The 573761-nt window shown below is 49.7% G+C and overlaps 1 protein-coding gene, 1 long non-coding RNA gene and 1 pseudogene across 5 annotated transcripts; 2 read left to right on the top strand and 1 right to left on the bottom strand.

Moving 5' to 3' along the window:
- Window positions 1-29554: 29554 nt before the first annotated feature.
- Window positions 29555-117665, top strand: LOC148774415 (nuclear receptor coactivator 5-like; annotated as a pseudogene).
- An 11029-nt stretch (window positions 117666-128694) lies between these two features.
- On the bottom strand, window positions 128695-131400 carry LOC129546259 (uncharacterized). The gene is made up of 3 exons (XR_008683849.1): window positions 131365-131400; window positions 129131-129199; window positions 128695-128830 (listed from the first exon to the last, which is right to left on the bottom strand). It is a non-coding gene; the product is annotated as an uncharacterized LOC129546259 (long non-coding RNA).
- A 3739-nt stretch (window positions 131401-135139) lies between these two features.
- ZNF423 (zinc finger protein 423) lies at window positions 135140-481809 on the top strand. Of its 4 annotated transcripts, none has more exons than XM_055412817.2 (8): window positions 135140-135506; window positions 193662-193721; window positions 242831-243031; window positions 335804-339018; window positions 346596-346680; window positions 447477-447608; window positions 449264-449379; window positions 481119-481809. In XM_055412817.2, exons 1-8 carry the CDS (start codon window positions 135467-135469, stop codon window positions 481146-481148), a joined length of 3879 nt encoding a protein of 1292 aa, XP_055268792.2. In that variant the 5' UTR covers window positions 135140-135466; the 3' UTR covers window positions 481149-481809. The 4 variants fall into 4 exon arrangements, 3 of the variants coding, with proteins under 3 accessions (XP_055268792.2, XP_055268794.2, XP_055268793.2); XM_055412819.2 differs by lacking the exon at window positions 481119-481809 and adding an exon at window positions 453002-453394; XM_055412818.2 differs by lacking the exon at window positions 135140-135506 and adding an exon at window positions 169597-171157.
- Window positions 481810-573761: the final 91952 nt, after the last annotated feature.

Genomic DNA, 573761 nt, shown 5'->3' on the forward strand with positions numbered 1-573761 from the left:
AATGTTCATTGGAAGGACTGATGGTGAAGTTGAAACTCCCATACTTTGGCCACCTGATGTGAAGAATTGACTCTTTGGAAAAGACCCTGATGCTGGGAAAGATTGAAGGTGGGAAGAGAAGGGGACGACAGAGGATGAGATGGTTGGATGGCATCACTGACTCAATGGACATGAGTTTGAGCAAGCTCTGGGAGTTAGCAATGGACAGGGAAGCCTGGTGTGCTGCAGTCCATGGGGTCGCAAAGAGTTGGACACGACTGAGCGACTGAACTGAACTGAAGCACTGAGAAACCTTTTTCACAGAAAGAAGTAGATGGGCATGGAAGGAATTTTGTAAAATTAGTGTTACTCAGTTCTTTAAAGTCCTTTTGACTCATCTACCAAAATCATGTAATAACACAACTAGGATGGCTAATGTTAAAATGTGTCGGTGAGGATGTGGAAGAATTGGCACACTGGTGCACTGCTGGTGGGAAATAAAGTATAAGATGCAGCTACTGGGGAAACAGCACAGTGATTCCTCATAAAATTAAAAACTGAACTATGACACTCTGTGACCCAGCACTTCCATTTCTGGAGAGATACCCAAAAGTATTGAAAGCAGGGTCTCAGAGAGATATTTGTGCACCCGCTTTCCGTAGCAGCATTATTCTCAATAGCAGAAAAGAAAGAAGTAACCTAAATTTCCACCAGTGAATGAAGGGGTAAGCAAAATATGGTATTTGTATATACGTGGAATGTTATTCAGCTTTAAACAGTAAGGAAATTCTAACACATGCTATAACATGGATCAACGTTGAGGACATTATGCTGAGTGAAATAAGCCAGCCACTAAAGGACTCGGAGAAGTCAATGGCAACCCACTCCAGTACTCTTGCCTGGAAAATCCCATGGACGGAGGAGCCTGGTAGGCTGCAGTCCAAGCAGTCGCCAAGAGTCAGACACGACTGAACAACTTCACTTTCACTTTTCACTTTCATGCATTGCAGAAGGAAATGGCAACCCACTCCAGTATTCTTGCCTGGAGAATTTCAGGGATGGGGGAACCTGCTGGGCTGCCATCTATGGGGTCGCACAGAGTCAGACATGACTGAAGTGACTTAGCAGCAGCAAAGAACTGATACTGTATGATTTCACTTAATGTGAGGCAACCAGAGTACTCAAGATTACAGAGACAAAATGCAGAATAGTGGTCGTCAGGGGCCGGGAGAGTGGGCTGGGGAGTGAGTGCTTAATGCACACAAATTTTCGGTTTTATAAAGTGAAGAAAGTTCTGGAGATGGATAGTGGTGATGGAAGCACAGCAATACGAATATACTTAATGCCACCGAACTACAACCTTAAAAATGGCTAGGATGATAATCCATTTATATTTTACCAAGTTTTTTTTTTAATTTAAAATCATATTATAGGTTATTATCAAAAAGTATTTTTCTTATTCTCTCACTGGATTAGGTCCTCAGTTCTGTGGGATTTTCCTCTTTTGTAAAAGGATTTCTTACTCCATCCTCAGACCCTGTCACCTCCTCAGCTCCTGGAATATATATCAAAAAGGCTTTACCAAAACTTATTAAATGAGAACTAATTTTACCTGGTTCTCCTTCACTTGGAGACAACTTGTATAACCCAATATGCTCAGAAACAATTGGGAAAATGGCAGTGTTGGTAATTTAAACACAGCTTTGCTAATATTTTTCTTGAAAAATAAAAAGACTTTTATCTTCTACGATAAATATATTTTCATGAAAAGCTGGAAGATGCTGATTGAGCTCATTTAATTTCTAGACACTCTTCACCATTTACTGTAATTGGCCAAATCAGTCCTTATTGTCAAAACAATCAGCAAAATCACACTTCATTTCTGTCAGAAACTTTCCTACCCTCTTCAGCTGTAAATCCCTGAGAAAAATCAACAGGAGCCCAAATTGCTTGTATCCAAACAGTGCTTCACTCTTAACAGAAATCTGAACGAGACGAGAAAGTCAAGGGCATAGGATGGATTTAACGTGCTTTGGTTTAAAAGGCTTCAAAGGTGTTCTATTTCAAATAAGATACTCTGACTGTTCTTGCCACCCACACCCCAGGGTTTCCAGTGCCAGGGCCAGGCCCCACTGTAATTCTGGAGGGTGGGGAGTGGGCCTTTCCTTTGTGAAGTGGGCTTTAGGGCTTTAGAGCAACCGTGAGAGGGGAGGAGAAGGAAGGCCCAAGGGAGAGGGAACTGGGCATCCCTGTTCTCTGGAGCCTCCCTCCCTCACTTTGTCAGTCCAGGAGGTGGGGACCACGTGGAGGATGTGCACGTTCACGGACTCACGCATCTTCACCACTGCAGTCAATGACTCGGCGTCCACCAGTTCCTCAGCCAAGAACCTGGGGAACATCCTGGAGTCCTCTCCACCCCCCACACCCTTTATCCCACCCACCAAGTTCTGCAACCTTACTTCCAAAATATATCCCAGGGACTTCCTTGGTGGTGTTAAGGGAAACATACTGACTGAAATCATCCACCCTTGCCAGGCAACGTAGTCACCATCTGCATGAGTTATTTTTCCATAGGAGATCCTAGTAAGGAACACGGAACTAATAAGCCACCACCAACCAGAAGTGTTCGGGAAAGGTCAAAAGCAGACACGATGTGTCCGACCACCTCCCAGAATCCTCTCGCTGGCATCCATCTTGGCTGAGCAATACATGTGCCACCAGGAAGGACCCTGAGTCAGAATGACTGGCCAAAGACACCCCAGAAACTAATCCCATCACCGTGAAACCTGAGACAGCTGGCCATGTGGCAGAGCAGTCCTCCTGTGTTCCCTTACCCTGCTCCTCTCCGCCGGGGTGCCCCTTCCCAAAAAAGTCTCTTGCTTTGTCAACACATGCGTCTCCTTAGAGACATTTCTGAGTGTTAGACAAGACCCCCCTTTCGGGCCCTGGAAGGGGTCCCCTTTCCTTCAACAGTGGTCCAGTGGTTATGACTCCACACATCCAATGCAGGTGTCGTGGGTTCTATCCTGGGTCAAGGAACTAAGATCCTAGATGCCAGCATGGCAGAAAAAAAAAGGGTGAAGATCCATTTCACATCCTTAAGTGCCTAGAGCAGTGCCTGGTGCATGTCAAGAGCTCAAGATGTGTGTTGAGCATGAATGAAACTTCATGGTTGCCAACAACGTGAACGGATCTAATGCCATTGAATTGTACACCTAAAAATGGCAAAGGGTGATATTTGTGTTATGTTTATTTTTGTTGTTGTTCAGTTGCTCAGTTGTGTCTGACGCTTTGTGATAGCATGGATTGCAGTGTGCCAGGCTTTCCCGTCCTTCACTATCTCCTGGAGTTTGCTCAAACTCATGTCCACTGAGTCGGTGATGCCACCCAATCTTTTCATTCTCAGTCGCCCCCTTCTTATCCTGCCCTCAATCTTTCCCAGCATCAGGGTCTTCTAATGAGTCACGGTGGCCAAAGTATTGGAGCTTCAGCTTTAGAATCAATCAGTTTATTTTACCTCCTGCCAGTGCAGGAGATATAAGAGACATGGGTTTGATCCCTGGGTTGGGAAGATCCCCTGGAGGAGGACACGGCAACCCACTCCAGTATTCTTGCTGGAGAATCCCATGGACAGAGGAGCCGGGAGGGCTGCAGTACATAGGGTCGCAATGAATTGGACATGACTGAAGTGACTTAGCATGTACCACAGTAAAAATGCACGCTGATGTCACATAATACATATTTTATAACTTAGTTACCAAAAAAAGAAGAATGAATGAAGCCAAGTTCCAGCATCCAAGGAGTGGTTATTCACTTGGAGAGTGGGGAGCCTTGGATAGCAGCTTTCTGGACCTTATTATTACAGGACACTCACCTTTTCGCTACCTTTCATTGGCATGCACACCTTCTCTGGGGAGGTTAATGGAGGTGGGGCCTGGGAATCCCAGGAGTCCTGTGCAGAGGTTGAAATGCCTGAGAATTCTACCTTCTTCATATAGTACTTGAGGGGTGCAACCTGGACACACTGGGTTTGGCACTCTTCCAAGGACAGAGTCTCCACAGCTGATCAATATTGTGTCTCAAGTAAGTTACCCGAACTTTCCGTGCTTCCCAATAAATGTCGACAGTCAGAGAGGCTCTCTTTCAGAATTGGTGTGAGGATTGGGTGGGATAAAGTACGTAAAATGCTTAAAAAAGTGCCCACCTCTACAAAGTAGGTGCTATACAAATGTGTGCTAGTCACTCAGTTGTGCCCAACTCTTTGTGACCCCATAGACTGTAGCCACCAAGCTCCTCTGTCCATGGAACTCTCCAGGCAAGACTACTGGAGTGGGTTGCCATTCCCTTCTCCAGGAGATCTTCCCAACCCAGGAATCGAACTCAGGTTTCCTGCCTTGCAGGCAAATTCTTTACCACCTGAGCCACCAGGGAAGCTATTATTGATCTTTTTTTATAATTATTATCCATCCTGTTATTTTAGCTAAAAATAACTATTCATGCCCTTTCTCCCCTCCCCTCCATTTCCATTTATCAAAACATATCTTAAATCCATTCACTTTTTCTTCTAAATGTTCTGAAGTTTTGCCTTTTACACTGAAGTCTTTAGCCTGTTCAAAGATATAGTGAATTTCTCTGCATTTCCGTATGGACTACTAGCACCATTTACTGAATAGCTTATTATTTCCCTGTCAATCTACTTGGGCAGCACTGTCATTCATCAAGTTTCTATGATTGTGAAGGTCTGTTTCTGGACTCTGTTCCATTGGCCAGACATTATTGATTTCCTTCCTCCTCATCCCTTATGTGTAACCCATCAGCAAGTCCATCCTACATCTAAAACACCTCTTGAATCCACCTTTTCTATTTATACCATCATTTCCTAGCTGGACACTTGTGATGGCTCCCATCTGCTCCTCCTTCCCACTTCCACTCTGCAGCCCCCTACCCTTGGCCATTTTTCTTATTGCAGCTCAAGAGACCCATTCCCCTTTTAAAATGACAAAAATACTTGATTCATACGAAAATATAAAGGGCTGTGTGTGGAGGTTATGAAGCATGGTCACAAAACAACCTTGTGAGGCCATTTACTCTCTTTTAGATTCTTTTTCCAATAGAAATTGTTTTGAGGAGAGTTGACATCTTGATGATATTGACTATCCCGTCAGTAGCATCATATGGTTATCCTTCAAAGAAATGAGATATAATTGACACATAACATTGTAGAAAAGGAGTACGTCAAGGTTATATATTGTCACCCTGCTTATTTAACTTATATGCAGAGTACATCATGAGGAACGCTGGGCTGGAAGAAGCACAAGCTGGAATCAAGATTGCCAGGAGAAATATCAATAACCTCAGATATGCAGATGATACCACCCTTATGGCAGAAAATGTAGAGGAACTAAAAAGCCTCTTGATGAAAGTGAAAGAGGAGAGTGAAAAGGTTGGCTTGAAGCTAAACATTCAGAAAACTAAGATCATGGCATCTGGTCCCATCACTTCATGGGAAATAGACATAGAAATAGTGGAAACAGTGTCAGACTTTATTTTTTGGGGCTCCAAAATCACTGAGGATGCTGATTGCAGCCATGAAATTAAAAGACGCTTACTCTTTGGAAGGAAAGTTGTAACCAACCTAGATAGCATCTTAAAAAGCAGAGACATTACTTTGCCAACCAAGGTCCATCTAGTCAAGGCTATGGTTTTTCCTGTGGTCATGTATGGATGTGAGAGTTGGACTGTGAAGAAAGCTGAGCACCCAAGAATTGATGCTTTTGAACTGTGGTGTTGGAGAAGACTCTTGAGCGTCCCTTGGACTGCAAGGAGATCCAACCAATTCATTCTAAAGGAGATCAGTCCTGGGTGTTCATTGGAAGGACTGATGCTAAAGCTGAAACTCCAATACTTTGGCCACCTCATGAGAAGAGTTGACTCACTGGGAAAGACTCTGATGCTGGGAGGGATTGGGGGCAAGAGGAGAAGGGGACGACAGAGGATGAGATGGCTGGATGGCATCACCAGCTCGATGGACATGAGTTTGAGTGAACTCTGGGAGTTGGTGATGGACAGGGAGGCCTGGCGTGCTGTGATTCATGGGGTCGCAAAAAGCTGGACACTACTGAGCGACTGCCCTGAACCGAACATTGTATTAGTTTTAGGTGTACAGTATGAAAATTTGATATATGTATCTATTGTGAAGTGATTACCACAGTAAGTTTGGTTAGCATCCATCACCATATATAGTTACAAAACTCCTTTTCTTGTGATGAAAGCATTTTAAGATTTACTCTCTTAGCAACTTTCACATATACAATGCCACCTTAAAAAATTACACAACCTAAGGGTTGAGAATTATGTTTTATTTGACAGATTTTCTGAGGACTTCAGCCCAGAAAACTGCCTTTCAGATACCTCTGAAGGACTGCCAGGATATATAAGCATCTTTGCAACAAAAACAAGGTAATTTTTTTTATTAAAAATTAAAAACAAAAAAATTAATTTTTAAATTAAAATTTAAAAAAAATCTTCAGAAGATTACTGTTAATTAAAGAAAACCAGATATCTCAAGTTATTGAATTTAGTTCTTTTCTAGGTAAGGGAAGATGCAAGAATCTGGGCTCACTGAAATCATTCCTTTGATATGATAGGGCCAATATCCTGTTCTTTCCTATCCCGAGTCCCCTCAGGGTACACAGTTGGGCGTGGCTACAGTGGCTGATGGCTTGGTGGCTGCCACATCCTTTGTTTACTGATATGGCAGGAGGCAACAATTTTCTTTCACAACAATATGGTATTCTTAACTCCAGTCATCATGTTGTACATTTCATTTCCAGGACTTATTTATCTTTTAATTTGTAGTCTATACCTTTCGACCACATTCATCCAGTTTGCCTAACCCCACCCTCTTGCCTCTGGCAACCACTAATCTGTTCTCTGTATCTAGCAGTTTTTTGTTTGTTTGTTTGTTTTGTTTTTCTTAAGATCCCACCTATAAGTAAGACCATTCAGTCTCTATAGCACAGGGAACTCTGCTCAGTAATAATATGTAGATAGGAATTTGAAAAAGACTAGACGCACGCATGTGTATAACTGAATCAACTCTACTGTATACCTGAAACTAACACAGCATTGTTAATCAACTATCCGTTCTGTTCCGTCGCTCAGTCGTGTCCGACTCTTTGCGACCCCATGGACTGTAGCCTACCAGGCTTCTCCGTCCATGGGATTCTCCAGGCAAGAATACTGGAGTGGGTTACTGTTTCCTTCGCCAGGGGATCTTCCCGACCCAGGGATCGAACCCGGGTCTCCCGCATTGGAGGCAGACGCTTTAACCTCTGAGCCACCAGGGAAACCCTAAATATACTCCAATATAAAATAAAAAGTTTTTTTAAAAATATATCATTTAGTATCTGTCTTCTTGTGTTTGACATTTCACTTAATGAAATGACCTCAAGGTCCATACATGTTCTCACAAATGGCAGGATTTCCTTCTTTTTTGTGGCTGAATAATATTCCATTATATATGTGTTTCAATCCAATTTTCTTTATCTATTCATCCATCGGGGAACATTTAGGTTGTTTCCATGCTATTGTAAATAATGCCGCATTGAACATGAGGGTGCAGATATCTTTTATGAATGATTTTGTTTTCTTCGGATAAGTACCCAGAAATGGAATTGCTGGATCATAGATAATTCTATTTTTAATTTTTTGAGGATCCTGCATACTGTTTTCCATAGTGGCTACATCAATTTACATTCTAGCAACAGTACTCGGGTTCCCATTTCTCCACATAATGGTCAATACTTAGCTCCCGTCTTTTCAATAGTAGTCATTCTAACAGGCATGAGGTGATATCTCATTGTAGTTTTGATTTGCATTTCCCGGATGATGAGTGATGTTGACCACCTTTTCATGTACTATTCTTTCACCATTGTATACTCTTGGCTTCTCTGTCATAAATTAATTGACAGTACATGTGCAGGTTTATTTCTGGAACTTCTTTAATGATTTGTCTTTTTTCCATGCTGTAGGTTTAAGAGAGACTTTTTTAAAATGTATATTACATCTTCTCCCTTCTCTGCTTATAACTTGATAATGACCTTTCCCCTGCCCTTAAAAGAAAGCCTGCATTCCTTATCTGGATATGCACAACCTGTTCCTGACTACTTCAATTTTGTCTTACAAAACTAGCATCCTCAACCAGAACTGGACAGTCTCATGGGCTTCTGGCCAGTCCCCCTTGTTTATTACCTTAGGGAAGTTGCAATCACTGGTCAGTGTTTATCCTCTGCTAGGAAACCTTCCTACCTCCAGGTCCCACCCTCTGCCTATCTATCATTCAGCTCAAATCTCTTGCAAAGAGACTTTTTTTTGAAAATCCTATGCAGAGTCATCCAATTATGCCCTTTTACAGGCAGAGAGAGTGCCCTGTTCTTTTCCCATCCAACTCTTTATCACCTTTGACAGTTGCTTAGTTCATTTATGCATGTGCTTGTCTAATGTCTGGTTCCCCTAACAGCCTGCACCTTCCCTGAGGGACCTTGGATCTGGTTCACCAAGGCATCTGGTGTATTGTTTAGCACATAATAGATACTCAATAAATGCTTGTTAAAGGAAGAAAGGGAAGAAGAGAGGAAGAGAGGGAAGGACTTCCATCCCATAGATAGGAAAGAAGCAATAAAGGGCATTAGGAGTAAAAAGGGGCCAGATTTTAAAAAGGTAGTAATGGGCCTTTTTGGTTACAACTTTTAAAAATTACATCATTAATATAATGTAGAATGCATTCTAGTGGTTGAAAATTCAAATGATACAGAAATATAAGAAATTTAAGTTTAAGTTTCCTTTTATCATCCCGTCTTCAAAATTACTTCCCATCTCAAGGGTAACCACTATGTATTGCTAGTTTGGCAAATATCTTAATACATCTATACACATGTAGATTTTTTTTTTAAATCATGAATAGAGCCATAACTTACTAGTTCTTGTGTGAAAACTTTCTCCTTGGCAGAAACCTTCCTTGTTACTATGTTATTGCATTACTATGCTCTGTTCTCATCACTTTTTACTGCAAGTCAATAAGAGGAAGTTCCAAGGAAAGAGGATGGATATCTGTCTGATTAGTCTGCTCTTATACACTGGCCTACAGGGCTGATCAAGGCTCCAGCTGATTCAGTTCCTGGTGAGGGCTCTCTGCTTGTATTGCAGACAGCTGCTTTCTCACTGTGTCCTCCTGAGGCTGCTCCTGGGGGGTTGTGTGTGCACATGCACACAGGTGTTTGTTTGCACAGGGAGGCACTAGGGGGAAGTGGGTGGGTAGAGGTGAGAGAGAGAAAGAGGGAGGGAGGGAGGACCCTCTGATCTCTCTTCTCATAAGGACACTAATCCTATAGGAACAGGGCCCCATCCTTATAATCTCATTTAAACTCAGTTACCTCCTTAAAAGACCTTCCTCCAAATACACCCACAATTGGAGTCAGGGCTTCAATATGTGAATTCAATATATGAATTTGGGAGAGACATGAACATTCAGCCTATAACACAGTGGAATATCATTCAGCCTTAAAAAGGAAGGGAATTATGACACATGCTAAAACATGGATGAGCTTTAAGGACATTACACTAAGTCAAACATGCCAGTCACAAAAGGATAAACATTGTATGATTCCAGTTGTTTTAAATATTTTAGAGGAGTCAAAATCATTGAGGTAGAAAGTAGAAAGAGTTATGGTGATGAATGATAGTGATGACTGCATAATAATATAAATGTATGTTTTAAAATCTTTTTTGTTTTTAAAATTTTAAATTATTTTTTCTTCATTTACTTTTTATTTTTTGAATGTAATTTTAATACCTCTAAACTGATTGAGGTGGTAAATTTTATGTGTATTTTACCAAAAATTAAAAAAGTTCTCACTGAAAGCATGTAGATTCTCTTGTATTTGGAGTGCTGAAGGAATAAAAGATTAAAGTTTTAAAAAGAAAAAAGATCTTACAGATGAATTGAGAATAGTTCTAGGAAGATAGAGTCCACAATCTATACCAATTGATTCATTCATTAGTCAGAAGCTGGGCTGCAAAAAATTGGGTAGAAAAGTTATAGTGGAAAGGCTCGGAGGGTGACCTAACAAATCCTTTATTGCACAGGGATTCAGAGGGATTTTGTAAAGCTGCAGATGTTTGACAAGTTCTGGAGCCTATATCTTGTGATAGTTGATTGGAGGCATATTCTGACACACAAGTAGGAAAGGTGAAAACCATTGACGATATCAGGGATAGATTCTTTAACACCCTATTTGTTTTTAAAATGGATTTTATTTATTTATTTTTTCAAAAACAATTTTAGGAATCTTTACTTAAAAACAACCTTATCTTAAAATGGAGTAACTTTGGTTTTATGAGCAGCAAGCAAAGTACAGAAGCAAAAATGCATTACAAGAGCATTAAGTTCTACATTAGGTCACAGCGTCTAATCTAAAATCACACCCATACACCCATAATATCATTTTTCAGGATATCTGGGAAATAGTTATTTCCCAGGATGTCTGAACCATAGCTACTCTATATTGACTTTTAATTGTAAAAAAAAAAAAAATTTTTTTTTAATAGCCAAAGCAGATTTCACCATTAATGACGTCAGTGTTTTTCTAGTTGTGATACACTGACTCGATGAACATGAGTTTGAGTGAGCTCCGGGAGTTGGTGATGGACAGGGAGGCCTGGCGTGCTGTGATTCATGGGGTCGCGGAGAGTCGGACATGACTGAGCGACTGAACTGAACTGATACATCGAATTTACTATTTGGACCATTTTCAGCTGCGTAGTTCTGGCCCATTTAAAGATATTTTCACTGTTGTGCAAACATCACCGCCGTCCATCTCCAGAACCCTTCTCATCTTGCCAAACTGAAACTCTGTACCTATGAAATAGTAACTTACTCTCCCCCAGTTCCTAGCAACCACCATCTTACCTTCTACCTCTGTGGTTTTGACTCTAGGCACCTCGTATGAATGGACTCACAGAGTATTGGTCCTTTTGTGACTGATTCATTTCACTCAGCATAACAAACTCAAGGTTCATTCATTTTGTAGCATACATCAGAATCTCCTTCCTTTTTAAGAGCGAACAATATTTCACTGTATGTATACACCCCATTTTGTTGATCCATTCATTACTATTTGTTAACTAGACAACCATCTGAGAAGCCTCAGATTTCTCTAAAGACAAACGATATGGGAAGAAACATAGCTACTCTGTGACCATCAGATCAAGTGGATGAAATGGAGGAAAGGTAGTTTCCACACAAAATGTGCGTCAGAACCTCACCTTGTCTTCCTTCTTTTGCTCTTTAAATCTTTGGCTTATTCTTGTCATTCTGCTTTCATTTTCTGCCCACATACTGTTCAGTAATGTAAAGATGGAAATTATTACTTTTTAAAAATTATGTATTTATTTCTTGGCCTGGCATAGAAAATAGCAACACACTCCAATATGCTTGCCTGGAAAATTCCATGGACTGAGGAGCCTGGCGGGCTACAGTCCATGGGGTTGCAGAGTCGGACATGACTGAGTGACTGTCACTTGGCTGTGGTGGGTCTTCATCGCTGCCTGTGGACTTTCTCTTGTTGTGGCGATCGGGGGTTACCCTTTGTTGTAATGCAGGGGTGTCCCACTGCAGTGGCTTCTTTTCTTGCAGAGCACAGACTCTAGAGCACAGGGGCTTCAGCAGTTGCAGCATGTGGGCTCAGTAGTTGCGGTTCCCAGCCTTTAGAGCACAGGCTCAGCAGTTGAGGCACACAGGCTTAGCTGCTCGTGGCATGTGGGATCTTCTCGGACCAGGGATCAAACTCATGTTTCTTGCACTGACAGGTGGTTTCTTTACCACTGAGCCACCAGGGAAGCCCCAAATAATTGCTTTTATGTTAACCTTCTCCCCACCCAGGTTTATGAGTTTGTGTGTGTGTATGTGTGTGGTAATTTCTGGATATGACATTAATAGCTGGTTACAAGTAGCTTGCTCAATTTCCAATACCCCCCAGCAAAAAAAGCATCTCAGTGTATTTTCATGTTGCTTTGTCGGCTGGTCATTCCCCATTATTCCCCATTCCATAGCCAGAACAAGTAAAACATCCCTTTCAGAGACAAGAACAACAGTTTTTAAATAAAAGACCTAATGACTTCTTTGAAAGTCAGTGTAACCATAGACCTGAGCAATACCAGCCTGATTCACTGTCTCATGTGATTCACAGAAAAGGAAAAAATGTTCAGGGTAGAACATGCACCAAAAATCACATTTAGATGTCTGTGCCAGGAGGAAAGTTTAACTGCAATGCCCAGCCATTCCATGCAGCCTGCCCGATCCCTCTTTTTTTTCTTGAGCTCAGACGAAAAGAACTCTTTCTTTTCCAAATAACCCAAGTATGGGGGAATTTAAGATGGTCACAAAATCTTTGACATTCCTTACATCAAGAGGTCAGTCTGCATCCCATTCTCTTGTGTCTGGGTTCTCTCTACTATTGCTTTCACCTACAGAATACAGCAAAGATGAATCCGTGCTCAACAAGACAAGGCTGTAAACCAATAAATAACTTTAGGGATTTCATCCAAGCCTATTTATCTGGACTGTTTGCTGGATGGGCTGTCCCATCAGGACGTCCATCAGGGTTGGTCATCTGGGAAAACAGCTTGCCTACTGAACAGTGGTTTTACTTATTGAAACTTGCTTTCAGACCTTTGCTTTGTTGCGTTCACCAATCCTAAAATGGTGTCATACTGTGTCATGATATTTGCCCGATCTCAATTGATTCCTTTCTTGAAAGACCTGCTTTGAACTACCTAAGTATAGACCCCAATGCTTTAAGTCTCCTTTTCTCACCATGCCCAACTCAGATTGTCAAGATCATGTTCTCCATCACCGCAACAAGTCTAGCAAAGTTAGCTTTGCTTGATAGCAGGTTTCTTGGTCATCTTTGGAGATGCTGGCAGTCTACAAGGTAAGTACTGTTGTGCGAAACGAGTTTCAGTTTCATGTATGTGCATACGTATGTGTCTGTGTTTACTGGAAAGTGACGTAAAATGTATTGCAACTGTTCAGTTCAGTCGCTCAGTCGTGTCCGACTCTTTCCGACCCCATGAATCACAGCACGCCAACTGTAGGTGGTGGTAAAAATGATTGAAAGCCTTCTTCCTCTACTAGAATAAATGTTGTTCTTCTCTGCCTTGTCCCCCAGAGTTTTGAAGAGTTTCTGGCACACAGATACTGGCTGAATGAAAGAATGAATGAAAGAACAACTATCTGGTTGAAAAAAATGAAAGACAAAGGAAACAAAAGAAAAGGAGGGAGGGGAAAGGAGTGACAGAAGACAGGGAAAGGAAAAAGCAACAAGAAGAGGAAAGAGGAAAAGTCACAGGAAGTGGAAAAAGCTGTGGACAAGGCAGTGCGCGGCCTGCGCCTCCCGGCCGGCAGGGGCGCTGTTGGCCGCTTTGCGGCCCCAGGGAGGTTGCGGTCGGCTGGGCAAGGTGCGAGCCGAGAAGCTGGAGGGAGGGGGCACGCGGAGGCTGCTTGCGGGAGCCCTGAAGCACACTATGGCCAGGTCAGCGGCCTCCGAAGGTAGGCGGCTCTGGTCCGGCCACACTGCAGCCCAGTCCCAGCGTCCCAGTGACGTCGAGGATAGGAGCTCAGGGAGGCCCAGGCGGGGCTAGTGCCTCAGAACCTCGGTTTTCCGCTCCTTAGTGGCCTCAGTTTCCCCATCTGGGAAGTGGGTAGATGGGCTCAACGCATTGCACGGAGCGAACTTGGAAGCTCCAGCAGCGCCTCCTTTTACAATCCTGGCTGGTCCTCCTGACTTCTTGCCTTGGAGAGCCCTTACCTGGTGCAGGCCGATGCTATTGAATCAGCCTTTCCTCGGCCTGCTGCCTCTTCAGCAGAATTCCTCCTATTAACCTGTTGTGTCTGCCTCCGTTCATTCCTTCCTCCCACATTTGAGGCAGCAAATTTGGCGAGGACACCAGGCTTCTGGGGTCAGGCCTGGGTGGATCACTTGAGCTGTGTGACCCTAGTTGAGTTCCTTTATCTCTCTATGCCTCCATTTTTTCATACCTAGAATAGAATAGTAACAGAACTTATCTGTAGGGTTTTTTGATATTTAAAGAAGTTAATATGGATAGAGCTTTCAGGAGATGTCCCCCTATTTCACCCCTAGCCTCATGCCTCTGCTCGCTTGTTCATTACCTCGCAGTTGTGATTATGCTTCTGTGATTTAATCACTCTTTTCACTGCTTAATGTTTGTTAATAAGTTTTTCCCAGGCCAGTGCTCTTATCTTTGTTCACCTTATATCCCTCGATCTAGGTTGATATCTGCGTGGACTCTGAAGCCAGCGCTAGCTAGGCCGGGGGTACAAGAGCGGTCAAGACAGTTCTGCCCTAGGTCTGAAAGAGGCATTTGAACGAAGATAGCAGGGTCGAGTCTTGTTTGGGAGCTCAGTGCCTGGGGAAAATCAGTTCAGGTCAATATTACTCATGTAGGAACTGGATCTTGAAAGCCCCAAAGTGGCATTTGCTCTTTTGGGTCTTCTTTGTATTTCAGTTTTGTACCAGGAAAGTAGAGGCCAAGACCAGTTGTTTTGCAAGGTAAATGCCTCCTGCTATAGCTCTTTTGTGATGGAGAACTGAGGCCACCCACAGTTCAGTGTTGGCTTTCAAATACTGCCCTCAGTGTTGAGAATGATGGAATCCCCTGCGCTTACTTTTGAGTACATACCAGTAACTTCTACAGGGAGGTGTCATTTTCAGCATTACAGGTCTTTTACCTCTTTAAATTTACTCCTGAGTACTTTATTCTTTTTGATGTTATTTTCAATGGGATTGTATTCTTTTCTTTTCACATTGTTCATTGTTAGTATGTAGAAGTGCAACCTTTTTTTTCTTTTGCAAGTTGATTTTATACCCTGAAACTTAGCTGAATTTGTTTATTAATTCTAACAGGTTTTGTTGTTGTTGTTCAATACTTATGAGTTTTTCTGTATTTAAGATGATGCCATCAACAAACAGATAATTTTACTTCTTCTTGTCAAATTTGTTGCCGTCTTTTCTTTTTATTGTCCAGTTGCTGTGGCTAGGACTTCTTGGACTGTGTTGAATAGGAGTGATGAAAATGGGCATATTTGTCTTGTTTCTGATCTTAGAGGAAAAGTTTACAGTCTTACGACTGAACATGATGTTGCTGTGGGACTTTCATTTATAGCCTTTGTTTTGTTTAGGTTGTTTATGTTGTTCAGTCTCTAAGTCCTGTCTAATTCTTTGTGACCACATGAACAGCAGAACGCCAGGCTTCCCTGTCTTTCACTGTCTCCCTGAGTTTGCTCAAACTCTTGTTCTTTGAGTCAATGATGCCATCAAACCATCTCATCCTCTATCACCCCCTTCTCCTATTGCCCTCAGTCTTTCCCAGTATCATGGTCTTTTCCAGTGAGTTGGCTCTTTGCATCAGGTGGCCAAAGTATTGGGGCTTCAACTTCAGCATCCGATGGATATTCAGGGTTGATTTCTTTTAGGATTGACTGGTTTGATTTCTTTTGCTGTCCAAGGGATTCTAAAGAGTGTTTTCCAGCACACAGTTCAAAAACATTGATTCTTTGGTGCTCAGCCTTCTTTATGGTCCACGTCTCACATCTGTACATACATGACTGCTGGAAAAACCATAGCTTTGGCTATATGGACCATTGTCAGCAAGGATTGAGGTAGTTTCCTTCTATTTCCATTTTTTTTTTATCATTGAAGTGTGTTGAATTTTATCAAATGCTTTTGTATCAGTTGAGGTGATCATGTGGACTGTTCCTTCATTCAGTTCAGTTCAGTTGCTCAGTCGTGTCCGACTCTTTGCGACCCCGTGAATCACAGCATGCCAGGCCTCCCTGTCCATCATGTGGATTTTTCCTTCTTTCTGTTACTGTGGGGTAATATTTTCCTATGTTGACCCATCCTTATATTGAAGGAATTAATCCCACTTGGGTATGGTGTATAATTCTTTTAATGCGCTGCTGAATTCTGTTTGTTCATATTTTGTTGAGGAGTTTTGCATCAATATTCATAAAGGACATTGGTCTGTAATTTTATTTTATTTTTTCCTTGTAGTGTCTTTGTCTGGCTTTGGTACTAGGGTAATGCTGTTCTTACAGAGTCAATGAAGAGAAATTTGGTGGAATTCACCAATGAAGCCATCTGGTCACAGGTTGTTCTTTGCAGAGGTTTTAAATTACTGATTCAGTCTCTTCACTGCTTAGTTATGGGTCAATTCAGATTTCTTTGTTTATGATTCAGTCTTGGTAGGTTATATGTTTCCAGGAGTTAATTCTTTTCATGTAGGTTATCGAGATTCATAGTACTCAAGTGTTTTCTTTGTACAAAACTAGTAGCAATGTCCCTTTCATATTTGATTTTAGGTTTTTTGTGTGTATTATCTCTCTCTCTCTCTTTTTAAAATCCAGCTAAGGGTTTGTCAGTTTTGTTGACCTTTTTGAGGAACCAGCTCTTGGTTTCATTCAAGTCCTTATTTTATTTATCTCTGATCTACTCTTTATTATTTCCTTCATTCTGCTAGTTTCAGGTTATTTGTTCTTTTTTTTCTAGTTCCTTAAGTTGCAAAGTTTGGTTGTTGATTTAAAATCTTTGTAAATGCATTTCAGTCAGTTCAGTTCATTTCAGTCGCTCAGTCGTGTCCGACTCTTTGCGACCCCATGAACCACAGCACGCCAGGCCTCCCTGTCCATCACCAACTCCCGGAGTTCACTCAAACTCATGTCCATCGAGTCGGTGATGCCATCCAGCCATCTCATTCTCTGTCGTTCCTGTCTCCTCCCACCCCAAAATGATATGAGGAATTCCCCAGGTTGGTAGGTGCCCAGTATGCTACTGGAGATCAGTGGAGAAATAACTCCAGAAAGAATGAAGGGATGGAGCCAAAGCGAAACAAATACCCAGTTGTGGATGTGACTGGTGATAGAAGCAAGGTCCGATGGAGAAGACTCTTGAGAGTCCCTTGGACTGCAAGGAGATCCAACCAGTCCATTCTAAAGGAGATCAACCCTGGGTGTTCATTGGAAGGACTGATGCTAAATGCATTTACAGCTATAATTTTTTCTCTTAGCACCCATACTGTATGTATCTCAGAAGTTTTGGTAGGTTATATTTTCATTTGCCTCAAGATATATTCTGTTTTTCTTTGTGATTCCTTCTTTGACCTCTGGTTGTTTAGAAGTGTGTATTTCTAAATGTTTGTGGATTTTCCAGTTTTCTTTCTGTTATTGATGTTTTATTCCACTGTTATCAGAATTACTATGATTTCAATGTCTTTAAATTTACTAAGACTTATTTTTGTGGTCTAATATGGTTTATTCTTGAAACTGTTCAATGTGCACTTGAAAAATGTGTGTTCTGCTACTGCTGGGTGGAATTTTCTGTAGTGGTTGATTTCTCTTAAGCCTTCTTAAATCTATCAGTTCCCTCAAATTTTAAAAAAGTATTTAGTTATTGTTGAAGCAGATCCTCTGTCCTCTAGAGTTTCCTACAGCCTAGATTGTGCCAGTTGCATCCTGTGGTGTCATTTAGCCTGTCGTTCTGCTTCTTGTATTTCCTGCATGTTGCATGCAAGTCTAGAGGTGTGGCATGATTTGGGTTCTTTTTTAGCAATATAATTCCATAGGTGATGTTCACTTTTGAGAAGTACTCAATCCCTAGTGGTCTTTCTGTTTATATTGTTAGCAATTATTTATCTTATTTATCCACTAATTCATTGGCTGTTATAAGATGTTGATAACCATTTCTATTATTCTCTCATTTCTTAACTGTACTAATTCTGTAATACCCCTTAGAAACTGTTTGTTTATTCTGAGATATAGTTCCAATTGGAGAGAAAAATCATTTACTTAGTAGTAGCTTTTAAGAGGAAAATATACAACATTAAACTTACATATTAGTTGTAAGAAAGATCCTTAATTCCAGTTATAAAAAAGAAAAATTGGGGACTTTCCTGGTGGCCCATGGTTAAGAATCCACCTGCCAATACAGGAGACATGAGTTTGATCCCTGGTGAAAGATCCCACATGCCATGAAGCAACTAAGCCTGTGCACTGCAGTTACTGAGCCCACACTCTAGAGCCGGGGAGCTACAGCTACTGAGCCTGCGTGCCTAGAACGCGTGCTCCACAGTAAGAGAAGCCACTGCAACAAAAAGCCTGCTTGCACAATGAAGAGTAGCCCCCACTCACTGCAATTGGAGAAAGCCCACGTGCAGCAGCGAAGACCCAGTGCAGCCAAAAATAAATAAATACAGTTTTTCAAAAAGGAAAGTTGTAAGTCTTACATTTGGGAAAAAAAAAAGTAGCTGATGGTGATAATTGACCTTAAATAGTCAATAAGACAGATAAATAATCAAAGACTATTTCAGCCGTTGGAGTTCACAGGTGATGCTAGTGATAAAGAACCTTCCTGCTTGCCAATACAGGAGGCATTAGAAACGCTGGTTTGATCCTTGGGTAGGGAAGATCCCCTGGAGGAGGGCATGGCAACCCACTCCAGTATTCTTGCCTGGAGAACCTCATGGACAGGGGAGCCTGGTGGGCTTACAGTTCATAGGGTCGCAAAGAGTAGGACACGATTGAAGCAACTTAGCACGTACATTTCAGCTGTTAAGAAGAATGGGATGGATCTGGTATGGTTTTAGAAAGGCCCACTAGAAAAAGCTTACAATGAAAACTTTTGGCATTATGTATGTGTGAACGTGTGAACCATTTTGTACCCCGATAATACTGGACAATGAAATGCTACCATATGGGAATCACCTTTCCTAGGTGGAATCCCTAATGGTTTGGCACCAGATAGAATAAAAACGCATAAGTAAAAATTTCCTGAAGTCTACCAGCTTGACCTGCTTGACGTTTCTAATTTATCTCAGAATATAGGTTTGGCAGAGAATACTTCTGTGTATCTAGAGAGTATTTGCTTTAATATCTTGTATTTTGTTCTTTCCTTTGGTCATTTATTTTCTTTCATCATTTCAATAGAATACATTGATTTCCCAGCCCTTGGGGAGGTGAAAGGTATAAATTGTTATGGAATTGATTGAGGGGCTTCCCAGTTGGCACAGTGGGAAAGAATCCGACTGCCAATCCTGCAGACACAGGTTTTATCCCTGTGTTGGGAAGATCCCCTGGAGAGGGAAATGGCAACCCCCTTCAGTATTCTTGCCTCGGTGATCCCATGGACAGAGGAGCCTGGTGGGCTACAGTCCATGGGATCCCAGAGAGTCGGACACGACTGAGCAACTGAAAACATACAGACATGGGATTGCTTGGTGACCATTCAGTTCAGTTCAGTTCAGTCGCTCAGTCGTGTCCGACTCTCTGCGACCCCGTGAATCACAGCACGCCAGGCCTCCCTGTCTATCATTTCTGTGGAGTTGCTTAGCAATGCTTCTCATCTTGCTGACAGTTTTGTTAGTCAGATTTCCCTGTGATCATATGCTGATAACTCCTGGAGAAGGAAATAGCAACCCACTCCAGTACTGTTGCCTGGAAAATCCCATGGACGGAGGAGCCTGGTAGGCTACAGTCCATTGGGTCACAAAGAGTTGGACACGACTGAGCGACTTCACTGTCACTTTTTCATGTGCTGATAACCAGGCAGTAGCTGAGGGAATAGGCTATGTTGTGGTTTTATGTGGCATTTGCTGTTGTTCAGCCGCTCAGTCATGTTCAGTCCTTTGTGGCCCCATGGACTGCAGCCCGCCAGGCTCCTCTGTCCATGTGATTCTCCAGGCAAGAATACTGAAGTGGGTTGCCATTTCCTTTTCCAGGGGAGCTTCCTGACCCAGGGATCAAACCCGCGCCTCTTGTGTCTCCTGCACTGGCAGGCAGATTCTTTTCCACTGAGGAAGCCCTTATTTAATAATAATGGTTCATTCGTTATGACAGATGTGCCATACAAGTGTAAGATGTTAGTAATAGGAGAAACTAGGTGTGAGTTATATAGGAGCTATCTTATATAGGTACCCTCTTTATTGTTTTTCTGAAAATCTACAACTGTTCTAAAAATATGAAGTTTATTTTAAAAAGGTGCGTGTATGTGTGATAGCAGATGTTGATGAGTGACATGAAGAAAAATAAACCCAAGTCAGAGGGGCAGGGAGTACAGATAATGGGGAAGGTGGAGGAGGGCCCTGCAGAGAAGGTGACAGTCGGGTGGAGCTCTGGGTGGGAGCGAGAGAGCTGCCCGCGTGGGTTTCGGGGATGTGTGTTCAAAACAGGGGAAACAGCAAGGGGCAAGGCCCTGCTCGAGAGAACAAGTAGGAGGCATGCTGGCTGCCATAGGGGGAGCCTGTGGAGGACAGGTCAGACAGGTGGTGGAAGGAAGTTGGGGAGGGGGCTGGGCCTCAGGAACCTTCTAAGTCCTGGTCAGGACTTTGGCATCAACTCTGGGCCAGATGCAGGTGGAGCCGTGGACCTGGCCTTCTTCCCCATGGCAGAGATCCCACATCACAGTGGCCTGCCTTTCACAGCCTTTGAAAGCTACCACTTGAGGGCATCATTAGGCTTTCGAGCAGGGGTTGGAAAACTGCAGCTTTAGGGCCAAATCCTATCCCACCCGTTTTTGTACAGAATTCTACAGAGTAAGCTCATATCTTTTCCCTCTCTCCCATCAGCAAAGTTGTTTCATAATTCGAAGTACAGTTTGTAAGTGTTTTGTCACGTTCTGTACTCTATCCCGGATCCTCTTGACTTCCTAAATGCAAAATTTGCATATGTTAAGGTTCACTTTTTATGCTGTATTCAGTGGGTTTTGGCAAATGCGTTAAGTGTCATGTATCTTGCAGAATAATTTCACTGCCAGGAAAACAACTCTGTGCTTCACTTATTCAACTCCTTTCCTTCCTGTCAAGCCCCTGGCAGCCTCCTATCCTTTCCCCATCTCTGCAGTTTTGCCTTATCCAGAATGTCTTAATAATTGGAATTGTACAGTATGGAGCCTGTTTAGATTGACTGCTTTGACTTTGCAATATGCATTTAAGATTCCTCCAAGTCTTTTTGTGGCTTGATAGCTAATTTCTCTATTGCTTGAAAATATTCGTATGAACGTACCACGTTTTGTTTATTCACCTATTGAAGGGCCTCTTGGTCACATCCAGTTTGGGGGCAATTATGAATAAAGCTGCTATAAACATTGGTGTGGATGTTTTTATGCGGACATACATTTTCAAATCATTTGGGTGTGATTGCTAACTTGCATGGTAACACTGTTTAGCTGTACACTGACCCTGCTTTTTAGAGTGTCATGGAAGGAACCAATAGCTTGTTGGTCCTTTTAACAGTGCCATGTTACTAGGTACTCTCTTCTATTTCTAGCAGCTTGATTGAAATTTCTCTAGAGGAGTGTTAAAATTCAAATTGTTTTCAGTGAAATTTGAAATTATGATGGAACTTCCAAGAGTAGATTCTTAAAAATCTTTTTAATTTTAAAATTTATTCCCAGTGGGTCCTATGCTGAGAACTTAATAGATCAGCTGTCTAATAAGTTGAGTAATTGAGATACCACAGTAAAAAGTTAAAGATAATTGTACTACCTTTTCTAGAGGCCTTGGGAGTGACATGTACTTTTAATTTGAAATTGGGAGGGAAGTGTTTTGACAAACTCTGTGTTCATAGATGCATAAGGTGCTCTCTGTGTAAAGACATCAGAATCTACATGATTGCTGATTGGCAGTAAAACCTGAAACACATTGAAACCTATTGATGTTAAAGAAGGAAAAAAAATGAAGCAATAAAGAGGCTTGGATTTTTCCTGCTTTATTGATGTACAATTATTGATGTATAATATTGTTGTATAATACTATACTACACATGTTTAAAACGTACAATTTGAGTTTTGACATATGGATGTCAGACCAGCACGATAAAGATAATGAATACACCTATTAGTTTCCAAAGTTGCCTCATTCCTCCTGGTATTCCCCCTTCTCTGTACCCCAACTGATCTATCACTTTTATTATTATAGATTAGTTTGGATTTTATATAAATTTATATATTATTATATATAATTTATGTAAATTGTTTAAATGGAATTGTACAGAATATAGTAGTTCCCCCTTATCTGCAGTTTTCCTTTCTGTGGCTTCAGCTACCTACAGTCAATCACAGTTCAAAAGTATTAAATGGAAATATTTCTGGAAAATTCCAGAAATAAACCATGCATAAATTTTAAATTATGTGCCATTCTTAGTACTGTGATGAAATCTCTCACTGTCACACTCTGTGTTCCCTGGGATCCCCAGCCATCAGTGTCTCGCACCTCCATTAACCAGAATCAACAGAAGCAGATTATTCTCATTTTTACTTCTCAGGAGGTCAGGGGTAGCCTGATGCTATGTTACAAGGCCTACATCATCCACCTCACTGTATCTCATCATGCAGACATTTTATCACCTCATATCATCACAAGAGGGGAATACAGTACAGTAAGATATTTCAGGAAAAAGTCACATTCACATAGTTTTCATTGCGGTGATTGCTATTGTTAATCTCTGTGTCTGATTTATAAATTAAACATAGGTATGCATATGGAGGAAAAACATGGCATATATAGGGGTTGGTGGTATCTGGGCTTTCAGGCGTCCGCAGGGGGTCTTGGAATGTATCCCCTGTAGATAAGAGCAGACTACTGTATCCTTTTTTGGAGCAGGAGTTTCTGATTTCATTTAACATGATTATTTTGAGATTCTTCCATGCCGGGTACATCAGTACTTTCTTTGAAACATGTTTGTTTATTTGTCTGCCCTGGGTCTTAGTCGCATCATGCGGGCCCCTCGTTGTAGTGCGTGGACTCTCCAGCTGTGGCACTCGGGCTCTGGAGCACACAGGCTCAATAGTTGCAGCACGTGGGCTCTCTAGCTGTGGTGTGTGTAGTGCTTTGCTTCTCTATTGCTGGGTAGTTTTCTGTTTTATGGTGCTGTGGCCTGAACTGTATCCCCTATAATTCATATGTTGAAGCCTTAACCCCCTCAACGTGACCGTATTGTGAGACAGACAGGGCTTTTAGGAGGTGATTAAAGGCTAAATGAGATCAAGAGGATGGGGTCCTAATTCAATAGGATTGGTGGCCTTATAAGAAGAGGAACAGAGAAAGAGACATTTCTCTCCATGTGCATGCACCCAGGAAGGCCATGTGAAGACACAGCAAGAAGATCTGCAAGCCAGGAAGACAGGCTCACCAGAACTCAACCGTGCTGACATCGATCCCAGACTGGACTTCCAGAACTTTGATAAAATAAGTTTCTGTTGGTTTAGCCACCCAGATTATGGTATTTTGTTATGGCAGCCTGAGCAGGCTAAGACATATGGATATATTACAGTTTGTTTTTTTCGTTCACATGGATATCTGATGGATATTCCAGGTTTTGGCTGTTACAAATACAGCTGCTGAGAACAGTTGTGTATAAGGCTTTGCATGGACATTTGCTTTCATTTTTATTGGTTAAAAATTTAGGTGTGGACTGGGCTGGGTATATGTTTTACTTTTTAAGAAACTGCCAAATTGTTTTATGAGGCGATTGTACCATTTTACATTCCTGCCAGCAACATACGAGAGTTCTCATTTCTCCACATCAGTCTTTTTTTTGTTGTTGTTCTACCAGTTTATTACTACCAACCCATCCCCCTCCACCCTCATGCACACATGCTCAGTCATGTGACCCCATGGACTGCAGCCTGCCAGGCTCCTCTGTCCATGGACTTCCAGGCAAGAATACTGGAGTGCGTTGCCATTTCCTTCTCCGTTCACATCAGTCTTGAGGTTTGAAGTTTGAACTGCTCTTGCTTAGGTGGTCCGCCCAGATGTGTGGAGGAAGACTCTTCACCTGCTGTAACACGGCCAGAAGAGGCGTCCCCAGCACTGTGTAATCTTTCTCCCTCATACTCCTTATGTTCTTAAATGAGAAACTTTTCAGTGTGTGTGAATTTAGTTTCCATAAAAATATAGGATGACTTATTAATGATATCGTTATTCCTTTTACTCATCCTTTTTTCATAACTTTTCCTAACTTTTTTACTTGCAGATTTCCTGGGTTAACCTTCAAATTTCTCGACTGTGAGATATTAAAAGGATCATGGTTTTTGAGTCAGACACACATGGATTTAGATTTGGGCTTTATAGCTTAGCTGTGCAGCAAGTCGTGTGACCGGAGCTTCAGTGTCCTCATGTGGTTTTTTTTAAACCCAGCCCCCTGGCAGTGAGAGCACCCATTCCTAACCACTGGATAGCCAAGGACTTCCTTCCTCATCTGTTTTTAGAAAGTGTGTGTGGAAAGGTTGATATTACCCAGATTGTATGGTTGTGGTAAGGCTTAGATATAATGCATTGAAAACATTTTCTGGGAACATCTGGGAAACTGTATTCACTTCCTTGGATGTATTTTTAAGTTCCATTTTCTCTTTGATAGTGGTTAATTTGCTACTCATGAAGTGAGTAGAAGAGGACCTGAAGTTTAATGGGTGCCACCAGTTAGACGGAGGCCATGGAAAACGTGGCAAAACACAGTGGCGTTGCCATGGCTCAGGGTGACCTTCCAACAGTTAATAATGCTCAAGCCTTCCTTTGGCCATTTGAGTTATAAGGGGGATGTACTTCATGTGCGTAATTATGCACTCCCACAAAGGCAATTCCTGCCTGAGTGTATGTATATCTACGCTGAAGGAGGGGTGTTTCTCAGGCCTCTGGGATCCTCGCCGATGTGTGCGCCTGCCTTTCTCAGTGCTTGGCCTGCAGTGTTTGAGCCCCGGCCTTTTGGCCTGTGAAATCCTTTGTCCAGCTGGCCAAGTGGCATGAGGAGAGCGTGAAGCCTTCCCTCCCATGGAGAAGTGGAAGTTGCTCTTTGATGGCTGGGCCAAACTGCTCATCTGAGGTTATTGGAGTTTGAAAGGTGGTCCTGAGAGGAGTTCTGTGTGGTTGGGTCATGGACATTAGCCGGACCAGGTAGGCCAGAGCGGGAACCTCGAGGGGAGTGAGAGGACCCGGGGAGGTGGGATGTGTGGGTGTCGGCAGGCACGGGATTCATTTTGCCAGGTGGGGGTATCTGGAGGCCTTCTCTCCCCTGCCCGACCGCTGGGTTCCAAGTATCCTGCAGTGTTTCTCCTCAGAGCCGGCTGGCTTTCTTGGCATCATTCAGTCTAGTTGCTAGGAAGCCGAATAAGGCAAATGCAACTTCCTTTTGACTTACTCTCATTGAACCATCTGCTTATTCCTTCTCATGGCCTTCAAACTTGGCTAGGATCGTCGGGGAAAGGGTCGAGTGGAGCATCTGCGCTCCTTATCCTTTCTGGAAACAGAAATCTTTCTAGTAACTCTTTAACCCTCTCAGTCCGAATTGATAACAGTTAATCTTGTTTCGTCCCTTGGTGCTTCCAGCTAAATGATTTGCAGCAGGCACTGCCTTTTGTTTTTGTCTCGGTTTTGGACCTATGATATTCGTTAACCACACAACTTCGAATGAGGAGGGAGGTGTCACTGTATGTCAAAATGTGTTTGGAGTGTAAATATTTATAAGAGAAGTCTTAATTGAGGATGTTTAATACTTGCAATTGATACACATGAATCATTTAGGAATTTTCTTTCATAAGCTCCATTGTGGAGTTAGTGTCAGATACATTAAAGGTGGCAGATAATCCACGAAAATTTACGGTGCTATTGATGGAGCATCTGGCATAGAAAAGCTTTAAAAAAAGCACAACAGTGATTTATCGTTATTATTATTTTTCATAATTGCCAAACACCACCAGCATTGCATACTTACTTTGAGGTTTAGTTCGGCTCAGTGGGGCAAATCAGGTTCATTTTGTTGGTTCCTTGCTGTCAGTGAGTTTCAAATGGTCTTTTCTTGTGACAGAACTGAGCCTTCAGTTGTCAATTCTGCAAACAAACTAGACAAAAATAGAAAAAAGCATTACAAAATAAAGTAGGGGTTCTGAAAAAAAAAAGTCTGGAGAAAAACCATTGTTCGAGTTTTTAAAACCCAGCTGAACTGAAGACTTAATCACCTTTGAGTGTACCAGAACTGTGGAAACCAATGTGAGGACGATGGGAAATAATTTCTTCTTAAGTGTAATTTTGTCTTTGTTGGTTTTTTAGCAGTAAAATGTATAAACCTTTTCTGCCGGCTTCTTATTCTCCCCAAGAGGGCTACTTAAAGGAGGGTGAAGACATGCTAAGGTAAAATTTTATTGTTGTGGCTCAATTTGCTAAAAGCTTTAGTAATAATTTAGATGTGGTCTTACTGTGCAGACTTATGTGTTTGTTCAAATTGATGTTATTAATATTTGCTTTTGGGAAGTCCCTCAGGTCAACTTGATCATATTAAGCCATTCTGCATTAACTTTTACCTTTTCATAGACCTTTGGGCTCTAGGAACTAAAACAGATGTGCAGCCTGAGGGGACTCAGCCCCTAGGCCTTTTCTTTGTGGGTGACCCACCTGGTGGCTTATCAGTAGAGAGGCCCTACATCTCTTCTAAGACTCTCTCCTCACACACCTCTACACCATCTCTCTTCTACCATCCAGTCCTAGGTATGTGCTCAAAAAATGCCAGCTTGTTCTATTATGAGACAGATCATTACTCCAGAGTCTGGTGTAGAACTAAAAATCACTTAATTTTTTTTTTAACCCAAGAAATGGGTAAATAGATGTGAAAGTGTCTGATAATAAACAGTGAAAATCCCTTTTCAGAACTCTCCCAATTGTTTTCGGCTTGCTTGTAACTTAAATGGCTCACACTAGTAGATTGTTCTGGAACTCCCTTCACTTAACACTATGGAGGATTACTCATTCTCATTGTCTTTGACCACTGTGTAGTATCCCAAAGTAAGTCAACCAGTTCTGAAGCCTACCTTATTTAGTTTACTCTGTCTTACTGCACTGAACAATGGAGTTCTTCTAAGAAATGAAATGGGTAAATCAACATGGTGGTTCAGGATTCTTGGCCTGGATCTACCTCTGTAGTTTTGGTAAAAGCAGATTTCCTTGAACTGTATTTGAATTGATTTTTGAATGTATGAACCTTGACAGGGCTTCTCTCTTACCTGCATTAAAGATGAGATTTGTGTCAGATTAGATTAATAATTCAAAATTGAAAAATGCTTTCCTCAACTGCAGAAGCACTTGGAAGTATAGAATTCAGGAGTGACTATTAATGGAGGTTAGCTTCTCTCAGGTAGCCTTTCCTGAAAAGGAGACTTAGAATGCTTACACTGTTACATGCTCTTCTGAAGGAGAGATTTTCTTAGCCTTGGGCCTGACAGAAAGCTAAAGGCAGAGGTGGATAATAAGGGCTTACATCTATCGAGGGCCTACTCTGCATCAAGCCCTATTGTATGGGAATTACTTGTATTAACTCATGTAATCCTCATAGCAACACTTAGGGGCAGGGTCTCCAAATATTCCCATTTCACAGGTGAGGAAACTGAGGCGTAACGATATTAAGTATTAATATTTTGTTCAGGCTTTCCTGGTTAGTAAGTGAAGGAGCAGAGATTCAAACCCAGGCAGTTAAAATTTCATCAATACACCTCCTTTCCTGGATGAGCCTGCTTCTGGGGCACCTCCAAATCCCCTCTAATTACTTAGGGGAGTGGAGGAGGGTGTTTACCTGCCACTTCATTAAAAGAAAGTAAGTGTATGAAGTTTGAGAGAAAGCCAGCAAGAGCACAGGGTAGCAAAGGCTGGAAAGAGCCTAAGGAAGGGCCTGTGTAATCAGAGGCAGCTATTGTCAGAGACAGCAGGCAAAGATGGAGCCTGCTGTGGGGAGGGAGGCGTGCTGGTGTAGCTCAGGATTCTTGGGGCAGTAGGGGCGGCATGGACGCAGGCAAAGCTTTGCATCTGAAAATCTGGAGCCAGAACTCTGCTCTGTCAGGAGGTTGGATGTGGACAAGAACCCGAATGAAAATCTTCCGGGGGAAGAGCAAAGGGATCGACGCTGGTTGGCAGCTTGCTGAGTAGTCATGGTCTGACTGAGGGGTTCTGTGCTGCTCTGCCACGCAGCCCAAGGCCTCTGCTGAGAAAAGAGCTAATTGCTGCCTGCCCAGGTGGTTCTCTCCCTGGCAGGACATTCCTTGTGGACAGAAACATCGGCACCTGGATGCTGGGGAGCTGCAGTAAAAATGCCTGATTTAGGGGGCATCATGCATCGAACGCCCCTTTTCTTATTAAATCACAGCAAAGGGGACCACTTTAGATGGCTGATGGATTATCCAGCATCTGTGCGCTCTTGCATGCCTTTAGCAAGGGAACACAGCTTGCTCACAGGAGCTGTAGAGTGTTCAGGAGTAATGTGAGCAGATCTTGTTGATTCATTGTGCACCCATATCCCATGAACACCTTCAGAGATAGCCGCCCCTTCTTCCAGAGATGAACACTTCAGATAAAATGATCTCATATCCTTTAGAATAAACACCTTAAAGTATGAATCACACTGTCTGCCTATATCTGAGTCTTCCATGACAAAGATCAATGGCTCCATTTAGTACTTTTTGTTGTAACAGATGAGAAGAAATGAAAAGGGCAGAAAATCCCAGAAACTAATATTAATAGAATTCTAAAATGAGAACAGATTATTGAGTGTTTTTTTACCTCTGAGTTGACCCAGTCTTTATTCAGGTGCCTGTCTGTTCTGCTTGGACTTCCCAGGTGGCTCAGTAGTAAAGAACCTGACTGCCATTGCAGGAAACTCAGGAGACGCCCGTGTGGTCCCAGGTTTGGGAGTATCCCTTGGAGAAGGAAATGGCAACTCGCTCCAGTATTCTTGCTGGAGAATCCCATGGAGAGAGGAGCCTGGTGGGCTACAGTGCATGGGGTTACCAAGGAGTCAGAAATGACTTAGGGCCAAACAGCAACAAATATTTTGCTTGGTGATCTGGTATTTACTTTTTGGCTTCTGGGGACACTTATAGAGGGAGACTATGTTTGCACGAAGTATTATATTTTTATGCATCCAACAGCATTGAAGAATAATGATACAAGGTGGCTGATTATTCCAAAGGGAATGAAAATAGCCATGCGCTATTAGATAAGAGTCTTGTTGAGAATCTTCTTCTGTTTTCCTCGTCTATTCTTGGTAGAGATGCTGTCTTTCATTTACACTTTGGTAAGAAACCCTGATGCTAAAGCTGAAACTCCAATACTTTGGCCACCTCATGCAACGAGTTGACTCACTGGAAAAGACTCTGATGCTGGGAGAGATTGGGGGTGGGAGGAGACGGCGACGACAGAGAATGAGATGGCTGGATGGCATCACTGACTCGATGGACATGAGTTTGAGTGAACTCCGGGAGTTGGTGATGGACAGGGAGGCCTGGCATGCTGTGATTCATGGGGTCTTAAAGGGTCAGACACGACTGAGCGACTGAACTGAACTGAACTGAACTGAAGAAACCCTGAAGACCTTTCTTTTGGAGAGTTTATGTTCACCTGTGCCTTGCTTTTGGCCTTGCAAAAAGCATGAGTATATCAATATATTCCAGATGATGCCAGTGGCAGGAATGCTCAGAAAGGGTGGTTTTTCCAGCTCTATTATCAAGTGATTCAGAAAGAACATGACCAAGAGAGGTCTTCAGGTTGCTAATTATTGTTTCTGTCGACAAAGAGCAGAGGTAGATTTCTTTCTTTTTAGCGTGTCAGATGAGGTTGTATAAAACCAAATAACAAAGTCTTCAGCCTTAAGTTGCTGAGAGTTAAAATTCTCGAAATGCTTTGCTAGAACTCCAAGTTAGGAATTATGAGAATTATGCTGTTGGGTTTACTGAACTGGTGGTAGAGGCATTCAGTAGATGGGGAGATTTCTGAAGATGACAGTCTTATTCAGTTTTTCTGTATTGCCTGAGTTTTCTACAGTGAGCATTTATTAATTTTATAATCAGAAAAAAACCCAAAGCTATTTTTAAGGTTGGGGCCCATGTGCCAGGCACAGATCTAGGCTCTGAGGATATTTGGATGAACATAAAAGACAAACCCCTGCCCCGGGCACTGACTGTCTAGTGTAGTGTGCTAAAAAAATGCTTTCACTGATCTTTAGAGAAGGGTTCTCTTGTTTCTTTTTCTTTTTAAAAATTACTCATTTATTTGTGGCTGCACTGGGTCTTCCTTGCTGTGTGCGGGCCTTCTCTAGTTGCAGTGAGCGGGGTCTACCCTTCATTGAGGTGCACAGGCTTCTCGTTGCCGTGGTCCCTCTTGTCGTGGAGCAAGGTGTGCTGGCTCAGTAATTGTAGTGTGCAGGATTAGTTGCTCTGCCACCTGTGGAATCTTCCCAGATCGAGGATCGAACCCGTGTCCCCTACATTGGCAGGCGGATTCTTATCCACTGTACCACCAGAGAGGTTCAGGACCTCTCATTTCTTAATTGCATGTTGAATTCCTCTTAGCCGTTGTGCTGTTTTGGTTTCAACATGGGCTGCTGTTCCCTCTTCTCCGCCTGCCTGACTCATGAGGGCCGCTTAAGCACAGCTGCAGCCTGGTCAGTGTCCAGCTTGTAGTCTGGGCTCCTGCAGGGCCCTGATCCTGCACACCATTGGCTGGCACTTGAGGGCAGATGGAGACTTAATATGCGATGATAACTGTGTCTCTGGATTATGTTGGGTTTCATGGTGCTTGGCAGCGAGTCCGGCTTGTAGACCAATGGTTGGCTGGAGGTGTATACAGTTACTCCAGGTTAGGTAGGTACTGTGTGGGTACTGAGAGGAAAGATCCAGGCAGATGAGAACTGATCATTCCCAAACAGGAGCCGAGACATACACAAAACATAACCCATCAAGTAGGGCAGCGTTGGTTTTCTTTTTTAAATATGAAAATATGCAATTTATGGGACTTCCTTGGTGGTCTAGTGGTTGAGACTCTGCCTTGTAATGCAGGGGACGTGGGTTTGGTTGGGAAACTTGGATCCCATGTGCCGAGAAGCAGCTGAGCCAGTGTGCTGCAACTTCCAGAGCCCACATGCTCAGGAGCCCAGGCACCACACCTAGAGAATCACCTGATACAACAGGGATCTCATATGTTGCAACTAAGACGTGATGCAGCCAAATAAGTAAATAAATAAATATTAAACAAACAAAAATGCAGCCCTGGTGCTAGAAGAATGAAAGAATTTTTAAAAAGAAAGAAAGCAAGCATGGAATTTAGACTTGCCTCAGAATTTTTATTCTGTGATATCTCCTCTACAGATAGCTATTTGTCAGTAGCATCTTTTCTCTGAGTTTGTGAAAGCAAAATCGTTTCGTTTGGAGGGTTATTCGGGTTGGACCTTGGGAGACAGCACAGTGGAAGAAATGAGGTCAGTCATAGCGTTCAGAGGGTGGGAGAGGCCAGTTCCCTTTACATTAGAAAAATTATGGAATTTCCCTTTAATAATTGAAAGACGACCAGGCATGCCCTGGATTAATTTGATCATGTAGTAATTTAAACTGATTTTGAACCCAGAGGCAGTAAAGACTCAGCATGCCTTGTAGCTTTGTTTTCCCTCAGCATTTGGCAACTTTACTACCATACTCTGCATCAGCCAGGGAAACGACATTAATCTTGGACTGCATTTAGCTTTCTCAAAAATTGGAGCAAGAATCACACCCGTCTTGTAGCATCTTGCACTTCTTTTGGAATCGCGAGTAACTCCAGCTGCTGTGTGACGTTCCCCACCCTGGTATTCTTGCCACCTTCCCATCTCCAGTATTAATTTGAGGGCAGAATTCTATGGGGAGGAGGAGTCCTGGGGAGCGCTCTTCTCCCCACTCCATCTGGAGTGGAGGTCACTCCTCTGCCTGTGTTCTGCAGGCCTGGAACCTCGCCTCGCCATGGAGTCGGAGCCTGGTAGATGCAGTTGAGGAGCTTTTTCCCTCTGGGGTCTGCCTCTCCCAGGGAACTTGTGAACTAGGCCGTTCCGCTGGCCTGCTCGTCTCTTCAGTGTCAGGAAGATGAGTAGTGATCAATTAGTTGGCTCATTCATTCCTTTATATTCCAAAGCAGTAATTAATTTTCAAATCGTGTCATCTAAATGTGAATTATTTTCGTGGTAGTTTTTTGAGTATGATAATTTTTACTCACAGGCTGTCATTCTGTAAATATGAACCATGTCATGTTTTTCTTGTTTTCCTTTTGAATTTATTTTCTGAAATCATCCATGAAAAAAAGAAAGTGTAGTCACTCAGTGATGTTCGTCTCCTTGCGATCCTATGGACTGTAGCCCACCAGACTCCTCCGTCCATGGGATTTTCCAGGCAAGAATACTGGAGTGGGTTGCCATTTCCTTTTCCAGGGGATCTTTTGGACCCAGGGATCGAATTCGGGACTCCTGCATTGTGGGCAGACTCTTTACCGTCTGGGCCACCAGGGAAACCCGAAATCATCCATACTCTCCTAAATTGCCAGAAAAGCATTTTTCCTGACATCATGTTAATTTTTCATTTACAAAATGCACATTTTATGTGCTGTTCTGTGTAAAGCTTTGTGCTGGGCACAGAGAGAAACCTAAAGATAATTGAATAACAATCCCTATTTGGACAACATGTAGTCTAATAAGATAATACCTGTACAAATAACAAGCAGAAGATAGACTATACTCTAACCAGAATATACCTACAGGAAGAGTATTACCTTTATGAGGGCCAATGAGTTGAATCAAGATTTCAGGGAATAATATCATTTGAGCTGAGCCTTTGAGATGAGGACAGCTAAGAGTCTAGCAAACAGAATAGCAAGGAAGGCACAGCTGGAAAAAGTGTGAGAGGAGTTGATTGTCCTGAGATCACAAGACATTAAATTTGGGAAGAGAAACAAGACGTTTGAAGCTCAGTGGGTTACAAGACCTAACTTATGCTAGGATGGAGCCCAATCTTGCCAGGACTTGGGAAGCAAGTGTGAGAAGTTTAAGATGCTGAACAATTACTGTGGCATTTTTGAAAGTAATAGACTGACATGTAGGATTGATTGGGGGGAACAGAATCAGGGCTAGGAGATGTGGTAGGAGGCCATTGCAGCTTCTCAGAAAGTGTTAGGCAGGAATGGAAGCAGAAACCCAATGGAGAGGTCTAGGACAGATTCTTCAGGACTTGAGGGCCAAGGCTAAGGAAATGGGTGATGAGATGACCCTGTTTTTTAAGATTGATTGATTTGGGGCTGCGCTGGGTCTTTGCTGCTGCTTGGGCTTTTCTGCGGTTGCACTGCGTGGAGCCAGGCTGTTCTTTGGTGTGGTGGGCAGGCTTCGCATTGTGGTGGCTTCTCTTATTGTGTAGCGTTGGCTCTGGGGCATGTGGGCTTCTGTAGTTGCGGCTCATGGGCTCAATAGTTGTGGCACATTGGCTTAGCTGCTCCATGAATGGTAGGATCTTCCCCAACCAGGGATTGAACCTGTGTCTCTTGTATTGGCAGATAAACCCTTAACCACTAGACCACCAGGGAAGCCCCAGTGGTTGGGTTTTAATCCAAGGCTAGTTCTGGGGTGATAGTTGATGTTGGATGAGATGGTTAACTGCAGTATCATCCATTTATTCTTCAGCAAGGAATTGTCCAAGGGGTAATAACCTCAGCAAGTACTGGTCTTTCCCAGGAACTCATTGTGAATGAGCAGTCTCTCATTTTTCTGAAGATAATAGTCTTATCTGTTCTTTAAAACAGTTTAAAATTTTCTCTCATGGTCTTTAAATTTCAATTTAAATAACTTTGATGAATACTGTGGCCACCTGATGGGAAGAACCGACTCATTGGAAAAGACCCTGATGCTGGGAAAGATTGAAGGCAGGAGGAGAAGGGGGCAACAGAGGATGAGATGGTTGGATGGCATCACTGACTCAGTGGATATGAATTTGAGCAAACTCCAGGAGATAGTGAAAGACAGGGAAGCCTGGCATGCTGCAGTCCATGAGGTCACAAAGAGTCAGACACTGCTGAGTGACTGAACAACATCAAATAACACATGCATGATTCCATTTTGAAAAATGCCTCCCACATTCATGGTGTTTCCCCCACAAAAACAAGGCTTTAACATATTCTGCTTTCTTTATAAAATTATACATATAACCAACAAAATGAGGGTACTACATTAAAAAAAAAAGGAGTTTTCTTTTGGTTGGGGTTGCCTCCAGTCCTCTTAACTGATTCTATCAGATGAATAACACACCCTAGAATATTTTCAATGTGCCTGAGAACAAAAACAAGTTGTAGGGCATTGTATGATTTTTAGAAAAATATAGCATCTTTCACTTCACTTACCTAAATACAATAAAAATATAGTATCTATTCCCTCACTTAGTTAAATCTTTGGGGCATCAGAGTATCTAGGGAACAATTGCTTTGTGACATAGATTTTTTTTCAGTTGTTTGATTGAAAGTAACTCACCTTTTTCTTGTTTTTATGGGTGTGTGTGTGTGTTTTAAGGGAATATGCAATAGTCATAGGTCATTGGTTGCAGGATCATGGCCTCATGGTGGAAATGATTCACTTTGCCTTTGAGTCAGGCCTCACTCGGGCACTCCAGGAAGTTAAAGATGATGGATTCCCATTTTGTATTCTTGCCAAATGGTCTAATGTAAAACTTCTCTTGCACCATTATTATGCTTCATGAGTCTGTCAAAAGTAAGTTTAGCTCAATATAGAACAATTGCTTAAAATAGATCCTGTTTTAAAAATGTAATATTTTTTCTTTGTATGCTGGTTCACTTTGAAGGTTCACATTTGTCAGTAACTAAACTGAATCCAGTTTGGAAGAAGTACTTGGACTGTTTTCACCGAGTACTCTTTGGTGACTAGAGACCATTGAAACTTAAATCGTCTTTACTGCTTATTATGTAAGAATCAAAAATATTCATCCAAAATATTATGTAACCAATTCAGTTCTCTTATGTAGAACTTTTAACCAGGTCCCACCATCACCCTTTCTACACTTTGTGATAATAAGAACCCCTGTTCATCATCTCCTTCATTCTCTTACACTACCTTTCTTGTCAACTTTGCTTTCTCTGAAAGTGAAAAGTGAAAGTGAAGTCGCTCAGTTGTGTCCGATTCTTTGTGACCCCATGGACTGTAACTTACCAGGCTCCTCTGTCCATGGACTTTCCAGGCAAGGATACTGGAGTGGGTTGCCATTTCCTTCTCCACGGGATCTTCCCAATCCAGGGATTGAACCCAGGTCTCCCACATTGTGGGCAGACGCTTTACTGTCTGAGCCACCAGGGAAGTCCATCTAGGACATCTCAAACATTTAACTATTCTTCAGTTCATGAGAGTCCACAGAAATGAACTCTTGCCCCCTAAAATACCCAGACTTCAGCAGATGCACACATCTTCAACTGCCCTCAGCCTCTCCCTCCTGGTCAGAACTGCTATCTCAAGAAAGGAGGAGTGACTTCTCTGGTGGTAAAGTGCATAGCAATCTGCCTGCCAATGCAGGAGACATGGGTTCGATCCCTGGTCCGGGAGGATTCCACACGATGCAGAGCAACTAAACCCATGAGCCACAACTAGTGAGCCCGCTCTCTGGAGCCCATGAGCTGCGACTGCTGAGCCTGTGTGCCGTGTCTACTGAATCTCACCTGCCTAGAGCCTGTGTCCCGCAGCAAGAGAAGCCACTGCAATGAGAAGCTAGTGCACTGCAGCAAAGAGTAGCCCCTGCTCTCCGAAACCAGAGAAAACGTGTGTGCAGCAACGAAGACCCAAGGCAACCAAAAATAAATAAATTAAAAAACAACATACCCATTGAAGATTTTTAAAAAATAGAGAGGAGGGGGCCAGCTTGTGAAGGTCCTTAATAGCTTGCCTAGAGCCATACCCTGGAGAAGCATGGGTTTTCTGGTCCTCTCATCTTTGCAGACACTCTTGGAAATTTTCTGTTCAGTCCTGATGTGTTGAGTTCCTCCTGTGCCAGGAGGTCTATAGGATGTCAGGCCAACCCTGCTCCTTTTCTCTGTTCAGGTGAGCAACAACCAGGCCCACTTCTCCTGCAGGCCCTGGGTCACCTGTCCCAGCTCAAGTCTCCTTAGCAGTGTAGCGTTTTCGTTGCTGAGTCGGGAGAAATTTGCTTTGAACAGAGACCTTGTGGAACACTAGTAGCTGAATTTATATACTGCTTATAGCTCCTGGAGCCTGCAGAGAGGCCCGTGTAGGACTGATGGCCTATAATCCAGCCATAATATTGGGTGTGAAAAGACGGTAGTGAAGGATACGTGCTTCCTGTCTTTGGGGGGAGGCCAGGATATCTTTTATTCTGACCATTCCATTTGCTTTGCCTCTTTGTAGCCACGCACACCCCCCCTAGCCAGTTCTTACTCAAGAGTATGAAATTGCAGTTTTTCTAAGCATGTGTGCATGTGTGCTAAGTCACTTTAGTCATGTCAGACTCTTTGTGATCCCATGGACTGTAGCCCTCCAGGCTCCTCTGTCCATGGGATTCTCCAGGCAAGAATACTGGAGTGGGTTGCCATGCCCTCCTCCAGGGGATCTTCCCAACCCAGGAATGGAAACCACATCTCCTATGTCTCCTGCGTTGGCAGGTGGTTTTTATTTTTTACCACTAGCGCCACCTGGGAAGCCCCTTTTCTAATCACAGGAAATGTCTAGTTTATTTTAAAGAAACAGTAAGACTAAACCATATCTATGTCGTATGTAAGTTCTGAAAATGTAAAAGAAAACTCAAGTTTTAATACGTTTTTAGAAAAAATTTTTGGTGTGGACCATTTTTAAAGTCTTTATTGAATTTTTCAATCTTGTTTCTGTTGTTTTAATGTTCTGGTTTTTCGGTGGGTCGTGAGGCGTATGGAATCTTAGCTCCCTGACCAGGGATCGAACACATATCTCCTGCATTAGAAGGTGAAGTCTTAACCACTGGACCATCAGGAAAGTCCCGAAAATGCATATTTTAAAAAATCACAAATCCTAATCTCCTGGGCTGGGGTGGGGAACGGTGTAACTTGAACAGGTTGTGCAAAAGGCTAATCCCATGTGGTTATTTGCATGTTATGTTCTTGCAAGATCGTTTAGAAGATTATCACTCAAGTAGATTGAATAATTTGTTGAATGCTAAAAAGCTTAAAAAACCCAGGACTCCTTCAAAAAAAGCGTAATCTATTTTTTAACATGTAAGAAATTCAGAAGATAGTTTCTTTTTCATGTCCAGAATAGTATGAACAGATAAGTGTTTCATTTCTTATCCATGAATTTAATTCCTGAACTCAGATCATAGGTAAATAGAGCATGTTGTTTCCTCCTATAAGCTCCATCTATTTTAGCAAGATTTGTCTTGGCTGGGCTCTCTCTAACAATGCTTTTATAGCCAACAGCTTGCTTCATACCTTGCATGCAGCCATTATTCAAAAGTGTGGAACTGCTTTTGCACCGAGACAAATATTTAAAATAGTCAAACAATGAAGCTTCAACACCTGAAGAGAAATATATGTTCATATTGCTTCCTAAATGTAATCTTAATAAACACAGTTTAAGATTTAGCCAAGTACCATAATCTCCACTTTAGCTCTGTGGTGTCCCTTGGGTCCTAAATTTGTTCAGAAGCCAGTGATATATGGCAAGATAGGGTAGGGGCCTCCCACTTAAAATTAAAGTTTTATTCGTTCTTACTCTCTGTGGATCAACTTGGGAGAGATCAGAAGATACCTTGCGTTGACTACAGCCAGGAAGTTATATGAAAGCTATTCTTGGTGTCTAGAATTTATTTTTTATGTAGCAGTTGGAGCTCTGCTGATCTGACCTGGAAGGGCTTTCAGTACTGTTTAAGATCTCATAGACCTGAGCTGAAGACTGGAGCCAGGTAAAGGATTGCGGTACTTGGACACGACTGAGCGACTTCACTTTCACTTTTACGCATTGGAGAAGGACATGACAACCTACTCCAGTGTTCTTACCTGGAGAATCCCAGGGACGGGGGCGCCTGGTGGGCTGCCGTCTATGGGGTCACACAGAGTCGGACACGACTGACATGAGTTAGCAGCAGCAGCAGCAGCAGCATCTTTCAGTGACAGAACCTGGAAGCCCTGTTTGACGTCTGCCTTTTCTCTATTGCTTTTACAAAGTCAAAAGATAGACACTAAAAGGGTCATAATGAAAAACAGCAGCCCCTGCCTCACTCTTTTTCTTCCCACCCTACTCTACTGTCTAAAGGCTGCCATTCTCAGGGCCTGGTTGCTTCTTGTGAATCACACTCAAGTCATATACCCCGATTGCTGAAACCAAAAGCAAACCTTCACCTTTAGGGGTTTTGTTGTTGCTGTTTAGTTTCTTAGCTTTTCAAGTGGCCAGTGATGGTTTCAGTTGCATCCTGTCTTAATTTTAGGCGAGGTTTGTTTAACCACAGGAATTCCCACTGACTTGCAGGCCACCTGTCCCCCCCTCCCTCCCTCTCGCATCTCTCATGCTTTGTCTTTCTCTCTCTCTCCCTCTTCCTCCCCCTTCTTTCTCTCCCTTCCTTGCTCTCTTCATCTCTGTGTCTCTCTCTCTCATTAGCTTAGCATGAAACTATCCAGTTATGAAGTGAGGGTTTGCGTTCAAACCGGAAACCGAGCTGTCACATTCTGTCTCCTTGTCACAGAATGTACTGTTTGATTTTGGAATCCAACAGGGCACCTGCTGTTGAGGGTCCCAGTCTCTTGAATCAGTAGATAGTCACATCTGTACTGAAAGCTGAAACAGTTTCCACATCATATCGTTAGGTTAACTATGTTCTTTTCTGATTGCTTTTCCCCTTTGTCTTTTAAATGTGTAAATGTGTTTTAAAAGAAACTAGGGCACCCATTTGATGTAAAGCAGGCTCTTCTTGGTGTCTCTAGTGGTAAAGAGCCTCCTGCCAATACAGGAGAAATGAGACATGGGTTTGATCCCTGGGTCAGGAAGATCCCCTGGAGAAGGGCATGGCAACCCACTCCAGTGTTCTTGCCTGGAAAATTCCATGGACAAAGGAGCCAGGCAGGCTACAGTCCATGGGGTCGCAAAGAGTTGGACACGACTGAAGTGACTTAAGCACACAGCACACACAGGCTCTTCTTGTCCCTGGTACATTGTCATATGCCTTTGGAGAATGCCCTGGTGCTGATGGCTGAAGAATACAGGAGAGTTTTCGCTAAATGGGAGCAGGAGGAACACAGTGGTGTTTCTCTGAGGGCTGGAGATCTGGTAAATGACTTTATGACCCAGGAGTGCCTTACCAGCTACACTGTCCCTTTGGGCATTCAGCATCTTCTCTTCCTGTTGAATGAGGGCAAATGTTTGTACAGGAATGAGCTGGACCTACTCATCGACTACCTGGAGACCAGGAAAGGACAAGTGGAAGGTATTTGGCCCTGTCCCTTTTCTTCTCTATTTGATTAATTCGTTTATTTCTTGAACTTTTTATTTTGCATTGGGGTATGATGTGAGAGTTGGACTGTGAAGAAAGCTGATCGCCGAAGAATTGATGCTTTTGAACTGTGGTGCTGGAGAAGACTCTTGAGAGTCCCTTGGACTGCAAGGAGATCCAACCAGTTCATTCTAAGGGAGATCAATCCTGGGTGTTCATTGGAAGGACTGATGCTAAAGCTGAAACTCCAATACTTTGGCCGCCTCATGCGACGAGTTGACTCACTGGAAAAGAGTCTGATGCTAGGAGGGATTGGGGGTAGGAGGAGACAGGGACAACAGAGAATGAGATGGCTGGATGGTATCACCGACTCGATGGACATGAGTTTGAGTGAACTCCGGGAGTTGGTGATGGACAGGGAGGCCTGGCGTGATGTGGTTCATGGGGTCGCAAAGATTTGGACACCGACTGAGCGACTGAACTGAACTGATAGCTGATTAACAATGTTGCAGTTTCAGGTGAACAGTGAGAGCAATCAGCCATACATCCACATGTATCCATTCTCCCCAAACCTCCCTTCCATCCAGGCTGGCACATGACATTGAGCAGAGTTCCCTGTGCTGTACAATAGATCCTTGTTGGCTTTCCATTTTTAACAGCAGTGTGTGCATGACCATCCCAAACTCCTTAACTGTCCCTTCTCCCTAGCAACCATAAGTTCATTTTCTAAGTCTGTGAGTCTCCCCCAAAATCTTTTCTGCGAATCTATGTATGAAAGAAAAGTAAGAATTTTTCATTCAATTAAGAGAATATACATCTGAAATACAATGATATCTGATTCGAATGTGTTCCAGATGGGAATACACTGTTTTAATGTTTAACCTTTAGAAGCTAAAATGCTTCTTCTGAAGCTACATTTTCTTTTGAACCAGAGTTTAATACATAAATGGGATGGCCTCTTTATATAGATGGGCACATAGGAAATAGTTCCAATTCTCTGTTTATTTTTCTGATTCTAAGTTTGTTAATTGAGACATTTCAAAGAGTGCCTTGAAGTGTATGGTGAATGTGAAGAAGCAGTTCCTCATCGATTTTAAAAGCACTTCAGCTATAAGCCGAGTCCTTGAAGCAGTGACTTTTCAGATTGCTTGTTTTGAGTTAAGTAGGTGAGAAGAAAATAATACTCACTTGTCCCTTGTAGGGAAAAGTAACTGAAGTTACAGGACCGTGTTAAAAAAGCTTTAAACAAATTGTTATTCTTATTTTTTATTTTACTCATATTTTTATATTTTTATTCATATTTTCATTATTCATATTCAAAGAATTTATTTTATTATTATTTTGTTAATATTTTAAATGCAGAATGTGTTTTATTGAGCTCACTTTCTCAGGGTGGGGAGGGAACTCATAAGCTTAAAATGTAACAGTTTTGTTTCTTTCTGTGCAATTTGTCTTTATTTTACTTGAGATTTGACCCTTAATATTTATTAGTTTCAGCTGAACAACATGATGATTCAGTATTTGTGTGTATTGTCTGGTGCTCATCTCAGTAAGTCCAGCTAACGTCGTGCATTTTGATCATAGAAACTTTGAAGTCCGAAGATGTGAAGGTCTTGCTAGAGTTGCCTGAGCTGTTCCCTGTGCAGCTCGCTGGCCTCTGAAGCAGGTGTCTGCCCTCTGTTTGTTTTCTTCATTTTTCCAGGCTTTCAGATGCCAGATCCTTTGGCTGGCAGTGATCATTCCTCATTTCAAGGCAAATCATTCCTCATTTCCTTATACCCCCATCATGGGCAACCTGCCTTCACTCCTACCAACCCCTGGAAAGAGATGGTTCCCAGGTCCTCCTGACCTGGTCGCTGCCAAGTCCCCTTTGATGGGTGAGAGGCTGGGAGGTCTCCTTCTGCTACAGGTCAGTGCTTCCCTGCAGGGCTTCAGTGGAGGGGTATGTTTCTTGCTTCCATGAGAATTTTCCCGAGGAAGTAGGACAGCTTAGAGGAATTGCAGTGTTTGCTGTCATAGTTTTAATGAATATTACATCTTCAGAAGACCCCAAGAGACACTTTGTAGCTCACTGGGTACTATTTTTATTGAGTGAGTTGCCTTAAGTTTTAATACAGGTAAGACTTTTAGAGAAGATCTTTGACCAAGGTTTGTAGCCACAGTTAGAGTGGGTTCATCAGGCATCTTCCCCTTTATGTTCTGGGTTTTGTTCTCTGCAGAATTGGTGAACCCCAAGGCTCAGTAGGTAAAGATTCTGCCTGCCATTGCAGGAGACACAGGAGATGTGGGTTCAATCCCTGGGTTGGGACAATCCTCTGGAGGAGGAAATGGCAGTCCATTGCAGTAGTCTTGCCTGGAGAATCCCATGGACAGAGGAGCCTGACAGGCTACAGTCTATGTGGTCTCAGAATCAGACACAACCGAGCGACTGAGCAGAAAAGTTCTGTTTCCCCTCCCCCGATTCTGGCAGCCCCCTCCAAGGGGCCTCCTCCTTTGGGATGCCCCTCTCCCCAGCCTGCCAAGTGGCCATTACTTGGGGAGAAACCATGCCTTTTAGCGCCACTGCCAGGTGAGTAGCCAGGTGAGCCATGAGTGGCATTCCAGGCCCATGCTGACCAGTCAAACTTTCTGTGATGGGAGGAGTGTTCTATAGCTGCTTTGTCCAACATGATAGCCATCGCCACATGTGACTGTTGAGCACTTGAAATGGGGACGGTGTGACTGACTCACTGAATTTTTAATCTTATTTAATTTTAATTAATTTAAATGAAGATACTATAGTAATTGCATGGTAGTCATATGTGGCTGGTTGCTACTGTGTAATGGTCAGGACAGTTCTGGGCTGTCAGAGGTGGAAATAGGTAAGAAAGTGTGTTGTATCTTTCCCAAGTAAAAATCTATTATTTCTTAGTCTTTTTCTTCCTCCCCTTTTAAAAAGCTGCAGTTCAGTTCAGTTCAGTCGCTCAGTCGTGTCCGACTCTTTGCGACCCCATGAATCACAGCACGCCAGGCCTCCCCATCCATCACCAACTCCTGGAGTTCACTCATACTCACCTCCATCAAGTCGGTGATACCATCCAGCCATCTCATCCTCTGTCGTCCCCTTCTCCTCCTGCCCCCAACCCCTCCCAGCATCAGAGTCTTTTCCAGTGAGTCAACTCTTCACATGAGGTGGCCAAAATATTGGAGTTTCAGCTTTAGCATCAGTCCTTCCAATGAACACCCAGGACTGATCTCCTTTAGAATGGACTAGTTGGATCTCCTTGCAGTCCAAGGGACTCTCAAGAGTCTTCTCCAACATCACAGTTCAAAAGCATCACTGCAAATGTACTTAAAAAGGGAAATACTATATTTCTACCGTGAGTGGATATCATAGTCAATTGCTATAAAATAGAAGGTAATCATAATGATTCTTAAAGAGATGGAAATACCAGACCACCTCACTTGCCTCCGGAGAAATCTGTATGCAGATCAAGAAGTACCAGTTAGAACCAAACATGTAACAACAGACTGGTTCAAAATTGGGAAAGCAGTACGTCAAGGCTATATATTGTCACCCTGCTTACTTAACTTATATACAGACCTCATCATGTGAAATGCTGGGCTGGATGAAGCACAAGATGGATTCAAGACTGCCAGGAGAAATATTAATAACCTCAGATATGCAGATGATACCACCCTTATGGCAGAAAGTGAAGAGGAACTGAAGAGCCTCTTGATGAAGGTGAAAGAGGAGAGTGAAAAAGCTAGCTTAAAGCTCAACATTCAAAAAACGAAGATTATGACATCTGGTCCCATCACTTCATGGCAAATAGATGGGGAAATAATGGAAATAGTGACAGACTTTATTTTCTTGGGCTCCAAAATCACTGCAGATGGTGACTGAAGCCATGAAATTAGAAGAGACTTGCTCCTTGGAAGAAAAGCTCTGAGCAATCTAGACAGCATATTAAAAATCAGAGACATTACTTTACCTACAAAGGTCCATACAGTCAAAGCTATGGTTTTTCCAGGAGTTGTACACGGATGTGAGAGTTGGACCATAAAGAATTGATGCTTTTGAACTGTAGTGCTGGAGAAGACTCTTGAGAGTCCCTGAACAGCAAGGAGTTCAAACCAGTCAGTCCTAAAGGAAATCAACTGTGAATATTCTTTAGAAGGGCTGATGCTGAAGCTGAGCTCCAATACTTTGGCTACCTGATACAAAGAGCTGACTCATTGGAAAAGACCCTGATGATGGGAAAGATTAAAAGCAACAGGAGAAGGGGATGACAGAGGACAAGATGGTTGGATGGCATCCCTGACTCAATAGACATGAACTTGGGCAAACTCCAGGAGCTGGTGAAGGACAGAGAAGCCTGATGTGCTGCAGTCTGTGGGTTCACGAAGAGTTGGACACAACTGAGCAACTGAAAACAACAACAAATCATAATGAAAAAGAACATAAAACAGTGTCACTAAATTTCTGCTAGGTACTACCATTAATGTGGGTCTCAGGTGAAGCCCTCGGGGCCCAATGGAAGGGCTGACCTTGGAGGAAATCGAATATCTGGGTGCCTGGGCCAACGTGGGTGGCAATCTCCTGTTAGAGAGGGACCTTCAGGTGAGAAGTGTTTATGATTCATTGAGGTGGGCTTGGTGTTTACTGGTCCTCCTTAACCAAATGAGGGCTGTCAGCAGGATTCAATGAGATAATATGACTGAAAATATTTTAGACTGTTAAGAACTGCACAGATGTCTGCTGATGTTGCGACCTGGTTAATCCGATCTGTGCTGCAAAAGTAGGTGTGACTCCAGGACTCTGGTCAAGTGGAATGTGTGTCTGTGTGTGTCTGTGTGCTCAGTCGTGTCTGACTCTGCAACCCCATGTAGCCCACCAAGCTCCTCTGTCCATGGGATTTCCTAGGCAAGAATACTGGAGTGGGTTGCCATTTCCTCCTCCAGGGGATCTTCCTGACTCAGGAATTGAACCTGTGTCTTCTGTGTCTCCTTAATTAACAGACAGACTCTTTACCACTAAGTCACCTATATACTGGTTGCCCCCATTTTAACTCTTTTTTTTTTTTTCTGCACTGCACAGGCATGTCAGGTCTTAGGTCCCTGACCGGGGATCAAACCTGTGCCCTTTGCAGTGGAAGCATGGAGTCTTAACCTCTGGTCTGCCAGGGCAGTCCCAACCCCCTTTCCAAGAAACAAAAAAATTTTATTTTGGAATAATTTTAGATTTATTGAAAATTTGCAAAGATAGTACAGGGAGTTCCCTTTATCCAACTTCCCCTTAACGTCTTATAGAACCATGCACATTTACTAGGAAATTGCCATTAGTACAATAATAACTATATTACAGATTTTATTCATATTTAGCCAGTTTTTCTACTAATGTATTTTTTTGTTTCAGGAACTTGTTATGGCTACCTCATGGCATTGAGGCCCCTTTTAATTTTATTATGCTCCAATTTTTTATTATGAAATATTTTATTATGTATAAAATTTTGAATGAATAGTATAATGGACACCCATGTATTCTATAACTAGATTCAGTAATTGTTAGCATTCTGCCATTTAAAAAATATATGCTACTGCTACTGCTAAGTCACTTTAGTCGTGTCCGACTCTGTGTGACCCCATAGACGGAAGCTCACCAGGCTCCCTCGTCCCTGGGATTCTCCAGGCAAGAACACTGGAGTGGGTTGCCATTTCCTTCTCCAATGTGTGAAAGTGAAGTCACTCAGTCGTGTCCGACCCATAGCGACCCCATGGACTGCAGCCTACCAGGCTCCTCCATCCATGGGATTTTCTAGGCAAGAGTACTGGAGTGGCTTGCCATTGCCTTCTCCGAAAAAAACATATATATACTCTATAAATAAAACTTTTCCTCAACCGTAAAAATATTAATAAGATATTGAGTTCATGATGTCCCATCTTTAAATACTTCAACATGCATCTCCTAAGAATAGAGACATTCTCTTATATAATTATGATACTGCTATCACACCTTAAAAATTAGTCCCAATTCTACAATCTGTAATATCGGGTTCTCATATTTGAATTTTCAGTTGTCCCAAGAATGCTTTTGCTTTGTATTTCTTGTAGGTCCTACATTGGGTTCATTTACATTTATAAATGTTTTCCTTCTTTCTGAATGATTATCATTATGCAATACTCTTCTTTGTCTTTTATTATAATCTTTATTTTAAAGTCTATTTTGTGTGATATGAATATAATTACTCCAACCTTTTTGTCCCAGGGATCCTTTTATGGCCCTTTTAAAAAATCAGGATTTAATTAAGGTTTACCCATTGCATTTGGTTTTTATGTGTCTTTAGTTTCTTTTAATCTAGAGCAGTCTTTTTACCTTCTTCCCCCAACCCCACTACTGATACTAAATTTGAGTCCAAGACAGCTGTCTCATAGACCATCCTACACTGCACATTTGTCTGTGTTCTCATGGTATCGCTTATCTGTTCTGTTCCCTGTATTTTCTGTATGCTAGAAGTTTGGTCTAGAGGCTTGATTAGGTTCAGGTTCTGCAGTTTGGGGAAGGATGTTTCATAGGTGGTGGGGTTTCATATTGCAATCTATCAGAAGGCACACTCATTGTTTCTCTGTCTAGGGAATGTGTTAGTGAAAACTGCAAAGACTGTTTTGTCAGTGTGTTAGTTTCCTAGGTTTGCCATTAAAAAACAACACAAATTGGGTGACTTAAAACAAAAGAAATCATCTCACAATTTGGGAGGCCAGAAGTCTGATATCAGGCTTCAAAGGGCTGTGCTTCCTCTGAAACATGGAAGAGAAAGTCCTTCCTTGATTCTACTGGCTTCTGGCCTTTCCCAGCATCTTTGGGGTTCTGTCATTCCCGTCTCTGCCTCTATCATCACATAACATCTATCTCTTGTGTCTTCATGACATCTGTCACCTCTGTATGTGTATGCTTCTGAAACTTAAAAAAAAAACAAACCCGTTTCCCTTTGTCTCAAGGTATCTCCCTAGATTGGGGCTTCCTGGGTGACTCAGTGAGAAAGAAAATCCATATGCCAATGCAGGAGACATGGATTCTATCCCTGAGTCAGGAAGATCCCCTAGAGAAGTAAATGGCAATGCACTCCAGTATTCTTGCCGGGAGAATCCCATGGACAGAGGAGCCTGGTGGGCTACAGTCCGTGGGGTCGCACAGAGTTGGACACAACTGAGCATGCATGCAAGCACGCATGCATGCATGTCCGCATCTCCCTAGATTGGATGACCTGGTAGGTCTTTTCCTGCACACTATGAAGTCTGACATCTGACAGTCAGCTCTTCGGTTTGCTGTATTACCACATGGTGTCCTGTCCTACTAAACAGATACATGAAGTGAGGTAGGAGCCCTACTCAGTATCCACATGCCAGGTTGCCGAGGGCCGGGAGGTTGTGACACTCATCGGTGTGGAGCCCTTGCATCCATCCTGCGGGTGTAGCCTCAGGTGCTGGTGTTAGCTGAACATTAGTCACTGAGCCCTTCTGCCTTAGAGAGACTCCCCGAGGGCGCTGGAGCCTCCCCTGCACATAAATATACATAAACTTTCTAGAGACGCTTGGGGTTGTTGAATGAATCACTAGCATCTACAGGGGAAAGACTTTTTATTTTCTTATAGTTATCTAAATAATTTAGTAGAAGAAGATTAGAACAGTAACTTGTGTTAAGGTTTTGAAGACAGTGTATATTTTTTAAAAGCATGGATTTTTCTGGTATTGGCTTATTTCCTCTTTTTAAAAAATTAGTCTTTTTAAAAGCAGATGATAGATACACATGGTACAAAATTCAAGAGAAAAGGTAAACAGTAAAAACTGGTTCTCCCATTTCTATTTCTTAGCTTAACTGTTTCTTGTTTCTTTATCCATAAGCAACTGTAAATAAATTTACATACAAGTGGTAACATGCTGTAAATGCTATTCTAGTTCTTTAATATTTTTTCCATTATATCTTAGAAATGATTGTATCTTGATTGGGTATATTACTACCTGTTTTTAACAACTGCAGATTATTCTGGAGTTTTACTGTTTAGTCACATTCAACTCTTGCTAGCCCATGGACTACAACCCACCAGACTCCTCTGTCCATGGGATTTTCCACGCAAGAATACTAGAGTGGGTTGCATTTCCATCTCCAGGGGATCTTTCCTCCCCAGGATCGAACCTGAATCTCCTGTGTCCTGCTTTGGCAGGAGGATTCTTTATAGCACTGAGTCATCTGGGAAGCCTATTCTGGAGTATGCTGCTAAGTCACTTCAGTCGTGTCCAACTCTGCGTGACCCCATAGACGGAAGCCCACCAGGCTCCCCCGTCCCTGGGATTCTCCAGGCAAGAACACTGGAGTGGGTTGCGATTTCCTTCTCCAATGTGTGAAAGTGAAAAGTGAAAGCGAAGTCGCTCAGTCGTGTCCGACCCTTAGCTACCCCAGGGACTGCAGCCTACCAGGCTCCTCCATCCATGGGATTTTCTAGGCAATAGTACTGGAGTGGCTTGCCATTGCCTTCTCCGATTCTGGAGTATAGATGTGTATTAATTTATTTCATCAGATCTTATTGATAGACATTTTCAGTTCAGTTCAGTTCAGTCGCTCAGTTCTGTCTGACTCTTTGCAACCCCATGAATCACAGCACGCCAGGCCTCCCTGTTCATCACCAACTCCCAGAGTTCACTCAAACTCATGTCCATCCAGTCGGTGATGCCATCCAGCCATCTCATTCTCTGTCGTCCCCTTCTCCTCCTGCCCCCAATCCCTCCCAGCATCAGAGTCTTTTCCAATGAGTCAACTCTTTGCATGAGGTGGCCAAAGTATTGGAGTTTCAGCTTTAGCATCAGTCCTTCCAATGAACACCCAGGATTGATCTCCTTTAGAATGGACTGGTTGGATCTCCTTGCAGTCCAAGGGACTCTCAAGAGTCTTCTCCAACACCACAGTTCAAAAGCATCAATTCTTCTTTGATTAGCTTTCTTCACAGTCCAACTCTCACATCCATACATGACCACTGGAAAAACCGTAGCCTTGACTAGACGGACCTTTGTTGGCAAAGTAATGTCTCTGCTTTTGAATATGCTATTTAGGTTGGTCATAACTTTCCTTCCAAGGAGTAAGCGTCTTTTAATTTCATGGCTGCAATCAGCATCCGCAGTGATTTTGGAGCCCAAAAAATAAAGTCTGACACTGTTTCCACTGTTTCCCCATCTATTTCCCATGAAGTGATGGGACCAGATGCCATGATCTTAGTTTTCTGAATGTTGAGCTTTAAGCCAACTTTTTCACTCTGCTCTTTCACTTTCATCAAGAAGCTTTTTAGATAAACATTTTAGGTCATTTCTAATCTTTTGCTGCTTAAGCAAAATAGAATTTATTTTGATGTAAGTTGGTTTGCTCTTATGTTATAGAGTAACTCATCTTAGAAGCTAATTTCAAATATTGCTAGTTGTTACTCAATACGAAATAACAAGGACTTCCCTAGCAGGTCAGTGGTAATGCTCTGTGCTCCCAATGCAGGGAGCACAGGTTGGATCCCTGTTCAGGGAACCAAGATCCCACATGCCGAGTGGCGCAGCCAAACCTCCCTCTACCCCCACCCCCCACCCCACAGAATAGGAAATAACAAAAGTATGTTTTTGCTATCAGGAATGTAAAGAAAACTTACATTGCAAATTTTATGAATGGAAGTATTTTACACACTCATGTTGGTCTTTAGATCATAAATTAGCATGATAGGCTAGCATTTGGAAAGGAGGTTCAATCAGGTATGCTCTCTGGCATGTAGTAGGACATTTAATATCTAAAAATAGGCACTGATTTATACTACATGGATTTTAGATAAAGAAGAGTTTGCTAGGTTAAAGTTTCGAAAACTTTTTTTTCTGTAGTTTGCTAAATATATTTTTATTTTCCAGGTTAGCCTATGATTTTTTTCCCACATCCCTTGGGTACAAAGCTGATCTGTTTGAGCTGCTATGTGAGCCTAGACAAGAAACTGGCTGGAGTCTGTGTCCAGAGCATTCAGGATCCATCATTAAGTGGGTATATTTTTTTCCTGTTGCTGCGTAACAAATGGCCACAGACTTACCTGGAAACAACCAGCTTATAAGTAAATAAATAAATAAAACACATTTATTATCTCACAGTGTCTGTGGTTTCAGGAGTCTGGGTACAGCTTAGCTGGATACTCAGTGTCACTAGCCTGAAAAGCAATGTGTGGGCAGGGGCTGGGGTTTCATTTGAAGCTCAGATTGCTCTTCCTAGCTCACTGGTTGTTGGTTAATTAATTTCTTTGTGGTTCTGTGACTGAGGGCCCCATATGCACACTAGCTATCAGTTGGAGACACCTCTCAGCTCCTGGGGGCCATCCTCAGGTCCTTGTCATGCAGACCCGCTCTTTTTTAAATGTGTCTTTTTTCTTCCAGGCTGGGAGAGCCTGATGCTTTGTCTTTTAAAGGCTTTCCTAGTTAGATCTTCAGAGCTATGGGCTTTCCAGTAGTCATGTGTGGATGTGAAAATTGGACTCTGAAGAAAGCTGAGAGCCGAATAATGAATGCTTTTCAACTGTGGTGTTGGAGAAGACTCTTGAGAGTCCCTTGGACTGCAAGGAGATCCAACCAGTCCATCCTAAAGGAAATTAGTCCTGAATATTCATTGGAAGGACTGATGCTGAAGTTGAAACTCCAATACTTTGGCCACCTGATGCAAAGAACTGACTCATTTGAAAAGACCCTGATGCTGGGAAAGACTGAAGGCAGCAGAAGGGGACGACAGAGAATGAGATGGTTGGACGGCATCACCAACGCAATGGACACGAGTTTGTGTAAGCTCCGGGAGTTGGTGATGGACAGGGAAGCCTGGTGTGCTGCAGTCCATGGGGTTGCAAAGAGATGGACTCGACTGAGCAACTAAACTGAATTGGTTAGGTCAGGCCCACCTGTCTAGGATAATTTCCCTTTTGATGAATTTAAAGTGATCTCCCTTTAATATTTTTTGAAGCTAACACTCTTTTTTTCCCTTCAGAATTTGGCTGTGCCAGGTCTTAGTTGCCGCATGCAGGATCTGGTGTTTGACCAGGGGTGGAACCTGAGCCTCCTGCATTGGGAGCATGGAGCCTTAACAACTGGACCACCAGGGAAGTCCTTCCCTTTAATATTAATTGATCTCACCCGCATTCAAAGAGAGGTGATTATGGAAAGCATGTGCACCAGAGGGCAGGAATCTTGGTGGTCATCTTAGATTTCTACCTACCTCTGTGGGTGGTTATGAGCATTGCTGTCACAGGAGACCGGTGCTAGAATTGTGACAGTCTTTTTCTCTGCGAAGAAGTAGTAGTTAGGCGATAATTAATCTACCTTTTTATATGAGACAGCTCTTAAATTACAGTGGACAAGTGGGCAGTTCTGCCTAGCCCCACCTTAGTAGCCGGTTGCTTCCATGCCATTCAAAAACATTGACTTTTCAGAAGGGATCTCCTATTCACAGGGTTTTCTCTGTTTCTCTCCTTCAACCCTAAAATGTCATGCTCTTTCCTTTTAACCAAATATCTCTTAGGCAGGAAGTATTTATCATTCAGAATCTAGCCAGAGAAAAGTAATAAACCTTCTAAAGTAGTTGAGGAGATGGCTTTTCTGTCCTGAAAAAAGTGTGTATGTTAGAACCATCGTTGGAGTATCATCACCCCACACCTCACCTTGGTTTCTGCTTTCAGAGGAGGGATGGCTTCTACTCCTTAGAACATTGTTCCAGGGGAGATGTTCAGTTGCTCAGTCGTGTCCGAGTCTTTGCAACCCCATGGACTGCAGCTTGCCGGGCCTCCCTGTGTTTTACTATTTCCCTGAGTTTGCTCAGACTTGTGTCCATTGAGTCGGTCATGCCATCCAACCATCTCGCCCTCTGTCATCCCTTTCTCCTCCTGCTTTCAATCTTTCCCAGCATCAGGCTCTTTTCCAATGAGTTGACTCTTCGAATCAGGTGGCCAAAATCCCAGGGGAGGGCTGGTGACAGATCAAGGTGAACTGTGACTTCCGTGGGTTTCTGAAGGTTTTGCAGCTGGGTGCCCAGTAGAACGCACTGTGCTACTTTGTGATGCTGGGAGGACAGGAGGGGAGACTGGCTTCCTTCTGCCTTGTTAGCATACAGCCATTCTCCATGTACAGACTCCCAAGTCTGCTCCCTTCTCTGATGAGATGGGAAAGCTCTGGCTTCTGTCATAGGAAACCCTAAGACTGGTCCATTAGTCAGTCCACTGGGTAGCTCAGGAGGTGGAATAAGCCCGCTGTGGGATCAGGACCACTTGAGTGTTTCCAGAATGATCTTCGGCAAGTTGCATTAGCTCTCAGTTCAATATCCTCTTCTTGCAAATCAGCTTAACCCCACCATGTTCCTGTGTGGTTAGGAGGAGTTGATACTGCATGAAAAAGAACTTTGGACACTTAACACAGGATTGTATTCCATCATTTTTTAAATTAATTTTTTAAAAGATTTTTTTGAAGCTGACCCTTTTAAAGTCTTTATTTAATTTGTTACAGTATTGCTTCTGTTGTTTATGTTCTGGCTTTTTGGCCACAAAGTATGCAGGATCTTAGCTCCCCAACCAGTGATCATACCTATACCCCCTGCATTGGAAGGCGAGGTCTTAACCACTGGACCACCAGGAAAGTCCCATTCATCATATCAAAGATGTGTATTATTTCTCATTAGTCTCTCTGAAGTCATGACATGTGTAACAGAAAGCATCTCACTATAATAATTAGCAGTTTTATTGCTTATTATAATAAATATTGATCAGTCTCACAAACCATGGTGGTGGTCATTATTAGAATGGTGAGTTACTGTGAATAACAGGTCAGGAATTGACAGGATAAACTTGGATCTCTCCAAAGATTCTCCTTTGGAGTGAGAAGAGGTGGGAATGAAGCCCACATCTCTCCACATCTTCTCCAGCCCTCCCGATTGGGTGCTCACATCCCTCTTCTTGCTAGGAAAGTCTGTTCGTCCTCCTCCCACCCAAAGCAGCAGTTTCTGTCTGCCAAAGCTGTGGTCACTTAGCTTCATACTGTCTTTGGCCATGACTTGGGTTGGAATGTTGGTGTTAGTAAAAAGAACAGCAGCATCCTTTCTCCACACCCCCTGTCACACTGAACAGCAAGCCTTCTGCACAACTCTTTTCTTACCGCTCTTTCCCCTCTGCAGTCACCTGGAGCAGGAGTCCCTGTGGGCTGCACTTCTGTCTTTTTCTTTGCTGGAAAGTGTGGACATCGAAACCCTTTTGGCCTGTGATGGGTTCACACTCGCCTGTGGCTTGTCTCTGTGAGTCATTCTTCGTGGCTCACTCTTGTCCTTTGACACTGGTTTCCCCAGCGTGGTGTGCGTGCACCACTGTTGTTTGAGGGGCATGTGGACACATTTTTTTAATGTTCTTTTAGAATTTGCTTTTTTTAAAAAAATTTGCAAATGAAAACATGAAAGACCCTGAATACCCAAAGCAATCTTGAGACAGAAGAATGGAGCTGGAGGAATCAACTTTCCTGACTTCAGACTATACTACAAAGCTACAGTTATCAGTACAGTATGGTACTGGCACAAAGACAGAAATATAGACCAATGGAACAAGATAGAAAGCCCAGAGATAAGCCCACACACCTACTAGCACCTTATCTTCAACAAAGGGGGCAAGAATATACAATGGGGCAACAATAGTCTCTTCAATAAGTGGTACTGGGAAAACTGGACAACTGTGTATAAAAGAATGAAATTAGAACACTTCCTAACGCCATACACACAAAACTTTTGTATCGGAGTATAGTTGATTCGCAATGTTGTGATAGTTTCAGATGTACATCAAAGTGAACCAGCTACACATATACATATATCCAATCTTTTCTATATTGTTTTCCCATATGGGCCATTACAGAGTATTGAGCAGAGTTCCCTGTGCTATACACAGATCCTTATTGAACTGAACTGAACTGAACTTTATATATAGTAGTATGTCTTTGTCAATCCCACTCTCATAATTTATCTCTCCCCCCTCACCCTGTGGTAGCCATACGTTTGTTTTCTATATCTGTAACTCTATTTCTGTTTTGTAGATAAGTTCATATGTACCCTATTTTTAGATTCCACCTGTAAGCGATATCATGAGATATTTCTCTTTCTCCGACTTCCATCACTCAAGATGACAATTTCCAAGTCCATCCATGTTGCTGCAAATGGCATTATTTCATTCACTCTATGGCTAAGTAATATTCCATTGTGTGTGTGTGTGTACCACATCTTTATCCATTCCGCCACTGATGGACATTTATGATAGTTCATCTGGCAGAAGACCTTTACTGAGCAACTCCCCCAAGCTTGCCAGGGCTTCATGTCCACAAGCAGTGACGTTCTTGGTGTATCTTTTATAACAGTTCTCGTTTGAAAAATTACAACCTACGGAATAAGATTACAGTAAATTCCCATATAACTTTCATGCACATTTATCCATCACTGACATTCCGCCTCATTTGCTTTATGTCTCTCTCACTCTGTGTATAATTAATATATACATCTGTATATGACTCAATTCATTTGTTTAAAAAAATCTAGGCATTTGAGAGTAAGCTGCAGGAAGTGCCCTTCACACCTAGATATCCAGCACTTACCTCCCGAGGATGAGCATTTTAGAGCTTCCGTGGTGTCTGAGTGGTAAAGAATCCCCCTGCCAATGCAGGAGACGTGGGTTTGACCCCTGGTCCAGGAAGATCCCACATGCTGTGGAGCAACTAAGCCCATGCATTGCAACTACTGAGCTTGTGACCTAGAGCCCAGGAACCGCAACTATTAAGCCCACATGCCACAACTACTGAAGGCCGAGCTCTGTAACAAGAGAGGCCACCACAATGAGAAGCCAGCTCACTGCGAGGATGAGTAGCTGCCATTCTCCACAACTAGAGAAAAAACCTGGACAGCAACAAAGACACAACATAACCAAAAATAAAGTGATATTTTAAAGAAAGGAATAAGGATTTTATTCTCTTAACCAGAGTGAAACTGTCAGAATTTGGAAATTTGATATGGATACCATGCTATTACCTGTGTATACATATATACAGTTGTCCCAGTATCATCCTTAAACAATTTTCCCCCACTCTGATTCAGGGTCACACAATGCATTCACTTAACATGTCTCTTTGGTTTCCTTTCCTTTTAAAGAGTATAGGTCTCTTGTTTTGTAGAAAATCCTTCCGTCTATACTTAGTTTTCCAGGTACTTTCCTTTTCTAGTGAGTGACACTGGTTTTCCACTTGTGGTCATGTAGTTTCCCTTTAAAATAAATTTATTTAAAATTAACAAGGGAGTCAATTTAAAGAAAAACAGGAAGTAAATAACAGTACAAGAGATACAAGGAACTGACCAAAATGGTGACAGTTGTATATCAATGACTGAGATTTGGAAAATTTGTACAGGGTCCACGATGTTGCTGTCTCTTGGACCCTGGTGGTAGAAGAGACAAGGGAAGCCTGTAGCCCTGCTCAGGCTCTGGGTTTGTGAGCTGGCAGTGGTGTGCCAGCCCCAGGGGCGCCTCTGCTCCCACCACCGGCAGCCCTTGCCTCGCCAGGCAGAACTCAGCCCTTTGACTTCCACCACATCCCATGGATGGTATGTTCCTGTTTGCTCCTCTTGCTTTAAAGTCTTAAGTTCCATCTTGCCTTTAAGCCTTTCCTGTGGGGGTTAGTCACCTGGACTACATCTGCTCTTAATAGAATCCTACTTTTTCTGATGGACTTTCAAAGTTTTGTTCATATTTACTTATTTGGCCACAGCATGTGGGGCCTTTGTTCCCCGACCAGGGATCAAACCCGGGCCCCCTGCAGTGAAAATGTGGAGGTTCAACCACTGAAATGCCAGGGAATTCCATATTTTTATTTATTTCTTCATTTGTGCATGTGTGTATTGAGGTATAATTGACTTATTAAAAAAAAAGCTGTTTTGTGTTAGGAAACCAAAGAGAAATAAAGAGTACTCTTAATATCTCCTTGCTCTTTCCTGATTTATTTTTAAAATTAGAGGTAAATAATATTTTTATTGTAATTCAGTGAAAAAAAAATTGAACAAAGTGAAAATATTTCTGTGACAATAAGGAGAAAGTCCAGCTGGATGGCAAAAGTAGACTTTGGAGAGACGTGTATATTTTATAATGGGTTCTGATGAAAAAATATGCAAAAGAAAAAAAAATAATGTATATGTTTTAATGAGTTTGAGGATAACTATATACCCATGAAACCATCTCCATATATAATACTTTGAACTTATCCATTAACTCTAGAAGTTTCCTCCTTCCCTCTTTTTCCCCTTTTGATATGAGCATGAAACATAAGATCTACCCTCTTAAACTTTTTAAAGTAAGCATACAATACAGTATTAGGTATAGGCTCTATGCTGAATCTTCAGGAATTCTTCACCCTGCATAAATGAAATGATGTACCTTTTGGCCAACATCTCCCTGATCCCCCACATCCCATAGGCCCTGGTAACCACCATTCTGCTTTCTACTTCCACAAATATGACTGTTTTAGATTTCCCATATAAGCAAAGACTTATGTATTTGACTTACTTAGCAAGTTCATGCATGTGGTAGCAAATGGCAAGGTTTCCTGCTTTTCAAAGGGAAAGAACTGTGTGTGCGTGTGTGTGTGTATATATATACATATATATTTTACACACCATGTTTTCTTTGTGTATGTGTGGACTGTAACTCACCAGGCTCCTCTGTCCATGGAATTCTCCAGGCAGGAATACTGAAGTGGGAAGCCATTCCTTTCTCCAGGGGACCTTCCCAATCCAGGGACTGAACCTGGATCTCCCACATTACAGGCAGATTCTTTACCATCTGAGCCACTAGGGAAGCCCCGCGTGTGTATCTACTACATTTTCTTTATCCATTTGCCTACTGATGACCATTTAGGTTGTTTTTTGAATGGTTTATTAATATTAAATCTATTCTTTGGTAAGACTGATCTCTTGAGTCTCCAACTAGGCTCCAAGTTCTAGGAGGGTGGGGAGCCACTCTCCCGAGGGTCTCTAAAGCATGGAGCCCTTGACCTTGAGCGCATAGGATGTCCAGGAAGGGCATCTTCTCTTTCTCATCCTTCCTGCCTCTCAGGCCTGCTTCACTGTTTGCCTGACGCCTGCAGCTATCCCTTCTCTGGTGCCCTCAGGCCAGACCCTCCTGACTTGTGTCAGCATCATTTTCTGGAATGCTTAGCATCTTATATAACACTTAGCATCATTTTCTGTAACATTGAGACCATGGAGACTGTGTAAATCTAATTCAGTCACCCTTGTGCTCGCCTGAACATATACTTAAAACATTTCTTTGCCTACAGGAGTGTTTTCAGATTAGGGACACAGACCCCTGGGAGTCTTCAAAATTGTATCAAGGTGATGGTGAATTCCACAAGGATATTTCAATCTTGTGTTTCAGTTTTAGTGATAACCTTCAAGACGTTTAAAATGTAAGCTTACACTGGATTATCGAATCACTGCTTTTAACTGATCCCGTTGGATGATTCCAGGGCCTGCATTTCTGCTTAGTTTCCTTTGGCGACAGAACACCCAAAGTGATAGGGTTTTAATTGTGCTTGCAGTGTGTTTCTCATACCCTGTGTGTGATAGAAAGAGTTTGGAGCTTTGAGAAGCACTGGGCCATGGACTGGGCATGTACTCCTACATCCAGCTTCCAGGGACCTCCAAAGTCAGGCTCATGTTCATCTCTCTAGCCTCAAGTTTTACCCCTGCCCGTGTGAGTCCTGTGCTATGACTTTCTCCCTGATCCCCGTCCTTAGGGTACCCACTGAACTCCTTTCACCTTCTCAGACTCAGCTCAATTTGCTACCATCCTGGAAGCCTTCTCAGACTTTGCCTGAGGTGACCTTTCCACTCTGGTTTCTGTCCCTAAATGACGACGTTTATCTCACAGATGCTACCCAGGGTCCACCTGTCAGCTTCCCTGGCACACTGCTGACAGGACTGTGCCCTCTGCCTTTTTGTGCCTGGAGCCCGACAGGTGCCTGATACACACTTGTCACAGGATTTTACTTAAGCCCGGGAGCCTCTGAGCTCTCTTTTTGCAGCATCTTTCATCATGCGTCCTCAGGAGCTGGGAGACTTGCTGCTCTGAGTGAGTGTCTGGCGTCCTGTCACTTGTGTATCAGATGCTCAACTAACGTTTCCTTATTTCTCTGCTCAAGATTGAGATCGAGGGTAGTTTTCTTCCCTTCTGGGTAAATGTTTTGTGGGGAAAAAAAAAATCAAAACTGTCCATTAAGATTCCCAAGAAGCATTGCAGGCATACTATTTTGTCGTTTTCCTTAAAATCTGCCTCACTTTCTAGCATCAGGGTGTTTGTTGAAGGGCACTGAACAAGTTGCTTACAGACTCTTCTGAACTTTTTCTTGAATTATTTTCTCAGTATAGACTACTCTGTGCTCACTTGGCATCGTAACCGTTCCTGTGACGTCTCTGGTTACTCTGATTCACAGTACTTATTTGTTTTTTCAGTTTTTGGCCCTGCTGGGCCTTCTTTGCTTTTGCGAGGACTTTCTATAGTTGCGGGGAGTGGGGTGCACGCTTCTCATTGTGGTGGCTTCTCTTGTTGCAGAACACGGGTGCTAGGCGAGCAGGCTCAGTTCTTGTGGCGCTGGAGTCTATTGCTCCCTGGCATGTTCCCTGAGCAGGGATCGAACCTGTGTCTCCTGCATTGGCAGGCAGATTCTTATCCGCTGAGCCACCAGGGACGTCCCTCCACAGTACTTTTCATAGCCAAGCCCCCAAAGCCTCCGAGCCTGCCCTGCCAGCCATGCCATTGGCTGCCAAAGGGAACCGCCCCCGCTGCCTCTGTGGCCCGCTCACTCTACGATGCTCTTGTTCCCCGGGGCCGCTGGGCAAATGAATTGTCTTGAACTTGAACCCTCTTCTCTCTGCTGTGCTTGTTTGTGTATGATAAACTTTCTGAAGATGTTTGAAAAGTAAATGTTTGAATTGCACATCCTTATTTGATTGACCTTTTACACTCCCTGCACTGTCTGTCCGACTAACTGGGGCTGCGGGGCTGGTGTGCCAGCTGCAGGAGAGACGAGGAGCTGCTCCCTTAAGAAGGCACCTTAGCAGTTCTCTGCATCTTGGCTGTTCCCTAATATGCCTCTGGCAGAGGCTGGCTGTTAGGTAGAGATTCATTTCATGGGAGTTTTTGCTAGTGGAACCCTGCACCATCTCTCCTGAGAATTACAATGCAGGGCACTGTAACCCCCGGGGGATTCTGTTGTCTCAGATCTGATACTTGAGCAGGGTGAGAGTGACAACCATTTTATAAAAATAACATTTCTTACTAGCACAGGAGTGATATACACTCAAGGCAGCAAAGTTGGAAGATTCAGAAAGATCACAAATAAAAAACGTATGATTTTAAGCCCTGAGGTGGTTGCTGGCACCTCTTTCTTTTGTTCCCTTCCACACTTTCCTTCCGCACATTTATGACTTTATTTTACAAATGTGGCTTACTGATTCTTTCATTTTTCAGTAGAGCATAAACATCCCACCAGGTCAATATTTACTGCTTTACCATATGTAGGTAGAGCATTTTATTTAACCAATCCCTTGTTGGATATTTACCTTTCTTTTAATTTTCTGTTGTTATAGTTATCTTGTGATAAACATCTTTATTGATGCATCTTTGCTGGCATCTTTTTCATAATTTCCTGAGGATAAATTCTGAGAAATAGAATTCTTGAGTCAATCAAAGAGAGTAGACATTTTGTAAATACCAAAAGAAGAATAGATAGATTTGGTAAGTGTCGTTCATGTAGAAAATTAACACTTAATCCCATAATCAGTGTGAATAGCTAAGTATCCTTTGCAGTTCCTTTCTGCTTTGCTGTGGATGGCATCATGTCATTCACATTGGGAAGCAAATTAAAAAACGGGACTCTGGAGCCACGCTACCTGGAATTGGAGTCCCGTTCCTCCACTTCTCAGTGGTGTGACCTTGCTGAGTCACTTTAGCTCTCCTCACCTCAGTTTCCTCATCTACAGGATGGGAATAGTGAAAGTGCCTCCCTCATAAAGCTGTAATAAAAAATGAAATGAATTGCTCTTGGTCAAGAGCTTAGAGTAGCCCCTGGCACAGAACAGGTGCTTGCTATTATTTCATCATCTAGTTGTTGACTTGACAAGTTACACTGCATGTGAGTTAATGTGGATCCCGTTACCTTGTTAGTGGTTGTGCAGTATCTCATTATAAGAATGTGCATTTGTGTGTCTGTATGTTTTCTCCAGTCTTGTACTTTTGCTGATCTTCCGGGTAATAAATTCCTAGAGCTGGGGTTGACAGGGGTGCTAACTTTTAAATATATACATTTCCGTGTAGTACCTTCAAAGAGGAGCTAGCATGCATACATGAAGTCCCTCAGTGAGGGCATTCAGGCTCTGCCCGAACAGTGGTCCCTGACCTTGTAGAGTTCATAGTCATGGAGAGCTCTGGAAGAGAAGAGGGGAAGAAGGCCTTCTCAGAGCCTGTGCTGTTTTTCCACAGCAGCAAGCTGCCTGGTTTATGGGTCTCTACTGTTCTGCTTGTCTATTTGGTTTTTTAAGTCAGCCGTTGTATTGCCAAGAGAGGCACTCTATGCTGGTCACTCTCACCCTGCCACTGACAGACCTCAGTCCCAAACTCGTGAGTTGATGACAGCTCCAAGTCACAGGTATAAACCACATTGAGTGCTCATGCATGTCCTTTCATTTAATCATCCCAGTTGCCTTCTGTAGTGGCTACATGTTATCTCTTCAGAGAGGTTAGGTCACTTGGGCAAGATCACAGTTAATAAGTAACCAAACTGCAAACCCAGCTGTGTGACTCCCATGCCATGAGTGGGATCGGGGCGGGGGTCCCAGGTTCATGTCTCGCTTTGGCTTTGCTTGTAAGCTATCCTGTGTGTCTGAGGGCCAGTCCCTCTCCTTCTGGTTTTCGATTTTCCCATTTGAACCACGAGTAAGGTTTACATCATCTCTAAGACTCTGACTTATTTTTGGCTGTGCTGGGTCTTCATTGCTGTGCGCCGGCTTTCTCTCGCTGCGGTGAGTGGGGACTACTCTTACTGTGGTGTGCAAGCTTCTCATTGAGGCGGCTTCCCTTGTTGTGGAGCACAAGCTCTAGGCACACGGGCTTCAGTAGTTGCAGCATGCAGGCTCAGCAGTTGCAGTGCGTGGGCTTTGTTGCTCCAAGGTGTGTGGAATCTTCCCGGACCAGAAATCAAACCAGTGTCCCCTGCTTGGGCAGGCAGATTAAGACTATGACTTCTGCTTGTTAGAATTCTGGCATGTTTGGTGTCAGAACACACATGGCATGTTCAGAAGGTTTTAACTGAAGAGAGACGAATGAAGGGACAGTTGCAGAGGTGTGAGAATCCAGCAAAGGATGCTGAGGTGCACGGGTATCATGAACAATGCGAAGATGTTGCCACCACTGGGCCTGGAGGGACCTAGAGAGGCAGAGGAGTTAGTGGAGCTCAGGAAAAGCAGGAGCCAAGGGAGAGGGGTGCCTGGGAGCTGTGGCCTTGGACAGAGGGAGGCAGCCCCTACCAGAGCCGGAAGTGGCCCTGGGCGCCCTGACCAGCCCCCACATTGTGCTCCACACTACACCACCCAGGAATGTTGGTCAGGCAGCTGGGAATCCAGAGTGTGCAGTGTGATCGCTGCTGGCACAGAGCAGGCCGTGTGCAGGGGGCAAACAGCAACCAGCAAAGGGATTTTTGTGGGGCTCATGGCCCATCTTTTTAGGGAAGAGTGCAGTTATAAAACCCAGGAGCCTGCTGAATGGTGACACAGCGGGAGAAGCCCCCTGCTGCCAGCCACAGGCCTGGGGAAGCAGCGGGCATCCCACGTCCCAGGCTTTTCTTTTAAAAATGGACACAAAAGAGAGCAGGCTCAGCCTTCCCCTGATTCTTGCGGGTAGATCGGATGGTCCTGAATCCCGTTTCAACCTTTTCTGGCATCCTTTCCTTCAAGATGAATGTGGCTGAATGACTACTGCATCTAGAATTTCCCTAGAAATAAATGTCCTTGCTCATTGAGAATCCCGGAGAAGGAATGGCAAGCTACTCCAGTACTCTTGCCTAGAAAATCCCATGGACGGAGGAGCCTGGTAGGCTACAGTCCGTGGGGTCGCTAAAGGTTGGACACGACTGAGTGACTTCACTTTTCACTTTCACACATTGGAGAAGGAAATGGCAGCCCACTCCAGTGTTCTTGCCTGGAGAATCCCAGGGACGGGGGAGCCTGGTGGGCTTCCGTCTATGGGGTCACACAGAGTCAGACACGACTTAAGTGACTTAGCAGCAGCAGCAGCATTGAGAATCCATCTGAGACTTTTGATTCCAGGGAGAAAAGGAGTCTGGAGCACTCTGAAAACTCAAGCAGGAGGGGTTAGCAGAGGAGAAATAACCACACTGCAAGGTTGCGAGTTGTGGTTGTAGCAGAGTGACTTGGTGGGCAGTTGGGGGGACCGTCACTTCCTGGTGCTTACCCTGCCTGCCTTTCAAGTCTCTCTTACTCCACCCATGATCCAGGCATCGCTTCAGCATCCACCTGGAAGCAGCCCCCAGGACTGCCTGCTCCCTCCTCTCCCAGCCCCACGTGTCCATCTACACTGCATCATCACCTGCACACTGGGCAGTTGGACACTGAGTTTTTTTTGCCAGAGCCTCTTTCAGCAGCAGTGTTCAGCCTGGTTTTGTTTCCAAACACACAGGGGGCATGCTGGGAGACCTGTGTGGCATCTCTCCCTACCCGATAAGGGATGATCGATGGTCATAGACTTCCTATTAGGACATATTAGCAGCTTTAAAAACATTCTACTTTGATCCACAATTTCTAGTTTTAGGTGTGTCTTTTAAGGAAAAGAAGGATTTGCACTGTTGATGAAAATGTGTCTGATAAACTGGTAATAGGACTTAAGGTCAGTAACCTGACTCAAACTGAATGAAGCAAACACGGGAATGTATTAGCTCATGTCATATAAAAAGTCAAGGAACTCATTACTTAGAAAACAGAAACAGACTCACAGACTTCAAGAATGGGAAGGGATCGTTAGGGAGTTTGGGATGGACATGTACCCACGGCTGTGTTTAATATGGATAACCAACAAAGTCCTACTATATAGCACGTGGAACTCTGCTCAATGTTATGTGGTGGCCTGGATGGGAGGGGAGTTTGGGGGAGAATGAATACTTGTATAGGTGGTTGAGTCCCTTCGCTGTTCACCTGAAACTATCACAATATTGTGTGTTAAGCGGCTCTACCCACAATACAAAATAGAAAGTTTAGAGAAAAAAAAGTCAAGGAGTTCAGCATTAGGCATATTTGTATCTAGGGGATGACTTGATGCTCTTTCGCTCTTTCCTTGGTGGCAAGATACATACCGGCAGCCCCAGGCTTTCATCTTAACCTACCAGGACACCAGAGGACGAGACCAGAAGGCCTGTCTCTTCACAGAGGTCACATCTGTCCTAGAATTGAGTCTCTGATTCTGATTGGGCTACATGCTTGTTCTAGACCAGCCCTGTCGCCGGAGGGATGGCAGAAGCTGGTTGGTTGAGCCTTGGTCATGTGCCCTCTCCTAGAGCTGGGAAATAAGTCTGTCTACCTGGACCACATTCTGAGGAAGGAGGGGCTTCCTGGGGAACACTTGGCGGTGCTCCTGCCGAAAGAAGGGTGAATGGTGGATGGGCAAAGACTGCTAAAGCCCATAACTTCCTCACAGCATCATGTGCAAAAGGGAGAAGGAAACAAATGACCAGCTCTGGAAGAATAGCTTAAATTGTGGCTTTTTCATCAGATGGAATATTATGCAACCACTAAAACACAGGTTAAAATTGAATTTATTGAGGAAAACTTAATGATAGGATTTGAAAAGAAAGGTTGCAATGTACATAGGCAGTATGATTTCCACTGTGTAAAATATTCATGCTTTGGAAAGTGCTGAAAGAAAAATATAGAGAAATGCTCATAGTAATTATCTCAGAGCGATATGGGTAAATTTCATCATGTGATTTTTTTTTTTATTTTTTCCTTTTATATTTTAAAGTACTCATTCTATGTGTGCCTCAGGAACAAATGCAAACTTTTAGAATCCAAGCTACAAGGTGACTTCCACTTGACCAGCGTGTGGCTGCACTGCGGCCAAGTGGGGACGGCAATGGGGGTTAGGAAGGGGGAGACAAGGAGGGGAGGAGAGGGAGGCAGCTCCAGCAAGTCCACGGTTTTAAGCCTTGAAGGAGGTAGAGGCAGGTTTGGACTGGCAGGATCTGTTGGAGATGCGGCGGTGACTCTGAGCCCCCTTGGTGGGCAGACTGGCCTCACTGGCAGGCTCTGTTGGAGATGCGGCGGTGACTCTGAGCCCCCTTGGTGGGCAGACTGGCCTCACTTCTAACGTCTTGTCCATTCGTTAGCTCATTCATTCAGTAGATGAGTGTCCTGCGTGCCAGGGGATGCGTAAGGACACGGGCCCTGTCCTTGCCCCCTGAAGTTAGGCCAGCGTGAGGACACGGCAGCCTGCAGACGGCTACTGCAGGCTTACCACCTATCATGGGCCTGGTGACCCGTCATTATCGCAGAGGAGCCTCTGGGAGACAAGCAGCTGACTGTGAGGAGCTGGGGAGACCATAGGCCCTCCACACGTGAACTGAGGCACAGGACAGGTGAACACGCGGCATGAGAGGGAGACCGTAAATAACCTCAATGTGGCCTCCCCAGCGCTGAGCAAGGGGCTGAGGGAACCAGGCCCTGGATGCAGACTGAGCGGATATTGGAGAGCCCAGGGAAGACTGAAGGGGCCACGTGGGCCAGGGGAAATAGTGCTGGGGGATCAAGGGGTCGTGTGGGTGGCCAGCTCCTGCTCAGAGTAAATGAGGCAAAGGGCAGCCCAGCAGTTAGAGGAGCGGAGGCCTCGGGCTCAGGCACCCAGCTTTCCTCTGCAGCAAACAGCCCGAGCACTGAGACCTGGGGCACGCTCTAGTTTTCACATCTGGAAAGGGGAATTCATCCTGCTGTCCTTGGGGTGTTCCGGGGAGCAGGGCTAATGACCTGAAACACCTGGGCCAGCGTCAGGAAGACAGGAGGCGCACAGTTCCCGGGAAGAGGCTGGGAAACAAACCCAGGACCACGTCCCAGTTGGCACCTTGGCCTCAGCCGCACCAGAAGGCAGGTCAGTGGAACAGATTGCGTTTTCTAAAGAAAGCCATGACTGTCTCCCATCCTCTGTGCTCTCTTGTAACATGACCTGGACACTCTCCATGCCTTCTGAGGGTAGGTCATGAAGCTTCCACCAGCTTCCATACCGTCCTTCTTCCCTCCGTGTCTGGGCCTGTTTACACATGTAACCCAGCTGCCATACTTCAAGAAAGCCCAGGGCATGTGCAGAGGCCACATGGAGATGTGTGGGCTGACAGCAGCTGCTGAAGTCCCAGCGAACCTAAGCCATCAAAAGTGAGTGAAGAAGCTGGGGCGATGACCAGCCCCAGTCCCTATCCAAATGCTGCCAAGCAGGGGACAACAGAGTAGTTCTGTGTAGGAGAACTGCCTAGTGGAGCCCAGTCAAATTCCAGGACAGGGACAGATATCACAAATGATGGCTGTTGTTATTTAATAGACTTTATTTTTCAGAGCAGTTTTAGCTTCCTAGCAAAATTGAGCAGAAAGTACATTTCCCACATACCCCTTGCCCCCGCATAATACAGCCCGTCCTCTATCAAAATCCTGGACCAGAGTGGTACATTTGTTAGTTAATACACCTACACTGACACCCAATTGTCACCCAAAGCCCATAGTTTACATTACAGTTCACTCTTGGTGTTGGACATTATGAGTTTGGACAAATATATTATGACATGTATCCACCAATGTAATATTCTATAGAATATTAGAATATATTACCACTGCCCTAAAAGTCACCTGTGCTAAGCCTGTTTATCCCTCCCTCCTAGTACCCCTTAATCCTTTTATTGTCTCCATAGTTTTGCTTTTTCTGCAATGTCATAGTTGTAATCATATAATATATATAGTCTTTTCAGATTGATCTCTTTCACCCAGTAATATCCATTAAGTTTCCTTCATGTCTTTCCATGGTTTGATAGCTCATTTCTTATTCTGTTCTGTTCAGTCGCTCAGTCATGTCCGACTCTTTGCGACCCCGTGGACTGTAGCCTACCAGGCTTCTCCGTCCATGGGATTCTCCAGGCAAGAATACTGGAGTGGGTTACCATTTCCTTCTCCAGGGGATCTTCCCAACCCAGGGATCGAACCCGGGTCTCCTGCATTGGAGGCAGACGCGTTAACCTCTGAGCCACCAGGGAAGCCCTTATTAGTGCAAAATAATATTCCATTGTCTGGATGTTGATTTGTTCATTTACCTGCTGAAGGACATTTTTGTTGCTTCAAGTTTTGGCAAATACAAATAGAAGTATTTCTGTGTGGTTTTTTATAACACTTTACATTTCCACTAGCATTGAATGAGAGTTCCTGTTGTTCCACAGTGTTTTTTGGTCATTCTAACCAATGTTCTGTGGTATCTCATTGGTTTATTTCTCATCATATGATGACATATGACATAGAGCATCTTTCTTTTTTCCCCAGATTTACTGAGATACAATTGATAGATAACGTGTGTAAATTTAATATAAACAATATGATGATTTGATACTTGTATATATTGTGAAATGATTACCACAGTAAGGCTGTTGTGTTGTGCTTAGTTGCTTAGTCATATCTGCTCTTTGTGACCCTTTGGACTGTAGCTTGCCAGGCTCCTCTGTCCATGGGATTTTTCAGGTGAGCATACTGGAGTGGGTTTTCATTTCCTTCTACAGGGGATCTTCCCAACCAAGGGATCAAACCCACATCTCCTGTGTGTCCTGGATTGCAGATAGATTTTTTTTTACCCACTTACAAAGCATTTTTTTCTCTATGTTTCCTTCTAGGAATTTTAAGATGTTAGGTCTTACATAGTCTACAAGTCTTTAATCCATTCTGAGTTAATTTTTTTGTGAGGGATATAATACATGAGTCTGATTTCTTTCTTTTTGCATGTGACTATCCAGTTTTCTAAATACCATTTATTGAAGAGAACATCCTTTTCCCATTGATTACTCTTAGTTCCTTTGTTAAATATTATTATGTGCACAAAATTATTTTAGGGTTCCAAAGTCTATTCCATTGGACTGGACATATAATGTCCAAATGTCTAAAATACATTTTATAGGCACATGATGTCTATATGTCTGCTTTTATGGAAGTACCATACTGTTTTGATTTCTATAGCTTTGTAATACAGTTTAAAACCAGGACACTTGATAGATATCTTTTCATATATTTATTTCCCGTTTGTATATTTTTTTCAGTGAGGTGTCTGCTAAGTTCTTTGGCTCATTTTTAATTGAGTTGTTTATTTTCTTGTTTTTGAGTTTTAAGAGTTCTTTTGTATATATTAGATAACAGCCCTTTATTGGCCATGTCATTTGCAAATATTTCTCCTACTCTGTGGCTTGTTTTCTTATTCACTTAACATTGTCTTTTTTAGAGCATAAGTTTTTAATAAATTCAGTTTATGAATTATTTCTTCCGTGAATTGTACCTTTGGTGTTGTAATCTAAAAAGTCATTGCCATTAAAAAGATCATACATCATGACCAAGTGGGCTTTATCCCAGGAATGCAAGGATTCTTCAATATTCGCAAATCAATCAATGTAATACACCACATTAACAAAATGAAAAATAAAAACCATATGATTATCTCAATAGAAACCCTCCAGAAGGCGGGAATAGAAGGAACATACCTCAACATAATAAAAGCTATATATGACAAACCCACAGCAAATATTATCCTCAATGGTGAAAAATTGAAAGTATTTCCACTAAAGTCAGGAAGAAGACAAGGGTGCCCACTCTCACCACTACTATTCAACATAGTTTTGGAAGTTTTGGCCACAGCAATCAGAGCAGAAAAAGATATAAAAGGAATCCAAATCAGAAAAGAAGAAGTAAAACTCTCACTTTGCAGATGACATGATTCTCTACACAGAAAACCCTAAAGACTCTACCAGAAAATTATTAGAGCTAATCAATGAATATAGTAAAGTTGCAGGATATAAAATCAATACACAGAAATCCCTTGCATTCCTATACACTAATAATGAGAAAATAGAAAGAGAAATTAAGGAAACAATTCCATTCACCGTTGCAACAAAAAGAATAAAATACTTAGGAATGTATCTACCTAAAGAAATGAAAGACCTATATATAAAAACTGGCGAAAGAAATCAGAGAGGACACTAATAGATGGAGAAATATACCATGTTCGTGGATTGGAAGAATAAATATTGTGAAAATGAGTATATTACCCAAAGTAATTTATAGGTTCAATGCAAGCTACCAACGGTATTTTTCAAAGAGCGAGAACAAATAATTTCACAATTTGTATGGAAATACAAAAAACCTCGAATAGCCAAAGCAATCTTGAGAAAGAAGAATGGAACTGGGGGAATCAACCTGCTGGACTTCAGGCTCTACTACAAAGCCACAGTCATCAAGACAGTATGGTACTGGCATAAAGACAGAAATTTAGATCAATGGAATAAAATAGAAAGCCCAGAGATAAAGCCATGCACCTATGGACACCTTATCTTTGACAAAGGAGGCAAGAATATTCAATAAGAGAAAAGAAAATCTCTTTAACAAGTGGTGCTGGGAAAACTGGTCAACCACTTATAAAAGAATGAAACTAGAACACTCCCTAACACCATACACAAAAGTAAACTCAAAATGAATTAAAGATCTAAATGTAAGACCAGAAACTATAAAACTCCTAGAGGAGAACATAGGCAAAACACTCTCTGACATAAATCACAGCAGGATCCTCCATGACCCACCTTCCAGAATATTGGAAATAAAAGCAAAAATAAACAAATGGGACCTAATTAAAATTAAAAGCTTCTGCACAGCAAAGGAAACTATAAGCAAGGTGAAAAGACAGCCTTCAGAATGGGAGAAAATAATAGCAAATGAAGCAACTGACAAAGAATTAATCTCAAAAATATACAAGCAACTCCTGTAGCTCAATTCCAAAAAAATAAATGACCCAATCAAAAAAGTGGGCCAAAGAACTAAACAGACATTTCTCCAAAGAAGACATACAGATGGCTAACACATGAAAAGATGCTCAACATCACTCATAATCAGAGAAATGCAAATCAAAACCACAATGAGGTACCATTTCACACCAGTCAGAATGGCTGCTATCCAAAAGTCTTCAAGCAATAAATGCTGGAGAGGGTGTGGAGAAAAGGGAACCCTCTTACACTGTTGGTGGGAATGCAAACTAGTACAACCATTATGGAGAACAGTGTGGAGATTCCTTAAAAAACTGAAAATAGAGCTGCCATACGACCCAGCAGTCGCATTGCTGGGCATACACACCAAGGAAACCAGAATTGAAAGAGACACATGTACTCCAATGTTCATCGCAGCACTGTTTATAATAGCCAGGACATGGAAGCAACCTAGATGTCCATCTGCAGACGAATGGATAAGAAAGCTGTGGTACATTTACACAATGGAGTATTACTCAGCAATTAAAAAGAATACATTTGAATCAGTTCTAATGAGGTGGATGAAACTGGAGCCTATTATACAGAGTGAAGTAAGCCAGAAAGAAAACACCAATACAGTATACTAACACATATATATGGAATTTAGAAAGATGATAACGATAATCCTGTATACGAGACAGCAAAAGAGACACAGACGTATAGAACAGTCTTTTGGATTCTGTGGGAGAGGGTGAAGGTGGGATGATTTGGGAGAATGGCATTGAAACATGTATATTATCATATGTGAAATGAATCACCAGTCCAGGTTCAATGCATGATACAGGATGCTCGGGGCTGGTGTACTGGGATGACCCAGAGGGATGGGATGGGGAGGGAGGTGGGAGGGGGGTTCAAGAAGGGGAATACATGTACACCTAGGGCAGATTCATATCAATGTATGGCAAAACCAATACAATAATGTAAAGTAATTAGCCTCCAATTAAAATAAATAAAATTAAAAAATATATATAAATAAAAATAAAAAGTCATTGCCATACCCAAGGTCACTAAGATTTTCTCTTACATTTTCCTCTGGAAGTTTTATGGTTTGCATTTTACATTTAAGTCTGTGTTCCATTTTGAGTTAATTTTTGTGAAGTGTATAAGGAAGATCTTGATCTGAGTACTCTATGTGTTTCAATCAACCTTTTTTTTTTTGCATGTGGATATCTGGTTGTTCCAGAACCATTTGTTGAAAAGATGTCTTTTCTTCACTGTATTGCTCCTTCATCAAAGCGCAGTTGACTATATTTATGTGACTCTATTTCTGGGCTCTCTATTCTGTCCCACGGACCTATGTGTCTATTCTTTTGCAGTTAACACTGTCTTGATTACTGTTGTTTTATAGTATATCTTCTAGTTGAGTAATGTCAGTCCTCCAATTTTATTCTTCTTCCTTTGATACTGAGTTGGGTACTATGGGACTTTTCCTCTTTGTATAAACTTTAGGGTCAGTTTGTTGATATCCACAACATTTCTTGCTAGGATTATATTGAACATGTAGGCCAAGTTGGGAAGAACTGACATCTGAACAATACTAGTCTTTCTGTCTATGAACATGGAATCATCTCCCCACTTACTTAGTTTTTTTTAAATTTCTTTCATCAGAGTTTCCTAGATCTCCTCATATAGATCTTATACATATTGTGTTAGATTCATATCAAAGTGTTTCTTTTGGGGTAATAGGTAATGTAAATGGTGTTGTGTTTTTAATTTCAAATTCCACTTCTTCATTGCCGCTAGAGGAAAGCAATTAACTAGTATATTAATCTTATTTTCTACAATCTTGCTATAATTGTTTATTGGTTCCAGGAAGTTTTTTTTTTTTTCCTTGTCAATTCTTTTGATTTTCTACATAGACAATCAGAACAATCACTTAAAAAAATTATACCCTACTTTGCTCCTCATCTGCCTAGTGAGATATTTTGTTGGGAGAGAAGGGTCTGAGGAGGGAAAGACCCATCACCCTATGAAAGTGCACGATTATTATAAAAATTCAATATACTTACACTATCTTGAAAGACAATATGTCCCTTAGATCATTCTTTTTCCTAGAAACATAGTGCGCCCTAAACTACTCTTGGCATAGAAGATGTATCTATGTTGGGGCTTTGTGGTCTCAGGTCATCAGGAAAGGGGGCGGTGCTGGGAGCTAAAGCCTTGGCTGTCTGGGGAGCTGTGGGTGTCAGGGCTGCCCAGATCATCATGAGGCAAAAGCCTGGTGTTCTGGGGCTGGAGAGTCAGCAGTGACAGCTCCTCTCCATGCTGGGTCTTTTTCTAGCAGCCAAGACAGGGACCAGAGGAGTATCCAGTCCACAGGCCCATGGTTTCTCTGTTTGGCATAAAATAGCAGCTTCCAGACAGAAAATAATCAAAACCAACAAAACCCCTCCCGCAAAACACCTGAGGTTGTCAAAAACATCCATTTTTTTTGCAGCAAATACCTGTTGTTTTCACCTGGAGTGATCTTTAGCTCACAGTGTCTTGATATCCCTTTGAAGCACTATTCTTTTCCAACTCTCAGCCCAAAGGACAGACTTCTGCAGGGTGGCAGAGGTGGTCATGTGACTTCAGCTTGACCAATCAGCATATCCCACTGGCTTAGCCTCTGTGATTGGTTCAAGGATGGGCCTGGCTCTCCAGCTGGTCCAATGAGAGTCTACCTCAGGACTTCTGTTAGAACTTCCTTGGGCCCCTACAAGTGTGCCCTTTCTGGTGGGGTTGTCAAATGCCATCCTCGAGCTGGGATTGGGAGGCAGGCACCCGAGGCAGAGGCTGGGAGCCTGCCTGAGCACAGACAGGAAGTGGGTGAGAAACTGGGGTGTGACAAGGTTGTCTGAAGCCCTGGGTCACACTGTGCTGAAAACAGCCATGCCCTGGCATTTCCAGTGACATGAGCCAATGAATCCCCTTTTATATTTAATCCAGTTTGAGTGACGTTTGTCCGTTAAAAGTGCAAGAGCCTCAGTGGACATCCAGTGCAGAGGGCTATAGACAGCAGGCTTCATTCCGGAAAGACAAACTCCAGAATCTGAGGAAAGAATCTGGTCTATGCCTTTCACTCTTTCCTAGACTGAGGCTCCCTTCAAGCTCCCTAAGACTCATACCTGGGCTGACCTGTAAAGCCCTCTGAGCCCAGTGACCTGCCCGCGCCCTCCCCTGTGGTAGCGCTGAGCAGCACCTGCCCGATGTGCAGCTGGTTGGGCATCCGTCCGTCTCCTCCAGGAGAATGTGAGTCCCAGGGAGCTGGAGCCAGTCTGGCCCTCCTTCCCCTGTAGGCTCTGGCATCCTGCCTGCCATTTACCAGGTGCTTAGTGAGCTGAATGGAGAAAGGAAAGCAGCCCAACAGGAGACAGGGTCACCTGGAAATCTGGACACGAGCAGGCTTGGGGCAAGGAAAGAGCACTGGACTTGGAGTCCAAAAATAAAGGAAGGCATCGTGGCACTGCAGTTATTCAGGGATTCGCTTGGGCCTCTTTGAACTCTAGCTGCCTCTACCCAGGGCAGGAAAGTCATGGCTGTGCCCTGGAGTGTCAGAGACAGCACTCCTGAGGCCGGCAAGTAGGGCTAAAACAGCCCCCTGTTCCTTGGGCACTGGCTTTGTGCTCCATACTGTATGTGTGCAATCTCACATATTCCATTCTGCTATTGGATCGATTAGCCCCATTTTAGAGATGAGGAAATGGAGGCACAGTGAGGTGAGGTCACTTGCCCAGTACCACACCGCTGGTCAATGGAGAAGGCTGCTCTTGGACCCAGATCCACTGACGACAGAGCCCTTCGGCTTAGCTTTTATGCTCTGCTGTCTCTGCCAATGCAGAGGCAACTCTGAACCTGTGCCAGGCTCCAGACCTCCTTGAGATGAAGTTCTTCCATCCTCACGTCACAGTTGGTATCTTGTCCTGAGCAGTATGCAAGGCCAGGCTATTTCCAGCTTTGAAGCTTCCTTATGTTAAAAAATTAGGAAGCATGAAAACACATTTCTACCATTGTTGTATACTTAATATGAATAGGTTTAACAAACAAATGCTCCTAACACACACATAACAGTGAATTTAACTGTTTGGGGTAATTAAGCATTTTCCTTTAAAATTTTGTATTTATAGGTCACTGAAGGCAGCATGGCCTGGGAATGGGACACACGTTTCAAAATAGAGAATGCACTTCTTCCCTTCACCCTTGCATGATGGCATTTGGAGGGAAGGTCAAAGGCATGCATTTGTGGCCCTTGTCATGCAAGGGAGGATGGGCCCCCCTCAGTCAGGGCTTGGGAGGGGTACCCAGGAGGCCATGTCAAGGTGGATTCAGCCTAACCCCCATCTTCTGTGCTGGAGTTCCTGCCAGTTGGTGGCTTCCTGAGAATTTCCAGCCACCAGAAGGGGGCAGACTGTGACTTCTGAAGCCGGGACACAATGAATCTGTGAGGAGGCAAGTGGGAGGGGTTGGAGGTGTCAGGCAGCCACCACTTTGGGACAAACTTGGTCCCCATAGACTGGGCCTGGCTCCCTGAAAACTTCAGGTGTGGTCTGGCTCCAAGGACCCCATCCCAGGTCTGTGACTTGCATCAGGTCACTGACCAGGGCAGCCAGACAGCCTGGGGGTCGGCAGTCTGGCTGGAAGCTGGGGCTGTGGGCTTGACTTGCAGTGAAAACAGACACACCATCTTTACCTGATTGCATATTGGTGGCTGGAAGGGCTGGTGGAGATTTGGGGTGGGTTAAAGCAACCCTTGGGCTTCCCTGGTGGCTTAGACGGTAAAGAGTCTGCCTGCAGTGCAGGAGACCTGGGGTCAATCCTCAGGTCAGGAAGATCCCCTGGAGAATTCTGTGGACAGAGGAGCCTGGCAGGTTGCAGTCCATGGGGATTGCAAAAAGTCAGACACGACTGAGCGACTAACACTTCTTTTTCACTTAAGCCACCCTTAGGCCTGGCCACTTCTCAGGGAAACGCTTCAGATCTCAGACACCTCCAGAGCCACCACACTGTGCTGAGAGGAAGGCACAGAGGTAAACCTCTGAAAGGAGCTTTACTGTGGCTCGAGGTGGGCAGTGCTGGGCGATGGGGGTGCCCTTCCTGCTCCCTGATGCCCGGCACACAGATCCGCAGCCACCATCATCAGTGAAGGGCTGGGGTGTGTGTGAGGTTTCCCTCCTGGGCCTGACTTCAGTGATAGGCTCTCCTTGGGCCAGTAGCCAGCCTCCCAGGCCTCAGTCCCCGCCCCGATTGGGTCCTTTGTGGATTCCCTGAGCCAGGCAGCACCCCCAGCTCTCAGATGGCTCAAACAAAGAGAATTTTAAAGTGACACAGGCTGGACATGCAGTCGCGAGATGGTGTCTGCCCAGATTAAGGCGAGCTCCAGTGTGGGCCTTTGAAGGGCACTTGATCTCCTGGGGTGAAGATGGATTTTCACAATAGCATTAAGAAAAACCTCACCACCCAGAATCATCTGCTGCGACTCACCCTGCAGTGTAGCTGGAGCTGTGGGGGAGGGTCGGGGCACCTGATAGTCTCACACCCCCACTGCACACGCTGCCCCAGGCTGTGGCCTGAACATCGGAGTCCTGCACCTGTTTCTGCACCCAGTGTCCTGACCCCATCCCATCCTCCCCTTGCAGCAGAATCGTCTTTTCCCAGCACAAGTCCCAGCAGGCTGATCTGCTGCTTGAAGCCTTTGCATGACCCCGGCTGCTTCAGGACACAGTCCAGGCGGTTACCTGCTTCTGGGAAGCCCCTTTCACTTTTCCTGCCTCTGGTCACCTGCGGCCAGCTGCAGGACTCCTTCTAGTGCCTTGAACCCTGACTAACCTTTGGACCATCATGCTTTGCTCTGCCTCTGCCTGGGCCCTCCTCTCCTGTGTGTGGCCAGCTCCTCTCCATCCTTCAAGTATCAGCTTCAGTATGTGCCTTCTGAGAGGCCTTCCCTGGCCACTGGGCCCCTCAGTCCTGTTCCCTGAGCTCTGTGATGTCATAAACCTCATCATTAGCTTCTGTCACAACTGGTCATGGGCTACCTTCCGAGTCCTGCAGCCTAGCTCAGTGCCAGACACATAGTAGGTGCTTCACAAATGCCTTTTCTGATGAAGGGCAGGAGGAATGAGGGGCAGCTATGAGCCCACGGCATCTGCTCCCTCAAGGAGAGACTCGCTGAAGCTGGGGCTTGTCTCTAAACCCAGGGGCACACAGACGGCCATCTGAACTGTACCTGAGGCCTCCTACCCGCCCATGACTTGTTCCTTTCCCTCCCTGGAAATGCACCTTCCTCATTTACCACAGGTCTGGGGCCTTCTGCAGGAACTAAGCCTATCTGGCTGCCTGCAAATTCCCAGGCCGGGAGCAGCTGCCACCAAGAGTCCAGAGCCTGACTGAGGAATAAGACTCTGCTTCTCAGGCTCCACCCACTCCACCCTCTTCAGCCCCCTGTTTGCAGGCCCACCTGCCTGGGAAGGCAGAGGCCCCAGCCCCACCATTCCCCTGAACCCCCACCTCTAGCCTCTTCTTGGAAGCCCACTGGCCAGATGGAAAGGTGTCCCTTTAAGACACAGCCTGGGTCCCTCTGAGAGGCCCCTAGACTTGGCATGTGGCATTTGGTCCATGACTCAGTCGCCATTCAGATGGTCCTTTGAACCACGCACAGTGCTCAGACTTGAGGGACACCAAGAGGAATAACCACAGTCCGGCTTTCCAAACCCAACCGTATCCCAGGAGTTCTCATCCTTTCTGCTCTGAAATAAATAAATGTTAATGGCTCATGGGAAGGACTCGGAGCAACTCTAAGGCACCAAGAATGACATGTCACCCTCGGAGGTGGCGGGGGCAGAGCCCCTAGCATCCTACCTCTCTGCTGTCTGCTCAGGGGGTTCTTTGGTGGCAGGACAGACTCACCCCTGGACTGGCTGCCAGAGTTAACGGGCAGCAGTAGCAGGAAGCAGGAGCAAAGTAGTACCCCTGACCAGCCCCCACCAGCTCCTCTGTGACCCTGGTGTGTGAGTTCTAAGTTGCTTCAGTTGTGTCCAACTCTTTGAGACCCCATGGACTGTAGCCCGCCAGGCTCCTCTGTCCATGGGATTCTTCAGGGAGGAATACTGGAGTGGGTTGCCGTACCCTCCTCTAGGCGATCTTCCTGACCCAGGGGTCAAACCTGCATCTCTTATGTCTCTTGCATTGCCAGGTGAGTTCTTTACCACTAGTGTCACCTGGGGAGCCTGTGACCCCAGACAAACTGTTAGATCAATGCTGCAAGTCAAATGGCTGCAGGGGACAGGCAGCAGTATAAATGAGTCCCTTGTGTGGACTAGGGATAGTTACTCCAGCCCACTGGCAACTGGCAGAAAAACAAGGTGCCAGTGATTTCAGATCTGATGATTGTTTTCAAGAAAACTATAAAAAACGAGTTGCTTTAGAATATTTCCCATTTTAAAATTTGGCTCAGTTAAAACAGCACATCATCAAGGCACTGAAATATTTCTGTGGGTCCCATTTGACAGGGTAGTATCGGAGTTAAGCCCTTGGAGGGTTCTTACAGTAGAATTGCTATTTCTTGGCAGAGATGGCTGGAGAATCCACAACTCCTCCCAGTGAATCAGCCCCACCCAGAGGCCATATGACCCCTGACCACTGCTGATGGAACCAGGGAGGGCACTTGACACAGTACAGCCAGTCCTGGGCTGGTGATAATTTTTGCTGTGACTTGGGGCCAATACGGGCTTCCCAGGTGGCACTAGTGCTAAAGAACCTGCCTGCCAATGCAGGAGACATCAGAGATGTGGATTCAATCCCTGGGTTGGGAAGATCCCCTGGAGAAGGCAATGGCAACCCACTCCAGTATTCTTGCCTGGAGAATCCCGTGGACAGAGGAGCCTGGCGAGCTATGGTCCCGAGGGTTGCGAAGACTTGGACACAACTGAAGGGACTTAGCACACATGCATGCACACACACACAGGGCCAATACATACAGCCTTGGGCCACCCCATCCCCAGGCCTCATACTCCTGGTTCTCCCAAGCCCACCTGCTTTGTCCTTCAGCTCTGATGTTACCTCCTTGCTGAAGCTTCCTCTCATCACTGTTTAAAGGGCCCAGCATCCCAGGGCGGATTTTTTCTTTTCTTTTCCATTTTGTTCTCAGAGTGGGGCCCGACGTATCATAGACTCACTAAATAGTTATTGAAGAAACTAGTAAGTTCCCCCTCCCTTATCTCCCTTGTCACTCCGGGATATCCTGCCCGTCCCCTGCTATCCCCCTCCCCCAACCACCACGTGACTTGTCCCGGATTCATTCTGGCAATCAAGAGAAGTATATTAAAGCACATCCTCACTGACTGTTATGCAAAGTAAAGGAGGGGACCCCATGACAGTACCAAGTGTAGACCCCAGCTTATAGTAGCCTCTCAATCCATGCACTTATTTGCTTTGGGGGCTTTGCGTGGCCTGTCTTGCACGAATGTTTCAATGTGACTGTCCCACAGGCCTCCGTGAGTATTTAGGAAACCCTCTGTGCCGTTCTCTGGTTCTGCACTGTAACTAGATTTGGAGGTTTCCTGGAACCCCGCATCTGGGCCTGCTCGCAGTGTCCAGTCGTGTAAGATGAGTGTCACACCGGAGTCTATGGCTGATAAAGAGATCATCGAGCGGCCGGTTCTTATTGTGTGTCATCCAAAAAGAAAATCAATTTTGAGCATCAGATCAAATACGACAGGCGTTTTAAGAATGTATTTTACAGGCAGTGCACTGCGCTAGGAACAGCGTTGGCGGATAGGTCGAGGCCTCGCCGCTGAGCCCCGTCAGTAGGATCTGACGTGGAGCCTCCCAGGAGCGCCGCTGTCTCCAGCTCAGCATCACGGCCCCAGATGCCCAGACCGGAGGGCGCCTGCCGGCCAGGCTGCTGGCAGCCGGGGAAACCGGCCAGAAAGGGCCTCACTCACCCTTGAGGGATCTGCCGCACTGACTCTGGAATCTCTTCTGGATTGCAAGCGAGAAGGCCGGTGCTGAGTGCTCCAGGACCCGTGGGCCAGTCACTCCACCTCTCTGGGACTCAGCCTTCTTTCCTAAGTGGGGATAACCACACCCGCCCACAGGGAGGGGTAAATGAGATTGGGGAGGGGTAGCTAAAACACTGAAAGTGAGTCGAGCAGCTTACGGGAAAACCTGAACGAACTTTTTGGCCAACCCAATATTTTAAACACGGAGGAACTTCACTGATGAAAATTTTCAAACACTGCAAAAGGCTCTAAGATACAGAGTACGTTTCCCTCCTGCCCCGGTCCCCCTGCTTCTCCTTTCCCCTCCCCAGAGGCAGCCGCTCAGCTTCTTGAGTGTGTCCTTCCAGAGAAGGGACACGCGCGCATGCGCACTGTTCTCGGCTTGGCTTTGTTTCACGTTAGCTCTACACCTTGAAGCTTTTAAATGTCCATGCTTAGAAAGCGGCCTCCTCCTTTTTGGTGCATGCCCCTTAACGCGTCCCACAAAACTATGCCATGAGCTTCCTGCCCCTCCGAGGTGCCAAAGCAGGGCCAGTGGGAGGAACAAAGTGGTGCAGGGGGATGCTAAGGAGGGGTAGAAAAGTGCAGTCTGGAGGGAAAAGGAAGGGCTTCCCAGGTAGCTCAGTGGTAAGGAATCTTCTTGCCAATATAGGAGACTCAGGAGACGCAGTTCGATCCCTGGGTTGGGAAGATCCCCTGGAGGAGGAGGAAATGGCAACCCACTCCAGTATTCTTGCCTGGAGAATCCCATGGACAGAGGAGCCTGGCAGGTTACAGTCCATGGGGTCGCAAAGAGTTGGACACAATTGAGCACCCAGGCTTGGGGGGAAAAGGAAAGGGCAAGTGGAGGGAGGAAAGGAAGGGGCAAGCTAGCAGAGGGGGAAGGAAGGGGCAAGGTGGCTAGGAGAGGAAGAAGAAACAGAATGGGCCCTGCTCATATTGTCTGAGGCAGATCCTTGAGAGCTGGGAGGAGAAGAAGGGGAACCTTCCACTATAGTGTGAAGAATAATAATTACAGCAGCAGCAGGTATTATTTATTGGAAAAAACCCACTTTGTGGATGCCTCTTGCTCTGTGAACCAGTTTGCTATACCCTCAGACAACTGAGTGCCACAAACAGTGTCAGTCCGTGTGCAAGTGCTTGGAGAGTGGAAAGCGTCAGGGAAACTCAGGTGACCTGTCCGGGACCTACACAACAACCCTCTAACCTGGAAAGTCTATGCTTTTGTCCTTGATTAAACCACAAGGAAGGGGAGATTAGGGCTCGGAGGAGACTAGAACCTGTAACAGTGGTTTCAACTTTGCTGACTATTCATGAATCTTTTTCCAATGCCCAAACCTTATTTTGCCACCTGTCTGTGACATGAGTTGAACCACATACAAAACTGAGTCTTACAGGCATCCAGCCATTAGCCTAGAGAACATCTATGAGGACTCTACCAGCACCCTGGGTGAAGAAACTTCTGGATTCCCAAGAACCCACACTGAGGGGAGAGTGGGTCAGGGCTGCTGCACCCTATAGAGTCTGTTGTGCCTTGAGAGTCCCTCTCCTTTGGAAACTCCTGATGTCATAGACATCTGAGGGGTGTGCCTGGTTTATGAGTGCTCCCAAAGGGGCTCTGCCTCGCCACTTCCCCCTCTTCTGGAAAAGGTACTGCCCTGCCAAAAGGTGGCCCTGTCCCAGCCAGCCCTAGCCAGGCTGTTTCTGGTGCCTCCCTGGGCCCCGCCTCTTCCACAGATGACTGACAGTGAGGCGGGGCTCATCAAAGTAGAACTGCTGTGCTTGTGGGAGTGTGGCCTTACCCCATGGTGCTGTGCAATAAACTCAACCAGATGGTCACCATTCAAGACTCCTCACCACTAGGGACTGGGAGAGAGCTGGCAGAGTCTATAATGGCTTATAAGTCCCCATTAAGATCCAGTGGAGGCCACTTTCAGAGTATATGGCTAATATTTGATAAGCTATCGGTATTGTTGCTAAGTTGTGTCTGACCCTTTGTGACCCCATGAACTGCAGCATGCCAGGCTCCTCTGTCCTTCACTGTCTCCTGAGTTTGCTCGAACTCATATCCGTTGATGCCATCCAGCCATCTCATCCTCTGTCTCCCCCTTCTCCTCCTGCCTTCAATCTTTCCCAGCATGAGAGTCTTTTCCAGTGAGTTGACTCTCCACACCAGGTAGCCAAGGTATTGGAGCTTCAGCATCAGTCCTTCCAATGAATATTCAGAGTTGATTTCCTTTAGGATTGACTGGTTTGATCTCCTTGCAGCCCAAGGGACTCTCAAGTGTCCTCTCCAGCACCACAATTCAAAAGCATCAATTCTTTGGCTCTCAATCTTCTTTATGGTCCAACTCTCACATCAATACATAACTACTGGAAAAACCATAGCTTTGACTAGATGGACCTTTGTTGGCAAAGTGATGTCTCTGCTTTTCTATAGGTTTGTCATAGCTTTTCTTCCAAGAAGCAAGTGTCTTTTAATTTAGTGGCTGCAGTCACCATCCACAGTAATTTTGGAGCCCAAGAAAATAAAATCTGTCTCTGTTTCCATTGTTTCCCCATCTATTTGCCATGAAGTGGTGGGACCAGATGCCATGATCTTTGTTTTCTGAATGCTGAGTTTTAAGCCAGCTTTTTCACTCTCCTCTTTCACCCTCATCAAGAGGCTCTTTAGTTCCTCTTCACTTTCTACCATTAGAGTGGTATCATCTGCATATCTCAGGTTGTTGATATTTCCTGACAATCTTGGTTCCAACTTGAGCTTCATCCAGCCTGACATTTTGCATGATGTACTCTGCATATAAATTAAATAAAGGTGACAATATATAGCTCTGATGTACTCCTTTCCCAATTTTGTACCAGTCCATTGTTCCACATCCGATTCTAACTGTTGCATCTTGACCTGCATACAGGTTTCTCAGGAGGCAGGTAAGGTGGTCTGGTATTCCCATCTCTTGAAGAATTTTCCATAGTTTGTTGTGTTCCACACAGTCAAAGGTTTTCACGTAGTCAAGAAAGCAGAAGTAGGTGTTTTTCTGGAATTACCATAGAAAAACTATGAGCCAACAAATGTTAGCAATATGATCTCTGGTTCCTCTGACTTTTCTAAATCCAACTTGTACATCTGGAAGTTCTTGGTTCATGTACTGTTGAAGCCTCAGTTCAGTTCAGTCGCTCAGTCATGTCCAACTCTTTGCGACCCCATGAATCACAGCACACCAGGCCTCCCTGTCCATCACCAACTCCCGGAGTTCACCCAAACTCATGTCCATCGAGTTGGTGATGCCATCCAGCCATCTCATTCTCTGTCATCCCCTTTTCCTCCTGCCCCCAATCCTCCCAGCATCAGAGTCTTTTCCAGTGAGTCAACTCTTCGCATGAGGTGGCCAAAGTACTGGAGTTTCAGTTTTAGCATCAGTCCTTCCAATGAACACCCAGGACTGATCTCCTTTATAATGGACTGGTTGGATCTCCTTGCAGTCCAAGGGACTCTCAAGAGTCTAGCTTGAAGGATTTTGAGTGTTACCTTGCTCACATTGAAATAAGCACAATTGTACCGTAGTTTGAACATTCTTTGGCATTGCCTTTCTTCAGGATTGAAATGAAAAGCGACCTTTTCCAATCCTGTGGCCACTGCTGAGTTTTCCAAATTTGCTGACGTACTAAGTGACATACTCAGTATGCATACTGAGTGCATACTTTAACAGCATCGTCTTTTAGGATCTGAAATAGCTTAGCTGGAATTCCATCACCTCCACTAACTTTGTTTGTAGTAATGCTTCCTAAGGCTCACTTGACTTCAGATTCCAGGATGTCTGGCTCTAGGTGAGTAATCACACCATCATGGTTATCTGGGTCATTAAGAACTTTTTTATGTAGTTCTTCTGTGTATTCTTGCCACTTTTTCTTAATATCTTCTGTTTCTATTAGCTCCATACCATTTCTGTCCTTCATCATGCCCATCCTTCCATGAAATATTCCCTTGGTATCTCCAATTTTCTTGAAGAGATCTCTAGTCTTTCCCGTTCTACTGTTTTCCTCTATTTCTTTGCATTGTTCATTTAAGAAGGACTTCTTATCTCTCCTCACTATTCTCTGGAACTCTGCATTCAGTTGGTTATATCTTTCCCTTTCTCCCTTGTCTTTTGCTTCTCTTCTTTCCTTGGCTATTAATATTTGTAAAACCTCCTCAGAGAACCACTTTGCCTTCTTACATTTGTTTCTCTTGTGGATGGTTTTGGTCACTGCCTCCTATACAAGATTATGAACCTCTGTCCATAGTCCTTCAGGCATTCTGTCTACCAGATATAATCCCTTAAATCTATTCATCATCTCCACTGTATAGTCATAATAGATTTGATTTAGGTCATACTTGAATGGTCTAGTGGTTTTCCCTACTTTCTTCAAGTTAAGCCTGAATTTGACAATAAGGAGTTCATGATCTGAGCCACAGTCAACTCCAGGTCTTGTGTTTGCTGACTGTATAGAGCTTCTCCACCTTTGGCTGCAAAGAATATAATCAATGTCCATGTGTAGAATCATCTTTTGTGTTTGTGGAAAAGAGTATGTGCTATAATCAGTGTGTTCTCTTGACAAAAGTGTTAGCCTTTGCCCTGCTTCATTTTGTATTCCAAGGCCAAACTTGCTTGTTACTCCAGGTATCTCTTGACTTCCTACTTTTGCATTCCAGTCCCCTATGATGAAAAGAACATCTTTTTTTGGTGTTAGTTCTAGAAGGTCTCATAGGTCTTCATAGAACTTGTCAACTTCAGCTTCTTCAACATCGGTGGTTGGGGCAAAACTTGAATTACTGTGATGTTGAATGGTTTGCCTTGGAAAAGAACAAACATCATCCTGTCATTTTTGAGACTGCACCCAAGTGCTGCATTTTGGACTCTATGGGCTACTCTGTTTCTTCTAAAGGATTCTTGCCCACAGTAGTAGATATAATGGTCATCTAAATTAAATTCACCCATTCCCATCCATTTTAGTTCACTGATTCCTAAGATGTTAATGTTCACTCTTGCCATCTCCTACTTTACCGTGTCCAATTTACCTTGATTCATGGGCCTAACATTCCAGGTTCCTATGTAATACTGTTCTTTACAGCATCGGATTTTACTTTCACCACCAGACACATTCACAACTGAGCATCATTTCTGCTTCGGCCCAGTCACTTCACTTTTTTTGGAGCTATTAGTAATTGCCCTCTGCTCTTCCCCAGTAGCATTTTGGACACTCTCTGACCTGGTCTCATCTTCCGATGTCATATCTTTTTGCCTTTTCATACAGTCTGTCTGTGAGGTTCTCCAGGCAAGAATACTGGAGTGGATTGCCATTTCCTTCTCCAGTGGGTCAAATTTTATCACAATTCTTCACTATGACCTGTCCATCTTGGGTGGCCCTGCATGGCATGGCTCATAGCTTCACTGAGTTATATAAGCCCCTTCACCGGGACAAGGTCGTGATCCATGAAGGGGCCAGTTTCCTCTGCAGACACCGATTATCCCATTGGGGGAAGGGACACATGCAATGGCTTCTGTCCTAGGCTTTGGGGAATACCACATGTGAAGACAGTCTCCTTCAACAATTGTCCTTCCATTCTTATCAAACCTGGACCATCCAGGGTCATTTGGTCTATCCTACTGCCCCCATGTAGTGTAGTAGTGTTATTCGCTCAGTCGTGTCCAACTCGTTGTGACTCCATGGGCTGTAGCCAACCAGGCTCCTCTGTCCATGGAATTCAACAGGAAAGAATACTGGAGTGAGTTGCCATTTCCTTCTCCGCTGTCCCCATATTGGTGTATGCCTAAACCACACACGGTTGGTCAGTAGTCAGTCAAGATCGCCATAGCATTCCCACCAAAGACCGTTGCTTCCCTGGATCTCCTGTGAACAAAGAACCCAGAAGGATCCCAGACAAAACTTCCTTAGTCTCCTTCCCTTCAGTCCATTCCATGGATTTACTTGGAAAGTGTAAATCTAATGAATTAGATTCTCTCCTTCTTTCCCCAGAAGAGTAATGGTAGACATGGTGCTGAGCAATCAAGACTTGAATGAGGGTACGAAAACTAGGATTAGGTTCAGATGTATATAATAGAAAACTTCAAAATAATAGTGGCTTAAGGAAGACAAAGCTCATTTCTGTCTTGTAAAACAAGTCTAAATGTAGTTAGCCTCGGAGTAAGCAGCTCTATAGGGCTTCCCTGGTGGCTTAGCGATAAAGAATCTGCCTGCAGTGCAGGAGATCCAGGTTTGATCCCTGGATTGGGAAGATCCCCTGGAAGAAGGCATGGCAACCCACTCCAGTATTCTTGTTGGGAGAATCTCATGGACAGAGGAGCCTGGCAGGCTACAGTCCATAGGGTTGAACAGAGTTGGGCATGACTGAAGCAACTGAGCAGCAGCAGCAGCAGCAAGCAGCTCTATCACCATCACTGATCCCAAGCTCCTTCTCTTTTGTGCCCCATCTACCTCAGCATTGGCTTCTATCCTCAAGAACATGGCCCAAGATGGCTGCCAGAGTTCCAGCCATCATGATTAGGATCACAGGAAGGTAGAAATGCAGAAGAATAAAAAAGGACTCCTTTCAGCTTTATCAGTTCCTTTTAAACCTTCTCAGAAGTTCCACTTAATAGTTACTTCTCATTGGAGCATAATCTCTGGCTGCAAGGGGAGCTGAGAATTGTGCCTTTTATGCCAGGGAAAAATATGATCAGCTAAAAAATCAAGGTTTGATAACTTTAAAGAGGAAAGGAAGAATGGATGTTGGAGAAAGTAAAGAGAAGCTTCTGCCACAAGGAATTTGATCTACATCTTAGATCAACATGTTCATTGGGCAGCTAGAGTATGCCTGGCACGGGACTGGGCTGAACCATAAAAGAGATTAAGACATGGTCCTTATCCCTCAGGAGCCAGCAGTCTCGAGTGGATGGTCTCATAGTTATGAATTGTTTTGGCAACAGAGTGCTAAAAAAGAAAAAAAATTCTGTTGTTGAATGGAGAATTCACATATGATCTGGAATTTTGGAGTCTCTTGAAGCATTTGAAGCTCTGGCAACACCAGGCCTGATTTAGATTGTCGTGGCAACAGCTGGCTAGAGAAGCAACTGCCCTCTAGAAAGAACCCTTCCCCTGTTTATTCTAGTCCCCGCCAAGCTCTGTTGCCTCACACCCCTCAAGATACCTGCATGGCCATAACAGCATGTGAGTTAACCGCCTCCGCTTAGGAAGACCCAGGTGGATTGCCGGACAGGTTTCAGATGGCTCTGTGTGGACAGCAAGCAGACACCATGGAAATCACCCTGGTAGATGTAAACTTGGGCTTCCCAGGTGGCACTAGTGCTAAAGAACCCACCTGTCAATGCAGGAGGCCTAAGAGACACTGGTTCGATCCCTGGGTCCAGAAGTTTCCCTAGAGGAGGGCACGGCAGCCCACTCCAGTATTCTTGCCTGGAAAATCCCATGGACAAAGGAACCTGGCAGGCTATAGTCCATGGGGTCGCAAAGAGTTGGACAGGACTGAAGAGACTTAGCAGATGTGAGCTCACTTGAACTTGTGCCTCTCAGGGACAAAAACGACTCTGAAATAAAAAGCCAAACCAAATCCACAGGCTTCCCAGAATTCCTGTGCTCTAAAGGAGAGACGGAAGATGTGAAAATATCCTTTTTCAACTTCTCCTTTGTTTGAGACGGCGTCTCCCTTGTGGAAGCAAAGGGAGGGGTGGGGGAACTGACAGAGGCAGGCGGGTCTCTCTCCCCAACAGACGGCCCCTGTGGCAGGCCGAGGGGGGCCCTACCTCTCGCAGGCAAGAGCCGCAGATGGAAGCTCCTCCCAGTTCAGCCGGGACCCAGGCCCCCCCGCGGCTCACCTCGGAGCGGAGGCCCCTCATTAGTGCTCAGAGCCGTCTTTGCAGGCTGCCCCCTGGAGCCTTTCTCCCGAGCCCCGGGCTGGGCCGAGATCTTGCTGGAACCACATTCCGTCTCGCTTCAGAGCGCCCGCCTGGCTGAGACGACCCCGGCGCGGAGCAAGCCGCCCCGAGCGCGGCGGCCCATTCTGGGTGGCCTCCCTTCTGCCCGACCCAAGGGCGTCTTGCAGCTATAAATTGAGTAAATTGAAAATGTTACTGAGGGTTGGAGATAAAAGAGAGAGCTGGGTGTCTCCATGAATAAAACATGGGAGGGAGGCCATTTCTTGGAAAAATAGAATAAATTGTGGCGGATCAATTTTATCTAATTTCTTGGCCGAGCTTCTGACATGCAAATGAATGTGCTCATAATTAATGAGTGAGCTATGGAGATTACCAGAGGGAAGGACTGCCTGGGTTTCTGGTGGAGGAAGGAGGGACTTGGCTAAGGATTTAGCAAAAGTCTATGAGGCTTTTTCTCCTGAAACCTAAGGATTCGGGAACTCTCCCAGGAACCTTCCCAGGGAAGGCAAAAGTTTGGCAGAGTACATTCTGGATGCCTGGGACTATCTTTGGAGGCAGTTCTTTGGGGCTGTCGGTGGCTGTCCCAGGCACACCAATGGCCAGCTGGCCTGCGTGGCCACAACACACACAATCTGGCTACCAGGCCTTTGCTCAGCTGGTCTCCATCTCCCAATACCCCATCTCACCAACCATATTCTCTGTCTTCACTGTTGGCTTCCAGCTTAAGTCTTCCCTGCGAGGCCCCAGGGAACCCACCCTCCTTTGTGTACTCTGGAATGATGTGTCTGCCCTTCTTGCTCTGAGTGACACACTGATCTGATCCTGTCTGTGGATGTGTTCTCCTTGGCCAGAGCAATGACTGTAAAACATCTGAATTGGTTGCCAACATTGAGAAATTGGGAGATTTCTCATATACTCAGGATGCCTGGCTTCTATCAGAAGATCAGAACATCTGGTTACAATGACCTTGTGCTGGCATCAATGGGCTGCAATTAAGAAGCAGCCACTGGGCCTCCAAGACAGAGGCGGACACCCTACTTTGCTACAGACCCTACTGCTCCCTTTTGCCTCTCTGGCCTGAAGCCAGTGGCAGTGGCAGTTGATTATTGGGCCTGCACTATCATTTTATCAAGAATGGAATTAATGGAAGAATGAAGTTAATGGGAAAGTGAAATATCTCTTCTTGTGACTAATGAAGAGGGTAAGTTAGAGGGGCAGAGAACAGATTTCAAGAGGGAAAGGACACTTTTTTTTTCTGATAGGAATGCCTCTTTATAGAGGGCAGTGGTGGGCTGGCCATCATCACTGATTTCCCTGCAAAGACCTGCAGGCCCATGTTTCATGGTGCTCATGTCCCTCTAGAATCATCTCATTTGCTTATGTTGCTTTTGTGTGTATCTCCCCAGTAGTTAAGCTCCATGAGGGTAGAGACCTAATCTGTTCACTGTTGTAGCCTCATAGCCTGCACTTAGTAGGTGCTCAATAGTTATTTAAAGAATGAGACAAAAGTGGCATATCCGGATGTTGGATCCAGAGGAGCCTTTCGAGAGGAGGGGTGTCGGGAAGAGGGTTCTCTGAGAAGGAGGCACAGCAGCAGGGGAGGGGGCGCTGGCATGGCTGCCTCTGAAGTGTCAGATGGGGGTGAGTCCTGGCTGCTTGCTTGGAGGCTGTGGAAATGTCTGCTGGACCAAGGCTGGCCCAGAGCATCCGTATGTAGAGTGACGTTTAAGCCCACCAGTGCAGGAGCAGGACTGGTAAGACCCTGGGAGGAGAGGTCACTGTGAAGGGAGTGTCATCCACTGGGTGGGCTCCACGTGAGCCCTGGGGTGTCCCCTTCATCACTCCCAGGGCATCATCGGGCAGCAACGAGAAGCTGAGCATGTCGGAGCTGGGAGGGAAACTGAGGCTCAATGTGGGGACTGGGCCACAGGAAGTCTCTGAGGACACAGGAGTCTGCTCAGGCTTGGACTCTGTGCCTGGGTCCTCTGCGAGTCCAAAGAGATGCAGGCACTGTCATTTTGAGTCTCCAGATAGATGAAAACAGTAGCACGTGCTGTCATTTCAGTCGTGTCTGACTCTTTGCGACCCCATGGACTGTAGTCCAGCAGGCTCCTTTGTCCATGGGATTCTCCAGGCAAGAATACTGGAGTGGGTAGCCATGCCCTCCTCCAGGGGATTTTACCGACCCAGGGATCAAACCTGTGTCTCTTAATGTCTCCTGCCTTGGCAGGCAGTTTCTTTACCACTGAGCCATCTGGGAAGCCCTCAAAACAAATAGAGAAATGCTCAAATAGGGTTTTTTAAATGGTGGCATATTTAACTTTTTTTTTGGCATTGAAAAAGCTAACACTTTTAACTCATTGAAAAAATATCACACAATGTAATCACGTTTTTCAGAAGACAATCACAGTGTTTAGAAATAAGAGTCAATTACTGTGTCCTGCAGGGGTGGTCTGGGAGTGATTGGATGGCCTTATACAATGGAATGGTCTTTATTTACTCCTGCCAGTTGATGTCTGTGACTCAGTGTCGACCCATTAGGAGACCCTCTGTGGTCCGCTATTGTGGTCATTGTGTGTGTATGCTCAGATTCTCAGCTGTGTCCAACTCTGCTACCCCATGAAATACAGCTCGCCAGGCTCCTCTGTCCATGGATTCTCAAGGCAAGAATACTAGAAAGGGTTGCCATTTCCTTCTCCAGGGGATCTTCCTGACCCAGGCATTGAACCCATGTCTCTTAAATCTCCTGAACTGGCAGGTGGATTCTTTATCACTAGCGCCGCTTGCTCCTTGGAAGGAAAGTTATGACCAACCTTGATAGTATATTAAAAAGCAGAGACATTACTTTGCCAACCAAGGTCCGCCTAGTCAAGGCAATGGTTTTTCCTGTGGTCATGTATGGATGTGAGAGTTGGACTGTGAAGAAAGCTGATCGCCCAAGAGTCGATGCTTTTGAACTGTGGTGTTGGAGAAGACTCTTGAGAGTCCCTTATACTGCAAGGAGATTCAACCAGTCCATTCTAAAGGAGATCAATCCTGGATGTTCATTGGAAGGACTGATGCTGAAGCTGAAACTGCAATACTTTGGCCACCTCATGCGACGAGTCGACTCACTGGAAAAGACTCTAATGCTGGGAAAGGTTGGGGGCGGGAGGAGAAGGGGACGACCGAGAATGAGATGGCTGGATGGCATCACCGACTCTGTGGACATGAGTTTGAGTGTACTCCGGGAGTTGGTGATGGACAGGGAGGCCTGGCGTGCTGTGATTCATGGGATCGCGGAGAGTCGGACACGACTGAGCGACTGAACTGAACTGAACTGAACTGAGCGCCACCTGGTGGATAGGAAGCAAATGCTGCATGGCCTCCCTGTGGCCGGTGCAGGTCAGAATCCCTCGAAGTCTCAGTTTTCTGTTCTAAAAGATGAACCCCTTCCTTTGTAACCCACAGGGCTGAGCTGAGGATGACTGCGTGGAGTTCTTAGCCCTGCGGGCTGCTGCTTCAGCCATAGAGCCGGATCCTACCCCAAGGCTCCTGCTCTTTCTGTACCTCCCCTCTGTCCCCCTAAGCTCATCTCTTGGGGAGGTTTCAGAGCTCTGCTAATTGGACCTATCCCTTGAAAGCAGAAATGGGATTTTTCTTCCCAAATCCATTCCTTAGGGGAAGTCTTCAAAGAGAGTTCTTGTAATTTCCCGTTATAAAATTTTATGTGCAATTACAAACAATGAACTGTGAGCATTAATTGAGCAGACTGGGAGATTTTCTGTTTTTAAATCATGACTATTTTAAAACCTTTCAGACCAAGAGAAAATGGCCTGAGGAAATAAACTTCCAGAGGGTGACCCAAGCCTCATCCCACTCTTGTGGCCCCTCTCGTTGCCTCTGGGACCCTCCAGGAAAGGTGGCCAATGCACCCAGCAGAGCCAGAGGGCCCGCTGCAGCAAGACCAAGCAAGAGGCTGCCCAGTTCTCCTGGCGTGCAGGGCCCACTGCAGCTGCCTGGTGTGTAACTGATCTGTATTCATCCATCCATCCACCCATCCACCCATCTACCCATCCACCCATCCACCCATCCAACCAAACACTATTAGCTGAGTGCCTGCCAGGTGCCAGGCTCTGGGCACATAGGTCTGTGAGCAAAACAGACAAGCATTCCTCCCCAACTTGAGCTGACATTTTAACAAGGGAGACAGAGATAATGGACACAATAAATAAGAACACTATACAGTATATTAGAAGGTAATAAGTGCTTTGGAGAAAAACTAATTTGGGGATGAGACAGGAAGGAGAGGGCGGGGGCAGGCCTCCTTAAGACTGTGACATTTGAGCAAAGAGTTGAAGGAGGCTGGGAAGCAAGCCATGTAGCTGTCTGGGTGGAAGTGTTCCTGGTAGAAGAAAAAAAGTGTGTTCAAGGGCCCTGTGGGATGCCCAGGAGGAAGGGGCTCTGTGCAGGCCTGCTCACCCTTCTAAGGACATTGAGCTGGCTCTGAAAGAAGTGGAAGCCATTATGGGGCTGCAAACAGAGGAGAAATGTGTGCTCACTTTAAAAAAATTTTTTTTAATTAATTAATATTTATTTATTTATTTTGGCATGCTAGGTTTTCACTGCTGTGCACAGCCTTTCTCTAGTTGCAGCGAGTGGAGACTGCCCTCTAGCTGAGCTGCACGGGCTTCTCATTGCAGGGGCTTCTCTTGGAGCGCGGCCTCTCGTGGGCTCTGTAGTTGTGGGACACAGGCTTGGTTGTTCCGTGGCCATGTGGGATCTTCCCAGGCCAGGGATCAAACCCGGGTCCCCTGCACTGGCAGGCAGACTCTTAACCACTGGACCCCCAAGGAGTCCCTGCACTGGCTTACTTTTTAAAGGACTGCCTTGGCTGCTGTGTTGAGATTAGCACTGCTGTCCACCATTGAAGCTACTGCACACAAGGCTGTCAAGTGCTTGACATGTGGTCCATCTGATTCTGGATGCTGAAGACTTGCTATGCAAGAGAGAAACTGTCTCATTAACTCTTTGAAAACATTGATTATAAGTTGAAACGATAATATTTTGAATATATTAGCCTAAAATATGTATTATTACAATTTATTCCATTTCACTTTGTAGACTGTGGCTACTAGAAAAGGCAAAATTCCATACATGGCTCATATTCTGTTTCTACTGGACAGCGCTGCTCTAGACAATACAGGTCAAGGGCAGAAGCTGGGAGACACTTGGGAGGCACGGCCGTAATTCATGTGAGAGGCGATGGCAGCTGAGCCAGGGGACAGCATGGTGAGAAGTGGTGGAATTCTAGATGGATTGCGGAGCTGTGTTTGTGACTGGGCTGCAGGGCGTTGCTTCACAGATGTGTGAGCAATGACTCACACGAAGGCTCTGCCCGTCACACTGTGGTGGGGAGCTGTGTGGAAAGGGAGACGGGATCCAGAAAGTCAGAATCCTCTCCTGGAACCAGAGTCTGGAGCAATGCTCTGGGAGGGACTGTTGGTGGTCGAACTCAGAGAACTGGCTGTCCGCATGGGGGCAGTGTAAGCCCAGGTCTCATGCTGTTGTTACACGAGAATCCAGGTCTTGACTTCCCCATCTGTAAAATGGGGGCAGAGCTGTGAACGTTAAGCGGGTAGCCAGACTATGTGCCATCGATGGGGTGCTACTGTTATTACAGATGCAGGGACTATGATCTGGAAGGAACTGTGGCTGGGTTCGCCTGCTGCCTCTCTGACAAGTCTGCTCTACTCCACGAGAGAGCTACTATTCTTGTTTTATTAAAAGTACTCAGGCAGACTTAGAGAACGAACTTATGGTTGCCGGAATTTGGAGGGAAGGTAGGGAGGATGATAGTTAAGGAGATTTGGATGGACCTGTACACACTGCTGTATTTAAAATGGATGACTAACAAGGACCTACTGTATACACATGGAACTCTGCTCAACATTATGTGGCAGCCTGGATGGGAGGGGAGTTTGGGGCAGAATGGATACATGTATATGTGTGGCTGAGTCCCTTTGCTGTTCACCTGAAACTATCACATTGTTTGTTAATCGGCAATACAAAATAAAAAGTTTTAAAAATAATCTTATTATGTATTCAGTTCAGTTCAGTCGCTCAGTCGTGTCCGACTCTTTGCGATCCCATGAATCACAGCACACCAGGCCTCCCTGTCCATCACCAACTCCCGGAGCTTATTCAAACTTGTCCATTGAGTCAGTGATGCCATTCAACCATCTCATCCTCTGTCGTCCCCTTCTCCTGCCTTCAATCTTTCCCAGCATCAGGGTCTTTTCCAAAGAGTCAGTTCTTCGCATCAGGTGGCCAAAGTATTGGTAGCCTTTCCCTTCTCTAGAGGAGCTTCCCAACCCAGGGACTGAACCCAGGTCTCCTGCGTTGCAAGTGTATTCTTTACCAGTTGAGCCACAGGGAAGCCCCTATTACGTGTTAATATATAATAAAGAAATAAAGTGCTCAGAGACTTCCCAGGCAGTCCGGTGATTAAGACTCTGCCCTTCCATTGCTGGGGCCACAGGGTCGATCCCTGGTCAGGGAACTAAAGATACTGCAAGCCTCCAGGTGAAGGCAGAAAGAAAAAAAGTATTGATCCCTGTCTGGCCAAGAAGAAGGAGACCCCCAGGCCCCTCCCAGGCCACTGCCAAGATGGTGGATGGAGGCCTGGGGGCCACAGAGGAAGCAGCGTGTCCTGCAGCATCCTTGCTGGGTTGACGGGCAGAGGGACCATGAACCGCTGATTGGAGGGACTTCTGGAGGCAGCGGTGGTCATGGTTTGGGGGAGCCCTGTGATGTAACAGAAGGAGGAAACTCAGCTTGAGTAATGAGAGAGCTGCAGGCAGAGGAGAGGCTAGGAGTCATAGCCACCCTGGGCTCAGGGCTCTGCTTCTCTGGTTTTTGTTAGCAGGCTGGGGTGGAAGTGACTGCCGCTTCCTCTGCCACCACTTTTAGCTCAGTGTAGTGCCGAGCCTTGCACACAGTAGGTCCCGAATAAATTATGACTGCGTGGAATAAGCAAGGCTGTATTGGAATGCACTAGGATAATGTTTGTTGAATGCACAGAAAGAAGAGCATTGGTTGGAAATATTGATCACCCTGCTGTTGACTGAGTTATGTGCAACCTACATCAGTCTATCTGTCCACCCACAACTTCCCAGACAAAGGCCTCCAGCACCTCTCTCCTGGACACCCACCATGGCCTCCTCACCTCTCCTTCCTTCTACTTTTGCCCTCTCAATTCTTCCTCCACACGGCAGCCAGTGGGTAAGATTTACATTTAAAAGTGTAAGTCAGATTATGCTCTATCTCTGGTTCCAACCTTCTACAGGCTTCCCTTGCCACCAGCATATAAGTCTGCAAGGTCCTACATGATCCGACTCCGTGTTCCCTGCCAGCTTCATATCTTAACATTCTTGCTGTCAATAACCTTCTTTCCTTTTCTAGAACTCAAGCCAGGTCCTGCCCCAGGGCCTTTGCCCTTGCTGCTCCGCCTCCTGGAACGCTGTTTCCTCCCATTTTTGCCTTGGTAACATCCAATCCTATCTCAGTGCAAGTGCCTCCTCCCCAGAGAGGACTTCTTTGAACCCCTCAATCTAAGAAATCCTAGATTAATTCTCACTTTAAAATCTGCTTATCATATGTCACCTTCTACCAGTTTCTCGTGTATGTATTTGGTTGTCTGTGTACTGTGTCTCCTCCACCAGGGTGTAAGCTTCCCGAAGATTTCCCATCTTCGTCACCTGCCCTACCCAGCCCGGTGCCTGGAACATAGTAAGTACACTGTGAATACCGCTGAATGAACAAATGTGAGTGTCTGTGCTCATCTTGTGTGTATCATCTCATTTAATCCTTGTAAGCTCCTCTGTTACCAAGGAGACAACTGAACTGTCTGAGGATTGAAATCTCACGTCTGACTGCAGTTTGTGCTGTTGATCCGCTGCGTGACACTGTCCCTCAGACCCCAGTTCTGCCCTGGCTCTGCCAGTAACTGACCCTGTGACTTTGCTTATGACCAGCCTGGAGTTCCTTCTTACCCCAGTGGGGAGATGGCTGAGTGTTTCTAGTCCCTGGAGCTCTGAAGATCTTGGGCGTGGTTCTTGACGGGACCTACATGTCCCCTTGGGAAGGTTTATATTTGGGATATTCCTGTGGGAACAGTTACATCCTGTACCACTGAACTTGCTGTTTTATTATAAATGCATATGCTGATATCATGCTCAGTCACACAGTCATGTCCAGCTCTTTGTGACCTCATAGACTACAGCCCACCAGGCTCCTCTGTCCAGGGAATTATCCAGGCAAGAATACTGGAGTGCGTTGTCATTTCCTACTCTAATACTGATGTTATATTTTATTTTTCTTCTTAATTTAGGGTAGAGCTTAAGGTAGGCTTTAATTTTAGGGGAGTAAAAGGGGTATTACAAAATATATACTATAGGGAGTTCCATGGTGGTATAATAATTAGGATTTGGTATTTTCACTGCTGTGGCTTGGGTTCAGTCCCTGGTCGGGGACCTGAGATCCCACAAACTGTATGGAGTGGCCAAAAAGAAAAGCATGCACGTAACAGAAGGGAGCCTTCATCATTGGTGGGGACAGAAATCAGAACCTGAGGCTGGAGGCACAGACCAGGAGCAGCATGAGGGGCCTGCTGGGGGCTGGAGGTGTCCTATGTCTCTGCCTGGAAGGTCATGACATGGAGGTTCACGTGTATACCATGCATTGAGCCATACACCAAAGACAGGGGCATGTGAAACAGTAAGCCATCCCAGTGTTTAAAATTAAGTGAAATAATACAGAATGAAATAAATGAATGACATAAAGTGGGCCTGGGGACAGAAGCCACGGGGGCCCTTCAGCCCAGGGTTCCTCCCGGGTCTTGTGAGGGTCTCTTTGATCCCTAGACTTGGCCCCAGCACCTCCTCCTCCCTGCCACCACCTCACTGGATTCCTGCGGGCAGCCCCCTCCCCACCCCCCATACTCCCTTCTTAGCCTTACTCACAGGGTGACCTGGTGACTAGATGGTGGCCCCTTCGGCTGTAAGCGGCTTGCCGGCGGGGGGAGAGGGGGGCATGGCTCCCAGCTTTGGTACCCAGGCTGCAGGCTGCACGGGTGTTTATTGAATGAATCAGCACCCAGCCCATGGGGGAGGCTGGTGCTCTGGCTCGCCCCAGGCTCCACACCTTCCAATCTAACAGAGGAAAGTATGTACATTCCAGGTCTGCAGGTTCAGAGGAGGAGACCTGGGGAGCCTTGCAGGACGTGCTAACAGTGGTGCAAGTAGCAGCTACCACTAGGCTCGGTGTTCAGGCCTCATCTCAGGTAATCCTACTCTTGAGGTGGGAGTGGGTACCTGGACTCCACTGTGTTTGAGATGGGGGCCAGCAGGTTCAGAGAGCTCCCGCCCCTTCCAGAGTTCACTGGGCATGGGGCAGAGTGGGACTGGTTACCCATAACTCCCTGACTCCAGAGCCCAAGCTCACATTTCCTGCTCAGTCTTGCTCCTGTAGAAAGATGAGAAAGAAAGAGGACAGCTCCTCCTTGGTCTCCTGAAACTTCCTTTCCTGCAAATGCTGGGTCTTTAAATGTCTGGTCTTTATGATCTGTCCTTTGGATGCTGTGTTCTCAGGATAGGCTTTTACATGAAAACTGGAGAGCGAATTCATGTCAATGTATGGCAAAACCAACCAATATAATATTGTAAAATAATTTGCCTCCAATAAAAAATAAATTAATTACAAAAATAAATAAATAAATAAAGCAAAGGAGTGGCCTAAAAAAAAAAAAAAAAAGAAAGCTGGAGAGACAGCCATCAGACTTAAGGCACTTCCTGACTCTCGGTCATAAAACACTGCTCTGGGCGGGTTAGATGTGGTCAAACTGGAAATTAGGGCCTAGACCCTGTGAGATCTGAGTTCTTGGGCCCAGAGTCTGACTCTCCCTGAGCTCCTGGCTCTGGGGACCTACCTCGGAAAGAGTGAGGTTAGCCAGGCATTAGGCCTCCCAGGACCCGCGTCCCTGTGTCCCCCAGAGCTGCAGAGCCCTGGAGGCCCAGAGCAACCTAGGGGGAGAGAGAGAGAGCACAGGCAAACTTTTCCTAGCAACTTTCTGGTGGCCAGAGGCTTCCTCGGAGGACCTGGCCTGCTGCGTCTCCGGGCCCTGTCTCCCATGGGTGCAGGCCCTGGGGAAGGGGGCTGTAGGTGATTGGAGCCTGGCAACTCCCAAGTGAACCACGAGCCCCTCAGGGCCCCTTCCCACGAGGGCCCTTGACCCCGGAGCCTCTGTTTCCAGTCCTTTTGCTCAGGGATCTGTTCCCTCCCTGCTGGGGCCCAGGTTGCCGAGCAGAGGCCGCCAGAGACCCCGGGGACGGTGAGAAGCCTGGAGGAAGCCTGGAGGAGCTGGAGCTCCTGGGCCCTGTTGCCAGGCCCCCACCCTCCCTTCACTCTTGGAGGGTGAGGCCTCCCCTGGGCCCTGAGAGGCCTGGGTAGGAAAGGAAATATGTGAGAAGCTGCAAAGGGCAGAAGGACCCACCAGGAGCACTTGCAGAGCCTCCTAACAGGCGTGGTTATTTGGATTGTCAAGTGGCAACTGCCCCCCACCCCCAGCACCTTCCTCTGCTTCTCCCATCTCCTCCTGGTGGTCTCGCCTCAGGGAGGGCAATCACTCGTTCATTCACTCAGTAAGGTTTTACCGAGCACGGACTGGGCCAGCCGGGGCCGGGCACTGGACGAACGGTGCTGGACAAGGGGAGAGGGTCTTTGATCGCAAGGAGCAGGTGAATGACAGAGGGGTGACTCGTCTTCCGGAAGTGACCAGGACCGTGGTGACGGTGAATCAGAGTGATTCGACAGCAACTGATGAGTTGGTGGAATATGAAACCGGGTGGGTGCACCGGGACCCCGGGCAAGGGCAAAGTCCGCGAGGTGGGAAGTGGTGGAGGAGTTCCAGGAGCAGGGGGTGGTCGGAGGACAGGAGTATGATGGCTAGGGCACACCTGCAAGGTGAGGTCAGTGGGGCCCCATCACGCTGTGCCTGGCTGGCTGAGGATGCAGGTTGACCTGGATTCTAAGTGTCAGAGAGTCATTGGAAAGGTTTAGCAAAGGAGTGATGTGATCAGCTCTGCATTTAGAGAACATTGTTCTGGAGGCTTCGCGCGGAACTGTTTGGAGGTGCGATGAGCTTGGGGGAGACCTGTTAGGAGTGGAAGATGGGTTGGGGGGGCTTCCTGGGGACCCTGGAGTCTCTCCAGGTGCTCTGAGCAAGGCTTGGTTTTCCAGTCTTTAACAAAAGTGCCACTGAAGAATCATTTGCAACTGGGATTCACCCTGAATTTTAATTTATTATCTGTGGGCGGTCCAGTGGCTAAGACTGTGCTCCCAGTGCAGGGGCCTGGGTTCGATCCCTGGTGAGGCAACTAGATCCCATATGCGAAAACTAAGACCTGTCACAGCCAGTGATTTTTTTTCTGAAAGTGTGGACTTTTGAGAAACAGGAGCTCATCCCCTCTGGGGCACCCTGGGAGTCAGTGTACAGCGTGTGCCTGAGCGGGCGGTGAAGCTGGGCTATTTATACACCACCTCATATCACCTTTGGTTGAGGGCCGCTCATAAGGGCACTAACTCCTCAGTATTCAGGTCCACTTGTGTGTAGACAGAGTCATCATGGGTGACCTCAGGCAAAGAGATGGAAGTGCCGGCAGTCAGAAGTCAAAACTTTGGGCCCTAAAATAGCTCTGGGAGGTAAGGGTGGAATACCAAAGTGTCTGCTGCAGCAAGTTACTTAGCCCAAGCCTCATTTGCTTCATCTGTAACATTGGAATAATAAGAGCAACCTTGTATAAAAAAAATAAGAAGTCCTGACTCCTAGGGTGATTGTGAGATTTAATGAGAGAATGCTCTTAAAATGCTTGACTCAGGCCGCGCCTCATATGTGGTGCTTCATTCTTTGGCTTGATGGGCACTTACTGCATGCCTCAGGGTGCCAGGCCAGCCGGTAGGAATACAAGGGTCGTTCTTCCAGCAGCAGTGTGTGGCCAGCCTCTTGGACTCTCAGGTAGAAGGACCATTCACGTTGCCTCAGGGGACCCTGCAGATGCCCCTGGTGATCAGGGCATAATAGCGTGCCCTTCCAAGGCTGCCTTCCCTTCCCCACTCCACTGAATGCTTCCTGAGGCATTGTTTCCCAAATAAGCTACTTGCCCTGGAATCTCCTCTTGGGATCTCCTTGGGGAATTGGGGGGCACCCAGAGTAGAGCAGCTTATAAGCAGGAGAGTGGGGAGCTAGCTCAGCTTTGCTTCCTTGGTCCCATCTAGCTCTCCTCACAGCCTCCTTGCCCCCTCCCCATTGCCTCTCCTCCCTTCCTCCTCCTGGCTCTGCTTCCAGGCGGGCATCCCGTCACTCTTCCCCTAAACTCACCTGACGGTTTCTCTGTCTCCTACTGACGAGGGTGTGCTCTTGCTTACACGATAATTTAGATCAACATTCTAATTGACTCAGTCTTTTTAAAAACTGTGATAACATATATGTAGCCATCAGAGTGGTATCATCTGCATATCTGAGGTTGCTGATATTTCTCCCAATAACCTTGATTCCATTTTGTGATTCAACCAGCCTGGCGTTTCGCGTGATATACTCTGCATATAAGTTAAATGAATAGGATGACAATATACAGCCTTGTTGTACTCCTTTCCCAATTCTGAACCAGTTAGTTGTTCCATATAAGGTTCTAACTGTTGCTTCTTGACCTGCATACAGGCTTCTCAGGAGACAGATAAGGTGGTCTGGTATCCCTATCTCTTTAAGAATTTTCCACAGTTAGTAGTGATCTGCACAAAGACTTTCTCGTAGTCAATGAAACAGAAGTAAATGTTTTTCTGGAATTCCTTCACTTTCTCTATGATCCAGCGAATGTTGGCAATTTGATCTCTGGTTCTTCCACCTTTTCTAAACCCAGCTTGTACCTCTGGAAGTTCTCGATTCACACATTGCTGAAGTCTAGTTTGAAGTATATTGAGCATAACCTTACTAGCATGTGAAATGAGCACACTTGTACAGTAGTTTGGGCATTGTTTGGCACAGCCCTTCTCTGAGATTAGAATGAAAACTGATCTTTTTCAGTCCTGTGGCCACTGCTGCTGCTGCTGCTAAGTCGCTTCAGTTGTGTCCGACTCTGTGCAACCCCATAGACAGCAGTCCACCAGGCTCCCCCGTCCCTGGGATTCTCCAGGCAAGAACACTGAAGTGGGTTGCCCTTTCCTTCTCCAATGCATGAAAGTGAAAAGTGAAAGTGAAGTCACTCAGTTGTGTCCGACTCTTCACAACCCCATGGACTGCAGCCCACCAGGCTCTTCTGTCCATGGGATTTTCCAGGCTGCTGAGCTTTCCAAATCTGCTGACATATTGAGATATGCTGATGATACTATGCTAATGGCAGAAAGTGAAACTAAAGAGCCTCTTGATGAGGGTGAAAGAGGAAAGTGAAAAAACTGGCTTAAAGTTCAACATTCAAAAAAAAAAAAAAGATCATGGCATCTGGTCCCATCACTTCATGGTAAATAGAAGGGGAAAAAGTGGAAACAGTAACAGATTTGATTTTCTTGAGCTTCAAAATCACTGTAGACAGTGACTGCAGCATGAAATTAAAAGACTTGCTCCTTGGAAGAAAAACTATGAAAAACCGAGGCAGTGTATTAAAAAGCAAAGATATGTCTTTGCTGACAAAAGTCCCAATAGTCAAAACGATGGTTTTTCTAGTAGTCGTGTATGGATGTGAGAGCTGGACCATAAAGAAGGCTGAGTGCCAATGAATTGATGCTTTTGAACTGTGGTTTTGGAGAAGACTCTTGAGAGTCCCTTGGACTGCAAGGAGATTAAACCAGTCAATCCTAAAGGAAATCAACCCTGAACATTTATTGGAAAGACTGATGCTGAAGCTGAAGCTCCAATACTTTGGCTACCTGATGAAGAGCCGGCTCATTTGAAAAGACCCTGATGCTGGGAAAGATTGAAGGCAAAAGGAGAAGGGGACGACAGAGGACGAGATGGTTAGCCAGCATTACCGACTCAATGGACATGAATTTGAGCAAACTCCAGGAGATAGTGAAGGACAGGGAAGACTGGCATGCTACAGTCCAGGGGGTTGCAAAGAGTTGGACAGGTCTGAGCAACTAAACAACGACATACCTGTAACAAAGTTTACCATTTTAAAACACTTTAAGTATACAATTCAGGGGAATTAAGTTGTGCAACATCGCCACCTCTAGAACTTTTCCACCATCCCAAACTGAAACTCTGTATTCATTAAGCAGTAACCCCCAGTTCTCCCCACCCCCTGCCCCTGGTAACTTCTAGTCTGCTTTCTGACTCTTATGACATATTTTCCTATTCTAGGTACCTCATATAACTGGCATCACATAATATTTGTTTTGTGTCTGGCTTTTTAAAAATAAATATTTATTTAACTGTACGGGGTCTTCGTTGCGGCCTGTGGGATATTTCGTTGCAGCATGTGGGATCTAGTTTCCTGAGCAGGGCTCAAACCCCAGAGCTTGGAGTCTGAGCCACTGGGAAGTCCCTGTCTTGTTTCACTTAGCTTATTTTCAAGGTTCATCCATGCTGTAGCGTGTATTTAACCTTTCTATGGACAGCTACTACTCTGTTGTTCAAATATACCACATTTGTTTATCCATACATCTGTTGATGGACATTCTGGGTTGGCTCACTTTTTTTAAAGTTTGTGTTGGAGTATAGTTGATTCACAGCGCTGTGTTAGTTCCAGGCGTACAGCAAAGTGAATCAGTCATGCATACATCCATATCCATTCTTTCCCCATATAGGTCATTACAGAATACTGAGTAGCGTCCCCTTTGCTATAGAGTCTGTCCTTGTTTTCAATTTTATATATAGTAATTTATAAATGTTAATCCCAAGTTATGACCAATCTTGATAGTATATTAAAAAGCAGAGATATTACTTTGCCAACCAAGGTCCGTCTAGTCAAGGCAATGGTTTTTCCCGTGGTCATGTATGGATGTGAGAGTTGGACTGTGAAGAAGGCTGATCGCCAAAGAATCGATGCTTTTGAACTGTGGTGTTGGAGAAGACTCTTGAGAGTCCCTTATACTGCAAGGAGATCCAACCAGTCCATTCTAAAGGAGATTAATCCTGGATGTTCATTGGAGGGACTGATGCTAAAGCTGAAGCTGCAATACTTTGGCCACCTCATGCGACGAGTTGACTCACTGGAAAAGACTCTGATGCTGGGAAAGGTTGGGGGCGGGAGGAGAAGGGGACGACGGAGAATGAGATGGCTGGATGGCATCACCGACTCTGTGGACATGAGTTTGAGTGTACTCCGGAGTTGGTGTTGGACAGGGAGGCCTGGCGTGCTGTGATTCATGGGGTTGCGGAGAGTCAGACACGACTGAGCGACTGAACTGAACTGAACTGAACTGAATCCCAAATTTCCTAATTTATCACTTCCTCCACGTTTCCCTTTGGTAACCATAAGTTTTGATTTCAATATCAGTGAGTCAGTTTCTGTTTTGTGAATAAGTTCATTTGTATCATTTTGTATTAGATACCACATACAAGTAATATCATGACTTCCCTGGTGACTCAGAAGTAAAGAATCCGTCTGCAATGCAGGAGACACAGAAGACACAGGTTCAATCCCTGGGTCCGGGAGATCCCCTGGAGGAGGAAATGGCAACCCACTCTAGTATTCTTGCCAAGAAAATCCCATGGGCGGAGGAGCCTGGTGGGCTACGTGCATGGAGTCACAAAGAGTTGGACATGATTGAGCACACACACCATAAGTGCTATCTTACTGTTGGTAGATAAAGTCTTTGGGTGGGACAACCCGGGGGTGGTGCGTGCTCCACACTGGCTCCCAGGGCTCCCCAGCAGGACTGAGCCTTAGCTGCACGCAGTGGTAACAGACTTGATAAACACTCTTTGCTGGTTGCTGTCCCCTCTCTGTCTCCATCCTGTCTCCCATGGGTGCTTCCTGAGACCACCTCGCAAGTAAATAACTTACACCAGAACCCTTGTCAAAGCCTCTGTGTCTGGAGGAACACAACCGAAGACACTGGAAAACGTGAGATTTCAGCTCATTTTCCATAATTGGGAAACCCATTTTTTCCTTTTTGATTGTTTTCGATACAGCAATTGGGGTGGGGGTCGGTTGCTGAGAGGACCAGGAATTGCCTCGATTTCCAGCCGACTGTTTTCCACAGGGGTTACCCCAACTGGCTAGAGCGTCTCAAAGAAATGGAAACATTGTAATTAACATACGAAATCCTTACTTCTGATGTTATTAAATTTGTTACGCTTATACGGTGCAGAGCATATTGAAAAGGCAAATTAAAATGTTATGTGTTAATAAGCTTGGATTAAATTGGGCTTTGAGAACCCTGGGAAGTGGAGTGAGTCCCACATGGACGCTGTGTAGGGTGTTTAAGGAGTCTCTTCCTTCCCTTGAAGCTGCTGCCACTGATATTTCTGGAGAAGACTCAGGATCTTAAGAGGAACCTCCCCAGTCTGAAAGCACAGACTGGTGAATGTGTTTTGGTCAAGTGTACATTCAGAGGTGGGTTTCTCTACACTTTGGTCCCTCGACAGGGGGAAGGAAGGGGAAACTAAGCAAGCTCTCAAAAGAAATGAAAAAAAAAAAAAAAAAATCCACTGTCAGCCAAGTAAGCCCTAGGAACTGCAGACATGAGGGCTCCCCTACCCTCCATGACCCAGCTCTTGATGACTGGTGTCCCAAGCTTGGAGGACTTGAATGAACAAGCTTGGCCAGGATGGAGCTGCACTGGTCCCAACCCTGTAGGGACGTGAAGACCCTCAGCTGGAGGGACTCAGGACTGAAGCTGGAAAACTGCTTTCTCCCAGTAAGGTTGCCTAGGGCTCCATCACAGTCCCCATTCGGTTTCCTGGAGCCTGGAAAGCTCTCCCTGCTTCTTGGCCTTCCAAAGGCTGCTTTCTCCCCGGTCTGCTCCCACCTCTCTGATGGTTGCTCCTCAGACCCCACTTTGGGACCTGCCTCCTGTGGTCATTTTCCCCTCAACCTAGCCCCCACCTAGCCCTCTACCCTCTCCACTCTACATATTCATCTTGGGGGGACCCTTCCCACTCCTGAAGTTTCTTCTTTCGCCTCCTCTTCTTCTGATGATTCTAGATCTCTCTCCTCTATCTAGATCTTCCTCCCCAGACTTTAGGCCTGGTTCACATGGGCTACCTCCGCCTAAGACCACCGAGCTCAGCAACCGCCAGATAGAGATGACCTTCTTCCTCCATGACAGATCCCGAGCTTGAGTCTCATCTCTGCTAATATCCCAGCTGGCCTCTAGAAAGTGAAACAGTGACAGTGAAGGTTGCTCAGTCGTGTCCGACTCTTTGTGACCCCATGGAACAGTCTTTGAAAATCTCCAGGCCAGAATACTGGAGTGGGTAGCTGTTCCCTTCTCCAGGGAATCTTCCCAACCCAGGTCTCCCACATTGCAGGTGAATTCTTTACCAGCTGAGCCACCAGGGAAGCCCAAGCTGGCACCCAGGGAACTGTCCTAATGCTGTATTAGTTATCCAGTGCTGTGTGACAAGTCACCCTAAAAACTCAGCACCATTTTAACACAATGAACATTTACCATCTCACACATATTTGAGCAGGTCAGGAATCTGAGTGGCTTGACTGGGTGGTTTTGGATCAGAATCCCTCTTGAGGTTGCAATCAAGATGTTGGACAGGACTGCCGTCGCCTGAAGGTTTAACTGGAGCGCAAGGATTTGCCTCCATGGTGCTCACACACAGGGCTGTTGGCAGGGGGCCTCAGTTTCTCACTGTGACTTTCTCCAAAAGCCTGCTTGAGTGTCCTCATGACATGACAACTGGCTTCATCCAGAGTCAGAGCTCCGAGAGGGCCCAGAGACAGCTGTGATGCCTTTCATAGAGCTAGACATACACCATCCCTCTAACTGTATTCGATTCATTGGAAGCAAGCCACTAAGGACAGCTGGACTCAAGGGGCATGAGTTAGCCCCACCTTCTGAGAGGAGGAATGTCGAGGGCTAATGGACATGCTTTCAAATCACTGCACATGCTTTCCTGCCACATTTGTCCTTTCTGCATCTGACCAGCCTCAAATCCCATTGGTTAACTTTTTTTTAAATTAAATAAAAGTTAATACTGTTTACTGCAAACATTTAAGGAAATATAGAAAAGTAGAAAGAAGGGAAAACACCTTCAGTCCTACCACCAAAATAATTCCATGGTTTGGGGCACTTCCGTGCAGGCTTTTCTCTCTATAATTGTACTATCAGGTGAGAGAAAGAGTGGAGTTACCAGGAGCCCCCGAGTGCTGGAGCAGTGGGTGGGGGGCTGCCAGGAGCTGTGCCCTTCAACTGAGCCATTTTCAGAACCATAGAGACACAGAGAGGGAGCCAGAGAAATAAATACCCTGGCCTCTCTCTTCTCCCACCCTCTGATCTCCCCTGGTGCCCTTCTTTGGCTGAACCACAGAAAATCAGAGGGTGAGGAGCTGTGGTGATGGAGGCTGTAGTTGTTAGACTCAGGATTTAGGCAGGGAGAAGGGTGAAGAATATCCACAGAGGGGGCAAACAGAGTCAATAGCACAGTAGACAGGCACCCTTAAACAAACTGGAGTCATATTCTTATATGATTTTGAATTCTCTTTATTCTAAAGAAGGCTTAAAACTACATATTGTAAGAATTTTTCTAAGTTGCTTAATTAGTCTTCAAGATCATGATATTGAATGGCTGTGGACTGACACTCCTTGACTTCTCCTTGCAACCATTCCCTGTTCTCCCCACGAGCCTTCATCTGACCCCTTGCACTAACTTGCTGATTCATCTCCCATCTGTGGCTTTACCTCCTTCAATCCCTTCTCTATCAGTCTCTGGAGGGATTCTGTGACACAGATCTGGTCATGTTATTTTCCTGCTTGTGTGCATATGTGCTAAGTCACTTCAGTCGTGTCTGACACTTTGAGACCCCATGGACTGTAGCCTGCCAGGCTCCTCTGTCCATGGGATTCTCTAGGCAAGAATACTGGAGTAGGTTGCCATGCCCTTCTTCAGGGGATCTTCCCAAACCCAGGGATTGAACCTGCATCTCTTGTGTCTCCTGCATTGGCAGGTGGGTTCTTTACCTCTAGTGCCACCTGAGAAGCCCCATTTTCCTGCTTAAGACCCTTCAGTGGTTCTGCACTATTATTAGTATGAACCCCAGACTCTTCTATGCATCTGGCAAGATCCTGCAGGCTCTGGCACCTCTTCCTCTCCAGATGCAGCTCCAGCCCCTCCCTGCAGGCATCACAGGTCCAGCCACACTGCTTTTGCTGATGGGAGGCAGTGTGTGTAGTGGTTAGGGCTTGAGCATTGTAGCCAGTCTGCCTGGGTCCACATCTCAGCTCTCCTGTTGCCAGCTTTATGACTTGCGTGTTTCTCCACCTGGAAAACATGAGTAATGATATGCCTTGGGGTGGAAGGACTCTGAGTTAATGCATGAAGAGAGTTTGGAATGGTCCTTGGAGCATCATGACCGCTCAATATGTCTATATGATATTAGCATCATCATTATCACTGTTACTCCCTGAACACACCAGAGCAGTTCTAAAATAGGCCCTTCTATCAACAGCCAAGGTCCATGGCTCTTCCTCTTGAATCAAGGTGGGCTTAAGGTTGCTTCAACCAGTAGAATGAAGTGGGAATGATGGTTTGTGACTGCTGAGGTGGTGCAGCTTCTATCTTTTCCAATAGAATACTCCTTATTACAGCCCCAACCTTCAAGTATGACTACCCTGAAGTGGCCATAATATGTGGAAGCCTAAGCTGCACAGACAGGCCATGTGCAGGCACTGTGGCTGACAGTCCTAATCTTTGAATCATCCTGGCCCATACCAGGTAAAGGAGTAAACGAGGCCAGACAGTTTCTGGGCATTAATCTGAGTTGCTCCAGGCTCAAGTTTTCCAGCTGAGGACCCCAGACACTGAGGAACAGAGACACTCTGCCCTAACTGAATCCCCAACCTGCTATGAACATAATAAAATGGTTGTTTTAAATGGTTAAATTTTGGCATAATTTGTTACACAGCAATGAATAGATAATCGATACATACATAATGCTCTTTTTTTCCCTTTGGCCAACTCCTGCACATTCTTCAAGACCTTGAAAAAAATGTCACCTCCTCTGTGAAGTCTTCTCTGATTCCTCCCTGCCCTTTCTTCTCTTTTCTCACCCATAACCATCTCTTTCATTAGACCCGGCATCCTAGAGGGCAGGAGCTTGGGTCCACATTTATCTCCCCAGCATCTGGTCAGGGGTGTCCAGTGTAATAGGTTACATTTGCTGAATGAATGAATGAATGAAGCCAGAGCTCTTTCTCCACAGGAGTTGGCCTGCACGGTAGAACTATCTGGAAAATATTGGCATAACTTCCACATTGTGGGACTAGATAAATATTGATATAGTGAAGAAAACTCCTGACTTGTTCAAGTTCTAAATAATCACCTGGGGAGCTCTAAAATGTCCAGCCCCAGGCCTCAACCCACATCAGCTGAATCATACTTTGTATAGGGGAGGCCCAGGTATCACAGCTTTAAGAATGTGTTCCAGGTGATTCTAACAGGCAGCCTGGGTGGAAAAGCACTGCTGTTTAACCATGACGTTAGTGATGATGCTGGCTAAGGCTTTTTGAGTACTTACTATGTGCCAAATGTCGTTCTATGGCTTTTTGTGAATTAACTCATTTACTCTGCACTACCAGCTTATGAGGAGACACTACAATCTCCCATTTTAACAGCTTTACTGAGGATCAGCCGACCCACAGTGAACCATGGCTTTCAAAGTGATGTGATATTTTGTGATAACGTGATATTCTGGCATCCACACACTCGCTTCCACACACCAGCAAGACGGAACATACTCATCTCTCCCTAACATGTCCGTGTGCCCCCCTGGTAATCCCTCCCCCCTGCCCGTCCCTGCTTCCCTCCGTCCACAAGTAGCCACTGATCTGCTTCCTGTCGATACGTTCATTTGCATTTTCTTGAAGGCTACACAAAATCATTCAGTATGTACTTTTTTTCATCTGGTTTCATTCACCTGTAATAATCTTGCGATTCATCCACCTTGCTGTGTGTATTGACAATCCATTCCTTTCCGTTGCTGGGTAGTACCCCACTGTTTGGGCTCACATCGCCCCCCATTTGGATGAGGAGACTCAAGTTCAGAAACGTGAAGTGACTTGCCCAAGGTCACTTGGCTGGTACGTGGTGAACTTGAACCCAGGTGGTTGCCTCCAGGGCCAGCGCACTGAACTGCCACCTGTGTGTTCTAACTGGACTATGATGCTTTTCCCTTTGGTAGGCAGAATAATGCCCTCCCCCACCCCCCAAAAAACTTGTCTACATCCAATCTGTAGAAGTTGTGAAGATGGTATGTAAAATGGCAGGGGGGAATTAAGTTTGCAGATGGAATTAAGGTTGCTATCAGCTATGGACTTCTGTGGTGGCTCAGTGGTTGACTCCGAGCTTCCACTGCAGAGGGCACGGGTTTAGTCCCTGGTAGGGGAAGATCCTGCATGCCACTTGACACGCTGACCTTAAAATAAAGAGATTATCCTTGGTTATCAGGGTGGGCCCAATACAATCACAAGGGTCCTGAGAGTGGAAGAGGGAGGCAGAAGAAGTGGTCGCAGTCAGAAATCTGAAGATGCTATGCTGCTGGATTTGAAGGTGGAAGAAGGGGCCACGAGCCAAGAAATGTAGGTAAAAGACAAGGAAGCAGATTCTCCCCTGGAGCTTTCAGGATGAGCATGGCCCTGTTAACACCTTGATTCTGCCCCGATAACTTTACCCTCTTCCAGACTCTGACCTCCAAATCTATAATACATTTTTGTTGTTTTAAGCCACTCAGTTTGTGGTGATTTGTTATAGCAGCCATAGGAAACTGATACGGTGACTGTGACCATTTGGAAGGTATGTCTGAGCCCTGGGAGACCAGCGAGGGGCTGTAGTGTTCCAGGGGCAGCTGGGGCAGACTAAGCTTATCAGAGAACACAGAACCCTGGCAGAGTATCCACCTGCTCAGCCCCCTACCCCAACCAAGCTCAGCCCCAGGCTCTGGCTGAAACATTCCCAAGGTCACAGTGTTGGAGGGTCAGCTGGGAGGAGGGAGATCCTGGAGCTCAGAGATATCCCGGCAGATCAAATTATTCCCTAGTTCTTTGCAGGCCTAAGGTGAATGCAGGAGGCAGGCATCCTCCACCACCTGAATCAGACAGACCCAGGCCCTAGCTGCAGAGGATGCTGGGAGTGTGGGCATGCTGACCCAGGGTTAGTCACGCAGCGGGACCTCAGACAACACAGAAGTTCAAAGCCCTCAGAGAAGGAGGGCTTGGGGGAGCCTGTGGGAGTTGACAGCGAGTGAGAGCAGTTGCTGCTGCTGCTGCTGCTAAGTCACTTCAGTCGTGTCCGACTCTGTGTGACCCCATAGACGGAAGCCCACCAGGCTCCCCCGTCCTTGGGATTCTCCAGGCAAGAACACTGGAGTGGGTTGCCATTTCCTTCTCCAATGTGTGAAAGTGAAAAGTGAAAGTGAGGTCAGTCAGTCGCATCTGACCCTTAGCGACCCCACGGACTGCAGCCTACCAGGCTCCTCCATCCATGGGATTTTCTAGGCAAGAGTACTGGAGTGGCTTGCCATTGCCTTCTCCGGTGAGAGCAGTTACCACCCAGCATTCTAGGCAGAGAAGGCCAAAGGCAGAGACCTGGTGGGGAGAAAGAAGCCAGGGTCAGCATATAAGGAAGGAACTGGACTTTCCGAACAGCATTTAAATGGATAATCATCAAATTTAAGTGCAAGAAAGCGGCTCTGGCTGTCTTGTGGCTTAGGGTTGCAGGGGAACAAAGCAGGAGACCACCTAGGAGGGAAAAAGTGGAAACCGTGACAGGCTTTATTTTCTTGGGCTCCAAAATCACTACAGATGATGACTGGTGCCATGAAATTAAAAGATGCTTGCTCCTTGGAAGAAAAGCTATGACAAACCTAGACAGCGTGTTAAAAAGCAGAGACATCACTTTGTCAACAAAGATCCATATAGTCAAAGCTATGGTTTTTCCAGTAGTCATGTACAGATGTGAGAGTTGGACTGTAAAGAAGGCTGAGCACCAAAGAATTGAAGCTTGAGATTTTTGAGAATCTCCTGGACAGCAAGGAGATCAAACCAGTCAATTGTAAAAGAAATCGACCCTTAATATTCATTGGAAGAACTGATGCTGAAGCTGAACTCCAGTACTTTGGCCACCTGATGCAAAGAACCGATTCATTGGAAAAGACCCTGATGCTGGGAAAGATGGAGGGCAAGAGGAGAAGTGGGTGGCAGAGGATGAGATGTTAGATAGTATCATTGACTCAACAGCCATGAGTTGGAGCAAACTCCGGGAGATGGTGAAGGACAGGGAAGCCTGGCATGCTGCAGTCCATGGGGTTGCCAAGAGTTGGACACGACTTAGTGACTGAACTGAAACAACCACCGAGGAAGGGAACTAACTGTTCAGGTGAGGGAGATGGCGGCTGGCACCAGAGTGGGGACCACAAGCTGGAGAGAAGGGGACATCTTTGGGGAAAGAGAGGGCAGTTGACAGCCCATGGGAAGCCCCCTCACCCAGAATGAATCCAGACCTAGCTGTGGTCATAGCTTCAGGATTTGCCTCCTGAAGGCATTAAGGCCGACACCATGGGCTGCAGTCATCCCAAGGTCCAGACCTGGCCAAACCCAGCCAAGTGCAAGGCTGAGTGATGCTGAAAAGTCCTAAATCCTGGAGTGAGGGAGCTTAAGGAATCTTTTAAAAAGTGTCATTGTTTCTGGCAGGCATGATTCCCAAGGAAGTTTAAGAAGGCCTTGAGGGGCTTCCCTGGTGGCACAGTGGTAAACAGTTGGCCTGCCAATGCAGGAGACCTGGGTTTGACCCCTGGTCTGAGAGGATCCCACATGCCGTGGAACAAGTAAGCCCGTGAGCCACAACTACTGAGCCTGTGCTCTGGGGCCCAGGAGCCGCAACTACGGAAGCCCCCGCACCTAGAGCCTGTGTTCCTCAACGAGAGAAGCCACCACAATGAGAAGCCCACACAGCGCAACTCCAGACTGGCCCCCACTCACCACAACTAGAGGAAAGTCCGCGCAGCAATGAAGACTCAGCGCAGATAAATGAATAAATAAAATTTAAAGTTTAAAAGCCTTAAAAAAAAAAAAAGCCTTGAGGAAGAGCAAGAGTTGGAGGAAGCATCCTGGCCTGTGAGCAAGTTCTTGGTCCACGGTCCATCTGGGCAGGGGCAGGGAGGACTGATGAGCTGTCTAGGTGGTAATAGGGGCCCAGATATGCATTCTGGCCCTGGAGATGATGCCCTCCTCAGGGCAGGGTCTGCAGAGTGCCATCCGCAGTGCTGGGCCACCGACTCCCATGTGAAAGGCTGAGTGTGTGAAGCCGGGTGGAGGGGACCCTACCCTGGAGGCTCCATCCTCAAGGTGGGACCCCTGACCCCATATCCAGGGCCCAAGCCTGCCCTGGCCCTCCTACCACTGACCAGGGCTCCAGGGAGCTGACGGCCAGCCAGACAGGGCCAGGGGCCATCTGGGCATCCACCACTTCTCCTCCAGCCCCACCCTTCTCTGCCCCTGCCATGGGAACAGAACCCCATATGTCCCACTGAAACGGGCTGAACTGCATCCCCTCAAATTGCATATGTTGAAGTGCTGACTCTTGGTACCTCAGAAAGGGACTGTACTTGGAGAGGGAATGTTAAAGAGGCAATTAAGTTAAAAAGATGTCATAATAAAAAAGGAAATCTGAACACAGTCACATCCAGAGGGGAGACGAGGCAAAGATACATGGAGAAGACAGCCGTCTGCAATCTGAGGACACAGAGCTCAGAAGGAACCGGCCCTGCTGACACCTTGATCTTAGATTTCTAGCCTCTGCAACTGTGAGGAAATACATTTCTGTTGTTTAAATCATGAAGTCCCCGGTACTTAGTTAAGCAGCCCTAGCATACTGAGGTACCTACCATCACAGCATTAACAGCACTGACCAAGTACTGTGAGCCTGCTGTGTGCCAGGCATGGGGCCAAGACAGAGCCAAGTGTCATCACTCTTATTCCTCTCTAACCCGGGAAGGCAGAGATCTGGGACCCTTGCTGGAGCAGCCTGGCTCTGCCACCTACCAGCAGTGTGATCTCAAGCGAATCGCTTTGTCTCTCTGGGCTTTAGTTTCCTTGTCTGTCCACTGATGCTGGGATAGTATGTCCCATAGTCGTTTTAAGGACTAAAATTTAGCTCCTGGAACATAGTTGGTGCTGATTAAATGTTGACTATTATTGTTTCTTTTTCATTTTACAGAGATAGAAATGGAGGTTTGGAGAGGTGGTAACTTGCCCAAGGTTGCACAGCTAGCAAGTGGGGGTGGGGGCCAGGATTTTTTTAAATTGGAATATAATTGCTTTGTATGGTTGTGTTGGTTTCTGCTGTAAAATAACGTGAATTAGCTATAAGTATACATCTACCCTTTCTCTCCTGGACCTCCCACCCACCCCCCAACCCACCGCTCTAGGTCACCACAGAGCACCGAGCTGAGCTCCCTGTGCTACACAGCGGCTTGCCACTAGCGACCTATGTCACACACGGTGGTGTTTATGTGTCGGTCCTAATCTCCCACCTTGTCCCATCCTCCTCTTCCTCCTCTTCCTCCTCTGTGACCACATGTCCATTCTCTACGTCTGCATCTCTATTCCTGCCCTGCAAATAGGTTCATTTAAACCATTTTTCCAGATTTCACAGATGCGTCAATATACAATATTTCTTTTCCCTTTCTGACTTACTTCACTCTGTGTGACAGACCCTAGGTTTATCCACATCTCTACAAATGACCCAATCTCATTTATTCTTATGGCTGAGTAGCATTCCATTGAATATATGCACAACAACTTTATCCATTCATCTGTCGAGGGACATTTAGGCTGCTTCCATGTCCTGGCCATTGTAAAGAGTGCTGCAGTGAACACTGGGGTACTTGCGTCATTTTGAATTATGGTTTCCTCAGGGTATATGCCCAGAAGTGGGATTGCTGGGTCACATGGTAGTTATATGGTAGTCATACAAGTGACTGAGCAAACTCTACTCTGCGGCTGCTTCCCTTCGTACCCCGACTGCAGCCCAGAGCGCACAACGGCCACCTCTGCGACTCAATCTGCCATACTACTGGAAGCACACTCGCACACTCTGAAAACCATGTTTGGGGTTTGCCTTCTGTGCCACACACTGGGCCTATCTTTGGGGCCAGGCCTTGTCTCGTGTGCAGGAGCACCACAGCTCTGAATGCAGGCCTCTGCGGATATTGGGGAACCAGGCTCAGGTTGCACTCAGCCTAAGGTCTCCGGATCGTTTCTCCTTGCCCGTCACTGCAGCTCTGTGGAGCGGGCGGGCCAGGGTCAGTCAGGTCCCATGAAGAGAGCAACTTGCCCAGTGACACACAGCAGGGAAGCAGCAGGACTGGGAGGAGAGCCCTGTTCTTCCTGTATCGCATCCTCTGGCTCACATACCAGCGGCCCCAGAAGGAGGTGACACTGCGCCTGGGGTCCTGGGAGGGGACAAAGCCGCTTGACTCTGAGTGGCCTATTGTCCTGGGCATAGGCCTGTACCAGCCAGGAGTGTGTGTCAACCATTTCCTGAGCTCAGAGGCCTGTAAGCCCAGAGACCGGCAGGACGAGGAGGGCTTCGAGGGACCTATCGGGGGATCTGTGGCCCTCACTGGTGAGATCTGTGTGCAGAAACTCAAGAGTTGAGCTTGATCTGTCTCTCTGCCTGTTAATGGGTGGTCCAGAACCCACTTACTCCTTCCTCCACGGGGCCTGACTGTAACCTCTGCTCTCAGTTCAGTGGTTTACGGTGCGTATTCAGTCGCCCAGTCGTGTCCGACTCTCTATGACACCATGGATTGTAGCCTGCCAGGCTTCTCTGTCCATGGAATTTTCTAGGCAAGAATACTGGAGTAGGGTATCATTTCCTTCTCCAGGGAATCTTCCTGACCCAGGAATCTAACCAGCATCTCTTGTGTCTCCTGCATTGGCAGGCAAGTTCTTTACCACCAGCGCCACATAGGAAGCCCTGTTCAGTTTAGTTCAGTCGCTCAGTCGTATCCGACTCTGCGACCCCATGCCTCCCTGTCCATCACCGACTCCTGGAGACCACCCAAATCCATGTCCATTGAGTCAGTGATGCCATCCAACCATTTCATCCTCTGTCATCCCCTTCTCCTCTTGCCCTCAATCTTTCCCAGCATCAGGGTCTTTTCCAATGAGTCAGCTCTTTGCATCAGGTGGCCAAAGTATTGGAGTTTCAGCTTCAACATCAGTCCTCCCAATGAACACCCAGGATTGATCTCCTTTAGGATGGACTGGTTGGATCTCCTTGCAGTCCAAGGGACTCTCAAGAGTCTTCTCCAACACCACAGTTCAAAAGCATCAATTCTTCGGCACTCAGCTTTCTTTCCAGTCCAATTCTCACATCCATACATGAACACTGGAAAAACCATAGCCTTGACTAGACGGACCTTTGTTGACAAAATAATGTCTCTGCTTTTTAATATGCTATCTAGGTTGGTCATAACTTTCCTTCCAAGGAGTAAGCGTCTTTTAATTTCATTGTTGCAGTCACAATCTGCAGTGATTTTGGAGCCCACAAAAATAAAGTCAGCCACTGTTTCCCCATCTATTTCCCATGAAGTGAAGGGACCAGATGTCATGATCTTAGTTTTCTGAATGTTGAGCTTTAAGCCAACTTTTTCACTCTCTTCTTTCACTTCCCTCAAGAGGCTTTTGAGTTCCTCTTCACTTTCTGCCATAAGGGTGGTGTCATCTGCATATCTGAGGTTATTGATATTTCTCCCAGCAATCTTGATTCCAGCTTGTGCTTCTTCCAGCCCAGTGTTCCTCATGATTACTCTGCATATAAGTTAAATAAGCAAGGTGACAATATACAGCCTTGACGTACTCCTTTTCCTATTTGGAACCAGTCTGTTGTTCCATGTCCAGTTCTAACTGTTGCTTCCTGACCTGCATGCAGGTTTCTCAAGAGGCAGGTCAGGCGGTCTGGTATTCCCATCTCTTTCAGAATGTTCCACAGTTTATTGTGATCCACATAGTCAAAGGCTTTGGCATAGTCAATGAAGCAGAAATAGATGTTTGTCTGGAACTCTCTTGCTTTTTCAACGATCCAGCGCATGTTGGCAATTTGATCTCTGGTTCCTCTGCCTTTTCTAAAACCAGCTTGAACATCTAGAAGTTCACGGTTCACGTATTACTAAAGCCTGGCTTGGAGAATTTTAAGCATTCCTTTAGTAGTGTGTGAGATGAGTGCAATTGTGCGGTAGTTTGGGCATTCTTTGTCATTGCCTTTCTTTGGGATTGGAATGAAAACTGACCTTTTCCAGTCTTGTGGCCACTGCTGAGTTTTCCAAATTGAAATAGCCTGTGGTGTACAATTAAAATGGGGGTCTCTGTGTTCGGAGAAATGGGGTACTTCCTGGCATATCAATAAACAAAGGATGTCACGGTCATCAGTGATTGCAGCCACCGTGGACAGTGAGCTGGTGAGCCCTGAGGGAGCTCAGGATACGAAAACACAGGACACTAGCTCCAGATAGCTGAGGTGCAGAGGTTTATAGCAGAGCTGAGAAAATGAGGAAATCTGGCCTGCTTGGAGGTCCACTGCCAGCCTTCCAGCCCCTAAGGCCTGCAAGGTGGGACCTGGTTCCCCAGATCAGACTGTAATAGGCGGGGCTCTTTGTGTGCCTCTTGCCTGCTCACCCACATGGGCCTGGGGCATTTTGAAGACTGTGCCTTTATTTTTCCTTGAAAGAGAGCCGAGGACCAAGACAGAGTTAAGCTGCTCCCGGGCTGACCTGGAAATGTGGAAGACACCACTCTCAGCTGACCACCCTCGGATCCCAGTAACCTGGCCTGGGCTGGGCTGAGGGGGGTCCCTGGGTCTTCCTGCCCACCCTATCTTTGTCCTAGCACCATCATCTTTGGCCTGAAGAACTGGGACGGTTCTTCACCAGTCTTGGCCCTTCTCACAGCCTGCACGAATGAGCTCTCTGGCCTCAGTTGGTCCTTTCCTTCTAAAATCCTGTAGAGGGCCCCAGTTCCTCCATGGGCCCAGCTGGGGACCCCATGCCTTGGGCAGCAGTACCAATCAATCGCAGATGGCGCATGAGAAGAAACTCACCTGCCTCCCTGAAAGTGTTCACGTTCCAAGGTGTCTCTAGCTCTTACCTGCCACTTTCTTTTTTTTTTTTTTTTTGCAACTCCTCATGCAAATGAGCATCCTGTCTTTGGAAACAACTGCCCAGGCATTCACTAATTTGTCTGTGGTACTGGCAGTAAATCTTTCTTTTTTTTTTTTTGTAGTTAATTTATTTTTTATTGGAGGCAAATTATTTTACAATATTATATTGGTTGGTTTTGCCATACATTGATATGAATTTGCCCCGGGTTTACATAAGTTCCCCTCCTGTTACCTGCCACTTTCTAAGTCAGTTCCAGCCTCCGTTTGCCCTTCTGTAGGATGGGAGAGACTGCTGCCTACTCCTCATTCTAAGCGGCTGAGAGCATGAGTCAGACTCTCCATCTTCACCTAAGCCTCTGTTTCCTCTGCCCCAGCTCCCACCCCATAACATTACCTTCCGCTTAGGGATTTCCACTCAGACCCCTGACAGTTCCCAACAGGTAGCTGAATCCAGCTTGCAATGTACCTACCTGCTATTATCAGGATATTTAAAACATCTATGTAGAAGTGGCCTCATTTGCTGGAGTCTCTGAGTTACACTGTTATCCTGCAAGCTTTTGTGTCATGAAATAGGCACCCGGCAGTGGAGGCTGAGGGGATGGCTCAGAGCAGGGCCTTCCCAGGCGGATGTACAAACTTATCACTTTTGCTTCCAAAGGATTAAGGGGTGTCTCTCACACCCACAGTAGCCTTGTCTGAAAATGACTCAAGATTGTGTGTGGGGTCAGGGATGAGCACAGGACTGAAAGCTGGGAGACCTGGTTTCTTTCCAGTCCCAGTTTTCTCTTGAACCTGACCTGTGCGTATCCAGACAATCCCCTGCCCCTCTGACGTCTGGTTCCCCATTAGTGCAATGAGTGAAATCAGAGCCAGTGTGATGGAGTGGATGGAGGCCTGGTGAACTGGGGGCTTGTGCCAGGCCTGAAGCAGCTCCATGCTGTCTCTCTGCTCCAGTCAACTATATCTCTGGCTGCCTTGTATACATGCATTCTACGTGGTCTGGTTCTCCAATGGCTGGAGAAGTAAAGAGTCTGGATTTTGGTGTAAAATTTCCTGATTTTTACCTGCTAGCAATGAATTCTGGAGAAGGCAATGGCAAGCCACTCCAGTACTCTTGCCTAGAAAATCCCATGGATGGAGGAGCCTGGTAGGCTGCAGTCTGTGGGTTCGCTAAGGGTTGGACACGACTGAGAGACTTCACTTTCACTTTTCACTTTCATGCATTGGAGAAGGAAATGGCAACCCACTCCAGTGTTCTTGCCTGGAGAATCCCAGGGACGGGGGACCCTGGTGGGCTTCCGTCTATGGGGTCGCACAGAGTCGGACACGACTGAAGTGACGCAGCAGCAGCAATGAATTCAAAAGTTTATGAAACACTGTGGGGGGCAAAGAAAACATGCCAGGGACTCCTGTTTGCTAACTTTGGACTGGAAAATCTTCTGACATTTAGTGCTGTGGTTCATCTGCGTTACACACTAAAATCACCTGAGGATTAGGAAAAAGCTGCCCCTCCTCCTGCTCCTCCTAGAGATTCTGGTTTAAGGTCTGGGGTGGGTCACCCCAGTGCACAGCAGGCACCAGATGAAGGGCTGAACCCTGTCTGTGCCGTGGACGGGCTGGGCGACCCGGGTACGTTACATCACATCACCGCTGAGCCTTCTCTTAGAGATCGGACCAATGGGGCTTGTGGACAAGGGAGGAAGGATTCATTCGTGGAAAGGTCTTGGCACATAGATGGTGTGCAGGGTGAAAAAGCAATTGGTAGCTGCTTTCGACTTAGTACCTTGAAACTAGCCTCGGAAAACAAGTTCGTCTGCTGAGATGATGGAAAGTTGCCCAGTGTTGGAGGCTGTGGGACAGGGGTCCCAGTCCCACCTCTGGCTAGCAGTGGAGTCTGGGGAGAAGTTCCCAGAGCTTGGCATCATAATGTGTCGGCCAGAGCTCTCTTTCTGTTGTGAATACCCGCGTTCACTCAAACTGGTTTGGGGGTGAGGCATGGGCTGACTCAGGTCCAAGGCTCCGAGTGTGTGGAGGGCAGGCACTGCCAGAGGGAGTCCTCCGGCAGTCTCAGAGAGGGGGATAAACTGCCCATTGACTGATGAGAAAACTGACGGTCAGGTAGTGTGACTCCCTCAGAGAGACACGGGAGGATCAGAGCTAGTTTTGGACCTCAGGACAGAAGGGCATCTGACCCCAAGAGCAGGGTGAGAGATGCCCTCGGGGGCTGGACAGAGAGAAGGGCAGGGTAGTCAGGGTGTGGAGTTGACAAAGATTCTCTCCAAGACCGAACTCTGATCAGGCTTTTCTGGGCTCTTTTTAAACTAGGGCTCGACTTTTGCACTTCTGTGCTCCCCTAAACTAAAGGGACCAGATTCCCAGCTTGAGGGACTCGCATTAAAACAAACAAAAACATCCTAGGCAAGTCTCCTAGCTTATGAGGGCGGGCGAGCCCTTGTATCCCAGTGAACCCAGCCAGCGAGCTCTCCATGGGTTGATTTCTCCGACCCCAGGGAGAAAGAAAGGAACTCAAGGGCCTGCGGAGTCACCGCCCAGGGTCAAGCTACGGGGGGCGGCGCCCATCCAGTGACCACTGGTTGTCGCTCCCTGCATCTCCAGCCGCCTGCCCAGAAGCATAAGATCAGGTCTCTGGGACTCGGCTCCCAGCGACCCTGAGCAGCGGTCCCAGCCCCTCGCCGGCCAGGCTGCACCTAGACCCCTCCGCTCCCCTCGCGCAGCCCCCTCTCGGTCCCCGCTCGCTGCGCTTGCCCCCCGACCCCGGGATCTGGCCCTGGCCTACGGATGCCAAGCCTTCCCTCCCCCGCCCCACCAGCTGGGCGGCCCCTCAGTGGGGCGCCGGGGCCTCCGTCTCCTGCCCTTCCCCCGCGACCTCTAGCCACCCGGCCCCCTGGCCCCTTGCCCTGCTCTCCCTGCGCTCTGGGGCGCCTCTCCTCTCCCCGCCTCCTCCCCTGCGGCGGCGGCTTCCTTCTCCTCCCACCCCCCGTAGCTCTGGAATTCCTGGTGGAACCGACTCCCCAGGCCCGCCCTGCAGCCGGGCGTGCAAAAGCCCGCGGGCTGTGCGTCCCCGGCGCGCTGCCGCCGAGGGGCACGTGGCTCGTGGCGGTCGTGGCGGTGTTTAGACCTAGCCGGGGTGTTTGCACGTGCACACGTGTTTCTGCCTCCAACTGTGTTTATCCGTCGGTGTATTATTTTTTGTGTGCACACACCCTCAGTCACACTTGGGGAAACTTTTCTGAAAATCCTGGGCTGGCAGTTTAAATATAAAAAGGCTTTGTTTAATGCCAGAAGCATTTCCCCCACGCGCTGAGAATCACGGAATACTCACCGGCTTCCCCCTCCTCCGTAAAGACCTGGTGGCGGAGGCTCTCTCTTTGTTGGGGTAGACTGAGGTTTCCCTGCATGAAGGAAAGGGTTCTTTTTGAGGTCCACCGATCCCCTCACCCTTCCATATCCGTCCCCCCAAAGGCTTTCTTGGGACCCTAAGGTCCCCAGTCTGTCTCTCTCTTGGGGCTGTTTAACTCTGAATCTTACCCCCTCAAGAAGCTGGGAAACGATGCCAGCATCACTCCGGCTGTGGAATCCAAGTTGAAATGTGGCCAGTACATGGAGAGGGCTGAGGAGCAGGTCGGGTGGGTGTGTTTGCAGGGGAATGTGGGCAAAGGGAAGAAACAAAGGGGAAAGAGTGAGACCCTCAAATCGATGACATCCCCTCCAAGTGGGGATGCTAACACCTGTCTCCTAAACTTTAGCGTGTCATTCCATTTTTGTCCATTTAGTGGCTATACCTTTCTTTGTACGCATAGTAGGCATATGCTGCTGCTGCTGCGTCACTTCAGTTGTGTCCGACTCTGTATGACCCCATAGATGGCAGCCCACCAGGCTCCCCCGTCCCTGGGATTCTCCAGGCAAGAACACTGGAGTGGGTTGCCATTTCCTTCTCCAATGCATGAAAGTGAAAAGTGAAAGTGAAGTCGCTCAGTTGTGTCCGACTCATAGGGACCCCATGTACTGCAGCCTACCAGGCTCCTCTGTCCATGGGATTTTTCCAGGCAAGAGTACTGGAGTGGGGTGCCATTGCCTTCTCCGTAGTAGGCATATAGACAACTGCATATTAGTTTGTTGAGGGTTTGCAAGAGGAGGTAAAGAATAGTGCAGAGGGGCATCCACTCTGGATTCTGAATTCAAATCCTGACCCCACAGTTGTACAACTTGGCCCCTCTACTACGTGCCTCTTTTTTTCTCTGTTTAGCAGAGCCAATGGCAGTGACAGACCTTCCAGGGTTATTATGAGAATGAAATGAGTTAATTTACATAAACTCCAGAACAGTCCTGGCACTTACATTTGCTGTGTGAGTGTCAATGTTTATTATTTAGAATAGGGGTTGGCACCACCTGTTTTTACATGCCCTCCCTCAAGCTCAGAATGGTTTGTATATTTTTAAATAGTGGTGCGGGGGGTGGGGACAAAAGAAGATTAATATTTCAAGATGCATGAAAATGCCACGGGATTCAAATTCAGTGTCCATAGATAAAGCTGTGTTGGAGCATAGCCACGCCCATTTATTTTCGTATTGTCTATGGCTGCTTCCATGCCACGAAGTAGTTAAGCGGTTGTGACAGTTGTCAGTGCCACATGTGCAGAGATTTTTGCTTGTTTGACCTTTAGTGTTTCCCCAGTGCCTGGGACATAATAGTTGCACAATAAGTTGCATGAATGAGTTTGGCCTCAGGCAAAAATGGGGTGGGACTTCAGCATTCCTAAACTGGACCTGGGGGTCCCCACTAATTTAAGCAGATGTTCCTTTTGGAGATCAAAGGGGGGCAGAGTTCCCCAGCCACCCTTCTCAAGGGGAAACAAAGAATCAGACTGGCTGCCCACAATAGCCTTCCTTTAGGTAAGTCACTCACAAACCTGGTTCAAGTGGACTCTTTTTATGTTGCCAAACTATGTGAGCAGGTCCTGGGGCCGTCAGGGGGGGAAGCAACTTGGGGCTATCACTTGGGGGGTCCCTATACCTTCCCTCCTGCTCACTACAGCAGACAGAAGTGTGACAATGGCTTCCCGAGGAGAAGAATTGGATGTTCCTGGGCTAGGTGCTCCATGGCAGAGGAGTTGTGGGGGTGGAGGGGGGGAGGGAGATGGACCTTCATCCCCTGGGGGATAGAGGAGCAAGGATACAGCCAGGTCCATGGCTCTTTGGGAGCACTCAGGATGAGATTCCACTTGGCTTTGCCAAGGGGCTCTTCAAAAAGGCCAAGGGGCTCTTCAAAAAGTCCAAGTGAAAAGTTCCTGTCAGCTCTGAGAAACAGACAAATAACCCAGGATAGGAACACATACAGGTTCGCATCTTGGGAGGACACACCAGGCTGCCCAGGTGATTGGACTTGAGGGCTGCATAATTGAGTCTCCCACGGCTGGTAGAGGCTCCTTCCTTCATCTGGTGTTTCCTGAAGTCCTGCTGTGTGCTCAATGCTGGTGTTGTTGCTAGGAATAAGACACAGATCTTTCCAGGCGGAGCTCACAGCATTCTGGAACATAAATAATTATGATGCACTGAGATATGTGTGAGGTCCAGAGCTCCTCGAAGAGCGTAAGGGTACAACCAGACATTTTACAGAAGAGGAAACCAAAACAGTCAAAAACATGCAAAGAAGTTTGTATCTGATCTCAAAAAGTAGCTTGACTCCTAGTCTAGAAAAATGCAAGTAAGAGTCACATGAAATGCCTTTTAATGCCCATCAGATGAGCAAAATTAAAAATGGGTGATGTCATTTAGTTCTGATTCATAAACAAAACAAAAACATAGCCTCTGTCCAGCAACCACACTCCTGAGATTCCATCCTGGCACCTAAGGATAAATATGCAAGGATACCTATGGAAATGTTTTTTGAAGTGATAAAAACCTGGAAACATTCACTTCCAAGATGAAAGTTTAAACTGTGATATGTCTACACGTGGAATATTATGTGACCGAGAAAAAGGATGAGTTGGCTTTTTCTAAGTGCCCTGGAGGACTTCCATGGTATATGGTTAAGTAAGGAGAGCCCGAGGTGCACAAATGTTCCGTGTCTATAATGTGATGCACATTTTGATGCTAACAGCAGTCCTGCCTCTTCCCATGTAAGTACTTTTTGTTTGCATATGACCTGAAAGCATGGTGAATCCTTCTGAAGGCTACACACCAGACTACCAGCTTTGGAAGTGGAGACTAGAAAGAGGTAGATAATAAAGGAGAAATTAACTTGCTGCTAAACTGCTGCTGAGTCGCTTCAGTCATGTCCGACTCTGTGTGACCCCACAGACAGCAGCCCACCAGGCTCCCCCGTCCCTGGGAGTGGGTTGCCATTTCCTTCTCCAATGCATGAAAGTGAAAAGTGAAAGTGAAGTCGCTCAGTCATGTCCAACTCTTAGCGACCCCATGGACTGCAGCCTACCAGGCTCCTCTGTCCATGGGATTTCCCAGGCAAGAGTACTGGAGTGGGATGCCATTGCCTTCTCTGACAAATTAACTTGGTCAACAGCAAAACCAGAAGAGTATACACTGGCTAATGTTGATGGAAAATATGTGACTTAATGTTTCTGTAGGCTACAATTGTAAATCTGTGAAAGCTAATTTGTACACGGACAATGAGAAACTTGTGTTATAGACAAAGGAAAACATTGCTTTAATCTTGGGTGGGTCTGTGGGTAATTTTCTTTCTGGAATTCTGTAGTTTCAATTATAGTGTTTCTTATTCAGTCTTTATGATCATGTAATAGCAACATTATCCCCAGTTCCAAACCAGGCAGTTAATTTGTCTGGGGTGTGGGAAGTTCAGGGGTTTCAACAGAGCCTCTGAAGAGAGATAAGATGGGATGTCCTTCTCTGGGAAACTGGCTAAAAGTTGAGCCGGTTAGGGAGAGAGAACAACTGTCTACCCACCCCCGACTTCTGGGAGGGTAAAATTGCATTCTTTACCCAGAGCAAGTATTTTAGTGCTTAGGCTGTTCTAGGCTTGCTTTAGGCACTTGCTTGAGGACAGGAGGTGAAAAAGATACAAAAGGTCCTCGTCCTCCTGGAGCTTATAATCAAGCGGGAAAGACACATTAAACACAAACAAATACATTGCTGTTGCTGTGGTTTTGATCCCACTACTTCCACTCTGTGGCTTTGCTGCAAGCCCAAGTGAGGCCAAGGACCTGCCTAAGAGGAGACGCAGCATTTCTGGCTTTAGATTTCCCCAGACCTTGGGATTGGCTTGACAGATACATTGGCATGAGGAAAGTCCCCCAGAGGTGTGTGTCTTTCTGTGCATGTTTCTGGATGTTAAAAGACGCCTAAACACAAGAGCCCGAGTCTAACACCTGACCTGGTGGACAGACCACCATGATTGGCAGGCTGTTCATCATGCCTGGATATGCCAGCCTGCCTGTCATCCCCAAGGTGACCTGAGATCAATCCCTTTCAACTCCCAGATGCCCTGCTGGCTGTCTCTGCTCCCTCCCTGCAGGAGCCCAACAGCACCCTGAGGCCCCAGTGGAGCAGGTAGAGCAGCTGGCCACCCAGGGCCCTGCAGCCCTCTCCCTGGGTGTTTGGGCACAACCTGGCTCCTTTCCTCTCATCAGGAGCTTTGCCCTCCCAGGGCTTCCCTGGTGGCTCAGCTGGTAAAGAATCTGCCTGCAATGCAGGAGACCCCAGTTTTATTCCTGGGTCAGGAAGAGCCCCTGGAGAAAGGAATGGCTGCCCACTCCAGTATTCTTGCCTGGGAAATCCCATGGACAGAGGAGCCTGGTGGGCTACAGTCCATGGAATGGTAAAGAGTTGGACAAGACTAAGAGACATTCCCTTTCACTTTGGCCTCTCAGCTCCTCCCTCTGAAGGTGTCCCTTCCTTTCTGCACCCATTCTTCCAATGAAAGCAGCAGGCAAGCAGGGAGAGGGAAGGGGAAAAAGAGGGCAGAGCTTTGGTCTTGAGCTTCAGATGGCATCCTTGCAAAATGCAGCCCTTGCCACCTCCACTGCCTGTTCACAGGGTCCCTCCCCTGGGGTCAGATGGTGCTGAGGTGTAAGATCCCATATTTCAGCTAAAGCCCCTGGAGCTGCCCTCCTGAAGTGTGAATACCTATATAATGAAAGCTTATTCAGCCCTGCTGTTTACCCAGGGAGCCCCCTTGACCATGTAGCAGCATTTTTAAATAAGAGGGACTTGAGTCTAGTTAAGGGCTTACCCGATAGTTCAGTGGGTAAAGAATCTGCCTGCCATGCAGGAGACACAGGAGATGCGGGTTTGATCCTGGGTCAGGAAGATCCCCTGGTGTGGGAAATGGCAACCCACTCCAGTACTTTTGCCTGGGAAATCCCATGGATAGAGGAACCTGACAGACTACAGTCCATAGCATCGCAAAGAGTTGGACACGACTGAGTACACAAGCATCCATCCATTCAAGAAGGTCTAGTTGGAGAGGGTAGAGGGTACCTAGGACATCTGACTTGAAGTTACATTTGAATAAGCTTGCACAAACATCAGTTGTCCCTATCAAAGACCGTCCCCTCTCCAAAGCGGTAAATTTTATAACAAGTATTGGGGGCATATGGATATCTCCTATATTATTTTCTGCTTGTTTGACATTTTTCCTAGTTAAAAATTAAAACGAAAGGATTTAGGAGTTGATGAAGATTTGGGGGAAGGAGAGAACGGCAACCTACAGTCTTCTTGCCTGGAGTATTCCTGAGGAGCCTGGAAAGCTACAGTCTATGGGATCGCAAAGAGTAGGACACCACTGAGTGACTAACACATACAATCCCTCTCCACAAACTTGACACCTGATACAATTGTCTGCAGTCCCCAGATACCATCTTTATCTCTGTATCTGCCTATCTATGTCTTTCTAAACACCTATCTATCTGAAAGCAACACATCAACACTCCGCTTCAGGCAAGGTGTAGAAATTGAAATTAACTGACTGTGCAGTGGAAAGCTTCCAGCTTTGGAAGGAAGTCCACCTTGATTTCCATCCTGGCTCTGTCCCTTAAGGGCTGTGTGACCTTAGACCAGTGAGTGACACAGCCTCTCTGAGCCTCTGTTCTCACCTGTAAAGGGAGATAATCACAGCGTGTGGGCATCAACATGGACGCTGAAGGAAGAGCTCGCAGGATGTCCCGGCAGGGCCTTGGGGCTGGGTCACTGGAGGGAAAGGTGTGGCAAGGGGGTAGCTTGTTCCTACCTTAGGCCAAGGGGAGAATGCTTCTGAACCCTCACCCCCATGGCCCCACTCCTTTGATCTGAGGCCAAGTTTGTGGGAAATCTGTGGGGTTTGGAGGTCAGAGAGGAGGAGAGTTTGTCCACCCTCCCCTCCCACCCCGCCATGGGGAACAGGGCTCCCTCTTGTTTGTGTGTCACCTCTGTTTCCATGGTACCTGGGAGGCAGCAGGGGCCTGGGGCTCTTCCGAGGATGTATCAGACCCACCAGGCAAAGGAAGTCACAGACTGTCCACCTCGGGCCCCATCTCACTTAAAAACATAATTAAAATACTTCCAACCTGTCAACGTTCGTGAACAGGGGCACACAAAGCCGTGTGGCTAGTGTCTCGCCTCTTTGCAAGCTTCTCAGATCCCCCTGGGCTCTCCGGTCTGCTGGTCTCATCTGCCTGGTCAGTTTTGCTCTGGAGACCACAGTCTGTGACTCCAGCTGCACTCTGACCCTTGAGAACAGAGGAACTGGGGTGTGCTGGGGGACCTGGACAAGACAACTTGCAGTAATCAGTCCTCTTACCTCCCCTGGACTGGACGTTTCCACAGCTCAGAGACCTTTCTGCTGGATTCCCCAGCATGTGGTCCAGAACCCATCACGGAGCAGACCCCAGAGGTTGCAAACAAATTTTCATTGGGTGAAGATAACGAATCTTTATGTTTACAGGTTACTGAAGAAGACTTTTTTGAGTGCTCTCCTAAGTGCTTTACATATTGGCCCCTTTAATTCTCATGGCAGCTCTACAAGGTAGGTACCGGCATAACCCCATTTTCCATAGATGGGGAAACAAAGGCACAGAGGAATAAATAACTTGCTGGGAGGCAGAGGAGCGGAGAGGCCAAAGCAGGTCATCTGCTTTGGGATTGTCCATGAAAGGACACCCCTACCCCATCTGGCAACCTCAGGATATTAAGGCTCCTCATGTGACCACCCTCCAACCCCCTACCCCCCACCCCCGAACATTTCTTCACTACCTAAGTCGGAATTGGGAGCCTTGGTTTCCAGCCAGCTCTGTCATTACTTGGGAATATAACCTTGGGCAAGTCTATTCCCATCCAGACATCAGTTTCCCCATCTTTCCAGCCGGGTGTTTGGACTAGATCGTCTCACAGGACCCTTTCTGTTCTAAAGCCCTGAATTCTGTAACTGATGAAGGGGGCCCCATCTTTCATTTTCTGCCCTAATGAACAGGCTCTCCAGAAGTCCTTGGCTTGGCCGGATGGCAGCTCTGCTCCCCGGGGCAGGAGAAGGTTTGGAGTGCTGGCAGAAGCTTCCCGAATCCTCCCCTCGCTCCTGCTGTGGCCTTGGCTCAGGCTGGGGGCTCCAGTGCCTCTCCCAGTGGGTGCCGGAGGCTGGAGCCGCCTTTGTCTGCCGCAGGAGGCCAGCCAGGCGGCTGTGGCTGCAACCGGCCCCTGCCCAGGCCTGGGAGATGGTTTTTTTCCCTGTGTGTTGCAGCTGGGACCGTTTATAATAGAAAAAAGAGAGAGAGAGAGAATGACCAGGCCAGCCGGCTGGAAAATAAAGAGACTTAAAAAGAAAAGGGCTAGGCTGTTCTTCTCCTGTGGAGGCTTTGGTTAAGCAGAAAGTTTTAGTTCCTTTCTGAAAGGCATTTGGGCTTTTGAAGTCCCCTGCGGGAGCTCCCTCTGGCCCCTGGGAAGCCAGGCCCTGGCATGTCCCAATGTGAACGACCAGGATGGGGCTGGGGCACTCAGAGGAGGCAACAGCAGGCGCTGGGAAATACTGCCCCAGGCTAGGTCCACTGGGCTCCCAGCAAAGCCTCCCTCTGCTTTCAGCCTAAGCCCCACCAGCTCTCTTGGGTGATCTTTCTCTGCATTTCCTCTGCTCCTTCTGCCTTTGCTCTCTGGCCTGGTGGGGCCAAGGGAGCGAGTATGCCTAGACTTGCTTCTTCATTTAGTCAGAGAACCAGAGACATTTTACATCCTGAGACTGAGGCAGAGAGAGGGTCTGTTTGAGGCACCCAGAGACCCTCAACTTACTGAACAGCTATTGTGCGTGCTTTGCCTGTACTAACAGTAGCTGGGCTTCCCAGATGGCTCAGTGGTAGAGAATCTGCCTGCCAATGCAGGAGATGCAGGAGACGCTGGTTCAATCCCTGGTTCGGGAAGATCCCCTGGAGGAGGAAATGGCAACCCCCTCCAGTATTCTTGCCTGGGAAATCCCAACCCCCTCCAGTATTCTTGCCAGGCTCCTGGAGGAGCCTGGTGCACTACAGTCCATGGGGTCATAGACAGTTGGACAGACTGAGTGGCTGAGCATTCACAGCATTGACAATAGCTGACGTTTGTTAAGCCTGTACAGTACGAAAGGACCTGGGAATGAATTTAGGAAACAGGCAGCTATAAGAGAGCTCCTCTTAGGGAGGCTGTCTGACCAGCTCTCTTTTCTGGCCTTTGCTGATTCCCAGCCTCGCCAGTGAGCTCTCCTCCCCATCAGCCCACCACCCCTCTGCAGGGCCATAGTCATCGCCCTCACTGAAGAAGCACAGTCAAAAGGTAACATTTCTCAAGCACCAACTGTGTCCCGTGCTGCATGCCAGGCGTGTGACGGCACTGCTCGTTTCATGCCCTCCACACGACTGAGGCAGGTCAACGGTGAGATTATCTTATGGCTTGCAACCACCTATGCCATATTGGCGTTATTCTCTTGATTGCTTTGCCCCGGCATTCAAATCAAGGCCTGTCTGGCTTGAGAGGCTGAGCCCTTTCTCTGAGGCCAGCCTCTATGGTTGGGGTGGCCCTGTGTGTCTTAGAGTCTGCCTCTGGCTTCTGGGATCATCTTCCTTCTCCAGTCACCACCATTCACTGGGCATGAAGTGGGCACTGTGGCGTGAAGGAGATTCTTGTCAAAACCTGGGAATCTGCCCTGAAATAGCTTTCGATTTGACCTCAGTGGGTAGGCAAAGGTTTTTACCAATTGGTCTCCGTTGTCCACCCAATGAACCATGTGGAAATGGTTGATTGCACAGAGATGTAGTGGGCACCTCTTCTGTATGCTGCGCAAATTGAGTTTTCCTCCCAGTGTCCTAGGTTCTGAGCATTTGTGGGCACCAGAAACATAATGGGGAGCAGGCAGGCTTAGCCCTGATGGTCTCACTTCCCCCCTTCCTACTTGTGGGCTTTGGGTCCTTAATTGGATGTGCCCAATGCAGGGGCCAAGGGCTTCCCAGGTGGTGCTAGTGGTAAAGAACCCGTCTGCCAATTCAGGAGACATAAGAGACACGGGTTCGATCCCTGGGTTGGGAAGATCCCTTGGAGAAGGAAATGGCAACCTACCCCAGTATTCTTGCCTGGAGAATCCCATGGACAGAGGAGCCTGGCGGGCTACAGTTGGTAGGGTTGCAGAGCCGGACACGACTGAAGTGACTTAGCATACAGCACAGTGAAGGGACCACACATTGCTGATGTGCTTCTGAAATCTCCATGGTGTTTCTTTTAGGCCTGAACACCTAATAGGTTCTTCTCATGATGCTGGTGGATGGGAGGGAAAAGGGTACGTGCACAGGAAACAACCCAATATTGTCTTTTTTTTTTTTTTCAAAATTATTTCAGTGAGTTTGGTCCTGCACACTCCTAGGTATTCTTTGTAAATAATAGTGGTCACAAAAGGGGTTGGAAATGGGTAGGCATTTGTTTTTCTGTTTTTGAAAACTGTGTTTACTCCTGGCTGTGCCGGGTCCTTGTTGCAGCGCAGTGTTTTCTTCGGCTGCGGCAGGCGGGGAGGGGAGCTGTTCTCTAGTTGCGGTGCTCAGGCTTCTCACTGTGGTGGCTTCTCTTGTTGCAGAGCACAGGCTCCAGGGCTCTAGGGCTTCAGTAGTTGTGGCTCCCAGGCTCCAGGGCACAGGCTCAATAAAGTGGCACACGGGCTTAGTTGCTCCACAGGATGTGGGAATCTTCCCAGACCAGGGATCAAACTGCTATCTCCTACATTGGCAGGTGGATTCTTTACCACTGAACCACCAGGGAAGTCCCAGCGTTTGCTATTCTTACCTATTTCTACCAGGTGATGGTGAACACAAGTCTCTGGCCAAATTCTGCCTTATGAAAGTTGTGAAAGCAGGATCACCCCAAGACAAAACAGGTCCTATAACCACTTCTGATGTGAGAGGTGCTCCGAACAAGCCCCATCTCACTGCCAGGCAGGATGCTGTATCCTCTGCTGGGTACCCTGCAGTGAGACATTATTTCTGATGGTGAGACCCAGGACCCTGAAAGGATGGAGCCTGGGGGTCGGGGGAGGGAAGGGGATTCCCCTAAGGGGACAGATTACCCCAACCTCACCAGATTCATTCTCCCTGTGCAGGCAAGTTGGGGAGCGTCTCTGTAAGATTGTGCTCAACTATACCTTGAATGTCTTGAATTCCACCAATGAAAGCTCATTTCTAAGTCTATCACTTTTTTGGACATCCTGTTTGCTAATTAGTAAAACATTGGTGGCTGATGGAGCTACAGATGGCCAAAGGCCTTGTGCTTAGTTCCGAAATGTGCCCCTGCCTGATATAACCACTCTCGGTCAAGCTTAGAAAGCTGGACATTTATCACATTCATCATACACTGGATTGCTTTTTTTTTTTTTTCAATCAAAGTGAATCACAAAGGCATTGGAAAAGAAGCATTTTGAGAGTGACCGCAGGTGCCACACCCTGGGGCAGTCAGAGGTCGTCTGGGTGGAGGTCTCAGGGCTGGACCTATTGGAGTGTCAAGCTTTCCCAGGGTGTGAGTCCATGGGGACCCTCACGTCAAGTTGGTTTCTTTGCCGCCTTGTGGGTGTTCTCTGCAAAGACTGCTGACGCTTGAAGAATTAAATAATTATAATAATAGCGATAAAATAGAAATGGCTTTCCCAGATGAACAGAAACTGGAAAAGACAAGGAGGTTCCCACACCCGACTTATTGTTTTTGGCCCTCGACTCCCTCGGCTCCGGGGACACAGATGTCTGGGCCTGCCGCTGGCCACTTTGAACTGTGGTCATGGGCGGGGGACACTGCCGACCCTTGGGGAATTTCAGGAGCATCTGTAGGGATTTCCCTCCCCCAAACACCAGGCTGAGAACTAAGAGCAGAGAAAGGGACTCTTTCTATTTTGACTTACTCTGTTCTGAAGTCTCAGAAGCTTCCAGACCAAGCCATGTGAAAGGACTCCTCAGCGTTGCAAAGCCAGCTGTGGAGGCAAGAATACCTGACTAGTGGGTAGTGGCCAATTCACAGTCAAGGTGACAGATTCAATCTGACAATCCTGACAGATTCAACCGTGGGGCATAGTCATTGCTTCCTGGGTATCCCCAGGACAGGAGTGCCCAGGAAAACCTGGGTTCCACAAGTAGTGGGTCACTACCAAGAAACAAAAATGCAAAAGAGAGAAAGGAACAATCAGATCCTCTTGAACACAGAGCCTTCTCCGTAGACCTAAAAATGCTAGAAAACTTCTAGTAACCAGCAGCCCAGGGAAGGAGGCACTTGTTGGTGCAAGGAGGGAATTTGTAATTGTGTGATTAGTGTCTCTCTCTAGAAATGTTTTTGAACTTGAGGACTGGTAAAGGGGAGAGACAGGAAGGGAAAGGAAGGAACCCTCGTGACCTTCCCTTGGTCATATGGGCCAGACCAGCAACACTTAACTAACAAGAAATCTTCAGGACAACCCCATGAGATTCACATTCTCTATATTCCCATTTTGCAGATGAGAAAATGGAGGCACAGAGTCCCTTCTCGAGGTCTTCCTGGAGGTAATGAGAGACTGGACTAGAAGATGGATCAGACTGGTTCCTAAGCCTGGCAACCCCTGTTTCCTTGGGCCCTTAGCTCTGAACTGTGACAACTTTCCCTTGGAATCACACAGTTCCTTTCCACGTCCGGCACTTTACATGAACTGTTCACCCCACCAGGAGCTCTGTTCTCTGTCCTTTTCCCTGACTTATTCCTCCTCCTCCAGGCTCTTGGCCAGATCACCACTGGGACCCTCTGATTTTTGGCCTCATTTGCACTATAGTTTTCCTTCTCAGGATTGTTCAAAAAGGTAATTAAATAATTATTTCTGTGGCCATTTATTGAAAAGTCAGCCTCCACATCAGAGAACAAGACCGAGCAGGGAGAGACTGTGGTCCTTCTCGCTCACTGTCTTCTCCTCAGTTTGGGCACACAGTAGACATGCAATGAATAAATGATGGTTGAATAAACCATCAACAAAGGAGTGAACTTATTTCTGGGGGGAAACTAGGGGTTCATCTTCCCTCTCCAAAATGACTGTTTCTTACAGGCTGATTGAAATTTTTCCAGTGGAGAGTGTGACTCTCAAGTTATTAAAACAGTAAACAGGGACTTCCCTGTGGTCCAGTGGTTAAGAAACTGCCTTCCAATGCAGGGAACATGGGTTGGATACCTGGTCGGGGGATTAAGATTCCATATGCTTCAGGGCAACCTAGTTGGGCCACTGCAACTACTGAGCCCACGCTCTAGAGAGACTGTGCGCTGCAACAAGAAAAAGTCCATGGGCCGTACAGAAGAGCCTGTGCGCCCCAAGAAAGACCCACAGCAGCCACAAACAAACAAACAAGCTAGCAAACAAAAGAAAACAAAGATCACAAATTCCAAATTGTATATATTCAGGTGTCATTTAATCTAAGTGTATGCATGTGTGTGTGTGTAGTGGGAGAATTCGGTCATTTGGTCACTTACTGCAAAGTAACTCTAGAACAACTCTGGAGACTTCTCAAGGATACCAGTGTAGAGGTCCAAACGAACCCTATCTCATTTTACTTTATTGTCTTACCTTCTTTTTTGTCACCCACAGCCCCTCCTGCATTCACCACCAGACTGTTCTGGAGTATGCTTGCTTCTTTTTGAAGCTCAGGGAGGAACCTCATTTGCTGTGTGTCTGGGGATACATCATGAGAAGCAAGCCGAATTGGAGGGGAAAGGGTAGCACCCTGGGTAAGAGGCGCCCTGTCCTCTGGTGAAGTTGCCCATTTATGTGAGCAAGGTCTTGTGCTGTGCTGCGCTGTGCTGTGCTTAGTCACTCAGTTGTGTCTGACTTTTTGTGACCCCAGGGACTGTAGCCCACCAGGCTCCTCTGTCCATGGGAATTCTCCAGGCAAGGATACTGGAGTGGGTTGCCATGCCCTCCTCCAGGGGATCTTCCCAACCCAGGGAAAGAACCCAGATCTCCAACAATGCAGGTGGATCCTTTACCAGAGTCAAGAATACTGGAGTGGGTAGCCTATCACTTCTCCAGGGGATCTTCCCGACTCAGGAATCAAGCTGGGGTCTGCTACATTGCAGATGGAGTCTTTACCAGCTGAGCTATCAGGGAAGCTCCGAGCAAGGTCTTACCTGTTTTCAAAAAGGTTACCTTGTCATTTCTCTTGCATTTATGATGGCAGCTCCTTACGGTTTACAAAGGGTTTTTTCCCAGCCTCTTCTTAGGGTCGGGCAGAAACAGCTGTCCCCTTGGCAGATGAGGAAGAAGCCATAGGGGGACTTTCTCATGGCAGGAGGGGCCCAGACTCTTGGATTCTCTGTAGGAAGTTAGGCAGGTGGGATACAAAACGTCACCTAAAAATGACCTTTTTCTGTTCTCAGGTCTCCAAGGCTGGTGAGGAGCAGAGCCCAGGCAGCAGGCAGCTAGCCCTGCCCTGAGCTCGGTGCCCCTAGAGACCCTTTCAGTAGGAGCTCTCGGAGTTTTGCTGCTCTGGAATTTTCCTTAAAACATCATTATTTCTGGAAGGAGTTAAAAATGAAACAAGCTGCTCAGAAAGCGGGCCGGGTGAGGCAGGGACGAGGTGGGGCTCCCTTGGCACCCTGACTGCCACTGAGCTGGGAGAAGGCAGCCAGGTCCTGGGCGGGGCGGTGGGCGTGGGGACGCGAACGTGCGCGACGGCGACGCTGGGGACGGTGATCAAAAAACTTTGTGCACGTCTCCAGGACCCCCAGCCCTTGTGCATTAGTGCCCTCGTGGATAGACTATCGCCTGCCCCCCCCCCCAATCCTGTTACCCCTGCCTCTGCCCTCTGGGCCTTCCGCAGTTCCCCAGGGTGGAAAAAGGGCGGCGCCGCGGGTCTCCAGCCAGTCCTCCCTGTCCGGTGACCCCTCCTTTCCTCCAGCAGCCCCTTCCCCACCGCGCGCTCCTTTTGTCAACACCCCCCTCTCTCTCCCGGCTCCCGGCTGGGCACGATCCGCAGTCTCCAGCCCCCCGGAGAGCCCGGGAGGGCGAGCCGGGGGCTGTTCTCCACCCCCTCCCCCTAGGAGAGGCAGCCCGCGGCGGGGGCACCCCGGAGCCGCGGCCAATCGCCCCCTCCCCCAGCGTGTGCCATCTGCCGCCTGTCAGCCTCTCTCCGCGGGCCGCGATCCCAGGCGCCGGCGGGGGTGGGGAGCTGCTGCTTCGGCCCCTCCTTCCTGGCTCCTTCCCAGGCGCCTCGCGGCCTCTGCCCTGGCTGTGGCCCTTGGCACCCCTTCTCCTCCTCACCCCGGCAGTCCCTGAGCTGCGGGAGGCGGCTCCCGTTCCCCTCTGGGAAGGCCCAGAGATGCTGGACACTCTGGACGCAGGAGCAGGGGAGGCAGCGACCCGGGGCGGGGAGGCAGCCCTCATGGAGGGAGGGGCCGGCTCTCAGGGCCCGAGTCCCAGTCGGGGGACGGCTCTGTCCTGGCCCTGGCCCCTCTCGGGACACTCGCTGTCGGTCTCCTGGTGGCAGGGTGTATGCCTCGGAGGCGTCGCGTTTCGCTGGTCGCCCGACTCTACCTCGGAGACGGCCTTGAGCGCGCTAGCTTGGTTTTCTCCCCGGATCCTGCCTCAAGGCCCATCCCAGCCAGCCCCCCAGCCGCTGGGGAGGCGGGGGTGGCATCTACCTCTGCTATCAGCCCAGCACGGGGTCGGGACCCGGAGGCCCAGAGAGGCGAGCTGGGCTGAGCGGGACTTCGAAGCTCGCCGAGGGGGGCGCGGGCCCGGCTGGCGGGCGGGCTGGGAAACTGCGGGGCGCAGGCGCCCTGCTTGGGGCGGGCGCCGCTGCCCGGCCGGCCCCGGCGCGGCTTTCGGCGGGCAGCAGGTTCTTCCGTGAAAGGTTGCCCTGGGTAACTCGTCTCCGAGGGGACACAGCCCTCCCCTCTCCAAGTGGCAACTTATCGATCCGCGAGATTGATAACCCTCAGCGCCGCGCCGCGCACTGGCTCCGCTCTCCCAGCTCTGGGGCTCGCCGGCCTAAGGTGGCGCCACTCGCCCAAGGAAGGGCGGGGTGGGCGGGCGGGAGACGTCGGGTCCTTTTACCCACCCTGAACCCGGCCTCTTGCTTGTGGGGGACGGAGGAGGCTAGGAAACAGTTTAGGGAGCCGCCTGGAGAAGACTTTTCCTAAATCTGAGCCCTTTCCCTGGAGGCTCCGAGACCCAAGCCTCGACCAGTTCAAGAGCTGTTAGGACCCGAGGCGCCCCCTGGTGGCTGGGGCAAAACTTTGTATCGAGTAGGAGCTGGTCTATTTGTCAATCTCGGGAGGAAGTGCTACTGCAATGTTTCGGGGCTCAGGTGTTTCTTTACAGTATTAGCGAAGAAGCGTGCCACCAGACGCGGAAACTCTACAGAGTCAGGTGTTGGGGTGGAAAAGATTTAACCCAGTAGAGTAAGAGTTTCTGGATATGGGGCAGGAATGGTCTTCAAACACCGATTGATGGGCAGACTCCGAGAAAGAAAAACCAGGTTCAGGGATAACGCAAATGCGTGGGGTACAATTTGCAGAGCTGGCAGTGCCAGGGCAGTTCACCCCAGTGTGCTCCCTTCCCCCCAGTTTCTTCACTTTTTGCAGTTTGTGATGCAAAGGTATCTTGGCGAGCTTGACAGCACGCGTGGGCCCTGTATCTGTTCCCTCCTCCTTTCCTCGGGGCCGCCAGCGCCGGAGTTGGGGCCCCGCGTGCCGGTGAGGTGCCCGCGCCCGCGCCGCGCCTGCCGCCGCCGCCGCCGCGGTCCGGGTTTTGCGGGCGGCCGGAGCTGTATTTCCAGCGCTGTCCATCGCTCGGTGCTGTTGGCCCTCTCTCCGTCTGATCCGAGCCGGAGCAGTGCGGGGCGCCCCACGGGATCAGAGCGCTCCCCCGCCGGGACTCCGCTCCTCACATCCTCCTGCTGGGACCCGGCTACATTTCCAGCCAAGCCTGGCTTTATTATGTGTCTCTGCAGTGCAGCCCCAGCAGCCGGATCGGGAGGAGGAGAGCCAGCGACCACAAAGAAGACAGGAGCGCAAGGGAGGCTGGCGGGCGGGCCGGCGCCGGCTGGAGCGCGGAGGAGCCGGGGCGCAGCCGCCGCCGCCGCTGCCCGGGAGGACGGGAGCCCGGCCGCCGCCTGCTCGTCCTCCTCCTCCTCCTCCGCCGCCGCCTCCCGCCTCTCCGAGCCCCTGGTCCATGGAGGCAGCTAGCGGGGCCGGCGAATTGGCACCGGCCTGGGGATCGGCTGCGCGCCTCGCGCTGAGCACCGCAGCCCGAGGGCAGGCAGCGGCGGCCCGGCGCACGGGCTGAGCGATGCCCGGGGCACGGGCGCGCCTGCCTGCCGCCGCCTGAGCGCCCCCGCGCGCCCCTTCCTCCTCCGGGGGGCCGGCGCCGGACCGAGCAGAGAGCCAGAGAAGGGGGCGTGAGCCAGGGGCCCCGAGCTGCGGCTTCCGAGCGGCTGCGGCCGTTTCGAGCCCCCCAAGTAGGCTGAGTTGAGGGATCCCCGTCCCCATCCATCATAATCTCCAAACCCGGCGTTTGGGTATTTTAAAACCATTAATATTTATTATTATTTTTTTGGGCGGCAGGGGATAATTTGAAGGCTTTTTTTTTTTTTCCGGGGGGTACTGAGCTTCCGCGCTCCCGACCGCCTCTCGGTCTCCTCCCCTCCTGAGACCCCCTCGACTCCAGCCCCGTTCCCCCTCCTCAGATGGGTTCATTGTGAGCTCCGCACCGGGCTGCGTAGCCGGACGCCTGCAAACTTTGCACAAAAATCCGGCAAGGGGCGGAGGAGGAGAAGGAGGAGGAGGGTGAGGGTGGCGGTGGGGTGGGGGAGGGCGCGAGGGGGCCGCAGGGGCCGGGGGCCGGCGGGGGGTGGGGAGGAGGAGGGGGCGGCTTTTTTTTTTTTTTTTTGCATAACTCGGCTCGGCCGAGTGGCCTCCGGACTCCCCGCGCCGCTGGGACCGCTGCTGGGACCGAGAGCCCCCGGCTGCCGCATTGCAACAGGCAGGGCCCCGGCGCGCCCCCCGGGCCTCCCCCCGCCCCGGAGCGGCCTCGGCCGGCCCGGGCCGCCCCCCCCAGGGAGGCCGCCCCGGACCTGCGATCCGCTCCCCACAGCTGCCGACCCGGCTGCAAAAAAAAAAGTTTCCGAGAGGCAGGAGGAGGAGAAGGGGGAGAAGGGCAGCCCGGAGCGGCAGGGGGCGGCGGGGGGAGCCGGCCGCGGAGGGCGACGGAGCGCCGGGAGCCCCGGACATGTCCAGGCGGAAGCAGGCGAAGCCGCGCTCGGTGAAAGGTGAGCGAGCGAGGCCCGGCGGAGGCGCGAGCGAGCGAGGAGGGAGGGAGTGAGGGAGGAGGGACCGGCGAGCGGGCGGGCGGCCGGGGACCCAAGCGAGCGAGCGGAGAGGAGGAGGCGGCGGCGGAGGAGGCGGCGGCGGAGGAGGCGGAGGCGGAGGAGGAGGAGGGGGAGGAGGAAGCCGCGAGCGGGAGGGGAGGCGGCGGAGGGGGCACGCCGCGGACACCCTCGCCGCCCGGACCCTCTCCGGGCCCGGCGCCGCCGCCCGCGGGGGACCCGGGCCTGGGGGCGCAGCCGAGGGGCCCTCGCTGCTCCCTCCGTGCGGGCCCCGGGCCCGCGTGGCCAATCAAGGGGTGCTGGCCCGACTTGGCGGGGATTGCGAATCTCGGCGGCGGCGGCGGCGGGAGGAAGGAAGAGGCGGTGAGGACCGGCGCCCAGGAGGCCGGTAGCTCCGAGGCCGCCCTCGCTGGGCCCGGGGCCTTGCCGCCTTTCCTCGGTCCACGCCTTGTCGTCCCGGGACGCCGTGGTCGTCGGGCGTTGCTTGCGCGCGCCCCGGGTCCCCGCCCCGGCCGCCGGGCGCCCCCTCCCTGCCCCCTGCCCAGGCCGCCCTCCCGGCCCGGGCCCCCACACTTCCTGCCTCCTCCACCGAGGCCAACCGGGCCGGGAGCCTCCGCCAGGAGTTCATTGTCTGCGCAGCGCCGGCGGGACGCGGGTCCCCAGGGGAGCGCAGCGGCTGCAGCGCGCGCCCCTCCGCCGAGAGCTCCCGGGACGCGACCCTGGGCACCTACATTCTCGACACCTAGGCCGGCTTCTCGAATTGGATCCCCAGAATGCACACTTTTGAGGACACACACACTCGCGCGCGCGCGCACACACACACACACACACCCCTCTTCGTGTCCTTGCCTCGTTTTCTATTTCTACCGAGCGCCTGCGGCCCGAGCGGGCCCCCTGGAGAGCAGAGGCCCCCTGGGAGATGCCGCGTGAGGGCAACTGAGCTCCTCCCCTGCCCTTCTTTCCCCACCCGCTGGCCTCTCCAGGCCTCGCCTGCTGCTTTGTCCCGATTCCAGTCCCCCCGGGTGGGTGCCCGGCCTCCCGCCTGCGCTGGGAGATGATAGAGGAAGGACAGGATGAGAGTGGCTACATCTCTGGAGCCAGAAGTCCCGAGGCCCTTGTCCTCTCCCAACTCCCTTGATGACCTCTGGCCCGAGCCCAGTTCTGCTCTGAAAAGTTCATTTCCTGGAGGCCTGCGCGGGAAGGCGCAGGGGCCTCTGCTCCCTTCCTGCCAGCCTTGCTACAGGCTGGAATGGCTGGGACTGAATCTGGCACGGAGGGTCGTGGGACACCCGCCATTGCTCTCCTTCCAAAGTCCCAGGAGATCTCGGGCACTCGGCTCAACAGAGATTCTCCTTGTCATCTGAGATGCAGGCCAACTCAGTCCGAACTCAGCAATCCGGCTGCTCTCTTTTCCTCTCTTTCCTTGAGAGAAGTTGGTCTTGTTCCCCTCACCCTGGCAGGCATCCTAGTCCTGGATAGCCAGACCTGTTCCACAGAACTGGAGGGTCTACAGGGTGTTCTGGTTGAAACCAGAAGAGAGAGACCTCAAGAGCGGGACAGGAAGACGTAGATGTTTGTCCTTGTGCTGAATAGAAGGGTTCTCGGCCTGAAATAATATTTGATTTCTTTTCTCTTTCCCTGGCTCACTGTTCACTCCTTCAAGAGCCACTTAAGGTGGCCCAGAAGAAAATGTACAATTGGAGTCTCATTGGAAAAGGGGTTTCTATCTAACTTGGGCAGTTGATTTTGAATTAAATCTGTGCATTGGAGCAGATTTTTCACAGAGGACGATGCAGAACTTAACCACCTCTAACCTGAACCCGAGCCTCCATACCTCCTTATTTCAGGAGGCGAAGGTAGAGCAATTTGCTGGGAACAGATGGGTGGGTGTTTCAGAGTTGCTGGAACCTAATTCTAAAACCACTCTGTGTATCTCTGAGAAAGACTCAAGAATCAGACTGCAAACGTTCATGAAATGAGCTTGGACATGATTTGTAATGAATGTTTCTCTCGAAGTATGTATATATATATGAACGTGTATAGCAGAGAATTCAAGCTGATTGTTGTTTTGTTGTTTAGTCACTAAGTCGTGTCCTACTCTTTTGCAACCCCATGGACTGTAGCCGGCCAGGCTCTTCTGTCTATGGGTTTTTCCAGGCAAGAATACTGGAGTGAGTTGCCATTTCCTTCTCCAGGGGATCTTCCCGACCCAGGGATCGAACCTGCGTCTCCTGCTTGGTAGGCAGATTCTTGACTACTGAGCCACCTGGGAAGACCCAGTTGGTGGTAGGGAAGACAGCAAAGTGGGAACAAGGCCAGGGTAGGCATTTTGAGAAGCGTTGTAAATATCAACCACACTGGAGTCTGAGATACTGTTTCTTCCCCCAGTTCTTTGCATTTTCCAAAAGCAGCTCCAACTCGTGCCTCTCACCATTTCACCATTTATTGAGTTTATTGGGGTGAACAGGGTGGAGATGCAGCCACTTATCCAGGGAGGAATTAAGAGAGAAGATAATTTGAATAGATAAGAGTTACAGCACAGGAAGGATTTATTGCTTTTCAAGAACTGCCTCCCCCCTCCCGCCAAAGCAATATTCAAAAGTGTATGCTTGAGTGTGGACAGCTCCATACCAAGTGTTTAAAATGACAAGGTCTTCACCCTTAAAGATGTGTGCTTCTTAGGGAACAGTGCTGCCTTTTAAATTGTATTTGATTTTATTTTGCCTCCATTGCTGTGTGTCAGGGTTAAAGTAGAGGCATTGTGGACTTCCCTAGCCCGCGCATTCTGCTGTGAAAGTCGCTTGACGGTATAGTTCATAATTGATCTCCGAAATGTGAAAGCCCATAGCAGGAAGGAAAGACAGAAATATAACAGTTTCTAATGGATGCTCAGAAAGTATGATTTGAAAGCTCGGCATTGCTGCTTTGAAAATCAAACAGGCCTTGGTGGGGGGGTTTCACTTCCCACTCACAGACACAGCCTCCCTTCTGGAGTGGGGTCACTTATCCCCCTCGGGATGTTTGTCCTTCTTTGGAAAACCCAGGGAGCACACCCAACAAATAGGGAAGGGGGCCGGGCAGTAGGGCAGTGGGGGGAATAGCCTCATTGGTTTTCAAAAACCTTGTGATTTAAAAAAAACCACACATACCAAAAAACCTATGAATGTTACAAAAGTCACATTTTCTGACCGATTTTCCCCTCTGACACCATTCTCTCCTTTTCTGTTTCCCGGTGGTGTGGTGTGGCTGTTGTGAGATGATTTGTTCCCTTTGATAATTTTGGCCTCATTCTCTGGGGCTGTTCCCATCGCATCTCACTGATGTTATTTCGGCTGATGATATCAGGTGGTTTGTTAACCTGTTTCCCTGTACCCACACTGCCTCTTCAGATCCACAGAACAGCTTCTCCATTTATATGGAAAATTAACGCATCTTTTTTTCCCAGGCTCTGGCTTAAAACTTTTGAATAATTGGTAATGCTGTTGATTTTTCTCCATTGAGCAATTGCCTCTTAATTACAGTTCTTAATATTAATTAGCAGTCAGGCTGTGTCCACGCACCCCCAACCCCGACATCCTAAAACTACCCCCAGTGACTTCTCAGTGCTCACCTCCCCCGTCTATCTTCCGCCCCTTCCAGCCTGTAGCTCCTCCAAAGTCTATCTTATAAATTTGGTGGTCTAAGGACTTGGGAACAGTGTAGTTCGACACTGCTCATGTTTCCATGGAAATAATTGAGATGTAATAAATAGAGGCATTCTGAGGTTACAGGTTTCTTGATTCAGCCGAGACCACATACAAGTGTAAATTGTCGAGATTTGTTTGGCTAAATGTACATGATCTTGTAGGAAGGGCAAAACAAATGCTTTATAGGTTCTTTAGCTTTCCATGTGGATTGGGGCAGCTAACATTTAATCCTAATATTTAATTCCCCCTTCCTCAGTGAGATCACTAACTTCCAGCTTTGGAGGGACCTGTCCCAGTCTAGAAAACATCCTTTGTGTGTAGTAATTGCCATTTAGATTCGTCCACATCTTTCATGCAAAAACTTAATAAGCAATACAGTTTAGCTATGTGTCTTGGACAGGAGGGTCCTGCTAAATGTGTAACCATAGGTGCCGAGTGTGCATTGCATGAAAGGTGCAAAATGCCGGTGACTTTACAGTTGTGAAGAGACTGGGTGAAGCCAGCCTGGCACTGGGGTGGCCTGCTGCAGCATGGTGGCAGAGGAGGAGGCGGCAAAACCAGGGGAGGAGGAGACTAGAATGCAGCGTCTGATACAGCACCTAGCTGGAGACTAAAGCTGCAGGTCTGGTTCAGTCTAATAGAAAGTTGCAATAATTGCTATATCAGTAGCCAACTCTTAAGCTGGTGGCTGTGGAATTCTTCCCCTGATGTAGGATTTAATAGTCTGGCAATTAGATGCATTGATTTCTCTTAACTGTTCATTTGGATGTGTAAACCAAAGAAACCCGCCACTGCTGCAGACGGCTGCCTGGCTCTTGGAAAAAAGGCTGATTTAGGTGATGGTGGTAGGAGGATGGATTCTTCAAGGCAGTGTTGGGGCCAGTTTCCTCTTCTTTTGACATTTCAGCCCATTTTGCAGTAAAATGAAGAGCACCTGTTGTTCAGACAGTGTTTAAAAACCAACAACTATGTCCCGTTCTGTCTGAAAAGTAAACGCACCCCCTTTTGCTGCAGACACATACAGAGTAACATTTCTGTCTCTGAGTGACTGGACTCACTTGTGTATTTTTGGCAGATGGTCGGTTAGGTACCAAAGGGAAAAGTCACAGAGTCACCTTGGCTCCAAGTTCCAGAGGGACCTCTTGCCAGAAACGGAGTGAGTTCTCTCTCCCCTTCCTAAGGGCCTGGTGTCCCCTAGACTGCAGTGAAGAGATATGGGACCCCTTGGCATGGTGGCTCTGTGACTTTAGTGGCTTGGAGAGGGGGTAGATAAGGAACCCTTGCAAGCGTTCACACCTCTTAACTCGCTGCTCCTTGATCTGATGTTTTCTGTAGGTGTCACTAACTTCTTTTTGCAGGCGTCTAAAACTGTCTTGAGGAGGGCTCTCTGTCCTCATGGCCCTATCTTTTTTTTTCTTTGTTTAAACTGAGGTGGCTGGGTGGGTTTAGTTAACTCTTTGTTTGTCTGAAGTTAAGATAGACTTACCTTTCCTGGACCTTGTCTGTGGTACACTGTTATTTGTGAAGAATATTATCTTCACATCTTGAAAATGTTTGCAATAGATTTTGGGGTTTCTTTCTTATCTCTGGGTCCAGGTAATTACAACAGAATACCTTGAAAACTGTTAACGGGCTCCCAGTGACCGTGAGTAGCTGGGGAAAGCCTTGATACACCTTGATTGGTCAATCTGACAATTTCTGCAAATTCCTGTCAGTTTGAAAGGGCATTTTGTGTATAAGCATGTTAGCTGGTAATCAGAGTAGTTTTACACCCAGAATGGACTAATTAAGTCTGGATTGGTTATATTCTGCTCGAAGTTTTTGGTACTGTCAGCTCCCCCTGACTGTGGGAGAGGTGGTGGGGGGAGTGAGGGAAATGCTGATGGAAACTTTTGATTCATCGCTTACCTGCGGGGATCGGTGGCAGCCAACGATTGGGGTTGTACACTCAGTAAATAAAAATACTTTATCTCTTTCAAGGAGCGCCAATTAGCTGATTGCTCCGTGTGGCTGTCTTGAAGGAGAATGCTGTCTTACCTATCTTCCTGTACAAAGGTTTGATTTTTAATGTCTTGTGAAAAGGATTCTCTTTGTCTTGATTGATGTCAGGAATAAAAGCATGATGGTAATATCCCTTTGAAAGCTATTGTACTGTCAGCCCTGGTTGACAGCGGGAGGGCCTCCCAGCGTTATAGATTAGTGCTGTGAAAACACTGACATTTTCTTTGTTACGTTGCTGTTGTTCTACTTGCAAAGTCAATTACACAGTGTCGGAGCTCAGTTACAGAGTTGACTTTGGAAGTAGCAACGTCTTTTCATTCTCTTCTTAAAGATATAATTTTCCTGTGTGGTTGTTGTTCTTGTTTTGTTTTCTTTCTCTCTTTCTTTTTGACCTGCTTCCCTCTGGTGATCACCCCCTCTGCCCCTCAAGAGGCAGAACACATTAGCTAGGCAAACACACTCTGGTTTCAGTTATGACAAGTCAAATTCTAAGACTGCCACATCATTATCTCTGAATTCTTCTGCTCATTCACATTTCAATGGCTTCTTATTGATACAGTGACTACAGCAGCCAAGATACATAAAAAGCCCATCAAATGAGATTACGGTATTGATAACCCCTTATCAAGTGGGTTGCTCTGGATTCAGGGTCCTTGTGCTGAGTGTGTGTGTATATTTATTCTCTAAGTTCATGTCCAACTCTGTGACCCCATGAACTGTAGCCTGCCAGGCTCCTCTGTCCTTGGGATTTCCCAAGCAAGAATACTGGAGTGGGTTACCATTTCTTTCTCCAGGGCATCTTCCTGATCCAGGGATCAAACCTGAGTCTCCTGCATGGCAGGCAGATTCTTTACCACTGAGCCACCGGGGAAGCCTTTGGGGTCCTTAAGTTTGGCAAATTCTGTTTTGTTTTGTTTTTTCTTTTTTTCCTGACCCAGGTTGAACCAAGTTCCGGGGCTTTTGGGAGCAACTCTCCTGCCCCCCAGCAAATAGTTTTTTGCTGCAGAAGATTTATAATAAACATTCTGATTGCAGGCCAGGGCTGGTGAGTTTTGGACGTAGAATACTGGATGACATCTTTATCTCGTAAGAGAACCTTGTAACCCACCCTTCTCCCATTGCAGATGGCAAATGTGAATTATCAGGCTCTCCAAGGTGCCTTTACTGGGTGTCCTTGAACTCAGGAGTGATTTTCATCCCTGTGTGAAATTCTGCTGAAAGGGAGGCAGGTTTGACATTTCCAAAGCTAAAAGTGGTCAGGGTAGAGGTTTTTATTTACACTCCCCCCTACCTCCATCTCTGCCTTCTTCAGTAAGAGCAAACCGGCTCTCTGAACTTGGCTGCCAATGAGGCAGCTACCTGAGAGTGGACAGGACTCGCCACTGACTCCAGATGACAGGGACACATTGGGAAACTCCGGCCGAGGACTCTAATTATGGGCCCCCAAAGTTGTTATTATGAACCGCCAGACAAGAGACTGCGTTCGCCAGCAATTTGTCAGGACTAATTTTGTTTTTCTCCAATAATTGAAAATTAATGTCTTGAAGTGAAAGCAGATGTTCATGTCATCTTCTGAATTGGGATATAAAATGGGGCTCTGTAGATGGGCTCACTAATTTAACAGTAATCTCCCTCTTGCAGCTAATGGGGGTGTCGGGGCTGACGTCACCTGAGGCCAGAGTTGGGGGGTGAGAGCCTCAGCTGTACCAGTTGTGCTGTCTGGGGTGCCGGGAGCCTTGGTTTTGGAGGGAGAGCATGTAAATAAATTCACTTCCTGGGGCTATGAAACTTGGGAGAGTTCATTAGTTTGAATGCTCATTCGTGCAAGAGATGTTTATTGAGATAATTCAAAGCTTTATGCTGGAAAAGGTGAGGGAGCCTGGGTGTAGGGAGACAGTGGATTCCTACAGGTTAGAGGATCCTGGGTTCATTACCATCACCTGGAGAGTGTGTGTGCGCGTATCTCCATGCGCAGTCGTGTCTGATTCTTTGCAACCCCACGGTTGCCTCACAGGCAACCCCCTGTAGCCCACCAGGCTCCTCTGTCCATGGAATTTTCCAGGCAAGAATACTGGAGTGGGTTGCCGTTTCCTCCTCCGGGATCTTCCTGACCCAGGAAGCGAAACCACATCTCTTATGTCTCCTGCATTGGCAGGAGAATTCTTTACCAACTGTAAAGCTGGTTAAAATTGTAGATTCCCACTTTCAGATCCTAGAGATGCTTGCCTAGCTGGTCTGGGGTAGGGACTAACCACTTTTCATTTTCTTCTCTTAAAAAAATTGAGGTAAGATGCCTGGTGGCTCAGATAGGAAAGAATTTGCCTGCACTGCTGGAGACCCGGGTTCGATACCGGGCTTGGGAAGATCCCTGGAGGAGGTCATGGCAACCTACTCCAGTATTCTTGCCTGGAGAATTCCATGGACAGAGGAACCTGGCGGGCTACAGTCCTTGGGGTCTCAAAGAGTCGGACACGACTGAGTGACTAACACATACATACGTACCGTAAAATTTACCATCTTAACGTTTTTAAGTGTCAGACTCAGTGACTTTAAGCACATTCACATCGTTGTGCAGCCATCAAGAACATTCATTTTTAGCCGACAGCCGGGTGGTGATGGTGGGTTGGGTGGATCTTAGCCCATCACCCTCCGAGGAGACCGTCAGTTCAAGGCCTCCGTTTTCCAGGGAGAGAGGAGAAACAGAGGCCCCGAAGATGCAGTGACCTGGAGAACTGGCGATGTTTTTCCTTGCTCCAGTGAGAGAGGGGAGACTGGTGTGCTCAAAGCGCACATTAGGGCTCCATCAGGGCTGAGAGCCGGGCAAGAAGGGGTGCTTCAGAGCTGTTGAGGGATCTGGTGATGACTCTCAGGATGAGAACTTGTGTTCTCTCTTCTTGGGGGCACCATTCCTCTGCAGACAGACTGGCAGGTGTGAGGTTGGCCCGTGGCCCCCACGCCTGCCTGCCAGGACCCAGACAGCCCCTCTGACTTACCAGCCCTGCACACTTCGGGCTGGTTCATCTGCAGTGGTGCAGGGGAGGGACAGCTCTTGTGGAATGGCCACTTAGTTGCCTTGGTTTCCAGTCCTAGAGCGCCCACCGCCTCTGGCCTGCTGGTCTGGGAGCTACAGACTCTTATACTGTTCTCCTTGCGGTGCCAGCTACCTTTTCCTCCCCCAGTTTTTCCTGTAATTGAAATCTGCCCTTTCGTTACCTAGGCATGAATTATTTTTTTGCAGCGTTGTCATTCCCTATCCTGCTGTGAGGTTTATCTCTTCTGTTGATCCTAATTAAATAAAACATACTGTTCACCTAACTCCTGTTGCACTGAATTTTACCTGCCTGAGGCAGAGTGATGGCCATCTGGGCTGGGTTAGGGAGCAGGGCATGGCTGGATAGAGGAGCTGGCATGGTAGGGGCTGCTACATCAGGCCTGGGTGTACCCCTTTGGCCTGGGGGGTGGACAGCAGGACCCCATAGCTGCCAGCAACGTATAGTATATTTCTGGTTCCTGAACTCGAGCTCTTGGTTTGTCCCTAGCCCATGGGGCTGCAGGTCTGAACCTGGGGAGAGGAGAGACAATCACCAGCTCCAGAGAATCCCCAGGGAGAGGGTGAGGGAGGAGATCAGGCTCCCAGGGTGGGAGGATGGAGAGAGGGGGCAAGCTCCGGTCGCCTGAGGTTGAGGCTGCAGCGAGCACTGGGTTCCCTGGGGAACCAGGAGCAGAGCATGCATTCTTAGTGCCCAGGACCACTCTGCAGATGTCCTGTCTCCTCGGGGAGAGAGGGACAGCCAGGGGTCTGGCACACATGTTGGGAAGATTCAGACCTTTACTATTTTTGCCTTTGAACTTCCCAGAATCTTGAAAATCCCAGGTTGAAGAGGAACCTTGGAGGCCACTTCCTTCAGCCTTCCTGTGTGTTTGCGGCATCCTGAGTTCCATCCAGCCTGGACTCACACATTTCAGTCTCCGGGAGCTCACGACTTCTACTTGTGCCTTTTCAGCTTGAATTTCCCATGTTTCTCTTTCCATGAAACTGCTGTCCGCCTCCTGTAATTTAGGTGCGATGGTCCTGGGTCTGTCTCTTGGGGCCACAGGGAGTAGCTCAAAGCTCCAGTCCCCAGGGCAGCCCTGTTGAGAGTCAGCAAAGCTGGCCTTGGTCTACTGGCCCAGGGGGAGAGTGTCTTTGCATGAGATGCGGTCAGCCTGGTGGGCTTCCAGGAGGCCATGCTCACTTGCAGATGACTGCAGATGACCTTGTCTTGGCTTCTGGGTCCTTGTGTTTAAAAGGATTTGTTAGGTGAATGAGTAGCTGTGTAAGCTATTGAGGGAATGAATGAACGGGTAGACAGGTGAATGAGTGAACTCTGAGCAAATGACTGGTTAAGGACTAGATGAATTCCTAAATGAATGAGTTAGTGAGTGAGTGGGTAAGCTCCCATGAAGATGGCACAGACCATCTCTATGCAAAGAAGGCTGAGCACCAAAGAATCGATGCTTTCTAACTGTGGTGCTGGAGAAGGCTCTTGAGAGCCCCTTGAACAGCAGGGAGATCCAACCAGTCCATCCTAAAGGAAATCAACCGTGAATATTCATTGGAAGGACTGATGCTGAAGCTCCACTACTTTGGCCACCTGATGAAGAGCCGGCTCATTTGAAAAGACCCTGATGCTGGGAAAGATTGAGGGCAGGAGGACAAGGGGGTCATAGGGGATGAGACGGTTGGATGCCATCATCAGTCCAATGGACATGAGTTTGAGCAAGCTCTGGGAGATGGTGAAGGAAGGGAAGCCTGGCGTGCTGCAGTCCATGGGGTGGCAAAGAGTCGGACACAACTGAGCGACTGAAAAACAGTTTCTTTATGGGTGACTTAGGCTCACGACTGGCATCTCTGGTGGTCTCTCCTGCCTCCTTCCCCTCCTCCAACACCTGTTCTGTTCAAAAGGTGGGAGATGCTCCTTCTGGAGGACTGGGAGCCCTCACACCCCCTTGGGGTTGGGATGCTCTGTGCCTATTCTCCCCCTTCACCCTTAGCCCAAGGGTGGGTGGGTATGTAGTGCTTTCCTCCTGTGAGATTGTAGCTACTGTGGCAATCATTGTGCTAGTTTGTAAAACACTGTTTTCAAAGAATAAAAGCAATATGAGATTTTCATACTAACTTTAAATAAAACAGAACTTTTAATTGAATAAACTACTCCCTCTTCCCTCTTCCTGCCACAATCCTAAGGGGGCTTCAAAGCAGACATATTTGACCCAGCTCAGTGCTGGCCAGGACTCTGTGGTCCCATCTCCACTAAGTGGCCCTCGGGTCCTTCAGCATCTTTCAGGGACGGTTTGTCCCCAAATAGCACTAGGAGTGAGGGATGGGTTGGGAGGAGGAAGGAGGAAAACAGGATGTGTTTGCAGGGAAAACTGCCAATAAAATAAAACAGCATAAAAAAGAAAGACCCCTGTATCACTGAAGGTGTGTGTTAAGATTGACTTATTTCTCTCGCATGGGAGGGTTGTGGTTTGGAGGAAGCATGCTCTGTGATCTTGGGCAGGATAGTGCCCTCTGTGGGCCTCGGTTTTCCCATCTATGAAATGGAATGGAACTGGTGGGGCTAGCTATTGCTCTTAGATGGTTTAAGATTTTAATCCCTGGAATATAAGAGTGGGAAAGCACAAGATGCTTTGGCTTTAAAATAATACAAACTAAAAAGATATTTTTAGGTCTTTTCAAGGTATTTTTTTTTTTTAAAAAATGCATTTAAAAAAAGCTGTATATTTAATTGTTGACTGTGCTGGGTCTTGGTTGTTGTATGAGGACTTAATTTACTTGCAGTGAGCGTGGGCTGCTCTCTAGTTGCCGTGTGCGGGGTTCTCATCGCAGCGGTGTCTCTTGCTGCGGAGCACAGGCTCTAGAGCATGCGGCCTCTGTAGTTGTAGTGCGTGGGCCTACTTGCTTCTACATATGGAGTCTCCCTGGACCAGGGGCTGAACCAGTGTCCTCTGCATCGGCAGGCAGATTCTTAACCACAGGACCACCAGGGAAGCCCCTTTTCAGTTACTTTTTAAAGTGACCTGTCCACAGGGTGAGAAGTCTGAAGAGGCAGATCTGGGGGATCCTCCATCAGGGCATCTGGATCCTTCCTTGCTCCCCTGGTCCTTTGGCGGATTGAAGGGAACGTCGGATAAGAGAAGACATGTCAAGGGCTTGACTGTGATGTCAGTATCTTTTCACATGTCTGACAGTTCCGCCTGAGGTGTCCCTGGCTCTTTTGATCCCAGGGCCTTTGCTAGGCATCCTTGGAATAGGCTGTCTGGTGCTCTTCTAATCCAGGGGGCAACATGGACGGAGAATGTCCAGGCCCTACATATGCCCATCAGAGCTACCACCATGGCTGGCCCGATGCTGGGGAAGGTGTGGAGGGGCAATCATGGCCAGGCACTCACCTGTGCCAGGCCCTGCCTTCAGCTCCTTGCACCTGTCCCCCTACTGGTTCTCTGATTTATCTCCGTTTCACAGATGCACAAACTGAGGCCCAGAAGTCCCTTGCCCAAAGTCACATGGCTGGAGGGGAGGCAGAGCTGGGATTAGCCCAGGGCCTGAGTCAGTAATCATTACCTTATAACTGGCCAAGGATCCCCGAAAAGACAACAGTGAAGCTTATGCTTTCGCCATGGGCTGGAGGAGTCCCCAGATCCTGGGAAGGAGAGAGGGTCACCAGTGAAGGCACAGGAGGCCTGTCCTGCTCCCCACCCATCTGTGTTCTCCTCCTTGTGGGCTGTCAATATCCGTTCCGTCGCTCAGTCGTGTCCGACTCTTTGCGACCCTGTGGACTGTAGCCTACCAGGCTTCTCCGTCCATGGGATTCTCCAAGCAAGAATACTGGAGTGGGTTACCGTTTCCTTCCCCAGGGGATCTTCCTGACCCAGGGATCGAACCCGGGTCTCCCGCATTGGAGGCAGATGCTTTAACCTCTGAGCTGTCAATATCCACATCTTTAATAACTGACTTACACATCTTCAAAAATAATTTAACCCCCTCCTCCCCTAGAGATGAGCACTGTTATCCACAGTTCTCTTTCCTCCCAGACCTCTTCTGTGGTGAATTTACGTGAAAACATATGTATATGCACCCACGCATACACAGTTTTAAACTTAGATAGTATCATATACTGGTTGGCTATGCTTTCTGTTATTTGTTGTTTTCATGAAGCAGTGAGTTTTCAGTCTTGGTTGCACATTAGAATCATCTTAGACACTTGAAGAAATAACAGTACCTGGGACCCACCATAGACGAAATAATCCAAACTTTCCGAGGATGGTCCCCCAGCTGTTTTTTTTTTTTTAAGCTTCTAGGGTACTTTGGGTGTGCAGCCAGAGTTAAGAACCATTAGTCTAGGTGACATCATCATGTTGGTGTCACAGACTATTCCACTTCAACAGCCATAATGCTGTAGGGTGGGTTCATAGTCCTCTACTGATGGATGTTTAGTTTTTCACTGTTATACACAAGGATGCAGGTAACATTCTTGTTTATAAATCTCTGTGTTTCTTAGGCTAGATTCCTAGAAGTGGACTTGTTAAGTCAAAGAGTAGTCACTTGTAAATTTTGAAGGATACTTCTTATTTCTGTAGGAAGGGAAACCGAATACCACTCTGAATGTGGAGCATGGGGGTGTGAGCTTTTCTTTCTGTCAACTAGTCCCGTAGTCATGTCTCTTCTTTCTTCCATCAAACATCCATCCACTCATCTGTCATCCACCCATTTTCCGTTCATCATCTATCCATCCTGTCATCCCTCCTCCTCTCCCCTCCCTTTTCTTCCTTTCCATTCCTCCGTCCCTCCATCCACCCATCTTACCATCCATCCACCTTTCCTCCATTCATCTATCTGTCATTCATTGCGTCTCCACCCGTAATTCTTCCATCCTCTCCTCCCCGCTTCTCCCTCGCTTCCCTTCCAACCATCCGTCCATCGATCCAGCCACACGTCCATCTGTATCCCGAGTATCTTACCCTGGTGAGTACGTTAGCCTGGGCTCCAAGCAGGCTGTTGAGATGAACCAGATGCAGGCCGTGCCATCAGGGAGCCCACAGTCTGGAGTGGACACAGGACCCGACAGGGCAGCCCGAGACAGAGGTGCAGGTTGAAGGCCAAGAGAGGTTGGAGGAGTTCCTTTGACAGGAGGAATAAGGCAAGACTTGGAAGTTTGATTTGTTTGATTTGGGCCCAGAAAGATAGAATTACAACATCCAGAGCAGCTACCGTTTCGAGCTCCCCTTGTGCGCAGGCACTGGGCTGTGTGCTTTTCAGGCAGTATCTCGTCTCAACACTCACTTCTCACCACTCAGTTGGGGGCCTTAGGCTATTTTTTTTTTTTTTTTAATCACAAGACATAACAGATTTAGAGAAGCATCAGCTGAACTCCCTTGTCATGTGAATGGTCAGACTTTCCCAGAGAGGGCGAATCAGATGTCCAGGGTCATACAGTGACCTTGTGGCAGAAGTGTGCCCAGGGGCAGGACAGGGATGAGCTGGGGAGATCTTGCTGCTGTCACTGACCCAGGCCAGGGTCTTTCTTGGGAACAACCTGGACCTCCAGGCTGTGGGGAGTGTGGGGGATTCTGAGCTGGTGGACCCTGGCTCCCACTTCTTATCCTACCCACTGCTTCACCATGTGAGCCTCAGCTTCATTTTTATGAAATGGGGGCTCCCCTCCCAGGAGAGGTGTGAGAAGGAGCTTTGTAAAACTGAAATGGCCATCTGGATGGTCGCAGTTGGACTCACACTCTGGAGCGGCCTAACTTAGTCATTTTCTCTCTCACCTGTACGTGTGCTTTGAATGCAGCGCCAGAGAACATGTGTGGGAAACACCAAGCTTTTAATCTGTCCTCTGGAGGTGCCAACAGGTTGTGAATGAGGTTTCTGTATGCCTCATTCACCCCACCTCACCAAGGACAGCTGCCTTTCTAAAGGGGTGCACTGGCCAGGCACATGGAAGGGGACTGTGTGGGCTGGCATATGCCCCAGAGTGGGTGTGCATGTGTCTGTATGTGTGCCAGTGGGTATGTCTGTGTGCGTGCGTGTGCATATGTGAGTGCCCATGTGTGTACATATGTGCACACGTGTATGCATGTGCATGGATGTGCGTGTGTGAGCCCCAGCCTCCACAGTGAAGAGATTCTTGTTATTGCATGCATGGTTCAGACCATCAGCACAGGGAGAGAGAAAATGCACATCGATGACAGACTTTGCTCATGAATTTAGTTTATATCCATTCACTGGAATACTTTTGGAGCACCTATTATTATAGGCCAAGCACTGTGCTAGACTTGACTTGGCCAAAAAAAAGGAGGCAAGTTCTTTCTCCTTGCTGAGATTCAGTTGACATCTGTAAAATCCTGGTTGTGAGTGTGAGAAATGAGTTTATATTCTTGTTTCCCAAAATGTATTCCAGGATTTCGTTGATGTTCCACCAAAAGAATAAAAACTATTTTCTGTGGCCAAGCACATTTGGCAACCACTGCGTTAAACAGAGTTACACGTTTTAAACACTTTCAGGGCTTCTCAGAGTTTTAAAATACTAATGTGGGATTCTCTCAGACCTGTTAATAGTTTCTGACTTTCAGACTCACTTGTTCGCTTGTCATGGGATCTTATGGCCTGGGTACAGTTTGGGTTTCTAGACTGCGCAAGTCTGCTGTCATTACTAGTTTGCTGACTCATTCATTTATTTATTCACCTAACACATGTTTATTGAGCACCTACCATGTCCCAGTCACTCTTTGAGGTGCCTGAGGCCACAACAGCGAACAGACATGTTTATTCTAGTGGGGCGAGAGGCCACCTACAAGTACATGAGTCAATAACAGTTTCTGGGAAACAAAGCAGGTCCTGGGATAGGCAGGGAGTGGTGAGGAAGGCTGTCCAGACAGGGCCATCTGGGAGGTGACACTTGAGCCCAGGGTGATGGAGGGGGACGGCAGGCTGGAAGCCTTGCAGCTGGTGCTTTGGAAGGGCTGAGGGATGTGTCGGGGGGTGGTCCTTCCCTGGGCCTCGGCCTCTTCGGCTGGCAGGGCACCCCACTGGCCTAGCCCTCTGTGGTTTCTATGGCACAGTCAGACCTCCGAGAGATGCTTCTCTGAGTGGTGAGTCAGTCTGATGGGGCTGTTTCTGAGCAGGGGCGGCTTCTGCCTCCCTATCTGCCCCTAGGAGCTTCTGAACCACAGAGTCTTATCTCAGTGTAACCCTGCCCAGGTCACCACGGAGGGCTCAGAGGGTCCTTCACCCCGCTGACTGGCTGGCTGCAAGCACCACCTGGCAGAGCCTCTGCCTGTCCCAGTCACTGCCGGGTCCCCAGTGCCTGGCACTGGACCCACATTCCCATCCCCATCTGACAGATGGGAAAATGAGGCCAAGAGGCTCCCACAGCCCATTGCCTCAGAGGCCCAACCCTTTTCCAAGCCAGGGTTGTGACCCCAGGCTGGTGGGGTGGGGAGGGCAGACACTTCTAGGAAGGGAGGTGGGATCTGGGGGCCTCAAGCACCCTCCTGGCGTTTATCTGCAGAGCTGCCCGGTGTGATTTGGGTCCCGGTGTGATTTGGGTCCTGGGAGATGAGAGAAGGGGAATTGGAAAGGGAGAGAAGCGAAGGAGGAAGAGGTAGGGTCAGTGGGAGAGGGCCAGGAGATCCGGGGTTTGGGGGGGCGGAGGCAGGAGAACAGATGGGGAGGGGGCGTGAGGGAGGGACCTCGGGGCCCGTCCCGCCCAGCTTGCCTCGCCAGCCGGCCAGGCGCTTGGGAACGCGGCCCCTTCCCGGGCCCTCGTCTGCCCGCCCCGCGGGGCGGCCCAGGGACCCCTTTGAGGCAGCCGTCCTGGGAACGCGTCGGGCCGCCCCCCGCCCGGGAGGGCTCCATGGCTGCGGCGCAATAACTCAGGCCCAGGTTTGGGCACAAAGCGGCCGCGGCGGGGGGCTGGCTGGGAAGGCGCGGGCTGCGGCGCTCGCTCGCGCGGCCCGGGTGGGGCCGGGGCTTGTTCCGCACCGCGGGCCGCCCCCGCCGCCCGCCCCTCGGAGTCTGGGGCTGGCCAGGCCCAGCTGGCGCCCCCAGGACTCCTGAGTCCGCGGCCCAGAACGGGGGGCGGGCAGCAGGAGGCGGCGTCTAGCCCACAGCCGGGAGCCGCCGGTGGGTGGGCTGCGGCCCCCGCTGGCCAGATGTGCGCCTTGGAGGGTGGCGGGGCGGGGGCGCCGGTAGCGACTGGAGCGCTGATTGGCTCGCGGCTTTGGGGCGGGGCCGGGAGAGGGCAGCCGATCGCTGCAGGGCCAGTCCTTGGATGTATATATACAGTAAATAAATAAATGTCCTCGATTGCTTTTGAGCACTTCACCTTTAACTTCAGAGCAGCCCTGTGAGGTAGGTACTGTGATTATCCCCCTTTCACAGAGGAGGAAACTGAGGCACACGGTGGCAAAACTAACTGTTCAGTGCCTCACAGCTGGGACGAACAGGATTTGCACGCAAGCCCCCAGACCCCATCGCCGGGGCTCATGTGTGGGGATTACGGGCGTAGGAGTGCAACTCTGAGTTTACTTATATATGTTCAAGAAATTACAGACACAAGATTTACAAGCACATGTACTGATTCTGGGTTTCATTTACTCTTTCACTTACTCAATGGATACTTTCTGACTTCATTCCTTGGAGGTGTGTTTCTGATTCTGGGCTAGATCTTATCGTTGATGCTCAGTGCCAAGTGAAAAGGGCTGGGTCTCTGCCTTCAGGGAGCTTGCAGTTTAGTTGGAGGCGGGGTAGTGAGACTGACAATGAAAGAGTGAACAGTTACACTTGTGCAGGTGGGGTGGCCTGTAGGTCCTTTCTGGGGAGTCCCTGGCAGGCCCCTGGACCCTGAGTTCGAAATCCCTGGAGGTATGCATGACCTCTGAGCACAGAGTGGCTCTGGAGGTTCTCATGGGCACCTCCAAGTACCCAGGGAGGAGGTTGGAGGGGTGCCTCCTGATTTGCCAGATGAGGAAGGGTGATCCAGGGAAGCCCGTGACCTGGCCTTGGCTCACACTGCACATATGTGGCAGAGATGATGTCCAGTTATTAGGCTACTGATTTCCAAGATCCTGTGTCCCACAGACAGGGGTCCTTACCCCCAGGCCCAGTCTCTAATACTAGGGCCCATGCCCTCTCCACAGAGGTATGTACTGATGCTTCGTCACTGGCACCCAAGTCCCTGAGCTGTTCCCATCCTCTGGCCTCCAGTCAGGCCAGTAGAAGAGAGCTGCCTTCATGCACCTACTGCATCCACAGTTCGGTCTGAATTGGATAACTGAATGGGCTTTATTCTGAATTTTGTGTCTCCACAGCCTCAAAATATCTATTGTCCTGGCTTTTCCTGGGATCTCAAGGCCAGCTGTATGTTCCGGGTCTGAGCTTGCTGTAAGGCTGGACCCGGCCTCAGACCTCTCTGTGCATTTCACCCTTTCTGACTTTGTTAGGAGAGTTCCAAGTGTGCTCTGTTCTATGGACAGAGGTCTGGCAGGAGGGGATAATGTTTACTGAGGCTTGGTGCTTGCTGAGCGCTTTATACATGTTTTCTCCTGAATACCCTCAACAGCCCTGTGAGCCTGGTCCCATTACACTTTCTATCCTGCAGGTGAGGACGCATGGTGGGTCAGCCTGAGCTTCGAGATTTTGTGTCACAGCTGGGCTGCCTGACACCAGGTGCCCGCCCTCATCACTCCCAGAGTCACCTTCCTTCTGTACTCTCCCCCAGGAGCCAGGCTGGGAGACAGACCCATAAACAATGATGAACTCTGAGGCTGGTAACACCCAGCTGGTGGCCAAGTCCACACTCCCCCACTCTCTTCCCCCACTCCTGCCTGCCTGGGCCTTCTCCTCAAGTTCAGCCTGGGGAGAAGCAGCTTGCACAGGCTGGGGCGGGAGGATGGGGCCAACCCCTGGGAACATTTGGGCTGGCTGGCTGGTGGACAGGGCTGTACCTGGTTCCTGGTTTCGTCAGAACTGCACAGCCAGGCTGACCCTCTGTTCTGTCGGGTGGGAGGTGCTTACTTGCCGCATTCAGGGTGGGGAGTCCTTCCTTCTGCTGTCCCCCACCCATCCCCAGGCCCCAAGAGTCCAGCTGGCCCAGCCCAGAAATCTGGGATGTGGTGGTTTGGCATGGATGGCCTTGCCGAGGGAACTCAAAGATTTAAAGGGCCCTGTCCTCTGGACCTCTCTCTGGTTCCACTGAAACTGCCCCGTAAGCCCAGGACATGGCTGGTGAGCCTGCGTCTTCCTCCCCACCAGCATTTTCCCTAGAGCCTGGGTTTGAACCCAGGGCAGGAGCCCCTCTAGGGCTGGGTTTCCAGGCAGCCCTTCAGCAGACACCCATCGTAGCCAAGAGGCCCAGGAGCAAGCAGGCTTGCCCTCCCTTCTGAAGTCCCTCTCTCTGGGCACCGACCCTCTGCATTCCCTGCCCTCTACCTCCTGCGCAGGCTTCCTGGAACCCAGGGACCCTGGAGGTTTCTGGGCCATATCGAGTTGCTTGGGTGGTTGTTTCCTTTTTTTTTTTTTTTTTTAAGGCCACGCAGGGTGGAGGAGCCGGGAGAGAAGCCGATGATTGGGCCAGGGCCAGCCTGGGGTGGAGGCCGACTAGAACTCGTGCCTCCCAGAGTCGGGCTGTGGCCCCCAACCCCTACCTCGGAGGGGCCTGAAGCCTGGACTCCCCTCCAAGCTGGGACCAGCCCTGCCTGGCATTTCCTGTCTCCCTCCCTTTCATTTTGCACCAGGCTCCCCAAGGACACCCTGGGGGGCGGGCGGTGGGGCCCACTCTCACGCTTCTCCCTGGTGACCGGGGCATGACTTGACCTGATAATGCCACAGACCTGCTGGGCTTCTAAGGGTGGGCTCCGCTGGATTGCTTCTCCCCAGGCTGCCCTTCCTGGCTGGACTGCTGGGCCAAGCTGGATGCACCTTCAGGTCTGAGCCAGGAGGCCAGGGCTGATGGAGAGCCTTGTAAGAGGGCTCCTTACAGACCCCCCGGCCTGGGGGACTGGTGGGGGGTGGGGCTCTGGCAAACCCCAGGGGATTAGGGGGAAAATGGAGCCCTTGAGACCAAGGGGAGGGGGCAAAGGAAGGACCTCTGGGGGAGTCGGAACCTGGGCTAAGGCACCTTGGAGTTAATTCCGAGGTGATTTTGAGAACCCCCAAGCCCTTGGCAGCTCTGCCCTGCCCGCCCCCAAGGCCCACCACACACATGGTTCTGCTTTTCTAGGCATCCTTCCCTGGTCGCCTCCCTCTGGGTGCCTTCTGAGCTCCTCGGGCCCCTCCCCCAGGCCTCCTGGGCCCCCTCCTTCCTCCTTGACCCACTTTAGTCCCCTGTTGCTGGGGGAGGGGAGCACGCAGCCGGCGGCTCTGATCCTGGCTGCCTCCCCCGGCATCCCTTGGGGAGGGCTGTGGATGGAGCCAGCAGGCTGAGCCGGCCTGGCCCCAGGGACTGGCACACGGCGTGCTCCGAGTGGCAGCTCCCTGCCCCCTCCCTGGACAGACAGTTCTGGACAGCTGCCCCTGCCCTGGGCCCCTGGGAGGCCCTGCCAGGGCCGGGCTCCGGTTTCCCCCAACCCCAGGGAGCTGTTGCTCCAGAGGTCCCTCCTACCACTGCCTCCTTGCTGAGTGCACTTCCCAGAGGGGCCCTGGGGCAGCGCCAGGCCTTAGCCTCCTCTTCATTCTTCTAAAATCTCTGCTGGAGAGACTGGAGCTGGGGGTCAAGTTCCCTGCCTGCTGTTGATCTGTGTGAGGTGGGGAAAGCCACCAACCTTCTCTGTTCCTCCTCTATGGGACAAAGGATTTGGACCCGATAGCTAACCTTTATTGAGCATTTACTATGCTCCAAGGACCCGGCTAAGCATTTTATGTTTATGATTTCAGAAGGGCATGGTAACCCACTCCACTATTCTTGCCTGGAAAACCCCACAGACAGAGGAGCCTGGCAGGGTCGCAAGGAGTCAGACACGACTGAAACGAATGAACGCACACAGTGTTGTCACAGTGATATCATGGGGCACGTTTTCCTGTTTTAGAGATAAGGCAGCTGCTTTACAGAAAGGGAAAGTAACTTGCTTAAAGTCACATAGGCTGTCCATGGTGGAACCACAGGGGTCAGAGCCCAGGTAAGCCTGATGAGATGAGTTTTCATTGCCCTGACGTTTTAAAATCCATGCTGACACTAGGGCTGTTAACTCTTTCTGGGACTCTTGCATGGCAGTCTGAGGACTTGAGATTCTCCTCCAGGGGTCCTGCCCGAGTCCCGCCCCATCATTTCACCCTGCTCCGGTGGTCCCCAGGTCTACCCCCTGCCCTGCAGCAGGCTGTGGGAAGCCAAGGCCCCAGGATGCCCGCCAGCTGGGATCTCACTCCATCCTGAGTCGTCGTTCTGTGGTCCAGGGGCCTGGCCCCATGTGGGATCGCTCCCCGCGCAGAATGTGTCCCAGCTTCCAGCGCTGCCAACTGTAGGAGCCATGAGCCAGCAGGAATTTCCGCATGCCCGCCCTGCTTGACCACCGGCCCGGCCCCGCGGATCCCCCTGCACCCTCCCCGTCCTCCTTTCCCACAGCCCCACTGCAAAGCACAAATGTGAGAAAATGGGGTGGCAGACCCTGCGGGGTGCTGTTCACATTCGGGACCCGTGCTTCTCTAACCTCTGCATTTTGTGCCTTTTCCTCCTTGAGTCTTGACATCTGTCCGTCCTCTGGGAATCTTTTCATTTCATTGTCTTACTAAATAGAGGAGCCGGTGGGTGGTGGTGGTGGGGGCTCTGGGAGCAAAGTCAGGATATCTGTTCTTATTTGCCTGATTTCCTCACTTACATGTATCTTGTGATTAAACATTTTCTTAGCGAGCTTGGTCAGGGCTGCACCGAGTTTCTTTTCATAAACATTGGCAAGTGAATTTAACAGCCTTGTTTGTATTAGCTGGAGGTTTCATTTGCATAGTGATTGTTCTTATGAAACAAAATAATCACTTGCAGTTTATGAAACTGTATAAATACTGGGGTCTGGAGCCGGGTGCATGCGCAGGCCTTTTTCTTCCCACATGGAAATCCATCCATGCGGTTTGGGGAGGAAACCCAGGCTTCAGGAAGAGGATTTTCTTGCTGGAGAGGTGTGTCCAGGGCTGTGGGCATTGCCTGGTGGGTGGAACTTGTGGAGCCCATTCAGGGGAGGGGCATAGGAGGGAGGGGGGCCGAAGTGAATGCAAGGAAATGTCCAGGCTCCAGTATCTGCTCCTTTAATGTTATATTCTTTCTGCCTTTTTGATTAAGGTTGCAAACTGGTGGCCTGAGGCCCAGTGTTGCCCACAGATATGTTTTGATTGGGTTGTGCTGTGTCTAAAAGAAATAAACCAACATTGAAAAATGTGGAGATTTCACAGAGGCATTCATTCAGATTTCTTGCTTCTCTCTCATAATAGCTGGGTAGACTTGGGCCCGCTAGTCCCGCTGTCCTGCTTGGTGACAGTCCTGGTGGTGGTGGGGGTGGAGGCTGCTCCAACAGGTGGGGTATATTCATCAGAGCCCCTCTGCTCACGGCACCCATTTATGTGCCTGCTGGCCCTGGGGGATTAGGGATCCTGATTGCAGTGGGTCTGCCCTCTCAGTGTCCTGCAAGCTTGAGGCTCCTGTGTTTCACTGAAATGCTCTGTAGGCCCCTGCTGATCTGTTATGAGATGTCTGCTCAGTCTTGGCCTATTTGAGGAGCTTCCCCTGGGCCCCCTGGCTCTGCCCCAGGGGCTCTGGGTTCCAGGCCTCCTGATGTCCATATTGGCCAGGGGCAGAAATCTGGAAAAGGAGCCACTTTGGGAGGTCACACCCTTATTCCCAGGAGCTTGCCTTTGCTCAGAACATTCCTGGCCTCCTCTTCAGCAGCTCCCTTTAGAGCCTACTGCCCCCAGAAGACAGGCGTTTCATGATCTCACACTGTTTTTTAGACTCAAGCAGCATCGCCCAGCTTGGTCAGCAGACTTGGACCGAATAACTTCTTAGCTGATTCTCATGCATTTTCAATCTACTGGTGTTGGGTGGGCCCAGAATAATACCTGTACAGTTGCAGATAATTTGACAAAGGATCTGGGCTGGAGTTGGCTTTAAAACTGTGGAATGGTGCCTGCTCCCCACCCCTCAGATGACCCAGCAGAGCCCTCAGCTATCTGGTAGCCTTTCTGAAGCCCCCTTCACATTGTAGGAGGAAAAGTCAGAAGTCCGAAGAAAGTGGGTGAAACAGATTAATGCCAACAACTTCTTCATTCTGCAGAACTCTGTCCCTTAGCCTGGGTATCTTGAGCACCGCTTCAAAAGTAGCTCCTGTAAATCCCAGTGTATTTCCAGGCCTTCATCATGTACAGCCCTGGTTGAAAACTATACCCTGGGTCTGGTGTCCTTTATATCGTGTCTCATGTTATCCTCACAGTATCTCTAAGTGGTAGTTATGTTATCCCCATTTTACAGATGAGCAAACTGAGGCTCTGAGGCCCAAGGTTCAAAGCTGATGAATGGAGGAGCTGAGTTTTGAACCCAGGCCTCCTGGCTCTAGAGCCCACTCTCCTAATACCTATCTACCTATCTATATATCTAGATACGTGTATATATATATATATATATATATATACACACATATATAGTTTCTCCAACTATAAAATAAGGAAAATGTCCCCATCTCCTAGGAGTATTACAAGGATAAAATGACCTAAGATCTATTGTTACGTCTACTAAGACTTCCCAAGTGGCTCAGTGGTAAAGAATCTGCCTGTCAGTGCAGGAGACCGTGGAAACACTGGTTCAATTCCTGTGCAGGAAGATCCCCTGGAGGAGGAAATGGCAACCCACTCCAGTATTCTTGCCTGAAAAATCCCATGGGGAGAGGAGCCTGACGGGCTACAGTCCATGAGGTCGCAAAGAGTCAGACATGACTGAGCACGCACACACACAACCTCTACTGATTAGAGCAGGAACATGGACTCAGGCATGGTGAGGTTTTTCTTTTTTTTAACATTATTAGATGGTGTCACTAAGCATGATGCTTTCTTCACTTTTCCATTTTGGATCATTTCACTGCTCTGAACAGAATTTTCCCCCAAGATCCTGAGGTTGTAAATTTCCTTTGGAGAGGCTTGTACCTCTGTTTGAGGCAGGGAGTAGCACGGAGAAACCTGTGGGGTCTTCTGGAAAGAGAAAGAGCAAACAGCTAAGCCAGACATTCTGTTTTGATAGAACTGGCTGGCTGAAGAGGAATACTATCAGTTGGGATGGAAAACGTGAAATCCAGGTTCAAAACAGCTCAAGCATAAAGAGGATGTAGTATCTTATACGACCTGAAGTCTGGAGGGAGTGTGGCTTCAGAGTGCTTAGTAAGGCATTGAACACTGTCAGCAGTAACTCAGGTGCCTTCTGTCTTTACGTTCTGTCCTGCTTAATATATTGGCTCTTGCCCACAGATGTCTCCTCATGGTGAAGAAATGGCTGCATTGGTGCTAGACATCACACCCTCACTCATCAATGTCCCAAAACCAGAAGAGAGAAGCTCCCTTACACGGGTCTGTCTTTAGAGGAAGGATACTTTTCCTAAATGGCCTTCTGGTCCCTCCTTTGTGTCTCATTGGTAAGAACAACCTCCCCTGCAGATCCTAGACCCACACAGGCTAGAGTATAGAGCATCACTCCTGGGGCTCATGAGAGCCACAGCTTTCCTTAGATTTAGTGGCTTCTGGAGATATCAACTCATTTGAGTCAACAAGAAAGAAATGGATGTGGGGAGATACCCAGTGCTGTTTGGGGACAAGCAGTCTCCAGGAGGCCTGTGCCAACGCCTGTGTCTCTTTCCATGCAAGGTTCTGGAATACCTCCCTCGTCTCATGGCCCTCTCCCATATCCTAATCTTCCTAGTCCCTCTTTCCCTACTTTCTGTGCTAGGACTACATCATTCCTTTGTCTGTCTTTCCCTCTGATGGAACCGCTCACCCCTCTTTCGTGTCCGATTGGTTCATTCTCATCCTTCTGGACCCAGTGCAGTGCCTCCTTTCCTGACTACTTTTCTCCCAAACTGGGTCCACTGCTCTTGATCTCTGTTTTAAAAAAATTGTCATGTTAGTCTCAATAGGAGTTTATTTTTGTGTTTACTTGTTTACAGTCTTCCTTTTGCACTGGATTCTCAGCTCTGTCTGGGACAGGGACTGAGTTTGACTTGTCCACTCTGTGTCCCTAGGCTTCAGGAGAAGGACCAGTGGGGAGGAGGAGGGATTTAGCAAGAGCCTGGCGTGGAGCAGGCATTTAGTAAACATGCACTGAATGGGGACCTACCCGAATCCCCCGTCTCTTTCCTCTGCCTCATCTGTTTCTGTCTCCCTCTCCCTCGGACTCCAAATCCTTTCCTGTGTTCCTGGCTCTTTGAGGAAGAGGAGGGACAAAATATCTCCATGAGTCTGTGGACCGTTTTCTCTTTCAGTGGCCAGGCTGCTGGTGTCAGCCTGTATAGATGCTTGGCCCAGTGACTGAAGCCAGTGGCAGTGTGCATGCGTGTCTGGATGTCTGGATCTGCCCCTTGCCCACATGTGTCCGAGGACTCATGGCTTTGCCCCAGCGAGGCAAAGGAGGTTATTTTTTGTGGCTGGGAGCTCCCTCACCCGTGAGACTGAGGAGCTGGCCCCTTTGCGGGGGCCTGTTGAGCCCATCCCATTCCTGGCGAAGCCATTCAGTTATCAGTCTTGCTGATGCTAAATTGTAAGGCTGGCATGGGAGCCAGCTCATTATTTTAGACAAGAAAAAGGTGGAGAAGGTTGGCTGTAGTTCTTTGAAGTTAGAAACAGGGAATCTGAATACTTTTGAGGAATCTTTTGACCCAAATAGTCAGGTTGACCTTTGACTCAGATGAAGTGGATTCTAGGGGACACTCCCATGATGTGTTACCATAGGACTGGGCAGGGGGAGAGAAGGGGGCAATCCCTGGCTAGGTTGGCCAACACTGCGGTTAGGGTGAGGGCACAGTAGGGGACTTGACCCAAAGATGGTGGATGGAACAGGTTAGATGCACTTGAAGCTCTTCCTCATTTGGGTCCTCAGACTGCCAGAGACATCGCTCAGTGCTTTAGGCTGAGGTCTCTCCTACAGGGCAGAGAAAGAACCTGCCTGCGGCTGCAGACCTCTTCTCCGTGGCTGGTTGTACAGCAAATCATAGCCTTGCTCCTGCATGCAGGCGAGACCCAGCGTGTGTGCGTGGGTCCACGCGGGCCTTGCCTGGGGCCCGGCGCCCACCCTAGGGACCCTTTGGGGAATGCGTTGGCTGCAGTTTGAGCCTAATGAGCAAAGTGTTAGGTGGTGGGGCTGCAGGTTCCCTGCCAGAGCTTGGTCTCCCCGAGGCCCCCAAAGTGGAGCCATTGAAGACGGCGGAGGCTTTCCTAGCGCCTGCTGTTGCTTTTAGGGATCTTGCTTATGTTGCCTTTTCTTTTTCAGTGGGAAGTGTCGGTGTGAGTAATTATATATATTTTCACAAACTCGAACTATGCTTCATTTAAACTTCTATAAACATGTCTGTATAATTCTAATTAACTGCTCGCATAAAGCCATCAGAAAGTTACACGGGGAAAGCTCATTTGCCAGACTGTTGCCTAAAAGCCAAGGAAAATATTATGTTCTTCCAACAAACGGACTATTCATGTAGGCCGTTCCCAAGATAAACAGGAGATATTTGAGGACAAGTGAGATTTGAAGCAGGGATGGCCGAGCCTCTTGTAAGTGGTGTTCAGCAGTGTTGGCAGGGTGGGTGGCTTGATTGAGTGATAAATGCTCTTCAAGAAAAATGCCCCGGACTTGGAATGTGGGGTCAGGACCCTGGAGATGGGCCATCTTGTGATGCTCTTGTTAAAGTCTGTGGGCAGGAGGCCACTCTGAATTAGTGAAAAGTCTGAATCAGAGAAGAGTCAAGTTCTTTCGGTAGTTAGTGCTTGGGTTACTAAGAAAGTGGGGGCAAAAGAGAGCCTTGGGGCTGCTTTAATAAGTGGGTTGGGGTGATTTAAAGTCAACCTCCGTTCATTCCTTCTTTCGTTCACTCGATTATTGCTGGGCACCTGGGCACCTGACCCAGAGCCACAGTAGGGGTCTGGGTGTGACGGCCGACAAAATGTCAACCTCTGTGCCCTCCTGGAGCCCATGTCTGGTTGTTGGTGGCGGCGGGGGGGTGGTGAACATGGAAAGTGCGCACCCATCGTGTGCTGTGCTAGTGATCAGGGCTCAGGGGGAGGGTGAAGGGGGAGAGGGCTGGGAGCCTGACTTGCTGGGTGTGGTTTTAGGTTGAGTCAAGGAAGGCCTGCCTCCCTGGGGAGGTGACTGTGAGTGAAGACGTGAAGGAGGTACAGACTTTCCGGGGAGTGGGAACGGCATGTGCAAAGGCCCTGTGCAGAAGAGTGCTTGGGTGTCTGAGGAGGTGAGAAGGCCTGGGTGCCTGGGGCTGAGCAGGTGATGGGCAGAAGTAGGTAATGATGCCAGACAGCTGACTGAGGGGCAGGGAGATGTAATCCAGTCTTTTATTATATGCAAGAAGACACTGTTTTAAAAAAACTTTTTGGCTGCACCTCTTGGCACCTGCAATCTTAGTTCCCGGACCAGGGATCGAACTTGCTTCCCCTGAATGGGACAGTAGAGTCTTAACCATTGGACCATTCCAGGGAAGTCCCAGAAGAAGATACTTCTGAACTGCTTTTCCTTTACTTCATAAGATGAAAAAGACTTCAACATTTTGCCACACTTGCTCTATCACAGATGGTGCAAATAATACACAAAAATATAGAGAAGAAAATAAAATCCCCCCAAATATCCCTTTGCAGGGGGTCACTGTTTCATGTCTGGGATGCTCCTTTCATGCCTTCTCATTTTATCATCTCCTTTAGCTTCTTTCCTCCCAGCCTTTGCGAAGGTTGTTGAGAAATGCTCAGTCAAACCCCTGCTAAGTATCACAGGTGACTATTTTTGAGATGGAAGATTGAGGAGTTTTTTTGTGTGTGCCCTTAAAAAACTTGAAATTGGAGTCCAGGTAGTTTTTTAGGTGGTTTTCGACAGCTAAAAAAATGGTTGCAAAGGAAGTCTCTGGAGGGCTGATGGTTTTGTGTAGACACAGACATTCAGTGGTAACAGTGAAGTTTTTTTGAGTTGGAGAAGGAAATGGCAACCCACTCCAGTGTTCTTGCCTGGAGAATCCCAGGGACGGGGTTGCCTGGTGGGCTGCCGTCTATGGGGTCGTACAGAGTCGAACACGACTGAAGCGACTTAGCAGCAGCACTAGGTCCTAGGTGCAAGACATAAGTAGTTTTCGCTCAGTTCTCTTATTTTTGCCCATGTTTTACTGTGGGTAAAACACACACACACACACAGAACATAAAACTTACTCTGAACCGTTTTTGAGTGCACAGTTCAGGGCATTAAGTGTGTCCATGTTGTTGTGAGCCTTCTCCACTATCCATCTCCATAATTTTTCATCTTGTAAAACTGACGTTCTCGACACATTAAACAGTAACTCCCTGCTTGTCTCTTCCTTCAGCCCCTGGAAGCTACCATTTTCATTGCTGCCTCTATGGATTTGACTACTCATTGAAAAATGGAATCATACTGGGGACTGCCCTGGTGGTCCTGTGGTTAAAAGGCTGCCTGCATCCACTGCGGGGGTGAGGGTTCTATTCCCGGTTGAGGGTCCCACAGGCCGTAAGGCTTGGCAAAAAACAATGGACTCATACAGTATTTGTCTTTAGCACAGTGTCCTCAAGGTTCATCCGTGATGTGGCACCCACTGAATAGGCACACTGTTCTTTTGTTCACCCATTCATCTGTCAGTACACACTAGGTTGTTTCCATCTCTTGGCTGTTGTGAACAATGCTACTATAAACATGGGTGTGTGTGCATCTGTTTAGCACCCTTCTTTCAGTTCTTTTGATGACATACCTAGAAATTGCTGAATTATATGGTAATTCTACTTTTAAGTTTTTGAGGTATGGCCATACTATTTTCTGTAGTGGCTATGCCGTTTTATATTCCCACCAACAATGGGCAAGGGCTCCATTTTCTTCAGCTCCTTGATACTTATTATTTTCTGTTGTCTTTTCTAACTTTTTGATAGTAGCCATCCTATTGTATGAGGTAGTGTCTCATCGTAGCTTTGATGTGCATTTCCCTAATGATTAGTGATGTTGAACATCTTTTCATGTGCAATTGACCATTTGTAGGTCTTCTTCGAAGAAACATCTGTTGAAGTTTTTTATTTATTTTTGAATCAGAGTGTTTTTTTGTTGTCCAGATTTTGGAGTTTTCCATATATCCTGGATATATAATTTGCAAGGGCTTCCATGGTAACTCAGACGGTAAAGAATCTGCTTGCTTTGCAAGAGACTGGGATTCGATCCCTGGGTCGGGAAGATCCCCTGGAGAAGGGAATGGCTACCCTCTCCAGTATTCTTGCTTGGAAAACCCCATGGGCAGAGGAACCTGGCGGGTTGCAGTCCATGGAGTCGCAAAGACTTGGATCCAACTGAAGTGACTGAGCATGCACGATCATTTCCAAATCTTTTCTTTCAGCCAGTGTCAGTTTTCTTCTAATTTTAAAATAACCTCTATGAAATTGTTGTCATTATTATTATTGATAAGAAACTGAGGATCAGGGAGGTTATTGACTTTCCCCAAGTCACGCAGATAATCAGAGCTGATAATGGGACCTCAATATTTGAATCCCAATTCTGGACAGGAGTTGGGTTCCAGGCGCCACAAGGCCATCTGCATGAAAACCCATGTGAAGGCATTCGGGGCATCCTCATGGCGAGGAGCCTGACTCGCGCCCCTGCCCGCAGGCTTATCATGTGGCCCCTGCTGCTCTTCTTCCCTGGGCCACGTCGGGGAGTTTGCCTCTCTGCTGTGTACTCTCAGGAGAGGTGTGGGCTGGGTGGATCAGAGGTGGATGCCTTCATGCGTATCAGTTCAGCCCAGTCCTTGGCATGTGGCAGCCCTTAAGTAAGCTGAGCTTTTGTTACTGGCGACTTCTTCTCAAACCCTGTCGGGCCTTAGAAGAGGGATGCCTGTAGCCCCCTGTGTCTCAGGGGCTGCGTGAATCAGACTCGATGTGAGGGTCAGTTTCTAGTGCTTCATTCATTCACTCCCTCATTCATTCATACCCTGGTGTGGTTTTTTTTTTTTTTTCCAGCAAGGAGATTCCCCTGGTCTCAAGTTTCCGGAGGCACCCGGTACAATCTAGATTCCAATTAGCTTAATTGCTTCATATTAGACTTCTTAGAAAAGATTTTTTTTTCCTGCTGATGGCTGCGGTTCCAGGAATGTCTACCCCCACCGTCTTCCTTCCTGCCTCCTCCCAAGCTTGTTTCTTTCAACTTTATTTCTCCAGGACTGGCCTATACCTCAGTACTATTAGTCTCAGGGCTATAGCATAAGTTCATGTTGGAGAGGCCAAAGCAGGGTGGAGAAACAGAAAAAACAGAAACAGCGTGGACACCAGAAAAAAATTGTATATAAGATATATATATATATAATGCATAAAACACCTTAATATAAAGTTTATATGTGCCATACACATATCTTGATACATACACGTATCTCTTTAAACAGAAAATTCCTCTTTAGTTGTGTGTGTGTGTATGTTTCAGTGAAAGAACTGGGACACAGACTCTACCCTGAGTTCTGACCCTCTCCCTTTTCCTCTTGCCATCAACACCAGATTTTTTAAAAAGTAGTTTCAACAACCAGAGGAAACAGTTACATCCTGATTGACACACAGGATGTTGGAGCAGCATTCTTGCTGTTAAGTGATCAGGATTTCAGCCAAGGGAATATAATGAAATCCACATAAAAATTTATTTACCTAATGAAAATCCTGGAGTAATGCATAAGTGGTTCTCTGATAATAAAATGCAAATCTAAAACTATAACCAGGAGGACAATAATCTTCATTAAATGTATTGTCTAGAGGAAGCCCATGACATCCACTTAACAGTGATTTGATTTGTTCAGTAATTTCCACGTAATATTTAAACTTTATTTCGAGCCTTAAAAACCTGCCCATGAGTTTCTTTCCCATTGGCGAGGAGGGCGGCTGCTGGTGGGTGAGGGTGCCTGCCTGGTGAGTTTCATGGCCTCTGCAATGGGCAGCTAGAGCACAGTCCTTTTCTAGGCGACTCAGTGTCTGCTGGAGAGTCGGGGTCCAGGGAGAGACAGCAAGGGGTCAGGTCTTGCTCCAGAAAAGCTCCTCCTATTCTGTAGGAAAAGTAGGAGCAGACGCCTAGAAGGGTTTGGAGGAGGGGATGTGAGCCTCCCAGGTTTCTCCCTGAGCCCAGAGCTCCTGCCTCCTGGAGATCTGACCAGGGCCGAGGACTTCGGTGACGCTCTCCCCTCACTCGAGTGCTGGGTGGACATCTCTGCAGATGCTCCCAGGACCACCTTGCAGCCTCCATCCTTTTAGGATTGAAGTGAGTGGACACTGGAAGCAGGTTAGAAGCACTTTGGAAGCGGGCTGGCCTGGTTGGGAACCTGACTCTGCTGCCTGTAAGCTGAGTGACAGTGGGTGTGGTCCCCAACCCCTGGGAGGTGCAGAGTCCTCATTTGGGAAAGGGGAGCTGTAGTCCCCACCTCCAGGACCAGTGCTAGAAACATATGCAGAAGCCTGTATAGTGTTGGGTCGGAGCCTACGGTACCTTGCAGTGGGCTCAGAAGCCTCTTAGGTAGCTTAGACACATGATAGGAAAGAATTTGTGTCTGAGTGCGTGCATGCGTGCTTATTTGCTTCAGTTTCTTTGTGGCCCTATGAAGTGCAGTCCACCAGACTCCTCTGTCCATGGGATTCTCCAAGCAAGAATACTGGAGAGGGCTGCCATGCCCTCCTCCAGGGGATCTTCCCGACCCAGGGATCGAACCTGCATCACCCGCGTCTCCTGCTTTGCCAGGCAGATTCTTTACTGCTGAGCCACCGGAGAAGCCCTTGTGTCTGGGTCCGTTTGTCCAATTTGAAACTGATGATCTGTGCCCTAGAGGACCAAAATGACCTTTGAGATTTTTAACAATCATGAAATCCCAAATAAACAGCAGATTAAAGCTACTGTGTGTGTATGTGTGTGTATCTGCACATGTGCTTGTATGCGTGTGAAGTGTTCTCATCAGAGAAAATATTACCATCCTTCCAAATCTTTTTTTCCTCCCCCTTTTCCTTTCTTATCAAGTTGCAACTTTGTTTCCCTTTGACTTGATGCAGTGTGCCCTGAAAATCTATTAAAATGAAAGGAAGATAACAAAATCAGCCGTAATCTCCTTCTAGAGGGAGCATGGGACCGCGGCTAAGAACGGAGGCCTTTTCAGATGCCAGCCAGCTCAGGGCTCACTAGCCGTGTGCCCTTGTCCTTCCTGGCCTCAGTTTCCTTGCCTCGAAGGCCGCATTAACATGGTTTTTCTGCACAGTAGTGAAGATTAAACAAGATAATGTGTGTAAAGTGCTTGGCAGAGTGCTGGCACTCAGACAGCGCTTGATAAACGGGAGCTGCTTTGTTGTCTGAGAAAAGGTTGCGCTGAACAGAGGCCCAGTGAAATGGAGAAGTGAAGCTCTTATCCAGGTGGTGCTGCCAGCCGCCGGCAGGCCAGCCAGCCCTAGTGCCCAGAGTTTCCATCCAAGGGCTGGCTCAGGTTACTCCCATTAACAACGCTGGTCCAAGCTTGGAGCTTCTTAAGTTCAAGGTCGATCACAGGCCTTGTCCCCCACCGGGCCTCTCTGCTTTGCCGAGTCATTAGTCACCAGGGTGGCCTGATGAGAGCGTGGGGATGACTCAGTGAGGCTGATCCCCTCTTCTGGGCCACACCCCAGGGCAAGGCCTTGCTGGCAGAGGCTCTGCAGTGTCGGCCATCCAGAGAGACTGAGGTTCCATTCACATTCCTGGAAAAGCAGTTGAATCCTGGCTTTGCATCTGACTGGCTGGGCAAGTCATTTCACTGGTCTGAGTGTCAGTTTTCTCATCTGCTAAATGGGGGTAGCAGTAGTGTCTTATCTCAGAAGGTTGCTTTGAGGAGGCTGTGGGACGGAACAGGCTTACTAGCCTGCAATGAGCAATCCTGCTGTTATTCTCCCAGGCAGACTTCCTGGGGAAGGAGGGCTCCGACCCAATACACAGTGAAAGACGGGGATAAGTGAAAGAAAGTGAAAGAAAGTGAAGAAAGGAGAGCAGGGGAGAGCTGTGGGCTGAGGGGTGGGGGCAGGGAAGCTGGGAGATGAAAGGTGCTAGAAGCTGTGCTCGCTGACAACGTGGGTCTCATCCCTCCTGACCCGACAGGGGCCTAGCAAGGGGCCATGCCTTTGCAGGAGAGGAGATGAGACAGCAGCAGCCTCGTGGCCTGAACTAACTTGTCTTCAAAAATTCCTGCAGGAGAGACTTAGGCAAACAAGTCACTTTTCAGCCCAAACGCACCCACGATTTCTTGTGTATCGAGTGCTGGCCCCCAAACCACAGACTTTCTGCCCACATTCTTGTTGGGATTAATTTATCAGCTGGCCAGCCAGGGAGATGTGATGCTGATGGGTTTAGCCCATGGGACCATCTCTGGGGTAGGGAGGGAACCATCCGAGGACACTTGGCGCACCCTCCGGTGCCCTTTGTGGGTGTCAAAGCAAACTCGTGGCCAGCCGTCTGGCTTTGAGTGCAGCCTCCTTTGAGCACAGCCTCTGAGGCTGCAGAGGGCCCGGGGCTGTGGGGGGTTGTAATACCCTGAGGCCTGTGGAGCCCACAAAGGGGCCTGAGTGACAGCCAGATGAGGGCTTCACATACCGGCAGCCAGGGAGAGGGAAAGAGAGAGTGCGGCAGGGGCAGAGGGGGGCTGCCAGCCGGGGACAAAGGCAGAGAGGAGAGAAACAAAGGAAGGGAGAAAATCCCCTCTCATTACAACCTGTGAGTTAAAGAAAAATGTGGCCCGCTACCCCACCATGCTTTAGTGTGAAACTCAGTTCATCCGATAAAAAAATACCTGGACCTTTCAACTTGCAAGCTGCACCTCCAGGCCAGGTGTGACACCCTTGTCGGATGTGCCCTTCTGGGCTGGAAACTTCCCCCACCCATGCATGGAATCAGTTGAAAACAAAAAGAATCAGAGGCAATCGGCTGCTGCCAAATTTCGGAGCAAACATTTTTCTTTCTGGATTTAAATAATTGCATTGCATCCCCAGCTCTGGTTCTCCTCTAAAACCAGCCCCAAATGACATTTGGCAGGCTGTCGATGGTCTGGTTTTCTCTCCCTCCACCCTGTGGGGCTTTCTCAGAATATTTTCTTCAATGTCTGGGTAGCTGGCTTTTAAACCAGTTCATTTTTTTTGGTGGGGGGAGGGTTCTGTCTCAAATTTTATTAAATTTAAATTTTATTCCATTTCAGGCTATAAAATCTCCAAAAGTGGCTTTGAAAGTGAACAGGTTTTGGCATGCTGGAAATAGGTTACCTCCAATGCAAATAAAAGCGTCTAGCTTCCGAGGAGAACAAGGCTCCAAGGGTTGGGAAAATGTGTGGAGTGGTTAGAGACCACGGCAGAGAAATGGTCAGAGACCAATTTAAAAGCACATATATTTTAAATGGAACATTTTGTGGACATATGGAACCAATAGCTTTGCCAAAAGCTCAATTCTGGGGATCAAGTCTTAAGAGCTAAACTTCTCTTCAACTACCCAAGGTGATTTTTAGCAGACAAATGAAAGCTCCTTTTCGCTTTCTAGTCTAAGGGGAATCTTAATACATTTTTAAATTATTTGGCATTTTGAATTAATTTTCTTAGAATGAAACGAGATTCTTAAATTGGGATCTTGTAGGGAAAAGACAGCCAGGTAATTAGTGAGCTGATCTCCTTTTCTGACACACGGAGGGGGGGTGGAAGTTGAACTCCAACCAAGGTGCACACAAAATCTATTTTAGAGCAAAAATTTCAAAGTAAGCAACACCATCTGTTCTTTAATTATTTCTCCTTATTAAAAAAAAGTCGCTAAATTTATTTGGGTTACTTAGTTGGAAATGTCTTTAAGACACTCAGAACTGGGGCTATTAAAGGCAGGTTGTCAGCGCATGTTTGCTAGGCATCCAGGAACTCAAAATAGTAAGGGCTGCTAAGAGCTGACTTTCTTTTCCGACACAGCTTTGCTCTTGGTTAGGCATGGTCATCTGGCACCTGGGGGCCAGTCTTCTGCTGCTCCTATCTGGGGACAAGGGCTATGGAATGGGGTAGAGGATTTATGCTCCACCAGGATAATCAAGGGTGGCAAAGTGTAATGGGAGCCTGCCCCCCAGAGTGGTTCCTGCCCCTTCCAGAGTCCTCACCAACAATCCATCCATCCATCCGTCATTCATCTAATATTAGGCCAAGTCCTCATGGAATGTACAGTCCTGTGGAAGAGATGACAGTAATCAAAGCCTCACAGAGATGAGCCTGTGGTTAACAGCAGTGCGTGCTCTTTGGTGTCTGTGCTATAGAACTTTCGGTGATGCAGGGAATGTTCTAGGTCCGTGCTGTCCAATATGGTAGCCATAAGCCACGTGTGGTTATGGATCACTTGAGATGTGCCCAGTGTGACTGAAAAACTACTATTTTAAATTTTACTTAGTTTTGATTAATTTTAATTTTAAATAGCCACTGCAGGCTCGTGGCTGCTGGATTGGATAGCACAGGATCAGCAGCAACATCTCCTGGTAACTTGTTAGAAATGCAGACTCTCAGGCCTCAGCCCAGAGCTGCTGCATCAGAAATCTCTGTGCGTGGAGCCCAGGACTCTGAGTTTGAACAGTGCCTCCAGGTGACTTTTATGTGGCCTTGTTGAACAGGGACAGTGACCATGGGTGTGAAGCTACAATGCGACTCAACAGAAGGTATGTCAAGAGATAAGGAGACTGGATTTCAGATTGACAGAAGGATTCCCAGGGAAGGGTTTCCCTGGTGACTCAGCTGGTAAAGGATCCGCCTGCGATGCAGGAGACCTGGGTTCGATCTCTGGGTTGGGAAGATCCCCTGGAGAAAGAATGGCTACCCACTCCAGTATTCTGGGCTGGAGAATTCCATGGACTGTGTAGTCCACGGGGTTGTAAAGAGTTGGACACTACTTGGTGACTTTCACACACTTGCCAGGGAAAGTGAACTGTGAGTAACTTGGTGAAGACGGTGGTTGGGCGTGGGGAAGGGTGTTAGTGCTATTGCTAATAGTGCACAACTTGTCATCCCCAAGAGAGTTTGGCACGTTTGATGCCCACTGGAATGGCCAGTGTGTTGGAGCACAGAGAAAGGAGGTTTGTGAACTATAGTTAGAGAGGTTGGCGGATAGAAGACCTGGTACTGCCAGCTGTGTGATCTTGGATTAGTGTCTTAACTTCTCTGAACCCTGATAAAAATGGAGATAACCATCCTTTGCTACTTACTTATCTAACAGGGTTAGAGGAAAGATGGATGAAAACTTCCTGTGCAGATAACAGCTACTGGGAAAAGTGGATGGCCTGCTGGTCTTCTTTTTAATTTATTTTCTCTTGCTTTTGAACTACCCTTTCTCCAGTTCTCCTACCTTGAAGGTCACAGCTCAGCTTGAGAATCCTCTTCCTTGCCAGTGCGTCTCTACTTAGCTCTTTTCCTTCAGCCTAAGTCACATGGTGGTCCCTGTGACTGTGGGGTCCAAACCCCGGGTTGTTATTGGGGAGCCATGTTCTGATTTCTGCTCTGCCTCCTGGGAGATCCTCTGCTGGCCTCCTTGTCTCTTTACGGAGTTGATAATCTTGGAGGCCCTTCCTGGAGTCCTCATCTGTTCCTCTGCTGGCCTCCTTGTCTCTTTACGGAGTTGATAATCTTGGAGGCCCTTCCTGGAGTCCTCATCTGGAAGCCTAGGAGGGGCCAGCCTAGAGAGTGGACCTCTGCAAGTGTGTTTTAAAATCAGATGTACCCAAATGCCTTTTGGGAAAGACTTCCTAGTAATTTTAGCAGCGTCTTTTCTGTTGTCTAGACCTAAGATCAGCATTTTAGGGAAAAGTGTCGAGATAAACTTTCCCCCGCCTCCCTCTGCCCTCCCCTCCCTGCTGCCAGGACTCCATGCACACCCCCTTCCCTGCAAAACGTCAGGTGGCCAGAGCCTCGGCCATGCCCCAGCTATTTGGCAGCTGAAAGTTTTGTCTCTGGAAGATGCCAGACTTATTTTGAGACCGCAAATGTGGTGGATGCTTCTCTTTTGGAAAGACACCAAGTGTCTGATCTTGTCTTGAGGTGATATTCTGGGGGGGCCCTTAAATGGCTACCCACTCCAGTATTCTGGCCTGGAGAACCCCATGGACAGAGGAGTCTGGCGAGCTACAGTCCATGGGGTCACAGAGAGTTGGACACGACTGAGCGACTTTCACACTTAGCAGCTTCTTACCTGAAGCAGACCTGTGCTTTTCTTTGGTCTCAGAAACCTTTCCAGATAGCTGTGCCCCCCCGTACAGGGGAGAGTGCCTTGAGCATAGTTATTGCTCAGTTTCAGATCATTATTGCTCTTGTTTTTATTGTTGTTGTGATTATTATTAATTTCTGTTTTTCCGGAACTGAAATGTTGGCTCAGGTCCCTCCTCTAGACAAACACTTGGATTCTTCTTTAGAAGACTATCCTGGGAAAGCCCTGTTGACTCAAAGGAATGAACAGCTAATGGTAGAATTTTAGCTACCTGGGTGTGACTCTGATTTGTAGGGGAAGATACCCTCCAAGTGCCTCTCATGTCATTTTGACATACTCCTGACCTGTGCTGAAATACCAGAATGGAGGCTGCAAACTGGTTATCCAAGGACCATAGCCTTGGCCAGAGTACTGTGCTTATTGGCTGCTCAGGCAGCAACTTTGTTGGGAAATAGAATGTGACACTTAAAATTCAGAAACGTTTGTACAACAATCCAGATTTATAGTGTTTGTTCACAGTAATCCAAAGATCTGGTCTCGCTGGCCCTAGTTCCTGCACAGCAGGGATCGGCTGGCTCTGCCTGTTTCCATGAGGGCACATGTGCTGTGGAAGGCCACTGTTCCCATCGCTTCCTGTTGTGTCACGACCAGCCCTCCTCACCCCTGTCTGTTATCTGTCTGGCCCTGGCGGCCTCAAGCAGTGCCAGCACTCCGAGGGTTACACGAGCTGCAGCAGTGACAGCCCCTCGTCCCACCCTGTGTGCTGTGTGACTTTGCCCTGGTTGCACCGCCTCTCTGCGCCTCCGCGTCCCCATTTGTCCAATAGGAGCTTAGATTGGATCAGCAGTCTCTCACTCTTCCTGGGTGACTAGCCAGACGGAGGCTGAGAAGTCAGATGCTGGGCCCCGAGTTCTCTTTCCCCTTTTATGAATTAGGGTTATGCTTTAGCCTTCTCATGGAAAGGTCAGGGAGCCCCACTGCTTAGCAAAGTTTGGGAAACTCCAGAGTGCTTCCGGTTCTGCCCCTTTGTCAGAATCTATCTTTGTCCAGTTGCTGCCCAGGGACTTCTTACTTTTTTCCTTTTCCAGGAGTAGTTGCAGGTGTCAGGGCAAGAAACAGATAATAATAGTTTTGTTGCTAATATCTATATGGGAAGTTCAGTTCAGTTCAGTTCAGTCACTCAGTCGTGTCTGACTCTTTGCAACCCCATGAACCACAGCACGCCACGCCTCCCTGTCCATCACCAACTCCCGGAGTTCACTCAAACTCATGTCCATCGAGTCGGTGATGCCATCCAGCCATCTCATCCTCTGTCGTCCCCGTCTCCTCCCACCCCCAATCCCTCACAGCATCAGAGTCTTTTCCAGTGAGTCAACTCGTCGCATGAGGTGGCCAAAGTATTGGAGATTCAACTTTAGCATGAGTCCAGTGAACACCCAGGATTGATCTCCTTTAGAATGGACTGGTTGGATTTCCTTGCAGTCCAAGGGTTGACAGTCCCTTGTACTGCAAGGAGATCCAACCAGTCCATTCTAGAGGAGATCAATCCTGGGTGTTCATTGGAAGGACTGATGCTAAAGCTGAAACTGCAATACTTTGGCCACCTCATGCGACGAGTTGACTCACTGGAAAAGAGTCTGATGCTGGGAGGGATTGGGGGTAGGAGGAGACGGGGACGACAGAGGATGAGATGGCTGGATGGCATCACCGACTCGATGGACATGAGTTTGAGTGAACTCCGGGAGTTGGTGATGGACAGGGAGGCCTGGCGTGCTGTGGTTCATGGGGTCACAAAGAGTTGGACACGACTAAGCAACTGAACTGAACTGAACTGAACAAGGGACTCTCAAGAGTTTTCTCCAACACCACAGTTCAAAAGCATCAATTCTTTGGCGATCAGCTTTCTTCACAGTCCAACTCTTACATCCATACATGACCACAGGAAAAACCATAGCCTTGACTAGACGGACTGTGGTTGGCAAAGTAATGTCTCTGCTTTTTAATATGCTATCTAGGCTGGTCATAACTTTCCTTCCAAGCAGTAAGCGTCTTTTAATTTCATGGCTGCAATCAGCACCTGAAGTGATTTTGGAGCCCCCCAAAATAAAGTCTGACATTGTTTCCACTGTTTCCCCATCTATTTCCCATGAAGTGATGGGACCAGATGCCATGATCTTCGTTTTCTGAATGTTGAGCTTCAAGCCAACCTTTTCACTCTCCTCTTTCACTTTCATCAAGAGGCCTTTGAGTTCCTCTTCACTTCCTGCCATAAGGGTGGTGTCATCTGCATATCTGAGGTTATTGATATTTCTCCCGGCAATCTTGATTCCAGCTTGTGCATCTTCCAGCCCAGCTTTCCTCATGATGTACTCTGCATATAAGTTAAATAAGCAAGGTGACAATATACAACCTTGACGTACTCCTTTTCCTATTTGGAACCAGTCTGTTGTTCCATGTCCAGTTCTAACTGTTGCTTCCTGACCTGCATACAGGTTTCTCCAGAGGCAGGTCAGGTGGTCTGGTATTCCCATCTCTTTCAGAATTTTCCACAGTTTATTGTGATCCAAATAGTCAAAGGCTTTGGCATAGTCAATGAAGCAGAAATAGATGTTTTTCTGGAACTCTCTTGCGCTCTCCATGATCCAGCAGATGTTGGCAATTTGATCTCTGGTGCCTCTGCCTTTTCTAAAACCTGCTTGAACGTCTGGAAGTTCACGATTCACATATTGCTGAAGCCTAGCTTGGAGAATTGATCATATGGACCACAGCCCTGTCTGACTCAATGAAACTAAGCCATGCTGTGTGGGGCCACCCAAGACGGACGGGTCATGGTGGAGAGGTCTGACAGAATGTGGTCCACTGGAGAAGGGAATGGCAAGCCACTTCAGTATACTTGCCTTGAGAACCCCATGAACAGTATCTGTATGGGAAAATAACCTAAAAAAGTGGATATATGTATACGTATAACTGAGTCACTCTGCTGTACAGCAGAGACTAACGCAACATTGTAAATCAACTGTACTCCAATAAAGATTAAAAAAAATAATGGCTGCCTTTACTAAGCAGCGTTATTCTCCCACTAAAGTAGGTGCTCTTCGGTCCTCATTTTGCGGATGAGGAAACAGTTTCAGAGAGGTTGGGTAACTTGCCGAAGGTCACCCAGCTGTGGGCCTCCATTTGTTTCATTCCAGACCCCGAGGCCCTGACAGCATGCCGCTCCACGTGCGGTGGCTCGGAAGGGGGGACTTGCATGTGCGCAGAAGGATGCCGGGATGCAGAAGGGAAGCCGGTGCTCTGTGGCTGCCTCGTAAGAGACCCAGCCCCCTCCCGCCCCTTCCGTCTGTCTGGCCATCCACACTCCCAGGGAAGTCTGGTCTCCTCCTGCCTCCCAGCTCATGTGCCAGGCTTCCCTCCCTCAGACCCCCCCATCTGGGGCCATGCTTCTGGGTTCAAAGCGGGTGGAGAAATGGGGTACTGGACCTGTCCATCCGTCAGCACTTTGTGTATTTTTTTAAAAATTAATCTTTTTACAGTATTGGCTTACAAAACTGTCTGAATCAAATTGTATAGCCAGGCCAGTTAATTTGGTTATTTAGGGGAAATGCAGAGGTTTGCGGGGAGATTCGGGAAGTTCTCAGGATCAGGCATGTTTCCTGTCTGAGCCTCAGTCTGCCAGCTCGAGAGAGGGACTCCCCGCTGTGTCCGTGTTTGCCCTTCAGACCCTTCACCATGTTGACTGAAGTAGGTATGACTTGGTGGGGCTCACGACATGCCTGGCCCTTCATTCCCCCCTCGGGGATTGGTCACGTCCAGGTTCCAGGTGGTGCTTCAAAGCGTTGTGTTACTGGCCCGGCCCGAGGTCTCACAGTTTCCGAGTGCCAGGCTGTGACCATGGCCCAGGGCCTTCTCTGCCCCGGCTCTTGGCCCCTGGCAGCCCTCAACTAGACCCTGGGCACAGCTGCACGCCTTTCCTGACCGTGTTGCTTCCTGCCTCCTCTGGGGTTTCCAGGAGGAAGTGGGGGTTCGGCTGACCCTGCTGATGTCCTTGAGTGAGGAGGTGTTTGCTTCCTGCAGCTTCTTCCCGGGAAGCCCAAGTGAGGCCTCCTCTGGACTTTACGAGGCATTTAGATGGGTGGAACGGGTGTGGAGCCCTGGTTCCTGCCTAGAGAGCTCTTGGTCTGTTCGGGGTGGGTTTCTGGGTGGGGGATGTTGGTGGGATCACCCTGATGATATCAGCTACTGTGTGACTTTCCTGTCCATCAGGGTTCAGTGCTCACACAGGACAGAAATGAGCTTTGGACAACTCAGGCTGGGATGAAGTTTGGTGGGAGGATAAGGGAGACCTTAAAAAAGGCTAAGTGCTAAAGAACTGATGCTTTTGAACTATGGTACTGGAGAAGACTCTTGAAAGTTCCTTGGACTGCAAGGAGATCCAACCAGTCAATCCTAAAGGAAATCAACCCTGAATATTCATTGGAAGGACTGATGCTGAAGCTGAAGCTCCAATACTTTGGCCACCTGATGGGAAGAACCAACTCATTGGAAAAGACCCTAATGCTTGGGAAAGATTGAGGGCAGGAGGAGAAGGGGACGACAGAGGATGAGATGGTTGGATGGCAGCACCAACTCAATGGACATGAGTTCGAGCAAGCTCTGGGAGTTGGTGATGGACAGGGAAGTCTGACGTGCTGCAGTCCATGGGGTTGGATAGAATCGGACAACGACTTAGTGGCTGAACGGCAACAACAGGGGAGGGCTGATGGAATGAATAGAAAGAGAAACGGGACCCAGACAGGGCAGCTTTGGAGATGAGAGGAACTAGATGGAATGGCTGTTGTCTTCAGGGAGCTGCCCCTGCAGTCAAAGAGCCCCCGCCGGCTCTATCTCCTGTGTTACTTTGCTCAAGGATCCATCTCTGGGAAGGTCTGAGCATCTAGCCTGGCTGGCCAGGGGAGGGCAGAACATTTTGACTGACGGTCCATCAAGGTCCAGGTGGATGAGAGATGGTTCCTTCGGACACAAGGAGGGTGCTGAATCAGAGGTTGGGGTGGTGGGTACTTGGTGGGCAACACCCTGCCTGACTGTCAGGTGGCCTTAGTGGGTTGTCCTGCTGTCTTGGAAGGTCCTGAAGTCTGGGGTAAGGTTCAGGGAGGGCTGAAGGTGGAGGAGGCAGTTGCCCGTTAGGCTGGCTTTGGGCCATGGAGTCAGATTCGTCCGGTGATGACATCTAGGGCACCAGGATTGGGAGGGCCCCCCTGGGAAACCCCGTGTGGCAGTGCCCATAGGGACACAGGTGCCAAAAAGGACAGGAGTTTCCCCAAAGTCCCTCAGCCTAGTAGGGCCAGACCTGGGAGGGGACCAAGAGTGGCTGACATAGCACAGCTTCCCAAAGTGCACCTTGGGTACCCCTGGTGGTATGGCAGGGGACTTTAAAGTAGAATGCATATAAACATTTTAAAAAATTGCTAGTAAACGCACAAGGCACAAAATTAAATACACCTCCAATCATCCACTTCCCCTCCCTAGAGGCCACTGGTGTTACTTGATTCTTGTGCCTAGTTCCGAAGCAGTTCCATGTGCGTGCACATGTATGAATAATGTGTTTCAAAAACCCATTAAAATAAATACACATGTATTCAAACCTAAAACGTTTGTGCTACCTTGGGAAGAGCCGTGGGGGCGGGGAGCAGGCTCTAGGAAGCTGGCTCCTCTCGTTTTCCAATCTGTTAGATGCAATTTCAAGTTGGTTAATTTAGTGCTTCCTCAGTGCTTTTCACGGAGAAGGCAATGGCAAGCCACTCCAGTACTCTTGCCTGGAAAATCCCATGGATGGAGGAGCCTGGTAGGCTGCAGTCCGTGGGGTCGCTAAGGGTCGGACACGACTGAGCGACTTCACTTTCACTTTTCACTTTCACACATTGGAGAAGGAAATGGCAACCCACTCCAGTGTTCTTGCCTGGAGAATCCCAGGGATGGCGGAGCCTGGTGGGCTGCCGTCTATGGGTTCGCATAGAGTTGGACATGACTGAAGTGACTTAGCAGCAGCAGCAGCAGCAGCAGTGCTTTTCAAGTTAGCTTTTTTAGTGTTAAACCTGCGGCCGTGGTGGCTCAGAAGGTAAAGAATCTACCTGCATTCAGCAGACCCAGGTTCGATCCCTGAGTTGGGAAGATCCCCTGGAGAAGGGAGTGGCTATGAACTCCTTGGACAGAGGATGCTGGCAGGCTACAGTCCATCGGGTCGCAAAGAGTTGGACACGACTGAGTGACTAACACATATACGTGCATTTTTATTGTTAAAGTTTCATGTACCAGTCATAAGGGTTCAGCTCAGGGAAGTTTCATAAACTGAGTGTATCTGTGTAACCAGCATCAGATGAAGAAAAAACCCAGCCAGCTTCCTAGAGCCTGCTCCCCGCCCCCACGGCTCTTCCCAAGGTAGCACAAACGTTTTAGGTTTGAATACCTGTGTATTTATTTTAATGTGTTTTTGAAAAAACTAAACCGGCCCATCCAACTTGAGATTTCCCAGGTATTATTGCTGTGCTTCAGGAACATTGTGCTGGACCCAAGGCTCTTAACTTGGGGTGACGTCAGAATCACTGGGGTGCTCAATTCCAGGAACAGTGATGGGACCAGTCCTGAGGTTACCCCTGGGGCCATGGGGGTCTTGTCCAGAAGCTGGAGCTGCTGCCCTTAACCCCAGCCCCAGCCCCAACCCCCATTTCTTACAAGACATTGGTCATCTGCTGTGGATGCCCTATAGGACTGGCAGCGAAACTGAAGGGAATGGCTCAGCATCTTAGTCTAGCACATCCCAATCTATGCTGGTACATTAACTCTGTCCTCTCCCTTCCCGTAGCCAGTCAGGCCCCAGGTACCTGGACCCCGTAGAGCATAACCAAGTGGAGAGAGTATATGGATAACTGGGAGCCCAGTGGTATGATGTGGGGTTTTAGAGAGTTGAATAAACCGGGTTTGAATCCTAGCTCTGACACTTGTTGGCTGTGTGACCATGGGCGAGTGTTTTGACCTATCCAACTATAGGTTTCATTGCTTGTGAAGTGAGGACAGTTAAAAGCTTCCCCACAGGGTGACTGTGAGGATTACGCCTGCGAGGGTTATATGAGCCCCCATCGTGTGTAAACACCCAGTCCGGTCGTTGGTGTTCATGCTCAGTGAACAATCATACTTGTCACCGTTTCAGTAATTGTGCCTCTGGAGGTCTTCACCCTGTCCACAGGCCAGGAGCTGTAGGGCGAGAGGGAGAGGAGAGCGGGCACAGGGGTCTGCTTCTCTGCCCCTGTGGCATCCGTCCCAGATGAGCAAATGGTTCTCAGCGGGGCCTGGGGAATGTAATCTCTCCCTGGCTGGCTGTGGCCAGCCAGCCCCAGGGCAGCTGTCCTGTTCCCAGATCTGGGGTTCCAGGCTCAGTGGCGAAGGCAGGCAGGTTGGACGGGGGCTGGGCAGCTGACAGAGCCTCCAGGGGGGCTTGGAGGCCAGCTGCAGCCCTGGAGTGAAGCAGAGAGCCAAACCATGCCTTAACCCATTCTGTCCCTGCGAGGATGGCTGCTCTGTGAGGCCCTTCCCTTTCAGCTGCCTCATGTGCCCTGTGAGTTCCCTGTTAGTCCAGGGGGTCTCCAGCATGCAGGGCAAAGATGCTATCTGACCTGTGACAAGCTTACAGTTGTTCAGTCACTAAGTCGTGTCTGACTCTTTGTGATCTAGGCTCCCTTGTCCTCTGCTATCTTTCAGAGTTTGCTCAAGTTCATGTCCATTAAGTCGGTGATGCTAGTCAGTGAAGAAATTTATTGGGCTTGTTTAAAAGTTGCAATGATTCATATAAATATTCAGATCTCTGGCTTTCTCAGAAAAGTCAGAAGATCGGAACTACTGAGCATACTCTGAGTGGCAGCTTTGACTGGCTGCGGGGTGGGTCATTCACAGCCCAACTCTGTCCCCTTTCCCCCTCCATATTCACCTCTGGTCCTCCTGAGGCCATTTGAGATTCTGGTCTAGAGAAGCCTGTCAAGGTCAACTGTAACTTCTTCTAGCTGAGCCTTGAATTCCCCTGGGGTCTCCCTATCTGTTTGACCCTATGCCAGCAGCCTCACTACCTCCCGAGTGGACCTTCCCTTGTAGCCTCTGCTGAGGGAATCCTATCTATTCTTCCTTGAAATCTCCCTGTTTGGTCCTGGTTTGACCCCTTGAGGCCACATAGCAAACTCTGTCCCTCTTCCCCATGACAGCCTTTCAGATGCCAGAAGACAGCTCTGGTGTCCCCCTGCGCCTGCCCCTCTGGGCTGAACAGCGTCCATTCCTTTGCTTTCCCTCCTAAGATGTGGTTTCAAGACCCCCCATCACCCTGGTACCCCTCCTTGGCCACCTCCCCATGTGCCCATGGACTTCTTTTGGCCGGCTTTCCAGAGCCGCCCTGCACACCCGGGGGCCGTAGGGACATGACTAGGATCCCACTTTTGTTTAAAGAAAAAGGAAATGTAATGCATGGAAAGTGTTCCATTAGGCCAGCCACTCCAGAATACCTGGGGCATGTCCAAGAGGGCATCAAAGGACAGTTTTATATTTCTTTGTGTGCCCACCTGTGTTTAAAAATTTTTTCCACCTCTACAGTCTGGGGAATTAAAAAAGTGAAAAAGCCAAGGTCTTGGGGTGAATTAACTTTAACCAGTGGTAATGAGTGCTCCCTGGCTAGAGATGACAACAGAGAAGGAGGTAGGGTGGGGTCCTGGCTTGGAGGAGCTCACAGCCCAGGGCTGCCTCAGGGGCTCGGGGATCCCAGCTGAGTCGGCCACTGAGAAGGGAGGAAGAGGAGTTGGGGGGAGGGGATCTACTTATGTAGGGGTCTGCAGTGGATAGTGGAGATCAGGTGGGGTCTCCAATGTGGAGGGGGACGATTTAGGTGATGGGTACACCAGTAGCAATGGCCCCGAGGCAGGAGGGCCTGCAGATGCATGGGCTGGAGCATGGCTGTGTGTGAGCTGGGGAAGGGTCCCTGCGGGCAGAGGGGCTGGGGAGGTGGATGTAGGCAGAGGACGCTGAAGGTTGTTCTGAAGGTGATGAGCGCAACAGCAAGAGTGGTGAGGACTGGAATGGCAGAGCTGGGCGACTGGCTTCCCCAGCCTGCAGCTGAGTGACTGTGAACAAGTCATTTACAATTCTCAGGCCTCAGTTTTCTCATGGTGATTGGGATGAAGGGGCTGTGAGGAGTAAACAGACAAATGCCCTCAAAGTGCTTAGCCTCCTGCCTGGCACCTGGGGCGCCCCGAGGACAGTCTGCTCTCTCGTTGTCCCAGGTCTTCAGTGTGCTTGTGGATGCTTTTAAGCCTTATAGTGAAATGACTGCTGCCCATTCTCCATTCCAGCAAGGAAGTACTGACTGTGTTAGCTTCATAGGGTGCTGCCTTTGTCCCCCCCACACCCCTGAACTGGAGTGCATAATCAGCAGTGACTAGCACAGCAGGCCATGCTAACAGCAAGGGTGATCTGGCAGGACTGTGAAAAGAGCCCAGCCTTTGAGTCTGGACTAGGCTGGGGGACACCCAAGTGTGACCTGCAGGCTCTTCACCCCTTCGACCTCACCTTTCTCTTCTGTGACACGTGACACACTCTTGCCCATCCTGACCCAACATCCTCAAGAAGTAAATGTGGTTCCTTCTGGCTGAGAATGTGTGTTGAATGCAGTAAATCTCCGTGTGAATGTTCCTGGAGGGATTTGGCTGGCCTCTTGAGCTAAGACGGCCACTACCACTGCCCCTGGTGGGCACCATTTACGGGCTTTTACTGTTGCTGTGCTCTGCATCCTCCCACATCATCTCCTTGCCTCGCAGTACCTCCCAGGGCTTGATATTCGTGTCGCCCCATTTGACCTAGAGAAACCCAAGGATGGCAGTTAACCACTGCCTGGTTTCGCCCGGCTCGTTAGTGTTGGAACCAGGCCTTGGAGCCCAGGTCTGCCCGATTACAAAGCCTGTGCTCTCAGCTCTTGGAGTTTCCTGACAGGGAAATACAGTGATGAGCTTCCTTGCAGAGGCGTGAAGAAGAGTGGAGACGGAGGTACCCAGACCAGAGAGCCGGGTGTGGCAGAGCAGGACCAGGGTTCTGCACCAAGCTCCATGTTACGGAATCCCCTCAGTGGCCATCCACACTGCGGAGAGGAGCCTGTGAGCAAGGATCGTGCCCTAGCTTCCAGACTAGTCTGCAGGTCCCCAGGAGCCCCCCTGCCCACGTGGCCCTGGCTGCCCGGGGTGTCCGTGAGCCTCTTCCCATGATGGGTGGATGGGTCTTCAGGATGCACATCTCCAGAGTGCTGTTTGCGGGAGGTGGGGCCCAGGCAGGACTTGGCTATGTGGGTGCCCCTTCTCAGCAAGGGAAGGAGCTGAGGGTGAAAGAGAAAGTGGGGTGGGCTGTCGGCTGGGGGCGAATGTAAGAGGAGGCCTGAGGGAAGGCCCCGGTCCTGCCTGATGGGCAGCGGGGGAGCTCCTGTGGGCCCCTGGTGGCCACTCCTGCTGCAGGCTCCTGGACCTTACTGCCAGCCTTGGGAACTGCTTCAGGGGCCATGGGCCTTGGTAGTGGCCCTGAAAGCAGTCTGCAAGATCAGGGGGCATGGGTGTGTGAACCCTCCCCGAGGCCCCCCAGGAGCCAGGGCATGTATGAAGGTCTCCTGCGGCCACGTCTGTATGTGCAGGTGCAGGCTGGGGACCTGGGCCCTCACGAGCCTTCCTCGGGGACGTTCCTTTCTTCCTGCCATCCATCCTTCTCTCACCTTCCTCGGGGCCTGGCTGTGAATTTTGGTTCCCCTCCCTGTGAGCTGCACCACGTATCCCCTGAAAGCTCTCTGAGCCTTTGGGCCTGGTTGAGAGTGCGACAATGGATGCTGCGGGGTGCCCGGCCCTGGCGGGCCAAGCCGGGTGTGTGTAGCAGCTCAGCCACCCTGCTCTGCACTGAGCAGCCTTCTGAGAGCCCGGGGCCAGCCCCTGCCAGCAGCGGCCCAGATGTGAGTTTTTGGATGGTGCAGGGGGAGCTTCTCTGTGTGGGTGTCCTCGCATGATGTGTGGGCTGTGATGTTTTGATCCAAGGGAGCCAAACTGATTTTCCTGGCCCATCTCCTCTCCATCCAAAGCAAAAAGTTAAATAAACACAGCCAAGTATTATCACAGGACGCGGGGAAAATGAACTCGGTCCCCATGGGCGGCCCACATCTGGCAGGCTTCGGGCCTCTCAGGACTATGGGATGAGACAGATGTGGTTGGGGGTAGGAAGGGCTCAGTGTACCCCCTCCCCAGCACTGCGCTTCCTTCCAGGGCTCTTTACCAGCCTTGGGGCCTGGGGGCTGCAGGCCGCCTGCCTTCAGCTGCATCCCTTGCCGTTCCCCTGGCCCTTTCTGGGGCCTTGCCTTTGGTGGGGCTCCCTGCTGTGACTTCCTGAGGCTGGTTGCCCCCCGGCTCAGCCAGGTGCTTGCACTGGGCAGTGGTCCCAGGCTGGTGAGGCCCCTGTGCTCTGGCCCTGCCTCATACAGGGAGGTGACCGGGCACACTTGGGAAGCTACTGACTTTCCCCATGAGCTCCATGCTGGGGGCTGGTGTGGTTTGTAGTTGGCATGTCTCCTTCTATCCTCTGGCTTCCTTGGTCGCTCAGTGCTAAAGAATCTGCCTGCCAATGCAGGAGACACAGGTTCAATCCCTGGGTTGGGAAGATCCCCTGGAGAAGGGAATGGCAACCCACTCCAGTATTCTTGCCTGGAGAATCCCATGGACAGAGGAGCCTGGTGGGCTATAGTCCGTGGTATCGCAAAGAGTCGGACACAACTTAGTGACTAAACAACAACAACAATGGCCTTCTGCTCAACACTACCCTTAAATGAACTTAAATGGGCTGGGTGGATCTCTGGAGTTCCCTATAGGACAACTGTGATGCAGTTTTGGGGCGGGAGGACGTGAAGCGGTATGCCCCCTCCCCATTCATTGCTGTATCAGAGGTCACCTAGCGCCACCCATACCCGTTTTCCCCAGATGTGACTTTCCGCATCCCTGAGTGCTGTGGCGATGCAGGTGGTTGATAGGGTAATGAGTCCCCCCCCCCCCTTCATTCTGTATATATTTATTCTACTCAAAGGAAAATGTTACTTTATGTGTTTATTCTAATAGCTATTAGAAAATTTGTTACTACCACACCAGAATGTGTGATTTCGTGAGTAGCACTGCTTAGAAGGAGGTTAGAAGATAAAGTATTTAAGTAAAAGGAGGAAGTTGATGTGGAGAACAGTGTCTGTCACACTTGGTGCAGGAGTGTGAACCAACCGAGCTCCTGGGGGAGGTCTGGGGAGGCCCTGCCAGTCCTGGGGAACTTGGAGCTGGAGAAACTCGCACCCTACCCCGAGATGCTCATCCTCTCGGGAACCTTGGGCAGGTTTGGATGATGTGAGGCCCGTCTTGGGGAGACCGGCTGCCAGGTGGAGGTGCTCAGGACCTCCTGGAGGCCTCCATGTGCGTTACAACCATGGTGGGTGGGCAGTGGGGCTGAGCTGGGGGACCACATCTGTGCCAATGAAATATCCCGCTCCCAAATCAGGCTTATGAAAAGTATTGACTCCTTAAACTGTAAAGAGTTATGATTGCTCCTACCCCCGGGAGATCCCTATGGAATTACAGCATGTTTGGAAACGGTCATTACAGTTCATTCCTGGGGAAGGCTTGGGGCTTTTGGTATGAAGAAGGAGATGGTCTGTGTGTTGAAAATGAAATGAAAACACTAACGCACACACGCGTACCCACATGCACATGTGCGCACACACCGGTTTCCAAAAGCTGACTCAGTTTCCTCTTTGCTCGTGTCTGAGATAAACCACATGTGTAACACGGTACTGATGTTTGTTTATAGTATGTGAGCACAGAGAAGAAGTTGTTGAGGGGTCATAAAAACCTAGTCTTTACTTTATGGTGCTTCTCTTTAAATCAAAGTGGAAACAAGGCAAGAGAGTGGAGTTCTGGTCTACTCTCTCTGTTTTCCCCACACTAAACAGCGAATAGATCTGGGCGGGTGTTGTCTGGGGCAGGCAGGGACCCCAGGCTGATGTTCCCTGACCCGGGGGACTTGGTGCCCACCTTCATGTCCGTAGCACTCAACAGGCCACTTCCATGTATCCTTTGTGTGGGATGTTGTCACGGCCCCTCCGTGCATGGCAGAGTGTACGCTCGGCTCTGTCACCTTCCATCAGAGCTGGACAGCTGGTGGGTGAGAAGCCAGGCTTGCCACTGAAGCAGGATGTGGGAGCCAGACCCCGTCATAAATTCACGTTTATATGCTGTGTGTTTCTGGTTAACGAGACTGTGCAGGGGAGACTGTATGAAATGAAATATATATATACGAACAGGGACACTAACCTCAGGGAGAGGCGGGATTAAACATGAGGGCGTCCTGGGGGGCCTGGGACCCTCCAAGTGTTAAGGCCCACCAGGCGGGACCCCAAAGGGAATTTACAGGAAACTTCCCCACCCTGAATGGATTTGCTGGGAGCACAGACATGATAGTCCTTTTTAGTGTTCTCACTGTATGCCAGGCACCGGACTAAGCTCTTCACGTGTGTTATTTCACTTTGTCTTCAAAACAAATGGAATTTTATTATCCCTGCCTTAGGAATGGGGAACCAAGATTGAGAGGCAGAATCCAGGCCCTGGGGAGCAGGGGGTCTGCCCTAGACTGGCACACTCAACACTGGCTTTGCAGGCTGGTCTCTGGAGGGTTCGAAAAGAGGAGTCATTTCAACCCCAACCTTTCCCATCAGCTGTGGCTTTTCTGAGAGGGCACAGAAGGCTTGAGAAGCTCAGGCTGTGTATTCAGCACAGGCTGAGAGGCAGGTGGGTTGGCGGTAGTGTGCGAGCTTTGGGGCCATGTGAGATTTGGCTGCAAATCTGAGCTCTACTTCCATCGTATAATTTAGCTCAGTTTTTAGAAAAATCATTTAGGCCCTGGTTTCCCCTTTGAGATGGACACCATCACCCTTTGTCCGGCCACTGGGAAGATTAAGCATAAAGATGGAAATGTGCATGAAGAGCATAAATGATTGTTGTTCCTAGCGTCACTGATACATTTCCTCTTGTGTCAAATGAGCTGGCGGATGGGAGGAAGAGGAGAGGTAGGGGGTCTCCCTAATGGGACTGAGAGTACAGCTGGAAACAGCACATTATGCTGTATGGTCATTTTTCTTTGCCGGGCACCTTGATACTGGGCTCAGGACCGTGTGCTTTCTTAACACCTTCTTATTTTATGCTACCTCACAGGTAGGTTATGCACAGAGAGGTTCCTTCATTTGCCGATGTCACACAGCAATCCGTGCCAGATGGGGATTTGAGCCTAAGGCATCTTTCTCTGGCAAACCGCTGCTGCATGAGGCTCACTGAAGGCCGGGGCCAGGGTGTCAGGGAGATGGTCTTGAGGAGGTGGACAGTGGTGGTTATGTAGCTGATGGTCAGGATGACCCTGGGAGCTTGGTCAAGAAGCTTGACGCCCTGGGCCCACAGGCAGGATCCAAAGTAGGGCTGGGTGGGGCCAAGTGGAGATGCTTTAGATTCCCCCAGGTTTATATTGGATTGGCCAAGAGGTTCTTTTGGGTTTTCCCATAAGATTGTACCAAAAACATGAATCAACTTTTTGGCCAACCCAATATATTTCTTTGCTTTGTTGTTGTTCAATCACTCAGTTGTGTCCGACTCTTCGCGACCCCGTGGACTGTAGCATTTCAGGCTTCCCTATCCTTCAACATCTCCCGGAGTTTGTGCAAACTTACGTCCTTTGAGCTGGTGATGCCATCCAACCATCTCATCCTCTGTCATTCCCCTTCTCCTCCTGTCCTCAATCTCTCCCAGCATCAGGGTCTTTTCCAATGAGTTGGCTCTTTGCAGCAGGTGGCCAAAGTATTGGGGCTTCAGCATCAGTCCCTCTATTGAATATTCAGGGTTGATTTTCTCTGATTGACTGGTTTGCTCTCCTTGCAGTCCAAGGGACTCTCAAGAGTCTTCTCCAGCACCACAGTTCGAAAGCATCAATTCTTTGGCGCGCGTCCTTCTTTGTGGTCCAGGTCTCACATCCATACATTACTGCTGGAAAAACCATAGCTTTGTCAGCAAAGTGATACCTCTGCTTTTTAGTAAGCTGTCTAGGTTGGTCATAGCTTTTCTTCCAAGAAGCAAGTGCCTTAATTTCACCGTCTAGTGATTTTGGAACCCCCAAAAATAAAATCTGCCATGGTTTCCACTTTTTTCCCATCTATTTGCCATGAAGTGATGGGACTGGATGCGATGATCTTAATTTTTTGAATGTTGAGTTTTAATCCTGCTTTTTCACTCTCCTCTTTTACCTTCATCAAGAACCTCTTTAGTTCCTCTTCGCTTTCTGCCATTAGAGCAGAAATAGATTGCTTTGAGTCCTAGACCTGTCCTGCTGGTGGTGAGGTGCTCAGGTGGCTGGGTGTGGACAGACTAACGGGAGGGTGCATAGAGTCTCAGCCCTCCTTGCGCCCTGGTTCTGTGTGAGTGCTCATGGAGGACAGTGGCACCACTGGAAGTGTTAGTTTCTTCTCTTTTCAGCAAGTGGCCAGGGAATCATGAAGTTAAATAAATGGGTTTGTGATGTGACCCTGTCATGGGATCTGGGCTCCTCTGAGGGTCTGAGCTTCGTGAGGGGGCTGGCGCTGGGGGCTCAGGTGGCTTTAGCTTTGGCTACAAGGAGCCTATACTATTCCATTCCGTGATGACCCCACCCCTCCCTGTCCCCAGCCCCACTGGAGAGGAACCTGGAGACTGTGGGCCTACTGGTTGGATTTACTTGCCCCAACCATGGTCATTTGGCCCCAAGCCTCATGCCAGAGCTGGCCATGGGCTATGCTCTACAGCACATCTGTGTGAATTAGAAAAAAGGCCAGCTATGCCTTTGTGTAAAAGCAAGGGCTCCCACCTCCTCTGGGCATCCATAGCTCTGCATCAGGGCACACTGCTTAGTGGACAGACCATGGGCTAAATTTCAACCCTCTCTCACCACCTCTGCTGGGCCCCTTGTGCAGTGCAAACTTGTCCCTCCATATACAGTAGTCTTTCCTGCTTTCCACTTTTTCGTTCGTTGAGTTTGTTTAGTTTCAAGTCAGGAGAGATGCTCCATTTTATGTTTGATAAGGAGAGTCTGGGCTCTCAGTGTGTCCTTTACTTTCCTGGGCCCTAGCCTGGTGTGTCTAAGAGGGTGTCCCTAGGGATGAGCCGAGGCAGCCATGTGCTCCTTGCGGGGCTCACCACCTCCACTGGGCAGGGACTCCTCTAGGAAGTCTTTGTCAGGCCAGGGTGGGCCCACCCTTCCCTAAGGATAAGATGGCCCTGGGGCCAAAGCCAGAAAGCATGGAGAGGTCCCTTCAGACCCTGGGAACACCAGCGAGAGGTGAGGCCAGCTGAGAAGCCTCCTCAAATAAAATCTTTCTTCTTTTTGCTGGGGAGGGGCGGTTGTTGTAGATCTTTGTGATGAAAACTATGGATCCTGTCTCCAGAAAAGTGCCCAGCTGTGTACATATCCAGAAACTTATAGCCAGGAACAGGGCCTTCTCAGATCCTCAAAGACAGGCTGAGCAGCTGGCCTGCTGTGGATCTGGGGGAGGGAGGGGTGGGGCCTTCTGGGCTCTGCTGGCCCTGCTGGAGGCCTCTCTGGCCCTCAGATCAATGCCTGCTCTGTTTGTCACTCTCGTTCACCTCCCGACACTGTCTGCCGCAGTTCTCAACACTTGAACGTTCTTACTTCTTACCTGTACCTTGTCTGTCAGCCCGGACCCTGCCTGATTTTGAGCAATCCCACGGTCCTGCCCTGGTCCAACTGCCAGGTTGTCTCCAGCCCTCACCACAGCCCCTTGCCTCCCCTTTCTTTCCCCTTCCCCAGCTCCAGCTCCTCTGCATCTTCAAGGTAACGGGGAGCCCTGGGGAGAGGACCCTCTTTCCAGGCCAGGAACAAGTGCCCACTTAGCACCACCTGCCCCTGCTGCTGGGTTCCTGAAGTCCAGAGGCCCAACACACAGGCTTTGCGTCTCACTGGCATCTCATTGATGGTCATCAAGGTGCACAGAGGGAAGGCTCCGGGTGCTCCCAGAGTAGGGGGGCTGTGGTCACTTATGACCCTGCTGCTGAGCTGGGGAGACAGCATCTGGTGGGGTTCACAGGTGTATACACCCATGGGGCAGTCAGCCATCCGTACCTTGTGACCCCAGAGCGGAGAGAGAACACGGAATTTTGATTCTTCAGAAGCCCTGAGACAGCCTCAGAATCTTCCTTAACACACTCCAGGATCCACGGTGAATGCTCTCTGTGCCCTCTTCCATGTGAGCAGAAGCCCTGTACCTCCATGCCTTTGTCATGTGTTCCCCTCCGTGTGTACACACTTGCAGCTGCACCCCTGCCCTGTGTGTTCACGCTTACTGTGTGCCCCCTCCCCATGTTTACACACTTGTCCCCCCTCCTGCACTCCCTTTGTGTACCTGCTGGCCTTACGTGGCCCACCCTGTGCTTGCAGATGCCCGTCACTCACAGGAGTGGGTCTCCCTGTGTTTCCCTCGAGACTGGGCAAGGCTGGGGGTGTGTGTTTTGGCCTCAGTGATGCCAAGTATCTTATAAATTTTAGAGTCTGGAGTCTGCGGAAGTCCCCAGAAAGCGCCAAGCTCCCCTCACCAGCTGGGCAGCCCCTCTGGATGTTGTCTGTACCGGACTTTGTGCTGATCAGATTTTCTCTGTGAGGCTCACCCCTTGGTGTTCACTGTGCTCCTCTAGTGGAATTCCGCTTTGGGGATGGCTCGGCCTCCCCTCCCCACTCCCCCAGCAAGTGCCTGGCTCCAGCTGTAGGGCAGGCCTTCCTTCCTCTGTGCCTGCTGCCCCTGCCAGTTATCTTGTTGTTGAAGAGACCTGCCTGGGCAGAAGAGGCCAGCTTCTCACGTTCGGTGTCGGGTAGTGCAGGGCTGTGTGATGGTGGCGGTGGAGGTGGGCGTTACTTCTTCTCATCAAGAATCTATAAAGGACAGTGTATTTATACCTTCAAAAAGATGTGGGCCAGCAGTTTTCAGAACGTGCGTCCGTGCCCATGTCACTCGGCGAGTTGGCCTGTGGGCTCCTCGCTGGGAGGGGTGTGGTTCTGGGGGTGCTGGTGTGTGATGTGGCTGTTTGCCCATTATGGCGTTTGCCACTTTGAAGCTCCCCAGCCAGGGCATCGGTCTGCTCTCCCCATCTTCCCAGCTCTGCAGGCTTATTGTCCCCAGAAACAGAAGCTTGAATCCTCCCAAGAGCTCCAAAAGAGCAGATGTTTTCTCCTTCTCCTTCCCATGAAGGTGGAAGTCAGATCTTAGGAAGGGAGGGATTAAGCATCTTGGGGACACCCTCCAGTTCAGTGACTTGGGAGCTTACACTTCCCAACCAAGGAACACTGAGTCACTCAAACGTCGGGCCTTTTGCCCTGATACTCGGAGTACATTGAGGGCAAAGGGAGAACTGGGAACCTTGCATTCATGTCTTGGAGCTTGTGGTTGACAAGGTCTAGGGATCCAAGGCAGATCTTGTTGAAAGTGTCCTATGAAATGGTACCATGGTGACCTTACACATTGGCAGCAACCTCTTAATAGAAGCAATACCTATATTTCATTTTAAAGTGAGTAAACAATGAAATGTGAAGGAAACCGATTTTTAGGTGTAGCCATGAAAACTGTTGCTCCTGACGGCCTGCTTCTGATCGTTCTAGTGATATCCGCCTGTGTTTCAGAGGCTGTTTGGCTGCATTCAGCCTAGTGAGTAATATCAGTTTTGTCTGACTCAAGGTCTTAATTCATATTTACAAAGCTGCAATTTGAAAACCCCACCCCAGCTGTAACTGGCTAAGTCAAACAACCCAGATCCCAATCCAGATCATCTCTGCATTTAATTGTCTCAGATGCAGAGTTTCTCCTCTTAGGATGCAAATCTGGGAAGGAGGGCTCTTGGTTAGCAATCCTTGACCTCTGCTCAGTGACGTGGATGTACCCTCTTGGGCAAGCTGTTTCTAAAGGTTAAAAGAAAACCTGTCCTGCGAGGCTCTGTGGGGAGGGGGAAAGATCAGGGGTAGAGGATAAAACAGGGGCAGGGCCATGCTGGGCTGGACTTGTTAATTCCAAGAGTTGTTCCAGTCTCGGCACCAAACCCACCTGAGTGCTTGAGTCTCTGTTCCAGCGGATGACAACCATTATCCTGTGGAATCTTCCCAATAACCTGTGGCTTCGGTACCACTTTGGCCTGTGTTTTTGAGATGGGAGAACTGAAGCCTAGAGATTAAACAGCTTACTCATGGTCATACAGCTAGGGGCTTCCCAGGTGGCATGAATGGTAAAGAACCCACCTGCCAATGCAGGAGACATAGGAGATGCGGGTTTGATCCCTGGGTTAGGAAGATCCCTTGGAGGAGGAAATGGCGACCCACTGCAGTATTCTGGTCTGGAAAATCCCAGGGACAGAAAAGGCTGGCGGGCTACAGTTCATAGGGTCACAGAGAGTCAGATACGACTGAAACGACTTAGAGTACACATATGCATAGAGCTAGTTCGAGGCAGGACTGGGATTTGAATCCAGCATCTGACCACAAGCCAGCCTGCTTGTTCCTCCCCCAGGTCGGCTGCCCTGCATACTATGTGCCTGCCTTCTGAAGGGCGGGTTGGGTGGCTGCTTTCTAGCCCCAGGAGCTAGGATTCTGGATAGGATCCTCTGTGTCTCAGGTGGGCACACGAGCAGGCGAGACGGACAGCCGTGGGTTTCGGCCCCAACTCTGTACGGACTCTTTCTAGCGTAGGACCTCAGGAGTGTCCTGTCACCTCTCAAAGTCTGATGACAGGGATTAAACACTCTGGGTGCAGGGCCTGGCTCACAGTGTGTGCCCACGGAGAGACAGCGACATTGCAAAGAGAACTGGGTGGTACGTGGTGGCTTTGGCATGCATGTGTGCAGAGCTTCAGAGCCCGTTAAATCTGAAAAATACTGTGTATGCACATTTTTGGCTTAAACAGAGTTCCATTTTACAAAGTCCATAACCCAGCTTTAATATTATTACATGCCCCAGACTGGGATTAATTCCAGGGTAAGAGTTTTATTATGCTGTATAGAATTTCTCCTGTGTTCTCCTAGTGCATGGCCACCACCTCCACCCACCTGGTCTCACACACCAGGACGTGGGGTGGCGGGGACACTCCGTCCCCGCCCAGCTTGGTTCTGTGGGCTTGGGGTAGTGTGGAGAGGTGAGTTGCATTGTGGCGTCGCTGGCCCAGGACTGCTGACCACGGGAGAATTGACTCCAGCATGTCCTGAGGTCTGTCTGTGGGTCCGCTCTCAGTGTAGAGGATAGCACCCCACACTTTGCCAACCTCTGAGAGTGTCTTGTTTGTTTCTTGGAATAATCGAGAAAGCCTTCACATCTCAGTGGTGATCTGAGGGGCTCTTCGGAGGAGGTCAGTGTCTGGAGGACCAGGGGGAGGTCCGGGTCTTCACTCTACTCCTGTGAGGGGCACATGGCTTTATCTCAAGTGGATACTCTGATTATAGATAGTAATGGCCTGTAGCTCTGTGTAGAGAAAGAATCTGATTCTGCATCTGATTCGAGGCAGTGCTGTGATTGACTTGTGATGTCTGCTAGGGGCACAAGGATGGGGGAACTGTACAGATATGGCACTTATTTGCTGTTTAGGTTTTGTTCTGAGTATTTTACATCTCTGTGAAACCAACAAAAGTCTCTTTGTAGACTTGATCCTTTCACCCTTGATCATGGGTATCATAGGGACTCTCTAGGGACTCCCCCAAACGATCCTTCCTCCTTGCCCTGTGTCCTGTACACACACCACCGCCCCCCCCCCCGCCCCTGCCACCAATTACCTGTTTGCACAACTTCAAAACTCACAGGCCCGTCTCTGTTCTCTCTTTCAGTTGAAGAGGGGGAGGCCTCGGACTTCTCGCTGGCCTGGGATTCCTCCGTGACAGCATCAGGTAAATAAATGCCCAGGGGCCGGTGGGAAACTTGGTGGGGGTCCTGGGGGACTGGCTCAGGAAACTCAGAAAGCCACCCAGCTGGTTATGGAAGTCATATTCTTCCTGTCACATTCCTGTCTCCAGTCCAGATTACCCCGTGCAATGTGATTTTTATATCAGTTCCATATGGTCAATAAAATCTATTACATACGGAGACTAATATGCCCTTATTCCCCCGGGGGCCATGTTCCCCTCTTGTGGGCATACTGAGTTGGGCCACCACACCCCCACTACGCAGGCTTTGAAGCTCCCTGCCATGGGCGTCGCTACACATTCATTCCAGCCTAATTGCATAAAAGCCACTCTAATAGGACCTTTAAACTCCAATCGAAATCAGAATTCCTTTATTTGCCTCTTCCTGGAAGTGGCCGCATCACACTCTCTGGTGGGCAGAACAGAGCCCACACCTCCAGGGGGAGGTGAGAAGGAGCAGTCAGAATTGCAGGGGGCCTGGCCATTGGAGGGTGAAGGGGGTGACTTGGCCGTCGGGGGACTTGGGTTTTCCCGCTCAGTTCTGCCCTTGCCTAAGTGCCTTCTGGTGCCTCAGTTTCCCCAGCTATAGAAAGAGGTGGATGAATGAGGTTTCTCTCCCTATAAAGTTCTGGAATCTGGAGCTGCCCATGGAGCTTGGGACTGCAGCTGGCTTGGGGTCCTGGGAGCTCTGGAATGGAGGGCACCACTATCCCATTTGCTGTGCAAGTTGTCAGCCTCTGTTGACAGCAGGGCCCTTGTTCCCGGTCCAGCAGGCCCCAGACTCTCCTGCCTTGTCCTCTGTCCCAGGATCCTGGCCAGCTGTCTCCAGTTCCATGGTGGAGAACCTTGGGCCTGAGAAGACCTGCGAGGGAGCCATTTAGTTCAGGCTCCTTCTCTTTTAGGTGTGGAAATTGAGGCAAAGAGGGAGGTATGCTCTGGGTCAGTCGTTGCAGAAACGAGGTGTTAGGTGTCAGGCATACCAGCACTTAATACTTGAACGGTTACACATCGAATTTGTGATTTTATGGCTGCGTGTGATTTAAGACGATGCGGAAGTCATTTAGGTGAGAAAATTGTGTTGACAAAGGTTTTAAGTAATAATGCTTGGATTCAGGAAAAAATCATGAAGATGGTTCCCAGGTGACTGAAATCTGGGGAATGCTGGTACAGACTGAGCTGAAGGCAAGTGGGGAGCCAGAACTTGAAACCAGGTTCCGGGACTCCTGGTCCAGGGCTCTCTGCAGCGGGGGCTGTGCTGCTTGGAAAGTCCGAAGGGTCCTGGTTAGGTCCTGGCTGACTCAGTTTTGCGCACTGCGGTGTCTGCAGGTGTCTGGTCCTTGGTGACAGGGGCTCCCTCCAGGGCAGGGGCCTTGGATGAAGCCAGGATGGGGAGGTGCTCAGATTCTCAGGAGGAGAGCCCTGAGTTAGGACAGGCCTTGGGGTCCACACTGTAGGTAGGATAGGGGGAGGTGCTGGGTGACCCATGGCCTGTCTCTTTCTGTGCAATGAGATGCATTCCCCACGGTTGGAGGAACACAGCGAGGTTGTGAAACTCCATGTCTGCTCCAGACGTCCTGATGGATGAGAGGGTGCACGTGCTCAGGCTCTGATCAGGGTCCCCGCTGTGCTCCATACCCCCGCACCAGAAAAGCACCCGGCCTGGCCGTGTCCATGTAAGGTCCTCCGTCCCGGCTGTTTTCCCAGTGGTGCGGGCGGCGATGAGGACAGACCAGGACAGCAGCAGGATGCAGGAGGGCGCCGACAGTGTGGTGGGCAGGGAGCTCTGTTCTGGGGGTGTCAGGGCCCGGGTGTATCTCCTGTAGAAGGCAGGGGTGATGCCGAGGGGCTGTGCGGGGGCCTGGGGTCCATGACACTCTGATGCTACAGTGGAACAACCAGCCTTAGGGCCTTTGGGTGCTCTCGGGAGTGGTAAAGGTCGTGCGATTTGCAAGTTTCCAGCCAAGAGCTGAGTGTACCCTACACGTGCAGGCAGGAGGAGGTGCTCGACTCCTCGTGAGTCCCTCTGGCCCTCAGGGACTCCCTGGTGCCAGTCAGCTTTCGGTCATCTGCTCAGAGGTGGGAAAGGGAGGGCCCAGCATCCCAGGCATTGGATAATCCACAGCCGGGCAATGGGTTGTTCTGTTTCCTTTGGCCCGATTCTGATTATTTCTTTTTGACAGTGCATGCACGTGATAGATTTTCCTTCCCAATCCTGTTGGACTCGGGCTATTAAAGTCAGCTTGTATTCCCTGAGCATGGGACTTGTGAGATGGCGCCAGTCCCGGGTGGCAGAATGAGGCTGGTGGGGGAGGCAGTCCTGGATGTGGGGCCTGGCGTTTCGTGTACACACACTTGGTCTGTGCCAGGACACGGAGCAAACGTTTTACCCCCCAGGGTCTCCCTGAGCCATCATGACAACCCTGGGAGCTGGTGGTGTTTCCAGCAGCAAGCCCACAGTTTCTCCATGCGCAAGTTCGGGGCCGCCATCTGGTAGAGGACAGGGCCAGAGGCCTGGCTGAAGCTGCTTTAGAATAATGCTTCCCAGTAAGCTGAGAAAATGTCACTTGGCTGCATCAGAGGATGGGGGCAGGTGCCAAAGAAGATTGTGGGGGAGCAAAGCCTCCCCAAGCCACCCTTGGCGCCGTCACTGAGAACTGCCGTCCTCATTTGGTGGATGAGGGAAGGAGGCTTGGAACGGTGCGGTTGCAGATCCGCCGTCCCCAGCCAGGATGCTGTGGGGCAGGGACTTGTACCCAAATCCTCCTGCCACCGGAGCCTGGGGTGTAACCTCCACGCTGCCTGCCACTGGGAGGTAGATAGCTGAACCGAGACCTGAGGCCTCGTGGGGGCTTTACAGTGGTCCCTGGAGGCAGAGTGCCAAGGGTGGCCATGGAGGGCCTTTTGGCTCATCAGACCGGAAGAACGCAGGGTGAGGTGAAGGGGGAGGCAGAGAGCATTTTACTGGGAGTGCAGAGCTGTGAACACCGGGCAGCTCCTCTGTGTGGGGGTCCAGCCTTCCCCGCGGTGCCAGCATCCCCTCTCCCGCTTTTCCTGGCTCCGGGAACATGACGGAGAGCTTCAATAAAGAAGCAGGAGGCACAGTGGCCTTGCTGCCCGTGGGGACCCGTGGCCACCGCCCCTCAGGAGCAACCTGGCCTGCTCTGTCTCTGCCCTTGAGTCGGGGCCCTGACAGTGATGGAGAGCCGCGCCTGGCAGGGAGGCGAGCAGAGTGAGCGGCTCCCAGCAGTTCTCCCTTCTGGCCAGGGCGTCACGGGATGAGGGGACCCACCCTTGCCCCTCCGCTGGCAAAGATGGGGCTGCTGGTGGCAGAATCTGGGGGAAGGAGACTGTGTTCAGAGCTGAGATATGGGGGTGCCTGGTGGGTGTGGGGTTTTAACTCATTTCCCATTGCGTCCTGTTTTTTTTTTTATCCATAGAGAGGGGGATGAAGGGACAGTGTCTTGTGTGCCTGCTAAGTCACTTCAGTTGTGTCCGACTCTGTGCGACCCTGTGGTCTGTAGCCCACCAGGCTCCTCTGTCCATAGGATTCTCCAGGCAAGAATACTGGAGTGGGTTGCCATGCCCTCTTCCAGGGGAGCTTCCCGACCCAGGGATCGAACCCGTGTCTCTTATGTCTCCTGCACTGACAGGCAGGTTCTTTACTGCTAGTGCCACCTGGGAAGCCCCAAGCATCTGGTGGAAGGAAGTGTAGGTTCTCTTCCCAAATGCACAGAGCATCGTGCACGTGATTTTGGGGGCGGTGTCATAGATTACTCTTAAGCTCTTCTTCCTACTTTGCCAGGCCGTGAGTTCAAACTCCTTAGAGAAGTGTGAGTCCTTTGTGAAAGCTCACAAGGATCCCAAGCTCAAAGGCTCACCTGGGGCAGGCTGGTGGCACAGGTGAGTTGAGCGGGCAGGTGGCAGGGAGGCGGCGCTGTGCACTGCACCCCAGGCCTTGCTACCGGGACAGCCGTACCTCAGTGCCAGCTGATTGTGACAGGGCACGTGGGCCCAGAATCTCCACGTCATCTGAGTTTTAAAAAGAGAAGCCAGACAGCTGGATTTTTATGTGGTGGTCTTAGATTAAAAAATTAGCAACTCAAGTCTTTTTAAAGCAGCTCATATTGAGATATGAGGGTTCCAATGTTTCCACATCCTCATTAATACATGTAATTTTCCTTTTTTTGGTGGATTCTAGCTTTCCTAGATGTGAAATGCTATCTCATTTTGGTCAATCAGTATATTTGAAAAAACACTGCTCAGGCCAAAGAATGTCCCTCTGATTTCATTCCGGCCACCATTAGAAGGTTGCCAAGGGCGTCTCTACCCAGGGGCCACTTTCCAGGCCTCTCTGTGCCCCACCGTCTGCCTCCAGCCCAGCTCAGTGGGGAGGTGCTTTCTCCCTCAGTGCTTCTTCTCTCTTCCCCCAGGCCCTTTGGAATGAACCGCCTGATTGGCAGGCACCAGGATGATAGTAGCCTACAGTGTGGGGTTTCAGGGAACCAACCAACCATGCTCCGCTTTGCCTCCCTTCTGCTGGTCACTGAGTCTGAGCTGGGACACGAAGGGGCTCACCTTTGTGTAACTGTCTCACCAGGACCTCCCGCCTCCCTGGACCAGGTTTCAGGGCAGGCTGAGCTTCCTTCCAGCATGGCTGCCCTGGACCAAGCTGGGATGGAGCGCAAGGAGGGTCTGGGGCAGTCTGGTGATGGAAGACAGTTCATTTGTTGACAAACACTCACTGTTGATGCCGGGACAGGTCGGTCAGCTTTATGTCTGGCATGGTGACACACACACTTGCGATTGGAGAGAAACATTCATTATAATCGATTGTGTGTGAATGGCCCAGCAGCCTGAGACCTTACTGGTGTGATCAGAGTTTCAGGCCTTCCTGCCCCATTGGCGGTCTCATCGTCCTGGTTAACGAAAGCATCACTCCCATGTATGAGTCGCTTCTAGGAGCCAGTTCTCCTTCTCGGTGCTTTTCACATACAGAAACTGAGACACACGGATGCTAGTGACTTGCTTCAAGGTCACACAGCTAGGATGTGGCAGAGCTGGGATTTGAACCCAGACAGGTGGCGCAGTTGGTTAAAGAACCCATCCTGCCAATGCAGGAGACTCAAGAGATAACAGGATTGATCCCTGGGTTGGGAAGATCCCCTGGAGGAGGAAATGGCAACCCACTCCTGTATTCTTTCCTGGGAAATCCCATGGATAGAGGAACCTGGTGGGCTATATAGTCCATGGGGTTGCAAAGAGTCAGACACGGCTGAGCATGCGTGCACACACACAGCTCCAGCATTGCTGTGGCACCTAAATTGTAAATGATAGGTCTGCCTGTGAGAATGTTGGTCCGAGCTCTTTGTGTCAGAGGGGAACCAGAGGCTCAGGGCTGGGGTCAGCTCAGTGCTCAGGTCCCTCCTGGGTCAGGTGGGAGTCTTACAAGGGCCAGGCCTCCTGGATCGCTGCCGGAAGGCAGAGGAGGTGCCTGTTTAGAAGGCCTTGAGCACACTTCCCATCTTCAAAGGCCAGATCTGGAAAACACTGTGGGTCATGCTCTCCATAGAGACTCCCACCGCCTGACCCCAGCCCGCCTGCCTCTAGGCCCCCCTGCGTGTTGGGTGTGTGTGCAGTTTGCGGTGGGGTGGTGGGTCTGTGTTAGGGCTGCAGGCTCAGAGACCTGCTCGGGGGGGAAGATTAGAGTGGCATCTGGGTGTCCGGCGCCTGGGGGCTCCTTGGTGGAGAGAGGCTGGAAGCCTTTCCTTGAATCTGACTCCGGTAAGCTGTGGGGTGGGGGAGTGGTCAGTGCCCCCATCACGGACAAAGGTGGCAGCCTCCTCACCCCCTGCAGTCCTTTACCTCCACGTTTTGACCAGTGAACTGAACAGAAATGTCTGGAAGGCCGGGCCTTTCTCTTCAGGGAGTTGAGTCCCCTCGGTGTAGCCCAGCCTGCTCCTCTGAACGTTCTCAGGGCTTCCTTCCCACCCCGCCGGTGTTGTCCTAGAGCACGTATTTATTATTTCAACTACTTCACGGAGACTCCACCCACCACTCTGTGCTTCTGCACATTTGCTGTTTACATTTCTCTTGGCCGGCTTTCCAGCTCCATCCCTTCTCTTGAGATGAAGTGCAGGCTGAATGCACCGGTGGGCTCCGTGGAGCCCCGGTGAGCCCCGAGCTTCTTGGAGACCTCTCGATCCACATACCCTGCCCTCAGTCACCACATCAGGGTCTCTGAGAGGATGGACATTCATTGCCTCAACTGCCCCTCCCCGCTGGACACTTGAACCGCGTTCAGTTTTGGACTCATGAACAATGCTCTTACCAACATCTTTGTGTCGGTGGTCTTTTTCTCCTTTGGAGGTTTTCTTAGGGGATCCCAGGACATTTTGACTTCTTCAGTCCTCAGATCAAGGCTGGAGAGACTGTCTCCCTCTCTCCTCTCCTCTCCCCCAGGGTTCCCTCACCCTGAATTTTCTCCTGAGTGACTGCCTTACCCTGGCTCATCAGTGAGGGTATCCCCGCGATCCTGGGGCTGACGAAGGAAGCTGCCAGATGCCCCTTGACTTCCGGATGGCTTGGCTGGCATTGCCCACCTCCTGCGCTTGAGCCCCCAACCCAGTCATTTCCTCCACAAGGACCAGGGGACATTTTAAAGGAGCAGGAAAGTCCTAAACAGATGAAGAATTTCCTAGCATTTTAAAGACTTATGAAATGCGTTTTTATATGGGGCCAGCTGGGGAGTTTCTCATTAGCTCTGCTGGGGCGTCTGTGGGGAGTTGAGCTGAGTGGAGCCAGGCAGGCGGGGTAGGAAGATGCGGTGGCCCCGAGCTCACCGGGGGAGCGCGGCAGGCATGCGCCGACTGGTCTGTACCGTGGACCCCCGGCCAGGCGGGCCTTTGTTAGCGCTGCTTCCCCCAGCTCAGGAGGCCTCGGAGACCTTCAGGTGGTGACTGGAGCTGAGAGGTGGCCACTCTGTTACCATGGTGAGCGGTCCACGAGGTAGGGCATCTGTGCCCCGAGTGCACACGGAGGCGTGCACTTGTGTGTGTGTGTGTGTGGTGTGTGTGCGAGTGTGCCCAGGTGCCTCGGCCCTGACTCAGACTCTTGGGGGCCCTGTGGCCTCTACACCCCTCTGTGCTGCGTCCTGGGCCCCTGGGGCTGACTTGGCCCAGCTCTCCGAGGGGATGTGGTGTTTCCTGCCCACCCTTTCCTCTGGCTCTGGACCAGCCAGGGGCCCCGCTGGGCTGCCCTGTACATTGCTTCCTCTGTGCCACGGCTGCCATGCACATGTGTGTGCATGTGTATGCTGGTGCCCGGGGTACGTGCAAGGGAGTGTGTGTGTGTGTGCATGTGTGTGTGTGGTGTGTCTCTCTTCTGACTCTGTTTTTCTCTCCCCCGTGGCCTGACTGATGGCTTCGCTGGAGGGGGTTTGTCTTGCTGAGTTCACCTCCAGGGGTGGACTTGGAGCTTACTCGGAGGCAGAGCCTCTGTGTCATTTGTCCTGTACCCACAGGCTGGCGTACAGCAGCTGCTCTGCCATTGTGCCCTTTTCTGCAGTGAAGTTGCAAGCTCCCAGCCCTGCTGACTGGGGACTGTCCACTCCACGAGCCCAGTGTATCTGCCCTCTCCTCTCCTGGGGCTCTGGAGTTTTTCACAGGCACCAGCGATGAGGGCTGTCCTGACGGAGGGGCTGGTCCTACTTTATCCAACCTTGGGTGCTCCCCAGGGTCTGGGCCCCCACTGATGGATGGTGGAAATCAGCAGTTATTTTGGTGACTTGAAGCCTAGCTATACACCAGGGCCACAGTCGGGCGTGTACGTGGGTGTGGGCCCCAGGGGTGATGATGACATTGTTCCTCGGGATTTGGGGGTGGTCTCTCCGTGGTTTCCAGGCGTGGTTTACATTGGCTCTGCTCAGACTTGACCATGTAGGCAGATTTGGTGATCTTGTTAAAAAGCAGATGCTGACTCAGCCGTTCTGGGAGGGGTCTGAGATTCTGCATTCTAAGCTCCAGAGTGGTGTTGATGGCCACCCACCACCTGGAGTAGTGAGGGTTTAGAGGGTTTGATGAGTTGAGCCCTCTCACCTACTCCCCTCGACTCTTGTTCTGGCGGGGGCCCTCTGCCTACAGAGCTCCTCCTTCAAAGCTCAGTCTACATGACGCCTCCTCCTGGAGGCCACCGTGATTGCCCTGCCATAATTAATGTGCCTGCCCCTGGGTCTTGGGGGCTGCCTTCATCCTGGTCCTCATTGCCGTCTGCTTGGTAATGATGTTCCTCCTGTATGTGCCTGGTTCCCTTGCTGTTCTGCTCACTCCCTCAGGCAGTGACCATGTCTGATTCTGTGTGCTCACAGAGCTGGGCTCTGGCTTGGTCACTGACAGCCACTGAGCAAATGTTTGCCAAGGTGGAAAACTTCACTTCTGCCTCTTCATCTGTATTTTCCCCTTGGCAGCACAGGGCCAAGTTGTTGTTCCCTTTGTAAGAGCAAGAATTGGGTTTGAGGTTGAGATACCTTGAGTAAGTTTCTCATCCTCTCTGTGCTGTCCATGCCCTCATCTGAAATGGGGATGCTTATCCTGCTTCCTGGGACCATTGTGAGGACGACACGAGGGGATGCACGGAGCTTAGCCATAGCCCCCAAGGGTGGCAGCTGGCGCTCTCCCGTCTTACCCTCGGTGATGTATTGATAGCATGTTGAGGGAAGCTTGGCTTGGAGCTTAGCTCCGAGCCTTGATCTGTGTGGGCCACAGAAGGCTCCGACAAGCCCCTCCCTTCCTCCTTTTCCTTGTCTCGATTGGCAATCTCTGGGCGTCACCGCAGTGGGCAGGGTACGCACGCCTTCACCCCCATGCAGGCTTGGGGTGGGACTGAGCTCTCAAGGGACCATCCCTTCTCACGCTGACCTTGGATGGTGGGGCGCTGCCTGTTTCCCCTGTGGAGAAGGCTGGGGTGGGGTTGGGGTTGGCAGGGGGGTTAGTGGGCAGGATCTGAAAGTCAGAGGCTCTGAGGCTATCATATGATCAACCTCCTTCCCTGGGTGCAGCCATGGGTCGGTGCCCGGTAGGAAATGGCCAAGGTCAGCTCAGTCGTGCAGCCTGGCTGGTCCTGGCTTCCTGGGCGGGCATTCTGCAGGGCCCAGCTTCTGGGATGGGTATGTTTAGCACCGCGTCAGTCACAGTCCTGTTGTAGGCTGTGGGAGGCCCGCAGGGGTTAGGCGGTTGTCGTCTCTGCTGATCCTCTCTTAAAATTCTTGAGCGTGAGGCATGTGTGGGTACGCGCGTGTGTTTTCTCTCTCTCTCTCTTGCTCCGTGTGTGTCAGGTTGAGCCTGGCTAACTGATGCCGGTCTGGTTCAATAAACCCATTATTTTGCCCGAACTGATAGATGATTCCTTTCTTGTTGTTGTGCTTGGTTGCTTCAACTGCTGGCTGCTGGCTGTACTTAGTAGTAGTTAGCACATCAGACTGATACTGAATCCAGTAAAAAGGAGTCACTTTTGCTTCTTCTATTCTATTTCTCTGGGCTAAATGCTTTGCAAACCAGGCAAGGTTATGAGCAAGGGTAGTGCCTGCTTTGCTCACCGTTGTATTCTCAATAACCATAATTATAAGCAACTGTAATAACAATGCTGCTATTGCTGCTGCTGCTAAGTCATGTCAGTCGTGTCCGACTCTGTGCGACCCCATAGACGGCAGCCCACCAGGCTCCCCCGTCCCTGGGATTCTCCAGGCAAGAAGACTGGAGTGGGTTGCCATTTCCTTCTCCAATGCATGAAAGTGAAAAGTGAAAGTGAAGTCGCTCAGTCCTGTTCGACTCTTAGCGACCCCATAGATGGCAGCCCATCAGGCTCCTCCATCCATGGGATTTTCCAGGCAAGAGTACTGGAGTGGGGTGCCATTGTCTTCTCCGGTAATAACAATAACCATGGAAAAAACCAACCATCTAGTTAGCATCTGCTGGGGCCAGGCAGGGGCCGTGTACCTGACATGCACCTTTCATTTAACCCTCTTAACCACAGGTGGTAGGAAGTAGTATCATGCCCATCTCACGGGTGAGCAGCTGAGGCTCAGAGAGGTTGAGAGATGGGTGCAGGCTTTCACAGCTGATCCGGCCCAGGGCAGGATTTGAACCTGGGTTGGTTTTGTCTGAGTCCAGGGTCTGCTCCTCTGGAGTTGCTAGTTCACAGTGACCAGGACCCAGTGGAGATATAAGGCATCTGGGTGGGGGGGACATCCCCAAGGATGTGGTAAGAACCCTAGAGGTCACGGTAGTGAGACACACTTCCAGGGTCAGTGTGGAGGTGATGGCTACTGACAGACACAAGCGCCGGAGTGCTTTCCAGCAGTGATGTGTAACAGTGACACGTCATTTTGCCTGCATGCACACATACTCATATACACTTGTTCACACACATAAGCACACTGTGCCTACACATTCTGACACATGTACATACCCACTTCCACACACAATGCACACACACACATACCGTGCACAAATACAGACATTCACGTGTTCCTCCGTACCTTATATGCACTCAAGTGCAGATGTGCACGCCCTGTATATGCATGCTCACATGCACACACACAGGGCACACACTTCCGAACGTGAGCACGCACACAGACACGCACACCCAGGCACCACACACCCATCCAAACCCCTAGGCTCGCAGACGAGCAGAAAGAGCTGCTTCCGGGATCTCTTTTCAAGGATGAGGACAGTTCTACCCACCCGAGGAGGCTCCCGAGATGTCCAGGTCACCCCCTTACTCTCCCTCTGCTTTTCCTTTGTTGTACATTCAGGGCTTCAGACATTCTTTCTGACCAAAGATCCACACCCCTGCTGCTGGGCCCGGCGCCGGGCAGACCCGGGTGCAGACAGAGACCCCAGTGGCCATCTGTCCGCGTGCCCGGCCCGGCCCGCTCTGGCGCACGTGCGCCCCACCCCTAACTTGGACAAGACTTCATTTCCACTCTGCACCTGCCGCTTTAAGAGCCCAGGGCCGGGCGGGCCTGTCCCCAGGGTCGGGCTGGGGGAGGCTGGACAGCTGCGGGTTGGGGGAAGCTTTGTTAGCTCCCAGGGGCCTCCTGGAGTCTGGGCTAGGCTGGGGAAACTGCAACAAAGGCCGACAATGGCCTCCTTCCCTCCCCGGGCGGCCTCGGAGCAGGGCCTGGCTGGGCGGCCTCTGGGGGCCCCTGTTATTTCCTGTGCTGGCTGCGGGGCTCCTGGCCAGCCGCAGTGGGCAGGAAGCGGGGCTGGGCATCTCCTCCCCACCCGCTGGGCTGGCGCTCTCAGGCCAGAGGAGCTGCTGCTGTGAGCTGGGCTAGCGTGGCCCTCCCGCTCCGCCATCCTCAGCTCAGGTCTGCTTGCAGGCCAACCCCGCTCATGTCTGCCTAGACTTCCCCAGACGGGAAACCCGAGCCCATCCCCACTGCCCTGTCCATGCTGCAGACCCCACGTGCTCCACCATCTGCCCCCCAGCCTTTGTGGTCGCAGTGCTGGCCCCACAGAACTAAGGATGGGTGGGGCCAGGAACACTGGGTTGGTTAATGCTGAGTTCATCTGGGGTTGTGTTAGAAGGAAGCTTACATTGAGTGTTAGGGTTAAGGTTAAGTAGTCGATTCAGTATTAGGGTTAAGGTGAGGTTTACCGGCCCTCAAGGCCAGACAGAGAAGTTTTCCATGGGGTTGAAGCAAACAGACCTTTGCGTCAATCCTTGCTACACCTCCAATGTGTTCATCACCTAATTATCAGGGCTCTGCCTGATCTATCTCAGCTACAGACACTCAGTGGTGACCGGCCCTCCAGGCTCATATTCTAGAATGAGGAGCCTGGGGCAGGTATACACGCACAGCACCACTCTTGGCTTCTTAGCTGTGAGTATGGACTTGACTCAATTATTCACCTCCCCAGGGCTCAGTTTCCTGATCTGTAAAGTGGGGAGACTGAAGCCCTACCTTTTGACATTGTTATACAAATGAGTGAGGGCAAAGATGTGTGTTCACACAGTGCCTGGCATATAGCAAGCATCCAACAAACACCAGCTTTGGTGATTATATTTTATTTGGCTGTGCCTCATGGCATGTGGTATCTTAGTTCCCTGACTAGGAATTGAACCCATGTTCCCTGCATTGGAAGAGCAGAGTCTTAACCACTGGACCCCCAGGGTAGTCCAAAAACAAGAGTTAGTTATCATATGTACTTTATTTTTAATTAATTAATGAAGGTTTGGTCACACTGTGTGGCGTGGTGCTTGCAGGATCTTAGGTTCCTGACCAAGGATTGAACCTGTGACCCCTGAATTGAGAGAGTAGAGTCTTAATCACTGGACCACCAGGGAAGCCTGCCAGTTCTGGTGATTATTAATGAAACAAGATGAAGTGCCCAAGTGTCATTGGGCAGTTAAAGTAATTGATGAAAGAACTAGTTATGTCAGCAGCCAAGGGTCAGGGTCACTGCTGGTGAGCTTCCTGGCAGCTGTCGCCAAAAGAGAAATAGGATGAAGTAGCTGCCTCTGTCTCATTCAAGGACTTGGGACTGACGAACATTTATCCCTGGCACTAAATGCTGAGGAATTTACTGCGTGGGTCCTCATTAATCATTGAACAAACAATAGCTCTGTTTCAATAACAATTTGGCACACAATAGAGAAACATCTTTCCTCAATTTCTTTCTTAAATTGACCCTGGAAAATGCTCAGGGCCTAAGTGCACAGCACAGCCATGGAGTTACGTGCAGTACAGCCTGGAGGGCTTGAGGCAAAGACAGGGCATCTCAGCTGGCTGCGTCCTGGGCAGCTGCTCAGGTTACCTTCCTAAGTGCCTGGTTAAGTGCAATCAGATGGCTTCCTTTAAGGCAGAGCCCTTGGTCTGCAAGTGGTTGTTCTCAATCTTGGGGAGGACTCATCAGATTTTTTTTTAATTGAAGTATAATTGCTGTACAATATTATACAGGGTATAGGTGTACAATATACATGTGTGTGTGTGTGTGCTCAGTCGTGTCCAACTCTTTGGAACCCCATGGACTGTAGCCCGCCGGGCTCCTCTCTCCATGGGATTTTCCAGGCAAGAATACTGGAGTGAGTTGCCATTTCCTGCTCCAGGGGATCTTCCTGACCCAGGGTTCGAACCCAGGTCTCTTGCATCTCCTGTATTGGCAGGCAGATTCTTTACCACTGTGCCACCTGGAAAACTGCAGGTGTATAATATACAGTGATTCATAATTTTTGTAAAGTGTTAATCCGTTTGTAACTATTATAAAATATTGCCTGTGTCCCCCATGTTGTATAATATATCCGTGTAGTTTTTTTAACCTAATAGTTTATACTTCCTAATCCCCTGCCCCTATACTGCCCCTCCATCCTTCCCTCTCCCCCGTAACCACTAATTTGTTCTCTGTATCCGTGAGTCGGCTTCCTTTTTGCTATTTGTGTGTGTGTGTTTGGCTGCACTGGGTCTTTGTTGGTGCTGGCGGGCTTTCTCTAGTTGCGGCGAGTGGGGGCTGCTCTCTGTTGAGTGCACAGGCTTCTCCTTGCATAGACTTCTCTTGTTGCAGAGCATGGCTCCAGGGTGGGTAGGCTCAGTAGTTGTGGCCCACTGGGGTCTTCCCAGACCAGGGGTTGAACCTGTGTCCTCTACACTTGCAGGCGGAATCTTAACCATGGACCACCAGGGAATCCCTTCTTCTTTTTCTTTTTTAAAAATTTTAACCTCAGAAATTCCTCTCCCATTTTTGAGGAACACGTGTCCCTAGCTCAGGGAGTCTTGGTTGGGAAGCTCTGTTGACATCTTTATGTTTTGAGGTCAAAGCCCAGGAGACACCTCACCCACTGGGTCTCCACCTTCTCAGCTCAGATTATCATCAGGCTGTGGTTAGCGTGTTGGGCCTGAGGGCTTTCATCCAGCAGAACCCACCCCTTGTTCACTTTTTGCCAGATTACTGTATTTACTTATCTGAGCAGAGCCCAGCTTTCAGGAGGGACACAGCCAGGGAAGAATGAGGCTCAGAAAGGTTAAGAGGGCACACGGCTGGGGCTGCTATTGCAGGATCTGTCCATAGACGCACACGCCCAAACCCTCACACGCATACCCAGACACGCTCACACTCAGCCGCTCTTTGCTTTGCACATAAAGTGTGAACAGTGTTCTGTGCCTGTGATGGAGAAAGTCCAGCTGGGGCCCCCTCTACCCCCTCCCCTCCCAGCTGGCAGGGTGGTGGGCCTGGCCCCTGGAAGGTCTGCCAGTGGCCACTCGCCCCTGTGTCTGGCGGGTGCCCCGTGGAGTTTCCATGGTGAGCTCTCCTTTGGGGGCCCCTGGGTGGGACTTTCCATCTGGGTGGAAACCTGACCCGCAGGCCCCGGGAAGGAGGAAATGCCTTCCCCAAACATGGAGAGAAAGAACAGAGAGGCAGCCAGCCTGGGACTCCAGCCAGAGCCCCCGACTCCTGTGAAGCCGCAGAGCTTGGGGACCCCGGCGGGATCTGGGGCCTGGTTGCTTGGGACCCACCCCTCAGCGAAGGCACAGGCCAGGCGGGGTTGCAGCCTCACATTGTGCGATCTGCTTGGGGACTGACAGCCCTGTGTCCCTGTGGTTCTGGGGGCCTCGAGTGTGTGCGCATCCGTGCCTTCTCCTCTTCCCGGAGAGATCCAGTAGCCGATTGGTAAGTGGCTGGTCAGGATACAAACTTGGCTGTTTCTGTCCCTGAGGCCCCCTGTACTTGTCACTCTGCCACAGGTATCATCTCACAGAATCTTTGAAGCAGGACTTCAACATTGGTATTGGTATCATTCCTATTCCCCTATGTGAAAACAGCCTCAGAGAGGCTAGGGGTCTTGCCCAATGTCACACAGCAAGTTTGTGGCAGAGCCGACAGCAGTCTGTGCATGCGTTCGGGTCATTACTAGCTCAGTTCTCCCCTTGTATGTATTGAATCGCTTCAGTTGTGTCCGACTCTGTGAACCTGTGGACTGTAGCCCGCCAGGCTCCTCTCTCCATGGGATTCTCCAGGCAGGCATCCTGGAGTGGGTTGCTATGCCCTCCTCCAGGGGACCTCCCACTTTATATGCTTGTATTTACAGAAAAGAGGGCAGTAACGATTTAAAGAGAGTTGGCGATTGCAGTCAATGGGGGATTGTGTGGGTGAGTCTGAGATGCAGGTGAGGGTCTGCTGCTTCCTCAAATGGGGGTCTGTGTGGCCCCTCGCAGGGCACGCGGCTGTGACTCTGTTGCTTTAAGATGGGTGTCTTCAGGTCCCATGCCTGACACAGGAGCCAAGCCCTTCCTGGCCAGCATCCTCATGTTTGTATCCCACGTCATGGCATCTGCATCTCAGGGCAGATGGCATTTTCACCTCATAGGCTGACTTTAGAGCCTGGTACCCCCTTTCCCCTCCCCAGCCCGCCCCCAAGCTGAGACACCACCCAGGGACCAGGGATAGGCCTGAATCTGATCTACAGGTTTGCGAAGGGACCACAAGGTGAGGGTGGAGGATGGACCTGGGTGATGAGTTGTCTCCATCACGGCTGTTGTCTTTGGTCCTCCCCGAGCACCATCCCAGACTGTGTCCTGGGGCCTGACTGGCTGGGAAATGCCTGCTTAGGCCCTGACAAAAGTTCCCCTAAAGGGAACTTGTCTGGTGTCAGGGAGAGATTGACCAACCCACTCCTCCACAGCCAGCCAGTACCCTCCATCTCTGGCCTGGGAAAGGGCAAGGGAGTGCTGGACACCTTGGCCCCTGCTGCTGTGAGGGATGGGCTCTTGTCCTCAGGGTCTGCAGCACAGTGGCCTCCGGGGCTCAGGTCAAGGTTTGGGGTTGCAGATGAAGGGGGAACTTGGGGAGTGCTGAATGGCAGGAGCAGTAGACTGGGAGTCCAGAGCTCCCTGCTCCAGGCCTGGCTCTGTGGCTGGCCGGGTTCAGAGGCCCTCAGCAGCCTGGGCGGTTGTGGTACCCCGAGGCAGGTGGTCCCACAGAGGATCTGGCTGGAGCATTTTGCTGGGAGAGTCGAGGCAGGTGGAGGACTCCACAATCCCAGATACGTTCTCTTACATAGACTAGAATAGAGGTTTGAGTCCTGTGTCCTCACTTCCAGCCCTGCGCCTTGGCTTGGGCTGTGTCCCCATCCTGCAGTGCCCTCCTCACCACCTACCCCGAAGCTGCAAGCCCTTCAAGGCCCAGCCCATTGCCTATCCTCTGTGAAGCCTTTGCACATGTCTCCCGGGGGCCTGCTCTTTCCAGGAACTCCCGCCCTGCCCTTGGCAGTCTCTGAAGGACCACATGTCAGCGTGTCCCTTTCCCTTAACTGTTCAGAGGCTCCGTCTCCTCCATCACTCCACCTCCTCCGACGCTTTCTGTCCCTCCTGCCCTAGTCACCCAGCATGAGGCTCAAGCTGGGCTTTACTCGCTGATGGACAGTCTCTCAGGACATACTTCAGCAGGAAGTCCCACTGAGTGTCTCACCGCCTTCCCCACTGCTGCTGGAGGAGCATCAGTGCTGGCGGTGTGGGGCCTCTTCCTGACGGCCAGTGATGGCTGTGAGCCGGCCAGGTCCCAGCAGCCTTCACTCTGTCCGTCGTGAACGTCACTGCGCACCCACTGAGTGTCAGGCACTGTTCAAGGTGGGGATCAGGGCCAAGCTGGGTTGTTCCTGCCCAGTTCCTGCCCCGGGTCTAGTGGGGGAGATGACGCAGGCACAGGACATAAACCAGTAAATAGATCATGTATTCTGTATTTCTGCTGGAGGCGGGCCAGCAGGGTGGCCAGTTAGAGGTGATGGGGAGCAGAGGGTGATCAGAGAGGCCTCTGCCGAGAAGGGGGTGTTTGAGCAGAGGGGGCATGGGTCATGCGGAGTGTGTAGGCGCAGCGTCCTCCGCTGTTCGTCATGGGAGTGAGCTGGGCTCATTGAAAGACCGAGATGGGAAGTAGCATCGCTGTGGCTGGAATAGAGAGCCAGGGGCAGCGGGGCATGCAGTGAGGCCGGGGAGCTGAGAAGGGAGGCGGGCAGCAGCAGCTCGCGGAGGGCCCTGAGCCACGTGGGTTTTATTCTGAGTTGAAGGGCAGCTGGGGAGGGGCCCCCTTAGCTGTCTGGACAGTGAAGCTTACTTTGTACCCATTCCGTTGAGAGACGGAGGGGCTGAGACCAGGGGGCAGGAGGTGAAGAATTTAGACTGGGAATTTCTTTTGAAGAAGGTCCAACAGAATTTGCTCCTGGGTTGGATGTTGGGGATAAGAAAAGAAGGGGACCCACGGACGACTCCAAGGTTTTGGCTGAGTGGTGGGATGGCCGGAGGGGCCCTTCACTGTGATGGCAGTCCTGGGAAGAGCCGCTGGGGAGCAGAGGGTGGCTGTGGGCTCAAGAGTTAGACGGTGGCCTTAAGTTTGACATGCCTCGTAGATACTGATGAGCGATTGAATGTGTGTGGTCTTGCTATCTGTGGAGGATGATTCCATGGGTGTGTTTGGGTGTCATCCTGGAATGGATGCACCTACCAACGGCGTGAGCCTGGACTGAGCAAGAGTTGAGATCTGTGTCCAGGAGGCATCAGTATTGAAGGCTGGGGTGAGGAGGAGAGACGGAGGAGAAAGACGAGTGGTCAGGGAGGTGGGAGGAAACCCAGGAGAGGGTGTTCCTCACCACACAGTGAAGACGGAGTCCCTGGGCAGGTTCAGAGCTTTACAGAGCGGGGTCCTGTGACCTTGCGGGGACCAAATCTTACAGAGGTGGTCAAGTTGCTTGCAATTTGTGCGAATGGGAAGACCCGCCTCGCGACTCTCACACTTGGTGGGAGCCAGAGCTGCTAAAAACAGCCTTTGCTTGAAACCATTCTGGGGCGAGCAGAGATGGGGTTCAGGGGTTAATGAAATGAACTCTCGTCTGCAGACTGGCCCATCCGGGGGTGTCTGCACTGAGCCCCCCCCTTCCTGCCTCCCGCTCGGGAAATGTACCCACGGCTGGACCAGAGGTGGTGTCTGGGAGCGGCAGACTGTCCGCGGCGGAGTCCAGCTGTGAGCGAGCCCTCAGCGCTGAAATTGCCAGCCTCGCGCAGCCCAGAGCCAGCCCGCGGAAGTGGGCCAGCCGCACCTCCGTACAGGATTAGAGGGATGTGTAATGGATTAAAGATCAAAAATGTTAATTAAGAAATGGTCTTTTCTAATAAGATGCCTTCAAGGGCACAGGCCTGAAAAGGAGGGGATTTCTCATTTTGGCAACACGGTTTCTGTTGTAATGAAATTGGTTCACAGACAGTGGGGAGGACCCGACGTTAAGTCTCGTTTTAAAGACATCTCCATCCAAATTAATTAGCAATAAAAAACGAAGGCCCGAATGTCAGGCTGGCAGGCAGGCATTGTGTGGTGGCTTGGCAGGAAGACTGCATGGACTCCAGAGAATTTCCTCTGTAGCTCAGTGACGCAGGAATGTTGTATCTGGGGGCACATTCCAGGAGGCTTAGTGGGGTCTGACTGTCTCTGGGGTCAAGAAATGAAGCCCGGGTGGATGCTAGGTCTAACTTGATGGGAACTTGCTGTGTGACTTTTAGCTGCCCATGGCCCCTTCTGATCATTCCTCTGAATGTCCTTTCTTATCAACTTGATGACAATGAAAACTCTCTTATCTACCTTCGTGGTCTGTTGGAGCAGAAAGATACTTAGATTTTGAAATCTCTAAACTCTCTGTGTGAATCAATGAGATTATTGCTAAAGGGAGATTTATTCTTTGTGTACCTGGTTCAGCCCTGGCCAGGCCACACATTTTGTTTACCCATTCATTCGTCAATGGAGACTTGGGCTGTGAAGTCCTGTAGGTTGTTTGCATGTCTCAGAAGGGCACCATAGCCTGATGGTTAAGAACTGGGCTCTGCCTGTTATGCAGAGTGAAGTAAGTTAAAAAAGAGAAAGACAAATATCGTATAATAATGCATATATATGGAATCTATGAAAAATTCTGTGGATGAACCTATTTGCAGGGCAACAGTGGAGACAGACATGGAGATCACTTGTGGGAAGTAGGGGAAGGAGATGGTGGGGCGGATTGGGAGAGTAGCCTTGAAACATATACATATATGTAAACACTGACATATATGTAACATAGATACTCAATGGAAATTTGCTGTATGGCACAGGGAGCTCAGCCCGGTGCTCTGTGACAACTGAGGGGGCGGGATGGGGTGGGGAGTGGGAGGGAGGTTCAAGAAGGAGTTTGTCTACCCATGGCTGATTCATACTGATGTATGGAAGAAACGGAGACAACATTGTGAAACAGTTATTCTCCAATTTAAAAAAATTTAAAAAAGAACAATAAATTAAAAAAGAAGGAAAGAATTGGGCTCTGGAATCTGCCGGGTCATCAACATGTACGTAAGCTCTGCCTCCTGCTTGGGAGCCTAGCAGAGCTATTCACCTTCTGTGAGCATTAGTCTCCTTGCCTGTGAAATGTAGCCAGCGTCTCTGTCTGCTCGCACTGCTGTGAGCTGTGAGGGGAGAGAGCCCGCAGTGAGCCTGAGCGCTCGGGACGTGTGGTGTGGTGAGTGGTGCGTGGTGCTGGGGCTTTCCTTCTTCAGAAACCTTGGGATCTGTGTGTTGGTTCCAGACTGATCCTGAGTTGGAGACCGGCTGGTTTTGAGTTTCCCGGACCCTCCGCTGTGCAGAACCTCCTTTTTACAAGAAGCCAGAGGAAGGAGAGTCCTTCGGAGCCTGGAACTTGCTCTGAAGTTTCCAAGACTTAAGAAAAGCGTGGACCCACACGTCCAGGGGAGAGTCTCTCTCTGCTCCCGATCAGAGCGTGCTCGGTCTGGTGAAATTGCACGTGTTTTCTTGCCTACCACGCATCTTGTTTTCTGTGGCAGTGATGTTGGGAGCAAGACGGAGAAGGGAGAGAAGTGTTTTCTGTCTATTTTGTTACTGTCCTCTTTTCTCTGGTTGGAGATTGTACACACTTCTACATCTTGCTGCCACTTTAATCTTACTGTGGCTGCAAACTCTCACTTTATTTTTTTTTAAATATAAAAAAGTCTCATTGTTTTATTTGATGGCATTTGCCTGAAACTGAATTTTTGTCTCATATTAATACCATGAATTCTGTTTTCCTTTTTCTTGCATCTGCCTGCCTTTTTTCAGGATTTTACTTTTTTCCCCAGGAAACTTAAAAAAAAAATTATGATAAAATATACATGACATACGGTTTACTGTCTTGGCCAGGGTCAAGTGTCCAGGTGTTATGTGTCCAGGTAACACGTGACATTAGGAACATTCACACTGTGCTGTAATCGTCACCCCCATCCATCTCCAAAATTCTTTTCACCTTCCCAAACTGAAACTCTCGAACAGTTTTTGTCCTTTTGTGTCTGGATTATTTCACTTAGCAAGTCCTCACGGTGATCGATGTTGCAGCATGTGTCAGAATTTCCTTTTTTAAGGCTGACTAATATTCCGTTGTATGTATACTCCACATTTGGTTTATCCATTTATCAGTCAGCAGAGACGTGGGTTGCTTAATTTTTTGGAAAAACTCCCAAGTGGCTTTACCACGTTACAACACCCACCCCTAAAGCTCTGTCTGAGAAGGAATGTGGAGGGCATGGACTTTTCTTGTCTCTCACCTGTTTAAAGGACGCCTGTGGCAAGAGGCTAGTTGGGTGTGGCTTTCAGGGGCGAGGGGACGGTGAGATTCCCTGCATGGAGTGGAGCGCTCTCCCCAACCCTCCCAGCTCCGGCCCAGCCTCCTACCCGCCACCACCCAGCCACAGGAGCGGGTGACCCTCAGATGCAGCCCCTTCCCGCCCTCCCCGTCACACTAAGGCAGACTGTCTCAGCACCCCGTGGTGCCCAGAGGAGAGAGGGAGCTCTCTGCTCAGTGAAATTTGGTTGCCACTTGTGGTCATGGAGGCGCTTTAAACCTCCAAGCGGCAACTGGACAAGTGATAGAACAGAAATACTGGGATGAGCTGCTCTGTGGTCTAAGGTCTGCCCTTCGCGACACCGACCGGGAGGAGAAAGAGAAAGGACAGGACTGGACCTGACCTTTAAGAGAGCGAAACTGAAAAGCATGGACCTGGCAATGGGGACACATGGCCGACTGCCGTCCCCAGGTATTGGATGAATGGCCCAGACACAGCGCTGAGTGAAAGGAGCCAGACGCAAAAGGAGCGCGCTGCTCGCGCCCATTATGTGGCGTCCAGAGCGGGGCAGAGTGGCGTCTGGTGACTGAGGTCAGGCAGTCATTGGCCTTGGGGCATGGCTGGGAGGGGAGTGTGCAGTCTGCGGGGCCTTGGGAAGGTCTTCTGTAAAAATGTGCCACCCAGTTTGCTTAAGATTTGAGCACATTACTGCATCTAAGTTGTTTCAATAAGAAGGGGACATGAAAATAAACATAAACATAAAACATCTTCATTTCAGAGATGTGGAGACTGTGGGCTCTTTACTTAATTCATTTCCCCATGAGTTATTAGGGTCTGTATTCCAGGATCCACTGCTGGGTCTGACTCAGCCAGCCTTTCACACCGAGGGTGAAGTTCCTGAGGGCGGAGGGTACTGGGGGACCCGGCCTGTCCTGTTAACGTCCTGTGTCACAGGGGAGGGGGCTGCGAGCCCTTCACTGCTCGCTACCATTCTTGGAAAGTAGGGTTCAGACCTTATGCCAGGAAATTGTTCTAGCATGGGATCCAGGACGCCCATCTTTTCTCTTCCTTCCTGGCCTGACCTCGGCTGAATTGCCTGCCTCCCGTGAGGCCTGGTTATCTGGTCCAGATGCCAGGATGGCCTCAGTGTTGGGGAAGCATGCGGGGCGTCTGTGTACCTCTGAAGGGCTGGGCACAGGCTGTCGAGTGGGGAATGCTGTCCTGGCACCTGTGTGCCTCCCACAGCCAAGGTGAGGGGAGACGCGGGAGGGGCGGATGCTGCCTGGGCGGTGTTCTCAGTGGGGGTCACTTCCGTGGGGGGCAGGGCTGGGTGGGAGGTTTTGATTCACAGGGCTGTCCTGTCATAACTGCACCAGCACTGCCCCTCCAGGGGTCAGGGCCCTGAGGCCCGCTTCTGGATCTCAACTCCGTTGCTGAGTGGTTTTTAAACTTCATTCATTGGTCTCCTCATTAAGCCTTGTTTGAACACTTACTGCGCTTCCGGGTGGGGGTTGTGTCCAGATGAATACTGTTTGCAATCAGCCAGTCGTGGGAGGAGAGGAGGGGTAGCATCCTCCACCTGCCCAGCCGAGCGCCAGGGGTTTCTGAACCCGCATTGCCCCACTTAATCCGAGTGACTACTCTGTGCAGTGGCTGCTATTGATTCCACTTTACAAGGGAGGAGACCGGGTGGGTGTTGGACTAACTGCTTGCTACTCAAAAGTGTGGTCCACGGACCGGCATCACCCATCAGCTGGCTTGAAATGTCAGCATCTCGGGCCCCTCCCCAGACCTGCTGAGTCAGACGCTGCCTTTGAACAAGATCAAAGGAGGTCTGTGTGCACAGCCAAGGCCCTTGTTGGCGAAGCGTGAGCAAGCTGGGGACACACTCGGCTTTGCCTCTGCCCTCTTCAGTTATAGCGACGGCAGTCAGAAGGAAGCTTTTTGAGCCAGCTCTGCGCTGAGCTCTTGCGTGGTTTATGGTCTGTCATCCTCTGACAGCCCTCTAATTCAGGCACGTTGTCATCATCTCCCTTTCACCGTTGAGGAAAGGCCTCAGAGAGGTTAAGTAACTTGTCCTAGGTCACAGTGCATTTGGGAGGCCAAGTGCCTTCTTGGAGGGTTGTGTGTGCGTGTTTTGGAGGGGAGGTGGTGATCCTGGTGTGATGTGAGGATTTGGGGATGTGACGCTTGGTGAAAGCAGCAGACAAGGCAGATTCTTTGGGGAGACCTCGGTGGGGGTGGGGAGATCCTGGACACTTCCTCAGAGGTGCTGCCTGCCTCCCAGGGGGGAAACTTTCTGGCTTTTCCTTTGAGAGTCAGCTCCATGTCCTCTCTTCTGAGGGCCCTCCCTGATTTCCCCCTCCTCTTATTTTTGGCCTTTGCCTTTATCACCGGAGAAGGCAATGGCACCCCACTCCAGTACTCTTGCCTGGAAAATCCCATGGATGGAGGAGCCTGGTAGGCTGCAGTTCATGGGGTTGCTAAGAGTTGGACACTGAGCGACTTCACTTTCACTTTTCACTTTCATGCATTAGCGAAGGAAATGGCAACCCACTCCAGTGTTCTTGCCTGGAGAATCCCAGGGATGGGGGAGCTTGGTGGGCTGCCGTCTGTGGGGTCACACAGAGTCGGATATGACCGAAGTGACTTAGCAGCAGCATCAGCAGCCTTTATCACATGGTCTGGCTTGTGCCTCTCTTTGCTAGGTGAGGAGGTCCTTGATGGAAGGACCATGTCATGTCTTGGGCAACTTTGTATATCCTCCATCCCTAGAACAGTTTTTTTTTTTTTTCCATTTATTTTATAATTGGGACCTTCTGTGTGCTGAGTCCTGGCTTAGACACTGATGTTTCCATGGTAAGTAAGGCAGGTGTGGTTCCTGATCTCTGGAATGTAATAGGGGGGAAAGCGCTTGTGGGAAGCCTGACTCATTCATTCATTCAGCAAACACCAGACCCCGGTGGGGGTTACAGGGCAAGCAAGTCAGTGATCCAGGCCCTTACAGAGCTAACAGCCCAGTGGGATGTCGCTGCCAGAAATCTGTCTTTATAGACTCAGCACAGTGAAGAGAATGGGGCTAAAGGGCAAGGCTCCTGGCCCCACCTAGGCAGGCAGGGCACCTTCCCTCCGGGAGCCCTGAAGCCTAAAGGGAGACATTAAGGAGATGTTCGGCCGCTCATTCTTTCCAGACCAACACGCTTACCGAGTTTGGGGATCTTCACTTCAAATGAGCACAGTGAAAACAGGCAGGTTTGCTATAATAGAGGTGTGCGTGTTTGTAAAAGTGCAGCTCCAAGCTTGAAAACAGCCCCCAGCAAAGCTTACTCTGAACTGAGAACTTCCACGCGCCACATGCTGGTGGTGAATTTGCTGTGATCTCCCTGTAAGTCGACCCGGGGATGCCTTCTTGTTACCCTCCAGCCATTTGCTGGTCCTTGGGTTGCATCACCTCCAAGGCATATCTCAAGCTTTCCTTTTTCATTTTTGAGCCTATCTTATTGTAAAATGAAACACAGACACCTCGCAAAACAAATGTGGAAGTGAAAGTTGCTTAGTCGTGTCCGACCCTCTGCGACCCTGTGGACTGTACAGCCCATGGAATTCTCCAGGCCAGAACACTGGAGTGGGTAGCCTTTCCCTTCTCCAGGGGATCTTCCCAACCCAGGGATCGACCCCAGGTCTCCCCCAGTGCAGGCGGATTCTTTACCCGCTGAGTGCAATCACAAAACAAATGTACAACCTAGCAAATTCTTATAAGGTGAGACATCATTGAAACCCCCCATCTGTGTTCTCCATTCCAGACACAGCCCCCTCCTCCTTCTGAAAGTAACCACTCACCTGACTTTTATGGCCATCACTTGCATTTCTTTAACGTTGTCATCTCAGTGTGCACTGCCTACCACTACAATTTAGACTTGGAGTGTCATTCTTTCAGGAATTGTTGTGGTTTAGTCACTAAGTCATGTCTGACTCTTTGTGACCCCATGGACCGCAGTGCACCAGGCTTCCCTGTCCTTCACCATCTCCTGGAGTTTTCTCAGACTCAAGTCCATTGAGCGGTGATGCCATCCAACCATCTCATCCTCTGTCGTCTCCTTCTCTTGCCCTCAATCTTTCCCAGCATCAGGGTCTTTTCTGATGAGTTGGCTCTTCTCATCAGGTGGCCAGGGTACTGGGGCTTCAGGTTCAGCATCAGTCCTTCCAGTGAATATTCAGGGTTGATTTCCTTTAGGATTGATTTCCTAAAGGTTGATTTCCTTTAGGATTTAGGGTCACCTGAGTGTGTACCCCCTCCCTGTACAATTTAGACTTGGAGTGTCATTCTTTAAGGAATATGAGGGTGTAATGCTTTTTGAAAGGCTGTTTATTTTAAGCATCCTTTAAAACAAGCCCCTGAAGTGGATCCTTCTGATGTTTAGGCTCCTGGATAAACCATTTTCCACCATTGGTAGGTGAAGGTGGAGCCAGAATAACATTCTAGTGCCTACCACCTAGCAGCTGTCCCCTGAGGGTTTGATGAGTGACTACACAAGCCACCAAAGTTTGTGGTCTTTAGGGGAGGAGGTGACCCAGTCCTGTACCAGGGTGATGACGGCTGGAATGACTAACGTTGTGGAGGGGAGGAGCTGGTGAACTGTTCTGAGTGAGGAGTCATCCATCAGTCTTTCTTTGACTTGTCATTTGTAACATATTTTCTCTTCTGAGCATTTGGGGAATTAATCTCCTCACACCTGCTGCAGCAGGTGAACCTGAGTTTGCTGTTGGGGTGTCCAGGGTGCGCAGGTGTGTGTCTTTGAGACCATTCTTCACTAAAGTTGATGGCAAGGGGGCTTTTCCTGCTGTGTCAGGCTCCTCAACACTCCACCCAAAGAGGGACTTGCAGGCAGGTGGTCACGCGTCTTGCTTGGTTTGAGTTCCCAAGAGTCATAACTTGCAGAACTGTGTTGAGTTCTAGAATTTACAGGCATGAGTTCTATGGGATTTGGCTAAGGTGATTTAAAAATAATGGTTAATTAAACAGTGGGCTTCCCTGGTAGCTCAGCTGGTAAAGAATCCGCCTGCAATGCAGGAGACCCCAGTTTGATTCCTGGGTCAGGACTGGAGAAGGGATAGGCTGCCCACTCCAGTATTTTTGGGCTTCCCTGGTGGCTCAGCTGGGAAGAATCTGCCTGCAATGCAGGAGACATGGGTTCGATCCCTGGGTTGGACAGATCCCCTGCAGAAAGGAAAGGCTACCCACTTCAGTATTCTGGCCTGGAGACTTCCATGGACTGTATAGTCCATGGGGTCACAAAGAGTCAGACACGACTGAGTAACTTTCACTCGCTCACTCAGCCTTTGATGTGGGCCACGCAGTCCTCAGCATGTCCTAGAAACTTACCTCAAGCAGGTGGATGACAAAGCCATCCTCTGACCGGGAGCTGGGGCTGTTCACTTCATAGACATTTATGGAGCCGGCATGGTGACAGTGAGTGTACGAACATCTCATAAAGACTCCCTTGGCTGCAAATTCATGAATTCCTGAGGGTAAATAGAAGGAGAATGTGGGAGGTGTTAATGTAGCAAGTTAGTAAGCTGAGTGAATGGTAAGCATCACAAACCCATGGAATCTGAAATATGATATTGAAAGTCAAGGAAAATGTGATTTTTGAGACTAGAGATTCTTGGCCTTGTTTGTTAACCCTGTTGATGGGGATTCGGTTTTGTCTTTGGCAGCGAGGATGCAGAGGGGCTGGATTTGGCCCCTCTCCTCAAGGGGCCATGTGGCCCTTGCGCTCTGTTACACAGTCTAAGAGAAAAGAAATAACAGTCATTGCACAGCATGGTAAATACTTTAGAGAAGAAAAACAAAATACCCAAGCACAGATAATTTTGTTGTATGTTGGCGACATGGAAGGAGAATTGTCCCCTACCTTACTCTGGAGCCTAGAGCTGTGCTGTCTTTCGGCTGGACTTAGGCTTTTAAAAAGCTTCACATGCTTTTTAAAATTAATTTTAAAAATATTTATTTACTTATTTTTGTCTGTTTGATTGGGCCAGGTCTTAGTTGCGGCATGTGGAATCTAGTTCCCCAAGAGGGATTGAACCTGGGCCCTCTGCATTGGGACCCCAGAGACTTAGCCACTGGACCACCAGGGAAGGCAGGTCCCACATGCTTTAGAAGAAAACTCGAGAAACTGAACAGCTAGATGGATGAGGGTTCCAAGCCCTCATGTTCATGCATGCGCCCACCACTCCCCATCTGTCAGAGGTGCTCACAAGTATCCAAACTCAGGATGGATGTTGTCCCCGTGTTCCCAACCCATCCGTGCCCCCTTCCCTCCATCATCACGTTCCATTGCCCAGTAGTGCCCTGGGAGGTGGTGACTGCCCCAACCACCTCCCTTCCCTGGAGGTGTGCCAGTTGGCCCTGTAGAGCTCTCAGGAGGGTTGCTGGAGGGTGTGGTGTTTACCAGGTTAACAGCTGGGTTGGATGAAGTAGTCTCTGAGGTGGATGAAGTGGTCTCTGAAGAGAAGGACAGGGTTATACAGCTGGAGGGGAAGGTGACCCTGGGATATGGCGGTCCCCAGAGATGTCTGTGACTGCAGAAATACTCCTTGCCTTGGCCATTGGTGGGGTATGGGGGTGGGGAGTGGGGAGCTTGCCTGCTTCTGCTTATTTCAGGTAGGGTCTGGCCTCCTGCAAGGCTGTCTTCTGAACACTTGGTTATCAAAATGCTTTGATTCTAAGACATGCATTTTATCACTGTCTAACATTTCTGAAGTTGGAGGGGCGTATTAATATCCATGTGTATGTCTAATTCAGTGACTCTCCCTCCTCCCAAGAAAGCTATCACTGAGTTCATAGGTGTCAGGCATTTGGTGGCCTCTTGGACCTGAGGGACTCTGGTAACGGTGGTGGACGCCCTTGTCTGATGCAAGTGCTTCCTGGAAACCAGGGTCTGAGAACCTAGGCCTTGCAGACGTGCACGCCTAGTCCTGGACCTGTGTGCTTCCAGGCCTGTCATTCCAGGCCTCTTAGCTTCCCACACACAGCTGCCATACAACATAAGGCAGAGGGAACCGTCAGGGCTGCAGGTCTAGTCTGCAAATCCTCCAGCCGCCTCTGTGGACTCTGCCTGGACCTTGCTTAAATGCTGCATCCAGTTCTTCCCTCCCTTACCCACTCTTAGCCTCGCTGTTTCTTCCACCTCAAACACTCCCCAGGTTCCTTTGCGATCATCCTAACCTCCTCCAAGGCAGGCCTGTCTCTGGCTCCACTTCTGATCCACTGGGTATCCAGACAGGACCTGGCCGGGCGCAGGGTCTCCTGTAACACTCGTTGCCTGATAAATTGAGGTGAATACAGCCCAGCACTGAAATCTTGCAGGCATTTTATTACTGTCAGCATCTGGGCAACACAGCTCGAGGATCAAAGAGAGTTACAGGAGAGAATGAACTCTTAAGAATGGCTAATTATTATTATTATTATTTTTAACCAAATGCAATTTACTAAAGGGTGTGGAGAGGGAAGGAGGCACAGAGAGCACAGCCTCTAAACGAGGGTTAATTAGAAGTCTTCCGGATAGCTAGTGCTTCATCAGCAACAGAGCAGCATGTAAATAAATCTAATTTCCCTCCAACTCAACTCGTCACAGGCTTAATTACAGCAGTCACAATGTGTGCATGTGTGTGTTTTTTTTCATTAGCGCAAGAGGGTCATTATTAGCCACGTCTGCTAAGAATTTTTATGAAGAGCCTGGTTCCACCCTCGATAGGTGTCCTCAGAGAGCAGAGAGGAACTTTCCGTGTGAACGAAAGAGTTTCCAATTAAGGTGGCTTGGAGGAAGCAGGAAGCGGCAACACAAATTAGAAAAAGATTGCAGAAAGGGAAAAGACTGCCAGTTCCTTGCTTGCTGGCGGAAAGGTTCTGGGAACTTCGGTTAATTACCGAATGGAGGAAAAGGTCCTTCCAGGGGGCTGGACCTTCTTTTCCCCCACCATTGTCTCTGGCCTGTCCTGAAATCTTGGGGCTGCAAGACCCCTCTGGGATCCTTTCTTACATTCTGGCCTAGAGAGCTGAGAATGAACTTTACACTTGGGGAGGACAGAGCTTGACCACTTCCCCCCACCTCTTTGAGATGACTTTTCACACCCCTCACCCCCACCTCGGAGCAAAGCAGCGGAGACCACACTGGCCCCGCCGCCAGGAAGATTGCCGCACTGGCCGGCTGTTGCAGTGAGCGGTATTGTTCTAGAAATAAATAGCCGAAAACCCCGAGTCAGAAATTAGTTAACACAAAGGAAGTCGAACCCAACAGGCTGAGTTCCAATTGTCTGCAGGAAGTGCCCTGCCCAGGGGGGCCTTTGAGGGAGGGTTTCAGTCCATTTCGCCTGGCACTCAACTCACAATGTTGGCAAAAAAGTTTTTTCTTCCCTTTTGACCCCTGCCTGCCCGCCCCCCAGCCCCCCATAATGATTACATTTCTCTTTAAGCATTGTAGGGGCTGCACTTTGTGGTAGTTAATAAATCTCTAATGACTTCGAAATCAAGGCAGCTGTCCCAATTCCGGGCACACGTGTCCGGCCTCAGAGACCACGTCTGTCCTTGGCCGTCCAGCAGTGATGGGAGCTCCTGCGCTCCCTGCTGCCACCCAGGCACCCAGCAGAGGGCAGATCCAGAGCTCTCGTTATGGGAGAGGGCCTGGAAGCGCCCATTATCTAAGCTCCTTTTGATGTCAGTTGTCCCCAACATTTTTTCTTCCAGGCTCTGCTTGAATGCCTCCAGGAATGGGAGGCTCACCTCCTTACAAAGCAGCCTAGACCCTAGTGGCAGCCCCAGCCGTCATGTTTATTGAGCACTTACTAAGTGAACCCATTTAGTTTACTTAGTTCGAGTGAATAATCATTAACTAAAAGTAGAATAGGGTGAGGGGTGAGGTGTGCAGTGTCACTGTCCTGTTGGACAAGGAAGTTCAGAGAGGTTAAATAGTTAGCCTACGGTCACACAGCTTATGAGCTGTGAAGCGGGGGTACATCTCCAGCTTGTTGAAGGGGTACACACACTCCATGGAGTACACACACTCTATGTTCCCAGTCCTTGCGACGAACTGGTACCGGTTTCTTTCTCCCCCGGTCAGCCCCACGGGCTCCAGTTCTGTGCCCCGTGATCTCCCAGAACAAGCCTGCTCTTCTGTATTCTCCTCTTGAGTGGTCTGGGGACACTCTGCTCCCCCCTTTTTTTTAAAGGACGAGATGCTTGGATTGAGATCCCTGGCTAGAGGTCTCTAATGATGGTGCCATTGTCAGAGTGGGGACCGGTTCTAGCGGGGACTCCCAGGCCCTTGGATCTTTCAAGCAGCTGGTGCAGGTGCTGAGAAGGCCAGGACAAGCTGTGTGGACAGGAGCGAGTGTTGCAGCTCTTGATTCTGGGCTGCTAAATGCCTACCAGGCCCGAGCCCAGTAGGGCAGGGTCAGGAGGGGCCAGCGATGTGGTCCCCCACATGTGCAGTTGTTGGTTGGGTGGACGCTGGGTGATGCACCAGGTCATCTGTTTTAAAGGCCTTCCTGGGCTCCGTCACCCCCACCATGGCCCCAGTTCTTAGATTCCTGGGCTGATGAGCCGTGGGCAGGGGCTGACACTGTCACACAGTGATGACCCCCTCAGTCCAGCTTTCTTCTCCAGGTGCCTGATGTGGAGGCAAGCATCCTGATATGGGCTAGGATCACTTGAGGGGGCAAGACGAGGAATCCCACAATGAGCCTGCTGCTCTTAATTTGCTCCCTCCTTGCTGTGGGGTCTCGGCGAAGACCCTTGCCCTTGGGGAGGGGCAGAAGCCTGTTCACTGTCCTTCTTGGGTGGCACCTTGGCACTTTTATCTTTCCAAGGCTGAGTCAGTGGTTAAAGAGCTCAAGGTTAGGCCCCCCCACAACCCTCCTGTCTGGCACAGTTGGGCTGTTGAGGCCCATCCTGTCTTTGTGTTGGTAAGCAGAGGCTGTGTATGCAGGGTCTGACACTTGGAAGAACCAGCATAGTTTTGAATATATTAATGATTTCACCTCTGATAAATCAGAAGACTTGTCTGGCAGTGGTGGGATTCAAACTCAGATCTGACCTCGCAGCCTGTGGCCCAGCCATGGCACTTTGCATACTGTTGACATGGCCCTCTGATGTTTGAAGTACTCGTCAGTAACATCTGACCACGTTGAATTAAAGTCCGGAGGCTCTCACACGATCTTGAGTTTGTACACGATCACCTTCATTCAATCTGAATCCAGTCTGGATTTCTCATGTTTGCTTTGAATCAAGGCACTCACACTGATTCTGGGCTCCCTCCAGTTGTGGTCTGAGTTAGGATTTGATGGCTGTCCCGTGCCTTCCTCAGGCCCAAGGCTGCACTGCCTGCTTCCACTATAGGTCCACTGACGGCCTCTCGCTTCTTGGAATGGACCCGATGCTTCATCAGAATCCTTGGTGCTCTCTCTCCTTGCCCCAGAATATTCGCCCTTTTCCACGTGTTGATGGGCTGGTTCCTTCTGGTCCTCCAGAGCTTAGATCATGCCCCCTGCAAAGGGGTCTTCCCTGTCACCCTGGCTAAAGCTGGCCTCCTCTAGTCCCTGCCCCGTCACCTATTTTATTTCCTTCAAAGTCCTGATTTTGTTTCTCTGTGTATCTGCTGTCTTTCTCCCTGATGAGAGGGTAAACTCCCCAAAAGGGTCTGCCCGCCTCCGTTTCCGCTGTGTTCTAGGACAGTCCCTAGCACATCGTAGATCTTGGTAAGTGTTTTGGGAATAAGTAAACGTGTGTCTTAAATGCCCCTGTGTCTCTCTTCTGGAAAGGAGTGTGAGGCCACCCTGGGGGCCTTGGCTTTCCTTCCTGTGGCCATCTTCTGTGATTCAGAGCCGGCAGCTGGCAGACAGAGGGGAAGGTGTCTCCCAGGGGGCCTGTTTCCCAGAAGCATCCAGCTCACTTCCCCATCTGGGCTCCTCCAAGGGCAGAAGAATGAGGGCCTTCCTGGAAACCCTCGTGGCTTGGCCCTTGGAGGGTGGGAATGACTTGGGTCCCATGCTTAGCCATTAGTGACGAAACCCAGGAAGCATCCTGATTTCGTGACGAGGAAGGGAAAAATCTCCTCTTTCTATTTGGTAAAGAGAAGAAAGGAAGCCGCCAACTGAGAATTCCCAGAATGGGAATTTCCTAAACTTTCCCTGGGATCAGTGGGTGTAGGAAGAGGCGCCGACTCCACCCCTCCTGGGCAGGAGTGTGATGGTCAGTGTGTATGAGCGTGTATGCATGTGCACACATGTGAGTGACACCCAGAGACAGGGCCTGTGGGCCACAATACAGGCTTACAGGCTGAGGGCATCGTTCCTTCCAAGGTCAGCTGCCCAAACTCTCCTGCGTACACCCTCTCTCCGCTGCACAGGTACGGCGGGTGGTGGCAGGCCTAGACGGTGTGGAGAGAGGCAGGCTGGTCGCTGGGAAGCACACCTGACTCAAGTGCTCGAAGCAAGTTCTTTTTCTTAAGAGTCATTGTCAGTCTTTGGTCCAGTGTGGTGATTGAAAGACTGTGTTAGAGAATCAATATTACTTCCATTCTATTTAAAAGACATTAGGATAGTACCTAGGGGTGGCATACAGAGGCTTGTTAAGCACAGATTTCCAGGCCTCATATTCAGAGAGGAATGGCTGGTATGCCATCTCGGACCTCCCTCCAGGCGATGCTGGCCCAGATGGCCCTTTGACCCGCATCTCCAGAAACTCTGCTGTTAACCCGAAGACTCCAGGCTGAACCCATTTTCAGAGCATGGAAATTTTCCAAGACAAAACAAGCCCACCTCTCCCCACTTCTTTACCGGGACCTGTTTACATGTAACTAGAAGTTGGGGACTGTGAGATTTCCTTCTAGATGAAGCTGTAGAGGCAGACTCAAAGAAGTGGTCCCTCGAAGAGAGGATCTCTGCACAAAGTGCAAAAAGTTTCCGAGCGGGCGTTCGGCTCAGGATCCCACTCTTATAAAATGATTGCTGCGTGAGTCCGGAAGTCATCAAAGTGGTCACAGCGCAAACGTTTGGGTGTGAGATCTCAGGTGATTTTTACTATTTTCCTTGTACTTTTCTGTGTGACCCTCATCGCAGTTATCTTTGTGTGCAGAGATAATAGTAAAGCCTCATTTTGTGGGAAAGAAAGATACTCAGAAATAGAGAAACAGACCCGGGGAGAAAGGCAGGTGGGACCACTGGCTGGCCTGACACATGGCCCGCGTCAGTCCCCCGGGCATGCACTGTGGATTTCTATTGGAAATATGGGCAGAGCACTCAGCGTGGGCAGTTCTGGGCCGGCCTCAGTCTTTCTTGCCTCCACCCGGGGCCTCTGTGCCCTTTGCAGCTGGGGTCTCCCATGGGCCCTTGCTCCCTGGGCCCCCTGCCTTTAGTGGATCTTTTTGCTGCTGGCTGCCCTTCTGGGGTGGTACCTTGGCTTGAGAAGGAGGTGACACTGCACCTGCCTCATCTCTTTATTTCTTTTAAAATTAATTTTATTTATTTATTTTTTGCCGCTCTGACTCTGTGGCTGCACTCCCGCTCTAACTGTGGCGAGTGGGGGCTGTTCTCTAGTTGCTGTGCATGGGCTTCTCATTGCAGTGGCTTCTTCTCTTTCAGAGCACAGGCTCTAGAATTCGGACTCAGGAGTCGTGGCACACGGACTTAGTTGCCCTTCGGCATGTGGGATCTTCCCAGACCAGGGATCCAACTCGTGTTCCCTGCCCTGGCAGGTGGATTCTTAACCACTGGATCACCAGGGAAGTCCTCGTCTCTTTATTTAATGTGGTGGAGATGGGATGGCGCCTTGGAGCTCGGTGTTCTCCAAGTGGCTTAGGCGTCTGTGTTCAGCTCTCTGTGCGCTAGAGGAGTGAACCCAGAGGAGCCCAGACCCGGCATCCTGGGAAGCAGGTCTGTGCTCAGAAGGAGCTTCTGAGACTGGGGTCCCTGCTCTGTCATCCCCTAGCTATGTGACCTTGCCCTGTGTGTCTCTGTTTCCTTATCTGTAACTGAGGCCGCCCAATCCGTACCTCATAGGGTAGGTGTCACAGAAAGTCCCCAACAAGGTGGCTCCTTTTCCTGCCCTCCCTGTGCAGAAAAGGGGATTTTTGCTGGAAAGATTTCCAGAAACTGTTTTGGACTCTGACCCTGGCCATATCTTGCCTGTAGCAAGTGATCATCTGATGTCGCCCGGTGTGATTTCTTAGCAACCAGTTCCTTTTGGTCGACCCGGCCATCAGACGCTCTCCAACAGAGAGAGTTTGAGTAATTTTTTCCATTCAATGTGCATTCATGGAAAGGTAGGGGGGGGGGAGGAAGGGATGCACTTTAGGTAGTACCTGGCTCCTCCTTAAATTAGACTGTTTTTCATTCCTTTCTCCCAAAGGTGGTTTTCTAGACTCAGCCGTGATTCACAATCTCAGCCTGCCCACGGGAGGGTCAGAAAATTGGTGAGAAGCCAGAGTTGAAGCATTGATTTTTTTTTTAAAAGACACGAAGGTGGAAAATCAGCATTTGCTTAAAAATGACTGCCATGATGTGGTACAGCAAAGGGATTCTGTCCAGGAGGGTCTGCTCTAAGGAGTGGATGTACATGACTTTAATTCATCTCAGTCTGTATTCATCCATTTATCCATCCACCCATCTATTTGGCACACATGGTTGTTACTGTGTACCTACTATGTGCCAAACACTGTTCTAATTGCTGGGGATTCCGCAGCGAACAAAACAGAAATTCCTGCTCCAGTACCAAGTGGTTAGGTACCATGTATTTTCTCAAGCCAGAAACTCCCTTCTCTCCTCCCTCTCCACCCCTGTCACGTTGGATGAAGGGGGCGGAGCCCAGGGCTGAGGTAGGGTCCAGGGATCCAAGGACTAGCCGAGGCTCTGCCACCAACTTACCACGTGGCCTTGCAACAGTACCTTGAGTCTTAAATTCTGAAAACCTGGGCTTTCCTGTCCTTTTTCTGAAAGCTTCTTCATGTAAAATTCGGTGCTTCCTTGTGATTCCCCAATTCATTCACTGTCCCTCCTTTTAAACATTTTTAGTGGCTCAATGATAGTTTTTCTATCATGAAATAGTTCAGATACATAAAAGAGAATAATGACCACTCACTCAAGTACCCTTCAGCAAGAGAAACAGAGCTCTGTTCACTCAATGAAGCCCCCAGTCATCTTTCTCTTTCTCCCCCCAGGGCCTGGCATTTATCATTTCTGTATTTGTCTTTCTTCTTGAAATACATATGGATGGTATATCAATACTATTGCTATACATGTTTTAGATGTTCTGTAAATGTTCTACAGATATTCTAAAATGTCGTATTTTATTATATTACCACAGTTTTTCTTTTGCAACTTGCGTTCTATCTCTGTCTCTGTTATGTTTGGGAGATTAATCCTTGTTGATACGTGTAGCTCTGTTTTATTGGTTTTAATTGCTGCATGGTGTCCACTCTGCGAATGTACCACTGTTTATCTTTTCATCTCTTATTCATGCAAATGTAGATGTGGTCTGATTTTTTTTTGTGTGTGTGTGTGGCTATTACAAATAATTCTGGGGTGAATATTCTCACAGTTAACTCTCAGGTGCAGTTTTCTAGCAGGTGAAACCTTGACGTGAAATGACTGGGTCACAGGGCATGTCTCCAACACCATTTGCTTCCTCTCTCTCCATCTCTCAGCTCTGCTTGCCCCATCTGAACACTGCAGGCAACTGCTCTCCCAGTGGTCCCAGAAGATGTCTTGAATTGTGTCTCAGCAGCCCCACTTGGGTCACACGTCCATCCTTGGATGGAGCTTGGAGGCGAGGCCAGCCCCAAGTGAGCCTCAGAGTGGGAGTTAGGGAGGGTTGGCCCCATGGAAGATCAGGGTGCTATGGCTGGGGGCAGGAGAGCTAACTGTTGGCACCGCCCAGGGTAGCTTCGCCCCATGGTGTTAGGGGAAGGTAGCTCCTTTGCCTTTTGCCCTGAGTTTTCTTAGAAAGCACCTGTCTCTTTGGCAGCAACAGTGGGCAAGCAGATTGAAGAAGGCTAGCTTTGTGTTTCACACTTTGATTTCTGAGCACAACCCAGGACAGTGATCTTCAGTGTTTCCTTTTTAAAGATGGGGAAGCTGAGATTCCAGGGTCTCAGCGATCCCCCGAGGTGTCTGTGGGACCCAGCAAACTGGGAAGAAACTCTGCTCTCCTCCCCATTCTTTATCCCCATGCTTAGGTCAGGTGGCTCCTTTAGTGGCTCCAGAATCAGTCTCACCATTTCACAGGTGGGAGAACCAGGCCCTGAGCAGGATGGGGGTAAGGCTGCAGCTTTTTTGTTTCTAGTCACTCAATTAATATGCTCCACACAATGTTGATGCAGGATGGTGTTACAGATGGGAAACTGAGGCTCAGAGAAGGGAGGTGACTGGACTAGCCCAAGGTCATGCCAAGAGTTGCGGGTCAAGCCCAGACAACAGTGTAGGCTCCTCCTTGGTCCCCTCCAATGCTGCATCCATGAGCCCTTGTTACTTCTCCACCCCAGAGGGATCTGCGTTTGCTGCCCAGACCCCAGTTGTAACTTCAGTGGTGGGAGGAGATACTCCACTGGGTCCTTGACCCTCAACTTCATCCCTGTGGGCTCCCCACAGAGAGTCCTTTCTTGCCTTCGATGCAAATTCTTACACTTTCCTGGTAATATTCTGGGCTCTTCTTAACGTGAGGGGGTCAGCTGCGCGGCATCTCAGCAATTTATAATTCTTGAGAATTCTGTTTGGTGACATGAGTTAGCATTTAACAGACACCCTGCCACCTCCTCTCTCCCTATTGTGACAGGCTCCTGGCAGAATCCTTTTGAGACTCAGGGTAATTGCACCACGCTGGGTCTGGGAAGACCACGTTGCGCTTGAGTGCATCTCAAAAAATGTCTCCACAATAGACAGTCAGGTACGCTTTTGCTTGGCTTCAAGGTAATGATTTAAACTTAATTTGACCCTTGATGAGGGAGCCCAAGCTTCTGGTCGGGCGCAGCCTTTCAGTGTGGGCTTGCCTGCCATGCCTTCAATGGTTACACAAATAATTCCTTCATAACAAGTGCCTTTCAGAGGATGTCTGCTGCTGACAGCTAATATAGAATTATTGCCCCTGAATGCATTTCTGTAATTACTTCCCAGAGATCTGTCTTTGTGTTAGAAGACATTTCACACTTTAGTAACATAAGTGTTTGGGGAGAGTACGAGCAATAATTATGAATAGTCTTTCCGTGAAAATAAACCTAAAAAATTATAAAAGCAAGTGCTAAAACTGGTTAGAGTCAGGGAGGAATTTCATTTGAATTTGATTCATGGATATTTATTCCAAGTATAATAACCCTTCCTGTATGGAAACTTTTTTTTTTTTTTTAAAACAAAAGCAGTCATGATACAGAGATCCCACTTTCTAATTTTTGAGCGATACTGAAACCAGCAACCTGATTAAAAGTGACAAGTTGCTTGGGACTGAATAAAGAAGCGTAATCGTGGAGCGCTGATAGGAGACATTTGTGGTAATGGAAAATGAAATGATTCACAGTGTGATCAATAAAAAATTAGCAGCATTTAATAAAAGGTTTCTGCTTCATGTTGACTAAAGAACATCTCGAGCAGTTTGAAATCCGAGTTAAGTGACGGTTTGAGGATGAGCCGGGGGTGGTTGCCGGTGCCGAGTGTGGGTGTGCGTGCGCATATAGATCACGCGGATATTGGCCATCCGAGGAGGCCACCGGGCCCCTGGGGTGGGTCTGGAAGTTTCCTTTGCGCTGCCCACTTGACCTTTGACCTGTAGCTAATCCTCTCCAGGTCTGCGCTCCTCCTGGGCTCCGTGCAGCCCTTGCTCTGATTGGCGGGTGCAGATCCGGCCCACTCGCTGCTTAAATCCATCCCCGGGGAGGGGGCTCCCGCCTGAGGGATGGCGGGGCTTTCTCTGAGGTCCCTCCAATGCGCTGTGTCGGCTCTTGGCTTTGTCCTGTCAGCTGCGCACAGGTCCAGATTTCTGGAGGCTTCCGGAATGCCTGAGAGTCCACTTGTGGGACTGGGCACCCTCCCGGAGGCTGGAGGGAAGTGGGCAGAAAGCAGGCGGGCTAGCGCCGGCGGATGCAGTGGAGTGATGTGGGGTGAGGGGTCTTGCAGGGGGCGGGGCTTCCGCGCTCCGGAGCGGTGGGGGGGCGGGACTTCTATGGAAGCCGCTTTTGGGGAGCCGGCTGTGGCCCCCCTGCCCCCTGCCCCTCCCCTGGCTTCTCCCTCAGCAGCCACAACTCCATCAGACATGCTCCCTTCTCTCCAGACGCCACTTCAGTGTTCCCCAGGACGCACCGCACACCAGGCCGTCTCCATGGCCCGCCCACTGCTAATTTTTAAAGGCTCTGCACAGCCCCTCCGCTGTGGCTGGAGGGAGTGGGGGCTCCTGGCCTCCCAGGCCCTGGGTGCGGGGGGGGGCCGCTGGACCAGGGGACCCAGGGCTGGAGGGTTCCAGCAGCGGCTCCTGAGGACCAAGGGCAGCGAGTCCTCTCCACTCCCAGGGCCCTGGGCCGGCTTCCTGTCCTTGTTGCCACTGTCTCCAGTTTTCCCAGAGATGTTCAGACCCATGGCTGGACCTTGAAGTGCTAGGGTGGGAAGGGCCGTTTCAGACCGCTGGGCTCATAGACATTTATTGAGCACCTGTTGTGTGCCAGGCTCTATACTGAGGGCTCGGTGGGGGAAGGGAGCCGGATGAGCAAAACCGATGCTGATCCTGCCTGCCCTGAGCCTGCTCACTGGCACTGGGACCATGGGGTGTCCTCAGAGAGAAGGACCAGGACTGCTGTGCTAAGAGCGAGAAAAAGGGGTGCCTGGTGAGCACCCAGAATGCATGTGGGGCCAACCCTGTGGGGGTGAAGTTTCCTTGGGCTGAGCCCTGGGCAGTGAAGAGGAGTTGTGAGGGTGGACTTTTGCCCACCTCTTGCTCAGTGGGACCCCGGGGGTCTACAGCAGAGGAGGGCTTCCTTGGTGTGGAGGTGACCCTTGGCATTCTGCCCTCCGGCCTTCCCCTGGCCCAGCGAGGAGTCACTAAAGTTCCCTGCTTTAAAAATAGCTGCTTCATGGCCCATGCCTTCATGGACAGATGGAGCTATGAGACCAGAGAGGGTGGGACCTGCCGGTATCCCGAGCGACCCTGGCATGGCCTGGGGGCTGTGGCCTCCGTCTGCACTGCTTGTGTTTGCCTTTGACCCTGAGCCACTCTTACTCAGCCTGGTCCGGGGGGTATGCTTTGGTCCCGGGCCCCTTCTTCTACCCCCACAGGGCTCCTCTTTCTGCCATGGCCCTCCGGGGGTGATTTGTGCCCCAGCATCCTCACCTTGAGTTCTGCTCCTGGACCAGGAGCAATTAGGAGCGCCAGGCCTCGGCGCTGGCCACAAATTAGCTGGATTTATCGAGCTCCCCATGCTGCCCCACGGCCTCCCTCCCCTGCCTACCTCCGGTTCGCTTCTCCATCTTTTCCTTCCCAGCGGCCGTCGGAGACAAAACATGACAGCAAGGAGAGGGCAGTGTGGTCACAGCCTCAGGAGGTCACGAGGCGGTAACAGCGTACAATTTTCATGGTTCCAGGGTGGCTTTGTCCGACTGTTCTTCATTACTGCATGTGGAGAGATCAGTTTTATTAAGATTGTGAGGCTCGGAGGAGCGACACTGTTCAGGACTGGCTAGAAAAATATAATTTTTTTTTTCCTTTTTTGGGGGGGGGGTGTTTGCTTTTCTCCCCTCCTCCCGCTTTCCCACCCTCCCATCCATCATCTTTTCTTTCTGCTCCTTCGTTACCCATCGTAGTTGGGAGCCGGGTGTGGAGAAAGCTGCCATCTCTCTGCCTTTGTGGCTTGAGCTGGGCACTTGGGAGGGGAGAATCATGCTTTTGTTCAGCAGGATTTGCCCACACACGGCAAGGTGCTCGTAACCAGTGTCAGCCTCAGCAGCATGAGCACCTTCGCTTTGTTCTTTGGTGCATCTACAGCACTTGGAGCAGTGGCTGGCACATAGTAGGTGTTCAGAAGAATGTTCGTTGACTGACTGAAGATGTGGAGGATTTTTGTCTGATAATGGCTCCAGTCTGGGGGAACCTTATTGCTCACCACGGCTTGGGTGGGAGGGGCCTGGGGCAAGGTCACCTGAATGACAGTCCTCAGAGGAAGCTTTTCCAATCGGAATGTCAGGGAGTGATATCCTTGTCATTTTCTAGGCAAGGAAACCAAGGCCTAGAAGTATAAGCAACCACAGTCATGCAGGGAGGAACTTGAACCCAGCCCTGAATCTCCAAAAAAGGGGCACTTTCATTATTGCACAGCTAAACTGCCTGTCTGGGTAAGGGGACCCAGAGACTCTTGCTGGGTGTGTCCCACGGCAAAGACCCCCCCACACCCCCTCCCCCCCAGGTTACATCTAGCCCTCCAAAGCCTATTGTTTCGTCCACACCTTATTTCTTAATATTTGAAATCAACGTTCAAAAGTCCAGAAACGTCACAGAAAAATATGGATTTTTTTCTTCTTTTTCTTTTAAAAAAGAACAAATGATGTCTGTACTGAGCCTCACTTTTCTGCATGGTGATTTTGTAGATGATTTGAGTAGGGACCACCTCCTTGGGTGGGTGTATAGTCTCCCCCTAGACTCCCTCAGCCCATTCTACTTGTGTGTGCAAAGGTGGGGGCCTTGGAGTTGTGAGCTTAGGTCCACTCATAATCTGAGTGACAGAGTGAGCTGTCTGGGCCTTCTGAGCCTCAGTTTTGCCCTCTATGAAAAAGGTCTAATGTTATATCTCCCTTATGGGGACACGGGTCAAGGGGTGAAGGATGCAAATTAATCGGAAGGTCCTGGCTGAGAAAAGTGAGTGCTATTACATTTTGCCATCACACTTTGGCCTCGGCTTCTAGGATTCCTGTCCACTAGAGAGACGTTCTCTGAAAGGTTCTTGTCATTTTCCTGGTCAACCACGGTCCTGCGGAGAGGGGGGCCCTGTACCTAATCTGGCATCATCAGCCAGGATGGACCATCCTGGCAAGGCTTGTGTGATGCAGCCTCAGGTTCTGTATCTGACTGACCGTGGCTTTGAAACCCCATCCGCAGAGCCATCAACACTGACAAGGGAGTGACAGGCACTCCCCCCGAACCCCCAAGACAGCTTGTGGAAGTTGCTTCCTTATTTAAGAAGTGGAACTTGGACAGCAAATTATGTGTTAAAATATTTGCCTACAGCTCTGCTGCCAAGGGGACCCTTTAGGCTGAGTGTTAAATGTTACCCTGCTGCCTGCACTGCAAATATTTTAAACCTGAAGATAAATAGTGGCTGCCTTGTGGAATTTGGGGCCAGCAGCGGATGCACAAGCAGAGTGTCTAATTGGGGTTGGCAGGCTCCTTGCCCAGCCCCGGGCCAGTTCCTCCGTTTCTTCGTCCCACCCGCCCAGGCGTGCGTGAGAAAGTGTTCACGGAGACGTGTCCTTCTCTACAAGCCGGGCCCGAGCGCCGAGCTGAGGTTCAGCCAGGGGTTTGACCTCCTGCCCAGGTTCCGAAAGTGCTTCCTCCCACGCTGGCCTTCAGGAAACGTGCTGCTGGGGAAACTGTTTGTAGGAAACACACGGGCTGTTAGGACGGAGCCTGCATTCGCTATTAAAGGAAAATGTTGCTCCAGGATAAACACTTTGGAAGTGGCAGACACCTGCCTGGACTGTGAAGTCTGTCTGGAGGCTCCCGAACAGCGTACAGGGGGAGAGTGCTGGACAAGCGGGCTTGTGGATTGTAAACACATACGCATTGCCTGCCCCTGGGGCAGACCCTTGGCAGAGGTCATGCTGTTTCCTGGAGGAGGTGGGCTTGTCATTTACTCCGGGTTACACAGTGTGGAGTGGGGGAGCCTGGACTCAAGGCCAGGACTTTCCTCTCCTGGTGCAGTGGATTCTTTTGGACATTTTTGTGCCTTCCATGGGGCATGTACCCTTACATTCTCCACCCTCAGGAGCCTGTGAGGTCTTCTTCCAGAGTCTCGTGCGGCATGGTGTCTCCACCCTCCTGTCTGAGCAGTGATGCTGCCTGTGTTTGAATGATGACAGCAAAATAAGACAGTAACTGTGGCTACTGTTTTCGCAAGCTTCCTTGTGAGCCAGGTGTCAGGCTTTGTATATACTATCTCATTAAAACAGTTTAACGTCATTAAAATTTTTCTTGGAGGGCAAGTGACTTATCCAAGGTCTCCCAGCTATGAAGTGATGCCTGTGGATTTGAACCCAGAAATGCTGGCTCCAAAGTCTGGACTTCTTTCTGTTGTTTCTCTATTACCCCATCAGGCCCTGGAACGTGACTCCAGCTGTCTGCTGCTCATGTGTGTCATTGCTTCATAGCCATCTTTCTGCAGGAACAGCGTCTTTCCCTCTGCCCTGCTGATTCCTCTACACTTGGCACTCCTGGTGCTCCCTGTCCTGTTGGGTTTTCTCATCAAGCTCTGGACATACCTAGAATTCACGGTCTGCTGATTTCTGCAGAGATGGGTGGTGCGGCCTCCTGTCCAGGTCTGATTGGGGTGGGAGGTGGGGAGGCTGGCCTCCAGGGATGGCTCTCCGCCCTGCTCTCGTGGGCGCCGTCCTGGCCCTCATGCCCCCCTCTGCCCCTCCCTGGCACCCTTGTCTTGCAGCTTTGCCCATATCTTTCTCTGCCCATCTGCTCTGCTCCAGCCTCCCCTGAGCTCCTCAGAACCCCGCAGGGCTCTGGGCTTACCTGTATCTGTGTGTAGCTGTAGGCGCAAGTCTTCTTGAATCAATGGCCGTTCGTTCACCTCCACCTTTTGAAGCAGGAGAGGATGGTGTCCATCACAATCAGGCTTGTTGACACATAGGGATTGAGCCTTGGGTGGGAGTCAGAGTCACTCATGGGCTGAAGTGGGTGGTCCTAGAGTTAAGACTGGAACCCAGGGTGCTGAGTGACCCCAGCCCAGGCTGCAGCACTTAACCACCCGTACCTCCCATGGGGCATTCCGTTTCTTCACTGGGCACTCTTTCACCCACCTCATGTTGATTAATTATCTTTTCTGTGCCAGGCCTTGTGTGGCTTTGAGGCCACTGAGATGAAAGAGACTGTATGTTGTTGCAGATACATGTTTGTTATGCCTGGGCCACAGTAGGTGCCTAATCAATGCATCTCGGTTGAATGAAGGAGAGCAGAGATGAACGGGTGTGATTGTAGCTTCTGGAGTATTTCACGACTCTCATATGCTTCCCTTGTTTTCTGTATCCTGGGTGTGTGGGGGCTGCTCTTGGCCTTCTGCCTCTACTGGGTGGGTCCTCAGCCCTGGGACCCCTGAGGCAAGACCCTCAGTGGTCCCTGGTTGGTTTTCAGGGTGCCCAGGACCCTTGATGGCGGGTTGTTCCCCACAGTCGGTCCCAGGAAGGAGAAGAGGCAGCGTTGTTGCTGAGGCTCTTTCTGACTCTTGTGCTGGTGGGGACTGGGGCCAGAGGGAAGAGGCCCTCACGGGTGTTCTCAGGCTGAGCCTCTCTCAACTGGCCCTGGGGATCGCCAAGGCCCTGACAGTCCTGACTCATGAGTTCGAGAAGCCTGGCTGAGAAGGTAGGAAACGTCCTGTTCCCAGACCTGGCAGCCTGTGGGCAGCCTGGCCCCCCAGGGCCTCTCCCCTTTCTCTTTCTCTGGCAATTGGACTCAGCCAGCTGTCCCCTGCTCAGCACTTTCACAGGCATTCCCTTTTTCTCCCTCCTGTGTAGTGGTTAAGAGTCAAGATTATAGGCAGAAGACCTGAGTTCGATTCCAGGCTCTGCCCTTCCCAGTGCATGTGATTGTGTGTGGTCCTGAGCCTTGGCTTCCCCCTCTGGAGAGGGGAGATATCAACTGTATCTCCCCCACAGGCTCACTGTGATGATGGGATGGGAGGATGCGAAGGTAGAAGGTACCTGAGGTGACCAGCATCACTCAGGGTGCCAGGGGAGGCAGCACCTGGCTTGGGTGGGGAAATGCACCATTCTTGCATCATAGGCAGCGAAGATGGAGCGTTTTGTTACTGCCGCTCTTTGCTCATAGAAGGTCCCCCAAGCCCTTATCTTGGACTCAGGGACTCTGGTGTGGTGTAGAGGGATTAGCCCGTGTAGGTGTACCGTCTTCCTCCTGCTTTGAAGAAGTTGGCAGAACAGATTGACCCCATCATATGTTAGGTTGAACCATTTGAGATTGCCAGTATTTGGCATTTTTGACCCACAAAGATGGCAACTTCATATGGTTGAACTCAATACTTACCACACAATAAACAGCCTTGTAACCGCTTCCTCTTCCCTTGCTTCTATCTGTATTGACATTCAGAGTCTTGTTTCTTTGAAATCAGTTCATTCATTCTTTCACCATTTACTGAGTGGCTACTATGTGTCTGTACTAGGAGCTGGGGAGACAGTACCTAGCAAAACAAACAGAGCTCCTGCCCTCATGAGCTTATAGGGACATGTTGCAGCTATCAATGGCTGCAAAGGTACCCGAAAACTCAGTGACCTAAAGCAACAATTATCACTGCACACAGTTCCGTGGGTGACTGGGCTTGGCTGGTGCTTTCACTTAGTAGAGTTGTTATATGGTTATAGTCACATGGCTCTTGGGGCTGCTGTCTTCTGAAGGCTTGTCTGGGCTAGGTGTCCAAGATGCTTCGTTCCCAGGGCTGGCAGGGGGCTGGCAGCCTGGAGCACCCACCCTTTCTTCATGTGGCTTCGGCTTCTCATAGTAGGGTAGCTGGGTTCTCAAGGGTTGTGTCCCAGGAGACCCAGGGGAGGCTTCATTCTAGTTTCTGTTGCATTCTAGCATTTGAAGGAGTCATCAAGGCCAGAAGCGAATTGTGGAGGGGATGTCGATCCCTCTTCTTTTTTTAACTTTTATTTTTTTATTTTTGTCTGTGCTAAATGCTGCATGGACTTTTCTCTAGTTAGGCGAGTGGGGGCTACTCTCTAGTTGAGGTGCATGGGCTTCTCATTGCGGTGGCTTCTCTTGTTGCAGAACATGGGCTCTAGGGCACGTGGGCTTTAGTAATTGTGACTCCTGGGCTCTAGAGCACAGGCTTAGTAGTTGGTGCATGGGCTTAGTTGCTCCGCGGCATGTGGGGTCTTCCCGGATCAGGGATTGAACCCATGTTTCCTGTGTTGGCAGGCGGATTCTTTCCCCGGGTCACCAGGGAAGTCCTGGGTCCCTCTTTTTGATGGGAGAGAGTGAGATCTTTCCCCGTAGTAGCACATGGAATGGGAGTTGTTGCTGCCGTCCAGGATGAGTGCGGCTGCCGTGGGAGGCGGAGGGTGAAAAATCATCCTGTGAGAGAACGTGGAGCTAAGTGTGCCAACAGGGAAGGAAAGGGGACCTTGGGGAACGGCTGATGGGGATCTGAGTGGCCTTGGTACTCAGGCCCGGGGGAGTGAGGTGGGTAAAGAGTTACAGCGGAGCAGGAGTGTGAAGCCCTTGGCTAAATACACTTGAAGTTAAGGGATGGAACAAAAGGTCTGTGTGGCTGTTGAGACAATTGGAAACAACCAGAACCCTTGCTGGGCCTTGAGGGCTGCAAACAGGACCCTGCAGGTGACTCTGGAGGGTAGGATGGTTCCTCGACACTTGAGACTCACTTTTCCACTGAGTCTCTGCTGTGGGGAGACCATGTAGCAGAGTGGTTAAGAGTCAGGCCTAGCTGGAGAAGACTCTTGAGAGTCTCTTGGATAGCACGGAGATCAAACCAACCCTGAATATTCATTGGAAGGACTGATGCTGAAGCTGAAGCTCCAATAGTTTGGTGACCTGATGTGAAGAACTGACTCATTGGAAAGTCCATGGGGTCGCAAAGACTTGGACGTAACTTAGCGACTGAACAACAATAACAGCTGTCTTTGAAATCTGCCCCTGTGGCCTTGGTGAAGCATCGTCACCTCCCAGAGTCCCAGTTTCCTCAGCTGGAAGATGGGGCTGTGATGGTGCCCAGTTCATAGGGCACCAGGTCGGCTGGTAATGCTCGCTGCCCTGGGTGGACCCCTGGGCAGAAGGATGGTGGTGTGCGCACAGGAAAGCACCCAGCTTGTGAGTTGGCTGAGGTGCAGTATGTGGCCTGGCAGGTCAGAAGCTCTGTTAATGGACGGAAAGGCAGCCTGCATGGTACCGAGTCTGTTTCCTGTCCCGAGCTCGTGGCCCTGGGGAGAGGGCCCTGTTGGAAATTGTTTAGTTTAGGCTTTCCTTGGCTGTCCCCTAGAGAACTTGGGTGAGGCTGGAGGGAAAGGCCCCAGCGGCCCATTTTTGGGAAGTCCTTCTCAGCCCCGGGAGGCTGGGGTGGAGAAATGAACTGTACTGATCTTGCTTTGGGGGACCTGGTGGTTGCAGGGACCTGGGGTCAATTGTAGTTTAGGCTCAAGGTTTCCATGATGGAAACTTGAAGCAGCCCTTGGGGTGGGGGCTTGGGAGGGCTGGTGACAGCTGCTGGGCTCTGCGTCCCCTGTGGGCTCTCAGTGAGGACTCTCGGGGGCCTCTGTCTGGATGAGGGAGGGACATGAGCCAGCAGGGCCGCCCCCGAGGAGCCAGAGCCGAGTCAGGGGAGCGGGGAAGGTCCGCTCCTGATGGCCCCAGGGGCTCACTGAGCAGCCGCTGAGGGTGGGCCTGGAAAGAGGAGACCCAGAGGGTGCCCCAAGGGCACGGGCACCCTCAGAGCTCTCGTCTCCTGGCCTTGGGCGTCTGGGGTCCAGGCCAGGAGAAGGGTGAGTGACTTCACGTCAGAACTTGTAGGTTCAGTCTCTTATGTGGCTCTGGGTGGCCTCTCAGAGCCTTAGTTTTCTGAGGAAAGCTGGAAAAAATAACACCATTTTTCCCGATTGTGAGGCTCAGAGATGGGTCACACGAGATTGCCTTACAGAGTAAACCTTCGAGCAGGATGGAGGGCTTCCTGCTCTCGAGGCCTTGATTCTGTTGATGCAGCAGAGGGGCCCCCGGGGACTGGATCTCCAGGGAAGTCCCACTTCTAACAGTCCTTCAGTACTTTGTGTGACCCCTGGGACCTCGGGTATGAGGTCCCGTCTCCTGTCCCTTTCCATGCAGCCACCTTGCCTTCCCATTTAGGAGACAGCGGCGGGGAGGTGACAGTTCCTTAAAACAGATTTATACTCTTGGATGACTTTATGGGTTTTTGCCTTATAAAAACCCACGAGTTGACATTCTGATTTATCTGCTCCTGAGTCAACAGGATGTACCAGATTTAAAGAGATCAAATGCATTGTAATGTTTGTGGTTCCAGTTGTGGGTTAGATGAGCTATTATGGAAAGTGCTGCCAAGTAAATATGGCAAAAAAAATATAACAAGGGGATAATTTAAATATGTCTATTAAACTGTGTGTTAAGTAAAGTAGCACCGGCGTGGTGCTGAATGTAACTTATTATCTGGAGACTTGGTGTAGTAGATAAAGTGGGAATTATGGTTCTTTTTTCCCTCTTCAGAACATTTTTTTTTGTTAAAGGAAGAGACTGTGAACCAGGAATTTCAGAGTCGGGTGCTTGACTGTGTAACCATGGCTGTGTGATGACTTATAATATTGAAGGCTCCAAATGATATTTCTCATTTCTTTGCTTTCTATTTCTTGCCGTCGCCGCAGCAGCAGATCAGATTTCCTGAGATAAATATGCTGCCTGGCTTTTAATGGGATTTCTGTATTGCCAGGAGTTGGCGTGTTCTGATAATAAAAGAACCTAAAAATTGTACATCCCTTAATTGGTAAGAAGAGAGATGTTTTGATGGGCCACAAATGGAAACATTGATTTTTACTGCCTCTGCGCAGCTCTAAGCGGCGTGTCACGCCACGTTCCCCGCCACGGAAGGCGGCAGCTGGCTCTCCAATGAGCTGATTTGTGTTTGTAGGTTCTTGATGTCGGGTGCTTGGAAGTGCACGTTCTGTGCAGACGGGAGAAACGGAGCCCTTATAACATTATCTATTTCTAAATTGAAATATTTGTAGGACTGTGGCTTCCACCTCAAATCAAATGCATTCTTTGCTTTGTTCCTCTTTCTTCCTTTGGCGACCAGTCCTTGGGGGTTTAAGGGCTGTGTGCCGAAAGCTTTTTCTGTAACTGTGATGTTATGGGCAATATACGCACACACTCATCCATGCACACACACGCATGCACACATCCATACACACACCTTTGCATATGAATGTATGTTTGCATCAATATCTTTACATGTAGTAGAGATTTCTCTCTTTAGTTTAAATAAGCGCTAGTTTCCGCACAGGTTGATCTGTTTCCCAGGACAGACTGTGGGAAGAGATGACAGGCGCTTTGATTTTCGGTTCCAAGTCTCTGTATTTTAATGGGCAAGTTTAATCCACTGACATTTATTGGGATGACTGATATATTTTGTATGTAATATTTGCCATGGATTTTTAGTTCTTGTTGGGCCCTGTTTATTTCTCAGATTGGATGTTTGCTCCATGGGGAAGTGCACTGGGCAGGAGTCAGGATGTCAACGTCAACATCTGTGGGGGGCTAGGGATGTTACAGCCCCCTGGCTGGAGGCCAGGTGCCTTACCTGTGAAAGGGGAATAACAAAGCTGTCCCTCTCTGCAGGGGAGGGGCGGTGACAGAGTGGAGCCAGATGATCACCTGAGCCCCCTTTAGCTCTGGGATGTGTAAGATTGTGAAATGGGGCTACGTGTGTGTATTTGTGACTTTGAAAATTCAAAGAATGCTGTGCAAACCCAAAGCATCGTTATCATGATCATTAATCATGAGTTCATTTTTTCTGTACAGTTTACCCACTGGTTTGCATGGTGCTAAACATAGAATTGGTATTTTATTTTAGAGAAGTTGGTCAAATGATTCCAAGGCTGGTTCTCACTCTCTAGGCTGATACTGGGGTGCAAGTGAGGGCTCAGGTGCTTTTTAAGCAGCGATTTGACTGTCCTTGGTCCTGCAAACACATGTGCTTCTTTGATTCCAGAATCAGGACATCTTTACAAAGAACTGAGCCAGCCTCTCACCACATTGAGAGGCATGTTGTGTGGAGGGTTAGTCTGGCTAAGAGATCTCTCAGCTCTAAACCACAAGGCTTTAGGGGAAACTTAAAGCTTGTGCATTAGGAATAGCTGATCAAAACACTGGAGAGGTGTGTGAGAGAACTGAGTTTTTAGGAGACAAAATGCTAAGGCATTTTCACCTCCCTGATGGGTCACGACCCCCAGTATCCACGCACAGAGGGAAGATGACAGGAAATCCCTCTAGAAGATTTGCACCAAGAATTAAATAAGCTAGCTGAGAATTACGGCACCACATGCTACAAAAACCCATATATTAATATACTGAGAGGTGTCAAGGATAATGGACCCTGGGAGGTAGAGTAATTAAATGTCTCTTCATAAATGCGGGGCGATTTCTTTTACAATGCTTTCCCCAGACCCCGTCAGCTGACATGGACTGTATTCTTCCTGTTGGCAGGAGGCCTAGAAGGAGAGCCGGAGTGTGATCGGAAAACCAGCCGTGCGCTGGAAGACAGGAACAGCGTGACGAGTCAAGAGGAGAGAAATGAGGACGATGAAGACGTGGAGGACGAGTCAATTTACACCTGCGATCACTGTCAGCAGGACTTCGAGTCCCTGGCAGACCTGACGGACCATCGGGCCCACCGCTGTCCTGGAGGTAATGTTAAATAGCCCTGGGATTCTGACAGGTGGTTATACGGGTAATTGGACATAGCAACAGCTTGAAGCCTCAAGTGAGATTAAAGAATTAATAATGTAATTTTACAGTTAATGTCATTTTATTGTGGTGTCTTGGGTACCCTCTTCAATAACATTAAAAATAAAAGCAACAGCTTTGCGACAAGCAGGAGTTAGGTGGAGGTACCCTGTCCTTGCTCCCCGAAACTGCCGTCTGTGGTCTGTGACCCGAAAGTGGGTGGGTCTGCACCCTGGATTTCTGGAAGGCCTTTTGGAAACCCAGCAATTAAGAGGTTATTAGTGCAAAGTTAAGCAGCTTAAGTGTGGAAAGCTGCGTGAAGGAGTGAACTCTGAGGCAGGGCTAGTGATGGGATGAGAGTTTCAGAAGCCAAGGAGTACGCCTGCAGAAAGGGACCCAGTTCCGCCTCTGCACTTGGCCTCTGCTTCTCTGGGTAGGAGAAGGGTGGCTGGGAGCAGTTTTTGCTAGACCTGACGATGGCCCTGAGTTCTGTTTACCAGCTGCCTCAGAGAAGGTGGACAAGGCCACAGTTTCTAGGAGCGATTTAAGACTTTACAAGTCAAGTGTGCTGTGTGTCTGGGATATATGGGGTGTGAGGGGTAGGGGATGGGGGCATGTGTATTCCCTGGAGTGTGGCAGCCATGCTATCCCGTTAGGGTTGACATCATTCCAGGCTTTGAGCAAGGAGGTCAGAGCATCCGTATTCCTTAGATAGCTATCCTGGGACACTCCCTTCTATTGTGATGTTGATGCACCCCTTGGGTGCCGGTTTCTGGGGACAGGACCTAAATCTCTGACCAATACTCCAAGGAGGACCTGACACGTGTTCTGGGAGGGAAATTTGCTGGTAGGAGATAGGTTGGGACTCAAAGTCTTGTTTCCTCTACCTATCAGGCTGTCTTGGAAGTTTAGTAGCCAAGTGTTTGGAAAACTTTGCTATGACTTTTCCTCTAGTGACGTCTGTACCCGCACAGCGCTGGATGAGCCAAGTCCTCATTCTCAACCTCTAAAGGGAATCAATATCAAAAACAATGGACCCAGAAAGACTCAGAGTTTTGGACTGTTTTGGACTCAGCAAACCAAACCCCAGTCATTTTGGAATTAGTTAATATTTCCGTCATTGGCAGAAGAGATGGCCAGCTTAGATGCTTAGACTCAGAATTGGAAGGGATATATGCGGTTGGCTTTTCCAGTGATCTTACTTCCTGGGGGGAAGTATTGAGGCATTGAGACAGAAAGGTGATTACTTAACCCGGGTCACATAGCAGTTTGGTGACGGAATCAGGACCTCCTCAGCATCGTGGGCTACAAACTCTCATTCTGCTTGAGAAAACAGTTGATGCTGATGTAGTTCTTGATTAGCCATGAACTGAAGTGAAATCTTAACTATAAGAGAGTGAACTATTGATACCTATTTTAAAAACAGTTAATCGATCTTCTAATTCAAAGCTGTTCTCTTTATGTTCTATCACACTGCGCTCGTGTAGTTGTTAAAGCAGGGCTTCTCAGTTCCACTGCTGAGGGATGCTGTGTTGAGTGTCTGTAGCTCTTGGAATGAGGTGCCATTCCTGGCACTGCCCAGGCTGTTCCTTCCTCCAGTTCTTCAGCATCAAGGGGATTCTTACGTCTGTTGCCACACTTTTGAGAGTGGTGGTGCTTCTATGTGGAGAAGGGGGATTGGGAGGCTTTGGGGCTGTATGTGGGAATCTGTATTGGAAATTTTTAATGGTCGCTATTTGTCCTTTGGTCCTTGGCAGGACTGTCTTCCCAGGGATGGTCCCTTTTCTTCACAGCCTCAGGCTTCGTCTGAAATCACGGCAGCCCCATTTGCAGGGTCTCCAGCCATCTTTATCGGTGCATCTTTATCCAGCAGCTCCTCTGCCTGCTTCCTGACAGGACCCCACTAACGACCTCCACTGGGACATGGGAACCAGGAATACCCCCAAACCCTGGAGCATTGGACAGGAGTCAGAGATTCCTTGAAAGAGTACAGGAAACAACCTCACCTAATAGCATCCCTGAGAAATTCATTACCACCCAGGAAAGGCGTGACCCAGCCTGGGCAAGTCCCTCGAACATGGAAGAGATATGCAAGGAGTTATTTCCCCCAGTTCTTAGGACTACTCAGGGACAGGATACACTATTGGGAATTGTGTGCTTATTATTCAAAACAGGGCTTCTCTGATAGCTCAGTTGGTAAAGAATCTGCCTGCAGTGCAGGAGACCCTGGTTCGATTCCTGGGTCAGGAAGATCCCCTGAAGAAGGAATAGGCTACCCACTCTAGTATTCTTGGGCTTCCTTGGTGGCTGTGCTTGCAAAGAATCCACCTGCAGTGCGGGAGACCTGGGTTCTATCCCTGGGTTGGGAAGATCCCCTGGAGAAGGGAAAGGCTACCCACTCCAGTATTCTGGCCTGGAGAATTCCATGGACTGTACAGTCCATGGGGTTGAAAGAGTCGGACACTACTGAGCGACTTTCACTTTCACTTATTCAAAGCAGGTCCCTACCTAGGACGCCTCCAACATCCTTGGATTGTGCAGTGGTTTTCAAACTGTGTCCTCAGAGGTGTCTTTGGGGCTATCTGACTGAGGGGCTCTGAAACTCACTCCACACAGAGCTATTACCTTGAAAAGTTTGTTTTATACAATGAGTTAGTTTAACATCTTCAAAAATTGGCTTCTGCTTTAAAACTTTGGAACTGGTACAAAAATGCAACAGCAGGCCCTCCTAGGCCAGCCTCAGGGGTCTCTGCTGGACACTCTCACCCTTGGTCACCTGGTTGCAGTACTAGGGACAGTGCAGGTGGGCATCACTGCCCCATGGAGCAGACTCTGGAGGGAAAGGTGGACACTTTCCAGCCCAACAAAGACCGTTTCAGGCAAGGATTTCAGAGAGGACCCTGCTCTGTGAGGCCTGGCGGGCTCTGGGTGCTCTGCAGATGCTTCTGAGGGAACAGATGAGTCTTGTTTTGAGAGAAGGTGGAGCCTCCCTGCTGTTGAGGATCTGGGGCCTAAGGACAGCGCACCTATCCATTGCATTCGGCTTTGGGTGTAACAGGAAGCTTTCCTGCAGAGGGCTGTCCTCCTGGAATGCAGAGGCAGCACAACCCTCCCCAGCCAGGGTGCCTTGAAAGCCCAGCCCGGGGGGCAGTGTTTGTGGGGTTCATCTTGAGTGTGGTCCTTTGTATTATTATTATTGATTTTTTATTGAAGTATAGTTGACTTACAATGTTGTGTTAATTACTGCTGTAAGCAAAGTGACTCAGTTATACTTGTATGTACATTCTTTTCCAGTATGGTTCACCACGGGATATTGAATATAAGTTCCCTGTGCTGTCAAGTAGGACCTTATTGTTTATCTATTCTCTATATACGAGTTTGCAACTGCTAATCCCAAACTCCCAGTCCACACGTCTCCCCCCTGCCCCTACCTTGGCAACCACGAGTCTGTTCTCTAGGTCCACGATTCTGTTTCTGTTTTGCGGATGGGTTCATTTCTGTCATATTTTAGGTTCCTCGAATGCGGTCCTTCTTTGAACTGCTCTGGCAGAGTGAACTCTGGGCTCTTGCTGTGGCAGTTGGGGTGGGCGTGGGGGCACGGCCTTGTTTCATCAGACTCAGAGAGTGGTGTCAGGTCTGGACGGTTTCTGGGGTGGGGATGCTCCTCATGGAAGGGGAGCCTCCTACCAGAATGGTGGTGATGGCATTCACCAGGAAGCTCCCCAGATCCTCCATCCTGGAGCCAGGACTGTCTGCACTGAGGAACCCTGGCTTCTAGAGGTTTCCTTGTTCCTCAGCAGGAGTGGCAGTTCTGGGTCCAGGAGGGGTTGCTGAAGTGTGGACTTCAGCACCGAAGGCAACTCCATTGAGACCTGTTTGTATTTCTCTCTCCCTCTTTCTCCCTCTCCCTCCCTTGTGTCTGCGGAGAAACCGACTTTAAACCCACAAGCCACCAGACATTGCCTCTTTATGACACGAAGTGAAACAAGCAAAGACCTGGTCCTCACTGCCGATGTTCCCACCCCCAACAGCTGTCTGATTTCTCTTTGCTCCCCTCTAGTCCCTGCCCACAGGATAACAAATGTTTACATGCTTGGAGTTGTGGGCACGTACCACCTTATATTTGGCATTTGTTACTGAACATTTTCTGAATGGATTACCATGTTGCCATGTGGTCTTCTGCATTATCCTTTCTGGGGAGCCCTTCTTGTGAAGCTGGGTTGCTGGTACTGGGTCCATATACTGTAAAAATATAAACCATTGCCAGTAGGTGAGGATTTTTGCAGCAGAGTAGATAGAGGCTGACTTGATGTGTGATGGACTTGACTGTTACTGATGGAGTATCCTTTGTGGGCACCTATGGCAACCCACTCCAGTGTTCTTGCCTGGAGAATCCCAGGGATGGGGGACCCTGGTGGGCTTCTGTCTATGGGGTCACACAGAGTTGGACACAACTGAAGTGACGCAGCAGCAGTGGGGAAACGGCTGGAGTGCTGGGTGGCCATCTGAACTGATGATAGAAAGTCCCCATTAATTTCGGCCCCACCACAGTGAATAACAAGGGGAACAGGGAGTGAGCTGAAGTTTACATTATGTCGTTTCTGCAGTGTTGGCCAAGCATGTCTGGGCCCTATAAATGGTTGAAGGGGGGTGTTTTCCATCATTTTTTAGGAGCCAGGAGGATATCAAGTGCCTTAGAAAGTATCTCTGAGAACTTCCTGGGGCACCATGGAAGCAGGCATGAGAGGTTTGATTTATCCTGGGGGCTGATTCCAGTTTTTTAATGTGCTCATTGAAGCAGGTCACCCATGGACCTTCAGTCTGGATTCAGGTGGAACATTTTACTGCTTCCTGATAGAGAAACTATCCCGATACTCTGTGACTCAGACTAACCACTCATCGGTCCAAATTAATTAGGTTGACTGTCTGAGGACATCTGGGTGCTGGATCTACATGTTGCAGTGTTTTAGATCTGCCTTCTCCAATCGTGTCAGGAGTAGGGCTATGCTGTGGGTCGGTCTCAGGACAGGTGGGTCCCCAGGACTGGAGCACCTAGGGGCTTTTGCGGGTCCCTAGTTTCTTTGCCAGAGGCCCCTCTGGCATCATTTGGGGTTTCATTATAGGTGGGGAGCGGTGGATGGAGTCTCTCTAGAAACTGAGGCTTTTACTCTGGGCTCCAGGCACTTGTTCCACAGAACAGAAATTGCCTTTTAGGACCAGGTGGACACCTTGAAATATATTGGGTTCCTGCTGCTATCTGCGGGCTCTCAGGGGCTTCAGTCCTGACACTCTTCATATATTGAGCACCTGTCACATGTCAGGCCCTGTGGGACTCATCCTGGAATGTGGCCCCTAGACCTCCCGCCACCTGCTCTCTCTGCAGCCCCTGTCCCATTCAGCCCCCAGCACTCACCAGATGCTAGAATTATTCTGATTCTTTTCAATGTGTTTCCCACCCATCTCCCCCGCTACTGTCAGGCTTCATGAGGACAAGAGTCATGTCTGTTTCATTCCCTCTTATGTCCTAGCCTGGTGCCTGGCCCACAGTGGTGCTTAATAGATGCTTGCTGAATGCAGGGCCTATCTCACCTCTTCCTCACAACAGTTCCTGCAGGGAGGTCTTGTTTTCCATCGTTCCTCCCTATTGTACCCATTGGACGACTGAGGCTCGAAGTTAGGGGGATCTTGCTCAAGGTTACAGAGCTGAGCTAAGATTTGAGGTCTGAGCACTTCATGGTGGGAACACAGACAGTGAGCAGTTTCTAAATGAACTCCAGACGACACAGGCTTTTTGAATGCTCAACTTCAGAAGAAATAAGACAGGGAAATTTGTTCAAATAGCAACAGCAAAAAATGTGCTCCCTGTGGGTTAATTTCACTGCTCCCTGCCCCTACCCCCGGCTACCCACCTTTCCTGGGGATTGGGACCAAGGAGTGTTTCCTCAGCCCTTTTGGAAAGGCAGACCCTCCCTTTCTGGCAAAGGTGAAATGCTGCTGTGTAAAAAGCCGGGTGGAAAGTTAATTACACCCTGGTTTGTTCAGCTGTGGCCAGAGTGACCTGTGGGCCCTAATTACAGGACTGGGGCTGCGTGGAGGCTGGCCACCTTTGCCAGCCTCGTTCCTGTCCAGCGGCTGGCCAGAGCTTGCCTTTGTGTGCCGGTTCAGGCCCTTTCTTGCTCCAACAGCATGGGTGGGGCCCCTCCCTGCCTTATTGCTTGCGGCACCCCTTGTACTGGTTCCATTTGGGCAAAACGGAGTGGGCATGGGCCAGTTGCTGGGTGATGCGCTGCGAAGTACACAGGTGCAGGGCACGGGTTCCTTCTGCCCGTGGGGGTGTACACAGCGCCTTGGTGTCAGGCCCGCGTCTCGCAGAGGAAAAGGCCTGGGGGCTGGAGCACAAAGAATCCCCCCACCTGAAGAGCTTTCCTGCACGCAAACAGCATCCGGTCACAAAACAGAGCAAGAAAGAGTCCGGCTTACGTTAGCCACAGAATGTATAGGACCAGGAACGATCCCATGGGGCATCACTCAAGTGTTCGGAGCGAGCAAACAGAATCAGCTACTGGGGGACACAAAGGAGGCTTAATTAAGTGAAAAGGCAGACCTTGTTCTTGAATGGAAGGATTTGATATCATAAATACATCAATTTTTGTGAAATTAACCTATTAATGTTAGCCAGTGAAAGTAACAGTAGGCTTTGTTTAGACATGGACAAGCTGATTCTAAAGTTCATGAGGTGGAACTTCCCTGGTGGTCCAGTCGTTAAGACATCGTACTTCCACTGCAGGGGACACAGGTTTGATTCCTGGTCCAGGAACTAAGATCCTGCATGTTGTGCGGTCAAAAAATAGAAAAACAAATGGGCATGCAAGGATAGGAAAGAGTTTTGACGAAGATGCCTAACAGGAGGGGTAGGTAACTAGATAAGATTTTAAAACATGTTCTGAAGTGGTAGGATTCTAAGTAGTGTGGGACAGATCAGAGGAATGAAAAAAAGACCAGGAGTGGACCTGAATGGAGCTGGAGATTAGGCGCATGAGAAAGGTGTTATTGCACGTCAGCAGAGGAAGTTGGATTGGCCAGTCAGTGGGGTTGGGAGGGCATGGTGGCCATCCTGAAAAAGGACATTGGATCCCTCCTGCATCCTAACGCCAAAACAAATCCCAAATGGATCAGAAATCTAAACAGGAAAAGAAAACTTAAAAACACTGAAAGAAAACATGAGTTTTTTTTTTTTTTTTTTAAAAAAAGATTGTCAGAGTGGGGAAGCCTTTTCTAAATATAACCCTAAACCCAAAAGCCATAAAACAAAGGACAGAAATGTTCGACTACACAAACATAAAACACTTTTGCATTGCCAAAACTGCAATAAATCAAACCAAAGATATATATCACAGGCAAAAGATATTTTCCTTAATGTGTGAGGAGCTCCTACCAACCCTAAGAAAATACCCAATAAATCAACCGCAAAGGGGGACAAGGGCCAGTCTTCCCAAAGCCAGCACCCACTCAGATTGGTTGGTGACACACTGGTCATTAGATATTTTGAGTATCTCCCATGTGCCCAGAACAGAAATGGAACCAGAGAAAGAAAGTTGAGTGGGATCTTAAACAGTCAGAAAATTCAGAACTACGTTAATAGTGAGAGAACTGTACATTTAAACCACAGGAAAATACCACTCTTAACCCATCTGATTGGCAAAGACCAAAGTGTTTGCCAGCCCATCACGCTAGTGTATCCTTGATGCCAAGGATTAGGCCCTGTTCTCTCTGTCCCCAGGGTTGCCTCGGCCTCTGGCTAGAACACAGTAGGTGCTCAGTAAATGTTTGGTGAGCTTGTCCTCAAGGAGGCTACAGCCCCCTTGAGGCAAGAGGTAGACGATACAGGTTTCATGAAGGAAGGATTCTGGGGTATCAGATAACAAAAATAAAGGTTCCAGGAAGCGTGCTGGGACGTAGTAGGTCTTCAGCTAATATGTCATCAGAAAGGGGAGTTAGAGAAGGAAGAGATGGTTTATTCATTCAGCAAATATTTATTGAGCATATATTGTACTTGTTCAGTCACTTAGTCATGTCTGACTCTTTGCAACCCCATGGACTGCAGCACTCCAGGCCTCCCTACCCATCACCATCTCCTGGAGTTTGCTTAAACTCATGTCCATCAAGTCAGTGATGCCATCCAACCATCTCATCCTCTGTCGCCCCCTTCTCCTGCCCTCAATCTTTCCTAGCATCAGAATCTTTCCCAATGAATCAGCTCTTTGCATCAGGTGGCCAAAGTATTAGAGCTTCACCTTCAGCATCAGTCCTTCCAATGAATATTCAGGGTTGATTTCCTTTAGGATTGACTGGTTTGCTCTCCTTGCTGTCCAAGGGACTCTCAAGAGTCTTTTCCAGCACCACAGTTTGAAAGCATCAATTCTTCGGTGCTCAACTTTCTTTATGGTCCAACTCTCAAATCTGCACATGACTACTGGAAAAACCATAGTTTTGACTGTATGGACCTTTGTCAGCAAAGTGATGTCTCTGCTTTCTAATGCACTGTCTAGGTTTGTCATAGCTTTTTTCCCCAAGGAGTAAGCATCTTTTAATTTCATGGCTGCAGTCACCATCTGCAGTGATTTTGGAGTCCAAGAAAGTAAAGTCTGTAATGGTTTCCATTGTTTCCCCATCTGTTTGCTATGAAATAATGGGACTGGATGCCATGATCTTAGTTTTTTGAATGTTGTATTTTAAGCCACCCCTTTCACTCTCCTCTTTTACCTTCATCAAGAGGCTCTTTAGTTCCTCTTTGATTTCTGCCATTAGGATGGTGGTATTTGCATATATGGGGTTATTGATATTTCTCCCAGCAATCTAGATTCCATCTTGTGCTTCATCCAGCCTGGCTTTTCACGTGATGTACTCTGCGTATAAGTTAAGTAAGCAGGGCAACAATATACAGCCTTGACGTACGCCTTTCCCAATTTTGAACCAGTCCATTGTTCCATGTTCAGTTCTAACTATTGCTTCTTGACCTGCACACAGATTTCTCAGGAGGGAGGTAAGGTGGTCTGGCATATATTGGACTGGCCAGAAAGTTCATCTGAGTTTTTCATAACATCCTATGGAAAACACAGAACAAAGTTTTTGGCCAATCCAATACTATGTGTAGGGACCTTTATGGGTGCTGGTGGGGGGTGGAATGTGGGAACTGCTTATTTGAATAAAAATCAGCTTATTAAAGAAGGCCCTCATTTCACAAAAGCATCTTTTGACTTGTAAGATGAAGTACCATAGGTGCCCTTGAAAGAGTCGCCTTCCCCAGTGCCTTTAAAAGGGATTTCCACGTCTAGAGATGTCGCTACCACAACACTTAGGCAAGATGCTGTGTGTCTCTGCCTCCTGACACACTGCTGTTTGGGAAGGTGGGTGACTGGCCAGCCTGGGTCTGGCTGGCTGTTGGCGAGGGTGGAACCTTCCCTAAATTGCCTGTTCCCTGGCCTCCTAGTTCCCTTAGAAGGGTGCCTGGGAAGGCAGCAGACTGCCTGCGGCTGTGGATCTGCCTGGACAGCTGTCCCTCGCTCCTGGGGGTAACATGGAGGGAAGTGGTTTTCCAGATGCCAGTGCTATCATCCACCTCCTGTGAAGCCCGCAGGTTTATAGAACATGTCCCCCTTGCTTCGATTATATAGAGCAAGCATGGCTCTCGCCTGGTTGGGTCTGCAGGTCTCTCCAGAAAGTGAAAGTGAAGTCGCTCAGTTGTGTCCAACTCTTTGCGACTCCATGGACTGTAGCCCCGCAGGCTCCTCGGTCATTGGGATTTTCCAGGCATGAATACTGGAGTGGGTTGTTATTTCCTTCTCCAGGGGATCTTCCCGACCCAGGTATTGAACCCAGGTCTCCTGAAATGTAGGTAGACGCTTTACTGTCTGAGCTACCAGGGAAGCTCGGTCTCTCCAGAATTAGACACCAAATCCGACAATGCAGAAGGCAGGGGTCAAGGTGGGAAGAATCTACATTTCTTTTGGTCTTCATGGGAAATAAGTGTCTCTGTGTATGTCCTGAGGTTTTGGAGGACTCTGCAAAGGGGAGGGAGTCTTTTCCTTTTTCCCCACGTAGCCAGCTTGATCACTGTGATGGTTTTGTGATCACTGTGCCCACAGGTGGGCCAGAGTGGAATCCGGGTGTGGTGGCTGACACTGGGGTGTTTCTGCTACAAACATCTTTGGGCTGAGCCTCTGTGTGTAGACCCTGGAGCTGCTCTGGGGGAGTGGGAAGACTGAGCTGTTCTGCCCAGGCTGGACCCTGGCTTCTGCACCTTTCCTGGCATCAGCCAAAGCTTCCATTGGCTTCCTGTCATTGGGCCCAGGATGTACACCCAGCAGGATCTCAAGGTCCTGGGACGAGAAAAAAAAAACTCCATGACTCTCAGGTCAGTTGCATATGTATTCCTGATCTGTCTGGGTCTGGCCTGCTGGCATCCATTGCAGCTTAGGTGATTCCAGGGGGTACATGTCACGTCATCAAGTAGTGATGCCATACCTACTGTATTGCCAGGGCAGTGTGTGTGTATATGAGAGAGAGAGAGAGATAGGAAGTTCCTATCAACAAAGAATGTGTAATCTAGCTGGAAGGTGAAGCCACCACGATCCTTTTGGCTGCCTGGCACATAGTAGGTCCTTAGTTAACATGCTGTCTGCATACAGAGAAAAGCAGATTCATTGGCTGAAGGAACTGAGAAGTAAGGCCAGCTTCAAGCGTGTTCCTCTAGCCAGGCCCTGAGGCTGTCTCCACAAACCCCATCACTGCATATGCAGCCGCAGAGGGGTCCCAGAGCCTATGGGCTTCCACCCTCCTGACTCAGCCTCACCAGAAGAAAGAGCAGCCTCTTTCAAATTGCCAGGACATAGTCCTGAAGTTGACTTCTGGCGACTCCCTATGACCAAGGCTCACCTCTGGAGTCACTTGGGGTGACAGACGTGCCTATTAGCCAGGCCCCGGGTGGGAATTTCGGGGGTCAGCTTCATCCAGACCTCTGTACTGAGCACTTTGAAGAGGTTCCCCAGGATGATTGCCAGGAAGCATGAATGTCTTTTCTAGTGGAAGGGAATTACATGCAGGCACATATCAGGGAATGTGAAATAGTCTAATCAAATACCAGATTGACAGCTACCAATGACCACGTCCATCCACTCTGCTTTTGATAGTGTCTAGTATCTCATCCCAGAGTTTTAGGGAGGCAGATTCCTCAAAGGCCAACTACTCAGTGTTTTCTAACCTTATTTTTAACTCTGTGTACTCAAACAGAAGCAGTACAGTCAAAAACAACCAGTATATAAGGCTGATAGATGCAGGGTGCTATGCTGAAGAGTTGGGGGACTTCCCTGGTGGTCCACTGGCTAAGGCTCTGCACTCCCAATGCAAGGGTCCTGGGTTTGATCCCTGATCAGGGGACTAGATCCCCCACATGCCGCAACTGAGTTCATATCTCGTAATCAAAAGATCCCGCATGCCGCAACTAAGCCGTGGTATAGCCAAACAAACAAATAGCAACAACAAAAAAAAGAGTTGGGAGATTCTGAGCCCCACCTACTTGCCTAGAATCCCCTATCCTGTCCCCTTCAGTCTCCTGGAAGCCCCAGGGTAGCTCTTCAGAAGCTCTGGGCAGTCTGAAAGTACTAATTGGGCACCCCTTAATGATGGGCACTTGTCCAAGGTCACATGGGGTGGTGGTGGCCCCAGGGGGTATGTGATAGTTTCTAGGAGGCAGTGCAGCCCTAGGGGCTGGCTCCTGGTCACCCCCATGTTTTCTGATGGGTGGCCCTTCCTGCAGTTCCTGCCTGGCTCACTTGCTGTCTGTGGGGCTGTCCTATAGTAAGCTGAGTTCTCTTCCAGGTGGCACAGTGGTAAAGAACCTGCCTGCCAATGCAGGAGACGGGGGTTCACCCCCTGGGTGGGGAAGATCCCCTGGAGAAGGAAATGACAACCCACTCCAGTATTCTTGCCTGGGAAATCCAATGGACAGAGGAGCCTGGCGGGCCGCAGTCCAAGGGGTCACAAAGAGTCAGACACGACTGAGCACACATGCATGCCAGACTCACGAACTTCACTTGTTTGGACTCGATGTTTTCTTTGCTTGAACTGCGACAAACCTTGTGGAACTTGTGCCCCTACTCTGGAGGTCCCCACAGAAGCCAGCTCACCCAGACCTCTCCCTCTTGGTCCTTTGGGGACGGAACTCTGGGAGAGAGGAAAGTCACGCCCTGGTGGCATTCGCTGGCTGCTGGGTCTCCTGGACACCGTGTGCAGGCCGTCGGCCAGGCTGGAGAGAGGTCAGACTGCTGGTGGCTGAGTTAGATGGTGTGAAGAGGCGGTCATGAAATCAGTCTGCTGTGCTGTGTACCTCTGCAGCCTCACCTGGGAAACCCAGTGTCAACAAAAGTCACATCGACTGCCAGCATCAGGGGGAAGGAGGGTGCAGCCAAAGTATTCCAGGGTCACAGTAACAAGGTATTTTCTGTAGGTATTTCAGTTTGTTTTTTCTCCCAACATGTACATGTACAGCCCCCAAATCTCAGTGTTATTGAGCAAACTCAGGGCCCGTTATGTGGCACTTTTGTCAAGAGTCACAGCTTTTCCTGTTGCATCAAGATCTACAGTGTCATCAGCCTGGCACTCTTTGCCCCCTCCTGTCACCTTTATCACTGATAGGCAGGATACACAAAGACCAGAGCCCTGGGAGAGGCTCCCGTGCTTTTCTCCTGGAAGTGCTGGTGCTAATTCCGGCTCCTGTTGGGCATAAAGATCTGAAAATTGTGTTCCCCGAGTCATCAAATCGGTTTCCTCCAATTTGAGATTGAAAAGCTTTGAGAAGTGCCTGTGGGTGAAGATGGGAATAGCCTCCAGCTGAATCCTGACCTGGTTTTGGGGTAAAAGAGACAACTAGAGGGGAATTGTTCTACGAGAGTCCTTTATTGTAGCTGAAAACTATTGATGGCTTAGTCCACATCCCTTAGTTTATGACTCCAGGGACCCCAAAGAACAAAGCAAACTACCGCTCAGAGGAAAAATATGTTCCTTAGAACCTTAGCAGCCCTGGCACGTATTCATTCATTCATCGAGTAATTTTTTTAAGCACCTACTATGAGCCAGGAACTCGTCTAGATGGAGGGGGGGATAGAGTAGTGAGGAGTGAAACAGACACTCACTCCTGCCCATCTGGAGCTTATATTTTGGGGGGTCATTTTATTAATTTTTTTTAAATTTGGGCTGCACTGGGGCTTCATTGTGGTGCGCAGGCTCTTCCTGGTGGTGCCTGGGCTTCCTCTAGTTTTGGTGTGTGGGCTTCTCTTTGTTGCAGAGCACAGGCTCTGCAGTGTGTGGGCTCAGGAGTTTCGGCATGTGAACTCTCTAGTTATGGCATGTGGACTGAGTTGCCCCGAGTCATATGGGATCTTATTAATAGTTCCCTGACCAGGGATCGAACCCATAGCCCCTGGATTGGCAGGCAGATTCTCTGGATCTGCCACTGGATCACCAGGGACGTTACATTTTATAACACCTAACTCTTACTGACTTTGGCCAGGAGATTCTTAAACTGACCTGTTTGTAGTCATTTTGTTCCAAGAACCTGTTGGTGCCCTTTGTGGTTCATGATGGTGTGAGGAGTGTGAGAGGGGAGGACAGGTAGCCGGTTCACTGCTGAAACGGTTCGCGTGCTCAGAGGCTGTGTCAGCAAAGCAGGATGAGGAGGTGACTGCTCTGTCTCACGTGTGGCTGGAAAGACCATGATTGGAGAGGGATTCAGGGGAAGAGGGAGAAGGGGAGGCCTCAAAGTCATGCTTGCAAGTTGGGCAGTTAGGATTCTTGGTGGCCAGTGTCAGAAAATCAAACCCTAATTTGCTTAAACCAGGTAAGGGGATTTATTTGCTCTTGGAAATAGACATTCCAGACATAGGGATAGCTTCAGGTATGGCTGAATCCAGGAATTCTGGCAAAAGCCTTGGGACCTAATCTTCTCGTATCTTCTGGTTCTGATGAATGCTGCTGTGTTGGCTTTTGGCTCAGGGCAAGTCAAGTGCTCTGAATGGCAGACCCAGAGATGTTCTCCAGAGGAAATCAGGGTGCTGCCAGCATAAGATGGGGAACTGGATGCCATCAGGCAGAAGCAGCCCCCAAAGGGAAGCAGCTTGAATCATTTAATCCTTGGCAACTAAGATCCCAGACTAGGTGACCTGACCTCAGGGATAGGGAGAGCTTGGCCAGTCCCACTAGTCCAGCTGGTGTCTCTTCCTGTGATGGTGGTCAGTGGTTATTTTTACTGTCACCTCTGGAAAAGATGCATTAATGGAGGGGGCTACCCAGTGGAAGCTCTGGTCCAAGCTGTGCACCATAGCAGCGGGGAATGACACACCCCGGTCTCTCTCTTCATCAGTCTTGGTACTCCAAGGGACAGAACCAGGACCAATGCAAGAAGCCATGGAACACCCATTCTGGCCCACATATAATGAGCAATTTCCTGATGGCAAGAGCCTTTAGCAGCCTGGAGATGAACACATCGGATGATATCAGGGGAGTGGATGGCGGGAGACAAGGGGCTGGCACTGATCTATATTTCAGGTCCCTCCAAAGCCCATGATCCTATGACTGGCATCCTTAAAATGACACCCTAACACAGAAAAATAGAGAACATTCCCAACAAAATGAGAAGGCAACCAAATTTACCTCCTGCTGGCTGGGGCCTTTGGTTCAGGGAGAGCAGCCAGCGGGAGACCAGCTTTTCTCTACTCAGGTTCGGACCACTCCCCCCCCTCCCCCCCCCCGCCCCCACATGTAGCTGGCGCAGGGCGGCGGGGGGAGAGGGGGAAGAGGCAGAAGCCGCAGGGGTGCTGCAGCAGAGGCTCAGGGGGATGCCAGGGCTTCGGAAGAGGAAAAGAGCAAAGAAATCTGAAGTTTAACTCTATCACTGGTCTAGAATAAAGCTCAGCTATTGGTTGAGCGTTTTGGCAGTGTTTTTAAACAGTGTATGTGCCAGCTCAGGGGAAAAAATGTACAGGGAATTATAAAATGCTTCATTTTGTGTTAAACAGTTTTATTTTGGAGCTGACTGGCTAGAATTTGGCTCCCTTTGGAAATGACATCATTGCTCTGGGGGGAGCATCTGGGAAGAGCAGGTGGGGGGCGGCTGCCTGTGGTGGGTACACGCGCCCTGGCTCCGCCCCCACCCCCACCCCCGCGGGCGTGGTTGTCTGTGCGTGTCAGCTCTGCTGAGTGATAAGGCCAGATCTGCCCGGGCTGGGGTGACCCCTGCGCGAGCGGGTCGGGGCTGAGCGGTGAGGAGATGGCGGGAAGGAGGCCGAGGGGCAGGTCTAGATGAATGGCATCCGCCTGTGGCCTCCCAGCCTCTTCCGCGCATCTGCTGCCAGGGCGGCTGCAAACTGTGCGCCTCTCCTGCCCGGCTTGGAAAGAACCCATCCTGCCTACCCGGGGCTACTTCTCCCAGCCGCGCCCTTCCCCTTGAGCCTTGAACAGGCCACGCACTTTCCCGTCGCAGGGCCTTTGCATCACTCTCCCCACCCCCTGGAGGTTCTTTCACTTTCTTTTGGGCCTCAGCTCCAACATCACCTACCCAGGGTGGTCGTCTTTGACACCCGAGGCCTGAAGTTGGTCTCTTTCACTCGCTACTGAATCATCCCATTTGCTATCTTTCAAGGCAATTCTTGCTGTTTCAGATTCTCCTTCTGGCTTGCTTTAGGGTTAGTGTCTCTGCCACTGTTAACAGACGGTGACCCCCTTGAGAGTTGCGTCCTGCCCTACTTTTCTGGTGTCTGTATTTGTCTCTGATGTTACACAGGGCTGGCACATAGTAGGTGCTCAGGAAACGTTTACTGATGTTCATTTGTTGGAAGCGGCTCAGGTGGTGCCAGGTTGTGCCGTTTGTCACTCCCTTGAGTGGCCAAGGACCGGAAATTCTCAAGGGTAGCCTCCTCTGGTCTGGAGAGGAGCCTCCTTCCTCTCAAACACCACCAAGTCACACCTCCCTTTCCCTTCCCTTCCTGCCCTGGAAACTGTTCTTCCACCTGCTTCCTGGGACCATAGAACAAGCCAGAGGGGGCCTTCTGCTCTTCCAGAAGAAAAGGACATTTCGCATTTTGGACCTTCATTTTGTGGTTAAGTCCCTACTACGTGCCAGGCCCTGGTGTCAGGGATGTAGAGGGTTCCTGCCTGCAGGAAGCTTTCATTCTGCAGGGGAGATAGATAATGATGAAGTAAGTAGATAAATACATAATGATGGCCTGGGGTGCACACGGGGGGGTGGATAAGTACAGCTGGGTTCCTGCCCTGGGAGCCCACTGTCTCCCAGGGGGAAGAGTAGGTGTGCAGAGGGTGGGAAAGTCCTTGGGCTCCTGGGGATGGGATTTGAGGAGCCCCAATGGAGTGATGGAGTGACAAGTAGGAGGCCTGGAGGGAGGTTTTAGAAAGGTCATCACCTGTGGGGTTGTACCCCCGTAGAAGGAGTAACAGAGTTGTAGGGAGAAGGACAGTGGCCGCTGACACCTGGACAGCCAGGTCACAGAGGGTTGGGGCTGGGGACCTCGGCTTGGGGGGGAAATAAGGAAGGACTCTGACTGCCTTTGCCGTGGGCTGCGTGTCTCATCAGTGATTTTTAAAATCTCTCGTCACCCTCATTGATGCCATATTCTACACTGCTCCCTTTGAGGTCTTTTATCACAGTCTTAGCAAACACCTTGTTGACATATTTACTTAAAAATTGTTTAAAGGATACCATCTTAGTCAGGGTCCCCACAGAAAACAGATGGCACGCTCAAACAGGGTGACTGAGGAGCATCTGATAAAGGGCTCTTATGGAGCTGGGCACGCTTTCCAGGTGGTATTAGTGGCAAAGAACCGGCCTGCAATGCAGGAGACATTAAGAGACGCGGGTTTGATCCCTGAACTGGGAAGATCCCCTGGAGGAGGGCATGGCAACCCACTCCAGTATTCTTGCCTGGAGAGTCCCATAGACAGAGGAGCCAGGTGGGCTACGGTCTGTAGGGTTGCAAAGAGTCGGACACGACTGAAACGACTTAGCATGCATGGAGCTGAGCAGGGCGAAGGGAAGCCAGCCAGCATCAGGAACATCGGGGACATCCCAGCGACCTCAGAGAAGCTAATGGGACAAGGGGAGGAGCGTTTGCCAGGATGTGGAGAGAGAGGCTGGGGACAGGGCTGCCTGTAGAGGGTTGCCCGTGGCCTGTGAGCTGGCTGCGAGGAGGTATACCCCGACTCTGCCCTCTCCCAGCCTGAACCCAGCAGGAAGCAGAGGAGCCCGTTGGTCATGCTCCCGGGGCACAGAGCTGGTGGAGGAGTGGGAGGGTGGGTTTGAAGGCCTGATGACTAGCATGCTTTGCATCATTCCTGATCCAGGGGCTGGCTTGTATGCTGCTGAACGGCCGTATTTCAAAGAGTACCCCCATTTTGTAAAAAGGGGAAATGTCCTGTGTTTTGCTTTGGGGATTTTGAGCCACATGTTTGTCTTGGAGCCTGGGGCCTTGGCTGGTTGCTGTGGGGGCGGTTCGGTTTCTGGTTTTCCCTTTTTTCAGGACGTGGTGCAGCAAAGGGCGTCAGCATTGTGATGTCCTGTGATGCCACGGATCATGGGAACAGAGGAGCAGATTTGTCAGACCCAAGGCCCGGCTCCCAGCAGGTGTAGCTGTTCCAGTCATGTCCCAAGCTGCCAAAACTTTGTTCTTTGCATAGAGAATTGACTAGGTTATCATTACGATCGACGCCATTTGCTTCTTAAGTATTGGATAAATTGGCAAGGAGGGCACTCTTGTGGCCGTCACCGCCCTTGACAGTGTCATTCCATTTACGGCTTCACTGGGGACAATGCAGGGGAGAAGTCAAGGAAAGCAGGAAGGTCAAGGATGCTTCAGAGGAGCCTCTTTGTTCATTATGTATTTATATCGCACGTGGTTTCCATCCGCCGGCTGCTCCGCTCCCGGGACCCCAGAGGATAAGGCAAAGAAACCTAGGCTCTGAGCACCAAAGCTATTTTTATTTGTGCGCAGGGCAAGGTGACGCGGCTGCTGCAGGCCGAGGTTCAGCTCTCCCTGACACACAGAATTGGATATTAAGGCGGAATTAGAAGCTTGAGTCCGAGGCGATCCCTTGTGAGTGATGCATTCAGGATGGAGTTATGACTTTCCAAACTGCTTTTGCAGAAAAGCAGCCAGGGCAAGATGAAGGAGCCATTCTGGAGGACAACCCCAGGCCCACAAGTAGTCCTTATCTTGGGGTGTGAATAGATGATGAATCGCTCATGTCCCCACATCCAGTCCTCTTCCTGTTGTTTCCTTTTTCCATGATACTTTCCCCACTGGACATTTCATGAGCGCTTCCTTCTCTCCACAAAGCTTTGCAGCATCACCGTCACTTTTCCACCCCCGCCCCGCCCTGACTTATCACTGTGGAAAGTCCCTGTTTCTCCGATGACTCATGCACTGGTCTAATACTGTTAGCATTGCTTCACCTTCGTCAGGGGTGGAGGAGGCTTTCTGTCACTTTTTATTAAAAAAAAAAAATGTAGACATTATTAGGGTTTCCAGGGTGGCGCTAGTGGTAAAGAACCTGATTGCCGATGCAGAAGACCTCAGAGACACAGATTCGATCCCTGGGTTGGGAAGATCCCCTGGAGGACGAAATGGCAACCCACTCCAGTATTCTTGCCTGGAGAATCTCATGGACAGAGGAGCCTGAAGGGCTACAGTCTATCAGTTCAGTTCAGTTCAGTCGCTCAGTTGTGTCCGACTCTTTGCGACCCCATGAATCACAGCACGCCAGGTCTCCCTGTCCGTCACCAACTCCCAGAGTTCACTCAAACTCATGTCCATCGAGTCGGTGATGCCATCCAGCCATCTCATTCTCTGTCGTCCCCTTCTCCTCCCGCCTCCAATCCTTCCTAGCATCAGAGTCTTTTCCAGTGAGTCAACTCGTCGCATGAGGTGGCCAAAGTATTGGAGTTTCAGCTTCAGCATCAGTCCTTCCAATGAACACCCAGGATTATAGGGTCGTCAAAAAAGAAATAATAATAATTGGACATTATTAAATATCACTAACACATAAATGTATTCTGTCTGTGAAAATTTCAAAGATACCTATAAGACCAGATCTCCTTCTTCCTGTCCCCTACCCCTAGGTTAATTGCGGTCACCATTGTGACTTACTTGCATGCTTCCAGACTGTCTACTGCAGATTTACATTATACCATGTTTCAGGGATTCTGAGACACACTTTAACGTCTCTGAAGTCGAGATGAATCTTACCATTCGTGGCTTGTCATGGTTTAATTGACAGTGTTTTTTGTTTTGCTTTCTTAGTGGCACATAAAATAGTGGTACATTTTATAACCTATGGTTCCTTAGATTCAGTGAAATATAGTGTATGTGTATCCATAGAAACAATGTTGTATTGATTTTTGATTAAAAAAATAAATGATACCATATTGGATCTATCATCCTGCAACTTGCTGGGTTTTTTCACGTAGTACTATGCCTTGGAGGGTTTTCCAGACTGGTGTGTAGATCTCCTTTATTCTTTATTAAATGCCATGTGCCATTGCATAGCATGGATGTACCATGGTTGTTTCCAATTTAGGATGGGCGTTTAGGTTGTTTGCTGTAGTAAGCATTCTTATATATGGCTCCCTATGGGAGCATTTTTCCATGGTTGGTAGAGAGAAGGGGGCGTTACTGGCTCCAAACTTCCTTCCATTTCATTCTATTCTGTCCCATCATGCCCCACCCCATCTCGTGCCCTCCCACCCTCTCTCATTCCATTCACAACCATCACCCGAGTACTTCTTAGGTACCACATACTGTGCCACATCAATTTGGGGGCTTGTGGTGTCTGTACAAGAGAGTCATAGTCCTGGCTCCCCAGAAGCTTAGAGTCTATTTGGGAATTCCAGTTTCAGTTCAGTCACTCATTTGTGTCTGCCTCTTTGTGACCCCATGGACTACAGCATGCCAGCCTTCCCTGTCCATCACCAATTCCCGGAGCTTGCTCAAACTCATGTCTGTCAGGTCGGTGATGTCATCCAACCATCTCATCCGCTGCCATCACCTTCTTCTCCTGCCTTCAATTTTTCCAAGCATCAGGATCTTTTCCAATGAGTCTGTTCTTCGCATTGGGTGGCCAAAGTATTGGAGCTTCAGCTTCAGCATCAGTCCTTCCAGTGAATATTCAGGACTGATCTCCTTTGGGATTGACCGGGTTGATCTCCTTGCTGTCCAGGGGACTCTCAAGAATCCTCTCCAACACCACAGTTCAAAAGCATCAGTTCTTTGGTGCTCAGCTTTCTTAATGGTCCAACCCTCACATCCATTTTGGCCTTCATTTTACACTTATTCCAGGGTCCTTTCTGACTGGCAGGCCTCTCAGGAACAACAAAAAGAATGCTTTTGTGCCGACACCTATCATCCCTTGACTAACCTGGGGCATAAATGGAAATCTTTCCCAAGTGGATCCATTAAGGCTGACATGTGTTTGAGCTGTCATGGGGGTTCCCACTCTTTTTTTCCTACCTTTGAGCAGGGAGAAAAGAGCCCCTACCTGTCCTGTGACACCTGGCCTGCTGTCCGGGAAGATGCTCTGTCTACTGTCACCAGGGTTGCAGCAGACATGAGTCCAGGGCTTAGAGGTGCTAGAGGTAGATGGAGCCTCCCTGCCAACTGCTGCTTGGGGATTTCTGAACAGAAAGTGCTGGAAAGTTGTCCTGGAATGCCCTCAGGCAATGCTTTTCAAACTTTTAAGTGCATATAGATCACTTGGGATCTGGCAAAAATGTAGGTTATAATTTAGCAGGTCTGGGAGGGGCCAAGGTTCTGCCTTCGTTACAAGCTCCCAGGGGATGGAAATGCTGCTATCTGGGGACCATACTTTGAGTAGCAAGAACTTTAGGACCGCTAAGCAATCACTAGAAGCAAAGTGGTCCTTGGGAGAGGGGATGGAGAGGTTTGATGAGGCTCGGTCTTTCTAGGGGCCAAAGCTGTGCACATGTGGTAGATCTCAATCCTCGGGACCTTAGGGTATCTTACTTTGCGCTTTTGGCACCCTGCTCTCCAGCAACTGTATACAAGTCAAGGCGGGGTTTGTTGCTTTGTTTATAGCTGGTAGATTTGTGCTAGTGGGCTTCCTTGGTGGCCCAGTGGTAAACAACCTGCCTGCCAATGCAGGAGACATGGGTTTCATCCCTGATCTGGGAAGATTCTACATACCATGGAGCAACTAAGCCCATGTGCCACAACTATTGAGCTTGTGCCCTGGAGCCAGGAGTCAAAACTGTTGAGCCCATGTGTCGCAGCTACTGAAACCCGAGTGCCCTAGAGCCTGTGCTCCCCAGTAAGAGAAGCCACCCCAATGAGAAGCCTGTGCACTGCAACTAGAGAACAGCCCACACTCGCCACAACTAGAGAAAAGCCCATGCAGCAGCGAAGACTGGGCCAGCTAAAAATACATATGCATATATAAAAAACAAAACCAAAGGATTTGTACTAGAATTTTCAACCTCACGGAGGCAGTTAGAGAAGGATAATTCTTCATTCTGGTGAACTGTCCCTTGCTTTGCAGGACAGTCAGCTCCCCTGGCCTTGCCCACTAGATGCCAGTAGCAACCTCTCTGATTCTTGCAGCACTTGAAGGCCAGGCAGTGCTGTACCTCAGTAAGCCACTGAGCTGGACTTGGCCCTTGTTGTGGGCAGGGACCATGGCCTGATCTCCATGTCCCCGGTGGCTGGCACCATGCCTGGCACAGAGTGAGAGCCTTGATCCATGTGTGTCATAAGAAGGAGGTAGCAACCTGGACACAAATTCTAACCATTCCTCCCAGCTTCAGGGAAAACCAACCAAGTGGCGTGTCTCTGCTGCAGTGGGCAGTGGGGGCACCTGCTGAGGCTGGCAGCATCCTGACCTCATGGGAGAGGACCTCATGGAAACAGGACCTGGAAGTGATGTAGCATTCCAAGGCGTATGTCTGTTTCCTTGGCTTTTTCCCGACACTCTGAGAGTCTACTGGGTGGAATGGATGAAACAGCAGCTGAGCGCTTAAATTTTTTTTAAATTAATTTTTACTGGAGTATAGTTGCTTTGCAATGTTTTTTTTTAAATTTCTACTGTATAGCAATATGAATCGGCTGTAATATACCTATATCCCCTCCTTTTTGGACTTCTTCCCATTCCGGTCACCACAGAGCATTAAGTAGAGTTCCCTGTGCTGTACAGTAATGTTCTCATTAATTATCTATTTTATATATAGTATCAGTAGTGTTTATGTGTCAATCCCAGTCTCCCAATTCCTCCCATCCCCTGCCTTTCCCCCTTGGAATCCATATATTTGTTCTCTATAATTGAAGTATAGTTAGTTTCAATTTGTTGTTGTTCAGTCACTAAGTCGTGTCCGACTCTTTGCAATCCCAAGGACTGTAGCACATCAGGCTTCCCTGTCCTTCACTATCTCCTGAAGCTTGCTGAAATTCATGTCCATCGAGTCGGTGCTGCCATCCAACCATTTCATCCTCTGTCGTCCCCTTCTCCTCCCGCCTTCAGTCTTTCCCAGCATCAGAGTCTTTTCCAGTGAGTCAGCTCTTCACATCAGGTGGCCAAAGTATTGGAGCTTCAGCATCAGATTTACAGCATCATTGTACATCAGTTGATTTACAGTGTTGTGTTAGTTTCAGTAGAGCAGAGTGACTCAGTTATACATGCATATATATATTATTTTTCAGACTCTTTCCCATTGTAAACTGTTACATGATATCAGATACAGTTCCTCATGCTATACAGTGGGCTTCCCTGGGTGGCGCAGATGATAAAGAATCCACCTATAATGCAGGAGTCCTGGGTTCAATCCTATTGTCTGTCTGATTTATATATTCAGTTCAGTTCAGTTGCTCAGTTGTGTCCGACTCTTTGCGACCCCATGAATCACAGCACGCCAGGCCTCCGTGTCCATCACCAACTCCCGGAGTTCACTCAAACTCACGTCCATCGAGTTGGTGATGCCATCCAGCCATCTCAATATAATAGTGTGTATTTGCTAATCCCAAACTCCTAATTTACCCCTCCTCCTATTTCCCATTTGGTAACCATAAATTTGTTTTGTCTGTGAGTCTGTCTCTATTTTGTGAATAAAGTCATTTGTTTCATTTTCTGGATTCCACATATAAGTGATATCATATGATATTTGTCTTTCTCTGTCTGGCGTGCTTTACTGAGTATGATAATTTCTAGGTCCATCTATGTTTCTGCAAATAGCGAACATTTGGGGTTTTGATGTGTCTGCTTTTTTTGGGTTGAGCTGTTGGAAGATAAGGCCTGTCTTGTTTATCCGTATATCTTCATGGCTTGGCACTTAGTAGGCATCTTGTAAATGTTTGCTGAAAGACCTGTTTAAATTCACAGGGGAGTCTGTTCATCCCAGGAGCTCATTGACGCCTCCTTTTGGTTGACGATTGGGTTCATAGTGTGAACTGTCATCCCTGATTCATTCATGCAATTATTAGCCTGTTCATTCCTTCAACTACTATTTCTTGAGTACCTGCTATGTTCTGGGCACTCTGCTAAGATAGGGACACACTGCTGAGCAGGGCAGGTGTTATTCCCTTGGTGGTGCCGATGGTGTGCTGGGGGTAATGTTAATGCGAGAATCATACAGAAATGAAAAAATCACAGCTGTGGCAAGGACTTCTAGGGGTGCTGTGAAAGTACGGAGGCGTCTGCATCTTGTCTTTGTGGTGGTGCTGGCAGAGGTGGGCTGTCTCAGAGAGCTTCCTGGAGGCGGTGACACTGGGGCTGACATCTGAACTGTATTTCATCCAAGTTCTTAGGGTATCAGTAGGGCAGGGCTACTCCTGCTTGAGGAAAACATTTTTTTTTATCTATAAGAATTCGATGTGGGGTATTTTTTTAAAAAGCATTAAAAGATCCACAAACAAATGAACCAGTTTTTCGAGACTTCTTTATACTTTATAGTTTAGGGTCTTCTGCGGCTCGATTCCACAGGGCCTTGGACAGCATGGGAAGGAGTGGAGATTTTATCCAGAGACTTTTGAGAAGCCATTAGAAGGGATGAACCAGGAGGATGACATGATCAGATATTTGTTTTTTAGATCACTGAGGCTGCTCTGTGGAAACTGGATTCATCTGTGGGTCATTCATGTTTTGATGATGAGTTTTGCTTTGGGGACCTGAAGTCATGTGGCCTGGGGACACCTGTGCCATGAGGTTTGAAGGTGTCATTGCTTCCTTGGTGTCCAGACTGTAACCCCACTCTCTCTGCATGGCTGGACTCCCTCTTCCCTTCTGGGTTTGGCAGACCTGGCCTCAGAAGCCAGTTCAGTCACTCAATTGTGTCTGACTTTTTGTGACCCCATGGATTGTAGCATGCCAGGCTTCCCTGTACAGCATCAACTCCCGGAGCTTACTCAAACTCATGTCCATCACTTTGGTGATGCCATCCAACCATTTCATCCTCTGTTGTCCCCTTCTCCTCCTGCCTTCAAACTTTCCCAGCATCAGGGTCTTTTCCAAAGAGTCAGTTCTTTGCATGAGGTAGCCAAAGTATTGGAGCTTCAGCTTCAGCATCAGTACTTCCAGTGAATATTCAGGACTGATTTCCTTTAGGATTGGCTGGTTTGATCTTCTTGTGGTCCAAGGAACTCTCAAGAGTCTTCTTCAAAACCACAGTTCAAAAGCACCAATTCTTCGGTGCTCAGCTTTCTTTATAGTCCAACTCTCACATCCATACATGATTACTGGAAAAATCGTAGCTTTGACTAGACGGACCTTTGTTGGCAAAGTAATGTCTCTGCTTTTTAATATGCTGTCTAGGTTGGTCATAACTTTCCTTCCAAGGAGCAAGTTCTTTTCATTTCATGGTTTCAATTACCATCTGCAGTGATTTTGGAACCCCCCAAAATAAAGTCTCTCACTGTTTCCATTGTTTCCCCATTTATTTTCCATGAAGTGATGGGACCGGATGCCGTGATCTTAGTTTTCTGAATGTTGAGTTTTAAGGCAACTTTTTTCACTCTCCTCTTTCACTTTTATCAAGAGGCTCTTTAGTTCTTCTTCACTTTCTGCCATAAGGGTGGTGTCATCTGCATATCTGAGGTTATTGATATTTCTCGCAGCAATCTTGATTCCAGCTTGTGCTTCATCTAGCCCAACATTTCACATGATGTACTCTGCATATAAGTTAAGTAAGCAGGGTGACAGTATACAGCCTTGATGTACTCCTTTCCCAATTTGGAACCAGTCTGCTGTTCCATGTCTGGTTTTAACTGTTGCTTCTTGACCTGCTTACAGATTTCTCAGGAGGCAGATCAGGTGGTCTGGTATCCCCATCTCTTGAAGGATTTTCCACAGTTTGTTGTGATCCACATAGTCAAAGGCTTTGATGTAGACAATAAAGCAGATGTTTTTCTGGAACTCTTTTGCTTTTTCGATAATCCAGCGGATGTTGGCAATTTGATCTCTGGTTCCTCTGCCTTTTCTAAATCCAGTTTGAACATCTGGAAGTTCACAGTTCATGTATTATTGAAGCCTGGCTTGGAGGATTTTGAACATTACTTTGCTAGTGTGTGAGATGAATGCAGTTGTGCGGTAGTTTGAACATTCCTTGGCATTGCCTTTCTTTGGGATTGGAATGAAAACTGACCTAGCATGTGAGTAGAGTACAATTGTGTGGTAGCTTGAACATTCTTTGGCATTGTCTTTCTTTGGGATTGTAATGAAAACTGACCTTTTCCAGTTCTGTGGCCACTGCTGAGTTTTCCAAATTTGTTGGCATATTGAGTGCAGCACTTTAACAGCATCATCTTTTAGGATTTAAAATAGCTCAACTGGAATTCCATCACATCCACTAGCTTTGTTTGTAGTGATACTTTCTAAGGCCCACTTAACTTTGCATTCCAGGGTGTCTGGCTCTAGATGAGTGATCACATCGTTGTGGTTATCTGGGTCATGAATATCTTTTTTGTATAGTTCTTCTAAGTATTCTTGCCACTTCTTCTTAATATGTTCTGCTTCTGTTAGGTTCATACCATTTTTGTCCTTTATTTTGCCCATCCTTGCATGAAATGTTCCCTTGGTATCTCTACTTTTCTTGAAGAGATCTCTAATCTTTCCCATTCTATTGTTTTTCTCTATTTCTTTGCATTGTTTACTGAGGAAGGCTTTCTTATCTCTCCTTGCTGTTTTGAACTCTGCATTTAAATGGGTATATCTTTCCTTTTCTCCTTTGCCTTTAGCTTCTCTTCTTTTCTCAGCTATTTTTAAGGCTTCCTTAGACAACCATTTTGCCTTTTTGCGTTTCTTTTCCATGGGGATGGTCTTGGTCACTGCCTCCTGTACAACGTCACGAACCTTCGTCCATAGTTCTTCAGGCACTCTGTCTATCAGATCTAATCTCGTGAATCTATTTCTCACTTCCACTGTATAATCGTAAGGGATTTGACTTAGGTCATACCTGAATGGTCTAGTGGTTTTCCCTATTTTCTTCAATTTAAGTCTGAATTTGGCAATAAGGAGTTCATGATCGGAGCCACAGTCAGCTCCCGGTCTTGTTTTTGCTAACTGTATAGAGCTTCTCCATCTTTGGCTGTAAAGAGTATAATCAATCTGATTTTGGTGTTGACCATCTGGTGATGTCCATTTGTAGAGTCATCTGTAGTATTGTTGGAAGAGGGTCTTTGCTATGAGCAGTGTGTTCTCTCGGCAAAACTCTGTTAGCCTTTGCCCTGCTTCCTTCTGTACTCTGAGGCCAAATCTGCCTGTTACTCTAGGTATCTCTTGACTTCCTACTTTTGCATTCCAGTCCCCTATGATGAAAAGGACATCTTTTGGGTGTTAGTTCTAGAAGGTCTTGTAGGTCTTCATAGTACCGTTCAACTTTAGCTTCTTCAGCATTACTGGTTGGGGCATAGACTTGGATTACTGTGATATTGAATGGTTTGCCTTGGAAACGAACAGAGATCATTCTCAGAAGCCAGATGGAGTCCAAAGACCTTCGGGGGAGTTGTTTGGATTTCTAAGTCCCTGTAAATCTCTTTGAACTGACCTATTTTTCTTCCATTCTGTTCTTGTATTTTTTATGAATGGATGATAACAAATGTGGCAGGGTCATTTGTTTTAATTTTCTTCTGACACCTGGTTCAGTGGCAGCTGTCCCTCCAGCAGCTGGAAGCCTGCCTCCAGGGTGTGGGGCCCTGGGACCGATCACACCTGCTCTGTTAGGAACAGGGAGGCAGCTGAGACAGAGCCCTGGCCCTTACCACACGGGAAGTCCCTTTAGAACATGGGACAGGAGGCGCAGTGCCTGTAGGATGGGCTGGGACTGATTTCAGTGTCTGCTTGGCAAGACGCTGTGACAGTGACAGGCTTGGAGGTGAGAACTTGAAGCCTCCACCTCATTGGAGACTGCAGCCCCACCCATCTTAGGAAGGCTCTGCTTGTTTAATGCAAACCAGATTTTCAAAGGCAAGCGTTGGCTCATGTTTGATGGAGCGTAGTGATGGGTCAGAAGTCCAGGGGACTCCAGCCTCCAGTGCCATGAGGCCAAAATTCAGCTCTTTACTCAAGTGACCATTTGTGGTGGAGTCTGACCTTCCTTTCTAGCCTGTCTCCCCCGTGTCCACCTTGTTGTTTTCCTTGAAGTCTTGGTGTCCTCGCCCAGGCCATCTCTGCCTGAAATACCACCTCCCAGTGTCCCTCCTTGGCAAAGCCAGACCCATCCATCCCTCCTCTCCAGAAGTCTTCCCTGACCTCTGAGCAGACATCGTCTGACTGCTCCTCTGGTGCTTCCAGGAGCACTTGGCTTACTCCTTTGTTTTTAAAATACATTTTTCTTATTTCATGCTTGTGAGACAGATTTGTTGTAGTACATCTATTAAATAAAGATAAGCCAAAAGAAGAGAGTGAACTTCACCCGTGATTCAGAGATCCAGTACAATCATGCTGGCTTTCATCCTTCCAGATTTTTGTTCTTCAGCCTGCTTCCCCCCACCCCACTGCTACTTACTTACCCACAGGTTGTAAACAGTCTCACTGCTAAGTATCGTCCCAAAGAACCCTTTATCCGGCTTCATAGTGTTCCGTTGTCTTGTGCTCATGTGTTATGGTCCCCTGTGACTAAGCTGGACTCACCCATCCCAGCGACCCCCACATCTGCCTTGGGAAGGGGAGGGAACCTGACTTTAAAAAAAATAATTAATACATGGCCTTACTGGGTCTTCACCGCTGCAAGTAGGCGGTTTCGTTGTAGCAAGTGGGCTTCTCACTAAAGTGGCTTCTCTTGTTGCAGACTCTGGGGTGCTCAGGCTTCAGTAGTTGCGGTTCGTGGGCTCTAGAGCTCAGGCTCAGTAATCGTGGCGCATGGGCCTAGTTGCCCCACAGCACGTGGAATCTTCCCAGAGCAGGGATTGAATCCGTGTTCCCTGTGTTGGCAGGTGGACCTCCAATTGCTGGACCACTAGGAAAGTCCGACCTTGAAATTGCACCTTTGTTTGCCCAGGACCTGACTTTGACTGGAGGGCTCATAGGAAGTGTTCCTGGAACGCATGTACCCTCATGCATTTTCTCTTCTCTCCTGACAATGCCAGAGCTAAGCCTGTATCTGAGGCTACTTTCTTCTTATTCTGAATACCCTCTCAACTTCTCCCAGAAAGAAGACCCCACAACCCATCAGCTCTTGTTTGACCTTTAAAAGTCAAGTCCACAGGCTCAGGCGGAGAAGAGGCTAGAGAGGTGGGATGGGAGAGAGTAGATAGGAAGGCTGCCTAGAAGTCAGTGGTAGCATGGGTGCCTGCTCATATGTGGCTTGCAGGCCAGGAGGGAGCTGGAAAGTTGTAGGTGGTCAAGGGGCTGCTGCTGCTGGTGAGCAGGAGGGACTCCATGGTGGGGTGGAGTTTCCTGCAAGCTGGCTTCCAGCTCCGGCAGCCATGTTTAAAGGCCCCCAGTGGAGCTGAGGTGGCTGCTGTCTTTGTACCTGGTGTGTGTCTGAGGAGCGGTTGGCTGGGACTGGAGCTTTGCCAGGAGTGATGAGGCACAAACTTGCATACTAACCCCGGAACAAAAGCCTTGGTTCATTCATGCAGGGGTTAAACAAATGTTTATGGCACACCTATTTTGTATCAGAGTCTACCCTCATGGAGCCCATAGTTTAGAGGGTGTGGTGTATATAGGGGTGACCAGTCGGCCTGGCTTGCCGGGGACTGAGGGGCTTCCTGGAAGGTAGGATTTTCAGCCCTAAGGTTGGGAATATCCCAGACAAACTGGGGCAAACTGGTCACCATATTCAGATGTAAACATAGATTCCTGTTATCCAGGGTCAGGACTACGGGGTTGGTGGGTGGGAGGCTCCAGGAGGGATCTCGAATTACAGGCCTGGCATGCTTAGTGGGAGCTTTACGTGGAGTTGTATTGTCCAACGCATTTCTTCCCTGGTAGCTCAGAGGGTAAACGTCTGCCTTCAGTACAGGAGACCTGGGTTCCATCCACAGGTCGGGAAGATCCCCTGGAGAAGGAAATGGCAACCCACTCCAATACACTTGCCTGGAAAATGCCATGGATGGAGGAGCCTATAAGCTACAGTCAGTGGGATCGCAAAGAGTTGTATACGACTGAGCAACTTCACGTCTCATGTGGTGGTCAAAGGGTGAGGTCCTGGAAGGGTTTCTACCATAGATTTCTCTCCCCTTCCTTAGTTCTTCAGGCCACTCCCCTACCCAAGCGGTCTCCCTCTTGGCACACCTGGCACAGCCAGGTGTCAGGACAAATGCAGCTCCCCGACTGATCCCTGTGTCCAGCCTCTTCTATCAGGTCAGCTCTGTGGGGAAACCTTGTTCTTCTTGCCTTGGAACTGAACCAGCGAGAGAGTATAACAATGGGGTCGATTTGCGGTCTGTGCTTATCATCCACCCATTTCTTCACTTGACATGTGGTTCCTGATTATCCATTATGTCCTGCGTGATGCAGGGCTGGGCACATAGGAGCTGGTAGATAGACAACCTGCCCTCCCCGCCCCCCCGATCCCCATCATGTTCAGGCAGCTTCAGGGGGCCAGCCTGCTCCAGAAACATTAAGATTTCTCACCAGGACTTCTGGTGGGAAGGACTGCATTAAGTCACAGAGCCTTATCCCCAGCTTCCCACCGCCCCCCACTCCACTCCCCCACCACGTGGGCATCGCCCAGGGCTGACACTTGGGTGCTGAGGCTCCCCTGCCAGGCACCTCTCTGGAGCCTTTGTCCCCAGAAGTCCCTGAAAGGGCTTGAGAGAATGGAATCTTGCACCCTTTTCTTGGAAAAGCCATTTGTCCATTGAAATGCAATTTACTTTTGAAGAGAGGAAAAAGACTAGAAGGGCCACCAGGGTGAGAAGGTGTCTGTGGGAACTACAAGCCAACTTGGAGGGTCAGTTTCCAGCTTGGAGGTGAAGTCCCGAAAGGGACAGGGCTGGGCTGGACATATAGTCGCTGCTCCCCATGATCCTCTACACCCCTGATTCTAAATGCCGTTGTGCCAAGCAGAAATCATTTTTATTCCTTAACATGCTCTACAAAAATTCAATAAAGGAAACTCCCAAGCTGACAACGTAATAGGTAGTACAGTTCAAAGAGAATAATTTTTTTTTTAAAGCCATGGAATTTCTCGAGGAGATTTCTTTGTGTGTTCCAGTGGCCATGGCGTGGTGAAGCAGGCCGCAGCTCACCCTGGCGTGCGGGTGGGGAGGTCCTGGAGGCAAAAGCAGAGCCGTGGCACAAGGAAAAGGCCCTGCCTTCTGGAATGTGTGTGCTTGTGTGTCGGTGTGTGTGTTCCTATCAACACATGTACACACTGATCAAATTACATCTGCTTTTACCTTTAAAATTTTATGAACACGGGCATATGGTGCATTATTCTGCCATGGCATGTGTGTGTGTGTGTGTGTATGTGCATGTGTGCACGGGCAGGCCTGCTCGGCCCTCACTCCTGGAGTGGCTGAGAAACACTTGTGCAGAGGAGAGCCCTGGAGCGCGTGGGGCTGTGGGTGAGCCGACCTCCCCAGGGCCCCAGCCTGGCCCTTGGCCCACCAGGCCATGAATACATTTCCATCCATCTCCGGGCCCCCATCACCTAGGCAGCTAATTCCTGTGAGCCCCTCTGCCTTATTAAAGTCACAGATCACTTTCCCAAGCTTAACGCTGTCAAGACCAGCGCGCCCCAGTTCAAACCCCCTTGCCCGCCGCCACTGCGCACAGCCGCTCCTGGAGGGCTGGGGGCCGAGGTGTGGGTCCCCGCTGGCCCCCCGCCCCCACCCCGCCGCCTCCTCGGTTTGGTCGGCCCGACGCCTCGCAGTGATCAGTGAGGTCGCCTCAAGATTCCTTCAGTAAAGCCCTTGGCAGGGAGACAAGGGCCGTCACAGCTGTGCTGCACAGACTGGCTTCCAGAGGCGAGGACGGGGCCGGCCCGCTCGAAGTGGCTCCTCGGCGGAGGGGTGCGAGGCTGGCTGCTGGTTCGGAGAACACTCCTCCAGTCCCCGGCTGCCACAGCCTCCCCTGTTATGAAATATGGATGGTACCGGTTCCAGCGTTGGGAGACTCGCTGGCAGCGCCGAGCGTCTCCAAAGGCCCGCCTTGTGCATGCACCTAAACACTTCACTGAGCAATCTGTCAACATGTCAGCAACACATGTTTTGTAAAAAGCTTCCAGTGGGAGTAATGACTCCCACCAGGACTTCCAAAATGCTTTGAATTCAGCAGATTTCTATTGCGGGCATCCCCTGGGGTGCCTTTTACAATGCCTACATTTCAGAAATTTGAGCCACAGACCCCTGGGGGTTTCCTTTCATAATGCCTCAAAATGTAGGGTTATATTGTTGGAAGTCCCCATGGGGTCTTTATTAATACCTGAATTCTGAGGAACTGGAAATTACACAGGGCACTGCAGGGGCCCAGATCCACACCAGGAAGAAGAGAAAAACTCTGTGGGGAGATTTTTTTTCTTCATGCAAGAGTGAAAGAGAAGAATTTGCTAAAGGACAAAATTGAGTGTGTTTGAGCTTCCTTCATTTAATCTGCCTTCTAGAACGCTACAGTAAAATCTGCAACAGGGAAGGGGGGAAATGACTTTTCTATTTTTAAATCGCACTTTGATATTTTAGGGGCCAGAATATATTCTCTTTAAACACCCAGTGTCGAGGGGGTATTGTTTAAAAAAGAAATTATTTTTCTTTTTGGTAACTGAACACACCTCTGCCGCCATGCCCTCTCCCGGGTCTCCCCTCTTCCTCGGAGCTGTTAAGCTCCTGTCGCGCTCCGGCTCATTATCATTAGCCGTTTGGGGTCGGTTTGAGATGTTGGCCCGCCTGCCCGCCTCAGCTCCCCTCCCGTCCCCTTCTCTCTGTGCATTAAAGATGAGAAAATCAACCTTGGAGACAGTCCAACCTCGTGCAAACTGGTTTCAAACCCTCGCTCCCAGTTGGGGCCATCAGAACAGGCAATATTGAGGTTGCCTACTACTTTTTTGCATTTTGTTGCTGAAGCCTTGAAAACACACAAGGGGTGCCCTCCTGTCCCCCAACACATCCACCCATGCACCCACACACCCACACACGCACACACCCACACCAGCTTCTGCATGTGACTTATTCCCAGCCTCTACCTTCAGCTTTGGTACTGTTTTTTAAAAGTTACAAGACTTCAACATGTTAAGCCTTAGGGTTAATTTAAGCTGCCTCTTTTCCCTTCTATATCTGGCATTCACTGGCTTGCTGAAAAGAGGTCCCTTGCTCTCTGTATTTCTATTACAGTCTCATTGACTGGGATGAGAAAATAACATTGAGTGTGCTAACTTGCAACAGCCAAGGCCAAGAAATTCTAAGTTGCTGATAAGACCCTCCCTCCTCTCTCCACCCTCCACTCCCCTCCCACCTCCCTCCTCCCTCGTCCCTCCTCCCTCGTCCCTCCTCCCTCCTTTCTGCCAGAGTGACTGGATCACACAGGGGACTGGGGAACTCACATTTTTCCCCCCTCGGTGAGACTCCCAGACGGTGCTCAGCCATCTGTGGTCCCGTGGGTCTGGCAGAGGGGCCCGAGGAGGGGGGTTTGCCCGTCAGGAGCTGGTTGGGTCAGACACTCACACAGATCCTCTGCACCCACCCTGAGCGGGCTGATTAATTAAGCAATTGCATCACTGATTCACGGTTTGTGATTTGGTATCAGGGCTCTGGCTGGCACGTTCCTGAGCTCTGCTTTCCTCCCCGGGGCTGTCCGTTGTAGGATCCCCCCTTTTTTCTTTAGTTGGATTTTCCTCCTCTGTGCCAACCCTGGGTGGGCGGCGAGGAAAGGAACTGGGCCCCGGTATCCCAGGCGGCCCCAAGCCGTAGCCAGGAAGCTCTGGTGGCTCCTGCGGTGTCTTTATGGGGTGGGGCTGTGGGATCGCAGCCTCGGGCAGACCCCAGGAGGGGCCTTTTCTCCTCCCAGCAGGCCCCATGGGCTTCAGCAGGGGCCCGGAGACTAGAGGGCAAGGAACCCCGTGGCGCTGATTTGACATTTTTAGCTGAAGACCTTTGTTCAGACCAATTTCCAAGTGGCTTTGGGTTGGAGTGCCTTCTGCTTTTTTCTTTCTTCTTCTTTTTTTTAAAAATCCTGGGCCTATTTTTCCTTTTTCTTTCAAAGCAATGAAATAGAATCTAACCCTGGGAATCCCATTCTTGCCATCTCTTTCCCCAAGCTACCACCCTCTCCTGCCTGACCAGGGAGGCCTGAATTTCCCAGCAGCCTCTGGGCCTCAGATCATCCTCTCCTGCCCCCTCCGCGGGTCTTCTGAGGGCTCCAGAGTCCCAAGGGAGGTCATATCCTTGCCTGGGGCCTGGTTCTCAAGCTATAGGGTGAGAGCCGCCATTTTTCCTGTCCTCCTTCCTCGAGGAGACTCTGGCCTCATTTTGGGGGAGACAGTGATGTCTGCTTGGATGCTTCCACAGCCTCTGACCTCAGGGCTGAGAAACCCTGGTTCTCCTGGGTGGGAGAACCATACAGGAAGAAAATTAAACCCGCTTCCCAAGAACACAGACATTTTCCAGGGGAGGCCTGGGCCATGTGGCAAGAATCTGTAAAATTTTCCTTGAATGAGGGTGGCATTATAACAGCATCCCCTTTCTCAAATAACCCCAAACTGAAACTGTTTAAAAAAAACAACACAAACCCCAAAACAGAACAATAGAAATGCGTTCTCCTTGTATGCCTTAAAGTCAACGTCGCAGACACTGCCTTTGGGAAAGAGGAGGCTGCAAACTTAGGTTCTTTAGAAAACCTACCCTGTTTGCCAAAATAGATGGCAAACCTCCTTCCAGCGCTAAAATCCATGTGGTTCCAGAAAGGAAGGGTTGGGGAGGGAAGGAGGCGGAGTCCGTGAGCCCCTGACAGATGTCCAGGGAAGGGAGGCCAGAAAGCCTCCTCTGTGCAGTGATTTATTTTATTTTTTAGATCTATATGCTTTGGCCACATTTATTTATTTATTTTCAAAGGGCTATTTTTGTCTGCCCGGGATCCTTTGTAGCAAAGCCCCTTTTCTAGAATTTCCTCTCCTTTATTAGAGTTACAGCTCAGCTTTGTGTGGCCCCGGGGGAGCCGGCCAGCCGCTGGCAATTTCTCTCAGACACCCAATTACCCCCTGACGTCAGTGCCTCCTCGCCCTGCTCCCCTGGGTGCCTGCATTTTTTCCTTTGTAACACTAATAGCTGACTAGCTAAGTGCCTGTCGGTTCCTTGGCAGAGGAGTTGATTGTGTTTTCGGCTGGATACTAAATCCAAAAACTATGTAAAAATGTCAATAGGTGAGTGCACATTGATTTTGGTTAGTCACAGTGATATTTGAGCCCCTTTGGGAACTCTGTCTGGGGAAGTATTTTACAAGAAAGATAATATAACAGAAAATTACTGGAGCTCCGCGGGTCTCTGGTGGGTTTCTTAGGGGCCTGCTAAATTGCTGTAGAATCAACAAATGCTTTATTAATCTAAATTTGTGGTTTTGTTCTTTCTTCTCTTCAGAAGGTTGGAGTTTTAATGATGCCGGCGGTGAGGCTGGGCGGCGCGGCCCGCACCTTGGCTGCCGGGCTGGGGTACCCTGGCTGGTAATGAACTCCCAGAGGATTCTGGGAGCAGGGCGGCTGCGTTCCCAGCCGGCTTCCTGGGGAATGTGGAGCAGGCGCCGGGCCCACCGCTTGCCAGGCAGAGGTCTGTGCGAGCAGATAAAGTGAGGGGCTGAGGGCCTGGAACAGCTGTGCCGGGCCAGGCTGACTGGGAGAGGCTGATAAGGGCCCAGAAGGAGCCCAGGCGGGCGGTGTGGCACCGCCAGAAATCTGACGGGGTATCAGGACTGGCAAAGAAAGTTAAACATGGGGCCGGTTCCGGGGGATGCTTGGAGGACCTGTGGAGAAAGATAATGGTAATTGATGGAATCAAAGTCACAGCACAGCCTTGTGTTTTCTTGGCAATTAATTCCCCCCTCCTCCCCCCATTTCTAACCCCCCCTGGCATTCTCAGAGCCCAGGATGCCCCCGTGAACAGCCTGCTTGCTCAGATAATCAGCCCGTGCCCTCCTAGCTTTGGGGAGGGGGGTGGGAGCCAGGGCGATGCAGTGGAGAAGAGACGCAATTAGAGACCGGGTTTTAAAATAATATGTCACAAACAAACAAGTTGGAAAAGAAAACCCCACTGAAAAGTTAAGGATGTGTCACTCCGGGAGCTCATCTGATCTTGCTCTGGAAAGGAAAGGAGGAAAATCGATGTCTTTGTAAGAGTGCAGCGCGCTGCTTCTCCTGGCTGGACAGGACAATGTGAGTTGAGCCAGCCGTGCACACGCGCACACGCGCACACACACACACCTCCTGCACGTTGCTGCCGGGAGTCGGCACCGGTAATGGGACAGCAGTTTTTGCTGCTTACAGATGTGCCTGCCTCTCCCGCGCGTGTCGTCCTGCCCCTCTGTACCTTTTTTGTGCCTTGAAAGGCAGCCCTTCCCAACAATGGGCCAACCAGGCTGTTGCCGCGGGTTCCTGCTGCCAGCCTGCTCCGTGGGTGAGGTGTTCAGCCGGCCTTTTGTTGTGCGCACGCTGGGACACAACCTGCTTGCAGAGATACGCGTGAACGCACAACTCTGAACTGCACCCACTCCTCTGCATGGCCTGGGCAAGGCCCGCAGTGCCCCCAGGGAGCCCCTGTGTCGACTCTAGGATCTTAAGCAAAAAAAAAACCAAAACACTCCAAAAATTTACCCTGGAGTCTTTTGAAATTAAAATCAGTGCACAGTAAAACGGTGTGTTAGTCCAGTGTGCAAGCCATACAACTTGAAATCAGAGAAGGAAGCCGGTAAGCCCACATGGTGCCTGGCATGCACCCCAAGATGCTACTCAGTAAGTACTTAGTGTTAAGGGTGATGCTGTAAATTAGAGGGGCTTTTGTCTCCCACATTTTCTGGTCTTCCCTCTTTCTGAGAGCTGCCCTGCTCCCAGACTTCCCAGGTGAAGCTAGTAGTAAAGAGCCTGCCTGCAGTGCAGGAGACACAAGTGATGCGGGTTCGATCCCTGGGTCGGGAAGATCGCCTATAAAAGGGAATGGTAACCCCCTCCAGTATTCTTACCTGGAGAATCCCATGTACAGAGGAGCCTGGTGGGCTACAGTCCATGGGGTCACAAAGAATCGGACATGACTGAAGCAACTGAGCACACACGCCCTGCTGCCAGCCCATCTCTGACCAGGGAATGTGGATTTTATTCCAGAAGCCAGGTGGCAGAGGGGCCCAGTGGGGCAGGACTGAGGACCTTCTGATTTGATTCCAAGCCCTGGTCAGGCCTACACCAGCCTGCCTTGCTGTGGGGCTGACTTTGGCCCGCCTGGAAGCAGTCAGAGAAAAAGGTACAGGAGGGCCGGCCTCCCCCACCACCCCTCCAGGACTGACTGCCAGCATTCCTGCATTGGCCCCGGGCAGCTCCCCTGGGCTTTGTCTTCCCCACAGGGTGGGAGGAAGGAGGTTTGGAAAGGAGGCCCCCTGGTGACTTCTGAGCCATCAAAGCCTGGGATCACGCTCCTCCAGGCCCCTCAACTCCCCTCCTGAATGGGCTCTGCAGGCCGGCAGCTGTTTTGGGGCCTGGAGAGGAGGAAGGGGGCTGGTCCTTTGTCCCTGGAAGGAGGCCTCCCGGAGGCCCAGGCCTGCATGGCGGGCAGCCACGTTAACCTTCCACCCTGGGGGGAGGGGGCTTGCCTGAGGTCAGGCACATAATGAGGCCGGGTCCTGGGCTGTCCCCTGCCTGGGCTCAGGCAACAAAGGCCCAGTCAGGCTGCACAAGGAGGGGGAGGGGGCCGGGTGGGGGCGGGAAGGTGCCGCCACAACCGGCCTCAGCGGCCCAGGGTTTCCTTCCAGCTCACCCCATGCTGGGCACTTCAAAGGGGCAGAAGGGAGAGGCCAGCCTGGCCGGGCAGGCCTGGGCCTTCTGCTCCCAAAGCCGCCACCAGAGGTGGAAAAACACCTTGAGAATGTGGCCAACAGAGTCAGGTTCTTGGAATCTGGCGCTGTGGGGAGCCCTTGGTATGGGGTCTTTCTCTGGCAGCCTTGTTTCACTGGCTTTGTTTGGAGCCGGAGCTCAATATGGCCCAGTTATTTAAATCAGTGTCTTTCAAGTCAGTAATAATAACAATATCCCTTGTACGAGGACATATGTTACTAAATTCTGAGTGTGTCCCCTGCCCCCCCTGCTCCTAAAATTAGGGTTAGGGTTAGGAGTGACTTTTCTGTCTGGCCAGGTGGGAATGCGAGCAGGTATGAGCACCTCTGTGAGTTTCTGGGGCACAGCTCATAGCTCTTTTCCTGCTCTCTCTAAATTCTCACAGTGACACTAAGAGTTGGGCGTTCGGTCCCATTTTACAGATGAGCACACTGAGACTCCAAGAGGATGAATAAATAACAATAATAATATGTTTGGTTATATTTATTACGTATCATCAGACTCTGACTTTTGTTAATTTGCTGGACATCTCCATTCCTCAGTTTCCTCATCTGGAAAATGAGGCTAATAATAGTACCTACCTCATGGGAGTTTTGGGAGGATGCATTGAAATCCCCGTCAAGGGCCTGGAGTGTGCATGGTAAGCATGCAAGCAACAAGAGCTAGTGCTCTTGTGAAGGTTGTCTGGTCTGGATTCTGGTCCAGACTCTCTTGATTCCAGGGCCTGTGCTCTTTTGCTTCATGATCAAATAAAGTAAAACTCTGTAGGGTTGCTGAGGAATAGTTAGTCCAACCTGCCTGGTATAGATTTGGGGAAGGGATCCAGGGAGGGGAAGGGTAGAGGTATTAGCTGCAGGTGAGTGGCGTATGGGTATAGGAGCCAGAGATATCTCTGAGGGCCATCCTCCCCTGTCTTCAGCAGGTGTGGGGTGTGGGCAGGTGTGGGTATATTTTGCTAGGTTTTGCCTAATTGTGGAGACCCACTTCTTCACCTGATACTGGGCCATATTTTGTATCTTGGAAATACTCTCAACGGTTTCCCAAGGCCCTACTAACACTACCCCACATGGCTCTTAGGAATGACCTAAAATTGGCTGCCTGGCTGCTTTTATGTTTGCAGTGACCCCGGGTACCTGCTCTGGCCAGAAGGCATCAGTCTTTCCTGGAAGGATGAGGCTAGGGGTAAGGGGACGCTCTCCTTTCCCTCGAGGCCAGCATGAGTCCTGTATGGGGTTACCCCTTGTGGGAGAGGAAGGTGTAGGGCATTTAACCCTTGGGAACCCACGGGTTGTAGAGAGACAGGACGAAAAGGCACATCAGAGGACCTCTCAGTGCCTGGCAGCACAGCTTGTCATCCCATCTGCAGAGGGACAGAGATTGGTTATTTTTACCACGTGGGCAAAAAAAGTGCTCTGGAGGTACAAAACCACATGTGCAGTTGGGCGTTTTGCAATTCAAATCCTACTGAAAACGTCCCTTGCGGTCAGCTTTAGTGGGACCCCTCCATAGCCATTTGACAGAGCGAAGACTTGTCCTTTATGATGGGCACTCACTGTTCCACTCATTGGAGCCACTCTCTGCCAGGCATGCGGTGATGCCAAGATGGGTGAGATGGTGCTGACCCTCCAGGGGTTTAGTCGCCACCCCTGCTCCTGCTTTCCCTCCCTCCTTCCCTGCTTCCCATTCATCATACGTTAAGCATCCTTATTCCCTAAGCTCACAATGGGCACAGAAATGAACAGGGCAGGATTCCCATGTTAGAGATGAAGAAGCAATGCAGTGGACACCGGCAGAGGGGTGCCCATGAAATTTGGCTATAGCCTTGGCCCTGATACTAACTGACTGTGAGCCTGACCAAGTAGTCGACCTGTTCTGAACCGTCATTTACAAAATGGGGACATTGAACTGAACCACGGTCTTGGTCACAAGGCGTGGAGGCACATCTCAGACTGGCTTGGGGATAAACCTTTAGGCATGGCTGGAGCCTTACGGGTTCCCCCTCTCATTTCTTCCCATCTCTGCTTTCCTCTTTGTTGGCTTCATTCTCAGCCAGGCTCTTCCTAAGAGGGGGCGAGTTAACCCCCCTCCCCTCAGGGCTCTACACGCAAATCCTCCCCGCTGAGGTGGAGCGTCTCTTTCCTGCAGTGTGAGAAAGTCTCAGGGCTTGCTCTGATTGGCCCAGATTGGTGACGTGTCCATCTGTAAACTAGTCTCTGTGACTGCGGGATGCCATCTATCTGTCCAGGACTGGGGGATCTGAATCACGTAGAAGGGTGTTTGCTCAAGGAAGACAGGGTTTTCCTGACGGCAGGTGGACACGGGTGCTGGCCAGGCTAAAAGGTCTGGAGTGCTCCACCTCAGGCATCAGTTGTTGCTGTTCAGTCGCTTAGTCGTGTCCCACTCAGTGACCGCATGGACTGCAGCATGCCAGGCTTCCCTGTCCTTCACTATCTCCCGGAGCTTGCTCAAACTCATGTCCATTGAGTCCACGGTGCCATCCAACCCTCTCATCCTCTGTTGCCCCTTTCTCCTCCTGCCCTCCGTCTTTCCCAGCCTCAGGGTCTTTTCCGCTAAGATGGCTCTTTGCATCAGGTGGCCAAGGTATTGGACCTTTAGCTTCAGCATCAGTAAGCATCCTTTGAACTTTGCTCATGCATCACACATGTATGGAGCCCTACTGCCTGGATTCTAATCCCAGTTCTGCTTCTTACATATTATGTGACATTACCTACCTCTCTGGGTTTCTGTTTCCTCATCTCTGAAGTGGAGCCAACAATAGTACATATGCCTCACAGGGTTGTTATGAGAATCATATGAGTTAACCCACAGAAAGCACTAGAGCAAAGCTTGGCACTTAATGAGCACTTAAGTAAGTGTTAGCTATTACTGTTTTCAGCTTCCCTGGTATCTTAGCAGTAAAGAATCTGCCTGCCAATGCAGGAGCCGTAGTGTTCGATCCCTGGGTCAGGAAGATCCCCTCGAGAAGGAAACGGCAACCCACTCCAGTATTTTTTTGCCTGGAGAATTCCATGAACAGAGGAACCTGGTGGGCTCTAGCTCATGGGGTCTCAAGAGGTGGACGAGACTTAGCGACTAAACCACCATTCCATCATTACTGTTTTCATTCATTCGTTCACTTAAAAGTCTTTTGCACTCAGATAAGAAGTGAATGAATCATAGTCTCTATTCCTTAAGGGAGCTCACTGAGGTATTCTGTGATAATTTTTGGCTCATTTATTCAGGAGATAGTTACTAAGCACTTACTATGTGCCAGGTGCTGTGCTAGGCTGTGGACACAGGGGTGAGGTATCTTTAGTGATTCTTCGTTTCCCATCTAAACAGCAGGGACAGTAATATTTTCTACAGAGAGACTGCATAAAGAAAGTAGATGTGGAAATGCGCTAAAAATCTGAAAGCGGCCTTTTGTCTCGTAGGTTGCCAGTGGGTGGGCATCCGCCTGCCTGTCAGTGGGTTGTACACCACTGCTCACCTCCCTGCTTGTCCCTTTCTGGAGCCTTCTTCCCTGTGTGGCTAATCCCTTCACTTCCGTGCTTGCTGCCAGCAAGATGGATGGGGCGGCTTCAGGCCTTCTCTGCTCTGGAGGGAGCCTCCGGGTACCAGTTCTTGGTGGGCACCACTGGGTCCGGTGCGTCCGGTTCGCTGGCCCTCTGGGGCTTGCCTCCTTGTGAGGTCTTAGGCTTGGCTCCGCTGTCTGTGCTGCAGAGGTGCCTGCCTGGGCTCTGAAGGAGAGAGGACAGGGAGGAAGAAAGCCTCTCATTTTCTCCCTTCCAGCTCACGGGTGGGGCTGCTCACACATGAAGTGTTCTGTATGAGAAATGGGGCAGTGGGGCAGCAGGACTGTTTCTTGAGCATCAGGAGAGACGAAGCAATTATTCCGCACTTGGCTTCAAGCTGAAAATCATCCCGAAGCCCCTTACCTTGTGCCAGCTGCCCTGCCGACCCCTTCTCAGATGCCCCTCTGACCCCTTCTTAGATGTGTCATCTTTTAATACCCTCAGCCTCTCTGTTGGATATGTACTTTGGGGATCCTTTATTTTTACCTATCAAGAAACTGAGGCCCAGAGATGGTCAGTAACTGGCTCAAGCACACCCAACCAGGTGGAAAACCACGCGTGTCTGACCACAGAGTCAACTCTTGGCCACCGAGTTGTACTCTCCTGTGGAGAGAACGTTTGCAGAGACTCAAGTGTCTTCACAGCTCTTTGTACAGTTAGAAATTTCAGAATTCAGAAATTGCCGAGAAGGCGAGGGCCCTGAGTCTTGTAGTACAGACTCAATATATGCATGTATTGACCCAGAGGACATCTTTATGGGCCACATTCGCATTTCTTTCTGAAAGACACCCCTGTCCTGGTCTGAGCAAATCCCTCCCCATAAGGAGCCGCCACTGCAGACCCCTTCCTGGTGACCAGAGGTCCAGAGTCAACAGCAGTGGGCCTGCTTCTGAGAAGGAAGTCATCAATGACCCTGGTCAGATACCTGGGTCTCAGGCTGGAGCCGTTGGCTTTGAGGGGAGATGGCCCCTCCTGTCTGCACACACTCCCCAGTGGCTGCATCTGGCAAGACAGGAGTTGGTTAGCAGGAGTTCATTAAGTTCGCCCGCAGACCTCCTGGCCCCTCTCTGCAGGCCCCTCCTCCCTGCTCCGCTGCCCTCTCCAGCCGAGGAGCGCTGGGCAGTCTGCCCCCACCCACCCCTCCAGCGCTCTCCTGGGCCACGGCTGGTTGCAGTTCTGCTGGGTCTTCCCCAGGCCTGGGCCTGGCACACAACTCAGTCTCGGGCTGTGGGGAGTAGCAGGGGAGAAAGCTCCCTTGCTTTTCCATTTTCCTTATTTGAAAGCTGATGGCCAACATGTCCTTGCACTAGCAGGAAGGAAGAGGCCCTCTCTGTGGGCCCCCCTTGTGTCACAGCCTCCATCTCCCTCTCCCTCTCCTCAGAGCCTTGTTCTCACTGGGAAGGATGTTTAATGCTGCTTTCTGTGTGCCCATGCTGGGGATGGCTGGGCGCTGCCTAGAGTTCTGTTTGGGGGCATGAATAACTCATCTGCTTAATCCAGCAGGACCGCATTGCTGCCTCCTCCAGAACCTCTCTGGACTACACTTTCACGAGAGATATTTATTATTATTATCATCACAAATGTTATTAATGGTGATGGGGTGGGAGCTCTGAGGAGTCTTTGGGAGACGACATCATACCATGGAAAGGAAAGCAGATCAATGGATCTCCAGTGCTGGATTCAGGTTCTCTCTCTGCACAAAGTCTGTGATCTTTAACAATGAACCTATTTGTGAGCCTTAGTGTACCCTTCTGTGAAATGGGGCCATTGAAGACTCACCTGCGTGGTGATGGGGATTCAGAGGGGTCACGAGTGTGAAGGGCAAGCACACTGCTTAGCACTCTGGGGCTGCAGCCAGTGAATGGTGGTTATGTTTTTTCCTTAGCCTGTAACAGGGCACCCCAGAGGGACCAGAGGGAGTGGGGCAGGGGGTGGAGAAAAGGGAGCCTTCCCGGTGGATGGTGGATGGAGCTGCACAAAACAGTCCCAGCTGCAGTACCTGGGTGGACTCCAGTGAAGTGCCACCCATGGACTTTTAACTGTTGAGCTACCTTGTGTCAGAGCTGAGTCACTGCCCCAGGAGCCTGTGGGGCCTTGTGGGGTCCAGAGATGTGGCCACTGTAAGGGAGGACCCACCCTGGTCTTTCTGTCTAGGGAAGGACACCCCCCAGCTTCTCTGCACAGACCCATCTCCATCTGGCCACCATCTCCAGCACCACCCCAGCCTGTTGCTGTCAAGTTATGTAAAGATGTCAGCCATGGTGCCACAAGCCTTTGGGACCCCTGCTGAGTGCCACATGCAGTTTGCTCACTCTTAGGGTCTTCTGGCCTCTTCCAGGGCATTCTGGAGTGAAGGGAGAAGGACCAGGTCTTCTCTTACCTCCTTAATATGGTGGGCAGCTCCGAACCCTTGCAGGTCACAAGGAGCAGTCATCCTAGGGAGGGGGACACCGGGTATTTCTGGAAACACTGTAGGAAAATTCTGTAGGAAAGCAGCATGTCCTTGCCCAAATTCTTTGTTATACAGCGCCAGTTGGGACCCGTGTCCTGACAAACAGGGGCAAATGCCACTAGTCCTGCACCCAGGCCTCCAGGTCCTCCTCTTGTGTTTGTGTTCAGAGCCAGGCTCTCTTGAGGTCCCTGGGGTGCTGGCTGCAGGAGCCCAGTGAGGGCCAGCCTGTCCCAGCCCAGCTCTGGCTCATCCTGATGTCTGTAGTGCAGACACGGTCAGGCTCCCAACCCTCTGGGAGCCACAGGGCTACCCTGAAGGTGTTGAAAGAAAAAAAATCCTACAACTTACACTTGTCTTCCGCTCCCATCTGCATCACCTGTGAATTTGTAAGCTTTGTTTTTTTTCTATTTCAGTGAGTCACGCATTGATCACGTGAAGAACACAATTACACCCCATTGATTGACTACTGGGTTTAACAGCGTCATTGCTTTTGCCACCCTGTCCAGGCATTTCTTCATCTATGAAATATACCTGGATTCTCATACTTGGGGAAGACCCAAGCCTCATTCAGCCTCCGGGGGAGCCGCCTGACTGGGCAGCAAGGTGTCTTCAGAATGGAGACCTGCTCTCGGCCTCCTGGTCCCCAAACTGATGGACTTCCCTCCACCAAGCAAGAGGGCAGGCTCCCATGTGTCTTTTCTGTTGCAATTATCTCCCTGACTCCTCCCCCTGATACAAAAGGCCCAAGTCTGGGTCCAGAGTAAGTTATTTGTAATGCATTTTCAGAGTCCATATTGCAATATTAGCCATGACTGTCTGCTGTGTGAAAAAAAGGGGGAGTTTGCGTTTGAAGTTTAATCCAGCTTCTACTTAAGCTCAGTCCCTGGGCAATCCTTTTTTCTGCCGCTGAGCTCAAACAGCCGGTCCTCAGGTTTGATCTGCTGCCCCACGGAGCCCTGCCCAATGTGAATTTGAAGAGTTTTTTTTTCCCCCTCTCAACCAGGGAGACTTGCAAAAAAAAAAAAAGTCGGTGTGGTCTGCAGTGACGGCGCACTGTGGGTCCCTCCATGAGCCTCTCTGCTGCTGGGGGCTGGGCCCACCTGGCTTCCAGCCTTCCGAGGTGGGGGCCGAATCCCCTCCTGGGGTCTCCGAGGAGCCCCTTTGAGCTCTCTCTGCTGGTGGACGGCAAGCACTGGGGAGTCTGGGAGTCCTGTCTGGCATGTGGGGGGCAGAGAAAAAGGAGGGAAAAAAGAGAGGAAAATGAAAGGCTCGAGTTTGTCGGGAACTGGTGCTGGCGGTGGAAACAGGAGCCGCAGCAGGACGGAACCTGGTGGCCTTCAAAACTTCTCTTCTCCCCTCTCGCCACACGACTCGGAGGATGCAGGCAGTAATTAAAGGCCCCCCTGGCTCCTCATTTTCTGTGCCCATGTCTTTGATCTGGCTCATGTTGGGCGGCTATTTTCATTGTTCCTGCCTTTCTTTCATTCTTTTTTGATGGCAGAAATGATGATCTTTGATTCCAGAGTCGGAGGTGGGCAGGAGAGTGTTACAGGTCTTACATAATGCATCTTTCACATCTTATTTTTAAACGTGGGCATAATCAGGGCTGGGCAGGGGCTGGGCAGAGCCCGGGCTTGATTTTAACCCATGTCCGGGGAGAGGCGGTTGCCTGCCCCCGTGGCGCTGGCCTGCGGGTAGGTGGGAACAGGCAGTCATGTGCAACTGAATGAAAATTACTAGAGGAAGCCTTTCCCCCTCCACCCCTTTCTAAATATAACCTGAAGGGAGTTTTTCCTAATTGTTCCCTTATGGCCAAAGATGTGCTGAGAGCGAGCAGGACAAGGGAGGCTTAGCCCGCAGAGCCCGGCTTCTCTTGGTGGCCATGTGGGAGGCCTGCACACTGTTTATTGGTGGATGTTAATAAACTGTAAGAGACAAGCCACAGAAGGAGGTATATGAGCTGGTAGCTCAGGTAGCCGAGATAAAATGGAGACGTCTGGCCAGAGGACGGGAGGTGGGAGGCAGAGGCTGGGTGTCAGAGTCTGACCTGTTTGCACATCCTTTCCTGCTCATCTCCTGAGCAGACTCGGAGGGCTTCCCAGCAGGGGCCCTGTGGCATGGACAGAGCTGAGAAGACGAGGCCTTGGTGATAAGAAGCCTGAGATCCAGGCCTGCGAGGGGGATGTTGGGGGCTGTGGCCGGAACCACAAGCTCAGAGGACGTTGCTGGGGGTCGGGCAGGTGAGGAGGCCGGGTGGTGCTGGGTGATGGAGATCACGTGCCTGTGAAGGGGGACAGCTACTCCCCAGTTCCTGTCGCTGGCTGCCTTGCTGGAGGCTGGATCCAGTGTGGCCCATGCTTCCAGATTTCCTCGAGAAGCCAGAAATTCAGGTCTTGATGGGAAGTCTCTCAGAAGAGATGACAGGAGGAAGGCTTTCTTGGTCAGAGGACAGTGCTGGCAAAGGCTGGGAGCTGGGGAAGGTCTGTGCCTGGAAGCAGTGAGAGGGTGACTGGTCCCCAGGCTTCCAGAGCAAGGTGGGGGCCAGCAGGACAGGCTGGAGGGTCCAGGACAGACTGAGAAGTCCAGTGGCCCGAGAGCATCCAGCTCCCAGGTGGATGTAGGGGCCTTCCTGGCGATGAGTTCTTTGAGGCTGGGAGAGTTCTGCATGTCATGTCTTGAGGCCACATGTCATCCCCATTGGGTGCTTAGCATTCATGAGGGTGTGGGCCCACCCTGCCAGTAGGGGGACAGGTTCCTGTGAGAACCGCCTCATACTTTGGCTGGTGCTGATGGTTCATTCCTGGGAGGGTCTGAGGCTGGCCTTCCTGCCGTCTACTCCAGTCTCCAGTAGTAGGATTTTCACGCATTCAATGCTTCGCTAGGTATTCACTGAGTGCCTCCTGTGTGCCAGGCTCTGTGCCGAGTGGTGGGTGTCCTTCGTGGGGAGCAGGACAATTGACAAGTCCCCACGTGACTATGTATATCATTAGGGGCCCATCCAGAAGGAAGAGTGGAAGGCATGAGAGAGAAGTAAAAGCTTTTCCCAATAATCGATGTTGAAAATGAGGGTGGAGTGATGAATAGGAATGACAGGAGATACAGGCCAGAGGGAAGGTTCGAAGACCTGGAGGCAGGGGATGTCTGGCAAGTTGGGGGACTGTCATCGGGAGGTCTTGGGAGCGTGGGGAGCATGGGGGTGGACTGTGGGGATCAGGCCCTATGGGGCCTCGTGGGCCAAGGTGGAGCTGGAGCTGGATCTGGAGGTCTCGGCATTGTCAGCTTCGCTCTCTGAATCGCTCTGAGGAGGGTGGGTGTGGGCTGGTTGGGGAAGCTAAGGTGATGGTGCAGGTGGTGGGAGTGGAGAGAAGGTGGTGTCCTAGATGGTGAAATTGACAGGACCAGGCAATGGATTAAGTAATGGCAGCCAGGGAGTGTGGGGTGCCAGGGTGATCCATGGTTTCTGGCTTGGGCCCCGGGGTGAGCAGAGAGTGGGGAGGCCTGGAGGAAGACCAGATCTTTCCCCTGTTTTGACAGTACTGGGCGGGGGGCAGGGGCCTGGGCAAAGCTGGGGGGACAGTGGGGCTCGAGTGCAAGAAGTCCCAGCCTGGTGGCCGCTTGACCCCAAAACCCCGCCCTGCTAGAGGACAGGGCGTCCCCCGAGCCATCCCCAGCTAGGCCCACCCAGTCCTGTCACTCACGACACCTGTGGTAAGGGGACCTGTTCCGTGAGACTCCAGAGCAGTGAACACATGTTGGGATTGGGTGCTGCCTGGCCCTTGAAGATCTTGCTCTGGGCTCCCTCTTCACCGCCTTCTGGAGGCCCCCTGCCAGCCCTGGGGCTTGTGTCCTGCCCGGAGGAGGCCTGTCCATTGTGGTTGTTCCTTGTAAATCCTCTTAGTCCACTTGGCCGGGCCTCTGAGACCGGGGACAGCCAGCAGCTGTGGGAATGGCGTGTGTGCCCCTGCCTTTCTGGGCTGTCGTGGGAGTGCTGTCTGTTTCCTCCTGCCGTCCAGGCTGCACGCAAATCTGCTTTGCCTGGTGTGTGCACAGCCTGGCGGCCAGCCCTCAGACTCCCCTGCCTGATAGGGCCCGCTCATTTATGACCCCAGTCGTCGGCCCCTCCCGCTTGCAGCTGGGTGGGGGTGGGAGTGCTTCCTGCCTAGCCTGCATGGAGGGGCCTTGAGGAGGCTCAGGTTGGGGAGGACTTCCATATAGCTGGGAATTCTGGGAAGACAGGGCTCCCAGGTGGGCTCCGTAGCCGGGAATTCTGGGAAGATAGGGCTTCCAAGTGGGCTCCGTAGCTGGGAATTCTGGGAAGACAGGGCTCCCAAGTGGGCTCTGTAGTCCTCATAAGCTGGATTTCTGCTGTCAATCCATGGCGGTTCCCCTAGATTTGCTTCTTGGGGTCGAGGACTCTGATGTCACAGGACCACTCACCCCCTGACCAGCACTTTGGAGGACTCAGCTTCCCCTTTCTTCATCCTCATCCTGAAAGCAGGCTTTCCAAGGGAGATGTGACCAGGTCTGAGCTGGTGATGGGGAGGTGTATGCACCACTCTGTCAGATGGTTTTTTTCATAGACTGGTGTCTTTTCATTTCTGCCCTGTTCTCTCACCATCCAACCTTTGGGCTAATTAATGGCATGAAGTTCCCAATAATAGTTTATAAATGTCTCCTTGATCTTCCCCATGGTGATTTGAGAATCTAAATATCCCTGATATGTCCGGCCTTGTTCCTGTAGTTTGACAACCTGAGAACTCAATAGATGAGGCAAAGACAGCAGTTAGTAGAATTTGGGTAACAAGGATATTTTTTCCAAAACACTCTATTTCCCTGTTTACATCCTTTCTCTGGGTCCTTATTCACGCACACATGGGTTTGCAGGATTATAACCAGAGGGACTCTAACACATTCTGCTTCTTTGTGCAGTGAGTTCATGGCCTGACCTGCCTCCAGAGTCCGTGGTCCGTATAGCAGCTGCTCCTATGGACAATGTGAGGGCCCAGCCCGAGGTGCGGAGAAAGTGCTGACGTCATGCCTGGCACACTGGAATTTCCCAGGAGGCCTCTCTTCTTTGTGGACCCTGGTCTGGTCTCCCTCTGCAGACCCTTGTCTTTATGCCTGGGCAGAGAGGAAAGAATTCTGAATGTGTGGTCAGGAGAACTGAGCTCTAGCCCTGGGTTGCCACTGGCTGGCTGTGGGTGAACATGGCCCTTCATCCCTTGGGTATCAGTTCACCTGTCTAAAGGTGGGGTTCATCTCACGCACCGACATGTCAAAATTTGCGGCTCCAAAGAAGGAATGTCCTCATGTGAAGAATGAGAATTAAGTATAAGAATATACTACTTATGTGAAGTTCTTCCTTGTGGCTCTCATCCCATCTTTAAAATAAGTGTGAAATAAGTGAAATAGGTTTTACACTTCCTTGGTGTAATTTTCCTACATTGTCTTGTGTCCCAAATGACACGGTCAGCTCCATGTGGGGTCTTCTCAGCCGCGGCCAGCACTCACTGCCCAGGGGTGGCACACACAAGATCTCAGTAGGTACTGCTGAGCAAGAGGTCAGAGGGCAAAGTGAGTGGCAGGCGCCGGGCACGCCTCTGCTCCGTCCACAGGGTTATAATTGGAGAAGAATACAGATGGATGGCCAGGGCGCTTCTCTGGTCCTCTGGGGACTAAAGCTCTGTAGCCTGGAGTGTCAGAAGTAGGTGGACAAGCTGTTGGGTATGATGCTTCTCAGCTATGACCCTCCCTTTCCTGGGTGAGAGGGGGCACTCAGAGTTGGGTGGGGGTCCTGGGGGAGGTCATTTCCTAGATGGCCACCGTGCTGAAGTCCTGACACCTTCTCAGAGCCACCAACACGGGGCTCAGCTATAATCATCAGTGTTTACAACAGGCCACATCCCCTTTCATCATCACCACAGCCTTGTGAGGTGGGTATTGGGACCTCATGCCCATTTTCCAGATGAGGAAACTGAGGCCCAGAGAAGTTCTCATTTGCCCAAGATCACACAGCCAAGAGGAGGTGATGGAGTTAGGATTTGAACCTTGCCACCCTTCCTTGGGGTTCCCGCTCTCCAAGACCGACCCCCGCGGCTTTGGCCAGCTCAGCTCCCCCACAAGCTTGGCTCTCTCCTCCCATCTCTCAGGCCCTCCTGCCATGCTCAGCGACATCCCATCTGTCAGAGGTTCTGTTCCGGCCAGATGCGAGGCTCCTCCTGGGACCCCAGGCCGGGGCAGTTCTCCAGAGGGAGGGGAGGGGGGTCCTCAGGCCTTGCAATTGCTCCAGACCCTGGGTTGGCACGTATGGCCTGGGAGGCTCTGGCAGCCCAAGGGCTCTTCCCTACGGCTGGGCCTTCTGTGCATGGGTTCACCTTTCTTCCCTTGAGCAGGTGGGGTGGGATGTGCTCGGCCAGCCCTGTGAGCTCCTGTAAGCCCCAGCAGCTCTGCCCATTCCCTGGTTCCTTTCTCCCTAGTGGGGAGAGGGGTCTGAGGAGTGGGATGGAAAAGGGAGTTGGAGAGAAAGAGGCTCAGGAGGAGGGAATGAGGGGGAACCAGGCAGGGGAGGTGGGACAGACCCTCTGAGAGTGAAGAAGAAAGGATAGGATGAAAGCAGGCAGACGGGGAAGAGGAAGCGGAGATGGGGAACAAGGTGGTCCCTACCTTGAGAAACAGGAGGGGAACGGAGGGGGCTGGGGAGGAAAGGAGGAGACAGCCATGAGCAGAGATGGAGCGTGCCGAGGGGGTGCTGGGTAGGGCATGGAAAGAATTCTTTCTTTTAATGTTTGTTTATTCGCACTGGGGTCTTAGTTGTGGCATGTAGAGTCTTTAGCTGGACATGCGAACCCTTTAGTTGCTGTGAGTGGGATTTAGTTCCCTGACCAGGGAGTGAACCTGGGTCCCCTGAATTGGGAATGCGGAGTCTTAACCACTGGACCACCAGCGAAGTCCTGGAAAGAATTCCGATATTGGAAGATGAGACGGTGTGGAGGCTGGAAAGTCCAGCTCACAACCTTCGCAGCCTCCAGGAGCGGCGAGCAGGCGCTTGCGGGTGGTGGCAGAGGCCGCGGGGTTGGGCGTGCCCGTGGGCTTCTCTCGCTGCACAACGGGCTGGGAGCCGTCACTTTTAAGTCCCTGACATTTGTGGTGAAACAATCTGGTCTGAGGTCTCATTAGCCTCTGCTCTGCTGCACACACTCTGCCATTTAATCTCCCCATCCGTCAGTCCTTCCAACGCCAAGGTTTGTAAATCTGCACCGTTTGCTTTATGAAGCCTGTCGCTGACGTGATCCTGACAGTGTTAATACACACATGAGTTTTTCTCTCCTCTCCCCACCCTCAAAAGCACGCAGGAACCAAAGCTTTGCTGCCCAGGGGGAAAGAAGGTGCCGAAAGAGAACCATGTCTTTTTTCCCACTCAAACTTGGAAGCGGCTTAGTCTGGATGCTGGTGGGTTTCATTTTCCCCAAACCAGTGCAGCTGCTGCTGATGCTTAAGACAAAGACGGCCTTTCGTGTTTTGGCCGTTTCCCCAAACCCACCCTTCGTCACTTGCTTCCCTTCCCTCCTGTACTGAGTCCCCCATGTGATTTTTCTGTGTTGCTCTCCTAAGACCTGAACCCCTGACTCTCAAAATGTGGGAAGCCTTTTGGTCTTCTTACTGGATAGGCCTGTTGTTCCAACTCTGGGGTTCCTTGGAGCTGAGGGACATGAACATTTCTTAGAAAATTATTTCTCTCCACTAGCTTTGACAGACACTGGCACTTGTCTGGCTTAACGTTTGTGCTTTTACAAATGAAGATGGTTTCAGACCTGCATATTGACGGCTCCTGACCTGTATCTTGATGGCTCCTGACCTATATACTGATGGTTCTTTGCCTGAATACTGCTGGGCAGCCTTGAGACCCAGAGGGAGACCCAGTGGGCTCTGAAGCAGCTGGGGATGGCATCCTTCAACCAGTATTCACAGGTATCTGTGAACATTCGTATGGAGTGAGGATTGAATTTTGTGTCTCAGATTCTCCTAATGCTCCTTGTTCATTTATTCATCCATCCATCCATTCAATAAATTGATCTCCCCAACTTGTGGACCAAGGCAGAGCTAATCTATCAGAGCTCTGTGGTATATTTTAAGTTTTCAAGGGGAACACAGAAATACTCAGCATCTACTGGACATGATATGAGCTACTAGCTTGAGGTTGTCCACCATTTCAACATTAGATTGCTCTGTATTCCTTTTGATGACTTCACATCTTTGCAAAGCTGGGCTTTTGGTGGTTGCTGTGGATAAATAGCAGGTTCTGTGTGAAAAACAATATGGGAAAACCAATGAGGATAGCAGGTCCAATCTGATTCCAAGGCTGGAGAAGATGTGAGTTGCTTGGAGCAGTGGGGAGGTCTCAAGGGGATTTTAAGCAGGGCAGCAATGTGAGTGGACCTGTGCTCTGCAAAGATCTGTATCTGGATTGGACTGGACATGGGGAATCCTGTTAGGGGCCAATGAAGTGGTCCAAACCAACCAACCAACAACCGAACAACCAGCTAGCCACCGTGGCTTGGACTCAAGTGATGGGAGCAAACTGGGGAAGCTGGTGGGTAGATTTGAGACCCGGATGAATGCAGGATGGACAGGACTTGGTGACGAGCTGTGTAGACTTGAGAGGAGAGGGGTAAAGGTGTCTGGCATGGGGACATGTTGACAGGGAGAGGACAGAGCAGGAGAGTAGGGCCCATACACATTACTTCACTCTGCTTTACTTTTTTGTTCATTACTGATTCCTAACATCTTACAGGATGATTTGATTACCTACTCCCTTACTGTCCATCTCTCCCACCAGACTGTCAGTCCTAAAAGGGCAGGACTTTGCCTTCTTCCCTGTTGTGTCCCTGTCACTCAGACCACACCCGATACAGAGTTCAGAGGTTCCCAGCTTTCTTGGTTCATAATACCTTAGTGTCTGTGTGTTTTTTTTTCAGGGTACCTCTAAGCCAAAAGAATTACTTAATAGTTCCCTTTGTTCAAAGAGTCAGGTGCAAATAACAAGTACTTGTGTCCTGAGAACTTAATAGCTGTTTGAACACATAAATTTAAAGAAAGAAGTATATTTTCATTTCGCTTTTAGATAATCACAATTACTAATTGTTGTTGCTGTTCAGTTGCTCAGTCATGTCTAACCCTTTACGACCTCATAGACTGCAGCATGTCAGGCTTCCGTGTACTTCACTATCTCCTGGAGTTTGCTCAGACTCATGTCTGTTGGGTTGATGATGCCATCCAACCATCTCATCCTTTGTTGGATCATGCCATCCAACCATCTCATCCCTTCTCCTCCTGCCCTCAGTCTTTCCCAGCATCAGGGTTTTTTCCAGTGGGTTGGCTCTTCACATCAGGTGGCCAAAGTCTTGAAGCTTCAGCTTCAGCATCGGTCCTTCCAATGAATATTCAGGGTTGATTTCCTTTAGGATTGACTGGTTTTATCTCCTTGTAGTCCAAGGGACTCTCAAGAGTCTTCTCCAGCACCACAGTTTGAAACCATCAATTCTTTGGTGCTCAGCCTGCAATAAGGCAGACCTGGGTTCAATCCCTGAGTTGGAAAGATCCCCTGGAAGAGAGCATGGCAACCCACTTCAGTATTCTTGCCTGGAGAATCCCCATGGACAGAGGAGCCTGGTGGGCTACAGTCCATGGTGTCTCAAAGAGTCAGACACGACTGAGCAACTAAGCACACACACACAGCCTTCTTTATGGTCCAACTCTCACATCCGCACATGACTACTGGAGAAACAATAGCTTCGACTATTGTTGGCAAAGTGATGTCTCTGCTTTTTAATATGCTATCTAGGTTTGTTATAGCTTTTCTTTCAAGGAGAAAGCATCTTTTAATTTCATAGAATGTTGTAAAATGCAGGTTCTGATTCGGCAGGTCCAGATGGGGCCTGGAATGCTGCCCTGCTTATAAACTCCCAGGCAATGCTGAGCTGTTGGTCCAGGACCATAGTTTGAGTGGGTGACTGAGATGTCTGCTGGGCCACTGTCTTCACTCCTTTCCGAACACCCTTTCAGAAGCTATGTCTGTACTCTCCACAGAGAGCTTTGCCAGTCCCATGGCATGAATTAGATGGCTTGTTGTCCATGTGATGCAATTTGAGGTACCCAACACAGCTGCCCCCTTCCCCTTGAGCAGAAATCCTTGCCAGGCCTCATCCAGGGCTCTAAGTGACTGAATTCTTGCATGACTGTCAAACCCTCATCAAGAATGAGATTGTTCCTGGTTCCTACCAGCAAGGTGATCTCGGTGGACTTGGAGTATGCTAGAAATGCATGCTGGGGTAGATAGCTAGCTGTTTCATCCTGGCTGTTTTATCAGCTAGAGTCACCTGCCTTCTGATGGCTGTGTACCCATCTTAGGCCCAGAATGCTAGGAAGTCCCATGGACCACCAGACACTCTGCTGCCTTTCTTGGAGCTCAGTCCCATTGAAGGGAGCTGCTTTCCATTTTCTGGCCTTGATGGTCAGATCTCTCTCTCACCAGCTCCTGGTTGGTTTGGATGTCCAGATCTGGGAAGGTGAGTTTTCTGGTGACATGGGCCGAACATGTCACAGGTGTACACTCATACGCGTGTCCATGGATCCTGGTTAGTGCCTGGCAGAGTTCCCCAGCGTAGGTGAAAGTGCAAGAGATTATACCCTCCTGGATCCTCTTTCCCTGGGCAATTCAGTCTATTCTACTGATCCAGCAAGCACCCAAATGGGGCTCGGGGCCAGAGCTGTGCTGTTCCTGATTGCTGGAGGCGTCAAGAATCAGTGGAGTCATCTATCAGTTCATTCATCCCCTCCTGCTCTGAGTGTTTATGTGTTAATTGTGGCTGATGTTATGAGTTGGAGGGTCAGTGGAGCTGGAGAAGACCTCCTGGAGGAGGAGCCCTGTGGGTGTGTGCATGTATGTGCGAGCACATGCACACACATGTACATAGGTGTATGTGTGTCACACCCCCATACATGTTTGTATGGAGCAGGAACGAATGTGTGTGTGTGCATGGATACACGTGCACCTGCTCATGCCTTGTATATAAGCCTGTGTGCCCAGTAGGACTGTACAAGCGAAATCTTGGTGCCAATAACAGCAGCTTTGGAAACCTCCCTTGCCGGTGTGGATCCCATGCTGGAGAAAAGAAGCTGCAGTTGGGTAGAGCAGATTTTGTAGCTTGGCTTCATGTGCATGTGAGCACTTGGGTGTGTTTTAATTAACTAGAACATTTGCCTGGAAATGAGCAGCGGTGGCAGCAGGCGCAAAGGCAGCTGGCAGGAGGGGGCGGGGCGGTGGCAGCCGTGGTGGCGGAGGCCGTGGCAGCCAGGCTCCCAAGTTTCTACGTGCCCAGTCCTGGCTGATGGAGCCATGGGGTGGTGGGGCGGCAGGCTGCCCCTGGTGCTGGGCATGGGCCCAGCAGATAGGGGGTTCTGGGAATGGCTGAACTTTCTAGAATTCCCAAGACTCCTCCCCACCTCCACCTAGTCACGGATGACCAGGGCAGTCATTCCAGCACATGGGTGGGGACATGCAACTCCTGACATTGTATCCAGGGCGGGCTTTGGGCCCATGAGTTGTGTAGGACCGACTGTCCTCTCTCTACTCCCAACCCAGCACCTGACACATAATGGGACATGTGTACATGTTTATTGTGTGTGTGACTTAGTAGATAAAGGCAACCAAGGCTCAGAGAGGTTGAGTGATGTCTCCAGGGTCACACAGCATGTTAGTAGATCTGCTGGAAATGTTGACTCTGTTTCTAGTACTCTTCCCACAGTCCTGTAATGTTGGCATGAGGAAATGCATGGCATCATTTCAGGGGAAGATGAATATTTACACCATAAGTGTATGTACTTCCCCCTCTGCCTTGAGCAGTTCTAAGTTGTCTATCCACGCATCCTGTCCATATGGGTGGTGGGAAGGATATTCTCAGGATTTCTTGGGATAGTAGTGTTTTCCCCCATCAAAGAGAAGTGGGAAAGGGCTGGTGATGGCTGGTGGGGAAAGACTGGGGTGATTCCTTCCTGAGAAAAATTGGTCACCAGTAGCTCACAGATTGTAGTTTATTGAAGAAAATCTCTTCACTTAGATGCTGGACCTCCCACCACCCTAGACATCCCTCTCTCTGCCATCAGTCTGTTCTGAGGCCTCATTCTTAGAGTCCACCCCTTAGCACCTCCAGGCTGGGCTGTTGCATTGGCTTCCCTGGGTGTCTGGTCTCTGCTTTCTCTTTGTCCCATCCCACTCATGGGCTGTTGCCTGGTGATTTTGTGGAAACACCACTTTATTCATGTTGCTCTCTGTCTAGTGGTCCCGAGGTTGGACTCTGGGGCCACACTGTGTGGGGTCAGATGTAGGCTCTGCCCCTCTGTGATTGCAGCAGAGTGGCATCAGCTCTCTGAACCTTGCTGTCCTTACTTGTGAAGTGGAACACTGCTCTGTATGCACTTCGGCAGTAACTCATATACACAGGGCAGGACCACTGATGCTTGTTGGAGGCATTAATTGGGCTGCTACCCACCCAAGTGGGCTTCCCTGGTGACTCAGCGGTAAAGAATCTGCCTGCCAAACAGAAAACGCAGGTTGGATCCCTGGGTCGGGAAGATCACCTGGAGGAGGGCATGACAACCCACTCCAGTATTCTTGCCTGGAGAATCCCATGGACAGAGGAGCTTGGAGGGATACACATGTGGTCAGGAAAGAGTTAGACATGACTGAGTGACTTAAACAGCAACAACCCAGCCGAGAGCACTCTATGCACTGGTTGTATACACACCGAAAGTCCTGTGGGCACTCTGATTGAGGCGCCCGTGGCAGGAGAGGCTGATGGGACATAAACTGATGGATCGAAGAGCATAGTTATGTTCAACTTGACCCTTCCTGGGTGCCTGCTCTCAGGGCTATTTCTGTCTTTTTGCTGAATGCCTAGCTCAATTTACTTAAGATAAAAGTGCATGTAATAGGTAATATTGACGTCTACCTATAATCTCTCTCTCTCTCTAACTACCCATCCATCTATTGGAATAACTTCCATTCTCGTGCCGGCTGTCTTTCTCGCCCTTGTTATTTCCTCTGCCCTGAATGTTCTGTCTACCTGCCCCTTGGCTTTTCATTTTTACCCCTTAAATTAAGACCCAGCGTGAGGTCTTGTCTGCACACGGTGGCGGCCAGCCAGACCTGACTTCCGCCTAATGTCACCCTTTTTATGGTCTGCCGTGTCTCATGCCCTTTCCTCAGTCTCCTTTAAAGAATAAGCTCCTCAAGGCACGGGCTCGGGCTTGTTTCCTCTTGGTCACGTGCTGTGCCCAGAAACTGGTGAGTCCTCATGCCCGGAGAATCCCATGGACAGAGGAGCCTGGCGCTACAGCCATGGGGTCACAAGAGTTGGACATGACTTGGCGACTAAGCCACCACCACTCTTGGCAGACGTGCTGATTGAGCGGAAGACTGGGTTGGGATTTACGGCTGAGGCAGGAAGGAGAGGTGGTGCCTGCACGTGCTTGTGCAAGCACACACGCGTGTCCCCGTAAGTATTTGCTCACATGTGCTTGCTTTGGCCCATCAGTTTGATGCTTCTCTCTAATTGGATTTCTGAAGAAAGGTGCCTGCTTTAATTTTTAATTAGAAATCAGAGCAGAGAAAGAACGGGCCAGCACTGCAGCTGGGGGGTCTTTCTCAACGCTGGAGTTCTCTTTAACAAGCACTCACTGTCCGGGGCAGCTTCTGTTCGGGCTGGACACCACGGCTTGCGCCGGTGGGAGTGTCTTAATGCCTATGAAATTATCATGTAATTATTTGGTAATAGGGCATCAGGATTTTGCTTATACAGCAATCTTTCCCTGCAGCTGAAAAAAATTGCCAAGGAAGGGAAGCCAGAGACAACCAGGGCTCTACCTGGGGAGTTGTGGGGTTCACACATCTTTTGAAGAGATGGGGTCCCTGCCCTCTGGGAGTCCAGCTGGAAGCCCTTGTACTTTTTTGTGCTCAGTCGCTTCAGTCATGTCTGACTCTTTGACACCGTGGACTGTAACCCACCAGGCTCCTCTGTCCATGGGATTCTCCAGGCGAGAATACTGGAGTGGGTCGCCATTTCCTCCTCTAAGGGATCTTCTGGACCCAGAAACCCTGGTCTCTGTCAAATGGGATTACCCTGTGGCCCATTTCTCCTAGACAGGAGATGTGTTTAGCATGCTTGCTGTAGGTAAAATGATCTGTGCAGAATGTGTCAGGTGGGGAGTAATTGCCTGGGCACCAGGGCGGGGTGGGGAGTCTCACCTGCTGGTGGAAACCTACCCTGGGCTTCTGGACTCCAGCAAGGACCATCCCATGTGGGATGCTCTCAGGGTCTGGGTAGCCTCCAGGTAGGGCACCTCCTGGTGGGGTGGCCCAAATACCGCACATGTAGTGGGGTGGACTGGGGACATTCACATATGCTTGAGTGTTTTTTTTTTGTTTTCAGGAAGCTTTTAAACTGTGATTCAGTACTTTGGTCAGGACTTCCTGGGGTGGAGAGCACAGACCCTCAGGCCAGGCGGCCAGGGGCTCCCCCACTTACGTGCTCTTGTCACTGTGGGGAAATTACTCTTAACTTCCCTATGCTTCACTTTCCTCTTCTGGAAAGGAGGAATGGCAGCAGATTCTCCCCTACAGTGTCCCTAGGAAGATTAAAGATAGCTGGTAAAGAATCCGCCCTCAATGCTGGAGACCTGGGTTCAATCCCTGGGTTGGGAAGATCCCCTGGAGAAGGGAATGGCTACCCACTCTAGTATTCTGGCCCAGAGAATTCCATGGACTGTATAGTATAGGTCCTGAATCCCTTATTCACTATTCTGAATTCCAGAGAGCCTGAAACCAGAAATTTTTGGTCCATCCAGTCAAAGCTATGGTTTTTCCAGTAGTCATGTGTGGATATTAGAGTTGGACCATAAAGAAGATTAAGCACAGAGGAATTGATGCTTTTGAATGGTGGTGCTGGAGAAGACTCTTGAGAGTCCCTTGGGCAGCAAGGAGATCACCAGTCAATCCTAAAGGAAATCAACCCTGAATCTTCATTGGAAGGACTCATACCGAAGCTCCAATATGTTGGCCACTTGATACAAAGAGCTGACTCATTGGAAAAGACCCTGATGCTGGGAAAGATTGAAGGCAGGAGGAGAAGGGAACGATAGGGGATGAGATGTTGGATGGCATCACCGACTCGATAGACATGAGTTTGAGCAAACTCTCGGAGGTAGTGAAGGACAGGGAAGCCTGACGTAGATGGGGTCACAAAGAGTCAGACACGACTTAGCGACGGAACATCAACAACAACAACTCATTTGGCAGCAAAATTTGACCTGGCTGATGTGAACCATTAAATTATAGAATTTAATTTATGGTGGTGAATTATGTTTTGCTGCAGAAAAATCAGTATGCTCAGTTGCTTCTGAGGTGTTCCCAGATACCAAGGAAAGGCACTCTGTTACTTTTCTAGAACCTGAAGAGGACTGGATTCTGGCACACATCTGGCTTCACGGGTTTAGGGTAGGGGATTGTGGACTGGCGCATGCAAGATGTACGGGGCTTCACACACAGAATACTGCTCAGTCGGCTTGGGTAGAGCTGTCCTTTGACCTCATCAACAGAACAGCGCTGCCCGACCTCCATCCCTCATGGCACGGCTGGTGTACCCGGGTAGGAGGTGGGATGCCCCTAGCAGGTTGATTTGTGTTTGGGACACGCAGGAAGGGCTGACTCTTGCCTGCCCCAGGGGCTGGCCGCTAGATTCCCTGCCTACGGTTTGTGACTGTTTCAGAGGTGGCTGCTGCCAGTTCTGTAGCTCCCTGAAAGATCCTGGGCCTGAAGGAACCCCTTCACACATCATCCTCCGCCTCCCCTAGGGGGCAGCCATCCTCCTGTTGGAGGGGCATTGCCTGGTGCCTGCTAACACCATTTCTCCAGTGCCCCCCGGGCGGCGTGGCGCGGCTATTGAGGATGCTCAGCCTTCCTAGTCGTGGGAATCCTATTGGCTCTGACACCACCTTCCAAAGGGGCTGCGGGGTGTGGAACGGCATGTGCCTGTGAAGGAAGGCAATTAGGAAAATTGGAGGTGAACCTCCCTTTATTTACACATTTCTCTTTTACTCCCCATAAGACGCGGTCCTTTGAGATGCTTGCCACCCGCCCCTGCCCCCCAGTGTTTCTGGCCTGACTCCCTAAGGGAATTGGACATTTTTCTCACGGGGCAGTGACTTAGCTTGGTCCTCCAGGTGCAACCCATTCACACCGCACCAGCTTTTCAGACGAGATCGGGCGCGTTCAGGGTGGTATGGCCGTAGACCGCACCAGCTTTTCAAAGAGCTCCCCCTCCTCCCAAACACAAAAGATGCTTTAACTGTCTTGCCTCAAGCCAGCGTTGTCAACTAGCTGTACTTTATCTCTTCTGTTTGGGTTGTAAAACCCAGCAATTAAGAAAATTCCTGCTTCAGATTAATTGTAGCCTACTTTGGCTGGGAGCGAGGCAGTGCGCCGTGTCGCTGGAGTTTCACGGCTTTTGAGGCAGGGGGAGCTGGAGCACTCAGGGAAACCGAGTCTCAGAGAAAGGAGGGCCGTTTTTGCCGATGGCACAGGGGGCAGAGTGGGACAGGACTGGAATGCAGGGCCCAGAGTCTCGTCCCCCTAGCTGGATGGTTTCTGAGCCTCTCTGCTGGGCAGAGAGGGAGCTGGGCAGGTAGGAGCATCCCTGGTGGCCTGTGAGTGGGTGGACAGCCCCGCCCCATCCTTTCTGGGGCCGTGGCCCGTGGGGTCTGATGTCTGGGTGTGGATGAGCACAGACTCCGTGTTCTGTCTTTGCGGGGAGCCCTTGTGGACATCTGCACTGGTCTCTTTTGCAGAAGCAGGTTGTCCGAGGGTTGGAGGTTAGCAACACCCTGACCAGTTGCCTACTGCGTGCCGTGTGCTGTGCTGGGTGGCCGCTTCTCTCTGCGCCGGCCAGGATGGAGGCGGACGGCTGCAGCAGCCCCTGCCTGCACGCTGCCTGCACTTGGGGCCCTGGAGAGGGCACCCCGTCCTAGCACTTCTCCTGTGGCCACTGCCCAGATGTGGGGGGGCAGGTTGTGCCCGCCCTTGGCCTCTCCCCCACTCCTCCCCAGTGGTCCCAACCTGTGGGCCCTGGTGGCAGTTTACAGAGCATCCACACAGGGTTCTGGAGAAGGAAATGGCAGCCCACTCCAGTGTTCTTGCCTAGAGAATCCTGTGGGCAGAGGAGCCTGGTGGGCTGCCGTCTATGGGGTCGCACAGAGTCGGACACGACTGAAGCGATGCAGCAGCAGCACCCAGACTCCGTTCTCCTCTGACCCTCACTGCGGTCCTGCGAGGTGACCAGGGCCCAGTGAGTGGAAACCGAGGCTCAGGGCAGGGGCGGGAGTGTAGGGCTACATGGCCCAGAAGCAGGAGGCAAGACCAGCTGGGCCTCTGCGTGTGGTGTGACATGGCAACGGGTGGGGGCAAGACTGCCAACTCTTTTTTTCCCTTGTGGTTTTCTTCTGAGTCCTTATTGTAAGAGAGTGAAACCCAGGGCTCTCTGAGGGGCCTCTGGGTCCACCTCCTGCGTCAGCCTGGCTGGGCTGCATGCTCTGGGCCGCCCCATTAGCTGCCTGCTGGGCTTGGTTCAGGGACCCTGGAGGGGAGTGTGAGCCTGAATCTTTGGGGACACCTGACCTGCTGAATCTGAAAGAGGAAAGGTGCCCCTTATCCTGCCCATTGTGTGTGATGGCCTAGGGCTCTGTGGACGCCTGTGGAGGAGATGAGTCGAATTTGAGGGCTTCCTTGTTTCCCCCTACCACATTCCCTGAGCTTATTTCTCTCCCTCCCACACTCCCTGAGCTTACTAAGGGCTACCAACTGGGCCTGGGGGCAGGCGCTGAGCTAGACACTTGCCAGACAGCATCCCCTTCCATCATCAAGTCCGGGAGGGAGGCATCCCTTTTCACTGTCTTCATTTTACTGTTGAGGTTTGTGGCTGAGAGAGGGGAGGTCACTTTCTCCAGGTCACACAGCACACATGTGACAGGGCCAAGATTCAACCCAAACCCATGCATTTGACCTCCACTGCCCATGCTTCTTGTCTTCTGGGTGGCCTGGGGCTTGATGGGGGCAGGGCTGGGGGAGCCTGTAGGATCTGTAGGCATTGGCGACACCGGATCTTGTTTCCCAGGTTTTGCTGCCCATGCTGAGGCTGCCTCAGGTGGTTCTGAGTTTCCTGGGTCTGGCCCTGCCAGTCAGATGGAGATGGGGATTCCTATAGGACTGGTCACAGCCACTACCAATGCAGTGGAACCTACTGGCTGAAACCATGTTGAGGTCTGTTTTCTAAACACTCCTTGGGGGTCCTATATAACAGGTCTCAGGAACTGACTGGATGAGAGCTGGGCCAGGAGACTACTCTGGTACGTACATACCTGGTACGTACAAGCCTGGTACGACTCCAGCCTTGCAGACTCAGCTCCCATTGGGAGTCACCTGGGAGCTGTGGCAGCTTGAGTCTCCCACCTGTACCATTTCTGGGCCTCAGTTTCCAAGTCTGTGGCATGGGCAAGGACTGTTCCTGACCTTTCCTTGACACAGGAGGTGTGGGGGTATTGAGGCCTTCATAAGTCACTGTGGGGAAAGGCTGCCCTCCTGGGTCTGGGATGAGTTGAGTGGCCTGATCCTCCTGTCCCAAGAGCTGCTCGCTGGAGATGGTCCTCAGGTGTCGGTTTCCTCCATGGGTCCTCTGGGTGGACTTTGCAGTTTGGAGAGCAGGCTCTGAAGAAACAGTTGCCACGGGAAGGGGCAGGGACGCGGCCTTGATCCAGTTTGCAAGCTGCTTGCCACAGAGAGCCCAGTTTTCATTTCGGTGACTTGAGGATAACATTGGCACGGACCCAGGTTGCTGCTGTCTAAGTCAGAACCTTCTCAGACTCCCATCGTCCTGGTCATTTACTCCTTGCACGCGTGCTAAGTCCCTTCAGTCGGATCCGACTCTTTGTGACCCTGTGGGCTGTAGCCTGTCAGGCTTCTGTGCCCATTCTCCAGGCAAGAATACTGGAGCAGGCTGCCATGCCCTCCTCACTACACCCTGTCTAACGTCTTTGATTCACTTTTTAGAGTCCCCCTCCTTCACTCGAGGGATTGGGGTTGGGTAAGACAGCGAGACTACAAGACAACTAGCTGTCTTCTGGCTGCGTCACTAACCCACCGTCTGACCCCCCTCCTGGGTCACCAGGCCCTTGGGTATAAAGGAAGTGGTAGCAAAGGTTGATGCAGTTTGTTCTGTGCTGGGCAGTGTGCTGCATTCTCCAATTTAGTCAGCATGGTGTTTCCTTGGGGCTGGTGCTTCTTCCCATTTTATGGAGGAGGAAGTGGAGGCTCAGAGCAAGTGAATGGTGGAGCCAGGGCTGAACCCAGACTAACTGATGACCTGTGGGGCTGAGCACCCAGGGCTCTAGGGCTGCGTGTAGACCGGCTGGAAGATAAGCTTGGCTTTGGCAAAGGAGCCTTGTTCCAACCTTGTTCCACCAGGTCTGGGAGTGGTCGCTGGCCCAGGCTTGCCCTGGCACCGGGTACCCCCTTTTCCCCCTTGGACCCGGCCCCTCTTCCCTGGCCTTTTGCTCCCCTTCCTCAGTTGCCCTAATGACTTAGCCCAGGTGGCGGGTTATGTGGAGAAACCACTCCAGGGAAATACGAGTCCTTGCTACCAGCCTGGGCCTCAGGTGTGTGCACAGCGGCCCTCCCTGGGGGTCCGGTGAGCTGCACCTCCCCCTCCAGCTGTTAGACAGGAACCTGGGAGCAGTGTGCCTGCATGTGTGGTAGAGTATCTGTGTGCATGTGATTGTGCATGCAGAGACCCACACACACAGAACTATGTATATGGAACTGTGCGTGACGTGACTTCTTGCAGAGCCGTGTGGGTCTGTGACTGCCTGTGTGTAGGTGCGTGTGTCTGTATGTGTGTCTGTGCCTGCCTGGGAGGCTGGAGGTAATGGGGGAGAGGGAGATGTTGACAATGTGGGGCCCCAGGAATGTGTGGTGGGGGCAAATGTTAACCTCCTTTGCTGGCTAAAACACACTTGGTAGAACAGAGTTACACATATGTTTGGATAATTAGAACAAATGCCGAGAGAACAATTCCATTCAAAGGGACAAAGTCGGGAGGTGGGGGCCCACCAAGATCTGGGGGGCCGAGTTCTGTCTCCCCAGCTCTCCCCTGCCTTTGCTGCGTTTTGATCGTGCTATTTAGAAAATCCCTTTGTTGTAGGATAAACTGACATTGGCCCGCGCGTTTCTGCTGTGAAGTTTGCTGTGTTCCAGGGCCCACTCGGGACAGCCAGGCCATTAGGAGCTGATTAAATGAGCTAATTTTAATTTGTTCAGTGGTTACAGATGCAGAGACCTTTCCATGCCCTTTTCTTGAGGCTCTATTTATTTATTAAATTTTTTTCTGAAAAGTAAAAGACCTTCAGGATTCCCTTTTCTCTTCCCATCCCCCTTCAAAAATAAACATGTGAAAACATTTCAAATAAGAACTTCAGCTGGGAGAGAAGGCCTTGAATATGGCCTTAGCCCCCAGAGGTGCCAGTGGGGGTCTCCCCGGTCTGGAAGTGGGGAGGGGGTTTGGAGCTGCTGGGATGGGCCACCCACCAGAGCTGGGAGAGAGGAACTTGAGATTTAGTAGAAGTGATCCAAGCAAGACTTGAGTCTCACCTCTAGGCCTTCGCGCGTGCTGGGGCTGCTGCCTGGACCTCTGTCCCCATCCCTGCTTCCTTTCCTTGGCTGATGCTTCTTCATCCTACTGGTCTCAATGCACAGGTTGCTTTTTCTAGGAAGCTCGTTGCACCCCAGTCCCCATTCTCCCACCACCCCGGGGACTTCACCAGTCGTGCCAGACGTCAGCACGTCTGTCTCTTTCAGGAGGCTGTGAACTCCGTAGGGCAGGAACTGTGCCTGCGTTGTCTCCCCTCACACCTCCAGCACCAAAGTGTTCTAAACACATCCTCAACATCTGTTGAAGAGATGACCGGATGAATGGGTAGATGACATCTGCGCTAACTGAAGGCCACTACACACCAAGCTCTTTTTTTTTAAATTTATTTTTTATTGAAATATAGTTGATTTACCGTGTTGTATTAGTTTCTGGTATACAGAAGAGCGATTTGGTTATACATGTATGTATATATATATATATGTTCTTTTTCATATTCTTTTCCATTATGGTTTATCACAAGATATTGAATATAGTTCTCGGTGCTACACAGTAGGACCTTGTCACTTATCCATTCTCTCTATAATAGTTTGTATCTGGTAATCCCAAACTCTCAGTCCATCCCTCCGACCCTTTGGGCCACCACAAATCTGTTCTTTATGTCTGTGAGTTTGTTTCTGTGAGTCTGTTTCTGTTTTGTAAGTAAGTTCGTTCATTTCATATTTTAGATTCTGTGTATAAGTGATATGTGTCTTATTCTGTCTGATTTACTTCACTTAGTATGATAATCTCTAGGTCCATCTGCGTTGCGGCAAATGTCATTATTTCATTCTTTTTTGTGGCTGAGTAATACTCCACCGTATATATGTACCACATCTTCTTTATCCATTCCTCTGTGAATGGACGTTTAGGTTGTTTCCGTGTCTTGGCTATTGTAAATAGTGCTGCTGTGAACATTGGGGTGCAGGTATCTTTGAGTCAGAGCTTTTTTCTGGATATATGCCCAGGAGCAAGATTGCCAGATCATATGTTAACTGTATTTTTCGTTTTTTGAGGAATGTCCATGCTGTTTTGCATCGTATCTGTACCAATTTACATTCCCAGCAACAGTGTAGGAGGGTTCCCTTTTCTTCACACCCTCTCCAGCATCTCACTACACACCAGGCTCTTGATGTCAGGACCCTGGGGTCTGACTGATTTCAAATTGTCCCTGGCCCGCCCCCTTCCGGTGACCTCTTTTCTCACCGATGAGGGCTGAGGAGTCAGTGTTGAGGGCCGAATCTTGAAAAATGAGCGTGGTGGGAACCCACGCTTGCGTGTCCCAGCATGATGCTGATTTCCAGGGCCGGGACGAAGCTCTGGCCCAGCTCTGCTGGAAACCTGACCAAAGGCCGCAGAGGAAGGCCAAGGGAGGAAAATTGCTCCGTGAGCTGGCTCTTCACAGCACTCGCGGGCCAGCCGGCCTTGGAGGAAAATGGGCCAGCCCTGGAGGTGCCCGGAGCACAGAAAAGGCGGGCTTGTGTGGACGCAGCCGACGGCCACCCCAACTCTTGCCTCTACTCCTGGCCCCCTCCCTGCTTCTTCACTTTTTAACATGTCTTTCTCTGGGATTGGGGCACCTTTCCTTCAGCAGCAGGGTTTTCCCTGGAGCTTGCAGCCGCTGTGGCTGGGCCAGTTTCTGGGGCCTGGTTTCCATTTGCTGAGCGCTCCTTCCCGCAGACGGCACCCCACCCACCCCACCCAGGGCCTCTGAGGGGCTGTCCCCCACCCTGTCCTGGCAGCCCCGCGTTCCTCCTTTAACCCCAGCCTCAGGGACAAGCGCTGGAGCGGAGCTGCCCCGGCCCCTCATCTCTGAAGGAATCCCAGGGCTGGTGGGAGAGTCAGAGCTTCCCGGGCGCCCCTGGGGTCTGGGGCCCTCAACTGGGTCAGCATCTGGCCGAGTGGCCCAGCCTTTGGCCTCCTCTGTCTCCTCCCCCACTCCCTCCCCGAGGCCCTTCCTCTCCCCACTAGCTAGATTCCCCGCCAAGGCGGCGGGAGCAGCCACGCTGGGCCCATCCTTTCCCCGGCTGAGGCTGAGGGTGGGGATGAGTCCCGGGGCTGAGGTCACCAGCGGGGCAGTGGGAAGCGCTTTTCCAGCCCTCGCCTGCCCGGCCGCTGGGTGCCCGGAGCGGGGGCATCAAACAATTTATCCTGGGATGTCCTGGTGAGCAGGGGGGGAGAGGTAAGCGGAGGGGCGGGGCTGGAGGGGGAGAATGGATAAAACAGGCTGGTGTCTGCACCGGAACGCCAAGAGTCCCCTTAGAGGCTCCTGGCTCCTTGGGAAGCTGAATGTCTGAACGTTCGCTCAGAGTGGAATCTAACCCAGAAAGAAGGGAGTCGTTTTTCCTGGACTGGGGGAGAAAAGTGAGGACCTCAGAGGCACTGGTGGCTGGAGTGTCATATCTGCGTCGGGTCCTGCAGTGTGGGGGTGGGGAGTGGCCCTCTTGGAAGCACCCCGATTTCTGGGTCTGGCACAGCTCTCCTCGCTTCCCCCTGCCCTTCTCTGTGTCCATCCGGTGGCCTCCGGTCTCCTCCGTCTCTGCCGAAGAGGCTGGCTGGCATCCCCGCTGGTCTGCATGCCCTTTGGGCTGGAGCGCTTGCTGGCCCCTAGGCACCTTGGCTCCCGTCCCGTCCCACGCCCTCACCTCTGCCCCACTTCCTGCCCTGGTTCGTGGCCGGTGGCTGGGAGGTGGCCTGCGTGCTGCCTTCTGGGCCTGACCTTGCCACCCACGAGGCCAGCGTGGCCTCGTGCTGTCACCTCCCAGGCATCGGTCTTCTGTTCCGTCACTGGGAGACGCGCCAAGAGGACACAGAGACAAGCCTCTGACTGTGGATCGCAGGACCGTGATTCCCGATGGATTGGTGTGGGGCCTGCCGGTGGGGTGGGGTGGGGGGCCTTGGTGGTGAGCGAAGCGGCTGTTTCTTGTGGCCCAGCCACTTGTTCGCCGTGGGAAGGAACCAGCGCGCTTCTCTCTGTGTTGTAACCAAGCTACCGAAATGGCAAACTTGGGTTCTGCAGTTACACAGCGTTTTGGAAGCAAATTGGTAGGATAATGTGTTATTATTGGCTACTGGGTTAATAGCTGTTTTGGCAGGCGTGCCAATCCTGTGTGGCTTTGCTGGCACGGGCGTGAGGATGGCACGGTGGGTAGAGGGGAATGGTGGGTGCGCGTGGCACCGAGTGGCAGGCCGGGGAGGACTGCAGGGGTGGATGCTCAGCCCTGATTAGATGCTGCCGCAGCCGAGACCAGAGAGGTTGAGAGATCAGCGTCGGGTCCCACAGTGAGTTGGTGCTCGAGTTGGACTGTGGATCTCCGTGGGAAGGATAGCTTGGTCTGCGATCTCTGAAGGCAGACAAGTGCCTTCGCTCTGAGCCTCGTGTTAGTATCCAGGAAGATGGAGGTTTGGAACGTGCCCAAGGCAGCTCAGTCCAGATTCAGGGCTGTTGCACGTGCTAATGCCCCCTCCTGGAATGCGCTTCCTCCACGTCCCTTGGCTCGCTTCCTTGCTTGCTCCAGGTCTGTGCTCAAGTGTCACCGTGTCGTCGCCTGTCTGGAGTAGCACCCCACCCATTCCCTCCTTCTCTGTCCTTATGCTGCTCCGTATTTTCTTTGTTGTGCTGCCTGACTTACTACAGATGGATTTACTGCTTTATCGTCAGTCTCCTCTCATTCCATTGTAGGCGAAGACTGTCGTGCTCACTACCCTGTCCCCGGAGCCTGGAACAGGGCTGCAGAGTAGACGCTTGGTGACATTTGTTGAGGGAATAGATGCATGTAAATTACAATGTTGTTTTAAAAAATGCCTGATACGTGACGGGGGACCGATTCCGTCTCCTCTCAGAGGACGGGGGGAGTTGGGGATCCTGTTATGCCTGTCCCCAAGAGGTGGTCAGCAAGTCCTCTCTTTGGGCTTGTGGTGACATCATTTCTTTTTGCTAAGGAAGCTCAGAAGGGAATGAGTTCCCCATCACTGGAAGGAACCAAACCTGTGGCAGAGGATATGGAAGTGCTGGTGGGGAGTGAATTGGATCCCCTTGAGGGCCCTTCTGTGTTTGGGTTCTGTGATGGGCTCAGGGGTAGGACAGTGGGGTCCGCTCTCTCTATCACACGAGGTTAGTGGCTCCTACCCCGGGGTGGCGTGTGAGGATTTGGAAAATTGTAAAAAATGCTCATGGGAAGGGTAAACTGAGAGTGGGTGGTATGGCCCACCGTGGGCGGGGAGCCCTGCGGTTAACCAGGGGTCTGCCCAGCGGCCTCCGATCTGGAAACGACACAGTGATACATTCACTGAGCATTATTTCCCGTGTGCCCGGCGCTGGGCCAGAGTTACTTAACCTGGATTATCTGATTTAATCCTCACCACAGCCAGAGGAGGCAGAAGGTGTTCTCTGTCTACTTTCCCCCTTGGTGGGGCTTAGAGAGGTTCAGTAACAGATACCAGGTCACCACAGCTGGCCAGGGGTGGAGCCGGGCTATGAACCTAGCTCTCTGGCTCAAGAGCCATCCTGGACACGCTCCTGAGGCCCCTGGATCCAGGCTCCCTTGGCCAGTGTGTTTGCTGCCCCAGTACTCGGAGACAGCCTGGCACGGATAGAGTAGATGTCAGTAAGCATCTGGAGAAGGAATGAATGAATGCGAGGAGTGTCCCAAGATGAACAGGAAGTGATCAGTTCCTGTTTGGGCAGGGAAGGAGAAACGCAGGGCAGCGGTGGCCAAAAAAGCATTATAGCCGCGTGTGCTTGGCTGGCCTGACTTCCTCCCAGAAAAACTTACAAGGGGGCCACTTGTGTGTGCCTCGTGGAAGGGCACGCTCATTTGTGGGTGGTCAGTAGGGAGATTTGGGGTGAGTTTTGGAGACACACACACACACACTCTCTCTCTCTCACTCCTGGTGTGTTGTGTGCAAAGATACTCACTTGCCTAGTTTTACCAGACAAAAATGCAAACCTCTCACCCAACCCCAGCTCACACTGCTGAGGCTGTACCTTTAAGAGCGTGGACTCTTAGCTCATTATTTTATTAAATCTATTCATTTGTTCTGCTCTAGTCTGAATAAATAGAAGGCCCATACCCACCCACCTTCAACTCTCCCCTCCTGTCCACTCCCAGTGTCTCCTTGGTTTGAATGTGGTTTTTTCAGGGGCTCAGGCTGAGGCTGGGTCGCTGAGCTCTGCCTCTGTCCCTGCCACCCTCTTTCCCACCCCCACATGTCCTTTCTTCCTCTCTGACAAATGAGGGCTACACTGAAGACTGAACTAGTTGCATTCTGCCACAATATGGGAACACCCCAGGGACCTGGTGACCCAGGACAGGCTCTGCGGGGTGACCCCTCTGAGCTCAGGTGGTCAAGCAAGTGGTCAAGCTCATTAACCCTTCAGCTGCCAGCTGGAGCCTCTGCCCGCCATCCCCTGGGCCTCCATCTGATGGGGGCTTCCTTGAGAGGCTCCTGGCACCTTCTTTGTGGTTCACTTTGTCATCCATCCATCCATCCACTCTCATTCAGGTATTCATTCATGCCATGGATAGGAAGGCCTTCTTTCGACCAAGCCCTGGGGCTTCAGTATTCCCTCCATCCATCCCTCCATCCCTCCATCCTTCCATCTTCATGCCAGTTACCAATTGCTTCCTCTAGGACAAGACCTGAAATGTACACTTTCAGTCACTCATTCAATCACTCATTTTTTCAGCCACCCAACATATAGGTATTGTCAAACATCTTGTGGGGACTCCTAGGGATCCACAAATTTGGGGCTTCTGGGAGTTGTCTCTAGGCAGTTCTAAGGCATGTGTACCTGTAGGGAGACCCTTACAGAATAACCCAAGAATAACATTCTTGGACGAAGATGAACACGGACAGCTGAAGTGCTGTTCAGATGGAATGTGAATGGAGGCATAAAGAATACATAGCTCGTTCACAGCCCTGCATCCAGCACTGACTGATGACCTGGCTGAAACATCCATTTGTCCCTTGTTCACTCACGGAAGGTTCAGCAAATGTCGAGGACCTACTCTGTGCCCGGCACTGAGATGAGATGGTAGCCACCCTTGCTGGGGACAGTGGCCCCCAGCCGGCTGTGGGCATAGCACCCTCACCCTCAGGTATGCTGAGCTGGGGGCAGTGTCTCCTCTTCCCAGACACCCTGTGGGTGGCACATTGTGCCGAGGCTCCTGGGTGAGCCATCACTTTCAATGGGTGGACTTTCTCGGTTTACCCTTTGACATTACATTAGCTTTCTCAATCTCCTCTAAGGTGTGTGTGTTGGCGTGGGGGCTTTTGGGTGAGTCAGGCAGTCACATCCTCCAGGCTCTGCCGGATTCTGTCTTGGGGCAAGTCCCTCCTTCAGACCTCAGGGTTCTCAGGGTCCCTGTGTGCACAATGGGTGGTGGCTGGGTGCCCCCAGAGGCCTGTTTCAGCCCGTGAGTCTCAGGTTTCTTATCTGTGAGATGTGTGTCTGGTAACATTACGTGTAGCTTAAAAGGACTAAGCCATGCAAAACATTTATGCCTAATAATATAATTAAATAAAAATGAGCCTGGCATGTAGTAAGAGCTCAGTAAATACAGTTAATGATGATTTTCAAGTCTTCTTAGGACAGCAGTCAAAATGCAGGGTAAGATGAGGGCCTGGTTACAGCATAAGGAGGTGGAGGCCATTCAGGCTGAGACAGCAGAGGTGGGGGCAGGGGGTGGGGGTGCCCAGGGAAGGGTCAGTGATGCCGAGGAGAGACCAGGGGATGACATGCCCCAGTAGTGATGTCAGTTGGAAGTCAAATCAGGGGGCTGCCCCTGGCCACAGCTGCTCCAGGGGGGATCCTGTCATGCCAACTCAGCCATGTAGGGCTCCTCCTCGCCACTGTGGTCTGGGCCAGGTGGCCGCCTCCCTTGCTGCCGCCTCTGCCTCTGCGCCTTCCCTAGGCCTGCCAAGCTGCTCTAATCTCCCTCTCTAGGCGGGGCTGGGGTGGCCTCAGTTATCTAGGGCTGACAGCTAGGCAACAAAGCCCACAGTGGCAATTTTTCTGGAGGCTGAAACATGAAAATCCAGGGAAAATTGAAATTTTCTCGGCTGAGTCGTAGATTTGGATGAGTATAAAGGGTGAGTGGGGCCCGCAGAGTGGCTGTGTTGCTGGTCCCGGCACATCGGGGGGGGATCCTCGGTCTCTTCCCCTGCCGTGGGGCCCCGCCCACCTCTTCTCCGCTGCTCACTTCTGGCCAAGCACTTTGCTGGGCACATAGCTCCAGTGTTCCCAACAAGCTCATAGCCTGGAGGGGAGCAAGGGACACACCAAGCCCTGCAGTCCTGCCCAAAATGTAGGCCAGAGCAGGGGCTCACAATGGATGCCTGAGACACTTTGAGGGATTAGCATCCCAATTCTAGACGGTTCAGGCAATTTCTGCTTTACTAAAAATTTATTTTTGGCCATGCCATGCAGCATGCAGGATCTTAGATCCCTGACCAGGGGTCAAACCTGTAACTCCTGCATCGGAAGTTTGGTGTTTTAACCACTGGGCCATCAGGGAAGTCCCATGTTTTGTGCAGTTAAAAAAATTTGTTGATTTAGACTGTGTTGGGTCTTAGCCAAGGTCTGTGGGATCTTCGTTGCGTCATGTGAGATACTTTCTGTGGCGTGGTGCTTGGGCTCAGTAGTTGCAGCGCACAGGCTTTGTTGCTCTGCAGCCTGTGGTATTTTAGTGGCCCGACTGGGGATCAAACCCATGTCTCCTGCATTGCAAGGCAGATTCTCAACCACTGGACCACCAGGGAAGTCCCAGTTCATGCCATTTTGAAAAGGTAATTATGTATGTCTTTTAATGGACTTTACAAAACATCATACCCATGATTTCATCAAGATAATTATTTGGGATTAAACTCAGGTAGATAGCAGTGTTAGGCCTGAGGAAGGTGAGAGGACAAAGTTGAGTAATATGATAAAGTCAGTAAATGAATAGGACAGGGGTCTGGAAGGTGATGCGAGCATAGCCAGTCCTTGGTAGACTTGGCTTCTGAATCTGCTGCCACATCCTCAGGTAAGCGTCGAGGATGGCTTTCCCGAACGCAGAACTTGAGGCCAGGACTTGGGTCCAGGCTAGGCTTCGCTCATTTCTCAGATGGTAAAGAATCTGCCTGCGATGCAGGAAACCGGGTTCAGTCCCTGGGTTGGGAAGATCTCCTGGAGAAGGGAATGGCTACCCACTCCAGTATTCGAGCCTGGAGAATTCCATGGACAGAGGAGCCTAGCAGTCTACAGTCCAGGGGGTCATAAAGACTCAGACACAACTGAGCAACTAAATTCTTGGGGCTCCCCTGGTGGCTCAGAGGGTAGGCAGTCTGCCTGCAATGCGGGAGACCCAGGTTCGATCTCTGAGTTGGGAAGATCTCCTGGAGAAGGGAGTGGTTACCCACTCCAGTATGCTTGCCTGGAGATTTCTGTGGATAGAGGAGCCTGGTGGGCTACAGTCCATGGGGTCGCAGAGGTGGACACGACTGAGTGACTGACACTTTCACTTTCTTTTCTGTGATGGGGAGGTAGGCGCTCCAGGAAGGAGTGAGGGGCAGGCAGGGTGAGGCAGGGAAGGGAAAGGCCAACACTGGGAAGGAGTGTCAAAGTCACAGCTGTGGACCCCCGGGCTCGATTCTGCCGGGAACTTCATGTTTGTGCAGGAGCCCCACAGGCTCCCTTCCTTCTGTGGTTGAGGGTGACTTTGGGGGGCGTTAGCTCCTGCCCACCCTTCTAAAGAGAGGCAGAGCCTTGGAGGTGAGGCCTCAGGCCCTGGGGCTCAGAACATGCACCGCAGCTGAGGCTAAACTGAGCTACGGGCTGTGATGTCCTCGCCTGGAGCGCCTGCCATGGAGGCCCCTTCGGCTGCCCATCCCTAGGGTCCTCTTCTGTAAGGTGGGGCCTCACTGTGACTGTCCGGCAGAACTGCTGCAGGGCACGTCATGGGGCAGAGAGAGTGTTTTGGGGGAACCACTGTCCCCCCAGCTGTGGGGGGCTCCTCAGTTCTCCAGGTGCTGGGGGCACCCTCAAGCTGAGCCTTGGAGGGATTTGACTGAGCTGAAAAGCAGAGGATCCAGGCTTCAAGGTCAGACAGCGTGCCTGCCTTGTCTGTGGAGACTGACCCCCTGAGCCGGAGGAACGCGTCCCTTGCTGAGAGGTGTCTGAGCCGAAAATGAGGACATGACCTTGACATCCTCCCAGGGTTCTTGGATGGGCATCCAGCCTGGGCTCTAAGTGACGCTGCCTCTATGGTGCAGTGGGGGGGGGGGCGGTTTGCCCACTCAGTTTCCTTCCCTGGCATCTTGTGATTTACACACATAGCATCTCAGGGTGATGAACAGCACAGACTGTGAGGTCAGGTGACCCACATTCAAAGCCCAGCTTTGAATTTCATTTCTAACCCATAAGACCTGGACATGCTAATTAACCTCTGTAAGCCTCAGTTTTCTCATCTACAGAATGGGGGCTGGCATTAACTCATCAAACGGTTGTGGATATTAAATGGGACAATGTGTGGCAATGGAGCAAACACTCAGGAAATGTCTAGTGCAGAATAAATGTCATTTATTATCCATGTGTTGGAGGCACGTATAGCATGTGTGTATAATATCAAATATACTTGTTAATCGTTTTTTCCGTGTCTCTAAACTCTGGGTTAGAGGCTTCAAGTTTGAGGTTAGGGGCTCCATGCGGTTTTCTCTGATACTGGGTTTCGTGAAAATTATAATATGAATCTGGTCATTTTGTCCACATCCTTTACCCTCACTGAGCACTTCCTCTGTCCCTCCCTCCAGTGAGAAAGTCAGGGCACAAGCTGCATTCTGTAGATGAGGTGAGGAGAGCCTGGAGACCAAAGGTTTTCCTCGAGGTCACCCAGCTGTTTGGGGCTACAACCAGCCCCAGAACCTAGGTGCTGGTCAAGCCCTGGGAGAGGCCTGGGGCTGGTCCTGCGGGTTTTGTTGCATTCTGCCTGGACCCAGGCGGCAGCTCCTGTGTGGATGAGCTCTGATTCTCCCCGGGGGCCTCCCTCCTTCGGGGAGCCCCAAGACCTGCTGAACCTGGCTAAGGCCCCACCCAGATGCCCTGCCCGTGACCTCCCCCAGCACCTGCCCTGAGTGTTGTGAGCTGAGCCCCGTCTCTGGGGACTAGGGGCAAGGCCTGAGGCGTGGAGGCTGCCGAATGGGCTGGGTGTGGCAGCGGGCTCCTAGGACCGCTGTTTCCGAACCTCGTCTCCCAGGCCCTACCTGGCACTGTCTCTTGTGTCTACTTCCTGGAACAGCTGGGCTGGAAAATCATTTTGGGGGCAGAGCCCAGGAGTGACCACGCAGACTTCAGCTTGCTGTTTCTGAGTTTTCCAGCTTCCACACTCACTTCTTCTCTCTCTCTTTTTTTTTTTTTTGATGTGGAGCATTTTAAAAGTCTGTTGAATCTGTTAGAATACTGCTTCTGTTTTACGTTTTGTGTTTTTGGCCATGAGCCATGTGGGATCTTAGCTTCCCAACCAGGGATAGAACTCGCACCCCCTGCATTGGAAGGTGAAATCTTAACCACTGGACCACCAGGGTGTCCCAGGCTTTATTCTATTGAATCCCTCTGCCATGACTTTTGCAACACTTGAGTATCACTGGTGCTAGGGATTTACCTAGTAGTTTTAAGTCCTCTTTTCATACTTTAATTCATTTACTTAATTCTGCAAATGGAAAGTCAGTATCATTTGCTGTAAGTAGGCAGTAACCTTCAGAGAAGGCAATGGCAACCCACTCCAGTGTTCTTGCCTGGAGAATCCCAGGGACCGGGGAGCCTGGTGGAGTGTCACCATCAACTCTGTGTCTCGCACGGAGTCGGACACGACTGAAGTGACTTAGCAACAGCAGCAGGCAGTAACCTTAAAAGTAAATTGAAAACAGACCCAAAGAAAAGCCCACGTTCAAGTTATTCCTGCCAGAAGTTGTGGCATTCTGAAAACCCTGAGCCTTGGGGTCTGTTCTTTCTTTGTTGGAACGTTAGAGAGAGATTAAAGACCCAGCACCAAGTGGAGGTCTTCTCTTCAGCCTGATGGTTGAAGAGGAATTGAAGGGGCACAGACTTTCTCGTGTGTTAGGCTGGCCCTGAAATCATCATGGGTTCTAACTGTGGTGCATAGCCCGTGTTTGAGGGAACATGGGTTGGCAGAGGGCCTCCTCCATCCTCAAAGCCCAGTTTTCGAGCCCCCGCCTCCACCATCTCTAGATAAGGAAATGGCACCCCAGTCTAGTACTCTTGCCGGGATAATCCTGTGGACAGAGGAGGCTGGCAAGCTGTAGTCCTTGGGGTCGCAGAGACGGACACGACTGAGCACACACCCGTGTGCACACCTCCCAGCATGGCACCCCTTCCTGCTCACACTTCCCTGATCCTGCCCAGGAGTGAGCTGTCTGGCATCAACTGGCTTCCCCCAGGGCAGAGCTCCCTAGAGCCCCACAGATAAGCGTGAGCTGCTTGAGGCAGGCATACCCACCACCTCTCCTGGACGCATCGACCTACTGTCTCCTTTGGCCCAGATGAAGCTTGAATGAGTGCCTGACCATACCCATGATGGAGACCACTACCCCCACCCCCTGGGATACGCTGGGAGGTGAGCAGAGCTGGGTGCTGAGTAACAGGTTGGTTTAGGTGGCCGATAGAGGGACATCTTTGGTGAGCACCATGGCCTGAACGAAGGCTTGGAGGCTGGCTGGGTGAGGCCTGCTCTCTGATGACAGGAGGTTGTTTTGATGGCTTTCTGGAGAAATGGGGAGTCATTTTAGGCTCCTTCCACTAACTTCTGTGAAACTCAGGGCCCTTCCCCTCTCTGAGTCTCAGATGTCTGCTCTGGAAAATGGGGAAATGATGGTGGCCACCATTGTAGGATGGCAGTGGGCATTTAAGGAGGTAAAGCTCATGAGGAGCTTGGTACTGTGCCTGGCACTCACGGACAGCTCTGCGGTTGGTGGCTGCAGAGTGGGACTAGGCCATGGGGAGTGGGAGGTAATCCCAGTCTGAGGTTTAAAAACTGGCTCAGCGTGACTGTGTCTCAGACCTGAAAGGATGCAGGAGACACAGGAGCTCCACAAGGACTCAAAATAGCAGTGATGTCAGGTGCCACAATTCAGGGTGAAAAGTGGCCTCATGGAAGTATCCCAGGGTCAGGGATGGGCACTGATGGTGGCAGAGGGAGTCGGGGAAGGCTTCCTGGAGGAGCATCTGCTGAGCAAGCTGGTCATGCCGTGGTAGCAGTACGGGCTTCTGAAGGAATTGCTCACTTTCCTCCCCACAATGTGGAAAGAACATCCTCTTCCTTTCAGAGCCTCCACTCCAGATGCCACACACTCTCTTCACTGAAGTTGGCAGAGGAGATGCCCAAATACTTCTCAGGAGCTTAGAGGACTTGCAGACTATAGCTCCGACATCTGCAGCTAAAATGTAGGAACGGGAACAGTGCTATCCAAATAAACTTAATCCTAATCAAAGGATTATTTTCTTACAGAAAAGCCTCACCTATACTTAATAGTTTTAAATTGTTCCGGGTACCAATTAGACTTTTAATTTTGCTGTTCCCTCCGGCGGCTGGAGGATATGTGTAGTTTGCGTTTAATCAGAGTTGATTTATTTTTTTGCTGGTTCCAGGAGAGGGGAGGAGATGAGAAGACTGTTTCAGGGTTTCTTTCTGGTCCTGCCAGGGCCCGGTCTAGGGGAGAGTTGCTGGGAGCCTCCGAGTTTGGGGCTGTCTGCTGGGGCAGTGTGGACATCTCCAGGGAGCAAACCAGAGTCCCCTCGTGCCTGCTTAGAGGCAGCTGGGAGTTTCTGCCTCCGCATTTCTGCCTGGAGAACACAACGCCGAGTTAAATGTATGGATTATCCAAAAATTTCAGTAGCAATAGGGTGAGTTATTATTGATTCACAGAGCACGACAAAACATCGCTGCATGAATTAGCAAACAGCTGTTTCTAATTTGAGTTTAGAACGGTACACAGAGGAACTTGTTTCTCTGTTCACTCCTTTCATTTATAATGAATTTTAATCACCGCTACAGGTGAGAAAAATGTAGAAACAAGCTTGTATCTTGTGGAAGAAACAAAGGAGAGACAGATGCTAACAGATTTCCAGTCTGTGATAAAAGGGATGTTTTGGTACACTTTACATGTAATTAGAGCGCAGCTGTTTCCAGTCCCAGGTCCACGAACACGGCCGAATGTGGGCTCCGCCGATCTCCAAAGGGAGTAAAGAAAAACAGTGATTCAACCCTGAAAGCATTTCGCTTTCTCTTGAGTTGAGCAGAGAGCCCTTCGCTCCGGCCCTTGGCAGTGTTGTTCCGTAAAGGCTGATGGAGGTGACTTCAGAGGTGCTGTCTCTGCTCCCATGACAGTGGGAGGCCGGTGGGCTGAGGTTGGGGTATGCAGGGAGCCCCAGTCAGGGGGCTGATGGGAAAGCCTTCCAGAGCCCCTCTGCTAGCTGCAAGTGCCCCATCTTTGGGGAGCCCCTGGTGGGGGAATATCGGGCCCTCCCTTCCTGGCAGGAATTGATGGTGACACTCCACATTAGCTAGTTTGATCATCGCCAGCTCTCGGGTGAGTTGATGAGCGCTGGCTTTTTTTCCCCCCTGGTCTGTTTAATTTCTGCAATAAAACTCAAGCTCAATTGCATTTTCAATATCAGTGCTAAGTAAATTTATCTAAGGGATGGAGCAGCCAGGCAGATTGTGTGTTCTGTGAGGTCAGAGGCTTCAAGGGGAAAGGCGGATGTCTCCTTTCTGCCCTGCGTGTCCAGCAGTCCTTTGGGGATGGCAGCCCTAGTGGGTGAAAGGGGCAGGGGTGTCCTATCCAGGTCCAAGTTCCAGCAAGGCTGCTGATGCCCGAGTTTCTGTATTTATATGATGAGAGGATTGGCTGGGTGCTCTTGAAGGCTTCTTTGCTCTCTGATGTCCCAGGATTGTAAATGCAAGGAGCCAATGGGCCTCTGTGCAGGTTCAGTGTCTTTTGCTTTGAAAACCACCTTCTGCTGGTCCTTAACTTAGACCTTCCTGGTTGTTAATCAGAACTCGGGAAGATGGGGCCTCTTACTGTCTTCTGCTATCCACACCCTCATGGCCATTGCCTGTCTTTCTTGCTTGCCTCTCTTTCCCTTTCTCTGCTCTGTGACCTTATGTTGAGCTGGGAGGGAGCCAATAGCCAGTGACTATTTTTATTTTATAGAACATTTCTCATATATGGGTGCATGCGTACGTGCTAAGTCGCTTCAGTCGTGTCTACCTCTTTGCGACCTTATGGACTATAGCCCGTCAGGCTCCTCTGTCCATGGGATTCTCCAAGCAAGAATACTGGAGTGGATTGCCATGCTCTCCTCCAGGGGATCTTCCTGACTCAGGGATGGAACCTCCATTGCTTATGTCTCCTGCATTGGCAGACAGGTTCTTTACCACTAGCGTCACCTGGGAAGCCCTTCTTTTATATAATGTGTTACAAATATTCACTTATTTAATCTGCATAATAACTCTATAATTGGGACTGTCATTATTCCCATTTTACAGATGAGAAAACTGAGGCTGGTTTCTTCTTCTGTGAAACTGAGATTTATTAACTTGATGGAGCTGGGAATCTGAGGCTCTAAAGTCCAGTTGCTGGACTCAGCCACCAAGCAAACGCAGGTGCCTTCAGGTCTAGGACAACTTGAGATGGGGAAGGGAGCCCTATGGGTCTGGACAGACAACAGAGGAAGTGCATCTGGTTCTAAGTGGGAGCCACATTGCTGATCCATCATGGATAAACCAGACGCAGGTCCCATGCCTCCAGGTCTTTGCCCTCTCCTTTTAGAAAACATGGATGTGGTTTAAAACACTCGAGTTCTTGATTTCTAGCTGTTGGCATTTTTACATAATAACTGATGACCAGGTGGTCCCCAGACTGTCTGGCAGGAGGACGGCCACGGTGGTCTCTGCCCCTATGCTTAGGTGATCATTCCTCTCAGTCCAGCTGACTGAGAGTCCAGTCCCAGCCTTTTCATTTACCATCTGCTCTGTGACATCGGGATGTGGTCTAACTGCTCTGTTCTATTTTCTCATCCTTGGAGCTGACCACACAACTTACAGTGTAAACGCAGATACTTTGTGAAAGAGGGATACAGGCTGGGTGGGAAGCTGGGTTCCCTCCAGGGTACCTGGGAGTGTGGCACCCTGCTTACTTGTAATATGGGAATAACCCACCGCCACCACCACCTCAGCCATGAAAAACTGCTCCAGTGTCAGAGGGATAACGGGTGTGAAAATGCTGTGTAAACTTTTAAATGTCAGACAGTTGATGGGATTTAGTTAAAGAAAGTAGTACAGGTTACACTGGTAATCTTGTTCTGCAGCCAACATTTATTGAATACTTAGCAGCATATGCACATTTTTTTAAGGTAGACCCTTTAAAACATAAGGTAAATTGTTTTTTTTTTTAATTATTTATGTATTTTTATTTGGCTGCACTGGGTCTTAGCTATGGCACACACGGTCTTCAGTTTTAGTTGCTGCGTGTGGAATCTCTTAGCTGTGGGAGCTTCAGTTGCGACATTCAAACTCTTAGTTGCTGCATATGGGATTCAGTTCTCTGAGCAGGAATCAAACCTGGGCCCCCTGCACTGGGGATGTGGAGTCTTAGCTGCTGCAACACCAGGGAAGTCCCAAGGTAGACAGTATTATTGTCTCCATCCTATGGATAAAGAAATAGGGGCTCAGAAAGGTGCAGTGATTTGTCTGTGATCACACAGCGAATGAGTGGCAGCTCAATCTAAGTGAGCCTGAGCTCTCAAACCGTGGCTCTGCTGTCTCCCAATGGCTGGTGTGTCCCTGATATTGACTGAGTCCCTTTAAAGTAACACTGATGGTTTTGACTCCCCAGAAGATTTATTAAGGGCCTGGATGGCAGTTATTTGTTATCAGGTGGCATTTCAGCAGCTCCCAGAGACAGCTAGAAAAAGGCACTTAGGGCCATGACTTTCAGTCTGTTGGGCGGTCTGCAGGCTTTCAAGGCTATGTGCCAAGTGTCCCTTAGAGGCAGGTCAGAGAATAGGACCCGACCCTTCACCCACCAGGGCCAGCTGGGGAAGCAGCCCCTAAGGGCAAGAACACCTTGGTTCCCCTCAGTTTGAGGTTGCTGACCTCTGCATCCCAGCCTCCACCCCAGTGCTGTCTGTTGACCCCTGAAGCCACCACCCTCCCACCCCATTTGCTTATTTTTTATATGCAGACTGAAACAATGATCCCCAATTTCCCTGTCTGTGACCTCACTAGGGATGATGAAATCGTATACACAAAGGCACTCTGCGCTCCCTGGAGCAGAGAAGGGTGACTATGAGTTGCTGTTATTTTTATTAAAAGCATAATTCTAATTCACGATTTCAGTTGGAGCTATGTCAGTTCCTGGTAACCTCCATGGGGCTCCTTAACCTACCTCTGAGCGGAGACCCTCCAGCTGCCTCATCCCTCTTCTTCCCAGGGTGGACTCCTGATTTCTAAGGGGTTGGGCCTCCATCCTTTACACCACACCTTCAGATGTACCTTTAGGAAAATCAAATACCTAGATGCAAGACTGACTGCTTACATGAAAGATTTTCTTTTTTTTCCTCTTTCAAAGTGCTTCAAAGTAGCAAAGCAGTAGTTGAGAATTGAAACTTGAGATGGTAACTAATTGACAGACAGTCTGGGCAGTCAAGAGCAGAGAAACCTAAGAATGCGAGGGACCTTCTGTAAACCCTTAGAGGTCCAGGCATATAGAGCAGGCTCAACAAATATGTGCTGAGGGAAAGACAGGGAGATATCCAGCAGAGAGCTAGAATACCTACTATCTGCATTCCTCATTTCTGTACCCAGGGAAGCCATCACTAGTTGATCACAGACTCTTAGAGCTACAAAGGCTCTTAGAAGACCAATTCATCTGATTCATTCTCTCAGGAGTTGGGAAAAGGAAAGCACAAAGAGGGGATGTACTTGCCTATGGTTATTTAGTGCCAGAGTCTGAACCTAGTTTAGTAGTGATCTCATCCACTATGCTCATGGTTTCACCCTGGGCTCATGGCCTCACCCTCTAGGCTCAGAGTTCTATGCTCTGGCTTTGCCCTCTGCATTATCTTTTCTTTTTTTTTTAAATTTTAATTTTTATGAAAAGTAGCACATGTTTGCAGCCAAGTAATTTTATTAGCCTATTTTCTGCCTGTAGAATTTGGGGGTTCCACAGTCTTCTTTCATCTCTTTTTGGTCCAGGCTGGCAGTGTTTCTGCTGGTGTAAACTTTTCAGGAAACTTGGTGGTCTCCTGTGTATGTCATGGGGAATCTATTCCATTGGATAAGAGGTACCTATGTAGATTTTTTTCCCCGTAGCTAATGCCATCTCCACTTTCGGCTTCTGCTGTGATGGTTCCAGGGCAATGCCCTCAAATTTTCTAGATGCTCTCTGGTGAATCACGTTCTCTTCAAAGAGCCTTTTGTGTGACTGAGTGCTCCAGCCTTTTGCTTTTTCTGAGATACGAGCAAACCGTATAGTCACACTCTCAGTCTTTTCTCTAGAGCATGCTTTGCTGATAGTGAGTCTCTTAATCGTGATGTATTTTGCAATCTGGTTAAGCTGAGAACTTCTAAAATCATCGATTCCTTGTTCCTCTTTGCTTAACAGTCTTCTCTCAATCCACCTCTTTCCTCTACTGTAAGCAGCAAGAAGAAACCGGCCATACCTTCAATAAGCTGTTTGGAAATCTTCTCAGCCAAATATCCATTTTTTCAGTTCAGTTCAGTTCAGTCACTCAGTCGTGTCCGACTCTCCGTGACCCCATGAACCACAGCACGCCAGGCCTCCCTGTCCATCACCAACTCCCGGAGTTCACTCAAATTCATGTCCACAGAGTCGGTGATGCCATCCAGCCATCTCATTCTCGGTCGTCCCCTTCTCCTCCCGCCCCCAACCCTTCCCAGCATCAGAGTCTTTTCCAGTGAGTCAACTCGTCGCATGAGGTGGCCAAAGTATTGCAGTTTCAGCTTTAGCATCAGTCCTTCCAATGAATACCCAGGATCGATCTCCCTTAGAATGGACTGGTTGGATCTCCTTGCAGTCCAAGGGACTCTCAAGAGTCTTCTCCAACACCACAGTTCAAAAGCATCAATTCTTCAGCGATCAGCTTTCTTCACAGTCCAACTCTCATATCCATACATGACCACAGGAAAAACCATAGCCTTGACTAGACGGACCTTGGTTGGCAAAGTAATGTCTCTGCTTTTTAATATATTATCAAGGTTGATCATAACTTTCCTTCCAAGGAGTAAGCGTCTTTTAATTTCATGGCTGCAATCACCATCTGCAGTGATTTTGGAGCCCCCAAAAATAAAGTCTGACACTGTTTCCACTATTTTTCCATCTATTTCCCATGAAGTGATGGGACCAGATGCCATGATCTTAGTTTTCTGAATGTTGAGCTTCAAGCCAACCTTTTCACTTTCCTCTTTCACTTTCATCAAGAGGCTTTTGAGTTCCTTTTCACTTTCTGCCATAAGGGTAGTGTCATCTGCATATCTGAGATTATTGATATTTCTCCCAGCAATCTTGATTCCAGCTTGTGCTTCTTCCAGCACTCTGCATATAAATTAAATAAGCAAGGTGACAATATACAGCCTTGACGCACTCCCTTTCCTATTTGGAACCAGTCTGTTGTTCCATGTAAAGTTCTGACTGTTGCTTCCTGACCTGCATACAGGTTTCTCAAGAGGCAGGTCAGGTGGTCTGGTATTCCCATCTCTTTCAGAATGTCCCACAGTTTATTGTGATCCACACAGTCAAAGGCTTTGGCATAGTCAATGAAGCAGAAATAGATGTTTTTCTGGAACTGTCTTGCTTTCTCCATGATCCAGCGGATGTTGGCAATTTGATCTCTGGTGCCTCTGCCTTTTCTAAAACCTGCTTGAACATCTGGGAGTTCACAGTTCACATATTGCTGAAGCCTGGCTTGGAGAATTTTGAGCATGACTTTACTAGCGTGTGAGATGAGGGCAATTGTGCGGTAGTTTGAGCATTCTTTGGCATTGCCTTTCTTTGGGATTGGAATGAAGACTGACCTTTTCCAGTCCTGTGGCCACTGCTGAGTTTTCCAAATTTGCTGGCATATTGAGTGCAGCACTTTCACAACATCATCTTTCAAGATTTGAAATAGCTCAACTGGAATTCCATCACCACCACTAGCTTTGTTCGTAGTGATGCTTTCTAAGGCCCACTTGACTTCACATTCCAAGATGTCTGGCTCTAGGTCAGTAATCACGTTATCGTGACTATCTTCATCGTGAAGATCTTTTTTGTACAGTTCTTCTGTGTATTCTTGCCACCTCTTCTTAATATCTTCTGCTTCTGTTAGGTCCATACCATTCCTGTCCTTTATCGAGCCCATCTTTGCATTAAATGTTCCCTTGGAATCTCTAATTTTCTTGAAGAGATCTCTTGTTTTTCCTATTCTGTTGTTTTCCTCTATTTCTTTGCATTGATCACTGAGGAAGGCTTTCTTATCTCTCCTTGCTATTCTTTGGAACTCTGTGTTCAGATGCTTATATCTTTCCTTTTCTCCTTTGCTTTTCACTTCTCTTCTTTTCACAGCTATTTGTAAGGCCTCCTTAGACAGCCATTTTGCTTTTTTGAATTTCTTTTCCACGGGGATGGTCTTGGTCCCTGTCTCCTGTACAATGTCACGAACCTCCGTCCAGAGTTCATCAGGCACTCTATCTATCAGATCTAGTCCCTTAAATCTATTCCTCACTTCCACTGTATAATCATAAGGGATTTGATTTAGGTCATACCTGAATGGTGTAGTGGTTTTCCCTACTTTCTTCAATTTAAGTCTGAATTTGGCAATAAGGAGTTCATGATCTGAGCCACAGTCAGCTCCTGGTCTTGTTTTTGCTAACTGTATACAGCTTCTCCATCTTTGGCTGCAAAGAATATAATCAGTCTGATTTCGGTGATGTCCATGTGTAGAGTCTTCTCTTGTGTTGTTGGAAGAGGGTGTTTGTTATGACCAGTGCATTCTCTTGACAAAACTCTATTAGCCTTTGCCCTGCTTCATTCCGTGCTCCAAGGCCAAATTTGCCTGTTACTCCAGGTGTTTCTTGACTTCCTACTTTTGCATTCCAGTCCCCTATAATGAAAAGGACATCTTTTTTGGGTGTTAGTTCTAAAAGGTCTTGTAGGTCTTCATAGAACTGTTCAACTTCGGCTTCTTCAGCATTACTGGTTGGGGCATAGGCCTGGATTACTGTAATATTGAATGGTTTACCTTGGAAACGAACAGAAATCATTCTGTTGTTTTTAAGATTGCATCCAGGTACTGCATTTCGGACTCTTTTGTTGACCATGATGGCTACTCTATTTCTTCTAAGGGATTCCTGCCCACAGTAGTAGATATAATGGTCATCTGAGTTAAATTCACCCATTCCAGTCCATTTTAATTCACTGATTCCTGGAATGTCTGTGTTCACTCTTGCCATCTCCTGTTTGACCACTTCCAATTTGCCTTGATTCATGGACCTAACATTCCAGGTTCCTATGCAATATTGCTCTTTACAGCACCGGACCTTGCTTCTATCACCGGTCACATCCACAACTGGGTATTGGTTTTTCTTTTGCTCCATCCCTTCATTCCTTCTAGAGTTACTTCTCCACTGATCTCCAGTAGCATATTGGGCACCTACCGACCTGGGGAATTCCTCATTTAGTATCCTATCATTTTGCCTTTTGATACTGTTCATGGGGTTCTCAAGGCAAGTATACTGAAGTGGTTTGCCATTCCCTTCTCCAGTGGACCACATTTGGCTGTGGTCCATGTGATCAGATCAGCTAGTTTTCTGTGATTATGATTTCAGTGTGTCTGCCCTCTGATGACCCCTCCCAATACCTACCGTCTTATTTGGGTTTCTCTTACCTTGGGCGTGGAAAATCTCTTCACAGCCGCTCCAGCAAAGTGCAGCCGCTGTACCTTACCTTGGATGAGGGGTATCTCCTCAAGGCCGCCCCTCCTGACCTTGAACGTGGAGTAGCTCCTCTCAGCCCTCCTGTGCCTGCGCAGCTACCGCCTGTTGGACGTGGGGTAGCTCCTCTCCGCTGCCGGCCCTGGCCTCAGGCGTGGGGTAGCTCCTCTCGGCCACGCCTCTTTGCCTGATCGGTTGCGCCGGGGCTGGCGTCTCTCGCGTCTGACCCATTACAAATCCTGCTTTTCACATGAGTGGGGGGCGTGATTCCATTAAACTTCCTGCCACTATATAACAAGGATCCCTTTCTTCCAGTTTCCAATATCAAGCTCCTCATCTTCTAAGACCTCACCATCAATCCCTTTTATGTTCCTGTTTCTCTTATCAATCTGTTCATGATATTTATGTATTTTTTATGGTGACTTAGGTTTTTTCAAATGTACTCCTTACTTCCTTCTGAGTCTTCTCTGAGTCATTAATATCTGTATTTCTATGATAATCTTTTAAAGGCAATATAGGCATTTTTCTATCACACTCCTAAAAATTCTAGTCACTGCCCACTGCCCAATCCCAAAGCCACTTCTACCCTTTTCTGGTATTTGTAATAGCACCTCCCTGCTCCTGGTACCAATATCTATTTTCATTTCCTATTGTTGCTATAGCAAATTAACTTTCTTAGTGGCGTAAAACAAGAACAGATTATTACCTTACAATTCTGTAGGTCAGAAGTCTGGCATGGATGTCACTGGGCTGAAATTGCAGGGCTGTGTTCCTTTCTGAAGGTTCTGGAGAGAATCTGTTTTCATGCTTTTTCCATTTTTAGAGGCTGCCCACATTCCTTGGCTTGTGGCCCCCTTCCATCTTCAGAGCCAACAGTTGTATCACTCTGACCTCCTCTTTTGCTTCCCTTTTCTGCAAGGACCCTTGTCATTACATTGGGCCCTCCAGATAATTCAGCATAAGCTCTTTATCTGAAGGTGATCTAAGTAGCGATCTTAATTCTACCTACAACTTTAATTCACCTTTGCCAGATAATGTAACATATTCATAGTTTCTGGGGATTGGGACATCTACATTTTGTGGGGAGGGAGCAGGATTATTCTGCCTACTACAATCTCCCAGATGGGTTTTTCCCAGGCTGTTTAAGCATCCTGCTGTATCTGCCACTAGTTGAGGCAAGAGGCCAGCTATAGGGACTTCCAGTGGCTACAGGGACCACTTCAGGTGGTCCAGTGGCTAAGACTCCATGCTCCCAATGCTGGGGACCTGGGTTTTACTCCTGGTGAGAGAACTAAACCCAACATAATGAAACCAAAGATCTCACATGCTGCAACGAAGACCTGATTCAGCCAAATAAATGTTTTTTAGAAAGAGGGCAGCCACATTCATGGGTGCTTGGCATCAGAGCCAGCTGCTGGTGATCCACTGCTGACTTTGCCTGCTTTGGGACACATCTTTGTGGCAGGTGGGCTTGTAAAATGTGAGACCTCTTTGTGGCTCTCCTTGAGTTACAGTGCTTGGCACCGAGCAGCTTCTGCAGTGGGGCGGTCTCTGAACTGGGCCTGGAGAGGCAGTGTAGTCTAATAGTTAGTGAGCGGCTTTGGGGTAGGGGTAGTGGTACATTTGCTACTTGCTAACTCTGTGTGCTCAGAACGTTTCTTTCCTTCCTGGAGCCTCAGTTTGCAAGTTATAAAGAAGGAGATGTAATAATAGCGCCTGTCTCCTAGTGATGTTGTCAAAAGCAAATGAGAAAATGCTGGCAGAGTGTCTGATTTATACAAAATGTTCCATAAACTGTAACTGCAGTGGTTTTTGTGAGTTTAGTCCTGGATCTGTCTGTTCCTGCCTTGTGTGGCCTTTTCCGCATCTGTGAGGTAAGATGAGCAATGGCCCATTCACTTCCTCTTGCCTCCCCTCCCCCTTACACTGATGTTGATTCTATGTGTGTACATGTAATTGAGTCAAGGAGTATTCTGGGATGGATGGCCAGCTTTGCCACCTGGTAAGAGGTAAGGAGCAGGGCAGACACTCTTGTCCCAGGTCTCTCGCTGGACTCTATGTCCAGTGTTCTTTCCTCTGCCCCAGTGCATCTCCTACAGGCGCCAATCCACTTGCTGTGTGCAGCCTGGACTCTCCACGGGGCAGCGTCCAGGGCCCTCAGCCCCCAGCACAGTCCCTTGTGCTGGGAGCACTGGTGAACCTGGTGGAAACTTCACTCCTGGGGCTGCTCAGCTTTTGTCCCTTCTGGAGCTTGGCGGTCATTTTTATTCACCTGAATGGACCTGCCCATTCCAGGAATGTCCTAGAAACCTGGAGCTGCCTGGGCATCAGCTGTTTTCACCTTCCCGCCCACAGCAGCAACCCCTCCAATGTTCTTTTCAGAGCCATCTATTCCTCGTGCAGAGCTTCAGTGATGGATGGTTCCCCCCACCTCCCTAGCCTGTGCCCCTCACTGCAGGAAGGGCCCTTTCTGCAAACTCTCATGGGCTGGCTACTCTCCCCCTGGCATCCCAGGCTTCCTCTGCAGCTCCGACCTTGATTCTCTGTGACAGGAAGAGCATGGCGCGGAGGGTCCAAGCCATCCTGGGTGGCGGCCACTTGACTCCATCCAGTCAAGGTGCGTCTGAGGCCACGTTGTCAAGGCTGCAGACTCAGCCCACAGAATTGACCCAGTGTGGCCACGTGAGCTTGGGGTCGCCTCTTTCTTCCGCTGATAGATCTGAAGCCCAGCTAATGTTCTTTTTACTACCTAATTGAGTTTTTATCGAAGTTTCTCCCCACTTTTATGCTTATTTTTGTTCTCTTCCTGCAGCCGACAGCAGAAGACCCATATAACCCATTTCCTATCAGCCCTTTTTGAGGATTAGTCATTTTTAAATGACTGCAATTTCCTTTTTGAAAGTGATTTTTATACTCATTTTGTTCTGTTTCTTTAGCTGTACTTACTCTAGGTGAAAAGGGGAAGCCGAGGATCTGATATTAGTCACTGGGTTTCCCTCTTGATCTTCTGCTGTGACCAAACCCTCTCCCAAAAGATAGAAGCAGGGTAGCATGGTGGATCAAAGAGTCGGACACAACTGAGTGCTGAGCACACACACACAGCCTGGTGGGTGAACGCACCGACTCAGAACCAGCTAACTAGGTTTGAATCCTGGCCCTCCTGCCTGCGAGCTGTGTGGCTTTAGGTAAGTTACTCAGCCTCTCTGTGCCTCAGTTTCCTCACCTGAACAGGGAAATAATAATAGTGCTTATCTCATTGGGCTATTGAGAGGACTGATGAGTTAAAAGAATGCCTGGCACGTAGTAGAATTTATCAAAGCATTTACTTGGAAATGAAAAGGTGGCTGGTGCAGCTGGTCTTTCCTTGAATCTGTCTTCTCCCTGAGTTCTGAAACATTCAAGTTGAAGGGGATCTCGGGCTTGCCTTCACCCTGTTTCTGTACCCTTTCCCTTTCTGCAGTCTGCCCAAGGGCGTGTGCTGCGCTGGTTTCATTTGTGTGATGACTAACAGCGCGAGGGGAGCGTGGCTGCTGTAAGGACCCCCCTTCTGCCAACCCCTCCCCTGCGCATCCATCCTGAGTGCGCTGGCCCTGGTCTTCTCTCCAGCTTGCTCCTAGAACAGCAAGCTAAGTGCCCTTACACAAAATGCATCTGGAGGGATGGGGCGGATGGCAGCAGCCAAGGTTAAATGTTGTGCGAGTAGAAGGCTTTGAACAGGGCAATCTGAGTTGGGTCTTTTATTTGTCAACATGCCCATTTCCCCTGATTGGGCCTTTTCAGTTTAAGGAGCCTTATTTCAATTCAAATGATTATAATCTCAGCAGTTGCTCAGTTTGTTGCTCCCAAAATAATGTGCTTTGCTGTAGTTTTGAGACTTGTTTACAGAAAAATAAAGCCAGCTGGGCAGCCCCGTGATGAATCTGAGGGGGCTGTGGTGCTGGGGCAGGTTGACCCTCCTTCTCAAAGACTGGGTGGGTGAGGGGGTGCAGGGGAGAGTAGACCTCGAGCTCCTGGCCACACACTGCTGGGGCTTCCGGCTGTGTGACTGAAGGCAAGTTACTCACCTCTCTGAGTCTCAGCCTCCTCATCTCAAAAATGGGATGTTACCGATGGGAGGATGAAAGGAGAGTATTAATTGCGGTAATAGAAGCACTTAGCACAGTGCTGGCACTCGGGACATGCTCTCTAAATGTAGCTGCTAATTTTATTAGCACTAGTGGTACTCATTAGTGCTAATTATGATTATTGGCCAAATAGCGCTTTTGTTTATCAGCTTTATTGAAGTATAATTTGCATACCGTAACACTCCCTTGTTTTAAGTGAGCAGTTCAGTGACGTTTAGTAAATTCACAGGGCTGTGCAGCCCTCACCGCAGTCCAGCTTGCAGGCATTTCCATGATCTCTGAAGGACGCCTTTTGCCCATTTGCAGTCAGCCCTGCTCCCTCCTCTGGCCTCAGGCAATCACTAATCTGCTTTCTGTCTCTGCAGATGGGCCTGGTCTGGACAGTTCATGTGAATGGAATAAGAGTGCTTCTTCACATTAACTTTTCTCATCCACCCCTCACGGTGCATCTCTGTTTCAGATGTGTGAGCTGACTTAGAGTTTAGAGGAGCCTCGTGGGGTGACAAGTGAGTGCAGGAGCAGGGTTCAAGTGCAGGTGTCTGCTCTCATCCTTGGACAGTGTGAATGAAAGATGTGTGCAGGCTTGGTCTTTCGGGTCAGGTGTCTTCCATGTGCTCCTCATCCATGAACCGGCTGGCTTTGGAGGGATCCTCCACTTGTCAGCCAGCTTTGGCACCTCCTGGGCCTCGGGGGCCCCTCCCCACAATGCAGACAGTGGGCCATCCCGCTGGCCCTGTTGGGGCTCAAAGAAGAGTCAGACGGTGGCTGCCTGGGAGCTTGTCATGGGGCCGCCTCTCTCGGTCTCACCCACACAGGTGTCTTGCTCAATTCACCTGTGTCAAGGGGCCGGATAGTGGACAGGCCTGGCACTGCCCTGACCGGACAGGCCTGCTGCTGTTCTTCCCGGGGGGCGGGGCTCATGTGGCTGTGCCTCAGTTTCCTCATCTGTCCAGTGGGAGGGGCCCTGGTCCCCACCCACTCTGTGCTGGAGACAGCCCTTAGTGATACACATAGGAAAGGCTCCATGGCAGCTTGCATGAGTCTGAACTGAGACATCAAAATAATAAAAAGCCAGTGGAGCCCAGCCAGGGGGCAGGGGCAAGTGGGTTCCCTAGCTGCCCCAGCTCTAGCCATCTCCTCCCTTGAGTCCCTTTGTCTGCACCCCGAGGAGCCAGCTGGCAAGACCCAGGCAGGGGCTGGGGCGCCTCCTGCCACATCTAACTAATCCAAGGAGCCAGCAGTGCTGTGTCCTTCCCGTCTGAAGGCCCCGTAACATGAGGCCCTCAGGGGAACGGGTGCCCTCACTCTGGGAGGCACCCCACACTGGGCTGGGTAACTGCGCTTCGGGGGCGGGGAGACTACAGAGAGATCAGGACTCCAGGTCAGGAGCTTTGGAGAGCAGCATCCCTCCAGGCAGAGCTCTGCCAGCCGTGCTAGCTGGAGTCAGGCACATCTTCATGGGGTCAGGGCCAAGGGCCTGGGCAGGCACCAGGGTGGGGGTGGGGCCTAGGAGCAGGCTCCGAACCAGCTCTGAGGGGCCCTGGAAGACCCTCCAGCAGTCCTTGTTGTCTTTTCAAGTCTTGGGATTGCAGTTGTGAGAGCCTGGGGTTGCAGGACCCCCGGTCTGAGCCACGCACCTCCATGATGGTGTGTGTGTTTGTGTCTGCAGGTGAGTGTGCGTGTATGTTCAAGCCTGTATGTGTACGTGGATGTGATAATGTAGGAATGGAGCTGTGTGCGTGTGAGAGAGTGCGTGAGTGTATGACTGTGTGTTTGTGATGGTGTGTATGACTGTGTGTGAGTGTGTGTTAGTGTGTTGGAGTTCACATGTGATTGCAGGAGTGTGTATGAGTTGTATGTGTGTGTGAGTATGTTTATGTGTGCAGGCGTGTGAGTGGTGCTTGTCCAGCCTGGGAGTGAGGTCCCCTGCCTTTCCCTTCTAGAAGATCTGGGCTGCCTCTAGCCAAGAATTTCTGGGTTACATCTGTGAGGGCTTTTCTGAAGACTCAACCAGGCTGGCTGGGGGCCGGAGAGGCGGGGCAGTGGTCTGTTTCCTCGGGGTTAGAAGAGCAAGGTCAGTGCAGCCGAATCTGAGCTTTCGTTTCTCTCTCTCCTGTCCGTAGCAGCCTGCGGTCCCTTTCATTCATTATTAAGTCTTAAATCCACCCAACACGTAACCTGAGCCACGGAACTCACTCCCTGCTCAGGCTGCTTCAGTTCAACCCCTGCCGTGTCTCAGGAAACTTCACTGGTTTAAGTTGCTGGGTCCAGTGTGCCTTTGTTTTTTCCAGAAACGGCCAACCCCTAGTTGGTTTAGTTTTCCTCTGAGGCTGGCCTGGCCAGCCAAGGCAGCGGGTGGGGGCCTTGGCGGGGGGGTGGCCCCTGTCCCTGGGGAGGGTGGGCCACGCCGATTGTTTGTGCAAAGCCCCACCCCTACCACAGTGGATTTAAGGGCCCATGAGGCGTTGAGCTCTGAGGCCATCTGGGTCCTGGCCCCACCTCTGATCACTGCCCCTTCGGGCCATCTCCTGGGGTTCTGAGTGGACGTGGGGAAAGTCCAGGGGTGGAGGGGAACAAAGAAGACCCCCACCCTTGGGATGGTCTGAGCTGGGAGCCCTCGGATCCTTCCCGAGTCCCCTGCCCCTGCTTGTGCCCTTGGGCCTGAGGTCCTTGCGCCTCTGAGTCCGTGTGCACCTGAAGCTGCAGTCCCATCTTTGTCAGTCCCCCTTCCCTGTGGAATGGAGCATGGCTGAATTCACTAAAACTGCATTTTACTTTCTTGTAAAGCTTTGCCCACACCCATTGCATCTGGTGGGGTTTCCCACCCAAGCTACAGGCTGCAGCGGGGAGTCAAGCCCCGTGTCATGATCAAGTGATGGGACTTACCTCCTTTTGGCCTGATGGTCTGTGAGGTCATGTCTGGTGATTTTTTTCCCCAGCCCCCTGCCCCCCCTCCCCATCAGGGAAGTGGCTGAGACTGCAGCTCCTGTTGGGGGGTGGGTACCACATCCAGCGAGGCCCAGGCAGGTGTTGCCGAAGGGAAAGGCACCTCCCCTCCGAACCCTGCCGCCCCTCTGCCACCCCTCAGCAGACTGGAAGGCCCACGTGTCCACATGCTTCCGCCCTCCACCCCCAGACTCCCTCCTCCCACTCCCCCTTAGCAGTTGGCCAGCTGCACAGCCTCAGCCCGTGAGCTGTCGAAAAGCTGGCTCCGTCCTTGTTTCTCGCGGCCCTGGGAATTGCCTCTAATCTCTTCTCTGCCTTCCACCCCCCCTGCCCCCCCGCAGATGGTGACGACGACCCACAACTCTCCTGGGTGGCCTCATCTCCCTCCAGCAAGGATGTTGCGTCACCCACGCAGATGATCGGAGATGGGTGTGACCTGGGCCTGGGTGAGGAGGAAGGGGGCACGGGCCTGCCGTACCCTTGCCAGTTCTGCGACAAGTCCTTCATCCGCCTGAGCTACTTGAAGAGACACGAGCAGATCCACAGCGACAAGCTGCCGTTCAAGTGCACCTACTGCAGTCGCCTCTTCAAGCACAAGAGGAGCCGCGACCGGCACATCAAGCTGCACACGGGCGACAAGAAGTACCACTGCCACGAGTGCGAGGCGGCCTTCTCCCGCAGCGACCACCTCAAGATCCACCTGAAGACCCACAGCTCCAGCAAGCCCTTCAAGTGCACCGTCTGCAAGCGCGGCTTCTCCTCCACCAGCTCGCTGCAGAGCCACATGCAGGCCCACAAGAAGAACAAGGAGCACCTGGCCAAGTCGGAGAAGGAGGCCAAGAAGGACGACTTCATGTGCGACTACTGCGAGGACACCTTCAGCCAGACCGAGGAGCTGGAGAAGCACGTGCTCACCCGCCACCCGCAGCTCTCCGAGAAGGCCGACCTGCAGTGCATCCACTGCCCCGAGGTCTTCGTCGACGAGAACGCACTGCTCGCCCACATCCACCAAGCCCACGCCAACCAGAAACACAAGTGCCCCATGTGCCCCGAGCAGTTCTCCTCCGTGGAGGGCGTCTACTGCCACCTGGACAGCCACCGGCAGCCCGATTCCAGCAACCACAGTGTCAGCCCCGACCCCGTGCTGGGCAGCGTGGCCTCTATGAGTAGCGCCACGCCGGACTCCAGCGCCTCTGTGGAGCGAGGCTCCACCCCGGACTCCACCTTGAAGCCGCTGCGGGGCCAGAAGAAGATGCGGGATGATGGGCAGGGCTGGTCCAAGGTGGTCTACAGTTGCCCCTACTGCTCCAAGCGGGACTTCAACAGCCTGGCTGTGCTGGAGATCCACCTGAAGACCATCCATGCGGATAAGCCACAGCAGAGCCACACATGTCAGATCTGCCTGGACTCCATGCCTACCCTCTACAACCTCAACGAGCATGTCCGCAAGCTTCACAAGAACCACGCGTACCCCGTGATGCAGTTTGGCAGTATCTCCGCCTTCCACTGCAACTATTGCCCCGAGATGTTCGCCGACATCAACAGCCTGCAGGAGCACATCCGGGTCTCCCACTGCGGCCCCAACGCCAACCCACCCGATGGCAACAACGCCTTCTTCTGCAACCAGTGCTCCATGGGCTTCCTGACCGAGTCCTCCCTCACGGAGCACATCCAGCAGGCCCACTGCAGCGTGGGCAGCGCCAAGCTGGAGTCCCCGGTCGTGCAGCCCACTCAGTCCTTCATGGAGGTCTACTCCTGCCCCTACTGTACCAACTCGCCCATCTTCGGCTCCATCCTGAAGCTCACCAAGCACATCAAGGAGAACCACAAGAACATCCCGCTGGCCCACAGTAAGAAGTCCAAGGCGGAGCAGAGCCCAGTCTCATCGGACGTGGAGGTGTCTTCACCGAAGCGGCAGAGGCTCTCGGCGAGCGCCAACTCAATCTCCAACGGCGAGTACCCGTGCAACCAGTGTGACCTCAAGTTCTCCAACTTCGAGAGCTTCCAGACCCACCTGAAGCTGCACCTGGAGCTGCTGCTGCGGAAGCAGGCGTGCCCCCAGTGCAAGGAGGACTTCGACTCGCAGGAGTCCCTGCTGCAGCACCTGACCGTGCACTACATGACCACGTCCACCCACTACGTGTGCGAGAGCTGCGACAAGCAGTTCTCCTCGGTGGACGACCTGCAGAAGCACCTGCTGGACATGCACACCTTCGTGCTCTACCACTGCACCCTGTGTCAGGAGGTCTTCGACTCCAAGGTGTCCATCCAGGTGCATCTGGCGGTGAAGCACAGCAATGAGAAGAAGATGTTCCGCTGCACGGCCTGCAACTGGGACTTCCGCAAGGAGGCCGACCTGCAGGTGCACGTCAAGCACAGCCACCTGGGCAACCCAGCCAGGGCCCACAAGTGCATCTTCTGCGGGGAGACCTTCAGCACCGAGGTGGAGCTGCAGTGCCACATCACCACGCACAGCAAGAAGTACAACTGCAAGTTCTGCAGCAAGGCTTTCCACGCCATCATCCTGCTGGAGAAGCACCTGCGGGAGAAGCACTGTGTGTTCGACGCGGCGGCTGAGAACGGCACGGCCAACGGAGTGCCCCCAACCGCCGCCAAGAAGGCCGAGCCAGCCGACCTGCCGGGTGTGCTGCTGAAGAACCCAGAGGCGCCCAACAGCCACGAGGCAAGTGAGGACGACGTGGATGCCTCGGAGCCCATGTATGGCTGCGACATCTGCGGGGCGGCCTACACCATGGAGGTGCTGCTGCAGAACCACCGGCTGCGGGACCACAACATCCGGCCGGGCGAGGACGACGGCTCGCGGAAGAAGGCTGAGTTCATCAAGGGCAGCCACAAGTGCAACGTGTGCTCGCGGACTTTCTTCTCGGAGAACGGGCTCCGGGAGCATCTGCAGACCCACCGGGGCCCCGCCAAGCACTACATGTGCCCCATCTGCGGCGAGCGTTTCCCCTCGCTGCTGACGCTCACCGAGCACAAGGTGACCCACAGCAAGAGCCTGGACACGGGCACCTGCCGCATCTGCAAGATGCCCCTGCAGAGCGAGGAGGAGTTCATCGAGCACTGCCAGATGCACCCCGACCTGCGCAACTCCCTCACGGGCTTCCGCTGCGTGGTCTGCATGCAGACGGTCACCTCCACGCTCGAGCTCAAGATCCACGGCACCTTCCACATGCAGAAGCTGGCGGGCAGCTCGGCCGCGTCCTCCCCCAACGGCCAGGGGCTGCAGAAGCTCTACAAGTGTGCCCTGTGCCTCAAAGAGTTCCGCAGCAAGCAGGACCTGGTGAAGCTCGACGTCAACGGGCTCCCCTACGGCCTCTGCGCCGGCTGCATGGCCCGCAGCTCCAACGGACAGGTGGGCGGCCTGGCCCCGCCCGAGCCTGCCGACCGGCCCTGCGCCGGCCTCCGCTGCCCCGAGTGCAGCGTCAAGTTTGAGAGCGCGGAGGACCTGGAGAGCCACATGCAGGTGGACCACCGTGACCTCACCCCGGAGACCAGTGGGCCCCGGAAAGGCGCCCAGACGTCGCCAGTGCCCCGAGTAAGTACAGCCCGCCCCAGCCTGCCCCACCCCTGCGCCCTGGGGCTCCGCGCATGCCCACAAGAGGCCGCTCGCCGAGCTCTAGCATTTCCCTTGCAGTCCCTGACCGCAGAAGCAGGGGCCTCCTCCAGCGGTTAAGCACATCTGATGATCGCAGTAAACTCCGAGTTCAGATCCCAGTGCATGCCATCTCCCTTCCAGCGGGACATGGCGTGTATCACCCTGGGTCTCATTTGCCAAGGGCTCATCTGTAAAATGGGAATAATAATTGTCTCAATGTCATAGGATTGTTGTGAGGGATCCGTGGCATAGTGTAGGTGAAGTGAGTTTTCTGTCAGTGTTGGAGGTCAGGTCATCTCGGTCATTGATCAGGGGGTGGACTGACTTATGTGATTACTGGGTTTTCTTGGGCAAGTCACTCTGTTCCTTGGGCTTTAGATTTAGGAATCGTTTGACAGTTAGTAAAGGTAACATACACATAAAGGACTTGGAACCTGGCACTAAGGGCCCCGTCATGCTAGCCATAATCATCAACTGGTACATGGAAGCCCTCGGAATGTTTCCAGTTACTGATTGATCGATCACATCTGTCCTGAGCACCTTTTAATTTGGGGATGTCTGGCAGCCAAGCAGAACCAGAAACAGACCCTGCACTGGGGCTGCTAGACCCAGGGGAGCCCCACGCCTATAACTAGTGGGTTTCAGCAAGGCAGGGGAAGTCTGAGCTACTAGAGGGTCCATGTGGGCCCTGGGAATGGTGCCCGTGGGGCACCTGCTGGAGGCTGTGTGGCCCCTGGTGTCAGAGAAGGACTGGGGACTCCCATCAAGTCTGTGTTATCTGTTTCCAGACTGAGGAGGTGCCAAGCCGATCTCAGGGGCATCTGTCCCTCGAGGGCCACTGCTGGCAGAGAGGCAGGCTTTGGGAAAGGGCCACCCGCCATGGGTGCCCCTGGAAGACAGGGATATTTGTGAAGGTGTTCACTGCGGGATCAGACGGGGCCTGGGACTCTGGGATTTTGCTGGGGGTGGGGGTAGTGGGGAGAGAGTGAGAGAGAAGGAGAGCTGGAGAGGGAGAATTTGCAGTGGGGCCCTTAAAGGATCTCCTGCCCAACTTCCCTGCCCAGCGAGCTGCAAGGCCTGACCAAGGTCACCCAGCTGCAGAGAAAAACGTCTGAATGACAACAGAGCCATGCTTTCACCTGGGGCCTGAGGCCTCTCAAATGCCCGCCTGGAGCAGAGAGCTCCTTTCAGAGTGGATTGATTGATTGAATTTGTCCTGAGCACCCATTATTTCTGGGGTACATGGCAGCCAAGGAGAGTCAGAGATGGACCACTTTCTCAAGGCCTTTTGACTGAGCGAGGCCTCTAGGTAAGGATCCACTGGGTCACCCTTCAGGGTTCCTGAGCACAGTGTCCTCACAGCTGCCCAGCTCTGTCCCCCCAAGCATCAGCTTGCTGGCTGGCCAGTGTGGATGGACTGGAGAGAGTTTCAGCCCTGGAGGCAGAGGGCCTGCCTACCCATCTGTGATTTGACCTCTCTGGGCCTCTGTCTCACCTGTAAGCCAGTGCATGCTAAGTTGCCTTGTGTATGACTGTGATCCTATGGACCGTAGCCCACCAGGCTCCTCTTGTCTATGGGATTCTCCAGGCAAGAATACCGGAGCGGGTTACCATAACCTCCCCCGGGGAATCTTCCCGACCCAGGGATCAAACCCGGGTCTTTTATGTCTCCTGCATTGGCAGAAGAGTTCTTTACCACTGGCACCACCTGGGTAAAGCCAGAGGGTAACAGTAATAACTGTTTCCACTGTTTCCCCATCTATTTCCCATGAAGTGATGGGACCAGATGCCATGATCTTTGTTTTCTGAATATTGAGCTTCAAGCCAACCTTTTCACGCTCCTCTTTCACTTTCCTCAAGAGGCTTTTTAGTTCCTCTTCCCTTTCTGCCATAAGGGTGGTGTCATCTGCATATCTGAGGTTATTGATATTTCTCCCAGCAATCTTGATTCCAGCTTGTGCTTCTTCCAGCCCAGCGTTCCTCACTGAACTGAACAGTAATAACAGTACAGTAGTATTAGTAATAGCAGTCTCAGTGGTGTCTGTCTCCAAAGCTAGCGTCACCTGGGAGGGACCTGGGGGCTGTTCTGTTTCTTGACCAGCATCTGCTCTGGCTAGCCGGTGCCTGTGCCCCCTCAGTGTCAAATACTGTGACCGTTTCCTGTGCTGACCTCCGTGTTTTGCCCTGGGATTACATGAGTGAAGACGAGCTGGGCATGTAGTAACCATCACTTATTATTTCCTCGTTTATAATCACAGCTCACACCGATTGAGGAATAGGGGCGTGCCAGGCACTTTCTCTCTGTTTGTTTCTCGTAACACTCACGCTCCAGGTGAGGAAAAGGAGGCGAGGGACCGTTAGGTAGTCTGCTGTGAGCCCCTCGATTTCAAGAGGCAGAGATGGGGGTTGACCCCGGGGAGAGTGTGGCACCCCAGCCTGGGCTCTTGACAGCCCTCCAGCCAGCACCTCTGGAGCCCATCCTGGTTGCAAGGTTGGGGTTCGGGGTGGTCAGCCCGGTGCACAGGTGGCGGGACGCTGTGGCAGGGCCAGGCACTTGCGTGTCCTGCTCCGGGTGCCCTCCAGCCCCATTCCTGCCCACACTCTGCTGGTTGCGGGGCTGCCTCTAGCCCCACCCCACCCCCAGAGCCTTTGGCTATTGAAGCCTCCTCCTTCCCAGTCTCTGCTCTGTGTCCGGTATGAAGCACCACTTCGTAAAGCCCCTACTGTGTGAGCGCCCACTCTTATATTGTTTCCCTGGCAACACCCTGGACCTTTGGTGTGACCTTTGCTTTGGCAAAGAGGCGGCCCAGGCTTAGAAAGGTGGAGCCACGTACCCAGGGGTGAGCAGCTGTGCGGGGCAGTGCAGGACTTCAGACCTGAGGGGGCTTGTTTACAGGGAGCCTGGCCGGGCTTCCTGTTGCTGTCCCTGGCCTGTGAGAGAGGAGGGAGCTGACATTCACGCCCAGAGGCCTGGGCAGATGGGCCATTTGCAGAAAGGAGCTAGATAAAGCCTGGGCACCTCCCCAGCCGAGGCATAGCCTCTGGGGCCTCGCCCCCTGCCTGGGCACGCCTGGGGGCAGGGGCCCAGCTGTCTGCTCGCCCACCCCTCTCTCCCCCAGGACTCACGCGTGTGAGAGCAGACTCTGGGGGCTGCACAGGGGCTTGGGGGCTGGCAGGCTGGGACCCTCGGGAGTGTATCCATAGCAACCGGCTCTCTGAGGACTGGGTTCCCGTGGGGCCGAGGATGCTGTCGGCTGGAGCGTGAAGCACTGAGGGTTCCGCCTCCCCCTCTATTTATGGGTAATAACAACATCGCTCCGGCTCCAGCCCCTGTGGGCAGACCCCAGCCTCATCGACTCAGCAGATCGCCACACTGCCTCATGCTGCTCAGGGTGGGGGGCTAGACCGGGTGCTTGCTTGCTACACCTTCCTGCAGGGCAAACAGACGGCCGGGTTCAGGGGCTTGTCCACATCACCCCAATCAAGACTGTCTGGGGTGGTCTGGGGCATGGAGCCAAAGAGGCAGCCCAGACAGTGGCTCCGGAGGGTGCCTGCACGGGGTCGAATCCCCATGCTGCTGCTTATCAGTGCTCAAAACTCTGCTTTCTCCATCCCCGAAGGGGAGCTTGCAGAGCCATTGCGAGTCTTCAGAATAGACAGTGCCTGCACATAGTAGCGGAGAAGGCAATGGCAAGCCACTCCAGTACTATTGCCTACAAAATCCCATGGATGGAGGAGCCTGGTAGGCTGTAGTCCATGGGGTCGCTAAGGGTTGGACACGACTGAGCGACTTCACTTTCACTTTTCACTTTCACACATTGGAGAAGGAAATGGCAACCCACTCCAGTGTTCTTGCCTGGAGAATCCCAGGGACGGGGGAGCCTGGTGGGCTGCCGTCTATGGGGTCACACAGAGTCGGACACGACTGAAGTGACTTAGCAGCAGCAGCAGCAGCACATAGTAGGGGCTCTTAAACGTGGGCTGCAGTCATGATCAGGGAATTCAGGGCAGTCTCTCCCCTCTCCTTCCTCCTCCTCTCCTGTCTCCACATCCCCAGGTGTGTTCTCTTTCTGCCCTGGGCCCCTCTGAGGTTGCTCGGGGCCATGCTAGGGGAGGCAGCCCTGGCCAAGGTCCCAGGGTTCAGCTCCGGTTCTCCTGGGCTGGGCCCTGTGGAGCGGGCTTATGTCAGAGGAGGCTTTGAATGCCAACTTCTACCTTTCTGTGGTTACGTCTCCTGGTGGGAGCTGAGGCTCCAGAGGAAGATGGGGGTCTTTGAGGGATAGAGAAAGGGAGACGGGCCAAGAGAAGGTGTTGAGGTGAGGATGGAGGGCCAGCCAGGGTTGCAGCAGGAGAGAGAGTCCTCTCCAGCCCAGAGAACTGCATGGCCCCGCCAGCTGCATGATGGACCCTGGGCATCCCTGACCTCATGTGCTTGGCCGGAAGGGCCATCTGTGGGGACAACTGAGTATGCAGCGAGCCTTCCTGGGTGTTGGTGATGGTGAACCCTTTTGTGTACAGGTGTGTGTATGCCTGTGTGAGTGTGTGCACCTATATGTCTACATGCATGTCTGTGAGGGCTGGTGCACACCCTTGTACCACGAGCTGTTTGTGCATCTGTGGGTGCATTTGGGAGTCGTGAGTGTGACTGCCAGGGTCCAGGGAGAGAACTGAAAGCCGGTGTGTCACTGGGGATGCTGTGTGAACCTGGGGTCCATGAGGATGTTTCCACTTCTCGAAGGGTGTTGCATTTATGTGTCCATGTTATAGGGAGTGAGTTGGTGTGTGTAACCTGTGGGTGTATCCATGAAGGTCGTGTGTTGGTGGTGTGTTGGAATGAGGTGTGTAGGATACTTGCAAGTATGTGTGTTTGTCCTCACATGCGTGTCTATGCCTGTGCATACAGGTCGTGTGTGTGTGTGTGTGTGTGTGTGTGTGTGTGTGTGCAGGGGCCTGTGTATGTGAATGCCCAGGCCCTTTGGTCAGCAGTTCCTGTGACCCCTCCCTTGGGCATTGCCCGGAGTCTGCTTCCCCACAAAGCAGGGTCCATTCCTTTTCCTGACACCAAGGGTTGTCCCCCATATGGTTGGGGGACATTTGGGGGGTACCCTCTTGTCCTGCTCAGGCTCCTGGTGACTTATCTTTCAAGCCCAGTGAACCCACTTCACTCACTTCCTTGAAGAGGAATTGCACTTTTGGACCGGCCATGGCTGTGGCCTCCAGAAACTCCTAGCCAGGAGGTGGGAGCACCATGTTGCTTGTCCAGCAGCCTCCTCTGGGCTTCTTTGACATGGAGCTTCCTGGGCTGTGCTTCATTCTTGCATTTCCTTGTTCATTCACTCATTCATTAAGCGTCAAGGACTCTTAGATGGGCTGGACAGGGTGGTGGGGGACATGTGTGAGGGGTGAATGATTCTGATGGTGGAGAAACTCAGGGTCCTTCTTTTCTGTGAGCACAGACCAGGAGCTGAGCCACGGCAGGGTGTGCCCCTCAGAAGCCCTCAGTCCCTGCTGTCTCTTCTGGCTTGAAATCTCCTCTGCCTATCGTGAGACTGACTCCCAAGTTCCGTCCCCCCTACCTCCAGGCTCACCCCTTCTTCCCGGGGTGTGTCTATGCAGAATGCCTGCTTCTGGGACCAGCACTATGGCTGCTCAGAGGACATGCTGAACGCCTAGTTCTCCGGGAACACCCGGGGCAAAGCCCTCTGGTCTCATCAGCGGGGGTGCTAGAGCCGGAGCAGAGACCCTGCCCAGAGCCTGAAGCTCCCAGCACCAGCTCTTCCAGGTGGTTCTCCGTTCATCTGTTCATCTCTCGGCAGCTGAGAGTCATGATGAAAGTTCAGTGCTTATTAGATGCCCACTGGGTGGGGCCCTGTGCAGGGTGGTGGGGGTCCAGGATCCCTAGTTACTGAGGGATGGCTTCTCTTTATCCCTTCTGCCTGGCAAATATTACTTTGCAACTTTGCCCATCTGCTCAAAAATTCTTCCAAACCGCTTGGTCTTTGCTGGGACCTCACAGGTGGACAGAACATATTCTGGCCCTTGGGTTCTCATGGTGCAGTGGGAAGCAGACAAATCAACTGGCCACGGCAAACTCTTTGGGGCCCAAGTAGGTGATTTCAGCACAAACTCAGGGGCCTGGGCAGACCCTAAACTCACTCTGGGTTGGGAAGAGAGGGCTTCTCAGAAGAGGTGACATTTGAACAGAGGCCTCGAGGATGGAGAGGGTATTCTGATGGAGGAAACGGCATAGACAAAGTCCCAGAGGTGGGACCAGGCAAGTTCAGGTGGGGCTGAGACAACTGAGCCCCCTGGTGGTTCATCCTGGCCTTATCGTTGAGGGATGGGCCTTAGTGCTTAGCAGAAAAATCCAGTCTTGCCTTCTTTTCCAGAGGTCAAGGGAGGCCCCATTATTCCAGGACACAAAGTGGTCTTCAGAAAACGTGGATACTGTGAATTCCTCTCCCTTCATGGAAACCCGCAGTCACAGCCCTTCCCCCCAGTTAGGAACAACACCACCTGTGTCCACAGTGGGCTCGTTTCACGCTGCGGAGCTCCACTGTTTGGAAACAGTCTTCAAGAAGCTTTGAAACTTTTTATGTTCTCCATTTTTCTGCCCCCTCCCCACAAAAGTACTTGGTCATAGCTCCCCGTGTGTGGAAGCCAGCTCTAGGATGACGTGGGGCCTTATGTGTCTAGGGCAGGTGAGGAATTCTTCAGTCACCCTTGAGTGTCAGAACTGATGGGAGCAGTCTGCCCTGCTTGTCCACTTGGTTCTTAGGGCAGGTACATAGTTAGATGCAAAGAGAGATGGATGCATAGATGGATGGATGCATGGATGGGTGTGTGTGTGTGTGTGAGAGAGAGAGAGAGAGAATGTGTTTGTCGATGGATAAATGGGTAAATTGGATAGTAGGTGAATGAGTGGGTAGATTGACGGATAGATGGATGGATGGATGGATAGATAAATGAATGGGTGTATGGGTATATGTATGTGTGTTTAAACGGATGGATGGGTAAGCAGGTTAGGTAGATGGATGGATGGGTAGATGGACAGCTAGATGAATGTATGGGTGTGTGTAATGGCTGGATCGAGGGTAGGTCGATGGACAGGTGATGGGTAGACAGATGAACAGATCTGTGGATCTGCTGAGTGGATGCAGCAAGTATAGATGGGTGGAAGATGAGTAGGTGAATCTGGTCATGCTTCAGGCAGATCAGCCTGCCTCAGCTTCCTTTCCATGGTCCTTCCTGTGTGCATCCCTTTGGGATGGTTCAGTTTCCCCAGGGCCAGCAGAGAAGCAGCTCCCTTCAAATGCAGCCTGTCACCCCTTTCCCTCTGCGAGGCTGACTCGCAGAGCTGGAGTCAGAGGCAGGTGGGAAGAGAATGACCTGGTGAGACCTGGGAGCAGGTCAGAGCCATTCTAGGAAGTCTTAGGCCATGACCTCTAGGAACTTTTGCTCTCTGCTCTGTTCTGCATCCTGACTGTCTAACTCCTTTCCTTTTGGTTTCCATGCAGAAAAAGACATACCAGTGCATCAAGTGCCAGATGACCTTCGAGAATGAGAGAGAGATCCAAATCCACGTTGCCAACCACATGATTGGTAAGAGTGCATTTCCGCCCACCCAGTCTGCGGCTACTCCTCGGGGCTGAAATGTGCGGGTCCAGTCATCATTTTGCTGGCTTTTAGCTCAAAGCATGGAGTCACTGCTGCTGCTGCTGAGACATTTCAAATGAGACTAGAAATGTCAGAGCTGGAGCACTTTCTCCATCCGGACCCTCTTTTCGCGGCTCCATTCACATTAGAGTCAAACTTTTGTCAATCTCTCCCATTTCTCAGCACAAATTTCCCTCCATTTCTGAACCAAAGTGCTTTCCAGTTGTCAGGCACTCAGGGGCAATTATGCTTCAATTTTGTATGTCATGACATTGAATAGATTTAACTGCTCACATTTTCCCACCAAACATGGGTAGTTCCTCAGGCATACTGTCAAAACAGAATGCTTACAAAGTTATTTTGCTACTTTTTCTATTCCTCTTCAAGCAGTCTTGGACTTTGGAAAATTCAGCCTTTTTTAAAAGGGAGCTTCCAAGGTCCCATCGTGTTCCCTCTTGGCCCGAAGGATGGAGGGAAGCTTTGAGGTCTTCCTTGTCTTCTGTGGGTGGGTGTGGTCTTGCTGGCAGCTGGGAGGGCACAGCTTTAAGAGGGCATAGCGATTTCTGGTGGCACAGGGCTGGCCCAGGGCATGGGTTTGGCAGTAAGGGCCTCGGGAGCTCCTGGAGTTTTGGTGCTCTGGGTCTTTGCTGGAAGTGTGAGCACCTTCTCCAAGACCTCCACAGTCTGAGTGGTGAGAGGTCTGTCCTGGGTTGAGCATCCTGACCCTTAGTTCCTCTCCCCTTTTTTGCCTCTGACATCTTTTCATTAAAGTTTTAACAACAGCCACGCCAACCGAGTACTTTTTTCCAAAACCCTTGATCCCATAGTTAAAAAAAAAGTCCCCTTCACGCTGTTCACCTATAACTATCACAACATTGTTAATCTGCTATACCCCAATACAAAAATGTTTTTGGCGTTTAAAAAAAAATGTCCATTTAAATGTCCAGCTCAGTGGATCCTCACAAACTGAGCACACCTGGGTAACCAACACCCACTCAAAGAAACAGACCATTCCCCAGTCTCAGAAAGCCCCCCTCTCGACCCTCTCCAGGTCCTTCCCCCAACAAAAGGGTGTCACCATCCTATTGTCTTAACAGCAGAGGTCACAGGGTGGTTTTGCATTTTATATAAATGAGATCACACAGTCTCTGCTCATTTGTGTATGGTGACTTTTACTTGTTCATATTATTGACTGTGGTTGGATCTTCTCACTGGTGAATGCTATTCTATCGTGTGAACACATCATGGTTTATCTATTCTGGATACACATCCTAATGGGCATCGGGGTAGTTTCCCTTGTGGAACTGTTTCACATCGTGTGCTGCCGTGAACATTCTTATGCGAGTCATTGGTGAACATGTACATTCAGTTTAATTGGACTGTTCTTGGACTCAGACTGGGGCGTCATAGGATATAAGTGGGTACCCTTTCAGTAGATACAGACCAATACATTTCCAAAGTGGTCGTATGAAGTCTTGCTCCCACCCCAGCCTGTGAGAGTTGCATGTCTGTGCCATCATCCGCATTGTACTTACCAAGAACCACTGCAGAGGTCCTTCTGTAGTGGAGCTGTGCTCAAGGTGGCCACGGTGTCTGGGTTCCCGCCAGGCTCAGTGAGTTTGGATGCTTAGCATCCCGGTGACTGCCTCGGGGCAGGTGTCCTGAAGGTGCTGACCCTAACTGGGTGCCTGGTGGGGCTCCCTCAATGATGAGGGGACGTGAGGAACACAGGGGTGGCAGGGAGGGCCCTGGGAGTTCGGCCTGACAGGGAGGCTGCTGACTTTTTAATTTCTTCTGTTTGGAAGTCCCCCCCACCCGGCACTGAAGCAGAGGCAGGAAACCGCCCTGTCAGTCACAGGCTGCCGAGAGCGCTTTCACGGCGGTGGTGGGGAGGTGAAGATGAAGATATCTCAAAATGTTTGCTTTTGTAGCAGGTGTTAATGTGTGCTCCTGTTTGTAAGCACGAAGGGCGAGAGGCTGGCTAATTGGACCACGGTGGTTTCAAAGGTGTTTCTCCCCGTTCCTCTCTCCTTTCCACCCATCCTTTTCGCGCAGGGCCAGGAAGCTGCGGTGTCCTCAGGTGGAAGGCGAGGGCCGGCGCCTGGCTGGTGTGGTGGGAAACGTGAGGGCGGGCTTGACTGGCACTCGTGGGAGAGGGGGCTTGACTGGCACCTGGGTCTTCGTGTGAGCGGGGCCTTCCTCCAGTGGAGGAAGTGGCTGGACAGGGCCCCTCCCTGGAGCCTGCACAGTGCCGTGAGCGGGCCTGCTTTCTGGCCGCGTGGATGGGGGCCTGGGAGTCGGCAGCCAGGAGCTATTGGCCTCAGAGCCCAAGCGTCCGGGCCAGACGTTTATGCAACTGCACAAAGTCTCACAGGCAGGGCCTGGCGCGTGGCCATGAGGAACGGGCTAAGGCCCCGCTGACGCCACACCTCTGGTGCTGGGTGGTACCTCTTCTTACTTGGCCCGGCCCTCCCCACCTGTCCGCCCTTCACTGGCCTCGCCACCTCCATCCATCAAGGAACAGCAAGCACCCGCTGCACGTGGAGACCTGGGGTGGTCCCTGTGGGTGACAGAGGGAGAAGGGGACTCGGGCCATGCTCTCAGAGACCTACCAGCATCCCACCGGAGCCCTCACAGTGCACACCCTGCCGGGTGGAGGGACATCACCTGGGTGAGGGCGCTCACAGCCTCCGTGTACTGAGCCCACCACAGGCCGGGCACTTTACGCAGCTGCTAGTTCTGCACCTCACCGAGGAGGGTTAATGGCTTTTCCAAGTTCTTCCGGCCAGGAAATAGCAGAGCCAGGGTCTCCATAAAAGCCAGGCTCTTTCCACGGTGCATGGGACCCCTGCCAAGGCCTGTGGTGGGAGAGACACAGCTCTACCCTCAGGGGTTCTCTGCCCATGGGGGAGGCTGACGGGTGTCCAGGTAAGCACTGTGCCGTGAGGTTGATGCTCCCGGAACAGGGACTGCTGGGTCCAAATAGGTCTGTCAGGAAGGCCTGCGTTTTGAAGGATGAAGAGTTTTCTCTGTGGTTTAGGGCCATCGCTGGCAGGGGCAGTAGCCTTGGCAGGGAAGGGCAGTCATAGCGAGCAGGGCCCTTGGAGAGCTGACTGTAACGAGGAGGCAGGTCCTTGAAGGATGGGTGTTGTTAGGCTGAGAAGGTGGGGAGCAGCATCCGGGGGAGGACCTGGGTGAGCAGAGCTCAGAGACAGGAGCAGAGGAGGTGACTGGGGGACGGGGGACCCCAACATGGCCAGGGTGGAGGCATCGCATGTGGCAGCATCGTGGGCAGTGAAGGTGGGGAGGTGGTGTGGGGCTGGACCATGGAGGACCGTGAAGACCGGATTGAGGGATTTGGCTTTGGATGGACTTCACGGGCTGCGGTCCCAATCTGGGGGCCCGTTGGCAGATGCTTTATTTGATTTCTGTTGAAAAACCGAAAGAGGTGGCAGACAGGGCCCACAGCCCCACAGGAGCTGGGCAGCACTAGGCCTGTGTGTTCTCAGGCTCCGCTGGGCCCACCGGTCCCTACTGCGATTTGGGGGGATACTTTGCTCATCTGTGTCCCCTGCCTGGTTCCTATAGAGACACGCGATTGTGTGACCTTGGGCTTACCCACTAGGGAGCCATTGAAGGTTCTGGAGCCGAGTGTGGCCTAGAGCAGCTGGGTGCTTTATGGAGGCCGAGCGGGGAGAACGTGGAATGAGGCAGCACAGTATGGACAGCTGAGTGGAAAGGTATCGGAACAAGGTTTAGTGAAATCCTTGAAAAAGCACTCCATCCAGCAGAAAGCAACAGTTAAATTCAACAGAAGAAAAGTAATAGACGCTGGTGAAGATGATGAATATTGAATTCAAGGTGTCTGGAGACTGGAACTTAATGGAGTGATTCTAGAACGGGTACTACTTGGACAGAAGTTAAGATCTGATGGATTGTTTACTTTGTTTATTGTTGTCTCTATGCCTTTAAAAAATAAACTTGTTATGCAAAAACCTGCCTGGTCTGGTCCAGGGGTCAGGGAATGAGGCAGGGAGAGAAGGCAGGCCATAGGACATCCATTTGGCCTGTGCTGTGGGCCTGTGGGCCCCGGTGGCTTGGGGAAGGTGGTGGGGGTGAGTGTAGGAGGTGTGAATGGAAGAGAAGCAAGCCCAGGAGCCCCAGGTGGGGGCTGGCACGGCAGAGCTGGTAAAAACTGCCCAGTGTCCCTGTGGACAGCTTCCCCCTGCTAAATGACCCGAGCCCAGAGTGGCTGCCTGGAGCCAGCAGGGGCAAAAGCCCCCTTAGTGGCACCAGGGGACTCGGCAGATAGACGTGATGCTGTTCAGCTCGGTGGCCTTCTCATCAGCTCGGGGCACGGGGGGTCTGAGGCAGGCTTCCCCGGGGACCTGGACTGCGGGAGCCCTCCCCCAGGGGACGCTAAACTGGCCTTTTTATAGCGGGGGGCCGCATTGTGACTTTGCAGCCTCCAGACCCTGGGAGTTATGATGACCCAGGGACACGTCTCCTTGGAAACATTTTCCCAGCACCCCTCTCCTGGCGGCTGCTCGTGAGGGAGTGATTTGGAGCTGATAGAAACGCGAGGGTCTTTTGAAACCTTTTCAGTGGCAGGGTCTCCTTTGAAATCCCCCCTTCCCACAGAGAATGAGGCCCCCTTCTCTGGGCTTCCTTCAGCTTTTGAAATGGTTTTAGACACCCCGTCCCCCAGTAGGCACATCAAAACCCTGGAGCAGTCCACTGCTCTGTTCCGGCCTCCTGGAGGGGTCTGTCCCTTCCCCACCTCCCACTGCACCCACCTCCCCCATCAGCGCCCCCTTCCCACCCTCACCCCACGCTCTGGAAGGATTGCCTCCACCCTGGAAAATGGCTCTGCAGGAGGCCCTGCTTTGGGCTCCCTGGGGCCTGCTGAGGAGAGAACTGAGGAGGGCTTGTGGGGGGCCTGGCCCAGAGACGGGGCGCCCCGTGGCTGGGGACAGATGAGTGTCTCCCCATGTGTGTTGGACATGATGTGCAGGGCCCCGGGGGCCTGGGGCACGCGGGACCTCAGAGGCCCAGAGGCTGGTCCTCCTGCTCGCAGACCTCCCTCTCAGTTGCTCTTGGGCCGATGGCTGGATGAGGGTCTGAGAACTTGTCCTTGGAATAGCGAACTTGCTATGACCCAGGTTGGCCCCAGGGGAGTGACTCAGCCTCTGGGCCCTGATGTCCTAACTCAGGGCTTCATGGGCCCCTGGGGGGAGCCCCGAGGAGGGGCTGGGCTGGGAAGGGACAGTCCTCGGGGAAGCTTGTCAGGGATGTTTGCCCTCCATGTCCTTGAAAAGTGGCTGTGGACCCTCTGGCAGGCAGCCAGGCCAGAGCTGGCCTGTCCCGGTGGGGCATTAGTCATTCTGAAGACGTTATTTTCTTGGTCACGTCAGCTTCTTTCCCTGGGTGCCTCTTACGGCCTGGGCTTTGCTGTGAAGAAATGGTGGGGGGAGGCATTTGGAAAATCAGCCTCTCCCACCTCCTGCTCAGGCCTTCAAAACGCCCCGCATGCTGGGCAGGTGGTCCATGTCTGTCCTCCCCGACAGAGCACCTGGAGGGGAGGGTCTGCTCGGGGTATGGGGGTGTGTGAGAGAGACAGAGAGGGAGAGAGGCTTTCTGCCTTCTAAGGCTTCAGAAGCGCATCCCAGAAGACATCCTGAAAGCCACCTTGCAGACAGGGTACCCCCTCTTTCTGCAGCTGTTGCACCGCAGAAGACCTGGCCTGCAGCGTTTTTCGAGAGGAAGGAAAGGCTGGTGTGGAAATCAGCATTTCACCCTCACACCAGGGAAATACAAAAACTCTCAAATATAACTGAAGAGAAAAACACGTGAAAAGGAAAAACTGGTTCTTGTTGACTTTCTGTTGGGAACACGTGTTGCTGAGTGGGGCTGTGCTAGGTCTTTTCTGGTGCTTTTCATTTGGGTAACACCAGGCCCAAAACATCTGTCTAACCTTAATATGTGATAAAACTGTCTCCCTCTGCCCCCAGAGATCACGTTTCAAGTTCCGGGACTGTTCTGTCAGGATAACAAGCTTGTGCAAAGAGCCTATAATCCAGTTCTTTCCTCTGCTCCCCTCCCCCTCCCCTCCATCTCCTCTCTTCCCCCTCCCTTCCCTTCTTTCTCTTCCTTCTTCATCTCCCAAGTAGAGCACAGTCACTTCCCTCCATAATAGCCCCTGTGGATGAAAGGACACAGTTTCCCTGATTTTGAATCCCATTGGTCAGTTTAAGGAGGCTGTTGATCAAGTACTTGGTCCATGAAGAATCCATCAGTTCTGAATTTTAAAATAGTGAGTTTTCTCATCCCAGGTGGCACAGTGGTTAAGTATCTGCCTGCAATGCAGGAGGCACACAGATGCATGTTCAGTCCCTGGGTCGGAAAAATCCCCTGGAGTAGGAAATGGCAACCCACTCCAGTATTTTTGCCTGGAGAATCCCACGGGCAGAGGAGCCTGGCGGGGTACAATCCATGGGGCCACAAACAGCTGGACACAGCTGAGTGAGCACAAGCATTGCATTTTCATAGATTTTATCCTTTTTTAAGAAACCTATAGGTGAGGTTTTCTCGGAATACTCTGTTCAGTAAACATGATTGACATCCTCAGTGAGGAACCTCTAACCAAGTTAGGGAGGTGATAAAAGGATAAGGTAAAATCATGTCACAAAGTCTAAGATATAGAAGCTCAAAGGACAGGCGTGTAGTCCAATCTGGGCATTCCAGGAAGGCTTCCAGGAGGAGGTGACACCTAATCAGGCTCTTATAAGGCAGAAAATAAGGTGGGAAGGGCCTTCCAGGCAGAGAAAATAGCATAAGCCAGTTCATAGAGAAGAGGCCCATGTAGTATGTAGATAATTCAGTATCTACTTCAGGTCAATTGTCTTGAGTTGTCTGTGGACAATTCAGTGTTGCTTCAGAATAAATTTTGAGGCAGGAGGTGGGTGAGCCATAGAAAAGACGAGTACAGAGTAGGGTAGGTGAGAGAAGATAGGGATATTGGTTAGGAGGGTATGGATTGGAGAACCATTTAAGAGGCAAAACTGGCAGGATTTGGGAAATGAATGGAAATGGGAAGCGAAGCCCTAGCAGAAGATGACACCATGCCTGAAGAAGAGCTGCTGGGGCCTGGCAAAGAAGATGACTCCAGTAATGATCAGTGACATCTAATGCAACTTGTTACGTACAGGCCCTGCTATCAATATCTACAGGTGTTATCACTCTTAACCCCACAGTAGCTTATGAGACAGGGGCACTGTTATTCCCCCCATTTTGTACCTGAGGAATTGAGGGGATGTGTCCACTGTCAGCGAGTAGCAAATGTGAGATCTGAACTCAGTCAGTGTAATTTCAGAGCTTGGAATCCTCTAAACTCCTACAACTAGAGGCCCATCCCACTTGGTTAGCTTGAGTTTGTTGGTGATTGGGCCTTGTAGGAGATGCCTGTTGGCCAATCTGGGGGTTGGTGTCTGGCTGGTGGTCGGCCGCATGGGTGGGGAGCTCAGGAAGAAGGCCTGGGCTGGAGGAGGGGTTTGGAGGCCCCAGCACGGATGGTGGGGCAGCTGGGAGAAGTGAGGGGCATGAGGAACACGCGGTCATCCATGCCCAGACAGCAAAGTGCTTCTGGGTAGTAGTGTGAGAGGCCACAGAGAGGCCCAGAGAGGAAGGCTGAAGGGGGTCTGCTGGACCGTCGTAAGCATGAGCAGCAACAGCGGAAACGGGGGGAGCAGTTGGAATAAGTGGAGGGGAGGTAGGGGAGACCAATGCTGTAGGCTTAACTTCCCAGGTTCCAGATTGGGAAGGGAATGCCGGAAATGGGCCGAGGGGCCCTGGGGTCAGAGGAAGCTTCTGTATTTTGAAGAGGGAAAGATCAGAGTATGTTACTAGGCTGAGGAGAGAGCCAGTGGGGAGCAGAGGAAGGATGGAGAGGAGACAGCAATGGAGCCAGTCCTGGCAGGGTGGGGCCTGGGGCCCTGGCACCATCTTGGTGGACCAGTCCATGGGCACAGACTTCTTCTCTTGCTCTCCATGCCATGGGCTTGGCCGTCTGTGTTATTGAGTTGACTTTGTTGAATGCCCTTTATGGTCATTTGGCTGCTTGGGAGCAGCTGACACATGAGCAATTTCCCTTGCATCTGCTTCTGGCCGAGCCTCGCTGGAGTGAGGGCAGAAAACAAGGACCCTGCAACCCCAGGGCTTGGCCTGCTCTGCCCTGAGCTCCCAGTAGGTGCCAAGACCTCACACTGGGCTCTGCATGGCTGGTCAGGTTCGTTGCCTTGTGAGTCCCCGGGCTCCAATGGGGATGAAGTGGGAGCCTTCCCCTTCTGACTGCAGATCTCTGCCCTGAAGGAGTCAGGGTGTCCCTCATTGGCTGACACCCCTTCTGGTATGGTTTCCAGCTCATCTCCCTGGGAAAACCAAGGTAGGGAGAAGGGAAGTGATTCTCTAGAGACACTGTGAGTTGTACATCTGACTTGGAATAAGAATCCAAGGTTGCTGATGGAAGCGTTTTTAAACAGAGACACTTTGTTAGGGAGTTACTGATTTTAGTTCATCCTAAAGATCTTTATGAAACGCCAATAGTTTGCTTAATCTGCTGTAGACACATTAATGAGAAATAGAGTGTGTACATGCGTGCGCGCACGCGCACACACACACACACACACACAGAATGTAGAGCTCTATAGTCAATCATAGAGGTTAAGAGTACGCCCAGCTCATAGTTAAAGTTATTCCACCTTTGTATGCTTCAGTTCTGTGTCTATAAAATGCCCCCATCTTAACATACCTGTACTAACATAGCAGTTTAGGCAGATCTCTTTCAGTGACGATTCTGAGATCCAAACCACACTGACTAAAGCATTAAAAAGAAAATCATTGGCTCATGTAACTGAAAAGTCTGGGGATACAGTGGGTTTCAGGCATGGTTGGATCCAGGAGTTCTAACAATGTCATCACTAGTCTTAACTTTCTTTTACCTTTCAACTCTGCTTCCTCTTTGTTGCCTTCATTCCCAAGCAGGCTCCCCTGGTGCCAGTGATAGCCAGCAGCTCCCCAGTCAGCGGCCCCAGCAGAGAAGGTCATGTGCTTCTTCATCAGGAAAGGTTTCAGGACTGGGACTCAGTGCCTCAGAGGCGGCCTACAACTGCCCAGGAGGCAGTCACTGTAGCCAGGGATTCAAGTGGGTGGACTGGCCAGATTGGCACCACCCACCCTCCTTGGATGCTGGGGTGGGCGAGTATCTGTCTCTCCTCTGGCCACAATGGGAGGAGGGAGGGTGTTCTTAAAAATAGAAAGGGTGTCTATTTTCCACAAGGAGGGGGCAGCACTGACAGTAGAAGTTCACAAACCTCTACCTTTTGGGGGCTGTTTGGAGGATTAAATGAGTTAAAATATGTGACAAGTGCCCAGCACTTGGAAATTCTCAGTAAGTGATAGCTATTAACGTTAGTATTATTATTATTAGTCCCTGTGGCAGGGACTAATTAAAGATAATGATGCTGCTGCTGGAGCCCTTGTTTGGTGAGGACAAACTGAGTCTCTCTGTGACCATGCTGAGTGTGCAATCCCAGGTGCCAGCCCATGGCAGCTCAGAGGATGTTGCCGAGGGCCAGAGGAGGAAGACTGACCCTCTGCCTTTATCAAGCTTTGCAGGGTTCTGTCTGCACAATAGCTCCAAAAGGGGTAGCTTCAGTCAGAATGGTTTGTTCCTTTACTCCTTCCTTCATTCGGCACTTTCTTTTCTTTCCTGAACATCTACTCTGTGCCAGGCCCTATGCATAGATGTGGCAGCAAGCCAAAGTCCCTGGAATCCTGGAGCCAGTGGGGATCAGCTGCTAAACAAGAAAGCAAATTAGAAATCCAAGCTATTTCAAATCGTGATATGTTTTATGAAGAAAACGAGGGATGGTCATGGGGGTGTCGAGGAGCTGTGTAAAAACATCCTGTTGGCAATGGCCTGGCCAGGAGGTGATTGAGAGTGAGAGCTGAGAGTCGTTTTAGTTTTGATCAGATGCATGACTGCCTACTGACCTGTACACTTGAGCCTGTTAGTTTGTGTGTTCTTCCCCTTGGGAAGGGGAAATCCTAGAGGTAGAGGTGGGGCTGCATCATGGTGAGAGCAGTCCCAGGTGCCGAGGAGGCAGGCAGCCTGAGATTGATTGGGTGCTGCTCCTCATGCCTACAAGGCACCCCCCTGCCATGGTGTGTCAGGTTCCCTCCAACACTGGAGATGCTCGCGTTCTCTCTTTTGCCCTTTCTCTGGATTCCGTGTGGACCACCCACAAAGAATCTCGGTTCACCAGAGCTCCATAAACCCAGCAACTTGGAGACCTCTCATGCTGGCTTCTGCCTTCCCTCTCTCTTAAGGCGCTGTCCAGTCCAGGGCATCTTCGTGGTCCCCCAGCATGCCCTTTGCCTGTGCTCTGGCCGCTCTCCTCAAGTCTTTTTTACTTCTCCCTGGGTCCACCCTACTTCTTTCAGTCTATGGCCCTTAGCCGGTTCCAGATGCCTGTGTCCTGTTCTTCGCTCTTAGGTTTAACAGAATTAGCAAATAAACATACAGGATGGCTAGGTAAATTTGGGGCTTCCCAGGTGGCACTAGTGGTAAAGAACCTGCCTGCTAGTGCAGGAGACATAAGAGACACGGGTTCGATCCCTGGGTTAAGAAGATTTCCCTGGAGGAGGGTGTGGCAACCACTCCAGTATTCTTGCCTGGAGAATCTCATGGACAGAGGAGCTTTGGAGGCACAGTCCCTAGGGTCGCAAAGAGTCGGACATGACTGAAGTAACTTAGCATGTGCTCAGGTAAATTTAAATTCCAAATAGACAACAAGTAACTTTTCTAGTCTAAATGTGTCCCCAGTATTGCCTGGGTTATCCTCATACTAAAAGGTTATTTATTATGTGAAATTTAACTCTCTATCCTATGTTCTGCCTGGCAGCCCATCCCGTTTCCCCCAGCCTCCCATCTTGGGGAAGAACAGCGGTGACCCACCCTCTTCTTTTAAAGCTGATGTTCCTTTTTTCATCTTTATAAAATGTTTCAGTTCAGTTCAGTTCAGTCGCTCAGTCGTGTCCGACTCTTTGCAACCCCACGAATCACAGCACGCCAGGCCTCCCTGTCCATCACCAACTCCCGGAGTTCACTCAAACTCATGTCCATCGAGTTGGTGATGCCATCCAGCCATCTCATTCTCTGTCGTCCCCGTCTCCTCCCACTTCCAATCCCTCCTAGCATCAGACTCTTTTCCAGTGAGTCAACTTGTCGCATGAGGTGGCCAAAGTATTGGAGTTTCAGCTTTAGCATCAGTCCTTCCAATGAACACCCAGGATTGATCTCCTTTAGAATAGACTGGTTGGATCTCCTTGCGGTCCAAGGGACTCTCAAGAGTCTTCTCCAGCACCACAATTCAAAAGCATCAATTCTTTGGCGATCAGCTTTCTTCACAGTCCAACTCTCACATCCATACATGACCACTGGAAAAACCATAGCCTTGACTAGACGGACCTTTGTCGGCAAAGTAATGTCCCTGCTTTCTCCAGTACTCTTGCCTAGAAAATCCTGTGGATGGAGCAGCCTGGTAGGCTGCAGTCCGTGGGGTCGCTAAGGGTCGGACACGACTGAGCGACTTTACTTTCACTTTTCATTTTCAGACATTGGAGAAGGAAATGGCAACCCACTCCAGTGTTCTTGCCTGGAGAATCCCAGGGACGGGGGAGCCTGGTGGGCTTCCGTCTATGGGGTCACACAGAGTCGGACACGACTGAAGTGACTTAGCAGCAGCAGCAGCAGCAGGTTGGTCATAACTTTCCTTCCAAGGAGTAAGCGTCTTTTAATTTCCTGGCTGCAATCAGCATTGCAAAATTAAGCTTTTAAGGTTGAGATAATTGTAAATTCACACAGAAGTTTGGTTTCCTCCAATGGTAAGTTTGTAAACTAGGAGGACGGTATTACAACTAGGGTATTGACACCGGTACATTCAAGCTGCAGAACCGTCCCAGCACCACAAGAATCCTTCATGCTCTCCCTTTAAAGCCACAGCCACCACCATCCTGCCTCTGCTCCTTCCTTAACCTCTAGAAATCACTAATCTCTTCTCCATTTCCATAATTCTGTCATTTCCAGGATGTTATATACATGGAATCAGGCGTAAGTTTGCATTGTCTTTGGGATAAATTCCAGGAGTACAGTTGCTGGGCCTGTGTTTTACTTATGCTGTATGTTTTACTTTTAAAGAAACTGCCAAACGTTCCTAGAATACCTGTTCCATTTTATATGCCCACCAGCAAGTTTCCTCACATATTTGCCAGCATTTGGTTTATCACTATTTTTTATTTTTATATCTTTTTGCCTCTTTTCTAATTGGGTTTTTTGCATTTTCTTAGTTGAGTTTTAGAGTTCTTTATGTCTTCTAGATACTAGTCCTTTGTCAGACAGGTAAGGTTTGCAAAGTTTTCTTCTAGGTCTGTAGCTTGTCTTTTTATCTTCTTAACTGGATCTTTCGTGGAGTAAAAGCTTTAAATTTTGATGCATTTAAATTATCAGTTTTTTCTTTACGACTCTATGTCTTTGGTTCCCAGTTTGAGTTATATGCGTGCATGCTAAGTCACTTTAGTCGTGTCCAACTCTTTGCAACCCTATGGACCCTAGCTTGCCAGGCTCCCCTGTCCTTGGGATTCTCTAGGCAAGAATACTAGAATAGATTGCCATGCCCTCCTCCAGGGGATCTTCCTGACCCAGAGATGGAAACCTCTTCTCTTACGTCTCCTGCATTGGCAGGCAGGTTCTTTACCAGTAGAGCCAACTGCGAAGCCTCTAAGAGCTCTACGCCTAACCCTAAATGGCCAAGGTTTTTTTCCTACTTTTTGCAAAAACGTTTTATAATTTTACATTTTGCGTTTAGGTCCATGATCCATTTTGAGTTAATTTTTATATAAATTTGAACTGAGTACCACACACCTCCCCATGTCCAGCTGTGCCTGGATCATCTTTTGAAAGGAGCTTCCTAGGTGGTGCTAGTGGTTAGAAAAGACTGTAATTCTTTCATTGAATTGTTAATTATCAGTTGGGCATATTTTTGAAGATCTGTTTCTAGGTTCCATTGATGTGTGTGTTTATCCTTCTGTCAGTATGCTGCTGCTGCTGCTAAGTCGCTTCAGTCGTGTCCGACTCTGTGCGACCCCATAGACGGAAGCCCACCAGGCTCCCCTGTCCCTGGGATTCTCCAGGCAAGAACACTGGAGTGGGTTGCCATTTCCTGCTCCAAAGCATGAAAGTGAAAAGTAAAAGTGAAGTTGCTCAGTCACGTTCAACTCTTAGCGACCCCATGGACTGTAGCCTACCAGGCTTCTCCGTCCATGGGATTTTCCAGGCAAGAGTACTGGAGTGGGGTGCCACTGCCTTCTCCATCTGTCAGTATGACACAGTCTTAATTACTATAGCTGTTTAACTCTTGAAATCGGGTAGACTGAATTCACCTTTCTTTTTCAAAATTGTTTTAGCTATTATAGGTCCTTTGCCTTTTCATAGAACTTTTAAAATAATCTTGTCTACATATACAAATGTTCTTGCTGTAATTTTAATAAGAATTGTGTAAACTTGTATCTTGATTTGGGGTAAAATGATATCTTCACCATGTTGAGCTTTCATGAACATGGTGAATCAATTTATTTGGATCTTCCTTTATTTCTTTCATTATTGTTTTATAGTTTTGTTTTGTAGTCTTGTACATATTTTGATAGACTTACATCTAAACAGTTCAATTTTTGAATGACTATAAATGATTTTGTATTTTTAACTTCAATCTTCACTTGTTCATTGCTGGTATATAGAAATACAGTTGGTTTTTGAATGTTGAGTTTGTACTCCTTGATTTTGCTTAACTCAGTTGGCAGAAGTTTTCGGTAGATTTCATGGGCTTTTCTATATAGACAATCATGTCATCTGTAAACAGGAACAGTTTTATTTATTCTTTCCCTATCTGTGTGCCTTTTTATTTCCTTCTTCTTGCTCTGATTAGAACTTCCAGCATTTGTTGAATAAGAGTGGTGACAGTGGACATCCTTGACTTGTTTATGAACTTAGGAGCAAAGCATCATACGTTTACCATCAGATATAATAACAGGTGTAAGTATTTTTTTACAGCTACTCCACTGAGTTAAGGAACTTTTCCTCTATTTCTATTTTCCTATGAGTTTTTAATCATCAGTGGGTATTGAATTTTATCCATTTATTAAAAGTAATTTATAAGACCATGTGATTTTTTTCTTTGGTTTGTTAATATCGTGCATTATATTGCTTGGTTTTTGAACCAAGAAAATAGCACTGCATCCTTGGTATACACCCCCCCTTAACCATGGTATATAATTTTTTAACATATGTTGTTGAATTATATTTGATAATGTTTTTTTAAAGTTTTTTCCCTGTATTTATGAGGGATGGCTATTAGTCTGTAGTTTTATTTTGTTCTGTCTGCCTGGTTCTGGTATTGGGCAATATTAGACTTATAAAATAAATTGAGAAAGTTCTCCTTTTGTTTTGAAAGAAATTATGTGATTATATAGAATTGGTATTGATCTTTCTTTAAATATTCGTTAGAACCAGTAAAATAATCTGGGCCTGAAGATTTCTTTTTAGGATGTTTTACATTATGACTTCAAGTATTTGGTAGTTAAAGGACTATTCAAATTATTAATATTTCATGTCGGCTGAGTTGTAGTAGTTTGTGCTTTTCAAAAAATTGGTTTGTTTTACCTAATTAGTCAAGTTTATGTGCATGTAGTTTTTGTAGTATTATTCTCTTATTTTCCTTTTGATGTCTGTAGCGTGTATAGTGATATCATCAGATTCATTCCTGATATTGGTAAATTGTGCTTTTTGTCTTTTTTTCTTTGTCAGTCTTGTTAGAGATTTGTCGATTTTATTGATCTTTTCAAAGAACTAACTTTAGAAAATTGATTTTCAATGATGGTTTTCTGTTCTAAATTACATGATTTCTGCCTTTATCTTTATTATTTCAGTTCTTCTTGTTTTGGGTTTATCTTGCTCTTATTTTTCTAGATCTTTGAGGTGGAAACTTAGTTATTGATTTAAGACTGTTTCTGTTTTCTAATATATGCATTTGTTGATATGAACTTCCCTCTTAGCATTGATTTAGCAGGTCCCACAAATTTTAATATACTGTAGTTTAATTTTATTTCCATTTTTAAAATATTTCCCTTGAGCTTCATCTTTGACTTGTGATTGTTCAGAAGTGTCTTGTTTGGTTGCCAAGTGTTTGGAAGTTTTCTTGTTATCTTTATTTAATATATGGTTTGATTCCATTGTGATTAGAGAAAACACTATATATGTCTTTCATTCTTTAAACATGTTTAAGATTTGTTTCATGCTCTATGATATAGTGCATATTGATATGCACTATATGTCTCTGGGCATTGAAAAAAATGCGTGTTCTTCTGTTTTTGGGTGACATGTTCAATCAATGTCGGTTAGATCTTGTTGATTGATGGCGTTGTTGATTTCTTCTGTATCCTTGCTGATTTTAAACCTAGATGATTTATGAATCACTGAGTGAGAGCTGTTGAAATGTTCTACTGTAATTGTGAATATGTCTGTTTCTCCTTTCAGTTTTATTAACTTTTGTTTCACATATTTTGCAACTGTATTATTTGGTGCATACACATTTAAGTTTGCTATGTTTTCTTGATAGATGAACTTCTTTATCAGTGTATAGTGCCCTTCTCTCTCTGGTATTTTATTTTTTTGCTCTGAAGGCTACATTATCTAATGTTAATATAGCTCTTCTGCTGTCATTTGATTGTTTGCAGTGTAATTTTATTCCTTTTACTTTCAACCTGACTATATTGTTACATGTTAAGTGAGTTTCTTGCAGACAAAATATAGGTGGGCCACTCCCCGTCCTCATTCTGCCAAATTCTGTCTTTTTAAAGTTTGTGTTTTGACCATTTATATTTAATATGATTAATAACAGGTTAGAGCTTAAGCCTGCCATTTTATATTTTATTTTCTGTTGGTTTTCTCTGCTTTTCTGTTTTCTTCTTCCTGTTTTCCTGTGTGTTACTTGAATATGTTCAAGAATTTTGTTTTGGTTAATTTGTAGTGTTTCTTTTTGTACAACTTTTAAAATGATTACTTAGACATTACATTATATAAACATAGCTTAGCAAAGTCTTATGATGTCATCATTTTACCAGTTCAAGTGAAGTGTAGAAACTTAACTTTCATTATCCTCCCCCATTTATGATCTAGTTGTTTAGAATATTTCTCCTGTATATATTTAGAACCACATCAGATAGTTTAAAATTTTTGCTTCAAACATCAAACATAATTTAGAAAACTCAAAAGAGGTAGAGAAATTATTATATTTACCATAATTTTGCTTGCTGTGTTTTTCTTCCTACTTGCAAGAATTCCTTTATCATTTCCTTTCTATTTAGAGTTCCTTTAGTCTTTTTTTCTTTTTTTTTACAGTAGGTCTTCTGGTGATCAATTTTCTTAGTTTTTCTTCATCTGAGGATGTCTTGATTTCTGCTTCATCCCTGAATGGTATTTTTTGCTGGATATAGATTTTGGGTTGCCAGTTCTTTTCTTTTAGCACTTGAAAAGTATTGTACCACTTTCTTCTGGCTTCTATTGTTTTTGATAAGAAATCTGTCACTTGAATTATTTTTTCGCTATAGTAAGGTGGCATTTTTCTTTCTCTGCTTTCAAATTTTTTCCTTCGTCTTTTTTTTCGAGTACTTTTATAGTTTACCCCCTTACTCCTCTCCTTCTAGGACTCTGATCACATGCATGTTAAAATCTCATCAATTTCTAAGGCTCTTTTCATTAAAAAAAAAAATCTATTTGCTCTCTTTTGTTCAGATGGCTGTTGTTTGTTCAGATTGGGAGATTTTTTTTTGTTCTGTCTTCCAGGTCATCAGTTCTTTCCTCTGATTCCTCCCTTCTGATGTTGAACCCATCATTGATTTTTAGAACAGTTTTGTTTTTTACATTTTTCATTTCTAATATTTCCATTTATTGCTTCTTTTTATGTTCTATTTCTTTGCCAAAACTGTTTCATTGCTGAGACTTTCTTTTTCCATTAGTTTCACACAGGTTTGTAATTGTTGGTGTATTCTGTGACAGCGCCTTCAAATTCCTTGAGAGAGAACTGTAAGATCTCAGTCATCTCAGTTTTACGATGTATGGATTGTCTTTCTCCACCCAGCTTGAGGTCATCCTGGTTCTTGGTGGGGCAAATGACTTGTAATTGAAACGGGAAGAATTACAGGTTAGTCTCCCTCCTAGGTCTCCAGTGATGCCTCTTTGAATAGAGGGAAGAGCGCCTTACTCCTGCTCCCTGCCTGGCTTCCACTGACACTGGGAAGATGGGTGTAGCAGCTTGCTGCTGCTGGAGGTGAAAGTGTAGGTTCTCCAGTTGGTCTCTGGTGACACCATGGGGAGGGGCCACGTTACTGTCCAGGAAGTGTGAAAGTCTGACTCTCTACTAGGCTTTTTCTACGTTCCATGGAGAGGGAGTGTTAGGTGCCCTGTTATAGCCTGAAAAGCCTGGAAAACTAGATACCCTGCTCAGCCTTTGCTTGAACGGGTAGCGTGAAGGTACAGCTTTTTCTATGGGTTTGGCTGGAGCAAGCTGTATTGTCTACAAGTTTTCTGTCTTGCCAGGTCATACCTTTTCTGGTCCTTTGGCTAAAGACTTTCCCTGGGGATTTTAAAAGTTTCTGAGATACATGAAGCAAAGAGAAAACCCAGGGTACTCACCACCTTGTCATTTCCTGGATCCCAAGGTCACTGGCTATACTGCCTTCTTTTCTCTAACATACAGAACATTCTTGTGTTTCTTTCACATATAACGTCCAGGGTTTATATTTGTACTTATTGGAGGAATAGAGAAAATTGTGTCCAGGGGAGAAATCTGGAAACTGAATAGGCAACTATGAGTCTCAGGAACATTTAGAAAACATTGCTTTATTCCACAGTGACTTTTATGCAAGGTTGCCGGGTCCAAGGTCTTGTGGGGAAACTGGAGCTTAGACTGAAGGTTTGTAGCTCAGACCTGGGCTAAGGTCTTTTCAAGGACCCCTTTTCTTCTCTCCTTTTCCTTTGCAAGGGGAGAGAACAGGGGCTGTGTGAGACCCTTGACTCACCTACTGGTGGCAGTCATAAATCAAGCCTAGGAGCACCCAGTGTAAAAGTTGATACCGATGACACCTTATTCCTGTGTCTGGTATTGCCTTTTGTTTTCTTGCCCCTAATGATCCTTCTTCTCACTGGGGTTTTATCTCCCAGGAGCTGATGAGGCAAGCTGGGGTGGGGTCCTACCTAACATATCACCTAAGTGCACTGATGGTGTGAACCTGAAGCTTTCAGATGTGGGCCGGTACTAGTGCTTGAGGAGGGATGCAGTGCTGCGGTGCTGCAGACGTGGGGCTGCAGAATGAGCTCAAATCCGTGCAGCCGAGGGCTGGAAGCTGTCGTGGGAATTGGGAGGGAGTCAGACCAAGATCTGGCTGGTCATCTGGTTGTCTTGTCCCTTCAAAGGAGTACAGCTCTTGCCCAAGCCCCACTTTTCTCACCTGGAGGCATTCTGAGTCCCCTCCCTTGTTGCCCCAGGAAGGGTCTCAGGAAGCTGTAGTGGAATTGGAGCACTTGGGTGGATATTGCAAAGTGGTGATGTTTCTGGGGTGGGGAGGCAAATAAAACGATGACATTGTTTTCAGAGGATCGAATGCAGATTGTCAACACAAATATATTTCTGGACCTAACAGTCGAATGTGTGAATTAATTATGGACCTATTAAGAAGCAGGCTTATTCTTCCTTTTGGTGACTAAAACATCTCTGCTGCCCAACCCTTTCACTCTGGGAAAACGATTTTTCCATGGCGTGGACTGTTCCTTTAAAGTTTTAGGGGCTGGAGGAAATACAAGAAACTAGCACAAACTTGGCTTCTAGCAGCCACTTCAGTTTTGATGATCTGTCCCCAGAATCTTGGTTAGGGTTGAATTCCCATCAAATGTTAATAACCACTGTAAAGGACCCATAGCTTTAGGAGGAGTAATTGTTTCTACTGGTAAAGTGAGCCTTTAGAAGATGCTGAGGGTGAGGTCCTCTGTCCACTCTGGGCCCAGTTATCTTCTTGTGTCCACGTGCTCTGAATTCTGTGGGCTGCTTTCCACATACAGGGCTATGGTGAGCCACAAAAGGCACTTTTATGTATACAGGACCTGCAAAAACATTTCACTGAGTGACTTTTCACAAAGGATTTCTAATAAGGCGTAGCCTCCTAAAAAATACCCACACAGACACACACAACCCCCTCACCTATCACCTGCATGAAGAGCTTCAGCTATCTCAGTATGGGCCCTCAAGATCAGTTTTACAAAAAACAAAAACAATCAAAAAAAGATTTAGCATCTCACTGTCAGGTATTTTGGAGCTTCTATCTGCAGGATCAGGTATCTCGCTCCATCTCTCACTCATGGGACAGTCCAGCTTTTTCCTGGTGACCTGTTGGCAGTCCTCACCCACTGCAGAACTCCTCCATGTGAGCCCTGCTCGGGTTTGAATGGCCTTTGCAGAGTTTGCACCATTTCTGCATGCGGAAATCTCTGTAAGGCAGGAACATCGCTCCTCAAAGCTAATGAATGGATAAATAAAATGGTAGTGAGACCATGTTCCTCACGCTGTTCTTTCTTTCTTTTTTTAATAAATCTTTTAAAAAACATTTATTTGACTGCACTGGATCTTAGTTGTGGCACATGGGATCTTTATTTAATCTAGTTCCCTGACCGGTGATTGAACCTGGAGCCCCTGCATTGGGAGCTCAGAGTCTTAGTCACTGGACCACCAGGTAAGTCCCCTTCACTTGGTTCTAACTCAACTCAGGGCACCTGTGTCCAGGGACCTGGTGGAGGGTTGGTGGATGTTTACATGGTATGCACCAGTACCAGTGTCCTGTTGCTAAAAATACTGAAATAGTTCCTGAGCTGCTAGCAAAGAGTTTCTGTGCTGAACCTCTGCTCACAGATCCTCCCCTGTGCCTGGAGCCTTGGCCCTTCCCTAGATCCAGGGCACAGGAGGAAAACTCCTGGTCTATCAAGGCCACCAGGCTACAGCCCAGGATGGTTCAGTTGGTGGGGACCCCAGCACCAGTTGTTAATGCATTTGCTTCCCAGCCCTGCTTGTTGACACACTTTGTACCCACTCTCTTCCTTTGCACTCAACAGCAAGTGTGTCCTGGATCCTAGCCGTGTGCCACTTCTTTGCTCTGCAGCCAGCTTCTCTCGGCCAGTCTCATTTCCTCCTGAGCACATCCCCCACTTCGGAGCCTGTCCCCACCGTGTTTCCCTGTGTCCCCACTGTGCTTCCCTGTGTCCCCACCGTGTTTCCCTGTGTCCCCACCGTGTTTCCCTTTTATACAGCGGTAGTGAGTATTGCCAGTGTGTGCTTGCTGTGCAGGAGATGATCCAAGTGAGGCCTTTCTATTGCCGTCATTCTGGCCCCCCACATGATGGGACTTTCCTGTAGAAAAGTTACTCACATTTATGCTTTTGCACTTTCTGTTCTGTTTACACCTTGCAAAGTAGCTGCCTGGTTTTCTGTCGCTGCTATGACAATAGCAGGGGTGTGTCAGCTGTGCGAACAGCCCTCCGCCTCTTCCCCCAACTCAGACCCCGCTCAGTGCCCTCACGCATTTCCAGGGAGCTGTCGTGATGACCCCGTTCAGCCTTTGGCTGGTGTTTCCCTTCTCCCTCCTGTTACCGGGTTGAGGTTGAGGAAACACCTTTCGGAGGCTCTGTTCCTCTGCCGGTTTTCTTTGAGACCAGCTCTGAAAGTTTGATCATCAGCACATCTCGTTTCACAGCCGGCAGCTTGTGTTAAGCTGTGAGCTGAAAGCTGACACTTGTCAGTCAGCCTTGAGTTTAGCTTCCACTACTATAGTTCAGGGGTGACTTCCTCCAGTAATCGCGCTGGGCTTGACAATGACTCCATTTTCAGAATGGCAGCTTAGTCACGAGTGAGTGTCTGTAGGTAGGCACCCCACCCAGCTCGCAGGAGGCTTCATTTATTTAAAGATCCCTTAGTGTACCCTCCCTTGGGCCCCACTCCTTCCAGAGAGAGGCCCGAGGGTCTACTCTGGGGAGTGGAAGGAGGCGGGACAGGCTGCATTCTGATTTGGGAGGGCAAGCTGGAGTCCTTTCTTTGTTAGGAAACAATGTCTGGGAGGGCCTCCCTGTTCTGAAGAAGCCATGAAGGGGTCAGAGCTGGAAGCTTCCGAACCACTTGACCATTTGACTCATCAGGAAGCTGAGGCTTAGAGGCGGGTAGACACTGGCCGAAGATCACAAATGATGGCCAGAAACTGGAGTGACTGCCAACTAGGCCTGTGTATGACCAGGGGCCGTCTTTCTTCTCATCTGTTAAGTACTTGCTGAGTCTGCACTCCACACGCATTGCCCCAACTCATTCATTCAACAGGTGGAGCCCCCAAACTGGCCTCATGAGTAAGAATTTCCAGGGGAGGAGCCTGGAAGGCTACATAGTTGACAAGCACCTCCAACCCCATCCCCCAGATTTGTATCATCAGATGTTTGGGAAATTGTGGTCTACACCATACCTGCTGGTGGTGGGTTCAACCTGATGGGAATTCTGGAGCTGGGACTCAGGGGGACTGTGGCTTGTGCCTGGAAACAGGATTGTGTCTGGAACCATCCAGACTCTTGGCCAGGTGAGAAAGGAGTCGGCTGTTGTGGACACTGGGGCCCATGGATCAAGCCAGGCAGCATCCAAGGTAAAAATAATAATTTTTTTTGGAAACTAATAATGCTTTATTCCCTAGGAATCTGGGAAGCTGGGGTTAGTAGTAGGGGGAGGGTCCTGCTTTGCTCAAACCAGTTAGTGTAAGGTTCCTGGGACTTCCCTGGTGGCTCAGACAGTGAAGAATCCACCTGCAATGCAGGAGACCCAGGTTTGATCCCTGGGTCAGGGAGGTCCCCTAGAGAAGTGGATGGCTAGCCACTCCAGTATTCTTGCCTGGAGAATCCCATGGATAGAAGAGTCTGGTGGGCTACAGCCCATGGGGTCAGAAAGAGTCAGACACAACTGAGTGCCGAACACTTTCACTTTCCTGGGCACCCAGAGATGGGGTGGATACACAAGGCTTCTCGGTGCCAGTGGTCAGATTTTGGGGAATAGCTGCTTGTTGTTCTATGGCTTGAGGATGGGAAAATAATCTCAAATTGCAGGACCAGGAAGCTGCTGACCGTGATCAAAGGAACTGAGTGCTCCAGTATGCCTTAATGCGGATGCAGAAACGGAGTGAGACTTAGGAACCCTCCGAGGTGACGCAGGTATTTAGTGTTGCTGGAAGGTAGACACGAGGCCACTAGACGAATGGGTGTCCAATTGCAACCTGAGCAGCCCTGGCTTTCCATGCAGGTGTGTCCTGGGTGGGAGAGGCTAGAGGGCAACTCTGCTGTGTTCCTCTGTGTAAGTTGGTGTTTTGTGTAAGACTTCACTGGGAAAGTCAGAGGCTCTACCCCTCGGTGGGTCACCCTGTGTCCTCAGACCTTGCACCGGGACTGGAATTAGGAGAGCTGTATGTCAGGCCTGGCCTGGTGGGTGATTCTGGGTGGTTCTGCAGACCTCTGTGCACCTCAGGTTCATCTTCTAGATGGGGTGGATGCTCTGTCCAGGTTGTTGGCAGATCTGGTGTCAGTGGCAATTGATGTTTCAAGTCTGGGTTGAGGGTCAGCGGTGGGGAACCTGGGTGCCCAGTCAGTGGGTTGCTGAAGCAGCCCTGATTCCTGCCTTCATTCTGTGACCTGCTTTTTGTTACTTACCCTCTGCTGAAAACCAGATTTTCTTGCAGCTCAGATGTCAGTATAATATGAAAAAACCCAAGGGCCTTCAGTCTCAGATGGGTTCCTTGCTATCAAAAGCTTCTTCCTACATTAGGGCACAAACCTTTGAGGCTTTCAGCACCCGTGTGCCCTTGCCCATCACCAGGGCACCTCCGGCCCTGGTCTTGCTTGTGGCAAGCCTCAGAGGCAGGGCCCACATTTGGATGACTTGCAGGATGAGGAAGGATGGAGGCTGGATGTTTCCTTACTGTTTTGTATCAGTTTCTCAGGAATGAATCTGCCAGATAATTGCCCGTCCTTTCTCTCTGTGTCCACACTGTTGGTGTGGCCCTGGTACCCTCCAACGTGAAGGGAGGACCAGCTGTGTAACTTGCGCAAAATGAAAATGCAGAGCCCCAGATTTTCTAAAAAAAATTTTAAAATTCATTTTCTAAAAATGAAGAATCTCAAGATGACAACCTCAGGATATCAAACCTCCGCGACTGTACCAGTCACGTGCCCACGAAACCAGCACTATCTAGGAGCAAGATGCTTTGAATGGCGGGAACCCCACAGGACTCAGGCTGGAAGGGTATGGTTGTGCAGGTTGTATACTGCACAACTCTGGGGAATACCGTTCACACTGTGGCCCCCGTGGCGGCCTTGCCAGAGGACACCCCAGCCAGCCCTTGACAGTGGCCATGACCCACAGGTCTGGGACAGAGAGGCCGCCTGAAGATGGGCTGGGGTCCTCACGCCCAGATTCTCCCCTCCAGCCAGGGTTCTGGAAGCTCCTTCTTCGCTCCTCCCATTCTCCTTGGCATTTCAGAGACACGTTTCTCCGCGAAGCTGAGGTGCCTGGGCTCCACACGGGCGCTGCTGGGGAAGCTTCCGCTCCTCCGTGCGGATCGCCCGCCGGCGGCTCTGCTGTTAACCTTTGGGGTTTGCTCATAAAATAGAAACTCTCTTTGTAGGTCAGTTTGTCAGTAATTTTGGCAGCCGCGGGGCCACCAAGGGAATGAGGCTTGGTTCCCACTTGTCTCTCATGCTCGGTTTGGAGACTTTTGCGGAGCCCTTCCCCGGGAGGAACACTCACCCCTGCCGGAAACGAGAGACGGTTTTCTCTGACCTGGTTTTGAATCGTCAGGAATGATTCCTGTATGCTGGAAATGTACGGCCGCTGAGAAGGAATTTGGTCCAACCCCAGCCTGCGGAGTCTTCTCCTTGGGGCCCTGTCTTCCTGGGCAGGGGGCACTTGGATGGGCCTGCTGGGTTCTGCTCTGCCCCCATGTTAGATGGAGTGGAAGGGTCTGCTGAGACTGGCACCCACCCGAGCCTCACTGTGTTCTCCGTGGTCTGCAGGATGGCATGGTGGCCTGCCAGCTGGCCCACCTGGTTCTGCACAACCACTCTGACACCCCCACCCTCAACCTCAGCCTGGGTTGCTGAGGCTTTTCTGGGCATCTTCCCAGTGCCCAGCTCAGTACTCCCTAATGGAGGGGAGGGAAAAGATGAATAAGTCTTCATCAGACCCTGCCTTCAAGGGCCCAGCGGTGGGACAGGGATGAGGGTGGTTAGGTAATGTGTAGGCTGGCAGGACTGTTTGTCAGAGAGAATGGTGTTCAAGGTAAACTGAAACAGGCAGCCTGGAGAAGTCAGGGAGGGCTTCCTGGGAGAGGCAGTGATGAACTGGACTATGACCTCTCTCTCTATTACTTGAGGCCTCTAGGGAGTAAGATTGAGCATGTCTAGTCCAGTACAGGAAGCCTGGAGCACCTAGATTGGGAGAGTATTACAGCCTGGAAATTCAGAGCCACTCAAATAATAAATAACTGAGCATTGGCAGAATCAGAGTTGATTGAGAGGTAGAACAGGACTCGATGACCAAAGCTAAGGTTTGCAGAGTGAGATCTTCAGATCAACCAGAGAAATGGGTTGAGTGCCATGGGAGGGGATGTGGAGGAAGAAGAAGAGGGCAGGTTGGGTTTGGAGAAGAGGACAGCTTAGGGTCTGGGAAGAGTCCCAGGAGTCTCAAGGAAAGAGATCCTGGCTCCAACCTGCTCCAAGAAGGCAGGCCGGCTGAAAGGATGCTTTCTAGTCCCTTATGTGTTCCTGCGTGTCACCTTTAGATCCCAAGGTCTGAGCATGGACTCATGGGGCAGCAAGGCCAAGAGAGAAGTCTGGAGCTCTCCCCGGGACTCAGGTCTGCTCATAGCTCCCTGGACAGAGAGCCCTGTTTTACTGATGTTCGTAGAGAGTGCTACCTTTGGAGGCGGTGGGGTCAGAGCCTCCATGGGGATGAGCGGCAGCTGGGGAGATAGGAGACCTAGATTCCAGTCGTTGCTACCCTCATGAGCTTTGTGACCTTGAGTAAGTAATGTCCCCTTCCAGGAACCGTACTCTGGCCCTTGTATGACTAAAGCGAGCATGGAGTAAATGAGCATGCCTCTCCATTAACCAGACTTCCTTCCTGTTAAAACTTTCAGAGTTTTAACATGATGGTGGTTACAGTGATGATAGTGATCACAAACAGTTCTATAGCACTTACTTAAGTGCCAGGTCCTGTTTTAAGCACTTTATATCAGCTGTTCCACTTAATTCTCACATCAGCCCCGAGGAGGATTCATTGAGTGCAGGAACCCCACAGCACTCAGGTCTGCAGGAACACTATCCACACGTCTACCAGTCCCTGTCAGTGACAGGAATCCAGAACTTTAGGGCAGAGAGGCCCTTCTATTCTCTCATTTTATAGATGGGGAAATCAAGAGGCTAGGTAGCCTGCCTAGGGCTACTCTGACTCAACCAGCAAGAGTCAGAGCCAGGTTAGGACCCAAGTGATCTGGCTACAGACTCCATTTGCTCAATTGCCATGCCAAATTGCACCCGTGCGGTCGTAGAGTCCCCTTTTTAATGGAGCATCTGTCTACAGGGAGCAGTGTTCCCTGGAACACACTTTCCAGATGCATTCCATGGGTACTTCCGGCTGCCAGCTCTGGACCGTCAAACCCCTGGGGGAATCACCAATGGAGATTTTACTCCAGTCTCCGAATCTCCACCAGTGTGGACTCCTGCAGTGTTGCGTAGATTAATAGTCATCCGTTCTTCTTCTTTACACCCTTCCTTTATAAAAACACTGTATCAGAGAAATTTGTCGATGGTGTGTCCACGCGAGGACCTCCTTGCCAAGGCAGCTGCACGTTAAGGGGAAATTCATAAAATGAAGTTTGGAAGCCGCCGGCCCGGCCAGAGCCCCTTCTGAGCGATGATGATTTATTTCGGCAATGTGGTAGTCATTAGTATCTTTGGTGTTGGAGCCCACGAGCTCGGGCCTGGGTCTGTGGCCGAGGGAACCTTCGGGGCCATTACGCGCTAATGGCTCAGTGTGGGCAAAGGAGGCCTGCTGTCAATTTCGCTGCCGGCGGGTAATAAACGTCGGCCGGCTGCCTTCCTGCTCCCGGAGAGGGGGTGGTGGGGGCCTCAGCGCGGCGGCCCGCTGGGCCTCCAAGAGGCCTGGCCTTGTCTCCACGGCCATGGAGCAATCACGTCTCATCTTGGCTTGGAGACCGGAGGTGAGAAGTTGCCCAGAATTTTGTCTGACTCACCCATGTTCTCAGAAACCTGAGGTTGGTTTGGGGGCTCTTGGTTCTGCTGGTTTGATTTTGGATGGCTGTCTTCCTGCAGGTGTCCACGTCCTCGTGGAGAGGGTATGGGTGACATAGGGCCGGTGCAGAAACCACCCCAAGGGAAGTTGCTCTGCTGTCCCCTTGGGGAGATCTCTCCATGCTGCCCCCCTTAGAATGGAGGCCTCATTTATACACAGTCAAGGGTGTGAACATACTGAGTGTCGCTTGCTGCCCTTTACGTGTGCCCACCCAGCCTGCATGCACATCAGCAAGTAGCCCTCTTCCCTGCCCCCACAGTTCCCTAGGGCAGTCGCTCCTCTGACCTCTACCACCTGAGGGTGGTTGGAGCTGCCTCAACGGAGCCCTTCAGGGTGTGGTTTTGGGGTCTGGCTTCTGTAGTTCACTGTTAACAGTACATTTGTGAGGTTCATCTTGTTTGCGCATCAGGGGTGTGTGCCTTTTTATTGCCGTGTTCGAGCCCCTGTACGAACACGTTCCGGGTGGGGTGTTGGGTTGTTCCTGGATGGAGGTGCTGCTGTGAATAAGTGCTGTTGAGGCCATCCGCAGAGGGTCTCGTCTGCGGAGGGGTTCTCTGTGGTCATATGCATGCGCGTCTTTGCTTTCACGGCTGGCAGGTTCCTGAGCTGCTGGCTTATGGGTGGGGAAATGTTCAGTTGGAGTTGACACAGCCAGTTTTCCAGGGGGCTTGTGCAGGCCTATCTCCCTGCCCACCCTCTCTGCCTGCAAGGTCCTGCGTACCCCACGCCCTCTGCCCCCACACCCTCTGCTCCCACCTCCTGCTCACCCCACTCTGGCCGCACCTGACTTTGTCCTGGTCTTGGACAGCCTGTGCCCGCTTTGTGGAATGTTCCTCTCCAGCCCCCTACACCACTGCTGCGTTCACATCCAGGTGTCACCTCGGGAATGAGCCCCACTTCGACCCTGTCCCTCGAATCCACCCTCGGTCTTATTTCCTTCATAGTGCTTCTCGTTATCTGCAGTCATCTCACTTACGCATGTGTTCATCTGCGTGGTGTTTGTCTTTCCAGGTGGACCAGGGGCCTTCTCTGTGTCGTTTTTGCCCGTATGTTCAGTCCAGCACGTAGTAGGTGTGGGTAAGGAGAAGAAGAAGAATGAATGGACTTGAACTTTTCAAACCCAGATGCCACGTGTATCTTGTCTTGCCATCGTAGCCACCTTCCTGTGAGCAGGATGAGGTCAGGTCATGGTCTCCATCTGACAGTGGAGGCAAGGAGGTATGAAGAGTGATTGATGAGCCCAGACAGGGACCCCAGTTCCAGGCCTGAGCCTGGCCTGTGGTTTGTGAGCTGTGGCTCTGAGGTCTTGGGATCTGGCTTCAGCTATGGCTCTGCCACCCATTTGCTGTGTGCTCTTGTGCGGGTTCCTTAACCTCTCTGGATCTCGGTTTACACATCTGTGAAATGAGAGGATTAATGTATCCAACATCAAGTGCTTGGCCCGTCAAGGGAGCACTCGGTGATGGAGCCTCTTCTTTTATCAGTTGGTTTTGCCTGGACATGCACTTCTGTCCGCTGATTGCCATGGGGAACAGTGTATGGAGAAAGGGCTTCCTTGCCTTTTGAAGACTGCCTGGTGAGCCCCAGCCTTTTACTTTGTACAGTGAAAGTGTGCCACTGCATGGGCTTGATGACTTGGCCTCCTCCTTTCTTCCCTGCTTTCTTGGTTTGTTTATTCATAATCTGTAGGTGAGTTCAGAGGCAAGTAAACGAACGTGTGTGCATGTCTGTGTGTCTATGTGTATGCACGCGCGGGGTTTCTTTTCAGCCTGAGGTGTCCAGGGTAGAGTTCAGAAACTGGGGCTTCCTCAAAACAATGTGACCTTGTGTTCCCTGCAGGGGGACACCCAGCTCTCAGGTCTTAAAGCTATTAGGTTGAACATCCAATTTTTGACCTACAGAAAATGGCAGTTTCACTTGGTCCCCCAAATATCTGAAGGCCCTTTGGAAGTGACCATTTACAGCAAAAAGTTGCCACACTGGTTTTAAACAATTTCCATCAGAGTCCTAATATTGCTGTCCCTCACCCTGGTTATTTCCCTGGTGATACACGATCAGAAATGCTTGGAAGTAAATCAGTGGGTTTCTTTAGCAAACAGCTCTCCCTTTGAACTTTCTGAGTGTCTCTGCACACCCAGGAGGGTGGGCCCTGAGGCTCTGGAAGGTTGGACACCCCTCCCTGAGTTTTCTGTACAATGGAACCTCTGCCAGGGGTGCGATCTGGCCGCACTGAGGTCAGGTCCTCCTGGCGACCCCCACTTTCTCCTCCACACAGGCCTCACTCTGCCTTTGCAACCAGTTCCCCACCGCTGCTTCTGCCCCAAGAATGCTGGTTCAAGTACCCGAGGACTTTGAGTCATGGAACAGCTCTGGAATGAAAAAATGATAATAATAGGAAAAATAGTAAGCTACTATTTGTGGAGTGTGTACTATGTCCAGGCACTTTACCTGCACTATTTCAACTCCCCCCCACCCCCAATTTTATAAACTAGGTTGACTGCAAGGAGAGCCAACCAGTCCATTCTAAAGGAGATCAGTCCTGGGTGTTCATTGGAAGGACTGATGCTAAAGCTGAAACTCCAATACTTTGGCCACCTCATGAGAAGGGTTGACTCACTGGATAAGACCCTGATGTTGGGAGGGATTGGGGGCAGGAGGAGAAGGGGACGACAGAATGAGATGGCTGGATGGCATCACCGACTCGATGGACATGAGTCTGAGTGAACTCCGGGAGTTGGTGATGGACAGGGAGGCCTGGCGTGCTGTGATTCATGGGGTCACAAAGAGTCGGACACGACTGAGCGACTGAACTGAACTGATTGTTCCTATTTGACAGATTAGGAAACTGAGGCAAGGAGAGACTCAGTAATGTGTCAAAGCTTGCTGTCACAGCTGAGGAGGGCACAGACTGGAGTTCTGCTCAGGCCTTGCTCAGGCGTGCTCAGTCACTTGTGTGCTCAGTCACTTCAGTCATGTCCGACTCTGTGTGACCCCATGGACTGTAGCCTGCCAGGCTCCTCTGTCTGTGGGATTCTACAGGCAAGAGTACTGGAGTGGGTTGCTATGCCCTCCTCCAGGGGAACTTTCCTGACCCAGGATTCGAACTGGTGTCTCCTCCATTGCAGGTGGATTCTTTACGCACTGAGCCACCTGGGAAGCCCTCTACCTCAGTCACCTAGCTCCAAGTGTGCCCTTCTTACCACCCCCTCTGCTTCCTGTTTTCTTCAAATGCACACATGTGAGGAGAAGTTGAGGAATGGTTTTCAGGAGGCAGATAACACACGGGGTGAAAGCTGTGTGTGATTGACAAGCTCTCCCAACAGGACCTGTTCTGCATTCTCGGCAGAGAGAGCTGGGGAAGGTTGGAGTCACGGGGGAGGCTCCTGGGGGCGTGGAGCAGGGCGGGGGGAACCGTTTGGGCTCTCAAGAGGGTGGGGGAAGAGGGCTGTGATTGCCAAATACTTGAGCTCTTTTTGTTCGAGGACTGGGCGAGACCCTGGCCAGAGGATTGGTGTCGTAAAGCCTTTGTTAAATGCTGGGGAGCAGTAGTAATAGACTCTGAGCCTCACAGTGCTTTCTTCCAACTGTAGACATACGGATTTATGGAATCATAGCATCCCAGACTCTGAGGACTGTGGAGCTCTCAGATTGGAAAGCTAGGGACCGCTTACTCACACGGTGTGGAAGAGGGCCGCTCGCACGCGTGAACGCAACACAGGCTGCTGGCTATCCAAGGGAAACAAGACGCAAGCCATGTGTGTAATTTTAAATGTTTACAAGCTGCGTTGAGAAGAGCTAAAAGGAAACAGATGGAATAAAATACTTTTATTTAACCCAATATATCCAAAATATTATGATTGTGCTGTAAAATCAACTTAAAAAGTTGTTAATGAGAGTTTCTTACATTCGCTTTTTCGTGCTAAGCTTTCAAAATCAGGTGTACGTTTTGTGCCGGGAACAAGCCACATTCCAAGCGCTCCAGCAGGCACATGTGGCCAGTGCAGGTCTAGGTGTGTTCCTGATGGGATGTGCATGTGAGGTGTTGGCTGTGGGCCTGTGAGGGAGCACGGGTCTCCTTGCTAAGAGGGGCTGTCTCTTGGGGAATCGCTGGCAAAGACCTTCATCTCTCTTTGGAGTTTGCAGACCTGCATTCCTCACCCCGGCCATCTCGCCAGCCGCTCCTGTTCATTGCGGCAGCTCCCGGGGCGGCCCTCAGAGAGGTCTCTCCTAGCCCAGGAGGAGCTCTGAGATGGTCAGAGGGAGCTTGAGGCCCAAGCAGGGCCACCAGGGGAGAGAGAAACCACGTGGCCAAGGCTCCTGCCTTCACTCAGCCTTGGGGAACAGAAAGCCGGGCAGTGCCTCCTGGCACGGGCCCCTCTCTGCCCCTTCCCGGGGGTGCAGATGGTGGGAGCAGGGGCACAGGGCTCAGTGCCCGACGTCCCCCCTGCCATCACCTGAGGCCGTCTTCCCGGGCTGATGCTGTGAAAGTGTCTCCATCTCTCCTCCTGCAGCCACGGGGAGATAAAAGCCAGGGCTGTGGGGATGGTAAAGAGGGAGCCAAATTATATTTATAATATTAAAGTGAGTGCATTTGTGCTTGCTGTTCTCCAGGGTTTTTCATAAGTAGAAAAACACAAATTAGCATTTTCCATTTCCATATATTGACTAGAAAAATCGCCTGCTCTCAATTAAGACCTATAGCTTTTGGGATGTATGCAACAATTTTATAAAATATTTACAGCGAGATTTGCATTTTACGTGGTGTTACAGTTTTTCTTGTGTTTAGGAGAAAGGGCTGAGGCCTGCGAGAGGAAATACATTCTCTGGAATCAAGGGGAAAGAAACCTGCAGGCTGTTTTTCTTGCCTTCGCTGTGTTTCTGACGTTGTCTCTGGTAATTACCTAAGGCTGATCCACCCATGAGCTATTTGTTAGTCTGTTCTCAAAGCCCTCACTCCTTTGACAAATCTATTACTTTTCCTTTAAAACTTCCCGGAATGGAGCTGTTTGTGGCTTTGTACGAAGAGACGAAGAAGGAGAACATTTTTTTTTTCCTAATGTAAAAAGCCTGCCGTAAAGAACATAGCTATTTCCTGGATAATTTGCAGTTGTATATTTTATGTTAATTTCACCGAAAATACTGCACCCCTGCCAGGTTTAGTAGCGGCTCACTGTGATATGAATAATTTCTAGTGAATCATTTTTTTTCTTCATTTAAGATTTGGCACCTTTTTAAGATTTTAATAATAGCAACAAGGAGGAAGATTTAGAACAAGTGAAACATTAGTGCCAAAGAAATTCACGTTGAGCGCTAATGTAAAATAGCAAGAATAATTACATGGAAAGCAGTTTCCACAGATGTTTTTCCTTGTAATGTAATAACTATTTACTAAACTGTTTATTTTAGGCCTTTGGTTTATAATAAAATATTTATACATGCTCTGCTGTAGTAAAAAAAAATATTGACAAAATACTATAGAGGTTTAAAAAGACAATTGATGTGTTTATTTTCCAGGAAGCGAGTGGGGTATAAAAGTTTGGTGCTATTTTCAATGGGTGTTTCAAGATTAGTGAAACTGAGTTCGGTGTTGGAGTTCCTTCCCTCATTTATTTGTTGAGAACTGACAAGTGCAAAAATTAAAATATTGTCAGCCTATTGTTGGGTAGGGATATTGGTAGGTACTGTATTTTTAAAATAGAATTCTTAGCTGTGAATCCTACTGGTGGATAGTGGTGAGTATCAGAGTTGCTACTCTCCCATCAGATAGGCTAAAGGGGTCTGAGGGCAGGGAGGGCGTGAAGACGCTCTGGAGTACTTTAGCAGAATTCAGATGCAGGTGGGATTCAAGGCTACTGGGAGGTGAGGTTAGTCTTGTGGTTTATGAAGATTTGACCTTGATTCTCACATTCTGTCTGCAGTCAGTGAGGTGTGGGTTTGCCCCATGGGAACCTCCATCTGGAGCCTGGGTGGCAGGGAGCCCTCCTTTTGTACAGTCCTTGTTTGGGAGAAAAACGAACAAGAGATGCAAGAGAAAGTCTCCCCCCACCCTCTGTTACCCCCCAACATCACCCCTGCATCGCTTCCTGCCCTCCACTGGCCACTGTGATGGGAAGTGTCTCTGAAAATGGTCCGGATTGGGAGGGGGAGTTTAAGGACCTAAACAGGAAAGAGGTCATCAAGGAGCTCTCAAAGAGCCTGTCTGGGCCTTGCCTGTCTGCATGGAGCAGCTGACCGAGGTCCAGTCTTATAGTAACTAGCCTGCTTTCAACCTCCTGGCTCTCCCAAACCTGCCTTACCTGAGGGTGTGTCTCTGAGCCCGGCTGTTGGTTTCTGTATGTCTGACTTGCTGTTGAGGGTCTGTGTGTAGCTTGTATTTATCTGAGTCTGTACATTTGCATGCCTGTGGGTTTCCTACTGCATCTTCAGTTTATGAGTTTTGGTGTCTTAGTGTGTGTGATTTTTGGGTCAGTGTATTTGCTGTCCGTGGGTTTGTTTCTGTGTTTTGGATTTGGGTATGTTTGTGGCCTTGTGTATTTGTTGATTCTGTGTATTTGCATCTGTGGGGGTTTTTCTGTTTTTGTATGTGTCTGTCTGTGTATATGTCTATATTTCTTTGTGTGTGTGTGTGTGTATACTTGAGTGAGTGACAGGCAGCTCCCTCTGTATACTTGCATGTTTCTAAGTTTGTGAGTATGTGTGTGTGCAAGAGAGAGACAGACAGACAGACAAGCATCTCTCTGTTGAGGAATCAGCCCTTTCCTTGGGAGAGGCCTGGGGGCTTCCCAGCCCTGAGATTGCTGGCTGGGCTAGTGCAGGTGAGTGAACATTTCTTTGCATCAAACTTTCTGGTGGAAGGGGAGGAGAGAGGAGGCAGGGAAGAGGTTCCAAAGGGAAGGGAAGTGTGGAATTTTTAATAAAGAGAGAGACAACTGGACCCTGGTCTCAGAACACCCAGAGCAATCTGCCAGAGGAAGTCTGCTGCTTTTGGTTCTTAATCCAGAAAATATCTCTTTTTCATGCTGGGGGAGGCTAATACCAGGGCCTCTGCCTGAAGGCCCCCGCCCCTCTGCTAAGGGCAGGCAGCAGGGAGAGGGGCTTTTTCAAGGGCTTACCTTGTGCTGCTAGTGACTTTGGTTGGGGGGTGGGGGTGGGGTGGGTTCCTCTTCTCCCAGCTTGGCCCATACCCAGTAATCTAGGACATTTTATACTGATCTCCTGCAGGGGAGGGGGGTGCTGCCTCTGGGGGCCCCTCGGGTGCTGTGGGAGGCCCTTCTCGCTTGGGTCCAGTGATGAGATCACCACCCTTCCACCAGGGACGCTGGAGGGCATCGCAGATAGAAATTGCTGCCTTCTGAGCTGCTGGCAGAGTTCTTGGTCACCCCTCTTCATGTGCTTTGCTAAATAATCTCCACCCTTTTCTGAAGGAAGTGGCCTAGGTAGCATGCCTGCATGCTGGCAGGGGCTCCTTGGAGATCCAAGGCCTCCTTATGACCCAGGAATGTGAGCTAGGGCTCCGATTTGGCTTTTCCACTTGCCACAGGGAGAAACCAGCACAGAGGCAGTGCAGAGTCTGGGAGCCGACCTGCAGGAGGTGCTGCAAACCAACCAGTAGTCTCTCCAGATGGGCCTTCTTGGAGGGAGGGGCCCGCAGAGATCCCAGCAGACTTGAGGGACCAGCTTTCCTAGCAACTTCCCAGGGGCTGGGGGCTGCTCCCGCCAGAGCTTTTGTTCTGCTGTGTGCAGATGAGTCTGGGGTCAGAAGTGGATTGCTGGGGACTGTATCGAGAGCCTGCAGCCGCCACCAGGGGTCCCCCGCTTCTTCTCACTCTCCAACTGCAACCTTCCCCTCACCCCTCAATAAATCTTGATTAGGTATTTAAAGGATACTGGCTTGGGTTGCAGGGGGCAAATGATTAGTTGGCCTGGATGACCGACTTCTCCCCCCACAAACTGTGTCCAGTCTTAAAACCTGGCTCACCTTCTATGTTTTCTCACCTGGCTTTTGAACATCAGTGGGAAACTGGGCTTATGAACTGGGGAATAGAGGAGTTGAGATCAGTCTGTTAGGTAATGATCTGAAATCAGCAAGGAGGGGAGGGAATAACCCCGTGATGGGTGGGCCCTGGTTGAGGGGTGTCTGTGTGACCTTTGCCGAATGGATCTTAACTTCTCACCTGCTTTGCCTTTTGTCCAACTACCTTCCGGTTGCACGTGGTGTCTCCTGCAGTGTGGGTGACCATGATAAGTTTTGCAGTGAGGACCTGGCACATAGGGCTGTTTATTTACCTTTTGGTTTACAAGGCTCCCGGGCCGGGCCAGGGAAAAACAATTCACTCCACAAGTGACTTCTGCAGAAGAATTCTGTCCCTGTATTTCTAGGGGAGCCTCCATCCAGAAGGCTCTGACAGAAAAGGCCCCAAACTGCTTTTGAGTCTTTTCTTTGTTAAGCAAACAAGGATGTTGTGGTGGTTGTTATTATTTATTTTGCTAATTGGTGATGTTCCTTATTATTTTGGGCAACTCATACCTCTCTTTTTAAAGTTGTTTTCTTTTTTTTCCCCCCACCTTTTTTTTCCTTACAAGAAAAAAAAATGATAAATAGAAGAGAGAGAGCAATCACCCTTATCCTCACCTCCGGAGGGAAAACTGCTGTTAACAATGTGGTGTTTACCTTTCCTGACTCTGTGTTCATACACATGTAAACACTGTTTTAAAAAACCTATTGAAGTTTGATATTTATACAGAGAAGTACACGTAGCAATAAATATGTAATGACTTGTTACTGATGCATCACTTGAGCACAGGAAGCTCGCATGCCATAAGCTTATAGCTCGCTGCCTTCTCCCAGACAGAACCCATCACCACGGACTGTGCTGGATCTGTGATCCACAAGACCACCTCCTGGCTCCTGTAGTCCCACTGTCCAGAATAACCATGATCCTGACTTCAGACAGCCAAGACCACAGTGCCTGTTTTTGTTCCATTATACGAATGGAATCACCACATATTTTTTTGTTCACATGTTTAGTTTTAAATGGATTTATCACGTCCATGCTATTTTGTAACTGTTTCCTCCAATGAGATACAGTGATAACACCCCACGTCAGCACACATATACCTCTACACCATCATTTTTGGTGGCCACTTGGTGTTCCCTTCTCAGAAGTGCCACAGTTTAAATTCCCCTTTGGAATGTTACCTTTTCGCTACCATAAACAACTTCCTGTGAACATCCATGCTGGATGGGTGACTTTCACCTTCTCTGGGGACAGGGTGGCCAGAACAGCCGTGGAGGGAGGGGCCCTCGCTGGGGCCCGGCTGGAGGAGCCCAGGTTGTCGAGTGGAGGATGCTGGCATCGCTTCAGTTTGCCAGCTGGACCTCATCAAGTGCGGGTGTTAATTACTGGGAGGCCCCTGGTTCTGTGAGCAGGCGGGGGACGCTGGGGCTAACTCGCGAAACAGGGTCACCTTGAAACAGACGCTTCCAGGGGAAGCACAACCAAGGAGAAGACCGTGGGGACGCGCAGGACCAGGCCCCGGCTTCCCAGCAGTCTCCTCTAAGTCACCCCCGTGCCCGGGAGCCTCTGTGCGGGACGTGCTTAGGGTCCCTCTGGCGCTGAATCACAGCATGTGCGTCTTTGTCCCCGACTTCAATGGGGGTGATCGGGGAGCGAGAATACCCATGTCTGTGGCTTACCCCCTTCCTGCAGACTCTTGGACTCTGAGGCAGCGGCTCTCCCTGCGTATTCTAAGATCGTGGCCTGAGTGAGCATGGTGGCCTGGGGATGAAGCTGGGGTTGAGGGGCGGGGCACTGCCCGGCAGTGACAGTCGAAAGTCCAGGCGGCGCTGGCCCGGGGCCTTGGCCAGGTGAACTCAGAGCTGCGGGCGCGGCTTGGCCAGGTTGGAGCAGAATTAGCTTATTGTATTTCCGCTGTAATTCTTCATCAGGGCTGCCGCCCGGATCTGTTGTGGAAAAATCAATGTGTTCTGACTCCATAATTTCCCAGGTTGCCTTACTCCAAGTACATTGTGCGCGGAAAGGTGACATCTCTGGTCACGTCTGTGTGGACCAAATAGGGGTGTGTGTGTGTACATATACATGTGTACACACACATTTCCTCTCCTCCCTTCCCCCCATCCCTGCCCCGTCTCCACCTCCCAGCACAGGATTCACTGGAATTTCACAACCTTTGCAAGCTTTTGTGAAAACACTCATTTGTGTTTGCGCCAGGCCGCTAATGGCGGACGCCAAGGTCTGCGGAGCTTACCTCTGTTCAGCTCTCGTTATGGCGAGGAATGTGCCGTTAATAATGCATCTATGGAACTCAGCTGTGTGGGAGCCAAGTAATTATCCCACTGTAGCGTTCCCGGCTTCAGTGTCATCACAACTGGGGCTTCATTAAAAGTCCTACCAGAGACGGTGTTGTGTGCTGCAGCCTGTATATATATTTTTTCATTTAAATTATCAGCCTTGCTATGGCTCAGAGGTAATTTGACTTTTTGAAACCGCTGAGCCCCTGTGAATTCCCCTCCCCTTCTCCCTCTCGCTGCTCTACCAGCTGATCAGCCCCAGAAGAACAAAAGGTTTATCTGAAGCTATGAAGCATATATTCACCAGCTTCTGGCGTCTAGATAAAAAAAAAATCAAAGTACTCCATTGAACATGTTAATACGGAGCAAAATGCACACAGCTAGACACTAAACCTTTGCAGGGATTTGGGCATTTGAAAAGTGATACCCAGATCAGGTCTTGAGCTGCGTTTCCTAGCCCAGAGAAGAGCAAGTAGCAAAGGAGGAAGAAAGAATGTTTATAAATGAATATTAGAGACAGCCAATGAACTGCGTCATAGTTTCCCCACCTTTCGTTTTATCTCTTTGTCTGATTTTGGTTGTGTGGGCAGCCTGAAGCCTGGATAAGGACACATCCCAGGGAGATGGGGTCCTCTCTCCCCTGGCGCTCTGGACTTTGAGCTGCTGAAAACTAGAATGTCGAGCTGGAGGAGGTCCTGCAGTGACTCTGGGTAGAAATGCTGAGAATTGGGATGGTGGTCCCCTTTGTTTCTCCTGATTCTCTGTGACCTCATCAGCTTTCAACAGGGGAGGGATGGGGAGAGCCACAGAAAGCGACACCTTCTGAGCACATTGCACCCTGGCAGTCCCTCCTTGGGGCCACCTGAAAGTCTGAATTTCCGCTCCTTTGCATGGAGGGCAGTCACCAGGTAGGACTGGCAGGAGCTGTCAAGTTCCCTGAGTGAATCACTCATTACAGAGGGCAGATAGGCACTTGATTGGCAATGTCTGTCACGGGTAGTGAGGTGGCACTTGCCCTGTTTGTTGGCCCTTCTTATCCATGGTTTCCACATCCACGGATTCAACCAACTGTGGGTCAGAAATATTTGGAAATAAAAATTCCAGAAAGTTTCAAAAAGCCAAACTTGAGTTTGCCATGCACTGCCACCTATTCACTTAATATTTACAACTATTTATATAGCGTCTCGGCTTCCCTGGTGGAGCAGATGATGAAGAATCTTCCTGCAATGCTGGAGACCCAGGTTCGATCCCTAGGTCAGGAAGATCCCCTGGAGAAGAGAATGGCAACCCACTCCAGTATTCTGGCCTGGGAAATTCCATAGACAGAGGAGCAGGGCAGGCTACAGACCATGGGGTTGCAAAGAGTCAGACACGACTGAGTGACTAACACATACATATACACATATAGCATTTACATGGCGTTAGGTATTTTACATAATCTAAAGATGATCTAAAGTAAAAGGGAGGATGTATGTAGGTTGTATGTGAACACTGGGCCATATTTATAAGGGGCTTGAGCATCCTCTGATTTTGGTGTCTGCAGGGATTCTGGGACAATTCCTTGGTGAATACTGAGGGATGGCTGTCTATCTGATACTTGTCTATCAGTTGTACTTAGTGAACTCCTGTACTCCTGGAGATCAAGGAAGATATTGGAAAGGTGTAGGAAGCTTCTGACATCCTTGGGAGGCAGGCAGAGCTACAGAAACCATCTCATGTTATAAGCAATTTATGATTAAATGCTGGAGTATGCTTTTTTATCAGAAAAGAGGATACGGAGAATGAAGTGATCTGAAAAGAAAACGAGAAGGATGGAGCATACCTGGGGACTGATGAGACCAGCTTGGGTGGAGTTGAGCATGCCTATGAAACCGTGGGAAAGGTGTAGCCCAGTGTGCACAGATATAGGAAAAGGGAGAAGAATCCCACTTTTACTTTGCGTGGCCCTATGGGACCCTGAGGGAGTTCTGTCCTTTTGTGGTTAGGCTTAGCTCCCATGTGGGCAAGGTTGGAGCTGGTTACCACCCATCTGGGTAGAGGCCAGGTGTGCTCAGGGTAGGAAGGTATTCATTATGCAGGATTCCCTTGGCCTTCTGGTAACTGACCTCTTTTGTTTGGAGAATCAACACCAGCCACAGCCTCTTCAGGTAGCACCCCTGCCATAGGGAAGATCTATGGGATCTCAGACTCTGACCTAGGCTTGGAATCTATTTCTTCTCTAGTCTTTACCTACCAGTTCTCTGCCAGGCTTTGCACTCAGTACTAGAGACCCTGATCCAAGGCAATCAGAGCTCCCCCATTCTCCTGCCCTGCCCCACTTAAGGGAATTTCCAATCCAGTGGGAGAAGTAGATGTGGAAAGTCCTAAGTAGTATGAATGGGTTGAGAAATTATGCATGAGTAGAGTAGATATATGAGGATAGGGAATGGTCAGTGGAGGTTTGAAATGGGGCATTTGAGCTGGGCCTCTGAAGGATGAGTAGGAGTTTGCTAGAGGGAGTAGAGAAAGATAATTCTAGGTGGTGGGTGGAAACAAAGCTTGGAGGCATTAAAGAAAGCATGATGCTCCTTGAAACTCTTTTTCCAGGGTCACCAGTGACTCCTGACTGTGGAAGCTGATGACTTTTGTAGTCCTGCCAGGCCACTGGAGCCTGTTGACTACTCCTTGAGCTTCGTCCTCGTGCATATCTGACCCTCAAATCTATGGTCTCCAGCCCTAGATTCCTTCTCTTTCATGTTCGACGCTCACAGCTGGCTGCTTGCTGACCATCCAGCTCAACATGCTTGAGAGTGTCCTTGCCCTCTCCCACACCCCAGCTTCAGTCCCTCATCTCAGTCCTCAGCCCCAGCAGCAGCTCCTTCTGCTCATCCCTTCGACCCCCACCCACTCAGCTGTTGGACCCCTGTTGCTTTAAGCTGGCCAGCTGAGCTCCAGCTCTGGTCCAGCCCTGCCGCCCTGTTTGCCAAGGAGGCTGCATCCTGGATGCTTTGCACAGTTGCCAGACCCGAGGCCAGTGGCGCTCCATTCTTTGCTTTTGTCTAAAGCCAGGGACCATTTCCGGGGCCTGTCTGTCATGATCAGGGTCTGGGGAGCCCTGTGGGGAGGGGGATTCAAACTGAAAGGAACACTGTGGAGGCTTAAGGTGGTCTCTTGAGTTGTACACATGCTTGAACTAAGCGGCTCAGGTCAGAAGCCTCTATCCATTTCTGGGAAATTGGGTCTTTGCCTTCTTTGGGGACAGTGAGTTTGTGCTTGTGTGAACCATCTTTTGGAATCATCTTGGTGTTTAAGCCTCTACAAGGGCCGTCTGTCCCCATCAAAGCCAAAGACGCTGTGCCTGGCGATGCTACACCCACCAGGAACGAGGTCACCCCTCCTCCTGGGCAGCTGGGGCTGGGGTTTCAGAAGACAAAGTGCCTCACTGCTGTTCTCTCCAGCAAGGGCTCAGGGCGAGCAGGAAAAAAAATCAGCCATGCACATTTCGGCATCCGGGGACCAGCTCAGAGGCCCCGGGTCCTGATTCTCCCTGGTCTGGAGCTGGAAAGAAAGAGGCAGAAGAAGTGTTTGAATACTGTGCTGTGAAGGGAACAGTCCTGCAGCGAGGCAGTTGTGATATTAGAGCAGGCGTCCTAAGAGATCCCCTGACTCTGAGCTGTGATCCACACACCACATTCGCAGACAGCTGGTCGCCCAGCGTGGGCTGCGCCTGCCGCTCCGAGCTGGCACACTGGCGGGGACCAGGTAATGCTCTAATTTCCCTCGTGCAGATGCGGCCAGGAATATCTTAATTTATTGGTGTGCTGGCATGCAAGAGGGAATGCTGCCGGTGCAGCCTTGCATAACTATTAGCAAAAAATGGAGCTGAATAGGGGCTTGACTTTTCCTAAAGTGGGTTTGAAATAATCATCGCCTTTTGTTGTGTTTGGAAGGGCTTGAACAATTCTTAATTATTTAATTATAGATATGCAAGTAATACACTGGGAATGGCCCTGCCATTCCAGGGATACTGAGCAGAGGAAAATGTTTAGTTACCGGAGGGGGAAAAAAAAAGGTGGTAATTAAATGGAAGTGTGGTTTGTATCATGCCACGCTACTCCGTCGGTGACGTGGGCCTTACCGTGGAAATTCTGACGTAATAATTGTGACAGAGACAGCAATCGCCACCTTCCTCCGGGCGACGCCTGCAGAGTCAGCAAAGCTCTTTCTTCTCGATTTGTGCCAGGTTAGGGTTCTGAGAGGCGGGTGCTCTTCTTCCCATTTTACAGATGAGGAAATGGAGTCTCAGGGGTTTGCCCAAGGTCTTCCTTCATTCTGCATTTGAAACCACAGCTTATGTGGCGGCCGGCCTTCCTGCTCTGTCTCAGGCTAAGCCTGGGGGTTCACAGTGGCCCCGCGATGACTTTTCTCTCTGTGACCAGCCTCAACAACTTGGGTGATTGTTTGCCTGAATTGCGTGTCTGACTCTATGGCAGCTTCTCTTGACGGACACCTTGTAATTATCCCATATAAGCACTCATTGTATTCATATCATTAATTTTGTTTGGGCTATTACATTTGATAGATACATTAAGCATTATACAGTTCTCTTTATACATGAAATTGAACTGCCTTTGAACAGTCAGCCAGCTAATTGCCGGTAATTTGTGTTGCTAACGAGAGGCAGAATAGTGGTATAACATTAGACTCAACAGTCAGTTAACAAATTTGCCGATTCAGATTGCGAAGCATGCCCTCCGTGGCAGAGGCAGGCTGCATCTCACACGTGAATAGACTTTTAAAAATTTCTACGACTAAAAACCAACCACGGCGAAGTCTCTCCCCGCACCACCCGCCCCGCCACCCCCGACTGTGCAACACTGCCTGGCTGCTCAGGAGCAATGGGGTGACCGTGGGTGCCTGGGTCTGAGGGATGGGGGATTTCAGGGGAACCTTGGTGGGGATGGGAGGGGCAGTTTTGACTGCCCCTTCAGGGCGCTTCCCAGGAGGCTCAGTGGTAAAGAATCTGCCTGCCAATGCAGGAGATGAAGGTTCAATCCTGAGTCGGGAAGATCCCCTGGAGAAGGGAATGGCAACCCACTGCAGTATTATTGCCTGGGAAATCCCATGCACAGAGGAGTCTGGTGGGCTATAGTCCGTAGGGTCCCAAAAAGTTGACACGACTGAGCGACTAAACACCGGAGGCTGAGAAGCTGAGTTCTTACCTCTGTCTTGAGTGACCTCCCATCCTACGTATGTCTGTGATTTGGGGGCACCCATGACTCTGTCCTTGTGACCTCGATTAGATCATTTCTAGTTGCACTGGGTCCTCCACGTGGGCTCTGTTCATGCCGTGGGGCTCCTCTTTTGTTGTTTAGTTATACTTATTTATTAGGCTGTGTCGGGTCTTTGCTGTTTCACGCGGGACCTTTTGTTGTGGCGTAGGGACTCCCTACTTGTGGCACACGGGCTTAGCTGCTCCGCGGCATGTGGCGTCCTAGTCTCCTAACTGGGAATCGAACCGGGTTCCCTGCATTGCAAGGCAGATTCTTATCCACCAGACCACCAAGGAAGTTCCCTGAGGAGCTCTTGGTAGGGCGCTGGGTGAGGTTATTCTCAAGTAGCTTCAGCCACAGTCAAAAGGTAATTTGGACAAGAGGGTAGCTAGTCATCCTTCCCTGGAAATCCACCGCTGTTTCTGATGTCCACCCACAGAAGCCTGGGGAAGGTCCATCTCATGGGTGAAGTGGCGGGAGTGGGGCTGACGTGGATGAGAGAGGTGACCTCCTTCCTTCTGGAACGACAGAGACCTGACTGTGGGTGTTAGCTGCTCAGTCATGTCCGACTCTCTGCAACCCCCTGGACTGTAGCCCACCAGGTGCCTCTGTCTGTGGGATTCTCCAGACACCAGTACTGGAGTAGGCTGCCATGCCCTTCTCCAGGGGATCTTCCTGGCCCACGGATCGAACCCGCATCTCCCGCTCCACTAAATCTGTATATTGAAGCTCCAACCCCAAGTGCTTCAGACTGTGACTGTATGTAGAGACAGCTTTTCAAGCGGTGAGCAAGTTAAAAGGAGGCAGTTTGGGTGGGCCCTGATTCCGGATGACTGTTGTCCGTATAAGAGGAAATTTGGACACACAGAGACACCAGGGATGTGTGCGCACACAGGGAAGGCCGTGTGAGGACACAGAAAGATGGGGCCATCAGTAAGCCGAGGAGAGGGGCCTCAGAAGAAACCAACCCTGCTGACACCTCAGTCTTGGACGTCTAGCTTCCGAAGTGTGAGAAAATACATTTCTATTATTTAGGCCACCCAGTCTGCAGTGTTTTGTTATGGCGACCTGAGCTGACTAATATGTATAATCCCAGCAGTTCCATTAGAATGGGTTGGGAAGGGTGTGTATGGATTTGCTAGAAAAGTACAAGAAAATAAAAGGTCAGCCACTTCTGTCAAGTTTGAAAAATATAGTTTTAGGACACAGACAGGGATGCCCCAGGCTTATGCAATAGATAGTGCCACTCAGAGTTCATTCCGTGCTAGATGCCCAGGTCCTAATATGGCAGATGTTAACAGACCTAAGCCATCCTACAGCCACAGCTAGTTACTAAGGGACGTGGGGGCTGCTGGGGAGGCGTCTTCTCTGTTATTTGAAATAGGCTGCACAGAGGCCCCTTGCCCCTCACACTAGCCCTCCACAGCCCCATTTCCATGATTTGCATTCCTCTGTCTTACTTTCCTGGGCGTGTGGGTGATGGTGCCTCCAATCCAGTATCTAAGAAAAGGATTGTCTAAGCTTGCAAGCCAATGCACCTGGTCATATGGGGTCATTCCAGCCTCCTTCTAGGCCTTGTCTCTGCTCTGAACAAGCCAGATCTGGGACGGACTCAGCCCTCAGCACCCCCGGCTCTAAATTCCTCCGGCCCATTATTCTAGCCCGTAATTTAAAAGAATTTAATTTTCCTTTAACTTACAAAGCAAAGTAGCAGAAATCATTTGAATCCTCAACTCCCAGGCAAATTGATGCTGTTCCCAGGGTCGCCTTCCTGTGTTACACAGGTAGCTTGAACATGATGACTGTATGTTACTGATTGTTTCCTAGTACTGTGTCCCATGATGCTAGCCACCTTGGTGTTCCTGGGCATGGATTTGGTACAGTCTCCAACCTCAACTACCTCACCCTCTGGACAGTTGCATTAGAGTTGCATTAGATGTCTCTGTATGTACATGTGTGTTTGTGTGTGTGGGAAATGCATATAGAGTGTGTGAGCACTTTTGTAAATAGTATATTTGTTAAGAGGCTTCCCTGGTGGCTCAGACTATAAAGAATCTGCCAGCAATGTGGGAGACCTGGGTTCAGTCTCTGGGTTGGGAAGATCCCCTGGAGGAGGGCATGGCAACCTACTCCAGTTTTCTTGCCTGGAGAATCCCCATGGACAGAGGAGCCTAGTGGGCTACAGTCCATGGGGTTGCAAAGAGTTGGACACTACTGAGCGACTAAGCACACACACACACATATTAAGACAGTTTGTCATAAGAATAAAATTGTTAGGTTTAATGTTTCTGTGCCTAAATGTTGGTTCACTGACGTGCATACAAAACAGAAATGGTGCCACTGTGCCTTTTTTCCCCATATAGGGTATAATTCGCTAATCACAATATATTTTTCTAATATCACATGGCAGCTTTATCTGAGGAACTCAAATGTCTGTGCCCGGACAGTTTTCCTGGCCCTATTGTTCTAGCTAGACTTTCATCCAGGAGTGGCAATGTACAGGAAATGAGGTGAGTCAAAATGTTCCAAAAACTTGACCGTTGGTTGCCGTCAGGTAAGGCCCTTCACTGTTGCCTGAGATCGTAGTTCAGAGATGGCCTCTGAGGTTGCACTGCGGTTCTTCTTGGCTCGTCTTTCCTTCTGTTTTCCAGCCAGCCAAGGGTAGAGAGTGGACGTCAGAGCTTAATTTTGAGAAGGGCACTGAAAGAATCTTCTCTTTAGAGTGTTTCCATATGTGCAGTGAATGAATGCTTGTAATGTTGGCAAGACATTTGCGTGTCGATATAGACAGCAAGTGTGGGCCGTTGCAAAGGTTGTGTGAGAAGGCTGTTAATTAGTGACGGTGCTTGGTCCAGTGAGTAAGATTTAGAAATTCACAGTGGTACTATTGAATTCCCTGACAGTCCAATGGTTAAGAGTCTGCAGGGGACATGGGTTCAATCCTTGGTTGGGGAACTAAGATCCCACAGACTTACTGTGAAATGCAGCCAAAAATCAAAATAAAATGGCACTACTAAGTCTTTTTCATTAACATAGATGGACTTTGTTATTATTCTTAATCAGAGAAGCAATCCTTCTTCATGTAAATAGACTCAGTGTAAAAGAATATATGTTGTCTCTTCTTTGTGACTCCTCCACCGATTTCCTCTCCCCAGCAATCACTCCCTCCCCCGACCCTTACTGATTTTTATGTGTTGTCCAGGAGTTTTCTGTGCATATGCACATGTATTATTCAGATAGGATCAACTATAATTGTTATTATGCATCTTTCCTATGTCACATTTAGCATTTTCCTCTGGACTCATTTCCATATCAACTCATTTGGTTTCACTCCATAAAAAAGAAAAAAAAGAATATACATAGGGTTTCATCAGATTGCTGCACAATAATTTATTTAATCACATCTTTCTGGATGGAGGCAGAGCCTTGGCAAAGTGTAACAGAAGCATGGATGCCTTTGGGTGCTGGAGAGGGCTTCAGGGAGGAGGTGACATTTGATAGCCGGTTTTGAAGAGTGTGCTGGAGTTTGTGAGTTGAACTGCCTTTGTTGATGCCAGCAGCGTGGAGGGAGGTCACATAGGTTGGGAAGAGGAATCAGGGGAACTCAGCGGATTCAGGAAGGAACGAGAGCAAGATCTCATGCCCCTTTCTTCCTGGAAGGACTGCCCTAGAGAGGGAGTCCTGCAGCTGGAGACAGGGCCAGAACCTCCGTGTTTGAAGGCAAGTGTCAGGAAGGCTCAGGAGATGTGAGCATGGTGAGCTGCAGGGGTGTGGGAAGACAAGAGGATGTGCAAGTGACCAGATATTTGAGCCAAGGAGCCCAGTGTGGCAGCTGAAAAAGAGAGAGAGAAGGAAACAAACCACTCTGCTTGCTGGGAACCCCAGTTATTGCTCTGGAAATGCAAGGCTCCAAAGCCTGGTGACATGTCAACTCCTGAAGGAAACCCGGGTTGGCAGGCCCCATTTTTTAAGCAGAGAGCCTGACTGCCAGATCGCATTTGGATTGAGTGGCTGGCATTCCTCGAGCCTCGCTTAATAGGATTGAAAGAAAAGAAATGTTACTTTTCATCACACAAGACAACAAAGAGAAACGGGGAAACGAAAATATTATTTCGTTTGAACAAATTACAGGGTGACTCTCTGGGGCGCTTTCAGGGAGTTAGATGAGGAAAAGCACTTAAATATCATTCCATCAAACTAAATTTTTAACTACAATTTTTTTACAGATAAAATGTGTTGGGAGGATTCAAAGAAGATTAGAGCTCACCTAAGAAACAGTATTCAAATTTTACCAGCTAATGGAGGCCCAGCAAAAACTGTTAATGCCTATAACTTCCCTCCAAGGGAAGAGATTTCAGTATTCTTATAAAAACACATTGAGCTGATTTCATTTCTGTGTCTCTGCAGACTTGGTTCGTGTAATTTCAGTAAGTGTTATAAATGTTATTTTAAGTATTATAATGATAATCCCTACTGACAATGGGGCTGCACATCTTAGCCTCCATTCCTCAGGTAATGTTTACCTCGGATAGCACATAATTGTTTGCTTTTTTCACAGTAAAGTCTCTGCTCCCAACTGCTTAATCAGCCATGGAAAAAAGAGGAGACTTTAGAAATGTTTAATGTTCTCTGATTACATGGGAGTAATGGGTAAACCCACATCAGCAAGGCTGGAGGAACAGATAGCCTGTCTTCCCCCTAGGTTTTGTTTTGTTTTTCGGGGAGGATGAAGATGTGTTTGTTTTTTGCCCATGGTTCTTAAGGGGGACTGTGGTGGGCTGTGGCAACTGTGAGACTCATTTATTGTTATAAATATCATGGCTGGGGTGTAGCTCTGCTCAGTTTATAAACTCCTGGGGCCCTGCCTCCGTGCGTGCGCGGGACTCAGTCAGGCCTCAGGCCCTCCTCCTGGCAGGTCCCTCAGACTCCCGTATTCCGGTCACAGTCCAAGCATCCATGCTTTCAGGATCCAGAGCGCCCTGTAGGCTGAGTACCGTCTTCGCTGCCGGCTCGGTAAAAGCAAGATTTTATTAGGCTTTATGAAAGTGAAACTTTTCTATCCTTGAATGCAGAGCCTCAGGGGCTTTCTCAGGGCACAGTATAACATTTGCTTCTCTAGCTTCTTAAATATCTGAATCCAAATGTGATCAGGAATTAAGGTGGAGCAGGGAATGTTGGTATTCATGGCAGGGTGGAAGAATGTTTGCTTCTACCCATCTGGAATGTTTAGAGCCCTACCTTTCTTCATCTCTGGCTATAGGGAAGTTCCGCTTCCATGTATTCTCTGATTCCTTCAATAAACATCTTCTGAGAGACTGCTTTGCTCCAAGCATTGTGCTGGGCTCTGGTGAGTGAAAAAATGTGTTCCCCCCACATTCATGAAGCTTACTGTCCGCACAGGGGTGCTTCTCAGGTGGCTCAGTGGTAAAGAATCTGCCTGCCAATCAGAAGATGCGGGTTTGATCCCTGGGTCGGGAAGATCCCCTGGAGAAGGAAATGGCAACCCACTCCAGTGTTCCTGCCTGGAGAATCCCATGGACAGAGGAGCCTGGCGGGCTACAGTCTAAGGGGTGGCAGAAGAGTCGGACATGACTTGGCAACAAAACAACAACTGTCTGGATGAGAAAGCCAAGACCGAACAGACAAACAAGTCAATATATAATCACGATTGAAGAGATGTGTCATTAGTGCAGGGAAGGAGAAAACTGGGGAGGATGGCAGTTATGCCAATGTTTAAAGGGTGAGAAAGGACCAGTCCGGTGAAGAGGCTGGGTGGGGCAAGAACATAAGTCCTGAGGCTGGAAATGCTTCAACATCTTCCAGGCACTGAAAGTTGCCATGTGGGCTTGGAGAGTGGTGGGGGATCAGGACTGTGGCTCTAATGAAGTGAGAGGCTGGACAGTGTGGGGCCTTATGGGTGTGGTCAAGAACAGGGACTTTGTCCTCTGCAGTAAGAAACCCGTGCAGGGCTTGAAGTCACAGATGACATTTTCCCATTTGAACGTTGTAAAACAAAGATGGCTCTGGCTGCTGGATGGAGATGAGATCGCCAGGGAGACAAGTGGACGCTCAGGGTCTGGTTGGTGGTCCCTGCTGTTTTCCTGGCTAGAGAAGATGGCCATGGCAGTAGCGAGGGGGCAGGATGAAGGGGCTGATTCAAGACACATTTTGAAAGGTAGCCGGATACACCTGCTGGTAAAGTGCATGCCTGGCAGGAATTTGTGATGAACGTGAATGGCTCTATGCCACCGAGTTCCTACAGTTGGTCAGCCTCTACCTGGGACCCCTGTGTCCTCCCATGGGGGAGCTTCTCTTGATTGCCGGGGCTGACCCCACAGGGTGTTCATCGCCTCACCGTGCAGACAGTTTGGAACCGTTCATGGCAGTCCCCCCATGAAGGATGAGGCAGGGCCTCTGGGATTCCCAGCCTCCATGCCCCCAGGCTACTCCTTCTCTGGCCTCGGTTTCCCCAGCTCCTCTCAGCGTGCCTGACCTTTCTTTCCCCTCCCTCATGCCCACCGACAGCCCTTCCTCCAGCCACCACTCCAGAGATCCCCGAGGTCTGCAGGATAATTGAGCTCGAGCCTTTAGTTAAAGACCAGGGCCAGTAGGTAGCTGATTTCCTGTCCTCGGGGTGGACGCTTGACAGGTTCCCGTGATGGGGCTGAGGAGGCAAGGGAAGGAGGTGGATTGACTGATAATTAAGGCAACCTGTGGGCCCCAGTCTGGTCCAGTGGCCCAAGAGGGGTCCTCCCGGTGGGGGCCCACTCAGGGAGCACGTGTACACCTCTGGAAGGTAGACAGGCTTTTTGCTGATGCTGGAGGTAGGGCAGTGGGTGGGAGCAGGGGCAGGGATTAATTGCTTGGACAGGATATTCCCAGTGCCTAGCTTGGAGTTGAATTAACTTCCAAGAAAACATCTACTCTACCCTCCCTTTCCCTTGGAGAGGCAACAACTGGTTGAATCCATCCATCTGTGTCTCTCCCACTCTCTGCATCCTCAGGAACCATGGTGGAATCTAAACAAATGTTGCCAAAATCAAGGTGGACCCTCTCCCAGGTGGGCTGGGGAGCAGAGGACGAGGCAAAAATCAATGTTTTTGTTTCCGTGAAACACGCACACACACACACGCCATACCTCCCTGCACATACATACAGACACCTCCATCCCAACCAAAACCAGATGAATATTTTAACACCTGAGCATTTTGTGCAAGCCAGGAGCGCACTACACTCCTGGCAAGGCCAGAGAATGACCTGAAAACCTGAATATTTCAGGGAACAAAAGGTCCTCGGGTCTGCTTTCCTGAGAAGGGCCTCAATCCAGGGTTGTTTGAAGGCCGCGTGGTTCGGGGCACGGGAGGCAGCCGGAGGGGTTTTGGCTGCTTCTCCTCCCCGTCCAGGGCCGCAAGCTGTGGGAGCCCCTGCCCTGCTGCCTGGCACCAGGCAGCCGCGTGGAGCCATGAGCCCCTCCACCTTGCCCTGCCTCCCCCACCAGCCGCGAGCCAGGCAGAGAAGAGCAAGGAAGCTGGAGGGAGGGCGGGCGAGAGGCGCAGGGGGCTGGGAGATGGAGAAACAAACTCTATTTTCTGCTTGTCTGTGGCGGGAGGGCTCCCACGGCCCACGGGCTCGCAGAGCGAAGCAATTTCAGACAAGGATGAGTGTCTGTTTTTCCCTGGAGCGGAGACGAAAAACCCCGAAAGCCCTCGGTTTCTCTTCCCTTAATATCCTGTTCTGGAAAGTGCTGTGCAAGGAGGTGGAGGAAATGAAGAAGAGGCTTCATGAATGCAAGAGGCCCTTCCCCAGCTCAGACAGCAAGATGGGGCAGCCTGGCTGGGGCTGGAGAGAGGCCTCCTCCGGGGGAGGAGAGGGGCTTGTGGCTGAGGCGGGTGGGGGGTCCCGGGCAGGCGGCCACTTACAGACTGACATTCAGATTCCCGTCCCGTCCCAGGGGCTGTTTGCTGGGACTGGTGCCTCCTGGGTGGCTTCACAGGCCGTGGACAATGGCATGCCCGGCTTCATGCCCGGCTTCCTGCCCGGAGAGGCGGGGGTTTGGGAATTCTGTTGCTTTGTCTCTATAGTTCCTGCCCTCCCCGAGCTCCTAATGTTGACGCTGTTCCTCCCAGTGCCCGCGCCGGGACCCCATCCCTCCTGCTGTCTCTTCCCCACCATGGTCTGTGCCAGGCCCGTGTCCCAGCCAAGTAGGTAGAGACCTTGCCTGTGATCTGAGTGCAGTTTCAGGACCAGCCCTGGTCCGGGGTGGCTGGGAGCTGGGTCTCTACCAGCAAATAGAAACCAGAGACCTTATGCCTTAGAGGGGCCACTCTCGCCCACCGTGGGGGAAGGACAAAGAGAACTGCTCCTACAGCAGGGCTGTCATCGGGTCACAGAAGAAACCCCTTCCCTAACAAGGACAGCTGGGGAGTGCTGGGTGCTGCTGACAAGACTTCCAGCCAAGCCCCTCAGTCACCTCTGCGTCTTGGACCCCTGTTCTTACCCGCTGCGTGATCTGCCGGGCGTGGGACTGCCCTACCACTGCCTTTCCAACATTGACCCCCACTTCCCTTGGGTCTCGGCACAGCTCACATGGGGTACCAGCCCTCTCTTTCTGTTTGCAGAGATGCTGGCCTCTAGGGGCCTTGGCCTCTGTACAATCAGATGGTTGAGAACATGGACTCTGTCTGGGTTTGCATCTCTGTTTTGCTTCCTACCTGCCAGCCGGGTGACTGTGGGCAAGTCGTGGAAGCTCTGCGGGATAAGATAGTGGTGATGGTGGTACTGCCCCCTGCAGGTGGTCCTGAGAATTCAACAAGCTAAGTAAGGAACCCGCTTAGAACTGTGTGACACCGAGAGGTAATGAGTGGATCTGATGTTATGACTGCTGTGGTTACAGATCATCCCCATTCCTGGAGACGGCTTAAAGCGCCCCTCCTGCAGAAAGCCGTCTCAGCTGGCCTGCTCTCAGGTCCCATTGTCTGCCTGGGTGGTTTGGTACTCAGTCACTTATTGCTTTACTGTCTGTCTATCTGTGTGGTCTCTAGGGGGTGTTGAGTAGAACTGGTTTCCTGATGGGCTGGTGGCCAGTTTACTGAGGGCTGACCGTGGGTAAGGGGTTGCCATGGGCCAAGTCCCTTTAGCCAGAAGCTTGACGGACTACTGAGTCCCCAAGTTTGTGACATTGTGCCCACCCTAATGAGTGAAAGTGAAAGACGCTCAGTCGTGTCCAACTCTTTGTGACCCCATGGACTATACAGTCTATGGAATTCTCTAGGGCAGAATACTGGAGTGGGTAGCCTTTCCCTTCTCCAGGGGATCTTCCCAACCCAGGGATTGAACCCAGGTCTCCCGCATTGCAGGTGGACTCTACCAGCTGAGCCACCAGGGAAGCCCACTCTCATGTCCAGGATAAAACAATAAATAGGATAATAAAGGGTCCCTTGTGTCTAGTGTTAAATGGACCTGATTTCCCCTGGGCCCGGGGTGACTGGAAGTGCTCAGCCCAGCCTGGCCTGCACTCTTGCCTGTGTGTCCCTGGGCCCCACGGTGAGCCCACCCAGAACCTCAGATGGCAGCAGTTCTCCCTTGTCTGCTGCTCGCGGCCCATGGACAGGTGCCACATCCTGGCCCGCGTTCCCACAGTGCCTGTCTCGCGACATAACAGGTGCTCAGCAAGGCCACAGGGACTCTGAGGAGGGCCATGGGGGTGGCGGTTGGCTGCTTCTGACAGCTCCCTTCAGAGAGCAAAGGTGATTTCTTGTTCCATAGCTGGGCATGGAATTTGAGAAGCCAGATGGGTAGGGTGAGAATACTGGTCTCTGAAATAGTGCCCCCTCCGCTTTCTCTCCTGGGAGCTGGGGCTACCACCTGGGGTGATGGTCTGAGGGACAGGACAGAGCCAGGGCCAGCAGCCCACGACCGAGCTGCAGGAGGAGGCCCAGCACTCAGGCCTCGCTTGGCGTCTCCGGTCTAATGATGCGGGGCGCTGGCCTAGGCCTTTCCTGGGCCCTGCCTCCCAGAGCCTCGCCCCTACCAGTAGCATCTGGATCACCTTGGAGTGTTCTAGAAACACAGCATCCTAGGCCTTACCCCAGCCCTACTGAACTGGAACCTGCATGTTTAAGAGTCTCTGGCGATTCACATACTTACCAAGTTTGAGAAGCTCTGGCCTAGAAGACAGTTCATGCAGGGCCAACACCAAGGAAGGACAGTGCCCTTGCTAAAAGCACGCCCGCCTGGCTCCCCAGCATAACTCCCTGGTGCTAGCAGGGCACCTGGCGGGGAGAGCCTCTCTTGGCTTCAGTATCCTCCTGAGTAAAGCAGGGATCATACTAATAGTTAGGCCTTTCTACCTGGGCTGCTGAACACGGATCCCATGTAATAACATATAACATGGATCTGGTCCTTTAGCACACAGCCCAGGTGTAGTGAGCACTGAATAAACGCAATGTTAGCTGGCTTTAAGAATGAGAGAGAGAAGGGGGTTGTGGCGACTGGAAGGAGCAAACACTATGATTTGTGACGCTACTCTTGCACTGGGCTTGTTTAGTGGAGCTTAACTCAGGAACTAAATACCAGCTAGGACTTCCTGTAGAATTATTACATGGAGTAGCAGGGAAAGGGGAAGCCAGAGTTAATGCTTGTGATAGCAATTTTTTTTTTTAATTTAAAAAAAAAGGTGTTAAAAGCAAGTAAAACCCCTGGTGATCGCAAATGAATTGCCTAAGTTCTCTGAGCAAATCCGCTTTTCTGAGTGACGGCTGTGTTTGTGGGAATGGGTGGCTTTTCCTTTCCTAAGGCGGGAGCAGTGGGAGCCAGTGATGACCCCTGGCTTGAACTCCCGCCGGCGTGCTCCACGTGGGGGGAGCCACGCCCATGACGGGTGGGCAGAGGCGCTCTGAGGGCAGGGCTGGGCATCTGGGCCTCCTGGCAGCTTAAATGCCTCCGATTAGCAAGTCGGGCGGGAAGAGGTGCTAAAAAGAATCCTTTCTGCCTCCTCCGCTGGCATGTTTTGAAGGGAGTTCAGTTATGAGACTATTAAAATGTTATTTTGATAATTAAGCCCACAGCTGTTCTGAGGGCAGCAGGGGCAGGCAGCGCGCAGGCAGCAGAAGGCACGGTGCTCTCACAGGCTTGGAGAGAGACGGAGAGAGAGAAAGAGGAAGCTGGGCGGGAGCACCGTGGAGGGAGGATGGACTCAGGGATGACTGCAGGGCTGTGGCCGGCCCCCTCAACCTGTCTTGAGCTTGTCCCTGGGTGCCCTGATGGGACAGTGCTCCAGGAGGCCCCATGCATGGGGCAGGGTGAGCAGCCCTCAGGTGGGATACCTACCAGGTTTCAGCACAGACTGTCAGGGAAGTAGCCCAAAGGGATGCCTAGATAAGTGCATCTCAAAGAGAGTTTCCAAGACCAGCAGCATCGGCGTCACCTGGAAATTTGCTAGAAAGGCAGGATCTTGGCTCCACCCAGACCTACTGAACTGGAAACTCTGGGGTAAAGACAAGCAATCAATGTTCTAATGGATCCTCCAGCTGATTCCAGTGCTTTCTAAAGTTATAGAACCACTGTCCTTCAAGGTCACCTGACAAGTAGCGCTCAGCTTGCAAATGAAACCTTGTAGATTGGCGAGGCTTGGCTTATAAGGTGTGAGTGAGGGCGAGAGTGAGGGCCTGAGTGAGGGCGGGGGATAGAGAGCACGCAGGCATCCCAGACCCAGGCCTGCTCCTTTGTTGTACTGAATGACACAGAGAAGTCCAGAGAGGGGAAGGGCCTGGTGTAAGGCCACACAGCAAGTCAGAGCAAAACTGGAATTAGTAAGCAGCCAGGCTTCCCTGGCGGCTCAGACTGTAAAGAATCAGCCAGCAATGTGGGAGACCCGAGTTCGATCTCTGGGTTGGGAAGATTCCCCTGGAGAAGGGAATGGCAACCCACTCCAGTATTCTGGCCTGGAGAATTCCATGAACTGTTAAGTCCATGGGGTCACAAAGAGTCGGATGCAACTGAGCGACTTTCACTTTCACTTTGGCTTTGGGAATAGAGAGCTCTTCAAGCTCCACATATCCGTGCATCCATCCAGGTGTTCAAGTGGCCATCTACTCACTCATCTGTTATCCATCCATCCCCACCCATTCATCACCTATCCATTTCATCACTCATCTGTTGACCCTGCCCTTTGGCTTCCCAGGTGGCTCAGTGGTAAAGAATCCACCTGCCAATGCAGGAGCTGCAGGAGCTGCAGGATTGATCCCTGGGTTGGGAAGATCCCCTGGAGTAGGAAATGGCAACGCACTCTAATATTCTTCCCTGGGAAATTCCATGGACAGAGGAGCCTGAGGGGCTGCAGTCCATGGGGTCACAAAGAGTCGGACACAACTGAGCACACAGTCATGCATACGTACTCCCAACTTTATGAAGAGACTACTATGTACCAGGCCTTTTCTGTCATTCTCAGTCATAGAAGTTTATATATCATTTTATGTCTGGTCACACGAGCTGGCCATGTTCTTCAAGATACTATTGAGATGAGACCCTGACAGTGATCTAGTCCACCCACAGCTCTGCATGGGTGCTCCTCTTCTTTCCCTTCCGGTGCCAGGCGTCCTCCAGCACATTGTGCTCTGTGAGGAGGCTGGACTTCCTGCCACCCGCTCCATCCACACTCCGTCTGTGTCCCTCTGAGCTGTGATGCCGCTAAATCACCTAGTCTCTGCTCAGTCTCCTAGCTCTGTGCGGTGATTCATGTTCTGAAAGTGTGCCACACCGAATCATGCCACTTCTCCACTTGGAAGACTCCAACGGCTCCCTCCTGCCTACAGCACAAAGCCCACAATTTCGTTCTGCCATTGGATGTAGTCCATGCTTGTTCCCAGTCTATTCATCAACCTTAAGACCCTTGGGTTCCCAACCTGTGCTCCAGCCTGAGCAGGCAGTTTGCTGTCTCCAGACACCCTGACACATTTTTGCACATGCTGCTCTCCTTGTCCAGGATGCCTTCACCATCATGATGCTACTTAATCCTCCGTGGAAACCCTTCCCACCCTCTGTGCCTCGCTCCAGTAGCCCCCACTCCCCGCCCCACCTCACTCATGAGATCTGCTTCTGTCTTCTCCTGGGGTGGGATGTCCTGCTGCAGAACTCGGCGTTGTCTCTAGTCTCACATCATCACGTATCTGGCTCTTGTTTGCAAGGCTCATGCTCAAGCGGGTCGCAGCCATAGCAGGTCTGCCTCATCTTCAGCACGGCTTGCTGCACGGAACCTGACACACAGGAGGTACTGCTTTGGAAGTGGACAAATTCATTCGTTAGTTTCATTTGCCTAAGATGCATGTTATGAGTGAGAAGCCTAGAAAGCCCTATTGGGGCTGCCTTTGGTTAAAAGGCCTTAAACCTTGCTGTTTCCACCACAGGACACACAGGACTTGGCACATACTAGGTGCTCACTGAACATTTTTTGAATGAACCAGAATGTTCATCCTCCTCTTTGATGTTGTTTGTGATTTCAAAATAAATATTGACCAGATAAAGCAGAAAATAAGATTATACATTCAGAAACCAAATTGCCCCATGAGGTGCTGGTCTCCCAGGATTGCAACCACCTGCTGACTTGTTAGTGTGTTTGGAGTGACTGCTGATGCTAGTGGGAGGGGCCGAGTCTTTTTCATTTCTGAACCCCCAGCGCCTGGCACAGAACCTGGCATCCTCCTTGCTCTTCTGGAATTATTCTGTTCCCCCAACTCCTGACTTGTTATCTATGTTGGGCTTGATGAGGCCTTCTGAATGTGACTCCCCATCGCCCTTAGGTAGAGACCCTCAGTACAGCTCCCAGGGCCAACCAGGTCAGCACCTCCCCCTGCCCCATGCACACCAGCTTGTCTCTAAACCCACCCCCAGTCTGTCCCCATTCCAGCCACACTGGCCTTCTCTCTCCTCTCCCAGGGGCAGGCCTTTGGGTGGCCCGTCCCTCTGCCTTGGGGATTCCCACCTCCTATTTAGCACTAGCCCTCCCTTCTCTGAATGGTGTGCTTGGTGCTGTTCTAGCCAGCTCTCTCTACCCTCGTGTGCCTCCACCCCTCAGGTTGCACGGAGGTGTTATCTCATTGCATCCAGCCATCTTACCCTCTGTCGCCCGCTTATCCTCCTGCCTTCAATCTTTCCCAGCATCAGGGTTTTTTCCAATGAGTCAGCTGTTTGCACCAGGTGGCCAAATTATTGGAGCTTCAGCATCAGTCCTTCCAATGAATATTGAAAGGTTTGATTTCCTTTAGGATTGACTGGTTTGAGGCCCAAGGGACTCTCAAGAGTCTTCTCCAACACCACAATTGGAAAGCATCAATTCTTCGGCACTCAGCCTTCTTTATGGTGCAACTCTCACATCCGTACATGAGTATTAGAAAAACCATAGCTTTGACTATATGGACCTTTGTTGGCAAAGTGATGTCTTCTGCTTTTTAATATGCTATCTAGGTTTGTCTTAGCTTTTCTCCCAAGGAGCAGCAAATGTTTGTTGAATAAACAAACAAATGGGTGACTATTAAAGGATGCTCAGTGCCTTCCTGGGAAAGCTCTGGCCAATTAGAGTCCCTCCAGATAAGGGAGAGTGTGTATCTGTTCTCTTAACCCTCCTGTGCTCATCCCATCAGGTCCAGGAGACCTTGCACAGCCATGTCTCTGACCCTCTTGCCTGCCTCTTGCTCAGCAGTCACAACCAGGAGCAGTGTGAGGGGTAGCGACAGTGGCCCTGGAAGCCACTGCTGACACAGCTGTGGTGCAGGTCAGGGATGGGGAATGCGGTGGGGGTCGGCTTTCAGATGAGAAGCAAAGTGAAGCTTGCCTGGGCCTCAGGCCCCTGGTGTCACAACTGTCTCTGCACTTGTATAATCCTTTCAACTCTGCAGCCCTCTGGTCCAGCCCTAATCTGGAAACATCTTCCAGAACATCTGTTTTCTTCCTCAATCGATACACTCCCCAAAGAGGGCTAACTTGCAAAATATTACATATAACATCAAACATGCTATCTGAATTCAATTAAGTGATTTGGTTGGAGAAGAGTTTGTGGTAATTAAGCATACTGTTTTGGAGCAAATTGTAGCAAACTATTTCATTCTTTATTAACAGGCACCGCACTTGACTCCCCATTAGCTTGAAAGAAGAGAGAGAAGAGGGAAAAGAATAAATAGTCAAGTAACCCCCTACTCAGATGGCATGATTTACTGGAACCATTATGGGCTTTGATTTCCAGCTCTCTTGTACTCTGTGACCACAGCAAAGTCATTTAACCTCTCTGAGCCTCAACCTTCTCATCTGTAAAGTGGGGATAGTCATACCCATGTCACAGGGCTGCTGTGAGGATTAAATGAGATCATGAATGAAAAGGCATAGTTCCCAGCAGCTTTTCTTTAAAGGGTCACCCTGGCATAGAGGTACATTGAGGCTGGATGATTTATGTCCCATTGCTCAGGGCCTTTTATTTTTACCAAGTGTGTGTTAGTCATTCAGTCATGTCTGACTCTTTTCAACTTCTTAGGCTGTCTTCCACCAGGCTCCTCTGTCCATGGAATTCTCCAGGTGAGAATATTGGAGTGGGTTGCCATTCCCTTCTCCAGGGGATCCTCCCAACCCAGGGATCAAAGCCAGGTCTCACATTGTAGGCAGATTCTTTACTACCTGAGCCAGCTGGGAAGGCTGGGCCTCAAATGCATCTCAGAATGATCTTTCTTCCCAGCATATTTTCTGGGAGCATGGGTGAGGAGCCTTTGTTGTATTTCGCTTTTCTGTCACTTTCAGTCCATAGCTCAAGACAGCTGAGAAGGAGAGGAGAAGCAGTGCACAGGCTGGCTTCCGGTCCTTGCTGGCCCTGCAACAGACCTGGGTCCTTTGAGCCTGTGCTAAATTCCCTCTCTGTAAATTGGGATAATAAGAATTACTACTCTTCTCCTAGGATTAAGTGAGTTTAATAAATGGGAAGCACTTAAACAGTACCTGATACACAGTAAGCACACATTACATGTTGGGCTTTGTTATTCATGTATTTAAGTTTTCAGTTTAGAAAGGCTCATTTAAACTGCTGGTGTTTTCTATAGTCACGTCCCTTGTCAGGCCGGGGACATTCACAGCCACCATAACAATGACAGTAGTTGCCTCTTATCAGGTGCCTCTGTGTGTCATAGAAAGCCCAGAGCAGGTACTTCACATCCGTTTTTCATGATTGTCATAACAAGCGTGCTATTACTTGTATCTTCAAGGTTTAAGAACTTTTTTTTAAACATAAATTTATTTATTTATTTATTGGCTGTGCTGGGTTTTCATTGCTGCTCAGGCTTTTCTCAAATTGCTGCGAGCTGTATTCTCTAGTTGCGGGACATGGGCTTCTCATTGCGGTGGCTTCTCTTGTTGCGGAGCACAGGCTCTAGGGCACTGTGGGCTTCAGTAGTTGTGACTTCTGGGTTCCAGAGCACAGGCTCAGTAATTGTGGTGCATGGGCTTAGCTGCTCCGCAGCATGTGGGATCTTCCCAGATCAGGGATTGAGCCTGCATCCCCTGCATTGGCAGGCAGATTCTTTATCACTGAGCCACCAGGGAAGCCCTGAAATGGAGGCAGTCAGTGTCACCCAGCAGAGACCATATAGGGAACCAGAACATTTGGGGGCTGGGTTTTGTACGCAGGCCTGTGGGACTCCACGGCTACTCTCTTTTTACTTGCCGTGCCAGCACTCAGGAAGGCGTGCCTTCCCACCCTGACCCTTGTTGGGCATCTGCTCTGTGCAGACCATGCTCTCATCTACAGAATCGTGGGATTGTCCACAGGTGTGGAAAGGCTCCATTGTGCTTCGCCACCCCTCACCCTCCCCACCCCCACCGGCAGTCTTACCCTTAGCAGCTCCCTTCTCCAGGAAGCCCATAAAAGTTCATACAGGACAGGCTCATAGCCCCAGTTAGGAGGCTGTTGTCGTATAGACCAGAAAAGATGGTACCTGAAGTGGGGTGTTGGTAGGTGGAGGTGGAAGGGAGTGAGTGAGTTCTGGAGAAATTATCACTCACCAGTGGTATACACAGTAAAAGCTGGGGGAGTGACTCAGAGGGAGCAGTGTCTTTGGAGGGAGTGTATTCTGCAAAAACTTTCCAGAAGGTGCTGGTGAGGTTCAGCCTGTCTCCCCTGGTCATTCCAACAGGGGACATGGAGAGCAAAGGTTTGGACATGGGAAGCCCTGTGACCATCTGTGGGGACTACAGGAGGAGGCTGTGATGAGGTCCTGCCTTCGAGGAGCTTCCTATGTGTTTTGGGACGCGAGGCCTGTGGTCCATAGGGGCCCAAGCAGAGTGACCTCCGATACCAGCTCTTCCACCATCTGGCAGGTTGTGAATTTCAGTGTTCAGGAGAAGCCATCAGGGACAGGACTGGGAGTGGGAGGTGGTTGGGAACCATCAGTGAACCGAAAGGGTTTGCCTGAGCAGGGAACTTTGTATTCTTTCCGGCATTAGTTGAGTCCATCATTGTGCTTGATACTGTAGGGCAGGGGGAAGGAGGGAAAGAGACAGACAGATTCTGGGAGGAATTAAAGGCTTGAGAAGCACATTTGTCAGGACTTTTTTAAGTTGTCTGGACCTTGAGAGTCGGGACCTTGCCTTATACTGGCTTTATAAGGAACCAAGGAAATGGGCTCACTGGCCTGAAAGGGGAAGTTCTCAAGGCCCAGGTGGCCCCACTATCAGGACATGGCTTCACCAGGAAGAAAAAAATGTCCACCAGTCCCCCCAGACTTATCATTTTAACTCAACAACCTCAGGGGCAAGAGTCTTTTATCCTTAATCTGAAGACTGGCTTGGGCCAGGTCTGGGTCACTTGCTCATCCCTGAACCAATTAGTTTATCCAGAATCATGGGATACTCTGATTGGCCAGGCCTGGGTCACATGCTCATCCCTGAACCAAATAGTTTATCCAGAAGAATGGAATACTCTGATTGGCCAGGCCTGGGTCACATGCTCACTTAGGGCATAGCTAGGAGGTAGAGGTGGAGGTAGGGTCAAGGTTAACCTCTGGTGGAGATTCCCCGAAGGACATCTGACTAGTTGTTCCCAGAAGGGAAAATAGACACCAACTGGGGATAAAAGCAAACTTTGTTTTAGGAGGAGTAAGGGCCATCTCTCCCCTGCAGATCATGAGTCATTAGAGCTCTCAAGTGAGAGGTCAGAAGCTGCCCACCCACAGAGGGGTGGGACCAGGGAAAGAAAGATCTTCTGAGTCAAGAAATGGTGAATTCTGGTGGAGACCATGTGGGCAGAGGCAGCCCCTCACCCTCTCTAGTTTTCTGACATCTCATGCATTGATTTTCTTGCATCTGGACTGGATGTCCACTCTCTGCATCCTCCCCAGCTGTCCCTGGAGACCATTCCAGGATGAGAATGGGAGCTTTGCTCCAAGCCACCAGTGGTCTGATTCCTATCTGGCCACCATGAACGGTGACTGAGATGGCAGGTCTTGCTTTTCTTTTTGAACCCTGTGGGCATCTGTCTAGCCTGGCTCTGTCTGGGTAGTGGATGGTGTTTTCTGGGCAGAAACCCAAAGCTCACCCCTGTTCCCTCTTTGTGGAACTGTTTGTCAGCATCATGGGGCATCACTGTGGGAGCTTTGTACCTCCTTTTTCTCCCAAGAGGGAGACAGGTTGGTTTGAGAAATGAAAGGATCAGCTAATGCCATCCTGGGTCACATCAAAGCCAGCTGAAGCCAGGTGAGCTAGCGCATCGCAGCTTCCCAGGTGTGGAAGTTCAGGTTGTCAGAGGCCTTGGCCTGAGTCCCAGCCCGGCTTTGACTTGCTGCATGGTCTTGGGATAAATCTCCCTTCCTTTCTGTGCCTTGGTTTTTTGTTTGTCCCCACTGGAGCAAGAACACATTCCAGAGGTAAAGGTGTACACCTGAATGATGTCATCAAGGTTGGTCCTATTTTTTCCTGTGCCTGGACACCTCGAAACACCCTGTGACGTTTCCCAGGTAGTTGACTCTATCTTACCCTCTGTCTGTCTCCTTGTTGCATTTGGGGAAGCTTCACGACATGTCGCCCTTATTTTAGGACCGATGCTTCTACTTCTCTTTGCTGGGAGAGTCAGCTGTGAGATCTGTAGACTGACTGCCTCTGCTCCTCTGCTGCCTCCCACCAGGCCCTCCCCTGTCCTTCTCCTGGTCCTCCCCATCCTACCCACCCTGTCCTCCCGCTCCGTCCTTCTTTCAGTCACCCTTCTTCCTCCCCCCCGAGTCCTCCCCTAGGCCTCCTCCATCCTCCCCGCTCCGTCCTCCCTTCCATCTCCCGCTCCTCCTCCCCCCTCAATCCTCCCTGCTCCGTCCTCCCTCCCATCACCCCTCTTCCTCCCCTCCAGCCCTCCCCACCCAGGCCTCCTCCTTTCCTCTTAGTAGGCACGCAGCCTTCTCTCGGCCTCCCCCACAATCTCTGACCCCTCTCATCCTCCCCCATGCCCTCCCTCGATCTCCGCCCCCCAGCCCTCCCCTCGCCGCCCCCCCAACAACCCCGCCTTGGAGGTGAAGCTGGTCCCTGCCACCACTTCCCAGTGCTGGCCGCTGAGCCATTAGCCTCACTTCTCACTGGCTGCGCATCAGCACAGTAATCATTTTCAGATTTACAAGCATTAAATATTTTAATTTAATGCCTTGGCTCTCTTGTAATTCATGCACTTAATTATATGATAATTACTCAAATGAAAGAGATACAGCTGCTGCCGTATCAGTTCTGAGAGAAGACTGGGTTTTGAGCTGGACTGAGTTTGGAAGGTGGACCCACCTCCCCTGCCCGACCCCCCTCCAGCCCTTCTCTGAGTCACATCATCTGGAAGGGCCCCTCCTCCTCCAACCAGTGTTGGAACCTGCTGGGGCTGGGGGACTGGGTGATCTGCACCCATCTGCTCCAGGCCCAAGGTGTGGGGACTGCCCTGACTGGTGACCCAGACTCCTGGGGGAGCTGCTCTGTGAGCAGAAATCTAACGGCCAATGAGCAAGGAGGGAGCCGCCTTGGGCTGTCCTTGGATGGTAGAGGGGATGTCCCTCTCTGTGTGCCTGCTTAGGGAGCAGGGGCTGTGAATGCCCTCGGGGCTCTGTGCCTGGTGCTGAAGCTGGGGAGCCTATCTCCTTAGCGATTACATCTAGGGGTGAGGGCTGGGGAGTGACTGCTGCTTTAGAATGTCTCCACTGCAAATGGAGAGAGGGCTGGTCTCTGTCCATTGACCGCCGAGGGGTCTGCAGAGACAGAGTTGGGGGTGGTGGGTGGATGTGCTTTCTAGTGGGACCACCTTCCTTGTTCTAGTCACCCTTCCCATCCCCTCCTCTCTCTCCCACTCATCCTTCCCCTTTCCTTTTTATTTTCCTATTTCTCTCCCTTTTTTCTCTTTCCCTGTGGACATCTAAAATTGTATTTAATGCCTGACGGGTACTGGCTATTCTGTAGGAACAGGAACTATTCCTATTTGGCAAGTGTTTCAACTCCTGCCTCCCCACCGTGTCTGGAGCCCGCTGGGCCCGGTGCTACTGAGTGGATCAACTCGAGGCGCTTTACAGTTGGCGGCACCAGCAGACTGAGAATCAGGTGGCGTTGCCTTGGGCCTGGCCTCCTTGGGTCTAAGGGAGTGCAGCCCTTGGGAGACCCCCCCCACAAATCTGAACCTGCTTCCTTGGGAAGGAAAGCCCCTCCTCTCACCAAGCATCAAAGTCAAGGGCCAGGCAGAGGAGTCCTGGGGTCCAGCCCTGGTGACCAGGTTCCATGGTGCTCTGGCTGAAGCTTGTGAAGAAGTTGAGTCAGGAGGGTAGAATTTCCAAGCCAGTGGGTTCAGGCTTCTGAAAGTGTCCTGGCTTTCAGGGTGAGGAAGTTCCTGTTGGAGAGGGGAAGACCGTAGCCTCTCTGGACCCGCACAGTTCCTAGGCATGGGAGATCGGGGCTGTGCATTTCTGCTGAAGTGCACGCTTGCACTGAAAAGGGTTACAAACGGTTCGCCCCGTATGCAGACAATTTTCAGCTAGCTTACAGCAGCTGCGGCGCCGTGCTGATAGATTAAAAGCAGCAACCAGCCCCAGAATGAAGTGTATTAGAACTCCTGCTGGGTCGAGCTGGGGAGAGGCCCACACAGCTGTCATCTAGGCCAAGTTTCCAACCGAAACCTCAAGAACAGGATGGAACTCAGAGAAAAGTTCGCTTTCTAAATGAGGTGGCCGGCTGTTAATCAGGAGAGCTGGGAGGGGGACTGGCGGAATGCCGGGGATTTAGAACAGAGGAGGAGGAGGTGATGGGTGGGGTTGTCCCGCCCAGACCAGAAACTTTGTGCAGAACCATAGCTCCTGGGGCCAGGAACACAGAGGCTGCTGCAGGTGTGGGCTGCCGAGCACGGCTCAGTGTCCCAACCCTGTCTGTGCCTTGCTCCAGACAGCTGGCTTGGGAGTCGGGTGAGTAAGGACATTCAGGGGTTATATTCAAAAGGCCCCAAGAGCTCAGTGCCACCGCTCCATGCCCAGGGCTCCCTGGCTAAAGTGACAGGGTGGTTCTCGGGGTTGGGGGCTGCCCCTGCCTTTACCCAGGAAGCATTTGCTGTCAGGGTCACCTGGGGCCAGTTTCCCCTTTACTGTAGCATAGAGGCCTGGCTTTCAAAGTTCAGTTTTGAGGCCTTTTAATAGCAAAGGACAGGGAAGCCTGGCATGCTGCAGTCCATGGGGTTGCAAAGAGTTGGACATGACTTAGTGACAGACAACAACAAGAGATGTCTTCTCTTGTGAAGAGAAATGCTCTTGACAGGAGTCTGGCTCTGGCCTTTGAGTCTAACTCAAGGCTGGAAGCTGGGTGGGCCACTTGAGGGTCCATCTAGACCACCCCATTACTAGAAAATTCAGAATCCCAAGGTTAGGAATCTGTGTGTCATTTCCTTCTTTTTCTTTCTCCTCTTCTTTTTGATATATTCTTATTTTCGCAAAATGCTTCCCACTGCAAGGGCCAGATGAGTCTTTACTGCAAAGAAAGGAAGGTATCCAACTAAACACTTAATACCATTATGATTATAAATAGGACAGATACGCCCACAATTCAGTTGCATTTGTGTATGTGGTACATCCCAGTGAATTCATGCTTTTGATAAACATGGACAGCTTCCTCATTTGGGCAGGCCATTGGCCGTGTGTGTGTGTGTATGTGTATCAGGAAAGGTTAGGGGCTTGTGTAAGTATCAGATGCTTTTAGTTATTGGGAAAATGCTGACCTTGGTAAAGAGCCTGCTGGTAAATACTACTGTGTCATACATCCACTGGGATGGTCCTCTGCTGGGAAGAGGTCTGGTTTCTAAAGCTGCCGTGCTTTCCCTCCACCCATCAGATGGTGGGGGATGAGCTTGTGTTGTCCGGGGCGTGATCTGAGGCTACTGAGCAGATGTGGTGGTTTCAGGTGTTTGCTTGGATTCCCAAGTTAGCCTTGCTGGTGAGATGGATGGGTCTCGTGGCAGGCAAGGGGAGGCTGGGGTGCAGGCAAATGCCAATGGATCGATACTCTGTCATCCACAGGTATGGGTGGGAGTGGTGCAGACAGGTTTATGGGCTCAGGACCCAGCTCTGGGAGGCAGATTGCCTTTGTTTGAGTTTCGACTCTGCCTCTTGCCGGCATGACCCAGACGGGCTGCTGAACCTCCCTTGTCCCTCAGAGTGTCCCGCATCCTCATCAATAAAATGAGGATAATGAGCATCTCTCTCATAGGGCTGTTGTAGAGGTTAAGTGAGAAATCATATAAAATGCTTACAAGTCGTTGTGTAGGTATCCAATGAATTGTAAGTACTCAATGAATGTGAGCAATTTGGTCAAATTCCTCTTTGAAAGCAAAAGTGTTAATCACTCAGTTGTGTCCAACTCTTTGTGACCCCGTGGGGTGCAGCCCACCAGGCTCCTCTGTCCATGGAATTCTCCAGGCAGGGATACTGGAGTGGGTAGCCATTCCCTTCTGCAGGGGATCTTCCCAACCCAGGGATCAAACCCAGGTCTCCCACATTGCAGTCAGATTCTTTACTGTCTGAGCTACCAGGAAAGTACAGTTGACAAGAATCCTAGAAAAGTACATTGACAAGAATCCTAGAACCTCAAGTCATATAGTTTGATCCTAGAATCCATTCACGAATCTCCATTCATGAGCCTCTTCCACAAATACTCAGCTTTCCTCAAATGCCTCCCCTGGTGGGGAACTCACCCCTGGTTGCCATGACAACCACAGACATCTTCTCTCCAAACTATGTACATGATAGTTCTTACCTGATACAAAGACTTTCCTGGCTTCCTTTCCAGTGTGGAGGCCCCTAAAGGGTCAACAGCTGCCACCCACTGGATGCTTAGCAGCTGCCATGCATTGTGCATACAGTATCTCATTGATCCTCCCGAGTCCTCAGGGGAAGGTGTTATTTTGCCTCCATTTTACTGATGAGGAAACAGAGGATCAGAGAATTGACTTAAGATTACACGGATCTAGTGGGCTGACTGGAACCGATATCAGGTCTGTCTGATCTCAAAACCTTGTTCTTTACTATCCAAGCAATTTTAAAGCCAACGGAGAAGTCGTTGGTCTTTCTTTTGTTGTTTGTTATAGTGGAACTTCTGGGTTATGTGGTCGTTCTATTTTTAGTTCATATATATATGTGCCAGCTCTTAGTTGTGGCTTGTGGGATCTCGTTCCCCGATCAGGCATCAAACCTGGGCCCCCTGCATTAGGAGTGCAGAATCTTAGCCACTGGACCACCAGGAAAGTCCTGGGAATTCTCTGGTCTTTTCCTTGCTTCTCCTCTCTCCATCTCACTCAGCCTACTTACCCACCATGCTTTTTTCCGTTCACCTTTTATCCGCATGATTTTAGAAGAGTGTGTCGAGCTGTTCCTGTTAGCGACAGGTTCCAGTTCCTCACGGCACCATTAAGCTGGCAGCGTCACTTCTGTCTGCAGGAGACAGAAACCACTCGCCAATGTTGTATAGTTTCTTCAATTAATAAAAGTAATAATCGGATAAACTGGTTATTATAATTTATCCACATAAAGCAGAGCCATGTGCCTGAATTGTCAGTCGGGCCTCAAACCAGTAGAAAATAGGCAGCAATTACCAGAGGCAGTGAGCAGGGCGGCTACAATCCCGTGGTCTTCAAATCAGGAGAAATAATGAATGCATCCAGAACACATCCATTTCAGCAAATGCTGCATGGATTATAAAATTTATTACCAATAAAATTATTCATTTGTGCCCTATACCACACTTAATGCACCTGAAGTGAGAAATTAGAAGTGTGTTTAATTCTGGGGATGGAAGAAAATACAAGTGCAGCAAATTTGCAGTCAAGAGAAAGTTAATACCTTGCAAAAAGGATTCAATTAAGCTATTGCTATTATGTTGGAGGAGAACAGGTTGGTTTTTCTTTTTTGTTATAAAAACATACAGATCCATTTGAACCCCTGGTTTCAGTATTGTGCTCAAAGAATATTTAAAGAGAAATTATGAATTAGGGGGAACAGACATTCATGGTTAATCTGTGCATGCACTCTTTCTCTGTCTGTATGGATAGATATATGCACGTATGCATATATTTTGTAGATAGACATACGTGTGTGTGTGCGTACTAAGTCTTTCAGTTGTGTCTGACTCTTTGTGACCCCATGACCATAGCCTGCCAGGCTCCTCTGTCCATAGGATTTCCCAGGCAAGGATATTGGAGTGGGTCACCATTTCCTTCTCCAGGAGACCTTCCCGAGCCAGGGAACGAACCCTTGTCTCTTGTATCTCCTGCGTTGGCAGGTGGATTCTTTACCACTAGTGCCACCTGGGAAGCCCATATATGTATATCTGTCTAAAAATATAGGTATACATGTGTGAAGTAAAAGTCGCTCAGTCGTGTCTGACTCTTTTCGACCCTATGGTTTACACAGCCTGTGGAAATCTCCAGGCCAGAATACTGGAGTGCGTAGCTGTTCCCTTCTCCAGGGGATCTTTCCAACCCAGGGATCCAACCCAGGTCTCCCACGTTGCTGGTAGATTCTTTACCAGCTGAGCCACCGTGGAAGCCTGTCTATGTATTTATCTGCATCCATTCTTCTATTTATCCATCCATCTATACACACAGTAATGGAATATACTGATAAATATTTAATAATGAACTGTTTGAAAAAAAAAAAGGAATTGTGTTCACCAATTTCTGTGTTGTAAATGCTGCCACCAATCCGACTTCACTGAGCATAGGGTTCGGAAGAGAAGCACGTGGTCTGCCCTCAGGAGCCAATATGAGCTGGCTGTAGCACAGCACTGGTTTATACACCTGCCTATACATATCTATGGTTTAAAGGGACAAAGAGACGTAAAACACATCCATCAGTTTGGGCCCTGAGTATCATCTGTGTGTTTTTCCAAACCATCAGCCTCCTTGGGTGAACTTGCAATATATTTTATGCAAGTAAAGAGCAGCCCTCCTCCCTTAGAAACGTGGTGCCTTATTTACATTAGGTTCCAAGTGCAAAAGGAGAAAAGAGAGGCAGAAAAGAAGAGGTGGAGGGGGGCAGACTCTGGGCTTGGCCTCCCCTTGCATCAGCAGCATTGGTTTGTCTTCAGCGTGCTCGGTGGACTTGCCTCGGTTTTTATCCAGCCATTGTTCTTTTTTACACTGGGTCTGCACACTGTGGCGCGTCTGGGGAATTTCATTAGTTGGAATATACGTGCAAAGAGTTCCGTTCCACTTTCATAAGGTCCCTGGACGGCTTGGACGAGGCCTCCAGGCCCCATGGTAGAGCCGGCACCGCATTCATATTCTTTCCCATCACCACACACATGATAGCGCGGAGCCCAGACCAATCGAAAACTTGACAGTAAGCCTTTTGATTTTGCGGGGAAACCTTCATCACGCTGCGAGAGGGAAGGGAATATAGCCCAAACTGGACTTCATACTGTGGCAAGCTTGAAATCCCAGCCCCACCGCAGAGCCGGCTGATTGGAATAGTTGGAAACTGTATCCAGGAATTCGGCTGCAAGAACTTGGCTCACAGCAACTTCTGCCTTTTTGAAAGAAAAATTGTCATCTAGGGAAGCCACTTGGGGCCTGGGTTTAATCTGTCCAGTCAGTAAAGATTCACGGCAGTGATTGGCCAAGTTTTCCTAAAATGTTTAGAGCTCTGCCTACATGGGGACCCTGGTGGGGGAGAAGCAGGCTTGACGCTCCGTGTCAGCACTGTCACAACCTTGGCAGTTGTCCCCGACTATGACCCTATTGCTATTTTGCTAATCACCAACTTGCTGCTTGTGAGATAGCTGAGTCGGAGGTGCAGACAGAGCCATCCAGAGTATACGTTCTCTTTGGTACCCCCATCCCAAGGCTGTGATGGGGTGGTATTTTTCTGAGTACAGATTTCACCCTGGTAACTTCACCATGACATTTTGGAGGGGGCAAGGGTCAAAGAGAGACTGATGTTGAAGCTATGGTCGTTCACCTGTAACTTACAATCAGAGACACTGTCTCTACTCCAGGGGAAGGTCCACGGGTGCCTTGATTTCACCCGTCTTTGTAGGAAGATGTTAGTGAATGAGAGACCTACTATGAAATACCCGTGAAATTCCAGGGGCTTTGGTGTCGTTGCCCAGGAATGCCCCGCTGGTCCTGATACTGGAGACCTCGTTCATGTGTACAAATACTGCACCTTGACAAAGGTCAGTGGCGCCAGGAGTCAAGGTCTGCCATCCGTGGGAAAACGTGTCACTGTCAACCTCTTTTTCCTCCACAAGGATGTGAAGTCCTAGTCTCTTACACAGACAAGAGGAAGCCCTTGGGAGAGAGATAAGCTGGTGATGGTCAGATGTGACTGATGAGAGAATGTCTGCAGACAGAACCTAATGATGAGTGGGCTGGGACCTCTCTGGAAGGTCAGGGGAGTCTCGAGCCATCTGACCTGGGCTGATGCTCATGCTCCTCTTACCTCATCACCAAGGAAGGCTTTCTTTATTTTTGTTTCCCATGCTCTGATCCCATTCCCTGGTCCCCGAACTCCAAGACCGCTTCCCCGACTGGCCTAGCTTTTCCAGGTGACCTGACACAGAGTACCAAGTGGGGAAGTGCAAAGTGGGAATTGGGAATGTCCCAGGTGGAGTCCTTTCGTGTGATGAGGCTGTAGGGCAGGTCACAGGCCTCGCTGGGCTGGGCCTCGGTTTCCTTAACCGTGAGGCTGGCAGCACCCCTACCCTGGACACGCACCTTCCTCCCAGAGTGGCTGCGAGGGGCTGAAGGATGATGGAAAGTGGAAGAGGTGCTTAGTGCTCCAGAATTATCCATCCTGGGGGCAGCCTGGGCTGGGAGTGGGTTCTCCGGGCTCCCAAGGAGCTCAGGACCTGTCCCCGCCTTGGACAGTCCATGCCCCCAAGACCCACTTTCCAGGTGGTCACGACAGCCACTGCCAAGCCTCGCCAAGTGGGTTCCCCTTCCTCACTCCTGGGTACACCTTGGTGCCTCCTGATGCCAAGACGATTCAGGGAGGAGCGGGAACCTAGTAATTTCTCAGCTGGAGAGTGTTGTAAAAATAAATGTCTTCTTGGAGGTTGAAAGGTTGTCAAATACACACTGAGCCTAATTGGGTCCTCAAAATGTGCAGTTCCTGCTGGTTTTCTTGGAAGATGTGAATGTGGGATGGTGTGTGGTGTGTGTGTGTGTGAACCCACAGGCAAATTTGGGCAAATGATAACTTTTGTGATGTGTAGATATGCGTGTGTGCCCGAATCTGATAGATCCACTGTTGAGCAAAGGAATACTGTCCCCTCCACCTTGGGAAGTGTTCCCTGGGCCCCATCTGAGCCCACTTCTCTCATCCGGGATCAGCCCAGTTGGGAAGGTACCCCTGAGTGAGACCAGTCCGGTGCAATGACCGTGAACCTGAGTGTGCCGTGAGACTGTCTCCCCTCGCGGAGTGAACCTCACAACACTAGTTAATACTTCTCGGGTACCCATGGACCAAGCACAGTTTAAATGCTGTACTCAGGTTACTCATTCCAGTTATGAGGATCAAGTGCAGTGCAGCTGTGGGCTTTGTCTCCCCGAGGTCCATCCAAGAGCCCAAGTTCTAAGCACTCAAGTTCCGAGTGGGCCGCAGGGCTCGGAATTGATTTCAGGAACTCTTCTTGTTTCCCACTTACGGAAGGCAAACCTACCTCAGAGCCCCTCTCGCTGCAAAGTGACCCTGTGTGACTCTGGTCCTGGCTGACCCATTCCCTTCCTCTGTGACTGGACACACACCCCATCCCTTCTCTGGGACGTCTCTCCGTTTGATTATTGACCTCTCTAGTGCTTTGGGCCTCCCAGATTCCCAGACCTGGGGCCCTTCTCTCAAATTTAGCATCCAGCCATTGACTTAGTTCATTGTAGGGTGGTCCTGTCTGGGCGGTCGTGAAGAGCTGGTGCTGAGGGAAGCTTCAGGGTGGCACATCCTCCCTTCTGGCCGTTCCCTAGAACTCCTGCTTGTGGCCTCCATTCATCTGGTGGTTGGAGAGGAGGCCCCTGACTCCCTTGTGTCCCTTCTGGGACATTAGGCCCCGCATCTTGGTGAATCCAGTGTCTTTGGAAGGACTGGGTGCCCACTGCACCAGCACATCACCTTATAGCTCCCCTGACCCTGAAAGAGAGATGCCCCCCGCCCCCGCACACACTGCCTTGAGGTTGATGGACGTCTCATTCCATCCTCTGGTCCAGCCTCTGGCCATGCCGCCCTTTGACATCCTGGCTTGTGTCCCCACTGCCAGACGATGGTGTCGGGGCACTGTCTGCCCAGCCCTGGGGTTCCCCCCAGCCCACCGACCTCTCCACTGTCTCTGATTGTTTGTGCAGCTAAGACAGCCAGCCCGGGGAGGAGGAGCAGGCGCTGGGCTGCAGCGTCTGGCCTGCTCCTCCTGCCAGGCGCTCATTTGTATGCAGAAGGGATTAGGCGGAATTTACCATGGCCTCGCCCTGGGGAGCTGCTCGCGCCCTAGGAAGACTCTCCGAAGGCGGCGTGCAGTTGGTAAGATTAGAACAGGCCCTTCTGCCGCCGCGCACGCCCTGGTCACTCTCCAGGCCGCCAACATCGAAATCATTTTCATTTATAACCTTTTTGATCATCCAGCCTCAAAGAGGGCCCGCCTTGTGTGACAGCGGGCACCAAAATGGCCCAATTATTTGGAAGAGGAGGGAGCTGCTGCAAACAGTCAGATGTGAGAGACAGGGCACTTGATCTGGGCTCATGGCTTTTTTCCTGCCTTCTCCCACCAATATTTTTACAGCTGTTGACATATATTGAGTTACATGTGCCTGGCCTAGATCCCCGCGGTACTGTTTCAAAGATCTGTTCACCATAAACTGTGCTGTTCCCAAGTAAATGACTGACTTCAAGAAAGCACAGTAGTTTAAATGTTACTATAAATACAGGAGCTAAGACATTTTAATTATAATTTTTGAGTTATACAGTGTTCTGTAAGTACACCAGGCATTTACAAAAGAATTTGTGTGGAACTCCAAGACTGTGCTCTCTTGTGGATAAAGAAGTAACTGCAGGTGGTTAATTCTGCAGCCTGGTGACCAGACTTGTTTACTTCTGTCCAGGAGCCGGGGAGGGAGGCTGGAGTCCTTGAAAGTCTCAGCTGGGGATGTTGGAGTCAATTGCACATGTAGTTATTGAGCCCCTCTAGGTGCAGAGTGCTGAGTTGAGGGCTGTGGGGGCCTCGGGGGCAAAATCTCCCCTCTCCCATTTGTAATCTCTTGGAAGAGGACAGCCAGCACGACAATTGAGAGAGATGCTAGGAGAGAAAGGTGTGTGTGGGCACTGAGAAGGAGCATTTGAGTCTGACCTGGGGAAGAGAAGGACTTTGGAGAAGAGGTACCACTTCTCCTGTGTCTTGAAGGGTGAGAAGAGCCACAGGAAATATTTATTTTATTTTTCTGGAGGTTTTTTTTAAAAAAAATATTTATTTTAATTGGAGGCTAATTACTTTACAGTATTTTAGTGGTTTTTGCCATACATTGACATGAATCAGCCATGGATGTACATGTATTCCCCATCCTGAGCCCCCCTCCCACGTCCCTCCCCATCCTCTCCCTCAGGGTCATCCCAGTTTACCAGCCCTGAGCACCCCACAGGGAATATTTAGAAATGAGCAAATCTCCAGTCAGTCTTCAGTGTGAATATTCTGAGCAGGGTGGACTGACTGCCCCACCCCTGTTCATGGCTTGCTTTCTCCTGAATGCCCTCCAAGTCCCCTACCCCCCCACAACTAGAAAGCTTCCAGGGATGGGGAGATGACAATGGCCTGGTGGGCTTGGAAGCTCAGCCCTTAGGTGGGTTGGGTGAAGATAATTCCTACATGAGATGAGAGGGAAGCCAGCCTGCGGCTTTCAGGCTGTTGAGGTTTGGATGGTGCAGTCCTTTGGGTCATGTCCTTGTTTATTTTCTTGTGATGAGGCACAGGTTAAAGGAAGGAAGCACTCCTGGCCTGGTGCGTGACTGGTCTCCATCTGCCATCCGCTCCCATTGCATCCATCCATTCGTCTGTTTCTCCACCATCCATCCATCCATCCGCCCACCACCTATCTGCTGCTGCTGCTGCTACGTCGCTTCAGTCGTGTCTGACTGTGCCACCCCATGGACTGCAGCCTCCCAGGCTCCTCTGTCCATGGGATTTTCCAGGCAAGAGCACTGGAGTGGTTGCCATCGCCTTTTCCGCACCATCTGTCTGCCTGTCTATTTACCTATACGTCTGTCTGTCCATCAACTTACTCATTCAGCTTCCATCTGTTGTCCACTCATATGTCTGTCCGTCTGCCTACCATCCAGTTAGCTATTCACCTGTCCATCACCGTCTATCCATCCACATATCCACTTATAATCTATGAGACGTTATAGTGTAGGAGTTAAAAGTAGGGTTTCTCTTAAATTCAAATCCTACAGATATCAGCTGTTAGCATTACATCCTCCGGCGGGCTACTCAACCTGTGAGTTAATCCTTTTCATCTATAAAGTGGGGGAAGATAACAAACGATAGTAAAAGCACATTGCTAAAATTAAATGAGATAGTACGTGCAAAATGCTTGGCATGGGACCTGGAAAACAGGAAGGACTCAGTAAATGCAGAGTTTTTCTTACTGAGCAACACCTGTGGGTCTGATTATGCCTGAACTCCTTAAGAGCTCCCAGCACAGGCTGGAGAGTTTCCTCCTGGGAATAAGAGGCTTCTGCCTCATAGCAAGGGCCTGGGATTCCAGCAAGAGGGGCCTGTGATGTGGGCAGTAAGGACTATTATGAAATGGCCAGTGTATTTTGGTTTCATTGCTGTTTTTAGGGGAAATTCTTGTCTCATATATCTGCCTCTGCCCTTTTTTTAATGTAAGCATGTTTGCCTTGTGTCCATGAGGTCTCTTATAATTTTTTAAACAATTAAATATGAAAGAAACGTGAAAACACCAAAGAAAATAAAACCCTTATTGAAGTATCAAAGATCCCAGTTACCATCTTGCTATGCTGTGCTAAGTCACTTCTGCTGCTGCTGCTAAGTCGCTTCAGTCGTGTCCGACTCTGTGTGACCCCAGAGACGGCAGCCCACCAGGCTCCCCTGTCCCTGGGATTCTCCAGGCAAGAACACTGGAGTGGGTTGCCATTTCCTTCTCCAAAGCATGAAAGTGAAAAGTGAAAGTGAAGTCGCTTAGTCGGGTCAGACTCTTCGCGACCCCATGGACTGCAGCCCACCAGGCTCCTCCGTCCATGGGATTTTCCAGGCAAGAGTACTGGAGTGGGGTGCCATTGCCTTCTCCGTAAGTCACTTCAGTCGTATCCAATTCTTTGTGACCCCATGGACTATAGACTGTCAGGCTCCTCTGTCCATGGGGATTCTCCAGGCAAGAGTACTGGAGTGGGTTGCCATGCCCTCCTCCAGGGGATCTTCCCAACCCAGGGATGGAACCTACTGTCTCTTATGTCTCCTGTATTGGCAGGTGGGTGCTTTACCATTAGTGCCACCTGGAAGCCCTTACAGAGACAGCAATAAAAAGAGAAGAGGTCATTGTTTTGAGGGGGGACCTGGAAGCCCAAAACAGTAGTGAGCACTGGAGGTGGGGGCCAATCACTGGAGGATTTGGGGGTCCTCCCTGCCTCCAAGACGGGATGGAGGCAGCACTTTCCTGTTGCTGGTTTGGTTCATGTCCTTGGTTCAGTCCCATTAATTTTGGGGGCTTCAGAGCCCTGACAAATGGGGAATCTTTCTCTCACTTCATTTTGTCAGCATCACTCAGATAAAAGAAAAAATAATGGAAGCATTTTGTAATCTGGGGAGCCCTGTACCAGTGAATGACAATATTTTATGAAAAAACTTAACACTCTCAGCTGATCTACTAAGAGTGATTGTGGTTAAGAAATACATCTAAGATGGTAATGCTGTAATGCTTGATAATTGTTTATATTTGTAATACTGATCATAATATTGAAGCTATATTGGGACTAAATATTGTGCTGGACACCAAGGTACCACATCCAACCCTTACAATACCCCCATGAGGCAAGGTAAGTGTTGTTACCATCATCTTCCAGGGTGGGGCCGAGATTTAACCCAGTTTCTCTGTCTTCAGAACCAGTGCCCTTTCTGTTGGGTCTTAATGTTTCCTAAAGCACGTTTGTTTGTTTTAATTTTTGATCTCGTAACAATCCCAGGAGGAAGATGGGACCACTATTTTCTGCCCATTTTATAGCTCGGAATAGACCTGGCATCCCAGGCTAAACCGCTCTGTTCTCGTCTCCTCCATATACACTGGTTTCCAGGACTGAGCGCGTCCCAGGATGGTCGGGGAAGTGGGCTTCTCTGGCATCCTTCTCCCCTCTGGGAGGGGCCTCAGGGAACCCTTGGGGGGCACCGCGGGTTTCTGTTTGCCTGGTGGCCTCTCGGCCCCGCGTGAGAGGCTGCCAGGCGCCTTCCGTCACCTGGGACGTCGAGTGCAGCCTTTGCGTCTTGCTTCCTGCCCTTCCAGAATGACATACTTGCACTTGTCCCTTTGGTTTTTAGCCAGAAAGCCGAAAGTGTGTCTTCTCAAATGCAGACTGACGTGCTTCTTTTATAAATTCCTGGGCATTACTATTGATTTTTGGCTGAGGATTTCGAAATCCTATCTCTAGGACTCAGGAGATTTCCCTGCTGCAGTAATAATGCATTGTCATTCTTAATATCTCCAATCTCTGACACAATATTCATATCAAGCTGCCGAGGAGTGGCGTCAGCACCGCCTCGGGGTTGGCGCCGGGCCCGGCGGGGCTGGCTGCGGGGGCCGCCCCGTCCCCCAGATTGGCTGCCCACCAGGAAACCGCACCTGGCTCACCCCGCCTGAATGCGCCTGAGACTCTGTCCTGGGGGCACCGAGGGAGCGAGTGCTTGAATTCTACCTTCTTCATTGCTCAGCTTTGTCTGACGCCCAGGGAGGGGCAGGACCTGGCCCAAGGTCACACAGGGAGTTAGTCGGGGGGCGGAGTGGGCTAGAACCCCAGTCTCCTTTTCCTTCTAAGCACCTGGTAGTTCAAGTGTCACAAAAGCAAGTGACACAGCTGGTGTGTGAGAACGTGGGGGCTCCCGTGACCCCCGCAGAGAGTCTGGCCTTGCCATTGTTGTCCAGGGAAATTGCATCTTGTGGAGCCCAGATGTCCCGAGTTTTCAAGAGAAACCAACACTCCAGATTTTCATAAAATTTTCAAACATTTCAACTAATTACAAAAATCTCCCCAATAATATGACCCCTGAAAGAGAATAGAGCCATCGCTGTGGGCTGAGGGTGACACTGACCGTGCCTTGTGCCCTGACCAAAGCTAGAGGGCACTTTGTCCATCCACCTGCCCCAGCACCTCCCTTTCAGCTACCCCAGAATCAGGGGTCCACCTGCCTGTCTTCAAACTCCCCACCCCCTCCCGCCCTGCCCCATGTGAGCTTCTCATGCTCCCGAAGGTCTCCTCACCCTGCCAGTGGAGAAAGTGTTGGCTTTTCCTAACCTCTTCTGCTGTCTGGATTCCAGCTCAGGTGCGAGCTGTGTGTTTTGAAGTATGTGCAGGCCTGACCCCAGCCCTCAGGCCTGACTGTCCTTTGTCCTCATGCTGCTAAGAAGACAGAGCTACCAGCTCGGTCTGCAGGACTTGCCGGGCGAGTCGCTGAATAGGTTCCCACTGAGGGATTGTTTTTCTAGTTCTTGGAATTGATGCTGCTTAGACCATAAAAATAAAAAGACTGTGTCCTCAATACTGAGAGTGTGTCTTGTGAATAAGCTGATGTGCGGGGCAGCGGATAGAGTTGTACTCTGAGATGCAGCTGGCCAAAGGGACTGATGTCCCTGGGGTTGGAGGAACAGAGAGGCTCTAGGAACTTTGGGGTGGGAAAGCTTGATGGCCATTCATTGGAACTGGGATTGTCGAAAATCTGCAAAAGTTGGAGCAGCCAAAAATGTTTTCTGAGTTGTGGAATCATTTTACCAAAGTGATAGGAAGTTGTGAGCAGGAAGAAGGACTGAACCATGCCTCTGGCCCATTTTGCAGCCTGAGGGCCTTCCTTTGGGACTCACTCGGAAATGGGACACCATGATGCCAAGGGAGAGTCAGGCCCTGGAGAGATTATGCTGGTTTTGCCTGTGGTCCTGCAAGGATCACCTTGATCCCTCCTCCCTCTGTGTCTATAGCCCTATAGCTGGCTCCCCCACATACCTAGCCAGGAAGGCTTCCTGTAGGAGGCAGCAGAAGGAACACTACCCCTGGCGGAGAACACCGATGGGCCAGGCAGGGTGCCAGCCCTCTCGGTGGGTTATCACCTGACTCTTCCCTTCTGGCTGGGGGCAGTGGGTTGTCACCTTCAAGGGTAGGCCCATTGGGTCAGCCCTGCCCCTGAATTGTTGACTGAATGAACTGGAGCCCCTCTTGGGAGCCTGTCCTCTCCCTGCCTCCTTGTCCCCTCTGTTTCACCATGTACATACACAGTGCTCTCTCTGTCCCCAACTAAGAACAGGGATCTGGCAGACCCAGAGCTTGCTTGTCTTCACTGTGGCCAGAAGTGGGTGCTGGGGAGCTCAGGAAAGGCTTGGGATGACATGGGCTTTACAGCATTTGGTGGAAAGAGGGCTGGAGGCCTGAGCTTGACTTCTGACTGGGTCACAAACCTCTGTGGCTCGGGCAAAATGGGTTTTCTTCTCTGAGCCTCAGCTTTCCTTTAGTAAAATGAGGGAGTTGAAACAGCCAGTGTTTTTCAAACTGTCAGCTGCAACCCATTAGCAAATCATGGAGTCTCTTGGATGGTCACAGGCAACAAAATAAAAGAGAAACTATACAGAGCAGAGTCCAGCAGCAGAACAGAATAGAAAGAAAGGGAAGGAAAGGAGAGGAAATGGAAAGGAAAGGAGAGGAAGAGGAAAAGCAAAAGGAAAGAAACTGCCAGAGAACATCACACTTAGCGAGCTTAAGTGGATTTTCACTAATGGGGGGCAGCGATTGTGTGTATGTGTTAGTGTGTGGCTAGGTCATGGTATATATAATTCTTGCTGTGGGTTGCAGTTTAAAAATTTGAAACACAGATCAGATGACCTACAAACATTCTTCTAAACTTTGTGTTTTATAAGCGAGGTTCACTAACTGAGCTGATCTTGGGTGAGTTCTATAATCTCTCCTGGATTCAGTGGCCGTATCTGTAAAATGGGACTAATTCAGTCCTCAGCACAGTGGTTAGGAGGATTAGATGAGGGAATCGTGGGATGTGTTCAGCCGTGATCACAGGATCTATGCTCCATGCCAGCTCCGTGCCAGCTGTCGGTGCCCCAGCCAAGCTTACACTCTTAGACACAGAAGGGAGCTGAGGGCCGCTCCTCTGCCAGTCTCTGGAGGGGAGAGAGTCATCATGGTCAGCAGAGCCCAAGGAAGTGCCCGGGAGCCGCATCTGACACGGGGTTGACCGGAAGTCCTTGCCCCAGAGCAGAGCCCTGAGCCTGCCTGGGGTGGGCCCAGGGCAGCACTGGACCCATTTGGCTGCATCACTGGGAAACCCGCTGGGGGGTCGGTGCCCAGAACCATAGCCTGCAGTCTTGGTATTTCTGTCTCATCTGCTGGTTGCAGCCTGTATGCCCCGGCTCCATTTGGAACTCTGTGAACTGGGCACACTCTTCTCTATAACTACTTCCTTCTGCCATCACCACTGCCCCACCTTTTCTTAATGCAAGACGGGTCTGTGCAGAAGTGCTTAAATTCAAAAAAAAAAAAAAAAAAGAGAGAGAGAGAGACAAGACAAGAAAAAGGAAGTGAAGAAAGTTGTAAAGGAAACCACCTGGTGAACCTGGTGCTGCAGTATATAGGGCTCAGAGCTGGAAGCCCGGCCTCTTACGAGGGCAGGAAAGGAAAGATGACACTGGAGACTTTCTGGCGAGGGGACAGGAACGTGGGCGCCAGAGGAGCAGAGGGAGGACCCTTGGGTCTTGGGGACCTTTGCCTGATCCGGGTTGGGTTTGCCGGCGGGAGGAGCAAGGTCATGGGTCCGAGGTCGGGGCAGGCTTGGGGCTTCCAGGAGGCGGCTCTTCCTCTCTCTGCTCCGCCTCCCGCCTCTCCCTTCTCTTCCTCCCGAGGTGCAGATGGCCACATTTGCAGGTTAACTGGAACAGCTGGAGATGCATTATTAGTTTCCCGCTGCTCCTTCATATTTGCTTGGAATTTTTTTTTTTTTAACGGCAACATAATTTACAACTAGTACACTGGTGTCAGGGCTGGCATGTTCTAAATCCGCATCAGATTTATGTAATGCCATTGCTTATCAGTGAATGAAGTCATAATTATTGCTTTGTACCATTAAATAGCATAAATATATAAACTGTTATACAAATTGCCACAAACGTTTCCTCTGGGGAGCTCTAGACCAAATTTTAATGTCGTGCATTTGTCTGGGATGGCAGTTTCTATGGTATATAATAATGTTGATAAATTTTACTGTAGCAAGTGACATTTTAAAGCATTAATTTTGGTGCTAAAAAAAAGAATTCTGAAGAATGCTCAGACCCAATTGGGAGGTGCTCTGAGAACCAGCTGGCGAGGTCGTGGGAGGGGTGGGGTTTTGCTTTAGGAGTGCATCAGGGGGACGTGTGTCACCTCCCAGGGCTCCTCTCTGCACGAGATCACCCCCTCCTTCTCTCTCAACTCCCGAAGGAAGGCCTCAGATACATTTTCCATGGCAAGGATGATAATTAATTTCAAAAAATTCAAATCGATTCATTTCTCCCTTCGATTTGAAGTGTGCAAGGGAAAGTGGAAGGAGGGCCTGCAAAACACACAATCGGTAGGGAGGGGCCATGTCATAACCTCCTTCCCAATTATGTAAATTCTGTGTGGGGTGAAAAAAAAAATCCCCATCCTAATTAGAGATGCAAAACCTGCCTCCTACGCCGGCGTTCAGATGCCAGGCGTGCAGTCGCATCGCCTCTGAAAGCCATTATCATCAAGAGCGACTTTTGCCGAAAGCCCCAGGACAGCACCTGGCATTTACCTGGGCGCTCTTTGGAGAGCTGACGGCCAGAAGGAGAGCATCCCCCTCTGCCTTCAGGAGAGGCTGCGGGGACCAGAGAGTCTCTATCTGGCTCACCAGCCACTCCGGGGCTCACCCAGGGGAGACAGCGAGCAGGGTGCACATTTCTTGCTTCTCTGAACCCCGGGCCCTGGGAAATTGGAAGGTTCTCTGAGAACCTTTGTCAGCACTGTGAGTTTCCAGGCTGCATTTTCTTTCTTCCCTTCCTGAGTCCTGTCTTGAGATCCTTGGAGTTCTCTGCTGGGCCTCCTTGCTCTACTTGTGAACATGGCAGTCATTTGCTATCCTTTGGAATATGCTGGGGTCACACAGCCTGGCCGCTTTGTTTTGGGTGGGGAGACGAGTGGCTGATTCTGGCCAGAGAGCTGTGAGTGGAGGTGCCTGGCGCCGCTCCCAGGCCAGAGCCTTGCCCTGCCAGGGTGAGACCCTCCAGCGTTCCCTCTTTCCTTGGGGTACCGGGACTCAGTGTCAGAAACAAAGGTGCTTCTTGTCTTGTCTTGAGATGCCCAAGTGATTTCTATGAGAAGAGCACCCTGCAATGGACATGAAGGGCAAATGAGAACTAAACCTTTGTGGTTTGCAGCCCTTGTGATATGGGGGTTGTTTGTTACTGGGCATTTCTTATCCTGTCCTAACTGATACAGGTTTCCACTGGAGTTTCCAAACTTGATGATTTGCTTTAGGGTGCTGGGAGTGCTGGAAAGCTGGTTGACTTTTTTTTTTTCCTGGAAAGAATATCAAATAAAGATACAGGTGTGTGCCCACTATTGGCTGTGAGGAAACTGAGGCTCAGAGAACTAAGGTGACTTCTCTAAGGGCACACAGCTTGTCAGCATCGGGCAGTCATGCCTCAGATATGCTCCTCTCTTCCTCGGGCTTTGCTTTTGAAGAATGAATTCTCTTTAATGGGGCCTTCGAGGACCAGGCCAGTAACGGTGGGGATCTGGAGTATAAAACAATAGGGATTGATGGGGACTACAGAGAATGTTCTCAAAGCGTTAAAATTCAGTTTTTTGCCTACCAGTTTTGACATTTCAGTCTATGCCTTCTAATGACATCTCAAGCTTCCAAGGTCACTTTCTCTGGCTGCTACTGTGTGTTCACTCTGAGTGTCTGTTTCTGATGTCGTGCCCTCGAGTTTGAATCTTGAACTTCTTAGTGAAATTTTTATATGCTTATTCATTTGTATCCTGCAACTGCCTGGTAAAGTCCTCTACAGTTAGGATGGGGACTGACCCTAGCTTCCTAGTACTCTAGACCCGGAGGGACTTTATGAGTAATCTGATTCCACCTTCTTTCACAGAGGAAGACGCTGAGCTCAGAGAGGGAAAGCAACTTACCCAAGCACACACTGCTGTTTCTTCATGAAAGAATCGCTGTTTGGAAGTGGAGGAAGTCACCGTTTGAGTGGATGTAGGGGGATTTTGGAAATAGAATGGAGAATAGCCAGGAGGGAAGCAAATGTGATCTCCCTAAAAACAGGTTAACTGGGACTTCCCTGGTGGTCCAGTGGCTAGGACTCCATGTTCCCAGTGCAGGGGGCTTGGGTTTGATCCCTGGTCAGGGAGCTAGATCCCATATGCCACAACTAAGAGTTCGCATGCCATCTGGCACAACCAAAAAATTTAAAAATATTTTTTAAAAATGTTAGTTTTTTTCCTTAGAAGACATTTACTGTAGACTTACTATGTGCTGAGCAGGTGCTTGATCATTTGAAATAATCTTAATGAAAAAATTAATAATAATCTTGATGGGTTTAATAATTTAAATCTCCTTGCAGATAGTTTAGTTCTTATCATGCTTAGCATCCCAACCCCAGGCCCTAGACTTTGGCCATAACAGAAATTAAGTACTGAATTTAATTGCCTTTATCCCTCTTCTACCGATGGTAATAATTAATAATGGTAAGAATGGTAGTGCAGCTCAGGGGGTTAAGAACACAGTTCAGGGCTGAAATGCCTGGGCTGTGTCACTTAGTGTTACCTCCTCCTATAGATCTTTTCTGCTCAGCCTACATGGAACGTGGTTAGCATAACGCTTGGCACACAGTCAGCGCTTAGTAAATGTTAATATTTATTAGATCTCCTATCCCATCTGGGAGCTGAAGTGACTAAGGCTCGGTGAACCCAGCCATGGCCAGTGTCTGTGCGGATTGGGCTGCAGGACTGCAACACAGCACTGGCAGATCCATTTTGCCCACTCCCCGTGTGCCGTGGAAAAGAATTTTGCACCCCAAGCTGCAAAATTGCCATTTAAAGCAGCCGTGTCTGCTCACAGGCGACTTTGGAGAATCGTTTCAGCCTGAGCTACTGCTCCAGCTGTGGCTGCTCATCTCAAGGGACCAGAGGCAGCGAGTGGCTGGGGGCGCTCCCCTGGCTGGCGCAGGGCGGGCCAAGCTGGGATGAGGCCTGTGTGGTTCATGCAGTGCCAGCTTCCTCATCTGTAAATGGGAAGTCCACCACAGGGCCCCTGCCACTCCCCTGGAAGGCCCTGCCTGCCTCTGCATCTCAGCACCTGTTTCTGCCAGGCCCCCTCTTCAGCAAAGAGGTCATTCATGCATTTCCCCACTCACTCATTCAGCAGGAAGCTGTTGAACCCCTAACCATGCCCGACACCTGCTGAGGTCATCCTCACCTCTCACAGAAGGAATCTCTTCCCTCTTGATGTTGCCCCAGCTCTCAACCCAAATATTTCATCCATCCTTCCTAAGAAGCTGACCTTCCTGCCTGGTGCTCTGCACACCTGGCTAATCTCCCTCCCTATGTAGACAAGACATTACAAAAAAGCTTTATCAAGATGTAATGGACATCCAGGAAAAGGCACAAACTGTGAATGTCCAGCTTAAGGAATTTCTGGAAACGGAACACAAGCAGACCGAGAAGGAGGACCTGTACTGGCCCTCCAGTAGCTCCTGTGTGCCCCTCTCCAGCCCTGCCTCCCCAAAAGAGCAAGCTCTGCCCTCACCGCCAGACCCTTCGAGCGATTGTGTCACTGAGCCCATGCAAAGTGGGGATGTGTGTCTTTGTGCCTCCTGGCCTACCCGGTGCAATACCCGGCATTGAAGAATAAACAAATCGACGGATAGATCCAGTAATGCGGAGGTGAGGATAGTGATGATAGGACTGTAATAATGGCCGACAATTGTTGCATTTTACCAGCCCCTTCTCATCAGTGCTTTACCGGCTGCCTTGTCCAGTCCTACCGAGATTCCAGGAGGTCAGTGACTCACCCAAGGTCAGTCAGACGGTGAGTGGCGGTCACTGTGACCTGGGTCTGTCCAGCCCGAATCTGGAGCTGGCACTCAGAACCTCACTTCCTGCTGCTTTACAGCCCTGGGCAGTCCTTTCTCTGCTGGGCCAGCTGGACACAGGCTCAGCGGGCGACAGAGCTGAGTTGTCCTTGGCGAGCGAGCCGGCGGTTGCTTGCCGCCCCTGCCCACCTGCCGGGCGCCCCATTCCTCCCGGGCTGCACAGAGCCTTCTGTGCGCCTCTCCAAAGGACAGGGCATATTTCTTCCCAAGCCTCTTAAGACCCAGCCCGCACTGGAGGGCTTCATCATTATGCAAATGAGCTGGATTGGCTCTGCTCCTGCAGAGGACTCGGGGCGGGGGGGCAGCAGAAGGACGGGGCTGCCTCCGGAGCGTGGGGTTGAGCCTCAGATTAGGCCAGTCGATGGGTGGGGGGCAGGGAGGGTGGGCATGGAGACAGAGATGGTGCTAATGCTTTGCCACCCTTGGGAGGCTAGTGACACACTGTAGGGAGCGGGTTTCAGGCTGGGCAAGGCCCACCTTCCAGCCTTGTTGCCGAAGATGCGACCAAAGAAAGACATTCTTTTTGGATTTCCTCTTTGTGTATTGAGCCCTTTTATGATTCATCAGTAAGTAAATATCAGCTGAGGGATGATTTGTTTCTAACAAGCTTATAAAATACTGGCGTCGTTTGTGGGCTTATTGGAGTGCTGGTTATAAACACTCCCCCATGCCCACTCCTCTTTGTCAAATTAGCATTCAAAATACAAATATTGGATCTTTGGATCACTTTCTGCTGTCTCTTTGGAAGCTGGCGGGATGGGAAGGGACAGCCATAGGACCGTGGCCTCGGACGAGGCGCGTTTAGAACTCCAAGGGTTGAGGGCTGAGGGGAGGCCCCCGCCACGCCCTCCAGAGGGTGGGGCGCAAGGCCCTGCAAGCCCAGCTGCTCCCCTCGCCCTTCTCTTTGCCAAGTTTCCTCTGACCCGGCTCGTCCCGGCCCCCCAGAGCCTGTCATCCTCAATCTCACGGAGGGCGCAGATCTGGGCAGGCTGCATCTGGCCTGACAAGCCTTTGGAGCTGCCACCTCCCCTGTGGGCCGGGCCCAGCCTAGACGCGGGCTGAGGCAGCCACGGCGAAGAATTGCTGACCGTTCGTGGGGGGCCGCCACACGCCACCTCCTCACGAGAGGTCAGGAGCCCCCGGGATCTCTCGCACACTTGGAACCTCACTTCTCGTCTTCCCACTCCTGTCTTCCCACATCTCCCGGCTTCTGTTTTTGCGGTCGTGAGTCATACCAGGTACATGGCCCTGACCTCCGAGGCCTGGAGCCTGCAACACACCTTTGGCCAGCTCACCTTTGGCCTGATGTGCTCTGTGGGGATGGGGGGGCGCTCACACCTGTCAAAGTGCCTTCACGGCCACGGGAAGGAGCTGGTGCTCCTGAGAGTCCAGGGGATGTGTGCCAAGCTCTGCGGATGCCTCTGCAACTCTGTTTCCATTACACAGATGGGAAGACTGGGACATGGATACGTGACTTGCCGGGACCCCGTGGCAAAGCCTGGGCTTGGAAAGTGGCCTGCCTTCCCCACTTGACAGATCTTGGAGCCAAGCCTAGCCAAGAGGGTCTGATTTGCCCCCAGGGAGGCGGGGACCAGCAGGCGGTGAGAAGCTGCCTGAGTGAGGTGGGGCTGCTGCCCTGAGTCCCTGAGGGAACAAACCACAGAGCAGGACTTGAATGGGGCCGTGGAAACCTCCGGTCCCCCTCAGCTCATAAAAGGGGCCCCAGGGGCCAGAGAGGGGACGCTGTCATTGCCACCGTTGTCTTCATCATTAATCGGTATAGTTTAAAATTTTTTTAATTAAAGAAGCTTTTATTCTATTTATCACAAGAGTTGTCCATGCTCACTGCAGAAAAACTAGATTGACCCTCTGTATCTATGGGTTCCATGGATTCAGTCAACTGGGGATCAAAAATAACTGAGGGGAAAAAATCCAGAAGGCTCCAGAAAACAAAACCTGAATGTGTCAGGCACCAGCAGCTATTAACGCTGACACATACACGGCCCCCCACAGGTGTGTAGGCTTCCTGCTTTTCTCAGCTGTGGACTAGGAGAAGGGAGCCATCGGAGGGAGGCTCAGACAGGCCAGGCACTGCCCTGTTGGAGACGTGCTCTTGATTTTGGGACCGGAATTCAAGGTACTTTGCTAGACTCTGGCTCGTGGTTTCAGAATTGTCGTTAGAGTTGAGCCTCTGTACATTCAGGGTGTGTTTAAAGGGTGGGGTGAAGGTGTAGATATCGGTTTTGGATTTCTTGCCTCTCCCCCTACTCCCAGATTCTGAGGTTAACACTGTGGGTGGAATTAGGGCTATGGCCTTTATTGTAGTGTGGGAGGTTCTGTATTGAGATCTCCTTTAATTTGTGGGAACTGGAAATGGGTTCTGGAGGGGTGTGTGTGTGTGTGTGTCTGTGTGTGTGTGTGTGTCTCCAAGCCCAGTGGGGATGGAGGTGTCATCTTACCAGACCAAGCCTTTCAATGGCAGGGGCACCCTGTGTTCTCACACCGAGCCTCTGCCCTCTGGTGGAATGGCTTCTGCATCCTGGGCGCTGGGTCGGTGAGGCTGTGATGTTACCCGTGAGGAAGATCCAGGTCTCTGGTACTGGCCTGCTGTGCTATGGGGCATCTGATTCCTGCTGGCTCCTCCAGCTACAGAGGCCGCCAACCATCTGTCTCCCCTAGAACTCCTCTGCCCCCACCGCAGGGGTCCTCTTTAGGACCTGATTTGGGGTGTTTTCAGGGTTTCTGGGTGACTGCATTATCACACGCGCCAGGTCCCTTTACCAGACGTCCCAAGCTCCTCACCCCTAAGCCAACCTGGGGGCCACAGGGATTCTCATTGACCTGTAACCCCAGTGCCTCACCTTGCACCTGACACAGTCAACAATAGCGATGGTGGTGGTGGTAATAATGATAACACTGGTGCTTTGAGGCCCGTTCACCATGACAATAGCCCAGTGAGGTCAGTACTGTGATGATCCCCCCTTGGCTCAGGGAAGTTTGGTCACTCATCCAAGTCCCCACAGCTGGTAGGAGGCAGCTGGGGTGTTTGAACCCAGACTCTGAAGCTAGGCTTCTCTCCAGGCTCTGTGCTGGCTGAGGGCACTGAGTTGGCAAGTCCAGACTGTGTCCAGCCCCAAGAACAGCATTTTTCTTAGGGTGGGGGTGGGGGTCAGAGGGCAGCCTGGGTCCTGCTCTGTCACCATGCAGATACTTGGGGAACTGGATCCTAGGCATGTAGAGGGCATCTGTGGGCCCAGGGTCACGTGTCTGAGCTCCTACATCTGGGACAGCATTGAGCACTCGAAGCTCCAGCCTGCAAGCTCCAGTGCAAGCTCTGCAGCCTCCAGAGCCCTGGTGGCGGGGGCAGTAAGAATCTATCAACCAACCAAAATATTAGCATTAATCCAGCACCTGATGTTTGGCCCAATAGAAACAAGCAGGCAAGTAAAAGAATTACTGTTTTCATCCACAGAGAATTTATTGGCCAGAACTTTGGGTTGCAAGTGACAGGAAGTCAAGTTAGCTTAAGCAAAATGAATTTTTGGAAAGACCGTTTTTTATTTGACAAAACTATGGATGAGGTTTGGTGCAAGTGGAACCAGAGACTCAAATGCCAGCGTAGACTTGCTCTTGGAAAATCGTGGTTGGAAGGACAGGGACAAAGCATGGAGAACTGTTTGAATAAAGGTGCAGAGTCAGAAATGAGCCAGGCCGCGAGGTTGAGGAGGCCCGTGGGGCAGAGGGGTGGGTGTGGCTGAAAGTAGGGTGCTGGTTAGGTGGGCTGTCTCCTGGGCTGTCGCTCTTTCACCGGGAGAAAGGGAGCCCCTGCAGGCTCTCAAGGAAGGGGGTGAAGTGATGGCCATCGAGCCTGGGGAAGGTTATCCGGTCCCTGTGTGTGGGGCGGGATCAAGCTGGGAGAGACTGGGGCAGGCATGGTGAGCTGGGGCAGGGGCGGGGAGCAAAGGGTGAATTGCCAGGCGTTGATGTGCTTTTTTTCTTTTTTTACGAGGGTGTCTATGAAGCTGTCTTTTCCAAGAAGCAAAAAGGCTAGACGCCAGCCAGAGCCGTACGGAGGGGCGTTCTCCTGCCGAGGTGCGTGGGCCTCGGGCTGTCTGCCTCTCATCACGGCTTAATGGCAGCTGTTCCGCTTGCTGGGCCAGCGAGGAGAGTGGAGGGCTGCATGGGGGCGGCCCCCACCCCCGCTCCCCAACCTCTCAGCAGCTCGCCTGCTTCCTCTGCCCACACCGGCTGCCCCCGCCCCATCCCCTGCTCGTCTGATGAGGGGGCATCAGGCGCTGTCAGTTAACTGCCCTCTGGGGCTCAGGGTGGTGGGTGGGATGGGAGCAGACCCCAGGCTTCGGAGGCCTGGTGGGCCGGGGACAGCACAGCCAGGTGGTGGGCAGAGGCAGACTGGCCGGCCTCTGGGAGCTGGGCCGTGGCTCGTAAGCTGCCTAGAGATGTCGGACCCCCATCTGGTCGTGGGGTGCTGGCCCCAAACCATCCCAGAAAACCGTGTGGGAGACTTGGCGCTGGGAGCTGAAGAAAGCCACGTTAATGTCAAATGTGCGCCTGGAGGATCCGTAGGCCTCATTTGGTCTCTGTCTGGGTCTGTTGGAGAAAGGAAGAAAGGCAGGGGTGCTGTGCTCGCCCTCAGCGAGGTGCTGTGTTGCTGTTGATGGCTGAAGAGAGGGAGGGGGAGGAGAGTGGGCCGGAGGAAAGTCCCACCTAAGAGAACCAGGCCAGCCTGTGACTCTGAGCGCAGCCATCTCCTGGGGCTCCTCAGCCCGACTGAAGACAGGACTGCTCCCCCAGCGTGGCTCAGCGCTGGTATGATGCAGGATCACGTGACGAGGTGAAGAATGGATTGTCCATTTGAATGCAGTCGTTTATTCCACATGGCCTTTGAATGTCCAGTTTACATTTTACTCGGGTCACGGTAAAAACCCGGTTCTTTGGGATGCTGCCTGTAGAAGCCGAAGCAGGAAACCACACAGCACTCCGTTAAGGATTACAATCTTGAGCAGTCACTTCCTTCCCGAGCAGCAGGGCTGAGCCAGGGTAAAGGGGAGAAATCCCTGTATCAGGCATTCAGGTGTCCTCTGTCGACTGACATTCTCTGGTTTCTTGGGGGGGACACAGGGAGATGTAGGGAGCAGGGGGTGCGGGTTGCTTAGTGGTGGGATGCCAGATGGGCCTCTGATGAGCTAGTGACCCCTGGTTAGTGACCTGCCTCACAACCTATGGGTCCAAAGTTACCCACTTATCTGGGTTGTTGCCCTTCAGGGAAACCTCATGACTCTCTCTCAAAGTCTCCTGCATTCACTGTATTCTTATCTCAAACGTTCCTGGGTTCACTAGCTTCTTATCTGCCCCAGGGAACCTGACCATGTAATTATCAAGTGGAAGTTTAAGTTGGAAGGTCTGAGAAGTTCACACCTGAGCATTTGCTGTGCAGGGCAATCGTAATAAACGCTGTCAGGCAAAAGGGATGAGGCATTCTTTACAACATTTGTGAACGCATATATCACAACTCAATAAATATTTATCAAGCTTCTGCTGTGTGCCACACGCTGTCGTCAGTTCTGGAATTACAGTGTCGAACAAGACAGAGAGCCCCTGCCCTTGCCTCGCTTGCCGTCTGCACAGCACTGGCCAATAGTAGCCGCTGACCACATGGCTGCTGAGCACTGGAATTGCAGAACTGAATTTTTAATTTTATGTGACTTTAGATTTAAATAGCCTCTTGTGCCTAATAACGGCCGTTTTAGACACCTCACATCTAGCAGATGCATACTTTTGAAAACTTTGCAACAGCCATCAGTCGTTATTTTCTACTCTTGTCACTTTTTTTTTTTCTGCCCAGGATGTTGCTGAGGATGAGAGATGCCTGGCTAATATGGTCAGAGGGGAGGAAGTGGTGAATTGCAGTTTCCGGGCTGAACACTAGGTCTTCTTGCTTTACGTATGAGGAGCTGCAGGGGCAATTCCGTGTCTACCTGAATGGAAACCTTTTTTAAAAATGGCGATACCTGCCTTCTGCATGGGTGCCCTGAGTTTGTGTGCACGTGTGTGGCTGTCTGGTTTTTTGACACATTGCTGTTGTTCATTTAAAAAAAATGATCTCGGTAGGGGAAAAAACGATGTCAGCCGCAGAGGAAACCCTTGTTGTGGAAGCATGGGTAATTCATGTGTCCCTGGCAGGGTTGGTGACAATAAAGGTTTTGCAGCCTGCCTGTCACGTTAATTGTATGTTATTAGAGGCCATTAATCTGAGGATTATTAGCATGATGGATTTTTAAGCAGTTGCCTTGTTGTGGAAAACTTGAATCTGAAGATCAGGGATATACATCAATAGGTGTTTTGTGTGTTAAGAAGAATACGCTATTTGTTTTTAACCCAGTGGGTCCTTGGGGAACGTAGCCAAATCTTCATTTTCTGAGCATCTTGGTCTTTCACAGGTAGGGGCGGGGTGTGAGACGGGCCATGGAATGTCGTTATCAGTAGGATGTTTCAAGCCCTTAAAGTCTCAAGTTCTAGAAGTTTGGATTCTTTAGAACTCCAAGACTTCTCTTTCCCTTGAGTTCTTATTGGTGTGTGGTTGATTTAATCATTCACTGTTTTATTGGTTTTCTTTCCTTATAGTGTCCTTCCCTGGTGGCTCAGACAGTAAAAAGAATTTGCCTGCAATGCAGGAGATCCAGTTCGATCCCTGGGTCAGGAAGATCCCCTGGAGAAGGGATTGGCTACCCACTCCAGTATTCTTGCCTGGACAGTCCCGTGGACAGAGGAGCCTGGCGGGCTACAGTCCATGGGGTCACAAAGAGTCAGATACAAATGAGCGACTAACACTTTTCCCTTCCTCACTTTTTTTCCTTAAAGTAGCTGAGATTGTCACCTCTGGTCTCTTGGAGGACCTGTCCAGGGCCTGGTTGGTGACTTTTCTTTTGCCAAAGAAGTTTGCAAGCACAACCAGTTTACAAAGGTGGTGCGTTTTCTCATTAACCATCCAGGGCTGGGTTCCCTAGCAGCTTGGAAGCAGATCCTAGCCCTGGAAGGCGCCTCCTTCCATCGAGGATACAGTCCAGCTGGGCCAGGCTCTGTTTGAGATTCTTGCTTGGAGCAATGGGGCCCTTGGGGAGCTCTCCTGGATCCCAGCTGTGAGGAAGGGCTGACCATTCCGTGGGGAGGGGGTCACCTGAACCTGAGTCATGTCCTCGTCTCAGGCTTCGCTTTGACCTCCATAGATATCCCACTGAGTTTTAAAACAAAGGAACTAGGAGAAGAACTAGGAAGAAATATGAAACTCTGGTAGCAGGAGCATTCGAGGGGTGACGGGGTGAACTCCTATGGCTGGAAGCAGGAAGCCGCAGTGAGCCACAGTTGAGCAGAAGCGTTTGAGTCTGAACACAGCTTTTGCAGTCACAAATGGGGGAGTGGTGTGGAGGCGGAAGAGGATAGAGACAAGGAAAATTGGCCCAGAGGCATTTTGTGGGTGGATGTAACATAGACCGCATACCTGCTACTTGCCAGGTGCTAATGGCTCTTTAAAGATTCAGTGGCGGTGGATTCCTCTGCCCCACTGCCCTGGCAGAGGGGTTGTATTACAGGACCTTGGGCGTGGAGTTTCAGGGTCAAATAGAATGGGAAAGTCCTATAGCAGTGATAGGAGGTAGTGCTGGCAGTGGTGTTATAATCCTGCTCCTTCTTTAGTCTTTATCGCAGCCCTGTGAGGGAGGCAACTTTCTCCCCATTTCACAGATGAGGAGACTAAGGCCTGGAGGGAACGTGCTCAGCCCAGAGTCACCCCGTGGGTCTGAGGGGAGCCAGGAATATCCTCCAAGCTGCCTCATTTGCAACTGTGTTCCCCCTGGCCCGAAAGAAGAGCATCTTGTTGAAACAAGGGTGGGTGAGAGGAAGTCAGTCAAGTGTCCTGTCGGCTGTGATGGGAAATCTCAAGGGCAGTTTACCCAGAATCATGCTCAGGCTTAGCTGACCCCGAGCTAAGATCCATCTGACCTGGCTCCTGGGAGCAGTCGGTCAGTGGAACCATCTGGAGTCTTCTGATTTGAGCTTTGCAGGAAGAGAGAGGGAGTGCTCACTTGCAATGTGGGATAGCAGTGTCCTGGAGACGAGCCCTGGCCAGATGGCCGTCTTGCCACGGGAACCCTGGGGTGGGTGTACGGGCGACTGAGCCAGCCAGTCTGTCCGGGGCGTGGGCGAGGAGGGAGGGCCTGCAGTTGTCCCCCCTCAGCCTATTTTCCCCAGACCCCATGTTGACACCTCCCCTAGGTGCCGAAAGCAATGCACAACTACCCAGTATCCCCATCCGGCCTTGAGGCCGGGAACAGGCCTCTTCTGACCCTGGAATAAAGCCAGGCAGCCTAGTGACCTAGCCAGGCTGAAATGACACGCCTGAGTAGCAGATGAGAGGAGAAATCTGAGCCCCACTCCTTTGGTGGACTTTTACTGGATGGCAAGAGGGTCCAACGCTTCCAGAGTGGATGACGTGCAGCGCTAGGGAGGGTAACCCTTTCCACCAGAGTCTGCCTGCCAGCGTGTGGACAGAGGTTCCTTCTGCCAAGATGGGGAATCCAGCCTCCCCTTTTTCTGCCAACCGGTAGCCTCCGTTTGGACATGCCACGTTGGTTTATTATAGCGTCAGCATCCTTGTCAAAGGGAGATGTTGGTGGGTACCTGGGTAAATAAGTATAAATAGTTTTCTTTCTGATATGTGACCGGATTATTTTCCAGTTGATTTCAAGCCTTGGCCCCAAGTGGCCCACAGATCAAAAAAAGATAAGGGTCAGTTACAAGGTTGAGCTCATTCTCGGTCGCCATGGCAACTGACCTCAGGCAACCCTCAGAGGACTACACCCAGCTCCCCAGGTGATATTTTTACTGTCCACGCCATCAATCCCAAGCCTTTCAAAACTCAGACTGCCTAATTGTCTGGGCTCTGTTTTGAAGAGGCTCCGGGTCCCCTGTGGGGCCCCGATTCAGGCTGCCAAAGCTCATTTATAAGCCTTTCTGAAACACGGGGGACAGTGGGATGGGTCCCTCCTGGCCAGAGAGGCCTGGGAAGGTGCTTCTTAGGGGAGGGGGAAGGGCACAGCCCATCCTCCAGGATTAATTAAGAAAATGGGGGCCCAAAATGGGGACAGTGGTGGCAGGGCATGCCTTCATGCCTTCAAGCCCTGGCTGCATGTTCTGGAGTGATGGGAGGCGCTGGGCAGCCCTGAGCGCCCTGGCACTGGGGAATCTGCACATGGGGGTGCTGAGGTAGCTGGGGGTCTGTCAGCCACCCGCCCACCCCAGAGTCTCCCCTCCAGATTCACCTACATCGTTTTCATCCCCGTCATGGTAACAGGGGGGTGTTTCCCTTTGTTGAGGATTTCTCAGCCTTCTGTAAAGCATGAACCAAAAACAACTTTGGAAAACTTTCCTCCTTTTTAGAGATCCGCAACATACCATCCTGGTGAGAGCTGCAGTGTGATGCTTACGAACCTACAGCTTCATGACAACAGGGTTCCAAGGAATCAGCATCCTCAGAAACCCTGTCATAGAGCTCAGAGCTCCTTAAACTTGAATGCACGTTCAGATCATTGGGGTGCTTTTAAAATGCAGGTTTTCATTCTGCATGTCTGGGGGTAGGGGCTGAGATTCTGCATTTCTGTCCAGCTCCCAGGTGATGCCAGGACCACACCTTGCCCAGCGGGGATGTAGATCCTCCTAGGGGGCTGGGGATCCCACGTTCGACCCATGCCCCTGCTTACAGGGTCCCGGATTTCTGCCTGGCCGCTGGTGAAGGAGCCACGCTCGGACCTGTTTTCTCCTTTGCCCCTCGTCAACCCCAGCCCAGATGTCACCCTTCCCCTTTCCCCTCGGCTTACCTCGGTTCATTTCTTGTGGTATTTAATGACACATCAATAGATAAACAGCCTGATCTGGCTGCCCCGATATCATTATCATCTGCCTACCCTCTTCTCTTCTTGCCGAAAGGTCTTTGTTCTTTCTAGAGAACAAAGGACGGAGTTCCCCGTCAGCCCGTGTTTCTATTACCTGTTTGGTGTCTATTTCCAGTTAGTTAGTTATGGGGGTGGCGCCAGTTGGGTCCTCTCCCAGGGTTCTGCTCTTGCCTTCTCATTGGCCTGGCTGAGTGCTGGGCTCTGTGCCTTCCCCTTCCTTATCGCCGTGTACCCTGCATGGGCTGAGCCTGGTTCCCGGGACCTCAGGGGCCTTTACTGCAGCTGATCTGAATGCTGTGGGACTGAAGTCTGGTGAAGTTCATTACCCCAGCTGGTGACCGAGGATTTCAGCTCAGCCCAGCAGCCCGTGCACCCTCTGCAGCCCCTTCCGTTTGCAGGGATGCTGTGGTGGGGACAACGCCAAAGCCCAGGGCTGGCCCAGACTGTGTCACCGAGGGCCCTGCCTCCTCACCTCACCTGGGGAAAGTCCCCAGTGTCCCTGTCACCTGGAGCTGGCACCGGCACCAACAAGGGGGCCCACCCAGCTCGATCATGGAAACATGGAGGGTGGGTCTATCTGCTCTCCTTCTTACCGGAAGTTTTGGGGTGATCGAGGAACAGAGAGTAGCTTGCTGGGTCCCAGGTCTGAAGTCCCGTGGCCTTTTTGGTATTTTCTAAAACCAGTGAGGGCTGCTTATGGTGACCAGCATGGGTCCCCACCCCCGCCTCACTCTGCTACCTCCCTGGGAAGGCCCTGCCCGCTAAGCTTCCTTTCCTCTTCTGTCCGTTGAGGGATCCCTTTGGTGCCCATGCTCCTGGACCAGGCCATCTTCTGAGGATCCAAAAAGCAAGCTCCTGAAGGCAAGAACAGCTTTTATAAGCCATCAGTCCTGAGAGTTTGGGGGACCATTAGTGTCTGGTAACTGGCCTTTACCAGCCCTCCCACCCCATTTTCTAAGCACTGTAGTAAGTGTCTTATGCAAATCATTCACTCCCCGTTTACTGAGTACCTACTAGGTACCGGACACATTCTACGCACTGGTGACAGCAGTGAGCAAAATGGCCCGTGTGGAGCTTTTATTATTCTGTGTGTATGTGTGTCTGTGTTTCGTGTGTGTGTGTGTGAAAAAGAGAGTCAGTGAATTAAAAAAAAAAAAAACAACACCAAATCAACTCTGTACTATGCCAGATGGTGGTAGGCACTCTCAAGGAAATTCAAGGTGATCAAGGTGCTAGAAAGGATGGGTTGCATGTGCTGTTTTGGGTTGGGGGCCTGGGTAGGCCTCTTGGAAGCAGCATCATTTGCAGACCCCTGGATGCAGTGAGGGGAGGGGATGAGGAAATGGTCTCGGGGGAGGGTCTCAGTGAGGGCAGAGGTCTTGTGGCAGAACAGGCCTGCTTGGCCACCTTCCCAAAACCCTGGGATGATTCTTGCCCTTTTCTAGCAAAAGTAGCTGAAGCTCAGAGAGGTTCGTGAACTTATCCAAGTTCACACAGAGCGAGTGAGTGATGAACTGGGATTCAAACCCAAGTGTTCCTGGTTGTAACTTTTGTGTCCTTAATCACTGCTTCCTGAATGGAGGTGTCTTTTTATGTCCCCTGTCCAAACAAGCAGCAGTCACTGGTTCTCTTCCTGGAGGGGTATATGCATGAATATTCCTGCTCTCATGGTGGCTTTTCCAGCTTTTCCAACTGGGTCCCTGCTTAGAGACGGGCCAAGCAGGGCCCATGGCTCCGGCGGGAGCAGGTCATACTCAGTGCGTTGTAGTCCAAGAACAATACCCTGTCCCCTCCCCACCGCAGCCGCTGCCCCTCCCTCCCAGGCAGCAAATTATGGCCTCCGAGTGTGTGCCCAGGCCTGCCTTTGACTTCAGTGGGGCCCACCTGAGCTTCACCTTCAGGATTCTGATAATCAGCTCTCTCTCCTCCTGGCTTCCCCCAAGACCTGTATGGAAATAAGTATGTGTCTGCCAGGGATCAAATGCTTTTGGAGACAAAAGTCGGTGCCGAGGACATTACAGGGAGCTATCATCTCGGCACGATGCTCTTCCACAAAGCCCTCCGCTCCTCTTTTGGGCTGACACACTTTCAGCCTGAAAGGTTCCAGCAGGCTGACTTGGTTTTAAGCAAAAGCACATCCTATTATTTTTTTGAGAAATGAAGTGTAAAATTAACACTTATTATTCCTGAGCAGAGGAAAAAAAAAGAATAGAAGGGAGAGAGGGACTCTGGGATTTTCGTGCTTGTTGGCTTGTTTGTTTGGCAGTTTGGGTTTTTCTTTTTTTTTTTTAATCATAATAAATCAATAGATTTGCCTACACTGACTTAGGGGGACCGGGAGGCAAGAGCCAGTACGGTGAGCAGGCGAAATCTGCGTTTCACTTTACAAATGAGTAGGGCTGCATAATACACCTGAGTTGCGTGGGTTTCTCTCATGGATGCCTGTCATGTGCTCTAAAGAAAAAAAAAAAGAAGGGAGTGATTGTGTGTCTTCACTCACAAAATCCTCCAGCCCCACGCCGGGGGCGGAGGGGCCCGCGGGCTCCCAGACAGCTTTGTCATTCTGCTCCGAGGTATCGCTGAGCCTGTGTGATCTTATATAATTCAGGGAAGTTAACTCTCTGAGCGTGCCTCTATCTGCGGACCCCGCGACTTGGGATGGAATGAGAGGTGGCCAGCACCGGTGGGGGCGAGAGGGATGTGGCAGTGGATCTTTCCGTCGCCGTGGACTGGACGGTATTGGGTCACAGGCATGCAAAGGAGTGTTTGCACAGTAACTAGGGCAGCCCCCCAGCCCCACCGCCCTGTTCTCTTGGATGGTTTTACAGGCAGAGGTACACGCAATGGACACCCCCGGGAGTGCCTCCAGCCCCTGCCGGTGGGGAGAGGGCCTTCTCCTTCAGGAAGAAGATTTACAGATCAGAAGGTGGGAGAGATTCCTAGGTCTATGGGAAGCCTTCATTCAGGCTTTATTATTTCTCACCCCCTTTTTACTTCTTGCTTGTTTTATCTGCCTTCTCCTGTCTCCCAGGTTGGACACTTTAGCACGTTAGATGGGGAGCGAGGAAAGGGAACAACCCCTGAACCCGTCTACCGGCTCTTTATCTCATCATCCCGGAACCTCACATGCGCGCCGGTTTGGGGCTGCTATTTGCTCAGATGGTGGCTGTTCAGGCCCCGGAACCGGCTTGCAGCTCCAGGACTGCCTGACTGTGCACATATTTATGAACGTGGGTGCAGGCTGTAGCTGCGTCTGCGAGTCAGGGGGGACCGGCTGACGAATTGCTCGGCCCTCAGAGAACGGAAAGTGACTGTCAGACATGATTTCTCTGATTTATAAGTTGCGGGAGCCTTCTTTGTCCTCTCGCTATTTGAGTGTCAGATGGGCAGGTCTCCATTCACAGCCAAGTGGATAAAGGCCCCCACTCGGCAGAGAACTGTAAATCCTCCTTTGCTGTCTCAGCCCAGGGAACCCACTCTGACCAGGCAAGGGGAGAGACCCCGGCCAGGGCATCTCTCATCCCTGAGTATTTTCCGAGCCCCTCCTTCGGGCCTACGTGTAGCCTGATGCTTTGGGGACCAGAGGAGAAGACATTATCTGTGCCCGTAGCCTCGTTGGCAGGATCAGGAAGACTCTTAAGATGTGTCAGATGAACCCTGCCTGTGCGCAGTCAGGGACAGCTGTGTGAGCTGGCATAGTCCAGGAGGGAGGTGGAGGCCAGGTGGGATATGCATGAATAGGGAGGGTTTTGTGTCCTGTTCAGAGTACCACCCCTAGCTAGCTTGTTATCTCAACAAATGGTCTCATTCTCTGAACCCATTTTTTTCTTGCCTAGAAATTTTCCCAGCAAGCAGGGTGATTTCTGATCTTCAGTTGGTTATAAACTTAAACTTCAGTTAACTGCAATTAAAAAAAAAAAAAACAAACCTCTGCACAGTCATCATTTTCACATGACCTCTGCCTCATTAATGTGCAGGAGATGTCCACATCCTAACAGGGAGAGCGTGTATGAGGGGGGTATCTCCCATTCCTTCACTCATCCCTGCTCTGCACCAGGCTCTGAGAAGCATTGTTTGTGCGGGGTGGGGGGCATTGGGGGGTCTTCTGAGGCAGTCCCCCACACTGGAGGCCATCTCTAATTATGATGAGAAGTTCCCCGAGGGAAGTGGCGGACGTGCGTGGGGCCTGTGCGGCGAGCGTGCTGAGCCTGCCCTGTGTCCCAAAACTTGTCAATGAATTCCTTTTCCGCCGGTATAAATGGAAGATCAGTTTGAATCTCTGTCGGGTGCATGTGGCCTAGTTGCCGGGGCTCCAGGGGCACGACAAACACCCGGTAGATTGCAGCCAGTGGGCTATGTGGGGCAGGCCCACCTGCACACGCACATGTGTGTGTTTGCCTCTGCCGTGGGGTGCCTCGGGGGGGTGGTGGGGGATGGCTGGGCCAGAGGGATGCTTGCTGTCCCCGCCAGCCCCTGCCAGGGCCTGGGGGACCCAGGGACTCTCCAGGAGCCTCAGCCCATCTGTGATTGTGCCTTGCCACTGGAAGAGCCCCTCTGCTACCTAATTCTTGCCTTTGAGGGCAGATCGCAGCACCTGGCACCTTTGGTGAGGCTGGTTCCCAGGGGGAGCCTGAGGGGGAGCCTGTGTCCTTGGCTGTCCCAGATAATACTCTCCTCCTTACCCGCACGCTTGGCAACAAACACCTTATTGAGTGCTTGCTGTGTGCCAGAGACTGGTCAAAACCCCTTTTTGTGTGTTAAAGGAGTATTAACTCATTTAATTCTCACATCAGCTGTTAGAGAAAGGCTATTTTGGTGGGGGCGGGGATTGACTATTTTTTTTTTAAAGACATTTTTTCAAAGGTTTTTTAAAAGCAGTTTTTGAAATACTTATTTCTTTGGCTGTGTCGTGTCTTAGTTGTGGCATTCGGGGTCTTCATTGCATCACGTGGGATCTTTTGTTGTGGCCCATGGTGTGGCGCGTGGGCTCAGTAGTTTCGGCGTGTGGGGCTAGTTGCGCCCCAGCATATGGGATCTTAGTTCCCCAACCAGGGATTGAACCCGCACCCCTCCGTACAGCAGTGAGGACTCTCAACCACTGAACCACCAGGGAAGTCCGCTAAAAAGCAGTTTTAGGTTTACAGTAAAGTTGAAACGTATAGACAGATTCCTTCTGTCCCACTGCCCCCCACGTGCATAGCCTCCCCTGTTATCAACATCACTCACCAGGATGGTACTTTTTTTTTTTTTTTTTGGCAAAGGTGAACCTAAAGGGAAGCAGTACAGTCACCTGAAGTCCATAGTTTTCCTGGGGCTCACTCCTGGTGTTGTACATTTTATGGGTTTGGACGCATGTATATAGCTATTAGTATAATGTCACACAGAATATTTGCACTGGCCTAGAAGACCTCTGTGCTCTGCCTATTCATCCACTCACTCACCCCCAGTAAGCACGGAGCTTTTTATTGCATACATAGTTTTTCCGGAATAGTTGGAATCATACAGTATGTAGCATTTTTCAGATTGGCTTCTTTCACTTAGTAATATACATTTAAGGTTCCTAACTGTCTTCTTTTTAGCACTGAATAACATTCCACTGTGGGCTTCCCTGGTGGCTCAAATAGTAAAGAAAGTGAAAGTGAAAGTCACTCAGTCGTGTCTGACTCTTTGCGACCCCATGGCCTATATAGTCCATGGAATTCTCCAGGCCAGAATACTGGAGTGGATAGCCTTTCCCTTCCTTCCCAACCCAGGGATCGGATCCATCTGGTCTCCCATGGAATCCAATCCAGGTCTCCTGCTTTGCAGGCAGATTCTTTACCAGCTGAGCCACAGGGGAAGCCCAAGAATACTGGAGTGGGTAGCCTATCCCTTCTCCAGCGGATCTTCCCAACCCAGGGATCAAACCCGGGTCCCCTGCATTGCAGGCAGTTTCTTTACTGTCAAGGCTTCCCCCATAGCTCAGTTGGTAAAGAATCTGCCTGCAATGTGAGAGACCCCGGTTCGATCCCTGGGTTGGGAAGATCCCCTGGAGAAGGGCATGGCAACCCATTCCAGTATTCTTGCCTGAAGAATTCTTTGAACAGAGGAGCCTGGCAGGCTACACTCCAAGGGGTGGCAAAAAGTCAGACACAACTGAACAACTAACACACACACACACACACACACACACACACAATACTCCATTGTCTGGAAGTGTCTCAGTTTATGAATCCATTCATCTACTGAAGGACATCTTGGTTCCTTCCAAAGTTTGGCAATATTAAATAAAGCTACTGTAACAATCTGTGTACCAGTTTTTGTATGAACTTAAGTTCTCAGCTGCTTTCAGTAAATAGTAAGAAGTGAGATTACTAGATCATATGGTAATGGTATGTTTAGTTTTATAAGAAGCTGCCAAACAGTCTTGCAAAGAGGCTATACTATTTTTGCATTCTCACCAGCAATGAATGGGCGTTCCTGTTGCTCCACCTCCTCACCAGCATTTGCTGTTGTTGGTGTTCTGGATTTTGGCCATTCTCATAGGTGTGCAGTGTTAAGGAGAGCTGCTATTATTTTGTCAAAGAAGAAACCGAGGCCCAGACAGGTTACATAATTTGCCCAAGGTCATGCAGTAAGTGGCAGAGTCAGACTCTAACCCTGGATGAGGTGACACTCAAGCTGGGGCGATTCCCGAGGTGACACTCAAGCTGGGGCGATTCCCCCGCTGACCAGCAGGCCACGCTGGTCACAGGTGCAGCCCCGTTCATCCTTGCCCAGCCCTGTGAGGCGGGAACTCAGGTGGCCACCATCTACTGAGAGTGAACTGATACCCAGATTATGTGGCTGGAGAAAGCAGCCAGGATTTGAACAACATCCTGCTGGTTCCGGGCAGGGGCACCAAATCTTGGCTCTGCTGGCCTCGGGGCACGCTCCCTTCTCTGGGCACCTTTGAGTGAAGGTTTGGGGTCATAGCAGCTCCCAGGTAAAGGGATGGAGCCATGTTCTGATCTGGAAGCTGCACGGGGTGTCTGCCCATTGTCTGTGAGCACTGGCTAGACCATCTGTTTCAAAATGTTTAGAAGAGCACTTTCTTGTGTTTTGCGGTATCTTCCGGTGGCCGCCCAGACCTTTAAGAGTAGAATCCTAAGCCCTCCAGTATCCACCAAGGCCCTTCTTAAAGTGCATCCCTGGGTTACCTGTCCCGCACTGTCCTGCCCCCTTGCTACCATCCAGATGGCCCCACGTGGACCCACCTCAGGGCCTTGCTCTGACTCTCACCTCTGGAGCTCCGTGCATTCCCTCCCCACCTCTTGACACTGAGTTACATGTTGATCGTATTTATTACCTGTCTCCTCATCACTGGAATGGGGACAAGTGCATTATCCATTTAGCTCCCCCACAGAATCCCCAACTCAAAGTACCTGGCACACAGTACATGCTCAATAAATGGTCTGTTGGATTTTGAAAAATTCTAGCTGGACTCCCTCCTACAAGCCGACCCCATCCCGGGCCCCTCTCCTCTATGATACAGTCTGGGACGCAAGCTGCTGCTCGTGGCTCGAGCACCGCATGGCTAGACCAGCAAGAAGTCAAAGCAAATGACACATCCAAGAGCCAGCTGATTGGGTCTGGCAGCCTCTGGAGGCTGGAGCACCTGGAGCTGGGATGGGTCTCAGCATCCCTGGTGCCCCTCCCTGGGCTCTGGTTCCAGGGGGTCATGGAGGGCTGACCTGGGGTGTCCTGGGGCGGCATGGCCTCCAGCAGGAGGATGTGGCCCACAGGGTTGCTGACCGGCCGTGGTTCTTCTTGCAGAGGAAGGCATCAACCATGAGTGTAAGCTGTGCAACCAGATGTTCGACTCCCCAGCCAAGCTCCTCTGTCACCTCATCGAGCATAGCTTCGAGGGCATGGGCGGCACCTTCAAATGCCCTGTGTGCTTCACAGGTAGGTGTGCCCAGTGGGCAGCAAGTGGGGAGAGGCAAGGGACCCAGGAGTCCAGCCCTTCAAGCCCTGGCCTTCAGCGTCGGTTCCTGGCACAGCATGGCTCCGGAGTTCATGGGGGACGCCCCAAGGGATCCGCAGCCCCATGGCCACATGTGCCTCCTCTGTGCCCAGCTTACCTGGCCCTCCTGTCCACACTCTTGGCCTCTGCACTTCGGCAGCGTGATCTCCTAGCCCTCCTCCACCCTGCTGCTGCCAGGCCTCCCCCCACAACCTTGCCCTTCTGCAGTGGGGGCTCCAGGCTCGTTTCTGAGCTGCAAGCTCTGTCCAGCACCAGTGGGGCTCTCCCTTCACCTCCCTCCTGCCCACCCCCCCCCCCAGCACCCTGGCCTGTCCCAGCCCCTGCTGCATCCGTGCTCTAGGCTGGAGAGGTCAAGGGCGGTTCTGCCAGCCAAACTCCCCAGCCCCCAGACTGGCTGCTGGCCCGGGTGAACGGCTGCCCCGGCCCGAGGCGAGTCTCAGGGGCTCTGCCAGGCCCCCCTCCTGCCGCCCAGATGGCAGCCGGTGTGCGTGGGGGAGCCTGGCCTTCCCCTGCCTCCTCCCTGACATCTGTCGTCTGCCACGGCGGGAAGCCCACCCTGGGGAGGGTGCCTGGCGGGAGGGGATCTCTGAAGGGCTCACCTCCCAGACACACAGCTGCTTCAGGGCCACCTCCTGTGTGCGCCCAGGGCCAGGACCGCCTCGTGGACTCCCGCTGCAGGAGGTGGGGTCCGTGACCTGCTCCGTGGGGGCCGTGACCTGCGGGAAGGGGCTCTGCTATTGGGAGGGCCCCACACACTCACACCCCCTGGGGTTCCCAGGAGTCTTGGCACACACTGGTGCCTCTTCCCCCACAATCCCTCAGTCTCAGGAGCCCCCACCCATCTGTTACCATCACACTCCATGAGCTGAATCGGGGCTGGTACTGAGGGGCCCCAGCTGCCAGGTCTGCCCACCTAGGACACGGGGCCCCCCGTGTAGGGATGTGAGGATGCTGACAACCTCAGCAAGAATAGTGATCCTGGTCCATTGAGTACCTTCCTGTGCTAGACACTGTGTTGAGCTTATTTAATATGGACCTCAGTTCTGCCACCTGCAGAGAGGGCCCTTGGACAAGACACTCACCGCTCCCAGTGCCACAGTTTTCCATCAAATGGGAATAACGAACAGTGCCTGCCTTACAGGCCTGTGCTTTAGTCAGAGACTCCACACGCTGAAGGTAACCTGCAAACGGTGATGATGACAGCGATGACATTCGTTGGGCTAATTAAGTGCCAGGCCATCTTCTAAATGTTTTGCAACTATTAAACCATTTGATCCTCCCAGCTACCCCAGTGAGCTGCCTACTTTAACGGTCCTCGTTTTTCAGATGAGGAAAAGAAGCCCAGAGAGGTTAAGTGACTTGTCCAATAGTACACAGCCTGTGAGTGGCAGAGCTCAGCTTCACTGGCTTGAGCCCTCTCCGGTGGGTGCCCGTGATGCTCCAGATGGCCCACTGTTTGGCCCCTGTGTCCATGCCTGGGTGACCCCCACTTGCGAGTGGCGTGGGACGGCTGCTGTGGGTGGCCGGGCCGGTGTCCCCAGTGTCCCCTGACAGCCATGTCCATGTCCGTGTCCAGTCTTCGTCCAGGCCAACAAGTTGCAGCAGCACATCTTCGCTGTGCACGGGCAGGAGGACAAGATCTACGACTGCTCGCAGTGCCCGCAGAAGTTCTTCTTCCAGACCGAGCTGCAGGTGAGTGCCCGTGTCTGCCGCACACACCCCTCCTGGTGCTCTTTGGAGCCCCCACTGGCACGGAGGGTCTTGGGATGAATCCACGATCGTGGGGTCTTGTACCCAGCCCCACCCTAACCGAAAAAGCAACAGGCCCTCTGGACTTGTGCTTGTGGGTCTGGAGCCTGTACTTGCCCTCCTGGCTGGCTGGTGGGGGGTGTGGCCTCCTGGCCTCGCTGGGCCCGCATTCTGAGCAGAGCTGGACCGAAGCCGCTGAGCCTGGAACTCCAGTCAGAGGCTTTGAACATCTGTGTGTTTCTGTGGCAAATCCCTTGCCCTCTCAGGGGTTTCATTTCCCCACTGGTGTTCCATGATGATGTTCCTCTAAACTTTGGATCTGTGGCTGGTGGCCCATGTAACTTGCATGGCTGAGTCCTGGGGTTGTGGGTGTCTAGAAGCTGGATCTGGTGTCTTGGAACCTGCAGTGTGCCCAGGAAAGCCAGAAAATTGAGAGCAGTGGATGCCGGGTTGAGCCCCAACTCACAGAAAGGGATACTTGCCATAGGTCCCCAAGGCTGATGTGGCCCTCAAGTGTGGCACACAGCCCTCAGCTTCTTCAGCACCCTCCCCCCATCCATCCAGGGTCTATAATAGTTGAGAGGGCGCCCTTGGGAAGGGAAGACGCTCTGGTGGCCCTTCCTGGATACCCACAGCCACTTCCCTCTGTGTCCTCTGGGACTCCTTCCCACCTGTTGCTGGTTTTTAAGGACCAAGATCTGTGTCCAGGTGAAACCACCTTCTCACCCACTGGGTTTTGCAAGAAACTCTCATAACACTAGGGAGCTCATATGCTATCCCAGAAATACCACACACACAGACACACACAAAGAAAAATCATATATACACTGTATAATAGCATCACACACACAAAGCACATTTCTATACATACAGAAACATCATTTTCATTGGGTAACATCACAAATACACAGCATCACACCACAGCATCATACCACACCCCAAAAGAAGTAACACATAAGCACCCACCGAAATACCACATGTACACATAGATGCGTGGAAATACCACATACTGGGGATAACACGGTTTTCAGGTGGGAGGCAGGTTAGGTTCTGCTGCAGTAACAAATATCCCCTAGCTCTGTTTTCAAGTAACAAAGATTTATTTGCTGCTCACATTACATATCCGGGCAGATGGCCTGGGAGGGGCTCTGCTGACAGTAGTCAGTGACCTCAGCCCATGGCGGGTCCATCTGCTATGACGCTTGCGTGGCCACTGAGGCAGGGAGAGGAGGAGCTGACAGTTGGCAGGCCAGCTCTCAGAGCTTCACTGGGAAATGACTCACATCTTCACACATTGTCTTGACCAGAGCCCATCACGTGGCCATGCCCAGTTTCAGAGGAGCGAGGGAGGGAATCCTCCAGTGTCTGTAAGAGGAGAGCTGGCTTCCTCATGCCCCAAGGACTCGGGCACACCGGGGCCTACAGTATCTGCCCGCCCTATACACGCTGCCTGCACACTCATCAGATGGTGGTCCTGCACTCAGCAGCTACCCTCCCAACCCCACCCCAGGGGAGGGGGAGAGGGCTGCGGTCACAGCAGAGTCATCATGTTGCTGGAGCTTTTCTGGGGTTGAAGGTGTGCAGCCATGCCTGTTGCAGGGTATCCCACTTCACCATGCTGCAGCCCGTGCACTCAGCCAGGCCCGGATAGGCCTCTGTGGCTCCTGACAGCCATCGCCCAGAGAAAGTGAAGATATGCCCACAGAGGGCACAAGAGGAATTCACCATCTGATAGTTAGGGTCCTGCTCCCATGGGCTAGCCCTGCACCCGGGCTGGGCAGGCCGAGCTGACAGGCCTGACCTCTGACCTTGAACTGCACTAGATAGTTTGCTGGAAAGCCTATTTCTTTTCCTCCTTTGGGCAGCCCTTCTGAGTTCCTCTAAATCCTCTATTACTCACACAGCCTCTATCCCATCTCAGTGTGGGGGAGAATTACAGACCCAGGCCCAAAGAGGGGATTCTACTTCCAAATGTCCACCAGCAAGATAGCAACCCCACCCAGGGCCCCACCACTGTCTCCCCATTGATCCACAAACTGAGTGTGTACCTCTGGGCTGTGCCTGTGAGGGGACAGCTAATTGCCCCCCTTCTCATTTGACCAAGCGGGCTGGTACCATCCCTAATTAGTGTCTGTCTGGGAAGCCTTGCTTGTGCATGGGCTGAGCAGCCAGCACCCTGCCTCCACTTTCCTTACCTGTCTGGCCAGCTTCCAGAATGGGGCCCAGGTCCCCAGACAAGTGAACCCTTTTATAGCCTAACACATGCGTGCATGCTAAATTGCTTCAGTCGTGTCTGACTCTTTGCAACCCTGGACTGTAGCCCACCAGGCTCCTCTGTCCATGGGATTCTCCAGGCAAGAATACTGGAGTGGGTTGCCATGCCCTTCTCCAGGGGATCTTCCCGACTCAGGGATTGAACCTGCGTCTCCTGCATTGGCAGGCAGATTCTTTACCACTAGCACCACCTGGAAGCCCCATAGCCCAACATGGCAGGCCTCTTTTAAATGCACCAGCTCATATAAACTGTGATTTACTTAAACTTCAGGCTCACTCAGCCCTCTGGTTCCCCCTCACTGTCCTGAACACCAAAAGAGGGATGACTGCTTTACGTGTTGGCTTAGATGTTTTCCCCAGAGAAAACGTCCCAGTCCTGCCTTTTACGAGCTTCATCGGCATCCCTGTGCCAGAGACCAGTTTGGTGATGCGGATATGTAGGGAGCTGTGGTTTCAAGTCTTGTCTCGCTTCGACTGCACCCACCTGGGGCTGCAGACGTCCCAGACGCCAGAATGGTTTGTATGGGCTAGGGGTTCCCTGGGTCACCCAGTCGGTCTTTAAGGCAGATCCTCAAATGCTGAGAACCTCACTAAATTATAGCCTTAACGAGTCACTATTTTCTGCAATTAATGATTTTAATTACAGACCATTTAAATGTGGAAGTGTTGTAGTAACGCCAAATGTATGCAAATAATGGCTTTTGTTAAGTAACTTGAAGAGCAATTTTCTGGTTTTTTGAGAGGAGGATTTTTCAGGCATTGAAAATTTCATCATCATTACACTGAAGCTGGAGCTGGCAGACACATGGGTTATTTCCCTGGAATGACATGTGGCGGTTTGGGGGTGCAACAGAAGATGGGGCCTGGTCCTTGCTGAGGCCTTGACTGGCTCCCCAGGCTGTATGTCATGTCGGTTCTATGGAGAGACCCAGGGCAGCTGATGTTTTTAGGCACAAGCGACTCTGGGCTGAGAGGTCTTGGGAAGATGTGAAATCTAGAATTGTTCTCACTATGGGAGCATAATTCCTGCTGTACATATAGGGGTGGGTTTGGGCTTGGAAGGCTTGGTCTGTGTCAGAATGAAATGTCTGCCTCCAAAGGGAGTGTTCTCTTGGGTTGCATTAATAGGAGCACAGTTGCCAGAAAGAGGGAGGCGCAAGTCCTATTTGATTCTGAGTTCACCTGGCTTTGCCCAAAGACTGAGATTAATTTTAAGGGTTTTGTCCAAACCAGGGCATATTCATTGATTAGATGTGTGAGGGGGAACTCATGTTGCTTTTTATTTGTTCAGACCGTGCAGGCGGAGAGGTGAAGTGTCTGTTGTGTACAGGCACTCGATCTGGAGACCAACGGGACAGTGGCGAGTGAGACAGAGAAACACCCATAAGGCCTCCGTTCTGGAGGGGGCTGATAGACACTTTCCAACAGTGGCCAGTGACATGGAGAAAATAAAGTCAGGTATTGGCTAGAGCATAATGGGGGATGAGATTGGTTACAGCTTGCTGAGTGTGGTAAGGAAGCGGCTACTCTCTGAGGAGCTGGCATCTGAGCTGAGGTCCAGAAGATGAGAGGGAGAGAGGGTGTGTGGAAAAGAGCCATGAGTGGAAAGGCCTTGCGGCCACTGTGAGCTGGGTGTGTTGCTGGGATGACAGAAGGTGATGTGGAGTGAAGCATAGTGGGGTGGGAGAGTTGTAAAGGGAGCTGGGAGTGGAGGCCAGGTCTCAGCAAGGTTCATAGCACAGCAAAGGCATTTGAATTCTATCCCCGCTGTGATGGGGAACCAGGAAGGGAAGAGATACTATCTGATTTATATCCTGAACCCAAATTTAAGAAATTTAGCCTTTGAGAGTCACTATTAAGAGACTGAAAAATCACAGGCTGGGAGAAAATATTTGCAAATCACATATATGATAAAATACTTGTCCCTGGAACATATTTTAAAAAAACTCTCAAAACTCAATAATGAGGGGGGAAATCAACAACAACAACAAAATTTCAGCACTTCACCAAAGATGTAGGATGTTCAACATGCTTAGTGATTAATAACTGTGTGAGTGCTCAGTTGCTCAGTCATGTCCAACTCTTTGTAACCCCCTGGATTGTAGCCCACCAGGCTCGGCAAGAATACTGGAGTGGGTTGCCATTTCCTACTCAAGAGGATCTTCCCAATCCAGGAAATGAAGCTGTGTCTCTTGCGTCCCCTGCATTGGCAGGAGGATTCTTTATCTCTGTGTCACCTGGGAAGCCCCGGTTAGTAGTCAGGGACGAGCAAGTGAAAACCATGACATAATACCATGATACGCCTAGTAGAATGACCCAAACAAAACCAAAAAACTGACAAGTGCCAGCCAGGGCATAGAGGAGCAGCCAGAACTTTCCTAAATTGCTGGGGGAATGCAAAATGGTACAGCCACGTGGCAAAATAGTTTGTAAGTTTCTTACAAAGTTAAACATACAGTTAACCTGTGACCTAGCAAGGCTACTGCTGGGTGTTTATCCCAGAGAACTTGAAAACATACCCATCTAGAAACCTCTACATGTTTTTACTGATGTAAAACTTTATTTATAATGGCCCCAAACTGGAAACACCCCAATGATCCCTTCCCTGGTAAGTGAGCAGACAGGTATCTATTCATACTGTGGACTACTACTTAGCAATAAAATGCAACTGCTCTTACATATAACAACATGTATGAACTGCAAATGGCAAGTGAAAGAAGCCAGACTCAAAAGGCTCCATACTGTGTGATTCTGTATACATGATGCTGTGGAAACAGATAAAAATATGGGAATAGAAAACAGACCAATAGTGACTAGGGGCTGGGGCTGGGGGAAAGAAACGAGGAAGCCTGAACAAGATTCATCTAAACACACAAATGCACACACAAGCAGGCATGCCCCACTCAGCCAGGCAGAGTGCTAGGCTGTGAGCATGCGGCCTGGCTCCAAGGAGCTTTCAAGGGATAATTCACCAGAAGGCTTGACTGGACTGCTGGGGGAGTGTGGGGACAGTTGCCTTCAAGTGTTTTAAGCTCTGCCAGAATGAGGGGTGCTCAGCATGCTTCTGGTGGCCCCCAGACTTCCAGTAGTGGGCGGAGACTCTGGATGAAGGTTTTCTTCTCGGACAGTCGTGATTCAGGCATCACTCTCTGGGGTTAGCTCGAGCAAGATGGGAATGAAATTGTAGGGACGTGGGCGTGGCTGTGAATGCCAAGAGCAGGAAGCGCCGTTGAGTTTTCAGTAGTCCTGTTCCCAAGAACCAAGTGTCCTTGATCAAGGCAGTGACACTTGCCTCTGCGTCTTTCTGGCTTGGAGCATGTTCTCTCTCTACTGCTGACTCTCCAGGCTCCTCTACATGTGGAGAAATGTGGTCAGCACTTCCTCCTGTCCTGTCTGCTGAGACAGACACACCTGGGTATTTCAACAGAGGGGCTTTAGTGTGCAGATTTCGTTACACAAGTAGCCAGAAGGAACACCCAGCTAAGCCAGAAATGGTGACTGCAGCTATCAGCCAACGTGCAGGCAACAAGTTATAGATTCCTGGAGTGGAAGTCTGGTGGTTGTGCTCAGGTGTGCTGTCCAATCCTGCTCCGGTGAACTGTGGTCCCATGTGGGGCCGATAATGAGCACCAGCAGGGGAAGGGGAACTGGGCAGGTGGATACCACAGAGGCCCACGATATGGGCAAACTGTCTACAGATGGAATAAATGGAAGGTACGAGGTGCCTGTCAGTGGAGGTGTGTAAACAGAGTACTTGTCTCAAATGCTGCAGGGGGGCAGGCAGGGAACACAGACTTTGTGAGAGTGGCCCTGCATTTGAAGCCTTAAAAATGGTGACTGCATTAAAAGATGCTTGCCCCTTGGAAGAAAAGCTATGACAAACCTAGCTGCTGCTGCTAAGTTGCTTCTCCGACTCTGTGCGACCCCATAGACGGCAGCCCACCAGGCTCCGCCATCCCTGGGATTCTCCAGGCAAGAACACTGGAGTGGGTTGCCATTTCCTTCTCCAATGCATGAAAGTGAAAAGTCAAAGTGAAGTCGCTCAGTCATGTCCAACTCATCGCAACCCCATGGACTGCAGCCTACCAGTCTCCTCCGTCCATGGGATTTTCCAGGCAAGAGTGCTGGAGTGGGGTGCCATTGCCTTCTCCATAACAAACCTAGATGGCATATTAAAAAGCAGAGACATTACTTTACCGACAAAGGTCTGTCTAGTCACAGCTATGGTTTTTCCAGTAGTTATGTATGGATATGAGAGTTGAACCATAAAGAAGGCTGAGCACCAAAGAATTGATGCTTTTGAACTGTGGTGTTGAGAGTCCCTTGGACTGCAAGGAAGATCCAACCAGTCCATCCTAAAGGAAATCAGTCCTGAATATTCATTGGAAGGACTGATGCTGAAGCTGAAACTCCAATACTTTGGCCACCTGATGTGAAGAACTCTGATGGAAAAGACCCTGATGCTCAGAAAGATTGAAGGGAGGAGGAGAAGGGGATGACAGAGGATGAGATGATTGGATGGCATCAGTGATTTCATGGACACGAGTTTGAGCAAGCTCCAGGATTTGGTGAAGGACAGGGAAACCTGGTGTGCTGCAGTCCACGGGGTCACAAAGAGTCGGACACAGCTGAGCGACTGAACTGAACTCCATCATTTATCAGCTGTGGGCCTCAGTTTCTTTATCTGTAAAGTGGGTATTAATAGTTCCTACTAACTCATGGTTGTGTTGTAAAGCCCTTGGCACACCTACCTGTTACTGTTATCATTTACTAGTAGTAGTATAGTTAGCATTAGCCATTTGAGGTTCAGATGACTTGGTAGGGTCCCCTCTGTTTGGGCTTTGCTCTGATTTCATGATTTCTGGCCTGAGGTGGAATAAAATGAGACTAGATCTTTCCCTCTGTCATGCCAGCCAAGTCTCAAGGCCACGGGCACTGGGGGTGCAGAGCAGGGAGGCGAGGGGGAAAGGGCACAGGGTGGGGGCCTGAGGCTGGGTCATCACTTCCCCGTTTCTACATGTTTCTGAGCGCCTTTGGCCCAGACCTTTTCTCTGGACGCTGTTTCCTCAGCTGTCCTGGGGCTCAGTGGAGGGAGGTGTGCAGATTTGGTTGGGGACGTGAGACAACCCTGTAAACTGCACACCCCAAAAATGTCAAGGCTGTTGGCCTTGCGTTTCCAGCCTCAGGCCTCAGCAGATGAAGGCCTGGGGCCCTGTGGGCCCTTTGCCAGGGGTGAGCTGACCTGAGGGGAGGGGCGCTCTCCGCCCGCCCAGCCCAGCTGTCTCTGATCCCCGCGGACACCTCTCTGCTCACAGACACTGGCAGAGAGGGCACCTCCTTCTTGCCATCCTGAGAGCCTCATTGCATCTCAGTCTTCATTATCGCCAAGGGGGTCTGTAAGGGGGATCACCGATTCCCAGCCACACACGCAGGCCTCTGACAGGTGGACAGGCTCCTCGCAGAACTGGCCAGGAAGTAGTTGTAACAGCCGCCCCCTGGGGGGACACCTAGTGTGGGCCAGGCCCTCTTCTAAGCATTTAGTGTGGTTTGTCTTCACTGTGGTCCTGTGATGTAGGCTCTCCTTCTCCCCATTGACTGATGTGGAAACTGAGACTCCGAGAGGTTAAATGATTTGCCAGGGTCACTTGCCCATGGCAGAGCCACAGACAAAGCCAAATCGTCTTCGCCACCAAGGCAAACAGAAATCCTCCAAAGTTTAAATGAATTGCCATTTATATGAGCTAATAGATTTAAATGAGGCCTGCGGTGCTGAACTATAAAAAGCCTTGTGTCAGGGGACCCAGAAACTATTTTAGTAGTTGGGCCAAGCAGGTAACACAAATAGCAGCAACAGGGGATGCAGAAGAGCTGCTCGTGGGTGGGCCCCAGCGGAAGCACCCTGGGGACTGTTCTGCGGAGCCAGGCCTGCATAGCCGCATTTGCAAGACTGCGGCTTGAGGCCAGGAGGCTGCAAATTTTCTCGCGATGAGCAGTCAGCTCAGGCCAGGCTTAGGGAGAGAGGAAGAGTGGGGGCCAGGTTTGGGGAGAGGAACCTCACAAGTTCTCACTCTTCCTGGTGATGCATCTTTGCACTCACGCAGCTTTGCCGGGTGCTGTCACAGGAGGCTGAGCCGGAGAAAGGTCTCTGATGCTGGGATGTCTGGCATCTCAGACCTCTGCGATGGGGCCGGGACGGGGGAGTGGCGGGCCTTCCCCGTGCCCTGGAATCTAGACTCTGTCACCGACAAAAGCCCGGGGCTGCAGGAAGCACATCCCAAGCCGGCCCGCAGCGGCAAAGCGGCCAGCCTGGCGTTGAGCGGGCGCATTTAAAGGATTAGCTCACGCTGTTTGCTTGTGTGTGCCTAATCACGCCGCTTCCAGCTAAATGATTACAATTGATTAAAAGCAGAGCTAGGTATTCTAACTAGCAACCTGGAGCCCTTCCGATGGGCCAGCTGGGCCCTACCAGGCGGAATCCTGGTACCCAGCCAGGGGGAAGTGTCTGTGAGCCAAGGGCGTGGTCTGAGCCCCAGGGTGACCCCTCCTTGTGAACACTGACTTTGACCTTTTCCCTCATTCCATTTCATAGACATTTACTGAGTACCCATTTACAGTCATCATCATGGGGGCCTGGGCTGCGGCTGTGAACGGGTACCTCGGTCCCTGTGCTCACGAAGCTGACGTTCTGCAAGAGATACCAATGATAAGTCAGTAAATATGTGAACAAGGCCGTTCCAGATTGCAGAATTTTGAAGAGAGTAAAACACTGCTTTGGGAGAGAAAGTGAAATGTGTGTGTGTGTTGGGGCAAGGAGGAGGGACTAATGGCTGAAAAATCAGATCGGGGGTCAAGGAAGGCTGGCATATCAACTGAGTCCTGAAGGCTGAGAAGGAACAAGTCAGGGGAAGAGCTGGAGGAATATCCGGGAAAGGGAACAGCCAGTGCAAAGGCTCAGAGGCATGTCCGAGGAACAGAGAAAAGGGCAGTCAGGCTGGAGAGGAGTAAGGCACCCTCTTGCTTCACTCTCCTGGCCGTGCTTTTCTCAGCTTCTGTGGTGCCCATGCACCTGCCGAGCCTTCTGCTTGAACGCCCTTCCCTTCTCCTCGGTCTTCAGGCCCCAACCCAAATGGTCCCTTCTCTGAGAAGCCATCCCTGATTCTCCCTTCTTGGACTTCTCCAACCCTGCATTTAACTCCCTGATCCCTTTGCATGTACAGATTGCAACAACCATGTCTACACCTGACTTCCCACTCTAATGTGAGTTTGGGGAGGGCGAAGCCTCTTTCTGCCTGCCATCCATCCATCCATCCATCCATCACCCACCATATGTTTCACCATATTTGTTTTTAGCTCCTGGAAAGTGGGAAACAAAAGGAAGAGAACACACCCAAGGAAAGGAGTAGAAGAAGGAGAACTGCAACTGCAGATTCTAGGAGCCCATTTTTAAAATTCCTGGTCCTTATAAGATGGGTAACCAAGGAGCCAGTTTCCTTGCCTCTTTGCGCTGCTGCTATCAGATCTAGCCAGATAATTATAACTAATAATAATTAAAACTGGAAAGTGCTCTAGGCATATACTTAGCATTTGACTCTTTGGCTGAGCTTTCCGTGAGCAGCAGCATCTTCCTCCTTCCTATTTTAAAAGACTGCCTGTCTGTGCCACCCATCGCTACACAGAGAGCAGGGCCTGGCTGGGCCTGGCCAGGGGAGCAGGAGGGAGGTGCCAGTGACACCCAGCCGTGGTCCCAGGCAGTGAGTACCTGTTGCAGGCGTTGGAGTCCTTCCCAGGCTGCCCCTCCTCCGTGGTTTCCTATTGCAGATGCTTGCCTCTTGCTGGCTTCAGTTGTACAGTGGGTTGTACCATGGCCTTGTCTCCATTGGGGTGGGACCTACTGCCTCGGGTTTTGTGAGGATGGACAGTTCTCCTGCAGAAAAGCACTTGCCGAGCACTTAGAATATAAAGCTTCCTGTTGGTCATTACAGCACATTTAGGGTATGATCCCTGTGTACCTTGCCTTCCCCACTAGGGCAGGAAACCAGAGCCCAGCACAGCCCGATTTCTTTCCATCTTGGTGACGTGGTGCAGTGGTGCCCACAGAGCCTGGCTGCAAATCCCAGCCCCACTACCGAGTGGCCCTGTGACCCTGAGCAAGTCACTGACCCTTTCTGGGTCTCAGCGAATGGGGCGGGTAATGACAGTGCCCGAAAGGCCTTCAGCCCCAGGTCTGGTCAGAGTCCAGGTTTGCTGAGCATCAGCCACCGTCGTCACTGTTGTGACCTGCGGGCTTCGGTTCACTCCTTCACGGCTCATTCCTTCAGCCCATCGTGCGTGGGTGCGCTCAGTGCAGCCCACGAGGTTTCCTGAGCACCTACTGTGTGCCAGGTGTGTACCGGCTCTAGGGATACACAAAGGCCTGCATCTCTCAAGTGCCGCCCAGAGAGAAACAGGGAACTGATGAGGACAGACAGACTACGGATCCCGCGTTCGGGGGCAGGCCAGTATAATATATGCACTAGAGCACGGCGTCAGAACAGCCACGCCGCGTGTGAGTCTCACACAGCAGGACTGCCGTGCCCTGCGGAACCAAAGCTGGGCCCCACGTGACGTCGCAGGAGGACCGGGCACGGCCCCTTCCTCTCCGTGTCTGCAGGCCTGTCTGTCTGTGTGTCTTAGTTTATTGACTCCTGGGTGGGGCAAGGCCTTGCCTGCTCGTCGTCATCCTCTGTCACCACTGCCACCACTTGGGGTGACTGAACCTCCTGAGGGGCCATGTGTGAAGATCTAGGATCTGCATCTGGAGAAGACTGAGGCGTGGGCAGTGACTCATCCTTCTGATGCCTGGACACGGGCCTGAGCCCCTCACCCCACCATAGTCAAAACGAGGCAGATTTCCTGAATGTTGGTGGGGGGCCTGACTCTATATCTTTTCACACGTACAGTCTTTTGAGGCCTCTCAGTGTCCCCTTGAGTGTGGCATCTTATGACCTTCGTGGCACCAAGGGGTAAACCGAGGCCCCCTTGGGTCACACGGCTGCTGGAGTTGCAGGGCTGTGAACACAGGCAGCCTGGCCCTGGTGTCTGTGCTCTGGGCTCCGAAGTTGGGGCAGTGCAGCCCTCTGGGTGCTGGGCGCTGGGCGCAGGTCTCACCTCCCAGGAGGGCCAGAGTTCCAGAAGGTGACTCGGAGCCTGTGGATGCCTTGCTGTGGCGGGGGGTGGGGGGGCCTGCGGTTGCCGTGGTCACTGCAGAAAGGAGCAGGGGAGCGGCAGGCTGTGCTCAGGTGCCTGTGTGGCCCTGGGGCTCTGTCTGCGTGAGCGATGGAGTGTGTGGAGGCCCAGGTGGGGACTGGGCAGGGGTGGGGGCCCCGGAGGCCTGGCTCCGGGCAGAGATGGCACTTGGAATCGGCCTCGGGCTGCCCGTCTGCCCGTTGGAGCCTGTCATTCATGCCCTAGGGCGGGGGGCCAACCAACTTTAGCGGGGCACCATGCCATGGCGACAGATGGGCGTGGGGGAGCTGCCAGGAGCTGAGGCCGGCGGCCATTGTGTGTGTTGTAAGCCCAGCCCCTCGCCAGCGCGCTCCCAGCCGGGACCAAATGCCTTCAGTTTCTTAGAAACAATAATGCGAAGAACTGTGGGTGCCGTGTTGGTCCAAGGCCCCCAGAGGTTGGCACCGTACAGAGCCCTGCCCCCTCTCTGACTTAGAGCAGCTCGACATCCTCTAAGACACAGGGCCTGGGGCCCAGGGGCCATGAATCTCAGTTGCTTCTTAAAGGTCCCTGTGACCTTGGCATATGACCTCCCCTCTGAGACTCACTGTCACTCACCGGACGGTGGGCCGATGCTGCCTCTCCTGGACCATGATGTCACTGCCCCACTTCCCAGATGGGAGGCTCCATACTGTGTCACAGAGCTAGTAGGTGGCAGAGCAGAACCCAAGGGGCGGGGAGGAGTGGAGAAAAATAGAAACAGCAACAACCCCAGGCACTGTGGGGAGCCCTTTGCACTGATCATCCTGTTTTATCCTTAGGATGATCCTTTGAGGCCAATGGTGCTATCCCCATTTTGCAGACGGAAAGACTGAGGCACAGTTGGCAGCAGTGGGATTTGAACCCAGGCAGTCTAACTGTGGCGCCTGAGTGTTGAACTGCTGCCCTGATACTGTGGGCAGGCTCTCTACCATTACAAAGCCCCACACGTGTTAAAACTGAGGCCTGCTTTGTCTCAATACCTTGGTTTGTCCACTCAACCTGTTGGGAGTGGCCTGGCTGCCCCTTGCCAGGATGCCAGGGTCTGGGTTGCTGTCGGTGGTGGGGGGGTTGCTCAGCCCCCTCCAGTGGAAAGATGAGAACCGGGTGCTCTCGGCGGAAGCCTGGATTGCACTCTTTGGTCGAGCAGGAACAATTACTAATGACATTTAGAAAGAAATTAATGATGAGAAATGCAAGTTGGCATTTCAGGAGCGCCAGTCAGCAGTTGCGCATCAGCGCTCACAGGAGAGGCAAGGGGCGGGGGCCGGGCATGGGGGGAGAGGGAGGAGACAGCAGAAATTAATTTTGCTGTGTCAATAATGAATGTGGCCCCACTAGCTCTGCTTCTGGAGTTTAGGCAAAATCAAGCACGGACCAACTGGGGCTCATCCAGGGGTGCAGGGGGATTCTCTTGTGTGCTGTGATATGTAGGGGCCAGAGCTGGTGCATGTCCAGTTCCATGTTTCTGCTCAGCGGCATCAGAGGCCAGAGTTGGGTGGGCAGGGGACAGTGAGCTGGGAGGAGGCAGCCTTAGGACCGAGCCATTTGGGCTCAGCCAGCTGCATCACTGAGCAAGCTGCTTTGCCTTTAGGTTTTGTCCATTTTTTGTTTTGTTTGTTGTCATGATGCGTGGCTTGCAGGATCTTAATTTCCCAACTGGAGATTGAACCCAGGCCCTTGGCAGTGAAAGTGTAGAGTTCTAACCACTGGACTGTCAGGGAAATGCCTACTCTGCCTTTCTGAGCCCAGGTAAAATGGGGACCGTTGAGACATGTAACGATAAAGTATGAAGACCAGGCAGCCCAGTTTTGGCACATAGCAGGCACTCAGTATATGGTAATTGTTACCGTTCCACTGACATATTTTAAGATGCACAGCTTTTCTCGTTATAGCATCTCTTACATCGGAATACCTCACTTGGGTATTATAGTGTAATTGGTCTTTTTTTGTTTGTTTGCTTGTTGTGATATATCAAATATGGGAGCATCTTATACTCTCTGGGGTTTTAGAATAGATAAAATATGCCTTTGGTAGGAAGCAGGGCAGAGGGTGAGGAGGAACCAAGATGCTGGAATTGTCTGGGAGAGGGACCGGGGTTCCCAATGGGAGCATACCAGACCCTTTGTTCTCATCAGAATGATGGAGAGGGGTCCCATCCAGCCTCCCCTCACACAGAAGGAAATGTCATTATCATGGTAACGTTGAACATTTTTACAGTGGAGGGTGAAAATTCATAGTCCATGGCACTTGGGGATTTCGGAGACTTTAAAGGGCACAGTAAAGGAAAGGAATGGTGTGGACCCAACAGAAGCAGAAGATATTAAGAAGAGGTGGCAAGAATACAAAGAACTATACAAAAAAGATCTTCGTGACCCAGATAACCAGATGGTGTGATCACTCATCTAGAGCCAGACATCCTGGAATGCGAAGTCAGGTGGGCCTTAGAAAGCATCACCATGAGCAAAGCTAGTGGAGGTGATGGAATTCCAGTTAAGCTATTTCAAATCCTGAAAGATGATGCTGTTAAAGTGCTGCATTCAACATGCTAGCAAATTTGGAAAGCTCAGCAGTGATCATAGTACTGGAAAAGGTCGGTTTTCATTCCAATCCCAAAGAAAGGCAATGCCAAAGAATGTTCAAACTACTGCACAATTGCACTCATCTCACATGTTAGCAAAGTAATGCTCAAAATTCTCCAAGTCAGGCTTCAACAGAATGTGAACTGTGAACTTCTAGATTGCAAGCAGGATTTAGAAAAGGCAGAAGAACCAGAGATCAAATTGCCAACATCTGTTGATTATCGAAAAAGCAAGAGAGTTCCAGAAAAATATCTACTTCTGCTTTATTGACTATGAAAGAGCCTTTGACTGTGTGGATCACAACAAACTGTGGAAAATTCTTCAAGAGATGGGATTACCAGACCACCTTACCTGCCTCCTGAGAAATCTGTATGCAGGTCAAGAAGCAACAGTTAGAACTGAACATGGAACAACAGACTGGTTCCAGATAGGAAAAGGAGTATGTTAAGGCTGTATATTGTCACCCTTCCTATTTGACTTACATGCAGAGTACATCACGTGAAATGCCAGGCTGGATGAAGCATAAGCTGGAATCAAGATTTCCAGGACAAATATCAACAACCTCAGATATTCAGAGCACCACCATTATGGCAGAAAGTGAAGAATAACTAAAGAGCCTCTTGATGAAAGTGAAATAGGAGAGTGAAAAAATTGGCTTAAAACTCAACATTCAGAAAACTAAGATCATGGCATCTGGTCCCATCACTTCATGGCAAATAGATGGGGAAACAATGGAAACAGTGACAGACTTTATTGTTTTGGGGTTCCAAAATCACTGCAGATGGTGACTGCCACCATGAAATTTAAGACACTTGCTCCTTGGAAGAAAAGCTATGACCAGCCTAGACAGCATATTAAAAAGCAGAGACATTACTTTGCCAACAAAGGTCTGTCTAGTCAAGGCTACGGTTTTTCCAGTAGTCATGTATGGATGTGAGAGTTGGACTGTAAAGAAAGCTGAGCACCAAAGAATTGATGCTTTTGATCTGTGGTGTTGGAGAAGACTCTTGAAAGTCCCTTGGACTGCAAGGAGATCAAACCAGTCCATCCCAAAGGAAATCAGTCCTGAATATTCATTGGAAGGACTGATGCTGAAGCTGAAACTCCAGTCCTTTGGCCACCTGTTGCAAAGAACTGACTCACTGGAAAAGACCCTGATGCTGGGAAAGATTGAAAGGAGGAGGAGAAGGGAACAACAGAGGATGAGATGGCTGGATGGCATCACCAACTCAATGGACATGAGTTTGAGTGAACTCCAGGAGCTGGTGATGGACAGGGAAGCCTGGTGTGCTGCAGTCCATGGGGTCACAAAGAGTCAGACATGAATGAGTGACTGAAATGAACTGAAAGGGTTGACTGTGTTTCAAAATGCAGATTTCCTATAATTACAGTGGAAAGAGATGGGAATACCAGACCACCTGACCTGCCTCTTGAGAAACCTATATGCAGGTCAGGAAGCAACAGTTAGAACTGGACATGGAACAACAGACTGGTTCCATCAGGAAAAAGAGTACGTCAAGGTTGTATATTGTCACCCTGCTTATTTAACTTATATGGAGAGTACATCATGAGAAACGCTGGGCTGGAAGAAGCACAAGCTGGAATCAAGATTGCCGGAAGAAATATCAATAACCTCAGATATGCAGATGACCCCACCCTTATGGCAGAAAGTGAAGAGGAACTAAAAAGCCTCTTGATGAAAGTGAAAGAGGAGAGTGAAAAAGTTGGCTTGAAGCTCAACATTCAGAAAACTAAGATCATGGCATCTGGTCCCATCACTTCATGGGAAATAGATGGAGAAACAGTGGGAACAGTGTCAGACTTTAGTTTTTTGGGCTCCAAAATCACTACAGATGCTGATTGAAGCCATGAAATTAAAAGATGCTTACTCCTTGGAAGGAAAGTTATGACCAACCTAGATAGCATATTAAAAAGCAGAGACATTATTTTGCCAACAAAGGTCTGTCTAGTCAAGACTATGGTTTTTTCAGTGATCATGTATGGATGTGAGAGTTGGACTGTGAAGAAAGCTGAGCGCTGAAGAATTGATGCTTTTGAACTGTGGTGTTGGAGAAGACTCTTGAGAGTCCCTTGGACTGCAAGGAGATCCAACCAGTCCATTCTAAAGGAGATCAATCCTGGGTGTTCATTGGAAGGATTGATGCTGAAACTGAAACTCCAGTACTTTGACCACCTCATGCGAAGAGCTGACTCACTAGAAAAGACTCTGATGCTGGGAGGGATTGGGGGCAAGAGGAGAAGGGGACGACAGAGGATGAGATGGCTGGATGGCATCACCAACTCGATGGGCGTGAGTTTGAGTGAACTCCAGGATTTGTTGATGGACAGGGAGACCTGGCGTGCTGTGATTCATGGGGTCGCAAAGAGTCGGACATGACTGAGCGACTGAACTGAACTGAACAGTGGTTAACATTAATATAGTCCTTATTACATGCCAGGCAGTGTTCTTAGCACTTCTATACATTGAGACATTCAATCCTCACAATGCCTCTATTATTAAGGTAACTGAGCTGAGGCGCCAAGAACTTAACTAACTCCGAGGCCACAGAGCTCGTCAGTGCTGGACCGAGGCCACCGGCCCCAGATTCTGTCTCTTTACTGCCACACCTAATGGCTAGATTTCTTGATTTTTCTGCAAATGAGAACTGACAGCCCCTGGACCACAGTCCTGCATGGCAACAATCAACTGCCCTCTTTAGACATGGGAATGTGAGCTCTGGTTCAATACCGCCCCCCACGTGGTCAGCCTCACCCAGTTCGTTACCCACCTGGGCTCTGAGTTTGGGGCCCTGGTGCAGCACTTCACAGTTTGCAAATATCTCATTGGCGCCTCAGCAGCTGGGAACCACTAGTAGCATTCTTTACTCTCACCATTTTGCAGATACGAAAACTGGGGCTGGGAAAGGGCAATAAAGCTGGGAGAAGTGGGGTCTGGGGTGGGAAAGGGGATGTCTTCCACCCATCTGCCTTTGGGTGTTTGAACAGGGAGGCAAGTGAGCTCCCTGCTCTGCAGCTCAGTGACTGGCCCCCTACTAAAACCAGATGTGGACACACAGGTCAGTAGCTGCACCCCTATGGCTTGTCTCAGTTTCCCCATCCTTTCTGAAGCTGCCAGGTCAAAATCGTGGGCTCATCCATGCTTTGATGTTGACAGCGATGCCAAATCCTTGTGATTAGTAGTAACTGTGATAATATTAAACATCTGTGTACCATTTCACATATTTTAAGCACTTTTCTATATATTACCTGATTTGAAACTCTTAACAAGGCTATGAGGTAGATGCTATTTGTCCCATTTTTCAGATGAGTAAATAGGTACTTAAGTGTAGTGACTTGCCTTGGGTCACATCCATATATTGGGTGGCTAAAGCAGAGTTTGAATTCCAAAGCCCACTGTATTTCCACCAATCTTTCCACCGCCTTCCACTTATTTCTGCACTGCTCTTTCTCCTGCCATTCAGTCATCTGCCAGCCACCCACTCATCTGCACATTTGTCCATCTATCCATTCATCCATCCTTATAGCCACTCATTTATCATTGACCCACTCACGCGCCATCCATTTCTCCTTCCATCTAGCTACGCATCTGGCCAGCCAGCTATCGGTACTGAGTGCTAAGTCCTAGGAATTCCACAGCTTTCATGACACCTTTCTCATATGCTCTTAATTCCATGCTTAACTGCTCTCCACCCCTCCTCACCCTGGAGTTGGGCATGTTCCTCCACACACACACACCCCTCTGATGAGTTGAGAGAAACAGGACAGACTGGGGATCTAGATGGTCCTTGGTTTGCCTCATGGAAACCAGCAAGTTCTGGTGGTGGAAGGGAAGGCAAAAGGCTGACCTACAAGATCAAGAGCAGACCCCTTTTGTGTGTGGGCAGTGACGATATGCCCACAGTTTGGCTGGAATCTGAGAATGTGCAACGGCAGATGAGGCCTTGCAAGCTGGGCCACAGTGTTCATCAACCTCGTCAGCAGGCCCAGATCCCAAGGAGCCCTGCCTTTCTAGGTCAGTAAAGGTCAGCCTTAGCCATTTGCTTTGTGCCAGGCTGGACATCCTCTCCAAATGGACAAGGATATACCCCCAAGTGTTTTCATAAGAACCTTTAAGATCATTAAATATAATCGGTCTCAGCTGCAGTTTTGATCGCTGGTGCATGCACACAATTCATCACAGCAAATTAGGTCCATCTTCAGAACTTCTGGCCCTGCAGCCTGGAGGTCTGTCGGTGAGGGGCTGGGCCATGTGGCTCTGGAAACCATTTGCGGGGTATGATAAACCATGCTTTCTGAGGAGGACCACTCTCGGAATAATCTGCCAGGGTAGCTCTCCCTCTGCAGGGGTTAATCTTCTAGAAATTTTGAGGATGCAGGAAACTTTTCCTGTTAGCCAAAATTTGGAAGAAAGAAGAAATGGATATGATCAAAGTTTTAAAATACCATTTATAAGACCTGAAAACACTGGGTTAGTTAAGGGACCTGAACATATATGTTCAGTATAATTAGTGACCGTGTGACCTAGATTTTCCAGAGCAGTCCTGATTTCAACTATTCTGTCCCAACAGTTGGCTATTTGTCCTGGTTTGGGGGCTTGTGAAATATGATGATCATCTATGGAGCTGAGTTTGCTCATCAAATTTTAAAGTTGTAAAGGTCTGGGAAGATTTCAGAAAAAAATTACAAGGAAAAATTCTCTCCCGCTCTTTTTCCCCCAACATGGCAAAGTATGCCGTAGGCGTACCTCATGTTCACCCTCCTGTCTCCCTCACTGAGGGAGCAGAGGAACACGTCTGTCCAGCAGGGTTTGAAAACTGTCAGTTTCCCAGTCCTTTGGACTTGGCGGTGACTGCAGTGTGGCTCAGGACATGAAGGTCTACAGGTCTCACGAGGAGTGTCCTGCGATCTGGCCCTGGGAGCCAGGCCACCAGTGGTAGCCATAGGCTCGGGCACTGCAGACAAACCCCTGTGTACCACGGGGGTGGACACTGTCTCGGTCTTGTAGCCATGCTGGCCAGTGATGTGTCCCCTCGAACCTGCAGCCCCCGCCTGTCCAGCTGAGGCCTCTACAGGCTGCATCCCACTGCTACGGTCCGTGCAAGTTCCAACCTCCAACCCTAGAACCAAACTGGTGAGGGTTACAGCTCAGGATCGGCCCTGGCATCTTAGCTGTAGAGTGCAAAATCGCACCCTCCCAATCTGCCTGTTTATAAAGTAAGATCCCACTCATTTTCTAAAAAGATTGTGGAAACATACACTTGGGGCTTCCCAGGTGGCACTAGTGGTAAAGAACCTGCCTGCCAATGCAGGGGACACGGGTTCAATCCCTGGGTTGGGAAGATCCCCTGGAGAAGGAAATGGCAACCCACTCCAGTATTTTTGCCTGGAGAATCCCATGGACAGAGGAGCCTGGTGGGCTACAGTCCATGAGGTTACAAAGAGTTGGACACAACTGACCGATTAACACACAACATAAAATACACTTACATAAAATTTATCATTTTAGCCACTATTTTTTTCAGCTGTGCTGGGTCTTCATTGCTGTGGGTGAACGGGGCTTTGTTGTGGTTCACGGGCTTCTGATGGCGGTGGCTTCTCTTGTTCTGGAGCACAGGCTTCACTAGTTGGCGCACGGGCTTAGTTGCTCCATGGCATGTGGATCTTCCCTGACCAGGTTTTGAACCTGTGTCCCCTCCTTTGGCAGGCAGATTCTTTACCACTGGACTACCAGGAAAGTCCTTAACCGTTTTTAAGCAGACAGTTCAGTGGCACTAAGTACCTTCACGCGGTTGTGACCTATCATATCACCACCATCCACAGATCTTTTCCATCTCCCCAAACGGAAACCGTATCCCCGTGAGTGAGTGACTCCCCTCCCTCCTCCCACAGCCCCTGGAAACCACCATCCTCCTTCCTGTCTCTCGGAACCTCATAGAAGTGAGTCATACCGTCTTTGTCCTTCTGTGACCAGCTCGTTGCACTTGGCGCAGTGTCTTCAAAGGATCCTCCGACTTCTAAGGGAAAAGTGTAACATGCCCTGGGCGGGGCTGGGGACACGGGGAAGAGGAGCAGCCTTGCTTCTTCTCCTCTCCCCGACCCTGTCAGTGGAGGCTTCGCCTCACGACCGTCTCTCACTGGCTGTTCTTAGTGTATTTTTAGCAAACACAGGCTTGGAGCAGAGCACCAAGCAGACACCGCCCAGCAGAGAAGGGAGAGACAGGGACCCTGCCTGCAGCCCACAGCCTAGGAAGGGCGAGGCAAGCAGCCTGGTCATGGCAGGTTGAGGAGAGTGCTAGAGGGATACCTGTGCAGGTGCAGAGCTGAACCAAAACAGGGGTCTCTCATCATGTGGGCAGGAAGGGCTTTCCCAGAGCACAGAAATCAGAGGCAGAGGCGCCTAGGGAGATGGGAGGAAGCCTCGGGGCTGTGGAGTGGCTGCCAGGAGGGCAGAGCAGGGAAAGAGCTTGGCCTGCTTGGGGAGCTGGGAGAAGGCAGTTGAGGCCTCAGGGCCAGCAGGCGCCAGACCTTGTAGGACTGTCAGGCCTGGGGTCCAGGGCCTGGATTTCTTTTGGGTGTGGTTGGAACTCACTGGGAGTTAAGCAGAGATCTCGCCTCCCTGCTCCCCGGAAGAGAGAATTCAGGACGTGCCTCTCATGGCTCTTTATTCTCTCAGCATCCCACTGCTGTGAAGAAGGAGCCAGAGTGGAAACCAGGGCCATTGGCAAGTGGGGGCTGGCAGGTGTGTCCCAGAAGTGGTGTGAGTCAGGGCGGGTTAGCTGCATTATGTGGTAGTCCCTTCAGTCGTGTCCAACTCTGCGACCCCATGGACTGCAGCCCGCCAGGCTCCTCTGTCCATGGAATTCTCCAGGCAAGACTACTGGAGTGGGTTGCCATTCCCTTCTCCAGAGGATCTTCCCAACCCAGGGATTGAAGGCAAGTCTCTTGCATTGCAGGCAGATTCTTTACCATCTGAACCACCTATGTGAGGAGACAAAAAGCCAAATAACCGACCCTGAACCATTTTCAGCATGTTGTCAGTGTAATGTGTGTGTGTGTGTGTGCGTGTGCGTGTGTGTGTGTGTGTTCACACCAGCGCACTGGGATTGGGTGGTGTCCATGAATGTGTGTGTGATTTTGGTGTATCTGTGAGACTGTATGTGTGTGGCTGTCCATGAGTTTGTGTATCTGTGAGCTTCCCTGATGGCTCAGCGGTAAAGACTCTGCCTGCAGTGTAGGAGATGCAGGAGATGTTGGCTTGATCCCTGGGTCGGGAAGATCCCCTGGAGGAGGACATGGAAACGCACTCTGGTATTTGTGCCTGGAGAATCCCATGGACAGAGGAGCGTGGCAGGCTATACTCCACAGGATCGCAAAAAGTCAGACACAACTGAAGCGACTTAGCATGCATGCATGTGTGTATCTGTGAGCATTTCATTTGGGTGTACCTATGTGTGTGTGTGTTTGGAACCCAGTGGGGGATTGTGCAGAGATCTCCCACTTCTCCTCTCCCTGGATGTGTGTTTGGGGGTAGGCAGAGGAGCCCCATCATACCATACTGAGTTCATAAGTGCCCCCAAGGGCAGTCCCCCCACGATGCCCGGCCTCTCCTTCTTCCCCATGAGGCACGGTGGGTGATGGCTGGGATGATTTTCAAGTTCTTTAGAAGAAAGGGAGATGTGAGGGGGATTATCTTCAAGACTCTTGAACGGGTGGTTATGGCAAACTGGTGCTCTTCTCTCAGAGTGCTTGAGGGAGGGGCTGCTTGGAAAGATGGACATTTTAGCACTTCAAAATGTGACCCTAGGGAAGGCGGGTTTCCCAGACTTGCTCCGACCTGGCATACCTGGAAACCCTCAGGCTGCGCCCCTGGAAAGCGCCCATGCAGCAGCAGTACCCAGGACCTGGGGGGCCATGCTGGCCTCAGCAGAGTTCTCTCTTCTGTCCTCCATCCTAATGATGGGCCACGTCCTGCCTAATAGCACTGCCTGCCCTCCCCACTGCCCTGGGCATCAGCCGCTCAGTGTACCGGGAGACAACTCAACTGTCTTGAGGGCCTCTCAGAATACCAGCGGCCTCAAGCTGGCAGCCCTGGGGGCCAGATGTGACCTGCAGACATGTTTTCATTGGCTGATCATGCTTTATACATTGAGACGTTTTGTATATTTTTTTAAATCTCCCATTTTTCAGTTGTATATATATTTTTTAAATCTCCCATTTTTCAGTTTTTCCTACAGAACCAGACATGCTGGCCGCACTGGGCTTGCATTCCCATAGGGCTGCCATTGCCTGGAGCCCACGAGGGCTGCCCCTTTCCTGTGAGGCTTGGGTTCTTGGGAGGCCACAGTGCTCACTGTTCCTTACTGCTTTGCACCTGGCCGGCTTGCTGGTGGACCTCACGGCACCCTGAGCAGCAGGCCGCGGTCCAGTCCGGGAGTGGCTATACATGGTCAGGGAGCCCTACCCACACAGCCGTGTCTCCCCAACATCAGCCTCTGTGTTTCAGTTTATTAACCTTTCCTGTGAGTTTAGCAGTAACAGTGTTAGCCGCTTAGTCGTGTCCGACTCTTTGCGACCCCACAAACTGTAGCCCGCCAGGCTCCTCTGTCCATGGGTTTCTCCAGGCAAGAATACTGGATTGCCATTCCCTTCTCCAAAGGATCTTCCTGACCCAGGCATCGAACCCAGGTCTCCTGCGTTGCAGGCAGATTCTTTACCATCTGAGCTCCAGGGAAGATCAGCTCCAGGTCATCAGCTTCACTCCAGACCATTTTCTTTTCTTTATTTGGCCACATTGGGTCTTAGTTGCTGCACGTGGGCCCCTCATCGTGTCAGGCAGGCTCTCTCGTTTTGGTGCACAGGCTCAGTAGTTGTGAGGCGCGGGCTTAGTTGCCCCAAGGCACGTGGGATCTTACTTCCCCCACCAGAGATCGAACCCTTGACTCCGGCCCTGCAAGGCGGGTTCTTAACCACTGGCCCACCAGGGAAATCCCCTGTGCCATTTTTAATGGAATGTCAGCATGCTGCCTTCGTCTCTTCACACGCTGGTGGCCTGTGCGACCCGATTCCTGCCCTGCTGCAGCAGGGCACAGTCCTATCTTTTAGAGACCTGACTCAGACTCTTTGGGGGCAGGGGGCTGTGCCTTATTCGCATTTGAGATGAACTCCAGGAGCTCGTTCCAAGCAGGCGCTTGGCTGTGTTTAGCAGGGACTTTCCAGTGACCAGTGTCAGGCCAGCGTAGTGTCCCCACCTGGGAGGGACCCAAGTCCACACGCAGGGAAATTGTGGCCACTGGCACGTTATGGCCGGAACCCTCAGTTCTCGGCTCTTAGTCCCAGAGTGTGCTGGGAACCTGGCCCCCGAGGGACCCCACCTCCCTTTCGAAAAACAGCAAGAGTGGCAGCCACATTAACTCTGGACTCGGGGGGTCAGGCTTGTTGCCGAGGAGAGGCGGATCGGTGAGCAGCCCTGGAGAGATTTCACCTTCCTCTGCCCGTGACACGGCCATAAACCCTCGTTTTCCCTTGCACAGCTGCTTGGTAAAAGTTGAGTGGCTTGCCTGAGATTCTGTGCTCACAAACAGACCAGCTGGGCAATTTGCATGCTGAAGTGCAGCTCCCCGGGGCCTGCGGGCCCTCTGGGCAGGTATTATTAGCTCCCTTGTTTTGTTGGGTGACTCTGAATGGGAGCCTGTTTACGGGCTGAATTCCTAATAGAAGGCTTCAGTTCCCTCCTAATAATCTATTCTCCGGTGGGTTTTATTTCCAAAGCACAGCCGTATAGAACCTGATCCCTTGGGAGTTCATTGGGCTTTTTTTTTCTTCTTCTTTTTCACAACAACATTTTCTCCCACATTTTCACTCGAAGGAAGATATTTTTCCCACTCCTGGGACTGGCTGTTGGTCATGCTTCCTGCTTCGGGCTCTTGGGTCCTGGGTGCCGGAGAGAGAGGTTTAGAGGGGGTACTCACTTGCCCACCTGAGGTCCTTAGAGCAGTGGGGAGGGGATGAAAGAAAGTAGATGGTCAGCTCCTTTAGGGATACAAGCAGCAGCAAAGGTCGGGGCTCTTTTTCACATGCCCCCAGGTGACTCGAAGTCCCCAAAACGGCTCCTGTTTGGGGTTCTGCCAGAAAGTGGCAGGACTCCCCCTCCCCGGAAAGCTAACCCCACTGTTCCCCGGAAGCTGGAATCCCCCTCCATGCCAGGAGATCTCGATGAATTGAGGCAGTCACACAAGAGACAGACTTCCCCAGCTAAACGGGTGTGACGCTCCCTTCCCACTGTTCCGGAGTGGCAGACGACAGCCCGTCTGGCTGTCTGGGAGGCAGGGCCAGGGAAGCCCCACACACATCCCCACGCGTGGAGGGGCTGCCTGGGCCTTGTAGGACATCTCAGGCTTTATCTTACACTGGCGGGTCATCAGCTTCACTCCAGACCCTCCTGTTGTTGAATGGTGTCCCTTCCACACCGGCGAACCTCTCCGCGCCCTCCTTGCAGACAGGCAGCCGTCGGCCAGAAGGGTGGGCCGGGAGGGGGGAAAGTGGGGCGCAGACACGTCAGAGCCGGGGTGCCCAGGAGAGCGACTGCGTCACCGGGCAGGCATTTAGAGGGAACCTCGGCCATCACTCACTCCTAATTTTCATGACGTGCATTAGCTAAATTGTGTTCTGAGTATTCATTCAGCGCTGTTTATGGCGTGCTCTCGAGTGCGCTTACCGTTTGTCAGAAGTGCAAACTAGCGAACATACGAGCCTTTAAGACAGGCCATCTGTTCGTCTTAGACCCTTGGACGATTGTCAAACGCTTCTAAAAATAAGTGCTCACTAGCAGAGAGGGGCTGCCCAGGTGATGCGCAGCGGAGAGGGAGGCGGGCTGCCTGTGCCTGAACCCTCCCCGAAGGGAAAGATACTGTGCGGGTACCAGGGGCGGGGGTGGGGGTGCGGGAAGGGCTGAGGGAGATGAGAGCATGAAGGTCCTGCTGGAGGACCCTTCTGGCTGGGGGTGTGTTCAGCTCCCTGTTCCTTGACTCTCGTGTAACTCCACAGCTCAAATACCTTCGATGGCTCCCCATGGCCCAGATTTAAGGGCAAGCTGCCTCGTCTGGCATCAAGGAACCTCATCAATAAGGCCCCCGCCTTCCTTTCCAGGCTTGTCTCCATGGCACATGCCCTGTGCTTCTGCCAAGCTGAATTATTCATTGTTCCCCCAACATATGCTGCACTTTTCACATTTCGCAGGCAGACGAGGGCTCTGCTGAAGAGTGGGCTCTGCATACAGACTGCACGGGTGCGGCCCCTGCACCGCCATCACCAGCTGTGGGACCTCCACGCTGTGCCTCAGTTTTCTCATCTGTGAAATAGGGATAATGAGAGTACTTAGTCCCCGGGGTTGCCGTGAGGCTTACATGAGTTATTATAAATGAAGGGTTAAGAATGACACAGTGAGCTCGAGATTGATGTTAGGTGTGATTATTGTCAGGATCCTTCACACTATCAGCCTTTGTCTGGGTGGTTCCATCTCCCTGGAAAGTGAGCACATGCCCACACACACACACACACCCCAATGCAAATCCTAACCTAAGCAGTCCTCAGAAGGGCAGCTGGGAGGCCAGCTTTCTCGTTAAACTCCTCCCAATCAGAAATCGGCTCTTCATCCTTCAGCCACGAGCTGGTAGAAGGCCAGGATGCGCCTCACTCTCTCCTGTGTCTCTGTCCACTGCACACAGCCAGGCTCCGTGTTTGCTAAATGAACCAATACCAGAAACTCCCTCAGCCTGAACAGGGCTGCAGCATTAGCCCGAAGGATCTACCGTTTTCCTGGAAATGAATCTTCCCGTGGCTGAGACTGGTTCTTGGACTTGATCCCCGCTTCTGGTGTCTGCTCTTTGTAAAGTCAGCCTCGTGAGAGCTACTGGGTCGGAAGCCACCAGGGACTGGCCTGGCGGTGGGGAGAAAGGGGATGGACCACAGCCTATCTCCCATCCAAAGGGAGGTGATGTGGTCAGGGCGAGGCAGCTGTGTTCTGCAGGTGGGGCTGGGTGCATGGGGTGGGTGGGACATTCTCGGCGCGGGGCTGTGTCCTTGCACCCTTAAATCTGCCATGGGGATGTGAGGCCAAACCCTGGGACTGGTCCTTCTTCTGTGCCCTTTGGGAGTGAGGGTCTGTGAGTCCAGTCCCCTGCCACACTGTGGAGCTGTGAGCCTCTCAAGGAAGAGGCTCCTCCAACTCTGTGTCCAGTGCCCAGCCGGGGCCTCTGTGAATGACTGTTGGAAGGGATGAGTGAATGACCGGAAGAGGACACGCCTCCTCCCTCCCTTATGAAGTCTCTGTGAGGTTCCCCACCTCACCAGACATCCCACTCTGTTCCCTGCGGGGAGGGAAAGCAGTGACTTATGGGTGCAGAGATTGTAGCCAGGGGGCTACGGGGAGGGGGCCATGAGGAGAGGGCCTTTATCAGACCCTGCTGCTCCAGAGATAGGACCATCCAAGGTGCTGCCTTCTCTGGAGCAGTCCTGAGATCTCGCCAGCCCTCCCGGTACCATGGGGGTACCAGCAGAGAGCAAACAGCCCCGCGCTCCCAGAGCTAGTGACGCTCCCAGTGTATCGTGCACACCGTTTGTGGGGATGTATGGAGCGCTTCCTCTTGGCCAGTCTGCAATAACTACACTCACACTCCTGAGGCCTCAGGGCATCTTAGGACGTGGGCTCGGTTATTTCTGCTCCCCCAGTGATCTCAAGGTCACGTGGCTAGTAAGTGGCAGAACCAGGATTCAAACCCAGGAGCCAGCCCATCTCAGCCCATAAGAGCTCGCTGCCTGCCTTGCAATCTCCCCAAGCAGGGGCTCGCACGAATGGGGCACATGCCAAGGACCAGGCGAGGTGCCAGGACTTCAGAGATGCTTTGTCATCAGCGTGGCAGGAGCACAGGAGGGGCAGCCAATAATGACCAGCAGTGCAGAGAAATCCTCTCCAGCCCACGCCCATGCATCTCAGGGGGTGCAGAGCAGTCTCTCATCGCCTCGCCACCAGGCACCCAGCATGTTTAAGCATCACTAGTCTTTGACTCTGCAGTGGGTGAGCATCAAAGGGACACCAAGCAGGGTCCCAGACCAAGGGACAGAAAACAGAACCACGACCTGGAGAAGAAATCCCGACCAGGGAGGGACACACCAGTGTGTGTGTGTATGTGTGTGTGCCTGCGTGTGCATATGTGTGTGCGCACACGGTTCGTACGCATGCCTGTTGTGGGGCCTGGAGGTGTGTTGAGCCAGGGATGCCTCCTGGGGCAATGAAGCCAGAACAGGACCCCCACCACAGTCTCCACCTGGCTTGTGCCAGTGTGTGTCTGCGCTTTGGGGAGGATGGTCCAGCCACAGACTCCATGACTCCGATGCTCCCTCACTACCCAGCACATACCCTGGCTCGGGCCCTGGATCCGGGTTATTTTACTGCCGACTTCCTAGTGACAAACAATGTGGCTCTCACCTAGCAGGGCATTTAGTAAAAAGGTTTGTTGAATGAATGAATAACTATGTAAATGAAAGTAAGGGTGTGACAGAGGGATCCTCCGCGGCCGCAGTCCTCTGGGATTGACGTCCAAGACACAGGGTTCACCAGGACCCCAGCTGGGCCCGACCTCTCGCCGCTCGCTCACTTCTGTCCCAGGGAGCTGACGGCTCGGTGCGCCCTTCCAGAAACCTCCGCCACCAGAGCCGCACGGGCTCTGCCGAGCGGATGGATTCCGCCGCAAACCAGGGCCACCCACCCCCCTCGCGTTCTCCCTTTTTATTTTTCTCACCTGCTCCTCGGCCCACACCTGCGTCTCCCTGGCAGGCACCGAGGCCCGTGTGGATGCCAGAGCCCCCCTGTCTCTAGGCACCTTCCCCGTCCTTGCCGGCTGCCACCCCCGCCCTCGCCCCGGCCTTTATGAGGCCGGGAAAGTGTTCTTCTGCGGGGTCGGTAGCATCTTTAAAAAACGATTTTCTTGCTTCTCGGAAGGGGCTAAATATAGCACAGGCATAAACAGAGAAATAGACATTAAGCCAAAATGCCCTTGTGAGAACCATGCCGGGTGCAAGGAACTCTTTAAGAAGACTTGATGAAGCTCCCCCATCCCTGGAACCGACCGCAGCCCCAAGCCGTGGCGGGAAGCAGCCCGGCTTTTTAGGGTTATTGAACTGTGCCGTCGTCGGCGGAGCTGCTCAGCGCACAGGTGCGTTAGTGGTTGGTGAGTCCTGGGGACGGTCCCCGCCACCCCTCCGCCCTTCCTGAGGAGGAGCTGGTGCCGTCTTGTCCTGACATGTGGGCTTCTCGGCACCCCCACCCCCATACTTACTGGGCGGCCTTGACCTGGCTCCATCAGAGCTATCATACTGCACCCAAGTCTGGGTGTCTCTTGGCACATCCGCGCTTCTGCAGTCAGGATTTAGTGCTGAGCCGAGCTGGAGTCATCCCCTCCCTCTCCTATGCCTGTCCCAGGGCAGAGCCTCCAGCAGGCGCTTCACAGCTCAATGCTGAATGAATTCTGGTGCCTGGCCCCATCCCTGCATTGAGTTTCAACATTTCCATCTGCTGTGACATCCTGGGCTTTTTGTTCCTGGAGAACTTCAGGAAAGGAAGTTTCAACCCACTGTCTCAGGACCCTCTTTGAGGAAGTTCTTCCTTGAGTCTAACCGAAAAACCACCAGCTCCTGCTCCTTAAGAGAAGGCTGCTGCTGTTTTTGCCTGAGAAGTGGCATTTGTTCCTGAACTGTCCTCATCAGCGGTCCTAGTGTAGGTTCCCACCTCCAGGATTTCTGTGCCTGGCTGAGCCGCTGTGGACCACGTGGGTCACACTGGCCCTGCTCTTGGCATCTTGGCAAGAGGCTGCTTCATTATCCAGAGAGCCCTGGACACCGCCTTTTCCCATGTTGCTGCTGGGCAGCCCTGAGGATTCTGTGAAGATCAGATATCTGGTTTTCTGCTGCTTATGAAAAGAGTCCACGTTCAAGGGCATTCAGAGCTCCCGGCAATCCTCTCTGTGACCTCTGTGCCAGGATCACCCCACTGGTGCCTGCACTGGTCCGGCTTATTCCAGCCTCCATACCTTCCTCTATGCTGTGCCCGCCCTTTGGACTGTCCTCTCCCCTTTCCATACATGCTCCCTGTCCACACGTTCATTTACTTATCCTTCCACTGATGCAAAAATATTTACTCAGTGTCTACTTGGTACCAGACCCTCAGAACCAAAATTTGAGAACGAAGTCAGAGCTATACATGTTTACCTGCCTAATGCCCACCTCCCCCACAACCCCCTGCAAATCAAGAAGGACCTGACCGCGCCCAGGGAGCCACGCAACAGGGCACTGTTAACTGACTGGCTGTTGGCAGGGTGGGAGAGTGAAATCACCATGTCGTTCATTCCTGGAAGCTGCACCTGTGACACCGCTGCTGGACGTGGTGGGCCCCAGGGTCCGATCAGCACAGTGAGCAGCCCTGGGCCAAACTTGGTGGGACAGAGAGAGGAGGTGATGCCCCCACTCTGTCTGCCGCTCAGCAGAGGCAGCAAGCCTGGCACTCGGGAGGCACTTACATGTATGGGAGGTGGGCTGGAGGTGCCTTGAGTGCCTGCTGGGAGGGGAAGCAGAGGACTTCAAGAGGAGCATGGTTGGGAGGAGAGAGGAGGCGGGAACTGAGGGAGCAAAGGCCCTGGAGCTGGGAGGATGGTTTGATGTAGGGTGGGCTCCGCTTCTTGCAGGACCGGCTGGCTGTCCCTGCACAAGTGCAGGGAGAGGTGCCTCGGCTGGAGGGTGGGCGTTCCCATGGAAACCGCCGCATCCCATCTGTGGCCTCAGACAACCTGCCTTGCGCCTCTGGGTCCTTGACACCCCTGCCGAGGTGCCAGGCCAGGATGGCAGAGTTGGTGCTCATGTCTGGAGAGGAGTTTGGATGATCCATGGACTGGGTGCCCATGGGGAGATGCCCATGTGGGAACCCTGCCGTCTTGCTCAAGCCCCAGGCTCTCTTGGATTCCAGTTGCCACCCCCTCCTGCTTCCTGGCTGGGTGTATTTTAGCCTGTCTGAGCTTCAGTATCCTTTTTACCATGTCCTACCTTGTAAGCCTGCGGTGGGGACTGAAAGAGGTGTGCCTGCAGCCACACAGAGCACCTGTGCTGGTCAGACTCCGGCCATGCGGCATGTGCCCCGGAGCATGGGGAAGGAGGACAGCTCCGAGCTGCTGGAGTCAGCAAGCATCTGCCGTGTGTGGTTGGGGCGCTGCCTCTCCCGGCCAGGGTGCTGCCTCTCCCGGGCCGTGCGCTTGCCGGAGGGGTTGGCGACATCAGCAAGGAGACAGCAGCCATGCCCGCCGTAGGCAGCGGCTGCCGCAGGGGCCCTGGGCTGGGGAGCGGGGGTGGCCCCAGGCCTCCCCGCGAAGCTGCGGGCATCCTGTGGTCGCCCTGGCAGCCCAGTCCCGGAGCCCGGGAGAGAGACGCAGAGCCGCGCCTGACCCCTGGTGGCCATCAGCGGAACTGCAGGAGCGGCTCCCAACCCTGGAGGAGTCGCTGCGCTGGAGGGGCGGCCAGGTCTGCGGAGGCAGTCCATCCTTGGGGAGCTGCTTCTGTACGGGGTCTCCTGTGCTGCTACCCACCGCGGGGCTGCTCTGGCGTGGGGGAATTCCGCTTCCTTTCTCCAGGTGTCATGAGATCGAATACCACCTGAGGCTTTGATGAGATTGGTCTGGATTTGGAATACAGACCACTGAAAAATAAAAAGAAGGGCTCTAAAGAGGCCAAACGCCAACCCCAGCCCCAGGCCACTGGCTCCTGGGAAAACACCTACACTGCCTTTCTGCTCTGGCTGGCATGAGGGAAGAGCTGACTTGGGCGTTTAGCCAGAGGGTTCCACCCAGGCCCTCTATTCCCAGGCGGATTCGGACTAACTGTACACAAGGTCCTTCTGGCCAGAGCACTGTCTCATGATGGCACAGGCAGGCTCCCTCCCCCAGCCCCTCCCGGGCGGGGGAGACCTGCCCCCTGCCTCCGCCATAGGCACTGCTGCCGCCCACTGTCTGAGCACATCGGCGCTGCTCTGGCGTTTCTTGGCTGGAGAGCTGCATGGCACACGTGCGTGCCGTATCCCTCCACCAGGCTCCGAGCATTTCCCCGGAAGGACCGTGGAAGGGATCTTGGGGGAAGCCTGCAGGCGATCGGATATAATTTCCTCCTGATCATTAGAGCAAAAGGGAGACGGAAAGGTGAACAGGGATGTTTTCAATTCCCGCTGCCTCTCCAGCCTTTCCCCTCTCCCTCCGGATAGCCAGTCCCCGTGGTAAGACCTGAATGGTCTAAAAACAAAAATTCACAGGGAGCCCAGGTTGGCAGCAACAGGAACCCATCCCCAAGCGCCGAATCAACTTGGCGTCTTGGCAACTGCGTCGCCAGAGCACTTTTTCGTTCTTGCATTTTGTTTTGTCATAATCGAGATGCTTTTCTGTGGCTCTCGGCTTAAATGCACCGAGTGGGAGGGGACGGGCATGCTCTCCATTCTTCTGCCTTCATGCGTGTCTCCTTTCTTCGCCTTTGCAGAACCACACGATGAGCCAGCATGCACAGTGAGGGACCGCTCGACAGGACTCCTCTCCGCAGAAGGCTTGCCGGAGACGCCGTGGGGAGGGCCATTTGAACATTACATCCAATCAAAGTGTCATTTGCAACCCAGATGTAAAACTCTAATGATTTGGCCATGAGGCGCTGCTATTATAAGCAGCTGGAAATGAATATTAATGGCAGAGATTAAAAGTATTCCATGCTCAGTATTTTTTATTGTCCTGCTACAGCTAGTGTGCTTTTAGAGTTTCCGCCGCAGACTACATTTCTAGAGTTAGAGAAACCCGCTTTTGGAAGCGATTGTCCTTTGTTCCTTCATGTATTATATTGATAGTTTTTTTAAAAAAAGGATTAGTGTGATTTTTTTTTTCTTCGCTTCTTATTTTTCTTTCTTGTTTTTCTTTCCCCCTCTTCGGTTAACTACTTTTTAATTGCAATTCTAGGTAATTGTGCATCGTGATGTGATTGCTTGGCTATTGTCTGAATATTTCCTTTTAATTTTTTAATTAAAGACTAATGCTTTGATTGGATTTGCCAGTTCACCGGACAGTGATTAAAACTATGTAATGAATATAATCGGTTTCAGTGCAACTGGATGGTCTGCTTTTAAATGTGACTTAATCTGACTGCAGTAACTAGTACAGTTCAATAAAGGGAATCCATGCGATTAGCATCCGCCTGCCTGGTTCTCTCCTCCCCAGCCCAGGGCTGTGTGGGGGCTGTCGTCACCTACAGGGTATGTCCCTGTGTGAGTTCTTGTGGATCACACATGCTCGTGGAGTGTGCTTGGACTCAGTCACTAAGTCATGTCCAAGTCTTTGCAACCCCATGGGCTGTAGCCTGTCATTGCTCCTCTGCCCGTGGGATTTCCCAGGCAAGAATACTGGAGTGAGTTGCCCTTTCCTTCTCCAGGGGATCTTCCTGACCTAGAGATAGAACCCAACCTGCACACGTTAGACCCAGCTCTTCTTGAGAAGGAAGAAGCATAGCAACCTAAATGCACACAGACCAGATGAGCTAGCAGGGGGCACCGAAGTCAGAGCAGGAAACACCTTTGAATACCCTGGTCATCTCACTTATGGGTAGGGAAACTGAGGCCCAAGGATAAGTGAGTGGCCCAGCTAAGTGTGTTAGTAGGGTGGTTCACACTCATTGCTACCCCTTGGGTCTGGCTTTCCTCAGTGCTGGATGCAGCTGGTTACATGGTTAATCCTTACCTAGCCAGGACTCCAGGCAGAACCTGGATTCTAGTTGTGGCCAAGGCATGGGGGTGGGATAGGAGTCAGGGGTGGCTCCCCAGCCCCATGAGATCCAGAGCTGGGGCTGCAGAGTGAGCCAGGTAGGAGCAGCAGTTTTCCAATCACAGAGATCTGTGGGGTGTGGAAGGTGCTACCAGTGGCTGCAGCCAGGACTCTCCTGGGGCAAGCGAGGTGCCTAGGATGCAAAAGCAGGGGGGCCTGCTCTCAGAGGCCCGGACAATGGGTGTCTCCTGACGCTTTGCACCCTTAGGTGTCTCGCTTGCCTCACTTCCTCTTGGTCTTGCTGGCGCCCTAGGGCTCGCAGCAACCTTAGCTTCCCGCAAGCCTGTCCGCCCTTGCCTCCATCATGCTGATGCTCAGCCAACTTGTCAATCAGAGCCAGGGCTTCGGAACCTGCATGGGGAAGCCCTTCCTTGTTAACTTTTCACAAGGGGCAGGAAAATTGGTTATTACCCTCTGCAGAGCGGAAATGAAACAGGCAGACAGATTGCACCTAATTATAATGGAATACTAAGTCATGGCATGGAATTTGGAGCCATTATACCCAGCATCTTCTGACTCCCACATTGAGGGGTTTCTGTAAGAGTTCCGCTTGCTGTCACTGCATGTACATGACATGAGTGGAGCTGTTAGTTTTTCTAGAGGTATTGTACGCCTGAGAATCTCAGATTGATCGGGCTTCTGTCAGGATTGGAAAGAATGGAGCAGCTGCTTTTTGATTTCAGGGCTTCTACTTCTTGGAAGCCAAACATGGTGAACTCTAGTTTTTAGTCGTCTGGAAACTTGACCATTTTATGGGGAGACCTCAGGGTAGGCATCGGTATTCCCCAAAGTGCTGGGGTAGGCTTCCCTGAGTCCCTAGGCAAACCTGCCTTTTGGACAATGATGCAACTGTGGGCAGGATCAGCGTGTCCTCGGGGCTTGCCAGATCACTGTCTCTGGGCCCTCCCAAGTCTGGATTTATCCCGAACCCCATGGAACCCAGGTGAGTCTTCAGTAAGTACCAACAGAAGATTTGATTTGACGGTTGGTGGCGTAGGGCTAAATTAGTCACTGCCCCCATTAAAACTACAGCGGGGGGTTTAAGAGCTTTTCACGCCGTGTGGGAATCAGCAGCGAAGCCAGAGGATGCCTTGGGTAAGGAGAGAGGCAGCCTAGGGGACCGCGAGGTAATGAGGTTTATGGCAATGACAAGGCAGCCAGGGAACCCCACCGACTCCCCCCTCACCCTGGCCCCATTGTTCTCGGGTTGGCTCTGCCCCCGCTGCTTTGGCTGAGAGAACCCCTCGTGACTTTGTGCAGGGCGGGAGCTGGTGTTTGTCACCATCAGGCAGTGTGGGGCAGGGGTAGTGCAGGGCTCTAAACCTGTGCTTTGGCCCCCACCCTCCCCTACTTTCTTCTAGTCAAATGATTTAAAGCTAGGATGAGCCACCTTACCTCTCAGCTCTGCGGGATCTGGGAGAGTCATTGGGAGGCTCATAGGAAAGGGTGCTACAGGAAAGAAGGGCTGAGTACAGAGAAAGACCCAGAAGTGGCACAGTTATTGTTAGGACAATGAAGCCTGACACAAGGTGCTAAGGATAAAGGGGTGGATCGGTGATGTGATGCTGGCCCTCGAGAAGCTCACACTGGAGGGACCCCTTTCAGCAGAGGGTGTGAGGAATCAGCCGCGAGCAGTGGAGAACAGGCGAAGTGACTGGAGGCCTGACTTCACTGGTGCTGGGTTTGCATGGAGAAATTTAGCACAGGCTGAGAAATGGACCAGGACCCTGGGACCACCGATCCCTGCTACTGGGTACCTGCCTAGAGCTTCTGGAAGCAGGTGAATAAGGGTTTTGGTCTCAGTGGAGAAGCCACCATAGGAAGAATCTTCTCAAGTTGCCCCAGTCACAGAGAATGTGCCTTCTAAACCCACAGTATGTTTAATATTGAACTTTCTGCTTGTTTTTTTATTCCCTTCTAAAATGTACATTCTTAGGAGTGGGATCTGCAGTTACAAATGTTCAGTAAATGGACCAAGATTTTTTCATTCATTCATCCAGCAGACACTTATGGCTCTGCCCTTGTGCTAGGGATAAAGGGATGGATGGGTGATGCGATGCTGGCCCTCAAGGAGCTCAGTCACATGACAGTCATTTAATAAACAAGCATGCCAGTAAGCACCCAGCAGTGCACGCTCACAGCACTGTGATGGGAAAGGGCTGGACTGCGTGAGATACCCGGGAGACCCATGTTAGAGGCAGGCCTTGCTGAGGAAGTGACTTGTGTTCCGGCCTGAACAATGAAAGGAACTCAGCCGTCCACGAGCACTGGGAAAAGAGTGCAGTGAATGTAAAAACCCCAAGCTGGAAATGGCTGGAAGTATCCTTAGGGATCTCTGGTCCTACCCGGTTTCAATTTTAGATGGATTAAAACAAGCCCACAGAAATTCATAGTCTTTTCCAAGGTCACACAATTCAGCATAGAACTGAGACTATAATTTGGGTGTCTTGCCTTCTAGCCTTGGGTGTCTGACTCCCCTCTCAGCCATTTCTATTTGTTGAAGGGCAATTTGATTGAATAATTATTATTATGAATAAAATGACATACTATGTAGGAAAGACTGCTGGCTCTCCTTCTTTTGTTGAATAAATTAACTCTGATTTTTATCTGAGCACATGTTACCTCAGAGAGGAGATGAGTCAAATAATATACCCTATCTGTCCTAGAAGATGAACATGGCCATGTTACTATTGGTGGTTATATTGGGCTATAAATGGGGTAAAAATATGGTGGTATATGTAAATTCTAGGAATTGTCCTTAAAGAGAAGACATGAGCTCACCCTCCTACCATTCTTGATGGCTGGAATGTTGATGCAATAGCTGGAGCTCCAGAAGCCATTTTGAACCATGAGGTAAACTAGACATGGAAGCTTCACATGGGTTGAGCAACAACATAGAAAAAACCTGGATCTCTAACACTGTCAAATGCATACTAACTCAGTATTGCTTCCCAAAAGATTTCTTGACCGTGAGAGAGAAATAAATTTCTCTCTTATTCATGCCATTATTATTTGGGTTCTTCATTTTAGTTGAATCAATTTGTAAATATGACAAATTGAATATATACATAAATGGCTTCCAAGAAGCAGCAAATTTGCAAGTTTCAAGGAAAGGATATGGGATAGTTAACAATGCCTGAAGTCTAAGAAATCTACCTCAGTGACCTACTATAATCAATATCTATTTGGGTCTTAAGTTCATGGGGTTGGGCTGATCTGGGGTGGGCTTTGTTAGCTTGGCTGATCTGATTTGGGTGTCTGACTCTTGATTAATGTGGGATGGCCTTGCTGGGATGACTGAGACACCTCAGCTCTGCTCTTCATGTTTCATCCTCTGGGGGGTAGCCTGAGCATGTTCTTCTCATGGCATTGGCCAAAGAGGAGAGCAGAGCAAGCCCACTTGTGCAAGAACTTCAAACCTCTGCTTGTGCACGGTGTTTGCTCACATGGCCAAACTAGACTCAAGAGCAAGGAAATAGACCCTCATCTACTGATGGGAAAAGCTGCAAAATCCCAGCAGCTGGGATTCAGGGAGGGGTGGAGAAGCAAGGTCATTAATACAACTAGTCTACCACAAAACTGAAAGGCCTCCCTCTTTCCTCCCAAGGCAAAACCTGTTGGTAGTTATTAGGTACCATCTATGACCACAGCTTAGGAAATGAACAGACTGAGGTAGTCTACCTTAGCCTTGCCTTTGGAGGAGAGAGAGGCACCCTCAAAGAACTGGCCACCCAATTGCTTGTTAGTTATCAAAGCAATTTCACAGGGTCACTATTTTTACAAATTACAGTTGATTTCGGTTCACTCAGGCTTGACAGGAGTATGAGCAAAGATACATGGCATCCTCAATTTCCCAGAAGAGAGAAAAACTCCCACCACTTAACAAAACCAAACACGTGCAACTCTGTCTTGTTGGACACCAAGCAGGGTGCACTTTGTCACTCACACCCCTGGCCGTGTCCTTCCAGGCCCTCATTCATGCTGCTCCTCTGCCTAGAATGCCCTTCCCTTGTTTTCTGCCTGGTTTACTTTTAAACTCAGTTCAAGTGTCTAATTGTCAGGGTTGAGGCTGAGTGAGACAAGTAAAACACTTCCCTTGGGTACAAAATTTAAGGGAACCAGAAAGCTTAGTAATGAAGATAAACAATATTTAACACAATATTAAAAAAAAAATCAAACTGATGAACTACAGCCAACAGGCCTGGTGTTAAGGCGGGGCAAGTGAGGCAAAATTCTTCAAATGCACCATTGGATGCCTGTCATTATTAAAATTTTTGCTGTTTTGTTTACTGTGGATGTTTTGCATTTATTTTGATTTTTAAAAAACATTTAAAGTATTGTTCTGAGTTTCTTGCCATTCACTTAAATTTTGTGCCCAAGGCAAATGCTTTACTCATTTCACCCTAGTCATGATCCTGTTTGTCTTCCAGGCAACCTACTCTGACCAGCCCCCCCTCCAAACAGGAAAAATGTTCTGCTAAGAACAGCTCGGATAATAGATGGTGTATAAGTCTATTACTAGACATCTATACACTTTTATAGCTGTCTGTCTCTGGGACTGTGAAGCAGTCAGGATAGGTTAGGTTATGGCACAATAACTTTTTGTTTCCCAAACTGTAGTGGCATAACACAATAATGGTTTAGTTCTCCCACAGATGACATGGTCATCCTTCATTGTAGTCACTTCGAAAGTCTCAGTCACTTGGAAAGGCTCAGAGAACAGACTACCATAAATGTGGTCAGTAACCAAGCCAAAGAGAAATAGAGAACTTGGGAGGGTAGCACACTGGCAATTAAAAGCTCTTGCCTGGGAGTCTCATACACAAAGACACACACACACACACAGCACTTTAACACACAATTCATTGGCCAACAATTCTCACATGCCCCCCCCCCCCATCACCAAGAGCCAGGAAGTGCAATCCTGTCATGTAACTGGTAGACCTAAAAACTGACAAGATTTGGCTGATTGTACTGATATCTACCACCACAGACTGTCTTCACTGCCCTTCCACCCATCCCTGACTATAATCTCTTCAAGAGCAAAGCCTGACTCTTAGTAAATCTGGGTATATGCAGCACCCTTCACAGGATCTAGAGCAGACAAATATTTACTGACTGTATGTAGAAATTAAACAGAAAGCAAATAAATGACAATTGAAAAGGTCCAGGGGAAGATACACATGTACATGAAGATATATTGAAGCCTAAAACTGAGGTGTATGCCAGACCTGGAGTCAAACCAGCTGTGTGACCTTCGCAAGGCACTTAACTTCTCTGTGAATGGGTGTTTCAACAGGCAGGTAAAATGGGAAGAATAACAAGTACTGTTTCTCTCACAAAGCTGCTGTGAAGTTGAAATGAGATAAAAATGAAGATGATGTTAAACAACATTATCTGGCATTATTCTTAACCCGCACACAACAACAGTATCACGTGGGTACTCTCATCTCCTTACATATGAGGAAACCAAGGCAGAGCAAGGCTACTTCACACTCCAATTCTGACTTAGGCTCCAGAGCCCTTTTCTCAGCCCTCCAGAAGCATTTTTTTAACAGAGTGACTCAGAAATGGTGGCTTCTGATGCTCGCATCCCTGGAGCCGATTCCAGGTGTTGGCCCCCCAGTGTCTGCCTTTGCCTGGAGAGATCTCGTGGCCGGGGGGTCCCCAAGTCCTGGGCGGGGTGGGAGACCCGCCTCTGACCCGAGCCGCGGAGGCCGAGGCTCCACCCGCCGCCTCCCTCCCCTGAGCCCTGATTGGCCTGACTCGGCGCCGGCCCCGCCCACCCGGCGCCCGCCCTGGGCCGCGGGCTGAGCAGGGCTGAGCGCGAGCAGTGCGGTGTGAACTTATTTGTGGAGTTATTAATTACTGAAGGGCGCAAACCGTGCTTCTGTGCATAAAAATATGTTTGAGCAGTTTCTACTTAAACTTTAAAGAGAACGTTAATCAATTTTATTTTAACAAAATGACCTTAAGCAGGGAAAAAAAAATTGGTGTTATTTGCCCAAACAGGCAAATTAATTTCTCTCTCTTGAGAAATCTGATAAGTTTCCAGAAATAGCTTTGCATAATTTACACCTGCCCTGGCCGCTCCTAGTTTAACGCCAAGCCCAATCACGGGCCCTATCCAGCCCCAGGCCCAGAAAGAACTGAAAACAGAAAAGTCCTTTCAAGGCCCTGCCACTCACTGCCTGTCCCCCACTGCCTGTCCCCTACTGTTCCTCTGCCCGCCCAGTCCATGACCTTGGGAAACGCTGAGGGGAAGCCTAACCTGGGTCAAAGTCCCTGGGAGGAGGGATCCACTGCCCAGTACTGCTGCTGCTGCTAAGTCACTTCAGTCGTGTCCGACTCTGTGCGACCCCACAGACGGAAGCCCCCCAGGCTAGGGCCTGGGAATTCTCAGAAGGCTTAGAGAGGACCTCCAGCAGATAACCATTCCCCACCCAACACCAGTTTTCCTTCTTTCTTCTGAGCCTTGAAAGCTACAGCTTCATCCTCAATGCCTCTGGCCTCCCACCCTTGAAGGATTCCCAGGATGGCAGGCTCCAGAACTCTCAGAAGAGTCTGCACCACCTTCTAAATCCCTGCCTGCTGGATCTCAAGCTCCATACACCCAGAGGCCACACCCAGAGACCCTGCTGTACTTCCCTTGGGGCTAGGGGTGGGAGGTGGGGCTTAGAGGCAGGGTCAGGGAGCTGCTGGAGCTTGTGCTACCTTTGTGTCTATCAGGCTGCTGTGGGGAGGGAATAAGACTCATAAGAGAACCTCAACTTCAAGAGGGTAGAGTTCTCAGCCATTAAAATAATGATAATAATAATGAAATAATGACATTTGCAGCCAAATGGATGTATCTAGAGATTACCATGCTAAAGGAAGTAAGTCAGAGAAGACAGATTCTGGATGATATTACTTATATGTGGAATCTAAACTATGACACAAATGAACTTATCTATGAAACACCAGTAAAGTCATGCTCAAAATTCTCCAAGCCAGGCTTCAGCAGTATATAAACCGTGAACTCCCAGATGTTCAAGCAGGTTTTAGAAAAGGCAGAGGCACGAGAGATCAAATTGCCAACATCCGCTGGATCATGGAGAAAGCAAGAGAGTTCCAGAAAAACATCTATTTCTGCTTCATTGACTATGCCAAAGCCTTTGACTGTGTCAATCACAATAAACTGTGGAAAATTCTGAAAGAGATGGGAATCCCAGACCACCTGACCTGCCTCTTGAGAAACCTGTATGCAGGTCAGGAAGCAACAGTTAGAACTGGACATGGAACAACAGACTGGTTCCAAATAGGAAAAGGTGTACGTCAAGGTTGTATATTGTCACCTTGCTTATTTAACTTATATGCAGAGTACATCATGAGGAACGCTGGGCTGGAAGAAGCACAAGCTGGAATCAAGATTGCTGGGAGAAATATCAATAACCTCAGATATGCAGATGACACTACCCTTATGGCAGAAAGTGAAGAGGAACTCAAAAACCTCTTGAGGAAAGTGAAAGAGGAGAGTGAAAAGGTTGGCTTGAAGCTCAACATTCAGAAAAAAAAGCTCATGGCATCTGGTCCCATCACTGCATGGCAAATGGATGGAAAAACAGTGGAAACAGTGTCAGACTTTATTTTTGGGGGCTCCAAAATCACTGCAGACGCTGATTGCAGCCATGAAATTAAAAGACGCTTATTCCTTGGAAGGAAAGTTATGACCAACCTTGATAGTATATTAAAAAGCAGAGACATTACTTTGCCAACCAAGGTCCGTCTAGTCAAGGCTATGGTTTTTCCCGTGGTCATGTATGGATGTGAGAGTTGGACTGTGAAGAAAGCTGATCGCCAAAGAATCGATGCTTTTGAACTGTGGTGTTGGAGAAGACTCTCGAGAGTCCCTTATACTGCAAGGAGATCCAACCAGTCCATTCTAAAGGAGATCAATCCTGGATGTTCATTGGAGGGACTGATGCTGAAGCTGAAACTGCAATACTTTGGCCACCTCATGCGAAGAGTTGACTCACTGGAAAAGACTGATGCTGGGAAAGGTTGGGGGCGGGAGGAGAAGGGGACGACGGAGAATGAGATGGCTGGATGGCATCACCGACTCTGTGGACATGAGTTTGAGTGTACTCCGGGAGTTGGTGATGGACAGGGAGGCCTGGTGTGCTGTGATTCATGGGGTCGCAGAGTCGGACACGACTGAGCGACTGAACTGAGCTGAACTGAACTGATAAAACACCAGGGGCTTCCCAGGTGGCTCTAGTGGTAAAGAACCCGCTTTGACAGGAGATGTAAGAGACGCAGTTTCGATCCCTGGGTTCAGAAGATCTCCTAGAGAAGGGCACGCAACCCACCCCAGTATTCTTGCCTGGAGAATTCCATGGACAGAGGAGCCTGGCAGGCCACAGTCCATGGGGTCCTAAAGAGTTGGACGTGACTGACTTAGCATGCCTAAAATAGAAATACATTCATAAACATAGAGAACAGACTTGTGGTTGCCAAAGGGGAGCTGGGGCAGAGGGAGGGTTGGATTGGGAGTTTGGGGCTAGCAGATACAAACTGGTATATATAGAGAGAATAGGTAAACAACAAGGTCCTCCCGTGGCGCACAGGGAACTGTGTTCAGTATCCTGTAATAAACTATAATGGTAAAGAAAAAAAAAAGAGGCCATAGTTGTGTCTTTTTGTTTCTGCTGTAACCCCAGCACCTAGAACAGTGCCAGAACAAAAAGTTCAGTTCAGTTCAGTTCAGTCGCTCAGTCATGTCCGACTCTTTGCGACCCCATGAATCGCAGCATGCCAGGCCTCCCTGTCCATCACCAACTCCCGGAGTTTGCTCAAACTCATGTCCATCAAGTCGGTGATGGCATCCAGCCATCTCATTCTCTGTCATCCCCTTCTCCTCCTGCCCCCAATCCCTCCCAGCATCAGAGTCTTTTCCAGTGAGTCAACACTTCGCATGAGGTGGCCAAAGTATTGGAGCTTCAGCTTTAGCATCAGTCCTTCCAATGAACACCCAGGACTGATCTCCTTTAGAATGGACTGGTTAGATCTCCTTGCAGTCCAAGGGACTCTCAAGAGTCTTCTCCAACACCACAGTTCAAAAGCATCAATTCTTTGGCGCTCAGCGTTCTTCACAAAGTAGTTGCTCCATAAATATTGAGCACTGAATAAATGAGCAGATGTTGAGTAAATGAATAGCTAAAAGGTGCTGAATGCACTAGCTATTCCACTGTTACTACTAATATTATTACTACTAGTATAATTGTTGCAGGTTTTTAAGTTTTTCCAAATATAAAATTAGCTCATAAAACAGAAAATTGTTTTTCAAACTGCATTTACCTGTTAGCTACCCTCGCCACCCCTGGAGATTCTGATAGGATGAGTTGAATAAAGAGTTCCCTTCCTCCTCTCCCTGTGAAATCACTATTTGCATCTAGTCAATGTTCAATTCGTTTTTGTTGAACGAGTGCATGAGAGCCCACAGCAGGATCCACAGACTCAGGGCAGGCAATCCAGGTGAATGAGTGAAATGGGCTGGGCGTAGCGGGGCTGGATGGATTGAGGGGCTGTCCATGCCCATCTCAAGGAGGTCCAGCTCCTTGTTGTCCTGTGAGAATGCAGACCCCCGGTTATCAGATCTTCCAATCTTTCAAGAGGGGGAACTCCAGATTTTATTGTGAAAAGTCCCAATATTTCAGTGCTGGTAATTACTTCAGAGTTTAACTTAAAAAAACAAAAAAGCAGCCCCAAACAGAAAATCCAAGTGTGCCAGGGCAGACGCTTATGAGGACTGGGTTTGGTGACTGGGCCACCAGCTGGAGGCCTCTTTAGAGCAAGTGAGAGAACACTGTAGGCCCTGGAACTTCCGGCACCAAAAGGAGGGGAGCGGGCCACCGCCCTGGGAGCCATGAAAGCCTTGGAGGCTGAAGGAAGCTGGCCGCCCCTCCCCTGGGGTGGTGGGCTGAAGGCAAAAATGGGCGATCACATCCCCGCCGCTCTTCTCATTGGATGGATTTGTCTGTTTTCCTTTCTAGCAGTAGAGCTGGATCCTCGGGCTTTCTGTGCCTCAGTTTTCTCATCTATAAAATGGGGATAAATAATTGGGCTCTCTTTGAGTGGTGAGATTCGAGGAGTTAGTACAGTAGACTTTAGCACAGTTCCTGCTGACACGTGTAAGGTACACATAGACCAGGTGGTCACCCAATGCCTGCAGATAGCCTGGGGCTCCAGAGTCACCTGGAAGTCTCTTCTGGAGGGAGAGAAACTACATGGAAACCAGTTTCTGTCCCTGAACGTTTTAGGGACTATCCTGCTACTGATGTGAAACAGACAAGCCCAGAAACAAAGGGGAATTCACAGCTCTGGGATGCCAGGCCCCGTGACATAAGGCCGACAGGGATTGGGGCCTGGCTGTGTGCATCCTGTGCAGAGCAACAAGCAGCAGGCTGGGAGTCCATACTCGCTCCTCTCTGTTGCCAGTGCCCTGTGTGACTTTGGGCAAGTCCTTTCCCTACCCTGGGGCTTGGTTTCCTCATCTGTGAAGTGAAAGTGTTGAATCAGAAGCTCTCCAAGCTAATCTTGGCTTTAGCTTCCTACATTTATGAGAAATTCTTGGGGACCTGGGACAGGGCACAAGGATGGCTTCTGAGTGGGGACAAGGATTCCTGTACCCGGGAGAGCAGAAGGTCTGAAGATAGGCCATGTTTGGCAGCACTCTGGTGGCATGTCAAATACCCAGGGGACAGTTTTATTAGCTGTTGGTTCTTAGAGTCCCATAGAAAGCTGTGGAGAAAATCAACCCTGAGAATATTAGGAGGAAAATATCCTAGCTCTTCTGATTTTTTAACAGTGTAGAGTTCTGATTTGCCCCTGGCATGAGAACTTCCTGCTCTGGCAGCCCGAGGGCGCCTGACTCTGTCCTGCACCCTGGTTCCTCGTCCCCAGGCACTGAGGGTTTGTGCTGGCTTCTGGCATCTCTGGAATAGCATTCCTTCCTCCCCTGGGGCCAAGCCTTCCTATAGCTCCTTCAGGGCTTAGCTCCAGAACCACCATCTGACCTCCCCTCAGGTACCTTCTGGGCTTGCCATTACAACACCCAGCACGATGCAAGGCATGAAGGTGCTGTTTGCTGAATTCAGAGTCCTGATTCTCCCAGACAGTTATCCTCCTTATTTTCATTCTCATTTTACAGTAAATGAAGCTAGGGCTTGGTTCTAACAGCTAGTGAGTGGTGAAGCCTAGACGTGAAACCTGGTGATCCGTCTGTAAGGTTGGACTCTAGCCAGAGAAGGCAGGTTATTCAACTTAAAAAGTTATTAAATAATAATAGAAAAATGTTTAAAGTATTCTGATGGATATAAAATAAAATTAAATATCATAAAAAGAAATCAACCATTCCTCCTACACACACTCCTTCTTCCAGAGATAGTCTATGCACATGAAAGCATATATTTGTATATATTGCTCTCTTTTCTTTCACAAAAATATGTTATTGAGCACATTGTTCTGTAACTCATTTTTCATTCCCTTATTAATATGCTGGTCCTTTCTTCTCCTTGATCTGCACAGAGATCTTATTCTTTTGCAGGTGGGGTGGCGGGGGGAGTTTTTCAATTAAAAATTCAATTTCCTGAATATTTACAAGTTGTAGGTAAGGCTATTCAAATGATCTATTTCATGTTGGGTGAGGTGGCAGTCTATGTTTTTCAATGAATTTGTTTATTTCATCTGATTTGTGAAGTTTCTTTGAGTAAAGTTGTTTATCAGTTCAGTTCAGTTCAGTCGCTCAGTCGTGTCTGACTCTTTGCGACCCCATGAATCACAGCACGCCAGGCCTCCCTGTCCATCACCAACTCCCGGAGTTCACTCAAACTCATGTCCATCGAGTCGGTGATGCCATCAAGCCATCTCATTCTCTGTCGTCCCCCTCTCCTCCCTGCCCCCAATCCCTCCCAGCATCAGAGTCTTTTCCAGTGAGTCAACTCTTCGCATGAGGTGGCCAAAGTATTGCAGTTTCAGCTTTAGCATCAGTCCTTCCAATGAACACCCAGGATTGATCTCCTTTAGAATGGACTGGTTGGATCTCCTTGCAGTCCAAGGGACTCTCAAGAGGCTTCTCCAATACCACAGTTCAAAAGCATCAATTCTTCGGTGATCAGCTTTCTTCACAGTCCAACTCTCACATCCATGCATGACCACGGGAAAAACCATAGCCTTGACTAGACGGACCTTTGTTGGCAAAGTAATGTCTCTGCTTTTTAATATGCTATCTAGGTTGGTCATAACTTTCCTTCCAAGGAGTATAGTATCTCCTTATTGTGCTTTTGATGTCTGTGAAGTGACTTAGCAGCAGCAGCAGGGTCTGTAGTAACACTCCCTATTTTATTCCAAGTGTTGGTACTTTGTGTTTTCTCTTTCTTTCTTAATAAGTCTTATTAGAGGTTCATTCAGATATGACCTAAATCAAATCCCTTATGATTATACAGTGGAAGTAAAAAATAGATTTAAGGGACTAGATCTGATAAATAGAGTGCCTGATGAACTCTGGACAGAGGTTTGTGACATTGTACAGGAGACAGGGACTAAGACCATCCCCACGGAAAAGAAATGCAAAAAGCAAAATGGCTGTCTGGGGAGGTCTTACAAAGAGCTGTGAAAAGAAGAGAAGTGAAAAGCAAAGGAGAAAAGGAAAGATATAAGCATCTGAATGCAGAGTTCCAAAGAATAGCAAGGAGAGATAAGAAAACCTTCCTCAGTGATCAATGCAAAGAAATAGAGGAAAACAACAGAATAGGAAAAACAAGAGATCTTTTCAAGAAAATTAGAGATATCAAGGGAACATTTCATGCAAAGATAGGCTCGATAAAGGACAGAAATGGTATGGACCTAACAGAAGCAGAAGATATTAAGAAGAGGTGGCAAGAATACACAGAAGAACTGTACAAAAAGGATCTTCAAGATGAAGATAATCACGATGGCATGATCACTCACCTGGAACCAGACATCTTGGAATGTGAAGTCAAGTAAGTGGGCCTTAGAGAGCATCACTACGAACAAAGCTAGTGGAGGTGATGGAATTCCAGTTGAGCTATTTCAAATCCTGAAAGATGATGCTGTGAAAGTGCTGCACTCAATATGCCAGCAAATTTGGAAAACTCAGCAGTGGCCACAGGACTGGAAAAGGTCAGTCTTCATTCCAATCCCAAAGAAAGGCAATGCCAAAGAATGCTCAAACTATCGCACAATTGCACTCACCTCACACACTAGTAAAGTCATGCTCAAAATTCTCCAAGCCAGGCTTCAGCAATATGTGAACCATGAACTTCCAGATGTTCAAGCAGGTTTTAGAAAAGGCAGAGGCACGAGAGATCAAATTGCCAACATCTGCTGGTTCATGGAGAAAGCAAGAGAGTTCCAGAAAAACATCTATTTCTGCTTCATTGACTATGCCAAAGCCTTTGACTGTGTGGATCACAATAAACTGTGGAAAATTCTGAAAGAGATGGGAATACCAGATCACCTGACCTGCCTCTTGAGAAACCTGTATGCAGGTCAGGAAGCAACAGTTAGAACTGGACATGGAACAACAGACTGGTTCCAAATAGGAAAAGGAGTATGTCAAGGTTGTATATTGTCTCCCTGTTTATTTAACTTCTATGCAGAGTACATCATGAGGAACGCTGGGCTGGAAGAAGCACAGCTGGAATCAAGATTGCCGGGAGAAATATCAATCACCTCAGATATGCAGATGACACCACCCTTATGGCAGAAAGTGAAGAGGAACTCAAAGGCCTCTTGATGAAAGTGAAAGAGGAGAGTGAAAAGGTTGGCTTGAAGCTCAACATTCAGAAAACGAAGATCATGGCATCTGGTCCCATCACTTCATGGGAAATAGATGGGGAAAGACTGGAAACAGTGTCAGACTTTATTTTTGGGGGCTCCAAAATCACTGCAGATGCTGATTGCAGCCAAGAAATTAAAAGACGCTTACTCCTTGGAAGGAAAGTTATGACCAACCTAGACAGCATATTAAAAAGCAGACATTATTTTGCCAACCAAGGTCCATCTAATCAAGGCTATGGTTTTTCCTATGGTCATGTATGGATGTGAGAGTTGGACTGTGAAGAAAGCTGATCACCGAAGAATTGATGCTTTTGAACTGTGGTATTGGAGAAGCCTCTTGAGAGTCCCTTGGACTGCAAGGAGATCCAACCAGTCCATTCTAAAGGAGATCAATCCTGGGTGTTCATTGGAAGGACTTATGCTAAAGCTGAAACTCCAATACTTTGGCCACCTCATGTGACGAGTTGACTCACTGGAAAAGAGTCTGATGCTGGGAGGGACTGGGGGTGGGAGGAGAGGGGGACGACAGAGAATGAGATGGCTTGATGGCATCACCGACTCAATGGACATGAGTTTGAGTGAGCTCTGGGAGTTGGTGATGGACAGGGAGGCCTGGCGTGCTGTGATTCATGGGGTCGCAAAGAGTCGGACATGACTGAGCGACTGAACTGAGAGGTTCATTAATTTTACTGATTTTTCCCTAAAACCTTATGCTTTGTTTCACTTTTTTTCTATTCTTTATCTGTTTTCCATTTCACTCACTTCTATTCTTTATTATTTCCTTCTGCTTGCTTTGGATTTATTTTGCTCTTGTTTTTCTAGGTTCTTGAGATGGAAACTTAGATTACTGGTTTGCGACTAAATATATGTATTTAGTGGTATAAATTTCCTTCTCGGTACTGCTTTGACTGTGTTCCCAAATATTTGATATATATGTTGTATTTTCATTTTCATTCCATTCAATGTATTTTAAAAATTTTCTCTTGAGCCTTTCTCTTTGATCCATGAATTATTTAGAAGTGTTGCTGAATTTTCAAGTGTTTGGTGATTTCTCTGTTATCTTTCTGTTATTAATTTCTAGTTTGATTCCATTGTGGTGGGAGAACATACTCTGTAATTTAAATTATTTTAAATTTGTTGATTTCTTTTTATGGCCCATAATATGGTCTATCATGGTATAAATTCCATGGGATTTAAAAGAATGTGTATTCTGTTATTATTGGGTAGAGTGGTTTATACATGTCTCAGATCCTGTTGGCTGATGGTATGGTTGAGTTCTTCTATATTTTTGCTGATTTTCTGTCTAGTTGCTCTTTTAATTGCTCAAAGAAGCTTGTTGAACAGTCCAAATGTAATTGTGGATGTGTCTGTTTTTTTCTTTTCCATTCAGATAGTTTTCGCTACACACGTTTTGGGGCTCTAATGTTTGCATATGCGTTTAGGATGGCTGTCTTCTGAGTGGATGAATCCTTATATCATTATGTAATATCTTTTTCGTTTCTGGTAGTTTTCTTTGCTCTAAAATCTACTTTATCTAATAATAATATGGCCATTTGTGTTTTATTTTGATTAATGTTTGCTTTATATATTTTTCCATCCTTTACTTGCAACCTCTTTATATTATTATATTCGAAGTGAGTTTCTTATATTAAACAGGTAGCACATTCTGCCAATCTTTGTCTTGTTATTGATGCAGTATAGATCGTTTACACTTAATGTAATTATCTCACTGTTTTCCATTTCTCTGATTTATTTTTACTGTTTTCTTACTCTGTACATTTTTTTCAAATTTCATTTCAGTTTGTATATGGTCTTTTTGGAGTGTGTTTCCTTGCAGAGCTTTTTAAGTAACATTAGATATTACATTGTATATACATAGCTTGTTAAACCTACTGATATTGTCATTTTACCAGTTTTGAGATGCATAGAAATCTTACATCCTTTTATGCTTTTACCCTCTCCTGTTATTCTTTTACACACATTTGCAAGCATACCAGACAACATTAAAATTTTTGCTTCAATCATTAAGTATAATTTAGAAAACTCAAGAGGAGAAGAAAAATGTATTTTGTTTATTCCTATTGTTGCTTATTGTCCCCTTCCTTCCTTCCTTCATATTCCATGGTTCTTTCTTTTATAATTTTTTTTTTAATTTAGAAAACTTCCTGTAGCCATTCTTTTGGGGTAGGTTGTCTGGCTACAAATTCTCTTAGTTTTCCTTCATTTAAAAATATCGTAATTTCCCCTTTATTCCTGAACAATATTTTCACTGGATGTAAGGTTATGGGTTGACAGTTCTTTTCTTTCAGCATTTGAAAAATGTTGTGCCACTTCCTCCTTTATCATTTCTGATGAGAAATTCACTTTTATTCAAATTGTTTTCCCTCTCTAGGCAAGATGTTTCTGTCTGCTTTCAAGATTTTTCCATTATCTTCAGTTTTTAGAAATTTGACTATGACATATCTTGGTGTGGATTTCTTTGGGTTTATACTGTTTGAAGTTTGCTTATCTTCTTGAATCTGTAGGTTTACATATTTTGCCAAATTTGGGATTTTTTTTTTTTTCAGCCAGGTACTTTTTTTGACCCTACCATCTTTCTCCTCTTTTCCCAGATTCTAGTGACACTAATGTTTTGTTATAGTCCCATATATCCTTAAGGCTTTGTTAATTTTTTCCAGTTTATTTTTTGTTTGTTAAGATTGAATAATTTCTATTGCTTTATCTTCCAGTTCACTGATTCTTTTTCCTGCCCCTTCCTTTCTGCTTATGAGCCCATTGGGTGTGTTATTTCATTTACTGTATTTTTCAGTTCTAAAATGTCCAGTTGTTTCTTCTTTGTATCTTTTACTTCTTTACTAAGAGTTTCCTTTTTTTTTCATGAATTTCAGGCAAGCTTGTAACTACTCATTAAAGCATTTTTATGATGGCTGCTTTAATATCCTTGTCAGATAATGCTAACACAGCTGTCATCTCAATTTTCTATCTATTGGTTGTCATTTTCCATTCTGTTTGCTATCCTCCTAGTTCCCTTATTCTTTATTGAAATTTTCACATTTTGCATGTTATGTAATGAGACTCTGGATCTTACATAAACTTCCTCCTTTAGCTCTGCATTGGTAGCTGTTGGTGAGAGTGTCTTTTCAATATTAGGTAGGAGTGGGATTTCAGTTACCCACGAAGTCTCCATTGCTACCTAAGGTTCTTTATTACGGCTGGGTGGAGGTGGAGGTCTGACTCCCCATTGGTTTCCAGTGATACCTCTCTGAATGGGAAGTGTTAGGAGTGCCTTGTTACTGCTTCCATTGTGGTCTCCATTGATCCCATAGAGGGGTGGCTGGCCTCATTACTACTGGACAGAGGCACAGCTCTGCCTCTCACTAGGCCTCCTCTGATACCACCCTAGTGGGCAGGGAGGCCGTGAAGTGCCTCACTACTGCTGGGCAGTGGAAATCCAGGTTCCCCTGCACAGTGGAGTAGGAAAAGGGACTTGTTATTGAACTGAAAGGATGGAAAATCCATCTTCCGGCTTGGCTTCTCTGATTCACAATTATGCTAGTGAGCACTGGGGAATGTCATTACAGACTTGTGACAGTGGAATCTTAGGGTCTCTACACTGTGGGGGTGGAGGCACAGTTTTTTCTACGGTGTTTGGCTAGGGTAGAATTGTTATTTTCTAAAAGTTTTGTATGGTATGGACCTAACAGAAGCAGAAGATATTAAGAAGAGGTGGCAAGAATACACAGAACTATACAAAAAAGATCATGACCCATATAACCACAATGGTGTGATCACTCACCTAGAGCCAGACATCCAGGAATGCCAAGTCAAGGGGGCCTTAGGAAGCATCAATATGAACAAGCTAATGGATATGATGGAATTCCGGTTGAGCTATTTCAAATCCTAAAAGATGATCCTATTAAAGTGCTTCACTCAATATGGCAGCAAATTTGGTCTGTATGCAGGTCAAGAAGCAACAGTTAGAACTGGACATGGAACAACAGACTGGTTCCAAATTGGGAAAGGAGTACATCAAGGCTGTATATTGTCACCCTGCTTATATAACTTATATGAAGAGTACATCATGAGGAACGCTGGGCTGGAAGAAGCACAAGCTGGAATCAAGATTGCTGGGAGAAATATCAATAACCTCAGATATGCAGATGACACCACCCTTATGGCAGAGAGTGAGGAACTAAAGAACCTCTTGATGAAACTGAAAGAGGAGAGTGAAAAAGTTGACTTAAAAGTCAACATTCAAAAAACTAAGATCATGGCATCCAGTCCCATCACTTCATGGTAAATAGATGGGAAAGCAATGGAAACAGTGACAGACTTTATTTTTTTGGGCTCCAAAATCACTGCAGATGGTGACTGTAGCCATAAAATTAAAAAACGTTTGCTCCTTGGAAGAAAAGTTATGACCAACCTAGATAGCATATTAAAAACAGAGACATTACTTTGCCAACAAAGGTCCATCTAGTCAAAGCTATGGTTTTTCCAGTAGTCACGTATGTATGTGAGAGTTGGACTATAAAGAAAGCCGAGTGCAGAAGAATTGATGCTTTTGAACTGTGGTGTTGGAGAAGACTCTTGAGAGTCCCTTGGACTGCAAGGAGATCCAACCAGTCCATCCTAAAGGAGATCAGTCCTGAATATTCATTGGAAGGACTGATGCTGAAGCTGAAACTCCAATGCTTTGGCCACCTGGTGCAAAGAACTGGCTCATTGGAAAAGACCCTGATGCTGGGAAAGACTGAAGGCTGGAGCAGATAGGGGATGACAGAGGATGAGATGGTTGAATGGCATCACCAACTCGATGAACATGAGTTTGAGTAAACTCCAGCAGTTGGTGATGGACAGGGATGACTGGCATGTGGCAGTTCATGGGGTCTCAAAGAGTCGGACACGACTGAGTGACTGAACTTAACTGAACTGAACTGAAAAGTTTTGTGTCTTGGTAGGGTGCTCCTTTACTGATACTTTGGCTAGAGAACTCAGGCTTTTGTTGGGGGGATTTTTTTCTATCTGTGCCCATTGGTGTTTCCAAGTCTGACACGTGAAGCAGAAAGTAAACCCAGTGACCTCCTCATCATGTTGTTTCTTGGGTCCTGAGGTTTAGTCAGTTTGCCTTCTTCACCTTTTTGAGTCTGTACTTTAAAAAAAAAAACAACATAAATATCCAGGGGTTTTAGTTGAACTTAGGATGAGAAGCAGGGGGGAACTGTCTGTCCCAACTTGCTGCAAGTGGAAGTCCCTTCAGATAGTTTTCTTTTATAATGGCTCCAGTGTTTCCTGTTAGATAAATAAATCCTCATTGATTGAACCTATTCCCTGTTGTTGGGCATTTATGTTGTTTTCAGTCTTTGTGTTATAAACAGTGCTGCAGTGAACATTATATATTTGTTTAATAGGTCTGTGTGGTAGGGGGCTTCCCAGGTGGCACTAGTGATAAAGAACCTGCCTGTCAATGCAGGAGATGTAAGAGTTGTGGGTTCGATCCCTGGGTCAGGAAGGTCCCCTGGAGAAGGGAATGGCAACCCACTCCAGTATTCTTACCTGGAGAATCCCATGGACAGAGGAGCCTGGTAGGCTACGATCCATGGGGTCTCAAAGAGTTGGACACAGCTGAAATGACACACGCCTTGGTGTGCTGCTGCTGCTGCTGCTAAGTTACTTCAGTCGTGTCCGACTCTGTGTGACCCCATAGACGGAAGCCCACCAGGCTCCCCCATCCCTGGGATTCTCCAGGCAAGAACACTGGAGTGGGTTGCCATTTCCTTCTCCAATGTGTGAAAGTGAAGAGTGAAAGTGAAGTTTCTCAGTCGTGTCTGACCCTTAGCGACCCCACGGACTGCAGCCTACCAGGATCCTCCATCCATGGGATTTTCTAGGCAAGAGTACTGGAGTGGCTTGCCATTGCCTTCTCCCCGCCTTGGTGTGAGCATAGAACAATTCCAGAATTTGTTGACCTAAGCAGATTGGACTTCACTTGGTGGGTTGGTTCTTAGGATAGACGATTCTGGTGGGGAAGCGCATGGAGGGACAGGAAGAGAGGCATGGGGGAGGGCAAGTTGGGCTGGGACCAACCAGAGGAAGCACACGCCAGGCCCAGACCAAGCAGCCTGCCCCAATTTATGCCAACAGTGTAGCCCAGATCCCTGGACAATTTTCAGCTGGCCTTGGCCCAGCCTGGTCCTGCTCTCCTGGAAGTGCCACCCTCTGACTGCCATCTTTCGAGGGCTAGTCCCTGAGATCAGTTTGGGAGAATATGCAACCTTTTCTCCGCTAGTTGATCTTGCCCCCCAGGCATGGCCCTGTTAAGTCTCACGATGCCTCCTGTGCTTGCTTCCTATTGTGACAGAACTCCCCTGGCTACACCACGCGGTACAGAGCACACTATGCATCATCTCAGTCGGGGCTCCCGACCAGGTAGGAAGGCAGCCTGGGCCAGGAGAAGTGTCTGGTCTAAGGCCACACAGCAGTGGGGAGGGACAGATGTAAGATTCAGACCTGGGTGTTCTGACTCTGAAGTCAGTGGAGGAACTTGGGATCCAAAGAGACCTTCTAGAACGGGCATGGTGGAAAAATGACCAGAAAGAGGGCTGCCCAGGTCTAGGCCTGTGACGGAAAAGCCCTGAAGGAAGGAAAGTGGGAGGAGGAGAGAGGTTGGAGCCTGCTCCTGCCTTGATCACCTGCAAAGACTTGCACAGGACGATGGGGCTAGAAAGGATTCCTGGGGTCAGGAGGTGACTGGCAGGCCCCAAGGGGGCCCCTGTTGGACTATGTTATAGAGCAAAGCTGTGTCAGATGATGATTTTGACCAATCCTCTCTTAACTGGGGGCCTGGAAAACTCTGTTTATCGTTAGAGGCAAAGCTGCTTTTAGCAGCATGAAAAAGGCAGACAAATAGAGACATACAGAGGCCCACGCAGACGTGCACAGCCCAGACACAGTCACCCCCCCCACACACACATACTCACCAGGCACATACACCCAGGCTGTCTGCTCGGACACACACACGCACACGTGGAGACAGGCCCCCAGTGCGTGAGCAGATACGAGCACGCACCACACACACCCACACGGCAGCATATGGAGCAACCCTGCCTTCCCCCATAGTTTCCAGGAGGCTCAGCGGGGGGTGCGAGTTCCACATCTGACTTTCCTTGTGTTCGTTAGACTCTCGGTGTAATTAAACGTTACATTGAATAATCCAGCACAGGCTCCGGGATGGCAGAGGCGGCTGTGGTGGGCTCAGCGACGGGGGCCTGGAGGGCTGTCTCAGTGTCACCCTTCTCCTCCACGCTCCTCCTGGCCTAGGTCCCTGGAGCAGAGGAGCCCTTGGCCACAGGGCCACGTGCCAGGCCTTGAACAAGGATGCGAGTGGGATGGTGGTCCTGGGAGACCCTTGGGTGTCCTTAGCTTAGGAGTCCCTTGTCTTCCACTCTAGTGAGGTGGAATTCTCAGCTGGGTCTCAGGGGCAGAGGATGGGCATCCAGATGCTGGGGAGGCCCTCTGTCCAGCAGGACGGCCAACTTGCCCACTTCTCCTGGGGAGAGGAGGCAAGAAGGCCTTCCATTTCCTTCCTCTCTTTTCTTTTAAATGGGCTATCGATGTCCCTGGCCTGCAAGGCAGGAGCCCAGTGTGGTGGCTGCATACCACCTGCATGAGTATTTCTTGCTACCTGTGTGACTTGGTGTGACGTTCTTCCCATCTGTGAGCTTGGTGTCCTCATGGGTAAAATAGGGGTCATGGGAGGACTCACCTCATGGGTTTGTTAGGCGATGAACCTGGTTCCTAAAGCAGTGTTCCTCAGACTTGCTAACAATCATACCTGGCCCAGAAGTTAAGCCACATGCTGTGTGTGTGGTTCTTTCCCACAAAGCTGATTTGGGTCACGCCTACTCATCTGCTGAAAGTGAGATTTTGGATCCAGTGTGGATGACATCATGGCACCATCTTGGTTCCCGCTCTGAGCCTCAACTGCCTCAACTGTGGAATAGGGTTGACCGCTGTGGTACCCAGTGTGGTGGCAAGGATGGATTGGGCGTCTGCAATGCAAAGAACCAGACAAACCGCTGGCTGCTGTGTCCTGGGGCAGCTTGGTCTCCTCCACTCCCCTCCTCTTGTTCAGATCTCCCTTCTGGAGCCATGAGTGCCCCCCTGTGCAGCCCTCTCCAGAGGACAGAGATACGGCTGCCCTGCCCCCGGCTCAGAACCCAGCCAGCCCCCTCTGGGCAGGTTGCCTACTGGGTGGCGAGGACCTGGTGTGAAGAACCCCTGAGCCCCCGACCCAGGTCCAGGTGGTGCTGGGGTGGCCAGCGTGCTGTCCCAGGGCCAGCCCCTTTCCGGTGAGGACTTTGAAACAAGTGCCAGCCCCTGGTGTGTGCCAGCTGGACCATGGGTGTGATAGGCTGAGGATAAGCCATGACGGAGGTGATGTGGCTGGAAAAGAACCATGCGTCCAAATCCTCACTAGAAGTTGACTCCCATCTGCCACCAACGGACTGGCTCCCAGAGGCGGTGAGTCCGGGGTGGGAGCTGACTCCCTCGTGTCACACAAGTGCTCTGGGGCCCACTCGAGCTTCCATACATGTACTCTCAGGCACACTTGTGGGCAGGAGCCAAGACATGCTGGTAGAGTTGCCTGGACTCTCATGTGCAAACACAGATGGGCTCACCCGGGGGCACTATCAGCTACACGCTTGCCCACAGAGACGCAGATAGATCTGAGCTCACCACACACACACACACAACTGTGTGCACACGTTCAAGAGACATGCGTAGCACCCAGTGATCTCCCATTGCTGTGACCCTTCCATGCTCTCTAGAGACATGGCACCGTGTCTCCCGTCTTTTCTAATCTACACAACCCTTCCATTGCTTTTGTTTTACAGGGGACTCAGGCTAAGTGCACTTTTCAAAACCACACAGCCCCTGATAGCCCGGCTGGGTGGGATCTCAGGTCCCGGCCGCCAGTCCAGGGCTGTGGCATCTGTAGCTTCTCCACTTCTTCCTTCTTCTGTGGCGAGGCCATGGGAATGGCTGGAGAATGGGGTGCCTGAGACTTTCAAAGGGTGTTTTAAAGATGGAGCGCGCCCTTGGTGCCTCTCCCGTCACCTGGTGACTCTGAGCTGAGCTGCGGCAGCCTGTGAATAGTCAGGATCTCACAGAGACTCTTCTCTGTTTCTTCCCCTGCTCCTGGTTTTGTGCTAAGTCTCAAGTGAAACCGATCTTTTTTTTTCTAAGGAGAGGGAAATCTGTCTTTTGTTCTTCTGCTGCTCCCCCAGGGCCCCTCAGAAGTGGAGGCCCCCCGCCCGGTTTAGGGGGCACGCCTCCGAACCAATCGCTGCCTGGCACGGTTCCCTGGGCGCTGGGCTTGGGCCCGGTGCCATGTGAGCAGATGGCCGTGATTGCTGGCAACCCGGAGACCCTGCAGGAGAGTCGCGTATGGGTGTTTACAGCATCCTGGTCCTGCCGAGAGCATCAAAATGGCAGACCGAGTGGCTCCCGGCCCACCTGGGGTTGGGGTAGGGGCAGTGCACATTCCTGAAAAGGAGAAAGGTCCCCCTTTTTCTCCTAAGGAGACCGCTGCCTGTGGCCTAGCAGCCAGCACCCTTCACCCGTTGTGGTGCCCCATGCAGGGAGCAGCAAGGCCCTCATCCTGGGGTGGACAGTTTCCCACTCTGCCACCTCTCGCCTCCGCCTCCTTCAGGTGCCCTTCCTGTGGCTCCGCAGCGTCTCCCCCTCTCAGCGGCTCTACAGGGGGGTCCTGCATTTATTTAGAAAGCCAATGCGAGCATCGACTGTGTGCTCAAACAGTGAGGAGCAGGACAGAGGCCCTCAAAGCCTCGTTACTTTCTCAGCCCCCCTCCACTTGTATTTGGTGACATATGTGTTTGTGGCACAAATGCCTGTCCCATCACCAGGCTGAGCTCCGCTGGATCAGGGTCCTGGCACATAGTAGGTGCACAACAAGTCTTTGGTAACTGATTTAGGGGACCTTTGTTGACAGAGGTTGCAGTCTAGTAGGAATTCTCTCCTTGCTCCCCTCCTTCCCACTCCTGTTGTGGTCCTTGCCTTACTCCGTTTCCCAGCCATACCGAAGCCCCCTGAGGGCAGGGGCCTTGGCCTTTGCCTCCCCAAGTTTCTGGCTACATCATGGCTCTTGTTACAATATGAAATGCAGCGCCCTTGAGGGCCACATAAATGCCTGAAAGGTGGGCCCCAGGGAAGAGGTCTGAGCATGCTAACCCCACCCTGTGACTCTGCTGCCTGTAGACCATGGAGGCTTCCCCATTCCTGCTCCTCAGACTGGTAGTCAAGGCTCTCCATGGCCTGCCTCACATCTGACTTTTTTTTCCTTTTCATTTATTCAAACAGATGCCTCAGTTCAGTTCAGTTCAGTTGCTCAGTCGTGTCCGACTCTCCGCGACCCCATGAATCACAGCACGCCAGGCCTCTCTGTCCATCACCAACTCCCGGAGTTCACTCAACCTCATGTCCATCAAGTCGGTGATGCCATCCAGCCATCTCATTCTCTGTCGTCCCCTTCTCCTCCCGCCCCCAATCCTTCCCAGCTACCAAGTACCAAATCCTACCCAGGGGCTGAAAGTGAAAGTGTTAGTCACTCAGTTGTGTCCAACTCTGGGGACCCCATGGACTGTAGCCACCAGTCCATGCGGATTCTCCAGGCAAGAATACTGGAGCGGGTTGCCATTTCCTTCTCCAGGGGATCTTCTTGACCCACTGGCTAAAGACAAGACAATGAATAAAATCACCAAGTCATTGTTCTTGTGGAGCTGATGTTTTAACGGTGGAGTGGTGTAGAGACAAAGGGGAAATAAACAGACGGGTGTATTATGTGTGTGGAAGAAACAAGAGCCATGAAGGATAAAGTGGGTCACAGCAAAAGGAGGAACGGTGAGACTGGGCACAATGGCTTCTCCGACATCAGAGCAGAGATCTGAACAAAAGGAGAGGGTGGCTGGGCGGCCATCCTGGAGAAGGGCATTCTGGGTGGAGGGAACAGCAAGTGCAAAGGCCTTGAGGCAGGTGTGGGTCAGTCTCTCTGAATCCGTCACTGCAGTTACAAGCAGGGATCATGAATTCCAGCGCCCATCACTCCAGGCAGTGGTCACGAGGAAACCAATCACCAGTGTAGCAACAAATGCAGTTGACACCAAATCTGAGTTAGTGAGGTGAGAGGGAGCAGGGGCAGCATGGCATGTCTGTAGCAGGCAGCCGGCTGGCAACATGGGAATGCAGGCCCAGAGCAGCCAGAGGTTCTCACATTTCAAGCAAAGCTAAAATCTTTCTTTTAAAATGTGAACTATTTCAACTTTGAAGTGTTGGAAGCTAATTTAAAAATATTTTTTTAAAACCCTCCTCACTCCAAATAAAACTCAATGACAGGCCAGATCCAGCCTGTAAGCAACCAGTTGGCAATTCTGGACTCAGCTTTCTGTGAGATCCCTGATGGGCATGAATCTGATCACAGACCCTAAGCCCAGTGGGCAGCTGGGAGTCAGGTGGTCAGGGGTGAGGGTCTGGGCAGGGCCAGGGGGTTCTCTGGTCCTGACTTAAGGGCCTAAGGGACCTAGAGGGCTGTTCCGAACACCTGTGTCCAGGGAGTCCCTCTCCCAGGCCCGCCGTGGGGAGAGCGAGGGCAGAGAGGGGCAAGTCCATACCCCACTTCCTGCACAGGTACCTTGATCTCTCCCACTGACCCACTTCTCCCTGCCCCGGGCAGGTTCCAGCAGCCTGCCGGATGCAGCCCTGCCTGAGGATGTAAGGATGCAGAGTCTTCTCTTCTGGCTTTGTGGGGGGACCCTGGTGCTGAACGTGACCCCGAGGATCTTTGACTGGGCCCTCTTCTCCCAGACTCCTTGTTCTTGGCAAACTCAGGCAGACAAGGCTGGATCTGCCCTCATGGCCCCGCCTTCCCTAAAGCCCAGCTTTCTCTGAGCAGCTTCATTAGGAATGATTTCCACATTGACAGACACCCGGCCCTCCCGGCACCTCCAACCGGAGCCTTCTGCCAACAGCCCCCCGTCAATGCTAATGGAAGTCCCACGGCTCAGCTGGGGCGCCCCGCTGGAAAGAGGCCTCGGGACGCCCACCCGCAAACATGACCTTTTCCTGTGTAAGAGACAAGATTTCAAAATCAATCCGGCCCGCGGGTCCTGCCCATCCTCGCCACATGCAATGCTCAGGGAAGAGGCCACGGGCCCCAGGACAGGGGAAGGTCAATACCGAGTCTGGGGGAACTTGGCTGGCTGGGCCAGCACACTTGGGAGGTTGCTGTCTGACCCCACTACCAGAGCGTCTCTCTGCAGAAGCCACAGGAAATATTTCCTGTCTTCACTCCCTCCTTCCCCATCCAGCTAGAACCAGTGCAGCCATAGTGGCGAAATTACATACGTAGAGCGAAGTTGCAGCCATGCTGCGGAAGCTCACCTGCAGGTAGTTTTCAGCAGACGGGTGAGGGAGGTGCTGTGATTACCCCTACCTCACACCCAGGGAGACGGAGGGCAGAGAGCACTAAGCAACTTGCTCCAGTCTCTGGACGATGGCGGTGCTGGGATTTGAACCTAGGACGTGGCACTCTCTCTGTGATGCTCCTTGATGCTCTCTCATGCACTCAGTAAGCACTTGGCAGCCACTGCTCAGCGCCAGGCACGGGGGCAAGTCATCTGTAGACACACACCCTCTCCCCCGCCCCAGAGTCCCTGTCCCAAGGGGAGGGGATGTCACAAGTCCATGCAGGTAGGTTGGAGGGCCAGAGGAGGGAGGGCAGATCTGGTGTGCTGGGTGATGGGCCATGGTCAGGGAGGACTCCCTGGAGTAGGGGGTCTCTGGCTAGAGGGGTGGGTGCCCAGAAGCCTGCCCCTTAGTTTGTGTTTGGGGGCAGGTGCTTGGATGCTCACACCTGTGCGTGTCTGGGTGCACGTGTCTTACCAAGGGACCATCAATTCCTCCGGAGGTGGGGGGCTTTTGGGGAACATGAAAGCTGCTGATGGACCTGGGTGTCATCAGGAAGGCTGCCCTGCTATGAAAGGCACCATCCTAGCGGGCCTCCCTTGAGGGTTGGAGGGGGACAGGATTCAGAAGTCACCCCCTGGGGCCCTAAGCTGGATGTGGCTCTCACTGGCCTACATCAGTGCTGGTTAGTTTTTGTGGTTTGAATACCTTTAGGTGTGACAGGCCTTCTCTGTCTGCCCATAAGCCCCCGCCCAGCCCTTGACAACGCCTGGTCCCACTCTCCTTTCCAGGACCTGCCTGGCCTCTGAAGACACTTGTTTTCCAGCTCTCTGCTTTTAGCAACTTCAAGTTCTTCAGAGAAGACTGTTCTCTACACAAAGCCACTTCACAATGGCCTCTCCTGGGAAAGCTCGGTGTGCAGCTCTGCTATCACCTCTGTCTCTATTTTACTACAGAGCCCCTTCCCGCCAGGGGTGAGGGTCATTAGTCTTTCATTCAGCAAAGCGGTTCAGAATGCTTACTCTTAGCCAGACCCTGCTCCAGACTCAGGGATGGATGGAGGAGCCACACTCTCAAGAAGCTCCGCCCCCTGTGCACCCCTGTGAGAAGCTCCACCCCTCTGTGCACCCCTGCGAGTGGTCTGGGCAGGTGTGCGGCAGGGCCTGCAGGGGACTGCAAGCTCAGTCCTTGTGTTGGGTTCTTGCTTCATCAGATCAGCGCCTAAAGCCCTACTGAGTCGGTTGAGTAAGGGTGGAGGGAGGAAATCAGTCAGCAAACGCCTCCTGGAGGCCGCTGGCAGGTTAACGGCAGCTGGGTGTAGGGCTAGGAGCAGGGATAAACAGCCAGGAGGATGGGGTCCCACCCCCCATCCCTGAGGATCAGCCAGGCTAAGGTACACAGCTAAGAAACTATGGGTTTGACCCCACGTCTGCCTGACTCCCAGACCAGTGCTGTTTCTGCTGTGAAGTCCAGACTGTCACCCTCTCTCCCCTTTCTCGAATCCTGCCCGATCTTCGGGTGCCCCTCTGTGAAGCAGAGGCCCCAGTTTTGCCTTATTGAAGCTCCGCTTCCACTGCTATCAGCACAGCGGAGGTTGGGCATGGGTGTTATGCTCCTCGGTGTCCTGTGTGGGTGAGCTGGTCTCTTTCTTAATCCTATGCCCCTTTATCTAGGAGTTGTGTCAGAGGCTGGCCCAAACCTGGGGGCTATCATGCTATGCTATGCTATCATAGGTACTTGACAATTCCTTGGGGATAACTTGTGGATTAATTCACTTGATCAGAAGCTGGCATTTAAGAGGAGCCTGGTGGAATGAGCAGACCTCTGAAATCAATCAGATGTGGCCTCATCACTTAACTGTATACAGGACCTTGGACCTGTGAGCCTACACTTACTTCTTCATCCATTAAATGGGTTCCTTCTTCCTCCTTGCAGGATGGCTGCAAGGATGCATTAAAGTAAAAGCACCCAGAAAGATCTCCACGAATGCCCATGTGGGCTGCTTCTCCTGGAGACCTGGAAAGTAGCATGATGGCCAAGAGGGCAGGAAGGTGGGGGGCCAGGTGCTGGAGGAAGGTCCATTTGTGAAACTGGGGCCCTGAATGGGAGGCTGGGGAATGCGTCTCGTGTGGATGCTTGAATTAAACAGCCTAGGAATTAGGCTTTTCTGGTGCAAGTGACAGAAACACAATCCCAGCTGCCTTCAGCCCAGAGGGGACTTACCAGCTCGTGAGAAGGAAATGTCCCAAGATGATCAGCTTCAGGAACGGCTGGGGTTCAAGTGACCACACAGGCACTTTCTTTTTCTTGGTTCTTTACTGCTCTTCTTCCTGGGCCCGAGCCTTTCATGTGCAAGTGTTTCCCTTAAGCTCACACAATAACCACAAGCAGCTCTGGGATGGCATTCTTCCAGGCTCCAAAACATTGGAAAAGATGCCCAGCATCCCCAGGAAAGCACTGAGATGCTCTCTGATTGGACTGGCTCAGTCACAGGCCTGACCTACACAGTCCCAAGGCCACCGGGTGTGATGCGCGGATTGGCTGGGGGAGGTCATGTGCTTGTGGTGCTACCCACATCCTGTGGCCTGAGGTGGGGGAGGGGCAGGCCGCCAGTCAACCAAGGGGCTGAGGAGGCTGCTGTCTCTGGCAGAGAGACGGACCGTGCCCACCACACTGGATGAATCCAGCCTCTGCTCGCTGATTCTTCTGGAGTCATCTGCCCTCCCTCGGCAACTCTTACTCATCCTTAAAAACCCAGCTCAAGCCCTAACTGCTGCTAGAAGCAGCCTGGTATACACCTACCCACTTGCCCTTCTCCAAGCCTCTGTGGACAGGTCACGTAACATGCTAGACTCGGGTCATTATCTCTCCAGCAGAGAGGAAGCCACGCCTAAGGTTTCTGAGTATCAGCCTCCTGTCAACTGAGAGAGGGAAGAGCTGCCTGACAGTCAGCTGGGCTGTTGGCCACAAACAGGTCCCCAGAACGCCAGAATCAAGGCAAGACCACGGAGGGTCAAAACAAAGACAGGACCGCTCTGTAATCATGTCTGTACACAGGCGGAAGATGAGCGTCATCCAAACCACGAAACTGCCCCAACATCCCCTAACCTGGCTAAAATCTTTCTTCGCTAATTGCAGGTGTAGCTTCATTGGTTCCTCCTGCCTTGTAGGTAAGAATCATTAATACCTAGTCATTCAACTACCTCTATTTCCCAACAACATCCAACCCAAAGAAAAAGCCTGAAAAATCACTTAACATGAGCCAAAGTCCCAGAATAATTTTGGTAAAGGCCGGTTCCTGAGATGCCTAGGGGTGTACATTCTCCACCATAGCAGCTGGCTCATAAAACCAACTCTGTTGGACAAAGGGTGCATTCTTGATGCTCTTTGGCTGGAGGGGGTTCTGCAAAAGAAAGGTTTGTATTCTTACTTCGTAGGTAAGGGAACTGGGGATCAGAGAGGTTAGAAGTTGCCCGAGGTCATACACATGAGGGTGGGGAAATTGGGGTCCCTGGGGCCCTTCCCATTAAAATCCTGTTCTCATTTGTCATTTCTTGCTTTACTGTTTTGTATTTTTGGCTCCCCAGCCCCCAGGGGCTCTTTGGAGTCTGGCCAGGGGTGTCAGAACATAGGACAGCACGGGAAAGCCAGCCTAGGGCCACATGAGCCTGGCCCTCAGTTTCGGGTGTCCCATGCTCAGGGTGCTCTCTCCAGCCCTCCTAGTCCCCCCGCTGCCACTTCCCACTCCCAGTGCTCCCCACCCCCTGCCCCTGCTGCTTCCCTCTCTGCACCGCTCCCCCCAGATCAGTCTCTCCTCAGGTTCTCTGCCTGGATCTGAAATCTCCTGGGCTCTTCTTGTCACCCAGACCTGTGTTTTTTAATATTCATTTTAATTTATTTATTTGGCTGCACTGGGTCTCAGTTGCAGCATGCCAGATCTCTAGTTGAGGCACGCGAACTCTTAGTTGTGGCCTGTGGGATCTAGTTCCCCGACCAGGGATCAAACCTGGGCCCCAGGCACTGGGAGCATGGAGTCTTAGCCTCCAAATTCTGGGAACAGTCCAAAGGGCTGAAAAACATCCATACACAACACAGACCTTCCCAGGCTGCACAGGCAGGGACAGAGAGCCGAGACCCTGGACCACCGGGGAAGTCGCCACCCTGACCTTCATTAGCTCACTGCCCATGAGGCCACCCCTTCGACCATTTCCTACAGCTTTTCTACTTCTTTTGGCTTTCCCTCTCCTTTCTGAACATCCTGCAGGTGACCACAGTGAACGGGCAATCCTATCAGTGTGTCTGTCGCCGTGTGTCAGTGTGTCTGTGTGTGTGTGTACCTCTGTTTCTTTGTGTGTCCCCAGGTGCGTCTGTGTATACAGGTCTGTGAATTTGCTCTACAAATTCACGCTTTCTTCCCTTGTTCACCTGGGATGTTTCTCAGCTCTTTGGGCTGCCTGTGAGGTGGAGTTAGGAGTACTCTGCACTCGATGGAGCTGATCTCATCATGCGTTCGGACCACTCCTCCAGTCTCCAGGGCACTTCCCCCTTTGTTACCTGGCAGCAGCCCTGTGGACCCGACAGGGTGGCTGAACCATCTATACTTGGCTCAGAGGGAAGGTGACTTGTGACAGTGACTAGTGTCAGACATGGCTGGCTCACAATTACTTAACACAGACAGGGCTAAAAGGGGACCTCGGGATCCAGCTTATCATGTCTTTGTCCTGAATGGACCTCAGATCGACCCTGTTATCAAGATCCCTGTAACACTCGATTATTGTTAATGTTACTATTTTTGGTTGAACCATACGAAATTGCCCACACTGGACCATTTTTGATCCGTGAAAATGTCAGGTTCATTTGGTTCAACATAATATTGATTTTCAATTATGCAGAACCTGTGACAGCCTCACCCATCCAACTCCAATGCTGAATGGAACCAGGGCAGTGACTCACACTTACTCAGGCGCGTCCCCTGGTTCTACAGGTGGGAACACAGAGGCACAGGGAGGGAGGGGACCTTCCCAGGCTGCACAGGTGGGGACAGAGAGCCGAGATCCTGGTGACCTGCACCCAGAATAAAACTCTCCCACTTCCACATCCTTCTCCCTTCCCAGGCCCCACCTCCTGATCTGTCACCAGCCCCTCTTCTCTGTTAACTGGAAGTAACTGATTTCCTTCCAAAAATTATTGCAAAACACCTACACTGTACCAGGCAAGGAGCATCAGGACTGTACAAAATAGTTGGGGTTCCCAGCCACGGTCATTCAGAGGAGACAGAAAACCAAGCAGGTACCACATGCATGCTTTCCAAATGCTGAACACAGGACACAGACAGAGCCTCCCCTGGGGAGCGTGGACAGGGTTGGCTGCCTCTCAGAGTGGGTGACACTTGAGTCACTGTCCCCATGCAGTTCCCTCAACACCTACCTTGCTTTTGTGCTGTCCTGACCTCTTGGTCCTTTCCTCGGTCATGTGTCCGAGGAGGTTTGAGTCACGAGGTTGACAGCTGTCTTAGAGCTGGAGCACTGTGGTCCCTGAGGAGCAAAAGCACCTCATCAGGTTTAGTGAGACACACCTGCCCACCTGCCCCCATTCAGCCTCCCCCCACCGCCCCACTTCCCGGCAGTTAATGTAGGACTTTTTCTTATAGAAAGGAATAGGAGTTTCAGGATTTATTTCCTTGACATTTATGAGGCTGGGCTCCCTGGTGGCTCAGACGTTAAAGAATCTGCCTGCAATGCAGGAGACCTGGGTTCGATCCCTGCATTGGGAAGATGCCCTGGAGAAGGGAATGGCTACCCACTCCAGTATTCTTGCCTGGAGAATTCCATGGACAGAAGAGCCTGCTGGGCTACAGTCCATGGGGTGGCAAAGAGTTGGACACTACTGAGTGACTTTCACTTTAAGAGCCTGGCACTGTGGAGCTGGGCCCAGGTCTGTATTGTGGATGAAGTCTCCGGCCAGGAGGATGGGTCCCAGGCCTTTGGTATTGCTGGCAGCGGGCAGATCCATCAGAGTGGTTACTACCACCAACCTGGGTGCTTCCGTGTCCCTCGGGCAGGCAAAGGGGTCCCAGAGCTGGAGGGGATCCTCATGAAGAGAAGATCAGGAGACAGGGAGGCCCGAGGAGGAGGAGCAGAGGCCCAAGGACATGACCCCTCAAGGGCGCCTGAGTGGTGCGAGGGCTTTGAGCCCACAGCTCATGGAAGCACATGAGGGGGGTTGTGTAATGAGTCCCATTGCACAGATGAGATAGAGGCTCTGGGATGTGCCCAGGGGCCCTTTGCTGGTCCCCCCACCTTGGATGATCTGACCTCAGAGCCTGTGCTCTTAGCTGCCACTGTTCCTGCTTCCAGACTCCCCAAAGTCCAGGCCCTGTAGACCCGTGCTGTCTCCTGGAGGCAGTGAGTATCAGCCAGGGTTCCCTGACCGGGTGCAGACCAACAGATGGACAACACTGAGCATGCGTGCACCTTGCGCCACACCTTGGTCTCTGTGTGCATGTGGTGGGGAGTCGGGGCGGCTCTGTCTGAATCCTTCCCCCTCCCCATCCCTTCCTGTGCCCCTCTGCCTTGGCCTCAGTTTCTGTCTCTGGCCCACAGGGAGTCTCTGTTTCCCTCTTTCCTGTCCTCCCTCTCTTCCCCCGATGTCTGTCTCTCTCTGATACTCTCACTATCTCCTCTCTCTAGCTCCCATTTTCTGCCTGATCCTGCCCCCCAGCTCTCTGAAAGTGTGTATTACTCACAGTCTCCCTCCCAGGCTCAGCGAGCCCAGCAAGGATGCCCCCTTGTGACCCTCATATTGCACACGGCAGGCAGGGCTGGGGGCTGGTCCTGCCCAGCTGGGGAGACTGAGGCCAGAGGGGTGGTCATGCGCGCATGGTCACTGGCTGGCAAGGGCCGGGGGGACCTGGATGAGAATCCCAGCCTGCGTGGTCCAGGGGCAGGGTGTAGGTGCTCGTAGCCAAGTCCCTGAGGTGGGGACCCTGCCACATCTCTCCAGCCCCAGCAACAAACCCCAAATGGCTCACAGCAGACACACACTGGTGCACCTATCCTGTGTCTTCTGGGACCCCTCTGTCCTGCCCCATGGCACTCAGAGTAGGTGCAAGGCTTTGCATGAGGCCGAGGGAGCTCCTGTCTACCCTCCAGCCCTCGGACTGGGCTGGGAGACTCTGAAAGGTTAGTTGAGTCTTGGATGGGGGTGCCTCGAGGAGGGTGCTCACCTTCTTCCTTCCAACTTTTCAACCTCCCTCTTTGGCTGGTTGGGATGACTAAGATATTTCTGAGAAATGCCCACAGAATTCCTGCCTTAAGTTAGAGTTTTAGTGGGCCTTATCTGGTCCTCTGCTCCCCAGGGGCCTGGGGATAAGAAAGACCCTTGTGAGGAACAGGTGATATGACTCTGGTCACAGGCGTCCCACCAAGCCAGCCCTTGGTCCCCTGGGCGAAGATTTTACTTTCTCCGGGCAGAGTCAGAAGTGCCCCTCCTCCTGCGCAGCAGTGAGGTGGGGGGAGTTGGTGGGGGGAGGGAAAGGCTGGGAGGAGGCCCCCTGCCAATCCCTGCCATTCTCTGTGTCTTGAAAGGACTCTAAGTTTCCTCAGTTTAAAGGGAAAGAAATGAGTTTCACGTTGGAAGACTTGATGGGTGTCCAGCATCTGGGCGCCGTTGTCAGCTTCGCAGCACTGGGCAGAGGGGGACATAAAAGGTGCCTGGGGTTGGGGGGGGCGATGGGAGGCCAGAGAGGCAGGCCTGCCTGGGCTCAGGCTGGGACGCCCCGCCCTCACCTGCTTCAGAAGCCCCCCTTGGGAGCTCCCAGGTAAAACCCCTGCTCCCTCCCTTTATCCCAAACCTCTTTTTTGAGGTTTGGCTGCATTTTTGATCTTAACAAGTTTTTTTTTCTTTTTTTGTCATCTTTGCCAGGGCTTTTACAATGCGATTTCCTTTTATTTTAAAAACGGTGGCTTTCAAGCCTCCTCTCATCTAGGATTGTTTCATGTTTGCAGGTTTCTGGAAGGTTTGGAGCCAGACCCTGGGTGGGCGACTTCCCATCCTTGCTCTGCCCGTCGGCTGGGAAGGGGTGGGGGCCTCGGGGCAGCAGCCTCCTTTTCAGCCCCCCTCCAGCTGTGCCAGAGCGATGGAGAAAGAGGCAGGGCCCCCACCCGCCTGCCTCCCCTGGACTGCCCACTCTCCACACAGCAGAATACCTCGTGTGGGAGTTAGGCTGCCTGAGTTTCAGCCTGGGGCAGGTGCTTGCACCCTTAGCTACCCCATATGTATGGTGGGAATTGCAACTGTACTCGAAGATAATAGAAATAAGTACTTATTAATACTATAAGTAACAGTACTCTAAGATAATAGCAATAAGCACTTCGTAAGTACTTACTGGGCTTCCCTGGTGGCTCAGACAGTAAAGAATCTGCCTGCCATGCAGGAGAAATGGGTTCCATCCCTGGGTTGACAAGATCCTCTGGAGGAGAGCATGGCAACCCACTCCAGTATTCTTGCCTGAAGAATTCCATGGGCGGGAAGCTTGGTGGGCTACTGTCCATGGGATTGCAAAGAGTTGGACACAAGTGTGCAACTAAGCACAGCACAATATAAGTAGTAATACTATTAGATGACACACGAGAAGTGCTTGGCACAGAGCCTGCCTGGCACACAATGGAGGATTAAGAATGGCACCTTTATAAGAGGGAGGGCCCTTGGTCTCCCAGGCCTCAGACAGCTGACTGAGCTCTCTATCCAGCATCATCTGCTGCTTCAGCACCTGCCCCTCACAAAGCCAGCTAGGTGGCATGACTCACCTTGCACCTTCCCCATTCTGGATCTTTACTGACCCTGCCTCCTGTCCCTGGGCCCTTCTCCACACTGCCCGCCTCATGTCAGAAGCCTCCTCCATCCCTCAAGGGTTAGCTCAGTGCCACCTGCTCTGGGGTATCTTCCTTCATCTCCTCCAACTCAGATAAGTAGTAATCACTTCATAAGAAGTTCCATTGTTGCATGATTGATTTCAGTTTTTATTTTACTCAGGGATGCAGGAAGTGTGGGTTTGGTTTGGCTCTGGAAGCAGGAAGATACAGAACAGAATCCAAGTTTTGGTGTGTTCTTGCCTGGAGAATCCCAGGGACGGGGGAGCCTGCTGGGCTGCCATCTCTGGGGTCGCACAGAGTCGGACACGACTGAAGTGACTTAGCAGCAGCAGCAGCAGCTTCCCCATTTTCCTAGCTGTGCACCCATGATCATATGCCTTAATCCCTCGGAACCTCTGTAGATGGGGATGGCTAAACCCTCTGTAGTGTAAGATCTGGGAGAGTGTGGCCCTCTGTTTCTTACACTCCGCTGTGTTTCCAGCAGAAGTACATAGCAGGTCTCCACAAACAACTTACCATCAATGAAGGATCATTGGGTTTGTAGAATTCTTTACTTGATGGTAATCCTCTTTATCATGTGCATTATCATTGAGGAACACATTCATTCACTGGTTCATTAAATGATTCAAAGATTGAGTGGGTATTATGTACAGGGCACTGGGTCAGGCACGGGAGACCTCCAGAGGAATGGGGGACATTTCCGCCCTTGTAGGGATTTAAAGATGAGATGGATCTGTAGGCAAGAATGATGCTGTCCCATGACATGGCAGCAATGGATCTGACTATCCCATAGTTCAGAGACCATATGAAGTTTCTCTTGTCTGTTGACACCATGGGATACAGCCCATGTTTTGCACACTGCATGCTTAGTTGTTCAGTTGTGTTCGACTCTTTGGGACCCCATGGACTATAGCCAGCCAGGCCCTTCTCTCTATGGAATTTTCCAGGCAAGAATACTGGAGCAGGTTGCCATTTCCCACTCCAGGGGCTCTTCCCAACTCAGGGATGGAACTCCATCTCTTGAGTCTCCTTCATTGGCAGGTGGATTCTTTATACCACTGCACCACCTGAAAAACCTTTTGCACACACTAGGTACCTAATAAATGCCCCTGAATTGAATTAAGAGTGATCCTTAGAAGCCCATTCCTTGAAAGTTGTCCCTCAACTTAGCCAATCTCCAGTGCCCTAGAGCCCAAGGGACCTCTCCACTCTATCCTGAAGCTGCCTTTTATAAGCCCAGCTGCCCTAGAAAACCCGAAGTAGGTAAGGTTTTGGGGAATGCACACACAGTAAGAACTTTGTCGCTTACTAGACATCAGATGGTCTGTCTGCTGCTTCCCCTCCCGCCTTTTTTTACTTACTTTTTATCACCCCTAGAAAGCAGAACATAAAGCTGACACATCATTTTAGTGTTCCCCAAAGTGAAGATATTCAGATGCTTCTTTCAAAATCCAGCTCTGGGGCCCCAGGAACACATCTCAGCTCGTGTGCCCATGAATCCTATACCACGATAGGTCCAAATTTATATTTTGGAGCCCTCTTCTCCAGTCAACCCTCCTCTCCACTCTCAGCCCAACCCATATGGCTCATTTCCCACCTCCAGGTCTTTATCTGTCCTGCCCACTGAACTTTAAAGGCTTCCATCTCCTTCTCACTATTCAAGCTGATGGTGGACATCTCCCATTGCTTGTGCAGCCTCTCTTCCCATTTGTGGGATCAAACATACTCTTTTTGCTTATGTTCCTTTGGGGACCCACACTCTCTCTCACTTGTAGTCCTTGGATATTAGGTGGGAGGAATGTTACCCACTGTCTCCAAGAGTGGAACATGTGACCCAGGGCTGATCAATCACAGCAACAAATCCTTTTGACCATATGATTGGCTCATGGATGCCCACATGGCACAAGAGAAGCCAACCAGGGCAACTACCACCTTCCACAGCCTAGAAAAGATGCACTCCCTGCCACTGGCCACCGAGATGGGAGGGTAGAAGCTGGTTGCTGGAAGGGATACAGTTTGTAGACAGCCTGACTGCACGATATGATGGCCAGGTGGGGAAAGGAGAGTTCTTTAAGTCACTGTATTCAGCTAGTCCTACTTATCTCTGGACTTCCAGTTATAGTTACTGAATTCTGCATACACACACACACACACACACACACACACACGCACACATGTGCTCAGCTACCATTCTTTTTTTTTCCCTTAAGCCACTTGGAATTAGATTTTTCATCCCTTATAACAGAAATATCTAACCATTTGCTAGAGCCTCTGATGCATCTGAAGCTCCAAGCCCTGGATGCTGGAAGACAGGGAAAATGCCCCAAAGCCCCTTATGTAGTAGGATTCCAGATCCAGGTGCTTTTTTCAACAAATTATCCTCCACTTTTCTCATTGGCCCTGCCTGGTAGAAGGAGGGGATCTGTCTCCTTATTTGAGCTGAGAGGATACTAGAGAATGAAGAATTCCAAACCACCTTCTCTTCTGCTCTGTGGGCCGGGGACCACCCTTCTTGGGTTTCTATACTGTTTTACCTTTTACTTTTTTTCAGATTTACCTTCCTAATTAGGTTTCATGCAGGCAAACATATTAGGATTAGTTTGTAATCCTTGAGCTCACAGACAGTGAAGGTGGGACGGCCCCGGCGCGGGCTAGAAGCTGAGAGGTGGTGTTTGCTGTGGGAAACCCACAGGGTGGGGAGCGAGGTGTATCCACACGTGAAAACAGGTTTCAGATAAGTTGTTGATTCATTTGTTTAATCCACTGTTACGAGTCATTAGTTACGTGCCAGGCGTTGGCAAATAGGACAAGGTACCTGTCTTCCCAGGTCCCAGTGGAGGGAAGAGTAAAGCCAGCAGGACAAATCAATCTGGGTGGACAGGCTTGGCTGGTGGGTGGTGAGTTTTGGGGGAAGTTGTGTCCTGCCTTCCAAGGCTGGGGCCCCCACTGTGCCAGCTCCCAACAGGTAGAAAGAACTCATCTGAGAAGAGTGTTCCATGCCCCTTTGCCTATGTGTGGCCTTCCTGGTTCGAGCACTTGGGCTTAACCCCTGCCCCATGCCCACCCTGCTTCTCAAAGCCCACCCTCCAAGCCCAGCAGACAGTCCAGGAGTAGATTCAGACCATGATGAGGCTGACACCCCCACCCTTCCTGACCATCTGGGCAGGCAAAGGCTCATCCATCAGTCCAGACTTTCTTGAGGTGAACCTCTTTGGGGTTCTCAGCATCCCTTCCAGCCAAGGATCATGGCCAGAGCCCTGTCAATTTCAGGGCAGTGTGCTTTAGGGATACTCTCAAGGGCAAGTGTCAGTTCTTCTCCCTGCCTCCCTGGCACCAGGGCAAATGGGTCCACAGCATGCGAGATGGGGGCTTGCGGGGTGGGGGAGGTGGGGATGGAGAAGTAGGGGGTACGGAGGGGTAGCCTTGGTCAGGCCCCAAAGTTGTGTCCACACTCTTCCCCTAGTCCTCGGTTCCTTTTCGCTGGATGCTTGCCCTCCAAAGGGGGCCTCTTGAAAGGTCCCTTCAGGAACAGGGATCTGCTGTAAGATGGCTAGTGGCTCTGCCTCCACAGAGAGGCATCTCTGCAGCTGGCACACAGCTCCTTACAGCCCTGCCAAGTGGGCCTGGAGCTATGGGCCAAGCCCCATCCCTGGACCCCTACTTCTCCCACCAGGTGGAGGGGGAGATCTGTTTCAGAGGGCTGGGTGCCACCATCACTGCCTTGGGACCAGAGAGCTTTCTGAGCTGCCGTGCAAGGGCCTCTATGGTGTGGGGGAAGCATGGGCACTGGGTGGTGAAGATTTAGATCTTTGCAGGGTGCCCGGGAGCATTTGGATGAGGGATGCCTCCCACGAGGAGAGCAAGGGGCCACCTGCCCTCTAGGCTGCCTGTAATTGTCACTGTCAAATGGTCATCACAAGGTCCAGAGCTCTCTGTATCCACCTGAAATTAAAGCTCAGCCTCCTTGGAATGGGTCAGAAGACGGGTGCTTATGGTCCATCACTCTTTTGCGTCCAGGGAACTTACATCTGCTGCTGCTGCTGCTAAGTCGCTTCAGTCGTGTCCAACTCTGTGCAACCCCATAGACGGCAGCCCACCAGGCTCCCCCGTCCCTGGGATTTTACAGGCAAGAACACTGGAGTGGGCATCTGCTAGTAACTGTAAATCAATGAATTAAATGGGGGTTAGGTGTTACTACTGGAAACTCTGTCCTCTGCTTAATGACCCTGCAGGCCCATTAGTAATTCCTGGGCTTGTGCATAAGCAGGCTTCAAGTGACTTCTACCTCCTGGTGGAGGTCATCTCTCCCCACATCCACCCAGGCCCAGAACAACATGGAGTGCTCAGCCTCAGCAGGCTGGGACTTGGGGAGTGACTGATTCCTGTCTGGGTAGGCAGAGGGCACCAGGAAGGAGAGGTTCTCAACACTGGCTGCTCCGTGGCCTCTCCTGGGCAGCTTTGAACAATACAAGTCTTGGTCTTGTCCAGAGATCCCCGTGTCATTGGTGGGGGCAGGACCCTGGGCATGAGTCTCTTTTCAAAGCTCCCAGGGGCTCTGATATACACCTGAGGACCACAGGGTGTCTACCCAGCATGGCTGAAGGGAGCAGCTTTCGTTCGAATTGATGTTGCTAATGAATGATGTGACCTGCGTCTGCCAGAATCCAGTCAAACTGTCACTCAGTTATTTTGGGTCTTTTCAGGCTTGTGTCATGTGGGCTTATAAGCCAACCTGTCAGTTACCAAGTGGCATAGGACTCTCTATTATGCATGGGGTCGTCTGTCTGAGAAGCTGTTCGGAGTGACCCAGTCCTGCATCTGGAAACCCTGCCCTCCAGTGCCTTGTTCTCTGTGCCTCCACTGTCCTTTTTAATCACCATGGTGTCAGCCAGACACATCTTAGACCCTTTGCAGAGTCCAACCACCTCAGTTGGGCCATCCTGTCTGCTGGCCCCGCAGCCACCCTCAGCCTATGTCTCCAATGCCAATGGGCTGAGCTTGAGCTGCTGAAGTCCTCCCACATGTTGGAGTCCTCCTAGCCCTGAGCTGCAGTGGGGAGAATTTCCTTTTTCCCCCAGTCTCTACTGCTCTCTGTCATTGGTTCTGATGTCTTACTTGAGTTTCAATAAAAACCATCTTTCCAATTTTTGTTGACAGCTTTTCTCGATCCCAGTTTGGAATTTGAATCTGGGGGTGGGGCGTGGTCAGGAGAAAAACTCACAAGCCAGAGACTAGAATCCTGGCCCCCTCACGGCCCCATGCTCAAGCCTTGGCTATAAGGCTAAGCTGGGCCCTCTGGTTCTCCCTTAGGAAGGAATTCTATTCAAATGTTAGTCACTCAGTCATGTCCGACTCTGCGACCCCGTGGACTGTAGCCTGCCAGGCTCCTCTGTCCATGGGATTCTCCAGGCAAGAATATTGGAGTGCGTTGCCATTTCCCCCTCCAGGGGATCCTCCCAATTCAGAAACTGAAACCTGGGTCTCTGGCATTGCAGGCAGATACTTTGCTGTAAATCATAATGCAGGTGGACTTCTGGTCTACCCCAAACCCAGCTGTGTCCTGTTTCCATTGGGATATATGATTTTGGTTCAAGTTGTCCCTTTAAGATCCCAATCTAGCTTGTCTCATGCTCTATTCCTGCCAACCTTGTGCAGACCTTTTCCACCTCTGTCCTGCCATCACCTTCAGGCTGGCTGTGTGGAGTTGCAGGTAAAGATGATCACACCCTGAGGAAGAAGAGGGAGTCCCCCAGCACATTTCCCCCATAGCACCAAACCCTGGTGAAAACCTATGAAAATTCCCTTCCACATCTTTGCATACTTATATTAGTTTCCTGAGGCTGCTGTAACAAATTACTGTAAGCTTTTTTTTTTTTTTTGCATGTGTGCTCAGTTGCGTCCAACTCTTTCTTTGTGACCCTATGGACTGCACCCTGCCAGGCTCCTCTGTCCATAGGATTCTCTAAGTAAGAACACTGGAGTGGGTTGCCATTTCCTCCTCCAGGGGATCTTCCCAACTCAGGGAGTGAACGCACATCTCTAGTGTCTCCTTGCATTGGCAGGTGGATTCTTTACCACTAAGCCACTTGGGAAGCCCCAATAAGCTTAGTGATTTAAAACAACAGGAATTTATTCTTGCACGGTTTGGGGGCCAGAAGTCCAGAATCAAAGTGTCAGCAGGGCTGTGTTTCCTCCGAAGTCTCCAGGGGACAATTCATTCCTTATCTCTTCCAGCTTCTGGTGACCCTGGGTGTTTCTTGACTTGTGGCCACGTTGTTCCACTCTCTGCCTCTGAGATCACATGGCCTCCTCCTCTCCTCTGTGTGTCACTCAAAAAGGCATTTAGGTGAACCTGACTAATCCAGGATGCTCTCCTCATTTCAAGATCCTTAACTTTATCATGTCTGCAAAGAGCCTTTCACCAAATGGGGTCAGTTAACAGATTCCAGCAGAGAAGGCAATGGCAAGCCACTCCAGTACTCTTGCCTAGAAAATCCCATGGATGGAGGAGCCTAGTAGGCTGCAGTCCGGGGGGTCACTAAAGGTCGAACACGACCGAGTGACTTCACTTTCACTTTTCACTTTCACATATTGGAGAAGGAAATGGCAACCCACTCCAGTGTTCTTGCCTGGAGAATCCCAGGGACGGGGGAGCCTGGTGGGCTTCCGTCTATGGGGTCACACAGAGTTGGACACGACTGAAGTGACTTAGCAGCAGCAGCAGCAGCAACAGATTCCAGGAGAGGAGGGATGTGGACATATTGATTTGAAGGCCAAGATTCAACCCACTCTACTGTTCTTTAGTTCTGTCAGCAGATACAAGGATGGTGGGGAAACTGTCCTTGTAGACAAACAAGACCACCGAGCATCTAACAAAAGGAAATCCATCTGAGACTTGAGCGATGCAGCCACCACCTGGCTGTGTAAAGCCTGCTTGGAGGAGAAGTTAGGTCTGCTTTGGGGTTTACTTCTAACACTCTCTCTGGTTCATTTTCCCACTGTCCCATTTGGTCTTGATTACCTGAATTTTTCTGTGATGGCAGAATTCTGTCATTGTGCCTTGCCCGATATCTGAAACAGCAAGTGGCCTGCCTGGCATTGAAAAGGAAAAAGTTTCTGGAGGACCCACCTGGGGCTAGAAGCCTTGAAGTGCTGTGGGTCTGGGGCTTGTGAAGGGAAGCTGAGATGGGGGAGGGCTGGGTGAAGGCAGGGACTGGGCCCAGAAAGGCCAGAGACGGTCTCCTGAGCCAGACTCCTGGCTCTCAGGGGGTAGGAGGAGGTGGTATGTGCAGGGGGGCACAGGAGTTGTCCACTCTGGGCACTTGGGGTCCTCTTGGGCCCCAACTGAGAAGCCCCTATTGCTGCCTTTCCTGAGCCCCCAGGCCTGAAAGCTCGAGGCCCAGGGAGAATAAAACGGCTTGGGCAAAAAGGCTCCAAGGCAGTTCAAAGACAGAGAGAGACTGGGAATGAAGTTTTCAAGCCACATCCAAGGGGAGGGCTTTTCATCTGCCAGCCTTTGAATCGGGAATCAAGGCAGCAAAGTTACTACCAGGTTAAAGTTTAAATGGCACAGAAAGGGGAGACGGGAAGATGAAACAGCGGCCGTCTGGTCAGGGGAACAAAGCCGGAACCCAGCCTGGGCACCCGGCTGCAGAGGCGCTGAGTTGCAGCAGTCCCAGCAAGGAGGGGCCGTGACGCTGCCATTGTTCAGCTTAAGAAGGAAAGTAATTGAAAGGAAAGGTGAGCCAAGGAGAGGCAGCCTGAGCGTGCGACTGCCTGGATCGTTAGAAAATAATTTAAAGGGAACAGGCCTATCAAGCAGTTTCTCTTATGGAAATGCCATCATTGAAGGGAAAGGAAAGGGAGGGTGGGGGAAGCCTTTTCATTCTTTGTAAAAGAGTGAGGTTTTTTTTTTTTCCACTCACCAAGTGCAGACTTGAAATCCCTTTAGTTTGCAAACTTGCTTTACTCCCTAACACCTAGGCTGGGGTGGGATAGGGGTCTTCTCCAGAACCTTGGGGGTTTGGAGAGCTGGGAGTTTTGGAGGGACCACAAGGCTGCAGAAAAGACCCTGGTGTTGGGAAAGATTGAAGGCAGCAGGAGACGGGGACGACAGAGGACGAGATGGTTGGATGACATCACTGACTCAGTGGACATGAGTTTGAGAAAGCTCCAGGAGATACTGAAGGACAGGGAGGCCTGGCGTGCTGCAGCCCATGGGATCGCAAAGAGCTGGACACGACTGAGTGACTGAACAACAAGGGTGCACAGGCATTTCATTCTGAGACAGACTCCCTGCTTCCTTGGGGAGCTTAGCCCTTGTGTAGATTTCTCCCTGGTTCTGCCTGCTCCCTCTGCATCTGAAATGCCTCTAGGGTGTGTGCTGTGCTGTGATTAGTTGGTTCAGCCATGTCCGACTCTTTACGATCCTATGGACTGTAGCCCACCAAGCTCCTGTCCATGAGGATCTTCCCAATGCAGGGATCGTTATGTCTCTTGCATTAGCAGGCAGGTTCTTAACCACTAGCACCCCCTGGGAAGCCCCTAGTGTACTGTTGTTTAACTGGCTACCAACTCTAACTTCTTGAAGATAAGAAAAGGTGTCCTGCCCCTGGGGACACAGGTGCACCTTACATCCACACCTTTCTAGATGAAAGCTTAGATGAAACCTCCCTATCTCCCATATCTGATTGGACACAAGAGGAACCTCCCTGATCACTGTGTTTCAGTCTTCTGGAGCTAAGACACATTAAAAAATCTCAACATTCATCAAGCACCTGTTCTGTGCCAGATAAAGTCCAGTAAGACATAGATCTTTATGTTTAGGAAACTACAGTCTAACTGGTGCTAAGTTGCTGAAGCTGAAACTCCAATACTTTGGCCACCTGATGTGAAGAACTGGACTCATTGGAAAAGACCCTGATTCTGGGAAAGATTGAAGGCAGGAGGATAAAGGGACGACAGAGGATGAGATGGTTGAATGGCATCACCGACTTAATGGACGTGAGTTTGAGCAAGCTTTGGGAGTTGGTGATGGACAGGGAAGCCTGGCATGCTGCAGTTCATGGAGTTTCAAAATGTCAGACATGACTGAGTGACTGAACTGAAGTTGCTTCAGATTCTGTGCGACCCTATGGACTGCAGCCCGCCAGGCTCCTCTGTCCAAGGGATTTTCCGGGGAAGAAGACTGAAATAGGTTGCCGTTTCTTATTCCAAGGTATCTTCCTGAGCCAGGAATCTAACCCTCATCTGTTATGTCTCTTGCATTGGCAGGTGGGTTCTTTACCACTAGTACCACCTGAGTGGTGAGCAAATAAACAATAACAATGCAAACTGATAAAAACTAAGACAGAAGCATTGTGGCTGGGGTTGGGGTGGGGTGGGGATGGGGCATAGCAGGAGTGCTTAACCTGGTCTGTGGACCATCAGAGAAGGCTGCCTGAAGGAGATGATATTTGAACTGAGTTGTGAAGATTCATTTGTTATTAGTGAGGGAGCTTCTACTTCCAGCTGAGATGGAGTAGCATGGACTAGATTTACCCCCTGCCGGAAACAACCAAGAAACCAGACAAAATACAGGAAACAATGGTTTGCAAGACATTGAACATTAAGAAATGAAGGGCAGTTTTCCCTGAGAGATGGGGACCAAATGAACAAAGCACTATGATTGCTTCAGCTTATTGCCTTGAGATAGTTTCCAGGATATGACACAGGAGGGGAAACTAGGAGGAGACTGGTAGATGCCTTGTGTTGAAGAGACAGAGCTGAGAGCTGGGAGACCAAGGCAGCTGAAGTTTGCAGGAAAAACAAGCTGAAAGGGGAAATTTGCACAGAGACAGAACTCTGGAGACCTGCAGGGGCCCCTCCTAAGTATTTAGCAAAATATCTATCAGCAGATGCACGTGGGGAAGGTAACTGAGGTCCAGGGAAGATCCATAGAAAGGGTCAGAGTGAAGAGTTCTTTAGCTTAGCTCAGGACAAAGCACAAAATTGTTTCTAGAAATACAAAAAATATCCAACATGCAAAAAGATAAAATTTATTATGTTTGGCATCTATTTACAAATTACCAGTCATGTAAGAAGCACAAACTGGAATCAAGATTGCCAGGAGAAATATCAATAACCTCAGATATGCAGATGACACCACCCTTATGGCAGAAAGCGAAGAGGAACTCAAAAGCCTCTTGATGAAAGTGAAAGAGAAGAGTGAAAAGGTGGCTTGAAGCTCAACATTATGAAAACGAAGATCATGGCATCTGGTCCCATCACTTCATGGGAAATAGATGGAGAAACATTGGGAACAGTGTCAGACTTTATTTTTTGGGGCTCCAAAATCACTGTGGATGCTGACTGCAGCCATGAAGTTAAAAGACGCTTACTCCTTGGAAGGAAAGTTATGACCAACCTAGATAGCATGTTAAAAAGCAGAGACATTACTTTGCAACCAAGGTCCGTCTAGTCAAGGCTATGGTTTTTCCCGTGGTCATGTATGGATGTGAGAGTTGGACTGTGAAGAAAGCTGATTGCTGAAGAATTGATGCTTTTGAAGTGTGGTGCTGGAGAAGACTCTTGAGAGTCCCTTGGACTGCAAGGAGATCCAACCAGTCCATCCTAAAGGAGATCAGTCCTGGGTGTTCATTGGAAGGACTGATGCTAAAGCTGAAACTCCAATACTTTGGCCACCTCATGCAAAGAATTGACTCATTGGAAAAGACCCTGATGCTGGGAGGGATTGGGGGCAGGAGGAGAAGGGGACGACAGAGAACGAGACGGCTGGATGGCATCACTGGCTCGATGGACATGAGTTTGAGTGAACTCTGGGAGTTGGTGATGGACAGGGAGGCCTGGCGTGCTGTGATTCACGGGGTTGCAAAGAGTCAGACACGACTGAACTGAACTGAAAGAAGCAGGAGAATATGACTCAGGATGAAGAGAAAAGTGACTCAATCAAAACACACCTAGAACTGGTACAGGTGTTAGATTTATCAAGGAAGGTCATTAAAACAGTTCTGATGACATTCCACATGTTCAAACAGTTAATCAGAGAAATGGAAGACATGACAAAGACCTAGATCAAACTCTTAGAAATGAAGACTACAGTTACTGAGACTGAAGTGTACACTGGACAAGATTGAGGAGGAGCTCACACACTGCAGAGTTCAAGATTAGTGAACTTAAAGACAGAGCAATAGAAGCTTTCCAAAATGAAAGGAAGAGAAAAAATAATAAAGTCTGTAAATAGTATAAATGAGTTGTGACACAGTATTCAGCGGCCTAATATACTTGCAATTAGAGTTCCTTAAGGAGACGGTGGGTGCAGTAAACACAGCTGAAGTAATAGTAGTTAAAATTTCCCCCAATTTTATAAGAATTATAAACCTATGGATCTAAAAATGTTCAATGACTCCAAGCACAAGAAACACAAAGAAAACAACACCAAGGCACATCATAACCAAATTGTTCAAAATCAGTCTTAAAAAGAAAAATTTAAAGACTCAAGATGAAAAACACATTATATACAGAGGATTATAGCAGATTTCTCTCTAGAAACAATGCAAATAAGAGCAACATCTTTAAAACATTCAAAGACTGTCAACTCAGAATTCTCTACCTAATGAAAATATTTTTCAAAAATGGAGACAAAATAGAGAACAGATTCTGAAAATATGCTGGAGTAGGAAGCACCAGAAATCTGTTCCTCTACCTAGAATATAATTACATTGGCAGAATCTGTCTGATATAATTACTTTGGAATTCTGGAGTCTATTGAAAGCTTGCAACTTCCAAGAGAAGACTTGGATGGTAAACTGCAGTTAATTTTGGTCAGCTTCAGCTTGTCATATGGTTGCAGATCTCCATCTCTCTTCCTCATGCAGCCGTGTATGTATTCCTGAAGCAGCTTGAATGTAGCTTGTGGGATTCAGGATGAGCATTAAAGACCCTATCCTCCAAATACATGAAATCTGTGCTCTGACTGACTGCTGATTGGTGCAGTTAATCACAGAGATGCAAAGAGGTGGGCGGCTGTTTTAGTTGCACCCTCATACATTGTGATAAGCACCTTCCCCTCTAGTTGAAGTGACTTCCAGGGGACTTAAAGGGTCAAAACCCTTCCCACTTTCATTTTTTTTTCTTTTCCCTCTTTTGGGAACCAGAAATTAAAGTCTAGGACATTCATAAGCAGCTGCATATGTAGAAAAAATTAGAAAGAGACCACACGTGCTTAGGGAGAGAAATAGGTTCAGAAGGACCTTAATTCTGGGAGGACCTTTAATTTCACCACAGGCTGATCCTTGGTAAAAAGATAGCCAACAATAATAAAGGAAGACCCAGTAAACTAAACAATGACAAACCCCAGCAAAACCTGAGGAAGAGAGATAATCTGATTTCCAGAGCTACTACATTATTAGATTTAAACATCCAGTTTTCAACAAAAACATTACAAGGCATACAAAGAAACAGAAAAATATAATCTGTTCAATAGGGAAAATATGTCAACAAAAACTGTCCTTGAAAAAGATTGGAAGGCAGGCCTACCAAACAGAAGGGAGCGACAGAGGATGGGTTGGATGGCATCATCGACTCAATGGATATGAGTCTGAGCAAACTCCAGGAGATAGTGAAGGACAGGGAGGGCTGGTGTGCTGCCGTCCACGGAGTCACAGAGAGTCAGACATGACTGAGTGACTGAGCAACGACAAATACAGCTACTAGACAAAGGGTTTAAAGCAACTATCTTAGAGACGCTCAAAGAACTAAAGGAAGGTGCGGTGAAAGTCAAGAAAATGATGTATAAACAAAGTGGAAATATCAAAAAGAGATAGAAAAAGGAAACAAAAAGAAATTCTGGAGCTGAAGATATAATAACTTAAAAGTTCACTAGAGGAATTCAAGGGCATATTTAAGCAGGCAGAAGGAAGAACCAGCAAATTTGAACACAGGAAGATGGAAATGACCAAATGTGAGGAACTAATAGAAAAAAAGATTGAAGTGAAGGGAGACTAGAGGACCTGTAGAACAGCATCAAACAGATCAACATACACAGAAGAGAGGGAAAAGGGACAGAAAAAAAATATTGAAGAAACAATGGCTGAAAACTTCCCCAATTTAATGAGAGCTATGAGTGTAAACATCCAGGAAGCTCAACAAATTCCAAGTAAGATGAACTCAAAGACCCACATCAAGATGCACTGTGTTTAAACTTTCAAAAGTCAAAGGCAGAGAATCTAGAAAGAAGCAAAAATGAGGTGGATCATCACGTACAAAGGCTCTTCAATAAGAATATCAGCAGATTTCTCATCAGAAGATTTGGAGGCCAGAAAACAGTGGGTCGATTTATTCAATACACTAAAAGAAAAACTGTCAAGTGAGAATCTTATATCCAGCTGAGCTCTCCTTCAAAAGTGAAGGAGAAATTTAGACATTCCCAGATGAGCAGAAAGTGAGGAAGTTTGTTTGCTCTAGACCTGCCCTATAAGAAATGCTCAAGGGATTGCTTCAAGGAGTAACGAGAGGACACTAGACAGTAACTTGAAGCCATATGGAGAAATGAAGATCCATATAAAGGTGAATACGTGGGAAATTACAAAAACTAGCATTACTTTTTATGACTACTTCCCTATACATGACTTAAGAGACGAATGCATTTAAAAAACACAGGTAATACTATCATAACTTTGGTTTGTAACTCCATATTTTGTATTCTATTAACTTAAGAATGATTCTAGGTAACTTTCAAATAATTATTAGTTTATGTTTGGGGGCACACAGTGTTTAAAGATGTGATTTTTGTGGCGTGAGCAACCATAACAGGTAGAGATGGAGTTGAAAGGAGTAGAATTTTTGTGTGTCATTGAAATTAAGCTGGTATGACTTCAAACTGGAGTGTTCAACGAGAGTGTTAAAACTTTAAGGTGCTGAATGAAATCCCTGTGGTAACCCCAAAGAGAATAGCTATAGGATATACACAAAAGGAAATAAGAAAGAAGTTCAAACATTTTACAAAAATCAACTAAACATGAAAGAACAGTAATGTAGGAAATGAAGGTCCAAAAACACCCCAAACTAGAAAACAAAAAGCAAAATGACTGAAGTCCCTCCTGATTAGTAATTACTTTATATGTGAATAAATTAAACTCTCCAGTTAAAAGGCAGAGATTGGAAGCATGGATAAAAACACATAATTCAATTATATACTCTGTATGAAAGACACCCTATAAGTCCAAAGACACAAAACTAAGTTGAAAGTGAAAACATGGAAATAAATACTCCGTACAAATAGCAAACAAAAGAGAGCAGGGGTGGTTATACTAATGATGGTGGTGGTGGTTTAGTCACCAAGTTATGTTAGATTCTTGTGACCCCATAGATTATAGCCTGCCAGGCTCCATTGTCCATGGGATTTTCCAGGCAAGAATACTGAAGTGGATTGCCATTTCCTTCTCCAGGGATCAAACCCTTGTCTCCTGAATTGCAGATGGACTGTTTACTGACTGAGCCATGAGGCTATACTAATTCTGGACAAAATAGATGCAAAAATTATAAACATTAAACAGTGGAAACAGTGTCAGACTTTATTTTTTTGGGCTCCAAAATCACTGTGGATGTGGAAATTAAAAGACGTTTACTCCTTGGAAGGAAAGTTATGACCAACCTAGATAGCATGTTAAAAAGCAGAGACATTACTTTGGCAACAAAGGTCCGTCTAGTCATGGCTATGGTTTTTCCTGTGATCATGTATGGATGTGAGAGTTGGACTGTGAAGAAAGCTGATCGCCGAATAATTGATGCTTTTGGAGTGTGGTGCTGGAGAAGACTCTTGAGAGTCCCTTGGACTGCAAGGAGATCCAAGCAGTCCATTCTAAAGGAGATCAATCCTGGGTGTTCATTGGAAGGACTTATGCTAAAGCTGAAACTCCAATACTTTGGCCACCTCATGTGTCGAGTTGACTCACTGGAAAAGAGTCTGACGCTAGGAAGAAATGGGGGTGGGAGGAGATGGGGACAACAGAGAATGAGATGGCTGGATGGCATCACCGACTGGATGGACATGAGTTTGAGTGAACTCTGGGAGTTGGTGATGGACAGGGAGGCCTGGCGTGCTGTGATTCATGGGGTCGCAGAGAGTCAGACACAACTGAGCAACTGAACTGAACTGAACTGAATGTAAAACCATCAAAATATATGAAGCAAAAATGGATAGAATTTAGAGGAGAAATAGACAGCTCTACAATAATAGTTGGAGACTACAATACCCCATTCTCAATGATGGGTACAACAATCAGATTGACGATAAAGAAGGGAACACGGAACTTAAACAACACAATAAGTCAACTAGTTAAAACAGACATACACAAAAACTCTATCCAACAACAACATATATACATTCTTCTCAAGTGCACACAGACATTTTCTAGGGTAGACTATATGTTAGACCACAAATTAAGTACAACAGATTTAAAATGATAGATATTATACAAGGATGAAGTCAGAAATCAACAACAGAAGTAAAGCTGGAAAATCCACAAATTTGTGGAAATTAAACAGCATTCTTTTAAGCAACCAATGCATCAAAGATTAAATCACAGATGAAATTAAATAGTACATAGAGAAAAATGAAAGTAAGCACAATATTCCAGAACTTACGGAACACAGAGAAAGCAGTGTTGGGGGGGGGGGAATTAATAACTACAAACACTCGCATTAGAAAAAGGAGAACGATCTCAAATCAACAACCTAGCTTTACACCTTGGTTGTTGTTGTTCAGAGGCTAAGTCATGTCTGACTCTTTGTGACCCCATGGACTGTAGCAAGAAAGCTTTACACCTTAAGGAACTAAAAAAAAAAGAACAAACTAAACCTAGCAGAAGGAAGGAAATAATAAAGATTAGAGCAGCAATAAATAAACTGGTAATTAGAAAAACAACAGAGAAAGTCAATGAAACTACAAGTTGGTTACTTGAAAAGATCAACAAAATTGACAAGCTTTATTCTGATTGACTAAGAAAAAAGAGAAAAGACTCAAATTACTAAAATTAGAAATGAAAATGGGACATTACTACTGACTTGTTGTTGCTGCTATTGTTCAGTTGCTAATTCATGTCTGATTCTTTGCAACCTCATAGACTGTAGCACACCAGGCATCCCTGTCCTTCACTGTCTCCCAGAATTTGCTCAGATTCATGTCCACTGAGTCGGTGATACTGTCTAACCATCTCATCCTCTGCTGCCTCCTTCTCCTTTTGCCTTCAGTCTTTCCCAGCATCAGGATCTTTTCCAGTGAGTCAACTCTTTGCATCAGGTGGCCAAAGTATTGGAGCTTCAGCTTCAGCATCAGTCCTTCCAGGGAATATTCAGGGTTGATTTCTTTTAGGATTGACTGGTTTCATCTCCTTGCAGACCAAGGGACTCTCAAGAGTCTTCAGCACCACAGTACGAAAGCATCATTTCTTCAGTGCTCAGCCTTCTTTACGGTCCAGCTCTTACATCTGTGCATGATTACTGGAAAAACCACAGCTTTAACCATACGGACCTTTGTTGGCAAAGTGATGTGTTTGCTTTTTAATACACTGTCTAGTTTTGTCATAGCTTTCTTTCCAAGGAGCAAGCGTCTTTACAGAAATAAAAAGGATTATAAGAAAGAGCTTACAAGAAAGAACAATTGTACTCTAACAAATTGGATAATCTAGATGGAAAAATTCCTAGAACCACAAACCTACCAATACTAAATCAGAAAGAAATAGAAAATTTGAATAGACCTATAACTGGTAACAAAATCAATTCAGTAATAAAAAATCTCCTGGCAAATAAAAGCCCTGGACCTGGTGGCTTCAGTGGTGAATTCTACTAAATGTTTAGAGAAGAACTAAGCAACATTTCTCAAACTTTTCTAAAATACTGAAGACTGGGAACACTTCCGAACTCATTCTATGAGGCTGGTCTTCTTAACTCATCCAAACAAGACAGTCATTACAAGAAAAGTACAGACCAACATTCCTTAAAAACATAGATGCAAAAATCCTCAGCAAAATATTAGCAAGTCAAATGCAACAGCCTATCAAAAAGATTATGACCAAGTGGGATTTTTTCCTGGAATTGTAAGGATGATCCACCATGTGACAATAGATCAATGTGATACACCACATTAACAGAAGGAAAGAAAAGAACCACATGATCCTCTCAACTGATGCAGAGAAATTACTTAACAAAATTCAACACCATTTCTTGATAATAAATATTCAGCAACCTATGAACAGAAGGAAACTACCCCAACAAAATAAAAGTCAGGTGTGAAGATGATCACCTTACAAGACATGGAAAACACATTTGATAAAAATTAATACCCTTTCCTGATAAACTTTCTCCACAAATTACAAGTAGAAGAGAACTTTATCTTGAAAAACTTAGAACTAACATATTTAATGATGAAAGACTGAGCGCCTTCCTCCTAAAATAAGGGACAAGACAAGGATGTCTACTCTCACTGCTTCTATTCAATGCTGTCCTGGAAGCTCTAGAAGTAAAATAGTGGGGAAAGACAATGAAAAAGAAAGAAAGAAAGAAAGGGGAAAGATGGGAAGAGAGAGAATAAGGGGATCTTTACGGAAAAAGATGGAGAAGGAAACGGCAACCCACTCCAGTGTTCTTGCCTGGAGAATCCCAGGGATGGTGGAGCCTGGTCAGCTGCCGTCTATGGGGTCGCACAGAGTTGGACACGACTGAAGCGACTTAGCAGCAGCAGCAACAGCATGGAAAAAGAAGTACAAATATCTTTATTGCAAATGACATAGTTGTATATATAGAAAATCTGATGGAATCTATAAAATAGCTATTAGAATTAAAACTCGGCAGTGGCCACAGGACTGGAAAAGGTCAGTCTTCATTCCAATCCCAAAGAAAGGCAATGCCAAAGAATGCTCAAACTACCGCACAATTGCACTCATCTCACACGCTAGTAAAGTCATGCTCAAAATTCTCCAAGCCAGGCTTCAGCAATATGTTAACCGTGAACTTCCAGATGTTCAAGCAGGTTTTAGAAAAGGCAGAGGCACCAGAGATCAAATTACCAACATCCGCTGGATCATGAAGAAAGCAAGAGAGTTCCAGAAAAACATCTATTTCTGTTTCATTGACTATGCCAAAGCCTTTGACTGTGTGGATTACAATAAACTGTGGAAAATTCTGAAAGAGATGGGAATACCAGACCACCTGACCTGCCTCTTGAGAAACCTGTATGCAGGTCAGGAAGCAACAGTCAGAACTGGATATGGAACAACAGACTGGTTCCAAATAGGAAAAGGAGTACGTCAAGGTTGTATATTGTCCCCCTGCTTATTTAACTTATATGCAGAGTACATCATGAGGAACGCTGGGCTGGAAGAAGCACAAGCTGGAATCAAGATTGCTGGGAGAAATATCAATAATCTCAGATATGCAGGTGACACCACCCTTATGGCAGAAAGTGAAGAGGAACTCCAAAGCCTCTTGATGAAAGTGAAAGAGGAGAGTGAAAATGTTGGCTTGAAGCTCAACATTCGGAAAACAAAGATCATGGCATCTGGTCCCATCACTTCATGGGAAATAGATGGAGAAACAGCGGAAACAGTGTCAGACTTTATTTCTGGGGGGCTCCAAAACCACTGTGGATGCTGACTGCAGCCATGAAATTAAAAGACGCTTACTCCTTGGAAGGAAAGTTATGACCAACCTAGGTAGCATATTAAAAATCAGAGACATTACTTTGCAACCAAGGTCCGTCTAGTCAAGGCTATGGTTTTTCCTGTGGTCATGTATGGATGTGAGAGTTGGACTGTGAAGAAAGCTGATCTCCGAAGAATCGATGCTTTTGAACTGTGGTGCTGGAGAAGACTCTTGAGAGTCCCTTGGACTGCAAGGAGATCCAAGCAGTCCATTCTAAAGGAGATCAATCCTGGGTGTTCATTGGAAGGACTGATGCTAAAGCTGAAACTCCAATACTTTGGCCACTTCATGCGATGAGTTGACTTACTGGAAAGACTCTGATGCTGGGAAGGATTGGGGGTGGGAGAAGAAGGGGACGACAGAGAATGAGATGGCTGGATGGCATCACCGACTGGATGGACATGAGTTTGAGTGAACTCCGGGAGTTGGTGATGGACAGGGAGGCCTGGTGTGCTGTGATTCATGGGGTTGCAAAGAGTCGGACACGACTGAGCGACTGAACTGAACTGAACTGAACTGAGTGGAGTTACAAGAAACAAGATCAGTTTACACAAAGCCAATTGAATTTTTGTATATTAGCAAGGAGGGGCTTCCCAGGTGACACTAGTGGTAAAGAACCCACCTGCCAGTGCAGGAGACATAAAAGACGTGGGTTCCATCTCTGGGTCAGGAAGATCCCCTGGAGGAGGGCATGGCTATCCACTCCAGTACTCTTGCCTGGAGAATCCCATGGGCAGAGGAGCCTGGAGGTCTACAGTCCATAGGGTTGCAAAGAGTCGGACACTACTGAAGCAACTTTGCACAGCACATACTAGCAAGGAACAGTATGAAATTAAAATTTAAAATTTCATTTACAGTGGTATAAAACTTTGAAAAAGAAATAAATCTGACAAAAAGGTGTGTAAGCATTATACACTAAAAACCACAAAACGCTGCTGAAATTTTTTAAAAAACTACAGATATGCCTCGTTTACAAGTCATAGACTATTTTTAAGATGTCAAATCTTCCCAAATTTATCTACAGATTCAAAGTAATCCCATTCAAAATTCTGCAGACATTTTTTGTTGAAATTATCAAGCTGATTCTAAAATTCATTTGGAGAAGCAAAGGGAAAACACGGAACAGACAAAACAACTTTGCAGAAGACAAAGTTGGGGGCTCCAATAACCTGATTTCAAGTCTTACAAGAAAGCCACAGTAGTCAAGAGAGTGTGGCACTGTGTAACGATTAAGAGATGAGCGAAACAGCGAAACCAGAAACAGGGCTCTCTCTGAATACGCGGAAAACTGATTTTTGGCTAAGGCGCAAATGTAGAGAAAAGATAGCTGTTTCAGCAAATACTGTTGAAACAATTGGATATCCATATGCAAAAGAATGAACTCTGATTCATACTTCTCATCGGATACAAAGTTTAAGATAAAATTAATCATAAATCTAACTATATAATATAAATTTCTGAAGAAAACCCAGGAGAAAATTTGTGAGCTTGGGTTGGCAAAGATTTCTTAGAAATGGCAAAAGCCATGATCTCCTAAACTGGATAAGAGATAAATTGGACTTTGCTGTTTGAAACTGTTCTCTGAAAACTTTCATTAAAAGAATGAGAAGACAAATGACAGAATCTGATAAAATATTGTCAATCATATATCTGATAAAGGATTTGTTTTTAAAATATATAAAGAATTTTCAAAATTTAATAATAATCATAATAAACCAGTAGAAAATGGCAAATGATTTGAACAGAAACTTTACCAAAGAAGAGCCATGGATGGCAAATAAGCCCATCTAAAGACACGCAGCGTCATTTGCCATTAGAGAAATGAAAAATCACTACTGCCAATCATCTACTAGAATGGCTAAAATGAGCAAGACTGACCATATCAAGTGTTCTTTAAGATGTGGAAAAACTAGAACTCCCTTTTATGTTGACTTGAAAAACAATTTAGTAGTTTCTTAAAAATTTAAACACATACCTGTCATACAATCTGGCCACTCTACTCCTAGAGATTTACCAGGGGAAGTGAAAGCATATGTCCGGTCAAAAACTGTATGGATCACAACAAACTAGAAAATTCTTAAAGAGATGGGAATACCAGAACATCTTACCTGCCTCCTGAGAAATCTGTATGCAAGTCAAGAAGGAACAGCTAGAATCGGACATGAACAATGGACCGGTTCAAGATTGGGAGAGGAGTACATCAAGGCTGTATATTGTCACCCTGCTTATTCAACTTGTATACAGAGCACATCATGCGAAATGCCAGGTTGGATGAAGCACAAGCTAGAATCAAGATTGCTGGGAGAAATATCAATAATCTCAGACATGCAGATGACATCACCCTTATGACAGAAAGAGAAGAGGAACTAAAGAGACTCTTGATAAAGGTGAAAGAGGAAAGTGAAAAAGCTCAACATTAAAATCAGCATTAAAAAAAACCAAGATTATGGCATCCGGTCCCAGCACTTCATGGCATGCAGATGGGGACGCAATGGAAACAGTGACAGACTTTATCTTCTCGGGCTCCAAAATCACTGTAGATGGTGGCTGCAGCAATGAAATTTAAAAGACAATTTCTCCTTGGAAGAAAAGCTATGACTGACCTAGAGAGCATATTAAAAAGCAGAGACATTACTTTGCCGACAAAAGTCTGTCTAGTTAAAGCTATGGTTTTTCCAGTGGTCAGGTATGGATGTGAGGGTTGGACCATAAAGAAAGCTGAGTGTCGAAGGATTGATACTTTTGAATTGTGGTGTTGAGAGTCCCTTGGACTGCAAGGAGATCAAAGCAGTCTATCCCAAAGGAAATCCGTCCTGAATATTCATTGGAAGGACTGATGCTGAAGCTGAAACTCCAATACTTTGGCCACCTGATGAGAAGAACTGACTCATTAGAAAAGACCCAGATCCTGGGAAAGAATGAAGGCAGGAGGAGAAGGGGACGATAGAGGATGAGATGGTTGGATGGCATCACCGGCTCAATGGACATGCATTTGAACAAGCTCTGGCAGATGGTGAAGGGCAGGGAAGCCTGGCATGCTGTATAGTTCACGGGATCGCAAAGAATCAAACATGACTGAGGGAAGGAACAACAGCAAAATTATGCCTCAGTAATGTTGCTTTTTAAAAGGGATGGAGTGAGGGAGAAAGAAGGGGTAAGTGCTCCAGGCTGAGGTGTAACACCTGTGTAAAGCCTGGAGGTGAGGATGAGAGAACTTGCAGGAAGTGAGAAGGGCTCAGTGCAGCTGAGAATGGGGCAGGAGACAGGAAACGATTCTTGGTCCCTTGTGCTCTGCTTTTAATACATTCTGTACTTCCTTCCAGAGTCTCTGGGAAGCTTCAGACAGTTCCCAGGCCTGACCCACCGTGATCCTGCCTTTTCTGCTTCTTACACATTCCTGTGACTCTCAGTCCCTCTGGAGATGTTCAGATAAGCCTGCCCCTAGAAGTTGGAGCTCAGAACGGTGAGGCAGGGCCTGGGGGAAGGAGGCTGTCGGCTGAAGTGTAAGGGTCAGGAGACCAGAGGCTGGAGGGCGTGGCCTGAGGGGTCAGGGAGATGAGTCCTAGGCCACGTTCCAGTGTTGCTTCAGAACCTCCTTCCCAGAGGGTCAGGGTGTCTATGTCAATTCACAAAATCTGAAGTGCGGAAAATTCATGTAACAAGTCCAGTTTGCTGAATGAGCGAACTGTCAGACACACTCCTTAGGCATGGCCTAGCAGAGTTCTCTGTAGCAATTTCAAATCCAAATGCGGGTGGGATGGGGGAGTGCACAGGCACTTAGCAAGCAATGTTTAGCACAGCCCGTGCCCTGCCACAGCAGTGGCAGAATCAGAGTGAAGATCGGAGATGGGGAACTGAAACTCCTAGAGCAGCCCTCCATTACTATGTCGGCTGGCCACTAGGTGAACTGCTCTTCCACAACCCGATTTCTACAAATCAGCCTGCAGCTCCTGGAGCAAGTGGCTCACACTGATGCGATTCTCTGAGGGAGAGCAGACGTCCAGACATTGTTCCCACTCAACTGCTGAAGTCCGAAGGTGTTCTGGGAGGTTCTGGGTTGGGGCTGCTGTCTGGAGCCTGCCTTGGGCCTGCACTGGGGGCTGGGGGTGCCAGATGGGATGCAGACAGAGGCAAAAAGGATTTTCCATGGGCATGGAAAGACAGGAAAAGTCAATGGGCAACAGGGCCCAGAAACAAGACAGTCTAAGACTGAACCACAGTGGGGGACATGAATAGGACTTGGGGGTTCAGCAGAGGGAGAGACTGGGCCAGAGAGCAGCAGGCCCCACAAGTGGCTTTTTGGGGAGACAGGATTGAAATGGGACTCCAAGATGAATTTAGATTTGGATAGGAAAGTAACGTTCTGGGCAGAGGGAATGTCCCAAAACTGAGAGCAGGGGATGAGACATACAATGGCCAGTATGTTCTAGATTATGTCAGAGGGGAGTAGAACTTGTTGCTGTTGTTCAGTTGCCAAGTCGTGTCTGACTCTTTGCGACCCCACGGACTGCAGCATACCAGGCCTCCCTGTCCCTCACTGTCTTCTGGAGTTCACCCAAGTTCATGCTCATTGAATTGGTGATGCTATCCAACCATCTTATCCTCTGTCACCTTCTTCTCCTTTTGCCTTCAATCTTTCCTAGCATCAGGGTCTTTTTCAAGGAGTCGGCTCTTCACATCAGGTGGCCAAAGTATCAGAGCTTCAGCTTTAGCATCAGTCCTGCCAAAGAGTATTCATGGAGTAGAGCCACACAATATTAAAACCACCCCTTGATAAATGGTACATAGCCAGTCTGGAAAGGCCCATGTGGTTGAGATTAGGGGTGATAGGGTTTGCATGTTTGTCAATCGGTTTTCTTCTGATTATCCACCACAACTATATATTACTTGTACATTTCAAAAATGTGACCAATCTGCAAACAAACTAGCTGGCTTCCCCTCAGTCTAATAATCCCCAAACCAGACCTTCCAGGGACAATAGCTTGAAGACAGACCGCTCTCCCTGTGATGGAAGCCCAGGGGTGTCCAGCCTCCATCTGTCTGTGAGGCCTCCTGGGGGCCTCAGATGCTCCTACCAGGCCATGGGCTTGACTGGACGTAGGCCAGGGGTGGGAGAACCTGCTCTGGCTGGCATTGCAAGGTGCCAGGCACACCTGAGCAGGAAGGCAGGTGTGACAGATGCCCAGGACCACATGGAGCTGGCTGAGCCTTGTGCACACACAACCGTCCCACCCCGCCTCCCCTCCCCAAACCTCCCTCCGCTTCCCGGCTAGCTCAGGTGTGGTGCATCTGTGGCCCGTTGGCAGCTTTCTGCCCGCAGTGCTAGGGAGCTGTCAGGTTAAAAGCTGGCTTGCTCGATTTGATCCCACATGTGAGCTGTTTTATTTCCCTCTCTCTCCCTTACATGGCTTCGGTGTGCTTTTATAAATATTTCACTAGCCTTGCTAAAGTCTATTTCATCTCTCTCTTAAATTTATTAAATATAAATGCAGCAACAACTCTACCATAAGTCTCTCTTTGCTGTCAAAATCTCAGACTCCTGTGGAAGTCAATATAATTTGCTTTGTTTACTGTGGGTAATTCAGAGCTCTATCTGTTGTATCGACACCTCCCATGCCCCCCAAATCTCCCTGCTTTCATTAGTGGGGGTGTCTGCCGTATCTCCACGTGGAACACAGGGATGTGGTTCCCTCTTTGAAGACGGCACGACAAAGAACCAGCAGGGGCTGTTCTGAGACCCACACGGCCTTGGTCTCTTGGTCTCCCAGTGCACCCTTGATGAATACAGGGGAGTCTGTAGTCGTCACCCCTGACCTGAGTGGGCCTGGAGTCTGTTCGAGTCATGTTTTGCCCCCCTTGCCTCTCTTGGAGAATAGGCCCATCTGCTGCAGCTGATGATCTGGCCAAAGAAATGCAGACCACTGTGAATGATGGGGGGTGTGGACACCCCTCCTACCCCACAGACCAGGAGTCAAAGAACCAGGGGCAAGGCAGGGAACCTGGTTCCCCAAAGCCAACCACAATCCCCACCCCCGCCACGTCTTTGTTCTTTGTTAATTGTGAAATAAACACAACCCTGCCCACCAACTGGGAAAAGAGCTATCTGCCAACCAGGGTAACCAGCAGGCAGTGGGCAGGGGTCGCCTCTGGTGCTGGCGTTTGCCCTCCGCTGGCTGTGAGTTCTTTCTGGGAGGGCACCAGGGCCCTGGAGAATTGCAGTATCAGAGTTGGGAAGCACCCAGGTTAGGGCTTGGGCTTCCCTGGTGGCTCAGTGGTAAAGAATCTGCCTGTTAATGCAGGGTTTGATCCCTGGGTCAGGGAACATCTCCTGGAGAAGGGAATGGCAACCCACTCCAGTATTCTTGCCTGGAGAATCCCATGGACAGGGGAGTCTGGCAGGCTATAGTCCATGGGGTCGAAAAGAGTAAAACACGACTGAGGGACTGAGCACACACAGCACAGTTCAGGGCTTGCTGGGTCGGGTAAGGGGAATAGTGACATGGAGTCACTAGGAGCCAGTACTTACATCTGAGATCGGGGGGGAAGAGCGTCCTCTTTCACAAAGAGATGTGCCTTTTCCCATTTTTTATCTAATAAGAATGGTCCTCTCAGGCTGTCCTGTGCTTCTCTAATGGTGGTGGTGACATTGGTGCAGAGAGGGTTGCATATCCTTTGCTTCTGAGAAAGTCAGAGGCCAGGCTTGGCCCAAGACCCCTGCTCCTAACTCCCAACATGGAACCTTCCACCAAACTTACCCCAGGAAGGCAGATGATGGCAAGGCTCTCGTGACTTGGGGGACAGGTCAGGATGCTCTTCGGAGTTCAGATCTGTGCTCTCCACAGCTTCATAACACTGGCTCCCACTGTGCCTGCGCCCTGGGGTCTGTGGGGTGATCCTGCAGAGTCAGGGAGAGGAGGACTGCGTGGGCTTAGACCTCCGGCCTCCATATCCCATTCACATGCAACAAGGTAGGAGAATTTTCACCCCAGGAGGTAAAAAGAGTATGTTTCAGGGTCAATTTAAGACCTCTGAGAGGCCCTCCTCATCAGCATATTAAAATTCACTCAGCTGAATGTAATTGTTTCAAAAATGATTTCGCTTAAAAAGAGTGTACACAACCATCCCAAACTCCCTAACTCTCCCTCCCTGCACCCCCAGCAGCCCCCCACCCTGCCCCTGCCACCGTGAGTGTATTTTATAAGCTCGTGAGTCTCTTTCTGTTTTATAAGTAAGTTCATTTGTATCATTTCATGTACACACGACTGTATTTAAAATGAGGAACCAGCAAGGACCTACTGTAGTTTGTGGAGCTCTGCTCAGTGTTATGTGGCAGCCTGGATGGGAGTGGGGTTTGCAGGAGAAAGGATATGCCTGAGTCCCTTCACTGTTCTCCTGAAACTATCACAGCACTGTTAATTTGCTATACCCCAATACAAAATAAAAAGTTCAAAAGAAAAAATAATATTAAAAGGGCTTTGGAAACTTGCTTTTGAAATTATTAAATTTTGATCTTACAGTTTCCTTCTCATATTTTAGAATCAATACCCTTTTCTTTTTCCTTCTAGGATCTCAAGCATATTTAATAGCCCCTGAAATATCTGTAGACTCCGCCGCCTACAGGGTAAACCCAGCTGAGTCCCTTTGTCTGGGATGGCAGAGCCAGAGTGGGGGGTTTTGGTGGTAGAGAGAAGCCCCTTGTTCTAGAACTGATCCCTGCATTCCCTGGGATGTCTCCAGGGAGTGGACCCTGGTGGACCCCTGCCAGCCTCCCCGCCCTGGCCCCTGGAAGTGAATGGCAGGGCAGTGCTGGCTCTCTGTGTCAAATGTCGTGGGGATGGTGGCTTCCTGCCTCACCGCTGGAAGTGAGGCTATTTCGGGCATTCGCTGCTTCCCTTCAGTTCCAGGGAAGGAAGGATGGAAGGCAGGTAGGGGAGGAAGGCAGACCCAGTGTGTCTCTGCTTCCACCAGGTGTTTCAGAGCAAACTTTTCTTTTCCTGCTTCTGCTGCCCACTGCTGGTGGAATGGGTCTGTCAAGTAACTTTCTTTGATATGTTTTTTTATTCACTTTTTTGGAGTAAAAAAAAAAAAAAATCCCAGTCTCATTCTACTCGACATTAGGAACATTGCCATAGAAGGCAAAATCACCTGTAAGTTGTTCCAAGTGAAATTTGCCTTAAAATCCTATTAATCATTAGGACCTGGTGGGTCCTGAGAATTTAACTTATTTTGTTTCTTGGGCATTTGAGCAGGGATGTCCCTTTCCCTGCAGCGGTGGGGATAAGAGAAGGGTGACCGTGTAAATAAAGACCCCTCTGTCTGTCTGCCTTTCTGTCCCTCTCTTTGGGTAAGTCGATTGTTGGTATGAATCAATTTTATTATACTTTTGCACAGTACTTTATTTTGTCAAAATGCTCTCCCACCTACCAAACCAAATGTTTTTATATCCCCTGCCCCCGGGAGGTCAGCAGGAATGAGTTGACCTCTCTATTCTTCATCTGAGGACCCTGAGGCTGGGAGAAGAGACATCTTTTCTGGGTTGCGTGATGAGTCGCTGGGACTTAAAGCACTGTCTCTGCCCCGTGTGGGCTCCTTCCACCATGCTGTACCACCCCTTGCCCTGCCCTGGCTGGGATTTCCTGTTTCCTGTAAACAAGGTCTGGGAAAGGCCCCTTGGTCAACTTTTAGAGCTAGGGTCTCCACCAGCTGTGGCTTGAGGAACTCTGATGGTTCTGGGCAGTGGCTCTCACTGGGAGTAGTTTTGCCTCTCAGGGGATGTTTGGTAATCTCTGGAAATGTCTTTTGGTTGTCACAACTGGGGGTTGCTACTGGCATCTAGTGGGTAGAGGCTGTTAAACATCCTGCAACACACAGAACAACCCCCTCCTCCACTATCATAGAGAATGATTGGGCCCTGAATATCAGTCGGGGGGAGGTGAAGAAGCTCTGCCTTGGGGAATAAAGTCCATGAAGTTAGTAACAATAATCATGCATTTACCACTTTCTCCTGTGCACTCAATCAATCCATGATGCCCTGTGAGCATTTATTGAGCACCTGCTGCATGCACTGCGCCGTCCTGACTCAATCACCTCCCCCTCCATCAACTCATTACAAACTCACAGGGCAGATTAAGGCGAGTGATTCTCTCCATGGGACAGGTGAGGAAATGAGGGCTGAACAGAGCATCATGACTAGGTTTTCGGGGGAGGTACCCCCATGCTCTGGCTCGGATGGTTAAGAATCTGCCTGCCAAGCAGGAGACACGGGTTCGATCCCTGGGTCCAGAAGATCCCCTGGAGGAGGGAATGGCGACCCCCTCCAGTGTTCTTGCCTGGGAAATCCCATGGATAGAGGAGCCTGGAGGGGTGAGGGAGGGTAGCCTGAGGGGTTAGCACTTGGAGGGAGTAAGGGAACAAAGGTGGGCAGAAGTAGAAACCGGGCCAGGATGCAGTCACCGCAAAGGCCTCTGGCGGTCCTGTTGGGAGGCGGCCTGGAGCAGGTGTGGGCCTTCAGAGATGCTCCCAGTTGCCCCAGGAAGTCCAGGCCCTATACCCGCCCCCAACATCAGCCCTTCAGTGTCGACTCTGTCAAGGAGGCAGCATCCATGTGTGACGTGTCTCCTTCTGCCCCAGTGACACCCTGAGACAGCCTGGCAGAGAGCAGAGTGCCAACACCCCTCACAGCTGTTGGCTGAGTGGAGGGCCATAGAAGGGCCACGGGCACACTGGGGCGGCCACTGTGAGGGCTCAAGCGCCTGGCCAGGGCTGCTCCCGAGCCATGCTGCCACATCTCCTTCACTGCAATATTGGGAGTTCAAGGGGACCCAGAATCTCCTAACCCAGGGCCTTTAACCCATGGTGGGGGGATGAGTTAGCCTTTCTGGACCCTGTAAGTCACAAGTCAGCAACCCCAAGACATGCTTTGTGGTGTAGACACTGGAACCCTAAAATATTTTAGGTTGGTTATCACCATCCTTCAACAAGGAGACTTCCCATACAGTTCTGTTTCTACTTTTCATTGAAACATGTGGAGATCTCTCAAAGCCAGGCCACGGTCCACCTGAGCAGTTGGGGGCTGGCCCGGGCAGTGGTGGCCCCTTTACCAAATGGGTGTCTCAGCCCTCCACTGTCGCACATCTGATCTGCCACCGCCGTCTCCTGATTCGTGTCATCAGATCAGACTCCCACAGGCTGCTGTGGGAGTCACACTTCTGGGCAAGCGCTGGCTGTTGCTCACCTTAACCTGTCTTCCCTGGCAGATGGAGCAATGGGTTTTGCTTGTTCTATGACCCCAGGGCCCTTCCCTCTGCCCGTTTCCCATTGTGGCTTTTAAAGAAAATCTCAAAAATCTGGAGGAAAAATAATACGACTGAAATTTGCCCTTTGTCCCGAGACACCCCTGCTCTTCTGGCTGACTCTGAGGCTGCAGGCACTGGAGCCGGAACGGCTCCATCCCAGGGCTCCCTCTGCCAGTGGGCTTTGGTTTCTGTGGGTGACTCCATTGTTCCGAGCTGGCCCCATTGTTAGAACCACGGGGCAAGGACGCTGACAGGCTTCTGAGCGCGTTTGCGATCGTGCGAGGTAACAGCTTCATTACTTGGTGATGTAGTGACCCATATTCCTAACATGATTTCCCTGCTGTAACTCAAATTGAGTTCATGTTATTCTAATGATATCAGTTGACCTTGAGAATTAGACCAAGAAGCCTGGGGTTATTCTTCCAACTTCCACTGCAGATTTCGTGTGATGTGTTTGGAAACACAATCTGCTTCTCATTGCCCTGAAGTGGGCAGGGGCAAAATAGAAAACAAAGATCCCAATTGGTGCTGATTTTTAGAAGATGCAATTTCAGACCACAGGAGGCTCTTTCTCTCTCAGCCCTGCTCCTGCTGCAGCGCCCAACTGGCATCTTCTCCGCATCCACGGACTAAGGCGACAGACCTGCCTGGGCTGCCTCCGATCCCCACCTCTTCCCCAGGGCCTGGGTCTCCCCTGCCAGGGAAAGTCCTCAGCCAGGTCAGATGGGGCGTCCTGCCCCGGCCTCTCCCTGCCCACTCATCTTGGCAGGTCTATTCTGTCCAAATCACAGCGTGCATCCTGCCACTTCTTCAACTCCCCGTTGCCTGCTGGTAAAGCCCAGGCTGCTTAGCCTGGCGTTCAAGGCTCTTAATTCCAGCCTGTCTACAATCCCAGTCCTCGAAGTCAGGATGGGACGATGCCCTGAAGCATGTGGCACAGATGTTTGCATGCCTGAATATGCCTCATGGTTTTATACTTCCATGCCCTTGCCCAGCCATCCTTTCCCCTCAAAACACCCCTGACCACATCTCTTTGTATCTGTATGAGCAAGAATCTCACTCTTTTTGCCTTTACTTGTTTGCTCAGTCTTTCTGGAGCTCTGACACAGTTCTGGATAGTGGGGGTTAATATGGAGAGGAAAGAAAGTAACCAAGAATACATATAAAAAGTAGCAATGAAATCCCCAGTGTGATCGGATTTGAAGGAAATAGTGTGATGTCCTGGGTATCCTGGCTGGGGAAGGGAGTAGGTTTCCTTTACTGAGGGGCTCAGGGAAGGCCTGAGAAGGGTGAGGAGGAACAACTCTGCAGAAAAATGAGGGAAACGGAATCCAGTCCCAGAGCCCTGAAGAGGTAAGAGGCAAGGCTCTTCCAGGAGCTGACAAGGTCAGTTTCCCTGTCATCCTGAGCAGGGAGGGTTCTGCACAGAGGGTACCTGTGTCCCTCTGGGTGGGCTGGAGGGCAGGCCAGGGGCAGGCGAGGCAGCAGAGCACAGCACAAAGAGCCTGAATTCAGGGCTGGACCGCTGGGTTCAAGTCCACACTGGGTGGCTGTGTGACCTTGGCAAGCTGTCTAGCCTCTCTGTGCTGCAATTCCTCATCGGTAAAATGAAGATTTGTTCAGATTTGTAAACTGCTTAGACTTTTGCACAGGTGTATTCATTCACCTGAATAGTCAAATATCTTTACCCTATCTTATTTAGGTTTTCATTTTTCCTCCCAAATTGTAACAGAACAAAATACAATTGGAAACCAGTCAATACTAGTTTTTAGAATACAATAGAACAAAATAAAGAGCGAAGATGTGTGCATGCATGCTAAGTCCCTTCAGTCATGTCTGACTCTTTGTGACCCCGTGGACTGTACCCACCAGGCTCTTCTATCCATAAGATTCTCCAGGCAAGGATACTGGAGTGGGTTGCCATCTCTGGATCCTCAGAAAATCTAAGCTGACCCTCCCTTCCTGAGCCTAGGCTCACTCTGGGTGGTGAGGGGGTGAGGGTTCTGCTGGAATTTCCCAGCCTCATCGTCCACGTGTCCTTCTCAGGGGAGCAAAATGACTGAGAAGATGCGGAAATGTGTCCCCTTCGCAGGGGGAATGGCTAAGCCCTCATCTGGAGAGGAGAGGAGAGAGGTTTCTCCAGGGCAGGTGGGGAATGTCTGATAAGCCAGGATACAGTGTGGCTGGAATCTTCGCCCTTGCAGAGTGGGAATGTGAAATTAAGCATTCAGACCTGGAAACCCCCGTCTCCTGAGGATTCCACTCTGTTGGAAGACAGCACCTCTCCCAGCACAAAGGAGCAGGAAGCAGCCCGGGGGGCTGGAAGAAAAGGCTATCTTGGGATGAAGGGAAAGATGTGATTGTTAGGGGCAGAGATGAGAAGAGATGTGAGGAGGGAGAGAGAAACGTAGTCCAAAGGCGAGAAACTGTGAGAGACGGGGACACACACGCAGACGCAGACAAAGAGAGGGGAGCAGAGAGCCAGAGACAGACTGAAAGAAACTGAGAAAAAAAGACCTTGAGACACAGAAAGGGCCAGACAACAGGGAAATACTAGAGACAGACAGAACAAGGCGGGAAAGTCAAGGGTGAGGAGTCCTGACGGGTGCCTTTACCTCCTATCATTTGTCTGAAATAAAGCACGCACCCCCTTCCAAGGCTGTGTTTGGGGAAAGTTCTCTCTTTCGCTGGTGCATACAACACCCTCCTAGTGAACAGACGTGCACACACATGCACATTCCAGTACACCAACACACACACTCATCACATGAACAGTCCCACTCCTGAAGCCCCAAACTCAGGCCCATGTCCCCTTAGGTTTCACGGCTTCCTTTGCACCATCTGTATTTGGAGCTCTCGCCCGAGTCTGGAGAGCAGGTGCCATCTCTTTAAAGAGCCTTTGCATTTCTTATCTTGATTGTAACAAACAGCAAGACCTCAAGTCCTGGAGTCTTTCCTTTTGCCTTCGCTGCTCCCTTGGCTGGGGTTTGCTTGCAGCCTTGGCTGAGACTGTCCTCAGCAGGGCCCCCAGGGCCAGCTCAGCTTCCGCCCCCCCTCCCCCCCCCCACATCTTCCTCCCATTTCCGGCTCCTGGAATGATTGCGGCAGATTTAGCCTGAGGCTGGTTCCATGGGGAGCCCAGAACCTGGGCTATCACAGTGAGGCTCGGCCAGATAAGGGACAGCGGGGCTTCTCTTTAAGATAAAACCTTGGAATCAGCTTGCCTTGGCTCCTCTGCCACCCTTCACTCACTCCCACCCTATCCCTGACTTGGCTGTTACATAAGGATGCAGGAGGTGGGGTAGGGGTACTTTGTTAGCACCAGACTGGCTTATGCTAGGCTCAGAAATGCCAGATCTAGGGGGAATCAGATCATAATAGTGATCACTATGGATGAGTCCTCACTGTAAGCTAAGGTTCCATATGCGCAATTTTATTTAATCTTTATCATAACCCATGGGACAGGCACCATTACTATCCCATTTTACAGATGTAGAAACTGAGGTTCAGGAAGGTGGAGTCGTTTGCCCAAAGTGACCTTCCTCCAGTTCTGAAATGTATGCTCCTAGATTGTCTGTGTTACAATCATTTCCATTTCCCTTGGGGTTTCTTTGCTCAGTGAATACCAGCAGGAGGGTTTGGGAGCCCATTGTTAAAGAACAGCATAACTTCCATGTGCTCCTGGTTCCAAGTGCTGGGCTGTTCGTTAAAAGTGTGCCTTTTCAAAGTGTGTTCATGCTATTACCTTACTCGGTCCTCATGAAATGCCCCTAGTAGCTCAGGTTGTCTGTCCATTTGAAAGATGGGGAGACTGAGGCCCAGAAAGGGCTACCCTGTGAGTGGAAGGAAGTCTGAGTCTGAACAACAGTTCCTATGTCCAACCTGTGTAAGTTGCTCTTTAGTGTTGAGGCAGCTGTCTGCCTTCCCCAAACCCGCTTTTTCCTTTAAAGAAACATGTTTCTAAGAATCTCGACTGGCTCATGCTGAGGTCAGGCCTGGACACCCAGGCCATCTGTGGGCCTCCATGGTGGTGGGAGGGGTGCTGGCTTCTGTGTTTGATCTGAAATTGAACTTGAATTCATTTATTCTTCCTTATTTGAAGACCGGGAACAATTATGTCTTGTTCAAAAATTCTCTCCCCTGAGCTTGACACGTGTTGTTCTTTGCTGGAATCTGACCCTCCTGCCCCCATACTCCTTTAGCCTCTCTTAGTTCCTTTCCACTGGCCTTTGATGTCTCCTTTCCCAAGCTGTGATCTACACCAGACCCCTGTGATAAGCTCCATTGTCACCTTCATCACTCCCTTCCAAGGTTAAATGATACCTGCGTATGATCATTTGCTCAGTACCTTGCTCTCCTGCCAAAGTATAGCCCCATGAGGTCCTGGGCGATGGTGCGTCCTTACTGCGGAACCCCTGCCTTGGGTTTTGTCTGTATGGATTTACCAGTCTAATGAACTATGGTCCTTTGGGCCAGATCTGTGCCAGTGATGAGTGAAGGTGGATGACGCAGAAGTTTGTGGGAAGCATAAATAAGGAACCATGTATTAGGACGCTGTGGAAGACAGTGAGTTTAGGGGCATTTGTAGCTCTGGAAAGACAATGCCATAGATTTCTAGCCATGGTGCCATTCTTAAGAAAAAAATTAAGATATTCATAGAACCAACTGTACTGTTCAATCTGTCTTCCATTTCCATCTTCTCCAGACCTCACCCTAGGGCCACATTCAGCTCTGGTCCAGATGTGCTACTTAGAATTGGAGTTAAAGCCTCCGGTTCTGTTCTAAGCTTCCCAGTATAAAATCCAGGTCCTCACCGTGTCTGTAAGACCTTCTGATCTCTCTCCTTGCCCTTACTGACCCAGTCTCTAGCCCCTCATCCAAGTCACTCCAGACAAAGGAGCCTGTTTTCTGTTCCCAAATACGCAAAGCTTGTTCCAACCTCTGGGCCTTTGCACATGCTGTTTCTTCTACCCCAGTCTTTGCTTGGCTATTCCTTGTTATTGTTTAGACTTCAGCTCACATTTTACTTCTCCAGAGGGGCCTTCTCTGACCACACAAAATGAAGTAGCTTCTGTATTACTCCCACTTCACATTCCCTCGCCTGTCTCCCCATTTATTGTTTATGCTAGTTTGTGGAACTTGGCTTATTCATTTACTTGTATGTACCTGTCTTCTCTCATGAGAATGTAAGCACCATGCAGGCAAGGTTCTATCTGAGCTGCTTGTAGCTGTGTCCCTGGAGTCTGGCATGTGGTAAGTACTTCAAGAACGTTTGCTCAGTTCAGTTCAGTTCAGTCACTCAGTTGTGTCCGACTCTTTGCGACCCCATGACCCGCGGCACGCCAGGCCTCCCTGTCCATCACCAACTCCCAGATTTCACTGAAACCCATGTCTGTCGAGTCGATGATGCCATCCAACCATCTCATTCTCTGTCGTCCCTTTCTCCTCCTGCCCTCAATCTTTCCCAGCCTCAGGGTCTTTTCAAATGAGTCAGCTCTTTGCATCAGGTGGCCAAAATATTGGAGTTTCAGCTTCAAAAAAAGTCCTTCCAATGAACACCCAGAACTGATTTTCTTTAGGATGGACTGGTTGGATCTCCTTGCAGTCCAAGGGACCTCAAAAGTCTTCTCCAACACCACAGTTCTAAAGCATCAATTCTTCAGTGCTCAGCTTTCTTTATAGTCCAATTCTCACATCCATACATGACCACTGGAAAAACCATAGCCTTGACTAGACGGACCTTCTTTGGCAAAGTAATGTCTCTGCATTTTAATATGCTGTCTAGGTTGGTCATAACTTCCCTTCTAAGGAGTAAGCGTCTGTAGGATGAGAATAAACAGAAGAGCAAGATCTGGTCCTGAAAGAGCTGTGTAAGACATCAAGGTGAGGAGGAGGTTTGACCACAGGCAAGGTGAACTCCCAGGTGAATTTCACCATTACCCTTCTTGGGTGGGGACCTAAAGTCCTTCTTTTCACTTGGGCTGCCTCTTTGAGCTTCCCTTGTCCCCAGTGAGAGAGAAGTGCCTCAAGAGGAGCTGGTCAGGGACCAACCATCCAGTGCCTGTGTGAGGTCAGGCATGTCCAGATGCTCAGGTTATGGGTCCCACTGGTTGGCTGATTGTTGAGATTCCCTGAGAGGAGCCCTTCGGGGGCCCTGAAGCTCAGCGGCCTATTGGCTGGCCCCTCCCTGGTTTAACCAAAGCAACCTGCTCAAAATAAGCTCCTTCACAAGGAATCTGGAGCCCCAGATTAGTCATGAACCTGGACTCAAGAAGTCCTCTGCTTTGTGAGCTCTTGTCACTGAAAATAGCCACCAATGGACCACGAGTATCTGCTGGAGGTGAGGTCCTCTGGAGGTGCAAAGGTGGGGTGGGGGTCATGATCCCTGCACTTGGGAAGCAGTTCAGAAACATGACACAAATAAAATATCCACACAGGTACATGTGTTTACAGAAATAAAGACTGGAGGGGAAGACAGCAAGAAGTTCACAGTGGTAGGTGACCTTCAGATTATCCAGTAGACATACAGAATTTAGGCTTATTGCAAAAGGTTTGCTTGTTTTAATCCAGGACAGCCTGTGGTACAGGGCAGTACATGTCCCCTCCTATGAGACTGGCCCAACCAAGGGTGCCAGGGGTTCAGAGGAGGAGGACTTGGTAGGCTGCAGGGCCCGGGAAGGCTTTGATGGGTGGTGGGCTTGGGAATAGGAGCAGGCTCTGGGAAGATGGAGGAGGATGCATTGGGAGGGCAGAAAGCAGAGTGTCTGTGTCCTGGCTCAGTGGACACACCCGGAGGGTCAGAGCTAGAGGTTGGAGCTGGCGAGGCTGGGCTGGACATTTTCTGCTGTCTATGCATCAGCCAAGATTTTACTTGCTTCGTTTCCTACTGAATGTGAGCTCCTTGGGGAAAGAAGCTGGTTTCATTTGACATGGAATTGTTAATGCAAGACACAGAGTCAGTCACTGAAGGAGAAATAACAGCAAAAATAACTGGTTCCAGTGGAACAGTCGGTTCGTACCTGGTTACCAACGGAAATCAACTGGCCAACCGGGTCCCGACCCAGTTGTGAGAAACGGACCAGCTGAGTGCCGGCGGCTGGCACTGGGCAGCCCAACACCTGGTTTGATGGAACCGATCAGCTACTTTGGCATCCAGTCTGGGTTATCCCCATGATGCCAGGACAATCAATCTCTTCGGCCGAGGAAAGAAACAGAATGGCCAAGTCCATTTTCAGCGCTGTGCACTCTGAACACCTGGTGACTGCCTTCCTCTTTTGCCTTTTAATTGTATTGGGTGTCACAAGCTCAGGTGAGGTGAGGGCACCGTGCCACTGCCTTTTGTCCAGTGGAAACGGAGAGCGGAAGTTCTCCCAGGGCAACCCCGAAAGGGGCGTGTGGGACCACTGGTACTCCTGACACCTTTCTGAGAATTCTCCCTGCGGCACCCATAACCTCAGCCCATCTTACAGGTCAGGAGACAAGGGTCGCAGAGGTTCATCACACTACTGTGTGGTCCAGCTAAGACTTGGAGCTGCTTCTTCTGACCCCAAGTTCTAGTCCCTTTCATCACAACCCATATCTTGGAGTGCCAAATTTTTAGAATAATCTGGTTAAGCATTAGGCTAAAATGGTGGCACAGATTCCATCTATGTAACCAATCAATCTACCCCAGACTCAAGTCCTCGAGTATTTTCTGTGCTTATGCAGGTTCACAGTGAAGTGGTTGAGAGCAAAGCCTCCGGAGACAGACCTCCTGGGTTGGAATCCAAGTTCAACCACTTAGAATCCGTGTGGCTTGGAGAAATTTACGTTACCTCCCTGTGCTTTCCTTTCTCAACATGTCAAAGGGGACTAATCATAGCATATCCAATGGATTGTTGTCAGGATTATAAGCCATGTAGTTTTGCCCATGGAGAACACTCAAAACACATGCCCTGATTTGGAGCTGGGCACTATGCACTGCAGATGCTGATTGCAGCCAGGAAATTAAAAGACGCTTGCTCCTTGGAAGGAAAGTTATGACCAACTTAGACAGCATATTAAAAAGCAGAGACATCACTTTGCCAACCAAGGTCCGTCTAGTCAAGGCTATGGTTTTTCCCGTGGTCATGTATGGATGTGAGAGTTGGACTGTGAAGAAAGCTGATCGCCGATGCTTTTGAATTGATGCTTTTGAAGTGTGGTGCTGGAGAAGACTCTTGAGAGTCCCTTGGACTGCAAGGAGATCCAACCAGTCCATTCTAAAGGAGATCAATCCTGGGTGTTCATTGGAAGGACCGATGCTAAAGCTGAAACTCCAATACTTTGGCCACTTCATACGACTAGTTGACTCACTGGAAAAGATTCTGATGCTGGGAAGGATTGGGGGCGGGAGAAGAAGGGACGACAGAGAATGAGATGGCTGGATGGCATCACCGACTTGATGGACATGAGTTTGAGTGAACTCCGGGAGTTGGTGATGGACAGGGAGGCCTGGTGTGCTGTGATTCATGGGGTCGCAGAGTCTGACACGACTGAGCGACTGAACTGAGCTGAACTGAACTGACCGTGCACTCATGGGGGAATGAACACTGGAGCACCTGCCCACAAAATACCCACCATCAGTCCAGAGGGGGACTCACATGCATGATCAGACTTCTCCAGGCTTTTGTGTCTGTGGTCATATGTGCCAGTGGTCATGTAATTGAGGATGCTCAGAGATGTTGTGTTCTAGTTATTATGACGAGATTTGGGATGCTGTGAGTAGTTCACCGGCTGCAGGAACTACAACCTGAAGTATGGAAGGAGTAGTAAGTGGAGACATAAATCTGGATTCACACATGAGTTGAAAGCCAGACATTGGAGAAAATGGTTACTTGTCCTACACTCACTCAGACATACGTTTAATGAATTCCATGTGTTAGTTGCCATGTGACAGGCACATTGAAAATACCAGGATGGCAGGGGAAGCTCACGATTGGAAAAGCAAGAAGGATACTTGGCATTTAAGTAGGCTTCAGTGGCGTGAGTGCAATGCTGGAGATTTGCACGGGGAACTTGGAGGATGAGTGTCCAATCTCTACCTGTGCATGTGTGAATGTGTGTATTGGCAGTGGTGATGGCAAGGGAGGGCTTCTTGGAGGAGATGATATCCGACTGAGTGTTAGAAAGCAAGTTGGACTTACTCAGGGCACAGGTAGGAGGGAGCTGGTTAAAAACTGTCCAGAAAGAGGGGCAGTAGCAATAGAGGCAATAGAGTGATGGGACGGGGGTCCCGGCATGTACAGTTGGAGAATGGGGTGGATGAGGGGATAGTATAGGTCTTGGTGAGGAGTTTGGATAATGATATGGTCAACAGGAAACCTTAGCATGTATAAGCTGATTGACCTGGCCAGGTGTAAAATTCTGATAGTTCTTACCCCATTCCCGAAAGGTCTGGGCTGGGTAGCAGAAGCTGGGAGTGGGAAAATCAGACTGATGGGAATAGTAAAGGCTATCGGAGGCTATGGTCAACATCTGGGGAACAGTGGTGGGTGGCTAGAACCAAGCAAGTGACAATGGGACAAATGGGGGAGGAGGAGAGGATGGATTTGGGACATCAAGTGCGCTACAATGTTCAATTGCTGGGATGCACCACAGAAGAGTGAAAAGTCAAGGAGAACTTGAGGATTAAATGGACAAAAGACCCACAGGTGGAGATCTCAGGTGGAGAGAAGGGATAGGTTCAGGGGTATCTGTGAAGCAGCCAGTGGGATATACTCAGCAGATGACTAAACTTGGAAGACTGAAGCTTAGGGGATAGATCTTAGGGCTGAAGATGTGGACCTGGGAGTCTTTGGAAAGAGTGAGATCAGGGAGCGTGGAGAGTGAGATAAGCAATTGGGGCACCGATATTTTTGGGGTGGACCGAGGAAGATGGGGGAAGAGACTGAAAGAGCAGCGAGGGCGGTGGGTGGGAAACAGGGAGTGGTGCTATAGAAGTCACGGGAATTCTGCATTAGTCAGGATGGGTTATGTTGTGCTGCAGTAACAAGCAAGCCCCACGTCTCAGTGGCTTGCCAAAACAGATTTATAGTGTAAGCTACTTAATCACCTCTGGTCAGCTGCTGCCCTCTGTCAGGACCCAGCCTGATGGTATAGCCAGTCCTTCTAACATCACCAGTTGCAAGTCAGAGATAAAAGGGGACATTGAAACTGTGTACCGCCTCCTGAAACTTTCACTCCCAAGTGACAGATATCAATCCTGTTCACATTTTATTGACCAAAGTCAGCCCCAGGTCAAGTCTGAGGTCCACAGGGCAAGGAAGTATAATCCTCCCCAGAATGAAATCACAGATACCCTGACCCACAAGTACACTTGATCACAAATAGAGAGTTTCAAGAAGAAATGAAAGATCCATCGTGTAAAACACAGCCAAAAGAGTCAGGGTGATAAAGACTCAAGAGCACTGTCCAGATTTGGTGATGGGAGGCTCTCCACTGTCCTCACAGTCAGGCTGGGTAGGGTAGTGTCTGTACCATGGTGAGGACAGGTAAGCAGCCAGGGCAAAGACAGTGAGTGTCAACTGCTTTTTTGAGAAGTATCCTTTATTTAGTGAATTTTTAAATTGGAGGATAATTGCTTTATTGTGCCGATTGTTGTTTCTGCCATACAACAACTTGTAAAGTTTCCAATGTAAAGAAGGGTAGTGGCTGGAAAGAAATGCTGAACAAAAGAGAAGGATTTCATTGATGCTCCTGCTTTTGTGTTTTCTCTCAGACGCATATATGTGGCAGATCATAAAAGTGCCCCAAATTCTTCCCTGTTTCATCTTCATACCAATTTAAAATTTTGTATCCATGCCCATTTTATAGCTCCTCCTGCAAGGAGAGTGAAACTAATGGCCCTGAAACTTGCTGTCATCAGTGGACAAGAGCAAACCTGACGCAAGGGCCTGAACAGTGCTTTTCCTCTCCCTGCTCTTGGAACCCAGAGACACCTGTGCACGAGCCTGGGCAAGCCTGCTGGGTGATGAAAGACCTGTAGTCCAGCTGCCCCCTTCCCTACTCCTCATTGCCCCAGCCAAGAGCCAGTTCACCTCCAGGAACCTCCACCCTGCTGACCTACAGCTGACCACAGACACACAATGGAGCCCAGCCCAGATCAGAAGACCCGTCTAGCTGAGTCCAGCCCAGAGTGCCAAATTATGGAATCATGGAGCTAAATAAATCATTATTTTAAGCCACTAAGTTTGGGGGTGGTTTGTTATGTAGAAAAACCCAAGTAATACACTCTATATAATTGAAATTCCCAACGATGAGCAATATATCTGTAGGTTTGTGTTAGAGTTCATGAGTCTTTCCTCGGAATGTCTACTTGATGGGAACTACTTAAGGGTAGGAAGTACATTTTATTAGTTTTTATTTTTTATATCTCCTGAACAGGAGCCCAGCATGTAGTAGGTACTTAGTAAGTGTTTGTAGAAAGAAGAAGTGAATTTCACTTACAAACATGCCACAAGGCGGTGGGCTTTGGGTCATACGGATGTGTCACTGTAGGTCCAATAACTGCAACCAATACACCAGTCTGGTATGGGACATGGACAGTTGGAGAAGTTGTGCTGGGGGTATGGGGGCTTTATACTCTGCTCAGCTTTGCTTGGAACATAAAATTGCTCTAAAAATGAAGCTTACTAATTAAAGACACACACTTACACACACATAAATCACCAGAGCTTCCCGTTGGGTGTTGGAAGCTGATGTGGTAATCAACTGACTAAGTCTCCACTTATGAGTAAAGACAGGAGCAAGAAGAGAATTTCTTTTTAATTGAACAATGGAAGGAAATAGAGGAAAACAATAGAATGGGAAGGACTAGAGATCTCTGATCTCTTCAAGAAACCTGGAGATACCATGGGAACATTTCATGCAAGGATGGGCATGATAAAGGACAGAAATGGTATGGACCTAACAGAAGCAGAACAGATTTAGAAGAGGTGGCAAGAATACACAGAAGAACTATTACAAAACAGATCTTACTGACCTGGATAATCACAATGATGTGGTAACTCACCTAGAGCCAGACATCCTGGAGTATGAGATCAAGTGGGCCTTAGGAAGCATTACTATGAACAAAGCTAGTGGAAGCAATTTCAATTTCAGCTGAGCTATTTCAGGTCCTATAAGATGATGTTGTTAAAGTGCTGTGCTCAGTACACCAGAAAATTTGGAAAACTCAGCTATGGCTACAGGACTGGAAAAGGTCAGTTTTCATTCCAATACTAAAGAAAGGCAGTGCTAAAGAATGCTCAAACTACTGTACAATTGTAATCATTTCACATGCTAGCAAGGTTATGCTCAAAATCCTTCAAGCTAGGCATCAGCAGTATCTGAACCGAGAACTTCCATATGTACAATCTGGGTTTAGAAAAGATGAAGGAAACAGAGATCAAATTGTCAATATTTGTTGGATCATAGAGAAAGCAAGGGAGTTCTAGAAAAACATCTACTTCTGCTTCACTGATTATACTAAGCCTTTGACTATGTGGATCACAACAAACTGGGAAATTCTTAAAGAGATGGGAATACAAGACAACCTTATTCGTTCCCTGAGAAACTTATATGCAGGTCAAGAAGCAACAGTTAGAACTGAACATGGAACAATAGACTGGCTCAAAATTGGGAAAGGAGTATGACAAGACTGTATATTGTCATCCTGCTTATTTAACTTATATGCAGAGTACATCATACGAAATGCTGAGCTGGATGAATCATAAGCTGGAATCAAGATTGCCAGGAGAAATATTTACAACCTCAGATACACAGATGATAGCAGGCACTCTTTTGGAAGAAAGTAGAAAGGAACTAAAGAGCCTCTTGATGAGGCTGAAAGAGAAGAGTGAAAAATCTAGCTTGAAAATCAACATTCAAAAAACTAAGATTGTGGCACCTGGTCCCATCACTTCATGGCAAATAGAAGAGGAAAAAAGTGGAAGCAGTGACAGATTTTATTTCCTTGGGCTCTGAAATCATTGCAGACAGTGACTGCAGCCATGAAATTAAAAGAGACTTCCTCTTTGGAAGGAAAGCTATGGCAAACCTAGACAGTGTATTAAAAAGCAGACACATCACTTTGCTGAAAAAGGTCCATATAGTCAAAGCTATGGTTTTTCCAGTGGTCATGTATGGATGTGAGAGTTGGACCATAAAGAAGGCTGAGCGCCAAAGAACTGATGCTTTTGAATTGTGGTGCTGGAGAAGACTCTTAAGAGTCCCTTGGACAGCAGGGAGATCAAAACAGTCAATCCTAAGGGAAATCAACCCTGCATATTCATTATAAGTGCTGAAGCTGAAGCTCCAATACTTTGGCCACCAAAGTATTGCGAAGAAGCAACTCATTGGAAAAGATCCTGACGCTGGGAAACAGCGAAGGCAAAAAGAGAAGGGAGCAGCAGAGGATGAAACGGTTAGATAGCATCACCAACTCAGTGGACGTGAATTTGAGCAAACTCTGGGAGATCGTGGAGGACAGAGGAGCCTGGTGTGCTATTTAGTCCATGGGGTCACAAACAGCTGGACAGTATTTTGTGACTGAATAACAATGACAGAGAAACAGGGCCAGACCCTTGTCTGCTGCCCCAGTGCAGAGTCCTGATCAACCTCCACCTCCACCTCTATGTGCAACTTCTGTCCAGTCCTCTCCACCAGGGGACCAAGGTGGCAGGCAATTATCCTGAAGAGATGATGAATATGAATATTTTATCTTCGCTCCCATCTTGTCAAAACCTACAATATTGCTTTCTATAAGTCATTTTCACTCAAGCACCTTGTTTGGGGGTATGCATGCCTTAATGTACTTAGTCTTTGGTTCAGTTTCAGGCCTTCCTTTATGAATAACCTTGCTCTCAGAGACCCTTCAGCGTGGGGACATTCGCATGGTAAGTGGGCAGCTGTCTAACTTGGGCTTCTCATCAGCTTCATTGCTTTTACATTAAAATCATCATTTGAGTTGGGGCGGTGGAACCTGAATGTTAGCTGCTTAATTCCACCCACCTTTTAGCCCTCTTCTCGAAGATTGATTCCAGGGCTTTCTTAGCATACTATGTGCCAGCGTCTGTAAAAGCGGAAAGCAGCGGCTCTCTTAACTGGAACAGCAAAGCCAATTGATGCGTTTCTCCTGTTAAATTTACTGGCTTTATTGAAAGGTCTTTGGGGAGTTGCTTGCTCATTAAATACACCAAATACAAAATCTCTCTTAATACATTATTATCGAGGTAATATAGAAGACTCCCCCAGCATGAGCTCAGAGAGATAGAATTGTTAAAGCTTTTCGGAGGCCTCCTCGTAAAGGTTGCCCTTCTCCAACTAAGCATCCCCTGTGTGCTTCTGTGATTCAGGGTGTCTTACTCTGCTTGTTCTGGTCCAGCCCATCAACCTCATGGCCTGGCTCCCTGCCCATCGTGGTCCAGGCCAAAGTGTGGCAAGAGCTATGGCAGCTTCCAGAATAGTGGAAAAGGTGATGTCAGATCTCAATGACTTTTCAGATTGAAGAGTCGGAAATGATTTAGAAACAGCAGTGTCTTGCACACACACACACACACACACACACACACGCATACACTCTCTTTAGCCAGGTGTCCGTCTTATCTTCAGATAGTGGCAAGAGGATTAATTGGTGGTGAAAGTGGAGAAGAGGACAATGACTGGCTGGTCCCATCTCAGATGTTCTGGGACCCCCCAACCCTCATGAGAATGTTGTTAGACCCTGGCTGCAGCCAGCCGAATTCTGCTTCCAGTGGGACTTGGTGGGGGTGTGCATAGAACCACTCCTCCCGCTGGACCACTGGCCCCGGAGAGTCCTTACTTGATGTGAGATCTTTACTAAGTCAGTTCCCAAGTTCTGACTGTCAGTTTCTCTCTGAGTAAAATCAGGTTAAAAATGCCTTTCCCTCTTAACAAGTTTGGTTCAAAAAAATAAAAAAGATTCCATCACTTTCCTAAAAGGATATGGGTCAGCTAACAGCACAGGAAGTCTCGGATAATTTTAACAGAATAGAAATAGAAGGGAAAGCCCAGAGTGAAGGGGAGGAAGGGAAGCTTGCACATGCTTATTCAGGGGAGGCGTGGGGGCGCCAAGGGCTTCGTGAGCAGAGGACCAGCCAGTGATGCCTGGGGGGATGTTACATTTAGAACAGGGTACACACACAGGCCCAACATTCTTGCCCGCCTCCCCCTTCCTTTCAGACTCCAGTTTTGCATCAGGCACTGTACTCACCAATTGGAGGTGGGGCTCTTAACTTCTATTGTGGTAGGGATCCACTGGCAGTCTCAGAATGATGCTTTTAAATGCATAAAGTGTAAGATATGGCCTTGCAAAGGTAGCCGATTATATTAAAAGCCAGTTATGAAAATATTTTAAAAATTATCATCTAGTGATGTGCTTTTGTTGGCCTATTATGTAATACGGCAGATCTAACAATGCTTTTTGAAGCAGTGATAAGCAGAAATGCTTTTCTGATGTATCTGCAACAACTGTGGTGTGATTGAAAAACTGTCTGTGCTTTCTCTTGGTGACAAAGTCACAGGGATTGGGGACACTATTGTAATTTGTTGCCTGTGTTTGAGAACTCCATGGACAGAGGAGCCTGGTAGGCTATATAGTCCATGGGGTTGCAAAGAGTTAGACATGACTGAACGACTAACACTTGCTTTTTCAGGAATGAACCCAAGTGCACATCCTCTCCTGTGACCACACCGCACTTTCCAGAAAATGGAAGGGATGCCCTTCTCATTTCAAAACCTTCCGGTGATTTCCATCTCATGCAGCAACTCTCCGCAGCTGGTAAGACACTGTCTCCTCGCTTATACTTTCCCTGGCTCCACCCACAGTCCTTCCAGCCACATTTTCCTGGAATTCACTGAACTTGCTCCTGCACAGGACCTTTGCGCCTGCCATGCCTCTGCTTGGCACACTGTCCATGTGTGTGTCTTGTGTCTTGTCCCTACTTTCTTTTCCTTCCTGGTCTGTACTGCTATATGAAGTGGCAATGTGTATGTATTCTCTAGTGTGTGGTCTGCTTGCCCAGCTGTGCTGTGCATCCCACGAGGGTGAGGACTCTGCTTCTTATTTGCTGCCCACATGCACCTCACATGTAGTTAGTGCTTGAAAATACTTGCTGACCATGAAAAGACATTTTGGAGAATAATTGAGTAAGAACTAGGTATTAGACAAGAAATTATTGTTAATTTGATTGAGTCTGATTGTGTTATTGAGGTTACGGTGAAATAAAAAAAAGAAGCTGAAGTATTTATGGGTAACATGGCATCCTGGGATTTGCTTTAAAATATTCCAGTTTAAGGAAAAATAGGAGTTGATGAGGCAAAGATGGCCAAATGTTGATAACTGTTCAAATTAGGAAATGAATACATGTGGGTTAATTACATTATTCTCCTTATTTGGTGGGGAGGGGGTGTTGAACAGATCCATAATGAAGAGTTAAACATGCTTGTTGACCTCAGGGGTGAGGGAGCGAACAGTGTATAAAATGCACTGAGTCCACAGCCTAGCACGGGACACACACTTACTTGTAAAATTGTCCGTAACAGTAATGAGGAAGCAGATAAGAAAGTGCACTGGAAACTGCAGCAGCCTGGTCTTGGAGGGGGATGACAGATACCATTGTTGCTGATGCTCTTGAAAAGCAGCCCCCTGTCTGCCACACTCATGCCAGGGCCTGGGCAGGCGGGGTGAGTGTATCTTGTGCCCATGGCCAGTTCACCCTCCATGGCTCCCAAAGGATGTACCGTGGCTGAGCCAGGATGAGCAGACTCGGAACGTGGAAGGCTCAGTGAAGCATTCAGGATGCTTGTCCAGCAGCCACACCATACCCACTCCATGGCACCAGGGCTGTAAGAGGCATGGGGTGAGCTAAATGGGCCCTGGCCGGGGCAGGCTGGGCAGGAGCGCCATTGAGGCATAGACTTACGCAATGCTGAGTCGTGGAGGTCCAGAACTGATGCGGTCCAGGTTCTCTCTGTCCACTCAGGGAGTCGGGCACCCTGCGGAGGATGGCATGTCGTGTGTGCAGTCAGATGGGCAGAGGGAGCCCCAGTGGCTTTCAGTGGGGCCAGGAACACCAGTGAGATAGGACTGAGTCTATCGCCTGGAGTTTCCTGCAGGTCAGAGCTGTAAAGGCAGACTTAGTGCTCCGGAGGTGGGCGGGGGAGGGGGCGGCGGCACAGCCCAGCCGGCTGAGGGCCTGCTCCGCTTTGTGGCTCTCCTGTTTGGCCTCAGGGCACTGACTGTGGGAGGGCAATAGTGCTGGGTGGGGACGTCAGCTCACCCTGCTAGCTCTGCAACCTTGGGCCAGCCACTTCTCTTTCTGAGCCTGTTTCCTCGTCTGGAAAATGGGGCTAATGATAGGCCCCATTTGGGAACCCCTCTACACTGCTGATGGTACAGCCTCTATGGAGAGTAGTAGGGAGGTTCCTTTGGAGGAGGACATGGCAACACACTTCAGTATCCTTGCCTGGAGAAGTCCACGGATAGAGGAGCCTGGCGGGCTATAGTCCATGGGGTCACAAAGAGTCGGACATGACTGAGTGACTAAGTACATGGAGGTTCCTTAAAAGCTAAAAATAGAGCTACCATATGACCCTGCAATCCCACTCATGAGCATATATCCAGAGGAAGACATGATCCAAAAGTATACGTGCACCCCAGTGTTCATTGCAGCACTGTTTACAATAGCCAAGACTTGGAAGCAACTAAAACGTCCATCGACAAAGGAGTGGATAAAGATGTGGTACATATACACGATGGGATATCACTCAGCCATTAAAAAGAATGGAATAATGTTATTTGCAGCAACATGGATGGATCCAGAGATTGTCATCCTGAGTGAAATAAGTCAGACAGAGATGGAGAAATATCTTATGACGTTCTTTATATGTGGAATCAAAAAAGAAATGATACAAATGAGCTTACTTACAAAACAGAAGGAGACTCACCAACTTAGATAATGAACTTCTGGTTACCAGGGGGAAGGGACAGTTAGGGACTATGGGATGGACATGTACACACTGCTATATTCAAAATGAAGAAGCAACACGGTTCTACTGTACCTTGAGCACATGGAACTCTGCTCAAGGTTACGTGGCAGACTGGATGGAACGGGAATTTGGGGGAGAATGAATACCTGTATATGTATGGCTGTTCTCTTGAAACTGTCACAACACTGTTCATCGGCTATACCCCAACACAAAATAAAAAGTTTTTTGAAAAACTGATGGTCTCCACTTAATCAGGCATTGTGCTTAAGGGAGGCAACATGTGTACCATAATGCCTGGTCATAGCAAACACTCTCTTCCAACAACACAAGAGAAGACTCTACACATGGACATCACCAGATGGTCAATACAGAAATCAGATTGATTATATTCTTTACAGCCAAAGATGGAGAAGCTCTATACAGTCAGTAAAAACAAGATTGGGAGCTGACTGTGGCTCAGATCATGAACTTCTTATTGCCAAATTCAGACTTAAATTGAAGAAATCAGGGAAAACCACTAGACCATTCAGGTATGACCTAAATCAAATCCCTTACGATTAGACAGTGGAAGTGACAAATAGATTCAAGGGATTAGATCTGACAGAGAGCCTGAAGAACTATGGACGGTGGTTCATGACATTGTACAGGAGGCAGTGATCAAGACCATCCCCAAGAAGAAGAAATACAAAAAGGCAAAATGGTTGTCTGAGGACGCCTTACAAATAGCTGAGAAAAGAAGAGACGCGAAAGGCAAAGGAGGAAAGGAAAGATACACCCATTTAAACACAGAGCTCCAAAGAATAGCAAGGAAAGAGAAGAAAGCCTTCCTCAGTGATCAACAGACAGTAGCTATTCATTATTGTTGGCTTGGGGTTGGGGGCAGAACTTCACAAATATTTCTCAAATGATGCAATTTGTTTCGCTTATTGCCCACTGTTCCCCTGGAGTGGCAGAGGGTTGGTTTTTACTGATAAAATTGGGAGCAGTTATCAGGAGAAGGGAAAGGATGCCGGGGCACTGCTCCCCAGCTGCTCATCTCCCAGCCCCATCTGGCCAACCCTCCCTTGTCATGACGACTGCCACGGTTCCGCTAAGATGTACAGCAAGGACTTCCTTCTGCAGAAGGGCTACTCTTTGAGTGCTTAGTCCACATTGGCACTAGGTTAGGTACTTCATATGTGTGATCTTATTGAATTCTATGATAATGCTATAACTTAGATATTTGTATTATCCCCATTTTAGAAATGGGGAAACAGAGGTTGCTGGAGTGAAATACTTTTCCTAGTAGAACCAAGACTTGACTGTAGATAAATCAACTATGAAAATGAAATTTGCTCAGTCGTGTCCGCCTCTTTGTGACCCCATGGATGATACAGTCCAAGGAATTCTCCAGGCCAGAATACAGGAGTGGGCAGCCATTTCCTTCTCCAGGGGATCTTCCCAACACAGGGAATTAACTCAGGGCTCCCACATTGCAGGTGGATTCTTTACTGGCTGAGCCACCAGGGAAGTCCTGTAGCCCCAATATAAAATAAAAATTAAATTTAAAAAACAATTTAAAATGGACTTGATCAAAGAATCTAAAAGGATAAAACACTTGTTCCCTTTCCTCTGGGCTGGTTATAGGGGAGACTCGATGCCTACGGGGAGGGGGGGGGGTTCACCCTGGAGGGGCTTGGAAAGGTGAAAGCATAACAGTCGTCTTGCCTTGGACCCGAACCACACCCTTGAGGGGAAGGAGGACTGGTCATGACAGATAAAAGGACACCTCACTCTCTGGAAAATAATGTTCTCCTAAAGTATGGTGGGGCTTCCCAGGTGGCTCAGGGGTAAAGAATCTGCCTACCAATGCAGGAGACTCAAGTTTGATCCCTGGGTCAGGAAAATCCCCTGGAGAAGAAAATGGCAACCCACTCCAGTATTCTTGCCTGGGAAATCCCATGGACAGAGGAGCCTGGTGGTCTACAGTCCATGGGGTCATAAAACAGTCTAAACAGCAATAACAGCAAGGTACAGCAGCCTTGGCTGAAAGCATAAACTGGTTTGTGATTGAACATCAGATGATGCATCCTCCTGGGCTCCAGCGAGAGCAGGTATGACTGTGAGGACTGGGGGTGTCCCAGGATGAGTGCTAGCCTAGAAGTTCCAAGCTCAGCTTCCAGGTCTAACACTTAGAGCCTCCATTGCCCTGGCTAACCTGATGGGACACAAGCCAATCCTCAGAGACAATCCAGGGTGTGCTTGAGTGACCAGGGTGCAGCGCTGGGTCTCCCTCCTCCTGGGCTCCAAGCCAGGAGCGGAACACCTGGAGCATCTATAGCCCCCTTGCCATCTGACAGGGGAACCTATTAGAGAACAAACCCCACAAAAGCAGGAGAGCGGAGAGATGGGAAAAGATTCTTCGGATCCTGGGGACACCATGAAGCTCCTGGATCAAGCTGTGTCTGAAGGCAAACTGGCCGTCGGCTTGTCCCTTAATAAAAGCTGGCTCATCGCTCTTTAACTTAGTCACTCTGGGTTCTCATTTTTGTCACTTGCAAACCTAACGGCTCCAACATCATTGGAAGTTTGAACACCCCTCTGAGGGGGCCTTGGGGAGCCACTGCACGTTTTTGAGCTGAGGAATGGCAAGCAGTGAGCCTCACTCCAGAGAGTGTCTAGGGCTCTTCTAGGAAGGGGGAGAGCACGCTTGCCGCACCTGCCCTGGCCGTGCTCCGTGCCTGCCCCTGCTTGTTGCCTCCACCTGCCGGGGAGAGAGAGGCTCTGAGCATCTATGTGCCCTGGCGCTGCTTCACTCATAAGCATCTTCTCTGTGAGAAAATGAGCCTCACATCAAAGTGTTTCCTCAGACAAAACAGCCTTCCCCTCCCCACCGCCTTGCAGAGGCAAGAAACCTCATTTAACCACCTGCAAGCTTCCATTCATGGTCCCGTTTCATTACGGCAATGCTTTAATGGGGGCTGGGCGGGCCTGGGAGAGATGCCTTCCACCATTACAATTAACTTGTTAGGAACAGTGACGCCCAGCCAGGGCCCTGCCGGCTTGGGGTGTCGGGTGGGTGTGATGAAAGCGTGGGCCCACAGAGGGGGTCTGCAGCGTGGCCAGGCCCTGGCGCCGCAGGAGGAGACCGTCGAGCTCCCTGCTGGCTCTGGGAACATGCCCATCGGTGTCCTAGTACAAAGGGACCACGTGTGCCACCAGACACCAAGTGCCATCTTTTGTGACTTAACCAGGAGGCTAAAAGCCTAGCATTTGGCGTCAGACAGCTTCACCACTGGACTGTCATCAACCTGTGCCACTTTCCTGAGCCTGGTTCTTACTGGTAAACTGGAATGGAGGGTGGATGCTTGTGATGGGGATAGCAGGGTGTGTGGCCTCTGTGTTGGCCACTGTAGCCTTATTTAACAAGTAGTGGGCTTCCAGCCCAGGAGTCCCGGGAGAGTAATGGGTCAAGTATCACCACCCAAATCACGGTGTAAAATCTCAGGGTCCTAGGACCTGGGCTTGGGCTCCCTCCCTTAGCAGGGCAGTCCCCCTGGTTGGGGAGGGGCGGTGATATCCCCCACCCCCTCCCCGACCCTTTGACTCACAGACTCGGGGGCATCCTGGGACTGAAGGACTGGGAGGGTCCCCGCAGTCCTCAAGGTCGGTCCTCATCACCCCCAGCCAATGCTGACTCCTGGGTCACTCACTCCTGCCTTGAAACACACAGCTTCGAGCCCCATAAGAAGTCCAGGCAGTCTCTGGGTTCCTGAAAACTCAGGGTCTGGGGGGCGGGAAGTTGGCCATCATCTTTGGGTCACTGCGGAAAAGTCTTACCATCACTCCATCTCCATCACCTCCTCCAGGCAGGCTCCTGAGAGCGAAAGTTAAGCCTGTCCTCTCCGTAGATCTGGCTCTCTGCCTGCCCTCAGGCTTGTGCCCGAGCAAGCGTGGGTTTTAGAGGAACACGGGTCCTCCACGCTTGCTTGTACGGATGGCTCTCTTGGCATCTGATAGAGAGCTGGAGGTGGGGAGAGATTGGCAGGGAAGGAGTTGAGTTGTGTGTCTCCAGCCTCAGCATCACCAAGGCAGCCCCGTCACGCGCTCTCCCTTCCCTGGGTCCTCCCGGGGCCACTCTCCCAAGAACTTCCTGCCCGATTCCCTGTTCCCAGCCCATCTCTCTCCACGAGCCTGGCTCTCTCCGGCATCGCCTCCTCGCGCCTGGCACCGTCGCTCCTCTAGCCCCATTTCCAGGCCTTTGCACACACCGTTCCCTCCACCTGGGGCACACAGCCCCTCACTCAGACTCCCATCTGTCCCCCTGAGGCCTCCTGTGGCTTCCCCATCCCCCACTTTGAAGCAGGGGCCTCTCCCCCTCCCCCTCAGCCCACCCTGAGCTAGTCTTTCCCAAGTTACTTCTCGTTAGCTGTGATGGTTTCTCCCTGCATCTTCCCAGCACCCAAGGGGCCTCACAGAGATGCGGGCTGCTGCTTTGTTTCCCTTGTATCCCCGACCTCTAGGTAAAACCTCCTCACCTGGCTTGACGCCTGGCCTGGGCTGCCAGGTAACCAGGGAGACTCCGCGTGAAGGCGCGATGTCTGGGTGAACCATCCCAGCTTCTCCCCAGCGCACAATAGCACCTAATAATTAACTCTCCAATTAGGCCCGTAATAAAGGCTTAATCTGGGGCTCGCTGGTAATGAGGCTGTTCACAGCCGGTCTTTCATCCTGGGCCCAGGCCCGTGCTCCATGGCCCCCACCCTGGCTGCGCATCAGAGCCACCCCCTTGTTAACTGGGGCCTCGGCCCTCTCCCTACCCTGAACCCGGAGCCCGGAGCCCAGGGCTGTGCACCTCACAGGAAAGCCTCTGCTGCCTGCAGGGCCGGGACCAGCTGCTGGGAATGTGTGCCCAGTAGGCAGAAGGCCCTCCTTGTTACGGAGACGGGGATGCACCAATTGGCAGAGCCCATGAAAGACTTCAGGTCTGCGAAGGTTAAGACTTAATTGCCTTATGGACGCTGAAAGAATGGAGCGGCTTCTCCAGGGAGCGGTCCTCGCCTGGCTTCTTTTCCCCTCCCCGCTAGATCATGACAGGGCCTGGGACAGACTAGAGGGGGGAGACAAGCTCCCCTGTTGCAGGCTAGTGACAGGTTCCACCTCCACTTCGAGAACATCCCATCCCCAGTGACTCGCTTCCTCCCTGACTTCTCAGAGGTGATACTTCTTCTTCTTCTTTTAAAAACTGGAGTATAATTGCTTTACAGTGTTGAGTTAATTTCTGCCATAAGGCAGAGTGAATCAGCGACATGTTTACGTATATCCCCTCCCTCCTGGACTTCCCATCCCCCGACCCCATCCCACGCCCTAGGTCATCACAGAGCACAGAGCTGAGCTCCCGGTGCTATACCGCAGCTTCCCATGAGCTACCTATTTTGCACGCGGTAGTGTCCATGTCCATCCCACTCTCCCACTTCATCCCCCCACCCCCATCTCCACATACCCATTCTCTATGTCTGCGTCTCTATGCCTGCCCTGAAAATACATTCATTTGTACCATTTTTTCCTTGATTTTGCGTATCTGTGTTATTATATGGTATTTGCTGTTCTGTTTCTGACTTACTTCACTCTGTGAGACAGACTGATTTTTAATTGCATTTTCCCAGGCAGAGAGAGGGAGTTGAGATGGAGGGGCAGGGTGGGCCAGTCCTGGGCACTTTCCCAGCATCCCCCGTTTAGTGGGGCTCACTTACCTTGCAGGGCTGGAGTTCTCAGTAAAGGCGTGGACGGGGTCAGCGTGAGGAGGAAACTGTGGCGCAAAGCTTCGCTGCCTTGGCCCTGACCTCCAGGCCCTGTGGAAGTGCGTCTGCCCCTGCAGACCTCACCCGGGCCCAGTCCTCGCTCGCTCCCGCCTCGCTGGCCAGGCTGACCTCACTGCCCTCCCGCTCATCCACTCCAGGCCTTCCGTGTTAGCGGTTCCCCTCCATGCAAAACACAACTCCTAGATCTTTGCACGGCTCACGCCTTGCTATCATTTAGATGTTGCTTCCAATGACACAGACTACCTGCTCTGTACAATGTCAAGTTCACCCTTCGGAGCATCCCCTCACTTTATTCTTGCGCTCTCAACGTGTCATTAACACGTGTATTCATCAATCATCTCTCTCCCTCACCGAGATGTGCTTGGGACCCGTCTGTTCACTGTGGTTTGCCTGGTGCCTAGCTCTGAGCCGGTATCTAAATATTCGTGGAACAATAAGGTAGACCTTCTCCTTACCGACCCTAGCCCCGCGGGTCTGGTGGAAAACCTCTCCTAGCCTCGTCGGGGACATACCCCTCTGAGGACTTCGCTGTTGACAATGGTGCCTTCTTGAAGTCACCTCCATTTCCACGCTGGCCCAGTGGGGCCAGGATAACGAAGCTGCTTTAGCATAAATAATTTGCTTCCAAGGTGTAAGAAATGGGGAATATTTTTAGAAGGCCTGCCCTCCTAGGGGAAGTAAATGACTTATGAAAACGGGATTTTTCAAAGTGGCCTTCAAGAGAAAAGGGAGCTGTGTGTGATGGCCAAAATGGAATTCTATGAATTAGTGCGACTCATTATTCTGGCCGTGCGCACACAGACACACACACACATACACACACACAGGCACACACACTCACTCGCTCACTCACTTTTCCTCCCTGCCTTCCATTTCATGGTCTTAGCTCGAATCTGAAATAAAACCACCGCAGCCCTCCTCCCCTGGCCCTCAGCGGCGGCCTGTCTGATTGGATCCCTCCCACAGCCCTGAAGACCGGAGCTTCAAGGAGGAAGCTGTCGGGGACACGCTGAGCCCTCGCCTCTTAAAGTGCGCGCCGTAAGTTACCTTGAAATGTTATTTTATTTTATTTTTTTAAAAGTATTTTAGGTTCAACAGACACTTGGGTTCCTGTTAACAACTCATTTAAGGAGAAAGTGGGGGGAAGGCATTCAGATCAAGGCTCCTTTGACAACATGAACCTCCTTACTTTGAATCCTTACACTTGGGATCGGATGAAAGATCTTGCAGAAGCGCAGATGGGCAGGCGCGCGGGTGAGAGAGGACAGATGTTAGCCGCAACAGAGACGCGGGCATCTTGGGACGGTCTTTGTCTGGCCAATAATGGAGAATAGATTTTGGAGGGAGGGGGCGAGTGGGAGGCCCAGAAAACCAAGACACAAAAAACCCCCACTTTTGTGGCCATTGTATTTCCACTGGAGTCTTGATCTATGGAAGACGTACTGTTTGGGGAACTAATAAGGCAACCAGCTCCTTTGAAGAGGCACGTCTGAAAACCAAGGTCTGGAGGAGTCATCCATTGCTGACTCCTTGGGTTCTTTTCTCCCTTTGTCTGCAAAATCTGGCCTCCAAGGGGGCATGGATCTGTCTTCTGCCCATCACTCCCGAAGCCCTAGACGACCGGGTCTGGACTCCTTGTCTGGAAGGTCATGGTAGCTTTCCATTGTTCACAGGCTCAACTTCCAAATCCCAGGCTGGTCCTCCGTGAAGTGAGTTGGGCGCACTCTGCCTTCCTCCCCAGTGCCCACCCCTACCATGACTTCTACTCCCATCACACCCGCGACATCTCTCATCCCATTTCATTCTTCTCTCTTCCATGGAAGGCCCCCTTCTCTGAGCAGTCTCTGCTCCCCCTGGCTGTCCAGAGTCTACATGTCCTGGCAGACCTGACTCCCAAGAGCCTCCTGAGACTAGCCCATCCTCACTGAACTCCTTGGTGAGTTCTCGCACACTGATTCCAAATGCATTCGGCCCACCTCACTGGTCGTCATTCTAGTCGACTCTCCCCAAAGGACTGTCAGCTTCCTCGGGTTAAGGATTCGGCCTCATAGGCGGTAGCACAAGGCACACAGGACATCCGGAGTGGGCCCGAGAAGGGCCGTCCTTTTGTAAACTGTGGGAAGCGGCTAGGCTGTGGGCAGGAGAATGCAGCCTCACCACCTTCTCCTGGGGATCTTCCATTCCTGAGGCTGGGGAACAGGACTCAAAAGGAGTTGCCATCGTACTGCTGACACCCTCTGCCAACTGCTCTAGAGGACTGATGATCCCTGGGGCCAGGCTAGAACTCTCAGCTTCTCAGCGTTGTCTCAACTATCTCTGTTCTATGACAGTTCACTCCATCAATAAAGAATTGTTCTATACATCTGTGTCTCTTTTGCTGTCTCGTATACAGGGTTATCATTTGCATCTTTCTAAATTCCATATATTTGCGTTAGTATCCTGTATTGGTGTTTTTCTCTCTCTGGGAGAGGGTGAGGGTGGGATGATTTGGGAGAATGGCATTGAAACATGTATGTTGTCATATGTGAAATGAATCACCAGTTCAGGGTCGATGCATGTTACAGGATGCTTGGGGCTGGTGTGAGGGGATGACCCAGAGGGAGGATAAAGGGAGGAGGGAGGTGGGAGGGGGGTTCAGGAGGGGGAACTCGTGTACACTCGGGGCGGATTCATGTCAATGTATGGCAAAACCAACCAATATAATATTGTAAAATAATTAGCCTCCAATAAAAAAAAAAAGAATTGTTAAGCGGCCCACGATGTGCCAGGCACCGGTGGATATGCCAAAACGCTGCTCCCCATTCTCTTAGGACTTACCATGAATCAAGAGCCAGACAGGCTTGATTACAGCTGTGATAAACGCAGGGAAGGATAGGCGAAGGCTGCTCCAGGAGTATTCTGATGGTCCTGAGATTGCTTCTCAAGGGCATTGTTTTCCATGTGGTGTGTGTGAGCCAGCTCTGCGGCTGTGGAGGCCATTGAGAGCCCTGAGTTGTCTTGATGGACCTCTTGATAGGATGCTCAGTGTAGTGGGCTGGCGGAAGAAGGTCAGTTCTCACTGAGAGTCTGGTGAGGCTGGTGCTCTGAGACCATGTGGAGAGAAGCAGGGCTTGTTCTGAATGTGGAGGCGATCAGACTGAGGCCAGAGAGGCTCCGCCACTCTCTGATGCTAAGTGCTGTCTCCTCTGTAAAATGAGGCCCTTCTCCCAAGTACCGTGTCCTCCAAAGCCTCACTAATGTCACCCTAGTGGGAATCAATCACTTCCTCTCTGCATCTATCTCACTTCCTTGATTTTTCTGCTAATGAAACTAGTGAGCTGCC

This window comes from Moschus berezovskii, chromosome 22, assembly GCF_049115385.1.
Source record: "Moschus berezovskii isolate FMDL1 chromosome 22, NW_MosBer_1.0, whole genome shotgun sequence".
Classification (NCBI taxonomy): Eukaryota; Metazoa; Chordata; class Mammalia; order Artiodactyla; family Moschidae; genus Moschus; species Moschus berezovskii.

Excerpts from the sequence above, each read along its gene's own strand:
- ZNF423 (XM_055412817.2), top strand. The coding sequence starts at position 135,467 with ATGTCCAGGCGGAAGCAGGCGAAGCCGCGCTCGGTGAAAG. Across the intron at positions 346,681-447,476 it reads CGTTGCCAACCACATGATTG|AGGAAGGCATCAACCATGAG; the intron begins GTAAGAGTGCAT and ends TTCTTCTTGCAG. Across the intron at positions 447,609-449,263 it reads ATGCCCTGTGTGCTTCACAG|TCTTCGTCCAGGCCAACAAG; the intron begins GTAGGTGTGCCC and ends GTCCGTGTCCAG.